Below are 576,716 nucleotides of genomic sequence, written 5' to 3'. Positions count from 1 at the left end.
GTGTTACATGAGTTAAGGAAGGGGTGGGTAAGGTGCGGCAATTTTGTAGGAAGGGGAAGAAAACCAAACCCCAGGCAGACCTTTTTGTAAGCATTGTGATGACAAAACTCTTACTGGAGACTGAAGGTAAAATACATCCATGAAACCCTATTTATGTTATGACAAGCACAGATTTACCTTTTGCATGGAATGGTAATTTCCCCTGACTCCCTGTGCTTTCTCTTGGAGAAGAGAAAATCTGTCATTAGCTGCCAGAATTACAGCCATAATTTTGCTTGTTCACACAACCAGGTTTGACCTTCATTCACCTAGTTACTGACTTAGAGCTGAAATTCATTGGAAGGAAGAAACTCACAATAAAAAGAGCAGCTTGTTTTTATAGCTTGATTTTATCATATTCCCCAAAGAATGAAAGTTATTATCTCAGTAAATATCTGTACTTTGGTTTCAGTATTAAATATTAAATAAATATTATAAGTTTACAAATACTGGCTTTGGCAGAGAACTTCACAGCCTTGTACTGAGCAAATACTCAAATCTGCTAATTTTGCTATGAATTTGTTCTTTGGGAGAATAATGTTACATAACTGCATTTACTCTGTTTCTGGGCTTATAGTAGCAGTTTAAGTCCTTAAAATAATTCAGGTTTCAGATACCGTGCCAACAGCTGTTGGATTACATCACCCCAAACCTTAATCCAGTTTCCTATTCTTGCATTGCTTTCGAAGTTATAAAGAGAGCCCATTCCTCCAACAAATAAGTACTGAGCACTTACTAGGTGGCAGGTGCTATTTTAAACATTGTATCATACACAGGGATGAAAAAAAACAGACTCAAGTCTGTTACATTCTAGTGAGGACAGGTGAAATAAAGAAGTAAATGAAGTTGTTAATTTCAGATAGTCATAAGCTTTTTTTTTTTTTTTAAGATTTTATTTATTTATTTGACAGAGAGAGATCACAAGTAGACACAGAGGCAGGCAGAGAGAGAGAGAGAGAGAAGCAGGCTCCCCGCTGAACAGAGAGCCCGATGCCGGACTCGATCCCAGGACCCTGAGATCATGACCTGAGCCGAAGGCAGCGGCTTAACCCACTGAGCCACCCAGGCGCCCCAACAGATAGTCATAAGCTTTTGAAGACAATAATACAGGGTGATTACAGGGCGCCTGGGTGGCTCAGTGGGTTGGGCTGCTGCCTTCGGCTCAGGTCATGATCTCAGGGTCCTGGGATTGAGTCCCGCATCGGGCTCTCTGCTCAGCGGGGAGCTTGCTTCCCTCTCTCTCTCTCTCTCTCTGCCTGCCTCTCCATCTGCTTGTGATCTCTGTCAAATAAATAAATAAAATCTTTAAAAAAAAATACAGGGTGATTACAGCTTTGATTCTCAAATGTGTTTATGTGATGATATGCATAAAACTGGATACCATCATAGGAAAAGAACAGCCCAGGTAAAGGAAATAGCCCATTCCAAAGCCCTGAGGCAGAAAAGCCATTGGCAAGTTTGGGAAACAAAGACTACATGAGCTGGGGGATGGTAAGCCAGAGAAAGAATGAAAGGTGAAGAGGGGAGAAGTAGCCAGGGGCCAGCTCACCCAGGAACCTGTAAATCATTGCAAGGACTTTAGATTGAGGGGTTGCAATGGGGAGCCCCTGGAGGGTTTTCAGCAAAAAAGTGGCATGATCTGACTCACACTTTCAAAGGTCATTCTTGCTGCTGTGTGGAGAGGAGCTGTAGGACAAAAAGGGAAACTGGGAGACCAGCTAGCACAAAAGAATACTTCAGTGGGAGTATGAGAATTTTAATCTGTCTCCCCTACAGAACTTGCCCAAGACTGCTAGGTTATGTTTTACAATCTATAAAATGGAGATACAACAATAAACTTAACATCTCTGCAAGAGGTATTGTTAGAACCAAGTAAGGTGCTGTAAGTGAAAGACTTTGAAAACTACAAAGCATTTCATGCATCTAAGGATTAAACCACCCATTTCCAGTCTCTGTAAACTCTCTGAAACACCACACTGGATGCCACTTTTTAGAGTAAAAAGTACTGCGCTAGAAAAACATAATCGTGGAATGGGGTCTCCATTTGCATTGCATGAAAAATATGTCTTTATCGGGAAGGTTAGTGTGTTTGGCTTGCCACACAGAAACTGTTTGGAAGACACCAAAACACCATCTCCACCATAAGATATGGGAAACACCCCTCCCATACATTCACCCACTATTTGAGCAGAAATTTCTTAGAGATCCAGAAAAGTGAGCATTTCAATTAAGAACTCAGATGACTGGTGTCTTAACAGCCAAAATTCAAGTGTGTAAAGAAACAATCCAGCAATCAGAAAAAAATTCACAATGACTTGTCTCAATTCTGTCCTTAAGCCAAGCTCAAGGCTGACTCATCCACAAATTTATGTATGCCACCAACACTTTGGCGCCGGTTTCCTGCACCAAGTTTGTCTTCTCTCTTTTAACTTGCGCATAACACTGTGGTGTGTGACACGATGGCCATTTTCCCCATTTTATAGATGACAACACACTAAGGCTTGGAAGAGATAGATGACTTGCCAAAAGTATCCTTCTAGTTAGTATACCATTAGTTCATGGCGACATGAGATTCAGTCTCAGGAACCCAACCCCCAGCACCCGTGTCGGATCCTCTCAGTGGCCTAGACCATTACACCTGCTGCTTCTAACTGCTGCTGGTCCAGGGAAGGAGCCAGTGGAAAGAAACTAAAAAATCAATTGCAGAACAAAGGAAGACTGCAGACCAGAGGAAAGCTAAGAGAAAGGAGATAGTCTCTGAAAACCTTTGGCGTCTGTTTCTCTTGCAACATGTAGAGGTAACTTTAAGAATCTGAAAATGAGTCCAACCTACTCGGCTATGAAGGAAATGTAATTTGCTTCATATTTCCTGCTCTCTCCTTTCCGAGTGATTGGACATTGGGAATAAATAGCAAACGGATGCTTCTGGTTGAAACTGGGGGTGGATATTAACACAGTCTCAGAGGACAGTCCCCTGTCAACACAACCCGCAACTCCCAGCCTGGCCACTGCTCCCATAGCGTCTGCCTCCTCTTCTTCAAACACCTGGGGTGAGAAGCCTCCAGGCACAGAGCCACATCGGGGAAGAACAGTTCAACTTCCACACTCCTGCTGGCCCTGCAGTCCCCTGCGCACCCCTCCCCAGGGCCCAGTGTGACCGAAGGAGATGACTGGAAATTCGTCCAAATGAAACTTCAGTGACGTGTTAATGCTTCAAACATAAGGCCTCGGCAAAGCTCCTTTCTTAATGTCTTCTGCTGTCTCAGGAATCGGAATCTCAAGGCAATGTCCAGCTCAGCCAGTGAAAGGGAGAGAGACTGCTTGGCATGGCTGAACGCTGAGAAAAGCCTGGAAAGGGTGTGTTGATCAGCTGCTCTCCCCAGTATAGTGGTTCCTCCCTCCTCCGTGGGGGATGTGCTCCAAGACCCCCAGTAAATAAGGGAGGGACTGCCATACTCTGTAAATCCACCTGCAGGAGATGCCCATCTGGGGACGCAGGGCCAGGACCGCACAACTCCTAACACCTACCTCCATCCGCCTGCAGAGTTTTCTCCCTGGTCCTGCGGGGAAACCCAGACATGCAGCTCTCTTCCCTCCCCTTCTCTGTCCTCGCCTCACTTTCTGGCATTCTCTTTCTCCACCTACTTCTCCTCTGCCCTCCTCCCCACAAAAGCCAGAAATACCAGATGTGTTTCAAGACCCTTGGTCTGTCTTTCTCCAAGTCCAAGACAACTAATTTAAATACTCAAAGAACAGGAAAAACAGCAACCATCCTTCCTTGGTTTCCCCACCCTCAGATCACAGACAGATTCCTCCCTCCCAAGCATCCTTGCAGACATTGGGGTCATCACTCTGGGCCTGCCAGCAGGGTTATTTTCGTCTTTTAGTAGGATAGGTCAAAGGTCTCTTCCAAAATTCGCTGCATTAAGTTCTTGTTTCTGACCCACCCTTTCACAGTAGCACTTAAAAAGGCAATAAGGGGGGAGGTGCAAGATGGCAGAGGAGTAGAAGACCTAAATATTGTAATGGCCTCCTTAGCCAAAGCGACTCCATCTCAGTTAAATAGCCATTTTGTTGTTTGTGCAGTAAACTTAAACTGACCCTGCCCACCCCCCAGAGGAACTTACTTAGAAGCAAGCCTGGGAAACCAGTAAAATATGGTCGACCAGTCCCTGATAACAGAGCCCGAATACAAGGACGGGTCAGGTCAGGCGGAGATAACAGAGCCCAGAATGCAAGGACGAGTCAGGCCAGGTGGAGACATCCAATCAGTAAAGCACACATACTATCTCCCTAACCACCGAAGAATGTAAACCCCACCTTTTGGGTGCCAATTCTGACCAGAGTGATAGGCTAGTTCAAACAGCTACTATAGGGTAAATTGTAATTCAATTGGCCACCTGCATGTGCCCTAACATGACTATGCAACTTTCTCTGCGTGTTACAATCTCATTGGCCAGGCTCAACCACGTGGCCTTTGCTCTATAAAAGCTAGTCTAGGAGGCTGGGGGTCGTTGCTTTCTCCGTAAGAGACGCCCCGGCTGGTCGGTTTGATTCTCGGTGCTGGCGCAAAATAAAGCTTTGCTTGACCTTCGCTTTGTATCAGTCTCGCTCCTTTGATCACAGACACCATCAATATCATCAGATTCAGGGAGACTCACCTTCCTTCTCTGGGAGGAGCAGCCCAGGAGCCTGTGGCAGGAATCTGCTGGGTTTGGAGACTCCAGACAGGGCACGCGCCAGAGATAGAAACACTCGGTCACAGGCTGGGTGAGCTCGGAGCGCAGCCAGAGACCAGGGAGAGGGGAGGGATTGACAGCTTTTCTCTGAGGGTGCACTGAGGAGTGCGGCCCTGAGCTCTCAGCTCCTCCGGGTTGGAGACTGGGCGCCGCCATCTTCATTCCCGTCCTCCCAAGCGGTACGGAAAGCGCTCAGGGAACAAAAGCTCCGAGCGCGAACCCGAGCAGATTGCTTAGCCCGGCCCCTGGCAAGGGCGGTGCGGTTCCGCCTCAGGCAAAGACAATTGAAAATCACAGCAAAAGTCCCCTCCCCTAGAAGATCAGAAAGAACATCCAGCCAAGACCAAGTTTACTGACCAATGAGAACGAGAAAACTTTAGAGCTACGGGAATACAACACATAAAATTCATGGCTGTTTTCCCATGATTCTTCAGGCTTTCAAAGTTAAATTTTTAAAATTTTATTTTTTTCTTATTCTATTTTTTAAAGTTTTCCTCTTTCCTATTTTAGTGTTTTATAACTATTTTATCTTATCAATGTCTTTTAAAAAATCTTTTTAAATTTTCATTGTTATAGTCCTATCCTATTCATTTATTATATTTAACTTTATTTTTTGTATACATATAGGTTTTTCGGTCCTTAAAATTTTGGGATACAGTTTCTTCTAATAGATCAAAATATACCCTAAATCTAGCACATGGTGTTGTTCTAGTCGCTAGCCTGATCACATTCTTTCTTTTTTTTTTCTTTATTCTTTTTTCTACCAACTTCCTATCATTTCCTCTTTTAGAATATTTTTAAATTTTTATCTTTCCAGTCATATTCCATCCCTTCATCAAGTTTACCCCAATTTTTGTATATATGTAAGTTTTTCTTTCTTTAAAATTTTGGGGGGCAGTTTCTTCTAACAGACCAAAATACACCCAAAATCAAGTATGTGCCTCTGTTCTACTCACCAGTCTTTCTTTTTTCTTTTTTTTTTCTCCTTTCTTTTCCCCCTGGTTTTGTTCTCTTCTGAATTGGTTAGTGTATACTTCTCTGGGATTCATTGCTACCCTTTTAGTATTTTGTTCTATCATTCATCTATTCTTATCTGGATAAAATGACAGAAAAACTCACCCTCCCCCCCCAAAAAAAAGAACAAAAAGCAGTACCAACAGCTAGGGACCTAAACAATGTGGACATTAGGAAGATGTCAAAAATAGAGTTCAGAATCACGATTATCAAGGTGCTAGCTGGACTCAAAAAAAAGCATGGAAGATACTAGAGAATCCCTTTTTGGAGAAATAACATCCTTTTATGCAGATATAAAAGAACTAAAATCTAACCAAATTAAAATCAAAAAAGTATTAATGAGCTGCAATTAAAAAAATGGAGGCTCTTACTGCTAGGATAAATGAGGCAGAGGAGAATTAGAGATATAGAAGACCAAATGATGGAGAATAAAGAAGCTGAGAAAAAGAGAGATAAACAACTACTGGACAATGAGGGGAGAATTCGAGAGATAAGTGATGCCATAAGACGAAACAATATTAGAGTAATTGGGATCCCAGAAGAAGGAGAAAGAGAGAGGGGGCAAAAGGTATATTGCAGCAAATTACAACAGAGAATTTCCCTAATTTGGCAAAGGGAACAAGCATCAAAATCCAGGAGGCACAGAGAAGATCCCGCAAAAATATATAAAAATAGGTCAACACCCCGTCATCTGATAGTAAAACTTACAAGTCTCAGTGACAAAGAGAAAATCCTGAAAGCAGCTCAGGACAAGAGGTCTGTAGTCTAAAATAGGAGAAATATTAGATTGGCAGCAGACCAATCCCCAGAGACCTGGCAGGCCAGAAAGTACTGGCAGGATATATTCAGAGCACTAAAAGAGAAAAATATTCAGCCAAGAATACTATATCCAACTAGGTTGTCATTGAAAACAGAAGGAAAGATAAAAAGCTTCCAGGAAAAACAAACAGGAAAAGAATTTGCAAACACCAAATCAGCCCTATAGGAAACACTGAAAGGGGTCCTCTAAGCAGAGATCCTAAAAGCAACAGACCAGAAAGGAACAGTGACAATATACATTAACAGTCACCTTACAAGCAATACAATGGCACTAAATTCATATCTTTTAATAGTTACCCTGAATGTAAATGGGCTAAATGCCCCAATCAAAAGGCACAGGGTATCAGAATGGATTAAAAAAAACCAAGATCCATTGATATGCTGTCTGCAAGATACTCATTTTACACCTCCGGATTTAAAGTGAGGGGGTGGAAAACGATTTACCATGCTAATGGATATCAAAAGAAAGTTGGGCTGTCAATCCTTATATCAGATCAATTAGATTTTAAGCCAAAGACTATAATAAGAAATGATAAAGGACACTATATCATATTTAAAGGGTCTCTCCAACAAGAAGATCTAACAATTTTAAATATCTATGCCCCTAACATGGGAGCAGTCAATTATATAAACCAATTCATAACAAAATCAAAATCAAAGAAACACATCCACAATAATACAATAATAGTAGGGAACTTTAACACCCCCCTAACCAAAATGGACAGATCATCTAAGTACATCAACGAGGAAATAAAGGCTTTAAATGACACACTGGACCAGATGGAAATCACAGATATATTCAGAATATTCCAACCCAAAGCAACAGAATACACATTTTTCTCTAGTGCACATGGAACATTCTCCAGAATAGATCACCTCTTGTGTCACAAATCAGGTCTCAAATGGTACCAAAAGATTGGGATCATTCCTTGCATATTTTCAGAGTAGAGTACTTTGAAACTAGAATTCAACCACAAGAGGAAAGTTGGAAAGAACTCAAATACACGGAGGCTAAAGAACATCCTACTAAAGAATGAATGAGTCAACCAGCAAATTAAAGAATTTTTTTAAAAAATCATGGAAACAAATGAAAATGAAAACACAACTTCAAAATCTTTGGGACACAGCAAAGGTGTTCCTGAGAGGAAATTATATACAATACAAGAAACAAGAAAGGTCTTAAGTACACAACCTAACCCTACACCTAAAAGAGCTGAAGAAAGAAGAGCAAAAAAAAAAAAAAAAAAAAAAAAAAAAAAAAAAAAGCTTAAACCCAGCAGGAGAAGAGAAATAATAAAGATCAGAGCAAAAACCAATGAAATAGAAACCAAAAGATCACTAGAACAGATTAATGAAACTAGGAGCTGGTTCTTTGAAAGAATTAGTAAGATTGATAAACCCCTGGCCAGACTTATCAAAAAGAAAAGAGAAAGGACCCAAATTAATAAAATCATGAATAAAAGAGATCACCACCAACATCAAAGAAATACAAACAATTATAAGAACATATTATGAGCAACTATACACCAGTAAATTTGACAGTTTGTAAGAAATGGATGCATTCCTAGAGACATATAAACTACCACAACTGAACCAGAAGAAATAGAAAATCTGAACAGACTCATAACCAGTTAGGAGATTGAAACATTGACCAAAAATCTCCCAATAAACAAGAGCCCAGGGCTTTCCAGATGGCTTCCCAGGGGAATTCTACCATTCTACTATTCTCCTGAAACTGTTCCAAAAAAATAGAAATAGAAGGAAAACTTCCAAACTCATTTGCCTTTACCAGGCAAAGACCCCATCAAAGAAGAGAATTACCCAATATCCCTGATGAACACAGATACAAAAATTCTCACCAAAATACTAGCCAATAGGATCCAACAGTGCATTAAAAGGATTATTCACCACGACCAAGTAGGAGTTATTCCTGGGCTGCAAGGTTGGTTCAACATCCACAAATCAATTGATGTGAAACAACACATTAATAAAAGAAAGAACAAGAACCATAGGATGCTCTCAATAGATGCTGAAAAGGTATTTGACAAAGTAGAACATCCTTTCTTGATCAAAACTCCTCACAGTGGGGGCACCTGGGTGGTTCAGTGGGTTAAGCCTCTGCCTTCGGCTCAGGTCATGATCCCAGGGTCCTGGGATCGAGCCCTGCATCGAGCTGTCTGTTCAGCGGGGAGCCTGCTTCCCCTTCTCTCTCTGCCTGCCTCTCTGCCTATTTGTGATCTCTCTCTCTGTCAAATAAATAAATAAATAAAATCTTTAAAAAAACAAAAACCAAAAAAGCTCCTCACAGTGTAGGGATAGAGGGTACATACCTCAATATCATCAAAGCCATCTATGAAAAACCCACAACAAATATCATTCTCAATGGGGAAGAAACTGAGAGCATTCTGCTAAGGTCAGGAACACAGCAGGGCTGTCCACTATCACCACTGCTGTTCAACATAGTACTAGAAGTCCTAGCCTCAGCAATCAGACAACAAAAAGAAATAAAAGGCATCTGAATCAGCAAAGAAGAAGTCAAACTCTCACTCTTTGCAGATGATATGATACTTTATGTGGAAAACCCAAAAGACTCCACTCCTAAACTGCTAGAACTCATACAAGAATTCAGTAACATGTCAGGATATAAAGTCAATGCACATTTTTTTGATATGATTATCTGTTTTGTGTGTGCTGAGTTTGAGGAGTTCTTTATAGATCCTGGATATCAACCTTTTGTCTGTACTGTCATTTGCAAATATCTTCTCCCATTCCGTGGGTTGCCTCTTTGTTTTCTTGACTGTTTCCTTTGCTGTGCAGAAGCTTTTGATTTTGATGAAGTCCCAAAAGTTTATTTGGCTTTTGTTTCCTTTGCCTTTGGAGACAATCATATCAAAAAATGGGCAGAAGATATGAACAGACACTTCTCCAATGAAGACATACAAATGGCTATCAGACACATGAAAAAATGTTCATCATCACTAGCCATCAGGGAGATTCAAATTAAAACCACATTGAGATATCACCTTACACCAGTTAGAATGGCCAAAATTAGCAAGACAGGAAACAACATGTGTTGGAGGGGATGTGCAGAAAGGGGAACCCTCTTACACTGTTGGTGGGAATGCAAGTTGGTGCAGCCACTTTGGAGAACAGTGTGGAGATTCCTCAAGAAATTAAAAATAGAACTTCCCTATGACCCTGCAATTGCACTACTGGGTATTTACCCCAAAGATACAGATGTAGTGAAAAGAAGGGCCATCTGTACCCCAATGTTTATAGCAGCAATGGCCACGGTTGCCAAACTGTGGAAAGAACCAAGATGCCCTTCAACGGACGAATGGATAAGGAAGATGTGGTCCATATACACTATGGAGTATTATGCCTCCATCAGAAAGGATGAATACCCAACTTTTGTAGCAACATGGACGGGACTGGAAGAGATTATGCTGAGTGAAATAAGTCAAGCAGAGAGAGTCAATTATCATATGGTTTCACTTATTTGTGGAGCATAACAAATAGCATGGAGGACATGGGGAAATGGAGAGGAGAAGGGAGTTGGGGTAAATTGGAAGGGGAGGTGAACAATGAGAGACTATGGACTCTGAAAAACAATCTGAAGGGTTTGAAGAGGTGGGGAGGTTGGGGGAACCAGGTGGTGGGTATTAGAGAGGGCACGGACTGCATGGAGCACTGGGTGTGGTACAAAAACAATGAATACTGTTATGCTGAAAATAAATTTAAAAAAATGATTTAAAAAAAAAGTCAATGCACAGAAATCAGTTGCATTTCTATACACCAGCAACAATACAGAAAAAAGGGAAATTATGGAGTCAGTCCCATTTACAGTTGCCCCAATACCATAAGATACCTAGGAATAAACCTAACCAAAGAGGCAAAGAATCTGTACTCAGGAAACTATACAGTACTCATGAAAGAAATTGAGGAAGACACAAAGAAATGGAAAGATATTCCATGCTTATGGATTGGAAGAACAAATATTGTGAAAATGTCTAAGCTACCTAGAGCAATCTACACATTTAAGGCAATCCTTATCAAAATACCATCATTTTTTTCAAAGAAAGGGAACAAATAATCCTAAAATTTATATGGAACCAGAAAAGACCCCAAATAGCCAGAGGGATGTTGAAAAAGAAAACTAAAGTTGGCAGCATCACAATTCTAGACTTCAAGCTCTATTACAAAGCTCTAGTCATCAAGAAAATATGGTAGTGACACAAAAACAGATACATAGATCAATGGAACAGAATAGAGAGGCCAGAAATAGACCCTCAACTCTCTGGTGAACTCATCTTCAACAAAACAGGAAAGAATGTCCAATGGAAAAAAGACAATTTCTTCAACAAGTGGTGTTGGACAACTTGGACAGCCACATGCAGAAGAATGAAACTGGACCATTTCCTTATACCACACACAAAAAAGACTCAAAATGGAGGAAAGACCTCAATATGAGACAGGAGTCCATCAAAATCCTTGAGGAGAACACAGGCAGCAATGTCTTCGACTTCAGCCACAACAACTTCTTCCTAGAAACATTGCCAAAGGCAAGGGCAGCCAGGGAAAAAATGAACTATTGGGACTTCATCAAGATCAAAAGCTTTTGCACAGCAAAGGAAATAGTTAACAAAACCAAAAGACAATCGACAGAAGGGAGAAGATATTTGCAAATGACATATCAGATAAAGGGCTAGTATCCCAAATCTGTAAAGAACTTCTCAAACACAACACCCAAAGAACAAATTATCCAATCAAGAAATGGTCAAAAGACGTGAACAGACATTTCTGCAAAGAAGATATCCAGATTGCCCATAGACACATAAAAAAAGTGTTCAGTATCACTGAGCATCAGGGATATACAAATCAAAACCATAGTGAGATATTATCAACTTACACCAGTCAGAATGGCTAAAATTAACCAGTCAAGAAACAACAGATGTTGGAGAGGATGTGGAGAAAGGGGAACCCTCCTGCACTGTTGGTGGGAATGCAAGCTGGTACAGCCACTCTGGAAAACAGTAAGGAGGTTCCTCAAAAGGTCAAAACTTGAGCTACCCTATGACTCAGCAATTGCACTACTGGGTATTTACACTAAAGATATAACTGTAGTGATCCGAAGGGGCAAATGCACCCCAATGTTTATAGCAGCAATGTCCACAATAGTCTAACTATGGAAAGAAACTAGATGTCCATCAACAGATGAATGGCTAAAGAAAATGTGGTATATATATACAATGCAATACTATGTAGCCTTCACAAAAAGGAAATCTTGACATTTGCAATGACATGGATGGAACTAGAGGGTATTACGCTAAGTGAAGTTTAAGTCAATCAGAGAAAGACAATTATCATATGATCTCTCTGATATGAGGAATTTGAGAGGCAGGGCAGGGGGTTGTAGGGGGAAGGGAGGGAAAAATGAAATAAGATGGAACCGGGGAGGGAGACAAACTATAAGAGACCCTTAATCTCAGGAAACAAACAGAGGGTTCCTGGAGGTTGGCGGGGGAGGAATAGGGTGGATGGGTGATGGACATTGGGGAGGGTATGTGCTATGGTGAGTGCTGTGAATTGTGTAAGACATGAGTCACAGAACTGTACCCCTGAATCAAATAATACATTATATGTTAATTTTTTTAAAAGGCAATAAAAAGTAAAAATAATTCCAAAACCGGAGAGATTGATGGCTATTTTGTGACAAACACGTTGGTCCGGACTAGATTTCTGTGTCTCCTCTCTGGGGTATTTAGAAAGGCACATCTTTCAGTGAGATAATTACGTGAGGGCAGTTGGTTCTGAGTATTTATGCCACTTGTGTGACACACGTGTCTGGATAACAGACCTGATGCCCGGTATCCCTACCCCCCCATTCTTCTATTCCAGCATAAATAAGGTCACGTCCAACATCCCACAGAAGATCTCTTACATTTAATGTGATTTTTAAGTTGCTTTCAGTCACTTCCATTGGCACATACGGGCCATTTTGGCTGTAGAAGCTTTCCCCTTTCCTCTCAATTCAAAGACATCATTTTTCAAGAGGAAGGTTATACCCCTGTTCCTTCAGGACCCCCTCCTATCTATACTTTCCATGCTGAGCCTTCCATTCATTAGCCAGTGGTTCCAAGAAGCCTCTCCTGGGTACCTCATACGTGGTAGACACTGGACAGTCCCTGGGTCATGAAGCTGAATCAGGTTCCTTGCTGACAACAAAAGCACCCAAGTGTCAAAGATTTGTCAGAAACAATAGAAACATCATCTCACCAGTCATGTGCACAAGCCACTGCTAGATCCTGTAGCTATCACCACCCCCTCACAGACAGAAGGAAGTAGAAGTTAAATGTAATAAATCAGATGCTTTGGGTTGTTCACAATCACAAGGACATCTTTAGTAGTCAAGGAATTGTCATTTAGAAGACCATAGAAATCTGACAGCTTACAAAATTGTTATCAGCACCCGGGGAGGTAGCTGGGGGAGAAATGATCTATAAACCATCAGGAATCCTTTGCAGAAAAGGGAACACATAAATTCACAGCAGCCCCTTTAGTCTGTTGGGGTCTGGGGGACACGAACTGGCGGGTTGCTGTTTCTAGCAGCTGTTTACCTCAAACGTCTCAGGTGGAAATGGTTGGCCATTGAAGTGACCAGTGTGGAGAAGCCTGTTTGTGGGGGAAATTACTGACTTCTGTGTCCACCTGTCCATGTGGAGGTGACGGTAGGAAGCTAAGCCAGGAAGCTGGACAGACAGACCGCAGCCTGAGAAAGATTAGGGCCGGCTATAGATTGGGTCATTATGTGTATGCAACTTGGACAGACTGCTGCTTGTAACCCCTAGTCCGCCCCCCGAATATCTTCGAAGGCTGCCCATGGTAGTTAGGAAAGGTGCGTTGAGTTTTCATCTCATGTGGGAAAGCCACGGAGCTCACTTCTGTAGATTCCCAAGGCAGGGGAGATGTACACATCATCTTGACCACAACTTTTCCAAAGCACCCCTAACACAATGTGCCACACTTCCGTGTGTGCAGTCGGGAGGAAAATACAGCGGAGCCCAGGACTAGCTCCACCTTGAAAGCTGGACGTCCCACCCTCCCCCATCACAGAGCATTTCTCCCCCAGGTCTTTCTCGAAAGTGCTTGGCTGGTTCCTGGCTGGCTGCACCTGCACCTACCCTCCCACCGCCCACCCTGGGGGACCCTGCCCGCTGGCTCCACCCCCACCCCTACCCCAGCCCTCTGGCCACACCCTCACCCCCACCCCATCCTCATCCCATAGGGCTCTTCCAATCCCGCTGACTCTTCACTCCTCCAATCCGGATCGCCATTGAATCGCAAAATTCCTCTCCCTTAACTGTGCAGGTGCACTCAGTGCCATCTCATTCTTAGAACTGCCCAACAGGCTGTGTCAAGGCGGCTTCTCTCTTCCCCCGACACAAGGCCCCTCGGGCTCCACCCAGGTGTGTTCTTAACTGCTGGGAAAACCCACCCCGGAGACCAACATCGGCGGCTCCCTCTGTAGATGGCAGATGCAGCAGCCGACTGCAGATAACTCTGGAAAGACACGTTGTCTTTGTACGAGCAGAGAAGGCAGAGAAGCCTGGAATTGTTTAGGGATTATATTATTGCCAGCATTTCTAGAGCCCACTGCACAGGCTGAGCTAAAAATTGTGGTTAGTGTCTTATATGCTTTGCACTTATTGAACATTGCAACAATCCCACTTTAGAGAGGAGGAGACTCTGGGCATCTCACTCAAGGGGACACAGCCATAGATGAGACTCAGAGCAAGATTTGTCCTTCTCCTGCCACTCTACCCTCACGCTGTACTCAGTGGTGAGCTGGTAACTGTTAACAACCGGCCTGTGAAAGAAAAATCCCTGCTTTGTTCAGTTTGCCAATTTCTGTAGTGAAATTACCCCCCACTAAACCTATTTCAGGCTACCAACATGGCATCACAGAACATGGAGTGGGGAAGAAATGGAAGAAGTAAGTACCGTGATATCCTAATTCCACCAATGGACCAAGAATCCGAGAACATATAGAACTGCAAAATGTAGTAAAATAATAAGAAAGTAATACATTTTACATATTTATTACTGTTTCTTTCTTTTTTTTTTTTATTTATTTCTTTGACAGAGACAGATTACAAGCAGGCAGAGAGGAAAGCAGAGAGAGGAGGAAACAAGCTCCCTGCTGAGCAGAGAGCCTGATGTGGGACTCGATCCCAGGACCCTGAGATCATGACCTGAGCTGAAGGCAGAGGCTTTAACCCACTGAGCCACCCAGGCGCCCCTTATTACTGTTTCTTAATGTTACTTAATTGTAAGCTTAAGTACTATTTATTTATTTTTTTAAAAACATTTTATTTATTTGACAGACAGAATACAAGTAGGCAGAGAGGCAGGCAGAGAGAGAGGAAGGGAAGAAGGCTTCCTACTGAGCAGAGAGCCCGATGTGGGGCCCGATCCCAGGACCCCGGGATCATGACCTGAGCTGAAGGCAGAGGCTTTAACCCACTGAGCCACCCAGATGCCCCTTAAGTACTTTTTAAAAAAAGATTTATTTATTTGAGAGAGAGAGAGAAGGAATGAGCATGAGCTGAGGAGAGGGGAAAGGGGAGGGGGAGACTCCTCACTGAGTAGGGAGCCATCCTGGGGCTCCATCCCAGAACCCTGAGATCATGACCTGAACCAAAGGCAGTTGCTTAACCAACTGAGCCACCCAGGTGCCCCTAAGCTTAAGTATCTTTAAGTTTTAATAATGGCTGTGGTGAATGATCAGCTTACAAAATTCCTGACAAGTTACCAGCTGGGTCTAGCAAGTCAACATGAGCGGCTTCTAGAATACACAACTCCTTCGTCAGTGTACCCTAAATATAATCCAGACTTGGAGGAATTAGAGAAGAAATAACATCAAGATGAAAGGAAAATCAGAAATATGTTCTATAATGAAAGTAGAATATTTCAGGAAGATAGACTGGAATTGGGGAGGGCAAACACTTGCTGTGAAATAATACGACAATGCTTGGAGTTAGGACACATATCCCATGAATTTCAGAATTTGGTTCGGTAGACAAAATGGGGAAACGTGTGGTTGCTTGTTTATTGATCACAGCAAAGTTACAAACAGATCAGGAGCCTGTTGACTTCTCATAAAGGAAAGAAAACAGAAAAGATAATAAATGTCATCACTGAGGATTTAGGAAATGTTTGGCTCGGTTTGGGGAAATAAGAGGATATCAAATCAACTCCAGATCTCTATTAATTCATTATACATTTTGAAATATTTTCATATGGGAGCATCATACAAGGACTTTATAGCAACAAAAGGCAAATAATTTTCCAAAGCTTTTCACATGCGTTCCTTTAGGTGGGGACAGTGGGAATGGTGCCATATCTATGTAACTCAAGCTGTCCTAGCTCAGGAAACAGACCTCAGGTTCACCGGGACCAGCCTCTGATTTTTCACTCACTGGCTTTTTAACTTTGGGGCAGGTAACTTGACTTTATCCTGCCTCAGTTTACATGCCCCCATGATACTGATAATCCTATCTGCTCTATTTGGCTACTCCTCTGTATGTAGTGATTACAATGGTAATAGAAGCCAAAGTTACTGGAACCCAGTTCCCCTTGGGAAAGATGGATTGGGCGCACAACTTTCTGCCAGGCTCCGGGACTATGATAATGGGCAAGACAAACAAGATCCTGGCCCTTGAGGTTCCATGAGGAACAGTTAGTCCACTGGTAAAGCAAATAGCGCCTGGAGAAGGAAAATCTATAAGCAGTATTATGCATTCCTGTTGTCATTTCTTGTTTGAGAACATCCATTGGCAAAGTTGAGAATTTTAAAAAGAATCCATAAACCCCCAGAACTTGTAGAATGTTCTACATAGCCTCCTGAAATCCATTCAATGTTATACCACCAGGCTGGATGGGCTGTGTTGGTGTAATTAAAAGAAAGGGGCAAGTTTTCACTGAGCCAATGATTTTTCTAATAAGAAGGCCCACTTTCAGTACCAGCTCCAAAACCAAGGTAAGTTCTACCTATTTGTTGACAATGGTTTTCTTTGTCATTTTGAGAAAGTCCTTTCATTACAAATAGAAAGTATTTAGGAGATAAGTATGTGGTGAAGACAAGATAAAAAGTCTTTTCCCTCCTCTCTTGCAAAGCCAATGTTGGTGATAAGGTTAGTTTTAAGCTGGAATCAAGGTATTTAACCTTGAACGGCTGGTTTTTCATTTGCATTACAATAAGTTCTGGCTGCTGTGCACTCTGTCCAAATATCTAAAAACCTATTATTACTTGGTTTAATGGCCTGTGTAACCTAATTTAAAATGGAAAGGTGAACTTCAGGTTCTCTCTCGTCAGTTTGCTGTGAAGTCAGTATTAGCATATTACTGTGTTCTTGGGGTTATTTATCCCGGATGGTTCCTTTCCTCGGGAAGAACCTGCCACATCGTGATGTTTGGTTCAAAGGTAGGTGGTTCCACCTGCCCAGATGGCTCAGGGTGGGGGGATGGAGGCAGGTAAGGTAATATAGTAGATGGTACATGGAGAGATTGTAGCCTTTAAAAGACATAGACATTTACATTTTATTTTATTTTATTTTATTTTATTTTATTTTATTTGAGAGTAAGAGAGGAGGGCCAGAGGGAGAGGGAGGGAGAGAGACTCGTAAGCAGGCTCCATGCTCAATGTGGAGCCCAATGTGGGGCTCCATGCGGGGCTCAATCTCATGACCCTGACATCACATCAAGAGTCAGACACCTAACCACTGAGCCATCCAGGTGCCCCAGAAATCTACATTTTAATCTAAGTTCTACATCTCACTGGTGACAACATGCCCTTGAGTATATAACATGACCTATCTGAATTTTAGTTGGCTCCTCTGTTCAATGGGAATAGTGACTCAGTAAACAGCTCCTGGGAGAGCTGCCTTCCCAGATCACACAGCGCTGTGCGTCCTTGACAGCCATGTCTGTACCAAGCCATCTTCCACCTGTGCCTCAACTGACTCATCCCAAGGTTACTCCTGGCTCAACAGAAAACAACTCCACTCTCTTTTCCAGACGTTTTTGTTTACATAGAGACGCAGACACCTGGCGTGTCTGGTGCTAAGAAAAACAACAGCAATAATAATAATAATAATAAACAATAAAGCAAACATAGATAGGGTTGACTGGGTGCCTGACACCATTCTAAGCCCTATTACTGTTTACATCTTCAGAATCGATCTATGTACATGTACTATTACCATTGTCAACTCCATTTAACAGATAAGGAAACAGACCTAGCAGTGGTCTGTGGGTAAAAGACGCAAGCAGTGCTGCCTCTCAGATCCCTGGAGATGGCCAGCTCTGACATCTTCCATGTCTTCATGGCCCAGTAATTTGGAATCCATGGGGAATGTCCATGCACCTTCCTCTTTTTGCTACAGTTGCCCAGTAAGTGGTTGTTTGCAACCAAATTAAAAAAAAAAAAAACTAAAATCTTGATGAATACAATATTTACCATCAGGATTATTAGAAATAGCATAATTAGAGCAACTAACAAAGAGCCTAGCACAACTATGAGAGATTCTAAAAGAATTTATCACTGAAGCATCTCAACTCTCCAAGGCCCTCTGGTCCTCAGGAGATAGGTGCAATACTACTACTAATGATGGTTGTTGAAAGATTGTTCTCTGGTTGGCACCATGCTGTGGGCTTTGCTTGCATTATTGCCATTTGAATTTGGGGGGTTGCCTGTGAGGCAAGTACTTTCTCTGTTTCTCTTAGGTTTGTGAAAGAATGCAGTTCTGGTCCCTTTCATCGCACTCCCTCCTCCCCTTCCTCCACTGGGTGGAAAGAAGGTTTGACTTAAAATAAATAGCAATCGTCTGTGCTTGTTGAGGTCTCTGAGGATCTGACCAACATCAGTGAGAAAAATGTTGGCTTCTTTTATAGAGAGTATAATTTATAGAATGTGGAAGCCCTAAGGCTGCTCATATCTAGAGTAACCCGAGGCCAGAAACACTGCTCTCAGAGACTGGAGGCACCCACCAGAGGGAGCTGGGACCCTGAAGTGGACAGAGTGGAGTGAATGGGAGAGGAGATGACAGGCCGAGCTGGGGAGAGAAGAGCCTCCCCAACACTGCCCATGGCCAGCCCTGAGACTTGACGGGGAAAGAAGGGCCATCAGCTGGGTGCCAGTGTACTCACCATCTGTCAAACCAAGATGGCGTCCTAGATGGTTTCAGAAGGCAGGACCCCAAGATGCTCTGGGGGCTGAGAATTTCCATATAAATGAGGGTCCTTCAGCTGAGACAGGTTATGTCATTTGCTTGAAGTCACAGAGCCAGAGTGGTAGAGGCAGACGTGGAAACAGCTGGCTGATTCTGGAATCCATGCCCTTAACCCTCACTCCCTACATGGCTATTATTCTAGGTTTTACACTTTGGAGATTTTCTTAGCTTATGCTCACAGAAATCTCCCAAACCTCTTCCAAATCTTCTTCAGCTTTCAAAACCATGCTTGGATACGACCTCTTTCCATGTCAAGCATTTCCCAGTCACTCAGGCCTCAGCATCCCCATCTTCCTGACCCCCCCATGGCGCTTTACCTCCAAGCATACAATGTGGATCTGCTTGACATGGAGCTGGGTAGGCTTGTCCAGTCCCCCCTGCTAATTGAGGTTCTCAAGTGCAGAGGTATTTTATGTGTTTTGGGCTTTCCCCCCACCCAACCCCAACACCTAAGACATTGCCTTGCAGTTGGCATGCAAGAAATACACATTATAGATGAGTCCTGGGGATCTAGTGTACAGCATGCTGACTGTAGGTGACAATACCATATTATGCACTTAAAAATTGCTAAATATAAATGTTAAGTGTGCTCACCACAAAAAACAGGCAGTGACAACTATGTGGGTGATGGACGTGTTAATTAACTTGACTGTGGTAGTCATTTTACAATGTAGTTGCAGATCAGATCATCATGCTGGACACATGAAATCCACACAATGTTTATCTGTCAATTATACTTCAACAAAAGCTGGGGAAAGAAGAAAGACACATTGAAGGAGGCAGGCGTTCAGAGGTTGCAAACAACACACACACCACAGCCTCGGAGAAAATGTCAGAAGGGAGTCTTGGCTCCAGTTCCCTCCTTCAGGCTGGAAGGGCAGCGGGAGTTCCCTGAATCGACCCATTGCAGGAAGCTTCTTCCAAAACCAGGGATATGGCATCTTATGAATAAGTCATCTGCTGACTTGCTACATAAGAATAGTTCATTTGTTATCTCATTTAAATGCACCAAAAAGAAACCTCGGTGGTTGGGTGGCTCAGTCGATGAAGTGTCTGCTTTCGGCTCAGGTTGTGACCTCGGGGTCCTGGGATGGAGCCCCACATCAGGCTCCGTGCTTGGTGGGGAATCTATTTCTCCCTTTGCCTCTGTCCCTCCACACCTCTTGTGCACTCTCTCTCTCTCAAGTGAATAAATAAATAATAGTTCCAGGCCAAACCCAAAGACCCGTGAAGCAGGAGAGCTGATGGTCTAAATTCTACTCCACGTCTGAGTCCAAAAGCAAGAGAAGATCAACGTCCCAACTTGAAGACAATCAGGCAAATAGAATTCTCTCTGCTTTTTATTCTGTTGAGAACTTCAGGGGACACGGCCACATTGGGGAGGACAATCTGCTTTACTCAGTCTATCTATCCATAATCGATGGGTAAGAGTACTTCAAGAGAAGCCTGTGACTGACTGGGCAACTCTCCATCATCATGGCTTCCAACCAACGTGCCATGCATCGGTTCATTCCGGCATCTGACTCCTTGGGCTGCATGACTTCTGACCAAAGTGGGTTTGTTTTGTTACAGGGCTCCTGGGGAAGAAATAAAACATCCCTTCCAGTTGCAAGATCCAAACTCTTCTGTTTGCAGGGTACAGTCCATCACAAGGCGTGGTAGATTTTGCTCCTAGTATTTAACTTGGCTCCCTGTTGCTGGACTGGGGAGGATAGAAGATTTTGGAGTAGGGCAAGAACATCTTGAATGTGACTAATATACCTAAAAGACATGTGTCTAGATAAATGGTGACCTCAGTAATCCTCCAGAGTTTGAAATCTGAGTCCTTGTGATAGTCCTTTGTTTTTGTTTTGTTTTGTTTTGTTTTTATTCAAATTCAATTAGCCAACTTATAGTAAATTGTTAGCTTCAGGTGCAGCATTCAATAAATTATCAGTTGCCTATAACACCCAATGTAACCCTTTGTAATGAAGCTAGTGTTCTCGCATTACATTCCATGCTGTGGAGATGTTCTTCCTAACCACCCAGACTTTCCCACAGGGCTGTTTTCTGCAGAGGACACCAGTCCTTTAAGTCTAGAGAAGACGGTCGAAGGGAGGAACCTCCTTTGTGCTTTTTACCCTTAGATAGACCTTCATTCTGACTCCAGCACAGCATTTACTCAGTGGTTTATGGTGAGCTATTTCTTTGTCTCCCCCGCTAGACTGCGAGCTCCTGAGGACATGGGCTGTGCTTAGTCATTGTAATATTCCCCCCAAATTTTTATGATTTCATTAATAATCAATTGTGATGGTGAATCCAGGCAATAACTGTAATAAAACTGGGGATAATAAAATTTGGGGCAGTCTATAAATAAAATAATATACAGACTCAACTATTTTTTTCATTATTTTCAATAATAAGTGGCTATTAAGCAGCCTCAGTGGTGATGTACTAGGCGCAGAAGGGAAAATTGAAATAGCATCTGTAGAAATGGTACATTTTATTGAAAATTGCTTTAGAACAGGAAGGAAGTTGCTGGTGGTTGTGGGAATGGGAATCTTCCTTGGGGCGGGGGTGGTCATGATGATGGTGAGGTTTTCTCTGTGGTTTCAGCCTCCCCAGTGAGAACTCCACACACATTTGAACAGCAGTACACAGCCATGCATTTGGAAGGCCACCAATCATTTCACTACCTCCTCCTCCTCCTTTCCCCCATCTCCCAACGCACACACTAATTGGACGTGTGCCTGCCCAACCTCCGGTATCACCAGTCACTTCAGGATGACTTGTGTTGCTGATATGCATCGATGCAGAAGGCAACCTCTGAGGGCAACTTCTCCCAGACAACCCTAATTCACAGTCATCATTCCAAAAGTCAAAGTGCTTGTTATTTTCAAAATTTAAGAACCCCCATGGGGCTCCTGGGTGGCTCAGTCGTTAAAACGTCTGCCTCTGGCTCAGGTCATGATCCCATGGTGCTGGGATTGAGCCCCCAGTTGGGCTTCCTGCTCAGCGAGAAGCCTGCTTCTTCCTCTCCCACTCTCCCCTTGTTTGTGTTCCCTCTCTCACTGTGTCTCTCTCTGTCAAATAAATAAATAAAATCTTTTTAAAAAAATTAAGAATCCTCTTATTTCTGATTCTTCACATTTCACAGAGAAATTGAAGACAGCCATTCAAAAAGAATGACCCAGCAACTTATTTCCTAGGGCATCCACTCGTTCAGACCGGAAGACTCCAGGCCTTTCATCTGTGAGATGCTTATCCAGTCAAGCTCCACACTGGAGTCAGACTTCTTGGTCTTGCTGCTGGTTACCGCTCTTCATCATCCACTTTTCATCATCCACACACATGAAGGGTAGAAGTCGTGGATACTTTTCGCAAAACCCTGGCACCTGTTTCAAATGACACTCCCCAGCACTGTTTCACCTGAGTCTGACTAAGGGAGATTTACTCCTCTCTCCTTCATATCTCACTGGTGCCAACAAATTGAAAAATAGCCAAAAGTTGGGCTGGTGGAGGAAAATGAAGGAAGAAAGAGTTCAGATGAAACAAGCTGATTCCTTGCCCCTGTAAAGAGTTACTCCCTCGGTGCATGTAAATGTCAATGGCCTTTTGATTCATTCGAGGACTGCATCTTCCCCGGCATCTCCCATCCGAGAACTCACATTTCAAACGGTGATACCTACAGATCTGTGCAAGATTCCTGTTGTCGCCCCTTCTCAGAGAAAGATGCCAAGATGGACAGATTTCAGCCTAAGTCGAGAGATGGCAGCTCAGAAAATCATCTTCATTCGAAGGCACCTTCTAAAGTCAGCCAAGGCTGTGCGGGTGCGGATTTCAACTCTGAAATGTTCTTACGCTCACAGGAGAACACGCAGGGAGCCAAGTAGAAGTCAGCCTCCTCTGTTTCTGTGAAATTAGAGCACAAACTCCCCGGCAGAGGCATCCAAAACGCTGGGAACGCCCAGCAGGAGTTCATTTGCAGAGAAAGATACACTTTCCTTGGTGGAGGAGTGAGGACGGGTTCTCTTTGCAGAACTTGCAGTTTAAAGGTGGTGCTGGATTCACAGAGGACAATCGCTCAGTAAGTGCTATGGACTGGCAAATAACGGAAAAAGCTGTCTGAATGCTCCTGAATTGGTGATTTCTTAACCCCTGTCTTCAGGCTGGCATTTGAATCGCCTCCCTTGGAGCCTCCGTTTGAAAAGAATGGATCATTGTGGATTCTTTTAGATTCCTAAGGATGAGAATGCGGATGTCAGGAGTCAAGCCTCCTAAAATGTAAAACCATTCTCCTTCAAACTAGATTAGCAGTCACTGGGCACACAGAAAGCTAAACCCCCTTCCCCTGGCTCCAGCTGATGTTCTGGCTGCCCTGGTAAGAAGGTTCCAGAAAGTACAGAAGGGGACCCACTTCCTCTTGCAACAACTCCTATTAACCTATCACCTCTAATTTTTAGATGTGTTGGGCAATGTGACTAGAAAAATAACCCTGCGGCTTCTTGCCCACTTTTGCCTAGTGGAGCGCACTCTGCCTTCCTGATCTTTCTTGCAGAGCTCCCTGGTAATGGGTAAGAGGGGATTAAGAGTCATCAAAATGGCTCAGTGGGGAGTCTGCTTCACCCTCTCCCTCTGCTCCTCCCCCCCCCACTCATGCTCTCTCTCTCTCCCTCTCTCAGATAAATAGATAAAATCTTTTAAAAAAAGAAAAGAATGGCTTGGAATTATTCATAACACTGAAGTTGCTTTCAAATACTATTGTTGGCTATCCGCGGGGGATTCCTGTGAATGCCACATTGTGCTGAGCTTGGGTCGCCAGGGAGTTCAACTTTGCAGACAGGGGCTGTCTCACTTTTGTCCGAGTCTACAGTGCCCACTGGAGATGTCTTCAAATGCATCGTGTTGTTTTATTTATCTCAACATTGGTGAGTAAGAGGATCCTCCTCGAAATTTATTTCTGTTGTCTGGATTTTGGGCAGGAAACCCAATCTGACCCTCAAAGACTGATTTTTTTAAAGATTTTATTTTTTTTATTTGAAAGGGAGATTGACAGCATGAGTGGAGTGAGGGACAGAGGGAGAAGCAGACTCCCTCCTAGCAGGGAGCCTGATGCAGGACTCCATTCCAGGACCCTGGGATCATGACCTGAGCTGAAGGCAGACACTTGACTGACTGAGCCACCCAGGCATCCCTCTTCTTTAACTTTTCTCAACGTTTTGCAGTTTCTAGAACATAAGCTTTGCATTTTTTTGTTTAATTTATTCCTGTTTTATTCTATTGGAAATATAATCGTTTTCATTTTATTTCAGTTTTAGATTGTTCATTGCAAATATGTAAGAATACAATTGATATTTACATGTTGATCTTATATTCTGAAACATTGCTGAACTCATTTGCTAGTTCTAATAGTTTTTTAGTGGATTCCTTCAAATTTTCTGCATACAAGATCGGATTGTCTATGAATAGAGATAGTTTTACTTCTTTTCCAGTCTAAATGCCTTTTTTTCATTTTCTTGCCAAGTTGTTGTGTCCAGAACCTCCAGTACAATATTAAATAGAAATAGTGAGAACAGATATTCTTGACATTTTTTCCTAGGGGTAACTCATCCAGTCTTTCATCAGTAAATATGATATACATTTTTTATAGATGTCCTTTATTAGGTTGAGGAAGTTCCTTTTATTCCTTGTTTGTTCAGAAAGAGTAATGCTTTCACTATCGAGATGATCATTTGCATTTTATTTTTTATTTTATTGGTATAGTATATTACATTAATTAATTTCAAATTTTAAACCAACCTTGTATTCCCAAGACAAATATCACTTCTTCATGTTATACCATCCTTGTATATCATCCTTGTTGCTGGATTTGGTTCACTAGTATTTTGTTGAAAATTCTTGCATCTATATTCATAAGAGATCTTGGTTCATAGTTTTCTTTGGATGTCTGTGGTTTGGCATCAGAATGATACTGGCCTCACCACATGAGCTGGGAAATGTACCCTCCCCCCACCCCTCCATTCTATTTAATGGAAGAATTTATAGGGACTTGTTTTTTGTTTTTTGTTTTTAATTCTTCTGGAAAGGTTGGGTAATGTTCAGTTCATTTTTTTGCTCACAAATATTTGTTCAGGGATACTAGGCTTAAGGCCCTGTCTTGGGCACTAGGGATACAATGATAAATGAATTCTCGCCAATTTTTTGTTTAGCTAACTAAAATGTGATTATTTGGTTTATGTGTGCCCTTTTCATATTAACAAGACTTTTTAAAAAATTTTTTTTAATGATTTTATTTATTTATTTGAGAGAGAGAGCCTAAACAGGGGAACTGCAGAGGGAGAGGGAGAAGCAGGGAGCCCAACACAGGGCTCAATCCCAGGACCCCAACATCATGACCTGAGCTGAAGGCAGATGGTTTAACAACTGAGCCACCCAGTCACCCCTCATATTAACAAGATTTAACAATAAAATATATGAATTAAAGGACATAATTAAATTTTGTATTCTAATTCCAGTGGCCTCCACTTAGCATTTAACATAAAGTGACCTCTCTCCTTCTCTCTCTCTCTCTCACACACACACAGTCATACTCCTTTTCTTCTTCCTTCTCTTTTTCTCTTCCTTTCCCTCTCTTTCTTAATACTAAGGTCTACCCCTGATCCCTACCCTACCTCCTTATTGACACTTATCCTCTCAATCTAATACAGGATTCTAATGAACAGGAGTAAATGACCTAAAATAACTCCTGCTACTCTGAAAACTAGCCAATGTGTCCTCTTAGACTTCTCAATCTTTGAGAAGTGTGCTCTGTGGCACAAGGGAGATAGACTTGGGTATGTGGGGAGTGTCAACGGCTTTCTTTACCACTCTATTCACAGCAATTCTGACAGTTTTCTACTACAAATATGACTTGTTCTGGCCTTGCCTACAAAGGTTTCCCCCAGGGGTTTCAGAAACTTCCTTGTATTCAAACCCAGATATCCAGATCCCTGCTAAGATTCTGAGGATGGCCAAGGCTACCTGAAATCACTGAGTCAGTGAGGGACCATTCGAACTGCACCCCCCATGAAAGAACGTGACTTGTCCCCATCCAAGAAAGAGAAGGGAGTTTAACCCCCAGCAGTCACATGACTTCCTACAGCAGATTGATTTATTTAATGCTCTAAGTCGATACTCTTCCAGACAATATCATCATCAGTGGCCAACAACAGTACTGCTAAATGAGTCTTTAGAAGTTGACCCAGAGCAGGAAGCAAATCTCTACAAAGCTGACCATTCACTGCTCTTGTGGTCACAACGGGGCTGGCAATGTACGTATTTTCTGGCATTTACAGACATGTTGACTACTTACCATGTGCCAAGGACTGTGCTGAATCATTATGAAGATAACTAAGAAGGGACTCTGTGCTCCAAGAGTTCAGACTTAGTTGGGGACTCCAGTCCCGTGGAAGGCACGGACAGGGTTCTCCTCACTGGAGGTTCTAGACAAGACCTTATGAAGGCCTGAAGTAATGAGATGCAAAGATATAAACAGAAACATTTCCAGGAAGCAGTTACATGCTCTAGAATCCCATAATAATGTAAATAAATATCTGTGAGTGTCTCTATGTTCCAGGCACTGTGCCGAGTGTTGGAACACAATGTTGAATAAGACAATCCTATTCCTTAGAATGGACTAAATGTAATTCAGTAACTCAAAAAAGACAGCAACTCTGTCAAAAGTGATAAATTTCTAAAAAAGCCAAAGAAAACCTAACTGTTATAAAACATACTAAACCCCATGCCAGGTACAACTTACTAATTAACAACATTCTGTAAAGACTAATGGTCCCTGTCATTCCCCCAACCAAGTGTCACATTACTCCCTTAATTGATCTGTTTCCTTTAAAACCCAAAGCATGACTGGAAAGACATCTTCCCCAGATCCCTGGAGCATAAGGCATTCAATACCTTATAATGCAGAAAATAATGTAAAAGAAAAAAAAAACTTTTCAAGGCCAAAATATGTTCTAAATATAGTTGAGGTGTCTTTTGGGAGGGGGGCATTAAACTTAGACTACTTGTCCCAACTATTCACCTTATGCCCACAGAGCTGTTTGGAGAGCGCAAGAGGAACAGATAAGTGATGAGGTCCCAGTTTTGAGGGGTGTCTGTGCTGGGGACACAGAATGATTCAGCCCTGGATTGTGTCCTGAGAAGGTTACAATCTGGGGTGAGAGTGAAGGTATAGCCATGAATATTACTTTGGGTAGAAAACAACTCCTAGTTAAACTCTATTAGGGCAGGGAACTAAAAAAAGAAGTAAACGTTGTAGTTGAAACCATAAAATTGATTTCTGCATGGTTGTAAATGTACTTTTATTAGATGAGGATCCCATGTCATATGTAAGAAGGCTACACACACACACAGGATTTTAGAACATACACAATTAGCTCCTCAGGGAACATGAATTTGTAGGGCAGCTGGAAGAGTGTCCCATCTGAGCTCAAGCTAGGCACAAGCTTCCTGCCTCTCCTCCAGGAAGGGGTCAGAAAAGACTCCTGGACCAGAAACCACATTCTTTAACAAGGAATAGCGAGAGAAAACAACAACAACAACCTCTACAAGACTAGTAATCGTTTCAAATATATAAACCCCCGGGTCTCATCACTAGCCTTGACTAATCCCACAGACTACCCCTTCCCCAGCAATGTGGGTCTTCTGGTTCCTGGATGGGACCAGCTTCCCCCACATGGGCTGCTCCCTTTGATAGAATATTCTTTTCCCTTCTCCCCCTCTGGCTAATGGCTTCTCCATTTAAATGTCACCTTTTCTAGACTCCTTTCCCAGAGTCTTCATCCTAAACAGAATGCCTCTGTGGGCCTTTCTTGCAAGAAAGAATATAGATTTGCTCCCTCCCATTTATCACAGTCTTTGGTTACAGATTTGTAAAAATATGTCATATATATCTATCCTCACGACCAGATTATGCTAAGTGAGGGCAGGAAAGACGTCTGATCACCACCGTGTACCACTACACAAAGAGGAGTGAGATCCACATAATAGGTGAACGTATAAAAGAGATTGAGTCATTTTCAGAGGTCAGGACACCTGGATGGCTCAGTCTGTTAAGCGTCTGCTTTCAGCTCAGTCATGATCCCAGGGTTCTGGGATTGAGCCCTGTGTCAGAGTCTCTGCTCAGTGGGGAACGTGTTTCTCCCTCTCCTTCTCCCCCTACCCCCCCCCTTCATGCTCACACTCTCTCTTTCTTTCAAATAAGTAAATAAAATCTTTTTTTAAAAAGTTGTTTTTATAGATAAGAGCGAAGGGCAATAAAAAGGAGATGTTTCCAAGACTCTAAGTAAAAACTTATTTCTTTCTCCTAATTTTAGCCTATATTGTACTCATAATGTAAGTTAATTGTAATGTTTATGTCCCAGATTATATGGCCTAATCATTATGCTAAGTAAGGAAATTCCACGTCAATCTGCAATGAACCGTCATTCGTCAGAATTCTCTGGGAACAAGCAAGGTGGTCACCTTGCTTGTGAAAACAAATTTTGCTGTGCATCTCCTATGCACCAGGCACTTTGATAAATGTGGAGGACCCAGAATAAAGAAGATTCCTGACTTCAAGCAGTGTCTAGTTGAAGAGAGCTCCTAGAAAAGGCCTTTAGTCCACAATGGGCGTAATGATTCAGATGGGCATTGGTTGGTCACCTAGCTGACTCCAGGGGGATGGGTCAAGAGAACGGTCAGCCAAGAGGGTGCTGCAGGAAACTTGAAACAGTGTCTTCTCTGCCTCCCCAAGCTGGTGACAGCCTCTGATACATGGGTGGGAGTCAACAGATGACCTCCAAACTGAATCAAAGATGTGCATGTAGACCTTGGAGTCCTGTGGGTAGAGATGGCCTCAGAGGAGGCAGTTCTGCTGGGGAAGCCTGGAGGCCTGAGAGAGTCAGGTGGCCCTGGCTGGGGAAGGTGAGGAGTGTGTGTCAGTTTGCTATGGCTGGTGTAACAAAGAATCGCACACGGAGTGGCTTAAATGACAAAATTTACTTTCTCATGATTCTGGAAGCTAAAACTCCAAGATCAAGGTGTTGGCCATTGGTCTCTCCTAAAGCCTCTCTCCTTGGCTTGTGGATGGCCACCTTCTCTCCGTGTCCTCAGTTGGCCTTCTCTTTGAGTGTGTGCATATCCTAACATCTTCTTCTTATTAGAACACTGGGAGATTGATTTCAGACCCAGCCTAATGATCTCACGGTACCTCTTTAAAGACCCTATCCACCCCCTACCCCCATACTCATGTGCTAAAGGACTGGGCGTTCAATGGGCCAGAGAAGAATGGATTTCCATCCTTGGAGGAATATGAGTATACCGTAGTCCATCAGCAATCCAATCCCACTGTTTTATCAATGACAGGTTCTGTCTCTGTCTCTGAGCCCAACTTGATTCAAATACTTTCATACTCTCGTTCAACTCGTTGGATGCATGCTAGTCCCTCACAGCGGGGGAGAACACTGTGTCCTTGAGAGAGGCTGTGACATTCACTCTCTACTTGTCCCTTGTCCCCATGAGCTCTAACAATGGTAACCATCAGATGTAAACCCCTTTAAAGTCCCACTTACACCCTGTGGGTCCTGACCCTCAGCAGTGAATCATGAGAATAAAGAGCTGTCCTTCTAAGATATGAGACGCAGGAGTGATCACAAGTGAAGAGCACAATTACTGGTTAAAAGTATTTGTTTCTGATCTCAGTGCTCCTCTCGTCACCAGTGTTTGAGCTCAGAATAGTGAGGCCAGAGAGGTAAAAACACATGCGGCTGAGATTATATAAAACCATTTTAATAAAGCGATAAACCAGAATAATGAACTCCCTGGCGTTTCACATCCAGAAGGACAACCAGCAATCTCTGGGATTTAAAACTGAGACCTTTCCTTTGGTGATGATGAGCACGTCTGTGGACTTGGGTACCTGCTTACGTGTCATCGTGACGTAGGAGGGTTTGCTCACAAACTGAGAACATAAGCTATAACCATGTGGGCCATTGCAGGATACAACAGGAAAACAGACCCACTTACATTTGCTTTTTTGAGTGGGATGGAAGCTTTCAGTAGACTGGCTGATTTGTTCTGTGTTTTGTTTTGTACTTCTTTGTTTTAATCACAAAGAAAAGAGAAGGGGAAAGAAAGGGAGAGAAGCAAAGCCCACTCACTGGTCTTGGACAGATCACAGATCCCTCAGGACCATCTTTTTCTTGGACGCGTCCATCTTTATACAACTGAGCACGCCTGGGTTTGGGCTTTACCATGAAATGTGTCCGACAACCTGCTCACTAACCAGAAAGCATAGACTGGGTGGGTCAGAACCTGACCCATATATTTTATTTATTTTCTTATTTTTTTTTTAAAGATTTTATTTATGTGAGAGAGAGAAAGCAAGGGAACACAAGCAGGGGGAGGAGCAGTAGGAAAGGGAGAGGCAGACTTCCCGCTGAGCAGAGTGTCTGATGCGGGACTCAATCCCACCACCCTGGGATCATGCCCCAAGCCAAAGGCAGATGTTTAACCGACTGAGCCACCCAGGCGTCCCTGACCCATATATTTTAAAGGTATCTTTCAAAGAATCTCTTTAAAGATACTAAGTTCTCATGGTGGTTCAGCTGGGAAGGCCATGGTCCAATTCAAGTATTTACTGTCCTTTTCCATGAACCATGTCTCAGCAGCGGTGGGAGGGGTGGCATCCCTGAAGCTAAAGGAGCCCCACAGGGACGTCCTTTCTGGCTTAGGATGTAAAAAGTCAAGAGAGAATGTTATTCCCACCGCAACAAGCCACAGTCTACAAAAGAATAACGTTTTTCAGCCTCAGAGAGCAGACACTGAAAAGTAACCTAATGAATCCCACCGTCCCAAGGAGAGAGGGTTATACAATTGGTCACTCCCGCTGGTGGGCCAGCAGTTCTGTTCTTTGACAGTTGTGTCAAACTGTCAAAGAACAAGGGAGGAAGAAACATCAGTGGGTTTAGTCCACGTTTCCAAACTTCCCATCAAGCTAATTCCCCCTTTTTAAAAGACTTGCTTATGTGACCATTGTGCACTGATAATAACAGAGGCTAGTGTTTAGCATGTGATATGTCAGACTTCGTATATGGTGCATCTTTCGGGCCTCGAATCAACCATTGCAGTAGGTAAAAGTGTGTTATATCTAAGGAAGGCAAATCCTGGCAAAGGGAAATGATTTCCTCAGTGGAATCCACGTTTACTAGTCCTCAAAGCCTTTAGTCTTTGGATCATATCGCACTTTCCTGCTGCTTGTAAGATGAGAGCGAAAATCAAGGGGTGCTTATATTGCTACAATTTTCTGAATATCTGGGACAGACTTTTTTTTTTTTTTTTTTTTTTTTAGAGAGAGAGTGCACGGGTAGGGCTGGGGGATGGGCAGAGGGAGAAGCAGACTCCTGCTGAGCTAGGAGCCCGATGCTGGGCTCAATCCCAGGACACTAAGATCCCGACGTGAGCCAAAATAAAAAATCTGACATTCAAGCAACTGAGCCACTCAGGTGTCCCCCACTTTCTTTTTAGAGAGGATCTTCTTTTAAATCCTAAGAAATTCCTGTGTCAATTCCAGGGGCATGAAACACACAACTCTTTTAAACATGAGCATGCGTTAATTGTCCCAAATCCTCTGAACTGGTTATCTGAATTCTTGAAGGAATTACGCGGGGAATTAGAGACGCACAATGACCACATGTGCCTCAAGAGGAACACCAGGTTGCCTAAGCCCATCGCCACAGCAGCACTTTTTTTTTTTTACCTTTCTCTCTTTTTTTTAAAATTTCCTTTTATTTTATACAACATCACTTTTGATTGCTTTTCCGGCGATGATATATTTCTAAATCATGATGAAAGTTATTATTAAAGGTAGTAGAATTCAAAATGTGAATATTCGCTCTACATATGCCTTTCCCCAGAGTGTTACAAACATTTAAGACAAGAATAATCCGTGTTAGCAATGATGTAACATGTCACTGATCAAGTTTTATATTTCGAATGTAACCCAATTTCTATGTCAATAAATTAGTTCAGGATGGTATTGTCTTCTCTCCCCACCTGGACGGTGAAGACTGCTCAAAAAGAGAAAACATATTTCCTAACGTGGGTACAAAAATAAGCATTTTGTACCTTTTAAAAATGATCGTGTTTGGGGCGCCTGGGTGGCTCAGTTGGTGTTCCCTGCACAGCCGACAGCCTGCTTCTCCCTCTCCCTCTGCTGCTCCCACTGCTTGTTCTCTCTCTCTCTCTCTCTCTGTCAAAGAAAGAATCATTTTACAACTGATCTGTAAGTTAGGAATTCCTTGGAGACACTTTCTGAAGCAAGCTCATGCCATCAAAATGACAACCGGGAACTCAGGTCTCCAATGTTAGAAAAGATTTTTTTTTTTAAACATTTATTTATTCCATTTGAAGAGAGACCCATAGCACAAGCAGGGGGAGGGACAGAGGGCTAGAACCTTCGAGCAGGCTCCCCACTGAGCGTGGAACCTGAGATGGGGCTCTATCCCATGCCCCATGAGATCCTGATCTGAGCAGAAACCAAGAGCCAGATGCTCAACCAACTGAGCCACCCAGGTGCCCCAGAAAATAATTTTTAAGTACATGCTTGTGTCCTTTAAAAAGTGCTTGAACAGTTTCAAGTGTTGTCAGTTCACAAAGCCCCTATTACAAGCTGATTCACTCTAGATCGTTCTGAAGCAAACCCCAGATGCGAAGTCATTCATTTGTAAATCTTGCAGCATGTGATAAAGGAGTCAAGAAAAACACAACCCATGAATGAATCTCATTATTACACTTAGAAAATTAATAGTAGCTCATTAATATCATTAAGTATTCAATCAGCATGCAAAGTGCTCCGATTGTCTCCTAATTATTCTTACAGTTTGTCTGAACACTATGTTCTTCCTTATCTTCTTTATGGTTCTGACGGGTCATCATTTCCCAGAGTGTCTTCCCTGAGATGTTAGCTGATACTGTGCAATTTAAAAATAAATCTCATAGGCCAACAAATCTAGCAAACACAGAATTTAAAAAGTGAAAAGGATTTCTTTACTGCAGGGCTTTCCAAAACCTTCAATATGTTAGTGCATTGAAACCCTCTGAAAAAGGGGTCTGGCGTGCAGTCTTACCAGATCTGTGGGCACATGGGTTTCTTTCTCTGATACAAGCCCAAACCTTGGGAAATTCCCTCAGAGACAAGTCACTTACTTTTTGAGTCCATTTTCTTTCCCCTGTGTAACACGTAATGGGATTGGTTTCATCTAGAAGTCTTAAAGATGATCAATATGGTCTCTGCAAAGCCTGCATTCCGTTTCTAATTGAAATCTAGTAACTGTAGTTACTAATAAAGGTAATGTGTGGGCAGACCAATGACAACCAAGTGTCTGTAAACAGAAGTTTAATATATGTGGGACTGATACAGGGTCTGGCCTGATACATGGCCACAGAGGGGCAGAGTATTGAAACCAGTGTTGCCCTTGGACCCCAAAGCATGAGGTCGGACTTTCTGAGCAAACGAAGCTGTCATCTATCAGGGAGAGTCTCCGGTGTTTCAACATCCATGGTGACAACTCTTCCCCCAAACCAGTAAGACCCAGTGTAATAAAAAGGAATTTTGTATCACAAGAGGTTAGGGATAAGCCACCTGAGAAATACAGATTCAATTTTGAAACAAAAGAATATCCAGGACATCTTATCAGTTTACAGGAATAATGGGGTAGAACATATGAAATTAGCAATCTCCAAAAGATTTGCGATGTGCTATCTTTGAATGAGGAATGGCTACATGGACTTATCTAGTTCAAGCACTTACTTTTCCATTTCTCCTGAGGTACGTGCTATATTTCTAGTGCTCGCTCATAATCCTAAAAGCAATACTGTAGGGGAAAAGGGATACAACCTGTGTTTCGAAATGAAGAAAGATGTATTCTTTTCCATCGCCTGGCAGTGGAAGTTAGGGAAAGAATGGAAGGCTGACAATAATATTAGCTTAGGATTACTCTTATTTATTATTATTATTGGTCAAGGTGACCCAGATGTTTCTATAAAGTCCCCTAGGAACCCATACTCCACCAGGCCTAGTTATGAACCACCCCCCCATGTAACAGAATGGTGTGCATCCAGCAAGAACCTTTCCAAAAATCTCTAGTTCCTAAGACAAATAGAGTTCAGTACCCCAGGGGTTATATTTTATTTCAAGATCTTACTTTGCTGACTTGCTTCACCTTGGGCAGAAGCAGTAATCAACATGAGTGATGCTAATTGGGATACTGGTTGATTTCTATTTTCTTGTGCATTAACTGCTCTGGGAGCAAAGTTAGGAAAGTTTGTTTTTGCAGGCAGACATTGGGAACATGACTCCAATTACCACCCCCTCATCTTCCAAGCTAGGGCTATACAGAGTGAAGGATGTCAGTGTCTCCTTTCACTCCAGTAACAGTTGGAATTGCTAGTCTGTGTGTGTTTCTCTCTTGCCTCCTGGTTAATGACTAGACATCTGTATTGAGGCATGATGGCTGGACACCTTTGAGGTGATGGGCACTGGGCTTGTTATAGGGCTGGACAGGTACAAAGTGGGCCCCAGAGCTCCAGAGTTTGCAGTCTAATTGAGACACACAGCTAAAAAATCATGGCACATGTAATCTCCTTCCTTTCCAACTTGTTGTTGTGAAAAATGTCAGTGGCTCAAAAGCTGAAGGACAGTATATATTGAGCATGCGTATTATCCCCTCTATTAGAAACCTAATATCTGCTGTTATTCGCTTTATCACTGCATGTGTGTATGTGTGTGTGTGTGTGTGTGAGAGAGAGAGAGAGAGATTGTTGAACAACCTGAAAGTAAGCAGCAGATATCCCAACACTAGAAGTCCCTAAATAATTTAGCTACCTTAGAAGTAAGAATATTCTCCTCCCATTTAACTACAACATTAATATCATATCTAAGATATTATATAATAATTCCATAATACCATCTAAAATCCAGTGTATATTCAAATATCCCAACTTGTCCCAAAATATGTTTTGGGTTTTTTTTTGGGGGGGGGGGTGGAGCTGTTTTGTTTTATTCTCACCAGGATCCAGTTGAAATTGACACATTAGACTGCATGTTTGTTGTTGTTGTTGATGTTGTTTTGGATCTTCTAACCACTGCCCCATTTTTCTTCAGGACATTGACTTATTGACTTTTTAAAGAGGTCAGGCCAGTTATAGATTATCTCACTTTCTGATTATCTTATTTTCTCTAACTGCTTCCTCATGGTGCCATTAATGTTTTTCTCTCTCAATGTTTCCCATAAACTGAAAGTTAGGCCTAAAGTCTTGATTAACATGCTTGACATATAAACTTCATACTTTCATACACTGCTAGTGGGAATAGAGGATGGGACAGACACTTTGGAAAACAGTTTGGCAGTTCCTCAAAATAGTAAATATACTGGAAACGAGGCAAGATGTTCCCTCTCACCACTCCCTTTCAATATCAGACTAGAAGTACTAGACATTACAGTAAGACAAGAAAAGGAAATAAAAAAGATTCAGATTGAGAAGAAATAAAATAAATAAAATAAAACTGATGGAACTAATAAGTAAAGTTGTAGAACACAAAGTTAATATACAGAAATTGATCTTTTTCCTATATATAACAGCAGTGAACAAGTGGAATTTGAAATTAAAAACATGATACCATTTACATTAGTACCCTCCCAAAATTAAATACTCGGATATAAATTTAATGAAATATGTATAAGACCTATATCAGGAAAACTACAAAATTCTGATAAATGCAATCAGAGAAGAACCAAATAATGGAGAGGTATTTTATGTTCATGGATAGGAACATTCAATGTTGTCAGGATGTCGATTCTTCCTAACTTGATCTATAATAGATTCAGTGCAATCCCAATTAAGCTATCAGCAAGTTACTTTGTGGATATCAACAAACTGATTCTAGAATTTATATGGAGTGGCAAAGGACCCAAGATAGCCACCATAATATTGAGAGAGAAGAACTGATTTGGAGGACTGATACTACTTGACTCAAGACCCATTATTAAGCTAGGGTCAATAACCAAGGCAGTGTGGAATTGGTTAATAAACAGACAAATAGATTAATGGAACAGAAGAGAGATCTCAGAAATAGACCTGCATAAATCCATCACAATGGAGAAAAGATAATTTTTCAACAAGAGGTACTAGAACAACTAGACATCTGCATAAACACACACAAAAAAGATTCTAGACACAGACTTCACACCCTTCACAAAAATTAACTCAGAGTGGATCCCAGACTTAAATGTAAAATGCAAAACTATAAAACTCCTAGAAAATAACAGAACACCTAAATGACCTTGGGTCTTGTGATAACACCGAAGGCATAAAATCCATGAAGGAAATAATTGATAAACTAAATTTCATTAAAATTTAAGGCTTTTTCTCTACAAAAGACAATTCAAAAGAATGAGAAGACAAGCCACCGACTGGAAGAAAATATTTGCAAAAGTCACATCAGATAAAAGACTGTTAACCAAAATATATAAAGAACTCCTATGACTCAACAATAAGAAAACAAACAACCCAATTAAAAATGGGCCAAAGACCTAAACAGACACCTCACCAAAGAAGAGATACAGATGACAAATAAGCATACTAAAAGATGCTCCACATCATCTATCACCAGGGAAATGCTAATTAAAACCATGAGATACTTCTGCACGCCTATTAGAATGACCACAATCTAGAGCACCAAATGCTTGTGAGGATGTGGAACATCAGGGAACCTCATTCATTGGTGCTGGGAATACAAGGTTGTACAGCCACTCTGGGAGACAGCTTGGTGGTTTTTTTTTACAAAGGTAAACATATTCTTGATATGTAACTGAGCACTTGTGCTTTTTGGTAACTACCCAAAGGGATTAAAAACTTATGTCCACACAAAAACCAGCAAATAGATGTTTTTGGGCTATTTATTCATAATTGCCCAAACTCAGACACAACCAAGATGTCCTTCGGTAGGTGAATGGATAACTGTGGTACATCCAGATATTGGAATATTGTTCAGCACAAAAAGAAATGAGTTACGAAGTCATGAAAGGACATTGAGGAACTTCAACACACATTACTAAGTGAAAGAAGCCAGTCTGAAAGGGGCATATGCTATATGATTCCAACTATAGAACATTCTGGAAAAGGCAAAACCATGAAAATAATAAAATGATCAGTGGTTTAAGGGGCTGGAGTGGGAAGGAAGGGTGAATATGATGAACACAGAGGATTTTTAGGGCACTGAAAACACTCTGGATGAGAGGCACCTGGGTGGCTCAGTAGGTCAAGTGCCTGACTCCTGGTTTCATCTCAGGTTATGATCTCAGAGTCAGAAGATCAAGCCCCACATCAGAGCTCTGCACTCAGCAGGGAGTCTACTTGAGATTCTCTCTCTCTCTGGCCCTCCCCACCCACACTCACACATGCATACATAGCACTCTCTCTAACACAATAAATAAATAAAAATCTTCTAAAACCCACTGAATTGTACACCTTTTAAGTGGGAGAATTGTATGGGGTGTGAGTTGTACCTCCTTAAAGCTGTCAGAGATGGTGTCGTGCATTTTGTATTGCATCACATCAAGATACCACCCCCACCCAGGAACAGCATAAGGGAGGAAAGCATTGTTGGTGAATAGAATTACCATTGGTACCGGCCTAGTGCTAATGGGCATGAGCTCTAGAGCCAGACTGCTGGGATTTGAACACCAGCTCCGCTACTTACAACCCCTGCAACCTTTTAGCAAGTTACATAACCTCTCTGTGCCTGGATTCCTTGGCTGTAAAGAGAGGATTGAAGTAATAACCTCACTGGTGTTTTGTGAAAATTAAATGAATTTGGCAACAGAATTCTGGCAACAGAGTCCTCAAAAACATTGGCTATCATCACATTTCACAAAATGTTTGGATAGCGATTTGCAAAGAGTACGATGTGTAGAGACCAGCAACAGCCAACTGCCTTTCCCTCTGAAAACATGGCGTTGCCCCTGCTCCATGGGCATCCACAGGAACTGCTCCCATAAGAGGCAGAGTAGACTCCAGAGAGAGAAGTCAGCATCAGAGCCAGGAAATCTGGATTGCCATCTCACCTCTGCCACCAACCACCACATGATCCAAAGTGAGTCCTTCTCTTCTGTAAGTTTCGGTCTTTACAATGGTCAATGGAGAAGTTAGACTAGTTCATGTCCCAGTGCACTTTCTACTTCTGACTGTGATTCTAGGAGTCTTGAGTGGGGGCTATAGCCAGTGTGTTCTGCTTAGGGGTGTGAGAGTGTAGAGCGCAGGAGGGAGAGCTGCCTCTTCGAATGATAAGGCATTGCTTCTCTGAAACCAGAGCTGGCACACATCAGAGCACCCAGGGCTACCCAAGGTCACCTCCGTTTAGTCATTATCAGAAACAGAGTTGTATAAAGGGAGCCATGTGAGGTCATTGATTTCACAAATGACTATGTAATTGTTTACGCATTTATTATTATGAGCCATTTATGGCTCACTGGGATGATGTCACGAAAGTTAGGGTAATTTTCTTTGGTTTTGTTTCTACTTCTTACGCTGCTGCAACTTCTCAGCAAGAACGTTTAACCAGAAAACAAAATTTGTGGGGGAAAACTGTCAATCTTTGGTTGCGTGAAGGTCTCTTTGATGTTCCTCAGTATATAATATGAAGCATATCTAAATATGTGTATTTATGACTGAGAAATGCCAGGTGGAAAACTATAAATTTGTGTGCACTCAACTAGACATTCCATGTATAATATGTTCCTTCTTTGCACTGTCCAAGATACATAGGCAATCAATCAGCAAAGACCACTGGCCAGCTCACTGAGATACTACTGCATATCATGGGGAAAAGTGGCTGGATGTCTCCAAGCTGATTCATTGACATTGATTGCTTAAGTTTATGAGAGACATGCTGTTTAAATATTCATCATTTCCATTACTCCTGGATCTTCAGTGCCTTGACCAGTGCCTGGTACAAAGAAGGTTATATATCGATATCAGGGGCTGTCATGGTTTTAAAATATACCCGTAAATTCTCTGATGCTCTTCCTTGCAAGAGGTGGGATTTAATTCCTCTCCCTTTGGACTCAGGCTGGATTTAGTGACTCACTTCTAATGAAAAGAACAAAGCAGATGGGATGTTGTATGGTTTCAGCCTTATGGGAAGGCCCACCTCCTAAAAAACTGAATAATGAAGATTGAGGCCTCCAGCCAACAGCCATGTCAGTGAACCGTCTGGAATGGAGTTCTCCAGCCCCCGCAACCCCATGAGAGACAGAATCAGCTAGCAAAGCTGTTCCCAGATTCCTGACCTTCAGAAACTTTGTGAGATAATGAATGATGTATCATAAACCATCCAGTTCTGGAATCCTTTGTCAGTTAGCAATAGATAACTAATACAGACGCACAAATGAATAAATAGAAAATGTGTTGCCCACATAGGTACCAGAGGAAGTCAATAACTAGACATCTTTTTCTTCATACAAATTTTCTCGTTTATTCCTTACTTGATTGTGCTCTTACTAGATTTATTCCTTATCTGATTGAAGCCCATGGATTATTTTGTGGCAGTACTGTCAAAAGTGATGAAAAAACTATAATGAAATATGACGCGATCTGACTGAGGTCAAATTAAAGATGTGGAAAGCCTGGTTAACTGGAGGAAAAGCCCAGAAAGACCCACCAACAAGAAGCAAAATACTCTTCCTTCTTTATCTTTCCACACTCATACCTGAGCTGCCAGGACTCTTTCCCTTCCCTTTATAGGGATAATGTTGCTTCCTGCTCCTTCCTTTCTGCTTGGTGGGGGGAGGGGGGAAAGCAAGCAAGCTGTAGATTTTTAGCAGCAGCGATCAGCGCTAGAGTAAGCCATATTATCTAGGAGAAACAGGAACATTTCAATCAGGGCTAAGATGATTTCTTTAGGGATAAGGGCCCCAATACATCTCAAATGGAATTTTCCAGGAAGAGAGGACATTGAGTGCAGCTCCCATTGGCTCATCGTCTAGTAGACTCAGAAGTCAGGATTACTGCTGCCTCTCTCTTAGACTGGCTTAGCTAGTTTGGTTGTTCTCAACATGGCATAAATAAATCCCAGCTTTGGGTTTACTAAGTGCAGCCATGGAAGTAACACTCACTGCTTGAACAACAAATTCACCCCAAAAGTGTAAGGACTCAAACAGAAGAGAAGTTTATTTCTCACATCCACAAAGTCCAAGCCACTTGTTCTTGGTCATCAGGAAGCTCTGTCTTCTAAACCAGGGACCTGGTCCCTTCTTTCCATTTGTGGCTACACCTTCTGCAGGATGTGGCTTCCAGGTCACCGTCCTTGTCTGCACCTAGCCAGTAGATGCAGAGAACGTACAAAGAATCACATGCTAAGTAATCGTGGGCTCCATGGAGAGGCAACACTCGTGGCTTCTGCTCACATTTTATTGGCCACAATGCTGTCATGTGGCCTCCTGACCACAAGGGGTGCTGTTATGCCTCAGAAGAAGGGGGGACTGAGTTCTGAACAACTAGCAGTGTCTGTCACATTGATAGTACCATTTACGTCCCTACGGGCTACAGGTTACCTACATGCCTGGCACCTCTTTCCCTTGTGCTTCTAGAGAGGGCTATGCACCTGTGCCCACTGTACTATCACCCAGTTTATTGATCCATTCTTCCATTTCTCCATTACCATCTGGGGAGCAGAGAGTGTCTTTCCATGTGTGTATCCACAGTGTGTGGCAAAGAGCAGGGGCTTGTTTTGAGCAACAAATGGATAAACTGAAGGATGACTAGTATGTTACTCCAAGTAAGACCAGAGACGAGAAAATGTGTGGTCATGTGTGGTGGTAAGCGCTCTCAGACAGAACGTGAACAGCTGATATACTACATGGCTCCGTCCTGCCATGTGAGAAAGGGTGTATTTTCTCTTAGGAACATTGAGAGGTAGGGGTCACCCGGCTGGCTCAGTTGGTAGAGCATGTGACTCTTGATCTCGGGGTTGTGAGTTTGAGCCCCACACTGAGTGTAGAGCTTAGTTAAAAATAAAAATTAAAAAAAATAAAATAAAAAAAAAGGAACAGTGAGATAGTTACTAATATTATCCCTATTTTATAGATGAGGAAACCGATGCTCGCGGAACAAAATCATATCCTGAAATTCATCCTGTTGTACAGTGGGGGTGTCAGGATTTGGGCCAGGTGCACTCTTTTGCTCCACAAACTGGATTAAAAATCTCACTTGGGTCAGACTGGATGGCCCTGTGGGGATGTGTCCTCCTTAAAGATTTTATACTGTAAGAATTTGAGTGCCTGGCCTGGGAAGGAGAAAAGGGGAAACCCCTTACCAAACTCACCCCTCATGTTTTTTTAGGATCTCATCATTGCATTTCAGTTATCTGGAAGGGCTACTATGGGTCTAGGAAAGCTTTCAGAACAGGGAGGAGTTGACCAAAGTAAACCACAAGGGCTTTGGAAAGTTCTGTGCTCAGCGAGTGTTTGGAGCGACCAAAGCTTCGTGTGACTGATGGGAAAACAAAACTTGAAATGGCTCTATTTTGGTGGTTCACTTCTTAGTTTTCTGGCTTGTTTGTATTTTAGCAAATGAAATTGCCTTTTGAGGCTGCCCTTGCCTCCTAAGGTCCTGGGCACAGGTCAGCAACCACTCCAAAGGGAGGCGATTGCAGCCTTCCTTGCATGGAGCCCGGGTTCCGGGAGGCTGCCTGAGCTCATCTTGACTGTGCACTTGGGGACAAGGACCCCACCCCCTTAGTACTCACTCCCTCCCCCACAGAATAGGAAGAGTGACAGGCCCTGCCTCGCTGGGGTTGCCAGGCGGATGGCACAAGGGAAAACATGCCCAGTGCCAACAACATGGCTGGCACATAATGAGTACTTAACACAACCATTCCCTTCAGATTCAAGCTGACAATGGGTATCTTATTTTTTCACAATTTGGGACCAAAGATTTGGGGGAAAGAGTCATGTCAAAGTCATAAAAGAAAAGTACAACAGAAGTAGATTGATAAGACCTCACTCAGCAGCCTGGACCATTCCAGAGTCACCGGAACTGGGTTTCACAGGTGCCACCAGCCTGGCCAGTCCATCCCTGCCCACGCTCTGATGTCACAGAGACCCTTCCAAACAGCCTCTACCTTGTGAAACAGTTTACAATTCAGCAGAGAGCGTGCTGGTTTTTTGTTGTTGTTGTTTTTTGAGATATGTTCAATGGATATATAGCATCACCATTGAAACTGTTCTCATCACCTTCTAGAACTTAAGAAAAGCCTAGGGGTATATTAATAAATTCAATGTTGATAGGCACATAACCATAAAGTAATGTCAGGCTTCATTCCTATATATTAATGGAAGCTGGATTCCAGGCAAAGAGAACGTTCCCAGAGGGAGCGGGCCCACTTCATTATTTTTATGTAGGTTCAGAAGTTATTTATTTCTCAGGTATGGTATGAAATGATGCTTCATGCCACCAACCATAACGCAGGCACACACAGCCATCCCATTTCCCGAAGCAATACAAGCATATAAACCTATAGGCAACAAACGGAAATATGTTCTCTCTTCTCTCCCAGCCTTCTTTCATGGAGCAAAATTAGCAGATTTTCCCCAAGAGGAGGCTCTGCTCTCTCAGACCACATCCTCAGTCCCCAAGGGATCGAGGGCCCCATATATTTCAAGGTCATGGACTTTGAACTCATTAAGGTTCAGTAAGAGGACTCAGTAAAGGCTCTGTTGACAGGGCATCAAACGGGAAGACTCAGTGCAGTTAACTTGTTGGCACGATGGAAGCCAAAACCCTTGGTGCCTGAGTTAGTGACTCAGTGTTGGTCTGTGTGTGTACTTTTGGTGCTGTCGCCCACTTGGCATTCCAGCCCAAGCACTAAGTGAGCATATCTGAGCTGCTGGAGCAAACAAGGACCCCTGGGGGTCACCTGCACGTTCTGGACCTTAGTTGAGGGGGACGCAGTAGCTATGACCTGACATTTATGAAAACGTCCTTCGGTTCTGGTCTCGCTGGGATTCTTTCAAAAATCCATTTGATCCTACTGATTAAAGACATAGCAACATGATGGGTTCAAGAAAACAGATTCTTTCTCAAATAGGCGGTGTCGGTCAGGCCTGGGAGCAAACACGAAAAGTCCATCCTTTGCTCATTTCACTGTCCCCCCAAAATTAAAAGCAAACAGACACAAACTCTGACAGCCACATCGAGTGTGGTGCTCATGTGAGGAATCTGAGAAGGTTCGAGTAGGCTCCCTACGTGTGCTCTTTCCCCTGGATGTCTGAGTCTGACACGCTGATGCCCCTGCAGAGGCTGAATCAGTCATTTGATGTGCTGCTTTCTGTAAGATGCCAAGACACTCCTTGGAACACTATTTTTAAAAAGCTTATTTCTATACACTGGATGTGGTCCTTTGGTTCACAACTAATATTGGGTCTCTAGCCAGAGGACCAAAGGCAGCCCCGTGGGATACGGAGGATGTTCTTACAGGTTTCAGCAGCTTTAGAACTGAACCCAAGACCCGCGTGCCATGCAAGGCCACTGCTGGTGGGCCCCCGGACACCATGTAAGACCACTCTCAACGTGGGGTCAAGGGGGCGAGCCTCTCCTCTCTCATCACCCACACTTCTGTCTCTGCTGAGTTGGGTCTTCAAACGGGGCTGGGGGCTCCCACCCGGAGAAAACTGGGGAACCCCCAGAATCCAGAGCTGAAAGTCGCATTCTGCCACTGTTCCTGCTGCTGTCTTTCCAGAAGTCCCTGGGCAAGGTCTGCAGTGCCTTGAGAGATTCCCACCCAGCCCCAGTCACCTCCCCATGTCCTCCACTCTGGAGCAACGGCAGAACATCAATTATTGGTGACAGTCCCTTCAGACCTTAAAGTTTAGGGGAAGCATCCATAGTTGGTCCTCCTCTGCCTGTCATTCTGACACATGGGTTACTTGAAATAATCCAGGCCTTCCTCCTTGGATGCACGGAAAGCAAGTTCCAGAGTGCAGGCTCACAGCTGCTAAATGGAAGTAGGTTCAAGGCCAACTGTGGGATCTGTGGTGCGGCTCCCACTCCCAGCCCCACAAGGGAGACCCAGCAGGACAACTGCAGCCCCGGCTCCTGGTGTTCAAATGTATACACGTGATCGCCAACCAGGGCTTGGGATCTAATTATTGTTTCAGAGCTTTTGCGGGGGTTCAGGGGTGGGCGCCTAGTCTCATTACATTTGTCCTGTTGGGATTTGCCATCTGCATCTCATGGGTATGCTCTCCATGGAAATGCGTCTCGGCGCAAATAGAGGTGAGAGCTAATCTCCCTTCACATGGTGAAGGGCAGACAATAGGACGCCTGCCGAATGGCCTCCTTAGCCCAGAGCAGCACTGGTTGCTCTGGGTCTATTCCAGCTGCGTGTGGCCCAGAGCACAGAGGCGGTCCCTGACCAAGGCTCCTTCTTTGCTTGCCCCCTTTTCATTCTGTCTAACCAGCAGGGGCAGGAATGGACTCTCAACCCTGGTTCGCCCTGGGGGCGGGCAACAGAGTACAGTCTCTGATCCTGCAATCAACTGGGGCCCTCCAGCCATTCCCTTTGAGTGCAACCCAGTGGGGGATGAATTATGCTGAGCTTTTAAGAGTTGGAGCGAAATCACCTCTGAGGGAAAGGAAAGGTTTTTAATAAAAGAGGTTTCTTCACCCTTTGTCATGTTGGAATTCAGCTGCTCATGGACCACTCTGGATCTGAAAAGAAATTTGTTGTGCTTCTGGGCTTGGATATGGATAATAGTGAAAGATAGCTGGAGGAAGCTGAGCCTGTTAAAAAAGTTGGACACACAGGGGGCAGGGCTGATACGGCCAGAGTGGGGAACCATGGGAGCCAGGCTCTGGTCCAAGGCAGGAGCTGACCCTCAGGGTCACAACCTAAGACAGAGTGCTGCAGGCCCAGTCACAGCAGAGTCAGTGAAAGGGTCCAGACAGCATTCACAAAAGGGATAAACGGATATTTGCTCCCTAGGATCACTTGGCACTCATGCACTTTACTTCCAAGAAATCTCGCAACTTTCATCTGGGCACATAACCACAAACACCTTGGTCCGTATGTTTTTAAAAACTAACCACCACCACACTCTGGTCAATCAGAGCTACTCATCCTTCTGAGCTCTGTGACAGGCTCAGGGATGCACAGGTAACCCCGTCAAAGCCAGAGAGAAACTATAAGACTTTGATGGGAATTCTGGACTTGAATTTTCTACCAGACTTGAATCTGAAAGGGTATCTAGAGCCCCTGCAGTCATTCTGTTACCACAGGGTCAATCCTTTTGAAGAGTGGAGCCAATATAAAAAATGCAGACAAGCGGAGAGGTAGAGGAAAACTGTCTCCTAATAACGGAGTGCGCCCGGATCAAGCCATGCCTGAAAGCAGTTTTTTCCTGAACTTTTATAATAAACTGTCTTTTTGCCCCAATCATTTTGGATTTGGTTTTGTTCACCTCTAAGTAAAAGTATATTGATAATACAAGGGAGTACCTGATAAGTATGTAAGACCTAGGAAGTGAGCAGTGTCCAGCAACTGAGTGTAAGCCAGCTAGGGAACCAAAGAGACAGGCAGCATCTGAGAGGCCTATGCTCAGTATCCAAGTTCCAGATCGGTGTCAAACCTTAATGCACAGAAGAACCCTTGGAGAACGTAACGACAGCAGGGATTCCCAGCCAACCCTTGGCCAGTGCTTGGCTTCCAGTCCTGAGATGTAGCAGTGGCAAGAGCCACCTAGGAGAGAATAAGGCTAGGTCAATGCTTAGCACAGGACTACAGGGAGACATGCACTGCCCTAGCAGTTCAGGGGGTGACTAGTGTGCGTGGCGGGTCTGTGGGTTGCAAGCACAGAATCTAGAGCTGGAACATCACACAGTAGTTCAGAGCCGCAGAAAACTTGGTCTGGTCAGAAGTGTCACAGGAAGGGGAGCCTGGGTGGTTCCACTAAGCATCTGCCTTCAGCTCTGGTCAAGATCTCAGGGTCCTGAGATCCAACCCCGTATGAGGCACCCTGCTCAGAGCGGAGTCTGCATCTCCCTCTGCCCCGCCCCCCTCTTAGGTCCATCTAAGCTGTTCTTACCAACTAACCTGGTCTGGCAACTAGAGATTAGGAAACCAAAACCTGAAGCATCTCAATTACATGCACCAGACCATGCAGCTAATCAGTCAGGCAACCTAGACCCGAGCCCCCTTCTGGCTGATGCCCAACTCCACACTTTGTAATAGTTCCTAATTGGGCTGAGGGCAGGGTTGAGAAGGTCCCCCACTCCCAGCCAAAGAGAAAGGGTACAGAGAATGGTGGTCGGTGAGAAGACCCCAGTCCAGCAGGATCCAACAGAGGAGAGGCTGTTCCTCCTGACACGCAGGAAGGCAGGATGAGCTCGTGATGGGTTTTGTCAGCTCATTATGCTCAAAAAATCTGATCCAGACTAGAATGGAGAATTCGGAGGGCAGGATGGCCAGCTTTTGGGAGAAACAGAGATAATCCTTTTATCTCTCCAAGTCAGCTCCCCCGCATCGGGAAGAGCCTCATTTTGGCTCCTGCTCTTTGCCTGGCACGAGAGAGACAGAAGCTGCTCTCAGGAAGGTTGCGAGTCACCGCGGCAATACACCGACCTGAATTTTCTTCTTAAATGAAAAGTATGGGGGCGCCAGGGTGGCTCAGTCTGCCTTCTGCTCAGGGCACAACGCTGGAGTCCTGGGATTGAGTCCCGCGTTGGGCGCCCTGCTCAACAGGGACCCTGCTTCTCTCTCTCCCTCTCTGCCTCCCTCTGCTTGTGCTCTCTTTCAAATAAATAAATAACATCTCTAAAAAATAATTAATTATGGGGCGCCTGGGTGGCTCAGTGGGTTAATCCTCTGCCTTCGGCTCAGGTCATGATCCCGGGGTCCTGGGATCGAGCCCCGCATCGGGCTCTCTGCTCTGCAGAGAGCCTGCTTCCCTTCCTCTCTCTCTGCCTGCCTCTCTGCCCGCTTGTGATCTCTCTCTGTCAAATAATAAAAAAAAAAAAAATTAATTAATTAAAATCATGAAAAAATATGCTTAAAATTAATACGGATTCAACATAAGAAAAAAATAGTATTTTCTGGGGCATCTGGGTGACTCAGTTGGTTAAGCGACTGTCTTCAGCTCAGGTCATGATCCTGGAGTCCCAGGATCAAGTCCCACATCGGGCTCCCTGCTCAGCAAGGAGTCTGCTTCTCCCTCTGACCCTATCCCCATTCATGCTCGCGCGCTCTCTCTCTCTCAAGTAAATAAATTAAATCTTTAAAAAAACAGTAGTTTCTAAAATTTCATCATAAAATTCCATCATAATTAACTACTGTCACTATTTTGGTGCAAGTCCATCTAGGTGTCTTTAAAAATAAGTGCAGGGGTGCCTAGATGGCTCAGTCGATGAAGTGTCCGACTCGTGATTCTGGCTCAGTCATGATTTCAGGGTTGTGAGATGGAGCCCCAGGTTGGGCTCTGTGCTGGGCATGGAGCCTGCTTAAGATTCCCTCTCTCCCTCTTCCTGTCTCTCCCCTGCACTCATGTACTCTCTCTATATATAAAATATAAATATATAAACAAAATAAAATAAAAATAAGAGTGAACATATGACACATACCATTTTTATAAACTGCCTTCTATACTATTTAAGTCTCTTTCTAGGTCAAACATTTAAATGCAAAAGAATGTTAATGTTTAAATAAGATCTCATTTATCATTAAACAATTCCTTATTGTTACAAATTTTGATTGTTTCTATTTTGCACTATGATAATCTTAGTACATGTCCTTAATTAAATCCTTAAGAGAAATCCCTAGAAAGGTTATCTTGGGGTCAAACAGCCTGAATATTTTTACAAATCCTATACACATTGGAAAAGAGCCTTTGGAAAGGTTATGACAATTTCCTTGGTCCAGCAGCAACAGACCTGCAAAGTACACAGTATCTAATATTTAACTCTGATAGATGTGAATTTCTACCTTTTTTCACTCAGACTGTTTCTCCTACTCCCTTTTCAGTGTCTCTTCACACTGATAAGACAGTTGGCAAATGCCAACAGTTCACAGTTTGCAAAGCACTTTTACACACTTTTAATCCTCCTAACAACTGTGAAAAGATTTACCACTATTATCCCCCTCTGCACATGAGGCTTAGAGTGATTTCTCTAAGGTCTCATGGCCTAGAGAAGAAGAACGAGCGTCGCTTACATTCCAAGTCCAGAGTTTCCTTCCACAAAGGTGGCTCTCTGCCCCGGCTGCCCAGGAGAACTCACCAACCTCAGATATAGTATCTGATATAACTCACCTGGTGTGAATGTCTGATGGGTGAACCCCCTTCTGAGAATTCAACGCAAAGGACAGATCTTCTTCCCAGAAAAAAGGACACACACGTGTATGCACGCACAAAAGCTGTGTATACAATTTCAGGAAGGACTCATAAAGACCGGCACCCATGAACAGACCCAGAATCCAACGACCCAAAGATAAGATTTAGTTAGTGCATGATTGATTAACACTGTATGGTAGGCAGAATTCTAAGATGACCCCCGTGACCTTCACTCTTATTTAACCTCCTCCTTTTTGAGTGTGGGTAGATTTGCACATCAATCCCAGGATTATGTTATGGCCAAACAGAGATCATCTTGTGTGGGTCTGACCTAATTGTGAGTCATTTAAATCCAGGCCTAGAAGTCAGAGATGCAAAGCAGGAGAGAAATCCCATGGGAGAGAAATTCTCCTGCTGGCGTTGAAGGTAGGTCAGACCTTGTGGCAAGAACCTGAGAGTGAGTGGCCTTTAGATCTCCAAGTCACCCTTGATGGACAGCCAGTAAGAACACAGGGACCTCAGTCCTACAACCACAGATGAATTCTACCACCACCAGAGGAAATGGGCTTGAGGTCAGCCTGAAGCCCCAGCTCAGAACACAGCCCCAGCTAATCCCTGACTCTAGCCCTGTGAGATCCTGAGCAGAGCATCGAGCCACACTGGGCCCAAGCTTTTGACCTACAGAAACTGTGAGATAAAAAAGTAAATGTTGTTTACCCCACTACGTAGAAAAAAACAGAAAACTCCTTAAACCTACCACATCTGAACACCTGCTAGCTTTTTAAGATCCCTCTTGTAAGGGATAAAATGAATCTTTTTAATGTTTCTGTCTTTCCTTCTATGAGCATCTACTGATGAACACACACACACACACACACACACACACACAGAGACGCTCACACACAGACTCACACTAGCCTAAAAAAGGTGCCTGAGAAGCAGGGTGCTCTAAACAAGGCTCAAACTCTGATTTGGGAAGCTGGGAAGAGGGGTCCCACCAGAGACCACTGGCCAGCGGTGACCTGGGCTCGAGGGGAGCGGGGACCTGGGCAGTTGTGGAGTGGGGGCCCTCTGGGATGGAGACCACATATGCCGTCTCCCTAGAGACAGAGGCCTGGAACGGGGACACGTTAGAGCATTTTCCGGAAATAGCAATTAGACCCAGCTTGTGGAAGCCCAAGGTAGGTGGTAGGTAAGTGGAAATAACACCCAAAAGGTAGGGAAAGATCGAACTGGGGAGAAGTTTGGACCTTTGAACGAAGGGTCTGAACACCTCCCTGTCCAGTGGGAAGTCATGGAAGGGTCACTGCTAGAGGGGTTTTTGTGGAGGTGGGATTTAGGAAGACTGCAGCCCTGTTGGGGGGTGTGGTTAGGAGAGGCCATGCCAGAACCAAGGCATGTGGGAGACTGACAAACAAGTAGCCTTCTTGTTGGTCTATCCTTGTGGTTTTCTTTGCCTGAGGAAGTGGGGACGTGCCGAGTCAGACAGCTGTGTGGAACGGTGTTCCTTCCCCGCCTAACTCCCCTCTGGCACAGCCACGTTCACCCATCCATAGCGGGGTCCCTAGAAGAAATACCCCGTTTGTCCCTAACACACTCCTTGGCAGGACCCGTGCTTCCTCCCTCTGGCTGGTGCCTCCTCCCTCTGGCTCCCCCGGCTCCCAGCATGAGGGAGGTTTCAGTAAAGAGCGCCACCCTGTCCCACCCCTGCCAGCCCGAGACACACCCCACTTCCCCCGCCACCACCCATGTGACACCCTCTGTTCTCTTTTCTCCCCATCCCCAGGGCGCCCTGCTCGGCTAAACGAGGAGAGCTTTCTCTCAAGGCTCAGCAGATGATTTAATCTTCACAACTGCTCAGTGGCAGCTGGGCTCAGCCAAAGCCCAGGTGGTTTCACAGCGCTGCCGCGGCTCGGACCATTCGCCTGTCTCAGGCCGGACCACCGGCGACAATAACGGCACATCAGAGTAGACAGGTAAAGGGGAGTTTCTGCCCATCAGCACTGAGGATTTAGAACTAACGGGTGGGTTCCAGAGCTGGGAGAACCAATATAACGGGACTTAGGGTAGGAAGTTGGCTCTTGAAATGGAAATTTGTCACAAAAGCTCTGATTTGTTCACCCGAAGGGCTAGCTTTGGCCAGGTGCCCCCTTACAAAGCCGGGGTGATACAGGTACTGGTCCCCCCTCTGCTCTGAAGCTGCAGTAGAGTTCCCAGCTCCCGGGCACACCGTTCATGCCCCCTTCCCGTCGGGGGTGCTGGGGGATTTGGCCCGTCCTCCGTGCCTCAGCTTCCTCCTCTGGAGAACGGGGATGAAAGCTGGCTTGGAACACGGCTCCTCACGCTAAGCCGCGGAGGCAGGTACCCGTCCCTCCTCCCCCTCCCCGAGAATGCCACGCTGTGGACCGCAGAGGAACAGAGAAGCTCGCACATTGCGCCCCTGCGACCCTTCGGGCTGGGTTTCCATCTGTGTTCACGGATCTGGGACACCAGCTCCCTCTCGGGAGTCTCAGGACAGTGGTTCTCCAAACTTGTGTGAGCACTGGAATCCCGTGGAAGACTTTTAAAATTACTGATGCCTGACCCCTGAGATTCTGAGTTCACCGGTCTGCGATGCAACCTGGTCATCCGGGGTTTTTAGATCTCCCCGGGCGATTCCAAAGGGCAGGCAAGTTTGAGAGCACAGGGAGCCAGGGTGAGCACTGCTGACGGGGAGCGGTGGCCTCACGGACTCCCTGAGCCTGGTCTCATCAGCGCCCCCTGGAACCCCCAGCACAGAGGAGGAGGAGCTGATCAGCTGACATGGGGGCGGGGCGAGGCAATGGGGACCCCCACCCCGAGGCTATCGGCTCACAGAATTCCACCCGAATGCACCAGGCTTGGGGTTAGCGATTCCTGGCTTCTGCTCCTTTACGCCCAGAATCCAGGGGAATCCCTCCAAGTGGGTAAAATACAAAGTTGTTATTTAGAGGCTCCATTAGTGTAACCATAAACCCAAAAAAGTGTTAAGAAGTCCTCGACGACGACAAGTCCTCAAGAACTTTAAAACGAAAAAAGCAGTGCTTTCCAGGCACGGCCTCCAGTGTTCCAAAAGTTTCTGGAAACCTCTTTGCCGAGCTGTTATCGTCTCCTTGCTGTTTCCGAAGATGCATCGCAACCGAAGCCCTGCAAACAGGTGCAGCAGCTCTGCGGAGCGGGCTAATCACTCAGGTTTGACGCCTGTTTTAATCACTGTCATGCTCTCTCCGCTGAGATCCTGACTTAATAGAAATGCTTTCTTAGCATGAATTTTAACTGAGCTACTGATCACGCAAGGATCGCTCCCCACCCCTCATGGTGCGCGGAACTTCTGAGAATCAGTCGCTGCTGCTCCGAGGCTGCGAGGCTGCATGTATGGGGTCAGAGGGGAGGGATCCCTGGCAGGTGAACTTGACTTTGACCCCCAGGAGCTGCCCGCTGCTGCTTCCCTTCCTCAGGCGCACACACCGCCTTCCAAAGGAGCGGTTAAGCTTTTGGCTGCCTGCCCCACAGCGGCTTCCAGCAGCTTTGTCTGCCGCTGTGTCCGCTGTGTCCTCTTCTCTCCAACAAAGGCCCCCAGACAAAGGGACTGCAGGTGTTTCTATGAAGTGCTCGTGATTCTCCAGGCCAGAGTACAGCTCCCCGCCAGGGTGGGGGATTAGAGTGAGGAAAATGCACTGCTGATGGGCATAAAACAAAAAACAAGGAAATGTGCTGTCACAGGAGATTTTATATTTATTACTATTATTATCATTACTATTACTACTACTACTACTACTACTACTACCACTATTATTACCACCTGTGTTGTAAACTCCCTGAGAGCAAGGACTTTGTTTCCGGCTGTCTTCCAAGAGCCTAGCACCGTGCCTAGCATGTGGTAAGTCCTCATTAATGTTTGAGATAGGGAGGGAGGGAAGACGGGGAGGGAAGGGGATAGAGAGGGATAGGAGGGGAGAGGGAAGGGTGAGCACATGGACTGTGGAATTAGAAAATCTTGAGTTGGGGCGCCTGGGTGGCTCAGTGGGTTAAAGCCTCTGCCTTCGGCTCAGGTCATGATCCCGGGACCCTGGGATCGAGCCCCACATTGGGCTCTGTGCTCTGCAGGGAACCTGCTTCCTCCTCTCTCTCTCTCTGCCTGCCTATCTGCTTACTTGTGATCTCTGCCTGTCAAATAAATAAAATCTTTAAAAAAAAAAAGAAAATCTTGAGTTTAAGTCCTTCCTGTAGCAATTCTAACTGTGCAAAAATGCTGATGTGTTATTCATGCTCTTCAAGTCCCCTTTTCATATCACCAATGACCAGGGCCAGTGTAAAGATCCAGGATGTTACATATAAAGCTGCTAGTGCCACCAGGCCATCAAAACATAGGAGCTCCTAACTGTAGAGCAAACTGCTGGTTACTGGAGGGGGCATGGGTGGGGCAATGAGTGAAGGAGGTGATGGGGATTAAGGAGTGCACTTGTCCTGGGGCACCAGGGTGACTCGGGCCATTGGGCATCCAACTATTGATTTTGGCTCAGGTCATGATCTCAGGGTGGTGAGACCGATCCTCGTGTGGAGCCTGCTTAAGATTCTCTCCTTCCATCTCCCTCTGTCCCTCTCCCAGGTGCATACACACGCACACGTGTTCGCATGCAGTCTCTCTCAAAGAAAGAGGAGTGTGGGGAGACTGGGTGGCTCAGTCGTTAAGAGGCTGCCTTCAGCTTGGGTCATGATCCCAGGGTCCTGGGATCCAGCCCTGCATTGGGCTCTCTACTCAGTAGGAAGCCTGCTTCTTCCTCTCCCACTCCCCCTGCTTTTGTTCTCTCTCACTCTCTTGCTCTCTGTGTCAAATAAATAAAAATCTTAAAAAAAAAAAAAAAAAGAATGCACTTGTCCTGATAAGCACTGGGTGTTGTATGGAAGTACTGAATCACTGTATTGTACACCTGAAATATTACGCTGCGTGTTAAGTAGAATTTAAATAAAAACTTTTTAAAAAGTGGGTGCTAATTACAGATTTAGATTACATTTACTATTTAATAATATTAGCAAAGTTCTGAACACTAATAAAGATATGAGTATTAGCACCTAATCAAAGCTTCCTGGATAAGGGATGGTCCCAGTAATATATTTGGTTTCCCAATTTAATGAAAAGTTTAATCTCTCCCCTTCACTAGCATCCTTCCTGCTTTGTCTCTCCAACTATGGGCCCCATCCTTCCTCACCAGGTGGGTATCCCAGCAATGGCGCTCACCCCACTCCCAATCTGACCTCAGCCCAGGATACACAGATCTGGAAATGAACCTCAAGTCAGCCATGATGGAGAAGAGCCTGGTTCTGCCTGGTTACCTCTGAGCAAGTAGCTGGATCTGACCACTCAGATTTTCCCCAGCCTATTTGGTTGACTTGTCAAAGTGAAATTTTCAAACAATTGAACATGATTGTTCTAAAAGCACATAATGTGTTTTGTGAATGTGTTTGTGTGAATGTGTACCAAAGATTTATTTATTTCATAAACTAGAGAATCAGAAAATGGCAAAGCTATTTTCATGTAGAATTTGAAGGCCAAAGACTTAGACTGACTGTTAGGAATGGCACGATGAAATAAATGTGCTAATTTGGAGCCAAAAGTGGTTAATGTCCTATAGGGCAATCAAATCTTTCCACAGGAAAGATATCATTTGCACCTCTACCAGGAAAAAAAAAAAATAGCATGCAACTTGACAGAGTCTGGACCCCCATCACAGTAAATAATGCAGGGGAGGAAAAATACTTTCCCCTCTACTCTTTTAGGTTCTTGACTGAGACTTTCCCCCACCCCCAATAATGAAAGACAGGTTAACAGGAGATAAACAAACAGAAGTTGAATGACATGTATACCTCCTGTTTACAAGGGAGTGACCCAGGAAAACTGAGTAACTCTCTGAAGTGGCCCAAGCCACCACCTTAAGTACCATTTCCACCTAAAGACAAAAGAAGATGCTGGGGAGGGGGAAGAGCCAGTTATGGAGAGTTTCCAGACAAAGCACAGGGACAGGGTCAGGTTGTTAGATTTAGTCCCTTGCCTTCTCCACTGATAAGCGTTTCCAGAAATGTAGTTATCATTCCCTTCCAGGTACAGGGAGGGAGACACATGTTCAAATAGTGATTTCACTTGTAAAGTGTCTCAAAATCCCTCTAGCTTCCATTAGCCTGGGCTAGACAGTTAAAATTACTGCCTTCCTCGTTTCTATATGTCACATGTATCCTTTCAAGAAAACATTCATTAGGGGACACCTGGGTGGCTTGGTCAGTTCAGCATCTGCCTCCGGCTCGGTCATGATCTCAGGGTCCTGAAATTGAGCCCCTCGTCGGGCTCCCTGCTCAGCGGGGAGTCTGTTTCTCCCTCTTCCACTGTCCCTTCTCTGCTCATCCTCTCTCTTTATCAAGCAAATAAATAAAATCTTTTAAAAAATCATTATTCAAGGTAACTTGAATGACTCTTTCTCTTACGGCCACTGCAGCATCACTCACAGGAAGAGGGGCTCCTAACCCAGAGGTCACATGGCCTGGAGTTGCTCACTAGACTCTGTTTCTGAGGACACGACGCTTTGGGATCGGACTGGGGCAGCCCCCAGGGTCTCAGTCAGAGACCATTCAAAAACGAGAAACCCAGTCCAAGCAGCTCAAGGAAAGGGGGAATCTGTAGAACAGAGGCAGAACTCTTACAGAACCCAGGTGAGGATCCAAGCTGCCACCATGCTCTTCTCCTACCATCTCACTACCTTCAATCTCATCCCTGCTTCTTTCTTTGCTTCATTGTTCATTCTCTTCTTAAGTTTTTATTTAAATGCTGGTGAGTTAACATACAGTGTTATGTTAGTTTCATGTGTACAATATAGTGATCTAACAGTTCCCTATATCACCTGGTGCTCATCACAACAAGTGCACTCCTTAATTGTCATCTATTTCCCCCACACACCTCCCCACCTCCCCTCTGATGACCAGCAGGATATGGATATATACCACTCATCAGCTGATGGACACTTGGGCTTCCCATAATTTGGCTATTATAGATAATGCTGCTATAAACACCAAGGTTCATGTATTCTTTTGAATTAATATTTTTGTATTCTTTGGGTAAATACCTAGTAGTTTGATTTTGGATTTTAGGGTAGTTCCATTTTTAACTTTTGGAGAAAACTCCACACTGTTTTCCAGAGTAGCTGCCCCCGTTTGCATTCCCACCAACAGTGCAAGAGGATTCCCCTCTCCGCACATTCTCACCAGGGCCTGTTGTTTCTGGTGTCATTGATTTTAGCCATTCTGACAGTATCTCTTTGTACTTTTGATTTGCATTTCCCTGATAAGTGAAGTTGAGCATCTTTTCATGTGTCTGTTGGCCATCTAGATGTCTTCTTTGGAAAAATGTCTATTCATGTCTTCTGCCCATTTTTTAATTGGATTATTCATTTTTGGGGTATTGAGCTCTATCAGTTCTTCATATATTTTGGTTACTAACCCTTTATCCGATATGTCATTTGCAAATATCTCTTCCTATTTTGTAGGTTGCCTTTTTGTTTTGTTGGTTGTCTCCTTTGCTGTGCAGAAGTTTTTTATTTTGATATAGTCCCAATAGTTTATTTTTGCTCTGGTTTCCCTGGCCTCAGGAGACAAATCTAGAAAGACGTTGCTATGGCTAATGTCAAAGAGATTACTGCATGTCTTCTCTTCTTGAATTTTCATAGTTTCAGGTCTTATAGTTAGGTCTTTAATCCATTTTGAATTTATTTTTGTGTATAGCATAAGAAAGTGGTTCAGTTTTATTCTTTTGTGTAGTGCTGTCCACTTTTCCCAACACCATTTACTGAAGAGACTATCTTTTTCCCATTGGATATGCCTTCCTGCTTTGTCAAAGATTAATTAACCATATAATTGTGGGCTCATTTCTGGGTTTTCTATTCTGTGCCATTGATCTATGTGTCCGTTTTGTGCAAGTACCATACCGTTTTGATTATTGGAGCTTTGTCACATACTTGAAGTCCAGAATTGTGATGCCTCCAGCTTTGCTTTGCTTTCTCAGGATTGCTTTGGCCATTTGGGGTCTTTTGTGGTTCCCCATAAGTGTGAGGATTGTTTGTTCTAGTTCTGTGAAAAATGCTGTTGGTATTTTGATAGGGATCACATTAAATGTGTAGATCACTTTGGGTAGTATAGAGATTTTATACTACCAGTATAAAATTTTCTTCCAGTCCAGGAGCACAGACTTTCTTTCCATTTCTTTGTGTCCTGTTCAATTTCTTTCCTCAGTGCTTTGTAGTTTATGGAGCACAGGTCTTTCTCTTCTTTGGTTAGGTTTATTCCCGAGTATCTTACAGTTTTGGGTGCAATTGTAAATGGGATAGATTTCTTAATTTTTCTTTCTGCTGCTTCATTATTGGGGTATAGAAATGCAACAGATTTCTGTACATCAGTTTTGTATCCTGTGACTTTACTGAATTTGCTTGTCAGTTCCAGCAGTTTTTTGGTGAGGTCCTTCAGGTTTATATCATAGAGTATCATGTCATCTTCAAATAGTGAAAGTTGTACTTCTTCCTTACCAATTTGGATGCCTTTTATTTCTTTGTGTTGTCTGATGGCTGTGGCTAGGACTTCCAGTACTATGTGGAATAAAATTTAGGAGGTTGGAGGTCACTGTCTTGTTCCTGATTGTGGAGGAAAAGCTCTCAGTTTTTCCCCATTGAGGATGATCTTAGCTGTGGGTCTTTTGTATATGGCCTTGATTACATTGAGACATATTCCCTCTAAACCTACTTTGTTCAGGGTTTTTATCACGAATGGATGCTGTACTGTCACCACTTCTACCGGTACTGAGGCCCTGCAAAACTCTCTGGTTGGGACACGTGGTGTGGGGAGGTGTTTGTGCTGCTCTTCTGGAAGGCCCGAACTGGGACTGAGGCAAGTGTGACTGAGGAGGGCCATTCCACCAGAATGCAGGGGGTGGGCTTGGTGTGAGCAAGTTAGGCAGCTGGCGTGGGCACTGGCCTGCTTCCTGAGATGGCTCTGTATGCATGCTTAGGGACAGGGGATGGAATTGGTTCTGGCCATTTCCTTTGTTCCTGAAGAGATGTCTTCATGAACGCTGTCTCTCAGAGACAGGATCTGAGAAGAGCAAATATTGTCTCCACTGTGTGCACCAGGCAGTCTCAAATTGCTATTTCCATGCCTTTTGCCCCTGCTCAGCAGGGAACCTGTTTCTCCCTCTCCCTCTGTCCTCCCCACCCACCCGCTTATGCTTGCTCTCTCGCACTGTCTCTCTCTCAAATAAAGAAATAAAAAACTTTAAAAAAAAAAAAAAAATTCCAAGTTTAAGTCCCATTCTCTCATTGTAAGAACTCATGAAATTCAGCCTCTCTTATTTTCCAAGCCAGTGGCTATGGGGAAATGTTCTTGTGCGTTCTCCCGTGAGCTTCTCTCTCTCTCTCTCTCACCCTTCTCTACAACCATGGCTCCCTCCCCTCCCCAGCAGCCAGGCACTCTTTCTCCCATAAACCATATCTCCACACTTCCTAACTTTTTCAGTGTGTCTTCTTCTCTCCCTTTTATTGTGGATTTTGTTCTGTCAGCCTTCAGGTCAATTTCTGGGTATTTAGGATGATTTGTTAGTTATCTAGTTGTGTTCATGAGACAAGCAAGCCTGGGGTCCTCCTACCCTGCCACTCGCCATCTTCCTCCATCCTTTTTCTTCCGCAGATTGATTTCTCTGTTCACTCATCCATCTCTGGGCCTGTCAAAGTTCCTCCAAAATTGCCGTCTGAACACTGAAGTCAGCAGAACCTTTCAGCTCAATTCCCACCATCTCCCAATCCCCAGTTGCTAGTCAAGGGCATCTGCCCCAGCTGTCCATCCCAGGTCCCATCAGCTCTACCCAGGCACACTTTCTCTGCTTGTTGGTAGAATAGCTTCTCCAAGAATAGTGTAAAGAAGGGGGGGGCGGGTGGCTACAACTGAAAGAGAACCATGCACTCCAATGGCCAAGAGCAAGAAAAGATAGATGTCCCAGCTCAAGAGGAAAGAGAGAATTTGCTCCTCCTTCATCTTCTTGTTCTATTATTCTATTTTGTTCCATGGCCCACCCACACTGATTAGGGTGGATCTCCTGACTCAGCCTACTGAGTCAGATGCTAATATTTTCCAGAAATATTACAGACACACCAGAAATAATGTGTGACCAGATATCTGAGCAACTCTTAGTCCAGCTGAGTTGACACATAAAACTAACTATCCCAAGATCTAAGATTTGGGGACTGACAAACCTGAGCTCACATCTAAATTCTGCCATTTTTTACCTGTGTGGATAAAATATATATATCTCTTGATTACTTTGAGTCTCCCCTTTCCTTATTCATAAAATGTGTCTTTGCTGTGGTGTTATCATGAAGACTCAAAGAAATGAAATGACATGATATATCCCAGTGGGTAATAAACAGTAAATAAATGGTAGCAGGCACTATAACCAGCCTCCACGAGGAAATCAAATGTTCGTTCTCAAGGCAAACTTGCAGAAAGGTCCATTTTCAGTCTACCCTCCTCCCAAATTCCAGGATCACAGATGCACTGTGTTTGTTATGATGCACCTGTCATCCTAATAGGCTGAGAGCCCCTGGAGGACAGGGACAATGTATTATTCATCTTAACTCCCTGGATCCTAGATTGGCATCTGACAATGCTTATTAATGGATAATAAGTATCTGTTGAATAAATGGATGAAGAAAACTAGGAAAGGGTATGAAGGAGGTGTGGTTTGGACAGGAAGCAATCTCGGCCACCCAGCCCAGGCCCCAAATCATCACTCTGGGGTCAGGGCCACCACTGTGTCAACTCAAATCTCATAGAAGGTGCCAGGCTTCCTCTGGACTCTGCAGACCTAACAAAACAGAAAGCTGGATAGCTTCTCTGGACCCTCCAGGAGCTGGCTCCAGGCAAAGCAGGATTGAGTTCTAAGCAAGCAGGCCCAGGAGCTGCTGGCCCAAATCTCTTGCCACTTCAGGCCCAGCAGTTCCTACATTCGACATAATAGACTCTGGTTGTCCACCTGTGACTTCACTAGGAAAAGAACGCTCATGTTGTCATTGTATTCGGAACTGCAGCGCTAGAAGAATGTCACCTCACGCTCTCTCCAGGAGACAGAGGACACAGCTGCAGGGATGCTCAGAGGGACAGCAGAACCACTAACAGCATTCTCCGCCCCTCTGTCCTCACGACCCTCTGAGGCAGACATAAAATAGCCTCCCATTTTCAGGACAGGAAGCCAAGTCTAAAATTTTAGACTCAACGGTGCTTCGGAGAGATTGCGGTCTAGGGAGCCAGCATCTGAACCCAGGTCTGAAACAAATATGAGAGAAAGAGGCAAAAAGGAACAGAAATTCTTATCCCCAAAATAACAGTTGTTTCTTCAGCCAGAACTTATTAAAAATCCACTTCGTGCCTACCGACATAATCTTTGAATTGGCTTTGTTTCTCAGTGAATGACTGGGAGCCATTTTCATAAAGGAAGACCTCAGATGAAATCCGGAAGGTGATCTTCCACTAACTGTGCATGTCCTTTCTGAGCCAAATGGATTTGCAAATAAGAACATTAGAGAGACTTCAGCTCACGGAGAGTGACAGGCATTCGAACCTCGCGGCTGGCTGATGACCTCCACGCAATTTCAACCATGGTCTCCAATATTTCACTTAAAATCAGTGTGGCTTGGGTATGAAATTGCTTCTCCCTAAAGCAACCCCGAGGCCTAAACAGTAACTGTGACCATAACCATGACAGGAAGGGTCTTGAATTTAAAATATATTGACTGTTCAGAGCACACTTTCCAAATTCGTCTCGGGATTTCTCAGTGATGGAAGAGCACTTCCTCGTGTATCCCCTTCAGTGCTGACCCGCCAGACAGGACCCTGAGCCCCGCCCCGGGGCTCCCTACGGAGCCTTCAAAATGGCCATCTTCCCTTGGGCCCCGCCACCTGACATTAAAGTCGAGCAAGGAGATTATCTTCTTGGATGGGACTTGGTGGTTTAATACAAGGAGATGCCAGATATTTCCCCTGAAGCGGAACTTAGTCCTTTTCTTTTCTCAGCAGTGTTTCTCAAGAAGCTCCCACAGAACGTGAGTTCTATCAATCGCTCCCCTGCAAGAAGGGGAGCGAGGAAGCCTCCTTGGAGACAGTCGGCAAGCCCAGCAGGGGGCGCCCTCCCAAAAGGACCACGGGATGGAAGAAGGAAGACCGAGCTGCTTGCGCAAGGGAGGGCATGTTCCCATAGGACTTCACCTTCTCCACGTACTAGAAGGAAAGAAGATCCCTTTCTGCCCCAGCAACAACGCACCAGCCACGGCTGACAGCCAACGAGAGACCGTCCTGACCTCAGGCTCTCCTTCTCGGATAAACTCCGGTCCAGAACGACCCTCCCTACACTCTGCCCAACACGGAAAAGCTGGCCTTCCATTTGTCTCTCTGGACCCTTTGCCTGTGGTTCATCACAGCTTGCGTGGCCCCAAGTCCCATTCCTCTGCTGTCCTTGTAACGGATTTGGTAAGTTGGGAAGTGCCCTCTTGGATGTTTGCAGCAGCCACTGGGCTTCTACCGAATACACAGACGTTCTGCAACTGTGGCCAACTTCCGATCAACATCTATTACCATCCCCGCCATGAGTGTTCCATGGGATGCACTATGGAAATCCCATTTTTATTTATTTTTTTAAAAGATTTTATTTATTTATTTGTCATAGAGAAGCGAGAGCGAGCACAGACAGAGTGGCAGGCAGAGGCAGAGGGAAAAGCAGGCTCCCTGCTGAGCAAGGAGCCAGATGCGGGACTCGATCCCAGGACGCTGGGATCATGACCTGAGCCGAAGGCAGCTGCTTAACCAACTGAGCCACCCAGGCGTCCCGGAAATCCCATTTTTAAAGAAAATGTTGGAGCATGAGGGGAGCCTGGGTGGTGCCCTAAGTTGAGCATCTGACTCCTCGTTTCAGCTCAGGTCATGATCTCAGGGTCATGAGATGAAGCCCATGCGTGGCTCTGCACTTACCACTGAGTCTGCCATAGATTCTCCCTTTCCTGCTCATGCTCTCGCTCTCTCTCTCAAATAGATCTTTTTAAAAAAATAAATAAAATAAAATAAAATAAAATGCTGGAGCATGAAAATTATTTACAATAAACCCACTCACAAAATCCCACCAGATATCTGAAATCATACCAAAAAGCTCATTGGGAAAATCGTCAAGTTGCCCCCTTCAGAAGTAAGGTGATTCAGAGGGAAAGGGACAGGAAAACAATCTCCAAAGTCCCTTCTGGCACTAAAAAAGAAATATGTACACATAAAAAATATATGATATAATTAATATTATATAAAGTAAATGTAATTAATATTATGTAACATTAATGTACATAGTATTGTATAATATTAATATTACATAAAATATGACATATTTTATATTTATATATATAATATAATATTTTATATTATATTTCACTTGGGTAGATGTCCCAGAGGCTATCAATAAGACCTGTTAGCAGGACATATTCTTGTTTCCCTAACCAATCCCACAGAGAGAAACTGAGGCAAAAGATGGATTTACACCCGGGAAAGTGATAATGAGGTTGTTAATTGCACCGATCGTTGGGACAGCAGCATCAGGACAAATGCCAAGTCATTTGATGTACAGAAGAGTGATTTCCCACAGTTAAACTGAAGCTCTCTTTACTTGCTTCTGCTAATTAAAAAATCAGAGCTAAAGATATTTAAACACTACAGTTAAAATGGCATGGCTCTCTATCGGCTTAATGAATTCCCTCATGAAATCAACTGGAAAATGTTACCCCTTGTACATAAATCATGAAATGCAATCTTCCTTGTTGGCTTATGGGCTTTATGGTTAATTTTTAAGATTAGCACTTACATTTTTTTCCCTCTAGGTTATAACAATAACCTCCTGCCAGGAGAAATAAAATTCTGGCTTTCTGACTTACACGGGTACTTCTTTAAACCAGAAAGAAAAATACTTTTTATTTTAGATCGACAATTATTGGGGTGCATGGGTGGCTCAGTTGGTTAAGCCTCTGCCTTCAGCTCAGGTCATGATCCCGGGGTGCTGGGATTGAGTCCTGGGGTGGGCGTCCTGCTCAGTGGGGAGTCTGCTTCTCTCTCTCTCCCTCTGCCCCTCTGCCTGTTTCTCTATCTCTCTCAAATCAATAAAATCTTTATATATTAATAAAAATACTTAAAATTGACATTTATTGGTGGTTTCAATTTAATTTATAAGTTCACCTTTAGGAAAGGCCTCTACATAAACCCCATCATCATTCTCTGGTGGGATGGTGCCTCCACAAAGAGGCTTATAGCCCTGAACCCACCGCCTGTCCCTCCCAGCGCCCTCCCCTGCCAGGAGCCTCTGCCTCCACGGTGACATCATGGCTTCCTCCTCCAATCACCAAGCCCCACCAATTTCCCACTTTAATAACTATCCAATCTTCAGATCTGCTTCCTGTCCTTGGACACCTGCCCCAATCCTCAGCCCCTATCAGTTCTAAAATAAATTGCAACAGCTTCCCCATGGCCTTCCTGCCTCCAACCTTCATACCTGTCTCTCCATTCTCTGTGGGGTTGGGTTTGCAACTGAGATGTCCCAGAATGAAAATCTCACCGTTACTCTCTGGCCTAGACCTTTGTATGGCTGCTCCTGGGACGAACTCTAAACAGGCCTTGTGTTCTGGGCACTGCTTATCTTCCTGACCTGCACGCGATCGATTCCCACAACCATATTGTGCTAACCATGTATCTACATGAACACGATTTGGGTGTTCCCATCTCTAAAAGGTATCAGGCATCTCATTTGTCTGTTGCTGTGTAATCACCATCCCCAAACTAACCACACAATTTACTTTTTTCCTGGGCTCCTTCCTTTGCCTATGTTTGGTGGAAAAGTCTACTGGGCTGGCAGTTCTAAGATGTCCCACTCATGTGACTGGCAGTTGACTGTTCTTCCACTGACCTCTCATCCTCTGGTAGGTTAGACCCTCTTACTTACAGTGGTCTCAGGGCAGTGTTCGAAGACAGTAAGTAAATGCAGAAGATCCAAAGCCTCTTACCGCCTCGCCTTGAAAGTCACAAGAGGTTGTTTCCTCTATATTTTATTGGCAAAACAAGTTCCAAGACCTGCCCGGATTGCATCACATAGGGCCCTGCTCTTGATGGGAAGAGTGACAAAGTCACATGTGCGTGCCCATGCAAAGGGACATGCAGACCAGGTTAGGAATATGGGACTGCATTTTGCAATCTGTGGCATGGGCATTAACTAAACGTTTTTCTGAAGGTGATGGGGGAGAAACCAAAGGGTGACATGGCCAGTCTGTTGACCCTGATGATATCCGGTAAGCTGCGGAGTAGGCTAGCCTGAGGCACAGAGAGGGTCTGACACTAGAGAAGACGGACCTGAATTCTCCTCTTAGAAGGCACCATGGTTTTATCATCACCATTCTCAACATGCTATGAGCCAGATCAGCTGCCAGGAGGGCTAGAAAGGAGACAACCAGGATACCTTTCTAGTCTCTGAACCTATTAATCACATGGAATTTTGTTGAACATTTCTAGGGGTGAAGAAGTAAGAACACATTTCAGAGTAAATATCAATTGCATTGCCTTGACCGTCCCACTTGGATTTCTATCAGAAACAATAGGGGCGTCCAGACGACTCATTGCTTCAGCGTCTGACTCTTGAATTTGGCTCGGGTCATGATCTAAGGGTTGTGAGACAGCCCTTCATAGGACTCTGCACTCAGCACGGAGTCTGCTTGAAATTCTCTCTCTCTCTTTCCCTTTTTTCCTCCCTGACCCCTGCATGCACACTCTCTTTCTCTCTCTCTAAAAGGAAGGGAGAGGAGAGGGGAGGGCAGGGGAGGGGAGGGAAAGGAAGGAAGGGAAGAGGAGGGGCGGGGAGGCAGGGAGAAACAACAGCAGCATCATGACCGTGCAGAAGTTTCTGAAAAGCATCGTGTATTTTACTAACACACACCCATCACAACAAGTGCAGGCAAATCTAAGGAAAAAAGTAAATGTCTCCCATAGTCCCACAGCCCAGAACTAACCAGTATAAAGAGCCGGGTGTGATTTTCACCAGTAGTCCAAAGACGCGTTTGCTTAGAGTTTCCCAACTTTCCGAGTCCCAGCGTGAAACATCAACGTCTCAGGTTTTGCCAAGGCTGCAGTTTTCTCGGCCTCTGGCATCTGCTCTAAGTCAAGGTCAGAGTCAGCTTGGGAGCCAAGACCAAGAGTCAGGACGCCCAAGCCACAATGGACACAGAAAGCGATCTCATCCAAGGACATTCAAGGACAAGTCAAGCTAATGAATTCAGGGGAGACATGAACACCAGATACCAGTGCTGCTATGGGGCTCGGTGTGACTGCGAAGAGCAGTGGGACACCATCCAAACTGCTGGAGGGCCTCTGCCTCCCCAGAACCCGAGAACTTCCTGCTGCTCAAAAGCTAGGGGGGAGAGACAGCTCCAATTAACCACACCTCCCGGCTGGAGTATGGACTAAGACTTGGGCCTGATGACAGGCAGCTTCACAAATAAGCCCACATCAAGCCAGAAAGTTTGATAAATGCTGGAAGATTTCTAAGCCCCAGAAAAAAGGTAAACTGTCAATGAGAGGGAAAAAAAAACCCTGACAATGATCTTATCTTTTGCTGCCGGGAAATTGAGACTTCCTGGGGATTGATATGGCCACAGGATGGATGAAGGGCAAAGGAGGCAGCCTCTGAAGGCAGCCGTCGACACACCCTGAGACAGAGAGGGCATGAGGCAGTTGTCTGTGTGTGTTGGCAGGTAGGCAACGGGCTTCACAATGTTTCCATTTTGTCCTCATTAGGTAACAATGAATGTGCAATTTCCCTAGTCACTAGAGTAGAGAAATCTACAAAGGTAATTTCTCAATATCCTTTGCGGGAGAGTTGGAGAAACACAGGAGGTACAACTGCAGTGAGTTATAAAAAACGGCTTTTCGGCTTGAGCCATAAATTAATTCGGGCAGACATTCTGAAGGGCAAATAGGGACTCTGTACTTTAAAGCTGAAACATCTGTGGCCACTGGGCTGACAGTGACGCACCAGAGCCTCTGGTAGTCACCACAGTGGGCTCCAAGCATACTTTTCAGAAGATTAGCACTAAACTTCTTCAGGGGTAAATGTTACTTCTTTTATCAAAATGTTTCATGTTGGGGCACCTGGGTGGCTCAGTGAGTTAAAGCCTATGCTTTCAGCTCAGGTCATGATCCCAGAGTTCTGGGATCGAGCCCCGCATCGGGCTCTCTGCTCAGCAGGAGGCCTGCTTCTCTTCCTCTCTCTCTCTCTGCCTGCCTCTCTGCCTACTTGTGATCTCTGTCAAATAAATAAAATCTTAAAAAAAAAAATGTTTCATGTTACAGGAACAGTTATAGGGTTCATCAGGCTAAGTGGGTGAAATGAGTTGGGGTTTTTTTATTTGCAGTCTCCCTTAAGAGAAAGTAGCTTGGAAGACTAATTCCTAATAAAACCAAAGTTGCCAACATGAATGAAATTGCATGAGCTGTGTGTGTGTATATGTGTGTGCACGCATGTGTGCATGTGTGTGTGTGTGTGTGTGTGTGTGCGCACGTACTTTTTCAGGACCAGGTGGTAAGACAATGGGAAATGAAAAAAAGGGATGTTCAGTCCATGGGCTTCTATATAACAGATGATAAGCCATAAGAAATACTAGTGCCATTTGAACCAAAACTATATTTTCAGCCCAAGTTATACTTTTTTTATAAAGATTTATTTATTTATGAGAGAGAGAGAGAGAGAGAGAAAGAGGTGGGGTAGGGGCAGAGGGAGAGAGAGAAAGAGTTTTAAGCAGACTCAGCCCTGCCACCAGAGCTCAACATGGGGCTCGATCTCACAACCCGAAGATCACGACCTGAGCCAAAACCAAGAGTTAGACACTTAACTGAGTCACCACCCCCCAGAGGTTATACTCTCATAATCACACCCTGTGTTTTTAGGTACTTTTTAGGTACTTTTGTCACTTTTTTAGGTATTTCCTAGCTAGCCTGAGAGCTCATAAGAACCATGTACATGTCCCAGTTTCCTGTAATAATGCTACCAACAAATTGTTTCCTGAAGGAACATTGGCTCTGTGTATGTGATACCTGAGGTATTTATTACAATTTTTATGTCAATATAGCAAAAATCAGACCAATTCAGGTTTAGTGATGGCTATCAACTTGTTTTCACTGTTCTGCAAATTATTTAATACATAGCTAAGTTGAATTGTATCGATATCACAGTTGTTGTGGTCTCAATTATCTTAAAAGACCATTTAAATTTTTCCATTGCTCTATGCTATTAAAATTTGAACCTCAAAAAAATAAATAAATAAAAATAAAATTTGAACCTCATTTCTCAATGTTTCATTTTATTGAGGAGATTGGGTCCATCAGTAAGAATGTGCAACAGGTAAGACTTTCAATGCTGAGAGAAGGCACATTAGTCGGGGTCCTAGGTTGAAAGTCTCAAAATCTAGTCCGAGTGTTCTAGGTGGATTTAAAAATAAGGGATTGAGGGGCCCCTGGCTGTGTCAGTCAGTAGAGCACGCAACTCTAGATCTCAGGGTCGTGAGGTCAAGCCCCACGTTGGGCATAGAGATTACTGAAATAAATAAATCTTTAAAAAATAAGAATGAAAATTAAGGATTTATTTGAAAGCATGGGTGGGGAAACGCACGGAAGTGACAGAGAACAAGGCTTGAAGGACAGGTCAGGACAAAGGGATTCCCAGGCAGGGCTGGGCCCCAGAAAATACAGGACGTCACAGGAACAGTTGAATCTACTTGCCTCTGTGTAGCAAGACTGCCCTCTCTCATTCACTGTTCGAATTCCCACTGAGAATGTCCAGGCAGCCAAAACCACGTCTCCTGCCCTCACCCACCCTAACAAAACTGCCCACGGTGCCGACTTCCCCATGAAAGGAGATCTCTGTGCTGACAGGAAATGCCTGGATGCCTCAGGGCCCAACAGGACAGACATGCTTCACAGTGACAGAAGGAGAAGTCCTCAAAATGAAGCTCATCGTTTGCACTAGAACTGAGGCAGGACGTTTGCCAGCTAACCCTCAGGATTCCCGCTCTCCTCCCAGCCCACCCGAATGCGAGAGAGGCCTCTCCTGAGCTGCTTCTTCCTCCAGGGGTTTCCCACAGAACCTTGAGCTGCCAGATGGCTTCGTGGAGGGACCACACTCGTGTTTCTCCTTCTGCTATTGCTGCTGACTCATTCCAGCTTTTAAAATACCTCATTATCCAAGAACCTCCTTTCTAGAAAGGTCATACAAGTAATCTCAGGAGGCTACCTGTAATCCTCCAGCCACCTCAAGAGACCGAGTGCAACAGAGAAAAGCAGCCTCAGAATTACGACCTGGCAGGTTTGGCTACTGAGGTGAAGGTCTTTGTAAATGCGATTTTCTGTCGGTATTCGCTTCTTCTCTAGTGGCATTTACTAAATATCATTGACTGAAATTGACTAAACATAGCCATTTGACTTCATAAAGAAAGAGTCTCCTTAAAACTAAGGAGTGCCCTTTCCCTGGCATTTAATATATAAGAAAGATGCCTTAAAAAGAAAGCAGAGCTGCCTTAATTACTATTAGCATAGGAGGAATGCACTGATGGGCCTTCCTAGCAATGGGGTTTTTTTAAAGTCAAATATAAATAAACTTCAGCATATTCATGTGTATGTGATATGTGAGAACGAAGTCTATTGTACTTTATTCAGGAAAAATGCTCCCAGGGCCCAAACAAAAGAACGTCACTGTGACAGCCTTGGGAGGCTTGGAATTGCTTTTATAGCCGAGAGTGGGCACAGTGTCATGTAGTCTTTGGCAGTATTCTGTGCAAAATCTGGAAAATAACAACAAATATTCAACACTGATATTCTCAGTTGAGAAGAGCAATTAACAAATGCAGAAATTCCTTGCTGGCTTGCTTTCCTTTAGTCAAATATAAACATTTGTTAAAAGATACTTTGCCTTAACATTGTTCTCCCAGGAAATAAACAGATGCTTGAGACCCTCAATCCTCTTTGAACCTCATACCATTTCATCAGATTTGGTCACAGAGTTTCACGTGAGGGTGAGTACTGGCTAGTAAGTCAATGTGAACCTGGTCGGGGGTTGGTGGAGTGTCCCAGGGCTCTCCCTCTGCTCACATATGGTCCATGCTTTTATTGGAAAGTGTACAGTGGTGTCAAGGTATCCCCCAAAGGGGGCCAGTTGGCAGATAACCATCACAAGCAATGTTTAGAGAATTCATAAAGTTTTAAGTTCAGACTCTCAAACTTGTAGATGCAAAAGTTGATTTATCCACATCTAAGAAAGGATGAGTATTTTTGGAAGTGAAATTATCACACTAACTAAGAACATAGAGAATATTGTATAGAACTAAGATGCCAAGTTATCAAATTATACTGAGATTTTTGCAGTACATGGGCTGAAATGTTAGCATTGTCAAGCCTAGTACAGTCTCTCCCATAGCTGGAATTATGAGATGCTGAATTATAATCAGAATCGTGTTTGGTTCTTGGAGCAAAGAATCACAACAAAGGAAGTCAATTGGATAAATTTTTAGAAACGTGCCTCAGCCAAAACAGCTTAAGACAGTCCCCCTCACAGTAGGGACAATCTTGCCCAGAGGGGATAGCAAGGTTGAAGATACTAGGAATGTGCCCCAGACTTTGGACAGTTTCTGGGCTTGAACAGTCTATTGGCCTTTTTTAAAGTCTTATGCAGGACCAGAAACCAATTTGTCATCCTAAGAGGGCCCTCAATATCTGTTCTCTAACTCTGTGATTCACAGGGTTCAACATTCAATGTTCAAGATGGAAGTTCGGGAACCAAGAGGGTTCCTGGAGTAGGGAGCTGTCCCTGGTTCTGAACAACCATTAGCAACTCAGATCCTACTGAATCTTGACTAAATTTCTCCCTGGAATTTAAAACCTATGCTGTTAACAACACCCAGCCACATTCAAGGAAGGGGGGGTGGACAAAAGTTCTGTGGGTAAAAAGGGTAAAAAGGGTAAAATCCAAATGTTATGCACAAAAACCGTATACATTTTTTATGCATAGAAGTTTCATGAAGAAACTTTGGGAAATGCAAAGAGATATAGAAAGAAAAACAACAATAAGTGCTGTTTTTGCTGCTCTCTAAATTCATGATAGAGAAAGAAGGCAACAAAGAAAATATGCAGAGGCCCTAATACACATACATAATATTATAGAGCAAAGCCTGTAATCAGAAAACAGAAACACTGAATTTTTATATATACATGATACATTTATAAGATTGAACACATTAGACATTCCCCGCCAACAAAAAAAGTATGAACAAAGTAAAGAAGGTAGAAGGGCTTCAGATGACATTATTTGATCATAATGCAATAAAGCTAGAAATGACAACACGAGAATTTAAAAGATTTCTCAAATTACTCTTATGTCAAAAAGAAATCAAAATAAAATTTACAGACTCTTTAGAAAATAGTAACAATAAAAGACTACATATGAAAAATAGTTATAGTAGAATGAAAATAAACATATTAAGTGTTAATTAAAAAATTAGTAAAGGATACCTACTCTTAAGGATGCAGAAATAATGCATTAATAAACATGAAAGCAGAAATCAATACATAAAGAACAAAAACATAATTTAACTAATAAATTAAAGTATGACATCTTGTCAGGAGGGAGGAAAATTTTGAATTAAGGGAGGGATGGAATGATTGGGGCAGAGAAGAAAGAAAACAGCTCAATGAACAAAGACAGTTGGAGAAGCAAAGACAGAGGTCAAATGTGTGTGTGTGTGTGTGTGTGTGTGTGTGTGTGTGTGTATTCAGATTGCCATCTTTCAAATGACTGCAGTTCCTTGTAAAATATTTTGCTCTCCATGGAAGTCTGAGGAGCAGTTCTCCTTTCTACTCCCCTTCCCTCCCATATATACATATACACACACACACACCACACACACACTCAGACTCATACTCTCACACACATACACACGCACAGAGGCAGAGAGAGAGAGACAGAGGGAGAATTCATAGCCCTCTCATTCTATATTTACATCTCAAATGGTATTTGTATTTCCTTTATTTCTTTTTAGGATAGCTCCCATTTCTCTGCTGTATACAAAGCTACAAATTACCAGATGCTTATCGTGGGCCAAGTGGGACATGACAGCTTTTCAGACATTTTTGCTAAACTCACACCAGAATTTTCAGGCATTATGTCCATCTTATAGATGAAGAAATTGAAGCTCATAAAGTTTAAGTATTTTTCCAAAGTCACATAGTTAGTAATTCAAACCTAACTCCATCTACACCAAAGTCAATTTTTCGTGATGATACTATACTGCCTCTCTATGGATAGAGGTAGAGAGCACATATCACATACTAATAGAATTTGTACACAGAAAACTGTTGGGAAGGAAGGCTAAGATGATTAATAAAATCAATATCCAAATGATCTCAGCAATCTGAAATGAATGACTGACACTAACATGAAGAGCTCCCTTGGGGTTAAGTTCAAAGTACTATATTTAGGGAGTTAAAAAAAATAGTTTTACATATACTGGATCCAGAAGATCTGGTCTGATGCAGTTCATTTGAAAAATTCCTCAGCATTTTAGGGCCTGTATGCTTCTTATACGAGTCCATGTCCCAGCAGGAAATGACAGTACTGTCCCAGCAGTACTGTCAGAGTTTAACTAAGAAGAGTTTAATGGAGGAAGCGTCATGGCAGCCAACTAGTAATGGTGAATCACCCAGGCACTGGCATCATGTCTTCCATGGCTTCCCAACAGGAACAGAGACTATAGGTAGAAAGACACACCTTTTTTTGTTTGGTTTGGTTTTGTTTTTAATGGTTCAGTACTTTTAGCTCTTACCTCCAGAACTCATGCTGGGGACTCCCATTGGCCAAACCCAGCCAGAAGCTAGAGAGCAAGGCAACCCAAGGGAGAGATATGTTCCTTAGAGATTAGTCTCCTAATCTATCAGGGAGGACAAAGCTGGGGAACTGATCTGGCAGGGAAGCAAACAGAAAATAATCAGCACATTCATGTTCATCCAACAGAGTGACGCAGCTACTAAAAAAACAAAACTAGCTCCATCTCAGGTCTATTAATATATATTCTAGGACTTGAGCATCAAAAATCTCAGCTCTACACAGACCAGTACGCACCTGGAGATCACGCTCCATCCGAGTGCCTCCCAGAGAAGGAAGTGCACACAAGAGGTGCATCCCGAGAAAGCAGGGATGTCAAGCCTTACAAAACCTAGGGCATTTGCCATACTGGATAAAGACTCCAGAATGACAAGCTGATGTTAGACACATGTGAGAGAGTTATCAGGAGGCAGAAATTAGCTCAACATAAGCAATACATTCCTCACCTCTAGACCTTCTATCAGTGACTTGGAGTACGCCTCCAAGAGTATCCCTCCCTCCCTCATCACTTACGGAACTCAGTCATAGCCTAGGCTGCCACCTGCCATTGGGGCCACTGCAGAAGCTATTTCTGGGCTTGACAGAACATTTCCTCCCTCCTCTCAGACTCACACTCAGCAACCTAATGCTGTCAACTGAGCCCACAACCCAGTCCTGCTTAAACGAAGGATTGTCCTTCCTGCAAAGGACCATGTAGGCAAGACCCAAGATTGTGAATTTGTTCAGACATCTTCCCTGCTCCTGACAGAGGTGTTAAAACTGTCATACCTCTGAACAGTGCCACTTCTGAAAGAGGCAAATATCCTGAAGCTCAGAATGCTTCCACGTCCTATCTAAACAATAAAATATTCATCAAAAAAGAGCAGTTCTGCACCTAATTTTAGGCCTCATCTTGTACTTCCTTTCTTGGCCATATGACACCCAGAATAGCTTTCTTTCTTTTTTAAGACTGATTGATTGATTGACTCTCTGATTGATTTGAGAGAGAGAGAGAGAGAGAGAGAGCCTGAGCAGGTGGGAGAAGCAGAGGAAGAGAGAGAGAAGCAGACTCCCCGCTGAGCAAAGAGCCCCATGTAGGACTCAATCCCAGGACTCTGGAATCATGACCTGAGCCAAAGGCAGACATTTAACGGACTGAGCCACCCAGGAGCCCCAGAATAGCTCTTTCTAACAGAAAGAATAAAAGCTTGTTGAAAGCATGAGATCTCCAGATAGAGGAGCAAATGTCTGATTCTGGAAGGCCTTCAAGAGAAAATGCTATCATAATAACAGAAATAACTGTTCCTAATCCATTCAATGAGAAAAGAATATGAAACATATATGTACCTATATATGTGTGTGTATATATATATATTATACACATATATTAATATGCACACACACACTTTGTGCATATACGGTCTAGACACTTGAACGTATACATATACACGAAGAAAATTATACTTATCTCTGGGTAGTGGATTTAGAGTTGCCTTCTGTTTTCTTCTTTTTGCTTACTACATTCTCTATAATAAGGGTGGATTTTTAAAAAAGATTTTATTTATTTATTTGATGGAGAAAGAGAGAGATCACAAGTAGGCAGATAGGCAGGCAGAGAGAGAGGGGAAAGCAGGCTCCCCCTGAGCAGAGAGCCCGATGCGGGGCTCGATCCCAGGACCCTGAGATCATGACCTGAGCCGAAGGCAGAGGCTTAACCCACTGAGCCACCCAGGCGCCCCTAAGGGTGGATTTTTAACCAGGAAAAGGCATTTATGTTGTGTTCTTTTTTTCTTTCAGAGCAAGAAGGGCTACGAAACTATGTGGGTAGGTAGACTTCTAGAAACTTGACTACTTTGGAAGGTTGATGTAGCTCTACTTCTGCCATAGTTTGGCTTCTGACCTGGAGGGTACATAAAAATCGTCTCTGAAGCCTGGCTTGGGTGTACCATTTCACTGTGAAAGCAGTTTCATGGATCATGAACCACAGAAGTGATTTCAGCCCTGCAGAGCCTGAAACCCAGAAAGCCCATGCAGTCCAAACAGATGATGGAAAAGAAAGAGCAGATCATAGAAAGCAGTGGCCTTTAGAAAACACCCGGTTAATTACCTTGTGAGATTAAGCTGAACTCCACTCAGCTCCCCAAGCTCCCTTATGTAACGTAACTTAAAATGACTTGTTTTATTGAAGCCCAAAGGTCCTCCAGTGACGTAGCAAGGGCAGGGTGGAGCGTGGTCAGCTCCCGTGAAAGCAAGAGGACAGTGTCTCTGAAGAATTTAAAAACAGTAATAAAACTGAGTAAAACTGTGTCTGCATTTCAAAAATCACTATCAGCAATGTCACCCTTTCCTTGGAACGTCGCTGAGGACTTTACAACTGTCCCAGTGAAGGATTCATGGATGGGACAGAGGATTTTCTTCTCCTGCCTTGAAGAAAATAACCTTTTAGAATTTTTGGTATGTATCTCCCTTCCTCTCTTGCTTCCTTTCTTAACTCCTTTTCTTTCTTTCTGTTTATTGGGGGGTGGGGTGGTGTAGTGTGGCCCAGAGAGGACTGGTGAAGAGCAGAGAAGACAGGAATTCCTTTAAATAGAAATAGTGTCAGTGAGTCACCTGTGTCCCAAAACCCTATCAAGGGACAGATGTCAAGAATGGCTGATTTCTGTTGATTTGCTACTTTCATTAGAACAACACTCCATCTCTCTCTCTTTTTTAAAGATTTTATTTATTTTAATTGAGAAAGAGAGAGAGAGAGCTTGTTCGAGAGAGGCGTGAACAGTGGCGGGGATGGGGGATTTGGGCGGGGCAGACGGAGAAGCAGACTCCCCGCTGAGCAGGGAGTCCTATGTGGGGCTCCATCCCAGGACCCTGAGATCATGACCTGAGCTGAAGGCAGAGGCTTAACCCACTGAGCCCCCCAGGCGCCCCTAGAAAAACATCCCATCTTAACTGGATTGTAGGGTCATATTGTCTTTTCTTCATTTAGTAGCAACATTTGCCCCCAAATTTCCTTAGTTCTTAGAAGAACTAAAATTTTTTCTTCTTTTATTCACTCCTACAATTATATGGAGCTTTTCTGTAAGTGTTACGGCTTATTCACCCAAGGATACTTTTTAGATGAATTTTCTTATATACTATATATTACTTTCCAGGCCAGGTGTATTATAATATTTTTATGCCTTGTGCTGTTAGAATGACCACCTTGGCCTTTGCTTTCTGCATTACATCTCTGATTGTGTATGGTTAATATGCATATAAATTTCACGGGGATTGAAATACCTTAATAATATATACTCTCCATTTTTATTCATATGATATTTTTAGTTTTGAAATTCTTTTCAGGTAATGTTGAATCCCAAGTACTGAGGAAATACCCAAAGGAGCAATTCTATTCTTATAATCTTATTGTTCTAGTTCAACTGGATTTATCTCATCTAAACCACAATGCAATTGAGACAGAAAGGAATCATTTTGATTTATAGACTTGTATAAACTCCAGAATACTGATGATGTACAGATAGCAGTGGGAAAGACCAGGGCATTGAAAAATGCTAGAATATGAGGTTCTTTTTTACCTGGTTTTAACTCATTTTAAAAATCAACTTTTATAGCATTGTTTCTCTCAGTGTTCCTTGTAGATAATAAATTATGTTCTCCCCAGGGTCAAATGTATAATCAGGTAATCAAGGGAAGTGCTATAGAGAGGTACAAGTCATGTCGGCTCCAAGGCAACTGAGCTGACTTAGGAAAACCAGTAGTACAGTGGAACCATATGTTTTCAACAAAGTTATTTCGTGTAGTTTTGTTTTGGTGAGTTTTTATTGGCATAGTGACTGATAATGTAAATAACCAAAGCCTCAAAGTTATCCCAGAGAGAGTTTCAAAAATAATCTCTCTTGTGATACCACTCTATTCCTTGACAGACACATGTAGAGGTCCCCTCTAATAATAAAAATAGTATTCTTATAAAATTAATAAATACCACTTATTGGGCACATAATACATGCCAGACATTGTACTGAGCATGTTTTATATGCCATCACATTTAATTCCCACAGAAATTCTGGGAGGTAAGCATTATTGAGCAATTTAACGGATGAGGAAAATGAGCTATTTTTATCCATGAGAACATACTTCAATAATGACAGGAGTTCTCTTATTCACTTTCTACACTTAATAATACCTCCTTATAAAGGCATTCTTTCATTATCAATAAAGAGACAACCACGCAGACATTTCAAGTGACTTTCCCAAATGTTACAAAGCAGATCCATTACACTTCCTTAACCTCTTATCCAGTCCTACAAGTACTCACAGGATACTGTTTATTTGAAAAAATGTACAACTATTTTAAAAAAGCTTTGGATAGAGTGCTTTAAAGTTGTGATTGATATACATATCTCCTATCTGCATGAATGTCACTGAGAAATCACGCTCCATAATAGACCAAGAAACCCTCAGAAGAATTTTTCTGGTCTAAGCCACAGTGGCAAAGGCTGCTGGTTGATGCCAATATCCACTCTCTCCATGTTTCTTACTGACAGAACCCTGATATTAGCTGGGCACATGGACACCTGGAATAAAAAGCTAATTTTCCAGGATCCCTTGTAGTTAGGCAAGGCCCTTGGAATAAGTTCTGCCTAATGGTATAGAAATATTGTAAGGGAATCCTATGACATCTCCGTCAGGGATCTGACTCACCAAGGGGGTCATTGTTAATGGCGGCAACAGGTTATGAGCCACTGAATAAAATATAGGTTTGTGACACTATAGTAATATAAATAATAACTGAAAATATTGAGATTTTGAGGGGGAATGAGATATTTACATAGCCTTAATATAGCTGCCCACAGGGGTGCCTGGGTGGCTCAGTGGGTTAAAACCTCTGCCTTCAGCTCAGGTCATGATCTCAGGGTTCTGGGATTGAGCCCCACATCGGGCTCTCTGCTCAGCGGGGAGCCTGCTTCCCCTGCCCTCTCTGCCTGCCTCTGTCTGTCTACTTGTGATAGCTCTCTGTCAAATAAATAAACAAAATCTTAAAAAAAAAAAGATAGCTGCCCACAAATTACAAATTAACTACAAAAGGGAAGAGCACAGCTTAATGGGTGAGAAAGTGGAAGAACTACTTCAGTCCAAACTGCTCTAGTCATCCCGAAGACAGCAAGTCAAAATCATGAGCCAACCAACAGGATCCAATGAGAAAAGAAAGCATTGCTTCCGTGACATTCTTGTCAAAGGTTCAGAACGTGAGTCTAACAATGAGGGAACATTAGACAAAGCTAAACCAAGGACAGTCTACAAAACAATGCCTGTAATCAAAGTATCAAAGTCATGAAATCCAAGAAAAAAACCGAATGGACAGGAAGTTGCTGTAGGCTACTTGAAGAGACATGGAATTCATATGCATAATCCCTCATCTTTCTTTATGGGGACATTGCTGGCACTGTTGATAAAACCTGAATGGAATCTGAAGATCAGATGGTAGGTAGTAAGCTGAAGGTCTTCCCCTGGGCTTGGTGGTTGCACTGTGGTTTTGCAGAATGTCTTTTTTGCAGGTAATGCATACCAAACTCCCCAAGGGTTATAGGATATCTTATCAGCAGTTACCCTGAATGGCTCCGAAGAAAGGTCTTTGTATTGTTACTGCAACTTCCTGTACATTTGTGACTATTGCTCAAAAAAGGAGATTTTCCAAAATAAGTGAAAGATACCAAACCACAGATTTGAAAAAGTGCTGTAACACTCAAGCGTGGTAAGGACATAAAAAACTGTACTCACTGGGGCACCTGGGTGGCTCAGTGGGTTGGACCTCTGCCTTCGGCTCGGGTCATGATCTCAGGGTCCTGGGATCGAGCCCCGCATCGGGCTCTCTGCTCAGCGGAGAGCCTGCTTCCCTCTCTCTCTCTGTCAAATAAATAAATAAAATCTTAAAAAAAAAAAAAAACTGTACTCAGGTACACCCTAATAAAACCTGACCTCACCGTTGCCTTCTAGCTCCCAGCAGTAGGTCCCATTCTCACCATCCCCACACCCACTAACAGGAATTTCCAAATGTCTTTTCATCTTGGAGGTATAAATGCCTTGAAACATTTCACTTTATCAAAAGGAAAAGGTCCTTCCCCTTTCCTTCCAAAGCTTTCCTCCTTTGCTGTTTCAGGAACTTTGATGAACAAGACTTCCATATTATTCAGGGTACTTCCAAGCCCACAGCCCAGAGGTCCAGACAACTCGATCACAAAAATGCACGGTAGATGTCCAAAGGCTGGAGAGTCTGCAATATTTCTACTTTTAGAACTCCCAGTGATATAGAGCTGCATCAAATCCAATTCCATTCCTCATCAAGGGTTTTTTCCCTCACCTTGAGTTAAAGAAAATATAAGACCTTTACAACCCTGTTGTTATATTTCAGTATGTTATTGCCCCCAGAAGCAAATTCTTAGGTAGACAAAGACACAGCCCTCAAAGGCAAGTCATAATTTTTCAGATACAGGTAGGGGAATTGTTTATTGTGGTTTGCCCAGGACAGTCCTCATTTACACCTGTTGTCCCAGCACCAGCTTTCACGCTCAAGGTGGCCCCAGTTTGGTCTATTAGTTACATGGTCACTGGGAACAGTGCAGATTAAAACAAACGTGGAGGGAAAAATCTGTATTTGGTAGATACTTAATATCTGACGTTCTTTGTTTAGGTGGTTGGCTAGGTGTTGTTATCTTGATTTCCCAGGATCTGAAACCCACTTATGTCTGGGAAACCCACCATTGTGGGGGTCTTGGAGCAAGACAGGGCATAGGCAGGCACTTGGGCTCATGTTCTAAGCTTGGTAAGTTACAGAATTATCTTTGCCAGAACTTGGAATCAGAAACAAATGACAAGGCAGCATTATCAGACCTTACTCTGGCAGTAAGAGAGGCAACCTCTAGAAACTACTGTCCAGAGCAATGGGGGCAGCTGGCAGTGCCCAGGTGCTCTGGTGGTGTCAGGGTGTCCTTGCATCATGACCTGTCTGTGGTGTCAACTACTTAATTTTCCTTAGTTCTTAGATATGAATTTTCAACCTTGATTCTCCAACTTTTCCATTAATTCCAAGAGCTAGCTACTCGAGCTAGCTAACTTTTTCTAATTCCTTTTTTCCTGTTGCTGACAAGACTCGGCTTCTACTATGTATAACCAAGAAAGTAAGTATAATCAGCATACAATGCTAAACAGAATTCATACTTTTTTTTTTTTTTTTAAGGAAATCTGTCTCAAAGGTGAATCAAATTCCCCTGTTCTGGCTCAAAACGCTGGTAGAAACTTTCAAAAGGCAGTCACCTGGATTTTTTTTTTTTTTTTTTTAGAGAGAGAGGTGGGGGGCAGAGGGAGAGAGAGAGAGAGAGAGAATCTTAGGAACATTCCATGCACAGTCCAGAATCTGATGTTGGGTTTGATTTCATGACCCTGAGATCATGACCTGAGCCAAATTCAAGAGTCAGATGCTTAACCAACTGAGCCACCCAGGGGCTCCTGCAGTCACCTGGACTTTAAAAAATATCTCATTCTCAGTGAAGCACCTGATTTCACAAAGAACGTTCTGAAACTGTTGGTAGCTGCCATGGATCAGCCACAGAGGGGTGTCTGTCTGCCTCAGGACAGAATCAACCTGCTTTGTCATTTGATTTCATAAATATCATCCTGCATGCTTGAATCTCTTCTAAATCATCCATAGAAAAAAGGAACAAATATTCCCCTTTGAGGGGATAAAAAGCACAACTCTCCTCTCCAGCCTACACACACACACACACACACACACACACACATGTGCACAGGAAATTTTTTTTAGAAGATATTTTGACTTCTAGAAGATATTACAGTTAGTTCGTTTGCTCAGGCAGATTTTAATATTTCTTTGAGCTGAAGTTATTTTCCTAGGCAACTGTACACCATCTCCATGGAACATGGAAGTGTCAGAAGGGCAAAGGGCTTTGCTTCAAATCAAAAACTGACCCTACTCTACCAAGAAATTCTCTGAGTCCAGCAAAAATAAGGCAGACATTCTTTCTGAGACGATCTTGCTTCCCTGCCAAAGACTTACTCTGAAAGCTCGAAATTAATGTTCTGAGACCAATTGGCCAGCATAGCCCACTTGGTTAATCAAATTCCTGTCTTTGCACTTGTTCTGGGGCTACTGAAGGCACACTGAGTGTTTCTCCCTTGGCCATCACCGAGGAAACCTAAGTTCACTTTGAAATAGGGAATCCAGCCATGTTTGGATGTTGGTGACATTCTGGGAACTCTCAAGACTGGGCCCTTCCTCCTCATTTTATTTAGGTTTACTCTCCTGCCCATGTCCTCAGGTCATCCCCACTGGCAGTCCACTAGGGCCCATTTGCAGGGGTCAGTGTCAACTTTGGTCAGATAGCCCCATGGGGTTGCACTGTCTCCTGCCAATCCCGCGGACAGCTCATCTAGGAGGTAGCTGCTTCTTGTGTCTGGATTCTGGAATGCATATGGAACATTTTCTTCCTCCTTTCTACTCTTCTATCCCTTCTTGTCTGATGAGAACAGATCAAACTGAGAAGGAGGGAAGACAAGGGAATGCAATCATACCCTTCAGACTTCACTAGGTGTCAGATTTCTTTATGGCTATTATGATCGTATATAACAATATTCCATTTATTTAGCAACTAGTCCCTTCCAAGCACTCTACAAAGTGACCTGTGGGTGTTAGGAGATGTAATTCAATCCTCGTAACAACTCTATAGTATAGATACATTTCATAAATATTATTGTTATCATCTCTTTTCAGGGAAACTGATGCAGAGAGAAGTTAAATCACTTTTACATTTTCATAAAAGGCAGTTAAGTCCCTGAAATTCTTGTTCTCACCCTCCCTGCGGTCCTCCGCAGGACCACCACACCATGTGATAAACACTGTAAGTGGGTTGGTGCAAAGCGCCACAAAGCATCAAGGAGCCTGAAAGACACAGAAAAATGCCACCCCCCGCACCATGTCGGTGTCCTAATCCCCAGAACCTGTGAATGTATAAGGTCACATGGTGAAAGAAAATTAAAGTCCCAGATGTAATAACGTTTGCTAGTCAGCTGACCTTCAAGTAGGGAGATGATCCTGGGTTGTCTGAGCAGGTCTGATCTAAGCACAGTGGTTCTCTAAAGAAGGAGAAGGGAAGAAGAAGTTCAGGGTCAGAGGAAAATTTTGAGTTGGTCCCTGACCGGCTTTGCAGATGGAGGAGGGGAGCCACGTGGCAAGGGGTGTAGGCAGCCTCTAGAAGCTGACAGAGTCAAGAAACAGATTCTCCCCCAGGGCCTCCAGAAAGAATCCAGCCTACCAACAACTTGCTTTTAGCTCAGTGAGACTTTCTCTGACTTGTGACCTCCAGCACCATAAGACACTGAGCCTGTATTGCATTAAGCCACGAAGTTTGTAATAATTTATTATGGTCATGATAGAAAACCCATACAGATGCCCTGTCCTGGATGATCAGAAGCAGATGGAGATGGTGTCTGAGCAAAGCTGGCAAAATGTGGAGCAGCTCTCTGGGCAAGAAAGTAGTGTGGAGAAGGGGATTCTCAGCAGAGAGAAGGACAAACACCAAGGCTCAGAGCATGACACAGCATGTGGGCAGGGGACAGCGGGTGTCCTAGGAAGGTTGGCGCAGGGCAGGAGTTCAGAGTAGCAGAGAAGACTCCAGAGGGACCTGGTGTGCAGAACAAAGAGTGAAGATTTTATCTTGCAGAGAAGGATAACTGTTACGGGATTTCTAATAGAGATAAATTTTTATTTCAGAAAGAACACTCTGATTACATTATTTAACAACAACACTCATCAGATATGTGATGAATATGGAGAATGAGCTGGAGGAGGGATAGCATAGAGACTAAGAGAAAAAATCATCATCTAAGCAAGAGATTATAAAGGACAGAGACAGGAAAGCTGGAGGGCATAGCAGATTTGAAAGATACTTAGAAGGTAGAGTTAATGATTTGTTTGATGATTTGTTTGATGTCAACAAGCTTCATGGCTTCAGAGATTAAGAGGATGCTACTATTTAGCAAGACAAGAAAGAAAGAAAGAAAGAAAGAAAGAAAGAAGAAAAAAGGAAAAGCAAAAGAAAAGGACAACTACCTACATTGGAAAGAGGGAAGCTATTTTGTTTTCAAACAAATAATAATGACAATTACAATTTATTAAGTGCCTATTATGTGCCAGTTCTGTATGTACATTACCTCTTGTAATACTCATACTAACACTGTTCTTATTATTTTCATTTGTCAGATGGAGAAAATGAGGCTCAGACTGGTTAGAAAGAACTTTTCCATGGTCACAGAGCTAACTGTTTGAACCATGACTCTGCTCGGGTATAAGAACAAAGATTTTCTTAGAATAAACCAACATTTTCTCCATCCACTCCACCATTCTGCCATGTGGCATGGGACATGCTAATGAGCAAAGAGGCTTTACGATGATGTCCAATAAACAGTTGAAAATTCAAGTCTGCAAGTCTCCTTTCAGGACTAGGTATTTAAAGAAATTGGTTCTCATCAGCACAGAGGCTGCATGGCTGAAATGGCCTAGATTAAGAAGGAAGGAGACCGGAGTGCCTGGGTGGCTCAGTGGGTTAAAGCCTCTGACTTCAGCTTGGGTCGTGGTCTCCGGGTCCTAAGATCAAGCCCCGCATCAGGCTCTCTGCTCGGCTCTCTCTGCTCTGCCTACTTGTAATCTCTCTCTCTGTCAAATAAATAAATAGAATCTTAAAAAAAAAAAAAAAAAAGAAGAAGGAAGGAGACCTTGGGAGGACACACTGTTGAAGGGATGGGCTGAGGAAGGAAAGACAGGGCGAGTGACGAAGGTGTGCCAGAGATCCAGGATGAAACACAAGACGGAATAATGTCACAGAGCCAAAGGGACATGTCAGCTATAGCAAGCCCTCATGAGTATGTGCTGGTCAAATAGAATTAAATACAGAATCTTTCCCAATCCAGAATTCCTCTTCTCACAGGCAGTAGAGAAAGAAAATGGGTTTTTGATGAGGAAGAGCTAAGCCAGAATGGGAGGCACCTTACTGGCAGTCTGCTCGGAGATTGCCAAGACGGACAGAAACCTCACTCTCCTATACAGACAGGTAGATACAACCTGCTACATCATGTGCTTAAGATAAGCAATAACTACTCAAGTAAGAGAGCCTGACGGCTCCATTGTCACACGCAGTTTCATCCCAGCTTTACTTAGCCGTTAAGGGAGCCACCTGTGTTAGCTGAATGGTGCTTTGCAAAGGAAAATAACCTTTTCATTTCTTCATAGCAGGAGGTATTTTGAAGTTTGAAGCAAGGCACCCACTGTCACCCAGGGTAGGCTCTTCACCTCCCACAGAAACTGGGAGGGAGCGGTGCTCTCTCCCTTGCTGTTTCTATCCAGGAGAGATGGCTCCCATGTCCTTGGAAAGACATTCTTGGGGAAGAGAGCTGACAAAAGGAATGTCAAGTCTTCAGAAGGATTTATAAATGCATCTCAGAGAGGAGAAAAATTTATGATTATTAAGTTTTTTTTTTTTTAATTTTTTTGTTTATTTGAGAGAGAGAAAGGGAGCAGGAGGAAGGCAGAGGGAGAGGGAAAAGCTCAGTGGGGAGCCTGGTGTGGGGCTCGATCTCAGGACCCTGGGAGCCTGACCTGAGCAGAAGACAGACACTTAACCGACTGAGCCACCCAGGTGCCCCAGTAAATTGAGGTTTTCTAAGAAGTCTCTTATTTCCAACAGGAAGAGTTAAACCTCTTATTTTTAATTTGTGTTTGTCCTTACATGTGAATGTGGCACCTCCAAGCACTGAAGTAAGATACCATTTGACATGGATGGAACTAGAGAGTATCACACTAAGTGAGATAAGTCAATGGGAGGAAGACAATTTTCAGACGATTTCACTCCTATGTGGAATTTCAGAAACAAGACAGAGGGTCGTTAGGGGAAGGGAAGGATAAATAAAATAAGATAAAATCAGAAGGGTGAAAAATCATATGAGACTCTTAACTATAAGAAATAAACTGAGGGTTGCTGAAGGGGAGGTGGGTGGGAGGAGGGGGTAACTGGGTGATGGCCATTAAGGAGGGCACATGATGTGATGGGCCCTGGGTATTATAGGCAACTGACCTCTACCTCTGAAACTAATAATACACTGTATGAATTAATTGAATTTAAATAAAATAAAGATATCATCTGAAATAAAGTTATTTTTGTTTTGTTTTTGTTTTTAAAGATTTGGCAGTTAGCTGTTTCAAGATTGTAAGTTGAGAAGAGAATGGAGAGTTAATGAGGACAGAGTACAGCAGTACTTTGCAAGAAATTTGGTCAGGAAAAAAAAAGAAAGAAATCAAGATTCTGGTAGATGGAGACCCAACCAGGTTTATTTGCTAAGGGCAAGGAGGCCATAGAAAGGACCAGTTTCAGGAACCAGGAGAGAGAAGGTATGAGTGATGGTGCAAAGTTTTGGAAGACATGAGAAGAGGGATGGTCAAGAGTCAGGTAGAGAAATGGACGATAGGTCTTCTTCCAAGTCCAGAGTGTAGGAATGAAGGAAGGGAGGAATGGTGGGAACATGCAGGTTTGAAGGAAAGAGTTAAGGAAGTTGTGTGTGTTGACATTTAACCTTCTCTACGGTCTCTAGGAAAACAGAAGCGAAAAGATCCACAGTTTAACCAATTAAGGGAGGGTAGTGTGGTAACTTTGGCTTAAGAGCCAGAGATGAGAAGGGGAGTCCTGGACTGACATCACAAGGTCATTGTCACAGGCTCATCAGAAACCAAAATGAGATGATGCCTGTAACATGCCCAGGACAGCACCCAGCAAAGACTAGAGGGTCGGTACCTGCTGACTATTAACATCAGCCAAGGTCAGACAAGCAAGTGCTGGAGCCCAGATTGGAATCTGCACTCGCCAGGTGTCACCTGCGCCATGCTCCCTTTGGCCATCAGGGTGACCTGGACTCCTTGTTAATTTCTCTGGGTCTCAGTTCATTGCAGAATGAGAGGACTGGCTTTGGTGATCTACCTCTCCTAATCCCTCTGAGCAAGAGTGCAGTGGCTTTCCAGAGCCTTCAGACCCAGAGGCTCCTTCTAATCGACCATCATGGATGTCCCAGAAACATACACCCAGACACCCAACTGGGTAGAGACAATTGGAAGCAGAAGTCTGAAAGCCAGTGCGATCCAAACAGGATCATCTAAAAGGGATGAGACTGTTACTTTCAAATTCCAGGTTTAAAATTGTTGTTTCCATCCTTGCAGATAAGAATTTGTAGGGGACGGGGCGCCTGGGTGGCTCAGTGGGTTAAAGCCTCTGCCTTCGGCTCGGGTCATGGTCCCAGGGTCCTGGGATCGAGCCCCGCGTCGGGCTCTCTGCTCAGTAGGAAGCCTGCTTTCTCCTCTCTCTCTGCCTGCTTCTCTGTGATTTCCATCTGTCAAATAAGTAAATAAAATCTTTAAAAAAAAAAAAAAGAATTTGTAGGGGAGGAAAACTTTTCCCTCTATATTTATAGGTTCTTTTGGCTGATCAATAATCAAATTGACATAAGACAGATTAACAGGAGAAAAACAAATTTAGTTATGTATGTGTGGGACCCCATAAAAAATATGAGACCAAACAACAAGTTGGTCATTTGAGGCTTATGCCATCCTGAGCTAAGGATGGGATAGGGATCTGGGCTTCAGAAGGGAGGGGGTAATTTACAGGACAATAAAAAGCAGCTGTTTGGTAATTAGATACTTGCACTGCCATACAAATAGTTCTTTCAGATAAAAAGTTATTTCTGGAGGGGTGCCTGTGTGGCTCCTTGGGTTAAAGCCTCTGCCTTCAGCTCAGGTCATGATCCCAGGGTCCTGGGATCGAGCCCTGCATCGGGCTCTCTGCTCAGTGGGGAACCTGCTTCCTGCTTCCCTTCCTCTCTCTCTGCCTGCCTCTCTGCCTATTTGTGTTAGGGCCGATTTAATGTTAAACCTGTTTAACTATTAGGGCCTGCTTAGCCAGAGCGACTCCATATTGCCTAGGTAGCTGTATTGTTGTTTACATCCAAGGACTTCATTCTGGGAATAAACGCCCCAGCAGTTCTAAATGCCCCAGCATGCCCCAGCAGTTCCAAACATCCCAGTAGTTCCTGGTATCAGTTCTGGGTATTGATTCCGGGAATAAACACCCTAACAATAGAAGGCACATACCTTGACGTCGGCAGTTATGCCCTATAAAACCAGACTGTGAGATCGGGTCGGGGTCGCTCTCTTCAGAGACAGCCCTGGCCGGTCAGTCTACTTCTAATGCTTGGCATAGAATAAAGCTTTGCATAACTTTCACTTTGTCTCAGTCTCGTTCCTTTGATAACGGACCCCAACACTTGTAATGTCTGTCTGTCAAAGAAACAATAAAATCTTAAAAAAAAAAAAAGTTATCTCTGGAAATAGCTTTCTTTCTAGGGGAGGCCCCTATTAAAAAACAAAAACTCAAAGAATAAATTTGAAGATCTAATTATCTTTATTAAGTAATTTAAGAATCAGACAGCATCCTACTTAGCAAGCAGAGAGGTGCTCTGAGGAGTTGTACAAAATGGAAGGTTTTTATAGGAAGGAAGGAGGGACAAGGAAGTTATTAGCAAAAGGAAAGTTTGTTTCAAACAAGGTCACTTTCCTTTAGTGGGATGAGCATGGGCTCTTACCATGCAGAGGACCTTCTTTTCCTTTGGGGGTAGGAAAGGGCCCATGCAACCAATTACTTCATTGTTGCTGACCAGAAAATTCCTGACTGACTAGTGAAGACCACATTTCTGGGGGAGGTTGAAACTGCAATTAAGTCTCATTTTGGTCACGGGGTCTAGCATAAGGGACTCCATTTTGGCCTGGGATTTTCTTTTTAATGCTCAGTAACTAAATTTTTTTAGGTAGTTAGGGAAGAGGTAAAAGTTTTCTTGAGTCTCCTGGGTCTTGATCGCCTTCAGCTCAAAATAATTTACATGCCAAAGTGAACATATTTGGGGGTCATGTATTTTTCTTTCTCTCAGATTCCTAGAAAAGAGTAATTACATTGGTTATAAAGAAAGAAATGTGGGGGAGGAAAAATAATTTTCCCTCTACCTTTCTAGGTTTTTGGCTGAGACACTCCAAACCCTGCCCCCGCACCAAATGAAAGACAGGTTAGCAGGAAAAAAACAAACAAACAGAAGCTTAATAACATGTATACTCCTGTTTACATAGGAGAGACCCAGGAAAACTGTGTAACTCCCTGAAATGGTCCAAGCCACCGCCCAAAATACTATCTCCAGCTGAAGACAAAAGATGTTGGGGGTGGGGAGGGCTGTGGAGCCAGTTGTGGGAAGTTTCCAGGCGAAGCACAGTAAGGGAGGTTGTGGCTGTTAGGTGGATTTAAGTCTCTGCTTTCTTCACTGATAAGAGTTTCAGGAGATTAGAGTCATCCTTCTCTTTCTGGTGTAAAGACATCTTTACAAATGGAGAGTTCCCTTCTAAATGTAAATGTCTCTTATGAGAAATTGTAACTTTTATCCTGTTTTCAGAGTTCCTCTGGTGTCTGCAGTTTCTTAAAAATAACAAGCTTGGGGTGCTAGGGTGGCTCAGTTGGTTGAGTGTCTGCCTTCGGCTCAGGTCATGATCCCAGGGTCCTGGGATAGAGTCCTGCATCAGGCTCCCTGCTCACCAGGGAGCCTGCTTCTCCCTCTCCCTCTGCCTGATGCTCTCCCTACTTCTGGTCTCTCTCTGTGTCAAATAAATAAAATCTTAAAATAAATAAATAAATAAATAAAATAACCAGCTTAAAATAATCCCGGTGCCAAAGAGGCATGTTTGGGGGTGACCAGTTCCACTCCCCTGTCAGAAGCTCTGTTTTTCTTGTACATATGTCCAACAGTGTGGGTGTTAAAGTTCGACTCTGCTATCCTGACTGAACGATGTTGGGCATAGGAATATGGACCACTCCTAACAACAAAGGCCAAGAAGAGCTCCTCGTCCCCTACTGAGAGCAGTGCTCAAAGCTCCAGTTACACCCCAAGATGAGGGGCAGTTGCCTCATGCCCATCCTTACTTGTTAGGATACCCAGAAAACATTGGCTTTCCCCACTTTACTATCCTGAAATGGTGAGGATTTCATCCCTGGCTTTGTATATCCTTTGCTTTTGCACATGGCACATTCAGAGGACCACAGGGAGCTTTTACAAATGACTAATTGAGCAATTAAGTCAAATCCAGCACCTGAAATTTCCGTTAAATGAAAACACCTGAGATCCTCTCTCCAGGAAGGAATTAAGCTTAGTACTTCACAAACCTTTTATGAAGATTAATAAATTGCTGTTTTCAAGGTGTTTGAGAACTCTGGATAATAGTGTCTGCACTGCACGGTTTAGAAATTTATGAAGATTTGCATTAATAAGGTATTTATTTTGTACCTAAAAAAAAACAAACTAGAACAGCCCTTTCCTATGGAGGCTACCTGCCGCATGTGGCTTTGGAGCACTTAAAATGTGACCAGTGTGACTGAGGAACAGAATTTGAAATTGTATTTCATTTTAATTAATTTACATTTAAATAGCCACATGTGGCTAACCACATCTTACAGGAAGCAGCATTAGAACAATGACAAAATAGGAAAATTCAGGATTTAAAATGAACTCCTAATGGGAATGACAATTACAATGGCACTTACTAGTATAATAAAAAATTTGAATGTCTACATCAGAGCTTCCCAAATTAGTTTTGCAAGTAACACTTTTCCATGAGGGAATAAAATGTTTGATTAAACAAAGTATAACAGGACTTGTCAGATCTTTACCGTTAATATGCATAGTGCATATCCAGGTATGGGACATTATACTCAGACTTCTTCAATACTTCTCCTACACCTATTTACCTTCCAGAACCACTTTTGCCCGCAAAATGCCTACTCACATCTGAAACTTGTATTTGAGAAATCTCCTGGAACACAGTATGAGAAATGCTGGTGTGGAGAGAAGGGACACAAACAAAATGAAGACCTTGATGTACGCATAGTGTGTTTGAAATGAGCCTATGTCCAGACACAACATTAGGACTTGATGCTGTTCGCTATTTTGGGTTGATTCCCTTTTTCTGTCTGTATGTAAACCTCATTCCTGACCCTCAACTTCCCCACCTTATGGTCTTTCATGACTGCAGCTACAAAATAGTTCACATGACAGTCTAAAACAGTTGTTTTTTTACTTTTTTAAAGCATAGGAACATACTCTAAAAATGAATTTTTTTTTTTTTAAGATTTTATTTATTTATTTGATGGAGTGATAGAGAGAGAGCACAAGCAGCCACAGCGGTAGGCAGAGGGAGAGGGAGAAGCAGGCTCTCCACTGAACAGGGAGCCTGATGGGGGGCTCAATCCCAGGACCCTGGAATCATGACCTGTGCTGAAGGCAGTCGCTTAACCAATGAGCCACCCAGGAGTCCCTAAAAGTGAATTCTTATAGAAAATGCTACAATCTCTACATATAACAGATAAAAATAGTGTCTCGTTACTATGTGTTTTAGATATATATCTTTACCTTAATTTGTCAATACTAAATAATATAATAGTAATAAATAATAATAGAAATTTCTCATTGGGGGCTATGGACATTGACAGGCATCTTATGTCATTCTCATCATGTAATTGATTTATGGATTTTGTTTTGGTTATAAATTAATATATTTTTTAAAAATGACTTACACGTGTAAGTAGTTGTATATGAAAGAGCGTTTTGTGTATTTTATTTTTTTAGTGGCTGACTTGCTATTAATTACAGGATACTCTTAAGCAGACTCAGCAAGAAAAACTTCATTTCAAAATTCATTTACATAAATTGAGATTTCCATTTCCAGTCAAGATCAGTAAAAGGGATGAGATTTAGTCTTCCTACATACCTAAAAACACAGACAAAATACAAGAAACTAAGGTTTTCGGTCATTTAGATGTCAGGCAGCGCAAGAGAGGGAAGCATACAACATGAGTCCTACTGGTGGCCCAGCTTACTGGCCCAAGAGAGCTTTGAGGCTGCAGCTCAGAGAGGGCGATCCCATTCATGGGGAAAGAACACTATAACAAGGGCTTCCAAGTTCTAAGTATTGACAATATTTAGCACTTCTGTTTCTACTTTGATTCCCCTCATTAACAAGATTTAAAAAGCCATAAAGATAGAACAAAAACCTATATTAGTTCATTCAAAGTTCACTGAGTTTGTAAGAGACCCAAGGACGCTTAGGGGAGTTTTAAGCTAATAAAGCTGAAGTGGAATCTTACCTTCCAAACCCTGAATTCCAAATATTTCTGCATTTTCATTGCTTGCTTCAGCAGCACATATACAAATATTTCCGCATTTTCAATTTCTTCTCTCTGGGAGGTTTAAGATTCTGCCGCAACTTCCTGTTCTCTGTAATAATGTTGGACATACCATTTTCATCCTTGCAAACCCCTGAAGAATAATCAGGGAGTGAGATTTTCAGAACTCTCAAGCTGAAACAAGCAGCCATGGAGAGGTGCTGAGGATCCCTGCATGATAGAGTAGCCCCAGGTCATCAACCAGCTTCAATCAAGAAACACAGGCAGCCCATCTCTTAAACACCATTATGGACTGGAGACCCGCCCTTAAGCGTGCAATGAGTTCTGTCTATTGACATAATTGCCTTTGCCCAGAAACCACTAATGGTTTCTCAGGATGAGAAAACTGTAGTAAGATGTGAGATGCCTGTTTATGGATAACTGAAATTAATGAGACTTTGGTGACATTCATCAAGTGTCAAATTGCAGACAGGTTATTTGCAGGCATAACTACGTCAATGCTTGGATTTCACTTCAGTTCTCAGAAGAAAGATGTGATTATGGACAGACTTTGCTTTTCACTGCTTGGGCAAATCCCAGAGAGCTACAAAGTATGTGAACTGAAAGTATTCTTTTTCTGTCCTCTGGGCTTAAAACCATGTTTGGCTCTTTAAATTTTTGAATTAGGGGCGCCTGGGTGGCTCAGTGGGTTAGAGCCTCTGCCTTCGGCTCAGGTCGTGATCCCAGGGTCCTGGGATCGAGCCCCACGTCAGGCTCTCTGCTTGGCGGGGAGCCTGCTTCCTCCTCTCTTTGCCTGCCTCTCTGCCTACTTGTCACCTCTGTCTGTCAAATAAATAAATAAAATCTTTAAAAAAAAAAAAAAATTTTTTTGAATTAGCTTGTTAGAGAATGTCAACTGTTATGAATTACCTAACAGTCTTTATCAAGCCAGCAGAGGTTGTAATTAGTCTTACATCAGGCTTCCTAATTGATCTGTAACATCAGTAATTCACCGTCGTATTGAAACTGTCTTGCTTCCCCGTTTCCACAATTCTGCACTCCAGCAAATATAAAAATATGCTTTGTTCACGTTCACTAACTGGTAGATTCAACTGTTGGCCCAATTGTCTATCCTGCCCTGGATCTATACTTTTTGCCATGTAAATATGCAGTTCTTTTCACTAAAGATGTCAATTTTCCCCAATCCATAACTTCAGGCTTGCTCATGTACTTTCCTTTGCCTAACTGATTGGAGGCAAAGTGATTGTCTGCTAATTCTATGCATGAATTTTAAGAGGTTACATGTGTTTTCCTTTCCCCTGTTGGACTTCTGCCACTGCCATGAGGGCAAGACGCCCCAGGTCACCTGGTAGTCAAAGGACGATGAGAGACATGTGGAGCAGAGCTGACCCTCACCTGAGCCAAACTCAGCTGAGCCAAGAGTAGATTAGCCCACCCCCAGCTGGCCCATGGATTCCAAGCAAGATATTTGTTTTAAACCATTGATAGAGAATGGTTTGTTAAGCAGCAAAAGCTAAGTGATCTATCATTTATTGAGCCCCCACAGTATTCCAGAAATGGGTTAAGAACAGGGCAGTCAGAGATATGCAAAACATAAGTCCTTGCCCTCAAGGGAAGTCTAGTCACTTCACAACAAGATACTCTTCTAACTGTGATGAGACTAGAGAGCCCCAGACTCTCAGACTCCAGCTTCAAGTCCTGCCTCATTCCACCCAGAAGTACTAATGTAAACAGTAACAGCAACAGTGCCAATAGAGAAATCTAGTAAAATAATTGAGGGAATTCTTATTAAAGTGTGGGCTTTAGCTCAAACCTTAGCAGCCACTTTTCAAAGAATGTTCATAGATAGATTATATAGATAATGATAGAGAGAGAGAGAAAGAGCCAGATAGATTTTTTTTTTTTAATTTGCAAAAAATGCTCGTCAAAAGATCTTTTTAAAGCTATGGTTCTCAAAAAAGCTGTGTAAGAGATATGATTAGGGGCGGCTCACTTGGTAAATCATCCAACTCTTGGTTTTGGATCAGGTCATGATCTCAGGGTTGTGAGATTGAGCCCTGCTCAGGCTCTGCAATGAACATGGAGCCTGCTTGAGATTCTCTCTTTTCCTCTGTCCCCCAGCCCCACCAAAAAAAAAGGACTCATGATTAGAAGTGAGTGATTTTATTTTCTTTGTGAATTCAGAATCCTCAGGGATTCCAATTCAGTAGGTCTGGGATGGGGCACCTGAGTCTGCATTTTTCATTCCCCACCTCCTTTTTGCCCATCCAATTATGATGCTATAAGTCTACAGACCACTATTTGAGAATTTCTACTCAAAATTACAAGCTTCTTGGGACATTCAAAACATACTCTGCCGTGAATTCAAATGGATCCTGTTTCAGGTTTCTTATTGGCAGAGCTCTGGCCAGTTCCTAAACTTCTGGAAGCCTTCTTGCTCCATTCTTTTCATCATCTCACCTTTTTTCCTGATCCCTTTTTTCCTGATCCTCTTGACCTGGTCATCCTGGGTTCTGGATATTGCTCTGAACCTAGTAGGTGTGCAACTACCATTTTATGAATGAGCCACATGCCTGTCACTTGCCTGGACCAAGGCCCCTGCCAGCTCCAACTTGCCCAGCTGACTTCTCTAGCTCTGTCACTGGTCTGATGATGTGGGTTGCCCTGTACCTTACTGTGGTTTGGAATCCCACCCCTCCCTTCATGAAGGACCCCAATAATTTGTCTTCTTGGACCACCCATGCTCGGGGCTAACAGTCTCTGAGCTTTACGTTGTTTTGGGGGAAGGTTTTTTTTTTTAAGATCTTATTTATTTATTTATTTATTTAGAGACAGTGTGCAAGTGGGGAAGGGCAGAGGAAAAAGGAGAGAGAATCTCAAGCACTCCTCCATGCTATGATGTTGGGCTCAATCCCGTGACACTGAAATCATGACCTGACCCTGAGATCATGACATCAGCTGAAATCAAGAGTCTGATGCTTAACCAACTGAGCCACCCAGGAACCCCTGAGCTTTATGTGTACTGGAACCTAGCACAGCTGGAAGATCAGACCCAAGACAAGACCTTCTGCTATCATTAAAACTGGCCTGAACTCCCAATAGCTTCAGCACATCTTAGAGAGGAAGGAAGATGGAGGAAGTAGAAAACTGGTTTAGGTCTATAAATAATGACAGCCTCCTGGGAACAGGCCAAGGCAAAACAGAATCAAATGCCATTCCAGAAATGTCAACAGTCTCAGGGAAGCAGGCATGTTTACAAGGCAGATGTAAGTCATTTAGAATCACTGGAGTACAGTCCAGAATGTGGAGCTGCTGACTGTTTAATAGGTATCGATAAATAATCCCACCACACAGCAAAATTACAAATTTGCTCTGCCATCTGGAACTTGATGTTCATGGGCTGATTAGAAACCAGCCACCTGATGTCATTATATTTCTCCCTTGCCTAATTAAAAAGAATTTCACAATATCCCAGAACATAAAAGAAATGACCAAACACACAAGAGAGAATGACGTTCCAGTTTGGTCTGCATTTTACGAGTTACTCTCATGCATAGAGCAGGAATTTGGTTTGGTTTGGTTTGGTTTGGTTTGGTTGGTAAATGGAATTCTTTATTTAATAGCCCTGCAACCCTAGGATTCTACCTGGTAAGATGCTGCTGACATGAATTATGAAATTCAGTGCAGTTTGAGAGCAAATGTAAAGAGTAAAGAGCTTCTGGAGTGGTATCTTTCACCCAGTAAATATGTGGCCAGAGAGCTGCACGTATATTACACTGTGGCCAAGCAAATGACAGTTTTAATTCAATCAGGAATGCTGCCATTTAGGGGGATCCTACAGCGAATTCTCTCATAAAACTAAAGATTTTCTTAAAGTACTAAATGATAATTATCCTTTCCATTATTTTGGATAAATACGAATTTCATGTGAGTGCGCAGAACACTTTTCCATAGATCTCTGCATACACCTGTTGCTTTCTATCTGCTCTGGCCTTTGTATCAGCTTTCTTACACCCTGGCTAGTCTACTCACTCTCTGCTCAGGGGCCTTCCTAACATTTGAGTTCTGTGAGCACCTATCTCATGCCCTGAGCAAAGCAGGCACCTGCATTTGCTACCTGAGTGACTATCTGGAGAGTACAGTTTATGTTGTTATAGCCGCCAGCACAAATGCCTCTCTTTGCCACCAAGAGGAAACAACACTGAAAACATGAATCAACCTTGAAAAGGCTTTACTGGATCCAAAGATGGTATTACCCAAATGACATTGCCCTGAATTTTAGAGGACAGCTAATGTTTTTCTCTTGTAAAATCTCCCTGTGTCATTTTCCAAGAAGGCATCTGTCATGATGCAAAACAAGGGTTTAAACATTGGGTGTTCTTTGCGTTCTTAGGTCCTCAAAGTCATTTACCATTTCGTTAGCTGTAAGCACAAATAACCTATAACTATTTCCTGCAATCTGGTAAGCCCGCTTTTCCTCACAAACCTTTATTGTCCTGTCACCTGATAGCATATCCTTGCAAGAGGTGAAATGAAATGGGATAATTTATATCAAGGAGTTGTAAAATGGAGCTAGAAGGCCATTAAGAAGATGGGCCTTATGCATGTCCTGACTGAAAAGCCATGAACTTTTGACCTGAGCCAACCACCAATATTCCAAGGACTCAGTCCAAACACCTGCAATTTGTTGTCACGAGGCTTTGTTTAGTGACAGCCTTAACAACCAAGGATCTTCAACACAGATGACTGCTCTGCCACCAACACCAATCAAAATCTTTTATAAACAACCTAGGCAAGCATCCCCTTTTGTTTTTTAAAACCCTTGAATTTATTCCCTAGGGCAGGGAGGGAGCACGACTTGGGCTCCTGCCCAAATCTGTGTTCCCCAAATTGCAGTTCTGAGATCCAGATAAATGCTTTTGTTTTTAACTTAACTCAGCCTCTTTTCTTGGTTAATGTCATGTATTATGGCAACAACTTCATGGAATCAAATTGTTTTTAACTCCTTGAAGTCAGGGACTGTCTTAGAGTTTCTGTTTCTTAGGAATTTTGTCTTTTATTACATGGGCTCTCATGGTTCTGTGTGAAAAATAGCCACTCAAGGAATAAATCTATGGATTTTGTTGAAAATAGACTCTGAAGAAAACACACCATGGATGAGATTTTTTTTAATTTAATTGTTGCAAGCCATCTGGATGACTTTTCAGCACTACAGATAGCAGACACATGTTCTAGTTCTTGGTCATGTAACACTCCCCTAAAATATTTTTGCATGGTAAGGAAGATATATTAGCAAGCACCCAATAAATAACATCGTCATAAAGCTAATGTTGGAGCAAACATGTCTGTGGTGATAGTCCTGAGGCAGTTAGTGCTGGATGACGATTCTCTATGGGTCTCTCACATTTCCACATGTGTTGAGAACAGGGGACTTTCTTCCAGAGTATGTGTATGGCAAACGAAAGAGATAGTGTCTTCTTGAAAAAAAGACAGGTTTTCTCACAGCTTTGAAAAATAGAGATGAGCAACATTAATTGTTCTTAAGACAATAAAATGTTTCTATTAGTTGGCATTTGTCACAAACATTGAAAGCCATGACAGACGTCCCCAGGGAGCCATCAGGCATATTCCTGGGTGAGGAGGCATATTCAGGCGAGGAGGAGGGGCACATGTGACATAGCTGATGGTCTGGTCATGTGGAATTCTCACTCAGAACTGTGACCGTGTCAGTCCTCAACAGACCTTCAGTAAATATTCTATTCCTTCTCTCGCTCCTTCAAAACACTAATCCTTCATAATGTCTTTCATTTCATCAAACTCATTTCATTCTCTTTCTCCTTCAATTTCTCTTCCTTTTCTCCCTTCAATTTCTTTAACAAAAAACACAGTCTTTCATCCTCAATTTTTTTTTTTTTTTAGGATTTAAAATAAGTTTGGAAGTGGTAACATTTAAACCTAAATTTACATCAAGAAATGAAAGATTGATGAGGTTCCTGGGTGGCTCAGTCAGTTGGGTGTCCAACTCTTGATTCTAGCTCGGGTCTTGATCTTAAGGACCATGGGTTCTAGCCCCATGCTTGGCTCCATCTGGGCATGGAAATTACTTTTTAAAAAAGACAGAAAGAAATGGAAGAGTAATAAGATAAAATTCCCAAAAAGGCCACAGAGAAAAAATAGTGGAGAGAGGATTTCAAGAGAGAATAAAATATAGAAAGAACAATTTGCCTTCAGCCATTCTTCACTCTTTCTACCAAAACATGATCTAAGGGACCTATCCTGTTGGAAAGCTCATAGAAAGATATATTTGACAACGAAAGTTTCTAACTTTATATTCATCCTGGAGTTTGTTTTAAAATTTAACTAGCACATTAAAAAATTCTCAGAATCATTAGTTCAGGGAAATGCAAGTTTAAAATCACATGAGCCCTTCTAAAAAAACACAAGCCCCACCATGATATGTCTACCCAGCCACTAGAATGTCTCAAGCTAGAAGACTGACTAAACCAAGTGTTGGTGAGGATGTGGACCAAATGGAAGTCTCCCACATTGCTGGTGGGAATGCAAAATAGTACAGCCACTTTAGGAAGCAGTATGACATTACCTTATGAAATCAAACATGCACTTCCCATGTGACCCACCTCCAGCTCTTAGGTATCTCCCAAGAGATATGAAACATGTCCATGTAAATATTTGAACACATAAGTCATATCAGCATTATTCAAAACCAAAACAGTCAGAAACTATAACCAAGGGGTGCCTGGGTGGCTCAGTGGGTTAGAGCTTCTGCCTTCGGCTCAGGTCATGATCCCAGGGTCCTGGGATCGAGCCCCACATTGAGCTCTCTGCTTGGTGGGGATCCTGCTTCCCCCTCTCTCTCTGCTTGCCTCTCTGCCTACTTGTGATCTCTGTCTGTCAAATAAATAAATAAAACTTAAAAAAAAAAAAAGAAAGAAACTATAACCAAAACCAAAGATGCCTGCTATCACCACTTCTATTCAACATAGTATTAGAGGTTATAGCCAGAGAAATTAGGCAAGAAAAAAGAAATAAAAGGCATTCAAATTGCAATAGAAGAAATAAACTTATCTCTAATCAGATATCACAGATGATATGATATGTAGAAAAACCTAAAGATTACACACATACACACACACACACACATCTATTAGAGCCAAGAAATGAACTCAGTAAAGTTGTAAGATACAAAATTAACACACAAAAATAAGTTGCATTTCTATACACTGACAATGAACAACCCAAAAAGAGAAATTTAAAAAAAAATCTCATCACAATTATATCTAAAATAATAAAATAGGAATAAATATAATCAAGGAGGCAAAAGACTTGTATACCAAAACTACAAAGCATTGCTGAAAGAAGTTAAAGAAGATACAAATAAGCAGAAAAACATCCCATGTTCATTGATTGGAGAACTTGATATTATTAAGGTCACAAGACTATCCAAAATGATCTACATAGTTTTCATAGGATTCAATGCAACCCCTAAAAAAATATCAACAGTAGTTTTTGTTTGTTTCTCAAAAATAGTAAAAGCTATCCTAAAATTCATATGGAGCTTCAAGGGACCCTGAAGTACTGACGTTCTTGACAAAGAACAAAGTTAGAGGACTCACTTCCGGGTTTCAAAACTTACTATAAAACTACAGTAATTAAAAACAGTGTGATACTTACATAAGGACACACATAAAGCAATGGAATAGAGTCAAGCAATAAACCCAAATACACGGTCAATTGGTTTTTGACAAGGTGCCAAGACTATTCAGTGGGGGAAGGACTGTTTTTTCAACAAATGGTGCTGGGAAAACTGGATATCCTTGGGCAAAAGAATGAAGCTGGACTCTTACTTCACATCAGATACAAAAATTAACTCAAAATGGATTAAAGACTTAAATATAAGTAGAATATATAATATTCTGAAACTGTAAAACTCCTAGAAGAAAACAAAAATCTTCATAACATTAGATTTGTCATGATTCTTGGATACGACACCTAAGCACAGGCAGCCAAAGAAAAAAAAATAGATAAATTGGGCCTTATCAAAATTAAAAACTTTCAGCATTAAAGGGCAGTATCAAGGAAGTGGAAAGACACCCCAAAGAATGGGAAAAAATATTTGCAAATCATATATTATAAGGGCTTGATATCCTGAAAGAACTCTTACAACAAAAAAATCAACAATCCACCTAAAAAAAATGGACAAAAGACTTGAATAGACATTTGTCCAAAGAAAAGCAAATGGCCAATAAGCACATGAAAATATGCTCAACATCACCAGCCTTTAGGGAAATGCAAATCAAACTACAACCACAAACTTCACACCCACTATAATGCTAATAAAAAAATTAAAAGTTAAAAAAAAAAACCCAAAACAGAAAGTAAAAATTGTTGGTGAAGATGTGGAGAAATTGGAGCCTTTAGGAAATGGTGCAGCCCCTGTGGAAACCAGTTTGGCAGTTCCTCAAGTTGAACATAGAATTACCATATAATCCATCAACTCCATTTCAACTTCTGTACCCAACAGAATTGAAATCAGGAGGTCAAACAGATCCTCATACACCAAGGTTCTCAAAAGCATTATTCGTAATAACCAAGAAATAGAAATAATCCAATGTCACTCAATAGATGAATGGGTAAATAAAATATGATAGATACAATCAATGGAATAGTATTCAGCCCTAAAAAATGAGAATCTGAGACATGATACCACATGGGTGAACACTGAATAAATTATGACGATATGAAATAAATCAGTCACAAAAGGTCAAATACTTACAATTCCACTTCTTTTAGATACTGAGAGTAGTAACATTCATACAAACAGCCTCAGGGAAGGAAGAATGGAGAATTAGCATCTTCTGGGTAGAAGTTTCTTTTGGGGGATGATGGAAACATTAGAAGTGGATGGTGGTGATAGTGGCAACACTTCATGAATCTATTTATTGCCACCTAATTGGGACTCAAAAAGAGTTAAAATGGTAGATTTTATGTTATGTATATTTTAACACAATAAGGTAATTAATTAACCAAAACCTACCTACAACTCAAATGTTTACCAGCTTATGAATGGAAAAACAAATTGTGGCTGTCAAGGCAAAACTTGATAAAGGGATGGAACTCTTCAGTATCGTGACTGTGGTAGAGGTCTGTCACTACTTACACCTATCAAAAATCACCAAACTAAACATTTAAAATAAGTGGATTTTTAATGCAAATATACCTCAGTAAAGCTATTTTAAAGGTATGATCCTAAAAAAATAGTGTTAGTGATGACAGAAGTTCAATGGTCAAAGATAGATCACTTGTGACATAATGATTTTAGAAAAATATGTCCAACTTTTCCATGGTCCAGCTTCTAGAAATAAGGATTAGTCAATTACATGGGTTATTGACCAATGGATGGCTGACTCTTTAGCCCTTTTTCCAATTATTCTCCAGGTGCGGGATATACTGGTGAGCAAGAAAAACAGAGTTATGAGTTAAGATAGACCAAGTATTCCAAAATTCCAGTGGCTTCCACTACAAAAGTTCATTGATGACTCACACCACCTAGATATTGCTGGTGAGCTCACTCGTCAATCATCAGAGCAAGTCATACAGCAATGTTAGATGTCAATGGAAAGGAGGAGGTCTAATCCTCCCCCAGGGAGTGTCACAGAATATAACTGAATAATAACAGAGTTTTTCTGTTGCCTACTATAAGATTATATAATAATAATAGTAAGACAGAAGGAAGAAAAGAAAAAAAAATAGAACAGAGTTAAGAAAGTCAGACACAATGGTATGGAGCAGAATGTAGGATCAAAGAGCTCCCAGGGCAGCCCTCGGTGGGAAGCAAAATGGTGGTGGAGGTGAGGGGTTTGGCCACACAGAATCTGGGAAATAGCATAACACCCTCAGGAGAGGCAGCATCTAGAATAAAGGCCCTGAAGTCAGAAGGTGCCTGGAATTCCAGAACAGTAAGGAAGCCAGTGTGGCTGGAGTGGAACAGAAGAACATAGTTGGAGTGGAGGTAATCAAGGCAATGGGGTTGGAGCAAAGAGACAGGACTTTGTAGTCACTGCAAGAATTTCAGCCTTTATTCTGGGTGAAATGGGGAGCCAGTGCAGGGTTTTAGGCAGAGGAAGAGTTGATCTGACTTATGACCTGTGTCCTATCTTAGAAAGATCACTGTGACTGTTATCTAGGGGCCAAAGGCAAAAAGCAGGGAGACCAATTGCAAGAATTGTAAAAATCCATGCAGGTGATGAGGGGGGCTCAGACCAGCTGAACAGCTGTGGAGGGGGTGAGAAGCCATCAGATTCTGGATAGTTTTCAAGGTAAAGTCAGAAGGATTTTGTGGGTGTGAGAGAAAGAGGAGGGCAAGGATCCTTCCAAGGATTGTGCTTATTTGTTTGCTCATCAGGACAGCGGGATGACTGGAGTCCCCGTAACTAAGGTGGGGAAGGCTCTAGGTTTAGCAGTTCCATGTAAAATGAAAGATCAGGTGCTTAACTTAAAACATGTCAAATCTGAAAAGTCTATGGGCAGAGAGGCAAATTTCCACTCTACCTTGGGTGACACAGGTGTCACTTTTCCATTGTCTGGTATCTTGGAAACTCCACTGGAACCAGAGCCAAGAGAAGCAGATGGCAATGCTGGCCCTATCACTGGGAAACTCTTTGACCTTGAGAAGGTCACTAGCCCACTGGTCTCTCCTCATCTAGGCACTGCAGCAATAAAACATGCACACGGGGATATAAGAGCATTCAGGGACCTGCATGTATGGTCATAAACTCAAACATGGGGTTGAAAATGGCCTCACTGTTGCTACAGCTGCTAATTCACTGGGGTGGTCTCATCAAAGGGGTCGGCTGGCAGCTTGGGGATGAAACACAGGACATAAAGTAAACCAGAGTCTCAAGATCCCAGGTATCTAAAACCGCAGTTTGGAGATACTGAAATCACTGAACCTTTTTCATCCTTTCATATGCTGATTTTTCCTTCCAGGCTAGTCCATTCTGGAATAAATCCCTGTAGAGTTCCTTAAGCAATGTAAGCTCTTTTGGTACATCATAAAATCAGAAATTACATAAAGCACCATGCCCGTGCCTGGAAGCCATCCCACACCAGCTGGCAGCTGGGTCTGGGTCCCAGACCCTCAGAGCCAACAACACTGAGAATCAGCTTCTGCCTCTGCAAAATGACAGCGATAACCTCACGTGACCGAGGTTGTGAAGGAAGGATGACGTGAAACATGGTGCAAGCAAACACCCGCCACATGGTGGGTGTTCTGCAAAGTTTAGTCCTGCCCCCCCGTACCCCCACCCCAGCTCAGGCACCTGGTCTACCCAGGGCTATCTCTGTCTTTGGGATCATGGGAATATACTGCGGGGACAGCGTCCAGTCACCTTCCACATGTCAACTCAATGTACCCCAAAGCATTATCTTTCCTCTCAAAAATCCATTTATGATTGGGTCATCCATGAATAATATGAATTCTTTTTTTTTCTTTTTCAACTATTAAACAGGTTATAGCTCCATTCTATATACCTCCTTAGTGCAATGAGGCTCTTACATATCCTATTTGAGCATAAAATAATTCCCCCAGTTGTTGTGTTTGAAACTACCGCAATCAAGCCTCCCAGAATTTCTTTTCATACTGCTAATTTGGAGTTTGGTATACTTGGTCAGGCTCCCTGCACTTTGGAAGATGCACTTTGGGAAATGTTCCTCTGTGGTCTTTTCCAGGAGCCAACAGTTACAACAAGTAGATGGGGGCACACATGCCTAGAGACTGACATTTCTAGTAGGTTATCTCAGTTATTTGTAAGACAGGCTAATTATAAATTAAGCTTTAATTATTCATTAGGATCTTGGGTCTACAAGGAAAAAAAAATATTTTCAGATATTTTGTTTTTTTTCCCCAAACCCAACGAGGGTGAATCTTTGCTACTTAGAGAACCCAAAGTTGAATATTGAGATAAATAATGCAATTTAAGCAATGCATTGCTCTGAGGGAGCCTTGTGACATTATTATCCTTATAACACACTCTTAAAACACAGAATGTGAAGGAGAAAAAAAAATTGTTTCTTTTTTGCTTATTACTTAAAGAATGAGATGACCCTAATGGCCTTCAGTGAATGGCATCTTCTCCAAATGCATCATCAGTGCACTTCAGAGGGATTCTGAGATGGATTCCCTGCTTCCTCTGAAAACCAGGGCATGACCTATACCATACAATCTTATTTTGATTCAAATGCATAGGAATGAAAAATAATAATTTCCACTGTCCAAAGCCAATAACCTTGATGTATAGTTTTGCTCCCTGAGTGTTAAGATGGAAACAACACATGGATTTTCCCAGTATCTCCTACCCCAGGAGATTACCATTTTTGTGGTGACCACCTGCATGGGACAAAATGTGTGCCTTGCCTTACTCCAGCCACAGGTGCAGCTACCATAGTGTCAAACAAACGTCACATGGCAAGACCTTCCGTCTGCCAACAGCTCAGAATGGAGCCCACAAGAGCAGGCCAGCACTCCCACAGGTGTCACCTGCATGCATGAGGAACTCAGTGCTCCAAGAGGCAATGCTTGAACAACAGGAGGTAGGAGCTAGTGAGCAAAGTTTGCTCCTACCCTTCAAGGGCTTGGTCTATTTAGAAGTGTGGTCTACACAGCAACTTAGGTGGCCCTGGTGGGATCATGCTTAGGTGGCCTGGAAGAGATGACCCAAGAAGGCATCAATAACCTCCCTGTTTCATTCTCCCCAATTCTTCACTCCTGTTTTCTAGGAATACTTCCCCAAATGAGAAAATTCTGGAATCCAGTTAAGATAATAAGCTAGACACTTATATTAAGTACCTCATGAAGGATTATCAAGGGACCCCTAGAGGAGTCGCTTGTGTACCCTCCCCACCCCAGTCTCGCTGAGACCAAAGCTAAGTCACTGACCAAAGAACCATTTTATTAAAAAAAAAAAAAAAAAGCCTGAGTAGGAGCAAGATGGCAGAGTATGAGACCTAAATATTGTGGGGTTCCAGGAGATCAGCCAGATAGTTATCAAACCATTCTGAACACCTACAAACTCAACAGAAGATTGAAGACAAAAATAGCAGCAATTCTAGGAACAGAAAAGCCACCACTTTCTGGAAGGTAGGACGTGCAGGGAGGTCAATCCAAGGGAAAATAGCGCGGGGGAGGGGCCAGCTCACGGCAAGCAGTAGAGCAGCGGGGCACAAAATCATAAGTTTTAGAAGCCGGCTCTATTGAGGCTCCACTGAGTCACTCCAGATGCTAAGCAGGAGGGGGTTGGGGGGGGCACGGGGACAGTGTGGTCTCAGGACCCGCGGGGTCACAGAAAGACCAGGGGTGTCTGGGTACAGCAGAGCTCCCAGGTATCGGAGCAGGGAGGCCGGCAGCAGAGACAGCCAAGGAAGGAGCTCTTAGCTCGGGGTAACCTTAAACCATGATCCGGGGCACCGTCAGGCCACTGCTCTTTGCGCAGGGACCCCACAAGTGGCAAATCTGGGGAGACTCACCTTCTCTGGGAAGAGCAGTGCAGGAATCTGCTGGGTTTGGAAACTCCAATCGGGGCCCCACGCCAGAGACAGAAACGCTCGGTCCAGGCCGGGGGAGCTCGGAGCGCAGCCGGAGACCAGGGAGACGGGAGGGACCGACGGCTTTTCTCCGAGGTGCACTGGAAGTGTGACCCCAAGCTCTCCGCTCCTCCAGCCAGAGACCCGGCGGCCGCCATCTTCATTCCCGTCCTCCCAAGCGGTCCGGAAAGCGCTCAGGGAACAAAAGCTCCCAGCGGAACCGAGCAGATCGCTTAGCCCGGCCCCTGGCGAGGGCGGTGCGGTTCCGCCTCCGGCAAAGACATTTGAGAATCAGGGCAACAGGCCCCTCCCGCAGAAGATCAGCAAGAACGTCCAGCCAAGGCCAAGTCTACTGATCAATGAGAACTGAGGAATTCCAGAGCAAAGGGAATGCAGCACTTAGAATTCATGGCATTTTCCCCAGGTTCTTTAGTCTTTCAAAGTTAAATTTTTAAAATTTTATTTTTTTCTTATTCTTTTTTTAAAATTTTCCCTCTTTCCTATTTTAATCCTTTAAAAATATTTCATCTTGGGGCGCCTGGGTGGCTCAGTGGGTTAAAGCTTCTGCCTTCGGCTCGGGTCATGATCCCAGGATCCTGGGATCGAGCCCCGCATCGGGCTCTCTGCTCAGCAGGGAGCCTGCTTCCTCCTCTCTCTCTCTGCCTGCCTCTCTGCCTACTTGTGATCTCTGTCTGTCAAATAAAATAAATAAAATCTTTTTAAAAAATATTTAATCTTATCAATACCTTTTTAAAAAATCTTTTTTTTTTCACTGTTATAGTCATATTCTATCTCTTCATTGTATTTAACCTTATTTTTGTATACATATAGGTTTTTTGTTCTTTAAAATTTTGGGATACAGTTTCTTCTAACAGATCAAAATACACATTAAATCTAGTGCATGGCTTTGTTCTAGTCTCCAACCTGATCACAGTCTTTCCTCTTTTTTTTTTCTTTTTTTAACCAACCTCTTACCTTATCAATTCCTTTTTAAATTTTCATCTTTCCAGTCATATTCCATCCCTTCATCATGTTTACTCTTAATTTTGTATATATATGTTTTTCTTTCTTTAAAATTTTGAGAGGCAGTTTCTCCCAACAGACCAAAATATACCCAAAATCAAAATCAAGAGTTTGGCTCTGTTCTATTCACCAGTCTCTGTTTGTTTGTTTTTATTTGTTTTTGTTGTTGTTGTTTTGTTCTCCTTTCTTCTTCCCCAGTTTCAAGTCTCTTCCAATTTGGTTAGTGTATATTTTTCTAGGGTTGTTGCTACACTTTTAGTATTTTGTTCTCTATCTATTCTTATTTGGATAAAATGACAAGGCAGAAAAATTCAGCTCAAATAAAAGAACAAGAGGGAATATCGATGGCTGGGGACCTAATCAATACAGACATTAGTAAGATGTCAGAACTAGAGTTCAGAATGACGATTATCAAGGTGCTAGCTGGGCTCAAGAAGAGCATGGAAGATACTAGAGAATCCCTTTCTGGAGAAATAAAAGAACTAAAATCTAACCAAGTTGAAATAGAAAAAGGTATTAATGAGGTGCAATCAGAAATGGAGGCTCTTACTGCCAGGATAAATAAGGCAGAAGAGAGAATTCGTGATATAGAAGACCAAATGATGGAGAATAAAGAAGCTGAGCTAAAGAGAGACAAACAACTACTGGACCATGAGGGGAGAATTCGAGAGATAAGTGATACCATAAGATGAAACAATATTAGAATAATTGGGATCCCAGAAGAAGAAGAAAGAGAGAGGCAGGAGGTATATTGGAGCAAATTATAGCACAGAATTTCCCTAATTTGGTGAAGGGAACAAGCATCAAAATCCAGGAGGCACAGAGAACCCCCCTCAAAATCCATAAAAATAGGTCAACACCTGTCATCTAATAGTGAAACTTACAAGTGTCAGTGACATAGAGAAAATCCTGAAAGCAGCTTGGGACAAGAGGTCGGTAACATACAATGGTAGAAATATTAGGTTGGTGGCAGACCTATCCACAGGGACCTGGCAGGCCAGAAAGGACTGGCAGGATATATTCAGAGCACTAAATGAGAAAAATATGCAGCTGAGAATACTATATCCAGCTAGGCTGTAGTAGAAAATAGAAGGAGAGAGAAAAAGCTTCCAGGACAAACAAACAAGAAAAGAATTTGCAAACACCAAACCAGTCCTACAGGAAATATTGACAGGGGTCCTCTAAGCGAAGAGAAAGCCTAAAAGTAACAGATGAGAAAGGAACAGAAACAATATACAGCAACTGTCACTTTACAGGCAATACAATGACACTAAATTCATATCTTTCAATAGTTACCCTGAATGTAAATGGGCTAAATGTCCCAATCGAAAGACACAAGGTATCTGAATAGATTAAAAAAAAAAAATACCCATCAATATGGTCTCTGCAAGAAACTCCTTTTAGACCCAAAGACACCTCCAGATTTAAAGTGAGGGGGTGGAAAATAATTTACTATGCTAATGGACATCAAAAGAAAGCTGGGCTGGCAATCCTTAAATCAGATAAATTATATTTTAAGCCAAAGACTATAATATGAGATGAGGAAGGACACTATATCATATTTAAAGGGTCTGTCCAACAAGAAGATCTAACAATTTTAAATATCTATGCCCTAATATGGGAGCAGCCAATTATATAAACCAATTAATAACAAAATCAATAAATGGAATTAGAGGGTATTATGCTGAGGAAATAAGTCAATCAGAGAAAGACAATTATCATATGATCTCTCTGATATGAGGAATTTGAGAGGCAATGCACGGTCGTGGGGGGAAGGGAGGGAAAAAATGGAACAAGATGGGATTGGGAGGGAGACAAATCATAAGACACTCTTAATCTCAGGAAACAGACTGAGATCTGCTGGGGAGGTTGGGTAGGATGGGGGGCTAGATAATGGACACTAGGTGTGCTATGGTGAGTGCTATGAATTGCATAAGACTGATGATTCACAGACCTGTACCCCTAAGCAAATAATACATTATATGTTAATTTAAAAAAAAAAAAGGGCCACAACCTCTGAAAAAAGAAATTCTGGAATCTTCTTTAGTAATTCCATTAGGTATTCAGATCTTCATTGTATATAAAATTTCCCGAATAACAGATGCCTTGGTGTTGGATGCCAACTCAGGGTCTGTAATTTCATGAACCAGTGAATGAATTTAGTGGCCTTTGCTCTTTTCAGCAATGCTGGTTCAGGTTCCAAAGAGATGTTCACTGCCAATTCCAGTCTCTTAACGTTGTGTCTCCTTCGAATGTGTGACAAGTCGATCTGATGAATGACTCTCCTTGTTAGATATGCTGGAAATTCAGCATCAATTTTACTCTTTTAACTGATCGACGTTCTGTGAGCACAGGTCAAATAAAGGAGGGAAAGGAAATAGATCTGAAAACATCGTTTTTTGAACTTGACACGGCTCCGGCATGCAAATAAGCACAGAAAGTAACAAGTTTCTAGAGCATCCCATCAAAATGAGACAGTTGTTAATTCTTTATCTTATTTGCCTTAAGCCTACCATTTCAGTAAACAAAAATGCTATTTTTAAATAAATGAAACGTGACAGCCCAGCTAAAGACTCGCGCAGTGTTCATCTCCTTCTCTCCATCCTCAGGGATAAACGACACAGTATTGGACTGAGTCATTCTGATCTGTGTTTTGTCCATCCGCAGGCATATGCGCCCCAAAATAATTGGGTAGTCCCCATATTTTAGCTCTTCCTGCTGTTGGGAAGTCTAGCTGTTGTTACTGGTGAAAAAACTCTCTTCTCTTTGATTACTTTTAAGATTTTTTTAAAAAGATTTTATTTGTTTATTTGATAGAGACACAGAGAGAGAGGGAACGCAAGCAAGAGGAGTGGGAGAGGGAGAAGCAGGCTTCCCTCTGAGCAGGGAGCCTGATGTGGGGCCCCATCCCAGAACCCTGGGATCATGAGCTGAGCGGAAGGCAGACACTTAATGACTGAGCCACCGAGGCACCCCTGATTACTTTTAAGATTTTATCTTTAACTTTGGTGTGCTACAATTTCACTACAAGGTAACAAGTTATTTAAGAAAAATATATCAGTCTTGAGACTGACCGCAATTTATAAATCCGAGGATCCGTGTCATTTCTGGAAAAAGATCCTCTATTCTCTCCTTGGACAATGCCTCTTTCTCATGCTCAGTCACCCCCTCCTTGAGGTGGCTCACGTGAAAATCTCCATTCTGATTGCCTCGCATGTACACACATGAGGCTCATGTCCTTTCCCTGCACTCAAGCCCCAGGTCACCAAGTACCAGAGACCAGCAATCTCTTCTCAAGATACAGAATCAGCTCTGTATTTCAGCTTCCTTTTCAGTTCTTGGCCCTGGGAAATTTTGAATGAAGTTATGCTACTAAAACCATGATTGTGATACTTTATCCAGTGTTTTGAGGTGTCATGAGGGAGAGAGATTTTCCATCTGGTTGACATTGTTGGAATTAGAAAACCAGGACAACACATCTTAAAATATATTTCTGCAGATTGCTGTCTCCCTGCCAATATATTGATGACTCTACCAGGGTCTTAAGAGAATGCAATAGCTCAAAAGTCAGAAGTTAAGTTTAGGAGTACCTTGCTGGTCTACTATTATAGCTTATGAATATAAAATGTTGGCATTTGCAGTCAAGGCATGTATTACTCACCTCCTGAAGAGTTTCAGAAAGGATCTTCCTTACAGCCTGCAGTAAACTTAAGATAATGCCTCGAGGTGATCATGAGGTTTGATTCCAGAAATTGCTAAGTGATTGGTTGGGGGTAGGTTGGGAGGAGAAGGAGGAGGGGGACAAAAGGGCCTCTGACAGGCAGAAAGCTTCTCTCCAGCTCCCAATCCCCTCCCCCACAAGCTGCTTTGTGAGTCCGAGGGCTTTGTATCAGGGCTGAGCGCAGGGTTAGGAAACCAGCTTCAGTGTGCGGCCGCCCGCAAAGTTCCAGGTCAGCAAGTTTTCTGACATCCTTGCTGCACTCCAGTGCTAATCACGGTGCCTAGGATAAGTAGATGTTCAATGACTACTTCCTGAACGAATACACAATCTGGGACATTTCCAGGGGGCTGAAGTGCTCTGGCTAGAGAGGCGAGGTGAAGGGGAAGACGAGGGCAAGGTTCCAGACAGGTTTTTAATTTGCTATTGTTAAAGCCACTGTCTCTTCCATTCTGAACTTCCCTCCCACACACAATTCCCTGGTGTCAGGTGACATCAGAAATGGTCATGGCTGGGGTGCCTGGGTGGCTTACTCAGTTACGTATCCCCGTCTTGGCTTCGGCTCAGGTCATGATCTCAGGGTGGTGAGATCAAAGCCCGGGTTGGGCTCCATGCCAGGTGTGGAGCCCGCTTGAGATTCTTTCTCTTTTTCCCTCTTCTCTCTCTCTCTCTCTCTCTCTCTCTCTCTCTCTCTCTCTATATATATATATATATATATATATAGTTCTTGGTGAAAACTAAGAGCACAAGTGGGAATCAGGGAGGGAGGCAGACAGGGAGGGAGGGAGGGAGACCAAGGCCGCACGCGCATGCCCACCTCCTCACTGCCACCTGCACTCTGGGCTCCCTGGGAGTGAGGCTGTGCATGGAGGGGACTACTGTTAATAGCTTGCCAGGAATGTCCCAGGCAAAGGGACCCTGGCGCAACCCCCACCTGCGCTGCTACTACATACATAAATATAAAAGAAACTGTCATGGCGTGAATAAGGGGGATTTGAGTTGAGGATGTATTTTGTTTGGGTTTAGGATATAATTATGTGGTTCCTAGTCTCTTTTCAATATAGCTAAGTGTTGTTGCCACCTGTTGCAGCGTAGGGATGGTCCCTGGAAACTCTCCTACCAGCCACTGGCGCCAACTCCACTTGCAGAGCGTGCCAGGACCAGGCAGACATAGTGCGAACGTGCTCAACAGCGCCCCATACAGGCAACAGGTGGGTAGTGGAGAAAAATCAGGTGGGCGACGCTGGGAGCTCGAGGCTGGTCTGCAGAACATTCTTTCCATCAGCCGATGTAGAACAGTGTAGGCGGAGGAAGGTCATCACAGGGAATGCATCCCCAAAATGCAGACCAAGAATGTGGTGGGGGTTTCTTTTTCTGGCTTTGGCGATGCTGTGATAGTGTCGAAACTTGTAATTAGTTGTAATTTCTCGTCTCACTCTGAATAAATCTTCAGTGCCACAATTTGTATTTATAATTTTCTATTCCTTGTCCTTAAAATGGCTCTCTCAGCAGTACAGGCTTAGGGTGCACAGCCTGGCTGGGCCACCGGGACTGCCCTCCCGCCCCCAGCACGGCTCGTTGACAGGGAGGCCAAGCCCCCAGTGCGCATGCCCGTCTCCTCACTGCCGCCTGTGCTCAGAGCACCGAAGGGGTTGCTGTTAATTTGCCAGGAATGTCCCAGGCGAAGGGACCTGTGTGCAAACCCCACATGGGCTGCTCCTACCTGTGCGTTTTAAATACCGAACTTTTGCATTAAGATGGACGAACTGGGAGGAGATTGCTGAGTGAAATAAGTCAAGCAGAGAAAGAGAATTATCATATGGTTTCACTTACTCGTGGAGCATAAGGAATAGCATGGAGGACATTAGGAGAAGGAAGGGAACAATGAGCAGGAGGGAGTTTGAGGGGGAGACGAAGCATGAGAGACTATGGACTCCGGGAAACAAACGGAGGGTTTCAGCAGGGAGGGGCTGCGGGATGGATTCGATTGGTGATGGGTATTAAGGAGGGCATAGGCTGCATGGGGGCACTGGAGTGAATCATGGGACATGACATCAGAAACTAAGGATGCACTGTATGGTGACTAACATCACATCATAAAAAAATAAAATTAAGGTACATACATTGTTTTTGACATAATGCTAATGCACACTTAACAGACTATAGTAGAGTTTGAGCATAGCTTTGAGATGCCCTGGGAAACAAACGATACCTGACTTCCGTCTTCTGGAGACAATCCCACCTCCCCCAGAACAGGCTGCAGAATTCCACAACATTCAAGCTGTCTGCAGAAGTCACCTGTCAGAGGCCTGGCATCCTGGAGCTGGAGACTTTGGTGCTAAGTCTCTCTTGCTTCCTGGTGTAGATCGAGTCATGAGGAAATTTCCACGCTGCCCACGGTCCGCTTGCCAGATACACTGTGCCACAGTTGTCCCCGGGGGATGTTGCCCCTCTCCCAGGTGGCATGGTGGCAAAGTTGGTGTAACTGCCCTCCCTTCCCCCCAACTCCCAGGACATGGGGGGGTCCTCATTTTCTGCTAGAGAAGACATCCTTCTCTCTTTAAATTCCAGCTAAGGCATTCTGTCAAAGCCTGAGAATCTGCTTTTCATTTCTCTGAAAGCCATATAAATTCCCAAGGGTTGTGGTTGTAAAAATCTCAAAATCAGAGAGAGGCGAGTCATTTGCTAAAGGGGTTGAGGAGAGAGGCAGAATTACTATAAAGGCAGCAAGGTATGTTTCTGCCACAAATCTGGGAAGAGAGCAGAGTACCCTATCTGAAGGTCAGAGAATAAAAACTAACGTAACAGGAAGAAAGCTTGGAGACCCTCTAGCTCGCCGACCATCCTGCCCCTTCTTTACAGATAATGAAACAGGCTGGAGTTGAAATCATTTGTCTGAAGCCAACAACATGTGAAGTTTAGTTGCAGGATTTCTGACACACTGAGTGGCTTCCTACTGGCACTGTACTCTCCTGTCTCTCCATGACCGAGAATAAAGAGGATAGAAGTCAGTTAGACCCAGGTTCAGAGCTTGACTCCCAGAGCCTCTTATTTTACTCAAGGCTCTACACCATAAAATGGGACTCATAATTCTCGTCTTATGTACTTCTGGGTTGTTGTGAAATTTAAGTGAGGTGCTAAAGAGCCCAGCACAGTGTCAGCACACAGCAGTTGGTCATTTGAGACTGATAATCAAATTCTTTGGTAGGATCGCAGTCTCGACTCTCGCCTTGCCTTCCAGTTCTCCCAGGACAACACATATATTGAAGATACAAATATCTTCACAAGAAAGATCCTATTTTCTCTGTTTAAAAAAGAATATATGGCGAAGATTTTATTTAACTCATCAGCTAATGGGGGGAATGATAACATGTGAAAACCAATACAAAGCAAACTGCAGAGGACAGACATATACATAAACCCAGGTAGAATGTTAACAGGTGCAGAGCTGGCTACTTCCGGGCACAGTGATGAGCCGCCATCCCCACCTGACATTGTACTTCTCCTCCCCACCCCCCATCCCCTTACCTGTCTTCTTTTACACTTATTTTTCTTATTCTTCTTTTTTTTTTTTTTTGGAAACGGCCTTATTGAGATCAAATTCACATACCTATTTTATACAGACAGTTGTTGTAACAATTTATAATGCACAGTCAACAATTCTTAGTATACTTACAGAATTGTACAACCATTACCACAATCAATTTTAAACATTTTTATTCCCCTAAAAGCAACCCTGTACCCAATAATTATAACCCCCTCATCTTCCCATCCCCTGCCTCCGAGTCATTGCCAACCCTTAGTCTACTTTCTTTCTGAGATATCCCATCACCCCCAGAACAGGCTACAGAATTCCACACCGTGTCAAGCTGTCTGCAGAAGTTCACCTCGGGAGAGGCCTTTTATCCACTCTGGACCTTTCATACAGATGAGCTCATACAAGTGGCCTTTTGTGATTGGCTACTTGCATTTGTCAGGATGTCTTCAAGGTTCATCCACATTGTAACATGCATTAATCAGTACTTCCGTTCCTTTAACGGCCAAATAACATTCCATTGCATGGCCCATTTTTACCTTACATGGACTGTGCGTTTAGTGTGCTATTTCTCTTAAGACATACAATATGGAAAACTCGTGAAGTTAGTGGGCTAGAATGTTCTTTCCCGAATGAAACCTTGATACTAATGTCAGTTTCCACATCCAAGCCACAGGCTCCCAACAATCTTGGATTCTGGTTGTTTCCCTGAAATCTATTTTATCTGCCTCTAAACAGGTTAGTACAACCCAGTGAGGAGGATTTTCCACTCAGCCTCAGGCCACGTCACCACTATGGCAGACACGTCCACTTCCGTGGACACCAGCTCCAGAAAAACATAGAAAAGGAGTTCCCGGGACGACTAGCCCCATGTCATGGTCTGCCGTGGTAGCCAGAGGGGGCTGGTCTGGGAGTATGTGCTTAGAAACGTGGAGAGAAAAGCAGCCAGTCCTCACTTCTTCTCCGTTGGCCACGCTGGGCGAGCTGTGCGAGTGAGGTCTGGCTGCCCTTTCCCCTCGCCCCACCAGCACCTGGTGCTCGGCAGGGATGTTGCTCCCCCTTTAGATGAGGAAGAATTCTAGGAGACCACTCGCCAAGAAATGAGGGATGCTCAGCAAATGTGCATTTCTAGAGAGGAGCCTCAGAAATCTTTCTGAGGACAGCTGTGTAAACAACTCACTGGGGGAAACGGCAGACTAGTCAGTCACCTTCCACCGGACATTATCAGTGGACTTATCTTTAGTTTCTCTTTTCTGTGACTCTATGACAGGTCTGCGAGGGCGACAGTCGATGGCTGCTCACTGCTGGTAACCGCTGTGGCCGGGCCCATCGGTTAGGCACGCGGTACATGTTTGTTGAATAGGTCGGATCTGGCCTGTAGTGGAGGACAGGGGGTTGGAACATGGGGAAAGGAAGGTTTTACAGAACAAACAATCAGAGAAGGCTTTCTGGAGAAAAAGAGCAAGGGGAGCCATTTCCCAGCAACAGAGCACGGACTGACTGCACTCGGCACGCAGGGAGCGACGATCCGCTCAGCGTGCCCATCGGAACCAGAGAGGCACATGTTAGCTCGTGAGGGAAGTGTCTGGATCCCAGGCTTCTAAGCCTAGTTTCCTTCCAAAAGTTAGGGTCCTGACAGGCAGAGATACAGCAAGCAAAGCCAAAGGCAATGAGGGGAGCAGCAAGATGTCTGAAAGTACAGGGTCTGCTCAGGAAATGAAGATTGTCTTAGTGACTTGGAAGGAAGAGAAGTGCGTCTCTGTAGTGGGGAAGGAAGAGTGAAATGCCGACGCTGGCAAAGTCCTGAGCTGTGGCCCAGTCCAGCGGGGGAAGCTTCACGAAGTCGCTGGTGGCCTCTGAAGAAGGGAGGGGCGGTGGGTCAGGAGGAAGGAAGGAGAAAGGCAAATGCCCAGAGTAGAGAAGAATCGCTCAGGACGGCGAGGAACTCATGGGAGAGTCTGAGTCAGGTGCACCGAGAATCATGAGGGAAGGGCCAGGTTGTGGAAAGCCTCAAAGGCAAGCTAAGAAACAGAATGTTCGACAGTAACAGAGATGCAAGATTGTTGGGTATAGACTGAACAGTGAAAGAAAAGGAATCTGAATGGGTAGTTCTCAAATTTAGGATGTCCAACAAGATACTTTAAATTTCTTTGTTCCCCAAATGTATCATGGTCATAAAGCCTTCTGAGGATTCCAGCAGCTAAGAAATAAAGGCCTTCTATGTGCACCTTACGATTAGAGTACTAAGTGAAGAGAAGGAGATTTACAAAATTTGCTAAGAAAATCTTTTCTTCTTTAGTCAAAGCACTACGAAGTCTCACAATTACCATGTATTAATTAGAACTGAAGGATTCCTTGTTTGGCTAAGCCTTGGAAAATGGCGTAGAGTTATCTGGTAACCTGATGAAGCACTGGCAATCCAGATGGTAGAATAAAATGTACGATCCATGTATAAAGTTCCAGAAACACTTTATTTAAAAATGGAGCTGTAAATGCATAACAAAATAACATAAGTAATAAAGGTAACAAAAATAAATAAGGAGGATAATGTATTCATACAAAATAAAAATAACATAGTAAAAGGCCAAATGTTTATAATTGAACAAAACCGTGTAAACACTTAAAGGATAATGTAAGTTGAGTAGATGCTAATATTTTCCTAGACAACTCCTTACCTTCTACTTCCATGGGGATATAATCAGTACCCAAACAGTAAATAAGAGAGGGAGCAATGGTGATTATTTTGTTTGACTTTTTCTTCAAATGGATTGACCCTGTTTTAATGTTTCACTTATTCCTTCAAAGCATTTGTATCATTCCATTCATGTTCTTTAAAACCTTTTTTTTTTCAGTCCTCCTTTATTAGAATGGAGAAGTTAGCTTTACAAGGAGAATAGTTCATTTACTGTTTTTTTTAATTTAAAGAAAAATATGAGATTCATTATACAACACACTTTTGTTTTTACATCTCTACAAAAAGGGTTGTTTTTTTTTTTTGCATCTTTATTAACTGGCCCAAAAGTACAGGAGTTTTTAAATCTTGTAAAGTTTTGAAGCATACAGAGTTAGTCGGTCTTTTGAAACCAATGTAGTACAGGATTATTGCTGAAATACTAAAGACCATTCGTAAAAGTTGCAAAAGCCACTGTTTTAACCTTTATAGACTGATGGGGTCAGGGGGAAGTCCAAGTTTACTAAGTAATATTTAAAGCAATTAAGATTCACCCAAATTATAGTGTTCTGGAAACACAAAGATAATTACTTTCTTTTAAAACTTATCCAAATGTGAACTTACTGGAAAGAGAAAAAACAAGTTTACAGAAGGTATTTTTCCACAGGCTTCCTGTTTAGTGGCATAGGCCTGAGCCTTCATCATTGCCGTCTTGCAGGGTCCTTATAACCGTGTAAGACGGGCAGGATTTACTACTGGGTTCTACAGGGAAACACATAGAAGCAATTCATTGCTTGGGAGCGAAACTATCAGCTAATCTTATGACTACTGGTTCTCCAAGTCTCCTAATGAAGAAAATTTTAACTTCATGATCATTTCAAGGGAATTTTTTTTTTCAACTGTCACATATAAACTTGGTAACACAGGACCAATATACGTGTTCTCAGTTTAAAAAATATACTCCACCTCAACAGTCTAATCTTTCTAGTTATCATTTGCCCTAAAATGAGAGAAAATCTTACTTCCGTTAAAAAAAAAAGGGAAAAAAGTGCCAAATTGAGCTTTTTGAAAGTGGAGTAAAACACCGAGGGGTTAAAACAAATACAGTATTATCAATCTCCTATGTACAAAAAAGACGGTTAGTCCTTACTGATACAGAGCTATGCCCACCTACCACTCCTGGCAAATCTTAGTGCAAACATAATAGCTCATCTCTGTCAACCCAAGACAATTTACGTAGCAACAAAGTTATAGAAATCACATATATGCTGGAAAATTTCAGAACACAAGAACGACTGTCTGGAAAGGTCAGTTGGACTGTGGAGAGTAATGTCATTGTATCCAATGGTGACGAAGACTAATATAAATCCTATTAGTAAGAAGCAAATATAAGTGTTTAACAAATCTGTACAGACGAGAGGAAGTCCATTTCGGGGAGCAGCTTGGCACAGGAGACATGGGGGTCAGAAATGTTGGGTATTTAATTTGCTTGTAGGTCACAGCATGGCTTAAAGAAAAAAAACAAAGATCTATGAAGGGAAAGGATGCAATTAGAGAATTCAATTTGAAAATCATAAAACCACAAAAGGCAAAACTGCCACAATCTGTTTTTTCCTACATGTGCCTCTCGTGGTTTTCTAACAGCCCGAAAGGATTAATAGGATACCGCATCACAGGTAAAAAAAAATAAATAAATAAAATTAAGAAGACCGAAAGAACAAGATTGTAGCTGACCAAGCTGTCTTGTTTTGTGTAAGTCAACACTATGCTGCTTCCAATATTTCTAGTCATTCCACAGGTTCTTATTTTTAACAATCGAGAGAAAGTCATTCATGTACTGTAACATCTTCCTCTTCCCCATCAGGGTTGAACCTATTGAAATGGATACTGAAATCAGCCTCAGACTCGGCATTCTCAAATTCAGCTGACACTGAGATATCGGCAGGATGGGGAACCCTAGCTTCTGGTTGGCAAAGGGTCGGTGTCTGACCGGGGCTGCTGTGGTTGTTCACCGGACTGGACTTCTGTTTTGGTGGAGACGGCAAGATGGCGCTGGGGAATCCCATGTTGTTCAGAGCCTCCAGAGTTCCATCAGGGTCAATCATAGCATTGATTGCTAAAGGGAAAAAAAAAAAAAAAAGATAATTGTAGATGCAATTAAATTTGGATGTGAACACTACTTATGACTTGGGTAATATTTCAACTAAGGATGCTTATATGAGCTTAAATTTGGCTAATCCTTTTGAATACTGTATTTAGAACCCATTTTGAATAACTCGGGGGCTGACCTCTATTGTAGATGACCCGGACCTGAATGCGCTCTCTGGTGTCCTGCGCAGGCTCACATATGGGCCTTTTGGAGTCTGTTGGAAGACTGAGGTTTGGGAGAAAGGCCTTTTTGAAATTTGCTTTCATCACTGTGACAGGCTAGGGAAAACGCTGGGTGGGATTTTAATAAGCCCTCCTAGTTATATTACCACTCAGAAGACTGGGATTCATTGCTAAGATGGGGTTCTAAGGAACTGGAAGGGTAGGGAGGCCGGGAGGACATCACCCCACTTGGAATGCTACCACGGCACACTGTCGTTCACCCTGGTGTGTGGGGTTGTCAGATGTGTGCAAGGTGTGTGTGGCCCCGAGCCATGGGGATGCCCTCAGAACCCGATGGCGGCTCCAGCAGGCCCTACAGACCTTGCTACTCTATGGGATGGGCCAGTGAAAGAGCAACTTTCCATCCAAAAGATCCTGGAGTGAGTGGACAAGGAAAAATCTTGGGCAGAGATTTTCAGTTTGGTACGGGTAGAGTGGGATTTGGCAGAAGGAAGCACCTTTGATATAACAATTACTCTCAAGAGGTCCTTTTCAAAGTGCACTGCTGTTCTGTCAGCTAACAGTCATTGTGTTATTAGCAAGACACTTGTCCCCACAGTGGTAAAATATAACCCTTTGGGATGTGGAGATTGACCAGACGTTAAGAATCACTTAGTGAGGGCCAACATGTTCTGCCTATGGTAATTCAAGCAACAAACATAAAGTAGAACCAGCAGCTAACTCTAGAGGCCAGTTGTGCCCCTGCAGACTTCTAGTTCAAGACACACAGGGCACTCAGGCCTGAGGGAGACTGGCACACACGGAAATCATGATCCTTTGGCCAATATGCACTCTCTTCTGTGGTTCACCCAAACAACTGTGATTTGTATCAGAATATAAATTCATTTGGGTTACATAAAAAGTGTCAAATCAAATAAATAAAGCCAACTGTCAATAAGCATTCTGAGTTGCATACAATTTTAATGCATTATTTTACATATTTTCATATATTAATATTTATGCACGTATAAAATAGTTAATATCATACTACAAATTAGTCTACAATAGCTAGCCTATATGCCCAAGATTTAACTTTACCTTTTTATTTATATTGCGTTTTATTTTATTTCTTTTTTTAAAGATTTATTTGAGAGAGAGCACGTGTGTGCGTGTGCACGAACACAAGCGTGTGAGTGGGGGGTAGGGGTAGAGGGACAGGATCTCAAGCAGACTCCACGCTGAGCTGGAGCCCCATGTGGGCTCGACTCCCCGATCCGAGCCGAAATCAAGCATCAGACACTGAACCCACTGAGCCATCCAGGTGCCCCTATTTATACTGGGTTTCCAGGCTTCCTTTTTATGAATAATTTTGTGAGGAAGAACTATGTTTTTAGCCAATTGTTATATTTGTTATACTTAACCAAATCACGTTCTAGTAGAATATTTTAAGAGATACCACTTAGAATATACTTGTCTGAGACTGTTAGTCCTTCCTACTTAATTTAGTAGTACATGTACCTTGTAGCTGCTTTTCAACTCTTTTCAGCTCCTGTAATATAGAAGAAATCTCCTGGAGGGAAAGCAATGACACAAATCAGCTTACTGTAAGAAAAGCATTTTTATTTGATAAGCAAATACTCTTACTTGGAACCCTTAACATCATCCACACGGCACTACATCTGCAGCAACAAGATAGGAAATAATTATGATACCCAAAAAATAAGATTCAAATTTTAAAATTCTTAATGTTTAACTGCAATTATTTTTTCAACAAGATAATAAAAGACGACAAGTTCAAGATGATACTACTATACCGTGTATAAGCAATGATTTTGAAACACTTGCACTGAACAACTTTCGACAATTTTGAAAAAGTGCATAAGGATTTTCTCTGAGAAATGGATGAACCTTGACCTCAGTTTTAGGATGACTCCCTGAGCCATGAAAACCTGTACAGATTCTTGAGGAGACGAGCAATCTCCTGAGGAATTAATTCATGTCCACTTCTACTTGAGTTCAGCTCTTATTTCAAACTGCCTATTTACAATGTATAATCATTACGAGAACAAGAAAGTATTAGTGAAGAAACATAAAGTTCCTCCTTTATACCATCTATAATTTCGAAGCAATCAACATTTTAAACCCCCGTGAGAGATAGTGGAAGGCATAAAACTTCCCAAATCCGTGTATTTCTATCTTTTTAAAAATGTAAATTAACGAACACTTTAAAGGAATATCGCTCCTTTAAGATAAACCCATTAAATGTTTCAATGTTCGAGAACAATTGCCATACCATGCTTGAGGTTTTCACAATAGGGACTTCACTCTCAGCTCTTAACTTGCTTTCTATTTCATCCCAGTTCCGATCCTTGTCTTTAAATAATATTCTAGAAATAAAAAAAAATAAGCATTTTACTTTCCATGTTTTAAAAATCTATCATGTTTAACAATAATATAAAAGCAATGCATCTTTTTAAAGCTACCCAGGGATAAAGAAACCACTAAACATTACATCAACTACAAATAAAATACTGAACCAATATTACCAATAAACTCATTTATGTGAGAAATCTGTATTAAAAAAGCAAGTGAGTGGTTATGAATACACATGTAAATCCTTTCATAGTTATCTCATTTGTTACTGAAAACCAAATATAAAATATAGGTGATATAACCCCCATATTTTATCTAATATTTGTAATCAACCATAAGATGACCACTTATTAAAACACAGTTTTATTCGGATGGAATATATGCACTATAAACGTAAGATGAAAATAAAATGAATTAGGTATGAAAAATCGTTGATTGATTAAAGTCTGATCATTATTTTTAAGGCTGAAAATTGGAGTACTTACTGTGTCTTTAAAAGTCTTAATTTATGTTAGTATATTTGTATACAATAACCAATTAGGAGTTAAGACACTATCCTTTTGATAAAAACAATTGCCAATAAAGATAATTATCCTTACGTTAGAAACTAAACTCAAGTGTCTTAACTTACAAAAAAAAAGTAACACAGAGTTTTCACTTGTCTTTTATTTATTTATTATTTTTTAAAGATTTTGTTTATCTATTTGACAGAGAGAGATCACAAGTAGGCAGAGAGGTAGACAGAGAGGAAGGGAAGCAGGCTCCCCCGACACGGGGCTGGATCCCAGGATCCCAGGACCCTGGGATGGTGACCTGAGCCGAAGGCAGAGGCTTCAACCCACTGAGCCACCCTGGCGCCCCTCATTTGTCTTTTAAAAGTGGTATTCTTCTCTCCCAATACTTTGGCATCTCTGAGACATGACTCAGCAGTTTTAGAGAGATGTGAATAATAGGCACCTTTCTGGTTTCTTTTGAAATTTCTGTACTGAACCTGGAAATCTAATTTATCTGCCTTATATAAATATCAACACTGTACAAGTAAGTAAGTTATTACTACTGGAAGCTGATCAGTATTTAAGTATTAAGTAGTACATATTATTTGTATTTCTTCAAAGATCTATATGCCAGGTTCAACTTACTTTTGAAAAACATGAAATTCATCAACATCAAATCAAGTCTGGAACATCTACAATTATACATCGCCACGCTTAAAAGGGCAACGATGGTTCTAGAAACTGATAAAAGAATATTTTTCTCAGACTGTTAAATTTTCTAAACCCAAAAGACTAATAAACCTCCTTGCCAGCTGTCTAAGATCTGATATCGTCATGGTCAAGACATTAAGACAGGTGAGTAAATTATGTGATTTCTAAGAGTCCCTTGCAGCATTAGGACCGGTACAGAGAAAGCAAAGACTGTTTCATGGACTACCTGAGAATTACAGTGAACTCATGTGATACAGAAAGTCTGCGCTTAGCCACACTGTGCTCAAAATCCAGTGAATTTTGCCAGAATATGGTTACTGAGTAAGATGCACGGGCTTCTCAAACTGTTAAAGGACACATGTTATCACCTTTGCTGAAAATGGCTGAGTGTTCACCTGAGGTTCCTGATTCACACACACAAAGCACCCTAGAGCCCCAAGCCACTGAAGGGATAAAAAACTTACTTTAAAGACAATGAGTAAACACCGCGGTATGGATTTAAGAAGCCAAACGTGGCATTTTGACTTTAGGAAGCGAACTCAAATACACTACCTAAATACTAAGGAAGCAGAAAACTAGATCAAGACATGACTTTAGACCAGGCTGTAATGGTTAGAACTTAACTGTCTTTGTTTAAAGGTCATTATAGATCTTTCAGAAAAAAATTCACAGCTTTTGAGTGATCTCCGTATTACATTATGGAATCAAAATTGTAGTCAGATTAAATGTCAGCACGGAAAACACAGGAAATGCCAAGGATGATTTCATTCAGTAATTGAACCATTAAGCCAAAACTTGTTTTGTGAAAGCAGTTGGTTTTGGACTAAAAAGTCTCCAGGTCAAATTCTAAGTCCTTCACTGTCTGTTCTGAAATAGTTTTGGTAAAAAATTACTTAAACGAATTCTCTTAAACAGATAGCCTTATGATTCAATAATATGATGTTCAATGTGTTTTTACCATGACTAGGTACTTATCAAACACTGATGAAATGTATTATTTTATCACATAAGCAATATAAAATTATATTTGTGTGGAATATTATAAATCACAAACCATATTGAGACATGGTTTCATTACATCTTAAAATTTTAATTATAGGAATTAGAAATTAATTCACAGCATCGATGAATTTCTGAAGGATTTTTACATAGATTTTACACCTTGAGCCTTCCAGTATTCCCTGAACCCTTACCTTGATCTCTTAAAAATGTACCAGTTTATCTCTTCACTTTATTGTCTTCTAAAAAAGTTAAATTCTCTCTAGTTTAAAAGAATAATGCCATCTACACTGTCTTGTCCTATTTTTTACTTTTTAAATTTTTTTGACAAAAGTAATACAGAATGTGGTTAAAAATACAAATCTTTCAGAAAAAACATACATACTATACAGAATACCTACTATATGCGCATGTGTACGTATATACACATATAGTTCTTCCCTCCAGGTTCATTTCTTCAATGGTTTATACAAATGACCTCATAACATATTTACTCTTGTACACCTTGGTCTTTTCACATAATGAATGGTATCTTTACTTTTTCAAACGAGTGTCAGTGAAGTGTATCAACAGCCCTTCCAAATGCAGCTGGAAATAGGAGGCTTATTTCCTTATCTATTCCCTTAACAGTTAAAAAGTGATCGCGTGTTTGTTAACAGTTAAAAAGTTAAAAAGTGATCGCATGTTTGTCTTTTCTTAAGGAGTACCTTGTACATATAATTAGTTATTTTAAGGACTACAATTATGTTGACATCTACTGTTTTTTCAAGATAATTTACCCTTCTCAATTTTCACACATCCTTATGAGTTTTAAGTAAACTTAACTTCCTATAAAATAATAATTTAACATTCATTCATTAACCAGTAGTTACATCGTTATTCTAGGTATGTTAACATTAAAAACCACTGCTCTCATGGAATTTGCATTTTAGCTCGTGTATTTCAGTACATATACCTGTATGTTCTGCTATCTCTATGTGATTTGTCTTAATTTCATTATTTTTGCCTTTATTAACTGATTTTATTATTCACAACTTTTGTTCAAACTAAGCCTGATCACCCCTTTTTCCTTTTTATTATTAAAATCACTAGTTACACAGGATAAAAAGTATAATAACAATGCAATTTCATTGGATCCTTTCTAAATTAAAAAATGTGCACATTTCAAGGAAATTAAATTAGTTGCATGCTATTTATGAATAACACATTCTCTAATTTCTGACTGGGCTTATAAATGAGCCTACTGTTTCTATTTCCAGCACACGCAGTGCCTAAGCAATCGGCACTCTAATGTCACGGTAGGTGAGGTCTGTCTCGTGTGCCCCAGCAATGATGTCACTTCCGAGTTTGCTGGTGCCACCATCTTCCCTCATGGTCACTGAGCTCCCTTTGCCATGACAACCCATCCTCCTTGGAGCTGCCCATACAGCAGGCAGCCAGACAGATCGAAGCCGCCCAGTGAAATCCACAGATGTAATCACATGTCACACATGCCTCAGGTCTGGCTCAAGCATGCAGTGCAGCTAAAGGTGATGAAACTGTTATTTTCAATTTAATTCCACTAAAATTATATTCTAATACTAGGACATAGTGGAAGGATTGTTAGCCAAAGGAATAAATAAGTGAAATAAACACTGATTAAAAGGACCTTATATGGGAATGAAGTCTCCAAATTTAATCAGACTGAATAATTTCTGACTGTGTGTCACTCGCCCAGCACAGTTCTGAGGCCCTCGCGACTGAGCACGCACGGCTGGCAAGTACGCAAGCTTCAGGTCTTATAAAAGAAGCCCCAAAGGTCTGTTAATTTAAAACACTTACTGTTATTCTGTGCAGGAGTAAATTGTATCTAATTATTAATAAAATTAATCTAAGTAATTTTATAGCTGTTAACTCTCCGTTATAAAGGGCTGATTATTGAGTCTTCTGGTTCCTTTTCTGCCTCCTTCATGTGGCCTAGCTTCTGGCTATTACTTACACCTAAAAAAGAGATGGAACAGGATGGTGGCGGCAGTGAGCTCGGTGCTCCGGCCCTCACTCGTCCCCACGGGCCGTGGGTGGGGGCAGCCCAGTACGCAGTGGAACAGGTGTCCGCTGACAATCTAAGCCCAGAGGTGTGAGTGCAGAACAGTACCTGATCTTTCCAGCTGTTTTATCTATAGACTGTCTTATCTTCTTGGAAAACTGAAAGACGGATGACAGCAGCAGATTATCTCCCATGACCTGAAACATCCAAAGAAATTAAAGTTATCTCTGTTTTGTTTAACCACGGAGAACACTAGTCACAGCTCACTATATTTAGGGGCATTTAATATTTATGCTAATTTTAATTTAAAAAATGAGGAATGTCATTAGAGTTATGTATAACTAAACTGAGAAAGAAATAAATATCAATAAAGGAGTTTCTTTTTAAAAATAACTTGTCCAGTTTCCATACTATTTTGGTCGTATCACTTATCACATATCATTTACAAAAAAGAATCCATATTATCCCTATCTTCAATCACAATCATGATCCCATCTCTCATGCCTCTAATTCAAATGATCAAAAAAGGGAAAATACAAGTAATTTAGAATACTTTATCTATTCTTCCACCAAATAATATGAGTATAGAGATCAAGAAGATTATAATCCTTGCTCTTTGGGGCAGAGTCTAATGGGAGAGATACTTTAGAAAGATTTCATTTATTTATTTGACAGAGAGAGACACAGAGAGGGAACACGAGCAGGAGGAGTGGGAGAGGGAGAAGCCGACTCCCCACTGAGCAGGGAGCTCAATGCAGGACTTGATCCCAGGACCCCGGGATCATGACCTGAGCGGAAGGCAGAGGATTAACGACTGAGCCACCCAGGCGCCCCTGAGAGATACTTCTTAAAAATTTGCCCAAAAGAATGAATTTTTACGATGGAGGCTCATAGCACCCTAGTTGAAATTTATGGGCAAAGCTAGTTCTTCTGTAAAGGGCCAGAGAGTGAAGATTTCAGGCCATCTGGTCTCTGTTGCAACTGCTAAACTCGTTCTTGTTAAAGCAGCTACAGAAAACACACCAACAAGTGGGCTTGGCTGTGCGGAGATAAAGCTTTATCCACAAAAACAGGTAGCTGGCTGGATTTGTTCTGCAGAAGCTAGAAAAGGGACTGAACTGGGGCTAGATGTGGGTTTGCAAATCACCTCCTTGTAGTTCAGAACTGCATCTAGACTATGGAAGACCGTCCAGAAAGTAAGATATGGCCCTGGAGATTAAGAAGCTGTTCAAGCTGTTCAGGAATTAAAAGAATGGAGGCAACACTATTAAGTATTTTGTTAAAAAGAAGTAAGTGCTGAATTCTGCGATTCATTGCTACACAAATTCTAATGGAAGGGGGTTCACTGCAGGGTGAGGTCAGTAAGGCAGGTACCATGGAAAACGAGAACCTGAGAATGTCAAGGGTTTGAAGTTAGTGCAGAATGAAAAGTTACTCAGGATGTGTGATCAGCAACATACCAGCAATGGAAGGCTAACCAAACATAACGGTATCTTGTGGGCCTTAAGGAAACAAACCAGAGCAAGAGCCGAAGACATTGATGACTCAGGCGAGGACAGAGTGTGTTTTAAAACCATCCGGTGCATGGCAGGGGCAGCTGTGCAGCAGGCTACAAGCTTTCCCACCGGACATCTTTCTCTACTCAGCACTACTGCAAACACACACATTCCTACATACTAACTTGCAGCTCCTGTTCCTGAAGTCCAGGATGCCAGCCTACGATCAGACTCTCCTGGGCACTGCCACCTTCTCTATTCTCCTACCCACGCCCTAAGCCTTGGCCTGTTACCGCCACTGCATTAGCTCTTTCTGTGGCGCTATGGTTTGAAATAACCATTCTTTGGTGAATAAACTCCTCTATATCCCTGAATTTCCCCCAAACTAATTTCAACTAATTTCCATTATCATAAACCTTTTCAATAAACCTCTCCATACCTGATTTGTCATGGCCACATTTATTTTTAAGAGAGTTAAACAATTTTTATCTGCATTGGTTCACAGGTACACAGAATTAATCATAATTCTTGATTCATGATATAAAGCACCAGCCTAATCTGGACCACTTTTTCTTTCTCTTTAATAATGATAAATGCTAAATTAGAAACTTACGATAAATCTAACAGCTAAAACAAAAGCTAGAATGTAGCACTAACCATGTTACAGAAGAGACGGCCAGAAATACTCATTCCTTATCCCACAGGAAGAGGATACTTGCCTTTGACCTCTACTATGTGGCTTGGCTTCAGCCATGGGGTATTAGCAGACTCGACATGAACATGAAATGTGCCTGCGCGGTGGGGCTTGCTCTCTCGTGCTTCTGATGGAACCATGATAAGAACAAGCCTTGGCTAGCCCGCCTGTCCACGCAATTTGAGAGACCCATGGGCAGGCCTGGAGTCAACCTACGACATCTCATTGACCAGCTGAGTCACCAATTAACCCACAGGTGTGCAATAAACACACACTTACCACTCTATGCCACTGAGATTTTGTGGGCTGTTATGCAGAAGGAGCTGACTTATGTAACCTACCACTAGTCAGATGGTTTCCTCCATCCCATCTCCCTGCCACCCTCCACCCGGGTTAAACAACATCCTGAATCCCATTCTTCATTCCCTTGCTTTCCTTTTCATATCATTCCTATCATTTCCGTTACATCTATTTCTGGCCCTAAGTATATATTTTCACTTTAAAAAACTGATGACACAGAATCACATTGTATATAAACTTTTGAGAATTATTTTTTTCATTTAATATTACACGGCTAAAATTCACCCACATTGTGGCATACTGCTGTAGTTCATTTATTTTGATTACTCTGTAATTACTCAATTTGTACACATACAACTTTATACATTTACTTTTCTGTTGATAAAAACTAAGTTTTTGTTATTGTCCACAGCAGTGCTATAATATTCTTTTGCATGACTTCTTCTGTGAAAGAAAGAAATAATGTCAAACCATTTTTCCAAAGTGACTGCAGCAATTTAAGCTCCACCAGCAACACATCGGTCAATGTATCTGTGTTCTCTAACACTTAATACTTGAAGACTTTTACAAGAATCACATTGTAGTCCTGAAATGTTATTTCTATGAATACTCAGGAAGCTGAACATCTCTGTATTTCGAAGATTTTAGGTAATTTCTCTTCATGTCTTTTGAAGATTTTTCCATTGGGTTGTTTTTGCCTTTTTGAGTTGATTGGTAGGACTTCTTCGTGTATTCTGTATATTAATCCTTTGTTGGCTGTATGTTTCACAAAAGTCCTTTAATATACTCTAGTTTATCCAATCTTTTATAAAAGTCAAAGCTTTCTGTGTCTTTTAAGAAATCACCCCTGACTATAATGTGAAAGACATTTACCTGTATTTTTTACTAAAAGTTTTAAAGTTTTGCTTTTGCGCCCTTTAGGAACTTAATTTATTTGTAGTTAATTATTTGTACATGATGTGATGTCAGGATGAAATTTCATTCTACTCATAATAAGGACAAGTGCTTTCTTCCCCAGCCCCATTTATCGAACAGTTCCCTCCTTTTCCTACAACAGGACATGCCTCTTCTGACATTTGTTAAAGTTTGTGGTTTACTTACTTCATCTCTGCTCCAGGTTCTCCGCCTTGTAATTGTTAAGTGATCAGGGGGCTCTGCTGGTTGAGGTCTTGGATCACCAGACCGAGAGTTGTTTCCTTCTGGTGTTTTAGAATGAACTAATGGAGGGATCTTGCGGAAGTTGAGGCTTTCATCAAAAACACGATCAACCAACTAATAGGACAAAAGCAGATCCTTATGAGAATAATTTGGAAAAGTACTGATCGTGGCATTATCATTTTTTTTTTAATCAGACAGAAGTTATTCCATTGTCAGGTAGTAACAGAAGCATGATGTCTTCAATAAACCAATTACTCTTTTCTTTTTATAAAAAGGTACCTGTTTAATAAGATGTTCAGCTACATAAGATTTTATTTTTAAAATCCAAAATACAGAATTATGCTGAATTCAATTCTTCAATGGATAAGCTTTTCCCCAAATGGAAAACAGATGATAAGCAGAAAAAGCTGAGCCATGTAAATGGACAAGTTTATTTTACTCACATTGCCTTACCAATGTAAAATAATGTTTCTTTTCCTTTTAGTTTCCTATCTTTTTTTTTCCCCTTTTTTCTCCCCAAATCCAGGTGCCAAATTTCTTCACAGATATATAAATTGCAAATTCCAATTAAGTTTACAAAAGAAAAAAAATTTAAATCCACAAAATAAGTATATTTTGGTCTTAGGTAAGCTTTGAACAATGCTATAGAAATTACATGTTCTAGTAAAAATGACATACTGCCATCTACAGTACATATTATACAAATACAATACAAAGTAACTCAGGTTTACTGAAGAAGGAATAAACTTTAGTACAATATTCAGAAATAAAAAAGGAAAAATGAAAGTCTATTCAATGAAATGTCTGAATAATTTTACTGGGTCTGAGTGAATATATAAGCATGTTAGGTACAATTTAGTTAGAGAGCTGAGAAAATAATATCTTATCATTTTAAATGTACCAGAAGAATTGTGTATGTCTTGCCACCAAGAAGATCCTTTTGTTTTTCACCAATGAGGATGATTTTATATACATTTACAATTGATCAATGTGGTAACAAAACTCTACACAGATTCATGAAAGCTGATTTACCAAATCAGACAATATATGAAGGGGGAAAAAAAATGACCATTAAAGAACTAGATTATAAAAGGAATGTTACAAAAAGCAGAGGAAGAAAATATTATTAACACAGTTTATCAGAATCAAATTTGTCAAAAAGGCTAGCCATTTTGGGCTACTTTTGAGAATGTTATTTCATAAAATTAAGGAAGCTTATTAGAGGCTGGCATTTTTTTATCTGTAAAAAGTTAGATAATAAATATTTTAGGCTTTGTGGCCAATATAGTGGTTGTCTAATTACTCATCTCTGACACTGTAGCACAAAACAGCCAGATGACAGATACTTAAATCAAAGAATGTGGCTTTGTCCTAACAAAACTTTTAATTCATTCTCTCAAATGCCCATCTTTCGCTTGTGCCAGTTCAAGAGAGCCAACGTGGCAGAGTACCATTAACTTTATATGATCCAGTAAAGGTACCTTCTGGGGCCAGTTACATAATACTGGCCCCTCGCGCTGGAGAGCAGGAGCCCTGGTTTGGGAAGGACAACAGTCTACATATGCTGCCTTCCCTTCCAGAATTTACAAGAATGTTTCAAAACTCAATACACATGTATTTTGTCTGTGTGTATAAACACATATATTTCAATTTTCAAAGTATCTTTGAGTATATATGTGTCTTTTTTAACAGAATTATTTAAAGTAGCAGACACTGTAGCGTTTTCTCTTCATTTGCTAGTAGGGATGTCTACTAGCTAGCTGGGTATAAAGGTATTTGTAATTGAAGTATTTTCATAGCTAAACTTTATAGAAACATTATACAATCGTTTACCAAGTTTTAATTTGCTTTTCGGATGCCATTTATATTCATATTTTAAAGTGAAACCATACACCAAGAACTGGCCGACAAAGTGCTTGTTTTAAACAATTTTACAACTTCATGTTAAGAGTAGACCAAATGTTAGCCTTTGCTAGTTTTGTTACAAAAACAGAAAAAGAAATTTTTCAAACCAAAGTTGGAAGAAGCAGTGCTGCATGCAGACGGGGAGGGTGGATGAACTAAAATAAACGAAGCAAAAAGCTAAAAGCAAAAGAAATAAAGAAAAGAAAGAACCTTATGCATTTCTCCATGAAGATCTCCTACCTCTTCTCTAGTGTCTATGGCAGAGCCAGGGGTGGTGGCGGCAGTGCTTACTGTGGTACTGGGCGCAGTGCCCGAGGAAGTCACTGAGTCTATCTCTCCTGCTACATCGTTGATTTCCCGAGCAATGAGAGCAAGGTCTTGGCTGATCCTGGTGATGATTTTAGAAAAGAAGTTTAATCCCTTTAAATAACAGCTCCAGAAACAATCATTTGAGAGAGAATCAGTTACGTCAGCTGTGTGTCTAATTAAAGATCTGCACCAAAAACTTAAGATTTTTTGGAAATCCTATGAACTATTTTGATACTAAAAGTCTTGAACTTCAACTCCAAAAGTTAATAAAAGTAAGTTTCGCAAAACACCGTCACTTTGAAAAACATGTTAAACACCCAGACATAGTGATGTAGCTTTTAAAATACAGTGTCAATGCTGATGACTAGTATTAACGGAGAACAACGGTGAGCAGAACCCAAGTTATCGCTGGCCCTGGAAAAGAGAGCAATTACAACTTCATTTTCACTAACCTTCAAATGAAGCTTAGCATTTCTTTTGATTATAAATATGAGTAATAAACAATACATGTATCAGTGATACTGGGTTTTTTTTTTCACCAATAGGAATCACATCATAGTTGCTATAGGTATCTCAAAACAATTAGACATTACTACTTCAAAATTCAACCCGCGGCAAGAATGTTCCTGAACCATGTATTACTCTGTCACTTTAAAAATGTTTTGGTAACATTACAAAGAAATGTGGTCATACTGAAATACAACTAAATATGTTCTGTTGATGCATTAAAAACATTGCTCTGAGAGGAGCTCCAGAAGCTTCCCCAGATGGCCAAAGAGGTCAAGAACCCGGATGCAGGACCTCTGGCTACACACGTCATGTCACACCACACGTTAGCTCTCCCGAGAGTCACAGCGTTCTTGTGAGGCAGGACCTCTCTAACTGAACGTGAATCAGGACACGTTCCCAGAGAAAGCGAGTGGCCCGATCATGACAATACAACTTACAAATAGCTCAGGCAGGGCCAGATCCCAGGGTGGAGCTCATTTCCACAGAGCCATTTGTTTGTGTCAGCCACATGGACTGAAGAACTAAATAAATATTATCGGTGATAAGCAAAAGACAGAATAGGATTTTTTCCTTCACTTTTTTTTTTTTTTTTTTTAACGAGGGAGAAACTTAACTATCTACCATTGATATTCCTGCTTTTCTCAAAAAGATCTCAATTCAATGAGGTATGAACGTTTCCTAAGTTAGGAACCCAATTTGACTCCTTCCACAGGGAAGGTTTTGGAATGGCAGAACATTCTTAAAGCAACATGTGAAGGCTTCTGCAACTTTAAAATTGAAAGCAGGTACAAAGTAACATTTTTTTTAACTTGGGCAAAATGTAAGCTTGAAAGCCTTCCAAGGAAGGCAGTCACTGCGTAACAATTTAGCTACAAATTTAGAAAGAGAAGCTAAATGGAAGCTTGTGGCCTCGCAGACACAATCTGTGGTCAATTCCTTTTTTTACCAGTACAAAAAGGTAGGAAGAACACCAATAAATATGTTCTGATCACTTATGACTTTAAAATAAATGTAAAGAGCACATCATATATAATCATGGAATGTGTGTAGTAATAGAATCAAGACCACCACGTGATCATGAGCACCCCTAGAAAGCAGCTTTATCCTCGTCAACTCACTCCATACTCACAGCCCCCCTGCAGGAGACGCAGTCATCATCCTGTTTTACAGATGAGGAAAATAAGGCTTAGGAGAGGTTATATAAGTTTTGTTTTGTTTTTTTTGTTAAAAATCACAAATAAGTGGTATAACTAGATCTTTTTTATTATGTCATGCTACATCTCACATTATCATTCCACACGTAATTTTTAAAAACTTGTTAACTGTTGACATGATACTTCTGGAAAGAGTTTAAAGTGTTCTTTTAGATACTATATTCAATTCCTGCATTTCTGAAATACATGAACTAGGGTGAAAAACAGAACAACCAAACTTAAAAGAGACCAAAAAAAAAAAAATAGATAAGCATGAGCTTATCCAAAAATCCACTTTTGGTATTAAGTTTTTTATGCAGACACTTGTACAATGAAGCTGCTAATATCTGCAGACAGAAGTGTGAGTTAATTAGAAAAAACAAGTCACATACACAGATAACAGCAGTCTCAACAGATTATGCAGTAAAAACTAAACTAACACGAATAACTAATGTACACACGACGTAAACTGCTGAGTCAGTAAGCACCCCAAAGCCTTCTTCTAATTTGCAAGTTTATTGTGTACCTGCCAGCTGTTTCTCTGTGTGCCAATTCCTATCTTAAAGTTGACTCAATAATACAGACCACAAAACTGGCTTAAATCCACACTGCTCAGAAGTCTCAGCACCTACTAAAAATCAGCATGAGGAATTCTAAAAAGCAAAATTATTAAGAAAACCAAAGTAAGGAATACCTTTCAAGTAGAAGGAACAGATTTATAATTCAACAGAGAGTATGACTCTATTCACATAGCTGTTAAATCTCAGCTTACTAACTCCGTCACGATGCTTCTAGATTACGCTCACTGGAATATTTTATAATCTCGTATCTGTGTACTTTTTTTTTTTTTAACTCCGAGCTTATAATCCTTGTACTTATTCTCATTCTCCACCCCCATCAAATCTGCTGGAGGAGGAAATTCTAAAATGATACAAACATTTTATTTGGATTTTTGCAATCCATCTGTTTTCCTTGCTTTAAGATATTTGGCCGAAAAAATACACCTTAAAAAATTAAAATCCCAGGGGTGCCTGGGTGGCTCAGTGGTTTAAAGCCTCTGCCTTCGGCTCGGGTCATGATCCCAGGGTCCTGGGATTGAGCCCCTCATCGGGCTCTTTGCTTGGTGGGGAGCCTGCTTCCTCCTCTCTCTCTCTGCTTGCCTCTCTGCCTACTTATAATCTCTGCCTGTCAAATAAATAAATAAAATCTTAAAAAAAAAAAAATTAAAATCCCAAAGGCAAGTTTTGTAAGCATGGTGCTGCTAACAAACTGGAGGGAAAAGGCATAAGGTCATTAGGGGTTAAATGGCCCGGCCATTCGGCAGTCCTGCTACAGATAACGAGACACAGGGACAGCGGTGACAGAACGCATGTGGTAGCATGACAGAACCAAGTGAGGATGTCACCTAGTGCTCCTGCGCACTGTTTCCTCTGCAGTATCTGCCTTCTGTGTGGGGGCAAGGAAGTGGGTTCGGCTCCAAAGAAGGGGTCCAGGTGTTCCGGTCTGAGGTCCAGGGCTTCAAGTGGGTGGCCCAGGAAGGGGAAGCAGACATGCCCTCCAGTTCCCTCAGGTACTTCCTGAGCAGGTGCAGTGAGACCTCTCCCCCACAGGAAGGGGAAACGATGTGAGGACAAGGCCTGCTGTTGCCAGCCGTGCCCACAAGAATAAAAAAATGGGTGGAAATTCTCTCACTGCAGGCATCCTGTGGGTTCATAAAAATTCATGGATCCTGAAGCACATATAGGCCTGTCCCCTAACTGGCTTGCAGGGCTTTGGTAATGAGGCTCACAAAAAAGCTATTTATATGGCAAAATAAAATGTTTAAGCAGCACAGTGAGATTAAAAGGGCATGCTGTCAAAGAATTATAAGCAATTGAAAACAATTACAAGTAAATGGTCATTAAAGACCAAAAAACATGAACTTTAAAGAAATGAGCCAGAAAAAAAACATAATTCACAGAAGTCAACAAAGGAGAGAAAAAAAGATAAACACCATTAAATTATGATAAGAATTTATTATTTTTTTTAAAGCATCTATGGACTTACTATATGTGATGTTCTTTAATAATGTTGCCAAATGTAAAACTTGAAGATCAGGGTCTTAAACTGAAGGCAGAAGTAATTATAGCATGTAAATGGTGAAGATGTTTAGGTAACATATGGTATAAAACACTGCAATAAAATTCAGGATCTTACAAACTTAAAAAAACATATTTTAACTACAAGAGCATCTGTTTGAGCGTAGCCTCTCTTCAATGTTCAGTCATGACAAGGTACTGATCAAAAATCACATCTGCAGCATGAATTTTTATTATAACCTAAAGGTTACAGAAAACAAAAATCAAAATAATTATTAAAGAGTTGAATTAAATTGTGCCTAATGAACTGGTAAGAGTGAGAGTAAAAATCCACCTCCTCTAAGTCTCCCCAAGAACATGAGCAATGGTTCTCCGTCAAGGACACCGCTATTCCCTCTCTGGAAGATAAAAGGAAAGTAATAGAAAGTTCAGCTGCACAATTCGTAATTGTGGAAGAACTGAGGTAGCTGACAATACCTTTCAGAAACGGCATCTAGAAACAAGAAAGGGGGGGTTGCAACCAAAATAAATTAGTTCTACAATATTGTAGTAGCACTGGCATTAAACACACGAACCGAGAGAAACTGGACGGAGAGCAGCTAAGTTCACAGCCACCTGCAGATCTCACTTCTTGGACTATTGTACAAATCACATCAAAGCTAAAATCTGTTATCAGGCTGAAACGCTGACAAAATATTTCAATTTTTAAAATTGATCCATTAGAAACCAACCTCGCTATCTCTTCTCGATGAGCGGTCCAGTCTCGGATGTAATCTTCCTGTTCTTTGATCCGGTGCTTGAATGAAGAACTAGTAGGCATTGCTGACCCAGAGCTCTGCAACCGAGTAGTTTTCAGGGCTGGAGAAGTACGTAGACGAGTATGTTTAGGGGAATTACGGTTTGATCCAAATTCATCTTCTGAGGTGGAAGCATAATCAGTAGGAAAGCGCCTCCATCTTGAATTTACTAAATTAGTTTAATTATTAAAAAAAGAATTATTATGTTACCTTTTAAAGGAGATAAAAAATCATATGATTTCAAAAACACCATGAGACACACACAGCACAATTTTCAATAACTGACATACACATACCTAACAGAAATCATAAGTCTACTACTTCTCAAAGATAGAAACAGTACATTTTGGTGAATTAAAAACAATGAGTAATTAAAAACAATTAAAAGACCATGTTTTCCATAGTACGGTGAATAAAACATTCAGATGAAAAATTCACTAATGACAACTAAGCAAGCTCTATTCATAAATGTTTAATTTGGGTACTTTTTTGTTGCAAATATTTCTCATTTGAGTGAAGATATGGATTTTTTTTAATGAGAGTAACAGCAACAACAACAAAATAAAAATAAGGGAAAAGATTTCCTCATGCCACATAGACTTTCAACATAGAGATGGTAAAACCCTCTTTTCCCAACATACAAATGTGCATAATTCCTCCTGTGGAAATTATGCTTTTATGGCAGAAAAAAAAAACATTACCTCTGTCATTCAACATCCTGTTATGCTATGATTGGAAAAAATCTTTTTACATGGTAAAAACACAACAAAGCATCTTCAGTACAACTGTCTGCCGCTTTGACACTGAAAGCATACGGTGAAAATAGACGATGGCTTAAGACCTACAAGGAGCAAAGCTCTACAGAGCTGGTCTCACAACCACTGACACTGAAGGCACAGGAGATACTGTGAATAGTCACATTAAAGAAAGCGACAATCACTTTCTTAGTTAAGGTTAGTAAAGACATTCAAGAGACGGTGTTGCTGACACATCTGAAAAATCAGAAGACAAATTAATTTCACTACTACTGTTAATGGGAGAACCAAACACACAAGTAATTTGTGAGGCACAGGAGAGGTAAAAAACAGGGCAAGAATGGCTGATTCACGGTAAACGTCGCAAGGCAGGAGCCATGCCTGCTTCATCTGCTCCTGACTATGCAGCCGTGGCAGAGGGTCTGTTTAATAACCATTTGCATTTCTCAGATTAGGAAAAACCTACTGAAAAGCATGAGATGTTTTTGGTGGGGCTCTGCACCCGCTAGAAGTTCCAACTGCTATTAATAGAAGAGTTTTCTTTGTCTTTCCCTCTCTCCCTCTCTCTCTCTTCCCCTCTTTTAAAACACAAACGGACCCTAGGCTGCATAGGTTGGTGGAGCCCAGAACTCCCTCATACTTCACTGGAATTTTATGCCTCTCCTATCTTTTCCTCCCCAAACCACAGTTTTGCCTCTGGGACTCTGGTTAGGCTCAGGTGGCTGTCAGATAAACTGATAAACACTGCCACCAGAATTGGCCGAGAAATCTATGATCGGGAACATGCCCTAAATCAGAGCCTACCCATATGCTCTGATTCGCACTCTTATCTGAAGCTTGTGGAGCTTGGAACAAGATTTATGGGTGTAAGAAGACAGAAGAAACTTCTTGGCTTTCTGAAAAAGTGTATGCAAATACGTATACAGAACTGTAGGTAATCAATTATTCATAGCGTCTTTTGAAGGGAGTAGTCAATATATTTTCTGGTTCTACCTTTATAAGATAGTTCATTAATATAAAAATACTCTTACCACAGTGGGAAATTACTATTTTAGACATCTGAAAAATCTTACGAATTGAACTGACCCTAAGACTTGAAAACAATTTCAGAAAAAGTTCAGGAATAAGAGCAAAAAGGCTTTAGGAAAAAATTAGAAATATTGCAATGTTTAGACTTTTTAATAAAGGCACTTCATTAAACATTAAATGTTTATTCATTTTGCTACCTCAGAATATTATTCATGGAAAACAAGCTCACAAATAAGAAAAAGATGATTCGTTGGATTAAATTTCCCGATTTTTGTTTTGGAAACTATGGAAACCATACTCAAAACAACCGGAAGTTGTTTGGAGTGAAAACAAAACCAATGGCAAAGAGTTTTAACAAACTGCAGGAGATGTGAAAACATCGGTAGGCATGGTGGAGCTGAGGCCAGGCACTTGGGATGTCACTCAGAAAGCAGGCATCGTTGGCCGCTTATCTCCTGAGTGGCCCAACACAGGAAAACAGGCCGAGAAACTGAAAATCGATACTAGGTGTCGGGTGACAATAGGTAAGTAGAGCTGCATTAGAACCAACTTTTCGTAGTTTGAGTTTCAACAACAGAAAATAATTATACGGATGGAAAAAAAAGAGAAAAATTCCTTTTTCAAATGACATTCGCAAAGTTCCCACTTATTTTTACAAGATTTTCTAGACGCCAGGAAGATTGGTGAAGTTTATAATTATCTTTACAAAGAAAAGCAACCATAAGGATAAAGCATTGTTTAAAAACTGAAAGGTAACATTTTTAGGTTTGTTCTCTTAAAATTGAGGGCAAAACGAGGGATAAAATAAGTAGGGGAGAGCTGAGAGATGAAATTCTCAAGTAAGGGCTGTCTTTACCAACGGCACAGCAATCACACGGGGTGTGCCAGGAAGCAGAGCTCCTGTTCCGTCTGGATGCCACCGGCCTCTGGAACAGCCAAAATGGGCGCGGACACCAGCGGAATGATCACTAACCCCAGGGAGAGGGACCAGGGCCTGGGATTCCCCAAACAACTTCCTTCAGTACCTTTTGCTTTCTTAATCTTTCCTTCTACTACAATCTGTTAGTTGCTGCAGAGTAAACTCCAAGTGAGCATGTTTTCAATTTTCCCTATTGCTTACTTGTTGCACAGAATTTTAGAATATTAAGACCTTAGACATTGGCATCAGTTCTTCAATTTATGGAGAGAAAAAGAGGCCCAGAAAGGTCTTGCATTACTTAAATCAAAGTTTAAGCTAGGTCTACGGACTCCCAGAGTTCAAAGCTCTTTCTTTGCTAATCCAAGGACTGCACAATTACTTGTCAGAAAATCCTTATTTAAAAAAATTATTTTTATAATTCCAGTTAGGTTAACTCTTCTTTGAAAAGACATCCTCAGTTTCTCATGGAATGAAGGTTTTTGTGATTTCTAACCATAAAGAGAAAATTTCTACTTCTTCCTCTTGAATTTTACTCTGTTCAGGTAAAATCCTGCATAGAATTAAATTTAATTTTATAACATCAGGCTTATTTGATATAGTAAAGTAAGACTAGTAGTAAGACATTTCAGATAAGTCATTAAATTGAAAATTTATGTCAAAGGTATTTGAAATGTCAATCCTTAGGGAGGCTTTCTTGGCTGGTAAGGTACTAGAGAGCACACAGAGTAAAATCAAAGTTCTAAGATCAGATTAATTAATTTTATAGCTAACCTGAAAATTATCTTAGTTACATTAATTATAAAACTTATTTTAATTGTAAAATTACGCAATACCCCCTCTTATGGAAGAAACTACTCTATTTACTATGAAGATGTACTGTCAAGAAATTGAAAAAGGAAGTTATTAGGGTTATTTATTTGTGAATGCTGATTTCTTCTACTGCTACCCAAAACTTTGTTGGCCTTAAAACACAGCCACATCTATAGATGTAACAAACACATTTCAGGAAACAAACACTACATTTTCACACTTTATATCAAAATATTTTGGTGGGAAACAAAACCACAAACACATTTTACATGTACATTTACAAGCAAGTAGCAATAAGGTCATTTGGGGAAAAAGATCCCTGACGATGTTCTGTATTGATCTCTGACCTGGAGGAAGAAATAACTGAAGCCATGGATGCCCAATATCTGATTCCTACCATCTATAAAACTTGAGGTTTAGAATAAAAAGGAGAAAGCAAACAATCTAAAAAAATTCTAAGGATGTTAACATGATATTTTTTAAAATGTGCACCTAAGACATAATGAAAACCAACTGCTTTATTTTGATAATTCAGCACACTTAGTTTTAAATGTATCTTATCAAAATAAATCAGGATATTTTAACATAACTTGGTATTGAAAGATCACTGAAGGCATGGCAGAGGGAGTGGGGAGAGGGGACTATACTCTCCTAAAAGCAAATTACATCAGAATGAAAGAGGCATAAATGTTCCTAAGTTTCTAAATGTTTCTAATGTTTCTAAGTCAGAGATCCCACTCTTCTATTTTTATCATATACATTTCTTCGAAAAACTTTCTTTAGACATGGCCTAAATTATGAAATTTGAAACATTACAGATTTACTTTCACTTATGCCAATCTGGACATATCACAGGCTCTAGGTTCAGAGATCTCTAAGCCCTTTAAAGTTTACAGTTTGTACAACCCTGACCAGTATAGCTTTACATTCTTTTAAATCATATATGTATTTTCAGATTTTATTTATTTATTCTGAGAGCCACTGAGCATGAGTGGAGAAACAGGGAGAGGTAGCTGGAGAAGCGGACTCCCCGCTGAGCAGGAAGTCTGACACGGGGCTCTAGATCCCTGAAGCCCAGGATCATGACCTGAGCAGAAGGCAGGAGCTTAATGACTGAGCTTCTTAAATCATAATTCAAAAGCTCTTAAATCACAATTCAAAAGCTAAAGCTAAGAATTTTTATTTTTTCTTCCATTCAATGTATTAAAATTATCTTAAGTAGAAATATCACAGCATCAAAGACACCCCAATTAGCAAATAGATCAAAAAAATTGTCTATTTTTTTTTTATTACATACCCATATAACTATTTTAGTACATTACCACTGACTACGAGAGCCCAGCCGTTATTCTTCTAGATGGGACAGAATACTATAAAAGGGCATCTTGAGAGAATTGAACATACAGTCCTGGATCCCGATATGGCTTCATGAATTTAGTAAACATCATCAGAATTCTATAGATTATAGTGGACAATATACCAAATATATTGTAAGTTGTCCTTGTATACACTCCTGAAAAGAATCCGATAAATTCCAGCCGTCCTCTGGAGGCTTGCAAGCAAGCAGATGCAGACTTTCCGAGAGCCAGACGGCATGTGGCAGAAGCAGCACAAGGCTGGGAATGAAAAGGCCTTGGGGCTTCTCACCCTGTCCTAGCCACCGCTACGTGACCAGGGCAGGTCACTACTTCTCTTGGCCCGAGTTACCTAAACTGAATGACCCTTCCAGCTTTTCAATTTTATGTTTCTAATTATTTAATCTGCTGCTGTTAAGTAGGAAGAAGGTCCACATCCCGTACCTCAGTGGACCCTAGGGAATTTCAATAAGCAAATCAAGGTACTTTTTGGATACAGGAAACTCCATGTTTATCAAGCTCTGGATTCAAAGCAGAAAACAAAACTTATCTTTAAAGACAACCCAGCATCTTACAGCGGTTTCTCGGACTTGCTTAAGTAGTCCTACTTGGCTTGCCTCTCACAGAAGCCCTTCGCGTTCAACACTGAGGACAAGACCAGCACACTCGTGTGCTACGGACCAGACGCCCGGTACAGAAGGAACGTCCCATGCTACTTGGTGACAGACGGCTTGCCTTACAGCTTACGGTGAGACAGGAGGAAACTGTAACACTTCTACGTACAGAAGGAGAGATGAGGTGATCGAACAGGCCATGTGGCGGAAGAAACGCTACCACGCAACACACCACAGAATGCGGCACAAGGGGGATGTGAATTGAAGAGGTAGAGCCATAAGAAGACAGAAAACCAGCACTCGGTAAACACCAACGGACAGCAGTCAGTTCCACACGCCTGCGGTAACCGCACGAACCGGCAGGGAAAGCTTCCGGTGCAGAAGCCAGGGCTGGGGGTGGGGGGCATGGGCACGGGGAAAATGCCAGCTCCTCTTCCGGAGTCAGGCTTCTATGTCACCTATCTTCCGCCCACATCCACTCCCACCACGGCTCTGCCCATCACCACCACGGCCCCCGACCCGAAGAGAGGGCGACGTGAGTGGAGGGGAGGAAAGCGGCAGTGAGGGTGGGAGAGGAGGGAGGCAAAGAGCCAACAGAACACGAGGAGCAGCGTTAGGTTTGAGTCTGGAGGCTACGATGCCGCAGACATCAAACTTGGAGCCCGGGCTTGCAAACCAACCATCCCCCACTCTTCCCTCAAGCCTTCGGACTCACTTGGACCCTTGCTGATAAGAGACCTCTAAGTCTCTGAGCAGCTGGCTCCCGCGGGGGGCTCAGCAGCCCCACCCAGGTGTGAGGCTGATTATGAAGTAAGAGCCCAGGCTCACGGGTACACACAGGGATCGGGGCGAGGACCCTGTCACACACGTACTCTCCCGCTACAGCTCCGAGGGGGACGTACACCAGCAGACCAGCACCCCGGAGCCATTAAGATTCTGGCGGGGAGGAATTACCTTCTGGAAGTGCATTCAACGACAGCTAAGGACTAGAGTTAAGGGACAGGAGAGTGCTTTATGAGACAGTTCTCTAACCAGTTACATTTCAGTAGCCCGGTTAGACCGTATGTGCCTAGGGCTCGTCTCGCAAATTCATCTTCTTCCACTGAAATGAATTAAGAATTAGTTTTCACCTGCCCCAACCGTGAACAGAGTGAACTTTTAAAAAGCCTATGAGACATTTCTGCATAAATGGGGAAGCAAGTGTGAGGCAGACACTGTTTCACTGAGCTCTCAAGGAATGATAAAGGGTATGCTGCCCTCCTTCAGATTAAGGGCTCTGAACTAGGTGAGGATATTTAAAAATCAAACACTGCTTTCAGCAGGACAATGTTAATCCCCATTATTTACTCCAGATATTGTTCCTCATCTATCTGACACATCAATCCAGATACTAAGGTTCCAAAATAGGTCCTCATTTTGAAATCACTATTTTGCCCCAGGGCATTCACTGAAGTGTGTGTCAGTTCTGAATTTTCCATTTACTAATGAGCTAACTAAAATACTTTTTATAGGAGAAAATACCCTCTTCTAGCATAACCTTTCTGTTGAATATTTTTAGAAGTCACACTAGACATCTAATTTTATTTTTAAAAAGGAGACCTAAAACATGAACGAAATATTATGCTAATATTGTAAAAAGTCTGGACCCAATTTACCTGAAGGAGAGCCATGTGCTGAGCTCATACTTTTGACCTTGGAGTCGGACAGTCGAGAGATACTGTTAGCTCTAATTCTAGGTGAAAATTTATCTGAAGGTACTAATCTGGCCCCGCTTCGGATGACGGCTTCCGCAGTCCGGGAGGAGGTGCTACTTCTAGAGATTGTTGCCTCAGAGTCACTGCGGGCGGACAACGAGCCAAGCCTCGTTCGCCGAGGCTGAGCCAGCAGATCAATCCTAGAGATGTTGCGCCTTCCCGTGGGCGGCTTCGACGTGGAGCTGGTTGTGGACACTTCAGAAGCAACCGAGGCCTTGTCGGCGTCGGCCAGCTCGCTGTCGGACACTTCGCCGAGTCGGGCTCTGCGCAAGAGGGAAGTCCTGGTGGGCCGTGGCCTGGGGAGGGTGGTTGACTTACTGGAGGATCCCAGCGCTATGGGAGAAGTCTTGGATTTCATCACCTTACTTCCTTCCAGTTTGGAATGTGCGTGCTCGTCCGTTGAGGTAAGTGGAGTCCTGGCGTGAGATTTACAAGAGTAAGTTTCCTGATCCGAGGACATGATGTCGGAGATGGCAGAATGAGGTACGCTGGAGGTCTGGTCGTCGTCCGTCAAGTCCACGGAAGGTTGTCTCATTCGTCCACTGGACTGTACAAATTTACGACCCTCCGCTCTTGAGCCCACATCTGACGAACGACTTTTGGTTTTCTTCTCGACCTTCTCCCTAGCACCTGAAGATGATGACTTTGTCACATCCTTCGAAGGAGAACCCGTGGAACACCTATCTTTGTAGAGACTCGTGAAACTCTTTCGCTTCTGGGTTGACTTTCTTTCGGTCTCGCCCGTGACCAGACTGATTGTACTCGCCGTGTCCACATCCGACTCTGGTGAGATCGAGTTGTCCCTGTTGTAACTGGGAGTGTCCGGGCCTTCGTCAGTTTTATTATCTTCACGCAGTTTGGCTTCCAGAAAAGCCATCACTGCTTCTGTGTCTTTGAGAATAAGGGTGGTGTCCATACTAGAGTCTGTGTCCATCGAGTCACTCCTGTCCCGTATTCTGCTGGCAGCTGGCAGGGCCAGGGAAGGCGGTGTAGACGAAGTCTGCTTATTTATATGGGGAATAAGCTCTATGGGGATGTTCGGGCTGGGTTTTTCTATGGTGAAGCTTCCTTGCCGCACCAAGGACTTGGAGGATTCCTTCTTCTCTCCGCCCTTTGGAGTCTGACCTTTGAGAACGTCCTCAGCTTTTCTTCGCTTACCCTCGTTTTGTGTCACCCTTTCTCCTTTGCTTGCAGAGTGTCCTGGGATTTTTTCTTGAGGTTGTGACTCCTGTTTGAAAGATTCCTCCCGGCACCTATCTGTCTGACCTGAAATGTTCTTGGAAGCGGACAACTTGGTGGGTGTCCACTGGACCTGGTCGTTTTGTTCTTGCTGCTGAATTTTAGCTAATGTCTGCTTTACCAAAGAAGTTTCCTTCTCGGTTTCGCTTTTGTCCTTCCCAGACAAGCTGCCCAAGTGAAGCAGGATTTTACTATCTCCGCCGGGTTTGGCGGCCTCCCCGTTCACGGCCCTGCTCATCTTACTCAGGGCTCTGTCGGCATCCTGTTTGTCCTTCTGGTAGGCCTGTGCTGGTGCTTCTTTCTCCTGGAGTTCTGTGTCTTGTTTTTCTCCGATCTCTGACCTCTGTGTCATACCCTTGGCTCTGGAGCTCTCAAGACACTTCTCTTCATTTGGAAGCTGGGGAAGGGTGCGTCGCCTTCGCTCTCCCTGGCCAGCCAAGGAAGTGGCCGACCCCGTACTTCTCACTGAAATGCCAGACTCACTGATATCTGCATCTATAACACAAAACCACAAAGTAGACATTATGAGGGCAAAAAAAAGTACAAATAAGAAGAGTATCATGTTACGTTAGATTTTGCGGTGTCCGTTAAGAAACGGCTTCATATGACAAGAAAACTTTGAATAAACACACCAGCATTGTGACAGAGTAGTTTCAAAAGCAAGTATGAGGCCACGATGTACAAATAAGCAGATTATTAATAGGGGGAGTGTTCTAGGAGATGAAAATTGGGGTCATCTGTTCTTAATCCTCCATCTGTTCCTTTTTCTCTCAATGTATTTTACGGCAGGGAAGGTCACTGTGTTCCTTCTTGCTTCTGTAAGGTCCGTGAAATTTTGCTAAAGAAAATTTTACAAAATTGCACAGAGAATGCCTAATAAACACTTTCAATTACATAGTATAGAAGAATATTTCTAGGTTGTTCAGTGGCTTAAGTGTCCGAGTCTTGCTCTCAGCTCAGGTCTCGATCTCAGGGTTATGAGTTCAAGCCTGTGTTGAACTTAAAAAAGAGAAATATATCTAGTTTGTTTTTTTTTAATAATTTTATTTTTAAATCAGAGAGAGAGTGAGCACAAGCAGGCGAGTGGCAAGCAGAGGGAGAAGCAGGCTCCCGGCTGAGCAAGGAGGCTGATGTGGGACTTGATTCCAGGACCCTAGGATCATGACCTGAGCCAAAGGCAGCCACTTAACTGACTGAGCCACCCAGGTGCCCCTATATCTAGTTCTAGTTTTTTTTTTTTAAAGATCTTATTTATTTATTTGACAGAGAGAGACAGTGAGAGACGGATTATGAGCAGGGGGGGAGTAGGAGAGGGAGAAGCAGGTCTCCTGCCAAGCAGGGAGCCTCATGCAGGGCTTGATCGCAGGACCCTGGGATCATGACCTGAGCCACCCAGGTGCCTCTAGCTGAGTTTTTAATGAGCATTGTTAGCTATCTGAAAGAATTACAAGTTTGGATAGCCTAAGTAAAACAGAAAACGCACAACTTTAGAAGGTTTTCTAAATAAAAATTGAACACTGACTAAAATAATTAAAAAAATTTTTTTTAAAGATTTTATTTATTGGAGAGACAAAGAGAGAGAGCATGAGAGGGGAGAGGGGCTGAGCACAGAGCCCAGAGCAGGGCTCCATCCCAGGACCCCGAGATCATGACTTAAGCCAAAATCAAGAGTCAGACATTTAACCGAATGAGCCACCCAGGCACCCCCAAGAATTTAAAAAATTTTAAGTGTGAAACAAGAGAACAGGACTTATCATACTTTTACAAACTGAGGGATTTTTAAATTATGGTCTTCCAGTATATTAATGCCTCATATAGGAATACAAGATCATTTTTTCTTTTCACAATTAAGTAGAAGACAATGAGAAAATATATAATTTGATGTTTCTATGTGAAAGAATTTGAGAATACCTAAGGATTTTCCTGACTGCTGGAATACCTGGAATGCATTTCTGAGATAAAGGAAATTAACATATAAAGCATTCTCATCTTTGGGGGTAAGTGGAAACAAGATACCAAGACATAGCTTTTTCCTTTCCCTTTTTTTTTTTTTTTAAAGATTTTATTTATTTATTTGACAGAGATCACAAGTAGGCAGAGAGGCAGGTGGAGAGAAAGACTGGGCCCAGGGGTGGGGGAAGCAGGCTCCCTGCTGAGCAGAGAGCCAGATTCGGGGCTGGATCCCAGGACCCTGGGATCATGACCTGAGCCAAAGGCAGAGGCTTTAACCCACTGAGCCACCTAGGTGCCCCAAGACATAGTTTCTGTGGGTCTCTTTTTTTCTTTTTTTTAGAGATTTTATTTATTTGACAGACAGAGATCACAAGTAGGCAGAGAGGCAGGCAGAGAGAGAGGAAGGGAAGCAGGCTCCCCGCTGAGTAGAGAGCCCGATTTGGGGCTCGATCCCAGGACCCTGGGATCATGACCTGAGCCGAAGGCAGAGGCTTAACCCACTGAGCCACCCTGGTGCCCCTCGGTGGGTCTTTTATCACTTTATAATTCTGAAAGTTGAGCATTTAAATTTCACAGCAATATGATGGTTTTGATGCAGGAAAACAGCCACTAAATTTCCTGATTCAACTTTAGCCATTGGTGACTTTACGGTGTCTCATCTCTGTAGTGCTGCCAGAAGCACCTAAAATGTACTCGCTGTTTTATCTTTTTGTATTTTTCTAGCACTTTCACACTGTCCTGTTCCTAACATGCATGCGATGAATGTTTAACAATATTTAAGATTCAAGTCAATTTATCAGCTTATCTAAATAAATTAATTTAGAAGATGATGAAACATGTTGAAACGAGATAATGAAGGGGCAGCTGGTTTGTTATATAACGAGGGCAGAATTTTGCTTCCTACAGCTAACCTGACTAATTCATAATGGATTCTTGGTAAGTTTACCTAGCTCCTTTGACCCCTCTGTTCGGGTTTCTTGTTTCCCAACAGGTGACCAGTTTATGTTAATCAATGCCCAAATCACTTGGTCTTTTCCAAAGATTTTTGGTAATACTGTCAATTACTTCTAATTTCTATAGTAAATCAGTGATAAAGCTTTTCTAGTACATTGCTATGCACCTTGCTCAAATGCTTGCAGAGTAATGTTTACAAAATTCCTAAACCATATTTTTGGGGTGCCATAAGCCAGAGACAAAATAAATTTCCACTTCCATGTTCAACAATAATAAAGCTAAGAATACAGATAAAAATCCACAAGCACATTCTCCTTGAGGGTTTTATGTCTAATTAAGAATGTAATTAACTGAACATAATAAAATCATTAGAGGCATAAAATTTCATTTTTGTTTTTTAAAGAAACTTTTTATTTCAGTTCACAGAAATATTAGAAGGCAATAAAAATCACATTGCATAGACTTGCAAAAAGTAAATTAAGTGTGTTTTAGTTCTTTTTATTGAATTGTATTGAATTTTTTTTTACTTAAATGCACAAAGTATTAAAATATTTGCTGTATTAATGATATTAATTAATGTTATAATTTGGAACTATTGTCAGTCTTAAAATTTTCATTTTTATACATATGTCATAGATAAAAATTTGTGTATGTGTTTCACCTACAAATTATCTCTTATCTTCAGTTAGGTTATATTTTAACAGTATCTGCATTATTAGTGCAAATACAATCATATGTATGTAGTATAAGCATGAGAATATATGATTACATTTACTTAAGTTTAACTAACTTCTCACTATAGATTTTTTTTTTAAAGATTTTATTTATTTATTTGACAGAGATCACAAGTAGGTGGAGAGGCAGGCAGAGAGAGAGGAGGAAGCAGGCTCCCCGCTGAGCAGAGAGCCCAATGCGGGGCTCAATCCCAGGACCCTGGGATCATGACCCGGGCCGAAGGCAGAGGCTTTAACCCGCTGAGCCACCCAGGCACCCCTAGATTGTTTTTTAAAAAATAAAAAACATGTATGATTCACAAAAAAGAAAGAGAGAGAGAAAGAAAATACCATTCTCCAAAGGGACAGGTACAGACAGTTCCATTATCCTTTCGTCTTGATCATGCCTTGTATGATTTGCAGCCAGACTAGCCCACTGTGAAACCCAGCGTTTGTTTCCAGACGAAGACGTGCCTTCCTAAAGGAGAAAAATAAGGGAATGAAATCAGAGTCTATTTAGTCAGTTCTATGTAGTCTCATAATCCTGTCATACGAAGCCATATTCAAATCTCACGTTGCCATGTTACCATTAATTAAATTTCCTCATATTTAGAATGAAGATTCTCTAGGTACCCCTTTAACCACATCTTATTATTACTGTGGACGTAGCATAATTTGCTCTACTTATTAAATACTAATGATGGCACTAAAATAAACACTTGGAGCTTCAAATTCACTGCGGCTGGATGAACCTGGGTCTGCTTCTGCAGCCTCAGGGCTACGACAGTGCGGTTGGCCCTACTTCGTTCTCTGCAACAGGAGCCTGAAGGTTCTCTAGCCCTCTAGGTGCTTCTAGGAATCAGACTGGATCCAGAGTCCCAAGGGGTATTATATCTGCCAGATCATGTCTTCAGGGATTTAAAAAAAAAAAAACAAAACCCAAAGCTTAAGACTTCTTTTTACAACACTTTACTATTTCCAGAAGAATCCAGAAATCACTCAGCCTTTAATAATTTTTCTGTAACTAGCCTGAATCTCGACTTGTGCATGACTAGATCTGGCCTTAAGGTGAGTGCTCTTTGAATCGTTATAGTCAAGTGTGAAATGGAATTTAATTCATGATATGGTTCCATAGACTCATGGGCATATACTGGTAATTTTTAATACCTGGGCAATCTAGGCATTTAATGTGGGAGATCTAGGAAGTACAGAAAAAAAATCCTGTTACCTCATGAAAAATCTAAGTCCAGGATTACTTTTGAGACTGGAATATAACCAAAATTGTCTTTCGGATTATTCAAAACAATACCTTAAGTATCAGATTTACTACTAAGGATGATAGGCTAAAAATTGATGAAGTATTTCACACAGACTACATACACGATTTCATGAATAGGTTCAAATAGTAGGTATATAGTGACATACATACAGTGAAGCCTAAGGAGTTCTCCAAAGCCTGCTGAGTCCTTGAACTCCCTTTCAAGAGTCTGTGCCAACTGCCCACAGCTCTCAGCCTGAAGGAAGTACCAGAGCCACTCACACCTTCACTGATATTAGAACTATTCTGTCAAGAGGTTCTTGTGGCCTGGTTAGGAGACTCCTTCAAAGGCAGGTGCAACATACTGGGGCTACATATAAAGTCCACTTGGCATGGGTGGAGGGGATAGAGAAGGAAAGAGGGGGGTCTTACAAAGTTCATGTTCATCGGAATTGTTGCTGGAGCAATTAGAAAACCCAAACACTGCCTCGATAAGTATCACTTGCTTTCAGTAAGGAAATTTGGCATCTTATAAAACAGAAACTAGAATTAAAATTCTCTAAGATTGAGGAAGGAAAAAAAGAACACTAAAATACATAATTGCTTTCAGGGAAAAGCAGACCACTAAAAGGGACAATTTTAACATCAAAGAACAGGTGGATTCACCTGTCTATTGAAATATTTTATTTACATCTCATGCAAATGTAACATTTTATTTATAATTTATTTATATTTTTAGGTTTTGTTTTATTTACCACTTGTATATTTATTTACCATTTATAGATTTTAAATCACCTAATTTCCTGAGAGATGGTATGGCACAACAAGTAAGAGAATGAGTTAAGAAAATAAGGCCGCCTATGGTTCAAATTCTGGCTCCATAGGTACCACGCTTTGTGAACTTTGTCAACTTAATTTCTACGTATCTTATTTTCCTTATTCGTGAAATGGCACAAGAAGCTCCTATTGGTTGTTAGCTCTTACTGTCTCAATAAATTATAATGAATTAATACTTCTCAGTTACATACGTCTTTCACATTTCTCTTTGACCTAACAATGTGGAACGACATTCTAGTATCGTTTCCAGTACAGGAATAACTATTTGTTAAGGGCATAAATCTCGGGCAGTTACTCTGCCAAGAGGATCAGACTTCACTAAACTCCCCGTAAACAGGCTTTATCAACAATCCTGTTAATGAGAAGATTGCAGCTGAAACGGGGCATTGCCCAACACCAAGGCACTCAGTTAAACGTGGTCGCTCTGGATTTGCACTCAGGTCTTCCTGGCTCTACTGTACCAGACTGACTCCCTGACTTTGTTAGTCAAGGCAACCTTGGTTAACTTCATGTTACCCAAATCACATCCGGGGCTGCACCGTACCCGCACTTACTGACGTATGAAAGTTCTGTCTGGAACGACAGTCAGGCCTGTCCATGCTCAATACATGCCCTCCTAGGAAGTTTAAGCAACGTATGTTTTTTTGTTTTATTTCATAATGCCAATCAGAGCGGTGAGCATGTAACTTTACTGCTTTCTGAAGTTAACATTTTTTTTCACCGATGAACATAATAACATAATTTAAAAAGAACGTAACAACAAAACTGAAACAGAATTACTGCAAAATTGCTTCAGGCTTTTATTCGAAACAAATTAATTTGTGAGAATTTAGTTTTTAGAAGAACTCTCAAGGGGATTATCAATTACTTAAAATAATGTAATTACAAAAATGATAAAAATTTACATTTTTGTATAAAAGTTACATAGGAGGAAGGGATGTATACCTCTGAGTTGTGAAATCCAGGTGTACTCAGTGGCTTTCTTTCTTCCATTACTACTGCAGCAGAGCTGAGAGCCCAATCTTTTATCAGATCTTTATGCTTTTCATTGATAATAGGCCTATTATAATCCTGATTGTCATCTACTCCAAATACCTAGGAGGAGAAATTATTTTATAAATGAGAAGTCTGAGCACCAGATTACTAGGAATAGTATCAGTAACTTCAGAGGCAAATAAAAATACTCTGAATTAATTTCGATGGGTAATTCACTAGTGAGGAAAACATGTTTAAGGACAGTGTAACGTCCAACTGAAGCGAGAGTTGGAAAGGAAAAACTGGGCTGTGGCAGCTTACTTCGCAGTAAAGGAGACTATCCTTTTTAATATTTGGCCAAGTACTGTTTGATAATAAACACCCAGGATACTACATCTGATTTGTTAAAAGAGGTTAATAATGTTAAATATTATAATAATGCAGAGTTAGGAAAGAATACTACTTCAGCTTGTTTCCAGCCTGTCTCTTTGCTCTATCATTTTTGAGAATCATGTTGCAAAACTGTAAACATATGCCTGATTTCACTGGTTCTTTGCCTAACAAAAGTGTAACATTTACATACATGAATTCAAATTATACTTGGAATTTTTAAGGTCCCAAATATCAGATTTTGTTGTGTGATCTCGGTATAGAGTACAGCATGATCTTCAAATTTTATTTGCCTAAAAATTCATCAAAAGGCCTTTGAAAGGCAGATCCTGGGTCTCCTCTCACAGATCATCAATAAGCAGGTGGAGTACTGTCAATACTTGAGGGATACTTAAACACAGAGACCAGTAATCATGTGCTCAATCAAGGGCAGGATCTGATCTTACTGATTTCCTGGCACATAACAGGCTGGAGAATAGGGTTGTCAAACAGACTGGAGAAAGGTTATAATAGGTAAACTTTAATATTCCATTTTACTAGTAAGTTTCTTCATTCCCAATGCTTTTACTTAATAGACTTTATTTGTGGCTCTAATTACTACAATCAAGAAAAATATTATGTGTTTGAATTCGTGCTTTGTAGAAAGGGTCTTTAGAACATAACCAAAGGGCCTTCTTTGCTATAAAAAGGGGAAAATACCCTAGGTTAAACTCTTTTCTAGAAACCTTTTTAATGATTATACAATATACCTGATAAATTCTAAAGCCCACATTTAATGAAAGAGACAACAGATTTTCAAATTCTTAACTAAAACTTGGAAATTTTACCACTAGATGGCCTTATCACTTAATATTTAATTCAAGTATAACTACGGTTGACAAGAATTGTGATTTAATATCTGCTGAACCACTCAATATTTGAATGATCTCTGCTTTAAAAGTGAACTGTATATTGCTAATTTTAAATCAAATGTGGATTTTAATAATACACAGAAGCAGAGTAGAGAAGGGAAAAAACAAACTTGTTTCATTTTGTCAAACAGCAGAATTGTTCAGTTTAACCACAACAGTAAAGAATGCTGTGTACATTGTTCCACAAGTTCTGCCTCCAATCCCACTTTTAAAGAAAGCAAATGAGAGCTACTCGAGTTACCTCCGACTGCCTTAGAATAAAAACTCAGTATTATTTCTAACTCAAGTCTCTGACCTCCAAAGTTACTGGACTTTATTTCCTTATTTTTATAAGTACTGGGGGTGGGGGTGGGAATCTAACTCCAGTTTGCAAGTAAAGATAAAAACACACACGTGTGAGTGTGTGTTTGCATGTGCTACCTGGTATGTTATATATAAAAGAGCTCAGGTGATTTTCTGATTTGGTGATAATTACTTCGAATTCATACTCAAAATGGACTTGCAAAATTTGTGTTCCTCAAACATTTAAGCACCACCAGTTTCGAGTAAAACATAACAGATCTCTCCAAATCTGATACTCCTTTGAAATAACAAAATACATGCAAAGAAGTGATGCTTCTGGGGGAAAAGGGCTGAGCCTGTACAGAGAGGATACGCAGATGACTTTCTACAGGTGCCTTGTAAAGCATCAGACACAGCTGTGCATATACCTGTCAGAGTTTCTAAATCAAGTTTATTTCCCAAACAAGTGACAGGGCCTGAGGCACGACTATGGGGGAAAGAAGTCCCCAAATTCCTACCTGTATTTTTTTGAGTGTTCTGAAAAATTAATGGTAGCAATGACTACCCAGTTTGAGATCCCTATCCTTTTCATGTCTTGCTACAAAAACATCCACTTCTGAGAATTTTCATGTGAAAACAAAGAGGATGTAAACATCTTATACTGTGTCCGTGTGCTTTAAAGCTATTATAGTTTTCACATTTCAAAAAGCATGTACAATCTGACATAGGATCCAATAGTTGGATGAGACTTGAAACCTAAGTTTGCTAGATTTTCCCGTCTTTTCATTGTAGCCTCCGTCCCTGGATGATTTCATCCACATCCGAGGCTTCCCTTCGATTTCCAACCACAGGCAGCTGCTTCCCTGTCATCTCTCTTCACAGACGCTCAAAAACATTTCACAAATGCAGTGTAGTGTGTGTCAACCCTGGGCTCAAGCTTTTCCTCCCTTTCCTGGGCTCTGTCATAGCCCCCAACTTGATGTAGTACAAAATCAGATTCTCTCATTCAAATATTCATTTTTAAGACTAAAAGTCTAGACTGAGGAAGGGAGAGAGATCAGATACCTGTCTAGTTATTATGCTTCCTCTCTAAGACAGCCCCCCCACCCCAAGTTCGTCAGTCAGTTTCTAATTCTTCCAGGTGGAAGCAAAAGAAAGGAGGAGTGGATGGGAACAGAAAATTTCCTTTTGAACTTGCACTATCTGCTCTCTGGGCCAGGCAGATGCTTAAAGATAACTCATTCATCTTAGGGGGTGGGGAATGCTCAGGCCTCTAGGTCTCCTGATGGAGGCAGACGCATCTCTATTTTGGGGAGTGACTGTGACCCCTGCTGTGGCCTCAAGGTTTAGGGTAAGAAGACAGTACTTCCTCACCACCCTACTCCAAGAATTATGGAACACGTCTTCTCTCTCTTCCTTTGGATGTGTGCCTATGATATTTGGTATCTCACTATCATGATATTTGGGATTTCACATCTGTATCTCAGCGGGTCCTCTAAACAATTGTAACTACCTGTTCCTGAGGTAGGTACTTACTATTTTTTGCAGGCAACTGGGCTAGCCACTGTAGGGGCTTCAAAAATATGTATAACTTAGTCCTTGTTCTCAGAGAGCTGAGGTCTAATACAGGGGGCTTATAAAGAAAAGAGAATGTCACCTGAACCATGCAGAGGCACTCTGTAGTTAAAACAACATTTCTGTAAGAACCAGACTATATTTTTAGAATTTAGTTTCAAATTTAAAGACATGAAATGTTCTCCAGATGAAAAAGGTCCAGTATGTGTGGTACAAACCAAGCCTGTGAAAAGTTTGACCTTGGTTTTTTTAAAAAAACATGTGGCGTATTATCATTATTGTCACTATTATTTAAAAAGCTCAGACTGTTCAGAAAATGTCCACAGTGTCTAATTCTGAAATTGGAGGTGGGGGGAATAATGGTATATCAAACCAAAGAATACAGGGTCAGTTTTCATGGGGGTAAATATCCCACTGACTAAATACTTGTAAAGAGAGGTCAAATTCTATTTGGTGACATCAGGTAAGGGGTTTTGCTTACTGTGGCAAAGTAGAGACCAGCGTGAAAATGCGTGGAGAAAGGGGGAAGAGTTACATCTGCATATAAATTTAGTAATAGGTACAAATGCAGAGCAAAATGGTAATTCAACAGCAATAGTCCTTAATTTATTAGTTAAAAAAAATTTCCAAATCAGTTGAAAGATGTCATCTTTCCAGAGAAATGAGAAACATAACGATAGGCTAAACATTAAACTTTTCTGGGCTTATTTTAAATTAGCAACTGAGGAACCGTATCGTATTAGTGTATCAGTCATATCGAAGCGTCTAAGCAAATGTGCACTCAAGTTTCAACCTCGGATGACTGACCCACTCTTTCTTCAATGAGCACAGACTGCCTGGGTAGCGGGAGCAGGGTCTCTACCAGTTCAAACGCACAGCAAAGGTTTCCATGGCCCAAGAAAATCACTTGACGCATGCTTTAAGAACTATGCAGAATCCTAGCTTCTAACATCAGGGAATGAAATCAGGAAGACTTAAGAGAGAAGAATTTCTTTAAACATGTTAATTTCCCATAAAAATCTAATTTCATTTTTAAAAAAGAAAATCCCTCAAAAGTCACTGGAGTAAGTGGTTCTAAGTATTTAACACTGTGATTTTTAAACATTTGTAATCAACTTTTAAAATTTAAAATTTGGATAAAACTATTAGAAAAAACAGTGGGGCTAAGAGAGACATTTTATATTTATCACGGCATGTACATATGCCCCTGCATGTTCACAGCAACACTATTTGCAAAAGCCAAAAGGTGGAAAGAGCCCACGTCCATCAGCAGATGAACGGATAAATAAGATGTGGTTTCCCCACACAACGGTGTACTTGTCATAAAGAGGAATGACGCACCGACACATTCTCCATCATGGATGAACCCTGCAAACAGGCCACGTGAAAGCAGCAGGTCACAAAAGGCCACGTGGTGTATGATTCCACTTATGTGAAAAGCCCAAAAGCAGCAAATCCACAGACGTGGAAAGTAGATTAGTGATTGCTAGGGACTGGGAAATGGAGTGGGTAGGGTATCTCTTTTTTGGGGGAAGAAAATACCATGAATTAGACAGCGCTGATGGTCACACAGTGTGCATATACTAAAAGCCAACACACTTTAAATGGCCAAAATGGGGAATGTCATGTGAACGACATTGCCTCAATTTTTTTAAAAAGGCACCATATAGTTTGATCTTCTTCCCTTTTACTTCTCCCTGTGTAAACACGTGCTTGGATCTGTCCCCTCCCTGAACCCACCCTGAGGTCCTTCATTCTTCACACTCCCTAGGAGTGTTCTATCCGTCCCTCTTCCCTTTCCCGCACTGCTTAGCATTCTCTTTCTACTAGCTCCTCCTTTCCTAGCTTTCAATTATGCTCAGGTCTAATTTCATGCATCTACAGTTAAAATATCCAATTTCTCTCTTTATGGCTCATTTCCTTGACATGCATTCCTTCCTTTCATGCCTAAAATATGCCTGCTCATCAATGACCATCTTAACTTTTCCTTGCTACACAGATTTTTAAGTGCTAAGCTGCTAGCTGGGTATTGCTAGAAACTCCAAGGCATCTCCAGTCTTCTACTTATCAAGGCAATTCCCCTGAAACTTACACATGTATTTCTTCTGATACAACCTGTATTCTTTTGGAGCTTTTATACCAACACATAGAAGGTTTTTAAACTATGCATTTGAACAAGTTTACGTTAAGATCAAGACACAAACTAGTTTCAGCAAATAAAAAATATAGGAAAACCTGTTTGTGGAGGCTTGGCCGAATCTGATCAATTTATAAATGCATTAATGAAATTAGCTAATCTATAGCTAACCACACACAGACACCAACAAAAATGAAAGAGCATGGCACAGAGCCTTTGTTCTCATTATTCATTAAAAAGAGACTGAGTGTCTACTACATACCAAGCACTCTTCTAAGCACAAGAAATACAGAAGTGATCAAGACAAGTAAGGTCATTCTAGAAAGAACAGGCACAAAGTAAACTAGCTAGAGGGACATTCTCTAAGGAAAAATAAGACATGGGCATGTGACAGGGACAAAGAAGAGGTGAGCAGCAGGGCTACTGGAGATAGGGAGGGGAGAGAAAGCCTCTGACAGTGAACTAGGAGAAGGAGGAAGGCAAGCGAAAATGCAAGAAGAGCTTACGGGCTGAGGGCACGGTAGGTGGCAAGTCCTACAAAGCAGGAAAATAAGTAAGATTTCATATAATAACACAGGAAGGAAGAAAGGGGAGCCTACTAAATGTTGTTAAGCTCCTGACTGAAGAAAGGTGAGGGTTCGGATGTGAAGCTTTGGGGACGAGCACAGCAGGAGAGGGTTTCCTGCACCTGAGAAGAGGAGCTGAGAAGGGGAGAGGAGCAGTAATCAGAGTGACCAAAAGTCAATACTGACAAAGATTTTTCTTTACAAAATTGCTTAGTGAAGAGAGGGCAAGAAAGATTAGTAGAACAGGAAGAAAAATGAAGCCCTCAGAATTCACCAGCTAACAACTGCTCTCTGCTCTGGTCCATTAACTTAGATCATTTCTGGCCTGGCAAGAAGCTGAAGAAAACGTTAAGTCCAGATCAAAATGCTGCCCATTATCGAGGTCGTCACTCACTGCTTGAGGCTCTTCACTGGTCTTCTGTTCTTCGGTTCTGTGGCCGAGTGGACCCGGCACATGCTGCCTTTCTGTGTTCTGTCTGGCGTGGGCACCTAGATTCTGACTCTGGTTTATCAGGGTTCCCCTGGCTCCAACTTGGGTCTAATTTAAACTCTTGCCCTGACCTCCCAAACTGCTTCCAGCTGGATCCAGCACTGACTTTCTTCATCCCGTGTTTCCAGGCTTGTTACAGCTTTCCTTGTTCTGGATTCCTCCCGACCACCTACTGCCTGTAGAGCAGCACGGGTAGATCAAGGCCCATGAGAGAACAGAATATGCTCTTAAGAGGCATTTGGGGGGATATATGTTGCCACGAACACATGGACAGGAACTGAAACTCAGGGCAGGAAGAGTATCTGGCAGAATTGGTCTATGTATGGTATGACACTTATGGAAAACACTTTTTTCAAGATAGAGCCTCAAGCCCTCTACAATGAGCAAATTTGTTTCATTAATTTAATATTTAGCTTTCTGTTCTCACTGCAAGTTTTTCTCCCTTAGGTTGGAAGGCTAGGACATAGCCCTGATTCGCGTCCTCCTCTGCCCTCAGCAGTGTCTGTTTTGATGGAGGAGTGGGAAGCAGCAGCTGGCACTACAATGGGTTCTCAAGACACCACAGGGAGGCCAAAGTAGGGAGGGCCGGGGTGGGGGGGGGCTATTACTACTGTGGAAAACAGTTACCTTTAATCCGAGCAGTCAACAGCACTTTCTTATTATAGCACATGTCCATGCAAGCTTAGACATAAAACTCAAGAGGTCTTTATAAATAACAAGCATTTGTGTTAATATCCTAGGATGTGAATGTGGGGACAATGCATAAAATGAGGTTATCTACTGACAAACACACAGCACAAAAACATGAACCAAAATGCTGTAATCCCATAACCTGGGGTCTGGGGAGGGGACATTTCAGTATCCTTTAACTACAACCAGCACAAAAACATAAAGATATGGTATTTCAGCTTGATGATTTCTTTAGAGAGATCCTATTTTAAGTGCATCCAACTTCTCCCAAGTTAACAAGCAAATACCTTTTCTCATTGTCTTCTTTAGGCCCAGGAGAACAGTGTTGTTTTGGGGAAAAAATGAAAAGGCATTCAGCGCTGTATCATGTGCTGCTGTGGCGTACTCACTTCCTTCTGATTCTGTTTTGATTCCAACATGCTATTTTCTCTCGGTTTTCTCTGTCTCCTCGGGGTGATTCTTTTTAGCCTCCTTTGCTCACTTTGTCCACCACTGTTCACCTTACTAAGAACTTCATTGTCTCATCTCCTCTACACATTCTTTCTAAGTAATCTCATCTATTATTTTGCACTGAGTACTCTCTAATATTTTCCAAATTAGGAAGTTAGCCCAGATCTCTTACCTAAGGCCCTGATGTTTCTATATCTTTCTATCCAACTGACTACTGGACATGTCAGCTGTTCCTTAAGTGCCTTCTCTGCTTCCAGTCTTTCCAATTTTCTTTTTTTTTTTTTTTTTTTTTTTTTTTTTTTTTTTTTTTTAAAGATTTTATTTATTTATTTGACAGACAGAGATCACAAGTAGATGGAGAGGCAGGCAGAGAGAGAGAGAGAGGGAAGCAGGCACCCTGCTGAGCAGAGAGCCCGATGCGGGACTCGATCCCAGGACCCTGAGATCATGACCTGAGCCGAAGGCAGCGGCTTAACCCACTGAGCCACCCAGGCGCCCTAGTCTTTCCAATTTTCAATGCATTCTTCCCACTTTTGATGGTGATGTCATTGCCCTATTTAAAAGTTTTCGGGGATTCCCCACCATCATTAAAAACTCTAGAGTCCTTCATATGATACACAAGGGCCTTCAATATCTAGTCGGATCTCATCTCTCTAAAATAACTGGGGTTCTCTGAATGAGTCCTCCACACTCCCATGCTCCGTATCTGGAACAGGTTGCTCCATATTTCTGGAAAACCACCCCTGTTACAGGATTGATTCCACCTACTTAAGAATGAGCTCAGATGGCAATTAAATTCAGTATTTATTGAGGACATATAAAATACCAGGGACTAGGTTCCCACAGTTCTGGAGTTTGCATTCGTGTGTGTGCATGCATGCGTGTGTTAGGGGGTACTGGGGAGGTGAACAGACATACAGGAAAGTCTCTGTGGAACTGTCTTCTCTTGGGAACTACTGGCACCCTTCCTCCAATAGCTTATGGCTATCAGAACACTCATAGTATTTTAATTCATGTTTTTGCTTGTATATTTCCATTCCTCTACAGACTTATGTCCTGCGGGGAAGAACTCTGTCTTTCCAATTTGAATCTCTCTCCTCTATCACAAAGGATAGCAAAGGATGTTGAGTAAAGGTTGCTAAATGAATAAATCGATGAAATAAGCCAGCTCTCAAATGATGGGGTAAAAAAGGAAAGACCGCACACAAGTTTTCGGGGCCAAGCAACAATTAAACACTAGGTGGAAAGGGGCTGAAGGCCCCAACTTCTGTCCACACACCTGACTCGTCCCAGCAATCTGATATGACCACCTGTATTGCTCCTACCCTCCCTGAGTGCTTCTTAGGCCTTGATTCTGGCTAGTCTCAGCCTTTGTTTTCTCCATGCCCACAAAGTTACCTCATCTCCTTCAGACATTTGATGCCTGCTTCCCTGATTTTGTTTCCCAGAGCCTGATTTTAGACTGAATTTGGCTTCTGGCTTTAACCACAACTCGCAGAGTCTCAGCTCTTTTCTTTGTATTCACAAGATAATGCAGTGACTATCCCCTATAGTTATGGGCAGCTTTGTTTTCTGGTTTATACCAACTGGGAATGACTCTGAATTATCTACTCATTCACACACTGCCATTACTTCCCTAAATGAATCCTGCTTTAAAATCTTAGTATTCTCTGTTCAGAGTGGTACTGTGTAATTTGCCATTGAAAAAAAGCTGCTTATGATGATTACAGACAGCAGGTAGACTCCAGGTTTTGTGGTCCCTCTCTATCCAGCATTTTCCTAAGAGTCTCGCGTGTACCAGTGACTTCTTTCTTGGCTTTCTGTTGTTTTGCATGGGCCGCTTCCTTGCACTGTCACTTCCCCTTGGGCTCCAGATCTGACTCAGGCTGAAAGAACTTTCCAGGACTGATCAGTACCTTGTGTAGAGATCCACATGTGGAGATTCCTAGTAAGGACACAACACCGCTAACATTTTTAGACATCTTATTATAAAACAGGCATTGTGATATGCATTTTATAGATTTCATCTTTTTATAAGACCTGGTGAACTTTCTTCCATTTTAGAGAAAAAAGAGAGGTTTAAAGAGGTTAGTTTACTCAAGGGCAAGGGCACCTATGTAGCGCATGCCAAGGTTAGAGTCAGTCCTCGTCTGTCTGCCTGCAAGTGTCGATGTTCTTCAGCCCCACAGCAGAATCGCTCAGTGTGAAATAACCTCACGGAGAAAACACCGATCACTACGAATACAATATCCATAAACCAAACAAAGGCATAAGAAGATAAAGTTAATATTAATCTGAATTTTAAAACTTCTTACTATTCTCCTTTCCAAAACCTCTTCTGTTATTTTGCATTTTACAGTGTTTTACATAGCAATATTCTTGTTCTCAGTAATCAGAGAGAAAATGTAGAACTTTAAAATAACCTGAAAGAAATATCATTATTAGTTCCCAATGACGAAAATAATTCAAAATCATCAAGAGGCATTTTCTGTGATAACACCATGCCCTTAGACTTCTTTTAGTATAATCAGGAAACTCACTTCATTCATCCGTTTCTTTCTTGTTTTATTTTTCTTATTAGCAACTGTCGTAACACTGCTCACACAGCACCTATTTCCTAGGCTAACGGGCCTTGGAAGTTTGAAGCTGTGCTCTCCAACGGTAAAGACTTTTGAGCGTGTGCTCCTCACATAAACGCATGCTTTGAAATTATATACATAGACCAATGTAATAACAGATTGCAAACACTGGAGAACTCACCCCCAAATGTAAATAAAAACTAAAAAATTAGAAGAAAACACAAGTCCTAATAATTTTCTCAGATCCCAAAGGTTTATCTTGTCTACCTCCTGAAAGCCCTGCCCCTTAGCTCATCTAAAACTAGGGCACCTCAAACATTAAGGTGCGTGTGAATCACCTGGAGATGTTGCTTTTAAAGCAGATTCTGATTCAGTGTATTTAGATCAGGGCTGAGATTATTTTATATTTCCAATGAGCTCCTCAGTCGATGCAAAGGCCAGTCACACTCTGAGTAATAAGAACTTAAACAAGAGGTTATTGTTTAGCCAAACTTAAGCTGCTGTTTTCTAGGGGGTAAAATAAGCAGCTGTCCTAAAGTCAACTTTCTATTTCTATGGACAAAATTAATAAAAACTGCTTTTAAAACCATACAACAATCATTATACGCATTAACCAAGAACATCAAAGAACAAATCCAAAATGTAAATAACCATCATGGCTGGGCATACACTGAAAGTGGCTGAATGCAGAGTTATCAGAATGAAACTCGTTCTGTTTTCACACACTTCTATCTCCCAAGGCAGCAGGGAACAGAAAGAAAAGAAAATAAGGACAAAGAAGGAAACCCGACTAAAACATAAACGCTTTCACATGTTTCTGACATGAAATTAGCAAGCAGGAAACCTGTGGTTAACGATCATCAGCGGACATTTATGTTGATATCAACAGAGGCACAGCAGCTTGGCTTTGTTTTATAGTTTTTACATAAATGCAGAGGGAAGACGGTCACCAAAGTACATGGTTTAAAATTCTATCTTAAATTTACACAACTTTAAAAGGTCCAAAGACCTACAATGTATAAGAAACTCGGGTAAAAGCTCAGAATATAAGCAAAATAAAACCGGAAGGCACTTTGGTTTTATTGTTAGTCTTGCAGGCCCCTCACAAAGCCCTACAGTTCCAACACCGCTGACTACATGAAAACACGTTATGCTGGCCCTCCGGTAATTTCCAACAGTCACATACACCAAAAGAAAACTTCCACCATCCCCAAATTCCAGTTATTTACCTTGTCAATCATTTTTCTTGCTTCCACTTCCTCACTGTTGGGATTCTCTAACTCAATGGTATAAGTACCCTTGTCACTTTGGTCATCATCATTATCCTTTTCAGAAGTGGCAGAAGTAGGTTGATTTTTTAACATTTTATCCATCTCCTGGCTTGGTCTGTGCCCAAGACTCCCTGAACTTCTTAACAATGCAGTTTGTAGGAAGGGAATGGACACCGATGGTTCCTCTGATTTCTGTTTTAACAATTTCCCATGTGGAACACCATGCCCCCCTCTGTGATGCGTAGAGCTAGTCTGTAAAGACAAAGAAACCACTTTGGCATCTGCTGTTGGAGATTTTGTTTTTTCAAGTTTTGTATGTGGTGCTGAGTAAGTAGTTTCCTGACACAAGATTCCCGCACTCTGAGTAAAAGAATAGGACCTTCTTTTTCTGGGATTGTCTTCATCAAAGAATGCAATCATAAAAGCAGTTTGACTTACAACGGCTTGGTCTTGATGCTTTTCAGCAGCCTGGGCCTTCTGTAGCTTCTTCTGTTCGGGATGGTGGCGCCGTAAGTGTTCCTCCAGAGCTGCACGTTTGCTGCAGCGCCTGTGAGCGCCAGCGTTTTCTGAATCGCTCTGTGTACCATCGTCATGTTTATTTCCTGGACACAGAAAAGAAACCACATAATAGAGGAGGAAAAAATCCCATGTAGAAAATTAGACACATATACAAAAGTGCTAGTTGTTTTTTGCCCCCTCCCCCTTTTCAAGCCAAGTCATATGTTCTTTTCAGTAACAGGCTCTGCAAACTTCCTCCATTGCAATGTTCACATTCAAATTTTATCAACCAACAATGAGGTCCTTTATAAACAATTGAATGGGATTGCTTTTCTTTCTCCAAATTTTAACTTTATAATGATTCACCAAAGCCTGAACAGATAAGCGATGCTCTATCAGCTGTGACTGTCTGTACTTATAACATTGATAAACATTAATCCTGCCTCCAAACCTTACACTCTGAGCAATCAAAAATTCACTTCTAGCATGAGAGGCAAAGAGAAAAGAGGGTGATCCCAGAGAGGCTTATCACAACACAGTAAAAGAGAATGCAAACACTATAAAGATGGGATGAATTTTAACTTTCAACAACGTTCAGTACTTGCAAAAGTATAGCATACTTTCAATAAAAAGTATGCAAAATGTTAATAAGATACAAATTGGTAGTTTCCACCAATTAACTACACACTTTTCTTTTTTTACAAGTGTCTTTCTAGATGCGGGAATTTTGGCAAACTTACAACTGTGCTCTAAACTCTGATGGCTTCAAAAGTTAAATAAAGCATGCTAAAGGCCTATCACAGAAAAGCATAGTCTATGAAATCCTATATAAATGTAACCACCTTCTGGGCAAATGGCAGGGTGCTAAATATAACCAGCCAAAATCTGTCTTCTCTATAAAGCATATAGAGTCAAGTTAGAATACATTTGAATTTTGAAACATCAGGTTCCTACAGAAAACAGAGGTTTTCTGTTACCCTTTGTAGTTCCACTAGGGAGTCAATGTGAAACTTTATGGGAATTATTTTTCAATGATTTAGAATTCTCAATACTTAAATAAGTCCATTAGAAGAAATAATCAAATGATAATTCTGTTATTATAGCATACATTTACTGAAAAGTCAAGAATTATGCTCTGCATGTTTTAGACTGAATCACAGATGAGGGCTTCAATGATGGCTTCTGTAAAAGTGTAAATGAGTTTAGTCAACTAGGTGCAGTGAGCCTTGGCTTCTAGGACTGAGTTTAAGCTTTTCCTGGGTTACAGATCTGAATCTGATACCTGCTGAATAACACGGTATCAAGCAAGACAAAGATCAGAACTGAAGACCTGTTGGCCACGAGGGGCAAAGGGCACACGTCCAAAGGAAAAAGTTGAGTTTTAATACTCATGGGTTTGTTTCTAATGAAGTTAGAGGTTACCAATTGGGGCCAATGATTTAACACAAGAGGACTGGTTGTCAAAATGTGGGACACAAAAGGTGTGAGAAGACTTAGAAGAGAGAAAGAGCACACACAAAAACAGTAATGTTCTGAAAAAGTAACAGGCTACGGAAACAAAGGGAGAGAATGGAACCAGCATGAAGGGGTTTGGGGAAACACTCCCAGCAGAGTAAAACTGATGAATGTTAGCAACATCAGATAAGAACAGAACTGAAAATCTTTCTTCAAATTAGGAACTGTTCAAAATGCAGTATGAAAAGAAACAAAACAGGTGTCCATTTAATGGAATCCCTACCCTCAGGTAATTAAGCTAGGAATCAGGGATAGCGGATGGAATGCAAAACCCAACTAAACCACTAATTCAAATATAAAACTCATTAAAAAACAGGCTATTTTACAACCTATTTCATTGCTGCACTGGATAAACTGAAAAGGAATCCAGTCTGTAAGAGCCGGAAATGACTAAACTCTAATATTTCCTGTATAATAAGAACAAATAACCCATGCCACATATAGACACAACATGAAAACACCACTTTACAGAATTCCAGTCTTGTACCAACATGTAAAATTTGGCAGTGTCAGATCCACCGCTAAAAAGCGGTGTCAGATCCTTTCAGCATCTTTTCTTTAAGTTCTAGTTTAAAAACTTGTCTTTATGGGTTAGCCATTATTTTTTCTCAAAAATTATTATTCCTTCTTGTATTTGTCTTACACCACATGAGACATCTGATCAGAACTGCAATTTCTCTTTGTTCTCAACGACAAACGAATCACTAGGAAACTCCTCACCAAGTGTCTGTCTTGTCTGTCATTAACCATGCCCAAACACGCTCAAGTCTGTCGGGTATTTTCTAGGGTCGGTTAGCTGAACCAAGTCAGAAGCTGTGCTCAAAGAAGCTGCAACTCTCCTAAAGGGTAAAAGTGTATGGGCTTTGTGAACATTATTTTCTTCACTGTCCCAAAGCGCGTGCACTTTACTCTTGTAGGAGCAAAGTTTTTTGCTTTTATTTTACTTACTTTAAGTTTCTGAGACTGATTCAAATAACTCCTGAAAGCCTAATTATTATAAAATTACTATTTGCCATAATTACCTTTATGTATACACTTTCAACATTCTACATTATGGAAAATCTTTTTCTAATGATGGCATATCTCCCTTTGGGGAAAAGTGAAATGTCATTTATAAATATGTCTGGAGAAAGAAAATGGAACTTGAACCAAAAATGTATTACATTCATAAAGACATTTTCTTGGATGGTTTATAAAATGGTCTGAAAGCAAATCCAAAAGAAAGGCTCAGAGCAATGATAATATCCTGGAATATGTCTACCTATAAACCAACTTTGAGGGACCACAGTAATTTGGACAGTTTCTGGTAAAGCTTAAAAACATCTCATCATTAATGTGTATGTAGATACAGTGTGAATATGGGCATTAACACCTCTGCTTGGAGTCAGGCTTACAATGGGCCTTTGTCAAGAAGAGAATGTCTAAAACTTATGGCTTAAAATAATAGCTAATATAGACAATATTTATAGACGACTAAAAAAACAATGGCATAAAGGTGCTTTAAAATGGTAGCTTTTTAAAGAATCTTTTAACCAATTTTTTGACATTTATTAAGAGTAGTTTAAGAAAGATCATGTCATTTCTAAATTTCCAACGTTTATGCTACCTTTTACATTAAACTAGGACATTAGTACCATTTATAAATTCATGAAAATGGTCAGTTTCCTAATGGGTAGCCTTGACTTTTGAGCTTTAGCCGATACAGAGATACATACATGGTTCTCAGTTACATATTTAATATTATCTGGTAGATGAAGAGGGAACAGTCACATGTGAAAAGTATATATGCCAGGTAACTGCTTATGATTATAATTAGATATACTAATAGGCCCCAACAAAGAATTAGGTAATTATACCACCTTACTATCCTGAAATGTCTTAGAAGCAAATCAGAACAGGTATTTCCTCATTACCTGACCAGACAAAATCCCAGGGCATAAAGTACTGGTTAGGCCAGGGTTAGTCTGAACAGTGATAGTGAAGTCATTCATAGTCTATTCAAATTATTGAGCCCTTGCTTCATAATAAAGTCCCCAGGTAAAGTATTAGAAATACAATAACCTCAATGAGCATTTTTTTAAGCTCATTTTAAGCTCATTAACTCCTCGTATAGAAACAGAATGGCCAGATGAGCATGCAATCATTCCTCTTAAAGATAGCTTATTAAATAAAGATAGGGTAATTAAAATATACCTAATTAGCAAAACAATGGAAAAATCATTCAGATGATACCCTGATACACAGGTATAGATATTTGACTAATTGTGGCCAAGCATTACACTAATAGAGCATATACTATTTCACAAATAAACACCCAATTGTGGAGAGGCAGGCAGAGAGAGAGAGGAGGAAGCAGGCTCCCTGCCGAGCAGAGTCTGACGTAGGGCTCGATCCCAGGACCCCAGGACCATGACCCGAGCCGAAGGCAGAGGTTTTAACTCACTAAGCCACCCAGGTGCCCCAGTGATTTCATAAGTTTTACTATCAAAAACATTTTTGATTCAATTGATTCGCAGTATCTCTAGACCAAAAGTTTTTGTTTTGGTTTAAGCACACTACCAACAATGTCCCTGAATTACTAATGCAAACCTCGGGCCCATCATCAAATGGCTGGTAATTTCCTTCAAAATCTAGACACTGACATTTTACTGGAAGCATCACAACAGAGAAGAACAGAATTGAATAGAGCTTTTCCTTAAGTCAAGGAAATGATGAGAATTGTCTTCTAGGGAATTCCACTGGTGAACAGAATGAGTGTTTTATTTCCATAGGAAAAAGAAACATTTTTAAAGGCATAAATTAAATTCACGAAACCAATCTGGTTTTGGCAGGAAAATGAAGATAGACTGTTTTTAATGAGTGAGGTGGACGAGGGTAGTATGTATGGCTTGCTTTTGAGCTTCAAAATCAAATACAGAGCTTTGAAAAGCTGACGTTTCCGACCATATAATTATTTATCTAGGAGTATTTTGGTTAACTGTGAAGACTGAATTTTCTTTATCACAAAACAGGAAGTTCTGAAATGATCAATTCACTTTACCTTTCAACCTTTTCAAATAAACGGGAACATCACTTTTAATACTTTTGGAGTCCTCTTCTGTTCTCTCCCACACCATCTGGGGAGGGTTGTTCTGTGCTAGCCAGTCAGCAACTTTGTTTTCTGGAGCCATCATTCCTGTTTGAATCCCTGGCAGGTCTTGAGTTCCAGGAGAAGACTTCTTTGACTTGTGGCGCTGATCAGAAGTGAATTTCGTCACATGGTCTCTAATAGTGACCTTCCCTGGCGTACTGTCATCAAATTCAATGGTAAATGAAGCATGCCCTGCACCTGTAGTATGGGAACTTGGTGTGTCTTTTGTTGGGATCTCGTGAATAGTGCTCTCTGTGATTTGTGATGGCTGCTGAAATTCTTTTGTAGGGATTTCAAAGTAACTTGGTTCCCTACAGAAAGGAAAAAGTGCTTCTTCATTTGCAGCTGCGGATTGTTCCTCAACTTGCTTGGCATCTGTGCTGCACCCTAATGAAAACAATAAGAGAAAATTCAAAATATTTGGGAGCTTCTAGCACTGAAAGGAGAATAATTATGGCCATTTGTACTGTGCCATGAGAATCAGAAGGCAGATCACAGCCTGGATGAAAACCTGGCAAATGTCACAGAGCAGAAATAATTTTGATTATAAGCACAGCATTCAGTAGCAGAAGATGCAAGATAAGTAACAAAGCAGTTAAGAGGCGGACCCTGCATGGCTAGATCTGTATTTCTTCCAACTTGGATCTAGAAATCAACAAGATGCAAAAGAAATCAAATATAGATGGAGATGCACATTAGACATATACATCTAGAAACATGGAAAAAATACGAATTTCCTTATCAAATCAGGAGGATGAAGTATCTATGAACACAAAGTAGAGCTCTAAAGAACAGGTGCTTAAATGAAGAAAGAAACATGAAGTCAATATGCAAGCGATGTTCTCGAAGTAATGAGAACACTTACCATTCCTCACCGTGACATTTAGAGACATTACTTTTAGAATTATAAAAATAACATTACTGATGTGCGATCACTGCAAGAAGATGGATACATGTTATAAAGAATAAAAGAACGACTAAAGATAAAACATGCGGTTTGCCTGCAGCATTGCAATCCGAGCAGTAGTGTGAAAGAAATAAGGTAAAAATAGAAACTTTAGTTGCCAGCCAAAAATTCCAGAAGAAAATCCATGTGTGTGTCTATACAGCAGAATATGCACAAGTGCCAAAAATTCTTAGGAGGAAAGCTGAATTATAAATCTCAGATCAAAACAACCAGAGTTGGCAGAAGGGACTCTGGAACACAGTCACTATTGTTCTGCTATCTCAGAAATGAAGATAAAGGTATAAAAATATACACATTTGTACACAGTATATGTAAATGAAATTGGCAAATAAAATATATAAATGAAAATGACTACGGAAATGTCTTCTTGTAAGTATGTGTTATTAGTGCAAATGAAAAAATTACTAAACAGATAAATAAATAAATAGAAGATTAAGCTGACCTCTTTTTCAGGCAGCAAAAGAACCATGTCTATTACTAAGATGGCAAAGAGTTCAAATGAAAATATTTCCCTAAAGCTCAGAGAAGCATTCTATTTTTAAACAGATTGATGGGAAAACCATACACAGATAATTTATTAGGAGGAAAGGCAGTACACGGAGACTAGGTTGTTTCCAATCATTCCCTAATTAAGTGAAGTACTATTTGATCTCTTGAAATATCTTTTCAAATATTAAATCTTGATGGATTCCTCAGGTGCTGTAATTGATTTTTTGGCAGTACTCTCTGAACATAAAACAAACATAAAAAACTGTTTGCTTTTAGGTTGTAAGAATGGGACAACAACACTGCTGTAATTAAATGTATGGAACAGGGTATAGGAAACATCAAGCTCCAGTTCTAAAACAAAAATCAAAAATGAAAAAACCCACTACGCAGAAAGTAAACAGAGCAAAGAAAACAATTTTCAGTGTAAAAATCATTCTTTTCAAAATACAGGTTTTCTTATAGCTGAAAATGTGAAATGTATATCAGAAAATACTCTGTCATTAAAGCAAGAATTTTACATACTAATTGGAAGAAGAGATTATACAATAAGACCATATAACCTAAAGTCCTGTTTTAAAATTTCTTTATGTAAGAGTTAATTTATCTTAATAGTAAAATGTCCAGTTGTACTCTGTTTACTCTGAAGGCCTGCCATTTAAAATTTTCATGAGAGTAAATTGCATTAGTCATTCCCCACATATTAGTAACTCATTAATAATTGTTATTTTTAATTTTTCTACATGGACTTATTTATTATTACAATGTACTGGACTTGATCAATTCCTTATAGTACAATTGGCTTATAAACCTATAAACCTACATCTGTGTGTGTACCCATCAGTTACATCCATACACTCACTGAGTCATTTATTCTGCTTTGCTCATCCTTCTGCTAACAGGATAATGCTGGCTGGGGACAAGGGATGGTATAGGTTCTTTCTACCACCACGTGGTCACCCAAATAAAATCATGTGGCTGAACTACATCTACTACAAAGCAAAAACCACAAAAATCTGCTCCAAGGATATAGCATTTATCATCTACTTGTCATTCATAATTTAAAGGAATACTCTCCTAATTTTCCTTCCTTGTGAAGGAAAAATTCACAGTTAATACTGATATACTTTCAACATTTTTTCACATTGTAACACATAAAGACAGCAGAGATCAACAACTGCACATCACTGTTTCTAAGTCTCATCCATTCGTCCTACTCCAAAGTCACCTTTACTCCAAGAACTAGAAACCTGAGACTTACACAATTCCCTAGAAATCAATTACTTAACAATGTCAGGTAGGACAACAGAGGGGAAAGGCAGCATGTCAAGACCTGATGACTGTACCTAGGCAGGGAAATAGCGAAGAGATCTGCAATCAGATAAATCCTGTCTCCATCAGTCTTTCTCATTTTCCTCATCAGAAATAATGGTATCTATCCACGAGATTACTGTGATGATCCAGTGAGGTTAAGTATTAAGTGAGATAATCTAAGTTACCCAGAACAAAGCCCGGCACACAAATGTCTCTCTCTTTTCCCCAATTCTCCAGCATAGAAGAGAGTCAGGGAAATGAAAACTAAACCAAAATCTAACTCTAAAAAACCCAAGACAAATTCAACAATGAATATTCCCATATTCATGATCTTTCTAATTGGGAAGTCACTCACGGAGAGCCTTTTTACTATCTGCTTAGATAGATGTAGCAAACCTGAATCAGGATTAAGGTAAGACACAATGCACTGAGAAGAATCAGACAAAAACATAAGAGCTCAGAGTGTGGCTCAGAAGCACAGTGGTCCAGAACCATCTGGTACACAGAGCCTGCAGTCCTACATCCTCCAGAGTCCCCCAAGGACATCACTGTGATGTATCACAGTTCAGTAATTGATACTCAGCATGATGACTTAGTCAACAACCAGAAACTTAAATTATAGTCAGCCTTCTCCACTTAAGAAGGCAGTGATACAGGTAATTATTTAATAGAAATGGAAGAAAATGGTTAAACACTTAAATTGTCGGTTGTAAATATAAAGTTCAGTCTCCTGAAGGAATTCATTTCTCTGAAGATGATAAAAACAGATCATGTGTGGGCCTACTTTACTTGAGAAGAGTAGGTCCTCTAGAAAAACCACGGTGGGTGCGGGGGTTTCTAAATTAATATAGAAAAATAAAACAGTTCTCAGAACACTGACAGAACAGATTCTGGAAATTGGTGAATTTAATATCGATTTATCTTCAAACTCTGTTTACACTAAATTAATATATGAAACATTCTAATATTTTTTGTTATAATCTCAACTGCTAGATATTTAAAACTACTTAACAACTGATTATTCTAGAATTAATTATGTTTATCTAAATCAGAGCAGCAACTGGTGATAATATCCTCAAGTTTAGGGCATTTTATGATTATGCAGCCTTTTGGGGAAACTTCTAATACACATAGTCCAAAAAACTGTTTCCTTCATTCTTCTGTACTAAATTAAGTGAAATATTTAACTAAATCAAGATGATAAAGGCTATCATGATGAAAGCCCATTCGTTGAACTGAGAACATATATCCAACCTCACATATTCAAGTGCCTCAAATAACAAAGACCAGGAAATACCTTTTGCTAAAAAGGAGTCAGAACTGGAAAGTTTCCAAATTTAGTATGATTAGATTAAAATCAATGTAAAAGAGCCAGAAATCTATTCCTCATAGTTGCAACAATTAAAGGCCTTTAAATATAACTTAAATAAATGTTCACACCCTGCCAGCAGGTCAAAGAGCACACCTATAGCTCAAATGAGGACAAATTCTCCTTCTTTTAGGACTAAAAATATTCATACAGTTTCAGGAGAATTTGGTTGTCCAGCATACATATTTGGTTCTAGGGTTTTTTAGGCTCTGTGCTTAAGTCTGTAGAAGATTCTGGATTCATGTGGACCCACTGAGAGGGGCATAAGAAATCAGCACGTGGCACATACTCTATTACCCTTTCTGAAATGTTCATCTCTCACAATAATTACTAAGATTTTACATTCTAAAAATTGGTAACCAAGAAGCAAATCACCTTTTGTGTTTACAAAAGAGCACGCTTAGAGCATAAACTGATTACTTTTATGTCGTAATTGGAAACATTCAATAGAAACAATTTTGAAATGATCAAATTACATTAGATTTAGTGTGTACCTTCAAACTGATTCTGCAATCTCAGTATCATAAGTTATTTCTCGTCAGAAAACTGTTCCCTTCATCCTATATTTTAAGAGACTACAAATAATAAATGAGAAACACACTAATGTGAGTAAGCCTATGAGACCCTCACCCGGCTCTTAATTGGTGGTATCTGGCTGGGTTCTTTATGGCATTTAACACAAGACATAAATCACTTACTTAGTTCCTTCTTACTCAAGAATAATCCCAAGATTATGAGACAGTTTTTGTCATGTGGCAAAAATGACACTGAGTAAGACAGGCCACACAAGCTGATAATCATTTAAGAATTCATTTTCATTCACACAGATGATGATGAGGACAGATGCCCCTTAGCTGCAGCCACTATGGACAGAGCTGAGAAGGGGAGAAACGGGCTCCCGATGACACTGCAGAGAGGCAGGAACCAGCCCCGAAGAAAGTTGTATAAGCCAGTAAATTTCCTTTCCGCTTGGTCTCAGGTCGCATTTGTGTTGTCTGCATCTGACCCGCATGCTAAATGATAATAAGCATCAATACTCAGTATTTCTAAGCTTGGACATGAAGAAAACCGTGCTGGTGGACAGAAATGAGGAACGACAATGGGAATTTATTTGCGAAGTTGACAACTTCAGTTTGGGGCACTTGTAAAATCGAGTCCATAAAGCCAGCTTTCTTATTAGACTTGTATCCTGGCAATATCAGCATATTTAAAGAACAGTGTTCTCACTCTTCAGCTAAGAAGAATGTCTTATCTTGTACAGCTAGGGTCAAAAGTAGAAAACTGAGAAGGGTTCTGATGGCATCTATCTTTGACTCAGAGTCATACTTGGTTTTCCGTACTGCTGGGTTTCCTGGTACCAGTATTTAATTCCTCCGGTCCTGGATCCTTATCTGCCATTATCGTGGAAACTGGCCATTTGACCCTCTGGTGTCCATGTCTTTGCCAAGTCCTTACGTGACAACTGATACCTCTGTTTGTTTCCTGGAAATCTTGATTTTCTGACTTATGGGACACTTAGCTCATTGCTAAATCCCTCTAGCAACAAAAGAGTATGTTCCTGGACTATGACTGTGACCCAGAACTATTTTTTCATTCTGGCTGCTGAACTCAGCTAATTCTGTTGCTATCATATCCCAACAAATAAAGCACACTGAGGTTTTAAAGAAGCTTTAATTTCATACATCACATTTCTGAACATAAAAAAAAAAACTGTTCATTTAAAAATATGATTATATACCTACAAATCTAATGAAGCACACAAAACTAGTTTGTGCCTAAACATTTTAATCATTATTTTAAATTATTTTAAATGCCCAATTACATTATTAATCTATTTTTCAAGTTTTAATCTCATAAGTTAGAATAGTATTTTAAATAAAAATGATACTGGAATTAACACTTTATGTAAGAATCACATGTAATAAACTTACAATGACAAGGTCACTTAAGACAATCACAACATTTTTTATTAAAGATTAGTAGATATATATATATCTCTTTTCAGGGTTGTCAGATTTCTGCTTAGATTATAAATTCTTCCCAAAATATCCGCTGAAATGTCATACTCTGAGCTTTTCCTTACCTGCTGTTCCAGCTTCATGAGTTTTTTCTTCAGTTTTGCCATTTGACTTGAAAGCCCTTTTCTCCTCCACTTCATCATCCCCCCACCATGATGGCTGCCCATATAAGGGAGTGCCACGAGGCATGGCAGAAATATCTGGAAAGGGGCGAAAAAAATCTGCCTAAAGCATATGAAACAGAAAAAAAATAGACTTTTGCAGACTGCTAGAATTGCCTGGTTAATTTATTAAATGAAAAGAAAGTACAGTCTAGGTAACTGTAAAGTACTCTAAGTTGAAAAACCTGTTATTTGTTTAAGACCCTATTCAATGCTGGACATCACTAAATAAATGAAATTTTACACTGGTGAATATCTAAGTACGCAAACTGCGTTAGCCTAATAGCTTTTTTGTGAAGGTAGAATCAGTTTTTAGGTATACAGAAATGGCTCATCAAGTAAGTCTAAATTAAAAAAAACAAACTAAATGTTGGTATGAGTGACCATTAAAAATATTTTTAAAGCCTACGGGCACAGCAGAGTAACTAAATTTAAACTAGCTGTTAACATGACTAGTAGGTTTATATCTGAGCAAATTTGGTAATGTCTATTAGTTTAAACAATTGTTTTTGTATAAATGGGATTATTTATCTAGAACAGTTCCTGGAACATGATAAATATAATAATGATGATGATGATGTAACCTCACTGGGTATTTCCTGTTAATTCATTTCAGTTATTATAGTTCAGAAAAAGCATAAAACATGAAATAATAAAAATAGTGTAAATGACCATATTTACTTCCCTCAAATATTTAAACATATTTAACACAACTACCTATAACGGCCACATATAATTATGTGTTATATAATCCTTTGTAATGAAGACACTGGCTGCATTAAATCCCTCTCTAAAGTTGTCATTATTATAAACTGATATGGACATGGCCAAGTTCTGCAAAACAAAGCACGTGCTTTCTTCACAATCAAGCAGAAACACAGTGTTTTCCAGACGCTCACTCACCCAGGGCCTTCTCCTCAGGTCGCAGTGCTTCTGCGGCTTTGTGCGGCACGTCTGTCGAAGTATCTGCTAGCTTGGCATCGAGGCTTTTGGCACATGCAGATTTGGATAATTCTGATTCGGAAGATTTTTGGGACAACTGAAGCTGAATGGTAAACTTCTCGTGCTACAGAACATTTAAAAATGAAAATGAAACATCCAGGAGTAAAATCAACCCTAGCAAATGACAGGTTTACAAAAGGAATGAGGAATCATTTTTACCTTTAGTGCTTCTTCAGGGACCCTCATTTCTCCTCGTACTACAGTGAAGAGATTTGTATGTAAACAGAGCTAAGGAAGAATATCATTTCAAAATTCTGATACTCAAGCTTTAAATGATCAAAGATAATTTTGAAATTGTCCTACTTTCAACAGGTAATTACAACGGAAGCATTATATTCCCCTTAAGAGTTAAATGTTATAATATGCTCACAACCATGAAGACTTTAATTTTTAAACTAGAGAAAAATCTAAAATATAGCAAGTAATTCCCAACTTAATCAGTAATGGCCTTCAAGAAGCAAATAGCTGGGTGATTAGACCACAAAAGACATTCTCAGTTCTCACAAACAAACAGTATGACTGCAAAGAAAAAGCACCTGGGTCAAATTATATTGAGTTAATCACAGTGATGTGAAAGGAAGTATCTCATCAGTGATTACCCAAGAGTAAATCCTGAAAGAACTGGATTACTCAGACTTTATAAGCACTGATAAAAATGAAGTTCATTTTGAAAGCAGAAGAAATGCTATAATTATGGTCCTTACAGCAACCACAATCGCCCCTTTCCTCAGGCGTTTCAGTCAAGGTCATATTACATTACCAAACAACTGATTCTATACAGATTAGAACCAAGTGCTAGATAAAACGAATGCTTTCATCATTATGCCAAAAAGAACAATGCCTCTGTATATTAAAGAATATCTTTCACTACACAGCAGAGGTCACATTTCCCACCATTACTTAACCCTGTACTGAAAGGACTTTTATAACCATGTACTAATAAATCCTATTATCCTATACCAATTCACAGCACCTTATGACTTCAAGGGTAAAAAGCTATAATTATCACAACCGCTTAGGGGTAAAAATAGTTTCCATGCCTAAGGAGCAGCAAACTTCCAAATGAGTATTTAATTTACATTTCTATTCATTAAAACAATAAAAACTCGGAATTTTTGTGGAGTTGTAAAGAGCTCTGGGGAATATCCTGTTTAATTCCACGAACTGGTTGTCTTATTCTATATATAAGGAACTTGAGGACTGGAGGGGTAAAACCCAAGACCACAATCTAGTCAGCTGAATCCCAGTCCAGGGTTCCCATAGCTGTGAAATATGTGAAATACCAGAATTTTCCTTTTTTGTTTTGTACACATGCTGGTACCATACTTCCTGATATAGGTGAAAATACGTATTTTGTAATAATTTCATATTTCATGAGAAGTAAGCCTAGTAATTTTGTTTTACCCCCAGGAAACTCATTAATAGTTGGAGAAGATTCACAGCATTCCTACATTTCCAAAGGAAAACAGTGTCTCAAAAAAACTGAAAGCCATTTCCACTTTTCCAGTGGGAAACACACATGACCATAGCCTGCTGTAAGGGTTTTCTGGGAGCTTCAAATTTACTCCTGAGAGTGCTCCAGGCTATACCCCAAGGCTAGTCTGGGGTGCTGTCTTTAGACTTAAGGGTCCTTTAAGATCCAGAACAACCGGAGAGAGGCCACACTTCTTGGGGTCAAACACTTTACCTTCCAAAATGGTTTGAGTGGAACCAAACAGCTCAAGGATTCTCTTGTTTGCGTCATGAATTTGCCTGAGAACACTGGTATCACTATGAGATTTTAAGCCTGCCTTAGTCCTCACATTTGCCTCCAAAGTTATCATCCTCCTAATGGTACAGAGGCAGGTTAACTATTTCAAGTTGCTAATTTAAAAAAATGACAAACTAAGATACAATTACTCATGTTGTCAGTAAGTTAAAAATCTACAATACAGTATTAACTAGTAACATGGATTATATCTGAATTAAAAAGTTACAGAAAGTTTAAATTCTTGCTGATTAAAAATCGTATTTATGGGGTGCCTGGGTGGCTCAGTCAGTTGCATTCGACTCTTGATTTAAGCTCATGTCATGCTCTCAGGGACATGCGGTCGAGCCCTACATCGGGCTCTAAACTGATCATGGAGCCTGCTTAGGATTCTCTTTGTCTCCCTTTGCCCCTCTCCCTGTTTGCATAGCCTCTCTCTTAAAATAAATAAAATCTTTTTCTTTCTTTAGATTTTATTTATTTACTTTACAGAGAGAGAGAGAGAGAGAGTGTGCAAGAAGGCAGAGAGGCAGGCAGAGAGAGAAGGGGAAGAAGGCTCCCTGCCGAGCAGAGCCGGACGGGGGACTCGATCCCAGGACCCTAAATCCCCTGAGATCATGACCTGAGCCAAAGGCAGAGGCTTAACCCACTGAGCCACCCAGGTGCCCCAAAATACATAAAATTTAAAAAAAAATTCATGTTTGTATGTTATTTTCCTATTTCTTTACATAAGGCTGTGTTATGGCTATTCTAAGTCATCCCTATGTCAATTTATTCAAGAAATGTTTATCTAAAAGTGGGGTCAAAGAAACTCATCTGCATACAAGTAATGCTCTCTAAGATCCTTTCTTTTATCTGAATGATAATTAAAGCTAACTAAAAGGAGAGCAAAATTTTAAACCGTTTTAGTTACTCCTAAGGCCTTAAAAAACCAAGTATCAGATAGCATTGTAAACACATCTTTCAAAAATCATTTTAAAATAAAGTCACTAAGTTGTTTCATTGGGGAGATACCAAGCACTTACAGAAGAAATCCAATATTACATAGGAACTTTTGCTGCTTTGGACAAGATTTCCAGTGTTTTAAGGTTTCAAAAAGTGCTATAGTCTTAAACAACTAAATGGGCATTAATAAAATGTTCTCTGAAAAACTGTATACTAAAAAGAATGTGATTCTCATGATGCTGAAGACACTGGATGTCACACTATATGAGAATACCTGAAAAAAATTATTTTATATAGTGGAAGAATGGAAAAGAGCATTTGTTTTCTAAATTTGCATATCTTATATGTGTGATTTAAAAATACACATATAATAAGAATACCCTTAAAAAGTCTCCTTAAGTTAAACAAAAACTTTTATTTTTGGATCTTCTCCTTAGAAATATGGAAAATTTATTTGACTATATTCAATACATAATTGAATGAAATACACAATTATGCTAAAATAGACTGCACACTGTATTGACAAGGCAGGTCCTAGGAGATGCCAAAGTTTTACAAAAAAAGTTCATGACAGAAAACCTTCCAAGGGGAAGATTTTATTTCTTCAGCAATTTTCTACTAGCTTACGTTTGTCTACACCTTTAGAAAGAGGTATCATCTTATTTTGGTAGATGAATACCTTGGCTAACTTTTAAAAAAACCTGTTTTATAAGAACATAATTTTTAAACAACTCCTTTTAACTTTTCTTCTATGACACAACTTCTTATTTAATCACTCATCTCAATTTTTTTTTTTTTTAAAGATTTTTTATTTATTGATTTGACAGAGAGAGATCACAAGTAGACAGAGAGGCAGGCAGAGAGAGAGAGAGAGAGAGAGGGAAGCAGGCTTCCCGCTGAGCAGAGAGCCCGATGCGGGACTCGATCCCAGGACCCTGAGATCATGACCTGAGCCGAAGGCAGCGGCTTAACCCACTGAGCCACCCAGGCGCCCTCATCTCAATTTCTTAAATTTACTTCTTTCAAGCTTTGAGAAATGTTACCCATTTTTGATATCTGGAAAGCGTGTTCATGTATTGTTGTGGATATCAATCATATTAATCAGGAAGAATCTTAACTCCTCTAAATGAAGAATCCTTGATTTTTAGTTATGTTTATCCCCCTCTTAATCATTTTTAGCAGCCACGATCCGGGATTCAAGCATACAATGCTAAATGTAATGTTCCAAGTACAGATAAATCATAACCTTGAAAATTATGACAATGATTTTTATCTTGCTTCTAATATGATTAATCCAGTAATTCTGTGGGCCATTATTACAGAAATAGACAACTTCTTTGGGAAAAAGAACCTCATTAAAAAAATTAAGGTAGTAGATTCTTATACTGACTCATAAATTATGTATTTAAGTAATGTTTAAATCATTTTCCACTGAACATGGAAACCATACCACATTCTGATTTTCCTCCTAGTTCACCAGTGATTCTATCTCAAACTTTTTAAACTAGTTCCTTATCTCTCCTGCCTCTTTGTATTAGAATGTACCAGGTTTCAGTCCCTGGACCTCTCTCTTACCAACCTGTATTCACTCCCATGAGTGATATCACTTAGTCTTAAGATGTTAAATATTATTTAGACAATGGAAATTCCCAAACTGTTGTCTCTAACCTACACCTCCTCCCCTGGATTCAATTTGTATATCCAGAATGGCCAAAATCAACTTCTCAGACTCCTGCTTCTGGCCAGGATGGAAAAAAGGAACCAGAGTCACTCTCCCATGTGAAGCAACCAAAAAATGGACAAAATATATAAAACAATGGTTTTCAAGACAATCAACGTCAGGGAACAAAAGATAGTGATTCCTGAGCGAAGAGAAACCAAACGAGGTGAGTCTAATTACTGTCTCCAGATGACCACCTTAATAGAGCTTCCAGGTCACAGTGCAAAGAGGGGTAATCTGGACAGAGCCTGGCAGGCTCTCTGAGCTGTAAAGGAAACAGGGTTGAGTCTAGGGAAACCAAAGTGATTAGAGTTCATGGGATTGAGTACTCAAGAGCAGAGAGCTGCACAGAAGAGAGAATTCCACATGTTCTGAGGATATCACTCAAGCATTCAGCTGAGTATTGATCAGTAACACACACGTGAGAGAAAACTACTACCTGGTCTGGGGCAAAAACCATCTAAAAATACTACACGTCACAGTGCCCAGTACACAGAGATGGCAAGGAGTAGTGTCTGTTCCTAAAAGCCAGGCAGGAAAACCTCATGAATCATGCGTCACTGAATAAAGGAGAGGACACAAATGTCTCCTGTAAAGTGCCAGAGAATAAATATTTCAGACTTTGGGACCATGTGATCTCTGTTACAACTACTCAACTCTGCTGTGGTCCAAAAGCAGCCACGGAAATATGTAAATGAGTGGGCATGGCTGTGTTCCAATAAAACTTGTTTCAAACATGGGCTGAAGGCCAGATTTGCCACTGGGTTTGCTGACCTCTGTGGTATACAGAAAGGTCTTGCCTCCATAGTGGGGAATATTAGTCTCAGACTAAGCTCAGAAGCCTAACAAATCTTAAAAACAAGACCCAAAGTAATAAAACTGTTTCCAAGTACATATACAAAAATATGTATATGAATATAAAAATATGCCTACAATACTCCACAAACTCATAATGCCTGTCAACCAATCAAAAATTACTCTACATGCAAATTCAATCAATTAAAACTGATGCAGACCTGACCCAGATGTCAACAAAGCTGTTAAAAGTTACAATCATATTCTATATGTTCAAAAAGCTAAGTAGTAGTTTGGGAGATATCAAATACAAAATCCAAACAGAACTTCAAGAGATGAAATCTATACTGCATGGATTAATGGCAGATTAGACACTGCAAAAAACAAACAAACAAACAAATAAACAAAAAAACCCAGTAAGCTTAAAGACACAGCAATAATAACAATCCAAACTGGAACACAGAACCAATGATTAAAAAATAATACATAAACAAAGTACCAGTAAGCTGAAAGACAATGTCAATAACCTAACAACATCTAATTGAAGGAACAAAATAATATCTGGAAAAATAACAGCAGAAGCATTTTCTAAACTTGATTAAAATTATAAACCCACAGACCCAAGAACCTTAACAAACTCCAAGCAGGGGAAACATGAAAAAAATTACACCAAGGCAGATCATTCGAACTGCTGGAAACCAGGGATAGAGGGAAATAATACAAGTGAGAATACGGTAGAGAAACAGCTTTAACGCACTGAAAAAAAAGAAATGCCACCTACAATTCAATACCCAGAAATAATATCTTTTAATAACTCAGGTGAAATACTTTTCCAGACCATGAAAATGGACAGAATTCATCATCAACAAAAATCATACTACAAGAAATGCTGAAGCCCTGAGCAGAAAGAAAATGACACCAGATGAAAACATGGACCTGTAAAGAGGAAGGAAAAGCATGAGAAATGATACCTACATTGATTTAAGATATGGGTACAATGCGTATAAAGATAGAAGATATTTTTCTTATCTAAATCTCTAAAAGATAATTGACCTTTTGCTCACAATGAGGTAGGAGGCAATCTGTAACATCTAAACATAAAAAGTTGACAATCGTAACAAAGATCAGGACAGAAGAAAGGGGAATTATACTACTATAAGGTTCTCATACTATATGTGAATTAGTATAACATCACTTGAAGATACAACTTAAAATTAAAGGTGTAATTATAAGTCTTGAAGCAACCACTAAAATAAAAAAAAGAAATTATGGGAAAAAGAAGACAAAAACTGATGGCACAAATATCAAGATGACAGATTTAAATCTAACTATATCAGGTGGCTCAGTCGGTTAAGTGTCCAACTGTTAGTTTTGGCTCAGGTCATGATCTCAGGGTCCTGAGATCAAGCCCTGCATCAGGCTCCATGCACAGTGGGGAGTCTACTTAAGATTCTCTCCTCTTCCTCCTCCCTCCTGCTCTGCTTCTCCCCCGCACCCCACCCCAATCACACTCACACTAAGATAAATTAAATCTTTAAAAAATAAAGTAAAATAATAAACCTAACTGCATCAATAATCACACTGAAGGTGAGTGATCTAAATGCCCAAATGAAGGCAGAAATTACCGGATTGAATAAACAAAGTAAGGCGAACTATATGATGCCTACTTTGAATGTAAAGACAAGAACAGCTTAAAAGTAAAAGATGTTCCATGCTAACACTAATCTAAGTAAGTAAATAAAGCTGGAAAAACTATATCAATGTCAAAACAAACCATATTTTGGAGCAAAGAACATCATCTTGAATAAAGCAGTTCATTTTGTAATAATAAATGATGTCAGTTCACCAAGAAGATATTTTAACCCTAAGTATTTATATACCTAACAACCAGGTTTAGAATTATAAGAAGCAAAACTTCTGCAGGGAGAAACAGACAAATCCACAATTATAGTCTGAGGTTTCAACACCTCTCTCTCAATAACTGATAGAACAAATGGACAATCCATCAGAAAATATTGAAGATGGGAACCAAGTTGGCATAACTGACATTAATAGAACACTCCATCATCCCAAAACAACAGACCACACATTCTTTTCAAGAATACATGGAACACTTATCAAGATAGATAGATTGGGTATATTCTGAGCCATGAGACAAGTCTCAATAAATTTGAAAGGATCTGAAACATATAAAATATGTCCTCTGAGCTCTACAGAATTAAATGAGGAGTCAATTATAGAAAGTCTCTGGAAAACCTCCAAATTATTCTAACAAACTTATAGATAACCTGCATTCAAAAACCAAGAGAAATGAGTAAGTATTTTGAATGTTAAAGCAGTACTTAGGAGAAAATTTATAGAACTAAAAGACTATATAAAAACAGAAGGTCCCAAATGAATAATCTCAGCTTATATCTAGAAAAAAGAAATTAGTAAGAGAACAGAAATCAAAGAGAAAACAATAATAGATGAAATTCAGTTCTTTCTATTGCTGTAACATTTTAATAAATGCGACAGTTTTCCACTCCGAGGTATAGCAGTTTGTAGACTGGCTATCTATTAAGCTTAATTTTAATATGAATAAAGCACAATAATTAATTTTAGTCTGGTACAGCCAAATGTAAAACAAGTAAATATAACATAAAACTTGTTTTAAGAATTTCACCCCATGTAATAAAGTATCTGCCATTGTAACAGTCCAATGTTCACTTATGTATGAACAGTGCTCAAAAATAATAAGCAACATGAGATGCTATTTTAAAATAATAAAATTAACTGAGCCTACCCTGAGGATTTGGAATAGCAGCTCTGATTCAACACTGATTTAAAACCCTAAAACAGGGGGGCTCCTGGGTGGCTCAGTTGTTAAGTGTCTGCCTTTGGCTCAGGTCATGATCCCAGGGTCCTGGAATTGAGCCCTGTGTCGGGCTCCCTTCTCTGCCAGGGAGGCTGCTTCTCCCTCTCCCACTCCCCTGCATGTGTTCTCTCTCTCGCTGTGTCTCTCTGTATCAAATCAATGCTAAAATTTTTAATTAAAAAAAAAAATAAAACCCTAAAACAGTCCTTTGGAACAAAACATTTGTCCCAGCAATTTCAGAAAGACCTATTATGAGCTAATATAAAAAAAAGGAATATTAGTTCACTATTAAGAAATCACTATACAAACTGTAAAAGCAGGAGTGATTTCTCAGTAGTTTCTTCTCGATTTAAAAGTAAACAGCATAGAGTTTTATGGAAACTCAGATTTCCTACTATTTTCTCATGTTTTGAAACAGCTAAGTTCAAATGGATTAAGGACATACTTAAATTAAAAATATATTTGTATTCATTGTTTGATGAAACTTCTGCAGGTAGAAAACGGCCCATGTATCAAGGCTTGAATGTTAATTCTTAATCATTTTATGTGATTCGTATTTTTAAAAGGATTTAAAACATACAATTTACAAGTATTAATACTTAATGGTTTCACTTTTCACATGTCCTTTTGTTCCACACGTATAAGGTTTATATATGCGCTACAAAAATATTTTTGAAAAATTTTAAGTTAAATCTAAAAAAAACCTAGTTGTGCTTTAATACCATTTTAAAGTGTTAGTACATTTACTTTATCTAAGCGTCAACTCCAGATCGCTGAGACTACATTGTCTATGCTAGAGAAAGTCTACCTGAGTTGCCAATACATTTAACCCATTCTTCAATACTGAAGTCCAGGTACATGAAGTAACTTAAAAAATGAAAACACAAGAAAAACATTCATTATAATGTAGGATATCTGTATTTTAATTAAAGAAGAGTCCTTTACTACAAAGCTTTGTACCTCATATGAACAGAAATGTTTTATGCTTCTTCCGTCAATCTTGTCCCCTCTCCTCACTAGGGGTTCTTTACCCTACACTGAGAAGGACAAAGTCATGTCCCTGTTCAGTTCTTAGAATCCTATTTTTATTTACTTAAACATTTTTATTTTTAAGTAATCTCTACACCCAACTTGAGGCTCAAACTCACAACTCCAAAATCAAGAGTCATATGCTCTGAGCCAGCCAGATGCCCCTTAGAATCATGTTTTTAAAAACAAAAGAATCTTAACTACACGCTAATCGCATAATTAATTTAGCCAGGGAGCGCAAGTCTCAGGAGATATAGAATACTGGAAAATCTGAATTAAATAGGCAACAGAGACAGAATTCATAAAATAGAGTAAAAGTATGAATGGGAAAAAAGGGATAAATTCTTACACTCCTCCCAGGAGGCTGATCGGTGCCATAATCATCCAAACAACAACAAAAAAATCCCTGAGCTGAGCTAATATTAAACACTCCTCTGTCGTCTCCTTGTTACATTCTCCCACACCCAAGTTGCATACATAATACCACTACAGGGAAACCTCTGCTCAAACTATATATAGAGAGTGGGGAAAAGCAGAGTCCATCAATTTTTCTAGGATTACTTTTAGGAACAGGACAACATACTGACCCCCCCCCCCCCGAATATATATAAATACATAACATTTTTAAACATGTATTTTAGTATGGGAGGCCAAAGAGACTTCAAGCATGCCTCCACTGCAAATTCTTCATCTCAAGAAATGTTAATTTACACCAGAAAAGATTTTTGAATAAATTTGATGAATGTACAAAATCGTATAAGGATATCATATCCAAATCTCAGCTTATCTTCAAGTTTCAGGGTGATATAAGTCTGTTCCGGAATCCTTACATCATTCACAAAAGTCTACAAAGAGAGAAAAAGGTGTCAGGTTATATATGGAGTTATTAATTGTTGTTACATTTCGGGCAAAACAAATACTCAAACCTTATACTTAAAAACACATGCAATATGGTGGCTAACACGGCTTGTGTAGCATAAGATGTGCCAACGCATCTTCTAGGCTGATAAGTGATTTCTTACCACACCCTTCATCAATATCGTAACACCCAAAAAACCAGGCTACAGCGCCTCAGCCTACTCTGCGCCGCCAAGACAAAGTTAGGCACCTAAAAATGATGCTAAGAAAAGCTCCTAATTTGAAGCTGCCAAATTGTAAAGGGAAATACTTAACTCTTGATATATCATCAGGGTTCACTAAAGTCAATTTTAGCTTTTTTGGACAATTTTAACCATGACGTTTGATATTTCATTTCATTCACTACATTTTTGTTCTCCCAAAGAACAAAAAGAGAATTTACTTCAAAAAAATGTAATAAAACTCGTATTTTCTATTTTACAATTGCCAGATGAGTCCTTGAGACCTTTCCACGACTCAGAATATTATGGGATCTCGCTGACCTTATTTTTCCTGTTTCTTGAAACATTCTGCTATTTCATCAACCCATCATCATTTTATCACTACTCATCAGTGATTTCTGTCAAAATGTCAAAAATGACCAAAATAATAAGAAAACAGGAGAATGGCATTGCCTAGAACACTGCTATCCAACAGAAATAAGTGACACATATACTCCAGTTTTCTACTAGGCACATTAAAAAGGTAAATAGAAAGGGTGAAATTAATTTTAACACTATATTTTAACCCCAGCCATATATCCAAAATAGTGCCATTTCAACAAATAATCAATCTAAAAACCAACAAAATCTTTCCTGTTCTTTTTTCTTTCTGACTGGTCACTTTGTGTGCGTCACTGACTTGAGGCCGCTGCAGGGGGAAGCACAGGACTAGAAGGACAACGCAGTACACCGTCACCGCAGCTGCGACCTTCACTGTCCTTACTGCGCTGCCCACAACACAGCACCATCTCTCCAAAGACACTATCTTTGTCCTTCTCTTTTACAAGCTATTAAAGAGCACCCCTGAGGATTCAGAATTTCTTGCTTAACATCTATAAAGGCAAAGAGAAGAAAATGGGAAGATATTCCACAACTGTAAGTTGAACACAAAGAGACAGCAGAGCTCTAGACTATGTAACTGTAATAAAATTGGTAATAATGTAGCAAAATATCAGACCACGAGTCTTCAGATAAACATAATCCTGGATGAATTTTCTCTAATGCAAGAAGTGGTGAGAGAAGGCTGTTTTCAAGGACAAAAAGGAAAGAGGGTATTTTTCTTTCATTTTTTTGATGTTTGTTCTCCAACACTTACTTGATTTAGTTTCTGAGTGGACGAATGCCCATGGCAGGTTTCTCTACAAAGCTGTCTAGAAGGGAGGATGATGTAGAAACAAATAAAATTACTAGTCTTCTGTTAATAAATCTAAAACTAAGAAATGTTTTCCAAGATAGCAAACATATTATGGAAGAAAGCTATCATCTAAATAAAATTTTAAGCAGTCAAAGCCTTAAAAATAATGCACTCTGATAATACAATGCAAGAAGAACTAGAAATAATGATAAGCTCGAAGAGCTAGAAAAGTATTGAAATCTGAAACCAACACTTATAAAATGGATATATACCCCAGGTATCCCTGGACAACTGATGAACAATACCTGTTTTGTATATTATGCACCTTTGAAAACCAGGAAAATAAGAAATAAAAATATGAGTTTGTCAGGATTAATTTTTTATGAAAATTTCAATTGTTTTTCATTATCCTTTTATCCTTCTGCAAATTACTGGTAAAAAGACTTACAGATTCAACTAGACACAGATGGTGATGATTATTTTTCCTGGCACACTAGAAGTTAAAGCCTTGGAATTTGCTAGATTCACAAAACACAGAACACTGTTATACTAATTGCCCAGAATGAAGATATTATATAAATATCCAAGTTTTCCTTTAATGAGCTGAAACTTGAAAAATTATTTTTTCTTTTTGAGTTCCATTCTTTAAATCTTCTATTTGACTGGATTTGAGATGGCCAGGATACCCTATTCGGGAAAGCTCCCTCCATGGTGAGGAAGGTTTCAAGGATACTGAGTAACATATTGTAAAATATATAAGGAAATTATGTTATTGTGGTCATATACTCAAATTCCTATGCATAACCGACACTTTGTAATATGTCATGGAGTATCAGTTGCAAATCTGTAGAAAAGTTAGAAGTTATGATCCTGATTCCAAGCAGAGACACATGGAGACAGTGGAGTACTGCTAAAACGTGGGATAATCCCTTACTATGATTTATGAGTAATCCTAAAACACAAGCTTCCAATATCCGTCACAGAAAGGCTGAAATGTTAATACAAAGAAAATTCAAAGGCTTCAGGCATTTGTAAATTAATTTCACATTCATTTCCCAAATGAACATTTTAGAGTGTTTGAAAAGTTACACCTTGAGTTTCCCAAAATGTTCTAAGTATAATTACAAAATAGAAGAGCTGAGGAAAATGATAGAAAAGTAAAGAGAAGAATAAAAGAAAACATTAATTCACTAAAGTCTGGTATGCAGAAGACAAGCAATTAGATTCACTGTGTCAGAGGAATGCCACCACAGCTCTTAGCCACTTTCACTTAAAAATGTCTTAGCCTAAAATACCGTTTCTACTCAAAAGGCCTAAGATGGCCAATCGGGTCCACATAAAACTTAAGGCTGCTCAAATCTCTTAATGAAGCACCTACCACGTGTCTGACATATATATTACGTAGGTACTGACAAAAATCAAGGAACGTAATTTTAACATGCTGGCATTTATGGCAGAAATATTTCCTGAGGTCTAAAAAGGCTTAGGAAGGGGCACCTGGGTGGCTCAGTGAGTTAAAGCCTCTGCCTTTGGCTCGGGTCCAGGGTCCTGGGATCGAGCCCTACATCGGGCTCTCTGCTCAGTGGGGAGCCTGCTTCCTCCTCTCTCTCTTTGCCTGCCTCTCTGCCTACTTGTGATCTCTCTGCCAAATAAATAAATAAAATCTTTTAAAAAATTAAAATAAATAAATAAATAAATAGGCTTAGGAAATAGGAGCCAGACCCAAGGCTTCAGCATACAAAAATGCAAGTGAGAATCTCTGAAGGGAAAAAGTCTCCTGACAGTCTGACTGTAGAACAAAGAAAATTTCAAAGAGCAAAAGGAAATAAATAAATAAATAAATAAGTAGGCATTTTAATACGTTGAACATGGGGAAAACAGGTTTTGTTTCTGATATCAACGCACTGGCTCACACCTCTGCCTTGCAGGTCGAACAGGTACGCACAATGAGGCCCGGAGGACGAAGTTAACAGACAAGATCTCCAAGTTCAGAAGCAGAATGCTGGGATTCAAATTCAGGTCTCCCTCAACTACAAATCCCATGTCCTCTCCGTCTCAAGGAAGCCTGGGTGTCCAAGCCAGGGGAGCTCTGCAAACTCCCTCTTCCAAACCACCAACTTACAGAAGCAAAGCAAACTAGATAAACATCTCTTCAATTCATGTACAACTAAACTGCACAGCTGACTGTATAAACCATTTAGCCACTGTGTATTATCTTAATGCTCTGGGAAATCCGAACAGAGTGAGTGGCCGGGGGCACGACGCCCTCAATCACACTGCCAGGGACAAAAGTCACCTCTTTTTCCCTATAGCTTCTCCTCTAGGCCACCCTGGTCTGATGCTGACAGAAACCCCAGCGTGAAGAGGGGATGTGGCAGCAGAAGCTGGGGCACAGCGAGCTAAGGGCCAGTCTAGCAACAGAAGCCACATGTGGACTGGGATGGGAGTGGGATGGCACAGGCCATCGTGGCTCTCAGAGGGGCAAGTGCTCGAGCGGACGGAGGCAGGAAGAACTGAAGGCAAACGAGGGTTTTCACAGAAAGAGAGGCTTCAAGGGGCCTGCAGGGAAATGGGCCATGATAACAACGTCAGCTACAAAATCCGTCCCAGGTTCCTCAGGCGGAGCAATCTCATTCCTGGTAGCAGCAACATCAAGTGTAGATCTAGGTCCCTTAGGAGTATATTTTAGGGTAGGACAAAAGGGAGGAGTGAAAGTGGTCAGAGCTGGAGTTATTTATAAGTTGGGTTTAGCTGGTAAATGCTTTTAAAAATATATAGCAGTGGCTTCACTGAAAAGTATGTAGGCCACAGGGTGCTAAATTTGTTTTAACTGCTCTTCTTACTATAGCACTGTCGCCGCCATGACTACCACTTACTGAAGGCTGACTATGTGCTATCTAACCATTTACAATTAGGAACCCACTGTAGCTTCACAACAGCCTGAGCGGAGTACCATTTTACTGTGAACATTTAAGAATACTGAGGAACAGAAAAATTAGGTAACCTGTGTACGGTTACATCACTGGCATCACTGGTAAGAATTCAAGCTGGGCTCGTAACCACCACGCTTCTGAAATTACTACTTTTAACCTGATGCTCAAATTTCTAGAATTATATGAATTTTAAGAGTAAACAGGCTGTGAGTAATAGTTGCTCATGGATACGGCGCATGACAGGTGGGAGTTCACAATTCTGTTCTGGTGTATGTCTTAGGCTGTCATGTGGGTAACAGCACAGCTGTCATTCGTGCGATGCTCTCCAGCTCCGCACCGGGCACACACTTACTTGTACTGTCACATGTCATCTCCGTTAAAACACTACAGAGCAGGAATTATCATTTCATTATTTTAAAGCTAAAGCAAGGTAACTGAATTTTTCATGGAGTCTTCATACTCACAAACTCATTACATCCTCCCACAACTCTGGGAACTAAAAGGAAGATGTACAAGGAAGCTAAATTGCACAGAGAGTATGTGATTTTCCCCAGATTTACCAATGGTAAATTATAAACTGAAATTCAAATCCAGGTCTTGATTTTGAGTTCAAAACGCAAATGTTGCTCTCTAGGAGTTATTATCTCTCACAGAACTACTGAGTATAATCAAATTAAGAGAAAGGTCAACCCAGGGAAACTTCTAAGTTAGTATTTCACCTGATTTTTTTGTAACCAACACCAAATAATTTTTATATTTGATCACAGCCTTTTAAAAGAATAAAACACCATGATGTAATCCTTACTTATTATTTTCCAAGATAATAATGTAAAGATACCTACAACCACACTGTGGTGGAGACGAAACTTTTTAGGCTTAAAACCAGAACGTAACATTTTAGTTAAAATAGTCCACATATGCAAGTAGATTAAAATTTTTTTCTATAAATTCTTAGATATAGAAAATAAAGTTAAACTGCATTCAAAAAAGGTTTACCGTGTTCATGCACTGTGCAGAGCTCTGAGCAAAGGCTCAGGAACCATTCTGGAGCTCGCGATCCAGCGCAGTGACAGGAAGTAAAAGTAGATATAATACAAGGCTGATAAAGCACCCCAAAATGAGATTAAAACAAAAGTTTACAGGTGTGGAGAAGAAAGTAATTCTGCTAACGGGAGCTGGGAATCAAAACAGCATACTTACCCGTCTCATGTTAAAATGAAAGGCAAACAAGGGTTTTCTACCCACACGGTAAAAAATGGTTTCTACCCAGGCTGCCTCCCTCTCTGCTTTAATCTGCCCACCAGGTTAATAACATCAGCAAGTTAATATTCCTAAATGATTCTCCTCTGTTCCTTCCCTTCAGGGAGAAGTGGAATTTGGGTTTAAGTACAACTTGTGTAAATGACAAGGTAGATGGAAGAACTACGAGGCTGAAGAAAATCTAACAAATTATTTTGAGAAGGAGACAGCAGGGGAGCTACTGTTCCCCTGGAGGTAGGGCAAGCAAAGCAGGAACCCGCAAAGTGAGTGATATCAAATGTGAGCCATTTCAGTTCAAACCTGAAGTATTGAGACTTAATTCTGTGTGCCACGAAAAACAAACAAAGGCTTGAGAAAAAACTAGCAGAAAAACAAGGTATGTCAAAGACTAAATATCAGTCTTTCAGTAGCAGGCCAATTCAGAATGAGAAAAAAAAATGTTTCACGGTAATTGCCAAATTTCTGCATATGTTTTTCCATATAATGTTTAATGTATATTTTGAAAAGCAATAGCAGTTTGAAGCAGTTGGGATACATTTAGTTTCTGTTAAATTCACTTTAACAATTTCAAAGCACAGCTATGGAAAAATGTTGCATTTGGTTATGTTATAGCAGAGCCATAACAAAATTGAGAAAAAATAAATTATTCAATACTTTAGCATTCTCTTATTCTGTGGCTCCTTATATTCTGACAATGTGGAAAAATCAAATGAAGTATTACGAAAGAACTCACTGTAGTAACACAAAAATATCTTCAAAGTAGGAATACAAAAAAAAAAGCAATAATGAATACTGGTGTTTAAATCACATGCCATATTTTTAAGGTAAATGGACGTGTTTCATGAATTTGTTACTCTAGTATAGAAAGTTCTCCACCATCTGGCATCAAACCATGTTTTCACCTTTTTTCCTAAGTTACCCTATACTTCTCTGTCTCCCAAGAGTGCTTTTTTTCCTAACTGCTGTGGCTTTCCACTATTTTCCCCCATATAAATACAAGCCATCCGGTGAGGTCAACTTTCATCTCATCTCCTTAAAGAAATCTTTTCCAGCCATTATGAATAATAACAACCAACAATCTTCTGAATTCCTGTATTTACTGCCAATTCAGTTTCTTGAGAATGGGGGCTAGTTCCATATTCTTCCATATGGTCCCCAAAGTGCTATGTACCTAGTAAACCTTTAAGAGTAAAAACAAACTAAAGGAAGAGAATGCAAACAGGAAATATAATCTGATTTGTCTTTTTACAATATTAAAAAAATATTTAAGTAATACAAAAAGAAAATCTTAACTTACCCCATTCAGGCTGCCCAAATCTTTCACCAAATGTTCATCTGTAGAGGTGTCATAATTGATTACAGCATGTTGCTTATCCACACTACGAGACTGAAAGGAATTTTTCTGAGTTAGGAAATACAAGAAAATACTAGGATAAATAATAAACACAAAAGATTTTTGGTTAGATACGTTATATTAATAGGACAGTAGATAATTATAGAGAAATACCAAAGTGAAAGTGGATTAAATAAGATTTAAACTGTGTTACTATGCAACACAAATTTGGCATCACTCCCCAAGAAGAAAGCAGCCAAAATTTGAAGATTCTTTTCTACTAAATTCACACATTCGACTTTTGAAAGAATTTAAATCAGGTGATTTTGCTGAATTCATCAAATGACAATTTTTTTTATAACTCAAAACTGTTACATGGAAGTCATGAGAATTAGAATTTCATGATGTTTTATGTATCTTACTGTTAAAAAAAAAAACTATCCTACAGGATTTTCTTCTCTCGATGTTGAAGATTACAGTGTAAATTATATAAGGAATCCAAAGACTTAGAGAAAAGGAACACAATGTGATACGTTCTTGAACAAAATTATCCTCACTTAAAACATGGGTCCTAAAACTAGAATTCAAGGGGAAGTTCTAAGAGGGACAGAGATAGAAAGTCAAAAAAAGGAATTAGAATAGCAAAGTGATCATTGAAAATCAGTTTTCAGTCTCTCTTCAAGTATGCAGCACGCACACATGCCTGCGCGCTCCGGAGCTTGGGGAGTCGTCTGGAGACAGAAGCACTTTCATTGAAAGAAAATATCCACATAGTGACAAGAAGAAACAGTCTGAGAACCACACCAGATCTGAACTCAGTAACACTGAGGGCTACTACGGGAACCTGGGCAAATGAAAAGCAAAGAAAGTATCCCAAATGGGGAGAGACGGGACTTCCAGTTTCCAGTGCAACATGAAAAGAGCGTGCAAGTCATCAGTCCCATCCTTACAACAAGAAAAAAGACACGCCAATGGAAAATCAAAAACTAATCTTCGTTTTCTCAGAGCACTGAGGTCATAAGGTCAATTCGCATCCTGAAAAGTGGGGAGAGAGGTGAACACAGAGAATCACCGCTTCCTGAAAACGGAGACCATGGCTGCAGCCAGCAAGGCAGGAAAACCCAAGGGTAACGTGAGTCACTGTGAGACATGAATGCCAACTCACTCGCAAGATAAAAGCTCCTAGGGGCACAGCCTTGGGGGACACCACTCTCTGAGGAGCCCCACAAGAATGTCAGGGTGAAGACTAGAGAAAGTCTTCTTGTGTCCCCTTAGTGTGAGGGTCAAAGTAACCATTCTGAAATAGACCCAGAACATTCTGTGGTCTCCAAGGGCCTGTCCTCAAGGAAGACCAATGTGGGATTTACCAGAGCCTAATTGACATGCAATAATGGAAAGACTGAACTTCAGCATCCTCTAGCCTTCCTGCCTCTATCTAAGGGGACAAAAAAGAGCTGAGATGTACCTGTGAAAGTCATGACCCCACAAAAAGTCTGAGGACTAGTCTAAGCATATAGTACGCTTCCTCTCCCTCCCAATCTTACCATTACACTCATAGGGGAGATACAATGGGAAACACTGCTACTCAGATTATTTAATAAAGGATCTCTAAGGAAACTCAGAAACCACTGGAGAGACGAAAACAAGGACACTAGAGGAAATGTTAACCTCTGATACTTCCAGCTACAGACAACAGTGAACACAGCTTGACTCCTAGCCCCATCAACAGAAGGCGGTCAGCAACTAGTAAAATAATACCAATGTAAATCCTAGTTGAAATGATCCTTTCCAAATAAATATCACTGAAATGAAAAGCTCCTTCCTCTGTTAGCTTCAACTGCATATTGAAAAAGTTGGGGTCGTCTGTCTAACATTAGGGACAAACAGTGTGTGACTTCAAACGATCTTCCAAAAACACCTACACATTCATCATACATACGATCTTTGCAACACAAAGTTTTAAAAGTTGCTTTTGGGTTGGTTTTCTCTGAAACCTCAAGTTCCCTAGAACAGACTGAAGAGAACCTTTCTGTGTTGTAGGATTACTGCCACTTCTCTGCAGCTCACCTGAGAAACCCACTGCAACGGTAACCACTACGAAACATCTGCATTCAATCTAGAAGTTACTTAAACTTCATGCCAGTTTCTATTGTCATGTTTTAAGTTATTGTTCTGTTTAATGAAGTACAAAATTCAGTTATTCTGGTGACAAAAGAAGCACATGTAGCACCATCAGGAAAACAATTCCTCCTTCCTGTGTATTTAATTAGTCTGTGGAATAAAAATCTCTGCCTGCTCTAAGACAAGTGAGACTGCAGGTCCACGTAGGCTCTTAATGACCTTGAACGAATCGTCATAAATAATCTGTGAAAAAAAGAAACAGAGAAGGAGCTCAAGTCCTTAGAATGGTGACCTGAAATTCAAGGGGGAAAATCTAAGTGAAAGCTGAGAAAAGAAAAATCACACAGGAAAATAAGTTACTGTTAGCTTTGGAAAACAGGCCAAGTGGCTGCTTCTGGAGCCAGGGAACCACAGCTTTCGAGGGAATGGTCAGCACACACCAGTGATGAGAAAAGGAGGGTTCAAGGAGGAAACAGTCAGGAGAGGCCACTTAACTAAGTGAACAACTTGCTAGAACCCGGAAAATCCTGAACCTGATATACACCTTGCCCTCAAATTGTGTATGGGGGTAGCTAAGTACAAGAACACCTCCCGTGGAACGTAGAGCAAACCTAAGACACCAGAAGACAGCAGAGTCCACTGAGTTCAGATGCCATTCCAAGTCTGGGGGCTGGGAGTGGAGGAGTGAGGATGCTATCTGGGGTCAGAGAAAGCATTTTGTTTGTTTGTTTATGGTTTATTTATTTATTTGAGAGAGAGCGCACATGTACGTGTGTTGAGCAGGGCTGGGGACAGAGAGAATCTTCATTCAGATTCTGGGCTAAGCACGGAGCCCAACGTGGGGCTGATCTCAGGGTTAACTGACTAAGCCACCAGGCGCCCCTGTTTGTTTTGAAATAAAGAGGGTAATAACGTTTTGAGAAGACCAGGCTTATGAACTCAGGGCAAGAGCGATCATCAGTTACACAGTTTGTGTAACTCTTTAACAGCCAATGAAAGAAAGCAAATAAAAATTTCTGCATTTAGTTAACTGCTGTTTTCAAGGTGGTGGTATGTTTCAGCACCCATCAGAGAAACTCAGCAGAAAACCAAGATTATAGAGCATAATACATCTAGAGAGTAGTCAAGAAAAACTAAAGGAATAAGGAAGATTCACTACTTACATCTAACCATGTAAGTATTGATTAATCCATTTCCATTTCCAGATAGCAGATTCACATTTTCTCTAGATTACACTGCCAGGAGAAGGTATATTACAACTTAATTTTTACAACCCATTTGGACATTTCAATGCAAATCTAATAATTTCTCAAACATATAATTTAAACCCTGACAAAGGCCGCTAAATTTATCAAGTTTCTGGTTCTAATGGGAAAACCTTAGCTGATCAGGTGTAAACTATGAAGATTGTCATATTTTACCAGTTCTCTTATTCTTGTCACTTTAAGCCTCCAGTAAGAATGCAAGACTCCTGAAGTCCTTCCTCATCACAAGAAAAAAAAAATTTTTTTCTGCATCTCTGTACGGGAACAGATATTAACTGCACTTATTCTGGGGATCACTTTTCAAATATACAAAGAAATCAACCACTGTTGTCCACTTGAAACTAATATAATGTTGTAAGTCAATTATATATCCATTTTTAAAAATGCAGGATTCTCTAGTCACTGGCTCCTTACAGAAAACACCCAGAAGAGTGGAAAGAACACCCTTCCTTGTGACTTTTACTTTCTAAAAGACTCTTCCCGAGGCCCTGCACTGCACTCTAGAGAATCCACCTCACCCGAAACTCCTCTTCATTCTCAAGCTCTCACAGATGGTTACCTCCTACTTCCTTTAACTGAAATCTGGCTTTCCCCCTGAGAGCACTATTTCTACTGCATTCCTTTAAAGTGGATGCCATCCTCCTAAATCCGACATTCTGCTGAGTTCAGAGATACAGAATGAATTCGTGCAGTTTACTATTACGGCTTTTGGGCCATTACTATCTCCCTTCAAGGAAAAGCCCTTCACTGTTTTGAAGTTCTGGTTATCCATCTATAGGTGGATACAAGTATACAAGTATTTATACAAGTACAAATAAATATATATATATACATACTATGTATTTCTGTACACACACACACACCCTTCCTAGATTGCCTAGATCATCTATGGTCATTTTAACTTTTTTTTCCCCTTTTTTTGAGTGAACTTTACCTCCAACGTGGACCTTGAACACATGCCCCAAAATCAAAGTCACATGTTCTACCAACTGGACCAGCCAGGTGGCCCTCATTCTAACTTTTTGACCGCAGTTTTTGGAGGAATGGTTTATAGTCTTCCTTCTCATTCAATTCACTTCACCAGGATTCATTTTAAACATCTATGTTGAGGGGCACCTGGCTGGCTCAGCTGGCTGAAGCTCTGGTTCTTGGTTTCGGCTCAGGTCATGATCTCAGGGTCCATGATCAAGCCCTGCATTGGGGGGTACTGGTCTGTGCTCAGCAGGGAGTCTGCTTGAAGACTGTTTCCCTCCCTCCGCTCACACACCCTCTCTCTTTCAAATAAAGAAATACAATCTTATAAAAATCTATGTAGACAACCCATACAAAAATCTAGCCTTCCCAACGTCCACAACCAAACTCCATACTCTTGTCTTGGCAAACCGCTCCCACTGCTAGATCTTATGTGAAACGGACTTCTCGCCTGGAACCTCAGCTGTGGTATTTTTCTCCGGGACGACATTCTCCTGTTCCTCCAGTTCTCTCACTTATTTATAATAATTTACTCTTATGTGACCTCCGTGCCCTGACTGCAACAAGTCATCTCATACTCTGACCCCCTTCCTTTTCTCCCAAGCGAGCATCCTTATCCTCCTGACTTTACGTCCCTCTCTATAACCCAGCTCCCCCTGGCTTCCCCCATCCTTCAAGCTCACCACTCCCAACCTCCACCTTCTGCTCAGAGTACCCTGCTTAGCTTCACATATTTACTTCCTGGTTTCTACTAAATATCTCAAACCGGATGTCCCTTCAGAACCTCAAACTCACTACCTTATTCCCCCCAAAAGTACACCTCCTGAAACTCTCATTCACTCCTATGCTCAAAAGGCTAGGTCTGAGGCTCTTTCTCTCCCATCCCTCATTATGTAACTAGAAAGCTCACCTAACTCTTCAGTCCCTCTCATAGTCTTCTTTTCATTTCAAAGGTTTCTTTCTTCTTCAGAACCGTGCCTTGCTTTCTAGACTATTATCACCCCCTAACTGCTTACACCGATCCCGACCTCCAATTTCTGAGCAGCAATATAATTAACAGTTTAAAGGGCAGGTGCTAGAGTCCAAAAGAACTGGTCGAGACATATGGCAACTGTGTGGCCTTGGTAAAAAGACTAGTATTTGCTTAATCATCTATAAAAAAGACCATATCTCACAGGTTTGTTTGTGAGGATAATATGACATAAGTCATGGGAAGCACTTAAAAAAGGCATATTCCGGGGCACCTGGGTGGCTCAGTGGGTTGGGGCCTCTGCCTTCAGCTCAGTTCATGGTCCCAGGGTCCTGGGATCGAGCCCCGCATCGGGCTCTCTGTTCAGCAGGGAGCCTGCTTCTCCCTCTCTCTCTGTCTGCCTCTCTGCCTACTTGTGATCTCTGTCTGTCAAATAAAGAAATAAAATCTTAAAAAATAAAATAAAAGGGTAATATTCCCCTGTGTAAAAACTCCTCAGGGTACTTACTGGCTAAGACAAAATATATAGTCTTTCATCTAGCACACAAGGCCTTCCAAGATGGGTTCTCTTCTAAAATCGCAGTCTTAATCTCTCAAAAAGTTTGCCTTCATCTCCTATATATAAATCACAAGGGACTATTTTATTAATAAATCACAAGGGACACTGAATGCCATGCTATCTTTAATACCATGCACTCAATCACACTCAAAACCTTCCAGAAACCATTTACTCATCTTTCAAGATTATTCAGCTCAGGCCATCTCCTCCATGAAGTCTTCCCAGATTTTTCATCTCCACATTTCCTTGCAGGTAGGACTGATCAATCTGTCTGCTGTGCAGCCCACATCAGACACATCACTGTTCCGTGCCGTAGTGTCTGGACTGGTTTACATGCGTATCTCCTGTTACTAGCAATAAGCTGTCAAGGACAGGGAGACCCTACCTGTACACACATTGATCCCTTGGTAGCCAGCATGGGGCCAAGTGCACTGTAGATGCTTAGCATAGGTTTGTCGGAACAAACCTCTTTAGCCTAACAGAAGTACTCAACTTACAAAGTTCAGACCAGATTTTAAGAAACCTATAAACTGAGTGGCTTAAAACAACAGAACCAAAACAAAACAAAAAAATTTTGGATCTCAAATAAGATAATTATAAAACCAGAAAATTCTGGAAAGTAAGAGTATTAAAATGAAGCAGTAACACTGCTATATTTAAGAAATACTTCCTTTTCTACAAAAAAAACAATGGAAGCCTGATATCAAATAAGTCAAAACATAAAAAACAATTCTAGGCCAGGCATAGTGAAAAGCTAATTTTAACTAAAACTAACCCATGATATGGTACAAATGACTACCTGTTACGTGTCACATATGCTTTGGGTATGAAATGGCTATTTTTTAATATTATTATTACCTCTTTTATTACTTCTTTTCCTACTAAAACAAAGACATACATGGACACATAGGCTAAAAAAAAAAACAACCCAAAGAGAAAAAAAAAGACTGCCACTGTGTGTCATCATGGTTTTAAAATGTTTTTTAAAGACCCCGTGGCTGACTCTTTAAAAGCTCAACTGCCTTTCTACAATCAGGGTAATTAATACAGAGTGACTTATCTTTGCTGTGTGTCTCCGAAAGACAGATGAAAATAAGTTACCTATGATATTCAAAACATATTCCATTATCCTCCTGGGGACTGTTCTTACACCACTGTGAAAGTTAAAACATTAAAATTTTAAGTAAAATATAATTGTTACAGTTTGTCTTATGCACCAAGAGGGAAAAAAAAAACATGTTTCAGTTAGTAGATGGTATTTCTTAAAACACAGCAAAATTCAATTATTTAGTGCAATTATTAGCAAACTTTTCAAAATGCAACTCCATTTGTGTTTGGTAGTATCCCACAGACTGCAACAAAAGTTTGAACATTTTACTAGTAGGAGAAGTAAGTGAGCAAACCAGTTTTAGGTCACATACGTGCAGTAGAAGCTTAGCGGTGGAAGAGAAAGATCGTGTGATTTTGAGCCAGTATTACCAAGACTCTCATACCAGCCGCCATGACTTAATGGTTATGTGATACTGGCCCTGTGACTAAGTCTTTCTGAATCTTAATTTTACCGTCTGTAAAATAGGGATGACCTCTCAGGAGACTGTTGAGAGGAACAACTAAAATGATGTAAGTGAACACTGAGAAATAGAAAGTACTATTTAAGTGCAAGGTATTTTAATAGTAATCTTAATGTGAGTTACTCCAGACAAAATGTAATTCCCATCTAATAATTATACTTTATAGCTTTCATCCATGGCTAAGATTTATTTTGCATAGTATGCCTTTATGAAACACAGCACAGTCATCTTTGTACAGCAAGACAAACAGGCATAGCAAGTCTACACAATTTGCTGGAGGCTTCCAGGATAAGTGCGAGAACTAATTCCAGAATCCTTTATTTAATCATCTACTCTTTAATATCCAGGCACATTTTCTTCTTGATGATCACATTCTTTAGACTACCTTTTTTGGAATGAGATGAAATAACAAAACCCATAAAACTCAAAAAATTTATTTTCTGTCATAACATAACAAAGAATTTTTAAGTGTAATCAAACAGGCTATATAACCTTATGTATCATTTATTTCCCTTTTGCTTTGGGTTTAAGCCTTATGATCGCCACAGATCAGCAAATCTATTTGTAGCTGAAATCTTTACAGGTAAGAAACTACTTAAAATTATTCACAGCCAGAGATTTTGAAACCTAACAACTAGTACCTGTACATTAAAAATAGAAGGTTTTAAGCCATACATGTAGACTTAGATCAACCAAATTTTTAAAGATCTTTTATTTACTCATTAAAAAGCAATCAAATATTAGCTATTGGCACTTCAAACAATTTTAATTATCACACTGACTGACCTAACAATGCAGAACCACTGATGGCTGTGTAAAACCTTTAAAAGGAAAACACAATTTCATCAACTCTAGAGCACTAATCTTTCAAAACAAATACATTTTGCATTTATAAACACAAAACTCTTCACTCTTCCAACACTATAATCCATATAAGCTTAGTTCATTTTTCAGAAATGATATAAAAAGAGTAAGTTTTAAAAATCTATTAATTCTACTACAATACTAGGAAGGATTAAATTAATATTAAACCACTTAAAAACTAAATACAATTTGCAAATATTTATTCTTACTTCGATATACAAGATGCCCTTCAGTGCTATGAGAGTACCACCAATTTGTAGCACTGATTCGGACTCCACATGACCAGCAGGCCGATCTATTTGTGGACCTCTCTCTCAGAGAATCCACTGTGTCTAGGACAGGGCTAAAAACAACATGCTGATCAGATAAAGGGCAGAAGTATCTTTAAGGGTGGAGACTGAGGAACAGGTCAAAACTGCTTTTTTCGAAATAATGAATACTGTTATGCTGAAAATAAATTTAAAAAATGATTAAAAAAATAAAAAAATAAAATGTTTAAAAAAAAATTTGCTTTTTTCCTTGCCTGATCACAGAGTTCCCTTATCTCTTTTACAATCCATTTAAAAATTAGGAAATAAAGCATAAATAAAAAGTTATATCTAGGATACCAATATCATAAACATTTATGAAATTAAAATAAAAATATCATTTTAACTTTTGACAGCACTTTAATATCGACAAATCAATTAAATTATTTCTGCTCATTAAAATAATACTAATTTTTGCTTTAAGTTTGTTATAAAGGCAATATAAATCAGCTGAATCAATTCAAAGATAGTTTAAAATTCTATTGCCATTGATTTCCTTTTTTTCATTGTGGTGATAAATATATCATATATGCATAACATAATATCTGCCATTTTAAACATTTGTAAGTATACAATTCAGGGGTATTAGTTAAGTTCACAATGTTGTACACCACCATCTATTTCCAAAATTTTTTTTATTACCTCAAACAGATATTCTGTAACTCTTAGGCAATAACTGCCCAAACCTCTTTTCCCCAGGCACCGGTTACTGCTAACCCTGTTTATGTGTATGAATTTAGCTATTCTAGCTATTTCCAAAGAGATGAAATCATGTAGTATTTGTCCTTTGTGTCTGGTTTATTTCACATAGCATACTGTTTTCCAAGTTCATTTCTGCTGCAGCATGTATGAGAACTTCATTCCTTTATATAACTGCATAATAATCCATTACATGTACACACTACATTTAGTTTATCCATTCACTTCTGACTGGAAGCTTGGGCTGTTTTCACCTTTTGGCTGTTGCAAATAACGAATGCTATAACCCACACTGACACATAAGCATCTGTTTAAGACCCTGCGCACAATTACTGTGGGTATATGTCTAAAAGTGGAACTGCTGGTCATATGGTAATTCTATGTTCAGCTTTTTGAGGAACCACTAAAAGCTATTTTCTTCAGCAGTGACACCATTCTACAATCCCACCAGCAACATGTAAGAATTTCAATTTCTCTACATGTTCACTGACATTTATTTTCCTGTTTTAAAAAAATTACAGCCATCTTAGTAGATGGGAAGTGCTATCTCATTGTGGTTTTGACTGGCATTTCTTAATGACAAATGATGTCGAGCATCTTCTTTTCATGCTTACTGGGCATTTTTAGATCTTCTTTGGAGAAATGTCTAGTCAAGTCTCTAGCCCATTTTTTAAATGGGCTGCTTATCTTTTTGTTGTTGAGTTGTAGGAATTCTTCATATACTCTGGATATTACACCTTTAAAAGATATATGTAATTTTGCAAACATTTTCTCCCACTCTTCACTCTGTTGGTAGTGTCCTTTGAGACACAAGTTTTTAATTTTAATGAAGTCTCATTTATCTACTTTTTCTTTTGTGGCTGGTGCTATTGGTGTCCTATCTAAGAATCCACTGCCAAATCCAAGGTGATGATGACTCATCCCTATGTTTTCTTCTAAGAGTTTTATGGCTGTAGCTCTTAAATTTAGGTCATTGATCTATTTTGGTTAAATTTTATATTTGATGTGTGGCAGGGGTCCAACTTCACTCTTTTATAGTGGAAATCCCGTTGTCCTAAGCCTCATCTGCCAAAGAAATTACTCTTTCCTCCACTGAATGAACTTAACACCCTTCTAAATCCTCAGCCTGTCACTGTAATAGTTTGTGGGTGCCATAACAAAGTGTCACAGAGGTGGCTTAAAACAATGCAAGTTTACCTTCTTGTAGTCTAGACTCTAAAAATCCAAAATCAAGGTGTTGGTTGGGTCATATTTCCTCCAATGCTTCTAGGAAAGGATCTCTTCTTTCCTTGCCTCTTCTGGCTTCTGGTGGACTCAGGTGTTCTGGGTTTCTGGTAGCCTAACTATAATCTCTGCTCTGTCTTTACATAGCTGTTCTCCCTCTGTCTTTTCCTTTCCTTATGAGGACCTCAAGTCATATTAGTTTAGAGTCCATCTTAATGACTTTTTCTTAACTTGACTACATTCTCAAAGACTTTATTTCCAAATAAGGTCACATCCACAGGTATGGAAGATTAGGACTTCAATATATCTTTTTTTGGGGAAACAATTCAAATCACAACAGCCACAGATATAGAGGGGTTTATTTCCAGACTCTCTATTCTATTCCATATTCACTTGTCCATATGTCTACTTTTATGTAAGCCAGCATCACTAGCTTTGTAGTAAGTTCTGAAAGCTTTTTCAAGATTGTTTTTACCATTTTTTAAATTTTGCCAAACTGTGCCAAACTTAGCCAAACTCTTTAGAAACAAAACATCTTTTACTATGGATATTTCTGTATTCCTACACATTTCTTGGGACTTTCTTATGGGGTATAGTTAAGTTACTTGAAAAGAGTATGACCCTTTTGGGTCCAGCTTTTCAGATTTAGGTAAGGGTAGAACTCAGTCTATGGTAAGTTATTCCCCACTACTGAGGGGGTAGACACCAATGCCTTGTGAATCATGACATTTACCAATCTGGCTGTCAAGACAGGCACCATTCCTGACCATGTTATTGCCCAGCACTGTCAACTCTAATTCCTTTTAGTGCTTCTCCCCCACTTTATGGTTAGTTTCTCCATTTTATACGTAATGATCAGTAGTACTCAGCGGCATACTGGAGAATTACTCTGTGAAGTTCCTTCTCTGTGTACCTCCTTCCTCTCTGGTACTGTGTCCTGTGAACTGGAACTCACCTTGGTCTGCCTGGACTCATAGCTTCCTTCTTCTACCTGACAAACTATCAGACAACTTCCATTTGTCACACACGGTCCAGGAACAGACACCGTATCAGTCGTGTCTCGTAAGAGACTGATCCTGCAAGACCCACAAAACCCATTCCCACAGTTCTTGGCTGGTTGATACAAATCCTACATAGAAGGCCCCTCTTCCATTCTCTGATAAATGAGCTCCCACTATCTGTGCCTAAGAGAGGGTCCAGTTCCAAGAAGCTGTTAGCCAAACCAAACCACTGCCTTTTTCTCAGTTGCCACTCTCAACACTCCCATCTTACTGAGAACCACAGATAATCTCTGTACTATTCAATTTCTCATACTGAATTTGTTGAAGTAAGGTGTCATTGTATATGCAACGTACTTGTATACTATACCTACTACATTCATATTCTATACTCACACAGCTGTGGAATGGCTTTACTTTCATTGCCCCAGAACTGTAAAATAAGTTATCTAATTTTATAGTAAACATGTATAACAGACAGATGCAAATTTGAGTTTTCTAGGGATAATGCAGGGTTTTTCAATCTCAGTACTATAGATATTTAGGGCCAGACACTTCCTTGTTCTATGTGTTTAGGGTGGGGGGAGAAATACACTGTAGGATGCTTAGCAGCACACTTAGCCTCTTGGCTTCTACCTACCAAATGTCCATAGCGACCACCTCCAACCTCCCACCGCTTCTAATAATCAGATTGCCAAATGCCCTTCGGGCAGGGGGAGACAGGACTTGCCCCAGTTAAGAACCACTGGGCTAACAGAATAAACATTTCTACTCTAAAGTATTTGTTTATCATTCTTAACAACAAAAAAGGGAGGAAGAGTAAGGGGACAAAAACTTTATTCTAAACTGCAAGGGACCTGTTAAAATAACTAAATTCTCAAAAAACTGGAGATCCATTTTACTTCTAATTATCCTACACAAACACAGCTTAAAAGTGTTTTAAAAGTAACTCCTTTATACATAATGCAGTAAATACCATCAATATTTAATTATGCTTAAACTACTGAAAGGTATCATAATGAATATCTTGAAAAGAAGCAGAGAAACTAATTTTGGTATCACTGAAGCATCCATGATTAAAATTCAGTTGTACTTCACACGCTATGCTAATTTTATGAATTATTTACAAGTCTTATTTTTAAAGCATATAATGTGAAACACCTTACTTAAAAATAAACTTCTCTACTCTGAACTCTCATTTTTCAAAATTTATTCCCCAAGACTTAGAATTTATTTTTAGATGATTCAAGAGGGAGAAAATTAATTAAACTGGTAACTACAGTTAAAAGACAGAGGGCTAGAAAGTTCAACTCTATGTAGTGTTGTTCTCCAAAGGAGTAGAAGAATATTTTCTACCAGTTCCAGGTTTTGAATAGATACATCTAGAAGTTTTATGTAATTACCTGCAACATCAGCTCACAGTCATCTCTTCCAACGAAAATCATTTCTCGTGGCAGCCTGTGGCGAGTGCCTCCACTGCTCACCAAAAACCAGGATGTTAAGCTCATTTTCTGCTTAGCTTCTAAGTCTTTGGCAAAGCTACGTCATCCTACAGAGGTATTAAAGAAAAACATACATTCAGATATTTTTAGCTTTAGTATTTATCCTCAAACCCTTTAAAGTTGACCTAAGAATAGAATTGCATTCATCATCTACTCCTAGCTCAGTAAACAGTCCAGAGGTCATCCGACATGAGAAATTTACCAAATTCTCATTAGTAAAGTAAATACACAGACTCCATTAAGAGTTCAATTAAAAAGGAAGACATCAGGCAATTAAGTAGTCAACTAATTCATATTTGTCATACTTCTAAAAGGCTTTGGACAAAGCTTATAAAGATCTATTAATTCTCAAGTGATCACATTATCATGTTAACCTGAGTGAATAATACCAATATTATACAAATAAATGTCCGACTTATAAATGATTTGAGAAAGACTAAGTTCAAATGAATATTTTTGATATCTGATTAAGACCAATAAAAACCAAAGATATTGCTTCTTTGTCAAACAAGTGCAGACCACTGAAAGAACTTTCAAAAACATGCAATTTCAATTTCTCTGTTCTCATATGTACTTCACTTTCTTAGAATATTTTTCTAGAGCAGCAATTCTTAGGCTTTTGTTCTTGGTACCCATTTCACTCTTTTATTTTAAAAATTTTTTTTAGTATCTCTCTCTCTCTCTCCATATATATATATATGTATATATATATATATGATCTTATTTATCTATTTGACAGAGAGAGAGAGACCATGCACTACAGCAGGGGTAGAGGGAGAGGAAGAAGCAGGCTCCCTACTGAGCAGGGAGCAGGACATGTGACTCAATCCCAGGACCCTGGGCTCATGACCTAAGCCGAGGGCAAGTGCCTGACGGACTGAGCCACCAAGATACTCTATTTCTTTAAAATTTATTTACTTGGGTGCCTGGGTGGCTCAGTGGGTTAAGCCTCTGCCTTCGGCTCAGGTCATGATCCCAGGGTCCTGGGATCGAGCCCCGCATTGGGCTCTCTGCTCAGCAGGGAGCCTGCTTCCCTCTCTCTCTGCCTGCCTCTCTGACTACTTGTGATCTCTGCCTGTCAAATAAATAAATAAAATCTTTGAAAAAATTAAAAAAAATTATTTACTTGACAGAGATAGAGCACATGCACAAGCAGGGGGAGCAGCAGAGGGAGAGGAAGAAGCAAACTCTCTACTGAGCAGTCAGACTGACATGGGGCTCAATCTCAGTACCCTGGGACCATGACCTGAGCCAAAGGCAGTTGCGTAACTGAGTCACCCATGCACCCCCATTCCACTTAAAAAAAAAAAAAAAGAACCCCAAAGAACATTTTGTTTGCATGGTTTATATATACTAACATTTACCTTAAAAAAGAAATGAAAACTGAGAAACTAGGACTTATCAATTCATTTAAAATAAACTAACATTTTAATGAAAAATATACTTCCAAAACAAAAATAATTAGGGCAAAGAGTAGTACTATTTTAATTTTTAAAAAAATTTTTAATGTCTAGCTTAATTGAAGATTTTTCTATTTGCTCTGCATTCAACCTGTTGCCACATATTGTTGAACTTGAAATATCTAAAGAAGGCCTGACTTCATTCAAATAGTTAGAAAAGGGAAACTTATTATATAGTTTTTTTGAATAACTATAGTTTTTTCTTTGATACTACATCAAAACTTTGAAAGCTTCTTGAAATTTATTTACAATAAGAAATCTGAAACTTTTTATGCTATGTTGCATGAAAATTCATCAACTTTGAAGGGATCCTGTAACATTATAAATTGGTCATGTGGAAAATACTGGTTCCCTGAGTTACACAGATCTTCTAAATGATGACCTATTCATTGTATTATTTAAAAGCATCACAGTTGTTGACTTCATCACCCATCTTCTCAGAAAAATCTTTAAGTACGAGGTAGCCGTGAGAATCATGGTGGCAGAATCAAGTTTTCTAAAATTCTCATTTTCTCTTGAAAGTTATAATTTTATTGGCAAAAAATACCACCCATTCTTTTCTTTGAGGTGACAGGCTTACTTTGTTTGCCAAATACTCAAGTCTACAAAACCATAAATTTGTCTGTCAGTCATTGTGTCAAGTAACAAGGCGCTCTGTGAAGCAAGTGGGCAGTTCACAACTCAAAGATGACACAAATTCTTCTCTTTGAGACAACCTTGGTACTTTGGTGTACAACATAAATGCTTTATGTGTCCTTCCAATTACTTGTACAGAATATTAAAAAGATGTGACTCCCATTTTAACCACATTAGCAATGACATTCTTAAGTGAAATGGCTCCCCCCACCCCCCTTAACTGCAAACGCATGGCAGTGAAGGATACAATTACTAAGTTCAGCCTGGATGCTCGCTAAGGAACCAGCAGCTTTACCCACCGATCTTTTTATACTATCAGTTCAGATGACAATACAATAAAGAAGGCAACTAATGTTTTGATGTTTTTATGAAAATAGTTTTGACCCCCTGACCTTTGAAATGATTTTGGAAACTCCCAGAGGCCTGTGGATTGAGCTGTGCTAGAGAATGTGGCTATGTCATTCAGAATATAAACCTTAGTTAGAGTCAGACTGACAGATGAAGAATCTGACTCCTAGTTCCAACACTTTTTATTCTACATGACCTGGGGCAAGTTATTTATCTCCTGCCCCTTTGTTTACTCTTATCTAAAATGGGGATGATATTACCTACTCAAAGTTTTTTCTTAGTAATAAAAAAAACTATACATGTAAATATTTTTTTCCATGGAAATGGCACATTCTTTTACAATTTAATTAGTAGCAAACTATACTGCCGTGAACTGAAACATTCTGTAGTAAGAACTAGATCTATATTAAAGCAAAAATCCTGTAAGGTGTAAAATTTTATGTTAAGGTAAAAATCCTATATATTATAAGTTTATCGACACAGACATGAAACAATGGGTATCACCAAAACAGACAAACAGTCTTCTGTAAAGCCAAAACAATCAGGTCTTAACTCACTCTCAGCTTATCAATTGATACAGTCCGTTTACATGGATTTTTCAATCTTTTATCCACCTTACTCCGTGCTGGAGATGTTGTTAGTTTTCCATTGCCTATTCTCTGTCAAATTGGCTTTTAGCATTTCATGTGTACTTCCTGGCCAACTCAACAGAGAATCAAAACAATTTTATCCAAGAAAAACCCTCCAATCTAAATTTAGCATATAAGTTGCATACTGCATTTGAAAACAAACAGAAGGACAATTTCAAAAGATGATATTAATAAGTAAGCCAACAGTTACATATTTATTTAAAGGAACTGAGAAAAGAAAAAGTACAGTAAGACATATTAAAAGGAAATGAAATTAGCCTAAAAAGAGTCAACTAAAACAGTAGCACCAAAAACGGGCAATAGAAACAATATAATATTTTCCAAATCAAAGAAGTTTTATGTAAGCATTATTTGTATGCTACAAAACCACTAAAGTATTTAGACAATATCAAACAAAATTATATTAATATCCAAATAAACGACATATAATTCTATAATACAAACATACAAACAATAACTATAGTTGACCCCTGAACAAGATGAGTTTGAACAGCATGGACCTGCTAATATGTGGATTTTTTGAGAAATACAGTACTGTAATCATATTTTCTCTTTCTTATGATTTTCTCAATAACATTTTTTTCTCTAGCTTAACTGTAGGAATACAACATATAATACATGTAGCATAAAAATACATGTTAACAGTTCATGTTATTGGGAAAGCTTCTGGTCAACAGTAGGTTATTAGGAGTCATATTTTGGGGGAGTCGAAAATTACACATGGATTTTTCAACTGTGCAGGGGATGGAACTCCTAACCCCTGCATTGTTCAGGAGTCAACTGCATGTAATTACATAAAATAATATGAAATAGTGGCAATTCATATATTTTATTTTGACTGTCAATGACACCTAAAAGGTAACTAAAGAGTAGGCATTTTCTGAAAAACAAAACTAAAAGTCGTAATCCTCAAGATGAGGGGTATTTATTTACTAGAGGGGTGCAATGGCCTTGAGTCCTCTTCTACCTTCTCAACAACAGGTGGGAATGAGATACACCAAAAAGCTGCTGCGTTTCAATTATTACAAAGGGCTCTCTCCTTATTTAAGATAGCTTCTCACTGGTCTTTCAATTCCAATTATCTCTTCCTACTTGCTGAGTAATCCTGATACTCACACATGACAAAAATGAAACCTGTAAAGCCTCTGCCTTCAGCTCAGGTCATGATCCCAGGGTCCTGGGATCGAGCCCCGCATCGGGCTCCCTGCTCGGCAGGGAGCCTGCTTCCCCCTCTCTCTCTGCCTGCCTCTCTGCCTACTTGTGATCTCTATCTATCAAATAAATAAATAAAATCTTAAAAAAAAAACCAAAACCCTGAAATCTGGTTGAAAGGTAGCTCAATGACCAAGACATAGGATTCAGCTCAGCTCCTCTACGGGGAAGGGGAAAAGAAGCCCTTGGGTTCGACAACATGCCCAAGGTCTTGACAAGATGTGACAGCAGTTACATTTCCTTGTAGGGTTTCCGAATGAGCCAGGAAAACATGTGTTTTGGAGTAGACTTTCTGATTTAAAACCCTTATCCCTCATGCTAAGTGACTCAAAATCCAAAAAGGATAAAAACAACAACTGTTTCTGGATTCCAGATATTTTACCTGTATCAAGAAAAAGGGGAAAAAAAAAACACAGAGGGAGTATATCTAAAGACAAAATGAGACACAGATATGATGTCTTATAATACCTGGCATACAGGAGGCATCTAATTAATGTTCATTTCCTTTTCTCCCTTTCTTCCCAATCTTTTCTGCCAAATAATACCCTAAAGTCATAAATTGAGACTGGAACAGTACCAACCAATCAACATTACTGAATATCTTCTATGTCAATGTAGTAAAAGTATTCAATTAAAGGAATATTTAGGATAAAAATTATGACAATATAATGTAGCTTATGGGTTACTCATAAAATTAAAAGTGCTACAGTCTTTATTTCATATAATTTCAATTCAAGAAAAGTAAATTTAATAAATCAATGATTAAAATTCCTACAGCACTTTCTCAAAGCATGAAAGGCTTTCATTGGGATCTAAAGCCTGAATAATATACAGGATCACTGAGTTTTTTCGAAGATTGGAGCCCTAGGCCTTCTTACATACTCAAATTCTACCACAAACTATAATCTTTGCCCTTGACTCTGCAAGTCTTCCCATTAGAGGTAGGATATCTCTCTCACTCCATAACTGTGGGATCTGCCTCATGAGTTTTGGCCAAAAGGAGAGGTTAGTAGATGTGATGCAATTAGAGTCTAAAACGTGCTAGGGAAATTGGCTTGCCCTCCTGCACCTCTGCCATCACCAAAAAAAGAACATGCCTTGGTCAGTCTATTTGCTCAAGATGAATGAGAGACATATGGAACAGACATGGACCTAACATACAATTTGAAGTCAGAAGGTCAATATATCATCTAAGCCCCAGGTGAATGACAGATATATGAGCAAAAAAATAAAAATGATTGCTGTTTGAAGCCACTGAGACATGTGGGCTGATTTGCTTCACTACTGACTATAATGCACATTGAGTATAATTTACTAAAATACAGTATCTTTTCATAAATACATTCATAGTCCAATATACCCATTTGAGTATTTTTAGAATATACAAATGAAATTTTTGTATTTATTGTGTCTTTTCCCAATTTACTTTTTTCTTGATGGTTAACATTATTTGTATAATTAAACATAAGGGTGCTATATATTACAGACTTAAATATTACAGGTAAAGCTCTCAGCTTTATCGTAACAAAGAACCAACAACTGGAAAATCCAGCAATGGAAGAAAATGCAAGCCCCTTTTCTGGGAGTGGTGGGGGAGGTCAACATCCTTAGTTTACTATTTTCCTCTCTGGAACACTGAGTTTACCACAGGAGACTCCTCCCATATCCCCCAATAATGGACATAAATGCACTGCTGATGTAGGAGCTAAACCAAGAAGTGGTTTAGGGGGTTTCACTGTTCTGGTTGTAGTTTTTACATATTAATCTCCTTGGTTAAGCAGAGCACTTCTACCCTGGAGAGCAATTCAATTCCTAAGCTACTTAGGAGTATCACAAAAAAATGGAGGAACAGGAAGCTCCATGAATCCATCCATCCACCTAAATGACTACTGAACTCCTAAGAACTATCTGAAGTTAACTATTTGGGGCTCTGGTGTCCAGTCAAAGAGGCTGTTAAACTTCAGTATTTTGCATGGTACCAGGTACCATCATCCTGATTTCCCATTCCAAAAGCTGCAAGAAGTAGCCTGCAGCTAGCCTCCTGCATTTCTGATGTGGCTCACTGGAGCCAGGATACATAATAAAGGCTCTGTCATCCAAATATTGGATTCTGTGCTCTGGCTGCTGATTGCTGTTTTTTATCGCTGAGCTTTTGTGCTGGCCATTGGAGCTTCAAGTCCTATGAGCTAAAGCATCTTTTAAGGAATTTGGAGAGTCAGTGTGTGCTTGTTGCTTTGTTTTCTTCCTCTTTTAGGAGCCAAGTATTTAAGGAAATCCTTATCAGATCACTGACTGACCACAGAGACGACAGAAAAGAAATTTCAGTAACCACACACAACAAGGAATACGCACCTTGCAAAAACAGTTCAGAAGAGTAACAAACAGTTGGCTTTAGGGCTCAATAAGAAATATTCAGCAATCCCTAAGGAGTGGGATAATTAAATTTCCATATATATCGCAATATGACACTTTAAATACCTGGTTCGGTTCTCAAACTATATATAGAGAGCAAGCAACAGAAAAACTTATTTGCAGGGGGAAAAATGGGCAGAAACCATCCCCAAGGAAGCCCAGACATTTTAATTATTAGTCAAAAATGTTAAATCAACTGTGTTACATGACAAAGAACTAAAGGGAATCAACAAAATGAGCTATGAGAAAGTCAAGAGCATAATAGGGAGACAGAAATTTTATAAAATGAGGGGTGCCTGGGTGGCTCATGGGTTAAGCCCCTGCCTTCAGCTCAGGTCATGATCCCAGGGTCCTGGGATCGAGCCCTGCATTAGGCTCTCTGCTCAGCAGGGAACCTGATTCCCCCCCTCTCTCTGCCTACTTGTGATCTCTCTCTGTCAAATAAATAAAAAAATCTTTTTAAAAAAGAAATTATATAAAATGAAAAAGTCACTACAGAAATTCAACAGCAGATTTCAGCAGAAAGAAAAAATGATCAACAAATCTGAAGATAAGACAATTGGAAGTATTCAGTGTGACAGAAAAAAAAAAAGGAAGTAATAACATAAACAGAGCCTGAGGTATCTGTAGGATATCATCAAATGTAGCTACACATACATTATAGGAGTCTCAGAAGAAGAGACAGAGAAAGGGGAAGAAACAAAAAAACTTACCAAATTTGAGGAAAGATATAGATATTCACACTCAAGAATTTCAATATACTCCAAGCAGGAAAAACTCACACAGATCCACATTCAGCCATATTATACTCAAACTGTCAAAATTGAAAGAAAAAGACAATTTTGAAAACATCAAGAGAAGTCTCTTGTCATGGACAAGGAGTCCCTAATAAGATTAACAGCTGATTTCTCCTCATAAACCATGGAAGTCAGAAAGCAGTGGGATGGCTTAATTATAAAGTCTGGGGATAAAAACTGTCAACCAAGAAATCTGTATCTGATAAAATTACCTTTTAAGAATGAATCACAATTAAGACATTTCCTTTAAACAAAGCTGATGGAGTTCATGACTAGTAGACTGGCCTACCAGAAATGCAAAAGAGAAACTTTCAGGCTGAAATGAAAAGATACTAGACAGTAAATAGAAACCATGAGAAAAATTAAAGCTAACACAGGGAAAGTAAGTATATAGGTAAATATAAATCTAGGATGATTTACCTTTTTTTTTTTTTTAAGATTTTATTTATTTGAGAGAGAGAAAGAGAGCACAAGCAGAGGGATCAGCAGGGGGAAAGGGAGAAGAGGATCCCTGTTCAACAGCATGTGGGCCTTGATTCCAGAACCCTGGGATCATGACCTGAACCGAAGGCAGACATTTAACCAACAGAGTCACCCAGATGCCCCTCATTTTAATAATTTTAAAATTTTATTTATTTACTGAGAGAAAGAGAGAGCACACGCGCATAAGCAGGGGGAACAGCAGAGGGAGAGGGAGTAGCAGGCTCCCTGCTGAGAAAGGAGTCCAATGTGGGGCTTGATCCCAGGACCCTGGGATCATGACCTGAGCTGAAGGCAGATGATTAGCCAACAGAGCCACCTAGGCATCCCATGATTGTACTTTCAATATGATTTGTAACTTTTCTCTTTTTCCAATATGATTTAATGGGTAAATACATAAAACAATAATTATAAAGCTATGTCATTAGGAATACAATATATAAAAATGTAATCTGTGACAAATATAAAAGGAGAGGAATGGAGATGTACAGAAGGAGATTGTATACTCTTGATATTAAGTTGGAATTATTGAAATTAGGTTATTGGAAGTTTACGATGTTATTTGTAATTCTCAGGGTAACCACCAAGAAAATAACTAAATAAACATGTAGAAAAAGAAACAAGAAGTGAATCAAAATGGCACATTAGCCAAAACTCAACTAAATATGAGAAACATGGAGTAGTTAAGAAATTGAGGAACAAAAAATCATATAGAATGCAAAAAAATAAATAAGTGACAGAAGTTAATCCTTCAGAAAACACATTAAATGTAAACGTATTAAACTCTCCTATGAAACGGCAGAGAAAGATCACATAAAATAACAGGATCTCTCGGGGAGCCTGAGACGTGCAGTCGGTTGAGTGCATGACTTTTGGTTTTAGTTCAGATCATGATCTCAGGTTCATGAGACTGAGCTCCCACTGGGGCTCTGTGATCAGCAGGGAGTCTGCTTGAGATTCTCTCTCCTTCTCCCTTTGCCCCTCCCCCCTGGCTCACCTCACACAAACATACTTTAAAATAAATAAACAAATCTTAAAGGAAAAAAAAAATCAGGATCTGTCTACATACTGTTTACAAGAGGTTCTGTACAGAGAAGGACACAAAGAAAAAAGGTTGAAAAAAGACATTCCACACAAGTAGTAATCCCCCAAAAGTGGCAGTGGCTATATTAGTGTCAGAAAAAAAAAAAAAAAAAAAAAAATTTAAGTCAAGGAAAGATTACAAGGGACAAAAGAGGACATTATATGTTGATTAAAACTTCAATAGAGCAAGGCATAAAAAATGTAAAACTATATGTACCTACCAACAGAGCCCAAAAGATATGAAACAAAAATGAACAGAATTAAAAAAAAAAATAGCTTAGCAATAGTATGAAACTTCAATACCACACTTTCAACAACATGAAACAAGAACAACTAGACAGAATATCAATAAATAAATAGATGACTTGACAACACTATAACCAATATACTGAACAGACATACATAAAATGCTCAATTCAACTACAGTAGAATGACATTCTTTTCAAGTGCACAAAGCACATTCTCAAGAGTAGCACATTATGTTAGGCCTGAAACAAAACAATACATCATAAAAGAACAAAAAGTGCAAAACACTTTTCCAATCAGCATGGAAGGAAATTAGAAATCAATAACAGAACAAAAATAGGAATATTCTCAAAAGGTGGAACTTAACATACTCTACACAAACAATGGGTAAAAGAAGCAATCATAAGAGAATAAAAAAGTACATTGAGAGATGAGAAGACAAGAATACAACATACCAAAACTTATAGGACAGAGCAAAAGCAGTGTTCAGAGGGAAATTTATAGCTATGAATGTTTATATTAAAAAAGAAATAAAGAATAAAGATAAAATAAGAACATAAAAAATAAAAAATAAAAAACAAAAGTTGATTTTTTGAAAGAGCAACAAATGAAAAGTCGTTAGCCAGACTGACTAATTGAAGACTCAAATCACTAAAATCACCACAAAAAATGGTGACATTACTGATTTTAGAGAAATAAAAAAGGATTTTAAAAGAATTTTATATACTAGTGTAAGCTAAAAAAAAGTACATAACCTAAATGAAATTGAAAAATTCTTAGAAACCCATAACCAAACCAAGTTAAATCATGAAGATACAGAAAAATGGAATAGATTTATAGTAAGGAGACTGAATCTAATCAAAACATTCAAGAAAGAACAGTCAAGGAACAGATGTCTTCCCTGTTGAATTGTATCTAACATTTTAAAAGGAATTAACACCAATCTTTGTCAAAATCTTCCAAAAACTTGAAAAGAAGGTAAGATATCCTAATTCATTCTATGAAATCATTACCTTATAGCATAGACATAAAAACTACAAAACAAACAAACAAACAAACAAACCCCACAGACCATTATCTTATATTGATGCAACAATCTTTAACAAAATACTAGCAAACTGAATTCAGTATCACTTTGAAAGGAATATATACAACAGCTATGTGGAACTTATTCCTGGAATAAAAGGATGGTTCAAGGTAGGAAAATCAATGTGATAGGCCATATTAATGAATGAAGAAAAAAATGAATGAAGAAAATGAAAATGAATAAAGAATGAAGAAATGAACAAAAAAGAACGAAGGAAAAAACACCACATGATTATCTCAATTGATGCACAAAAAAAGGCATTTGACAAAATTCAAAACCTTTTTCTGATTTAAAAAGAAAAAACACATATAAACTAGGAATAAAAGGGAACATGATGAAGTTCAAATATGAAAATCCCATGGCTAACATCAGACTCAATAATGACAGACTGAAACCTGCATCCCTAAATTCAGGAACAAGACAAGAATGCCTGCTTCCATCTTTTTTATTCTATATGGTACTGGAAATCCTAGCTATAGCAATTAGGTAAGAAGAGAAATTAAAGGTATCAAAATTGAAATGGAAGAAGAAAAGGAAAAAAAAAAAAAAAAAAAGGCCCAACAACTATTTACGGCAAGACAGGAATCAGAAGAATTGCAGGATATAAAATCCAGTCAAAAATCACTCACACTTCTACTTATTACAAATGAACAATTTGAGAAGGAAATTTTTTTAAAGTCCACTTATAACAGCATCAATAATAACAAAAAGTTAGGATTAAGTATTACCAAGATGGCTCAGGACTTGTATACTGAAAAATGTAACATTGTTGGAAGAAATTTTAGAAGACCTAAATACATGAAAAGACACTGTGTCATCAAGAACTTGAAGATGCAACATTGTTAAGAAGACAGGACTACCCAATGCAAACTACAGATCTGATGCAAGCCTTATAAAAATCCCAAGAGGACTGTTAAAGAAATAGAGAAATCCATTCTAAAATTCATATGGAATCTCAAGGGACCGTGAAGAGCCAAACAACTAGGAAAAAGAAAAGCAAAGTTGAAGTGCTCACAATGTTTCCTGATTTCAGAACTTCCTACAAAGCAATTTTAATTAAAACATTGCCATTAAGACAGATATATACACCAATGAAACACAACAGAGAGCCCAGAAATAAACTGTCACATATATAGACTCTGATTTTCAACAAGGATGCCAATACCACTTCTTGGGGGTAAAGAGTCTTTTTAACAAATAGTCATGGGAAAACTGGATATTCACTTGTAAAAGAATGAAATTGGCCTCTTACCAGACTATTTATGCAAAAGTTAACTCAAAATGGATCAAAGACTTAAACATAAGAGCTAAAACTATATAAAATTCTAACAAGATAAAAAGAGGGCATTTGCATGACTCTTTTATTTGACAATTGTTTCTTAGAGATGACACCAAAGCACACGGAACAAGAGGAAAAAAAAACAATAAATCGAAGTTTATAAAAATATAAAATTTTTGCGCATCAATGGGCACTACCAAAACAGTGAAAGGAAAGGAAGAAAATACTGGGGAATCATTTTTCTGATAAGGCACTAATGTCCAAAGTATTAATCATTAGAAAAATATAAATCAAAACCACAATAACATATACCATTTCACTCCCATTAGATATAGGTGATCTATTATCAAACAACGAAAACAGATGTTGATGAGGATGTGGAGAAAATGGAACACTTGTGATTGCTAGTGGAGATGTAACGAAGTGCAGCTGCTGTATCTTAAAAAGCCAGAGGAGCACCTGGGGCGCTCAGTCAGTTACGCATCTGACTTGGTTTCAGCTCAGGTTGTTATCTCAAGGTCATGGGATGGAGCCCCCATCTATCTCCCCACTCAGGGTGGAGTCTGCTTCTTCCTCTCACTCTGCTCCTCCCCTGGGCCCTCTCTCTCATTAAAATAAAAAAAGAAAACAGAATTTTCATGTCATCCAGCAGTTCCACTCCCAGGTAGGTACATACTCAAAGAATGGAATGGTATGGTGTACTTCTGGCATACCTGTACACCAGTGTTCACAACAGCTGAAAAGTGGAAACAGCCCAAGTGTCATTGGCAGATGAGCAAACAAAATATTACTTGCACATTCAATGACATATTATTCCATTATTAAAAGAAATGAAATTCTAACACATAACATGGATGACCTCTGTCACATTATGGCAAGTGAGATAAGCCAGACACAAAAGGACAAATATTGTATGATCCACTTTCATGAGGTACCTAAAATAGGCAAATTCATACAGACAGAAAGGAGAATGGAGGTTACAAGAGGCTGGGCAGAGAGCGGGTTAGTATTTAACAAGTACTTAGTTTCTGTTTAGAACAATAAAAAGTTCTTGAAATAGTATCAGTTACACATTGTGAATGCAATTAACGTCACTGAACTGTATACCTAAAAATGGTCAATTTTACATTGTGTCTATTTTACCAGAATTTTTTTAAATGTAATTTTAAAATGTAAATGTAATTTTAAAAAGCCACTCAAGCACTCTCTCTGCCTTGATTGCTCTTTTTTTAAATTAGAGACATAGTGAATCTTTATTTTGCTTAGTTTTATATTTCTTCTGTCTGTCTTAGAACAAGTTGTTTTGGACATTCAAGTTTTCCCTTCAGGCAAGGATTGGCTAACTCTGGCCTCCTGTTAATTTTGTGGATAAAGTTCTTTTTTTAAGATTAAAAAAAAATGGGGGCACCTGTGTGGCTCAGTTGTTGAGTATCTGCCTTTGGCTCGGGTCGTGGTCTCAGGGTTCTGACATTGAGCCCTACATCGGGCTCCCTGCTCGGTGGGAAGCCTGCTTCTCCCTCTCCCACTCCCCCTGCTTGTGTTCCCTCTCTCACTGTCTCTATCTCTGTCAAATAAATAAATTCTTTTAAAAAAAATCTTTTAAAAAATTATTGAGTGTGAGTAAGCTCGCACATGTGCATGCGAAGGGTTGGTGGGGAGAAGGAAAGAAACTCAAGCAGGTGCCATGCTGAGGGTGGAGCCTGACCCGAGCCCTGAGGTCATGACCTGAGCCTAAATCAAGAGTTGGCTGCTTCACTGACTGAGCCGCCGAGGTGCCCTTTTGAATAAGTTTTATGAGAACACAGACGTTTGCACTGAAACAGCCAAACGGAGATTGACAGAGATCATATGGCCTACAGAGCCTAAAATATTTACTTTTTAGCCCTTTACAGGAAAAGTTTGCCACCCTTGCCTTAAAGGATTAATACTAGTTTTTAGTTTTACCATTTTGGATGAAAATATTTTATTTCATGTTATTTTTATTTCATTTATTTTCTTAAGTAGGCTCCTCTAGGTGTGGAGGCCACTGTGGGGCTTGAACTAACAACTCTGAGATAGAGACTTGAGCTGAAATCAAGAGTCATATGCTTAACTGACTGAGCCACCCAAGTACTCCCAAAGTATTTTAAATTTCACATTTATCTACCTCTCACGACTTAAAATTGAACATTATATTTAGTGGGTCATGATTATTACAATTATCAGGTTATCAAACCATCCTGCAAAATAGTGAGTTTCTCAATATTTATTAATATGCATGTATCTGTCCTAATACTATATTAGTTCTCATTTCTCAGACTCTGTACTCACATTATTTGTTTTTTTTTCTGTTTTCTCCCTTCCTATCAGTTGTCCTTTTTCACTGTACTGGATCTATTCCTCCTTGCAAAGCCTTAAAAATAATATAAGTATATTGCAACTATGCTCAAACAAAATATAAACAAGAGCTCCTGTGAATAAAGGAGGAGGCTTTGGAACATAAATTTTGTTACTCTGGAGGCTTTAGTGAGTTAATGTTTTAGATTTTTAGTTGGTAAGCAGAAGAACTCTATAGGCAGAATGTTATTATGAAAGTATCACCCTTCCAAGTTAAAGATCAAATTAAATAAAAATCCTGGGGTTCTTTGAATTCAAAGAAGGGAATGTGATAATACCAGAGTATTACTATATATTTTTTAAGATTTTATTTATTTATTTGACAGAGATCACAAGTAGGCAGAGACAGGCGGGGCGGGGAAGCAGGCTCCCCGCCGAGCAGAGAGCCCGATGCAGGGCTCGATCCCAGGACTCTGGGACCATGACCTAAGCCAAAGGCAGAGGTTTTAACCCACTGAGCCACGCAGGTGCCCCTAGAGTATTACAATTTACTATCTAGTATAAAACAAGAATTTACACAATGAAAAATTGAAAAAAAAAAAAAAACCCCACAAGATTACCCCAAAAACTTACTAGTAATGTTTCAGGGATTAGACCATATGCTATATGTTGACCCATCAATCATGAAACATATAATTAACATAGGTATGGCTTAGGTTTAGATTAAAAAAACAGATTCAGAGTCCTAAGAGTTTTATACATTATTATGAAAAATAAACAAAACTCTAAATATGTGAGTAACTTTTGGGTATGAGAAACAGATAAGACCTTTAATTACAAAGAGTAAAAATTCCAGGAAATTTCACTTAAGAATTACAAATCCAAAAGCCTGTCTATTAATGAAAAATATACAATTTTCTCTGCTTCATTTAAAATGACTAACAATAAAACTGAAACTCAACTCAAAACTCCTGTTTCTCATACCAGCAATCCTCACTGACTTTTCTAACAGTGTAACCACTTAAATTCAAAAGCCTACAGCCTCAGAAATACACACTAGACTTGATACAAAATTATATTAGTCTCTATTTTCCGTGCTTAATTTTAGCACTTAAGAAATCTCAGAGCATGACAATGTACAAAATGATGCCTTTCTGTAAACCTTATTCCCATGGCAGAGTAAGCCAATCTTTTCTCCGTAGCCCAACAATACTTTTTCAAACATCTCTCATGGTGTAATTTAAATTCTAAGTTTATAGCATTAATGATAATGAGTCTAGCTAGTGACCTATCTGAAAGTAAGAAAAACTTATCCTCTTACTCCCAGTTCTTACAATCAATGTGAGAAACCTACCAAATCTGGGCGCTCTGGGCAGACAGGGCACACAGACAAAACAAACAATAAAACTTTCCACAAGGAACTTAGTCCTTGGGCGATGTTGGTCAGTGGATTCGAGGACAGAGATAAGCCTGAAGTGATACCGGAACAAACAGGAGGCTGTCATTACCCCAGCTGGGGTGTGGGGACACTGGGGTAGGATCCCTCCAAGTCAGTGCAGAGCTGACCACAGGGATCTTTCTCTCTGCATCCCTAGAGCCTAATGCAGTGTTTCACTCCTAGTGACTGACTAGGGACTTCTAACAAATCAATGAGTAGTCCCGGACCTGCAGCAAATCTTGCTGAAGTGGATAATCTGGAAATCTCCAGGGACAGAAGGTGAAATTAATCATTGAACCTTTGCTACAGTTAAAGCCCTTTTCACCCCCTGCCTTCAGCTGTCTCTCCCATATTCTTCATCTCTTTGTCACATAGTTTTCAACAGCTCCCTAACTAAAGCTTAAAGCTCTGACCTTTGAAGATCAGAGGGAAGTAAACACTGACCCTGAATCACAGTCCAGTTTCCACGTTCCCAACAGCTATAATTGGCTTTAAAAATGGACTTTCCTGTTAGATCCTAGCTCACTTCAGAACTGAACATACTAAAAATTTAAGGTTTAAATTAAAAAACAAAACAAAAACTGCAGATGTTCAGCAGGGCGTGGAGCTTCAACTACACTTCTAAGTTTCAACCTTCCATATATTTTACTGGTTTTGTTTATTTACACTAAAAAAATGTTACTTCCAGTCACTTATAATTAAAATTGTGGACTGATGGCAAGAATCCAAGTGATATCAATTACTAGAATGCTGTGAGACAGGCACTAGAATATTCGACATGTACTAACATTAAACCGAACTATGAAGTAAGGCGTAACATAACCAACAGCAAAGACCAATTCAACTCCGATTATTAGGTTTGAGGAAAACTAGTCTATAAATGATCGTCAGGTGTATGCAATTACTTGAGCTAAAATACATGTTAAGGGCAGTATATCCTTGTGCTTCTGGCAATCAGCCGGCTGATTCACCACCAGATGGCTTTACAGAGAACGAACCTCCTCCTACCCCACAAGCCCTGCCATGGCAGAGTAAGAATTGACGGCTGTAGCTTTAGGACTATGAATCTACACAGCTAAAAACGCTTTTCTCTACGTATGCAATTCTCTTTAATACAGTATTATCTCCTGATGAATCCAAGTGACAACTTGTCTTCTGGTACCAGTTGGCATGAAAGGGTGGAGATGGTCTTCATGGGCTTGGTCCAGTACCTACCCGGCTCTGTTTCCTGAATGAATCAGTAACAGTAGTAGGAGAAAGAAAATGTGATCTTCATAACAAAGTAAATGAAAACTTAAAGGGAAAAAGTAATAAATTTCACTTCTTGAAACTGCTGTTTAAACCAGCAGTAAAACTACCCAAAGTATACAAAACTACTGATTTGAAGGGATACGTGGACCTCAGTGTTTATAGCAGCATTCTCAACAACAGCCAAATTATGGAAGCAGCCCAAGTGGTCACTGACTGATGAATGGATAAAGAAGATGTGTGTATATATAAAAATAGACACACACACACATATACACACATACACACACACACACACACAATGGAATATTAACTCAGCAATCAAAAGAATGAAATCCTGCCATTTGCAGTGACATGAATGGAGCTAGAGAATATTGTGTTAAATGAAATAAGTCAGAGAAAGACAAATACCGTATGATTTTACTTATAAGTGGAATTTAAGAAAACAGATGTGGGGTGGGGGAGAGGCAAACCAGGAAACAGATTCTTAACCACAGAGAGCAAACTGAGTTACGGGAGGGAGGTAGAGGGGGGGTTAGACAGGTGACGGGGATTGAGGAGGGCACTTGTGATGAGCACTGGGTGTTGTAGGTAAGTGATGGATCACTAAATTCTACTCCTGAAACTAATTATTACAGTTTGTGCACTAACTGGAATTTAAATAAAAACTTGAAAAACAATTAGCCGACAGTATAGCTTATTCATTAAAGTGAACTGAACAACCGCCATACACGCTTTTAAAACTTGTACCACGCCTTTGAAAAAAATTTGTAATTAAGATTTTATTTGTTCAAAGCAGTTTAAGGTTCACAGGAAGATTCAGGGAGAAGGTACAGAGATTTCCCAATACCACATCCCCTCAACAGGCACAGCCTCCCTCAGTGTCAACATCCTCCACCACGGCGAGGTATTTTCTACAGCGGAGGACCGTGCACCGACCCAGAGTGACCATGCCGAGTCCACAGTCTACATCACGGCTCACTCTTGGTGTTGCACCTTCTATGGACCCAGACGAATGTATGATGACATGTGTCCACCGCTATGGCACCACAGAGCATTTCCACTGCCCTAAAAACCCTGTGCTCTGTGTACTCATCGCTCCCCTGCAACCCCTCAACTTTTTATTGTCACCAGTTTTACCTTTTCCAGAATACCATATCATTACAATCACATGGTTTGTATGCAGCCTTTTCAGACCGGCTTCTTTCCCTTACTAATATGCATTCCAGGTTCCTCCATGTCTTTTCTTGACTTCATAGCTTGTGTCTTTTTAGTGCTGAATTCCATTGTCTGGATCTACCATAATTCATGTATCCATCCATTTGCTGAAGGACATCTTGGTTGCTTCCAAGTTTTAGCAATTAGAAGTCAAGCTGCTATAAATACCGTATCTTTTTAATCCCTTTATACCAAGCACTCAAAAGATAACTGAGAAATTTTAAACAAATGTCTCACTTCAAAATTCTATTTCACATTTCCCCCCTACTAAAATCCCTGTGGAAAATATCCTTAACATTAAAGCCTCTGTCTTTTGAAAAAAAAAAAAAAAAAAAAAAATTAGGGTTGCATTTCAACTAAAGACCCAGGATCAAATAAGGTATAGATATGATTGATCGTATGTTATAAAAGCAAATAGACATAATTATCTGTGATCTTTTATTAATAATAGGTAGCATTTACTGGCCATGTACCATACATCATTCTAAGAGCTTCTTTCATATACATAGGCTCACAAAATTGATTTTAACTACAAAAATGAACATAAACATTATGCACCAATTATACATGAGGACCCCATTTTATAGAGTACTCCAAGATGAATTACTCTTTTTTTTATTCACAGGTATTTAAGTACTAAGCACTATAGGTAAGATGGAGAGACTGAAGATCAAGTTCTTTATCCCACAGAAGCAAAAAAAGACAAAGAAGAGCTAAGTAAATGAACTAAGACAACTTTAGTGACAATGGGAAGGCAGGAACATAAAAAGACAAAGAGAACAGCATAATGTAACAGTTTTAAGGTGTTGGTGTTTAGGCTGCTGGGTGTTCTGGGGAAACCTGTCTGAGAAAGTGACATACATTTAAAACATATTAAAAATTTCAGCTCTGCTGTATAATTAACTTGACCTGGGGCAGATAATGAAAAATAAACTCTTGGGAAAAACTTTCTTTTAAAGCCCCAACCCCTCCACCTGAAATGTATGGTTAATCTAAAACAATAAATCCACAGCTGTACTTTTTTTTTTTTGGATACTTACAAAAATGCCTCCTCCATGATTACATGAACAAACTTGGTACTAGGAAAATTTTTGTTTTCATATACTCCTGATTGTTTTGAAATGAGTGCTTCCAATTTTACCTTTATTACCTGCCACATACATTATTGTTTTTAAAAGCAAAGCAAATATTGAAAAAAAAAAGTATTGAGAAAAATGTAATTTACAGTTTTCACCTAAAATGGCATTATTAAAGTGTGAAAATTTTTTCACAAAAAAATAAATGAAGATGACATTCCAATATCAATAGCCATATTTTCTATATCTGAGTTTATTACACATTTTCAAAAGAAGACTTAGCTTGGATAGGAAAAACCAGTGATTTAATAAGACATCATTTCTTCATAAAAATCATTTTATGAAGTGCTTAAAGAAAATGCTTGAGCAAACAAGTTATAGATTTCCATAAATTATGTAGGCATTAAAAGTTCCTGCCAAGTTTTCTCTGCCAGTATATGAAAAATGTAAAGTCTGACTTGCTTTCTTTTGTAGAACTGCACAACTTTGTTAAAACACAACTACTGTTTTACAAGAAATCAATTAAGACTTAGATTCAGGGGCGCCTGGGTGGCTCAGTTGGGTAAGCGTCTGTGTTTGCCTCAGGTCATGATCTCAGGGTCCTGGGATCAAGACCTGGGTTGGGCTCTCACTTCTCCCTGCCTCCCTCTCTGTGTGTGTCAAATAGATAAATAAAATCTAAAAAAAAAAAAAAAAAAAAAAAGACTTAGATTCAAACATTTATCAAGTACCTCCTTTGTGCCAGTAACTGTGCTGAGTGCTTACACTCTGTCTTCATTTAACTCCCAAAACAAGCAAATAAGAATCATTTTTTCCCTTCAAGAAAGCTGAAGTTAAATGACTTCCCCAAGGTCACAAGTCTACTAGTAGGAAACAGGAGCCCCCCCGGATTCAAAACCGGGCTTTCACACAGTAAGTTCTGGGCTGCTCCTGCAACCACAGTCTCCTCCGTACTCTTCTCAAGTGTACCTGAAATGATGCTATATATATAGGCCTTAATATATTTTAGAAAAATTAACACATTTGCATATATTCACATCACAAATTCTATGATAATAAATACAGGTATGTATTTAATGAAACTTTGTGTAGTGGTATTACTTCACAAAGGAAAAGGAAAAGAGAAATTGGGCTATACACAAGTTAAAAATCTTTGATGTCTTTGATTGGTAAAAACAAATTTAAAAAGGAAAATAAAAATCTGGGAAAAAATTTTACAACATACATAACAAAGGAATTGCTACAAGTAAATACAATAATGAACATTTCTTCAGAAAAAAATTAACGAAGGGCACACACAAGCAATTCAGATTAGAAATACAATGGGCAATAAACATTTTTTTTGGCCAATAAATGTACTTTCAAAAAACCCTTCAGATATATTACTAATAAGAGAAATCTAAATAAGGTTTTCAGTTTATCACGTTGGCAAAATTTTTAAAAAGATATGTAATACCCGGCATTGGTGTAGGGTTGAAGCAACAACCATGTCATATACTAATGATGGAACTATATATTGGAAAGACCAGGGCAGGGGGGCGGGTTTCATCAGAAAATTGAAAACGGGGTTATTTTATTTCTTTTTAAGATTTTACTTATTTGACAGAGAGAAATCTTACAGAGAGAGGAGCAGAAGAAGGATCCACCACTGAGCAAAGAGCCCGATGCTGGATGCAGGGCTTGATCCCAGGACTCTGAGATCAAGACTTGAGGGGAAGGTGCCCTGAGGAAACAGCTTTAGAAGTCTAAACATTCCTTGATACAGTTAATTTCTTAAAATACTGGCAAAGAGGGGTGCCTGGGTGGCTCAGCTGGTTAAGCATCTGCCTTGGGCTCAGGTCATGATCTCTGGATCCTGGAATGAGACCGGCTTTGGTCCCCCAGCTGAGCAGGGAACCTACTTATTCCACTTTCTCTGCCCCTCCCCTGCACTTGTGTTCTTTCTCATTTGCTCTTCTCTCCCCCCTCAAATAAATAAATATTTTTAAAAAACCCTTAAAATACTGGCAAAGAAAAAAATTTGCACAGAAATTCACAGTTGTTTACAATTTTTAAAATACCCTTAATTTCCATAAATTTTAAGTAAATTATAAGTTTGATAACATGGACTCCTATACCCTCAAGAAAAACTAGTCAGAAAGTTTAATCTCATGATAATATGTTACCAGATTAAACCAAAATAGACAAGAATATGTAACAGTGGCATCATGGGCTAGTGGGACTACAAGAAAGCATTCTTCCTCACATAATGGTATTTTCTAAGTATTCTGCAATAGACAAGAATTAGTTTTGTAATATGAAAAAAAGCATAAAAAATAAGGTGCAATACATTGCTTATCCAATGAGAAGTGTTTATTGAGCAACTGAGCAAATGATAATACACGGAGTCCTTAAGATAGAGATTTTGAAGTTATATCCTATAATATAGCCCTATTGCTTCAAAAACATCTTTACTGCTTAAGAATTACTGCTCAAAGTCCTCTATTTGCAATGTTCCTTTTTCACCAAAATAAATATTTTATATTTTACCTCTATATCAAGTATGCTCATTTTCCCTGTCCTCTGTTTCCTCAAATCAGTTTCTAGCTGACTGCCTTGAGTTCAAGTCCCCTAACATACCCTATGCTTTGAATTTGTACTTTACTATTCCACATAAGATGTGAAAACCCTTATCTGGTAAAATATCTTCCAGGGAAAAAAAAGCCAGTTAAAAAAGGAAAACTTTACTTTTTGGTCTCATTTAGACACTGTGCCTGGAATTAAAGGATGAGTTTAGGATTGGAGAAAGTTATTATCTCAAAACCTCTTTTCCACATCATGTCTTTTTTTCCACTCCCAAGAACACTAAAATAATGTGCAAAACTGCCTTATGGGGATGAAATGCAGAAGGAGAAGAAAACTATCCCCACAGTGTGAGACTGAAAAAATATTTCTATTCATCACCCCAAACAAAATGTTTCTTCAAACATGACACAAGCTAGTGGCCCCACATCTGGGGTGATGGGTTAGGGCAACCATACCTTCCATCTGTCTTTTCCATCTGTCTTTTACATCATTTGTCTTTCCAAATAAACCTCTGAGGTAAATGGAGTATCGCTAGATTTACTTTTCAGATGAAGAAACTGGACTTCTGAAATGAAATGATGCGTTTAAGATAACAGAAGTAGTGACTGAATCAATCCCTGACAGCAAATTCTTCTCACTGAAGAGCAATTCTCTCCTGTCCAGTCCGCGGCAGCAGTGGCAGCCACGTCCACCCGAGAAACAGCAGGGGCCTGGCTAGAAACCAAACTTTGTTCAGGGCTTCAGATTTAGTAGTTTCTGGGGGATAACAACTGTGAACATCCCCATCAAAAAACCGGGAGAAAGGGACTTCTAGCAAAATGTCCACATCCAGCTTATAAGGTGCGTTCAGGTGATCAGAGGCGGTGTAGTTTGACTCAACATCACTTCTCTCCAAAAATACTCTTTACTTGGCTTCTGGGACAGCACACTCTTATCTCACTGACCACTTCTTTTCAATCCTTCTGGCTCGCTCCTTTTCCCTTGCTAAGCTTTCACTGCTGAAGACGATCAGGTCTCAACTCTTGGACCTCTTCTCACCTAAGTAACTAGGGATGTCTTCCAGTCCTATGGCTTTAAATATGTTCTACTGGTGATGCTTAAGATTAAATATCTTCAGACCCGAACTTTGCTGAATTCTGTACTTGTATATTCCATGCCTACTTGACAGCTCCACTCGATGTTTAGCAGACATTTCAAACTTAACATATCCAAAACTCTGGATTTTTAAAAAACCAGACCTTGTAACTTTATCTCTGCCTTTATCACTGTAGTCAAAACCATTAACAACTTAGTATAGATCACTCCAATGGTCTCTTAACTCACCTCCCTGTTCCCCCTGTCCTGTCCAGTCTGTTCTTCACAAAACAGTCCGGACTATACTTCAAAATTACAGTACAATTATTTTGTCAGTCCCCCAATCAAACCCCTCCAACTAACTCCCCAAACATGTTAAGTTAAAAACCCTACAGTCTCGATTCAATCTCATCTCCTCCTCCTATTTCTCCCTCTCGCTCACTCACCTCCAGCCAGTGCTTTCTTTACTCTCCAGATTCACTCATCCCATTCCTGTCTCAGCACCACCGCACAGTCTAACCACATGCCTACATGGCTTACTTCCTCACCTAAGACAAGTCTCAGCTAAATGTCACCTCCTCACAGGACAGTATTCCCTAACTGCTCCTAAAATGGTAACTCTCAAGGTGCAGTATGTTGTCTTAAGAGGTTCTCTTTCGTATAAAAGACGGGCAGCAGGCTAAGAATATATATTTGCTTAACTTTGAAAAAGAAAAACTCACTGGAATGATACAGAAGAAATAATAAAAAGTTACCTATTGGATTAGGGAACGTGCTAACTCAGCAACAATGTGAGGAGTAGGAGGGTTTTTCGTATAATTTGTTTTTAAAATTGCTTGATTTTTTTGAACCATTCGAACGTTCTATTTGAGGGACTACTTAGAAACAAATGGAAAATAGCAGTCTCCCCATCAGTCTGTCCTCTTACTCCACATTTTCTTCATCGTGCCTATGCTTCTTTGACTCATTTTTGTCTAGTTATCCATTATTATGCAACAGACTGTAAGCTTTGACCAACTTCTTCCATACTGGAGAAAATAATGGTCTTCTCCTTGGTTAAAAGCAAACAAAAAATATTCAAATGGTTTTCATTATCTTTTTGTCACCTCTTTTCTCAAGCATATTTTATTTATGTTACATTTACTCTATTTATAAATCTGCATGGCTCTGTACTCGGCTATATCCAGTACACAGCCAGGAGGAAGACATAAGAGGGCTGGCTTGTTAAATTTGTAAGTGTCTAAAAGCCAGGAAGGGAAACTAATCCCTTGGATGACAGACTCATGGAAGATCTCAACAAATTTTAACCATAGCTACATCAAAGGAGATGGTATCTGAAAGGGTTAAAGTTTAACACTTTCAAAAAGTCATCTATGTATACATACAGAATGGGAAAAATCTTAAAATAAAAAAGACACTGGCTTATGTTGACTACACCGATGGTTTCCAATTTTTCAAAAAAAACAAAATGAAAACCAACATAACTGCCAACTTTTTATTGTTCATTAAGAACTATCATTTCAAAAAGAGAGGTCATTTTAACATTAGAAAAGAATATAGAAACTCAAATCCCTTGAATTGCATAACAATAACTTGAAAAGCCATACATTTTTCTCTCATTTTTCTTTGCTTAGAACTAGCAAAGATATTACTGTTATTAAAGAGTTAACACAATTTTAGACTGTAAACACAAGTGTACAGTTTGAATTAAGGAAAGGGATAATTTCACTACACTGCATTCAGACCATAATTACAGAATTAAATATAAAAACTAGACCAGAACAAAAAGAACAGAACTGACAAAACTAAATCTAGGTGACAACTGATGAGAAAGGTAAAGGAAACAGTATCATATGAAGTTGTAAGGTTATCGTATTTAATTTAGAAAAGCGAAAACCTGGCCAAGAAATACCTTATTGTATTGTATTGTATTGTAATCTTCCTCTTATGACAGAACTATAACCAATGAGGAGAAGTTACATAGTAAAGCAGACGCCAGCTCGATTTAATTATGATCTTCCTATTGTACTTTCCAGAAGCTAAATGAGACATCCTATGCCTCTTTGTTCATGAAAGTGTTGTTCTTGGAGAAATTGGATTCAGTAAGACCTCAGGGATATGAGCAGTAGTAGAAGGTACACTGCACCAGATAACTCTAAGGTCTCCTCTAATTCTAAAGTTTTGTGAATCAGAAAAGAGTATAGTTTGCTTTTTCTTAATTTACCAAAAAGGATGAGTGGAAAGAATTTGGGCTTTTGTCAAAAAGACAAAGGTTCAGTTATAGGGTCTACCACTTAGTAATGCATGACAGAGAGACAAAATTATTCACTAACTCTAGGCTTCAAATATTCTCAAATTTAAATGTGTAAATTTATACCTTATATACAAGACTATTGCATGAATTACACACACACACACACACACACACACACACAGGCATACGCACTGCCTGACACATAGTAGGTTTGAAGACGTGGTAGATATTAGTCATTTATTCATTAAATATGTTCCAAAGGGTAATATTCTATATTAGTTATTGCTTATTGATATAATCAAATAATGACATTCTCTGCTATGTCTCATATTGTTTCTTAAACCTAAGCAATGCATACTTGAGATTCTTTTCCACTTTCATGTTCTGTACAATCCCTATTTGTAGGTAAGTAATTTTTTAAGGTTTTCTTTAACCTTGCTTTTGTTCATTTCCTTTCTACCTTTGTTTGACATAAAAGAGGGCTTTACCTTCAGTATATATTGACCATGTCATTCATTTTGGCCAAAAAAAAGTAGAACATAGATACACTCTTGCATAATCATTTACCTAGACCAGACTATCTGTCTAGTTTAATCAATTCTACTACCAGACAGATGTCTTATTCTTTTGTATTGCCCATACTGGCTAGCTCAGTCCCTCAAAAAATTTAAGTAAATAAATTAAATCCCATTTCACCAAGGGTAGTTGATTATTGGAAATCTTGATTATTAACGTAAGTTTATGAAATAAGGATGGTGTGAGTTTCTCCCCATCAGAAGAAATTCATTTCTTACTGAAACATAGCAACACTCAACATTTTCCTCCATATTATCTACCCACCAAGGATTTTTCAGATGGTATCTAATTGTTTTTTGTTATATTTCCGTAATAATTTGCAACTGTACAGATATTTTAGTTGGCAATTCAGTACATTGCTGTCTGTTAGTTATTTGAATAGGACACTGCTTAAAACCCCAATGTTCACGATAGAGAACAAAATCAATCATTACAAATTCAAATACTAAAAATTATTTTATGGGAGTATAATTCTGTTGAATAAAAAATGTTAACAAGTTTAAACATAGGCAGTATTCAGTACTAGATGAGTGGTGTCTGATTACTATCAGATGCAACAATAAAACTTCAGTGTTTTATAACTGAAAAAAACTGACACTTGGAAGAAAACAAATCACTAAGCATAGAATTTTAAAAAACACTTTAATATTTGCATTAGTGAGTATAATATATAACTTTATAGCATAAATGTCATTATTCTAAGGCTAAGATAGAAAACATGCAGATGGTTATTTCCAAAGTAATTGAGAACAATGAAACTTACCAATAAAATACATTTAAAGTTTCACTTAATATAACTCCACCCGCTGAATTTAGTTAGATTATTTTTAAGTAAGCTAAAATTTAAAGGGGCATATCTAAAAAGTCTACTAAAATGCAAAGTAGAATTAAAGGGTAAGATTATAAAGCAAAAAAAAGCACTTTGTCAAAAGCAACTAAATGAAAAAACAAATTTTGATAAAAAGTTAGATTTTTTTTCCTCAAAAGTTAATTTGAGAATAATGTAATTCACTAATTGAAGAAAAATGAATTTCACAGGTTCCTGTTACATGGCAATTTTACTTTTAACAGAGCTTACAGAGTTCATCATGCCATAAAATACTACTGAATATCATGACATAATATTAAAATATGGTTACTAATAAGTAGTAGGGAAAAACTTCCAAAAGTTTTTTTTCTTATGAAAAGCCCATGTTATCGCTTCTCAGCCTTTTGGTTAAGATCAGGTGTGAAAAGCCCATGTTAGAGCATCTTTACTTATATTGTAAGTTAATTTATAATAACAAAGTTCCAATTCAGTAGAATTATCTTTGCATCACAAGGAAAAGGACTAGGTTAATATAACTAGGGTTATCAATGAACTTGATTGTTAAGGACAACTCAAGGAGCACGTGGAGAAGCTTTCCACAAATTTTCACAGGCTAGGGGGACTAAGGGACAAAACCAAAAGAGCCCACTGGAGGAACAGATCTTGGTTTTATCTGGCTCTGCCTTTCAACAGCAGTGACGCTTGGACAGACAATTCAGTTAACTTTCCACGTTTCAGTGTCTTCCTCTATGTCAAGTGCACTTAGATTCTTGAGTTTTTAAAATACCAAAATCCTGTAATATCCACAAAGTTAGGAAGGATGAAAAACAGCACTGGTTTTACTTTTCTCAAAGTAGAAAGATAGAAAATTATTTGTACCTTGCAACTGAATTACTAAATTTTTGAAACATATCCAGCTGGGGTTGTATCAGTGAAGATCTAGATACAGTATTCACAATGTAACTCTCCTCCCCCATTATCCGTCCACCTGCTCCTCCCCATCCTGCTTCATTCTTTCTTCCGCTTGTCTTAACGCCAGCAAACGGTTGTAAGCATTGAAAGCTTAAGATGAAATCATTTTAAAAGATGCATTTTTGAATCAACGATCATCTGCCCCACCACATTTCTCCCAAATGAGTGAATTTTCATTAAGAGAAGGAAAGCATGAATAAACAAAATCAGAAACAGAAATGTACCGGGCTCGCTTTTTGTTTTGACTGCTCAAAAAAACAAAACCGAAAGATAGAGCCTAGTCTATTCCCTTAGGAACAGGAACGCGTTACCCACCCAATGAAAAAACAATTCTGCTGGTTCATTTCCTTGCTACACAACAGCCTCGTCTTCGAGCCCTTTCTAAGTCCAGTCTTCAGAGCCATCTAATAATGTGTTTATCACCTTGGCAATGCTTGGACAGGCACCGTCCCTGTCTTCCAGGGCTTACATTCTTCAAATAAATCCCTAAAGCCCTACTAAACACCACCCTTCCCGCCCCCTTTAACCCCCCCCCCCCCCCGGGGTTCCATAACTTAGGACACAAATCCCACGTCTTCCCGCCCTGTGTCAGGCATAAAACGAAGGGAAGCACACCAAAACCCCACATTTGAATCTTAGGACAATGAAGCCGAGAGGAAGCCACTCTCTCCTCCCCCGGGTTTACTACCGAGCCGGAGCCAGCGCGGGTGCAGTCGCCTGGCAGGGTGCGTGACACCACGTCTTCCACGCCCTCCAACCGCGTCCAGAGGGCGCCTGGCCTGACCTCCCCGCCAAGCCGCCCCACATCCCCTAAACCAACCTCACCAGAAAGCCCCGCACTGTTAGCTGCTCCGGTCGGGGAAAAATCCCTTCCCCAGCTGCAGCGCAGCCATTCGCTCCAATGCTCCGCCCGCACCCGTAGCGAGCTGCTCCGGCGCAGGGGGAGGGCTGCACAAAGCCGAGAGACGGCTGAAAATGGTTCAAGACATTCTCGGGAAGAGGAGGCGGCCAAGGGCCCGGAGGGACTGCGGGTGGGGCTGGGGGCAGGGTGGGGGAGGGGAGGGGCGGGAGCCCCGGGTTGGGGGGGGCGCCGCGTGGAAGCGCCCCCTTCGCAGCCGGGCCCAGCAACCTCGGCCGCGCCCCGAGCCGCCGCTGCAAACCCGGGAGGATGTAGGGAAGCAGCGGCAGCAGCGGCGGCAGCGCCTAACCCGAGCCGCTGAGCGCATCACTTACCCCTCACCGCTGAGAGAGGGACCGGACGGGGGAGGCGGGGCGCGTCGCGTCCCGTGAGTCTCTCGCACGCCGTCCTCCCCCCACCCCGTCGTCGTCGTTGCCGCTGTCGTCGTCGTCGTCGCTGCCGCTCCGGTCGATCTCCCGGCCCTGAGCTCCGCTGGGCAATAACGTTATTCCACACACGCCCCGCACATAGCGGTAACGGCAAAGAGCGGCCGCCCAGTGCGCAGGCGCCTGAGGAAAGGGCGAGGAACCCGGCCCTATCCCCTCAGCCGGCCCAGTCCCAGCGATCTCTTACTGCGCAGGCGCCAAACGCAGACAATGAAAAGGGACTGTGCGGAGGGTCTCACCCAAAGGCTTCTCCAGCGGCCTATTGCGCAGGCGTGCTCCAAAGACCAGCTTGAACAATGAAGAGGATTCTGGCGTTAGCCGGGACTGCAACTAAAAAGGACTACAGTTCCCAGAGGGCAGTGCGCCAACTCCAAGTGGAAGTCTCGCTGCTGGGCATGCTAGGATTTGTAGTGTCGGATGCCTTCAAAATCCAGGCTGTTTGGGAGATTTAAAGCTTCTTTTTCTTGAGAATTTATTTGGCTGTTTTGGCAAATGGTCGCGGCTGAAAGACGACGAGCTTGTTATTTGTGTCCTTGAGAAGACTCAAGGACCAAGCAGACTTAGAAGAATCAAGGCCTTCAGGGAGCTCTTTCTGTCGGTCGGGTGGTCCAAACAGCAGGATGGGATAAAGGCAGAACTAAGCCAGCCTGGGCTACAGAAAAAGGGCGGAGCCTCCAAGCAGTCTCTTGGCAACCGGATCTGGCCGCCAAACCGCCAAAGCTTGTGGCGCGATGTCCTCTGGGAATTGTAGTATAGTTGGAGGGACATTTTAGGAGCCTCGTGACTGCAGACCCACGGGCTGCGGACTACAACTCCCGACGTCCACCATAAGGGCCACTGGGTGGGAAGGGCCCCCGGCGAGCTCTGTCCGGGGTTCCATGCTCCCCAATGACAGCAGCGGCAGGAAGCAGGCGGGCGCTTCTCCGGCGCCAAGGCCTCCTGTTCCCAGAGGGGCGACACTGGACACTTCCCCACGTGACTCCCATCTCTTGGTCCCAGGTCCGTGCATGGCGAAGTCCCCGGAGAACTCTACCCTGAAGGAGATTCTGGGGGAGTATCAACGGAGTCTCCGGGGTGAGTTGCGCCGAACCTCTGCGCCCTAGCCCCTGGGTCCCAGGGCCTAGTGGGCGGGAGCTGGCCAGGTGCGTTTCCTAACACCTCGGTTCAGCCCCAGCCAGGACGCAGAGGAAGAAGATGGATGGTGCTGTGATCCTTGAGCAGAAATGAAATAGTTTGCGTTTGTTTTTACCGTGAAGCAGTAAGTTTCCCCCTTGATTCCCATAGTTATCTGAACCAACTCCCTGAGCTTGACATAGGCATCGTTCTCACCCAAGGCCAGCAGAAACTTTTGGGTGGCTCCAGTCCACTCTTGCCCACATCCCTAATTTTAATCCAGTAAATTCCTGATTCACGCTTTTCACACATTAAGGTAGTGGTGTAGGCTGCTGAATGTGATTTATCGGACCACGTAAACGAAAATACTAATTATTTTAATCACAAAAGCTTCCATTTAGTGGTCTAAGCTATTTACATACATCAAATCATTTTAAACTCACAGCAACGTTATGAATATCCCTCTTTTACACCTGGAGAAATCAAGGTGGAAAGAGGTTGAGTTAGCCCAAAGTCCACACAGCTGGTTAGTGGCAGAACCAGGTATTAAATTCAGTCACAACTGACTGCCTTAAAAGCCCGTTTTTTTCTTTATTAATCATGTTATGGTTACTATTACTGATACCTTATTTGGTTAATTCAGATTTTTTTTTTTTAAGATTTTATTTATTTATTTGACAGAGAGAGATCACAAGGAGGCAGAGAGGCAGGCAGAGGGAGAGGGGGAAGCAGGCTCCCCGCTGAGCAGAAAACCGGATGCGGGGCTGGATCCCAGGACCCTGAGATCATGACCTGAGCTGAAGGCAGAGGCCTAACCCACTGAGCCACCCAGGCGCCCCTAATTCAGATTTTCTTAGTGTCATTAGGGATCAATGAGGCTTTATAGGAGTGATGTTTGTACTTATCAATAGTTCTGTCGTCTTGGACATCCTATATACTATCTGGAAATCTCAGTACTATTATTTTAAAGAGGAAGTTATGGTATTATCTACAGGTTTATTTGTGAGGAGCGAATGAAATAATACACATAAAGCACTGATTTTTCAGCTTTTAAAAAAATTGTTACCCATTGGTAAATACATTTTATGTGGGACATATACATATACATATAAAAGTTTCACTGGAGAATATCTACTAAATGTAATACACTCTATTCTTTTGCATTTTCTTAACCCTTTAGATCATAACCAGCAGGGTTTTTTTTTTTTTTTTTTAAGATTTTATTTATTTATTTGACAGAGAGAGAGAGAGTGAGCATGAGCAGGGCTAGGGTCAGAGGCAGAGGGTGAAACAGACTCCCTGCTGAGCAGGGAGCCGGATGTGGGACTCCATCCCAGGACTCTGGGATCATGACCAAAGCAAATGCTAAATTGACTGAGCCACTCAGGTGCCCATGACCAACAGTTTAAAAAAATTATTTAAAGTGTTTAGACCAATGAGTCACTTAAAAATGTCGTAGAACAATGAGTCACTTAAAAATGTTGTGGCTACTATGTATAACGCATGCTTGGTGCTGGGGATACAATAAAGAGGTAGACAGTCTCTGTCCACACGGAGCCTCTGCATTGTGGGGGAGAAAGACAATAAACAAAATAATTACAGATAATTGTGATAGAGAATAAGGGTAAAGAGTAGTGCTTGGCACATAAGAAGCACTCGCTAAAAGTCCGCTGCTACTTATAATTGGTTCTTGCAGCAAAGTGAAGATTTTTTGAGGAGATGAGAAAGTTTATCTTCTAGTGACTCTAGATTTTGTAAGCGTTATTATGTATTGTTTCCATATGTCAACAGTGTTGTAAACTGTCAACATTCTCAATATTCAAATTGTAAGAATAAAATAATTTGTCTTGATAAATACTCTCTTCAGTCTACTGATGTTTCAGAAGCTGTTAGATACAAAAATAACCACTTCTGACTTTTCATTTGAAAGCAAGAGGTGCACTGTGCACAATGATAACGAGTGATTTTTTTGAGGCTGGTAAAAATTTGTTTTTAGTTATAAGTTTCTGCTAATACTTTGCCTCCTCTTACCTTATTTTGAAACGTTATCTAAACAGTGGGGGCTTAATAGGGCTTTTTAGTGCAATAGGTAGTTAATTTCAAATGAGTGCTGCTTTCAGTAATTATTTAGAGTGGAGAGGTTTCATTCACAGGTGAAACATTTTAAAGTAAATTTTAAGTTTAGCGTGACAACCGTATAAGATCGTAAAAACAGTTATAATCAAAAGCAAACATGAAGCAGAGAAAAAAGTTAAAGTTGGTTTTTTTGTTTGTTTGTTTGTTTGTTTGTTTGTTTAAGTGATGGCTTGACAGTGAAACAAGAAATGGAACCTGACTTTTTTGGTGGGTTTTCAAGACTTATTATTTATTTAGTAGCATTTTAACTTTTATGTGTGGTTTATATAATAGTTTATGGAAGGAAATAGCTAATCCTGAGTTAAAGTATAGTCAGAAGTTCTTTGCTGCACACATATAAATTAGGCCTTTTGAATAGGATAATTCCCTTTGAAGTCAAAATGTGTGCTTCTGAATAAACAAAGTATGGTGGCATTATTTTCCATGTGGAATTTCATTATTTAAGTGTTTGTGCCTAGTGACTTGAGAACTTGTTACTATACAATCAGATAAAACACAATTTGAAGTTCTTTTGTTTTATTTTGTTTTGGTTTTGTTGCTTTGTTTGGTTTTGTCTATCTGCCATTACTTCCCCAAAATGTTTTGCCTAGTTCATGTTTAAACAAAGACTAATAAGTATTCTTGGTCTTTCCTCACATGTTATTCCTCTGGTTCCTTCATAATTGTACGTGTAATTATTATTAATATCCCTTCATTTATATTCAGCCAGCAAGTAGCCATATAAAAATGCAAAATGCTTTCACAGTTTTCTACGCTAATTCCTTATTTTTAGAGCTTTTTCTCATTACTTTAAATGTAATTTTAAGTACCTTTATAGTATATTAAGAATTTGATTTTTGTTTTGTTTTGTTTTGTTTTTCCCCTTAAGGCTTTATTTTATTTATTTGTGAGAGAAAGTGAACGAGTGCACAAGCAGTGGGAGGTCCTGATGTGGGACTTGATCCCGGGACCCTAGGATCAGGGCCTGAGCCCAGGGCAGACACTTAACCAACAGATCCACCTAGGCATCCCAAGGATTTGAAGTTCTGATTTGAAAGGCAGAGTCAAAGCTACTTTCTTTTATTTTTATTTTTTAAAGATTTATTTATTTGAGAGGTTGGGGGGCAGAGGGAGAGAAAGAGTGAGCATCTCAGAGCTGAGCAAGGGGCTCAATCTTACTACCCCGAGATCACCACCTGACCTGAAACCAAGATTTGGGGGTTTAAACAAAGGCACCACCCGGGTGCCTGTGCTTGCTTTCTTTTAAAACCGAAGTGCAATTCTTACTTCTCCTTGACTCATGACCTTAAGCAGCTGTGAAAGGAGGGAACCCACTGGCAGACTTCACACTCCCTTCTTACCCTTCCCTTCCTTATACTTTTCAGATGTACTCACTCTTTATCTCTTGCTTTGGATCGTTTGTGCCCTCATTGTAAGAAATTAGAGAGAAATAGTGATTTCCCTTCAAAGTAAGGCTTCATTGCCCCACTGTTCCCCCCCCTTCCCCCAAAGTAAGGCTTCATTGCCCCACTGTTCCCCCCCCTTCCCCTCACTGCTCTGCGATACTATTGCTTCACAGCAGACGATCTGAAAGATTCCAGTGTGGGGAAAACAGGTACCTTGGGAATCATGGAGTTGAATCGAGAGGTGGAAGTGACTTGGAGGTCTCCTGCAGGACGGTTAGGTACTCATTCTCTTTACAGCGAATGTAGGCAGCTAGCATTAAGGATTGATTGAGAACTATATTGGGAACTGGGGAGAGTAGCAAATACCCCTCCTCTCATTTAAATCCACCACATCATTGTACAAAGGCCACGAGGTATAAAATAAACTAGCCTGTAGCCAAGAAAGGGTCAGAAAAACCAATGTAACAGGGAATCCAGGCTGTTCTAAGTTCTGTGCCCTGAATGTAGGAATATGATAATAGAAAGGAGAGAACCTGTTAGAAAAGCAGTGTCCCATTCTTAATAACAGAATTGTGTCTAGCTTATTGCTGCAGTGTTACCTGTAGGTACATTTGTGTCACCAACACTCTCTATATGACTCATCTATTTACCTAGTTCCTAACTACCTTTGGCTGCCAGGGGGAGGGTAAAGAAAACAAACATAGACTGTGACAAGTATAACATCATTATTTTCCACATCCATTTTTTATGCTAGTTCCTCTTTTGCTTTCAACATCATGTTCTGGGTTCTAGATTGAATTTCCGTAAGAGTATAGTGGACGCAGTGGAGGCTATGGAACTAGAAGTCAGGCCACTAAAATCCGACTGTAGCTTTACTGATAAACATCAGTGTCACCTTAGGCAAGTCAGTAAACTCTTCTTAGATTCTTGTTCTCTTGTCTGTAAAAGGAAAAGTTTAGAGGAGGTGACAGAATTACTGCCCTAGGACCCAAGCAGGTGACAAATTCTGTGATAGAGTCTGTGGAAGACACTAGGGAGTGGTGAGGCTTATGGCCAAACTGGGCAGTTTATGCTTTCTTTAAAAACATTCCAATTTCTGGGGGTACCTGAATGGCTCAGTGACTTAAGTGTCCAACTCTTGGTTTTGGCTCAGGTAATGATCTCAGGGGCATGAGATCAAGCCCTGTGTTGGGCTCCATGCTCAGTGCAGAGTCTGCTTGAGATCCCCTCTCTCCTTCTCTCTCCCTGTGCCCCTCCCCACCACTCACACATGCATTCTCTCTCTCTCTCTCAAATAAATAAAATAAATCTTAAAAAAAATAAAAACCTTCCAGTTTCTTTATTTTTCTTCACCCTTCCTCCCACATTTAGTTAGAAAAATACACCTGAGAACCTGGTTCCCCCTGCAGGGCTTTCTATCAGGCTCCTGCACCACTAATATCCCCTCTACCAACGCTGACTGGACCATGTGAATGATGATAGTTATGTTTCTGTCTTATAAAAATGAGAGGAAGGAGTGGAACTAGGTTCATAGAAAGTGAGAGCTTGAATATAGGGGGGGAAATATATATATAATATATATATATATAAAATTTGAGGGTTGATTGTTTCTTTATAAATTGATCTAGTTTGAGAAAACCAAAGATAATGTTGATAAATTTTACTTATGTATGATGGACATATCTCCCCAGATCTTACCAAGTGCTGTTTTTTTTCCCCCTGGCAGGGAAAGGCTCCCATCTCTAGGAGGCCTATGTTGCTTGCCAATACTTTGGTCACTGAGTCAGCCAGCAGTGATGTCATCTGGACCTTTCATAAACTTAAGAAAACATGTGTGCAATTTAAGTAAAGTCCTTTTTCTCAATTTTACTCATCAAACTTGTATTTCTTCTTTTTGTTTTTGCTTTTCTTGAGTGTTTTCTGAATGTTTTTCTCTTCTTTGCCGTGTGCACTACCTATACATAAACACATGCGTGCGCAAGCACACACACACTCCACAGATAGTGTGTGTTTGTTTATTTGTTTTGCTACCAGCCTCGCTGTGACCAAGACAGGCAACAATGTAATAAAGCCCCTGGAAACATTCATTATGAAATGAGAAAATTATTTTGGCAATTTGGTGTAAATTGAAATAGCTCTCTCTTCTCAAAATTAAAGAAACGGAATGGTTTGGCTATTAATAAATAAGGATCAGTGATGCAAATGAAATTTATAAACACCTGAGTTATCTTTTTGCTGATAAAATTTAGATAACATACATTCTTTTTGTTTGTTTGTTTTGTCTGCTCTAATGGCTTTTCTTAGTAGTTTTAGCTGTTATGACCATTTTTTTAAACCAGAATCACAAAAGTTAGTAAATTCCCATTTTTCGTTCTCCACTACTGATGAGGTAAAATAGGCAAAGGCCCGGACTTAGCAGCCGGAAAAGAAAAGGCAGTACAAACTTATTTTATAAATAAATAGTCATCCTTGGAATAATTTAGAACCAAAACAATGGTTCAGTGTTAGGAAATTGTAAGGGCATTTTCGCATGTTCTTGGGCGGAAAAGGGGATTAAGTTAATTCCAAGTTATTGAGATCCTGAGAATAATTATATTTTCTCCTGAGATGTTTACAAACGTAAACTCTGATCACTTCCCCAGGGTGTGCTAAGGTTTTCCATCTTTTCACTTAGTAATACTCCTTACACGGTCCAAAGGTAGAGAGAGTAACTTGAAATGGGCTGGTGCACTGGGCCAAAGCAACCTTGATGGGCTGGGGGGGGCGGGGGATGTTCTTCATCAAGACCCACCAGAATATGTACAGGCGCAGTCACCTATGGTGTCTCTGAAAGATGGCTTTGAAGTGTAACTGTTGTTTCCTGTGGTAGGCCTTGAAACGATATGAAGCTAAATGTGGATTTCAAGTTCTTGATTACAGCAGGTATAACACTTTCTCCTAATACCTGGATCAGAAGTGCCCCGTCATGGAGGTGATGGTCATGGCTTGTGCGCTGTGGCTGACTAGCTCACTGTCCTGCCCAGTGAGGTGGCTGTAGTTACGATGTAATGCAACAATGTAATTACATTACAGTGTAATGTAATGCAACAAGTCTCCTCAATTCTGAACATTGTGGATAATGCTCCTCTAACATCGGGGAGCACGTACCCCTTCAAATCTGTATTTTTGTATCCTCTGGGTAAATAAAAAAATTTTTTTTTGTATCCTCTGGGTGCAGTTGCCATAATTAAAGGTAGAGAACAAACTGAGGGATGATAGTGGGAGGTGGGATGGGGGAAGGGCACTTGTCATGATGAGCACTGGGTTGTCACAACTGCCGGTGGTTCGGGGGCGGGGGTTTCTACTGGCATCTTGCGGGTAGGGGCCAGGGAGGCCATTAAACGTGCACAACACAGCTCCTTACAATAAAGAACAATCAGGTGCAAATGTCAGTAGTGCTAGGTTGAGAAACCGTGATCTAGAAGTAGCAAGGCCTTGCTCATTGCCTTTGTTCTACAAGAATCTTGCTCAAGAATAATTATAGTTAAGGATACTGATTGTTCTGGCTGGTGATTTTACCTATCTTCTGCCAGTCTGGCTAGGATTACTTATCAGTGGAAAGTGACAGGTGCATACATCCTCCCAGTTGGGGCTGGAAACATACCTGGTGTATCCTTCATAATGTATAGAGCTGATCTCCTTGATTTGCCAACATCCACACGTCCTTAATGGCCTTCCAGCCACTGCTTTCTTAAGACGTTGCCATTCTTGTTCAGATCACCTTTCACTCCTGGCGCCAACGCCTTCAGCACATTTTTTGGCTATTAGAGTCTTTTCTTTTATGAGAGATTTTTCTTTTCGATGTTTTTTTCATTTATGCATGTTACTTTTAATCCCTTTCACTACTGTAATTGTCATTTCCGAGGCTGGCTTTCTCTGACTTTGGATTAGGCTGTTTTTATCTTGGTTGTGCTAGCTGTCAGTCCCCTAGTAAAGGGCGACAACAATCTTCTGACTAGCTGAAGCCCAGTCAAGTGTGGACAGACACATGTATCTCTTATCTTGCTGTGGTTTCATTTTTCTGCTTGTTTGCCCTGGTCTCAGCTTGTTTTAAGAACCGGGGTGCATCTCGAGTCTCAGCCTAGGGAGGTCTGGTTCATTGCTTGGTTTCTCAGAGACATCTGGGTGCTGCCTGGGGAGTGGTTCCCCCCACCCAGTCACCGGGGTAATTCCTGTTCACATCACCCTGTGCAGATGGAGAACGGAGACATGAATAATTCACTGTCCATATATAAGGGATGAACCTTCCTAAACTGGGATGTTATTTGCCTTTTGTTCAAAAACACCTTGGTGAAGAGAGGCCTGATGGTAACGTGGGAGAGAAAATGGGTGGGTGGGATTGGACCATGAGAATGGTTAAGACAGACTGAAATGGACCAATAGTCAGCAGCTCGCTCACTTGTGGTGCTCATTGTACTATTGATATATGAGTAGTGGACCTCCAGAAATACTACTTACTTACTATTTTTTTTTTTTTAAGATTTTATTTATTTATTTGACAGAGAGAGAAATCACAAGTAGAGAGGCGGGCAGAGGGGGAGGGAGAAGCAGGCTCCCTGCTGAGCAGAGAGCCTGATGCAGGGTTTGATCCCAGGACCCTGAGATGGTGACCCGAGCCGAAGGCAGAGGTTCAACCCGCCGAGCTACCCAGGCGCCCCACTACTTACTTTTATGTTCATGTGTTGCTTTGGGACTCAGAGGTCCTATTTGGGTTTGTATTGATAATTAAGTTTATTTTCAGGCTATGGTTGGTGCTGGGGATAAGAAATCAGGATGCATTATGAAATACTCGTACTGTCCTTTCTGGAGAGAAGAAGAAATGAGTATTCTTTTCGTCTCTTGGTTGTGGACAGAAAAAGTTTGCCCACTCACAATGGGATAGGAAATGATAACCAGAACCTCCTGTCTAATCCGGTTTATAGCAGATAATGGCATGTGGGGTTTAGTGTTTTCTGTAAGGACTATAGGACTTTGGATTGCGGTGGTTCCAGCTGAAGAGCAATAGGGTTTCATCTGTTTTGAACCATCTAAGCATTATTATTCCTCGGGATTAACTCTTTCTGTTTTATACCTGAAGAGCATGTGGAGTATTTTGAAATATACTATTGAAATGACTTAAAAATATCACTTCCCTTTTTAGTTTTAGTTTTAGGACACAGTTTCTGCAAATTCCTTCTCTTCCTCTCTGATCCTAGTAACTGAAGTCAGTGATTGCAAAAAAAACCCATATCTTGGTTATAACTTTTCCTCGGGAGAGTTGTTGATTTCACTATCTCACCATTTCATATAATAACTGTTTTCATAGTGTAATTTTAACACATAGTCTTTGACTGTCATAAATTCTAAAAGAGTAAAGAGGGATATTGGAAAAGGGGTTAAATGAGCTCAAAACTCGCCAACATTGTAATCTCATAAAAGAACTCTATGTATAGAGATTTTTCAACTGTGAATTTTTTCCGGATTTCCTTTCTTTTTCCTAATACAGCTTTTTAGCTTTTAGTCAAATTAGGTATAAATAAATAATTATCCTTTATCTTAGAAAAAGTCATTTCATAGCTCCACAGGGCACACTTTGAATGTTAGTCAGTCCCTCTGTTTCCTTTCTAATGGATGTAATAAAGGTAAGTGCTTTATTCATAGATTTACGCATGTGAGTCTAAAGCTCTGGGAACTAAATTGCTTACCATGTAACACTTTGATTTTCCTTTTCCATTAATAAATCTCTTTAGAAAATACTAAGTTGTTGGAAAACTGCTACTTCTTATTTTTCTAAAACCAGAAATGTGTCTTATCTGGGTTTTTCTTAAACTCATGATGAGTAAAAAACAAAACAAAAAAAAAACCCCAAACCACCCCAAAAAGCAAAACTCATGATGAGTAAGAGGAGGCCAGGCTTGATTAGTATTCAGCACAAAGGCCTGTCAGACAAAGGTCTGTGTGAAAATAGGATTGGTGTGTGGAGAGAAATGTAGTGATAAATTCACTGAGTCTCTTGTGTAGTTAGTAATAAAATTTCATTGTCCAACCCCTGACCTGAAAGGCTTATTTTCTTAATTAGGAAATAAAATGAGTTACTCTAAGCAAAGAACCTATGTCAGATATTTTATAACACAGAGTAGTGTGTGTGTGTGTGTATTTTTTTTTTAAACTGAGTTACAGTTACTTTTTTTGTTCTAAACTTTGAAATTAATGAGCTTGGATAAAGTAAAATCTGTTTTTCAAGGTCCTGTAGAATATATGTTTGTAAATATATTTTCATCCATGACTGGTAATGAAAAGATAGTTGTTTTGTAGCTCTCTTAGGGTTCCTATGTAGGCAGCAAAGATGAGGAGCTTTTCTCCTGAGGACACAAGAAGAAATAGACCTAAATTGTCAAAGAAGAACAAGAATGTCACTGGCCATCATTGTTAAGAGTTGTTCCTTCTTAGGGACCTTCTCAGGGAAAGTACCATCTCCTTCCCTCAAAGATCTTAAGGATTGTTTCAATGGAGTTCATTTGTAATAGATGATAGGGCACTGGAGTGGCTCAGTTGCCTAAGCCTCTATCTTCAGCTCAGGTCATGATCTCAGGGTCCTGGGATCTAGCCCTATGTCAGGCTCCCTGCTCCACAGGAAGTCTGCTTCTCCCTCTCCCTCTGCCTCCCCACCCCGCCCCACTCGTGTGTGTGGTGCGCCATGTGCACCTGCTTTCTCAGTCTCTCCAATATATAAATATAGCCTTTAAAAGTAAAGAAATAGGGGCACCTGGGTGGCTCAGTCGGTTGTCTGCCTTCAGCTCAGATTGTGATCCCAGGGTCCTGGATCTAGCCCTGTATGGAGCTCCCTGCCAAGCGGGGAGTCTGCTTCTCCCTCTGCCCCTGTCTCTCTCTCCCTCTCACAAATATATAAAATCTTTTAAAAAAATAAATAGATAATAGATGTAGATGAATTTGCATGGGAATTCATCATTTTCCGAACATACATTTCCATCTTAAATATATGTAGATGCTTGGTAAATTAATGAGTGGATTAAAAAATAACTTTCAAATACAGATGTCAAACTTTGAACAGGGTGACTGAAATCTGGGTTCCAGCTCTAATGTGAAAGGAACAGTTTTTGTTGTAGTTAATGTTTTCTAAATTGGAACCAGTGAATTCAATCCTAAGAGATGAGCAGAAACAACAAGTTTAAATGGAAAAAATAAATGGACCTTAATTAATGAAATTACCAGTTGATTGCCTGGTTCTCTGGTTGTTAGACATGTGAAAATATCCATAACGTAGCATAGATTCTCCTAATGCCATCACTGGTGTCATTAGTATAATTCTGTTTTTAATAAAAGACTTGGATCCTTTGCTGAAAACATTTTTGGGTATTTCACTGGATCATTATTTCAGGTCTGTATTGCTGCATAACAAACCACTGTAAAGCCTGGTGTCTGACAGCAACAACTAAAGGCATTTGGGTTGACTGGACGCAGCTGGACAGTTCTTCCTGTCTCTTTCATACCATTGCAATGAGATGGCCTCGGGCACTGGAGTCATCTGGAGGCTCCCCTGGCTGTCAGCGGGGCTGGGCTTCTGTCCTTCCCCATATGGTCTCAGGGCCTCTCCTTGCCACATGGTCCAGCCACAATCTCTGCAGCAGGGTAGGCAAGCTTCCTACTTAGTGGCTTAGGAATCATAAAAATAAGCATTCCAGCAGGGAGGAAGCAGAAGCTACCAGACATTTAAAAAATGAAATCTGGGGGCGCCTGGGTGGCTCAGTCAGTTAAGGTCTCTATTCTTGGTTTCCTCAGGTCATGATCTCAGGGTCATGGGATTGAACCCCGAGTGGGCTCCACACTCAGTGGGAAGTCTGCTGGTCCTCTCCCTCCCCTGTAATACCCCCCGCAACATGTGCACAGTGGGCGCTTACTAGCACATGCATCCTCTCTGTCTGTCTCGAATAAATAAACAAATCTTAAAAAAAAAAAAAATGAAGCCTGGTCTGGCATGGTGTAACTTCTGCATTCCGTTGGTGAGTACAAGTTACCAACTTAGTTTCAACTTGGGAGGGGACAAGGGTAGAGTCCTGGTTTTGGGGGGGGCGCTATTTGGAGAGATGAACTACTATAGTATAATATACCCTAAGAAACTTCGTTTTAGGCTGTAGGGTAAGTATGTGCTAGTGAGTCAGAGCTTTGGTCCTGGGGGTGGTGAGGTCCACTAACCAAGAGTCACTATAGATGTGCAGTCAGCCCGCAGGACACTGGAGGGACTAACACTACAGAGGAGGGCACTGTAAGCATTTCATTTAGCTCTTCTGGTCTTTATCAAAACTAGTCCAGACAGTCTGGCTGTCTCTCTGTTGAGGAGGGACCTCTGGCTCACAGGCTCAAGTAGGCTTCCCTGGGCATGACTTTGATGTGGTGGAGTCCGTCTGGCTAGTTCTGCCCACCACCCTGGTGTCTCAGGGAGGGAAGAGGAGCCCTTTCTGGGGTGGAGTCGGTGTTGGGAGGGTGGAGTGGGGAGCATCTAACCCATTCTGTCTTCCTTGGAAGTAGAGCTATGTGTGCTGAGTGTCCACCACGGATGAGTCAGGGTCCTTAGGGATCATCAAGCCTCACCTCTGAGCATGGACTTCATCTCTCTCTTCCTCAGCACTGTCCTCAGCAAAGCCAAAAACACCTCTCTGCTTTTTCCCAGAAAGTCTGAGACACGATGACTTCTCCTTTCGAAACTGGCTTTTGGAATAAGTGTACATGTGGCCGTCCAGACGTCCCCAGCGCTGATTTGCATCATGTTGTCGTTGCAGAGCGGGCGAATAGAAGCATTCACCAGCTGCAAAGCGCCCTGAGAGAAGGCAACGGTGGTGTTGGAGAAGGCGCACCAGACGCCCCGTGTGGCACCGGTGTGGACAGTGAGGACCCCAGGGCAGCCTGGCAGGAGCTGCAGTACAGCCATGCTGGTGCGTGTGAACGGACATCAGTCCTGGTCTCAGTGGCGCAGGGTGACTATTTTAAGCTCCTCCATAGCGTAAGGACTCCAGGCCATCTTCCACTCTGCAGGTGTGATTTTCTTCCTGAAACAAAAATTAGCTGGTGCAGTTCCCTTGCTGAATATTTTCCCTTTGACCTCATGGTGCCTGTAGGCTGAAGTCCACAGTCCTTTAAATGTCATAGCAGTATTTTCTTAAGGGGGCTGCAAGCTACCTCTGCATGTTCATAATTCTGTCCTGCTCCCCGCCATCCATGTTGCAAGCCATGTTCTAGCCACAGCGGCCCACTGGCCCTGCGTCCACCATCCCTTCGAAATGGGATTTTTCTCACCCTCTCCTGCTTCCTAATCTGCTCATCCTTCGCAGAGTGAACTCTCTGTAAAAGCAGCCATGGTTAGGTGCTTCCTGTTCTTCCAGCACTGCCTATAGCTACAGATCTACACGGGCACGTATTACCCCGTTTTTTTCACCCGTCCGTGGCGCGCTCCTGCTTCGTGGACTCAGCTTTTCAGTGGCAGCGGTTTTCTCCTGTTTGCCTTTGGCGCTCCCGTCCATTGCGCAGTTGTTGATGCAGAAAACACGTTTACACTGTGTTTGTTAGACGGAGAGACGTGTGGGTGGGTGGTGACAAGCCCTGGGCCCGGGGGAGGCTAACGAAACCCATCGTGTTCCCTCCACAGTCAATCAGCTCAAAGCTCTGTTGCGCCAGCAGGCAACTAAGGAAAGTGAGCTGTCTCCATCGAGAAGGCAAGATGCGTCCCCTTTGGTGCGTACCCACATTTGAACCTGACAAGCACATTGTCTTCCTATTTTTTTTTTTAAAGATTTTATTTATTTATTTATTTAGAGGGAAAAAGCTTGAATGGGGGGAAGGAGAAAGGGAGAAAGAGAGAGAATCTCAAGCAGACCCCACTCTCAGCAGAGCCTGATAGGGGGCCTGATCTCACAACCCTGAGATCATGACCTGAGTCAAAATCAAGAGACGCTTAACCAACTGAGCCACCCACGTGACCCTCTAAGTATGTTTTAACTCTACAGTATTGTTTTAGTAGAATACGGGGCAGGACATTCTGATAGCATAAAGCATTAAAAGAAATGATCTCCTCGGGGCGCCTGGGTGGCTCAGTGGGTTAAAGCCTCTGCCTTCGGCTCAGGTCATGATCTCAGGGTCTTGGGATCGAGCCCCGCATCGGACTCTCTGCTCGGCGGGGAGCCTGCTTCCCTCTCTCTCTCTCTGCTTGTCTCTGTGCCTTCTTATAATCTCTGTCACATAAATAAATAAAATCTTTAAAAAAAAGAAATGATCTCCTCTCTGATTATTTTGGCTGAAGAATAGAGATTTCCATGGCAGAGGGAATCCTGAATTTTAAATTTATTGTTCGCTTGAAAAGTATAAGTGAGGGAAAAATCTGGACAATTTACTTTGCAATTGTTAACAAAAAAAAAAAAAAGGGAACGGCCTATGGAAAAGAGTAGCTGTTTCTTTTTTATGGGGTTTTAGAATTTAATTATATTGCTAGCTATTCTTTGTAATATATATTTTGAGTGTCAAAGCCAAAGTATATAATCTTATTCTGCATTTTAAAATACATGGTTATAAAATTGCACAATGTGAGAAGCTATAGTGTATTTTTTTCTGAAGTTGTTTTTTATTGCTATTGCTTCGACAGAGTGAATTATTCCTGATTGTAGCAATGTGGTATGCTAACACCTGATACAGATGTGAGGGAGAGATAGGTATGAGGGAAGGATTTGGCCGGGTTTAAATGGTCGAAATAATGGCCTAGGCCTTAGGTCTATCTGGGCCTATTACTTTCTAGAAAGATATTATGCCTCACAGCGTTTCTGTAATCATAAGAGTATATACTTAAAATTCTTTAGAAACCTATGCAGTCTGACACAAATCTAATACGTCAAAGTAGCAATAACTACCTTGCATTTTCAATGTAATGCGTAAAGCATTTTCAACGTAATGCATTGAAATGTGTGCGACAGTTGGAAAACAAGGCTGCGTTGTAGAAACCATGGAGATATAACACTTTACTCACAGCTGAAATGTCATAACCGTACCCCCATATTAACACTTCGCTCCAGCCTGACACATACGTTCGTGCTTAATTCCCACTTTGGAGACATGTACTACATACCCATATTCAACATTTATGGCTATCAACTATAATTTTAATGCAACATTAATGCAACATTAATGCAAATTTAATTCAACAATGTATTCAGTGAATGCATTCCTGGTGAGACCAGGCTTCTAGAATGCTCTTAAGTACAGAGTAGGTAGAGTACTTGGAAGTCTAGTAGATGAAGTTACTGCATCTGCTGAATGCTCAGGCACAGTCATTATCATTTTACAGTTACAACCGAGCAGTGGTAGTCTGGAGCTGGTTGAATCTGGGTAACAGGAGGAGGCTTATCGAGAGCATCACTGGTTCCGTATATACTTTGCAAATCCCCGGATCCGTTTATACGGAACTGTGTGGAAGGATGCGAATTAGACTCTGAATGTGTATAGCCCACCTGGAATGATTACAAGCCGTAATGACAATAAGCATGTCTGACGGTTTAGAAACACTTTAGAGACACTTTCTTCTTCTTTTTTAAAAAATTTTATTTATTTGAGAGAGAGAGAGAGCGCTAGCGTGTGAGCCGGGGTAGGTGCTGAGGGGGACGGAGAGGGACGGGGAAAGAATCTGAAGCAAGCTCTGTGTTCAGCGTAGAACCCAACTTGGGGCTCGATCTCACAACCCTGATATCATGACCTGAGCCGAAACCAAGAGTCAGACGCCTGGCTGACTGAGCCACCCAGGCAGCGCTCGTGTGCACTTTCATAGCCATACGACCTAGCGGCTCTATTGACAGTGCAACGGATGCACTTTGAGATGGAAAATATAACCACATATTATTACTTATGATTTTGAAATGTGGCTGTCCAGATTCTAATAAACCCTTCAAACTGTATACAGGTGATTTCCTTTTCCACTCAATCTTAGCTTGGGTCTTTTTTATTTTTTACACCCACAGTCATATTTGATTCTTATTTGTCTATGTTCTGGACCCATTTCTATTAACATAAAATTATTATCATTAATTGCTTTCTATTCACCAGAGATAATCCATTTAATTAAAGTTACTTTGGTTTTTAAACTTCTTAAATATGCCAAAAATCAAAACTCTACTTAATTATTCTGCCACAAGAACTGGTCCTTTGTTGTTAGGAATTTCTAACAGCCTGAGAAATAAGGATCAGGTGTCTCATCTCGAGATTTCTCTGGGTTCATTTCACTTGTTGACACTCATTCTCCCTTCCTGGTTTCCTCTTTTCCTTAAAAAATATCATGGAATGATAAATGATTCTAGAAACCCCATTATCATTTGAGGCAAAAGTAGGATATACATTAAAGTCAATGCAGGAGTACTGCAGAGGTACAGAGAATTAACACTTTTTCTGGGGTCTGTTTGCTGGACCCCTGGTCCAGGGTACCTTGTTTCTCGAGGGTCCTGCCTGTGTACCCTAGGCTTGGCAACTCCGTGCTCCAGACCAGCATAGTCTCAAATTGCCTTGAGTACTAGGGTCAAAAAATAAAAAAACATGCTTTGCTAATGTCCTCCTTTGTAGATTGAATTTTACCTGGTGGACACACCTGGCAGCAAACCCTTGTCTAAAGAAACCCTTCAGCAGGCCGCTGGTCTGCCATTTTGGCTTATAGTGCTCTCGTATGGCGGTTTCTTGAAGAGAGTTGTCCATTTATCTCCCCATTGCTGAATGGGGTGTCACATTTCCAGATGGCTCTGATAGGCAGTTCACCCCAAGCCAATGAGACTACACCAGCATTTTTCCATTTGCCACAAAGTTTTTATGACCACTCTCACTTTCCATCTTTAAAAAAAAGATATTCACACCTGAATCTTATCTATTTTATCTATCTGTGGAATTTATAGACTAGAGACATAAATACTACTGGCCACAATGTGATCTACCCTATGTTTTTGTGACATCAGTACTAAATTGAGTATAGACATGGTATGGTGGTATTACCTGATTCTTGGCTAACTCCAAACATGCTTAGTTTTGGGGGGGGGTGTTTTTGTTTTTGGGTTTTTTTTTGCCTTAGAGGTCATCAGAGTACGAGGAAGCCAATATGCCTACTGTATACAATCTCGTTCCTATCGTCAATGACCAGTCTCAATACATTCATCATTTAGAGGCAGAAGTCAAGTTCTGCAAGGTAAGTTTCTCATTAAAAATTTAACTGTAACTAAGTTAAAGTTTCTATTAATGATACCTTATATGAAAATGTGCTATTACTAGTCTTCACGTGTATTGCGATCCATTGACAGTTGCATGTTCACATGTTTGAAAAGACTGTTATGTTACAGGGGCTTCTCACGCTGGGGAGTGATACTCCTGACCTTGCCATTTCTGATGGCTTCATTTCCCAGTGGCCCATAACTGTGTCTCATGTTTTGATAATGTGCTCTCATGTTTTAGAGTTTTTGCTTTCCACCCTACATTCTTTTTTTTTTTTTTTTGAAAGATTTTATTTATTTGACAGAGAGAGAGAGATCACAAGTAGGCAGAGAGGCAGGCAGAGAGAGAGAGGGGAGGAAGCAGGCTCCCTGCGGAGCAGAGAGTCCCATGCGGGGTTGGATCCCAGGACCCTGGGATCATGACCTGAGCCGAAGGCAGAGGCTTTAACCCACTGAGCCACCCAGGCACCTCCACCCTACATTCTTTAGCCTAGTTGATGGGAAATGCGTTAGAATGGTAATACCAGTCACTCTCCTGCACTCAGGGTTTCTAAACTGCGGACTAAATCTGCTCCATTGTCTACATGAAGGTTCTTACCTTAGCCTGGAATGAGAATGGCCCGGGGGTGCTAATAACAATGTTGAAGAAACCAATTGTATCTGCTGCATCTTATCATGTGGCTTTATCTTCGTTCTTGGAGGATACAATCGTTATTGCACAAGGATTCTTGGATTTACCGAAACCGCTGAAATAATATCCTCGGATTGATTCCCTTAACAAGCTCCTATAAATCTCATGATCTCAGGGTACTGGGATCGAGTCCTGCGTCAGGCTCTCTGCTCAGCAGTGACTTGCTTCCTCCTCTCTCTCTCTCTCTCTCTCTGCCTGACTCTCTGCCTACTTGTGATCCCTGTCTGTCAAATAAATAAATAACATCTTAAAAAAAAAAAAAAAGATGCTATGGGTAAAACTTAGAAGACCTTGTAGGGGAGTTTTATCTTTTGGCTGTGACATAATTAAATTAACATAAAACAGATTAACAGGATGAAAATATGCACATTTATTTGGTCATTTTATTACTGAAATATAATTGATAATATATTACTTTTAGGTGTACAACATGCTGATTGAACAATTTGATATATTACTCAGTGCTCATCACAATAAGTGTAGTTACTACCTGTCAGAATACGATGTTATTACAATATTATTGACTACATTCCCTGTGCTGTACTTTTCATCTCTGTGATTTGTTTTATAACTGAAAGTTTGTACTCTTAATTCCCTTTATCTGTTTCACGCATCTCCCTACCGACCCCTCGGCAACCACCAGTTCTCTGTTTTTAAGTGTCTGCTTGTTCCTTTATTTTGTTTTTTAGATTCCACATATAAGTGAAATCATATGGTATTTGTCGTCTTCTGTGTGATTCATTTCAGTTAGCATGATACCCTCTAGGTTCACCCATGTTGTCACAAATGCAAGATGTCATTCTTTTTTTTTTTTTTTAAGATTTTATTTATTTATTTGACAGAGATCACAAGTAGGTGGAGAGGCAGGCGGGGGGTGGGGGGGAAGCAGACTCCCTGCTGAGTAGGGAGCCTGATGCGGGGCTCGATCCCAGGACCCGAGATTATGACCCAAACCGAAGGCAGAGGCTTAATCCACTGGGCCACCCAGGCACCCCAAGATGTCATTCTTTTTTATGGCTGCATAATATTCTATTCCATTTATACATGTATATAGTACACACACACACACACACAAACACACATCCCACATCTTTATCCATTCATCAATCAATGCATATTTGGTTGTTTCCATGTCTCGGCAACTATAAATACTGCTGCAGTAAACAGAGAGGTGCTTGGATTTTCTTGGATTTGTGTTAGTTTGGGGGTAAATACCCAGTAATGAAATTACTGGACCTTATGGTATTTCTGTTTTTAATTTTTTTGAGGATCCTCCATACCGTTTTCCACATTGGCTGCACCAATTTATATTCCCACCAACAGTGCACGAGGATTGCCTTTTGCCCCATCCTCATCAATACTTGTTAATTCTTGTCTTTTTGATACTAGCCGTTCTGACTGGTGTGAGGTGATACCGCATTGTAGTTTAGATTTTTTTTTTTTCCCTGATGATGAGTGATATTGAGCACCATTCCATATGTCTGTTGGCCATGTGTATGTCTTCTTTGGGAAAATGTCTATTCAGGTCTTCTGCCTATTTTTAGATCTGATTACTTACTTTTTTTCAGTGTTGAATTATACAAGTTCTTTATATACTCTGGATATTAACCCCTTAACAGGTATATCATTTGCAAATCTCTTCTCCCATTTAGGAGGTTGCATTTTTGTTTTGTTGGTGACTTCCTTTGCTATGCAAAAGCTTTTTATTTTGGTTGTCCTTATTTGAGGAGACCTATCCATAAACATGTTGCTGAGCCAAGAGATTCCTGCCTATGTTTTTTTCTTTTAGAAATTTTATAGTCTCACATTTAGGTGTTTAATCCATCTGGTGTATATTTTTGTGTACGGTGTGAGAAAGCGGTCCAGTTTCATTCTTTCACATGTTGCTGTCCAGTTTTCCCAAAACCATTTTTTTATTGAAAAGACTGTCTTTTCCCTATTGGATATTCTTGCCTCCTTTGTCATAGATTAACTGACTGTTAGAGTTGTGTTTACTCTGGGCTCTCTATTCTGTTCCATGGATCCGTGTCTGTTTGGGGGCCAGTACCATACTGTTTTGATTACTATAGTTATGTAGTACATCTTAAAATCTGGGATCGTGATACCTCCACCTTTTTCTTCTTTCTTAAGATTACTTTGACTATTTAGGATCTGTTTTGGTTCCATACAAATATTAGGTTTATTTATTCTAGTTCTGCAGAAAATGCTGTTAGTACTTGGGTAGAAAGTGCATGGAATCTGCAGATTGCCTTGGGTAGTGTGGACATTTTCATATTTATTCTTCCAATCCATAGGCATGAGATAGCTTACCATTTGTTTGTATCTCTTTCAGTTTCTTTCATCAGTGTTCTGTAGTTTTCACACTATAGGTCTTCCACATCCATGGTTAGGTTTATTGCTAGGTATTTTATTCCTTTTGGTGCATTGTAAATGGGATTGTTTTAATACAAGTTCTATGTGACATGGGAACTCTCATGAGGAAATGGCAAGACCGAAATGCTCTTATACTGTGTTGAGCAAAGAGAGGCAGTGTGGAAACACAACTAAGATATATGGGGAGACTAAAGGAGGGATGAGTTATTTTAGTGAGGTCTTTTTGTACAGATTCCTCTCAGCCTCCACTCCCCATCTCTGGTGATAAGAATGTTTTCTTTCTTCCTCCTATGCAGAGGACAGCTTTCACATGGGATTTTTATCTCTTGCTTCCAGGAAGAAACGGAAGGTCACTCTTTTGGTATCTGCTGTTTTTTAAGTGCTTTTAGCTCAAAATAATTCTTATTCCTAAGTGGCATATTTTGGGGTAGCAGATTCTACCACAATATAGATTGTAATAAACTTACCATCTATCTAGTCATGGGACGCCTGGGTGGCTCAGTTGGTTAAGTGACTGCCTTCAGCTCAGGTGATAATCATGGGGTGCTGGGATTGAGTCCCACATCGGGCTCCTCACTGAGCAGGGACCCTGCTTCTCCCTCTGCTTGCCAATCCCCCTGCTTGTGCTCTCTCTCTCTCTCTCTCTGACAAATAAATAAGTAAAATCTTCTTTAAAAATAAACTTACCATCTAGTTGGGAAGAGAGTACTAATACCTATAAGCACCACAGCAACACAGTAGAGTATAAGGTAGTCTCTGTTCTGTAGTATTAACCAAAATTATAGTAAGAATAGAAAGGTACTAAAAGTTGGAGTTTAGGGTCATGTTTTTCTGGGAGAGGAAAATCTTAAAGGAGTGGGATTGCTTAGATCAGCAGGAGGATGAAGGAGTTCATAGAGAAAACAGCCACACTGAAAGGACATATTCAGGATGAATACGTTTTATCTATGGGAGCCACAAGGCATCTATTCTAAATTCCTGCAATAGAGGATGTCTGTTAGAAATTATTAAGGGCTCCTGGGTGGCTCAGTGGTTAAGCTTCTGCTCAGCTCATGATCCCAGGGTCCTGGGATTAAGTTCTGTATCAAGCTCTTTGCTCAGTGGGCAGCCTGGTTCTCCCTCTCTTTCTGCTGCTCCCCCTGCTTATGCTCTCTCTGTCTCTCTCCTCTCTCTGTCAAATAAATAAAATCTTTAAAAAAAAGAAATTATGAAAATGATGCTGAACTAGGAAAATGAAAGATTATAAGAACCTTGAAAGGTAGAGTATATATTTGATACATTTTAACAAGAGAATAATGGAATGAAAGTAACATTTAAGGGCTTAGAAATAGATTATTAATTTTTTTTAAGATATTGTTTATTTGTTTGACAGATCACAAGTAGGCAGAGAGGCAGGCAGAGAGAGAGAGGGGAGGAAGCAGGCTCCCTGCTGAGCAGAGAGCCTGATGCGGGGCTCGATCCCAGGACCCTGAGATCATGACCTGAGTCGAAGGCAGACATTTAACCTCCTGAGCCACTGAGGCATCCCTCATTTAATTTAATTTAATTTAATTTTATGTAAACTCCATGCCACATGTGGGGTTTAAACTCACAACCTGGAGATCAAGAGCCACATGTTGTACCAACTGACCCAGCCAGGCACCCCTAAGTTTTTATTTTAATTCCATTTCATTAAAATACAGTGTGTTAGTTTCAGGTGTACAATATAGTGACTCAACACTTCCATGCAACACCCAGTGCTCATCAGAACAGGTGCCCTCTGTAATCCCCATCACCTTTTTCACCCATCCTCCCACCCACCTCCCTTCTGGTGACCATCATTTTGTCTGTTTCTTGGTTTGCCTCTCTCTCTTTTTTTCCCTTTGCTCATTTGTTTTGTTTCTTAAATTCTACGTATGCATGAGCTCACACAGTACTTGTCTTTCTCTGCCTGACTTATTTCCCTTAGCGCACTACTGTGTAGCGCCATCTGTCTTTGCAAATGACAAGATTTCATTCTCTTTTATGGCTGAGTAATATTCCATTGTATTTCTGTATATATGTATATGTGTGTGTGTGTGTGTGTGTGTATTATATGTACATATATACCATTTCTTCTTTTTTTTTAAAGATTTTTATTTATATTTATTTGACAGAGAGAGAGAGATCACAGGTAGGCAGAGAGGTAGGCAGAGGCAGAGGGGGAAGCAGGCTCTCCGCTGAGCAGAGAGCCCGATGCAGGGCTTGATCCCAGGACCCTGAGATCATGACCTGAGCCAAAGGCAGAAGATTAACCCACTGAGCCACCCAGGTGCCCCCATACCACTTCTTTACCCATTCATCAGTTGATGGACATCTGGGCTCTTTCCATAATTTGGCTATTATAGATAATGTTGCTATAAACATTGGAGTGCATATATCCCTTTGAATTAGTATTTCTGTATTCTCTGGGCAAATACTTACTAGTGCAATTGCTGGATGGTAGGGTAATTTTATTTTTAACTTTTTGAGGAAGCTCCATTCTGTTTTCTAGAGTGGCTGCACCAGTTAGCATTCCCACCAACAGTGCAAGAGGGTTCCCTTTTCTGCACATCCTTGTCAAAACCTGTTGTATTTTGGGTTACTGATTTTAGCCATTCTGGCAGTATGAGGCGATAGCTCATTATAGTTTTGCATTGTAGATTTGATGTGTATTTCCCTGATGATCAGTGATGTTGAGCATCTTTTCATGTGTCTGTTGGCCATCTGTATGTGTTCTTTAGAAAAATGCCTAATTGTGTGTTCTGCCCATTTTTAATTAGAATATTTGTTGTTGTTGTTGTTGTTTTTCTTAAAGATTTTATTTATTTGAGAGAGAAAGAGCATGAATTCGGGGAGGGGGCGGGGAAGAGGAGACCTGAGCCAGGGGCCCAATCCAGGGCTCGATCCCAGGGCCCTGGGATCATGACCTGAGCCAAAGGCAGATGCTTAACGGACTGAGCCACCCAGGTACCCCTGGATTATTGTTTTTTGAGTATAGGATTTTTTTAAGTTCCTTATATATTTTGGTTACTAACCCTTTATCAGATATGTCATTTGCAAATATCTTTTCCTATTCCATATTAGTTCTATTGATTGTTTCTCTCACTGTGCAGAAGCTTTTTATTTTGATGTCATCCCAGCATTTATTTTTGCTTTCGTTTCTCTTGCCTCAAAAAACATATTAGATAGAATTTGCTACAACTGATGTGAAAGAGGTTACTGCCTGTGTTCTCCTCTAGGAATTTTATGGTTTCAGGCCTCACATTTAGTTAATCCCTTTTTAACTTATTTTTGTGTTTGATGTAAGAAAGTGGTCCAGTTCCATTCTTTTGCATGTTTCCAGTTTTCCCAACACCATTTGCTGAGGATACTGTCTTTTTCCCACTGTATCTTCTTTCCTGCTTTAAGATTAATTGACCATATACTTGTGGATTCAATTCTGGGTTTTCTGTTCTGTTTTAGTGATCTATGTGTCTATTTTTGTGCTAGTATCATACCATTTTGAGCATTACGGCTTTGTAATATAACTTAAAGTCTGGAATTTTAATGCCTCTGGCTTGCTTTTCTTTTTCAAGGATGTTTTGGCTATTTGGGGTCTTTTATGGTTCCATACAAATTATAGGATCATTTGTTCTAGCTCTGTGAAAAGTGCTGTTGGTATTTTGATAGGGATTGCATTAAATGTGTAGATTGCTTTGGATAGCATAGACATTTTGACAATATTCTTCTAATCCGTGGACATGAAATGTCTTTCCATGAAATGTCACCTTCAATTTCTTTCATCAGTGTTTTATAGTTTTCAGAGTACAGGTTTTTCACCTCTTTCATTAGGTTTAGTCCTGGTATCTTACTGTTTTTGGTGCAATTGTAAATGGGATAGATTCATTAATTTCTCTTTCTGCTGCTTCATTATTGGTGTATAGAAATGTAACAAATTTCTCTATGTTGATTTTGTATCCTGTGACCTTACTGAATTCGTGTATGAGTTCTAGCAGTTTTTTGGTCAGGTTTTCCATATGGAGTATCATGTCATCTGCAAATTGTGAAAATTTTACTTCTTCCTTGCCAGTTGGGATGTTCTTTTTTTCTTTTTATTGTCTGATTGCTGTGGCTAGGACTTCTAGTAGTGTGTTGCAGAAGTGGCAAAATTGGACATTCCTGTCTTGTTCTGGACCATAGAGGAAACGGTCTCAGTCTTTCCCCATTGACGATATTAGCTGTGGGTTTTTGATATATGGACTTTATTATGTTAAGTCATAACCTACTTTGTTGAGTGTTTTTGTCATGAATGGATGTTGTATTTTATCAAATGCTTTTTCCACATCTACTGAAATGATCATATGGTTCTTACCCTTTCTTGTATTAATGTGGTGTATCATGTTGACTGATTTGCAAATTTGAACCACTCTTGCAAACCTGGAATAAATCCCACTTTATTGTGGTGAATGATTTTTTTAATGTATTGTTGGATCCAGTTTGGAAGTATATTATTGAGAATTTTTGCATCTGTGTTTATCAGGGATATTGGCCTATAGTTCTCTTTTCTGGTGGTGTCTTTATCTGGTTTTGGCATCAGGGTAATGCCGGCCGTATAGGGTGAATTTGGAAGTTTTCCATCCTTTTCTATTTTTCGAGAATAGTTCGTAGGTATTAACTCTTCTTTAAATGTTTGGTAGAGATACCTTATTAGTTTTTTTAAATTAATAGACTTTATTTTTTAGATCAGTTTTAGGTTTACAGAAACATTGAGTGGAAAGCACCTTGAGTACCCATGTACTTCCCCTTCATACCTCCTCAGCAGTTCTTGCTGTTATTAATTGCTTGTATCAACGTGGCATGTTCATTTCAGTTGATGAGCCAATATTATTACATTATTATTTGCTAAATTCTACATTTACATTAGTGCTCACTCTTTGTACATTCTGTAGCTTTTGAAAAATGTGTGATGTGTATCTATCATTACGGTGGCAAAGGGAATAGTTCCACTGCCATAAAGATCAATCTGTGCTCCATTTCCTCATCTCTCCTTCCATCTCTTCGAGAGATCTCTCCATCTCTCCAAATCCCGGCAACCACTGAGCTCTTTACTGTCTCCACAGTTTTGCTTTTTCAGATTGTCATGTAGTTGGAATCACATGACTTCGTAATAGGCATTGAAGTTTCCTTCATGTCTTTTTATGGCCCAATAGCCTTTTTTTAATCACTGGATAAAATTCTATTGTATGGATATAACATAGTTTGTTTATCCATTCATTCTTTGAAGGACATCTTGCTTGCTTCCAAGTTTTGGCAACTAGGAACAACACTGCTATAAATATTCATGTGCAGGTTTTTTGTGGATATAAATTTTTAACTCATTTGAGTAAATACCAAGAAGCTCAGTTGCTGGGTCACATGATAACAGTATTTTTAGTTTTGTTTTTTTTTTTTAAAGATTTTATTTATTTATTTGACAGAGAGAGATCACAAGCAGACAGAGAGGCAGGCAGAGAGGCAGGCAGAAAGAGAGGAGGAAGCAGGCTCCCCGCTGAGCAGAGAGCCCGATGCGGGGCTCGATCCCAGGACCCTGGGATCATGACCCGAGCCGAAGGCAGCAGCTTAACCCACTGAGCCACCCAGGCGCCCCAGTATTTTCAGTTTTGTAAGAAGCTGTCAGACTGTCTTCCAAAGTACCATTTTGCTTTTTCACCAGCGGTGAATGAGAATTCTTGGTGCTCCACATCCTTGCCAGCATTTGGTGTCGTTAGTAATGTACTAAAGGTGTGTTTTAATGTAAATTCCCTGATGACATATAATATTGGACATTATTTTCCTGTACTTATTTTCCATTTATATACTTTCTTTTTTTAAATTGAGTTGTTTATTTTCTTATTATTGAGTTCTTAGAGTTCCTTATATATTTTGGATACCAGTCATTTATCAGCTATGTCTTTTGCAATTTTTTCCTCCTAGTGTGTGACTAGCCTTTGATTCTCTTAACAGTGCCTTTTATAGAGCAGAAGGTTTTGATTTCAGTAACATCCAACTTACCAATTTTTTCTTTCATAAATTTTGCTTTTGGTATTCTATCTAAAAATCATTGCTGAACCCAAGGTGATTAGTATTTTCCCCATTCTTCCATAACTTTGTGTTTTACATTTAGATCTGTGCTCCATTATGAGTTAATTTTTGTGTAAGGTGTAAGATCATTGTTTACATTTTTTTTTCTTTCTCTTCTTTTTTTTTTTTTTCCTGCATGTGGATATCCAGTTGTTGCAGCACCATTTGTTGAAAAGATTGTTTCCATTGGATTGCCTTTGCTTCTTTATAAAGATCAGTTGGATGTATTTGTTTGAATCTACTTTGGGGCTCACTTTTCTATGCCACTGATCTGTTGGTCTGTTCTTTTGCATAACATGCTGTCTTGATTTATAGTAAGTCTTGAAGATGGGTAGGGTCAATCTTCTGATACTCTTCTCCTCACTATGGTATTAGCTATTTGGGTCTTTTGCCCTTTTATATGAATTAAAATCGGTAAATTTCCACAAAATAACATACTGGGATTTTGGTTGGGATTTTGTTGAATCTATAGAGCAGATTAGGAATTGGCATGTCGACAGAACTGAGTCTTCCTATGCATGTACATGGACTGTCTATCCATTTTTTTAGGCATTCCTTTATTTTTCAGAGTTTTGCAGCTTTTCTCATATAGATATAGTACACATTTTTTGAGATTTATGCCTCAGTATTTCATTTTTTTAGTGTTAATGTAACTGGTAATGTGTTCTTCGTTCAAATTCCAATTATTTATTGCTAATATATAAGAAAATAATCAACTTCTGTATATTAATCTTGTAATCTGCAACCTTGACCAGAATCACTTATTCTAGCTGGTTTTTGATTCTTTGAGATCTTCTTTATAGAGAGTCATGTCAACTTTAAACAAAACCAGATGTCTTTTTAAAAGATTATTTCTTCCTTTCCAGTATATATGGTTTTTATTTCTTTTTCATATCTTGTTGCATTAGCTAGGATTTTTAGTATGATGAATAGGAGGGATGAGAAGGGACATGCTTGCCTTGTTCTTGTTCTTTTTTTTTTTTTAAATAAAGATTTTATAAATTTGACGGAGAGAGAGAGAGATCACAAGTAGGCAGAGAGGCAGAGAGAGAGAGGGAAGCAGGCTCCCTGCTGAGCAGAGAACCTGATGTGGGGCTCGATCCCAGGACCCTGAGATCATGACCTGAGCTGAAGGCAGAGGCTTAACCCACTGAGCCATCCTGGCACCCCTCCTTGTTCTTGTTCTTAATGGGAAACTATCTATAGTCTCACCATTGAGTATGACCTCAACTGTTTGTTATTTATAGATGCTGTTTATAAATTTGAGGATGTTTTCTTCTATTTCCTGTCTGCTGAGAATTTTTGTCTTGAATGGCTACTGAAATTTGTCACTTGCTTCTTCTGTCTATTGGTATGATCATAAATGATTTTTCTAGCTTGTTGATATGATGGATCACATTAGTTCCTTTTCAAATATTGGACCAAGCTTGTATACCTAGAATAAATTCCATTTTGCCTATTGTATAATAATCTTATACATCATTGCATTTGAATTGCTGATATTTTGATGAGGATTTTTTTATCTTCATGAGATATATTATTGGTCTCTAGTTTTCCATTCCTGTAGTGTCTTCACCTGGTTTGGGTATTAGAGTACCTGAAAATGAATTAGGAAGTATTCCCTCAGATATTTTATGGAAGATGTAAAAAACTGGTATACTCTATTACTTAAATTTTTGGTATAATTTACATGTGAACTAATGGCAGACCAGGTGCTTTCTGTTTAAAGGTTATTAATAATTGATTCAATTGCTTTTATAGATGTAAGCCTTGTTCAGACTATTTCTCCTTCTGTGAGTTTTTAAAGATTGTGTCTTTCAAGGAATTGGTCTGTTTTATCGAAATTATAAAATTTATGGGCATAGAGTTATTCATGGTATTCCTTTGTTATCCTTTTAATGTCCCTGGGATCTGTCATGATGACCCTGCTTTCATTTCTGATGTTAGTAATTTGTGTCTACTCCCTTTTTTTCTCAGTTAGCCAGGCTAGAGTCTAGAGTCTTACCAGTTTTATTGATCATTTCAAAGACCCAGCTTTTGGTTTTGTTGCTTTTCTCTATTGATTTTCTTTTTCTTTTTTCTTCTTTTAAACATTTTATTTATTTATTTGACAGAGATCACAAGCAGGCAGAGAGGCAGGCAGAGAGTGGGGGGGTGACGGGGGAAGCAGGCTCCCTGCTGAGCAGAGAGCCAATGCTGGGTTTGATCCCAGGACCCTGGGATCATGACCTGAGCCAAAGGCAGAGGCTTTAATCCACTGAGCCACCCAGGCGCCCCTGTATTGATTTTTCTATTTTTAATTTCTTTGATCTCTAATTTTTCTTGTATCTTCTAATTACTTTGAATTTAATTTACTCCTCTCCGCCCCTTTTTTTTAAATTTTCCTCAGACAGAAGCTTGGATCGTTGATTTGGAATCTTTCTTCTTTTCTAATGTTTTTCACTGATTTTGTTGTATCTCACAAATCTTGATAAGTTGTATTTTCATTTTTATTTAGTTCAGAGTATTTTTAAAATTTTTCTTGAGACTTTGTCCTTGACCTGTATGTATATAGAAATGTTGTTTAATCACCAAGTATATTGGGAATGTCCCAGCCATCTTTCTGTTACTGATCTCTGGTTTGATTCTACTGTGGTCTGAGAACATACTTTTAATGATTTCTATTCTTTTTGTTTGTTAAGATGTGTTTTTAGACCCAGGATGTGGTGTGTCTTGGCGAATGTCGTGTTTTAGCTTAAGAAGAATGTGTATTCTCTTATTGGATAAAATACTCTGTAAATGCCAGTTGATGGCTGGTGCTGTTCAGTCCAACTGTGTACCTACCAATGTTTTGCCAATCTATAAGATCTGTTGGATCTGTCAACAGATCTGTTGGATCTGTCTACTGACAGAGGGGTTTTGAAATCTCCAACTGAAATAGTGGATTCATCTATTTCTTTGTACAGCTCTGTCAGTTTTTGTATCATGTATTTTGATGTTCTGTCGTTAGGCACTTACACATTAAGGATTGTTGTGTGCCAGGAGGATTGACCCCTTTATCATTATGGGATGCTTCTTTTTACCCCTTATATTTTCCTTTGGTATGAAGTCTGCTTTATCTGAAATTAATATAGCTACACCAGCTTTCTTTTGATTTATGTTAGCATGGTACGCCTCTATCCATTTACCTTTCATTTATCTGTGTCTTTATATTTAAAGTGGGCTTCTTATAGATGACATATACTTGTGTCTTTCTTTCTCTTTCTTTCTTCAGTCTTCTACTCTTTTTCTGCCATCTCTGGCTCTAAGCGATCCTGTTATATGATTGGAACTTTTCTCCTGTCTGAGCATAGCAGGTGAACTTTTTTTTTTTTTTTTTTTTTTTACTTTTGTAAGTGATTGTCCTTGAGTTTGCAATTACCTTGATCAATAATCTAAGTCTGCTTTCAAATAGCTCTGTACCACCACATGGGTAGGGAGAGTTCCTTGTAAGAGAGTTTCCAGTCCCTCCCTCCTGTTCTCTATAATGTTTCTGTCATTCATTTCAGTTATTCATAAGCTGTACTCACTACGTATAGTGCTGCTACTGTGATGCTGAACATATATGTTAGATCAGTTAAGATTTAAAAAAACAAAGTATTTTGTTTTATCCCCATATATTCCTTTTCTAATGCTCTTACTTTTTTGTGTACATCTGTGCTTATTTATAACCTGTATCATTTTCCTCCTTTCTGAAGAACATGTAACATTTCTTGCAAGGCAGATCTCACTGATTTCCTCAATTTTTGTTAATCTGAGAAAGTCTTTATTTTCCCCTTACCTTTGAAGGTTAATTTGTCTTAATATAGAATTCTAGGTTGGTGAGTTTTTTCCTCTTGATACTTTAAATATTTCATTCCATTGTCTTGTTTTGTGCAGGGTTTCTAAAGAAAACCCTGATTTCTGATTGTCTTTGATTTTCTGCAGTTTGACTATGATTTAGGTATAGATTTTTTGGTTTATTTTATAGTGCTTGGTGTTCTCTGGGCTTCCTGGGTCTGTGGTTTGGTGGTTATGATTTTGGAAAATTCTCAGTCCTTATTGCTTCAAATATTCCTTCTTGTCCTTTCTCTTTTTGTCACCTTTTATAATTGTCCCACATTTCTTAGATATTCTGTTCTTTTTCATTCTTTTTTCTCCTTGCCTTTTAGTTTGGGAAATTTCTATTGGCAGTTCTTTAAGTCCCTGATTCTGTTCCTGGTTGTGTCAGTCTATTCATGAGCCCATCAAAGGCATGCATCATTTTTATTATGGTGCTTTTCATTTCCAGCACTTTGAATCTTTCTTAAAGTTTCCATTTCTGCTTATATTTCCTGTTGGCCCTTTCATGCGGTCCACTTTTTCCATTAGATGTTTTAACATATTAATTATAATTACTTTAAACTCACAATCTGATAATGCTAGCATTGCTGCCATATTCAAGTCTGGTTCTGTGCTTGCTTTGTCTCTTTAAACTGTGCTTTAAGTCTTTTAGTGTGCTTTCTAATTTTTTGCTGAATGCTGGCCACGAGGTGGTGGGTAAAAGAAACTGTTTAGTGTGCGATACTATGTTTACTGTGGTAGGACTTAGGCTATGTTTACTGTTTGGTGTTACTGCAGTTGTCAGAGGCTAAATTTCCTTTAGTGCCTGCTTTATGTCTCTCCGGTGGTGGGTGTGGGAGTAGGGGAAGCATTTTATAGTCCTATGACTAGGTCTCAGTCTTTTAGGGAGCCTGTGCCGGTTAACTTTGACCTTCACAATTGCTTCTCAGTCACCCTGTCACGGAAAGTGAGGTGGGAAGGCTGCAGGGAGCTGGAATTGGGTATTTCCCTTCCTTTCCCTTCCTGAAGGCAGAGCAGCTACATTGTGAAAAACCCCAGCTATTTAGGCTCTGGTAAAATATTTTCTCTTGAGGCAGGCCTTTTTAAGAACAGAAATGCTTTGGGCATTTTTAAATGCCCAAAGAGGAAATGCCCAAGAGGAAGCTTGAAGGGATTTTTCTCTAGTCTTTGCTGTAAGAACCTGGTAGTATCCCTAGAGATAAAACTCACAGAAGTGTAGGAATCCCCTTAAGATGGTCCTTCTGGAGTATTTAACCCTCAAACTTGTCAACACTGAGCTTCCAATTACATTTTACCTTTTCCTTGCCAGCACTAGTTCCCCAGCTGCTCAGGTAGGTTGTGATTCTCAGGAACACCTTCCTGTCTCTCCAGTTTGTGGGATGGCACTTTTCCCTGTGACCTCAGTTCTCTTACGGATTTAAGAAGAGTGGCTGTGGGACACCTGGGTGGCTTAGTCGGTTAAGCCACTGCCTTCGGCTGAGGTCATGATCCCAGGGTCCAGGGTCCTACGTGGGGCTCCTTGCTCAGTGGGGAGCCTGCTTCTCTCTCTGCCTCTGCCTGCCACTCTGCCTGTTTGTGCTACTCTCTCTCTCTCTCTGACAAATAAATAAATAAATAAATAAAATCTTTAAAAAAAAAAAAAAAACAAAAAAAGAAGGGTGGTTTATTTTTTGGTGTGTTCAGCTTTTCTCTTGCGAATGATGTCTTCCAAGGTCATTAGATTCCACTGCCAAAATTGGAAGCCTGCGATATTTTTTTTTAAATAAAGCTTTCAATTATAGACTTGAGTTTTGGCTTTTTTCTGGATAAAATGATTGAAATGGAACTTGCATATATTGCTTAATCGTTTTTCATTACACTGGTAATGAAGTATTGTGCCATTAATGTATTGATTTTTTTTTTTACCTTTTTTCAGAGAGTAAGATGCCGTTCAATAGCTATTCTAATTGTTATGTATTATAATCCCTTATCTGATGCTTGCAAAGCCAGGACAGCACTCTTTTAGAACTCTCCACCAAACTGTCTCAGTCATAATTTCCTTCCATCTGGCTACCAGTTGTGGATAAATACTCTGTTTCCATGCCTATCTCAGAGTCCTCTGTTGTCCCTTTAACCCTCTCTCTGTTAGGTTCATCAAGTTGTTGGCATTTGAGCAGGAGTAATAATATATCTCACTTTATTGTTTAAAAGTCTATGTTATTCGGGGTGCCTGGGTGGCTCAGTGGGTTGGTCCTCTGCCTTCGGCTCTGGTCATGATCCCAGGACCCTGGGACCATGACCTGAGCTGAAGGCAGAGGCTTAACCCACTGAGCCACCCAGGCGCCCCAAGTCTACCTTATTCTTAAAAGTCTTTTAGATAACCCCTTTAATTAAGTCTTTCCAGTAGCCTACCAAAAAAACTGTCATAACCACACATTTCTGTGATATGGCCATTAGCAGACTTTTTACTATATTCCCCAGTCTTCTTTTTGTTTGTTAGCTCATGTTTGAGTTGCTTTATTTGTCTAACTGTAATTACAATATTTCAGAAAGTGGATGGAGAGTGAGTTTCCCGAGCTTTGTATCATGTTGGATCACGTAGTAATCAGCGATTAACACTGCTTCAAAATGCTTAATGTAGTTGGTATTTTTGTTTCCGCTTTTACAGGAGGAACTCTCTGGAATGAAAAATAGGGTTCAAGTAGTTGTGCTTGAAAATGAAAGGCTCCAACAAGAGCTGAAATCTCAGAGACAACAGGAAGCAATGAGGGAACAAACACTTCTGGATGCATCTGTGAGCACTTTTTTTCAAACCATAAATTATATTTTAGTTTGAATGTTCCGTCCCACTCTCTCCCCCAGCCTTCCAAACTGCTGAAATTCTTGACTTGACATTTGGCAAATGTACTGTGCTGTGACTCACTTGGGGCCTCAGAAGTTAAATTCACATGGTGGAGTGACCCCTCAGATGCAGGGACGCAGGGACGTCGAGTATCTGTGCTGATTTCCTCTCGGAGCACACCTGCTGCGCACGTTTTGCCTGTACGGAAAGAGCAAGTCCAAAGCAGGAAACAGATCATGTAAGGAAGGACTTGGTTAAATCCAGAAACTTTGTAACTGTAGCTTAGATTTCTGTTGTAGGTCTCGAAATTTTCCTTACCCTCTGCATCCTAATAAGTCTAATTGGCAGCATGGGGGAGAGAAGGCGGGCCCAGGTCCCGGGATCAGCATGTTCGTTTCCCGTCGTCCCTGACAAGCTGGGTGTTTCACGAGTAATGTTATGCGGCTTTCAAATGTGACTTTACCTCTTGTGTCCTCTGATTATTGGCAGTTTGAGAAGATTCACCTATATTAGCTGTTCTTAATCTTTTTTTAAAAAAGATTTTATTTATTTACTTGATAGAGATCTCAAGTAGGCAGAGAGGCAGGCAGAGAGAGAGAGAAGGAAGCAGGCTCCCTGCTGAGCAGAGACCCCCCTCCCCCGCCCCCCGATGCAGGGCTTGATCCCAGGACCCTGAGACCATGACCTGAGCCCAGGGCAGAGGCTTTAACCCACTGAGCCACCCAGGTGCCCTAGCTGTTCTTAATCTTTTTTTTTTTTTTTTTTTTTTTTTTTTTTGACAAACAGAAAGAAATCACAAGTAGGCAGAGAGAAAGTCGGGGAAGCAGGCTCCCCGCTGAGCAGAGAGCCCGATGTGGGGCTTGATCCCAGGACTCTGGGATCATGACCTGAGCCAAAGGCAGGGGCTTAACCCACTAAGCCACCCAGGCGCCCCTGTTCTTAATCTTTAATATGAGTAACAATCACTTGGGATACTTGCTGGCCATACAATTCCTGAGCTCTCCTCCCCTGAGAGTCTGATTCATTGAGGTTGAGTTCTTGGGTTGAGTTCTTGAGTTAAAAACATGAATTTTTAACAAGTTGCCTAAAAGATTCTAGTATGACTGCACCACATTTTTTTTAATCCACGTGCCACATTTTGAAGAACAGTGGAGTCAGTGATGTCCATAACTGTACGACACAAAATTCTTGGGATGACATTTAAGTAGTGTTTAAATTTAGTATCTCCTTGTGACTGGTCAGAGATACTATTGCCTTAAAAATGTTATTTACTCTTTTGCTATAGGACACTGTTAATCATAGCTTGTTTTGCCTTTTGAAACAAACTCAGTGTTCCATGAGGAAGTGTTAATACTTGCCTCCTGTGGCTTTACTTTATAATGGGTTTGGTGACTTTGACCTGGTTGTCATTGGTAAATCAGTTGTCTCCATGTTTTACCTAGATGTTCTCTAATTTTTTATTTTGAAGTGTTTTTTCATTGACCTGACCTATGTCTCATTTGTAATCCTTGAGTTCTCTGTTAGAATTTCCTATTTAGAAGTAGCTGATTGTGTTAAATCTGAATGGCAAATTGGGCTTCTCTGTATTTCAGTTGATTTTTCTGCACTATATTTCAGTTTGTGTCCAGCTTCTCTCCCTTCACCAGAAGAGTGTTTTCTGAATATTTATATTATTATTTATTATCAATGTTAGAACTTAAAAATTCCATGTTAGTTGCTTATTATTTTAATGTCAGTTTGAAGACGATAGAGCCATATAAAAAGTACTTGGAAGTAGCTCGTTTTAAAAATATATTCTTTTGCTTTTCTTCCAAATATGCAGTCACTTAGCAAACAGTGACTCGATTATTCATAGATGTTGGTATTTGTACAATGACAAAGAAGTGGAAGAAGGGGAAGTTCAGTGAGAAAGGAAATTAGGCAGATAAGTGAACCAGAGGGCGGGAGAAGTGAGTAACGCAGAAGGGGAAGGAAGCAACGTACAAGCACACATGCTTTGCCTTAGGAACAAAGGAAACTTGAAGAAATTTACAGCCATAGTTATGGAAAAAACAAAGTTGTAGAGTGTTTCTTCTTTTTTTTTTCTTTTTTAAAAAATTCACATGAACTAAAACATAATGCAAACAATCAAAATGATTGTTGCACGTGGGTTAGGAGATCTCCATATCTATTTTAATGTTGGTCTAATGTGTTATTTTGTTGTTATGGAATTACTACTGTTGTTTTTTGCTTGTGTAGGTGAATTGAGGCATTTCAGCAACGTATGCTTGGTATACCCTGTTCAGAATTTTAACGTAAATGAAACTTTTTAGAATATCTTAAATATAAACACATCAAGAGGCATTATCTTTTTTCTTTTTTTTCTTTTTTTTCTTTTTTTTTTTTTTTGCTGAACTCTATTTTACTGAGCCTATTACCATGCTGATGGTAGATCTTGCCAAAGCTGTTGGTGGATTTGAGTATAGATTTTCAGTATTTCTTAATGCCTTCTTTTGAAAAATAATTAAAATAGTTAGATAGTCATGATTAATACTTATTGATGACTACATGTTATGATGTGGCAGCTACTCTGTCAAGCACTTTATTTATATTCGATTATTTCAGGTTTATAGCAGCAAAGGAAGGCAGGTGTTATTCTCTTTTCAGGTGAGTAAATTAAGGTACAGCGTGGTTAAGTAAACAGAGCAAGACTGCTAATGCCACAGAGCTAGAAAATGGCAAAGCTAGGATTCGAACATGGGGCTGTCTGACTCCCACATCCATCTGTCTAGCCTTGAGTTATACTGTCTTTCTGCATAAGTTAGGAATAGCTTGTCACTATTGAACCAAACTACCTTTGTTTGCCATGGGATAGAAGATTATCCCCAGAAGAGGGGAATGTCCTCTTTATCGTTCCTGAATTTTAGCCTTGGACTTGGATGGTAGCCTACATGATGTTTAGCACTTAGCCTACTTTATGACCCAGTGGTTGAAGAAACAAACAGGTTATTTTTTAAAAACTACCACCATTTCCATCTTCATTTTTTATCATTCCATGAAATTTCTCTTCATGGAGAGCTTTTCTCCTGAGTTCAAACAATTATAATAATATTAAATATGCTATTTATTAGAAATTTGGAGGGTACCTGGTTGGCATAGTCTGTTGAATGTCCAGCTCTTGGATTCAGCTCAGATCATGACCTCTGGGTTGTGGGATTGAGCCCCAAGTTGGGCTTTGTGCTCTATATGGAGTCTGCTTGTGACTCACTTTGCCCCCTCCCTGCCCTCAGATAAATTAATCTTTAAAAAGGAAGGAAGAAAGAAAGAAAGAGAGAGAAAGAAAGAAATTTTGGCATGTGTACTCATTCAAAGATCTAGGAGGTTTATTTATTTATTTATTTTAAGATTTTATCTATTTATTTGACAGATGGAGATCACAAGTAGGCAGAGAGGCAGGCAGAGAGAGAGGAGGAAGCAGGCTCCCCGCCGAGCAGAGAGCCCGACGTGGGGCTCGATCCCAGGACCTTGGGATCATGAGCCGAGTCGAAGGCATAGGCTTTAACCCACAGAGCCACCCAGGTGCCCCTCTAGGAGATTTTTTTAAAAGCAGAACATTTCCGAGTCATTTCTTTCCCTGTCTACTTTCATCCCCTCACTACCATCACTCCCCTCAATTAAGAAATCAGGTTTTCAGTGATCTCCAGGGATGTAAATGTAATTAGATTTTTTAAATTTTGGTCAAATACCATTCACATTCTTAAATGTTATCTGTGAAAGGACGTGCCAATTAGACTATCAGTTCTTTTCAAAGAATGGCATTATTTTATATCATAAGTCAGTGATCTGTGGTGTACGTACTTTTTCCAATTTCATTACAGGAAATTAGTGCTCCTGTTCTTCATAATTCTCTAAGGCAACTTTGAATGCACTCAGATCTTGAGCAATTTGTCCTTACCTACAAAATCAAGTTCAAACTTGTTATACCATGTTTTCTAGACCCTTATTTGACTCTCTAGCTTAACATTTTTATATCCTTTGTTTTGTGCTTCAATATTTAGTAATTCTGAGTTGCGTGAATCTCCTGTAGGCACCAGACTTTTTCACACGTCTGTGACTTTCCCTGTAATGTTTTCTTTCTGGCATGCTCTTCTCATCTAGCTCACTCTTTCTTATCCAAGATACCACACCAGTGTCAACACGTCCCCAGAAAACCTTCCTTGAATCTCTGGTTGTTCTTAGTGCCCCTGCTTTCTTTTTGCATAGTTCCCTGTGCACATCTCTGGCCTAGCACTTACCTTATTAAATTGAAATTATCTGCTTAGGTGTTTGTCTTGAGGATAAGATTGGTCTTGCTCATTTTGACCCTCCAAACTCTTAGCACAGTGCCTAAACATAGGAAGTATCATACACAAATATTTGCATTAAACTGAACTTCCAGAAGAATATGGAATAGGCCGTCAGAATACTACTTGGGATGAATGAGTTTAGCTCATTCTGGTATGATATGACACTGCAGTATAGTTCTGTGTTTGGGACCTGTCCTCTCTTGTGAGTACTACAATATCCTTTGGTCCTTAGCAAGAGTTCAGTGATTGTTTGTTGAATGATATTATTAATATTTCAGTCCTTGTACACGCAAATTACCCAGATCTTTGGGCTGCATAGTTCACTGAATGTTGAGAGGGTCCCTTCCGGAGGTACAGACACAAGGGGTACATATCAGATGTGGTCTATAGGCATGTTTGGTTTGTTTGACAAACTATGAACCAGTATTTAACAGTGTTTCAAATGAAAAACCAGATATCTGGCTTATCTTTTAAAAAATCAGAAGGTTTTTTTTTTATAATCTGAGTTTGCATTCACTCATGGCAAAAGTTGCCTGGAACTGAGTCGTGGCTGCAAGTTCTGGATCATTTGTCATGTCCCTATCCCTCCTTTGTGAGTCCCTGACATGCAGGCTAGGTGTCAGTGCCGTTTATCTCCATGCACTATTTTTCTTATTGAAGATAAACATTTTTCTGAAACAGCAGGAGAGCATAGTGGTTTGGGGCATGTACTGGGGAACTAGATTGCCAAGGTTCGCATCCTGGCTCTGCTGCTTATTAGCTACTTCCTACCTCTGTGACTCTTACAAGTTACTCAGTGTGACTCAGTTTCCTCTTTTAAAAGATTATTTATTTTAGAGAGCGAGAAGAATGCATGAAAGAGTAATGTGGGGGGTGGGCAGCGGGAGAGGGAGGGGAATCTCAAACAGACTCCCCACTGAGCCTGAAGCCCAAAAGGGAAAGGTGGAAAATGAAACCAAGAGAGGGCTGTGTGTTTTAAGAATGTATGTCTTCCAGAGAAGTAAGAGAGGAGTTCATTTGCTGAAACACTGGCAGGCAGCCCTCTTTGCTCATTTACGTTATTGCCTGTGCCCGTAGGAATCTGACTTTGTAACACTTGCGGAATATGACCCTAGTAGCCTGAAAACGTAAAATCATTTTGACGTGTAGCTTGGAAGCATCCGCTCTTGAATTCGTTCCATCACAGATGAGAATCAGTGAGCATTTGTGAAACATGTGTGTTGACTTAAAGCTAAATGCCGATTGTAATTATTCCTACATTTTATTTTAGGGAAACCTGCAGAATTCTTGGGTTACAACAGGTGACGGCTCTGGGATGAATGAAGGTGCCAAGAGACGATTCTCCCAGGGCAATGCAGATGCAGTCAAAGGTCCATCGGCTGGTGAGGCTGAGAAATGGAAGCTAGAACTGGTGAGAATCTGGCTGCTTTTCTCTTATGCATCTACTTTTTTGTACTTTTTCTATTGTGGAAAATACACATGCCATTAAATTTAGCGTTTTTGCCCTTTTAAAATTTACAGTATGTTTATTTTTTTGTGTCTGGCTTTTTTTGTTCAACCTTCCATTTGTTAGATTTTTACCCATTATTGCATATGGCAGAACTTTGTTCTTTTTCACTGGTGTGTATACTGTATATATACACTACAATTCATTTATCCTTTCTACCATTGATGGATTTTTGTGTCGTGTCCTGTTTGGGGCTATTGTGAATATTGCTGCTATGGACATTCTTTCAGATGTCTGTTGGTGTGCATGACACACATTTACGTTGGGTGTGTACCTCAGAGAGGAATTGTCAGTCTTGGGATATGTGTATGTTCAGATTGAGTGGTTAGGGTGAGCTTTTCGGGTGGTTTTTATCAGCTTACACTTGTACAGCAGTACAGGAGTGATGCCATTGGTCCATATTCCCGCTGAAATATTTTATTGTCCGTTTTTCTGGTGGGCTTATAGTGCGGTCTCATTGTGATTGTCATTTGCATTTCTCTGATTACTCCTGAGATTGAATCTCTTTTCATATATTTATCAGTGTCCTACTATGTGTTCAAACATCCTACCCATTATTTTGAGTTATTTGACTTTTTTTTTTTTAACTTCTTTTTGTATTCTGGAAATAAGCCCTTTGTTGATTGTATCTTTGATAAATATATTTTCCTCACTCTGTGGCTTGCCTTGTAATTGTCCTGATAGTTTTCTTTCTTTCTCTCTTTTTTCATTCTTCATGACTAAAATTTCTTAAATTTTTTTTTAAGATTTTATTTATTTGACAGAAAGAGACACAGCAAGAGAGGGAACACAGGCGGGGGAGTGGGAGAGGGAGAAGCAGGCTTCCCACTGAGCATGGAGCCCAACGTGGGTCTTGCTCCCAGGACCCTGGGATCATGACCCGAGCTGAAGGCAGACACTCAATGACTGAGCCACCCAGGCGCCCCTAAAATTTCTTAATTTTAATGTAATCTACAGTTTTTCCCCTTTATTGTTTAGTACTTTCTGTATCCTGTATCAAAAGTGTTTCCCTGCCCCAGGTCTTAAAGCTATTCTCTTGTATTCTTGCTTTTAACATTTAAATCTACAATCTACCAGTCTTTATTTTGTATATGACATGTTACATAGGGGATCATATTTTGTTCTTTTCCCACATGTTTATGTATGTATATCCCAGTAGCATTTGTCAAAAAAACAGCCCTTTGTCTGGTATCTTTGTCATAAATCAGGTGTACGTATATGTCTGGGCTCTGTGTTTTATTTCTTTGGTCTTTGTGCTACTACCATCCTGTCTTGATTGTTACAGGTCTATACCTGGTGGTCCACATATCACATCTTCCAACATTGTACTTTGTCCTTAAGAGTGTCTCATTCCTGAAGGCACCTGGGTAGGGGGTGCAGTCGGTTGAATGTCTGACTCTTGGTTTGGGCTCCGGTTCTGTTCTCAGGGCTGTGAGATCGAGCCCCATGTCAGGTTCTGCACTCAGCCTGGAGTCTTCTTGAGATTCTGTCTCCCTCTCCTGCCTCTCCCACTCATGCTGGCTCATAAGTCTTTTTTAAAAATTTTTTTTCATTTTTCATTTTTTTATTTTTTAGTTTACTGGACAGACAGAGATCACAAGTAGGCAGGCAGAGAGAGAGAGGGAGAGGCAGCCTCCCCGCTGAGTGGAGAGTCTGATGTGGGGCTCGATCCCAGGACCCTGTGATCATGACCTGAGCAGAAGACAGAGGCTTTAACCCACTAAGCCACCCAGGCACCCCTAAAATAAATAGATCTTAAAAAAAAAAAAGTGTCGTATGCCTGGCCTTTTGTATTTCCAAATACATTTTAGAATTAATTTGTCAAGTTCCAGAAAGCCATTATGAGGCTTTGATTGAGATTGTCCTTAAACTATGTCACCAGGGGGAGAAGAGATCTTTATTTATTTATTTTTAAAGATTTTATTTATTTATTTGTCAGAAAGAGAGAGGAAGAGAGAGAGCCCAAGCAGGGGTAGCAGCAGGCAGAGAGAAGAGCCTGATGGCAGGACTCGATCCCAGGACCATGGCCTGACCTGAAGACAGACACTTAAAGGATGAGCCACCCAGGTGTCCGGAAAATAGCTTGATGATATTATATCATCTGGTCCTTTTTTTTTTGAAGATTCTATTTATTTATTTGAGAGAGAGAGAGCACAAGTAGGGGTGGGTAGGGGCGTATCTCTTCCCTGTATAGATGCAATGCACCTCATTGGTCTTCCCTATTCCACACTTCAGAGTGACTTAAGATTCAAATTCAGTAAAGTTTTCAATGTCCACCCAATGCCTCTGCTACATGGAGATTTCATGAGTTGTCTGGGTAAAGGTCTTATATATTTTTTCTCCTCATGACCCATTCTCACCTATTCACCCGTTTCTATCCATTTTTCTATCTAGCGCTGGATCCGTGAGTGGATACTGCTCCACTCCCTGGCCAAACATGCAGCTTGTTTTCTCCAGCCTCTGTGCCTTGTGCTCTGTTGGAAGTTAATCCTTTAAGTATTAACGCTTCTTCCAGGAAGCCTTCTTCATTTCTCGTAAGCTGAATTACAAGTTCCTGCATCTCTGATTTCAGTTTACCTTCTGTATATCTCCCTGGAGTGAATTATATATAATCAAAATTGTCCCGTGTTTTTCTATTCCTTCCAAGAATATAAGCTCCTGGGTGAAAGACATCTTCATCTCAGATACCCTATAAATATTTGTTGAATGAAAGAACAGTGGGATGCCACCAGCCCCTTGTAGCTAGGACATCCATTTGGTCTGTCATTTTATTGTGATTTATAACTTTTCTTTTATCACTGATCCAGCCCTCATTTATTGTATGTCAATACACATCAGTCACAGTGGGGGATTCCAGTAAGGTTTGATCCTGGCCCTCATGGACCTTATAGGTTGAAATTGGTTTTTCTTGGGACGCCTGGGTGGCTCAGTTGGTTAAGCCCCTGCCTTTGGCTCAGGTCATGATCCCAGGGTCCTGGGATTGAGCCCTGCATCGGGCTCCTTGCTCGGCATGGAGTCTGCTTCTCTCGCTGCCTCTGTCTGCCTCTCTGCCTGCTTGTGTGTACTCTCTCTCTTTCTCTCTGGCAAATAAATAAAATCTTTAAAATAAAATAAAATAATGGGATTGGGAGGGAGACAATCCATAAGTGACTCTTAATCTCACAAAACAAACTGAGGGTTGATGGGGGGAGGGGTAGGGCTATGGACATTGGGGAGGGTATGTGCTATGGTGAGTGCTGTGAAGTGTGTAAACCTGGCGATTCACAGACCTGTACCCCTGGGGATAAAAATATATTATATGTTTATAAAAAATAAAATAAAAAAATAGGTTTTTCTCAGAATCATACTTTTAGAAGTAAGATCTAATATATGCATTTTTGAAAAAATTTGACAGGGAGGGCAGTAATAACCATTTTATGACTCAGTCCACAAAGAATGGGTACTCAGTAAAAGTACAAAAGTTTGGGTGAACTAGGGAAAGTGTTTCTTGAGAGGACACATTATTTTTCTTCTTGGGTAAAAGGACAAAAATTGAGGTTAATAATAATTAAAACTTGCTGATGAAGCACAGAGCATGAAGAAAATGTACACTTTTTTTTTTTTTTTCTAAAGGAGAGGTTAAAACTTACTTATGAAGAAAAGGGTGAGATCCTGGAATCGCAATTGAAAATTTTGAGGTAAAGTATCATTAAAAATTATAGCAAAAATTATAGCAAAATTATAGCAAAAGCATAATGATCTTAAAATATATTTGAATGTTTCCTGACCTGCCAATTCTACTCAACTTAAGAATTACTTGATGACATTTTATGTTTGAGATAAGAAATATCCTCAGGTTATTAAAGGAACAGGGGCATAAAATTATGAAGTCCCATTTCAAAGAACTGTGAGCTAAATTAAAAATTTTATCCCTTCATCAGTTATGAAATATTTATGTTTTCTCATAGAAATAAGAATCACTAGCTGCTCTGATAGAAATTATGCTTTTAAAATAAAATACTGAAAATAAACTTCTTAGTTTTCGAATTACAAACAAGTATTTTTTCCTCTATAGATATTTTTATCTAACTTTTAAAGTTGTAACAATAATAGTTTGAGTATTTTTCTATATGTGAAGAATATGTATATACTAGTCTTCCTTTCTCTATGCGGGATATGTTCCAGGACCCTCAGCGGATGCCTGAAATTGTGGATAGTACTGAACCTTATATGTATTGTTTTTTCATGTATATATATATATACCTATGTATCTTAAGGTAAAGTTTAATTTAGTAAGAGATTAGGCACAGTAAGAGATTAACAGCAATAACTAATAATAGAATAGTTATAACAATATACTGTAATAAGGGTTATGGGAATGTGGTGTCTCAAGATATTGTATTGTCTGTACTGATCCTCCTTGAGATGGTGTGATGAGATGAAGTAGGGGAATGATGTTTGCATTGTGATGCATCGTTAGGCTGCCACTGACCTTCCAGTGGTCCGTCAGAAGGAGGATCATTTCCTTTTGGACCCGATTGTCTTTGTATAACTCAAATCATGGAATGGGAAACTGTGGTTTGGGGAGGACTTCTATATACACATTAAGGTTTCATGTACTTTCTGACATTTTTTTAGAAGTCTCAATAAGGACTATAGATTATAGATTAATGATTAGTGATTTATTATATACTGTAGGCAGGAAAAGATACCAGGAATTGATTTTTTGGGGGTGTTAAAGCTTATTTTAAATAATGGCTGTGAAATATATTTCAATCAAATAAACTTTAAAGTTCTTTTTATAGTTTTAGTAAGTTCTAATTTGCACTAAAATATAAAATCTTTAGGCCACATATTATTTGGAGACATAAGCAGAGTCATACCTAGAACCAGAACTCATGGCTTTTATGCACATTATCATTCATTTTTTAATACGCTCTTATGCACTTTATATCTTAGCCTGATTAGTTTTAGGATTTCTATAGAGACTTTTATTTTTTAATGAAGAAATCTAACGTATAAAGTGACCTAATATTTACTCTCTTGCTTTTTATCTCTCTTTATTATATTTTTATTTCTGTTGTGTTTCGATTCTTCAGTTTTTGTTTTGTTTCTTAGAGACGGAGAGCACGAGGGAGCACAAGCAGGGGAGGGGCAGAGGGAGAGAGAGGATCTGAAGCAGATTCCATGCTGAATGTGGAGCTGGACACAGGGCTCAGTCCCACAGCCCTGGGATCGTGACCCGAGCCAAAGTCAGGAGTCAGTTGCTTCACCGACTGAGCCACCCAGATGCCCTGATTGTTCATTTTTTAAAGTAACGGCAATGTGACTTATTTTGTCTCATTCATAAGTCAAATGTGCCATCTTTAACATTAAAATACTGCTTTGCAATGAAGTAGACTTTGTTCCCTGAACCTTCTACTTCTCCCTTTTCCCTTTAGTATACCTTAAGATTATTTAAAGAGTCCTTTCCTTTAAGAAAGAGAGAAAACCACCATTCTCAGAAACTCTGGCTTTCTGGTACCTATTTCTTTTTTTTTTTTTTTTTTTTTTTTTTTTTTTACCATTTCAAGTAATCAAATCTACCTAAGGGTTTTGAATTTGAAACTGACAGAAATAATAATGGAGACCCTTTGATCTTGGAATGTGCTTCCAAAGTTCTTTTTACAAAGTCTTTGAAAGTCAGACTTTTTCTTTATGATATTTAAGAAGAAAACTTACTACATTGAAGATATTATCTTGGGCATAGGGCAAAACGGCTCACCCCCCACTTCAGACAGTGGTTAGATTAGCTTTTTTAACCCTTAGATTGCTTGCAGATCTCTCCTCCCTCCTCAAGGCTGCCTGAGAGCCCCCACTTCCCAGAGTGGAGGTCATGTGTGATGGCCAGGTGTCTAGATTATTGGCCTCTCTTCTGTGATAGCAAGTTAAGATAGCTACAGCCCCCTGAGTGTGATAGAAACTGACAACAGAGTTGACTGAGCTGGAGACAAAGTCTCTGCTTTCAGTAGTCCAAGCACTTAAGGGCTATCTTCTCCTTTGTAAGCTAGGAAGTTTTTAAAAATATATATAATATACAGCAGGAAAGGAATGTCTGTGCAAGGAAGCTGAGTTGTCCCAGCTGACTTTACCAAAGCTTTACTTGGGGCGGGGCGGGGGAGGGTGTGTGTGCAGGAATACAACCCATACACTGGTTGTTTTATCCTTAAAAAGTCAGCGTGGAGAACCTCATTGACTATCTCATACAGTAAAACAAAGTAAATACACACACACACACTTCCTCAGCACCCCTCCCTTTTCTTTAGCAAACTGCATATTTCTAGCTAATAGCTGCTACTTACAAATCTTTATGACTGCTAAATTTTCTATAACTTCTTTCTAGAAGAAGAGAGAAGCCCACTTGCTTTTGAAATAGCTCTTTATAGAACTTTGTGGTTAGATAATCTTTTAGTTTTTTCTTTTCCTCCTAAAGAAGATTAGGCAACAATAAATGACTCATGAATGAAATCCATGAGCTTCTAAGGCACTCTGCACATTTAAGGGTTAACACTTGGAATAGGATATTTCCCTCAACTCAAAGATGTTGTGTTACGTTACCTGGCCTTTTTATTAAGAGAAATGACTTAGGATTTGTACTTAAAGTTTTATTTTCGATCAGTGAATAATATTACATAATGGAGATGGAGGAGCCTTTGAAAAGAGCTGGTATCAAGAGGCAGACTAATCTGTGTTAAAATCTTACAAGAACTTGGGCTAATTATTTCATATATTCAAGTCTCATTTTACTCAAAGTGTCAATTAGGATAATCACACGTTTCAGGGTTGTGGTAAGAATTAATTAGATTTTGTGTACAGAGCATCTCATAAAGTAAGCAACCAGAAGTGATAGTAGCAGTTATCTGTGGGGTGATACAGGTGACAGTAGTGTACATGGTCATTTGCTAGAATTTTCTTTCCCTTCTTTTCAGGAAAGACCTAGCTGAGTATCAGAAAAATTGTGAAGATCTTAAGGAGCGACTAAAGCATAAAGAGTCTCTTCTCGCTGCTAATATGTCTAACCGTGTGGGTGGCCTTTGTTTGAAATGTGCTCAGCATGAAGCTGTTCTCTCCCAAACCCATAGTAACGTTCACGTGCAGACCATTGAGAGACTGACCAAGTAAGTACGCCTCTCCACACAGAGGCTTTGCAACATGGAAAACTGTGTCTTTAAAGGATCATTGTGTTCTTTTATCCCTGTGCTGCCTCACGTGGGATTGATGCACAGCTTCAAATAAAATAGATTTTATTTTATTTCCCTGGAGCTTTCTTGAAGACAGGCGGGTGCTACCAGCTGTGTGTGACCAGCTCACTGGGGCAAGTCATTTTACTTCTCTTGGACTCAGTCTCATCTCAAATTGAGAGAATTGAAGTAGATAATCTCTACGGTTCTGATCATGTCTACGAGTCTATAATTGCAAATCCAGCACTATTTGTAACAAAACTGAATTTGAGAGGAATTCTTCTTTTCAATATTTTTTATTTAGGTATCTGAGAGAGAGAACAAGGAGCATGAGCGGGGGTGGGGGCAGAGGGAGAGGGAGAAGCAGTCTCCCCGCTGAGCCGGGAGCCCAATGTGGGACTCGATCCCAGGACCTTGAGATCATGACCTGAGCCAAAGGCAGACACTTAACTGACTGAGCCACCCAGGTGCCCCTGAGAGGAATTATTTTGATTTTTTCACATCTTGGATTTCCCAGTGGAAGGCTAGGTGGGGTGAGTTTTTAATCACATCTTCATCACGTGCCTGCCATGAGGAATATTGCGAGTGCATTGGAGGAAGGACCCTTAGATCCACTATCAGTATTTGAAGATGACTAAGGACAAGTTCCAGATGAGCTTTTGTACAGTCCACGTTTTCATCTAGGCTGAAATACTGCGGTTCTCTGTCTGCCTCATTTTTGTTTTATCTTCACTGCTCCTGGGACACCTTTTCCTGAGAGAAGATTTTCCTGTGGAATTGGAGAATTGTTATTTAAGACGCCATCCAATGGTGGTTCATAGTGTGTGTTCTCCCGGGCCTCCTTCTCTTCTCGTGCTAAAGGTCTCCCCTCTCTGCTTTTTGGGGCTCATTTAAACAGCCCAGACGTCACCGCCTCCAAAAGTGTTCTCTCGCCAGCCTCACCCCATCCTGTGCTTAACCGACTTAGGCTCCTTCCTTCTATGACTTTATAATACATTGTGTGTACTTGGCGGTGGCATCTGTGGTGCATTTATTTCTGTGTCCCTGGCTTCTGGCCGAGGACCTGGCCTGGGGCATACACTCAGGTGAGGGTTTGCTGATCATAGACAAGGCATTTTGGCAGTCAGAGTTCCTCTGGTTGGAACTGGCGTGAAGAGTGGAAAGACTTGGTCTGTAAAGTCAGACCCATTTTACCCCAATGTTTTGACCTTTGGACAAGTTACTTTACCTCTCTGAGTCTGGACGTCTCTTGTTTGGGGGAATAATACCCACGTGTTGGGATTTTACCGGGGCACTTAGCCTTGTGCTGGAGCGCAAACTGCCTCGACTCATATTCTAGTTCTACTGCTAGTTGCCTGTGCAACCTCATGAAAGTTACTTAACCTCTCCGCCTCAATTTCTGCATTTTTAAAATGGAGATAAAAGTACCTTAATAGCATTATTTTGAGGGTTCTTTGAAAGAATACCTACACGGTGCTTAAAACAGTTCCTGCCAAATAATAAATGCTCTATAAATATTAAAACTCCTCTGTACCTCTCCTACTTCGAAAGCAATCAAGATGTCAGGTAGTTGTTATTTCCATACATAACTATCCTGTTGGTTATTACATAAAAACTGAATTTCTCCAGTATGGACTGACTGGTAATTTTTTATGATCAGAGCTGATGGTCCTGCTTGTTGTTAAATATTACATTAATTAAATATATTATTAAATCATTCTTACTTTTTTTTTAAAGATTTTATTTATTTATTTGACAGACAGAGATCACAAGTAGGCAGAGAAGCAGGCAGAGAGAGAGGAGGAAGCAGGCTCCCTGCTGAGCAGAGAGCCCGATGGGGGCTCGATCCCAGGACCCTGGGATCATGACCTGAGCTGAAGGCACAGGCTTTAACCCACTGAGCCACCTAGGTGCCCCATTTTTATGTATTTTGTATAACTGTAAAATTTGTTAAGTATATATTAAATATATTTTCAGATCCAACTACCATGTGGCAAACATTTATTATATACCAAAGGACTCTGCCAGGCACTTTAAAAACGTAATCTTTTTTAACCTTAGTAAAGCATGTGTGAGGTAAATATTACACCTGTTTTGTGGCTAAGGAAACTGAGGCTCAGAGGAGTTAAAAATTTGCCTGTTTACATTTGAAAAAAAAAGAACCATACTTCACAAAAACAAATTCAAGATGGTTAAAGACCCAAATATAACTCAGTCTATAAAAACATTAAAAGAAAATATAGAAAATTATCTTTATGGCTTTTGGCTAGGTCAAGTCCTGAACATGGAATGGAAAATGAATGCCATAAAGGAAAAAATATATATACATTTAACTTCATTAAAAAGAAACTTCTTATGATACAATGATGCAAATTGAAATGAAAAGACTGGGGAAAATATTTGCATGTTACATAACAAAAAGTTGGTATACTATCTAAAGAAGTCCTTTGAAACAAACACAGGACCAACTGCCTCCTTGCAATGTGGATAAGGAATAAGGATTGGCGAGCAATCAAGGAGGAAGACGTCAATATACGAGAGGGTGTTTACTCTGTTATTATTCAGGGAAATACAGATTTCCAAAAAACTGAGCCCTCATGTTGGCGAAAATTAAAGAGACTGATAGTGACAAGGGTTGGGGAGGCCCTGAGGGAGCATTTTCACATACTGCTGGTGGGAACTGTAAGTTGATACTACTTTGTAGGGTAATTTAGCATTATCCATTAGAAGTTGAATTGTGTGTTACAGGTTTCAAAATCTATCCCAAAGATCCTATGTATGTGCATAATGGGGCCGTTGTAGGGAATGCTTTCATGGCATTATTTGTAATTGGTGTTGTGATATTGTGATATGATAAGAAATACATATTTTGGTCTTCATCTCTAGTTCCTGGTGTAGAGCTCCTGAAACCCCTGTAATGTCCTAAAGGATAAGAATGATAGGAACACCCTTTGTGACACTTGGTTTCTGTCCCCTGCTCCTGAAATAGCTCTGGCACATCAAAGTGAAAGGAACATCTTTTGTTATTCTTACAAGATCAGCCAAACCTGAGTTTATGTTAATGAGATGACTTTTGGAAACTCACTAAGGATGGGGGGCGGGGCGCTGGTCGCCAGGGGAACCATCCACGTGATTAGAAGATTGGCACTTTCAGCCCCTACTCCCCAGTCTCTGGGGAGTTGGCAGGGACTGGAGATTGAGTTCAATCACCAGTGGCTAATGATTTTATCAATCATGCCTGTAGAACCTCCCTAAAACCCCTAAACAATGGAATTTGGAGGGCTTTTCATTTGGTGAACAGATCAAGGGGCTGGGAGGGTGGCACGCCCAGAGAAGGCACCGAAACTCCACGCCTCGTCCCCCGCCATGTCCCAGGCACTGCCGTGTGCCTCTCTTCCTTATCCCTCAGTGTCTCCTTGATAGTTAATGGAGAGTAGAAGTAAAGCACTTCCCTGAGTTCTGTGAGCTGTCGTAACAAATGATCAAGGCTGAGGAAGAGGTCACGAGAACCCCTGACTTAGGGCCAGTTGTCCAGAAGTATAGGTGACCATCTGGGACTTGCAATTGGTGCCTGAAGTAGGGGACAGTCTTATGGGGCTGAGCCCTAACCTTGGGGTCTGTGCTGACTCCAGGAAATTAATGTCCCAACTGAGTTAGTATCAACTGAGAATTAGAAAATTGCTTGGTGTGGAAAATGCACGCATGAGGAGTCCGAAGTGTTGCGAGCACAGAAATTATGGAGGAAAACAAGAAGTGTTTCTTTTAGATGTGAACGACCTATATATACTTCAGAGGTTTAGATAAATTATGTTATGCATAGTAGAAGAGAAAAAGAGGTAGGTCTGTAGGTACTAATGTGGGACTAAGTCCCACAATATATTGTTGAAGGAAAAAAATAAAGATGAAAAAGACATGTCTGCAATGAAACCCGTTTGTATTTTTATTTTTTAAAAAAAGTCCATACGCAACCATACCATGTATTTTCTCCAGGTTCATATACAGGCATAAAAAGAGGTTTGAAAGGATAAGCACCCAATATTTAACAGGGATTACCCGTGGAGAGGGGGAAGAAGGCACCGAAATCGAAAGTAGGTGTCAGATGGGTCTTTAACCATGTTGGTAATCACATTTACAAGGAAAATATAATGGAAAAATTCATTTAAAAAGGGCAAAAAGCATGTTCAAAGTCACACAGATGAAGAGAAACAGAGTTTAACTAAGTGGTCTATCATAACCAAGCCAACAAAGGGAAGAAGGGTTTTTTTTTTTTTTTTCCCCCTGCTGCCTTCAGATTATCCTTGTAGGTCATTAGAAACATAATTTAAGAGGAAGCTACAATGTTTACATTGACTTGAAGGCTGGCAGTCATTTAGAACTTAGATTCTTCCTTAGTTATGTATTCCTTTGTCTCTATCCTGCATTTTAGCTCAGCCTTTTAAAATAAATGTCAGCCTTCTCTGTTCAGTTTTCTGCTTTGTCAGCGTATCATGAGCTCATGTTCTGCTTTCCTAACAGAGTACAGTGGAAGGCTCCTGCTTTTATTGTCAATGAAACCTTTGTCTATAGGATTCCTTTGGCCTCAGCTGGTGGTCAGCTTCTTTCAACTTATTAATGCAGAAGGCTGAATATTGAGTGTTATGCTGCCTTTGAAGAGTGGCCAGCACTTTTTAGGTCTGGATTTTTAGTTTTCTGCATAATTAGAAGCCTGGACCCTGCAATGAGCTGTATCATGGAATTTCCTGAAGGACTCTAAGTGGGAATTTAAAAAAATGAATCAAATGAATCTCCTGGCCTCTCCTTGAAATGTGGCATTATGACACGAGCTGTAAGTTCCTTTGTTGAACTTTTAGCATAGAATGTATAGCCTATAGGACAAGAGTGCCTCGACCTCTTGAAAGGGACAGGGTCAGGCATGACCTGGAGATCAGACCACCACTATGCTCGTGGAGTTGTGTTAGGACCGTAAGGACTTTCTGGAGAGTACACTTGACACTTGTTGATGGCGCTGGATACATTTTAGAATCGTTTTGAAGTCCTCACAGTGTTCCTGAACTTTTTTTATCCTCTTTATGCCCTGAGGTGAGTAAGAGCGACAGGAGCCTCTCTTTCTTGCCCAATGATCAAAACACCTTCGAATGATCATCAGGATGGAACTGCTTTGTAATTAGGTCCTTTTCTGTAGCGCCTAGTGCCTTGGAGAAGTTTCAGTGCACCGTTCAGAGAGGAGAAGTGATTCCTACTGTGTTCTCCTGGGCCTTTAGTCCAGCTCGTGCATTTTGAGTAGGTCTTGGCAATGTGGTGTGTAGTTGCCTCTGAAAGACTATGGCAGGAACTTCCTAGTAATGAGGAACCAGGAAGTGTTATCGCGAGCCTTCTAGACTTGCTTCTAAACGACAGGAGTAATACGAATGATTCTTAGTTATGCTTGAAACTGGTTCTCATTGTGAAATAACTGAGGAATTCCAGGCATGCCTTATGCACCTTATCTTTCAAGATGAAGCTCGTGCCTATATATCAGACCTTATTTTAAACACCTGACCCAGATTATTCAGGGACTTTCTCATCCTTGTTGCTCTGATTGTTGCACTAAATTCCTTAAATACTCCACACTTGGTAGCTGGCTTATCCCAGCACTGGCCCCTACCCCCCCTGCTCCTTGCCTGGATTTCTGCATGAGCTGCCCTCACGCGGATCCTTTCAGGGAACGTGGCAGCACTGACTCTGTGCTGCTGGCTCTGCTTCAGAAAACTCCTTGATGACGCTCAGATGGTGTTCTCGCAGCACTTGCAGACCTTTGGCCATTGCAGATGGTAATCTGGCGGACTGCCACCTCACACTCACACTGGTCAGTCACGTGTATTTGTACAGCTTCCCACTGGGAGAAGCGCACTTGGGCCTGGCTCTGGGCTGGGCCTGTGGGCTGGGAGCTCTGGAGCAGGCCTGTGACTGCCTGGGTCGCTCTCCTGGATGGCTGGGCTGGACTGTTCCCGAAGGCCAGATAATGTGGAGGAGCGTGGGGCTGGGGCTGAAAAAAAGGGGGGCTAAACCAAGAAGGTGACCTGGGAGTGAGACTGGAAGCAAAGCCTCGTGTTGAGGACAGGGCTAACGTGCCCAGAGCTGGGTCTGTTTCAGGTGCTTGCCCTTTGGATGTGGGCCAACCGAGCTGAAGCAAAGCAAAACCAAAAAATGTAGCGACTGAGTGGCTGATCCCAAATTATCAAGATGGCTTCCTGGGCCCGGAAGTGTGTGTGCAATTTGGGCATCTCTCTGGAGCTTTCCAGGTGATCTGAGGGCCACCTTTAAGCATGTGGTGCATTTCTCTTCCAGAAAACTGGAGTGTGTCATTCCGGTGGCCATACAGACGTTCAGTATCATCGTGTCCGGGCTCACTGCTGGGTGATGAGCTTAACAGGACATCAGTGTTTGGGGTGTTCATCTTTGATGACTGTCTGTCCTCTGAACTTGATGAGTTGATAGTCTGGCAAGATTCTGAACGAGAACAACTAAACTCTTGAGTCTCCAATTCTAAACAGCCTCGTGACTTTTAAAATCTAGATCCTGAGATTTTAGAACTGGGAGCAGTTTTACTTTACCTTTTTTGGTGCCCTGCTATAGCGGAGTCACTGCTCATTCGTTTGGTCTTTTGTCCTTTATTCCACTGAGTATCTGCGAATGTGTCCGACTCCTCCCCACCAGAGGACATACTGAAAAGAGATTAAATATATTAAGCGTTAAGTCTCCTGTGAGGAGCAGATTTGATCGATTTTGATCCTGTCAGTGAACTATCAATACTGAGCTTTTCGGTTAATTCTCTTTAGTCAGAACTTTGGCTTCAGTGAGCACACGGCAGCACAAAGAGCATCACTGAATCCTTTCTCAGTCCAATTTACAGCGATCTGATGCCCTTTTTGACTTGCTGTCTTTAACAAGTGAATTTTTATTGTCTTCTAGACTCCTAGGTTCTAGTTGGACTGCATATTCTCAATGAAGTGCGTCGTCTTTTATGCTAGAGATTTTTTGAAATGCAAATAAATATAAATTCACTTTGCCTTCAAGTAATCTGTGTTTGACTTAACTAGAATGATTTAACCGTGCTTTGATTCTTCTCTTTCACATAACCATTCTGTTTGATTGTATTTGATCAAAATAATTAACTCCTTTTTTCATTTCCTTTAGAACAAAAGAATTGGAGAGTAAATTATTTTTTTCAAATCAGAACACAGCAGGAAATTCTAGAATGAAGATCACTGTGCTCCCATGAACTTTACTATAGTTGAAGCAAATCTTTTTTTTTTTAAACAAAACGGGCTTTTATGAAACTGCTAATAATTGTAACTTTGTTCAGTATTACATATTTCTTAAAATATGAGTGCTTTCCAAATACCACAAATATTTTAAATCATTTTATCCTTAAGAGCTTTTTTTAGGGGCTCCTGGGTGGCTCAATTAAGCATCTGCCTTTGGCTCAGGGTCCTAGGATGGAGCCCCACATCCGGCTCCTTGCTCAGCAGGAAAGCCTGCTTCTCCCTCTTCCTCTGCCCGCTGCTTCCCCTGCTTATGCTCTCTTTCTCTCTGTCAAATAAATAAAATCTAAAAAAAAAAAATTTTTTTTTCTTATTTTTTAAAATCCAGTCACTGGTTAATTCTAAAAGCAATTCAAACTCAGAGATTATAACCTTTGAGATTATTCCTCCTTCAAGCTTGCTAAACTTAAAAAAAAATCAGAGTTGGCTCTTTCCTGGTAGTTTAGGACTTGGCAAAAAAAGGAAACTGCAAGCAGTTACTTGAACTGAATTTGAAACCACAGTTTAGAACTTGAACTCTGTAACAAAGTGTGGAATAGCAGCAGAACCATCCAGCTTACGGTTTTTGTGTGTGGTTTTTTTTTTTTTTTTTTTTTTTTTTTTTCTTTGTGTGCATAGAAAGTTCCCCACCTCATTTTCTCTTTGGTCTACTGACCATTTTTATCCAATGGATAAATTCCAAATATCCTAAAATCTTCTACGGGATTTATTTAACCCATGAGGTTGGATCTTTGCTAGTTTACACGCCAGAGTGTTTTGGCATCTGGTTGCATCTGTCCCCAAGAAATGGTTAGCTTAAAGGACTTCTGAGAATTGCTGACAGGGGTGTGGGGCTGAGCAGTGATCAAAGCCAGCGGGAAGAGATTTTGTTAAATCCTGACTGTTCTCTGCGTGACCAGGGTAGTTGAGGGATTTAACAGTCCTACCCACTTAAAGAAGAAATGTGTTCATAAGGAGGGCAAAAAATTTAACTGAAAGAGAAGGGAGGAAAAGGGGGTTGTGGAGGAAGACAAACAGGAAAGGACCTATTTGTTCAGACAAATGGGTTGGGGGAGTCAGCAGTGTAGACAAGACCTTAGTAGTCCCTGGAGATGTTAACTTCCACTTTGAAGTTGAGTTCCCACCCTCTCTGTCTTATTCCTTTTTCCCCCAGTCCCCCACCCCTCTAATTTTTCAACCAACTTCCTATTTTCTGGGCTCTACTCTGCGGCCCACAGTGGGGCTGTCCTCCCCACAATAGGACATTGTCCCAGGCAGATGCAGCCCTGCCATGGATGCCCAGCCTTTCTGGTGGCTCTGCCTGCCCCTCACCAAGGGAGGACAGGGGGCCTTTCTCCCGGCATGCTTCATGACATGCCAAGCCGGCCCACCCTGGCTCTTCTTCCACGTTGTGTGAGTGCCTTTCTCTTCATGACTTAGGAATACACGATCGCTTGACCATTTCTTGTTCAAATATTCTCTTGCCCACAGGGAAAGGGATGACTTAATGTCTGCGCTGGTCTCTGTCAGGAGCAGCTTGTCAGATATGCAGCAGAGAGAAGCCAGGGCTTATGAGCAGGTGAAACAAGCTATGCACATGACCGAGGAGGCCAACTTCGAGAAAACCAAGGCAAGTCTCAGAAGACCAAAATGACGGCACGCTGAAGCGCGCCTTTTCTTTTCTTTTCTCTTTTCTTTTCTTTTCTTTTTCCTTCTTTTCTTTTTCTTTCCTTCTTTTCTTTTCCAAGTATTTCCATGGGTCCTCTTCCATGACTGAACTCTTTCTTCCGAACACACAGAGTGAATACCAATCTGTTAATGTTGACTTTGCAAAATGAAACAGATTTACTGGTAGAAGTCTTCTTTAGAGAGGCTTACATGCCTCATCTCCTCATTTGCTGATGATTTTGAACGCTGACACCATGCGTATGGGTCCGTGTGTGACAGCCGACAAAAGTTTTCTCCCCTGAGCCTGGGGAATGTTGAGAACATCCAGGCACGCCACAGATAACAGATGATGGATGTGTATGGGACAGCATCCTTGGCTATGAATGGGTCTGGCCCTGTGGATGCTAAGTCACACACGCTGAACGATAACAACGGTAATCAGTAGCACTTTGTGACCAGGCAGTGTGGCGAGCACTGAATGGTAGGAGGTCCTTGTTGATTCATTGCTGTGTTGGGGCTGCACCAGAGTCCACTGAGGCTGCGTTTCCCGTAGATACACCAGCCACACTCCCAAGTAGCTGATCGCTGTACTGGGCAGTGCGGATGTAGAACATTTCTGTTGTCACAGATTCCATCAGATAGCTTTGGTCTATGCCGTATGGTAGCATCAGTATTTATTAAGGTATCGGGCTCTTGACCCCTGTATTCAGCTCCTTAGTCACTCTCTTGTCCATTTGTCTCTACCCAGTTCTCCCTGACTCTTCCCAGACCCCGACCTTCACGGCTTCCATGACTGTTGTCCTGGTGCATCTGTAACTTTCGGTCCATTCTGACCAAACTCGCTCATAGGCTTTGTCTCCTCAGATACTCCTGGTTGTTCATTTGTATGGAACTCTTGTCCCTCGATGACACTGGGACTCTCGAGCCCTCCAGTGAAGGCCCTTTGCTGCTCACGTCATCTCAAATGGCTGTGATGGAGGAATCAGCATTCCCTCTATCCTGACTGCCAGTTCCGGGCCTTCCTTCTCTCCTCTCTGTTAGTGACCAGGCCTCTTTGAAATCGTCATGGTCTCTCCTCTCCCTAATTTTAATCAGTATAAACTCTCAATCATTATTTGTCACAGTGTCACTATTTGACACTGCTTTTTTTTTTTTTAAGATTTTATTTATTTATTTGACAGAGAGAGATCACAAGTAGACAGAGAGGCAGGCAGAGAGAGAGAGAGAGGGAAGCAGGCCCCCTGCTGAGCAGAGAGCCCGATGCGGGACTCGATCCCAGGACCCTGAGATCATGACCTGAGCCGAAGGCAGCGGCTTAACCCACTGAGCCACCCAGGCACCCCCCCCTTTTTTTTTTTTTTTAAAGAAACTCATCCATGTTATTACTTGGGTTTATGAAATAGCAATTTGACACTTTTTAAGAACATTAGTGTCTGACCCTTTCCCCGCTCGTCATCGTCTGCTCAGGCTGCTGTAACAAAAATGCCATAGCCTGACTGGCTTCAACAGCAGACATTTATGTCTCTCAGTGCCGGGGTTGGAGAGTCCAGGATGAAGGCACCAGCAGAGCTGGTGTCTGGTGAGGGCATGCTTTCTGGTTCACAGATGGCCATCTTCTTCCTGTGTAGCCTTACATGGCTGAGGGGGTGTGGGAGCTCTCTGGGACTCTTTTATAAAGGCACTAATCCTACTCATGAGGGCTCCATCCTAAGGATCTAATCACCTCCCAGAGGCCACATACCTGCATACCATCGCATCGGGGCTTAGGTTTCAACACATGAATTTTGGAGGGGTACGTTCCGTCCATGCCGCCCTCTGCCTACCTCCTTTGATCACCCTGAAACGTTTCTACATCATATTGTTAATCACACAACACCATAGTCCCAACATCCTTTGACTCACTTACCTCTAACACGTCCCCTCTTCTGTGGTAACTGTCACCTGAACTGTCGTGTCCAAGGCATGTCAGACTCTGCATCTGCTCCCTCTGACCAGCACTTCTCTCTGCCTCCCTGTTGCCATTAAACGTCTCAGTGTCCTCATTCCTGCGTCTGCTTCTGCAGTCTCCTCCCCTGTCTTACCTGTTGTGTCCAGGCTGGTCTTCTTCCCCTTCCTTCCATCCATCCATCCATCCATCCATCCGTCCATCCGTCCATCATCCATCCATCCACCCATTCATCTGTCCATCCGTCCATCCATCCATCCATTCATCTGTCCATCCGTCCATCCATCCATCCATCCATCCATCCATCTGTCCATCTGTCCATCCGTCCATCCATCCATCCATCCATCCATCCATCCATTCACCCATCCATCCATCCATCCATCCATTCGTGAGAGTGCATGCATGCACACAAGCAGGGGGAGGGCCAGAGGCAGAGAGAGAGAGAATCTCAGGCAGACTCCTTGCTGAGTGCAGAGCCCGACGTGGGGCTCAATCCCATGATCCCAAGATCACAACCCAAGCCGAAATCAAGAGTCAGACGTTAAACCGACTGCACCACCCAGGTGTCACCTCCCCTTCTATTTAAACCTGAATTTTACATCCTCAACTGAACTCATTACATTTGCTCCCCTAACACTGCTGTGTTCTCTAGGGAGTGGTGCCTCTGTCCACTACTGTGCCTCGACCGGAAAGCTGGTCACCATCCTCTCCTCCGTGCCTGACGTCCAACCAATCACTAAGTACACATCTTAGTTTCTGAACTCCTGTTGGGTTCTTCCCTCACTGTCACCTTTCTTGTTCAGGACACCATAATCTCTGGATTATGAATAACAACATCCTCTTCCTTCCCTCTGTTGCGGAGCACACTGCAGCCAGAAGTGACCTTTTATTTTTTTTTTAAGATTTTATTTATTTATTTGACAGAGAGAAATCACAAGTAGGCAGAGAGGCAGGCAGAGGGGCGGGGAGGGAGGCGGGAAGCAGGCTCTCCGCTGAGCAGAGAGCCCGATGAGGGGCTTGATCCCAGGACCCTGAGACCATGACCTGGGCTGAAGGCAGATGCTTAACCCACTAAGCCACCCACGCACCCCAGAAGTGATCTTTCTTCACGGCAGTTTGATCCTGTGATTCTTTGATTTCCAATCTGTCTGGGAGTGTCCACTGTCTCAGGACAGTCTCTAAGCCCTTTGCTGTACTTCTGAGGTCTGTCATGTGCTTCCTTATTACTCTCCTCCAACAGACTCAGCCCCTGTCAGCTTGGCAAAGCAGTCAGAGGTTGGGTGAGGTCTTCTTAGCATTAGCAGACCTAGATTCAACTCCGCTGCATCATTTCCCCAGCTGCGTGACCCAGGACAGCTTACTTAATTCCCCAGGCCGCAGTTTTTCCTCATCTGAAAGATGGAAATAATGTCAGACTTAGAGGATTGCTAATGAGGACTGCATTTTTTCAATTTATATTTTTAAAAATTTATTTATTTGAGAGAGAGAGTGCAAGGGAGCAGAGCCAGTGGGCGCGGAACTGGGCAGAGGGAGGAGCAGAGGGAGAGGGAGAAGAAGACTCCCCGCTGAGCAGGGAGCCCTGTGATCCTGGCACATGACCTGAGCCTAAGGCAGACCCTTCACCAACTGAGCCACCCAGGTGCATTTTAAAATGTGTTATCTGTTAAGTTGTGGAAACTCTGGCACAAAGTATTTCCTCAAGAGCTAGTGCCTCTGATGGTGACGGCTTCCAGTCCCTTGTTTATGCACTGCCATTGTAGCCCCCGGGAGTTTGCACGCGCCATGCAAATGCTTCTTCACCCCACAGCCTGGATATTTTCTCCATCTTTCAGGTCTGCTGCTCTCTCTCGAAAAATCTCTGCTCTCCCATGCGTAGATTTCATGTACCTCTTATCTCTTCATAGCAGTACTTCTCAGCCCCAGCACTGCTGACGTTTGGACTACATAATTCTTTGTTGTAGGGGTTGTCCTGCCCGCACATCCTAGGATTTTTAGCAGCATCCCTGGCCTCTTTTCACTGGATCCTGGATCGCACCTCCTCTTCCCCAGGTTCTGGCGACCAGAGATGTCTCCATACATTGTTAGGGGTTCTCACGGGTGTGTGTGCCTGTGTGTGTACACGTGCGTGTGTACGCGTGTGTTTGCGTGCCTGTATGTATATGTGCGTGCGCATGAGTGTGTGCCTGTATGTGTGCATATGTATGTGCATGCATGTGTGCGTATGTATGCACGTGTCTGTGTGCACGTGTGTATGTGCGTGCATGTGTATGTGCGTGTATGTAAGCGCATGTGTGTGTGCACGTGTATGTGTGCATGTGTGTGCGCACATGTGCGTACGTGTGTGCGTGTATGTGTGCACGTGTGTGTACGTAAGCGCATGTGCATGCTGAATTGCCCCCTGGTAAGAACTGTTCCCCATTATGTACGTCAGTCATCAGTGTATTAGTCTCCCTTATTTGTCTTTATCTTCCATTAATCTTACTATTTATTTGTTTAGAGAGTGCATACACGTGCGTGCGTGAGCTGGGGGAGGGGCAGAGGGAGAGAGAGAGAGAACGCTAAGCAGGCGCTGCGCTCATTGTGGAGCCCAGTGTGGGACTCAGTCAATCTCATGACCCTGCCATCACGACCTGAGCCGAAATCAAGACTCAGACACTCAACCAACCGAGCCATCCAGCGCCCCCTTCATTAAACTTTAGAATCTCGGAGAGGAAGGAACTCACCTGTCTTGATCACTGGTCAGTCTTTAGCACCTCGCATACTGTGTGGCATGTAATAGGTTCTCAGGAAATGTCCACTAACTAGGGAATTGTCATGTTTCCAGTAAGACTCTAGAAGTCTTTTGTTCTTATCTTTCTAGTCTACCCCCAGGGCCAGTGCCCAGCAGAGGCTCAACCACACATTTTTTTCCTATCGCTACTTTCAGCCTGGCAAGTGTTGCTGAGGAAAGCCACAGAATGAATTCCACAGGGGGCTGATACGGGTCACCCTCCACGGATGGAAGTAGTATTTAAAGGGCACCTGGGTGGCTCAGTCATTGCGCGTCTGCCTTTGGCTCAGGTCGTGATCCCAGGGTCCTGAGATCGAGCCCCGTGTCGGACTCCCTGCTCAAGGGGAGCCTGCTTCCCCCTCTCCCACCCCCTCTGCTTATGTTCCCTCTCTCTCTGTCTCTCTCTCTCTCTGTCAAATAAATAAATAAATAAAATCTTAAAAAAAAGAAGAAGTACTATTTAGCAGTTCTTTTCTTTACGGTTGGCCATCTTCTGTCTGGTAGGCAGGAATCGCACTTTCGTGTGTTCCCATCTCTGCTGTCCGCCCGCACTCTGGAGCTGACCTGCGCCGCCGACATCACAGCCAACCCGCAAGAGCCTCTTCGGATTCTTCTAACCCCTCGGACGTGCCTTTGGCTCATTTCCCCCTGTTTGCCGGGCCCTCTTACTTCCCAAGATGAAAGCTCTTTCTCTAAGTTACTGAAGTCTCACGGGTTTGTCAAATGGCTTCTTGTGTCTTCACTTCCTCCTGCCCTGTCTCCCTCCCCCACCATCCCCAGCCATCATTCTTGTTCAAACAAACAACAGGCGGCCTTCGCTTGATCAGCTTCCACTTCTTCGACTAACTCCTCGCCGCCGGTTCCCCAGCAGGCCTTTCACAATGAGTGTCCGCCGTCGGGCAGTTCGTCCCCTTCCGAGCACACCGCAGTCAGGCTTGTGCCAAATTGCAGCCCGGCTTCATCCTGCTGAGTTGCTCACTTGCTGGTCACAAGGCACTTCCTGATCGCTAACCCCAGTGACCTCATCTCTGTCTTCTTCGACTCCTGACTCTGGCGTCTTGGAAGCCATTGCCTGTCTTATCATAACATGTCCTCTCCCCCCTTGATTTATCTGACATTTTCTCCCATGGGTCCTTGTTGTACCGCTCTTATCTACTCCTCTCCATCTCTTTTCACTTGTTTTTCAGAAACCTTAACCACAGTCCTAGCCTTCCACTAACGTTGTCCTCATTTCTAGGAATTTGTCTCTCCTGTCGTGTCCAGCACATTCCCTGCATTTGAATACCCCCACCTTGTGGCTTTAGCTCTAACGGCTCTCCTGAGCACCAGACCCCCATTTCTTGCTGCTACTAGACCTCTGTTTATGTATGACATTCCGTTAGCATCTGAAAATCTACGCAACCAAGTTATTGCTCCTCTCCATTCTCCCGCCCACGTTTCTTCTACCGTTGTCTGTATTCTCTTTCCTCATCTTAGCAGCAGCGCTGGCTCACGGCTTTAAAATATCTTGGCTCCTCCCCATCCTACACTCTCAACATCTGATCAGTTGCCAAGTTATCACTCTGTCTTTCGGGCTTTGGGGTCCCTTCGCCAGCTGTGCCCACTTTTCCACCCCAGTTTCAGCCTGCAGAGATGATTACGGTGGACTTCTGTTGGTCTCAGGCCTCTTCCAGTTCCGCTGTATCTTTCCCATCTTCCCATTGCTGCCAGAGACCCCCCAGAAGTAACTCTCCCTGTTCAAGCGGCTCCCCTCTTGCAGTAAAATAAAAGCGTGACCTTCCAGATCTTTCACAATACAGCCCCAGCCTAACTCTTCTAGCCTTATTTTTCACTACAGTCTTTCACAAGACCTGTGTTGTTTCCTGAATGTGACTTACAAGGTCAGGAATGTGACCTTCCTGAATGTGACCATGAATTTGCTGACGCTATACTTTACAGCAGTGCATTGATCTGTCTGTTCAACCTTGGGGCTCAGCCCAGGCGGCAGTCTTCCCCAGAGTTTGCCCCAGTCCTTTCTTGTTTGAATTAATCTCTTTCTCCTCCATATTCTGCCGGAGCTGGTATCATTTTGGTAGTTGTTTATGTAGCTCTTACTACCAAAAGACCTTAAAAGGCAGGTCTCTAATATTATCATTGTATTCCTCAGCTGGCCATTTGCATATTAGTTACACAATATTGAATTGAATCAAAGTCAATTGTTAGCTTTAATTATGAATATGGATTTTTGTAATTAGTGCTTTTAAATATCTAACAGTTAAGAACAAAAGAAGCTATTGTGTATTGCAAATCTAAAGCATTTTTCCTTGAATTAGTAATAATGCAAGAACGGATTTCTGTGCAGTTTACAAAATACAATGCACATCTATTAGGATTTATCTTAGGTATGTTGAAACATAATAGGAATTTTGCTTAGTGAGAGTAGTAAAAAAGTAAAATGGAATCCGTATTTTAATTTCGAAACCAACAACTTGATCCTTGAGCTGATGGAATGGGTTCCTTGATATTTGTTGCCACCTAGTGTTCCCATTTGCACATTGCAGGCTAAGTAAGTGCACCAGAGAATTTTTAACTAAGTTCTATACTTAAATTGACGATGGCAGTGAAAACACCCGAGGATTTTATAAGGAAATAAATCTATAACATGAAAAAGCTGTAATGCCATGCATCGATTCAGCTGTGGAACCCCCTGGCTCAAATCTCTGCTCTGCCACTGTTTAGGTCTGTGATCCCGGGCAGATACATAATGTCTCAGAGCTGCTGTTTCTTCTGTTGAGTGATAAGATCTACTTAAAATTTAGTAAGAGTGTTAACTAAAGTAATCCATGTAAGCCATTTAGCAGAGTATTTGGCACATGGTGAGTGATCAATAAATGGTTTTGATTTACTATGAAAATTGCAAGCCATTACAACCAGCGATCATTTTTTAAAAGAGAGAAAAAAAATATCCTCCGGATAAATGGGGTGGGGGAAGCAGAGGTTCTGCAGTGATGCCTTGGTAAAGCTACAACATGAAACGGTTAACCAGGCCTCACACCTGCTTGCTTCTATTGAAAGGGAAATTGTTGGTTTTGGTATGAAGTTATCATGAGTGTATCTATAATGAGATAACCCTCCAAGGCAAGATTTAAAAAAAACAAAACAAAACAAAAAACCACAAAAGACAGAAACCCATGACTAAGTGTCCCTAAAACCTTTTTTTTTTCCTTTCGAAATTATTCTTTGCTTAGACTACAGAATCAGAAAGGCAAAAATTAGAAACCTAAAGTGAAAAGATCAAAACATTTGGTCATTTGATTGCAAGCCCAAGCAGAGAATATAATGCACTTTTTCTTTTCTTTTTTTTTTTTTTAAAGAGAGAGAAAATGGTTGTGCAAGTGGGTTTGGGAGCAGGAAAGGGCAGAAAGAAAAGGAAAGAATCTTAAGCAAGCTCCACACTCAGAGGGGAGGTCATGAACTGATGTCATGACCTGAGGCAAAACCAAGAGCCAGATGCTTATGAGCTACTCAGGTGCCCCATCACTTCTTGATGTGTACATTATCTGCCACGAAACAGAAACAAGATATTAACATCTTGAAAATGGGAGATAGGGACAGACTGATAAGTTTCTAGCAAGGAAGAGTTTATAAATTAAAAAATCAGTAGTTGTCATTATTTGTAAGTTACGTGCTTAAAACATATTGACAATCATTTTAGTTTTGTGGGCTATATAGTTCACAAAAATGAAAACATTTTCATAAATTTTTACGTGAATTTTATATTTAATTTTTTAAAAGATTTTATTTATCTAAGAGACAGAGAGAGCACAAGCAGGGGGAGCAGCAGGCGGAGGGAGAGGGAGAAGCAGACTCCCTGTTGAGCAGGGAGCCTGATTCAGGGCTGGATTCCAGGACCCTGGGATCACGAACTGAGCCGAAGGCAGATGCTTAACCGACTGAGACATCCAGGCATCCCTTAAATTTCATTTTCTTAAGTGTGAATTTTGTTATTTCTCAGAAGATTTTAATTCCTGAATTGTGAATTCTTTGGTCACAAGGATTTCTAGAAACCTAACGCTAGCACTTGGGAAGAATTTTCATATGTCCTAAAATAGGCTTCCTATTTAAAAAAATGGAGTTGACTAGATATAAATTTGTTTCAGAAAGTGTTTTGACCCCATTAAGACAGTAACCCATACTTGTTGGTTTAATAAAACTAGGGCTGGGAATATCAAGTCCAATAAATTATGTTTTGAAAAATATGTTAATGTGGCCAACGTTGAATAACCACAAATAAAGAAATTTCCCAGAAGAGAAAAGGTCTCTGGAGGATTGAGTTGACTGGGCGGGTCAATAGTGTAATTCCCTCAACTCCTGGAGCTACAGCCATTTCCATCAAAAAGGGGCTGTGCTCAGGGAGAGAAGGAAGCCACCCCTTGGGGAACCTCTGGAAGAAATGGAAGCTGCAGTCCCCACATCAACTTGGGCCTCTCCGAAGGTCTGTCAGCTATAGCCGTAACTGACCATTTACTGACCTCGCTTGTGAGAATTCAGTTATGCCCTTATGGAATAGTTAGATGAGCAGAATCAGGGAGCACTGGATCAGCAGGGCTTCTGGAAACTGGGAGAGGGAGCCCTGGAATGAAAAGGTGAAGCTTTGGGGCACCAGGTGGCTCACTCAGTTAAGCATCTGCCTTCTGCTCCTGTTGTGATCCCAGGGTCCTGAAATGGAGCCCCGAGTCCTCCTTGGGCTCCCTGCTCAGCAGGGAGCCTCCTTCTCCCTCTCCCTCCGTCCCTCCCCCTGCTTGTGCCCTCTTGTGTGCATTCTCTCTCCAATAAATAAATTCTTTTTTTTTTTAAAGGTAAAGTTATAATGGAAAGACTGTATAAACATTTGTTTAGTTCTCCTTGACCTTCTAGTATGTGAGAGCCACGATAAGAGAGCTATCTTTAGAAAGATTAAATTGCTTCTATAAATCCAAGTGTTACTGGTCCTTCATAATTTCTTCACTGGGACCTGGCATATATATTAAAATCAAGACAAATAAAAGCCCTTTCTTTTACTTATCTCCTCATCATTACCTCTTCATGGTGGTGAGCCCTAAGAGGGAGAAGCCTTCAGCAATGGTTTTAAGTGATTTACAGCTTCTTGCCTTGTACGTTATACTTTTCATTTATATCCTCTTATCCTGAGATTAGGCCTCTTATGCTGTCAGGATCATTTACTGTTCCTGGTTCCCAAACTGACTGACTTCTTGGAATTGGTTCTTTGGTTCTTCATGTCAGCCCGCTCTTTGATCTTCCACAGTCCCTTCCGCTGTTCTGTGCTTAATACTGTTGACTCCTGAGTTTTTGTTCAGTGAAGAAGCTTCTGATTGGAAATATTGGTTTGTAGTCAATAGTCATTTCATTCTGTCATGCCAGTGGTATTAGATCTGTGAAAGTTATGAACATTTTTAGTAGGTTCATATAAAGTATTTTTCACAACAGCAATTGTGTTCTGAGGCAAAAAAAAAAATCTGAAATTCATAATCTATCCCACTCCAAGGGCTTAAATTATAGGAAAACTCTGCTTTTCCACTTCTTTTATTTATTTATTTAAAAGATTTTTATTTATTTATTTGACAGAGAGAGATCATAAGTAGGCAGAGAGGCAGGCAGAGAGAGAGGGGGTAGCAGGCTCCCCGCCGAGCGGAGAGCCTGATGTGGGGCTCGATCCCAGGACCCTGAGATCATGACCCGAGCCGAAGGCAGAGGCCCCAACCCACTGAGCCACCCAGGCACCCTCCACTTCTTTTCAAATCTAATGGAGAATTTTATTTTATGTACATTCTCAACTAGAATTGAACTTGGGACCAAGTCCGTAGGAGAATCATTTCTCAGTCACTACATGTGCTTGTCAGTTAATCTGAGACAATTGAGTTTTACCCACCTATTTCATGTCTAGGAGTGTAGAAACTTTCCAGAAGAATTTGAAGTAAATTAGGGTTTAATGGCTTCCAGGTGAAGAGAAGCAAATTCACATACCCTAGATAATTTATTGTCTGTATTTGTTATAGCTTTCACCAGAGGGAAGCAAAGCTATGCATTTGTTACTAAGACCACTTCCCTCATCATCCACAACAGATGTGACTATCAAATATGTAACTTGATACATACTTACACAGTTTGTAAGTCATGTGAGACTTGGGTTACTTGGGTTTCCAATTCAGGGGAACACAGCATTTGAATGAGGTGGATGTCGGATATTGGATAAGAAGCCACTGGGATCAGACTAAGACACTATAGAATGACTCAGAGGTTCTGTGTCAAGCACCTTACATTTATTGGGGTTTTTTTAAATTGGAATTTTGAAATTAGTTTCCTATTGGGTATTTTTCATAAAGATAGTAGATGTAGTTAAAAGGAAGTTAGAAAGTTTTTACTTCTAGAAATTCAGAGTGGGAAATTAAGACTAAGGAACAACTGTGGACTTGTAAGTTACCAGCAGTGAAAGATGGCACTTCTCATTTCATAAAACTAGGTAGTAAATGTTGTTTTGAGTCTTTATCTAAATTTTTTATTATTACTATTTTTAAATTATTTTTTATTACCTAATTTTTTATTTATTATTATTTTTTATTAATTTTTTATTATTACTTAATTTTTACTTTTGTTATGTTTATAAGGAGAGTGAACTAAATCTTATCCTAGTTATATTTAAGGAAATTTGATTACTTGATGATGCTAAAAATAGATGTTGTATATAATAACAAGTACATCTCATTTTAAGTTTTGAAGTATTTCACTAATTTTTAACCATAAGCAAATGAAAAGTTAGTTAAATTGGATACCTCTATATTTCATTTAGTATAAATATGCTATATAATTGAAAAATATTAGATCGCTTGATTTTTCTGTTTCTTGTTTTCAAAATTTGGATTCATCTGTGGTGTTCATCAGAGTTCATTAACCTGAATTTTCTTAGTTGCTTAGTAAATATAGCCTTAATTGTGAAAATTGAAATGTGTGAATAAAAGTGACATTTGAATAGTGTTTTAGTTTTGTGAGTGGTATTGACAAATAAATATAAAATTACTCTAATGGGCTTTACAGTGAGTTGCAATGATTTTAAATAAAATTGAAGCTTAATTGTCTCATTTTCCTCTCATTTTTTGCAAAGTCAGAGGCCCTGTTTCACTCCCATCTTCCTCTGGCAGGCTTTAATCCAGTGTGAGCAGTTGAAGAATGAACTGGAGAGGCAGACAGAGCGACTGGAAAAAGAACTCGCATCTCAGCAAGAGAAAAGGGCCTTTGAGAAGGAGACAATGAGAAAAGAAATAACAAAAGAACGGGAGGACACGGGATCAAAGGTACTTGTGGATTCACTTTGTTACCTGCTGTGGCAGAAATGTTTTTGGTGATGTCACCGGCGATGCGGTAGGCTGGCCTTCTTGAATGAACACTCCGCAAGTAGTCGGTTACTTGTAATCTAGAGTTCATAGAAATTTTCCATTCTCCCACCAATTTCTCGAGAAAAGTTATACTCTCAGACCTCTCCAAGTAAAATAATCAATTCGATTCCGTGATAGGAAATTGTAAGATTATACTTTGATCCCACCATTCTGTTTGATTCCCTCTCTCATGTTTGTCAGACAAAAGCAGGTGCTCTGCAGATACCCAGACTTTATTTCAACCTGGGCTACTTCAGGAGAGATGACTCCCCCACTGATTCCCCCACTCTCAAATTAGACTTGTAGAAGATGAAACACATGTAAGAAACCAAGTAACCAAGAAAAAGTAATTATATACACTGTACAAAGTAGGTTCTGACAAACTGCGTGATGAATACTGAACATAACCAGATGAACACACGGAGGGAAGAGAAGAAAGGCAAAAGGAACAGCTAACACGAAATGGGCAGCATTTGGAAAAGAGTCATAAACTGGGATACGGAATTAAAACCTAGCTTTAAAGTTGCTGCAGTGGGGGCACCTGGGTAGCTCAGTCAGTTGAGTGTCCGACTCTTGGTTTCGATCAGGTCATGATCTCAGGGTCATGAGAGGGAGCCCCAGGTGGTCTCCGTGCTCAGTGTGGGGTCTGCTTGGGATTCTTTCTCTGTCCCCCCGCTCCCTCGCCCAGCTCACACGCTATCTCACTTTCTCTCTAAAATAAATAAATCTTTAAAGTTGCTACGATAGAGTAAAAACTGAGCAACGTGGGGTCCGTAAAATCACCAAAACAGCCGTTGCATGTTTTGTTTAGTTTTGTTTTTAAAGTGACTCGCAGCGTGTACCCCCGAATGCTGTGTTATTGTGATACTCTGGTGTGTCATGTTCATGTTGCTCAGCACACGGCTCCTGAGTGTCGCTATGTGCAAGGCCAGTGTGTACTCCTGAGGTTATATAAAGAGGAAGATCACAAGTTATGTCCAGGGGTTTTAAGTCACGTGAGTGTCGGAGGCATTTACTATAAACTCCCTTGTCTCAGCCTTTCGAAAAGTGGCACCTGTCAGAACCTCGCTCTACGGTCAGTCTGACCGTCTGCCTCTATGGCCAGGGCGGGAGATCTGACCCTTGCAGACAGCGCCACTGTGTGTCATGACCTGGTGTCCGCGGTGCTCCCGCTGCTTCCCAGCAGTCCCGCCGTGCAGTCCTCTCCCCCGTTTTTGCCACACTCAGCAGATGGTGACTGGAGGGCCCCGGAATTTGCAGTCCCGCTTCCAGAGGAGGGAGAGGAAGACATTAAACGCTTCCATACGTGATTTTTTTTCTTAAAGATTTTATTTATTTATTCGACAGAGACCTCAAGTAGGCAGAGAGGCAGGCAGAGAGAGAGGAGGAAGCAGGTTCCCCGCTAAGTAGAGAGCCCAATGCGGGGCTCAGTCCCAGGACCCTGGGATCATGACCTGAGCCGAAGACAAAGGCTTTAACCCACTGAGCCACCCAGGCGCCCCCATACGTGATTTTTAATCGAACTCTGATTACTGCGATAAAGGCAGGGCAAGCACAGTAGAGGGGACCAGGGAATGTACGAGTCAGGCATGTCCGAATCCAGGCCGTCAGGAGAGACTGTCCTATGGAAGAGATTTTACAAACTCGAAAGGGTTGAGTGGGAGCGGTGGGGTGAAGAGTCAAGGGGAAGAGCTTCACGCCAGGGAAATGACACCCCCAGACTCTGAAGCTAAGGAGCGTCTGACTTTTTCGGAATTTCAAGAAGGCTCAGGTGACCGGAGCATGGGAGTGAGGACAGTAGCGGGGGATGAGGCTGGGGTAGTATGTAGGGACCAAAGCGCGGATGGCCTTAAAGTGCACGTGATTTTTAATTTTATCCGAAAACTAATTGAACAACTTTAAATTGGGCAGCGTCATGATGCCATTTATATTTGAGAAGCACCATCTGTCAAGAGATTGGAAGGAAAATCAGAATAAATGCCTGGAGATCAGGTGGGAGGTAATTATCCTAGTCCAGGTGGCAATGATGGTATCTCGGGCCCATTTTCAAGGACCATTTTAAATCACTTTTATTCTCCTCAGAATCTCTACTGTACCAGCGTTCCCCTCATTCTCAGCCGAGAGCCTTACTTAACTTCTCAGCAGAGAGCCTTACTTAACTTCAACCATTTCTCCTATTTCACTTCCCTCTCACTTGTGCCTTCAAGTAAAGTTCTACCAGGATACCAACCCCGTCAGAACAGGAGAAACTGCCCGCTCATTCATTCCCTTTGCCCTGGATTCCATTCTCTTCCTGCACCTCAGGGAGGTCTTTTTCTTCTTCTTCTTTTTTTTAATGTAAAGATTTTATTTATTTATTTATTTGGGGGGGGTAAGGCAGAGGGAGAGGGACAAGCAGACTCTGAGCTGAGCGCGAAGCCTGTCGCAGGGCTGGATCCCAAGACACTGAGATCATGACCTGAGCCGAAAGCAAGAGTCGGGAGCTCAACCGACTGAGCCACCCCAGTGCCCCTCAGGGATAGCATTTCTGTTCCCCTCCCCCCCACTGAATTGTCTTCCTTATGAGGAGAAGCTGCTCAGGTTTCTCTCATCCATTGAAAGAAACAATCTTCCAATCCGGTTAGTTCTCAATCTTGGCTCCACAGAGGCTCCGGAAATCTTACTGTCCATCTGCATCCCAAACCGAGATGTGTAAACAGCTGTGGTTAGGATCCAGGTGTCAGTATTGTTAAAGTTGTTCAGGGGATTCCAATGTGCAGCCAAGGTTGGAAGCCACCACAGTGATTCCATGTCCCTCCATGATCTTCCCCGTGATGGGCACATTTCTCGAAAGGTCTGTCTGTACGTGTCATCTCCATTCTTTCACCTCTCATTATGTTCACGGAAGCCCTCCTTGTGCTACTTTTAGGGAATATTTTTTAGTTCTTTTTCCCTTTAAAAGATTCTCTTTCCTTGATTTCTTTGGATCTATATTCTTGATTTGAGAGAATGATGGTGTGTGCCTTTCCGTTTTCTCTGAGTTTAAAGTGCCTTTGAGGCAAGGAAGGAAACACATCCTGAAAGCAGCTTGATGGAAAGGTCTAGAGTGTAGCAGAGAGCTTTAGATTCTGGGGTCTTCAGCATTACTGCTGCTCCCAGTTTCATGTATGTGGAATCGATTCCTAAATCCCCAGCTCCCCAGTGAGCTCCCAAACCAGCTTCACTTCCTGTCCTCCCTCTCCCAGGGGAGCCGCCATTCATCCAGTTTCCAACGCCCAAATCTTGCTGATATTCTTGTGCCCTTTCCCTCCCTCACCCTACTCATCATTAGGTCATCAAATTCTAGCGACTCATGCACCTAGGAATTTCCCATTGCCCTGTCTGACCACCCCACTGCTATCTGGACCTCAACCCTGGATGATTTCTATAGCCCTGAGCCCCCCTCCTTCCAGTCTCACCTCCCTCTCATCTAAGCCACAGCCAGGATGATCTTTCTAAAATGAACATGTCAATATGTCAGTCTCTTGCTTTAAAATCCTTTCATGTCTCCCTGCAACCCCTTGGATAAAATTTAGGATCCTTTAGAATCACTTGAAAATTCTACATTTCTTTTTCTCTTTTTCTCTTTTTGGCTTTCCAGTGTCCTCTCCCTCCGCTTCTCTTCTTGCATTGCCACCGTACTGACCTACCGCACTCTCCGCAGCACAAACGTGCCCGTCTGCCATGCTGTGCTTTCATTTCAGGATTTTGCACATGCTTGGCCCCTTGCCCTCTCCAACCGACCCTTCAGAGTCCTTCTAGTTACCACCTACTCCCAGAGATGAATCGAGAGCCTCCCTATGGGCTCCTATAACTCAACTAACTGCAAATTCTTACTGAATTGTCTGTCTCCCCCAGTTTACGCTGAGTCCCCTGGATGTGTGGTTCATTAATATCATCATTTCTTGGCATATCCCACTCCCATAGAATGTGCTCCACATGTATTTGTCGAATGAGTGAATGAATAGAGTATAGGGGAAGGAAAAAGGCCCTGTGCCGTCGGAAAGGTATGACTAAGATGTTTGTTCAGAGGGTCAGGACAGTCTGTGTCTGCAAGAGATCATGGAAGATTTTGTGAGGAACATGGTGATTTCGCTGAGTTTTAGAGTGTAGGTGGGTTTCAGAAATGCAGAGCACGGGGAGAGGAATGCTGGCTGTAACTGAGTGTGAGGCATGGAGGGGCGGAGACTGTGTATTGCATGTTGTGTGTGTGATAGAAAATGGGACCCATAGCAAAGACCAGCCTTGGCTGACATTGAATCTCAAGGTCCCGCCCTAAATAAAGTGTCTGAACGAAGGGCTCAGAGTGGTCCTTGCACTTGGGCATGGCCATCACCAGGAGATGGCAGTAGGTGGCTTTGGGTTGGGGTCAAAGGATTTAGAGTTGAATGCAGGTTGAGCTTTCTGTGACCTTGAATAATTCATTTGACCTCTCCAAATTTCAGAGGAGTAAGTAAAGGAGTTGGTCTACTGGAGGAATTGATAGGATTAAATGTGAATGTTTCGAAAGGGCCTAAGATACTTGGTTTAGAGTGGACATTTAATAACTTAGCTCGAGGCTATTACCATTCTTACTCCAGGGAAAGAGAAGCCGCCAGCCAGATGGGACAGATTTCTCGGGCCTCTGGATAGTAAAGCTGACAGATTTGAATATAAAGCCTGGCTTTACTTTTGATTCATTAGCTTCAGTGAACTTCGGCAATTCCTTAATTTTCTGAATCTCATTTTTTTCAACTGAAAATTAATTCAATATGATTCGCCCTTCAAGGGGATGAAAAGAGAGAATGTGTATCACTCAGCCTGGCAGAGGACGTTAATCGAAGCGGGAGACTGAACAATTCATCCTCATGTTGTGAGAGCTCCGTAGTTAGGGCTAAAGCAAGCACCCCCCGCCCCCTTTCTGAGCAGTCAGGAAGGCTTGTGAGACTTTCAGACTTTCTTCCTCTCTTTTTATTATTTTTCTTTCCTTTCTCCTGACTCGTTCTCATTAAATTTCGCGTGTGTGGGAAGCTCTAGGAGAGCAGATGTCTTCTACCTAGACAGATTTTGAATCATTCCCCCCATGATCAGTACTTGCTGTGAGTTTGTTTGTTGTCTTCAGTTATGGTCCTTGGCTGCACCGAGCCCCTGGGTCTGTTAGTTCAATCTGTCATTTATCATACTTAGTGAGCGCCCCCTCTGGTCTGCACATTTTTTCAGTTGGTTCCCTTGATAACAGTCCATGGCTAGCATCCTTCATTCTCGCACCTGTTCTGTAGCGACTACCACTTTATACCACGTTCAGGACACCAGGGACTGCTTTAGCCTAAAGATTTCCATCAAGCTCTTCCAGCCTGGGTGTCCTTGTCTCTTGCTTGCCCCTGTCAAAGTTTAAAGGACTTACCTGATGTCGACGCCCTGGACATCCAGCAGTGTTGCAGCTGTCTGTGTTCCTTCTGTCTCTGCAACAGATGTGGATGGAGAAGCTCCTGCAGTGTAATGCTGACTTCCAGATGGTGGGCGTGGGGGAAAAGAAGGTGTGACAACAGGAGCGGAGGCCTCAGGAAGTGGGTGACAGGAGGGAGCAGACAGGTAGTGGGCAGAGGAAAGAAGTGATGGGTGGCAGAGGGAGGGAATCAGATGGAGGGAGTGTGATTTGTTACATGCTTATAATAGAAACTGACTTGGAATTTACAATTAGCAAGTGAATGTCTGCATATTTATTTCAGAAACCACCAATGTTAATATGTTTACCATAAGATATATCTTCACATGTAAGTATGATTTTTAGTAGCTGGTAATTAAAGTTCGCTGCTGTTGTGTGGTTCCAGAAGAGCTATAATTACCTTCATAATATGGATACTCATGAACTTGAATTTTTTAAATTAGAGATATAAATTAGTCTCTTTATTGGTTGCGTTTAACTTCTTTTGACTTTCATTTTGGGGTTCAGATTGCAATATGCATTAGAATAGTTTGTAGCCTGGTATTAGTAAAAGTAATATTATGTGCAAATTAGATTTCAGCCAGTCTTTTGAGGATAAGAAAGACATGTAAACAGCCATAAGTCAAATGTACAATTCTTCACAATCCCCGGAAAAGTTAATTAATATATCTACCATTTAATTAGAAAATCACTACCAGGGCTCATTATTTTCATATGTGTCAACTTGAACTAGTTACATAATTCAAAGGCAATCTTGATTTTTATCACAAACGTTGCGTTATTATTGATTTCAGTTGTAAAACTGAATTCACACCCATGTCTGTGTACTACAGTAAATTTAAAATAATCTTTCCATTTTGTTTTGTTTTGTTTTGTTTTTTAAAGATTTTATTTATTCATTTGACAGCAAGAGAGGGAACACAATCAAGGGGAGTGGGAGGGGGAAAAGCAGGCTCCCTGCTGAGCAAGGAACCCATTGTGGGGCTCAATCCAGGACCCTGGGATCACAACCTCAGCTGAAGGGAGACGCTTAGCCAACTGAGCCACGCAGGTACCCCTAAAATACTCTTTCAGTTTTGTTATGTGCTTTTGTTTAACAGATTAAAAACTGATCGATATCTCTGCGTTTCCCTCTCTAGGAAGGTAGCATTTCTTCTTCACTTTTAAAGCTGCCAATACAAACAAGAAATTAAGAGTCTAGGAAATTTTGACTTCCTGTAGCAGAGTAAAATATCATTGCAAATAAAAGGCTGTAAAGGTTAAATCTAAGACCTAGAAAGCATTTTTCGGCCCTGGGAAGAAAAAGTAAGAAGCTGACATTCATAGAGTGGATAGCTCCTCCGAAAACCTATTTATTCCAATGATCCGTTCATTTGTCAAACACTTGTGCCTCCTGAGGAACATGCCCTTGAGGAACTTGTAGTCTAAGGGAGGAAACAACTAAACAGTGAGACAAGTGCGTGGGGCGGGAAGTACACAGGCGTGGCACGTTGTGGTGTGATGGGGATATACAGAGGTGGTGGGGGCAGCGCATCCAGAGAGAGTCAAGATATTAAACCACCAGCACCGCGTGGGCAGCAATCCGTGCGAGTGGATGCCAGCCGCTGACAGCAGACATGGCTGTCCCAGTACAGAGTAGCAAATAGCAGCCCTGAGTGTGGGAAGGGGCTCCTGTTTTGTGCTGGGAGGGAGAGGTCGAAGAAACCTTCCCGAGGAGAGGGAATGATGGCTAAGAAGAGGAATGGGGGTACTAGGGAACAGGAGGGTGGGTGGGGTTTTTCAGGAAGTGCCAGAGCCGCCTCTGTTGGTGTTGGGAGGAGGGGAGTAGGATGCACAGAACCCCAGTAGTTCTCTCTAAAGATACCCGCCTCTCCAGCTCTCCCGTCCGGTCCTTTTATTCCTCCATTTGGGAGAAGGGTTTAAGACTTCCCCGATTTCTTTTCTTTTCTTTCCTTTTTTCTTTTTTCTTTTCTTTTCTTTCTTTCTTTCTTTTTTTTTTTTTGTAAGATTTAATCATTTTTAAGATTTATTGATTTGAGAGAGAGAGTGTGTGCACACATGTGAGCTTTGGGGGAGGGGCAGAAGGAGAAGGAGAGTAGAGAATCTCAAGCAGGTTCCCTACTGAGCGGGAGCTCAATGTGGGGCTCGAACCAGTACCCTGAGATCATGACCTGAGCCAAAACCAAGAGTCTGATGCCCAACTAACTGAGCTGCCCAGGCTTCCCAGACTTCTCTGATTCCTTGACATCGCCTCTGAAATTTATTCATATCAGTCCCTTCCGCAACTTGTATAGATTGTCTGTCACCTTAAAGTTTCAACCCAAACTTTGGTCTTACCATTTTACATGTGTTTCCCAAAATGAGGGTAGAGACCAGGGAATGAATGGGAAGGAAGTACATATTTAAGTCGTGGGGGATGGGTGAGTTGAGGAAGTGGAAAAATGGGCATACCCAGTCCACAGAGAAATGGCTTAAGAGCGAATCCAGTGGCCGTGCCGAGACTCCCATTAATTCAAGATTTTTTTTATATAGTAGTATATTAGTCTCAGGTATACAATGTAATGATCCAACAGTTGTTTATTTTTTTAAGATTTTATTTATTTATTTGACAGAGGGAGAGAGAGAGAGAGAGAGATCACAAGTAGGCAGAGAGGCAGGCAGAGAGACAGGGGGGAAGCAGGCTCCCCACGGAGCAGAGAGCCCAATGTGGGCCTCCATCCCAGGACCCTGAGATCATGACCTGAGCCGAAGGCAGAGGCCCAACCCACTGAGCCTCCCAGGCACCCCTGATTCAACAGGTCTATACATTGCTCAGTGCTCATCAAGATAAGTGTGCTCTGAATCCCCTTCATCTATTTCACCCATCCCCCACCAACCTCCCCTCTGGGGGGAGGCTTGTTCTCTGTATTTAAGAGTCTGTGTTTTTTCTTTGTTTCTTTTTTTTTCTTTGTTTTGTTTCTTAAATTCTCCAAATGAGTGAAATCATATGATATTTTGTCTTTCTCTGATTTCTTTCACTTAGCATTACGCTAAGTCCATCCATGTTGTTGCACATGGCAAATTCTCATTCTTTTTTATGGCTGAATAATCAATGTTCTTAATATTTATTGTGTCAGGGGCACCTGGGTGGCTCAGTGGGTTAATTCTCTGCCTTCGGCTCAGGTCATGATCCCAGGGTCCTGGGATCGAGACCTGTATCGGGCTCTCTGCTCAGCAGGGATCCTGCCCCCAACCCCCACTCTCTGACTGCTGCTCTGCCTACTTGTGAACTCTCTCTCTCTCTGTCAAATAAATAAATAAAATCTTTAAAAATATATATATATTTATTGTGTCAAATGGCGTTATGGTTTAGGACTTCTATTTCCTCTTACAGATGTTGTCCCTGTCTCAAAACATTGCCCAACTGGAGGCCCAGGTTGAAAAGGTTACGAGAGAGAAGATTTCAGCTATTAATCAGCTCGAGGAAGTTCAAAACCAGCTTGCTTCCAAAGAAATGGATGTCACAAAGGTACAAAGTGAGATTTTAGTTTCTAATTTTTTCCTAATGTACAAAGCTCAGAAAGCAGTTTGGAGTGGAGAAGTTTTGTTATTTAAGATAGTAAAGATCTGCGTAATGGTCATGAGGCCAGCATTTACTTATTATTGACAGGCCCTCTGATAGGTGCTGCAAGTGCAGAAGATGAATTAGACACAAATAATGTCCTGGAAGAACTCAAGGTTAAATGGCTGAGACAGACTTGTCAGTTAGCAAGTTTCATTATTTTAATCATTGAATATTTGATAAAACTTATGTTTCTAAATTAGACAGGAGAGATGTTAAACACCAGAGATCGCATGGGTTTGGTCTCCACAGTGATAGTAAAAGAGATTTATTTACCACATGAAGAGTGTGCTTAACATAAAAAATTCTCCACCTCCCATTCCTTTTCAACCCGGACTCTAAAATCAAAGCTCCAACACCAAGTGTCTTATTTTAATACTTTAAAATATCAGTGTCAAATAAAATCTTAAAATAAAATAAAATATCACGGTGTCTGCGCTATGGGTATTACAAGCTTGTAAACCAAAAACTAAAATATTTAATAGTCTTTGCTGGTTACTCTAAGGTACATATTTATGGAACACTAAAGTTCATGTAGATTTCAGCAATAAGTTGCTTTAAAAGTAAGAAACTAAATATAGGCATGCATGATGTAATAAATTCAATCGATTGATTTTTTTTTACCAATTTACACAGATGATTTTGTTTGAAATCCATACCTTTTCATACTGCATTTTACTTGTCAGTATATCTTCCTAAATGTTGACACATTTGTAATGCCACTATTGCTTTATGACTTAGTAATTAAACTTACCTTTAATTTATATACAGAAGAAACAAAGCCTATATTTTCTTATTTTTCCCTTGAATTTCTGTAATTCTCCATTTGCTTTCTAAAATTCAAGCTAGCTAACATAAAAGTTTTAAAATACCATATGTTCCAATATCCTAAATGTGTTTGTGTGAAGGTAGGGGTAGAAGTAAGGGAATGGATATCGAGGGCTGGCTGTGGTTAATACAGATTTATAGGGGAAAGCTAGTGATGAGAGGGTCCAGTCCATTGTCGGGAGAGAATTTTCTGTTGGAATGTGTACAGTAAAGATGCTCCCTCTGTCTTTAGAACCTTCCAGAAAGACTCAAGCATTAGAAGCATTCCTTGTGTGACTCCAACCCTGAGATACCATTCTACTTCAATTTAATTTGCCAGTTTGTTTTAGTTAAACTTAAGGGTTATGGATTAACTTAGCAGGTGCTAAAGTGAAAGTAGTAAGGCAAGGGAACTTTAAAAATAAAATTAAGGGATGAAATAATTTTAAATAAAACTGAATGCTTAGACATATAATGATAAACAATAATTTTGTGTTGGTATTGGGTTTGAAACACAATGACTGGGTAATTATTATTTTTTTTGGTACTATCAATTGGGTTTTTTTCATTTCATTCATGTGTTTAAATCAAATAAATTGGAATAAGAATAAGAAAGCAAGCAAATTGGGGCCCTAATTTTTTTCTGTCATTCTTAATTTTAAACTTTATTTATCTTTAAAATTAATAACTTTTTGTAAATTACTATTTTTATTTTTTTCTGAAATGAGGGGGGTCAGCTCTGATACATTCAAGGCATCTGAATTTCAAATCAATTTTTTTGTAATTTTATTCTTTTTCTAGCATTTTGAGGGGCACTGGGGAGAAAAACTTACTTTCCTCTGTCTTGTCACTATAACATTTAGACACAGATTTGTTTATTTTTCAAAGTATATTTTATTTGAACATGGGAGATAAAGGTTTTGTAAGATTCTAATACCTCAGTAATGATAAAAACTAATTTCTGAAGTTCTAATCAGTTTTGGAGAAATCCCCAAATTGAAAAGTTTCAAGCAACTATAACCTTTGAATGATACATGATTTTTAAAAAGTTGTATCTGTAAATCAAAGACTGAATTAACAGACTTGTGTGTTAATTAATCTCTCTGCAGGTTCTCAGTTATCTCAAAGGCTCATAATTTCTTTGTTTAGATTTATCTGCTGGTTGGATTTTCCAAATATATTTACCTGTCTGTAGAGGCCCTGGATTGAAAAAGAAAATTGTATAAAGGATGAATCATGACACTTTTAAGATGCTATTTGTATTCATTATTTAATGATATGTTAAAATCATTTCACTTAAATGTGTATTTTCCTTTTATGTTGAATGCTACAGTTATAAATGGTTCCTGTCCATGCCTTTTGTCAGACAGTGTTTATTAACTTAAATACATCGCACAGTTCTTAAGATTGACATTGTCTACAAGGATTACAGTTAACTACTGCGTTCTACTATACACCTTAATACCATACGGTCTCTTAGCAGAGAGAAAAATTCCTTTATAAATTTCCTTAAATAAAAGCCTAACTGATCAAATCTTTAAAGGAAAACTTTACTATATAGACTGTATATTTAAACCATAACAATTTGAATGGATAGTCACATAGCTTAATATTTTAATTAATGATTTTATCTACATAAAATGGAGACGATAATGCATTTTGGATGATAATATGCAATTGAAAATTATTTTACACAAAAAATCTTGGGCACATTACTTAAACTTCCTAGTTATACATTTCTTTATCATAATTTGAAATTGTTAAATTCATTGATACCTGATATTGCCTTCACATCTTAACAGAATACATTGAATATTCTAACCGAAAAGGCCGTTCTTAGGAAAGTTCTCCTGTACTTTATGTGTATGACCTCTAGGGGGCACCAAAAGATCTGATTGCAGGCATGGCCTGGTAGATTCCCGCAGCTATTGATCTAGTTTTTACAATCTAACAGGTGTGTGGGGAAATGCGCTATCAGTTGAATAAAACCAAAATGGAGAAGGATGAGGCAGAGAAGGAACACAGAGAGTACAGAACAAAAACTAAAAGGGATCTTGAAATTAAAGATGAGGTAAGAGATGACAAGTGTAACTACAACGATTAAAGACATAATTAAAGATGTAAGTTATTTATTTCTGTTATATTGCTTCTAACTAATGGAACAATCCCGTTTATACTATTAAAAGAATTTCATTTATACTTGCCTAAAATTATCACCTTTCACATGAAATGGTGAGAATACAACTGCCTGCATATAAAATCCCAATCTGACAGGTCATAAATATACATTTGGATATGTGTATCTATTACTTACAAAAGTAAAAAAAAAAAATGTTCTAATGCACAGTTTGAACCTAAAATATACGTACATAAAGTTCTTGAAAGATGCCAACTTGAATCCAATTTTAAGTGAAAAAGTTTAAAATTTGTAAGATGAGATGAGTTGATATGTAAATATGTCAATCAACTTGATTGTTGGCAGAGTGAAACCAGTTTTAACTAAGATAACCATGAATACGTTTGCACAAGAAGCCTTAAATACAGGGAAATTAGAAATGTTAGGGGGAAATGGTGCTTACTTCCATTTCAGTTGAACAGATGTTTTATGTTATATCTTTGTTGAGATTGTGTAGCTACTCCAATTTTAATTGATGACATGGATGAAGTTTTGAGAGAGGCAGTTCTAATAGACTCACTTTGGGTTTTCTACTTTTGTGTTACAGTATAGAACATTGAAGGTTTTCATTCTTTATGTTCAATGGAAGCAGATTGGTAAATCTATTCAGTAAAATGAGTTCTCGGTTTCAGTATTTTTTTTTTTTAAAACCACAATTTAAAAGTAGGTAAACTTTAAAGTATTTTTTTTTCAAATGTATTTCTAGTTCATAGCTTTTACCATGCTTTCCAGCATCTTTTCCCTTTCAACCCAGTGAACTCTCTATGCAGATGATGTAAAGACGATTGGGGAAAGTATTAAAAATGAAAGTGATAATGAAATTTAGTACTTGAAAAAGTTTTTCAAGTCGTAGCTGAAATCCCTGGCACTAAATTAACATCTGAACAACCAGAATCAGATTCTGCTTTTGTACCACTATATTCAGAGTGTTATGAGTTTTAATTTTGAGCATTTTCATTATTAACATATACAGATAATGAAACTGTTTTGTTGCATCCAGCTGGGGGCGTGCCTGATAGTGAATTGGATAATGCTCCTTCAGCAACGGAAGGTGTAGCACTACCAAACCAAACAGAACTTTCCTTTCCTGACATATTATGACTTTTTTTTTTTTCTTTAAAGGTTATCTTGGTATGCTCACCAGGCATTCTTATATGCTTTTGTATTATTCTATAATGTCTGCCCAACATAACAACTTGAACTAATTTGAAAAAAAAAAATAAGACTATCTGAGTTATTTAAAATTCCAGGATGATGTTCTAGGGAGACAAAACAAGGTCAGAATAATAAGATTATCGTATCACTTGTAAATTTGTAATGTCTGTCTTTCAGAGCTCTAACTCGCTGCAACAATTAACCAACAATGATAGGGAGGCCAAAGTGGCAGGATTTTTAAAGAAGGCTTTTTCATTTGTAAACATTTCCTGCTTCCTAGTCAAACATTAGCAGTTTCATAATGATTTCTAGTGTTGCTTTTAGATAAAGATGTGCCTTCTTAGGAGGTCACGGGGGGTAGGAATAAAACCTTGGAATGGTTACCAGGGGTTTGTGATGGGATGTCCTTGTTATCATTTTCTCCGGGACAGAATGTGGGGAAATCTTAGAGGTGCTCTTTGTAACTATTTCATACTGAACAGGCAGCTTCAGAAAAGAAAGTGGTGGTGTCTCGTTCCATGCATGATCTGGAGGAGCAAAGCAGTGATTGTTCTTTGGTCTTTCAGCCATGACCTGACCTTCTGTCTCTACGACCAAAGAGCTGCTTTGCTTGGCCACCATCTGCACTCAAGAGAGAAATTTACATGCAGCTTCTCAAAGCTGTGCATGTTGAGCATTTATCGGAAATACTTAGAGCAATAGGCAGCGTATTTAACTGGTAAAGTGGTGCACGTCGTGCAGGTCAGCCCAACAAGAAGGCCCTCTCCCGATGTACAGACAAAGCGCTCCTTGTAATACAGTCATTTTGTTCATATTTTTGTTAATCTGGCTTCTCGATACGTCTCTAAAGTAGGTGGGAAACTGTGAGATTGGAATGTGGTAAGAACAAGAGCTTTTTTGATGTATACAAAACAGGGCAAATGGTTGACCACCAAAATCATTTTCTTTGTGACCCGAGTCTTGACTCTGGCATAATTAGAAGGAAGGGTTAGGGGAGGAACAATAGCGATCTCTTCCTCCCACTTTCTCCTTTTCTTCTTTATATTGTGTCAGGAGCCCATGGGCAGATTATCCTTCCCATCAACTCCTTTGTACCTCTTCAGCGGAGAGCGCTCCTGCCAGTCTGAGAGAATGCTTCTCGCACAAAAAAAAAAAAAAAAAAAAAAGACATTTGGTATGGAGGAGAATGAAAAATCTGTGCCCTAGTTTTTATTTGAAATTTTTCTGTAGGCAACAGGTACACACACACACACACACACACACACACACACGGAGTCCATTATGGGAGTTGAAAAACATATAAAAAATGTCATAATGAGTTCCCACACATCCATCACCTAGGTTAATCATTTTGCCAGTCCTGTTCTAGCTCACATGTTTTCTCTCCTCCTTCATCTTCTCTGTCACTGTCTGTTTCTTCATCTTCTCTTCCACAGCCTGTTCATCTGTCTCCTTCTTCTGTTGCTCCTTTTGCTGAAGCATTTGAGGCAGATCTCAGACATGATGTTATTTCACCCGTGAACCCCTCAGCCTGTGTCTCTGAAGGATTTTTTTTTTCGTAATCGCTATGTCGTTGTCACCCCTGACAATACTAACAATAATTCTTTAAAATCTCGTCATGCCTGGCCCATACTCAGGCTTATTCTGACCGTCTCCATAGTGCCCCTTTCACAGCTGGTTTATCCAAACCCGACATGCGGGTGTGTTTTGTATGTCAGAATGTTATGGGTTTATCTTCTTTAACAGGGAATAAGGGGATATCCCAGCAAAATTTCAACTTTATTATCTGTTGGTGTCCTATTAAATTTCATACATACGTGTCAGTGATGCTTTATACAAGGTGACTCATTGTCGTTCTGAAGAAATAAGAATTCCTCCTACAGCAGCTGCGTGAGGGAGGTGACCCCATGCGGCAACCCCAGTCAGCAGATCCCTTTAGAGTCGGAAACCCACAATTCGTAATTAACTTCTGAGCCTTACATTCAAGGTTGGGGAATGCTGAGGGAAGCCCTCTTACATAGTGCTGCCTAAGTGGAAGTATCCTTGCCACCTTCCCTTCTAGTACATGAATCTCAGAAAGTGATTCTTCAGAGCACAGAGGGGTGAGCGGGGCATCGTGTAAAAGGAAAATGCAGGGGCCTGTGTCCAAAATGCAGGAAGAAAGTGCTGCTAGAGATATTACAATATAAAACATTGTCCTTTCTTCTAGAATGTCTCTTTCTCTTCCTCTTCCTCCCTTCCCTTTTCTCTCTCCTTCTTGCCCAGTATTTGCTGTTTGACTTCAGACCACGTCCCGCACAGGCATGCCCATCGGGGAGCGCAGGCCTGGTGGGACCCAGATCAGGAAGGGCAGAGACTCCATGCTGGATCTCCCGAGCGGGCAGGAGTGATGACAATTGGAGGCAGGGATGGTCACCACCGTGTCCTGAGCTGTCTGTCAGGGGTGACACACTCAACCTAATCTTCCCCAGGCTCACATCCGGGCTCCTGCCAGAGGCAGAGGGCAACAGCAGAACACAACCTGTCCCTCCCCGCCCTCACACTGCCATGACCTGATTCTACCCGAGGCAGAAGGCGGCCAGATCCCCAAGTCTGTGCCAGAAGAGGCAGCTGCAGAGGACAGTGTCTGAGTCTCGGGGCTGCTGGGAGGCGGTGAAGAGATAAGACCACAGCTATGAAGGGGGGGTCCCACTGTCCCATCGGACATCTCTGACAAAGCACAAATGCCAATAGATAATCATTACAGATTTCAAGATGTCGACCACAGAGCATTAAACAGCAGAGCCCAGCACCCTTCTAAACACGGAGCTCCGGACGACGGCCCCAGCCACACGCCCGTGACGTGACGCTGCCAAGGCCATGGGGGTGGGCAGGCTGCTGCAGGTCGATACACACCCACTTCCACGTCTGGATGTACATGAGTGTTTAACACACCCATATGGCCCACACCCATAAGAGGGGGCTGCCCAACTGCACCTCCGGGGCCGGTCTGACCCACTGCATGCTTTTATGAATAAAGTTGTGTTAGAACCCAGCCCCTTTCGTTCAGGCACATGCTGTCGATGGCTGCTTTCCTCCGCACAGTCGAGCTGTGGCAGTGACCCCATCCCCGTAGCCCACAGTGACTTACAGTATTTACTATCTGAGCTTTTGTAGAAGTTTGCCGCCCCTGCCCTGGCTACAGAAATAGAACTGGATGGCTTGAGGTTCTCACGCCTTACTGGAAGGCAGGGCTCTTTGAGTTTGGAGACTCATCAGTCTCGGGTGGTAACTTAATGGTTTCAGAGTATTTTGCAGGACGGTGCATGGCCTCACCCCTGGTCTCTCAGCCGTAACATTGCCACGTGAGTATGCTGCAGGTTAGAATGTCATTACCGTAGTAGTGGCCCGTGGCTTAATAATGGCTTAGATGAAAGGGGCTCCTGGGTGGCTCAGGTGGCTAAGTGTCTGCCTTTGGCTCAGGTCATGATCTCAGGGTCTTGGGATCCAGCCCTCTGTCAGGCTCCCTGCTCAGCAGGAAGCCTGCTCTCCATGCCCCTGCCCTGCCGCTCATGCTCCCTCACCCTCTCTGTCTCACTCTCAAATAAATACATAAATAAATATTTAAAAATAAATAATGGTTTAGATGAGAGTGTAAATATAAATATAAAATGTATTTTGTGGTACAGTTTAACTTGGTAAAAGAATTTTCAAGAGACAGGAAGACTTTTTTTTTTTTTTTTTAAACCCAGCATTGCACGAGTTATTACTTTGGAGTTGTGGCTACAATTGAGCAGGAAGCATTGAGGTTCGGACTTCCTTGAGCAAACCAAATAAGTAGATCTGAAGGTTTGGGCTGGAACAATCAGGGCGGGAAAGCATCGGAGCTCCTGTCTACAGCAGTAGGATTCAGCACTTTGGTACTAAAGTCCCACGTGGACTCTAGCAACACGGGAATTATTTCTGAAGTTCACTGGAATGAATGAGATTGTTGGAGGAAGCGCATCTGTTTTGTGAAAGGATGAGAAGAAGCCTTGCAAGTCCTAAAGGGAGGGCCTACTTAAGGCCAGAGAAACAAAAGCAATAAAGAAAACGTGAAGAATTGTACCTTTTTACTTAGAGAAGTCTAACACATCGTTGTGCTGTCTTCAAGCGCTTGACAGATTCTTTGAAGGACAAAGTTAAACACCTGCTCTGGATCTTCCGTGTGGGTGGAAGGAATAAGAACAAAGCAATTTAATCACAGCCACTGGATATCCCAGTAGCCTGGAAGAAGAACTTTCTGACAGGGAGACGGAAGGAGATCGCAGCAACAGGCCATGGAACTTTCTTCCCTGAAATCGCTAGTTTCAGACAAAAATGGCAGGATGCCAAAGGCCCAGCTCGCGGACCTGCGAGGTCCACCGTCTCCCACTGGACTGTGGAAGCACCTTCAGAATATCTCAGGCTCCCTGTTCAAGCGGCCAGGAGCGGCATCCGTCTTTTCTACTTGCAGTTTCGCACCTACACATTAAAGCAGAATCCTCCTCGGCTCTGTGCTCTGCTGTGTCTGTAATGCCTTGTGCTCTCGTCAGAAGGCTCCGGGAGAATGTACAGAGAATGGATGGCTTCTGGAGAGCCAGACTCGAGAGACTTTTCAACTACCACCTGCAGTCGCACTTCTGCCTCTAAAAACTGACTGGGAGAGGGGCCACTTGGGCATGCCGTTAGCACATGTAATCACTCGGTCCTGGTGATGACAGAGTTGCTCGCCACTGTTCTTCACACCCTCTTCCGCTGCTGGAAGCTTAGCGCATCCCGCTCCCTGCTACCCGCTCAGGCAGTGGCCCTGCACGCGCGCGGGCCCGGCCTCCCCAGACCGATGGAGGAGGCGCCGTGGGGGTGCTAGCTGGAAGACCCGGGTCCTGCCCTGAGGGAGTTTATATTCTAGCTGAGGAGACAGGGTACACATTTGAACATGCCTACAAAAGACTTGCAAAGCAGCATATCGACAAGTGCAAATTAATGTAGTGTGAAGTTCATGCTGGCTCTGGCCCATGAGAGGCAGAATCTGCTTCCATGTGTGTGATGCAATAAAGCTTTTTTTTTTTTTTATAGCATCTTCCCTAAGTACGCCCTAAAGCATTGTTCAGATAAATTTGTGTTCTTATCACAGCCTAACCAAGAATTCTGAGCAAATTCTTCAGCCTGGCGTGCGTCTAATAAATCAGCCTCTTTTGTCCTGGCGCTGCACGATGCTTGAATGGGACAAATGGGATTATGTAAATAAAAATATCTTCGTTTAATAAAAGATTATCGAACCTCTCGTTTTTCTCCAACGCCAGGCAAAGTTAATGTCTTCATTCTAAACCACAACTATGTCAGTAAAGTCACAAAATGAGCAGTGAAAAAGTAAGTTCCCTTTTTTTCTTTTTCTTTCTTTCTTTTTTTTTTTTTTAAAGGAGCAGTTTCAAATCGCCCCAGTGAGTAATGCCAAGTTGGAGATCGTTGGGGCATTTAGCATTTGGTGACTTAGCTAATGATTTGTGCTGAGGTTTTAGGTAGCAGTATGTATGGTCATTCACGAAAGCACAGCAGAAATTCAAACTTCCTCTCCAGGAAACATGGTAATGCTGTTCGCCATAATGATGTATTTTTAAAAAATCAAATGTGTAAGCAGAAACAATATATCTGAAGATAGCAATTTAGGGCGATTTAGAGAGAAGGGCACAAACAGGACATAAAGCAAGCCCATTTAGAAAGCATATGCCTTATGGGGTAAACATTTAGAAAGAAATGTTTGCTTTTGGAGAAGACTATAAAGCTGTAAACTGAACTCAAGGAGTTTTTGCTCTATTTTCAGTTTCACTGAGTGATCTATATTTTGGTCCTTACAATTTTTTTGTGTGTGCTTCCTTTGACATTGAATGTTGGACTCACAGACGTACCTGCCATTCTCACGGAGCACCTTCTTGGGAACCGACTCTGCGACTGTGGTAGCGACCGGGTGGCCCGTGGCTCCCCATGTGTCCACGTGGGGCAGCAAACTAGAAGGCAGTAGACAGAGGACAACTCCATGTGCTTTTTTTTTTTTTTAAACAATCCAGAAACATTAGTATTGATATCCAGCATAAATATTACTAATTACTACAGATGTATACACTTTAAAATAATATTTATTATATGAACATAAGTATATGCACCGAAGCCAATAATTCCATCACCCAATAGAACAAATCGTTTTCATTTTTCTGTTTTACTTTCTACATTTTGTCCATATGAATATATGATATTTGCAATTAGTAAACATAGCCTAGGTATAATTTTGGTTTTTGCTTGTTTCACATAACTCTATCTCCAGCATTTTCATGTGTTGCTGCTTGTTCCTCATAGTGATCACTTTAATAGGGCCATTTACATGTATTTCTTTTTTAAGATTTTATTTATTTATTCGACGGACAGAGATGAGAAGAGGCAGAGAGGCAGGCAAAGAGAGGGGGTGGGGGAAGCAGGCTCCTCACAAAGCAGAGAGCCCGATGCGGGGCTCGATCCCAGGACCCTGGGATCATGACCCGAGCCGAAGGCAGAAGCTTTAACCCACTGAGCCACGCAGGCGTCCCCATTTACATGTATTTTAAAGGACAGAATAAGAAGTCAGGTTTGGAATAGAACAGACACTGTTACAAATTCAGAATTTTTTACCCTAAACTTCACTTGTTGCTTTATTTTTTTTAAAGATTTTATTTATTGATTTGACAGATCACAAGTAGGCAGAAAGGCAGGCAGAGAGAGAGAGGGGAGGAAGCAGGCTCCCTGCCGAGCAGAGAGCCCGATGTGGAACTCGATCCCAGGACCCTGAGATCATGACCTGAGCCAAACTCAGAGGCTTAACCCACTGAGCCACCCAGGCACCCCACTTGTTGCTTTAATTCAACCATCATGTATCCCATGCACCATGTTGGCCTAGAATGGGCTTCTGTTTTCTGTTCTTAAAGAACGGAAGGTATAAGACAGGTATGCAAACAAATACATGTCCCAGAGATCCCAGTAACTGTAATTAGCAAACTACAAGGGTACAAGGATTTAGAAGAGAGGGAGCTGGCATCTTTGGAGGGTGGGTAGGATGTTGCCCAGCAGGGATGAGAGGGAGACATTCTGGTTGGGAGGTCCAATGTGGCAACTTGACCAAAGGACGGGGCAGGGCTGGGGTTGGGATGTGAGAAAGGAGGATGCATTCAAGGAACACATGTGTCTTTTGATCCCATAGCATGCTAGTGTAACTGACCTCAATATCTCCAATGCCACGGCTCCATTATAAAAGATTGCCCATAGAAAACGGGCTGCTTTCTGTAAGGTTCAGAATCCCAGGGTAATCACCTGTTATATAACCTACTGCACACCCTGCAGTCAGGCACCAAAATCATACTGTATCCGCGGAATGTTTGCATAAGTTTTTCATTTCCTCTGTAGTATTTTCTACATGAGGGAATAATTTTAAGATGTTCAAATTTCAGTTAGTAACAATAAAATGTCATTTTGTAAATAATGTTAGAATCGAGTAGCATTAGTTTTTAGGAATAAAAAATTCACAGTTACCTTAATGATTTGTAGAAGAATTTCTGCATGACTAATGGTGGAGGGTCAAATTCAGGGTACAGTCCAAAGACGTGACTTCGGCTTTTTGATTCGGCTTTTTGGCTATCTTCCTGAGCAAACGTCTCAGAGCCTTACCTTCTTTCCCAGGAAGTGAAAACCCTGGAGAAATGATAGCTAAGATTTTTCTTTAGCTCAAAATTCCTGTGTTTCTAGAAACATAGGAAATATTTCTCTGCCCCTCTTAATGATGAATTAAGTATTAATAAAATCATTATAAATTGCATAGAGTCTCAAGTGTCATTTCAGATTTTACAGTTGTTCACCTGATTTGATAAGGATGAAATTTTATTGTCGTCAATTTTAGATCATATTCTTTTCATTATGATTAATAATAGTACAATAAAATGACTAGCCTTTTAAATGGCTGAATTTAATTACAAGATAGACTTTAATTTGCAATAAGGATTAAAGCCCTACTCTGAATTAAGAATGAAATTCTACTGGAAGCATTTCAGGCCACAGCAAACTGTTTTAAGGAAGTATTTTAGAGGAATAGCCAGCCTTCCCCAAACCCACGGAATTACATATCCCCAGCCAGAGTTTCCCTGTGAACGCACAATCCGCAGGATGACAAGGATGTTCTCCTGTGATTCTAATAGTTAATCCTTCCCCTTAACACTTGCACTTGGTGCTCTTGTAAGTGCAGTGATGGAAGGAAATGCTGTGGTTAGAATAAGATCATGTTCAGTTTCTGTGTTTTGATTTTTTTTTAGTCACCAAAATGAAAACTTTTTTTTTTTTTTTTAATTCTCTTAGAGGCTTTACATATCCCTGGAATATTTCCCTGGCCCTCACTGGAGTCTGGTGTGAAAGACTGCCCTAGACAGAGATTCTAGATATAGCTGACTGTTAATGAATTGCAAGGTGTCTAGGTTTTTTCCTATTGTTCTCGTTAACGGAGGGTCAAAGTGATTTAACCCTTTTTGGTGTTGGCATCTTTTTTTAAGTGGATCAGCTGCAGTAACATTTCATTTTTAGGGAAAAGACAAGTAAGCAGCAGTGTCTTTACTTCTGGCCTGCCTTCTGCTCTCCCAGTGAGGAATGGAAAATTGTTCTTTGTGTCAAATCTCTCTACTTACAACTGAAGTTCTGATGTTCATTCTGTCTCTGTCTCTCTCTCTCCATGGCAATAACTCATGCAAACGACAGCATTAGCCTGGCTTTGGAAATCCTAAGTCAAGCTGTGGTTGAAAGTTCCCATTGAAGTGCAAGGGAGTGTGCCTGTCTCCTTAGAATGGCAGCTAAGGAAAACGGGGAGGGAAAAACTTCCATGAACTGGAAAGAATTGTTCCACTTGAAAGATTGTCTCACCATTGCAAGTACTGCCTTTTCACTTGGAACCCTCTTTCGCTTGCTCAGAATTTCATGCACAGACCTCTGAATTCACTCAGGGGCATCTGGTGGCTTAGTCTATTGGGCATCTGACACTAGGTTTTGGCTCAGGTCATGATCTCATGGGTCGTGGGATTGAGCCCCATGTTGGGCTCTGTGCTCAGTGGGGAGTCTGCTTGGGATTCTCTCTCTCCCTCTCCTTTCCACTTGTGCTCTCCCTCTCTAAAATAAATTTTTAAAAATTTTTAAAAAAGAAAGCAATATGAATTCACTCATACCAAGAGGTAATGGTCAGATCCTAATTTGAGTTAGAAACTTTGGGATGTTGTGTTCAAGTTGTGTCTACACTTAAGGTTATTTTAGAATCATAGGACTGGGTCATCATTTCTTTCTTAACCCACTGAAGGTCCACTATGTATACATGGTTGAAGCCATAGAGGTTTTTATAACAAGAATCAGATATGGTTTCATCTAAGGGGGGAGTTAAGATGATGGATCAGATACGTACATATGCCTATATTTTAAAATCTATGTATGGATATTTATCGTTGTGTGTATCTTACTAATATGTCATACAAGAGGTATGACTAGCTGATGACTTTACTTGAGCGGAGCCTGAGGTCTTAAGACTCTAAATGCTGAATTTAGGAGACCTTAGACTAACTTCATCATCCAGAACAGAAGGGAGGACCCTAGAGTTTTCTCAGCCATAAAAGCAAGAAAAGAGGAGTGGAGGGTAAGAGGAGAAAAAACTGGAGGAGAAAAAGAGGAAGATTTTAGAAACCATTCTAAAGACATTTACCCAGAAAACAACTGGGCTTTTGCCTCTACATATTCTGCTTCCCACTAGACTAACTCAGAGAAGGCAAATATGACCACAGATCCATCATTATGTTCCATCAGTATTTTCAGGAGGGATCCATGGTAATAAGTTTTTTTTTTTGAAAACTGTAATTGCTATTATAACCTCCTTCTCCCCACATCCCTGCCCCAAACCATTACTGGTCATTGGGAGTAATTTGATAGAGCTTTGCATTTTTCAGAAGATGCTTTCTAATCACAGAGCAATACAATTCACGGACATGATTGTTTTCTTTAGTCTCTCTCCTCTCATTGGCCGCATATGCAAAATCAGAGGGAGGGCCTTGGATCATAAGGAGCAATGGTTTAGTGGGCACTGAGAACCAGAAAGTTTGTAATGATTCATTCTGTCCCCTTCATGTTGTCGATGATTAGACAGCAGGTGAGAAGAGAACGATTACCTCATTTTTAGGCACTCATTTGCTTAATTAATAGTTATTGGTAAACTATTACATGTCACTCACAATTAGGTACTGAGTTTGCAATGAGATATGCCTAAAATGAAATATGTGCGTTGCTCAAACAACTCTTATAGTCTGGCAAGGAGGTGAAAATGTGACGAGAGGGCTCAGTGTAAGTGGCTTACTGTGGTGTGACAGAGTTCAAAAAAGACCCTACTCAACTGCCAATTTTCCACAAGGATAAGAAAATTCAATAGGGGAAATAATAGTTTTTCAACAAATGGTGCTGGGCAAACTGGATATCCACACAGGAAAGAATGAACTTGGCCTGCTACCTTGCACCATATACAAAAATTCACTCGAAGTGAAGACCTAAATAAGAGCTAAATTGTTAAAACTCTTGGGAGACAACAGAGGCATAAATCCCTTTGAGCTTGGTCTAGATAGTGGTTTCTTAGATCTGACACCAAAAGCACAAGCAATAGAAGAATGAAAAATAGATAAATTGGGTGTCATCAAAATAGGAAACTTTTGTGCTTCGAAGGACACCATCAAGAAAGTGACATGATGAGAGATCATGTTTACAAATAATGTAGCTGCTAAGAGATTTGTAACTGGGACTTATAAAGCATGCTTAAATTTTAATAAAAAAAAAAGACAACCCAATTTAAAAACAGGCAAAGAATCTTTTTCTTTAAAGATTTTATTTTTTTGAGAGAGAAAGAGTGCATAGGTGGGAGGGAAGGGCAAAGGGAGAGGGAGAACCAGACTCCCCACTGAGCAGAGAACCCATTACGGGGCTCCATCCCAATACCCCAAGATCATGACCTGAGCTGAAGACAGACTCTTAACCAGCTAAAGTACCCAGGCACCCCAAGCAAAGAATCTTAATAGATGTTTCTTCAAAGAAGATAGGCAGATAGAAGAAAAAGCATGTGAAAGATAGAAGATAGAAGAAAAAGCATGTGAAAAGTTGCTCATCATCGTTAACTCTCAGAGAAATGCAAATCCAAATCAAAATGAGATACTACTTCATCCCTACTAAAATGGCTAAAATCAAGAGGATAGATAATAACAAGTGTTGACAAGGATGTGGAGAAATTGGAGCCTCATGAATTGCTAGTAGGATTGTAAAGTAGTGTAGCTGCTTTGGAAGAAAGTCTGGCAGTTTCTCCAAAGGTTGAACATAGAGTCACACTATAACCCAGTAATTCCACTGCTATGTATGTACTCAAGGGAAATGAAACATATCCCCACAAAACTGTGTTCAGGAATGTTCAAAGCAGTATTCATCATAATAGCCCCAAACTGGCAACAACTTAAATGGACATCAACTAATAAATAGATGAATAAAATGTGATTATATCTCTATCTCTATCTGTATGTTGACAATTAAAACAAAAGATGTCCCAGTACATTCCATAAAATGGTTGAACCATGAAAAGAGTATGCTGAGTGAAAGAAGCCTGTCTCAAAAGACAACATATTGTATGATTCCATTTGTGGGAAGTGTCCAAAATAGGCAAATTTATAGAGACAGAAAGATTCGTGGTTGTTTCTGGCTGAGGAGGTTGGGAGCATTTTGGGGGTGGGGGGAGGTACCGCTAATGGGCATGGGGTTTCTTTGTGGGTAATAAAGTGTTCTAAAATTGACCACTGTCATGGTTGCACAACTCTGAATAAACTGAAACATTCAGCTGTACACTTTAATGAGAAAATTGTATGTGAATTATGTCAATAAAGCCGTTGCTTAAAAAAATACTATCATAAAAGTCATATTTCAGCCTCGTCTAGAGTGGAGCAGAGAGATAGGAAGGGAAGGCCGTTCGGGCAAAAGGGACAGAATTTGCAGAGACCCTCTTCCATATATACCTGGAGGACAAAAGGAAGCTCAAGACATGAGGATGGAAGACTGAGCCCCAGAAAACTGACATCACTTGCCAGATATAGCAGGAAGCCACTTGAAGTCAGTCTCTGTCTTACGCATCCTTGTGTCCCCAGCACCTGGCACAGAGAAGGCTTATTACCACGAGTGTTATCTGTCAGTTGAATGAACTAAATGAATGCATGGGCGAGCTGAAGAATGAATTTTCAATAATAAGTAATAATACGGCAACTAGAGGACGCATCCTTTAACACCTAGTTCATCTTTGTTGTGCAGGCAAAAAGCTTGAGTCAGAATCGAGGAGAAAGTACTTCTTTTGGGGCACCTGGGTGGCTCAGTTGGTTAAGTATCTGACTCTTGATTTCAACTCAGATCACGATCTCAGGGTGGTGAGATCAAGCACCGTGTCAGGCTCTGCACTGGGCATGAAGCCTTCTTAAGTTTCTCTCTCTCCCTCTTCCCCTTCCTCCACATACACTATCTCTCTCTCTAAAAAAAAAAAAAGAAAGAAAGAAAGAAAGAAAGAAAGAAAGAAAGAAAGAAAAGAAAAAAACTTCTTTTATAATAATACTTCTTTTTTTAGCAGTTAATTAGTCTAAAATGTTCAATCAGACTTTTTGTATTTTACCACTCTAATAAGTGTAAAATGGTATCTCATTGTGGTTTTAATTTGCATTTCCCTAATGATTAATGATATTAAACTACTTTTTGGGTGCTTACTTGCCATCCATATACTTTCATCAGTTATATCCACTCCCACGCTGTCATTCAAGATACTATCATCGTCACTGGTGTTATTGAAAGGATGTCATAACTGATGTCCCTTCTCCCTCTGTCTCCCCATCTTAGTCCCTTTGCAGCCAGAGGGACCCTGTTAAAACCTGTGTCAAATCTTGCTACTCTTCTGATTACAACTGTCTAGTGGTTCTTTCCCCTGCATCACTCTGCTCTAGCCACCCTAGCTTCCTTGATGTTCCATAAACACAGCAGGTACACTCCCACAGCAGGGCCTGGGTTCTTGCTCTTCCCATGAGAGCCATGTGCATCACAGCCTTCAAGCCACTGCTCTGATATTTCTGGGGCCTCAGTGTCTTGCAGGCAGTTAGGGTCCCAGTAACTGGAGGGTGGATGGGTAAAGAGGTTGGACCTGAAGTCAGATTCTAACTTCGCTATCTACTTGGGCAAATTACTTCAGATGTCTAAGCCTCAGTTTTCTTATCTGTAAAATGAGAATAGATAAAATTACCACTTTTAAAAAAATTTTTTAAAGGGGCGCCTGGGTGGCTTAGTGGGTTAAGCATCTGCCTTCAGCTCAGGTCAAGATCCCAGGGTCCTGGGATCGAGCCCTGCATGGGGCTCCCTACTCAACGGAGAGCCTGCTTCTCCCTCTCTCTCTGCCTACCTCCCTGCCTACTTGTGATCTCTGTCAAGTAAAAAAATAAAATAAAATAAAGTAAAATAAATTATGATTTATTTATTTATTTTAGAGATAGAGCACACATGAGCAGGAGGGTGCCAGAGAGAGGGGGAGCGAGAGAACCTTAAGCAGATTCCCTGCTGAGTGCGGAGCCTGACACGGGGCTCGATCCCATGACCCCAAGATCATAACCTGAGTTGACATGAAGAGTTGGTTACTCACCGACTGCGCCACCCAGGTGCCCATAAAATGATCACTTTACAGGATTTTGTAAAGTGTGAGATAATCTGTGTTAACCCTCTAGTTCAGCACGTGACCTAAAATGTTAATAACTTAATTAATGTCTCAATGGTTGCTCTTCCCATTCCCCACCCTTATCTCTTTCTCCTAACTGTGTTCTATCTTATCTAGTTGCTTTCCAGAGTCATGAGAACTGACTCTGGTATTCTGTGTGTGACCTGGCCGGTCATCTGAGTGTACAGTAATGGAGCCTCAGAGCTAGATTAGTTTGCCTTCATTTGCGTTACGTGTTTATCCAACGTGTTTCGCTGTGAGCTCTTACTGAGCATCGGTTCAGTTAAAACCCCAAATGGTATAGGTCTGCTGCCCCACAATGGACCGTAAATAGAGGTATTTGCATTTGTCTCTCTGAAAGTGGGTTATTTTGTTTGGACCTATTGTGTCAGCTGGTCTGAACCTCTTTGGATTCTGTTTTGACATCTCATCATCATTGATTAGTCCTCTCGGGTCTGTGTCACAGGCAGATTTGAACAGCACATCTTTGAGGCCTTAGTAAAGTCAGTGGTTTAAACAGCTTAGCACACGTAGCAGAAAAGACCCGGTAGACTGTGGCCGGAGACCCCCTGTAGCTAGATATTTTCATTCCGTCCTCCGTGTGTTTGCTTAAACTCGTGGTTTCTTTTCTTGTTTGAGAACCAGACCATTTTCCTTCTTCAAAATACTCTTAGCAAGTCAAAGCACATTTGACTTTCGTACCTACTATGTGCAAGTAGTGCATGCGGGCACCACTGAGCCGTATGACAGGTTCTCTTGACGGCAAACCTGAAGAAATTAGGCACAGATTGCTAAGAAACCAGAGCACCTTGTGAATGGGGATCAGATTCAAACCTGTGCTGGGAAACTCCCAGTGGAAGGGGGATGGGCCTGCCTGAAATTCCCATTGCTTCATCTAAACAATCTGGATAGACTAAATCAGAAATTTGAGGAATTTGACTCTGTAAAACCATTTTTTCAGATTTCTTCTGTTCAGTCTATTGGCCTACTGTCCTTTTAAAAGCATGTTTGTATATATATGTCAAATCCTTATGCTACACGGTGACCCTGAAACAACGTGGGTTTGAACTCCTAGGGGCCACTTATAAATGGATTTTTTCCGATAAATACGGAACAGCCCTATAAATGTATTTTATCTTCCTTATGTTTTTCTTAATAACATTTTTTTCCTCTAGCTTACTTTCTTATGAGAATGGCATATAATACATAGAACCTACAAAATATGTGTTAATCAACATTATATTGTTGGTAAGACCTCTGGTCAGTAGTAGGCTTTTAATAGTGAAGTTTTGGGGGAATCAGAAGTTTTATGTGGATTTTCAACTTTGTCAGGGGCCAGCGCCCCTAACTCCCATATTGTTCAAGGTCAGCAGTAATAACATATCATATGTCAGTTTTATCTCAGTGAAAAAGGAACCGTCCTAATCATTACCCTGTAGTAATCTCTTCTATGATGACTTCATTTTTCAATAAAACTGAAGGCAAAAATTATGTTACTTTTCTAATTGTCACAGCATCTAAATTCAGTGCTTTGTATGCAGTTGTCTTCTAAGCTAGGAAAAGCTGTCTGTATACATAGAGCTGTGGTGATTGACTAGATGGTCAACAAAATGAATGGATGAATTTACTCCTTTGTATGTGGATGCTGTTACTGAAAAGAATCATACTCAAAATATTTATTAACTAAAGCTTCTACTTTGCGCTGGAAGCTTCTTGCCAAATTAGTTAGAAAATATAGGTTATTTTTGAGTTAAAGTGAAGTACAATCAATTCTTAAGTTCCCCAAATAGAATTTTACAGAAATATTTCTATAACTCACAGCTGAAGTGAATTTTCTAAAAACTCCCCATAAGGTGAGATCACGTACGCCATGTCTCAGTACAGAAGGATTTTTTTTTCAATCAGTTATGTCTCTAAAAATAAACCCAGTTTTGTTGTTAAAATTTGCTGTTTCCTCTTCACATAAGAACGTCTCATTAATTTCGGTGAAAACCGTCCAACAAGATAAGGTTAAATTGTCCAGTTTTTCCAGTGGAGGAGAATCCATTTTGTGTCCCGAGCAGAGTAGCAGCTAAGAGGTGAGTCGAAGACAGACATGCTGTTTCCGTGGTCAGAGTATTTTGGTTTGGATGCTCTCAGTGTGTTTTCAGGAAAACTCTACCTGTCTTACTCTCTTTAGAGTCTTATAGCCAAAGCTCTGATGTGGCTGTCCTCTGTCATCAAGTAGACCAAGGAGTAACAGAAAGTGGGGAGGTGGTAACAGGGGCTGACCTCTTGCAGGCCCAGTATATTTGTATAGGGCAGCGGAGGGGCCGCATTCCCTTATCTGTGCCATTACGTGGTCTAGACTCCTCAGGGAGGGGTTTTATTTCCTCAGTCATCTCAAACTGATGTGAAAAATTAAAAAATGATTTCCTATGAAACAAAATCATTCCGTTTCAAGTGAAAGGCTGGGAGATCTTGAATAGGTCTGAATGTTTGAGCTTTTCTTGGTTCGAGAGAAAAGAAGTACGTTCTTTTGCCCCAGCACCTATACAAAACAGTAATAATGATAAAAATAAAATCCAATTACATATATTTTTAAATTAAGCAGTGACATATATGGTCTTATGAAATTAGTTTTACAAAGGGGGATCTGAGTCTTAATTTTGTTCTGTCTGTCAGAGATTGACGGAATTTCACGAATAGGAAAATACACAAAGCACAGAGAAAAACTTCTTGTTGAATAACAGTTGTCAGAAAAGAAACAGATGATGTGTTTTCTTTATTGCATTAAAAAAATTAATTATTGCCAATAGAAGCTTGTTGATGCTTGTTAACTGAGTTAGCATTGTGGTTTGGCATGAGTCCACACTTGAATGGAAATGGGGTTCGGTGAAGAGTCCAAAGCCTGGTTCTAGTCCCGCTGAGTGAACTTAACTGGTTTGTTTGATTTGATCCCGGTGGACCCCAGCGTTCCCATTCGTAAAGGGACAGGATAGATAAAGATGACAACTGGCCATCTCTATCTCTCACTGTATCTTTTTTTTTTATTAAGGCCTATATTTTTATTAAACTCTTGATGTGAACCGGGAAGTTAACACCCAAATGTTTTAGGGTCCTTTGGTAGGAGCGCATTTTAGAAGAAATATGATCAGTGCATTATTTAAGGAAGGAGAATTTATTTGATAAATTAAGGAATGCACATCAAGGTCCTGAAAGTTGGGTGGAAAATAACCCTAAAGCTTTCTTGTGTTTTCCCTTTAGGAGTCAGAATATTTAAATGAGGCTTTTCTGACAACTCCTAAAAAAGTAACATCGAGTATAAGAGTTTAAATTTGTGCTTGTTGGACAGTAATAAAAATGTGTGCCTTATCTAAGAGACACAGTCGTTTTGCCACAGTTGCCTGCTTTTCTACTAAGAATCAATGGGCTGGTTTATTTTTACACAATTTTTAATAGCTGACATAATAAGTGAAAAACCATGCCAACTATTGGAATAGCAGCAAATTTATTAACTTGTTTTCTTTGGAAATTATAATTTGGTAGTTGTCTGTACTTTTACGTCTACTCGAAAAAAATTTTGGCTTTGAAAAGCATACTTGAATATTGGTATTCCTATAATTATGGTTGGAAAAATTACATTTGAAGCATAGATAGAAAACATAGAAAATGGTTGGAATTCTGTATTTCTTTACGCCATTGGAAGCCAATAGAATAGAAGCCTTTATGCTGCAATTCATGTAAGGTAATAGTGTCAGTCATGAAAAAATTTCAAAGATTATTTAATTTAGGATGATAAATTATATCCTTGATGTTCTTTTAAGTATTTTTAATCTCATAATGACAACCTGAGGGCATGGTCAATACATTAGTAATAAAAAAATTGTTTTCTAAACCATAAGTACATAATAAACTTCACACATTTAAATTTAGTTAGAATTTTTCCTATAGCAAATCAGTTAAAACTTTTAGAATAGCAATACTTTTAGTTCATTTCAGTTTGTTTATCTGTATGGAAAGTGAAATCATCTTTATCTTACTTGAAAATGCTTTTCATTCTCATTTATTAAAATTGTTTTAGTGTGGTTTTATATTTAGTCTTATTTTTTATTTGTGTTTAATTCCATTGCTAGCCATGAGAAATGCTACAGTAGCAACAACTTTGTAATTAGTAGTGGGCAATATGACTAAAGTTATTTTAATATTATATTTCAGTGTATTTTCAATTGAATTATTTTATCAGGAAATATAAATAGCTACAATATTCAGAGAGACACAAAAGAAGGGATCTCAAAATATAGAAACATAATGTAAAAATTATGGTTAGATTTCATTTAACATGAATCCTGGAGCCTTAATATTAATACTTATAAGATTTTCTATTATAAATTTTTACAAGAACTAAACAAGAGTATTGCAGTAATTTTTGTTATTTACTATAGGCCAGATACTTGTAAATTTGAGGAGGTAATGATATGAAAAACAAGATATATCATTGGGTTTGCTCTTTTTTATCAAAATGATAGGAAATTAGTTTATATTTTAATAGGTATAAAGGACAAGAAAGTGAGACGAATAGTGGACAGATTGAAGATGTATAGGTGTATGTAATTATCTGGCCATCCGGATTTATATACATACATATATAAAATATGTAATATACCTACTGTACAATGCCTGGCACATAGTAGGCACTCAGTGGCGCTTATTGTGTTGAATTGAGGGATTGGAAGGAATTATTTACAAGAATTAACTAACAGTTTGTTTTCCTAAATTGGGAATATTTTATTTTTGCTTTGGGTGATTTTCTCAATTGGTAATAAAATAGTTTTCAAACGGTGATAAAGTCAACAATCGTAATGAACATTTGAGTTTAGGATAGACATTTACAGATGCTTTCTTGAGTAATTCTTTTATCTTCCAGCATTTGTACTTGTTGGATAGTTCCTCTTTCATAAGAGAGAAAAACATATGAAATAATTTTTGACCTTAGAAAGGACCTATTTTTTTTTTCTATGCAAGGATATCCCCTCAGAAAAAGGATCTTCCTGTTTTTATTACAGCTCATTTTCAGAAAAACAACTCCAGGTTTATTTTTTATTTTGGATGTATTTACTGTAGCAGGGAAAGTACTTTTTAAGGTACCTTAAAGAGGGACGCCTGGGTGGTCTGTGGGTTAAGCGTCTGCCTTCTGCTCAGGTCATGATCCCAGGATATCCTGGGATCTAGCCCCACATCGAAGCATCAGGCTCCTTGCTCAGCTGGGAGCCTGCTTTTCCCTCTGCCTGCTGCTCCCCCTGCTCTGCTCTCCCATGCTGTCTCTCTCTCTCTGACAAATAAATAGATAAAGTCTCTTAAAAAAAAAAAATAAAGTGCTTTAAAGAGAATTGGCTTACAGTTCCTCTAACATTTTTTAATATGAATCATATAGAGAGTTACTATGAAAAAGAATTGCATTAATTTGTTAGGGAGCACAGGCCAAAGATTCCTTTGTGTTGGTGACTCACACCACAGAAACTGGGGTTGTCTTCACCTGCCATTCTCTCCTGTCTTTTGGCCAAAGGCCCATGACCCTATTTCAGTGAAGAATGGAAGGAACCACAGTTTCTTCTTGGCCATTTTTTTTACTAATTTCCCTGTCATTTTATTAAATTAGCATTTCAGGTAATTTGAATATATCACATATATTTAAAACATGCATACACATATAATAGATTATAGTGTATAAAACATGCATATTTTAAATATGTGTATATATTTAAATATATGTAATATATGTAAATAATATATATGTAACACATGCATGTTCTTCCCACTTTACTGAGATTCAATTAACATTTAACATTAATTAGTTTTAGGTGTACAATATGATGATTTGATATATGTATATATTGTGAAATGATGACCATAGTAGGTTTAGTTAATATCCATCCCTTTACATAGTTATATGCTTTTTTCTTGTAATGAGCACTCCTAAGATCTAGTCTCTTAGTAACCCTCAAATATATAATACAGTAATGTTATCTTTAGTCATGGTAGTATATACTGCATCCCCAGATATCTTATAACTGGAAGCTTGTACCTTTTCACCCCCTTCAACAATTCAGCCCACCCCCCACCTCTGGGAACCACCCATCTGTTCTCTGGACCTATGAGTTCAGTTTTTCTTTTTTGGATTCCACATATAAAGTGACATCATAAGGTATTTGTCTCTCTGTCTGATTTGTTTTACTTAGCACAATGCCCTCAAAGTCTACCCATTTTGTCACAAATGTCAAATTTCCATCCTTTTTTAATGGCTGAGTATCTAAAATCACTTTTTCTTGATCCATTCATTCATCCACGGACACTCGGATTGTGTCCCTGTCTTAACTACTGTGACTAAAGCTGCGATGAACCTGGGGGTGCAGACATCTTTTTGAGATAGTGATTTTGTTTCCTTCAGATAAATACCAAGAAGTGGAACTGCTGGATCATCCGCTTGTTCTACTTTTAATTTTTTGAGGACTTTCCATACTGTTTTCCATAGTGGTTGCACCAATTTACATTCTTATGAAGTTAATTTTATATATTCACATTTTAAATGTAAAATGGTTTCTCCTTTTATTAAGTTGGGAAGTTAAGGACATTGCTGACATAAATTCCCTTCTAGAAGATAAGAAGCCAAATGTTACCTTTTTAAAGGCTTTCTTTTAAAAAAAAAAAGTTATAACATGGAATGGTTACGAGATACTAAAGGATTTCCTTTCTATGTACAGAGGAATGTAGACCTGCACTGGTCTGTTTGGTGAGAGTTTTTCCACAAACAACATTACAAGACCTGTCATATTTAAATGTCCCAATATTTCATTTTATGGTGTGTGTAGTGAAATAGATGGCATAGGATCACCATCTTTGTAAACCATGGGACTGCCAAAGACCTGGAGTGTTTTGAGTTTATTAAAATAACTCCATTAACATAGTTCTCAGCACACAGCTATGAACAAAACAGAAATATTCTCTTGGATGATAGTTCAATGAGGTGGATTTGGAAGCGATCAAGCAACCATTCCGGGGCAGTTTTTACTTACAGATACGTTTAAACCTAGTGATTCACTCAACTCACCATTGAGGGGAGAGGGGTAGCCACAGGGGTCAGTGTTAGGAAGCTGTTTTCAAGTCTATGACATTATAGCAGATCCTTGATTATGTAAGGACAAATCCCAAAGTCTTCACCAATGATAGCAAAAGCAATTAATTCCTCCAATTAAAAATAGTAAAATGTAAATGACCCCTCAACTTCCAGAATGTTTATATAGAACTAAAATTATTTGTGAAGCTATTTTAATAAATTCTACCACTAAAATAAACTCAGTATATTTCATTATAGTGAAGTGATATTTCAGGAGAGGGTTATGTCTAAATTCAGTTTGGAAGGGGAACATTCTATGTGGTCAAAATGACTTCTGAAAATGTCGTAAGTTGCTCATAATTTTCATAGTCCACATGGATTTGTATGCATTAATTTTGTATGTGTTTAAAGCATTATATCCCTACCACTGTTGGAGACATTCGTGCCCTTTCTCAGAAATAATTCATATTATTTTACTTCCATTGTTGGAATGGATTGCCTTTTATTCAGACAGGGACCAGACAGGCTTGTATTTGGGGGCCCATGTGTATGAAAAATACATCTCTTTCTTAGATAAAATTGCACTAAATGTAGTGGGATGCTCATACTGTAAGAGGTACCCATGTGCTGTGACTGACCAAAGGCTCTGTATGTTCATGTCTCAATCTTCATATTCATTCTAAGACGTCACTCACTGAGTTAAATGGTGGACAGAGTTATATACACTTCTTCCATTTCTCTCTTGCTGTTATGCATTGCAACTCTACTATGTATTCCTGTTGCAGTTAACGTTATCTTTGAGTCATCTGAGTCTGTGATCATGATGAATGAAGACAAGGATGAAATGTGCCCCCCAGCAGGGTGATGTAGATTGTATACACTGAGGGCCCTTGGCATCAAACTATAGACTAGAAGACACAGGGGACCTTCGAAGTAGAAAATGAAGGATTCAGTCCTCCACAGGAGGCAGGTGTGTCTCAGAAGTGATAGGTTCTTTTTTAACATCACGATTGATGGCTGTCATTTTTTAGTACAGCCCTTGATACATTTTCTGGTATTGAACCAAATGCAAAAGTTATTATTCTCAGATAATTTTCTCAAATCACATCACTGATACATCTCCCAGTAACTGGTATGGTCAACAGTGAGCAGATTTATATATTTGACTACTTCATTAATTTAAGAATCCAACATAGATTTTAACATTGTGTTCTTTCCGTCTTTTTTACTCATAGTGTGGGGTCTTCTTTATCCATTGGAATCTGTGATCTGCAGCTAGCTCACCCAGCATTCTTACCCATGTTCTTGCACCTTAACAACTCTTTTGCAGTGGAACATTAGAAAAAAATGATTTTTTTTTTTTAACGGCTTTCCAACAACCGCATCTTATTTCAGATTTCGCCTCACCCAGGGTCATCTTAATGCCCCTTTATCTAACATCAGCAGATGTGAAAGGTCAAGATCTCTCTCCATGGTGTTCACAATGTGAATGTGTAAGCATATGGATATTTGAACAATGTTAATTGTTCAAAACCCTTTTGTTTTAAAGATTTTATTTATTTATTTTTAGAGAGCGAGCAAGCAAGCAAGGGGAGGGGCAGAGACAGAGGGAGAGAAAGAGTCTCAAGCAGATTGAGTCTCAAGCTCCACTCACGCGGAGCACCGAGCCCAACACAAGGCTTGATCTCACAACACTGAGATCACGACCAGAGCTGAAATCAAGAGTTGGGGGTTAAATAACTGAGCCACCCATGCACCCGAATAATTTACCTCTTAGGAGCACTGAAAGAGCATGAGAAAATTCGGGGCAAAACAAAGCACCTCACTATTTCAAAGAAAAAATTTAGACTTATGAATGGCTTAATATTTTTTTTGTCTGTGATAAGTAGAAATTTGCAATTATGAGATTACAAAGCAACCCCTTCCTCTACTTTTAGCCAGCAGAAAACATTTCCTAAGGCAGCCCAGAAGAGTAGAGCTGTCACCCAGGCTCTTTTTGGTAAACTGACTCCACAGCTGAAATGATTCTTGTTTTTGTTTCTGTATCTCTTGGCCTTACAGAAGAGTGGTCTAAGCTTGGCTTCACCAAGAAGTCTGCTGTATTGTCGCAGTGTAACAGAATCCGTTTTATTTTAGATGTCTTAAATTTTTCTTTTCTTTGGATACATACTTTCAGAAAGGCACCTCTGTCCTGCCGTAGTCCCTTCTCATCTGGTTTGAACACTTGTTTGGCTAAGAGTTACTTTCCCTCTGAGGAAATGCCTCTGAATGTAAGTGATCGGTTGATGCCACCTCCCTTAACATTCAGGAAAGGAAAAAAAGAAAAAAAAAACTTTTGTTAAAATTCTTTTTAAAAAATTTGCTTAGAATAAGGATCGATTTAGTAGTCACATTAGAAACAATTAGAAAACTGGAAAGTTTTGGGGCACCTGGGTGGCTTGGTAGGTTAAGCGTCTATGTTCAGCTCAAGTCACGATCCCAGGGTCCTGGGATTGAGACCTGCATTGGGCTCACTTCTCAGTGAGCAGTCTGCTTCTCTCTCTGCCTGCCTCTCCCCCTGCTTCTGCTCTCTTTCTGAATAAATAAATAAAATCTTAAAAAAAAAAATTCAGATCCTTTAAAGGACTAAGCCACCCAAATGCCTCTTTTATTCACACAGGCTGGTTTTCTAAGAGTGCAGTTTGGAGAGTGAGTCTTGGAAATGCATGTTGCTATATTCCACAGCAATGCTGCCCAATAGAATTTTCTGTGGTGATGAAAATATTTTATGCCTGCACTGTCCAGTATGGCAGAAACAATCCATATTGAGCACTTATCATGTGATTAATGCAAATAAGGAACTAAACTTTTTATTTTAATTAATTTAAATAGCCACAGGTAGCTAGTGTATCTCCAGACAAAACCTTATTAGTGATTTGGTAGAAGCATCCTTTTTTTTTTTTTTTAAAGATTTTTATTTATTTGACAGAGAGAGATCACAAGTAGGCAGAGCAGCAGACAGAGAGAGAGGGGGAAGCAGGCTCCCCGCGGAGCAGAGAGCCCGATGTGGGGCTCGATCCCAGGACCCTGGGATCATGACCTGAGCCGAAGGCAGAGGCTTTAACCCACTGAGCCACCCAGGCGCCCCTGGTAGAAGCATCCTTAACATCTGTAAGTTAATAGAAGTGTCAGTGGGCACATTCTAAATTTCCAGAGAGTTCATTCTTTCTACCCATATAGAACTTGACAGAAACTATCATCTCTCTCCCAAGGTATACATTATTGTGTTTCATTTGTCAGTATATGATACTACTCTATTTTCTAAATATATTGTATGAATTCTTCCATTGGTTTCTGAGTGATAAATTCACACTGTCAACTTTTGTAAGCTTCAAAACCACAAGTTCTTCTTTCTTACTTTGCAAGAATTTTGGGTTCCTGTCTGCTTACTGTTCTCTTTTGTTTTATTTTTTTCTCTTTTCTCCCCATTCTCTGCCTCATATATACAACTAGGTTATCCTATATTAAGAATTATTAAATTATTTTTAAGTCACATAATATTTAGTAGCGGGGATAAATAACAACCATTGGAATAAAATCACTCATGTGTGCTACTTTGTTTTTCCAGGTAGTTATCCTCTAGGATTATGATGACATAATTTTGGGTTTTATGTTCATTTCTTTGGATATTTTTTCTTAAGAAATCAAGAGAAATGTGTGAGCTTCTCTTAATGAAACTTTTTTTTTAAGATTTTATTTATTTGATAGACAGAGATCACAAGTAGGCAGAGAGGCAGACAGAGAGGAAGGGAAGCAGGCTCCCCACTGAGCAGAGAGCCCGATGTGGGGCTCAATCCCAAGACTCTAGGATCATGACCTGAGCCAAAGGCAGAGGCTTTAACCCACTGAGCCACCCAGGCGCCCCTTAATAAACTCTTTATTTGATTCTACTTAATTTATGTAAAAAGTGTTTCTTATTTATCAGAAATACACAATGCTTTCCAAATTGCAAGACAGTGAAAATAATATTATAGGTTGCAATCAGAAGTTATATTTAAAGAAGTGTATAGAACAAGAAGCAATAGGACATATCTGAGTACTTCACACAAAGTAAGGATTAATAATATTTTATGAAATCCTAGTTACATTCAAATGTGTGTGCACAAGAACATGCATGTTTCTGAATTGTAATGTAAAATGGATTTCTCACCATGGTTTTGTTTGAAAAGAAAAGAAAACAAAAATATTGAAAGCCAATGTTTAACTTACAGTATGGTGTAGAGGCAGTAATATCAGAAGATCTGGGTCAAGGCATGGATTTACTTCTTTGGACAATCATTCAATGTCTTTGACCCTCAATTTCTTTTTTTGTACAAACGAACACCTGCCCTATGTGCTTCATGCAGTTGTTTTATTTTTTTTATTTTATTTTTTTTAAGATTTTATTTATTTATTTGACAGAGGGAGAGAGATCACAAGTAGGCAGAACAGCAGGCAGAGAGAGAGGGGGAAGCAAGCTCTCCACTGAGTTGAGAGCCCCATGTGGGGCTTGATCCCAGGACCCTGAGATCATGACCTGGGCCAAAGGCAGAGGATTAAACCACTGACCCACCCAGGTGCCCCTTAAAGATCAAATAAAAGTCTAAGGAAATAGACAATTGTCACATACCACATTCCTTTAGAGTGACTTGTCAATCATTTTCTACTGAACACACTCATGGCCTATGATAGCAATCATTTGTGCTCATTTTATTAATCTTCAGATCAACTGAGATTTGGCTGATCTAGGCTTCGTTTGACTAGGTGGCTCTGCTTTGGGTTATAGTTTGTAGGTTGTCTGGGCTGTGATTTGGGTTTGGTTCTGCTCCACAGGTATTTATTCTTCAGTCTAGGCAAAAGGGGTAGCAGCTGTCCAGGGCATTCTTTTCTAATGGAGAATCACCAGAATACAAAAGCAAAGCCAAACCACATAAATATATTTATGACTTACGTTTAAATTATAGTCACAAAATTCTATTGGCCAAGTGAAATCACATGGCCAAGTCCAAAGTCATTAGGAAGAGATAGTGCGTTCCATCCCCAGTGGAAGGGAGATAGGAGTGAAAATTTTCTGAACAATAATGTAAAGTATCACCTTATCCCAAAACCATTCTTTGTTCACTACTTCATTCAGAATGTGAAATGATAGCCAAGTATCACCATGCATTTGAAGAAAGCCTCTAATATAGGGATTGTCTAAAAATAGACAAGCAGAAAAAAAGGAAATTGAGGCAATATATAAGAGAGGAAAACACTTAGAATACTATAGCTTTCTAATAAATAAGATATTGCATCCATTAGATAAAAATAACATGCTATATAAAACAGTGAAAACAAGAAATATCTCCTGGGAATGAAAATTGTGGCAGAAATCTTTTCTTAAATTCAGTGGGCGCTTTGAAAGATGAATTCAAGAGAATCTTCTAGAAGTTAGAATCAAAAGATAGTGAAATAGAAAATAGACAAAAGTTAGATGATAAATCCAATGGAGACAAAAACCAATGTCCAGTTCCAAGAAGAGGAAATATGAAAATGTATGACATCAAAATATTTTAAAATAATAATACAAGAAAAATTCCCCAAACTAAAGAAAATAAGCATCCAGATTGAAAAGGGCCCACTGAAAACCTTTCATGCACAAAGCATGAAAAAAGGCCTGTTCTAAGGTCCAACATTGTAAAATTTCAAAATGCCAGGGGAAAGTAGAAATGATTATTAAAGCTTTCAGAAACAAAAAACCATATCAGAGACCAAGTACTAGGAATCAGAATAGCATAGCACTTTTCAATTGCAATATTATAATCTTTAAGACGTGGAGTAGCCCCTTAAAAATCCTGAGTAGAGAAATGGATAAAAGACCTCAACATGAGGCAGGAGTCTGTCAAGGTCCTGGAGGAGAACATGGGCAGTGACCTCTTCGACATCGGCCACAGCAACTTCTTTCAAGACATGTCTCCGAAGGCAAAGTAAACAAAGGCGACAGTGAACTTCTGGGACTTCATCAAGATCAAAAGCTTCTGCACAGCAAAGGAAACAGTCAACATAACAAAGAGGCAACCCACGGAATGGGAGAAGATATTCACAAAAGACCCTACAGACAAAAAGCTGATATCCAACATCTATGAAGAATTCCTCAAACTCAACACTCAAAAAACAGACAATCACATCAAAAAATGGGCAGAAGACAAGAACAGACACTTCTCCAAAGAACACATACAAATGGCTAACAGACACATGAGGAAATGTTCATCATCATTAGCCATCAGGGAGAATCAAATCAAAACCACATTGAGATACCACCTTACACCAGTTAGAATGGCCAAAATTAACATGACAGTAAGCAACAAGTGTTGGAGAGGATGTGGAGGAAGGGGAACCCTCCTACACTGTTGGTGGGAATGTAAGTTGGTGTAGCCACTTTGGAAAGCAGTGTGCAGATTCCTGAAGGAATTAAAAATAGAGCTACCCTATGACCCTGCAATTACACTACTGGGTATTTACCCCAAAGATACAGATGTAGTGAAAAGAAGGGTCATCTGTACCCCAGTGTTCATAGCAGCAATGGCCACAATTGCTAAACTGTGGAAAGAGCCAAGATGCCCTTCAGCAGACAAATGGATAAAGAAGATGTGGTCCTTGTATGCAATGGCATATCACCAAGCCATCAGAAAGGATGAATACCCAACTTTTATATCAACATGGATGGGACTGAAGGAGATTATGCTGAGTTTAATAAGCCAAGCAGAGAAACTCAATTATCATATGGTTTCACTTACTTGTGGAACATAAGGAATAACATGGAGGACATTAGGAGAAGGAAAGGAAAAGTGAATTGAGGGAAATCGGACAGGGAGATGAAGCATGAAATTGTGAACTCTGAGAAACAAACTGAGGGCTTTGGGGGATGATGAGCCTGGTGGTGGGTGTTTAAGGAGGGCACATATTGCATGGAGCACTGGGTGTGGTGCATAAACAATGAATCTTGGAACACTGGAAAAACAAAATAAAATTTAATACATAAAAAATAAAACTAACCTCAAAAAAAAATCCTGAGTAAAAATTAATTTCAACATAGATTTTTTTATACCTAGCCAAACTATCAAGTGGATACATAGAAAAATGACATTTTCAGGCATGCAGATACTTTAAAAATGTATTATTCATATATTCTTTCTTATGAAAGTTACCTGGAGAATGTACTTTAACTAAAAAAGGAAGTAAACTGAAAAATGGGATGACTTACCAGCCAGAAAACAGGAAACTCTAATAGGATCATGTCTAAGGCTTGACCCAAGACAGAGATCAATGAGGCCAGACATAGGCACCAAGAAGAATATAGCTAGGGGGAAATTTTAAAAGGAACTGATTATTTTTCTGATGTGTTTTGTTATTTGAAAATAAAATATTGATGGGTATTTGACAGATCTGTTTGAACATTGGGGAAGAAATGTCAGGTACCTAAAAAAAAAAAACAAGCTATTCAAAAGTAGGCAGTTAATTCCAGAAATAATAAAATCTTACATAAAAATTGAATCAAAATAATATTTGTCTCAGGAGTGAACAATATTTCTATAATCATTATAATATAAATGAACAAGTGACTAATGATTTAACCAGAATTGTTAGATGGGAGTATGAGATAAGTCTGTTGAGTGACCTAAATTGTTACTTTTTTACTGTAGGAAGTCAGTAGATAATGTTTAATATTGCAAAATCAAGAAATAGTGTTATAAGCATGTCATATAAAATATGAAGATAAATATCAGGAAAGTAGACAGGGTGGGCCATTGAGGATCGGGCTTGGAGATGGGTACAGGGTAGAGCATGGGCACTGCCCTTCTTTGTTACGTACTTTGTTATGTACTTTGTTGAGTACTATTTGACTTAAATTAGGTGAATTACCCTGATACGAAAAACTAATGAATAATAAAAATAAAGTTACATATGTCCATGATCAAGAAGAAAAAAAAACAACTTCCTGTGGTATAGAAGACTATAAACAGTAAAAAGTCTGCCTTTCTCCATAGCTGATCCTTGGTACGATTCTCCTGAGAAAGCCACTTTTAACAGATTCTACTTTTAGTTTTCGTGGTTACATTCAGGACTGGAAGTATATCTTTTGGTAAACTGTAATGCTCTCTGGACTTGTGTTTGCCTAGGTAGCCAGACGATGGGGGCACCAAACTGCGCTGTAGACATTGCAGGTTAATGGAGTACTTTGGGAGTCATGTACCACTGGCCTCTGACTGTTGGTCCTTTATCCCAGAATCACTCTGTACAGCCAGGCAAGCAGTGCTGACCTAGTTGGGTGAGGCAAAGGGTTATCCTGCCAGGGGGAGCATGGCATTTCTGGCAAGAGATCCCTCCTCTGACTGTTGGAGTTGGTGCCATGGCAGATTTTCCTGACTCAGGGAGTAAGTGTTGAGCCCTGGTCCAGCTGGTTAGACTATTTGTTGATTTTGATGATCTGCACCAATAAGCTCTTTTTCTGGCACAATCAGAAGCAGTAATTTTCCATCTTCCTAAGAAAAATGCTTTTTGCATTTTGCAACTGTAATAAAGTTTTATTCCATTTTCCTCTGAATTCTGGGGAAAATTGTATTGAATTAAGTCAAGAACTCTGGTGATAGCCATATATCCTTTGGCCCGTCCATTTTTCTACTTGACCCACCTTGCTCTCCTTGAAAGATCAATAGAGAAAACAAGCAGCAATAATAATACTAGCTGTGTTTTATTCATCTCTTCCTATGTGCTGGACACTCTGATAAGTACTCAGCATCTCATTTAATCTTCCCGATAGCTTTGGGAGCTTGCTACCGCCATTACTCCTGTGTTAAACTGCAGAATCTGATTAACAGTCGAGTGACTTGTCCAAGGTCACAGGACTGGAAAGTGCCAGAGCTGTGTCTGAAGCCCTGATTTGTGTTGACTTTGGGGCCCATGTGTGTTTTGTTTTGTTTTGTTTTTTTCAAGTTTTTATTTAAATTCTAGTTAGTTAACATATATGGTAAAATTGGTTTCAGGTGTAAAATTTAGTGATTCATCACTTACATGTAACGTCCAGTGCTCATGATAATAAGCGGGGGCCCATGTTTTATTTTCTGTGTTTGATTGGCTTTCAGTGCAGCCTCTGACTTTTTGTTATATGAGAACAAGAAAGCAGCTGATTTGTACTCCAAAGGCAATTACCACACAGTGCTTATAAAAATTGTCACATCTTTTCTCTTTAAGAAACTTTGGGATTTTATACATTTTCTCTTATTTTTTGGTATCTTCTAAATTCAGAATTCTGGAATCGCCTCTGATATCTCCTGATACCTCTCCTTTTATTTCCATGTATTCACCAACTTTACGTTCATTTGAAGTGTCTCTATTCTCACGTCTAGAATATTGCAACTCTCTTCGTGGTCTCCCTTCCGCCCACCTCTGCCATCTTAAATTACTCATAAACAGTTGTTTTTTTGTTTTTTGTTTTTTGTTTTTTAAGATTTTATTTATTTATTTGACAGACAGAGATCACAAGTAGGCAGAGAAGCAGGCAGAGAGAGATAGGAGGAAGCAGACTCTCTGCTGAGCAGAGAGCCCGATGTGGGGCTCCATCCCAGGACCTGGGATCATGACCTCAGCCGAAAGCAGAGGCTTTAACCCACTGAGCCACCCAGGTGCCCCCATAAACAGTTGTTTTAAAGAGGAACTTCTCTCATATTGAATTGTTTAAGCCATTAATATCTCTCCATTATCTATAAGAAAAATACAGCTTTATTAATCTGGAAGTAAGTCAAGACCTTTCACGATGCGGTCTCATCTGTCATTCGATGAGTTAATGTGCCCTTCCTTACTTTCTTCCCACTTTTCTTGACCATGCTAATATATCCCTAATCTGACCTATTGGAGCACAGATTTTCTTTACCACTCACTTGTTTCTTATGTATTTTGTATTTTGATAGTTTTGTGTGCGTGTGTACATCTCATTTACCCACCTGAATTGTTAACTCCTGAGTATAGGGATAGAAGCCCTCTGAGCTCACTGTAATACCCAGGATGGTTTCTTGCATATAGCACTGTGTACAAAATTAGTGAGTGAATTTTTGAAGTTTTAAAGTCAACATTATTTCCAATTCTATACACATTTGCTTTTGTTAATTGCATGTTAGGCGAATAAAACTTAATAGACTGATGTTTTTTCATATCTTGAATTATATTAAATTATGGGATTAGAAATAAATTGGTATAACTTTATCAGTTTGAAATATTTTACAGAAACAGATCAGTGGCAGTTAGTATTCTGATCTGAAATATATAGGAAATCTACTCTGAGTGAAAGTGATAGACTCGTTATTGTGTAGGTTTTTGAAACTAAAAATATTTGAGAACTCGTTATAAGTTGTTTTATTAAATTATGGGTAATATACGGTTTTGATGGGGATGAACTGAATATTTATGGTGTAGTAAATGTCAGAAAAACCCGAATCATTATTTTATCTTGCCTGATGTATTAAATGCAGTTGGAAAGTGTTCAGCATATTGTGTAATGACATGAGGAAATTTGAAATGTACTTAAATACTAAGTTTAAAACACTTTACTTAGATATGACTTTGTTTTCCAAAAGGAGATTGCATTTTTGTGAATTAAAATTGCTTCTTGCTTTCTGCTGAATGTGAAAATGTTTCTACCTTTTACTCCCTTTTATTTGATTTTCTGGTTTAAGCACTCTGAATATTTATCTTTCTTTTTTTTTTAAATTATAGATGTTCCATGATAAATATTTCTACTTTAGTGTATAAATTATTTAAAACCTGCATTCTATATAAGGTATTTTTGCTTTGAAATATTTGAGTTTCAGTAAGATAAGGATAATTTCATCCTGAGACCAAATGATAAACTATCATAAATTTTCATTTATTTTAGATGTTCATATTTATTAGTCTTAGAGTGCTTTTGTTACCTTTTTTAGTACCATTTTAGTGTAATATTATTTTATCTCAGAAATCTCATGTGCTCTAAAGGCTTAAAGGTTCTTGTGCCATATTTTTTCCTAAAATATTTTTTCCCCAAATGATATTGAGCATCATAATGATGCCTTCTTTTACACCTCACATTTTTCTAAAAGATGTATTATTTTACCCTTTAATTAGGCTTTCAAAACATCCAAATGAAACCATAAATACACCTTTCAGAGTAGTCCCGTATTTGATATAAATCACTGCATGCATCTGATCTAATCTCACAAACAAAAATGTCATATTTTTAAAGAAGTGACATTTTTAAGTTCATATTTTTTAAAGGGACCGAGCCTTTAATGAAAGTACAGACTATCCATTTTGACTCCTCTCATTTAATCATTTCATTCCTGAAATTAGACTGCATCTTCCGATCCAAAAAAACCTCACTAATGTGCATTTTTGGCTGTGTTCATTCCCTTTGTCATAAAATGGAAGCCAGCCTCAGTTTTCTAATAATTTTTCATCACATTAAAATTCATAGCAAACATAAAAATGAGAGAATTTTGAACTCGAGTGCATAGAGTTGATACGGATGCCTCCCCCGCTCTCCCCTCCACCTAAGGAAATAGAGAAATTGAGATCAGAAGTGAGTGAGAGCAAGCAGCACTTGGAACAGGAGCAGCAGAAGGCAGCCCGGGCCAGGGAGGAGTGCCGGAAACTGACGGAGCTGCTGAGCGAATCCGAGCGCCAACTGCACCTCACCAGGTACTCCCCAGTCCCATCTCGCGCCAGAGCCCCCTTCCGGCCCGCCGGTGTCTGCCGCCGGCTTCCCTACAGTCGCTCCAGTTAGTCTTAGCCGCCCGACTCACACACGGCTTTCAGGCATATTAAGAAAAGTGGAGACGTGGTAAGCAAAACACCCAGACATGTGAATGATAAGTGTGGCAGGGATTACGGATATATTACAAAACCTTTCATCGACAGCGCTCAAATGTCGAGGAGGTTCTCTACCAATAGGAGCAACGTGCCATATTTCTCCTACCGCCGCCACTACCTCTCCTGTTAATTCTGTGTCTAATAAAAATGTCGAAGTGAGAGATCTGAGGAATATGTCTGGGAGAAGAATCAGATTCTGTCAGTGGTGAACGAGACAAAGTAAAAGACACCCTCGGGTGCAGGCTGAGACGGAATGGAGAGAAAATACAGAACTTGAGTCCTAGGGAGGTATAGAAGTGAGAGAGGAGCTTGATTGACAGGGTTCGCATTCAAACCGTGATTATAACCGTGCTCTCGTGGTTTCGAGTTACGTGGTTTCTGTCACAAGATACTGCGACGTGATTATCAATGTCATACAACTTTAGGGAACGTGTGGCTCAGCCCTAGGTGACAAGGAGACATTTTAGGTAGCAGCACTATATAATCCGCTGTATGGAAAAGGCACGCATGCACACACGCACGCACGCCTACACACAAATGCACATACACAGAGGAAATTCAGATAGAGGTAGCAGAAATTTCACATTACCAGAGAAGTGGTTTCTTCTCACTTCGGGTTTTAGTACAGTTTTTCATGTTTCACAGCAAGCATTTGGGTTTGTTCAGCTCTGAAGAGTTTTTCAGTTTTTATGGAGAGCTTTGTCTAAATACACATGGAAGTTTATGAGCTTTGGTTTGGTTCACAAATTAGAAAAACGCTGGCCTTCTAATCATAGTAATATGTTGAATTTAAACTATGAAAGGGGACTGATCCCTTTTACATTAAATATGACAATGTAATTCTGAGCACGGTATGATAACAGATGGAGAAAAGCACCACTTGAACAGCCTGCGTTTCGAGAAAAAAATATCCTAGAGGTTGGTGAACCTCCCAAAGTTTTGGGTTAGTGTTAAGATGCCTGTAGTTCTGTTAAAATCAAACTTTGTTAAAAACATTTTGTTATGATAATATTCCAAATGGTTTGCCAACTTCCCTTTTTAAACGGTGAAAGAGAAAAGGAGGAGAAAGGGAACAAGCATGAAAGAAAAGAAATCCTTTATACACATGTGATATCTGGAAAAATCCCAAGAGATAAAACACTTTTATGAGAAGAAATTGCCTAATACGGTAGAATAAGAACGGTTCTTTTAGTGCCCATTCGAAGCATTGTCTTGTCTAACTGAGAACGTAAAATGTTAAAACAGTTCCTATGGATTATTTAATCCCAGAAGTTTCGAAATTTAGCTTCATCATGATAGTTAATAGTTTTTCTCCTGTCAGACTTCTGTTGGGAAACAAGCATTTGTGTGCTAAGCACTACTAACCCACAGAAATAGGACGGCTTTCAAAGTCTCAGTGTGGCTAAGCTTCAGTAAATAAATATTAATGCTGGTTTTGTCCCCTTCGCCATTCTGTCTTATTCAGAGAGTTAATTTCTGAAGTCAGAGTCCTCCAGGGAATTTTCCTGTGCAGTATCAATTTGTACTGTCTGACAAGACCAGTTTCTTGCAAATAGAGCATATTTAAGGTACAGCAACTGCTGAAAATGGACTAGTGGTAACTAATTCCTTTGTTCTTGAGAAAAACGGTTTTGCTTGGTTCCATAGAAAGCTTTTTCTGTTGAGCTTTATTTACAGCAAGTCTACAAAAATTGAAAACTAGTTTTAGGGAAAAATAAAACTTAATTACCCATTTTCTAAGTGCAGTACTCTTTTGTAAGCATTTCACATTTAGTCTGTGTTCGTGTTTTATAAAATCCACATTCATAAATTTAAAGATGACAATTAAAAATGCAGAGAACTGCGTGTAGCTCTCTTTTGCACTGAAAATGTGGCTTGGTTGTTGGGCTAAATATTTCTGATAGACTTTTTTGGGCTTTTTTAGAGTTCGCTTTTCCTCGACAGTCTTTATTGATTCAGTACAGTCAAGTGTGTGGCTGAGAAACATTATGTCTTTCTTTCCTCGCGTAGACCAGCCGAAATAAATCCCACACAGGTAGCTTAGTGTTAACGTAAACATTTCAAATGACGTAGTCTGCACAAAGTTTAAAATCAAATATGAAAGCCATGTTACAAGTAATGATGAAGAATGCAGATCTCCCAGGGCGAAGAAAATTTAAAAACTGGAGTATTGATCTATAGATCCGTCTGAAAGAAAAATAAGCTATCACGCGTCTGTTATTTCCCTTTATTGTCTAATTAGATTTAAAAATGGAAAATAGAGGGGTGCCTGGCTGGCTCAGTCGGTACAGCATGTGATTCTTAATCTTGGGGTTGTGAGTTCGAGCCCCATGTGTGGGCATAGGGATTACTTTAAAAAATGGAAAATAGAAATTCAACATTTATTGAAAGACCCAACCAGTAAGTGTAACATTTACCCAGTCAGCAGATACTTATTGAACACCTACTATCTTTCAGGTGCATTGCTTGGTCTTGGGTAGGGAGAAAAAAATCAGATTCAGTTTTAACCCTTAGGCTTCTCACACTCTACCAAGCCAGCTGCATATATGCAGTTACAATCAAGTGTGAGAATACTGAAGTAATAGAAATACAGCTACCACAGGAGCACATAAGAAGGAGAATTGGCTCACTACATTGGACGTGAAGATGATGGGGAAAGCTTTCTGGAGGAGGGATGTTTGGTAGCTATTTTGAGTAATGAGCTCATGAATAGCAGTTCTCAAAGTGGAAGAAGCTGGGGTGGGTACCCCGGTGGCTGGACCAATATATACAGAGACGTAAAGATGGGACGGGACACAAACTCTACAATCAGGTTAGGTGTGTGGCAGGGGATAAGCCTGGAAAAGGCAAACGAGGATTAGAGGAAGGGCCTTGTCTATATTCTGGAGTCTTGGCCATTCTGAGAGTCATGGGTTACTCCTGATATATTTTTAAGATCATGTCAACATGGTCACGTCTTTGGGACGGCATTTTGACTCAGCAGTGTGGAGAGTAAACTTGGAGAGCTGATGTAGGAAACAGGAAGACCAATTGGGCAGAGTCAGCAACTACAGCCTATAAATATGGCCCGTTGTCTCTTTCTGTCTGTGAGCTAAAAATGGTTCTTGTATTTTTTAAGTAGCTGGGGAAAAAACAAAAGAAAAATAATGTTTTATAACACATAAAGATTATATACCCATAAATAAAGTTTTATTGGACACAGCCATGATTATCCTTTATGCATTACGTATTGGGGCTATCATGGCGAAATTGAGTATGGTCCTCAAAGCCTTCAAGTATTTATTGTCTGGCCCTTAACAATTTACTAACCCCTCAGTTAGGAGGCTGTGTAATTCAAGTAAGAAGTCAAGAGAGCTTGAACTCTAAACGGGTTCAAATATGTATTTAAAGAAGATAAATGAAGAGTAATTGAAGACAGATTACCTGAGGAAGAGATGATTGACAGGGCCCCTGATTAGAATATAAGTCCCAGTCCAAGGGGTAATAATGATGTCCTGCGCCGTGGCTTTGCTGGTAAAATGGAAGGGAAATAGCATCTTTATGAGGAATTTAGGGTAGCAAATGAGAGGGGCCAGAATTAAAGATGACTCCAATGTTTTTAGCCTACGATAACTATGTGAATTATTATTTTCAGTAGGGGACTTAAAAGGAGTAAAAGAGGGAAATAATACACTGTATTTTGGGACTCGGGTGGAGATGTGCAGTGTAGGTCCAGTTTGAGGAAAAAGGTCAGGACCTGAGTCTCTCTCTTCTTTGGATGCTTTTACATAAAGCTACTAGGTGTAGCCAAGGAAATGGGTGAAAGCATGAGAGAGCTGTGACCTTAAGAGTGGGAGAGTGGAGAGCTGCCAGCCAAGGAGACCTAAGAAGTCATCCATGCCTAAGAAAGAATACGGAATGTTGGGAGCAAAGCCACATGCTTTTCTTCGGGGACTCCCCGGGCCTCCGGGTGTTGAGGAAGCCGAGTTTTAGAATCTTCTCCTGGGCATTCGCCATCTTTGCAACATTTGACACGTTACTTAATTCTTTGAACCTGCTTGTTTACATATAAAATGAGGCTACAACCTGATTTCTAAGTTTCCATCTAGCTCTGATCGTCAATGATCCTAATGGTGATTGATGACATCTCATGATGAAGTGCCCATTTCATGATGTTGGGCATTTAATTTGCCAGGAGTATTCTTTAAGATGTTTTCTTAGGGGGCCTCTGGGTGGCTCACTTGGTTGAGCGTCTGACTCTTGATTTTGACTCAGGTCATGATCTCAGGGTCCTGAGATTGAGCCCCGTGTCGGACTCTGCACTCAACGGGGAGTCTCCTTGAGTTTCTTTCCCCTTCTCCCTCTACCCCTGCCCCACCCTTCTCTCTCTAAAATAAATAAATAAATCTTTTTTAAAAAGAGATGTTTTCTTAGTTTGAACTTCAGAGAGATTTCATGGAGACGTGCCATTTGCATTCATCATAACTTGGCCCCTCCTGACCTCTCACAAGGGTCATGGACCCTTCCAGCCCTTTTCACCTGGCACTGCCAATTCAGTATTCCTAACAACTGTCTTGACTCTGTCACTTGCTCCTGAAACCTTCCCTGGCATCACACTATTGCAAAAGGTCCAGACCACTCGCAGGTAACGTTCCGAGACAGGGTCCCAGTCTTCTAGTTTCATCATCGTAGTCATGAGCTCACGTCACAAGCCAAGTTGCACTTTGGGGCTTTTTTCCCCTTCGTTATTCTCTACACCTAGAATACCCCTTTGACCTTCTCTAGCCCTATGATAATATTACCTCCTTTTTCCAGGTCGCTCTGAAATCCTGATTTTACCACTGTAGCCCTCCCGGATGGCCCCGTTGCCACAGAGGAGCATGTCTCCTTCTGAATCCCTCCCACTCAGAGAGCAGAAGGTTCTCCATCCAGAATGAACTCCTCAAAACAGGGACAATGAAGATATGAGAAAAATGAGTTACTCCTCTGAAGGGTTTTATGTACTTGCTTTTCTTCCCTTCTGGAATGTGCTACTCTTCAAATGAGGGATGAGAGGTCTTATTAATGTTCTGTATCTCAGAGCATCTGGCTCAGCCCCTTGCAAAGAATTGGAGCTCAGTAGGTCATTTTAGGGATGGCCAACGTATTGCAAGTTTATGACTGTTCTTTCAAAGCCTAGTATTTTTTTTTAAGATTTTATTTATTTATTTATTTATTTATTTGAGGGAGAGAGAGACATAGCAAGAGAGAGCATGACCAGAGGACAGGGAGAGGGAGGAGCAGGCTCCCCTCTGAGCAGGGAGCCTGGCACAGGGCTTGATCCCAGAGTCTGGGATCATGACCTAACATTTAACTGACTGAGCCACCCAGGCACCCTCAAAGCCCAGTATTAATAAACATTTATATATATATATACACACACACACACATACACACACACATTAGTAATAATGTATGCTATTATACACACATACACACATACACATACATATACATATAATACGCATATAAACATACATACAACAATGTATATTACTACATAGTACATATTCATACATATACACATTACTATACATACATGTATAGTAACAAACTTTAATATATATACATATATATTTTTTCAAATGTATCAGTGTAAAAAGTATAAGATGGAGATAAGACAGAAATAGCTTTTTTCTTTTTTAACTTTGTATGCCCATACATATGTAAGTGTAGGAGAATCAAATGATACTCATTCTAACAATTAAAGTTGGTAAAATATACCATGCTCTCACTTAAATATGCTCCCTTAAAAACCACACACACACACACACACACACACACACACACACACACACACACACAGTTCCAAATTAGCATTCTCTATTACTAAAGGTGGCCCCTCTGATAGAAATTTACAGGCTGGTAGGGAAGAAAAGAAGATACACAAAGAGCTGGTAAAACCAAAGAAAAGATCTAGAAGAGAGATTCCAGATAAAGTATTATAGGGACAGAGCAACAGATAGCCTCTTACTGATCTCAGGGGCATGTGGAAGCAGGTAAAGGGGAACAAAGGTCATTCTCCATAGGGGAGACCGTGGCATTGGCAGGGCACGCCTGTAGACATGAAGAACATTAAACACACACAGCCTGTCTTTGAACTATCTAAGAGCATCAGTCTCTGAGATTAAGACTATATCCATCTTAAGATCTGCCTGGTACCATGCTACATGCAGTAACTCTTTAAAAAGATGAGGACAGAGGTCATGGCTAAGGGCCCTGGCCATCACTTACCCCACCCCTTCTGTGTTCCAGGACCTGAGCTCAGTGCTTTTCGTTTAGTGCCCACCCCTCCTCAGTCCCTGCCTAGAGCTCTAGAAGGTGCAGTCGTCTTCCCCTGTTTTACAGCTGAGGGAACCCAGGTACAGAGAAGTGAAAGGATCCGTGTGAGGTCACACAGCTGCCATGTTACAGAAGCAGGTTTTCAGCCCCGGTGGTTTGCCCTCCACGCCTCTACCGTTACCATCCCACCGGAAGTCGAGTAAATTACTAGGAAAATGACTAATGCAGTTGTTCCCGCAAACACAACTGGAGGAACGAGGAGCATACATTTATGATAAAAGGAAGTGTCAGCTGCCCCCTAGTACGCTGATAGAAGTACACGTCAGCGTGTCTTCGTCCTGGTTTGGGGGTCAGTTGCATTAGTCCCTTAACATACCAATAACGCCGCTGTCGTTCTCCTTTGCCTTCTTCGCTTCCTTTTTCCTTGGAAAGCGGGGCCTTTCCAAGAAGGTGGAAATTCCTTCACCTACTTGGTTTTTGACATGTCCACACATTTTTAAAGAGCTACGGGATTTTAGTCCCTCTCACAGGACGACCACTTCCATCCACGTGGGTAGATCACTTTATGGCGCAGTGGATTAAAACAGCCCCTTCCGGAGCGGTCGTATGATTGTCATCGACCGTTTACTGAAGCAGACATTCTTCTCCAGACCTGCGGCTGTACCTGTACTGAAGCATATTATTTCGACTCCTTTATCTTTTTCTCAGGCCTGACCTGGAGGGGGATTAGCGCGGGCGGCCTCCTGTTTACGATCCAGTGAACGGAGAACGGGAGGTGCGCTCAGTGCGCCACAGAAGGGAGGCCGACCTGCCCTTCACCTTGCAGACTGGGGCTCGGCTCCCGCAGCGCTGCCTTTCACATGCGGCTTCCTCTCTCCCCTAAACCCTGTTTTCAGGGCTAGTGCTTCAGAGAATTCCTCAGAGCAGGAGTCTCGGAGAGCCCCGTGAAAGGGGGGTCCCCTGCTCTTCCCTGCTCTTGTGATCCAAACGGGAAGGTGTGTCCTCTGACGGGACAGAGAATAATTGAAAGGCAGTGTTGGTGTCTTTCTGAAAGTGAGACAGTGTGGACTGGAGGGGGCAGCGGCTTGTCCTGTTTGGACGGCTGATTTACTGGGGAGAGGTGATGAAGTCTGTCTTCCCAGAGCATCACAGAGCGTCGAGCTTCCGTGCAGTAATGACTGCAAATGCTTTCTTGACTGGCGTTGTTTGACCTCTCCCGTTACCGGGAGGAGTCAGGACTTGGGTTGAGGTAACAGAAACCCAGAATGGGGGAACTGATTAGTTCCGGTAACCAGACCATGTAAAATCCAGCCGCAGCTGGCGTCAGGCTCTCCTGGAGCAGGGACTCGGGGCCACCCCAGTCTGCTGTCCATTTCTGTCCATCCCAGGGCTTGACTGCTGTCTTAAGGTTGGCTCATTCCTTCACGTTCTCCCACACCATGAAGTCATGTCCTTTCATCCGAACTGAAGGTAAAGGAGATGCCCTTGATCCCAGACTGTAAGAATGTGACTTCCTGGCTCCCCCACTTCTGATCACACAGCCACCCCTTGGATGCACACATTGGCAGCCTCTGCAGCGGCACTGGAGTGAGGGAGGGGAGGGACACTGAGCAAGGGGAAGAGTCACTAGGGGAACAGGGGTCCAGGGCCCTGGGGACATCAAACAACAGGTGTCCCCTTCTGTTGTCTTTTTAAAAATATATAATCCCTGATTTTTCCTTCGAGGAAAAAAGTGCAAAGAGAGGAAAGAAGAGTACATCTCTGTTCACGTCGGTGTGTGAGTGATATTCTCCATTGTCAGCACGTTACAAGGCCAAGGAGGCAGGTTCGTCACAGGATCGCTTTGTGGTTTTCTTTAGAGAACTCTCAGAATGCTTAAAAAGAGAGGTGTAGAAAGGATGCATAGATCAGCCCTGGCACTGGCCAAGCGCTATGCCTGGTTCCCAGCAGCAGTGCGACAGGAAATGTGGCCTGGGATGGGCTGTAAATGATGAGTCTGCGATAAATGCAAAAATTGAGGGTTTGGAAACTTTTAAATTGCACAATATCCAACCAAGTGCATGATCAGTGGGTTTTCTTTCTTTACCACTCCTTCCTTCCTTCCTTCCTTCCTTCCTTCCTTCCTTCCTTCCTTCCTTTTCTTTCTTTCTTTCTTCTTTCTTTCTCTTTCTTTCTTTCTTTCTTTCTTTCTTTCTTTCTTTCTTTCTTTCTTTCTTTTCCTTCCTCCCTTCCTTCCTTTTCTTGTATCTTTTAAAATTAAAGAAAAATTCTAGTAATTTGTTTTTTATTTCATTTTACAAACTCATGTTTTGCAAAGAAAGCTTTAAGAAGTTAAACTTGTACACGAGAAGGTCAAACACCCTGACTTCTCGGTCCTTACAGCAAGCCTGGGGAAGCTGAGGCATGAAATGAGGCAGCCGGGAAGGAGGGACGGTGCTGAGCAGAAGAGGCAGACTTTGAACCGGGTCCATCCGACTCCAGAGCCTGTGCTGTGAAGCTCCTGTTCACAGATCAACCAAACACGTATTTCAAAGCTAAGCAGAAATACCCTTAGGATTGCAGAATCTCGGTTCAGAGGCCAGGAGCAGGTCTCTGGCGTCAGGCTACGTCTAGCACATTCTCCATGAACGTTGCATAACTTTGCCTCTGCTCTTTCTTCTTCGGGGCAAACTATGAAGGACCTGCTCTCATTTTCAGGTGACAAGTGGCTTAGGTCGGAAGCCCAAACTTCCAATTTCTCTCTTCGTTTGTGAAGGGGACTGTAGCCCTGACATGGAACCTTGCTATTCCTTGAACTTTATTTTTTTTTTCCCCTCCTGAGTTTTATTGAAGAATTTTTAGCCTCAAGTTTCCATTTAAAAGTTAAGCTTGTTTTTTTTCCTTGTACTCCTTTCATGAATAAATTAAGCAGAGAACGTGTCAAAAATACTTTTAAATGGATATATGTGCAACCAACATCTTCAAGTCTTGAAATAGATGGCCTTGGTACTGTTTTAAATTGCGTCCTCTTTTCCTTCCCCCACCCGGCCCCCCAGAGAACAGGCTGTCGGGAGGCAGGGAGGCAAAGGCGTTTCATTTTGTTCTGGTGGACGCTGGGCCGCCAGAGCGCCCTGGGCTCCACCTGTTTGATGGGCGAGGAACCCTGGTCCCGGTGCGGCCCGGGGCAGGAGAGGTTAGAGTCGCAGGCTGCCAGAGAATGTGTCTCTGTGGGTGGGTTCTGCCTAACTTTCCCTGGCTCGCTCCTCTCCGTTCTGTGAAGCCCAAATGTGTGTGCAATGAAAATCGACACCGGGGATGTCTTCTCTCCCCTGCCACACAGGCCCACAGCCTGGAGCATGGTGGTGGTGGCAGCCAACTCATTTTCTGAAGAAGCCCAGAGGAAACCGAGAAAGGATTGCCCACAGCTCTTGCCCGACTCAACAACAATGAACTTCAAGTTCAGTGCAAATAGAAGGAGGAAAAAAAGCAAAAACCTAGAGCTGTGGCTTTAGTAGCCCCAAGTAAGAATATTTTTCTAAAAGAAAGCTCCAATCTGCAGTATTAGGGTAAATTAAAAACGGAAACAACTTGATGTTTAATTTCTTTTTAAACATTTCTTCCTAATTGGAAGTGTTGGCTAGACCGATTATTGGGCATGACTCACTTGTTATTTAATGTTTCCCTGATACCCACAAGTAGATTATACAGTGACTCATTGATGTTCAGTGTTGGAATCAAAGCTCATTTTTAGGATCCTGAGAAAGGAGGAGGTTTGGAGAATATCCAGTTTCCTTGGTGCCCTCCTCGGGGCCATGTCTCATAGGGGACCAGGGCCCACTGCGAGGAAAACTACATTATTAAGCTCCTCTTCTGTGAGATCGGATTAGTGGCCAGTACAGTTCCCTGAATTCAGGAACTCAGAGTGGGCACCAAACGGGTCAGGGAACATTTGGAAGCAGCCTGTATCGCTGACATCCACCTGACATCCACCTTGGTTCTGCATGACCTGTCCACGGCAGGCGCCTGGTCACCTGAGGGAGGGTTGAGCATCTCCCGCCCTGGCCAGCATGGTTGGAGGGAGAGCCAGGCAGAGTACGAAGGGATCTCTTTATCAAAAGAATCCACCCCGTGGTGAGAGCATAATTATTCTAAATGTGGCCATACCAACAAAAGAAGTACATAAATTCGAGTAAGAAGTCACTATTGGAATATATGCGAGGGCTGGAGGTGAGGGGGTGTTCGCGATGAGCCATTCAAAGTGGGTTTCAGCAGGTTTGAGGTTTGCTGGTTTTCCAGCAGCGGAACAGCAGTGTGGTTTGCCAGGCTGGGCATAGCTTGATTTTGACACCAGTCCTGGTTCTTCTTCTGAAGACCTTCTGTCACCTTGGGAGAAGTCTCCTACCACACTTTATTTCCTACCGAGCTTAACTGTAATTTTGTGAGGATGTGTGTGAGTATGAAAATCACTGAAACTCATTCAGGGTTCTGTAAGTCTGAGGTGTTACTCATCTGTTCAGGGATGACGCTACTAATACGAATTCGTGTAAAATCAATTCACTAGCCATCCCAGTGCTTTGCTCAGGCTAGAAAACTTTAGGGCAGTTGAGACAAGATCAAGTTACTCAAGTCCTTTTTGGCAAGGCGGCGGCCGTGACAAATCAGGGACACGAAGAAAGTGTATCGTTAAATATGTAACATCCCATTTCCTAACTCTCACATGGCCCTCTTTGTCTTTGGAGGAAAAACCACCTTGCCCCTCCTTATAGACGCTGTTTGCCCAACGACAAATAATGAAAGCAGCTCTGCGGGCTCAGGGTCTCTCTGTGCTCTGCCTCGTTGCTCGGATGGCCGTTCTGGACCCTTTTCCTCTTTCTGAAATCAGGCCTTTATTCAGGATCAGGCACTACTGAATGAGTCAACAGTGTTGGGGTGAGGAAGGATGATAATTGTATTAAGGAATTAGATAAAATTCATCCACGGTGAAAACAGAGCCCCTGTCGGATCTGCACGGGGAGCCCAAATTCAGATCCTGCGCTCGGGCTGATTTACACAAAGGCTTTCTGTTCAAAGTGGAAGAGAGGATGACAGCATGAGACAACTCATGTAACTAATAAACTTTTGAGATGCCGTTTCATATGTTTGCTTTTCATTAAATTCAGGAACGGTTGCGACTATGTTGTTGTGATTCAGTCAACATTTATTCCTATCTGTTTTTCATATACAAAGGCGTAGGGATGCCAGAAAATCAACTGTTAACGGAGAATTAACTTCTTTGGCATGCTTTCATACTTATCTTCCAAATTAAAGAAAATGAAATGGGCAGAAACAGAGTGTAGATTACCTCCTTTTTGTCAAAAATGGTGGGAATTTGAAAATTAATAATAAAAAAGGGAACAGATGCAGTAACATGCCAGAGGGAGATTAATGTGGAGAGTAAAATCTGTGAGCAACAAAACTGAAGCAAACTGAATCAGTGGGAGGTGGTTGTACAATCAAAATCAGGATAAAAGAGAAATTACAAACAACCCTGCACTTGTCAAAGTAGTAGTAATGAAATCCTGACTCTGCCAGCAGCGAGAACCTGTGTTAGCACTTTGGGGTAAGGATGGTAGCCGGGTGCCAGGTAGGAGGGCAGTGTGAGGTTGCTGGGCAGCAGCCATCTTGTGTCGAACAGATGGCACCGAAAGCTGGCAGGGGAGGGGCTCCTTAGCAGAACTAATCAGACAGTAACAGATAGGGCAGCTGGGAAGACTGACCACAGAGAGGGAGTCTGCGGGGTAGCCGAGTGCCATGATGTTTGCAGTGGTGTGCCCATTGGTCTGAGATAAGACCTTGCAATGTCTTTCCCATCAACGGAAGAGCGGAAACTTTTGTTCCAAGAGAAAAACTGAGTTGAACTGTAGCACCGTTGGGGGTGGGGGTGGCCATCGGGGTAGAGAGTCAGGAAGGAAGGATTGTCCATCGCGAAACGTGTGGCGTGAGTGTTCGGTCCCGGCTATGGTGGAACTTTGATTTTTTGTGCCATTTGGAGTGGGGGGCTGGGAGGGGAGGGGTTCCTGCCGTCCTAATGTGTACAGTGCGGCACATGGAGTGATCACTTTATGTATTTTATACATCAGAGAGTTTCTGGTACCAAGGCTGGAGTTAAAATTAGAAGAGACTTTTTGATATGATTTCCACCACATATGTCTTTGACAAATGAAGACCCAAACCCACAGACGATACATGCAATTACGCCTAATAATTTCCCAGAACCTAATTGGAGCCGCTTGACCTCCTTTTCTCGCCCTTGAAACTGCGATGGAACGTCAAAAAGCTAAGCATCATTCAGAAACCCCAAACCTTAAAACAAAAATAAGATTAAGTCATTCTGAAAGGAATGAGAGAGAAAATGATCTATTAAATTTAATAACCCATTAAGGAATCATGTTTTTTAAATATAGAGTTGGGACGTTCATGTTAAAACTATTACTTTAACAAAGAAATCCAGATCTCCTACATCTGTTTTTGAACTAGTATATTTCTCAATCTCTCTCTCTCTCTTTTTTTTTTCCAGAAGCTTTGTAGCTTGGCTCAATTTATTCATTTTGAAGGGGGAGGGGGAAACATTACCAGGATTTGAAATAGGTGGTATAACATAGCCATATGCTATTTATGCAGCAGTTTCTGCAATAAATCTAATTTGGTGCTGTCAAAAAATTAGACTTATTTGATATAGCAGCACATTAGTAAATGATTGTGGCAGATTTAAAGTTGTCATTTAGTCTCTCCTTACTCTTCACAGAATCTTGCAAATTTGTCTTCTCCCCCTTTGCTCAACTCTGTGACAATGTCTCAGTTCTTTGTCCTGCAGTCCCGCAAATCTTTTTCCCATCTGAAAGAAGGTCTTGCCTTTAGGTAATCGAGGAAGGCGGTGGAAGGAGGAGTACCCTCTCTGCTGTTAAAAGGCTGTGCGGAAAGAGAGGCAGAAAAACCCACACACCAGAGAAAAATCATTGTATGCTCATCATTTTCAGTTCTTAGAAAAGCAGAACCGTTAGTCTCACTCAGAATGTAGATAAATTAAGGCAGGTCAGTTCTCCATTAAGGAGCTGAAGTATTTTTACCTTCCAGCCTACGTCCATATGCTGCTTTGGGAAAACTGGTATGAACGAATGTGAGTGACATCAGCTCTTCGTCCTCACCTAGCAGGGCCCTTAGAAACGGCTTCCCTGTTCTCTAGTAAACCTAGCAACAGGGCTTCAACGCCGCTTTATGTTTGCTGTGAAATTTGTCTTTCAGGTGCTGGTATCAAAGTATCTAAAACTTCTTCCTCGTTTTTCTTTTTCAAAGATAAAACAAGCATCTTACACCTGAGGCAGATAACAGTTAACAGGAGTCTCCGAATTCCTTCACTCGGAGCCATCGTGATGCTATTTCCCCTTTTCTTTTTCTCCCGCACTTATGGAGGGGAAAAGTGGATGTGTGTGCACACTCACGCATCCGTGTGTGAGTGTAAGTGCTGTTCAGCTGAGCGGCTTTCATTTGTTTACGTTCTTGCCATATACATTTTCTAAAACAAGCCTACTAGTGTGTTTCTGAAACGCAGTTTGCTAAGAATGCAGCGTTCCTTCACGGTGACTTAAGCAGCTCCTGTGAAACTAGCATTTTGCTAATACTTCTTTCTTTTAGATAGCAAGTCAGACCACGGAAGTGATCACATTACCAGTACCCTTTCCATGCTATTCAGAAGCAGGCTTCCAGGTGACCAAACTGTTGTCAGGCATGGATTATACTAAAGAGAAAAACAAACAAACAAACAAAAAAAACCCCAGAAAAATATTAAACAGACTTGCTGGGTAAATTAGATCCTAGCTCTAGAATTTTCTCCACATAAAAACAATTTATTTCGATACCATGTTTGGGAAGATAGAGGAGGAAGCACCTCTTAGAATTCATATTTGGTGTTCAAAAGCCACACCTTCAATTACATTGTATATATTACATGAGAATGATTTCTAGGACATAGGGAATCTTGGAGATGAAGAATAGAATTGAAATTCGAGCTGAAAAAGAATGTCTCTGCACTTGGATTTGAAGCTGTCTTTGTCGGGTTTTGTTTTTGTTTTTACATTTAGCATCACAATAATTTTCTTTAACACATCTGAAGAATTGTTCTGAGAAAGTCCTTTTTTGGGGGTAAATTACAAATATCTAATCAATCAAACCCTAAAGATTCAAATTTTAGATTGCATGTTTTTAGGCTGCTTTTATTAATAAAACCTGCCTGCAACTCTGTGTCCATGAAAAAAGCTTTAATTTTTGCCTTTTCTACAAAGGATTTAGAAAATTTTCCTGGCTTGATTAATTGTGCTTAATAAAAGTATATGCAATAGGACAAAATCTTGGGCTAATTCCTCCAAATCTAAAAGCAGTGTTATGAATGAAGTGGCCCTTGGGTTTACATTTAGCTTACATTTATTTGTAACAGTGCTTTCGTTCAAATTTGTGTCATCTCTTTTCTCCTAAAAAGGTGATCTCCCTTTTTCTTGCAAGAACACTGAATCGAGCCATGGCTTTGCCTTTTTCCTAGAGAATACAGTTGCCTAAAATGCTGGGAAGTAATGCAACATAAAGTGATTTCATGTCCATTTATGAAGGGAGGGTGAATACTTGACAGCAGGGGATGACACAGAAGAAATTCACTGGAGAGTATAATTTTCACCTAATTTTTATGAGTTCATTTTCTCCCCAGAACTAGCCTGTTGGTACAACTTCTATTTCTTTAGCTAGATGATGGTGTGCTTGTTGGGCAACATATATTTGAATATTATTGGACCAGAAGTGTTTATTTTTTAAATGATGAAATTTAAAATATACTCAATTGGTGTATTATGGGTTCAGTCTTTCAAAGCAGTAATGGAGCTGTGTGTTAATATATAGCTTATAATTGAAATGGTACATATTTGTACATTTTAAGCATTTCAGTGTAAAATTTCTTAATTGGAATACTCCTTCCCTTGGCTAATTCATTAGTGAAAATATTTATTCCTCAAGTTAATGCTGTATAGTACAGAGCAATTTTTACATAGTGTAAACTTGTTTATGATATTTTGATTTCACTTAAAAACTTTTATTTTGCTTCTTATACATATAGTTCGTACTCGATATAATAAGAAGTGCAGACACACATGAAGGAAATACATATCAGCTGTCTGGTTTTACAAATGATCATTAAAATACCATGTCTTACTACTTTGACTCCAAATTATTGTCTTCCCAAACCCAAAAGTAATTTTCACAAGTGCATTACACAACAGAGCTTCATCTTCTGCTGGTTAGCAGGAGAGGATTTAAATCCATGCCGACAGTTCATTTGACAATGACCTTGAGGGGCTTTGCTTCTTGAAGAAGAAAGCAGAAGCTTGCGGTAAACAAAGTTCACTTCTGACAGATGGATTGAATGACAGAAAGGTTGCGAGTGCCAGAATAGCCCTGGCAGAGGAGGAAATGTTCAGTGGAATCCAACAGGAGAGGAGGTGTGAACAGGTGCAGGGTTGCTGACGGAAGGGGAACCAGATGGAAGGAGCCAGAGCCAGTTTATTTAAAGGAAAAGGCAGAAAACATTGAAAGGCTGTGCGATCAGTGGCTAAAAGTGTTCATAGAGGAAGGTAAAAATTCACAAAGCAAAACTGCACAGTGGGGTAGCTAACACTTAGCATAATGGTAGTAATTTGTGAGTTTAGTTTGGAAGTTGCAATTGAAATACATTCATCTTGGCTCTTGACACCATCAAGTACAGATATTTGAAAGTTTATTTTTTTTTAAGTTTCTAAGCTTTTTTTAAATCCATCCATTAATTTAATTTTTTTCCAGCCAGAAGCTCCGTTGTGATAATACTAAAATTGTGTCGTCAGCTAGGCAAAGAAAAAAAAAAATTTAAGTGAAGGTTAACATTCCATTCAAATTTATCTTGTGATGCCTCAGTTTTGTTCACATATGGGAAGCAAATGCACGCACTGTTGGGTGACATCTGTAATATCTAAGAAATTTGCAATGTTGGAATAGATGCTGTTGGTTGCTTTTGTTGTTTGGAGTCCCTGTTCATTTTGTGAGGTCCAGTTTGATTGTTCCAGAAAGATTAATGCTCTCTGAAATACACACTTGCCTGCCTGATCTGCAGGTTAATTTGTGTTGTTGAGGGTGCCCTGATTTTCACTGACTTTCCGTGACCTGCCCTCAGGCGGACACCTGCAAACTCAAGAGGCATTTACAGCAGGAACAGTGTAGAGTGGGGCAAGGAAGGGAGGACTTTCTTGTTTTCTTAGACCTACTAAAATTAAACTTTCTGCAAACCAAAGACATCCGTGCTAATCATTTGCCTGGTCACATCACCCATGCCATTTACGTGGGCCCTCCTCCACCCCTGCCATCCTTGAAATTTTCCAAGATTTGCCAAGTGAGGAGTAGCTGCTATGAAGCCATCCCCAAGAGAAATGATGAAAATGTACAATTATTTTGAGATGTTAAAGATCTAGTGATTTATCCGCAAGAGTTTCTGCACACTTTTCACCAAGATTAGATACCCGGGGTGTACCCAGTGAGCGCTGCGTCACATCCCCCGTCTCCAAGCAGCCGGATCGGGTAGCTTAACATCGGATTAGGGCGGGTGTTGAGAACATTCTGATTTTAGAGATCACATCTATGATCCATGGCTTGCTTTTGTCAGTGAGAAGAGAGAACTGCAGTTTGATTAGCAGTGATAGAACATATTCATTCACGCCTGTGTTGTTCATGGAGAAGAACTGTGTGCTTTTGGTCATTTCTCTTTAAGACATGGACACAACTGTCTATTTGGAGGAAAAGGAGTAAATGATTTCTTTGAACAAAAGGAAATTGATCACCTGTGTTTACAACCAGCTACAAAATGTGCCTCTTTCCCCTCACTTGTTAAGAAGTTTTCATTTAATAGATACTCTTATTAACCTAAAATTCTACATAAAATTGATTGGGGCATATTTGCCTTAATCGTAATGTACTGAGTTTGCCATCTCTTCCATCCTAGTTCCTGAATACCTTTGTAAAATCTGTTTTATAACAAATACAGAGCCTTTTTATAATAATATAGAATACTACTGTGGTCCTGTTGTGTAAAATAATACCACAGAACTCACCTGAATTATGGGATACAAATTGAAAGGTTGGGAAAAGAAACCGTAACAATTAGTCATCATTTGCTTACATCACAAATTAAACGGCAAGCTCTTTATAGGTGGAACTCGTAGCTTTCCAGAAATACGTAAACTTAGCTGTACTCAGCAGTGTGTCTTATGTCATAGGGGTTTTGTAATTTTTTTTTGAATGAAGGGATAACATGTTGATTATTATTAAATAGGCATTCGTTCAGCATTAGCTGTACTAGGCACTGTAGGTTTTTTCAGTGCAGGGGTGGTGATCCTTTATCCTAGTGGATAAGGTGGATATAGTAACTTTCCTGTGTGTGTGTGTGTGTGTGTGTGTGTGTGTGTGTGTAAAATCTGGAAAACATTATTTATATTTAAAAGTATTCCTTAACTCAGATCCTCGTGAGTGAATGAATTAGTGAAACAAGCCTAATCCAGCCCTCATTCTTGTATGTGAGGGCTGAGGTGAGGGACGCTAAGTGACCTGCCCAAGGTCAAGAGTTCTTCAGTGAAGGCTGAGTATGCAATCTCCATCTCCGTACTCCTAGTCTAGCGCTGTTCCTGGTTTTCTACATTATACAGCCCTGGTATTCAGTGATAACATGACTTGTCGGAAGAAACCTATTAAAATCTTTCTGTAGGAGTCTTGCACAACCTGTTGCTGAAAGGAAAAACAATTTTCTTTTTGGACTTTTCCTCACAGTTACTAGTTCTTGAAACAAACAGAAGAGCTGTAACTTACAAACAATGACCACTTCTTGGAACACTCCTCCTGGGGGCAGTGGTCAAGATAGCTCCCAGGACACACTGCTTACTCCATGATGAGCACGTTATTCACATTAACTCACTTAGACTCTACTTGACCCTTTCAGGTAGAGTCTGCCATGAGCCCATTTTAGAGATAAGAAAACTAAGGTGTATGGAGGTTACTACCTTGACCAAGGTCACGGCACTAGCAATGAGGCGGAGTTGGGATTCAAGCCTCAGCAATTAGGCTCCAGAATAGGTTTATTTATTACACTTTGTATGTTGCCTCTGGTAGTGGGTGTTGTGAGAAAATCGATTCTGTGATCAATTCCTTTTGGAAAGTTGAATTGAATACAGTTCTTTCCAGCTGGACTTCTCAGAGCCTTGGAAATGCTAACTAGTGCACATTGTGACTCTCTTGGAAAGGGATTTCATTTTCAGCATTTTCCAAATTTATACAACTTATGGAAACTCTTCTATCAAATCTCCACATCTCTCCCAGGAATCAGGTGTTTAGGAATACACTTTGGGAAAAATTACTCTAAATTCATTCATGGTAGGATAACTGTACCATGTAGGAGGTTTTTGTTTTCTTATCTGCGCCTCTGAGACTTCTCTCCCCGGCCCTTCCATTCATGCAGAGAGCAGGTGGGTTGGTACCTTTCAGCTTAGGTTGAGTCCGTCCTCTAAAGCGTGGGGGAACATGTCTGACCATTCCTTGAATGGTCAACTGTGTGAGTAACGTTACAATGGGTTCTTCCGGCTGTACCATTCCAACTTGAACTTTATATGTAATAGTTCTTGAAAATAAACTTGGCAAGTAACTAGACCAGTCAGTTGGGCAGATTTAGGCACCTCTCTCAAAGGTTGACTCTTAGAGTAAGATTTCATAGAGTAAAATACCGTGGATGCTTTGGGATATAAATCGTTTCCGAAAACCTTCAGCCAGGAGTTATTGGCCCAGATTCAAAGTCTGGGCCTCTAAATCAGACTCTGCAGTAGACCTTAATCTCCTCCAACTCCTGCTATCCCAGTATTGCTTCCATCTAAGTGTATCCCTTCCAGTATCCTGAAGAAATGGAGCTACTCATGGATAGTAAGCTCTAGAAGTCGAGAAGGCGAGCACTCCTAATGTGTTAATTTTTCTGTAAATACATTTGGAGGTGCCTATAATTTATCATTATTTCCAGCAGCTCCTTGTGGTAAGATTTTCTGTAAATAATGATGTGGCAGGGATAATGATGGCTGGAACAGCGACTCTCGCGAGGGCTTGCTATGTGTGGTCCTGGCTTCCCACCCACCCCTCCCCTTCCCGGGTTCGTGAATGCTGTTTCTTCCAACAAACTCCAGCAATTTTTGTAGAGGGATGAAACCATTCATTGGTTTATCTGAATTCCACAAAGTGCAGATTCTGCTCTGCAGTCAGTGAAAACTACAGAGGCAAGAGATAGCTCACTAGGCGGTGGGATGGTCGATCAAACTGGCTGACACATTGAGTAGTACGACTGCGCGGTCCTCTTGACCAACTTTGAAAGTGCTGAGTTTTTTTTTTTATGAGAAACAAGTAATGAATGATACAAGGTTGATTATTGGAGATTCAAAAATCTGTTGGGAACAGATTTTTTAGGAAAAATTTTAGATTTTAGGAGATTACCTCCAGATTTCAAAAGGAAAAATCTCTTAGGGAATCTGCTATTGCCATTTAACAATTACAGAAAGACTATTAAATGCTGAAGATTTTCCAACTGTACGCACATTTACTTATTAGGAGTCCTAATGCATGTTCATAATGATATTTTTCTGTAATTTGCCAGCTTGGCTGTGTGGAATACTTTTTACCAGGCTTTATAATTTAATTTTCATTATGCATATGTATTTGGGGAGGGCTTCAAACCAGATCTGATTTTTTTTTAAAGCGTTTATTTTGCTTACATTTGTGTAATATGGTAACTGCTTCAGCATTGGCTGTTCTTCATTTTGTATCAGAATTCTCCTTTGTTTCTCCTTTCAAGCAGTGGTGACTGGCCGACTTAAGTGAGAAATTTGTCAACGTAAAAAGATATATATTATTTTAATAGCTTTTGCTTTTTATAACAAATTATGAGATTTGATATCTTCATGAAGCACTTAAAGTTAGCAGGTTTTGGCAACAAAAACCTAATTGATTGGTGGCCCATGAGGATTGAAAATGACTCTTTGCTCTGAGGAAGTAGACAAAGAGGAAGTAGCTCTAACCCACACTGTCCAATGGAAATACAGGGAGAACCATAACACGCAAGCCATGTATTTAATGAAAAATTTCCAAATAGCCGCATTTTAAAAGGTGAAAAGAAACAGGTGAAATTAATTCTAATTGTTTAGTTAACCCAATACAGAATGTGGTATCATTTCAACATGTAATCAGTATAAATTAATGAGTTTTTGTTTTTTGTTTTGTTTTGTTTTGTTTTTTCTAAGTCTCCCCAGCTTGGAGTGTATTATTTACACGTCCAGAGCCTCTCTCTTCAGCCCAGCCACGTGTCAGGTAGCAGCAGCCACGTGTGGCCAGTGGCTGCTTTAGAACCGTGGCAGTCCTAGGCTCTTGTGTTCACTACCCTCAGCTTCCCCTCAGCAGCCAGTCTGGATGCAGTTAGTTTCTCCTGAGCATAAACCCTGAATTCTATTTCTACAAGAGCTGGAATCTTTCTATAAAAACAAGAAAATCATGTCAACTTTTTCAGTAATTTTGGAGCCAGTAGCCAGGCCCGTCTTTGATTAGTCCTTTTCTGCAGAACTGCCACTTGGAGCAGGAGGGGGAGGAGGAGAGAGGAAGCTGTCATTTACTGGTCATTCTTTGCACAGCAGCTGAGCTCCTAGCTGGCCCAGCAGCCCCGGGAGTCAGTTCTCCTTGTCTTAGGGACCCACCTGTGCCTGTACACCTTACAGCTGTTGAAAATAAACTCGACAATGAAATAACTAGATGCCAGGCCATTAGTTGCATGTAGACCTTCGTCAAATGGTGTTCTGGGCCGGATGTTGCTGGTTGCTTTATATAGATTGTCTCACGGATTCAGACAACATCGTTTCACTAAATGAGAAAATGACCTTAGACTGAGGTCCCTTCCAATGGCACACAGCAAGTGGCTGGCGGGTCAGGGCCCAGATCTAGTCTGTGTGTGTTCAAAGCCCTGATTCATATCCGCTGTACAATACCACTCCTCCCATATGGCTTTTATCAGGAAATTAAGGACTTTTTTTTTTTTTTTTTTGGTGGGGAAATTTTTTTATTCTTTCTTCCAGCTTGTGAGTCTTTGAGATAATCGTGTGGGTCATTACACTTTGACTAGTCATCTTCTAGGAAACAATAATGAGAATCATAGTGGTACCGATTAGTATTTCTGAACACAGGATATGCTCGTGCTATACTAAGTATATTTTGCATACAACGTCCTGGTATTCCGAAGGAGAGGTACATTATTAACCCCGTCGCACATTTAAGAAAACGGAGTCATAGTGTCAGTGACTTGCTTGGGGTGCGTGGCTAGTCAGTGAACACACTGAGACTCTGACGCCAGATCCGGCTGACACCAAGGTCTGAGCTCTTAACCTTGGGCTCCTGTGTGCAGATACGTGACCCGGCCCTGCTGGCAGTGGGCTTCCGCGCTGAGGCCTCAAGGCCAAGGGCACAATGTTGCTTTCAGGGGCCCTTCAGGATTTTAGTTGCTTTGATTCCTTTCCTCAGGTCATGAATGCCCCTGTTTTGGGTACACTTAGAACAGGCTACCCTGTAGAAATGCATCTGAATATAGATTTAGAATAGAGGTAGAAGCAGGTCTTCGGGAACAGAAACGGCAGTTCTGCAGCCGCAGGAATGGGGAACGCCGTGGCCTCCTGGCGGCCACAAGGGAAGAAAACCCAACACACACTTTGGCTTCTTAGGAGAAGGAACTTTTCAAAGGTAGGTAAGAGTAGTTGTAAGCCCATGTTCCAAGCCAAATAGAAATCACGTTAAATCATAAAATGACTCCAAGGGAAAATGTTTTCATGAGGAAAAGGACCTCAGTCCCGTGGCAGAAACATGCTTCTCTAATTTGAAAGAGGGGGAGTAACATTGGAACAGGAATCCGAACACTTGGGCCCCAGTTAGTTTTCTCTTCTGTAAATATAATTGTGCTTTCCAGCTCCAGAATCCCATGCAGAATTATGGAAAGTTTATGCAGCTCTCAATCAAGTTTAAAAAATGAATGAACTATATTTTTGTTACTAAGCCAAGGTTAGTCAGTCGAACACAACCCTAATTCATAGGTACAAACATACTGGATGTTTGACCAAAAACACAGCACTTCAGTAACAATGAAAACTCCACTGTCTTTATTACAGCGTTTCTCAGCTTCCTCAGATTTCTGGTAAACACAGCCGTTTGACCCATAGCTATAAACGGAGATATAAATTAAAAAGTACTTCTAAGAAACAAAACAAAACAAAACCAAAAAAGCATGGCAGCAACTCTTACAAAACGACCGATGCAAAAAATCAGAAATTAGAAATTAGAAAAATTAGAAGGAGCAGATCATCATTCCATTTGCTCCCTGGATCTTTAGAATAGCATCCGAGATTTTCCATGCAGCAGCTTTGTAACAACAAAGTGCCTTCTGTTTCCAGTCGCTGGTGGTGGGCACCTGAAGGTACAAGGCTGAGCAGTGAGCCCAAGAGCTTCCCAGGAAGGGCAACAGCAGCCGCAGGCAGCCTCCTCATTTGACATTATGACCTTGACTATCGAGTGGAGTCCATTATATTCGGTATAGTTTGCTCAAGGAAGCAGAGCCGTAATTAGTATATATTTTAGACATCTTTCTACTGTAAATGGTCAGATTTCTGTGGGTCTGCTGCCTGGAAAAATCCTTCCAGGTGGAACGTCTCACCTCCCAACATCCCAGATAAATGAAGCATGACTCTATCAGACTTGGGAAATAAGGTGTGATAAAGTGTATTTAATAATTGTAATTCTTGCTATTACAGCCTATTCCTTAATAAATTTAGTAGCCATGAAGCAGCCAACACATTGCCCATTTAATAATGGATCTGAGAAATAAGTTTCAAAAACATTTTAAAGATTTTTATTTGTTTATTTCACAGACAGATCATAAGTAGGCAGGGAGGCAGGCAGAGAGAGAGAGAGGAGGAGGAGGCAGGCTCCCTGCTGAGCAGAGAGCCCTATGCGGGACTAGATCCCAGGACCCTGGGACCATGACCTGAGCCGAAGGCAGAGGCTTTAACCACTGAGCCACCCAGGCGCCCCTCAAAAACATTTTAATAATAGAAACTTCTTTTAGTCAGTGGTATCACAACTTGACAATGATGCCATATCCATTAACAGGTTACAGAAAAGTCATTATAACATATACATTGATCCTACTGATGACCCATCTGAAGTTACTCATCAGAAGGATGAATTATGGGGACTATGTAGATACACTGACATTTTTCGGAGAGGAAAGACAGGGATGGACCAAAGTGATCAGTTTGCATAGAAGGGTCAGATATGGAAAACATGGATATTTTGACAATAGGAAGATGCAAAGGCAAATTCTTGATCTAATTTATTTTCTGCAGTAGCATATTTGTTTTTATTCTTTGGTCTAGTGAACTGGGCCCATGGTGTCGTGAACTATAAGAGACTTACATCACTTATGCATCAGAGACCTCTGAGCTCTGAGATGTTTTAAGGGTGAAAACTGCTGTAATGTGCATTTGGTGGTTGTACAGTGTCAGCATCTACCTATGGTAGCTACCACATCTAGGAAACGACTTCAGAAATTGCTCTTGCTATTGCTGTAGTAATAAGTGCTCTCCCTGCTTCTAATGTTGTCCCTTCCCCATCTGTTCCCCACACTGCAGCCAGAGTGATCTTTCTGAAGCATGAGTGTGATCACAACACTCCCCTGCTTAAAACCCTACGTTGGCTCCCTACTTCCCTCAGGATGAAGTCCTTAAAAATAGCTTCGTGTTCTGGCTCCTGCCTACATCTTCAGTCTCTTCTTTCTCCAGCCTCTCTCTACCAGCAGCTCGCTTCTACCCTGCAACGTGTCTATACCACCCTTTGGTCGTGCCAAGGCTGTTCGCAATGTTCCAGAGGCACCTGGGTTTTCGCTCCTCCCCGAATCTTTGCACACGCTGTCCACTTCACTTGTTACAAAATTCTTCTCATTCTTTGGATGGCTTAATTACAACTCATTTTCAGCCTCTCATATTTCAGCTTCCTAAGATCCTCCCTGACTGTACCTCGCCACTCCTGTCCTATCTTCCTGTATGATGGCAGGCCTTCGACCCTATTTTCCTATTTATTTCCCATTCATTTCAGTTGTTCTTTCTTGTCTGTTTTCTTCACCGTGAATTCTGAAGGCACAGTGGCGGCCTGTGCTTGGCTCAAAGTAGGTGTTTAAGTATTTGTTAAAATGATGAGCAGTAGGAGTCTGACCGAACCTCTCATGGGAGGCAATGCCATGGAATGTAAGTGCCCTGAACTTGAAGCCAGAAGGCAGGTGTCGGTTCTAGCTCTGCACTCTGTGTGCCGTTGAGCACATCTCTGAATTCTCTGGGCTTGAGAATTGTCCAGAAATGTCAAGCAAGGTTAACTGTTCCATCTCCCTGCCTTCCGGAATTGTTATGAGGAGTAGAGAGGTCAATGCATTGGAATGTTCTTTGCAAAACAGAAAGCACAGATATGGGGAGGACTCTGAGTTGGTAAGAGTCCGTGGTTTTGTCTGAAGTAAATGCGAGTCGCGCGCATGGAAGCAGGCAGTATCTCGTTGAGCACGGCCTCTTTTGCTTGATGGTTAGAGCTTTCAAGTTATTTTGGAGATACTGTAAGAGAACACTTTTGGAGAGCAGATTATTTTTAGGGCTGTTTTTGTTAATTATTTCCTTTCTTTTGTGTTTATTCCTTTGAAAGACGTTGATCTCCTTTCTGTTTCTGCTTCCTTTCCTAGAAGTGACTCATGTTCTAATCTGATAACTCATCTTTCAACGTTGTACTTAAAATTCTGACACACTTTGCAGTGAAGAAAATAGAAATAATTTACTCTAGGAAATATGTATGATGCCATTAGGGGATTTTTGCGTACTTGAGGAAGTAGGGGTTACTGAAAGCTACTCCTCTTGTATTTTTTTTATCCTGGTTTGTTCTATCCTAGTTTTTCTACGTTTGCTCAGATAGGAGAGCATAGCCCCTATTAGCAGTAAACAAGTACAGGATTTTGTGTTCTTATCAAACATGGAAGACATCATGTTGTCTACTAATTTTACTGTTTTTATTTTGTTAGTGTCCATACCAGTGTAAAACTGAATCAAATTGTTGGCCAAAGTAGGGATTATCTGATCCTGTTCTCTTCTGATCAGTAGACAGGAGGAAACTTAAACCTGTGTGGAGACTTGGTACTTTCCATCTCCTAGAGTTGCTCATTCATTCATTTGTTCATTCATTCATTCATTTGTTGATTCATTCATTTATTCATTCATCAAATATCTGTTGACCACACAGCTATATCCCAGGCATCATTCCAGGCTCTTGGGATAAATTAGTGAGCAAAACCAAGGTCTCTATTTTTTAGGTACTTACCTTCCAGATAAGATACATGTGTCTTGTCTTCTAGGACTTTGTGGCCAGGTTGAGTCCAGAGACGTAGTTGTGCACCTTTCAATGCTTTTTTTTTTTTTTTTTAAGATTTTATTTATTATTTGACAGAAAGAGACACAGCAATAGAGGGAACACTAGCAGGGGGTAGTGGGAGAGAGAGAAGCAGGCTTCCCGCTGAGCTGGGAGCCCTATGCGGGGCTCAATCCCAGGACCCTGGGATCATGACCCGAGCCCAAGGCAGATGACTGAGTCACCCAGGTGCCCTCCTTTCAGTGCTTTTGTTAAGGCCAATGAATTTCTTTAAGGAGGATACAACTAACTAATAGTGTCACTGTAGGAGGAAGTGATCCAATAACATATGGGACAAATGGAAAAGGAGAAGGAGAACTATCTTGCAATTCGGCTGTCCAGATGGATAGTATAGGCATTAAAAGACACACACTTAGGGTTAATCTAATTTTTTCAATATCTTGTTGTCCTTTTAGCCTTCTCTCATTTCTCTGCACCCCTGATGAACTAGAGATTGAAGCATAAGGATTCGTACTGTGGACTTGAGAGTCAGATCGGCCTGAATTTCCTGGTTCTGCCCCTTAATAACTAAGAGATTCTGAACAAGTAATATTACCTTTCTTGGCCTTGGTTTCTTCATTTATAAAGTAAGAACAATAAGAGAGTCTACCTCAGAGGGTTGGTATGAGGAATAAATGAAAGGATAACTGTGAAGAGCTTAGCTTATGGTAAGCATGAATAAATAATAACTTACTAAAATTATTAATCCTTTAAGGTAGGATTTTTTTCTGCCCTATTTGAATGAAGAACCCCAAGATTAAATAAAGTTACTTGTCCATGGCCACACAGGTAATAAGAAAGTGAATGCCATTCTTCAACAGCTGTGTGTTTTCTACTGTATTCTATTGCCCCTCAAGATGTAATTTTCCCAGAACAGAGGAAATCAACTGAAAATGGTGTGTATGCATTTGTGTAAAACTGAATAAATAAATAAAAATTAAAATTAAAAAAACACACAAAGCAAACAAAACTGTAAGCAAATATTTAATTCTAGTTCACAGTAGATATGCTTTCTGTAGTAGATCAGCAATTCTGAAAGTACTTTCTGTGTATACTGTGCAAGATTGAACAAATGAGTAAACATGTTGAAGATAATGGGAGCCACGTTTCTCACTGTTGAGGAGGAAAGTTATAGTGATGGAAAGAGGGGAACTAGGTACTACGTATGTTGTTGGATCAGAATTGGAGAGATTGGTGTGAATGTACATGTACTATTAGTATAAACATATTTGGAAAAATACTTATATATTTATACATTTATATGTATATTCCCATCCTGGTCCTATCTACTAAGGTGACCTAGGAGCAGACTTCTCGGTAGCAATGTATACCACCTGATGACAGATCTTGGTTTCTAAATACCATTCTCCACTAAAAGGCAGAAGAGTTCCTTGGACAAAGGCTGATTGAAAGACTGGTACAAAGATAGTACCAGACGAGCCTAAAACATCTTGGTGGGGGTTGAAAGCCAAGAAGTTCATAGGGATAATAGAGATATAGGAAACAGCTTGGAGGGGTTCGCACTGGCCAAATCTAGGATGAGTTGAACCAAAAAGAAAAAAAAAAAAAGACCATAATAGATTATAGACCACTGAGTTAAAAAAGAATCCATGACTCCATGCTAATATCAATGAATTAATAATGGAAGAGAAACGAAAGCCCGTTCTTATAGCACAATGTCAACTAATAAGTGAGAAAGAATGTTAGAGTAGAAGAGTCACCATTGGATATAAAATTCATAGATGAGAATTTAATGAGGAATAGGGTAATTATTTACATGGTCTTAGCACCTCCCAACAAATTACCTATGAATTACAAAGAGGGAAATAATAACTTTATAGTGGAGAAGCTTGGGAGAGACCACCTAACCAGTGTTGTGCCAGGGTTGGCTCATGCCAGCTTATGAAAGCCAACTGTGTGTATTTCTTCCTAACTCCTTGTTCTGTGATGTTATGTTGGTAGCTTGAAAGAGGCCGTGATAGAAGCATTTACACTGAAAATTGGTAAACACTGCAAATAAGCAATTTCTTCCCTCTGGGAATCAGTTATTAAACATGTTAATAGCACACCAATGATATTAACCAAGTGATCAAAGAGAATATCGCCAGTGTTGGGACATATGGACATCATGTGTCTTAACTCACAATGACACCCATACCTTCCTGCTGCTGTTCTCTATAATGCCATCGAGAATGGCTCTCAGCTGGTAAGCATGTTATGCCTCATAATTTTGTCATACCAGTATTCTACTGTCACAGAGCTCTGGGTATTGTACTTTGGAAGGGAAACACCATTTCACCAAAAGGGTTGTATGTTTAATACTCCAACTTCAGCCCTAGTCAAAAGGTAACTAGAATCATGGCATATGGGATTGGTGCCTCAAATCACCACCACTATAGGCCCCATGCTCGCGTTAGACTTGAAGCCTTCATCATTTCTGTCCTAGAATCATCGATGAACTTTAGGATCATCAGAAGCTTTTTTTTTTTTTAAAGATTTTATTTATTTATTTGACAGACAGAGATCACAAGTAGGCAGAGAGGCAGGCAGAGAGAGAGGAGGAAGCAGGCTCCCTGCTGAGCAGAGAGCCCAATGCGGGGCTCGATCCCAGGACCCTGGGATCATGACCTGAGCCAAAGGCAGAGGGTTAACCCACTGAGCCACCCAGGCGCCCGGGATCATCAGAAACTTTTAATCCTTTAATGTTGCTATAAAATTTAGAATGTCCTTAAAAAAATCTAATAAGTCATTTTTGCTCTGTGACATGAACATTTTAAAAATCGCAGGATTTAAAATAATAAATGATACAAAAAGTTGAGGATCAAAAACATAGAGTGAATTCTTCAGTCCATTTCCTTAATGGGATGGTAAATATCATTGCAGACATTTTTAGAGACTATAATGAGCCAAAACTGTCATTGGAAAAAAGGAGTGACAACACCTCTCTGTGTACTTATCCATGTTCGAGGACTGTCCAGTGCTTGTGTAATTCCTTTAACTATTGACTGTCATCAAGAAAATGTGGACATGCCCACATATGGCCACTGGTGATGGTGAATAACTTGGAGAAGACGGTAGATGTTCCTATTCTACTGCCTTTGCTCCTTTTTAAAGTCAGCTCTATGGAGGTAAATTTAAATATAATAAAAATCACCAGTTGTAGGTGTGCAAGAAAAAATATTTTGACAAATATATACAGAGGTGAAACCATCATAATCCTGACACAGAACACTTCTGTCAACCCCAAATGTCCCTCATGCCCCTTCGTTCCCTCACACACACACCCTGTTCTTAGGTCCTATGTCTCTAGTGTTTACTTTTCTAGAATGTCATGTAAATGAAATCATACAATATGTTTTCAGGTCTGGCTTCTTTAACGGAGCATCGTGCCTTTGAGGCCCACCCATGTGTGCTACTTACAGTAGCTGTTCCATTTTATTCCTACAAGTCCCAGTAGCCCCACAAGGGGATACCACCAGTTTAACCAGCTAGTGGTTAGTGGGCATTTAGATTGTTTCCAGCTTTTAGCTATTATGGCTAAATCTTTCAGCCTTGTTTTAACCACAACCAAGAAATTCTTCCTTACTGCCATCGCTTTTATTCCAGTTGATGAAAGACGGCTAACTACAAGTTTGATTAAGCGAGATCGTCAGTGTTCTGAGTGAGAGCTGAAAAAAACCCTCCTCCAGTTGGGGGAGACCAGTACAGCCACCCTTCCTTTCGCTCTCCCACCCAGCTGGCACTGACCTCTCATTTTCTTTGCTTCGGTAGCTTTCCCCCTTGTAGATTTCTTTTGGTGTGTTCCACCTTCTGCTTCCAATTTTAGCCATTTTGAAGTCCCTGTCAGGAACAAGGGTTCTGCCACATTTATCTCTGTTTGACCCAGTGCCTAGCAGAGTGCCTTTCACATAATAAGAGTTATGATAAATATTAAACGAATTGCATTGGGTTCTTCTCTAATCCCTCCCTTGGATACATAAGTGGTTTTTATTAATTCTTTCAATCCACCATTGCATTGCCTCTGGAGCACCATAAAATAGGTTTCCCTAAATCAGAATATTTCAAATCCCACCTCTGCCTTCACATCACCTACAATGCAACCTTCAAGCCTGTGTCTTCTTTCAGCTGTAATGTGAGAGGATTTGATTAAACAGATTTGAGATTCCCTTTCAGTTCTAACATTCTAAGGTTTTATAAAAAGCCTACTATGTCAGAAAGAACCTGCGAGGGGAGAAGGCAACACAGAAGGAAAGGGGGCTGGAGGGAGGAAATAGGAAAGTAAAGCTATGCTGTGTTTTTATGCAGTGAAAAAAAATGTTAACTAGACTACAGGTGATCATTCGTACTATGTACAGATATCGAGCCATTATGTTGTATACCTGAGACTAATATGTTATATGTCAATTATACCTCAATTAAAAATTACAAACAACATGTTTCTTAAATAGAATAAAAATTGGAGAAGCACTCAAGAAACAAAATTCGGTGTATGATACAACATTTGTTGGTATAGCATTGAGGTTTTTTTAGATTTTATTTATGTATTTGAGAGAGAGCTTGTATACAAGTTGGGTGGGGGATGGGGAACAGAGGGAGAGGGAGAAGCAGGCTTCCTGGTGAGCAGGGAGCCCAACGTAGGGCTCCATCTCAGGACCCCAGGATCATGACTGGATCATCTAGCCTTCCCAGTATGCATTCTTTTTTTTTTTTTTAAGATTTTTATTTATTTATTTGACAGACAGAGATCATAAGTAGGCAGAGAGGCAGGCACAGAGAGAGAGGGGGAAGCAGGCTCCCCGCCAAGCAGAGAGCCCGATGTGGGGCTCGATCCCAGGACCCTGCGATCATGACCCGAGCTGAAGGCAGAGGCTCAACCCACTGAGCCACCCAGGTGCCCCACTCAGTATGCATTCTTTTAAATTGTCTTATTTTATAAGGAGAACTATGATAACGATAGTTATTTTTTCCATAGTCAATTTAGAATATCAGTTATGAGGTAACTTCTCATGCTAAAAATTGATGTTGAGACTGGCAACCCCTTTATGTAAGAGAACCATAGCCCTGGTTTGCAAAGGGTGGCCCCGATTATGGCTGTTGTCCTGGTGTGATTAGCAGTAGCGCCCCTTTTCACTCTCCAATGGATGCTGGTTTTGAGCAGTGCACTGTTCAGCTACCTGGTTATTAGTGGTCTCAGAGCCTCACATCTCCCTGCCTGTAACCAGGGGTCTGACCTCGGGGTGGTCCCTCAGTGGAAGAGTCCACAGTGCTCTTTTTAGGCTGATTCCTTGCTCAGCGCGGTCTCCAGCTGGCGAAGCCACTAGAACCACTCTCTTCCAGGCACTCTTCTCTTTGACATGTCTGCAAAGTTTTTGCCTCCTCATTCTAGCCTTGAGCAGATTCTCCAGGCTCGGTAAAGACAGCATCTTCCCTTCCCCAATGGCAACGGTCTAAGAACATCTATTCATTCATTAAGCATTCACTGCCCGCTGCTGGTGTGCCAATCCTGAGCCGGGCTCCGGATTTAGAGAGACAGAGATGACAAGAAGCAGTAAGTCAAGTGTGACAAATGCCGTCTTAGTGGGACGTATTCATTTACAACATATATTAAGGTCACCAAGGAAAGAATACTTAATTTTGGAGAGAATGGAAGGAGAGGGGAGAATTTTGAGCAGACCTTAAAGGAGTAGTGTTCACTGAGCAGAGGGACAGGGGTGAGCGTGGGGGTGCAGGGGAGGAACAGGACGCAGGGGGGAAGCCATCCCAGGAAAACAAAGAGACATATGCAGTGATCCATGGGCAGAAGACGCATGGTGTGACTGGGAAGGCAAAAAGTGGCCTAGTGTATCTGTTTGTTGCAATATACGGTTTGGAACTGAGTGTGGGGGAAGACCCTGGAGCAGGTCCAAGGGGGGGCTGTTATTAGATGCACCAGAAGGGACCTTATTTCACATTTAGCGTGGACTCCTGATGGTCCTTTTGAGTGAGGTATGGGTATAGATTCCTCCTGAACTTTTATACTACAACATTACCGCATGCGTTGACCAGTTTCAATACAGACTTTCCTTATGTTGCTTTATAATTAGAAGCCAGTGAATCGACACTCCACAGCGGTATGTAGACGACTAGTGATAGCTTTATGGAATTGTTTATTTTTAGTTTGGCAAAGGCAAGGCAGTAAATATCTCAATTAGTAAACTAAAACAGCACGGATGAGAAATGCCCACAAGGAGATAGGAGTTAGAAATAACTAAGTCAGTTAATTAACAGTTCCCCTTGTTTCACTTACCTGTGTTTAGAGTATAAGGAACCAACCTAATGTGTGTGGGGGGGCGGTCAGTGTCGCTGTCAGAGGTGTGGTCCTGTCTTCTAATTGTTCAGGCAGTTTCTGTCTTTAGGAAACACTTTAGGAGCAGAATGACCCATCTCACTGGGTCAGTCATCCCATCACCACGGGGACCACATCGTCTTGGACTGTGGAATATTCTCATCCTGCAAACGTGCCTCAATGTGAACCAAAGGGGTCTATTATGAAGTGCTGGGGGAAGTTACTCGTTCTCATAGTCATATTTCTGTTCCCATTACGTGGCCTAGTATGTGAAAATGTTTAACGAAAAATGCAGAACCATTTCTCTGATCCTGGATAGGATCCCCTACATTCTATCTGAGATTTCATTTTAACTTGGGGAGGAAAAGCAGAGGTGGTCTACAAAGCTGAGTTTCAAGAATTTAAGTTGTGGTGTATTGAGCCATGCCGTTCGTAGGACTGCAAGCTCTGTAGGAAATATGGACCGTTCAAAAGTTAAAACACGGAATGGTGGCCCAGAATGTTGACAGTCTTACTGAAAAGGAGGTTTGTGTTTTCAGGTTACGAAATACCAGTATTCGGATATCACGATTTCTCGATTTTTAAAGTTGTATCCTTGAATCTGTTTCGATTTATGGCATGTATTAAACACAGCATGAAAGGCCCTTTGGCTCTCCTCCCCGCAGGGGGCCGGGGTGGGTGGGGGGATGGTGGGAGGGAAGAGGGAGCTGGGAAGGTGGAGGGGTGGGGGGACAGGGGGTCTGACAAAGATTGTTATCTTCTGCTTCACAATTTACTGCGTTCAGCTCTCCGTGGTCTATAGGGAAAATGGTGAGGCTCGGTGCGTGTGTAGATTACATTTCTGTCTGTCTCCTCTCTGCTTTGTAGACTGGAAAAAGATAGCATTCAGCAGAGCTTCAGCAACGAAGCAAAGGCCCAAGCCCTTCAGGCCCAGCAAAGAGAGCAGGAGCTGACACAGAAGATGCAGCAAATGGAGGCCCAGCACGACAGAACTGGTAGGTGGTAGGAAAGATTAGAGCCTGGGCACTGGCTCACAAGCCAGGCCCACGCCTTACTGTGAAATGACATCAGGAACACCTGTAACCTTTGGCTGGCCGAAGGGAGCAGATGCTAACTACACCGGAGATTCCGAATTACATATTAGTTAGCGTTTAAAAGAGAAAATGGAAAGTATTGCCCACTGTCTGTTGATTTCAGAGTGCTGCTCTCACATCTGTTGCACCATCTGGATTATGAGTTTATTTACCTGTGTTCAAGAAACGTAAAGCTGAGAGAGACCACAACAAAGTAGAAAAACAAAGGGCTTGTTTTTGGCTGGGTTTTCAGGCACACATGTTATATAAAAAAATAGCATCAGAAGCTCTGCGGGACATGCTCTGAGCTTACAGTGAGAGTCTCTTGAATAGCATTGAACAGTTCCCACAGTACACACATTATAGCTCCTCTAAAAGCCTAATGAGTTTGCTTCAGCATCCAAACTGGAGAAAAGCTTTAGCCATTAATCGGTTCTTAATTCACTGTCGCAGCTGGATGTAATTCAGTGGCTCCAAATTGATATGTTCCTTTATTTAATCTTTGCAGCTTCGAACATTTTTAGCATTTGTATGATTTCCCCACCTCCCCCAGCCCAATCTAGAGTGATGTTTAATCCTTTGCATTCTTCAAGTTCTCAAACCGCTGTGAAAATTCACTAATACAAGGCATTGACCACAGCTGGCAGCTTGGCTAAAAATTGCCATCTTTCATCACATCGGCGCTATTCCGCAGACGGAGTTGGCCAGTAACTCTTTACCTTTCATTTGAAAGTAAAATGCACTTTTGTTCAAAGCAGGCAGTTCGATGTGTTCAGCTGGAGCGTTCTGTAGCTCCTTTCACTCTCGAGTTGTGTGTTCACAGACAGTGTGAGTCAAAACAAGACTGCGTCAGTCATTATAATTCCACACCGCATACTCTGAGCTGATTGTCCTATTAAAACAAAAGTTTAATTGATCCTGCCTCTTCCAGAAAAGTGTTGCTTAATTTCTAGTGCCTTGGTGTATTTTGCTTTGTAGGCTCTATGCTTTTTGCCAGTCAGTGGCTGAAATCGGAAAGAAAGCCTGACACGTAAAGATAATTTTCACATGATCTCGTGCACGCTGTTTTTGATGACAGGATAAAAAAGGGAGTGCTCATCCTATAGGTGAGAAATGGTAGTAACCTCCGTTAAGTCATCCATTTGCTCATAAAGAGGCAAATGTCATATTGACCCACATGATACCCTCCCGCATTTTCCCAGACTCGGGAGGTGTTTTTCCACTAAAAGGAAGAGGAGGAAATTCCAGGAAAAATTAGTGTTTGCCCCTCCTGCTTGCAGGATTCTAGTGATCAGGAGTCTTGGGCAGAATCTCTAAGTGCTACGTGAGAGGATTTAACGGCTAAGACCACCTTAAGAACACTCCTTTTATTTTGCACAAAAATCCCACGCTCTCTTCAATTCCTTGACCACATCTTCAGTGATACTCGTACTGTTGACAATGAAATCCAACTTCTAGGGAAAATTTTGTTATTTTACTTTCATAACGAAAGAAGCATATACAAGAGCTGGGGAGAGTGAGATATATGTGGGCAAATACAAGACATAAAGCAAGAATTACAGTATAGAAGAGAGTTCCTCTGTTATTTTAAAGTTGCGAATTATCTAGTTGTGATCATTCTTGACACTGTTTATAGTGAAATTGTCAAAATAAAAATACAATATCGTGCATATTACAAAGACATAAGCATCCACGGCTCCACTTGACATAATCTGACACTTTATCGACACATTGAAATGTTCCCCCAAGCTGGTATGATTCAAACTGTTTCCTGGGTGTAATTATTAGAAAAATTAATGCCTCCCAAATTCAGTGTCTTGCCAGGTGAGTGGTCCTTGACTTTGAGGACACTGAAATTGACCTAGTGGCTTATAGGAAATAGGTAGTGGTCTTAGAACTTTGACTGGTCTACATATGGAAGCCTTCCAGAGTTACAACCATAAACATCTTATATTGGTGGGGGGTTTATTGTTATTTCTAGAAAATGAACAGTATTCATTGCTGACCTCCCAGAATACATTTTTGATAAAGTTAAAGGAAGAGTGCTGTACATTAGCCAAGAAACTGGAGCAAATCTCTACAAAAAGCAGGTGGGTAATATTATACAATACTTATACAATACTGAGCACTGTTTGTGTGAATACTGTCATTTTTTTCTTAAAAAAACAGCATTTCCACTATTTGAGGCTGATGGCAACATTAGATATGTGTTGATGTATTTCCTGTGAAAATATTTCCTCTGAATGGACAATTTCTTAATACACACATTTCTAAAGTATCCACATAGACAGTAAATAAAACCAAACCATCCTTCCATTCTCCTAAAATTTATTCATTTTATTAGAACAATTGTCATTCATTTTGTAGGTACACTGTTCTTTTTTAAAATACATCGATTGGGATCTTTGTGAATTACTTTCTGCACATTTCCTACTCAGGTTATTTCCATGAATGAATGATTTTATATTCTAAGTGATAAGAAGCCTGAGTTCTCATCTCAGCTCTGAGAGTAACTGTGTAATCTCAGACAAATTTACGTGACCTGCTTCAACTGTGATTTCCTCTTGTAAATGAATGGTATTGGACAGAATCGCTTCAAATTGAACTATAAAAGGTGTCACTCACGTAAACAAACCAGATATCAGATGTCCCATTAAAATACAACCCAATGGAAAACTAACCTATAGATCTCTTCTGTATTTTTCTGAAGTTCACTTTGATCTACACAGAGCAAGCAGTAGGGCTCAGCAAACAAACTTCTGCCTCAGGTATCCCGTTCAGAAAGAATTTCCTAGAGAATCAGAGCATATCCGATCACCCTGAGCTCTGTCTTGGGTTCCTGCATCAATGAGTGGCTTAGCTGTTGGACTCCCCATCCCTGAATCCTTTGGGGAATCACAGGGATGATGAATCCAGTTCTTTTTGCTCACAGGAAAGCAGAGGCTCCTATAAAGCTCCCAGAATGTGCTCTGACATGTCCACCTTCGTAGCAAATACTAATTAAAGGTCTTATTTGGGTAGAGAAAAGCTCAGGGTGCCAAAATACCAGATATCTTCAAGAAGTTTAACAAGGAAACCCAAATGATTTTGTCATAGGAGAGCCCTTCATAATATACCACCAGTAGTTGCTGCTAACTAGAAATATTTGATTTGCCTCACATAAGCTCAAATCTAAGTAATTCATTAGAAACTAACAAACAAAAAAAACCTGGACCATTACAATTTAAGAAAAAACTGCTTTGATCTGGGACTCAAAAGAGTGTCATCTTAAGATCGCTTTGTGATTGACTATTAATTATCTTACTCTCTAAGAAGACATAATTCCGGAAATGGCAGCTTGTAAAGGAGAAGGAGGTGTACTATATGCTCAATATATATTATTTAATTCTTACAACTTGAGACAGGAATTATTATCTTCTTTTACATGTGAGGGAACCAATACTGACAGTGTTTAAATGGCTGGGAAGTGGGAGAGCTAGAGTTCTACTATAGATATTTCTAGTTCCAAGCCCTATGATCTTTCTTGTAAGAAGAGTAAGAAGTAAGAATTTTACATCTATTACCAAAGAAAATCCAGGCTGAAGCAGCTATGATGAGAAAGTCTGGAAAAGAAAAAATATTCTTTATATTCCCATGGGGAAGTAGGCATGCTCGTCATGTGAGGGTAAGCCTGGGAGCCTGGGTCCGCCTATACCCTGCGTCCTGGGCCCTCTTTCTTCTGCTCTAGATCTGTCCATTTATCCTGGACTGATCTAGTGAGACTGAGCCTCAGCCCCGAGCCCCCTCCCCTTGCTTCAGATTCCTCCAGTTCCTGACCAGCGCTTTGCCGACGGAGCGTGCTTCTGTCTGATGCGTACCCGGCACACAGTATGTACTTACTAAGTGAATGAAACAAGTTTGGTTTTATCTCTTGTATCCTGACCTGGCTCTGGTCCCAACCTGTTCCTGCATTGATGACAGGCAGGGTGCAGTGAAAACCACTTTGGAATCCAGAAAGAACTCAGTTCAAATCTCACTCTGCCACCGGGCTGCATGACCTTGGGTACCATGCCGAATCTCTCCAAACCTCAACTTCTCCATCCCTAAGATATATATTTTTTTGAAATTTATTTTTATTTATTATTTAGAGAGAACATGAAGGTTGGGGGGACGAGGGGCAGAGAGAGGGGGAGAATCTCAAGCAGGCTCCACACTCAGTGTGGAGCCTAACCCTGAGATCATGACCTGAGCCGAAACCAGGAGTCGGATGCTTAACTGACTGAGCCACCCAGGCGCCCCTAAGACATTTCTAAAACCGTGTTGCAGGATTGTTGTGGGGATGAGAAATACTGAGAGATATACAGGTGCACACATATGCATACGCACAAATGGAAGGCGCCTTGCACAGGTCTTGACACACAGGAGCAGAACCACAGCAGATGGCACGGTTTTCAGGGTCTTGAATGGGCCAGTTTGGATTTGACTTTGACCAGCTATTATTGTCTTTTCCACGGAGGGTCTGAGTGCCATTCTGACAGACATTAAGTCTATATCACAAGGAAAGCCTTTTTAAAGGCAAAGCAGAATCGGGAAACTGTGGGTCCAGTTGTGTTTGGAGTCCTGCTCTGGGATGGCCTGTTTCGTAAATCTGAAGAATTAAAATAGAAATCTACTGCTTCTTTGCAAGTTAATCCAAAACAAGGGCAGGCCTAGCCCTTGTAAACACTCAAAAAATTGTTATTATGGTTAAAACTTTTAAGAGCCCCCGAAGTTTATAAAATACTCATTTTGTGTGTCTCACGAGACTGTGGTAGATATGATAAACTGATTTTAAGATTGGTCGTTTGTTGACTCTTAATTTCTTGTCCACAGAGTCTCTTTTCCCTCTGGCTCCCTCTACGAAAAGGATGACATTTTCAAACTTCGTACAAAATGTGTCATTTGATTTTGACATTACCTTTTGCTTTGAATTCACCTGTATAACTTGAAGGGCCCTGAATGTTTCTTTTTAAATAAAGAGTATAAATTTGTGAAGCCTTCTAGAAGCCTTCTGTACACCCTGTACTAAACTTTGGGGATAAATGATTTTTTCCTGTGCTTTGAGGTGAGGAAAATCTTGGAGATTCTTGAGTTTCCTGAAGTGTTATCCTTGTGGAAGTTCAGTGTCCACAATAATGAAACCTCACGGTAATTTCAAGCCAGCTTTCCCTCAGAATACTACAGTAAAATTTTTCTTCAAAGTGAGTGCATTTGTTTTGTTTTACTCAACAATCAAGAACAATTTTTGCGGCTCCCCTTTCCTTACTCCGGACGTTTCTCGAGGACTTCTCCATTATTTATAAGTCCCGGACTAACCGAATGGCTCACACCGTTTATAATAAGCTTTATTCTTTCACTCGCAGATCTGGCCATTTGACCAGAGCCCACGCTGTCCCTAGGAACGCTGACAGTCTGGGCTCACTGTGCGGAAGCTCTGACTCGTTACCCCAGCCTCAGGCTGCCCTGTGCAGGGGTTTAGAAACGGTCCCTCCGGGTGCGCCCGTCATACATGTTTTCTCCCCAAGTAATGTGCGTGGTATTACGGCAGCGCCTTGAGCTCCCGTTGTCTGCAAGCCCTCCCCAGTGATCAGCCTGGTACTCTCTGCCCGGCGCATTCCACACGGCTTGGGTGGTATCTGTAACTCCAGGGTTCGTGAATGGCATGGCCCAATTTCGAACTGAAAATGAACTGCCGATTCTGTGCATTTGCTAGAGCTGGTTTCTGACCACAAGACGGGACAATTAATTCCATTTTGCTTTTAATTGGCACCAGGCAGACACGCTGGCTGATTGTAGTTGACGCTCTCATAAACTTTAGCTACCCTTTCGTCTTTATTCCCCGGGACCCCGGGAGCTTATTACAGTCCTGGGGTTGTTTTTGAGGGTGGTAAGTGGAGCTATTGAAATATCTTTGGTGCAACTGTGATTCCTGTTTATCAAAGTGAGGGAAGTGTTCCCTCTCCGCAGGCGCTTGGATGAATCAGCAGTAAAATGTTTGCAGTGCAGTTTGCAGGGCTGAGACCTCGGCCTGGGAAGAGCTGAGAAGTGATGGGCGTGGGGAGGAGAGAGTCTCTGCCCGCTGCAGGGGGGGCAATCAAGCCTGGGCCGGGTTGCAGCCCCTCCGCACTCCGATATTGGAGAGACAGGCCAGCAAGGGAGGACAGAACCCCGGACTACGGGGTGGTTTGCGTCTCTTCTTTCTTTTCCTGTCACTGTCACTTTCTGGGTTGCTAGGCTTGCGGATGGATGTCTAACACTGCCCCTTGTGTATCTGTGATTCGCGTTTTGTAATTCAGAGGAACAATGGGAGTCCATTGGGTCTCGTTATATATAATGGTTGGTTTAATTTGGTTCACTTCTATCTTGTTAATTGTAAATTGATCATTAAGATTTGAATTCTAATCTGTCACCAGGGTTGTGGGTATTGAGGCTAGAGCAATGATCCTGGTTTTAATCACTGATGATGAGAAACAAATTTTATAATTTTGGTACATATTGCAGTTCATATATTTTAACACTGTATTTTATGGTGTTATAAATATTGTTAAATGACTTTTAGTGTAGTTTTACTGTGTGGACTATAATGTATAAATTATATTACTGTTTTGGCAACAGTCAGTATCCAACTGTGTGAGTTTAATTGAAGTAAAGAACACACACCCGGCTGAACTATTTTTTTCCCCCCGCATGTTTAGACGATGTTAGGTTGGGATGCTACAAAAATTATATTCTACAAGGAGAGACTCGTACTGGCCTCTGCTAATTGTCACCAAAAACCAAGTGAGAATCTAAAAGAATAAAAAAGTAAGGGGTTAGGTTTTCCCTTAAAAAAGCAATTATCTCTGTAATCCTAATTGTAGTAGTAAAATATTATACTTGGTGCAAGTGCCATCACACGGTGTAACGGGTATATAAAAATGCAGGGAGAAGTTCATGCTTCTGTGAAGTCAGAAATTACCTACATTTTCTATAAAAATGGATTAGAGACAGTTACTCTTTTATATGACACTGAGATAATCGTGCCACAGATGTAATCTGGAACCAACACAGAGGCTTGTGCTGAAGTTTACTCTCTGAACTTTGCAAACTACTAGTTCTTTCAATATATCCCGGGCCCTAGACAGACAAATGATGATGTCCATGGACATTTGCCAAATTTTTATCCAACACTGCAAGTTGGAAGGCAAATTACCATTATAAACAAAGGGAAATAAAAACCCCAAAATATGCAAAACAAACAAAAAAAATCAGCCATGAAATACTTGATAATACTGTGCACTTTACATTTATCTTTTTGTGGTCATGTAAGTCATCCCCAATGTAGGGCATTTGGCTATAACTACAAAGAAAAATTAAGAAAAAAATTTCCTATGACATTACCACCTAGCGAAGTATTCTTCATCTGTGAGGTATCTCCTTGCACTGAGTTTGCGTGCGGATGTAAGTGTGAACGTATGTATGTACACATACATGCACCTGATGGTATCCTGCTTTTCACTTATTGTTATCTGGTGAATCTTTATCTACATTCACTACTCTGGAAACCATTTTAATTGAATCATTTGTATGCATAATAATTCATTAGACATTTAAGATATTCCCAGTTTTTCCATACAATAATAATTGTATTGAATAATACAATAATATTTATGAATAATACAATAATAATTTTGTCCATTACTCTGAATTTTTGATGATTCCCTTAGCTGAGATGCCTAAAAGGGGATTGTGGGTCCAGAGACTCTGACCTGTCTTTTTTCTGTTTCAATAATAATGAGCCTTTTTAAGGCTATTGTTGTGGATGATTTTGCTCAAGTACTATACTAGATTCTCGGTATACATGTACCCATGCAGTATGTGACACAAAGAGGTGAGATTTACAAAAGAAAACGTGAGAGGCAGTATAGCACAGCAGTTGGGACAACCCCTTTAGAGCTGGGCAGGCCAATGTTTGTATCTGGACTGGGCTAATCACCCTTTGGGTGACCTCAGGCAAGTCATTAAACCTTCTATTTGCCTCACAGTGAAAAGGAAATAAACACTGACCTTGAAGAATTAATTGCGATCATTAATATAAAGGATGGATTCCACTGTCTGACAGAGTAGGCACGCATGCACTAAACAAATATTCAACTGGAATCTGGCTTTGTTATGCACATTTTGAACAATAGTAGAAGTTGAGAATTTTATAAATGTTGATTGACCTTTTCTATTTCTTCCTCTGTGAATATTTTTCATATTCCTCTTAAAATTCGTTGGAATTTTGATGGAGACTGGGATAACACTTTATTAAATGATGCTTCTTATCTTCATGTGTCTCATTTTTTTCCGTGTTCCCAGTTCTTTTTTTAATTTTGAAAATTGTGTTCCCAGTGCCTTTTGTTTTTCACGGAGGTTTTTCAAGATCAAAACGACTTTCAAAATTTTTTTTCCGGGTGTATTGAGAAGTTATTGACATACATCACTGTCTGAGTTTATTAAGTACAGCATGATGGTGTGATTTACAGGTATTGTGACATGATGACCACAGTGGATTCAGTTAAAGTCACTTTATTTTTTGTCTTAGATATGTGCCCAAAAAATATGGAAAAGGAAAATATATTTTTTAAAAATTCCTAATTCTAATACCTCAAGATAATACATATTAATATGTAATATATACCTCCACATATTTTTAAGGGGGGAGAGGAAAGAGTATTTTTTTAATTATAAAATGGTATCACTTTATATATGCTGATTTTCAAATATTTTCCTTTCTTACCAATATATCATATTTTATCAGTAATTACCACCACCACCAGATAGCCCTCACTGTCAGAAGAGCCTCTTGATATCCCTTTGTGTAAGTAATGCAGCCAATCTCCTGTTGACACATTTCTGGATTCAGTTTCCAGATATCAGTTTGCAGAGCAAGGTTGCTTCTAGAAAGAATGCTACTGCGAACGTTACGACTTTTTATGTGTAAAAGTTTCACATTTTTATATTATAAAAATCTGTTTCCCTTGTGAATGCTGTTTTAAAAAGCAACTTTTTTTTTCTGGGGAAGTACCTGAGAACAGATAAATACTCTTCTGCCTGTTTTCCTAATCTGGTTTAAGGATATTTTGTTGTCTTTTTGGAATGTTTTTTTGCATGTTGTGATAGGAGATACTATTCTCAGAAGAACACTCAATTAACAATTTTTTATAACTGCCTTAAGTTCTTGGATATTGTATGTGATTTTGAAACGAGAAACATAAATCATTATTAACTGATTTAGACTATTTCAAATATAAGTGAATTCTTATTAGGAGAAGCAAATGTAGACTGAGTGCTTGATCTGAGCTTGAACGAGATAATACCTGACCTCATGGATAATCTAGTAAGAAAGATGAGGCATTGAGCCACAGTTCAGAGGAATAAATTATAAGCTAATATATGCAGAAAAGCTGGGGGTAGTTTCCAAAAAATGCGCTGACATATTGAGAACTGCAAAGTATTAATCGGGGCAAGTTTCCTTTGAGGTGACACTGGAACCAGGATGAAAACAAAATGAAGGATGAGGAGAAGGGAAAGCGAGAAATTGCTTTGTACAGTGATGCCAGTTGGCCCTTGGGGATGAGTTCCTCAAGCAAATCCACGTGTCTCCCTGACCAGGAAGAAAAGACACTCCCACCTCATGGAAAAATCCTTTCTTTGGAGGGACATAATTCTGCATCAGGGGTCCCACTTAACCTTCAAGAGACAAACTGGTCCTTAACTGCTCGCATTTTCTTATGCAAGAGCTTTGAACTTTGGGTGCCTGTGGGGCAGTGGTGCATGAGGAGATGACGGCCACATGTCACGGCCACGGATCCATGTTGAGCGAAAAGCGAGGATGGTGATAGGGTTTTCCTCAGATAGGTTTCTGATCTCCAGATCGTGAGACTTGAGGTGATCCTCCAAGATTCTGAAGAGGTGGCATATTTCCTGAGGGACATAAGTCGTCCCCAAAGTACCTGTGATCCCACATGAAATGTGTGAAGGCAGGAAGAAGATTGGGTAAAAAGTACCTGTGGTGGCAAAGTGGGGGAAAGTGAACCATTTGGGTCCCCAGAGGGGTCATTCGCCTGGGAAGCAAGCTCATCTGCCCTTGGGATGCCAGAAGAACTTGGAAGACAGAAGTGGTGGAACATAGGACTGAAACCACAGTTGCTGGTTCCGCCCCTGCTCCACACAGCCAGTGGCTGGCCCTCTTCCACCCAGCAGATCAGGGACTTCCGCTCTGAAGACACTGAACTAGCAGGCTCTGGTTAGAATAGGGGCACCCAGCGTAGCAGAGGGAAAGTAATAGGAAGTCTGCATTCGGAAAGATGAGATCTCCACCTGTCTATTTCCCACTGGCTCCTTAACCACTGGGGGTTAGGGTCAGACGCAGCGAGCAGGCAGCTGGAGAATTCTCTTGAGAAGCAGAATGGCCACAGAGGGAAGAATGACAGACATGGATATTAGAAATCTCCCACTGGAAAAGATGGCTTGACGTTCCATCACTCCACACCCAAGCCCTCATCATACCAGCGTGCATGTGATCGTGATAAGCTACTGAGACAGCAAGGACCAATATTTAGGTGGTCACATGACATACATATGCCTATTGCTTTAACTACACACTGGAATAGTAGTAATTCACATTGACAAGCTGGAGATGGGGTGGGAGGGCGGGTAGAGGAATGCCATTTTTCATTATTATGCCTTTTGGAACCATATGATTTTAATCATGTGCCATTACATTAGCTATGTTAATTAAAAGAAACAATGCTCTGTCATAGAGATTAGGCCTGGGGTTGCTCCTTTAACAGCGTGTTGGCTGGCCTGTAATAGGCACTCAGTAAATTTGGGATATGAGTATGAATCCTTATTATTTTTGTGTCATTCCTGGAAGAAGTCATCTCTTTCAGAGTAAGTCACTCTTCCTTTCTCCGCGTAGACTCTGTCTACCACTTGAGTCCCTGCAATGCATATATCCCTCCACTAGACATTGTGCAATGTCTGAAATATTTCAATTTACATAACATAACTTTTATTTACACTGTTATTTTTAAGTATGGGGTTTAAGATAATGCTAAGTTTATGTAGTAAAAGTGTGCTCTGGTGATAAGAACCTTTAACGTCTGTCACTTCTGTGTTTTCACTACTCTAGATCTGAAATCGCTCAGCTCAATCAAGAGAAAATGTATACATACGACAAACTGGAAAAGTTACAGAGGAGAAATGATGAGTTGGAGGAACAGTGTGTCCAACACGGGAGACTACATGAGATAATGAAGGAAAGGTAATTCAGCTTTAGTAATCAACTGACATGCCGTATACTGAAGGTGTTTGGTTCAAAAGCAGAATGGAATTGATGTACAATAATGGAATTCATGGCCACTGTGGCACGTGAGGGATGTGCTCAAAATCTAATACTCTTGAGCTCTTGAGTTTTGTGCTTTTGTCACTTCTTATAATACACAAAGGGAGAGCATATCCCTCTTTACTATTCTCTAGACTCCGACTTAGATGTAACAGAGAGCATTGTAGGAAAATCATCTACCTTTAAGGTGTAAGTCGGTAATGTAATATGGAGGACTTTCATAGAAATTAGGTTTAATGTGTTTTTTGTAAGATAAAACATAAAAAAAGGTCTAAGAAGATTAAATATCTTTTTTAAAAAATATATTTATTCCTTTACTTGAGAGAGAGGGAGTGCATGCTTGAGTGAGGACAGGGAGAGAGAATCCCTAAGGGGACTCCCTGCGGAGCACAGAGCCCGATGTGGGACAGGATTCCATGACTCATGAGATCATGACCTGACCGAAACTAAGAGTCAAATGCTTAACCGACTGACCCACCCAGGCGCCCAAAGGTTAAATATCTTTATCAGATATGCACTGATGGTGTTGCTTGAGACAGAATTTGACTCCAAAACCTTTTGGTTCTTCCTAGTGGTGTCCCTTGGAGCAAGTCATGCGACCTTCCTGAGCATCAGTTTCTTCATCTATGTGTTAGGACTAATAATGGCCACTTTGCAGTTTGACACAAGGTCAAATGTGTGTTAAGCACCTGGCTCCTACTAGTCACCTACTAAATGGCACCAATGATATTCGCTCTCTTTCCAGGCGAGGAAACGCAAGCTCAGAGAGACTAATGGATTTGCTCAAAGGGACGGGTTAAGGAGGGGGTAGAGTTCAAACTTGAATCTTGATGCTTTGACTCCAAATTCCTTTCCTTTTTAGTGCAGTTCTTTGTAATAAACCCAGCCCCTTGTCATTGCCTATAAATGTGTCATTTAAAATTTCTATATAATGATGGATTCCCCGGGGGGAAAGAAACATCAGTATTTACACCATACAGTGAATGGATTGCTATAGGTTTGGACTCCACATGGTGATCACGTGCATAGCACCATGGGTGAGCTTGAAGGGGTTTTCTGGGCCTCCAGCCCCCTGTTCCTATCTGTTCCCCAGACACCCCGCGCTTCTCTGTTTCAAAAGCAATTGTTGACATAATTGAGAGGAAAATGAAAATTCTTATAGACTCCTTTTTTAAAAAAATATATTTAAAGTCAACATAGATTCCTTGGGGAGGGGGTAAATACGTTATAACTTTGATCACTTGCTCAAAGGGAAAGGAAGGGAAGAAAGGCAGTTGGAAAATGGCACTGCTTTTCAGTCACCAAAACATTAAAATGTGGGTGGATTTGGGAGGTATTAATCATTCATTTATTTACTTGTTAAAATATTTACTTAGAGGGGCACCTGGGTGGCTCAGTGGGTTAAAGCCTCTGCCTTGGGCTCAGGTCATGATTCTGGGGTCCTGGGTTGAGCCCCGCATTAGGCTCTTTGCTCAGTGGGGAGCCTGCCTACCTCCCCGCCGCCTGTCTCTCTGCCTACTTGTGATCTCTGTCAAATAAATAAATAAAATGTTTTTTAAAAAAATATGTACTTAGATTCAGACACTGTTCTAGGCCAGACTAAAATATTTTGGGTTTTGTGGGCCACATGTGGTTTCTGTCACAAGGACTTCTTTGTTTTCTTTTTTTATTTGACTGTCTTTTAAGAAAGCAAAACCATCCATGACTAGAGGGCCAACAAAACAAAGCCAGAGAATTTGGCCTGGTTTGGGCTGCAGTTTATCCCATACTGGGCAACCAGGACATTTTGCTAATTTTTTTTTCTTAAATTTGTATTAGAGTTCACAAACCGCACTCAGCCGTGTTATCTTACCTTGAAACAAATGGGAAAGTAGCTGTTACTATCATCCATTTCCAGATGGATAACAGGCTCAGAAAGCTATAGTTGCTGACTGAAGGCCAAGCAGCAAATTAATCATTCATTCATTCAGCAGATAGACTTACCGATTGCTACCGTGTGCCATGTTCTCCACCACATGCTGGGAATAAAATAACAAAGTAAATACAGTCCCCGCTTGTCATGAAATTTACAGCCTAATAGGGAAGATGAATATAGAGGAAATAATATTATAAATTTCTAGTTAATTACAGCAACAATTGGTTCTATGAAAGAGACATATACTTTGTGGTAAAAGCACCTTTAATAAGGGGACTTACCTGCTCAGGAGAAGTTTCAGTGGCAGAAGTGATGGTTGAGATGAATCTGTAAGCGTCAGGATAGGGATGGCCAGCCTTCTAGAGCCGGAGCTGGCAGACGGTGCCCCAGCCCTCAGGCCACACTGCGTGGCTCAAGAAGGCAGTTGTGCTCATTGTCCACATACTGTCTGTGGCTTCTCTTGTGCTTGAGTCAGAGGCTGTGACCTGTTGGCCCCTGAAGCCTGAAATATTTACTGTCTGGCCTACTCCTATATGAGTTTGCCAGTGCCTGTTCAAGAGAAAAGAAGACTGTAAAATTGAAGATCCTGCGGTAGGACTTTTGAGGAAGGAGAGAAGCATAAAGAATAGGGGAAAGAATGACACATGATGAGGCTGGAGAGGTAGGTGAGGGCGAGACCTAAGGGCAGGGCCTTAAAGTTTTTATTACAGACCTTTTACTTTTTCCTTTTACTAAAGAGAAGAAGTAACTTAAAGATAATTTTTTGGAGAATGAGGTGATCAAATTTGCATTTTAAAAATAGCATTGCAGGGGCACCTGTGTGGCACAGCGGGTTAGGCATCTGACTCTTGGTTTCAGCTCAGGTCGTCATCTCATGGTCATGGGATCAAGTCCCTTGTCAGGCTCCACACTCAGCACAGCACCTGCTAGAGATTCTTTCTCCCTGTCCCTATACCCGTCCCGCTCATGCTCACTCGCGCGCGCTCTCTCTCACTCAAATAAATAAATAAATCTTTAAAAAAAGTAGCATTCCAGTTCCAGAGCAGATTACATGTTAGAGCAGAGCCACGGTGTTGGCATGAGCTCCACTGGGAGCTTCTGGAGGAGTTAGTCAAGTGATGGTGATGGCTTGGACTCGACATGATGATAACGATGATAGTAAACAGATTGGGGAAATATGTAGGAGGCAAAATCAGTAGGACTTAGTAATTGATTGGCTTTCTTGGGTAGGGGAGCATGTCAAGGATAAAACCCATATTTCTGGCTCAAGAAATGGGGACAGAGTGATACCACTTAGAGAGCTAGAGTGTCCAAAAAGGAGCAGGTTTGTGGGTGAAATGTCTTGGGCTTGGGATGAGACCAAGCATTCAGCTCCGCCCTGTTGAATTTAACGTGCCAATGCTTCATACAAATGGAAATGTCAAATAAGCCGGGAGCCGGCGGGGGGGTGGGGGACATAGGGACTCTGCTCGGGAGACAGGTCTGGGCTGGAGATAGAAATCTCCAGGGGCCTAAGGAGGATATTTGAATCCTTGTGAGTAAGTGAGGTAGATCACTTAGAGGAAAAGTACAGTAAGAAGGGAAAAGAGCTTCAACATTGGAAGAACATCAACATTTTTGAAAATATTTATTTGAGAGAGAGAGTACGTGGGCAGCAAAGGGAGAGAGAGGGAGTCTGAAGCAGACTCCATGCTCAGCTTGGAGCCCGACACAGGGTTCGATCTCACAACCTTGAGATCATAACCTGAGCCAAAACCAAGAGTTGGACACCTGACCGACTATGCCAAACAGGCACCCCAGGAACATCAAGCCTTTTAAAGATAAGGTAGAGGTTGGAAACAGACATTAAGACAAGTAACCTGGGAAATAAATGGAAACCAGAAGAGCTTGTTGTTGTATGTGCTTCAGGAAAGAGGAGGGGACCAACCAGATGCTACTGAGTGATTAAGAGACCGAAAGTGTCCACTGGACTTAGTGACATAGATAGCACCAGTTATGGTAACAAAAATATTGTTAGTAGAAGAGTACAGCAACTATATTAGGGTAGATTGAAAAGTTGTGTGAGTAGAAAAACTGACGTAACAAATTTAAAGTACTTTTTCATGAGATTCGGCAGCCGAGGAAAGTGGGAAGCATTAGCAAGCCGGAGAGGAAGACCAAGCAACCAGTGGTGGGGGAAATGTATCAGGAGGGGTAGATATGAATGTATTATATTCTAATTGTCCAGATCATTAAACTGTGGAGTCAGGAAAGGTCCATTTTCCAGCCGGTGATTTAGAATCCCTGGTGTCCACCAAGGCAGTCCTGGGGATTCCAGTTCAAGATAACAATGACGTGTTTTCTAGTAATTGTTTTTTTAAAGACTTCATTTATTTATCTGACACAGAGAGAGATATCACAAATAGAGCAGCACACAGAGAGAGAGTGAGGGGGAAGCAGGCTCCCTGCTGAGCAGAGAGCCCAATGCGAGGCTCGATCCCAAGACTCTGGGATCATGACCTGAGCTGAAGGCAGAGGCTTACCCCACTGAGCCACCAGGTGCCCCTCTAGTAATGTTTTGAGACAGATATGGATCCATACATTTTGTCTTCGAAAATAGAACCATGTGAGAACTCCGCAGTGTTTGCAGAGGGAACAAGCCTTAGTGCCCTCACGTGCTGTCGTGGGGTCAAGTATTGGGTCACCGGCCCCAGCATTCTGTGTTGCTTTGTCAGTTACACAGTCTTACATAGTTTATTTTCTTGTTGTAGTAAAATATGGTTTAAATTACACACATAAGGGGCGCCTGGGTGGCTCAGTGGATTGAGCCGCTGCCTTCAGCTCAGGTCATGATCTCAGGTTCCTGGGATCGAGCCCTGCATCTGCCTCAGCATCCCTGCTGAGCGGAGAGCCTGCTTCCCCCTCTCTCTCTGCCTGACTCTCTGCCTACTTGTGATCTCTCTCTCTCTGTCAAATAAATAAATAAAATCTTTAAAAAAAAATTACACACATAAAAACCATTGACTAAGACACGCAGCTGCTGATTGAAATGTAATGGGTGAATAATGAGTTTAAAATTGGCAATTCTTCTATAAACTACCTCAGAATGATCTTTACTAAATCTATAAAGTTGTATTTTTCTTTTTTTTTTTAAAGATTTTATTTATTTATTTTACAGATAGAGATCACAAGTAGGCAGAGAGGCAGGCAGAGAGAGAGGAGGAAGCAGGCTCCCCACTGAGCAGAGAACCCGATGTGGGGCTCGATCCCAGGACCCTGGGACCATGACCTGAGCCGAAGGCAGAGGCTTTAACCCACTGAGCCACCCAGGCGCCCCTAAAGTTGTATTTTTCTAATAGAATATTGATTCCTTGAAAACCAGTGTTAAGAATAGGAGACAGGAGCACCGGGCTGGATTAGTCAATAGAGCATGTAACTCTTGATCTTGGGGTCATGGGTTTAAGCCCCATATTGGGCCTTGAACTTACTTAGAGGGGAAAAGAAAAAGGAAATAGAGTATTGATTTTTATTTAATGTAGACATTCCATTTTGGGGGAAGTAAGACTATTCACTGTTTTCAGAGAAGTCCCTGAAAATAGCAGCCTGAAATCTTAACCTTTATTTCATCATTCAAAAACAAAATAAGACAAAATATTGGCAGAGAGAATCCAACAATATTTAAAAAGAATTATACACTACAACCAAGTAGGATTTATTCTAGGTTTATAAGACTGGTTCAATATTCAAAAATCCATTAATAGAGCCCATCACATCAATTTGCCAAGCAAGGAAAATCACATGATCATGTCATTAGATACAGAAAAAGCATTTGACAAAATCCAACACCTATTCATGGTAAAAGCTTTCAGTAAACTAGACGTAGAGGGGAACTTCAACTTGATACAGAACATCTACAAAACACCTAGTGCTAATATCATACTTGATGGTGAGAAATTCAAAGCTTTCCCACAAAGGTCAGATAGAAGGTGAGGATGTTCTGTCTCACCCCTCCTTTCCAACATTATACTGTAAGTTCTAACTAATGTAGTAAGACAAAAAGGAAATAAAGGGCCTAAAGATTGGGAAGGATGATCTAAAACTGTCTTTGTAGATGGCATGATCACCTATACAGACAAAAATTCCTAGAACTAATAAGCAATTACAGCAAGGTTGTAGGATACAAGGTTAATAGATGACAATTAATCACCTTCCTCTATACCAGCAATGAACAACTAGAATTTAAAATTAAAACACACTACCATTTACATTAGCACCCCGGAAATTCAATACTTAAGTATAACTCTAACCAAAAAAAAAAAAAAAAAAAAAACTTTTTAAGATTTATGTGAAAACTATAAAGTGAAAGTGAAAACTATAAAATTGCTGAATGAAGCCAAAGAATTAATAAGTGGAGAGATATTCCATGTTCATAAATAAGAAAATTCAATGTTGTCAAGATGTCAGTTCTTCCCAGCTTGACCTATAGATTTAATGGAATCCCAGTTAAAATCCCAATAAGTTATTTTGTGGGTGGTGATGAACTGCTTGTGAAGTTTACATGGAGAGGCAAAAGACACAGAATAGGCAACACAGTTTCAATATAATGAAGGAGAAGAATAAAATTGGAGGACTGGCACTACCTGACTTCCAACTAATCCAGACAGTGCAGTTTTTGAGTGAGAATTGACAAAGGGACCTTTGAGATGGAACAGAGAAGCTGAAAGTTGGCCCAAATTAATACAGTTAAATGATCTTTGATGAAGGACCAAAGGCAATATAATGGAGCAAAGATAGTCTTTTCAACAAATCCTGCTGGCATAACTGGATATCTACATGCAAAAAGAAAGAAAGAAAGAAAGGAAGGAAGGAAGGAAGGAAGGAAGGAAGGAAGGAAGGAAGGAAGGAGGAAGGAAGAAGGAAGAAGGAATCTAGGCACAGATCTCACACTTGACACAAAAATTAACTCAAAACGGACCACAGCACAGACCAAAATTTAAAATACAAAACTTTGAAACTCCTAGAAGATAACCTAGAGGACCTTGGGAATGATGATGATTTTTTAGACCCAACACCAAAGACAAGATCCAGGAAAGAAGTAACTGATAAGGTAGACTTTATTCAAGTGTAGAACTTCTGCTTTGAGAAAGGCATTGTCAAGAGAATAAGAAGACAAGCCAAGACTGGAAGAAAATACTACATAGATGATACAGGACTATTGTCCAAAATACTCAAAAAGAACTCTTAAAGCTCAACAATAAGAAAACAAAACAATTAAAAAATGGGTCAAAGACCTTAACAGACACCTCACCGAAGAAGAGATGGCAAATGAGCATTTGAAAAAAATGTTCCACATCCATATCTCTTAAGGGAAATGCAAACTGAAACTACAATGAGATACTGCTACACACCTGTTAGAGTGGTCAAAATCCAGAATACTGACACCATCAAGTGCTAGCAAGGATTTGGAGCAATCGGTACTCTCATTCACTGCTGGTGGGAATGCAGAATAGAACAGTCACTTTGGAAGACAGTTTGGCAGTTTCTTACAAAACCAGATTATGATCCAGCCATCCCGTTCCTTGGTATTTACCCAAAGGAGTTGAAAACCTACATCCGCCCAAGAACCTGTGCAGAGATGTCTAAAGCAACCTTATTCATAATTGCCAAAACTTGCAAACAACCAGATGTCCTTCAGCAGGTGAGTGGATAAACTGTGGTACCACCAGACTGTGGAGTAGTATCTAGTGTTAAAAAGAAATGAGCTATCTGGCCTTGGAAGGATGCGGCAGAACCTTAAATGTTAATTACGAAGTGAAAGAATCCAGTCAGAGAAGGCTACAAACTATGATTCCTACTGTATGACATTTTGGAAAAGACAAAACAGTGGAGGAATAAAAGTGTCAGTGGTTGCCAGGTTGCCAAGGGTATAGGGGGAGGAGAACGGAGGATTCCTAGGGCAGTGAAAATACTCTATATGATACCATAATAGTGTCTACAAGTCATTATACATTTGTCTAAACCCATAAAATAAACGACACCAAGCCATGGCCTTCCAGTGATTGTGACGTGTTCCTGTAGGTTCATCACTTGTAACAACTGTACCACTCCAGCAGGGGATGCTGATGTTAGGGGGTGGTCTATGCATGTGTGAGGACAGGGGGTACTTGAGAAGTTTCTGTGCCTTCCCTTCAGTTTTGCTCTGAGTCTTAAATTATTTATTCAATAAAAAAATGAAGCAATAAGTTAAATTTTACATTTAAAAAACCCAAGAATTCCAGAAAGTATCATGAAGATGTTTTTATATGTTTTTTATTTTAACACATCAATTTAACTTCAAATTGACATTATAGAGCACATTTTGATCCTAAACCATACTATGTTATTGACCAATTGTGTCTTTTTTCTTATACAATTTATTCATTAAGGATTTAATATATGTAAGTGACGTAGCTGGCATTATTGGTTACATCGGAAAATTACTTTTATTTAGCTCTTCATTTTGAAATAATTTGACTTCTAGAAAAGTTACAAAAACAACTGGGAGTTCCCATATGCCCTTGGCCCAGCCACACACAATGTGAGTTAGCATCTTACATAACCACAATACACTGATCTGACCTAGGAAATTAACATCGATGCAATGCTAGGAGCCCATCTCTAGACCTTATAAGGATTTCACTAGCTCTCCCCTAATACTCTAGTTCTGGTTCAAGATTCTGTGTTGCAGTTTAGTTCTCATTTCTCTTTAGTTGTCTTTAGACAATTTCTCTCAGTGGGAGAAACCTGACCTGTGATAGTTCATCGCTTTTGATGACAACTGCTCCATTGTTTGTAGAGTGGCTCTGTGTTGCTTTGTCTGAGGCTTCCTGGTGGTTAGGCCGAGGTTGGGCATTTTGGGTAGGAATCCCACAGCGTTGTGTCCCTCTCAGTGCACCTCACTGAGGGGGACAAGCTGTCATTGTGTCTTATCACTGGTGATGTTGAGTTTGATCACTTGGTCAAGGTGGAGTCTGTCAGATCTCTCTGCTCAAGAGAAGTTATCAAGTGCCTCGTGGGGAGATAGAGACCACGTGAATACCCTGTTTCTCATCATATAGTTTTTTTAAAGATTTATTTATTTATTTTAGGATGGAGGGGAGAAGGAGATACTTTCACACAGACTCCACGCTGAGCTCAGAGCCGGACGTGGGTCTCGATCTCACAACCCTGAGATCACAACCTGAGCTGAAGCCAAGAGTTGGACACCCAACCGACTATGCTCCCCAGGCACCCCTCTCATCATATTTTTTTAAAAAATATTTTATTTATTTATTTGACAGAGAGAGAGAGAGAGAGAGAGAGATCACAAGTAAGCAGAGAGGCAGGCAGAGAGAGAGTGGGGAAGCAGGCTCCCCGCTGAGCAGAGAGCCCCACGCGGGGCTCGATCCCAGGACCCTGAGATCATGACCCGAGCCGAAGGCAGAGGCTTAACCCACTGAGCCACCCAGGTGCCCCATCTCATCATATTTTTTAATAGATTTTATCTTTTAGAATAATTTCAAGTTCAAGAAAATTGCTGTACAAATAAACTTTATATTAAAAAAATTTAAAGGTATACCTATTTCAAATAAAATTTGTTCCTTTAAAAATCCTCTTAATCATATCCTGTAAAAACTATGAAATAATTTACCTGATCCCTAAGGGGATTCATAAAGGTATGTATTTCTGTGAAAGACTTTGAGAATCAGATGAATCAGAGTAGAGGAGAGACCAAGCTTGAGCCAGGAGGAATCCTGGACTAGAAGAGGGTCATTTCATACTTCTCAGCAGTGGCTTGAGAGGACATAAATTCAGCTTTCTAGATGGAGTGCTGGTAAAGCGAGCGAAGGCCAGAATCAGTTTGTTCTCTGTTTATCGGACATCCATTTGGTGCAGTCAGTGCTCTGGGCTGGAGGGGAGGGGGACACAAAGATGAAAAGGGTCTACCTCTCTCCCCTGGTTGCAGGCTCCCTTTCTGTTTGGGCTGATGGGGCTCCAGAGCAGCTGTGACATCACCCACCATCTCCTGGGAGGTCCCTCCTGCCGCTCTTGTACCTCCAGAAGCCCCATATGCAAGAAAGAGAGGTATCCTGGGGGCTGGCCTCCATTGGCAGCCTGGGCCAGACGTGGTTGCCCTGGAGTGTGTGTTTGATCTCTTGCTCTCTCTAATTTATGTAAACCAAACGTCTGTTGATGTTAGATTTGGGTGTATATTCATAAAACTTTCCCTGTCCCTGAGGAAATGTTTTGCGTTGATCTTCCCTCATTTAGAAGAGTAATCAAAGTATAAACCAAAGTGCTCTGCGTCGTGATTTATGGAGAATCAGTAAATCAGTAATTTGCTGAGAATGCTAACGCAGCATTCCACTGGCTTCCTCCCCTCACCAGTCTCCCCTGATCCTGCCCGAGCTCCAGCGGTTTGACTTGCCGTGATTTGGGGGCTGAAGGACATTTAGTTATTACTGCCTCATCTCTGTTGTACTGAGGTCATCTGGGTTTTCAATGCTGCTATTCTTTTAATTATAAAATGCCCTTACATTTTAGCTTCCTGGTAATTAATTTCATGTGTCCTACCTTGTTTTGCCAGCCTCTTAGGAGTGCAATATTGCATACTTGTTTCAACAACATATCGGTTTCTCAGTAACTGTGTTTCAAGTCCTATGTGAATTGTAATTCACAAGTGAGTCATCTGAATCTCTTTTGCTAAAGTAAATGTATATATAATCCCTACCTCCCGTCTTCCCCTGCCCCCACAAATATGCTTTAGAGAGGCACTCTAGTGATCTGCTGCCTGGGAATTTGGTGTTTTGTGGTAGTTGTTGAGGGAGAGAGAGAGTGCATGTGGACACACACACATGCGTGGGAGGGGTCCAAGGAGGGGCGGGGAAGAGGGAGAGAGAGAACCTTTAGCAGGCTCCACATCTGCCCAGCGCAGAGCCGGACATGGGGCCCCATCTCACAACCTTGAGACCATGGCCTGATCTGAAATCAAGTCTGAGGCTCAACCAGTTGAGCCACCCAGACACACTCGGAGTCTGCATATTTGGATAACCGGCAACATACTATTAAAAGTAAATTCACATAATTGCTACGTTATTTTAGATTTATGTGCCATTATTTTGTAATATAAGATTATAGAAGATGACAAGTAAGCCATATGTTACTAGGAAAGAAGCTCATTGCAATTTGTTTTGAAATGCTTCTTGGTTATCTCTAGCTTTCATGTTACCGGGCCACGGAAGTGTGGGGATTGGGTAGGCTGCCTGCCCTCAGGGCTCTAAGGACAAACCCTGTGAGAGTGTTGTGTACAGCAAAGGAGGAAGCTACGAAAACCAGGAAAAGCTTAGAAAGTTTAACCCTTTCCCCCAAAATTATAAGCCAATTGGGGTTAACAAGCAATCTCTTTAAAATCCAATTTTTCCATGTATTATTGACAAGTCCCTAAGAGGACTAGAAGCCAGGTTCGATTACACTTTAATGGGAAGACCTGAAGTCAGATTGCTTTCCTCCCGATGACAGAGCAGGTTCTAACTGCAGGAACTAGAATTTTGATCTGGGAATGGGTGATATGTTATTAAAGCAGCCTGTCCAGACACTGCAGCTGGAACAAGGCAAACACTGTCATAGCTGATCACCTGAGAGTAGATTAAATGGAAAGATACTCAATGAAAGAAAGTAAGGAAAGTGCCAAAGACATTTTAATATAATTCACACTTCTTTCTGGAATAGCCCTGATGTCCAAGAGGGAAGAAGACTCCCCTTCACATATTCATCAAATATTTATCGAGTGTTACGTGGCGTGTGCTTTGGATAAACCGCGGACGAGCAGACAGACATCCCTGCCCTTATGCTTTAAGCTGCCTTCAGGTTCTAGTTCTCTGCTCGTAAGACCCAAAACTTCAGGAAAGAGATCATGTATAGTCTTAGGAACATGCACCCACTTCCTAACCATGAGGTCGTGAGCAAATTCCTTAAATCTTACATTTCATCATCCTCACTTCCTCCCATTGTCTGTCTAAAAAATGCAACCTTAGAGGGATGTGATAATTGCCTAAGATAATCCATGGAAGCTCTTTAGAAAACAGTGCCTGGCACAGACTTCGTGCTCGACAAATGTTTCACACTATTATTCAGTCAATAGCCTTCATTCAACATACTTACCAGCCCTTTAACACGTGCCAGGCTCTGTTCCAGATTCTGGAGGTGCGATGGGAACTTCAGAGGCTAACATTCTAGAGCTGGTTTTTTTACATTGTGGGTTAAACGGGCTCTCATGAGCTAGTCTGTGAAACAGAACACCGTGTTTACATAACGTTATTTCTTTGGGAACACCCCTTTTGAATTTCCTACAGCTGATTTGTGGAACAAGATTTTGGACCCTACTTGGGACAGGCCTAAGTTAATCTAAGTGTCTGCGAGTACGTGACTGTGTGTGTTTATGTGTACATGTCCTCTGTTCAGTGGTGAAAGTTTTAGTACGAGCCCCAGATTGAATTTCAAGAGTGATGCATTCACCTACTTGGTTAAAAACATCATGTTTTCAGCATAGTTGGGAGTGAGTGTTATAATATCCCAAAATTTAAAAAGAAAAATACTCTTAAGAACATAAAGTAGGAGGAAACGGCTAATGCGTTTTTGGAGACGGATATTTTAGGAAACCAGCTATTACCAGCTAGTCTTAATATTCTTAATAACGTTTATTATTTTTTATTTTTCTATAAGTCTAGATAATGAAAAATATTCCATTAAAAATAAATACTAAGCATATATTCAAATTATACCAGGAACCACTTAGAGGTAATGAGCATCAGACACTCCTTGGACAGAGCTTTTGCTAAAAAGGGCCAGCAAATTTCTGTTCTTACATTTGAGGACAGAAAGTATATTTCCGTGCTTAAAATCCCTAAACATTTCTTCCACAAATCCAACATAAACCATTGTGAGTGATTTCACTCTTTAAAGCCAGATTTCTCCCTCTGGTTTTATTGTTTAGGTAGATTGAGAAGTTCTGATTAGCATTTTCATGATCTTAACCCTTATGATTTAAAATTTAATTTAGTGCTTTTAAGTTAAAAAAGATTTGTTTTTCATTTCTGCAGTCATGTTTGTTGCTTTGCCGCAAACTATAATTTTAAAAACATTAATTTTTTCAATGTGAAAAAGCTATACTGGATTGCCTGGCTTGAGCTCTGTGTGGTATCTTCTAGCTTATTAATGTATCCGAATATTTATTAACATTTGTTACGCATTGAGCATTGAAAAGCAAAAGGCCATGATCTCTACCCTTAAGGAGCTTCCAGACCCAGGTGGTGATCACAGTCAAATCCTCTGCTCTCGTGCGAGTCACTGAGGATGCTCCGGGGGCACATTGGACTGGCACCTCACCCAGGTTCGGAGGAACAGGGTACTGTTCCTTAGGGAAATGATTCCTAACTGATATCCTGACAAGAAGTAGAAGGGATCTTCACAGAGAGAAAGAAGTACATGTTTAAAGGTCCCAGGGGTCATGGCTTTAAAATCGAATGCGAGGTTGAGGAGGAGATGAGATGGGGGCAGTAAGCAGGGGTCAGATCTTCCCATTCACTCCCTGTCTCTGCTCCTTCCAGGCCTCCACTTAAATGTCAGTTAGACCTTCCGATCTTGTCCCACAGCTCTCGGGCATTGTTTCTTGCACTCTCCCCTCACCCCAGCTCCTTTCTCTCTTCTTTGTAGTTCACTTTGGATCCTCTCTATTGGCCAGTCTTCGGACTTAATGATTTCCCCCCTCTGTTGAGTTCATACATCAAATGTATTTTTTAATTCTGATGCTTTTTTGTTTGTTTGTTTGTTTGTTTGTTTGTTTGACTGTCATCATGGCTTATGATGGGGATGGGGACAGGACCTCATCCTGTTTCCTCAGGGTCCAATGCAGTTGTATGCTAGAGCTGGTGTACTAAATTTTTGGAAACGTATGCGGCATTCAACATCATGCTGGTAGTTTTAAACTGACCATGGCAGAAGGATTCACGTCAGAGAAACTGGCAGACATCATGAAACAGGACCTCTTTGCCCCTGTGACAGCTGCATTTCAAACTTTTTCCAATCACACCACTGATGGATTTTGCTTCTGTCCCTCCCTCATTAAAAATGTATCTATTCCTCGGGCCAGGTGCACAAAGTTTCACCCACCTCCAGGGGAAGATAGCTTTTGCTTCTTACTTTTCCCCAGGACCTTTATCGGGTTATCTTGCAACCTGCTTGGCTCTGATTGGCTCAAGGAAAATTATGGTTTTGTCGATTGTCTAACTTCTTTCTCCTTGTTAAGGTAAGAGTTATGTTCATTTGTGGCTCCCTACATCCAAAGAGGAGGTAGACCTTCAGCAGTTAGGTCTGGAAGAGTCTTTCTCTTGAATCATGTAAAACTAAGTCTGGAGTTTATTCTAAGCACTGGAGAGGGAAGCCTCTGAAGGCTTTTCAGCAGGGAGAGACAGTTCTGTGATGTTAACCTTGTAAACAGGTTACCTCCAACTTGCTCAGCCAGAGCAGACCCCTGATCGCTGTCTGCTCGGCATTTCCCATCTTTCCTGTGGTAGCTTGTTTCTAGGTCCCGAGCTCATTGATTCCTTTCACTAGTTATTTCTTTGTGTTACCAGACTACTTCCATGTCTATGACTTATTCCTCTGATATGTATCTTTCTCTGTCCATTTTTAGATATGTTAACTACCCAAGTGGGTGAGCTCCGTGATGATTTGGCCAATCCCTTCATTTCCTTTGTCTTAGAACCTGAGCAAGAATTAACAGTGAGTGTTTTGGCTCCAGTCCCAGGGCAGCAAGAGAGAGGGAGAGGAAGGTGAGGCAAGGAAGAATGGAGAACAGTGTAGCACATTGTGTTATCGTACTGCTGACTGTTTCACGATAAGGCACACAACCACAGACATGTTTCTGGATAAGCCTGTTACAAAGAAACTGCGTCCACATGGTCCACTGGAAGGAGGAAAAGAGAGGGGATTTTATCTGCCCAGGTTCCAGAATTTTCCCCATGAGAGAGAACTTACCTGCCCTTTAGACTTAATTAGCCAGTCCTTTCAGCAGCTGCTTCAGAAACCAAATTCTGAATTCTAGGATTGGGCATGGCATTTGACTCCAGGTGACAGGAGGAGCCCATGACTTGAGGTGTGGGCAGTGTGACTCTGGTGTTACTGAGAGGGTCATCAGTATTGATTTCTATCTTTCCCAGTCTTACACTTTCTCCGTTAATTTGTAAGCTTATTGCCAAAAGGCATCACGTCTTCTGTGGAAACAACAAATTATAATGAGAGCACACTAGCTAGGGAGCGGAAGCTCAGGGTTGATGTCCCCTGCCAACCTAGGATTTGAGACAGGCCCGATAAACTCTTTGGGGCTCAACTTCCTTATCCATGGAATGCGGATCAGAGACCACATGGAATAGGTATGAGGATCAAATCAGATCTTAGGTAAAATTAGGTAAAAATTGGCAGGGATGGGGGGAAATGCACTGTATCAATCTAGAATAGCGTTATTATTCAGTCAGCCATCTTACCATCATGGCGTCATGGAATCAGTGTTTGTGAGGGAGCCGGGACTTGCTGGTCTCTGGCACAAGACTTCAGTTTTATAATTAAAGAATCTTCAGCAGAGAGGCCATATGGAATGTGACTATTAGATCAATGCTGTTGAGATAGTGTTCTCGTCTTCTGTTTTTTAGAGGGGCAGACAGGCTCTGAGAGGTTATGTGACAAAACATGGTCACCGTTTTCACTGAGCTGATGCTGGTGGCAGGGCCGGTCTGGGGAATGCAGGGCCATCTGAGGCCAGAGCTTACACCTTCCCCCGGTACACTGCAGCGTCTCCCCGAGTGGCCCCAGCCAGCCGCATCCGAGCTGGGCCTGGTCTCCAGGACCCACTGAGTCCTGAGCTCCGAAGCTCCCCGGCAGATTTTCCCCACTCTGCACCGGAGAGTGACAGTGTGGCATCTAAGAGTCCCAGATTCTCTGCTAGGGGCTCTTCAGGCTAATGTGCCTTAGAGACCTCCCACCCCCCACCTGTTACAGCCAGACTAAATGAGCTTTTGAGAAGATTTTTTAATTACCAATATAGCATATGGTGCCTAGTGGTTAAGAACATGCAGTTTCTGAAGCCTTCTGCCCAGGTTCTAATCCCAGCCCCAGCACTGAACAGGCTGTCACTCGTCTCCCGGGCAAGTCACTCCTCTCTCAGTGACTCAGCTTCGTCATCCACAACAGGAGGGAGGAAAGGTCCCCACCTCCTCGGGTTGTTGGAGATCAAAAGGAGCTTCGAGTCCGCTGCTGCGGTCCATGTTTTCATTAAATAAAATAACTCATTTCTGGGTCTTATTTTGCAATTCAAATGAAACAGTGTATCATCATGCAATGAAAAATAAATCAAAGGAAAGGAAAAACACAAAAAAGCTGGTCTCCCTTTGAAACTGAATAGGATCTGCCAGACCTCACTTCTTGGGAAATACTCCGCTTTTGGCTGCTTTTGTGGGGTTTTGTTCACAGGCAGAACTTTTCCGCTGACTTGGGGAGGGCAGTTCAGTTCGGGGGTCGGGGAGCCCGCTGGGCAGCCCGGGGGGGTCTCAACCTGGCAGGTGGGACAGCCAAGCCTTGTGCACGGATGACCCTTTGGGCACAATGCTTTGGTGCTCTTTAACATGACACAAAAGCCTGAAATCTAGAATCTGGAACATAATGAATGGACCCCTTTGTGGAATTCCGTGTTGTTTTTAGTGTTTCCTTGGTAATGTTAGGCAAAATAACTTCTGAGGTGATTCCACCAGGAACAATCCTTTGGACCTTTTAAAGTGTTTTCCTCTGGTTAGTTGAACTTGTACATTGTGGGGGTGGGGTGGGAAGCAGTTTGATGCAACGTTCTCGCCACAGATAACATGCAGACGGCTGGCCGTGACAATTTAACAGATTAAAGAGCACGGTTTGGGGATGATATCCTGATGATATACAGTGATATTTTTGGGCTTTTGTTTTCTAGAAACTAATTGGTTTAAAAAATTGCTACAGTCCTCGAATGTGTGTGTGTGTGTGTGTGTGTGTGTGCGTGTGAATAGCAGAGCCATTTTCTTCTCACCATCCATGAAAAGCATGCAACAGTTTAAAGAGCAGGTATTTTGAAGATTTTGTTTTTTAAATTTATTTACTTGAGAGAGAGAGCACAAGGGGAGTGTGGAAGAGGGGGTAGGGCAGAGGCAGAGGGGGAGGCAGGCTCCCCACTGAGCAGAGAGCCCCAGTGCAGGGCTTGATTCCAGGACCCTGGGATCATGACCTGAGTTGGAGGCAAACGCTTCACTGACTGAGCCCCCCAAGTGCCCCAAAAGAGCAGGTATTTTAAAGGGATTTTCTAGAAATACAGAAAAGCAGCCTTAGAGTCACTCTTTCCCACTAAATGCAAATTTGAATGCATTTATATGCTAGACAAAGAAGAAAGGAGACATCCATCTAGCTGATGGACGACTGACTCTGGCTGCTAAGTGAGGCTCAGCCAGGCCTCTGCAGGTGTGGGGCTGGGCGAAGGATGGGTGTCAAAGAGGCCAGACCTGCCCCTGCTGTCCCACCAGCCAGGGCTACTCACCTGCCACTTTCACTCCTTTCCTATCTTTGTCTGGTCCTCCTCTCACCTTTACATTTTTTCCCCTCTCTCCTGTGATGGTTCTGTTGCTTTGCTTTGGTTCTTTATTTCTAGATACCCACTTGGTGCCAGATTTTGTACTCCTACAGTGAAACGGTGTGCCTTGGGTGTGGCATTTTATTAAAATTCATCCTGTTGGGGTGTACTATCCAAAATCTAAGCCTTACTAATTACAAATCATGGAATTTTTTTTGAAGTAGGCTCCCGCCCACCAAGGAGCCCAAAGTGGGGCTTGAAGTCATGACCCTGAGATCAAGACCCAAGCTGAGATCAAGAGTCAGACGCTTCTGAGCCACCCAGGTGCCCCTGAAATGTAGAATTTTAATCAAACATCTAGTTGCCAGGAAACTCTATGTTCATTAAAAAAAAAAGAAAAAGAAAGAAAGAAAATTTATAGGACATGTAAACAATGAACTATTTTAATGAGGTTGCTTTTTGCAAGCCGGATCAGCATTTAGGGAGAACTCAGTCAAAACTACAGTTGGCCATAATTTATGGCTCTTCTAGACTCGGTTATAAAAAGAAATGCCTTGTATTCAACTTGCTTCTTGAACATCGTAGACATTCATTCAGGAAAGATTAATGAATAGGAGAAGAAATTTGTATTCACTGGCCCAAATCTTAATCTCTACCCCATACATTAACATCTGTATGTGTGTCTAGATTAACCCTGCCAGTTTTCCGTTGCAAAAAGAGGCTCTTTCAGGAGTGAACCGATTAAAACGTCGTATTTTCAGTGCCCCAGATATCTCAAAGAGCAGTTAAATTCCTGAAGGTTTATAGCTGAGGTATAAACTTGGCTGTGTAGTTTGTCCTCCTCTGACTAGAGGTGATTTTTCCACCTGCTTCTAGAGGCTGCAGCTTGGAGGAAAAGATCGTAGGAGACTGGCAGTTTCGGGCAGATGTGTCTGTATACCTCAGGCATCGCTGGTTATAATTTAACTGTAGCAACGTTGCAACCATCTGGGTAGCCAAATGGCTAAGGTCTGCTCTGGGCCATGATTGTAAGTGTGCAGGAGATTGCTGGACTTCATAGATCCTGGATTTATTAAAAGAAAGGAGATAGGTCAGGCCGCAGTTATGGTGGCCATCTGCGGGGATGCGTCTGCGGGGATGTGTCTGCAGCCAACTTCCTAGGGTGGCTGCCCTCAGACCCTGAAGTGTCATAGGCAAGTGTGTCTCAGGGCCTGGGTGACACGGGGCTACTGGATTTTATGTCTGTTCCACCTTTGGAGAAAAGCCCTGATTTTCACAGATAACCTAATTTGTAGCAAGGAAGAATGTTAAGGAAAAGAAAAAAAAGTATAACCACAAAAGTCCTTTGTTCTAAGAGGTGGATCTTACCATTTTTTCAAAGTGAGAAACCAAATCATAGGCTCACGGTCACAGGGTCTTTTAAGATGGAAAGTTGACAGCTGATTTCTTGTGCATGAAGAAAAGCTTCCTAACCCTTCCGGACCACTTTAGGATCGATTCTGGAATCCACCCTCTTTCCTGATTTATCTGACTGTTTGTCTGTGTACCTCCACAGTTAGAGCTATTAGAGTTTTTGCTGATTTGCCTGGCACATCTCCAGCAAAGTAGTCCATTAAAATTCAAATCCTTTCCCAATAATTGAGACAATCAATTTACATTAAACAAGGCACAATTATACTTTCATGTACAATTTAAATTCTATAGAAAATAATGAGTGTGCAATAAAGAGGGACACTTATTTTGATGCAAAGGGATGTTTTTCTAGTCTGCATAAACAAATCTTTCATATTTTCAAAATAGTCCCCTCATTATCTTTGGTATAGGAGAACCCTATTGTGTGTTATTTTGGTGTAGGGACAAGTGTGTGTCCGTGGCTGCCTGTTTAGTAAGCAATGTGACTTTCTCTCAATGGCATTTAAATTGTGAGGGCTGAGATGGAATAAGGTAGGTCCTTGCTTGCTATTTGACATGAAATCACTCTTCTAGGAAGAGCAGACAAAGAGGTTGAGTGGGTGTGTTACCTTCGTGCCTTCCTTCTTGGACCAGGGATCCTTCCCTACCACTGCGCGATAGACCCAGGATCCTGCGCTCCAGCCTCAGAGAATCATCCAGAGGGATCTGGGAAGGATGCACGGGGCCAGGATGGGGGAGGCGGGGATGCGCTAGCGGGGGCCCTGAGCCTCCGTGCCAGAGGGGTTCCTGGGAGAGCCGCAAACTGCAGGGAGTCAGCCCACCGGGCAGCCAGGCTCCGGGAACGCGCCCAGCCCTCTGCAGCTCCCGTGTGTGCAAGCTCCGAGTAAGACTGGTCAGGTCGGTCGGGAGATCCAGAGCCCTGGAGAAGCAGTATTAGGAAGCATAGAGTACAAATAATGACAAGATAGAAAACAAATCCTGTCAGAGCCCGAGAATATATTTGGCTTCCGCGTGCTGTGTCTGTCTGTTTCTATAAACGGTCCAGAATAGAAACCGGATGTTTAAAATCTCTCTCCCTTTCACATGCTCGCCTCCCCCTCCTGTCTTCCTTCCTCTTCAGTATTAGTAGACTTACTATTTTTATTAGTTTGTATTTATATTCCCATTTTTCAATATTTGCCATTTGTGTGGATAACACATTAATTTTTAATGAAATATTTTCAGACTCTCGGAATAGCTGAATCATAAAAGAAAACTTGAAATTGATATAGACGCTACGCTCAGGCAGCCTATAAACGGAATATTACAGTTACTTTTCCCACTCACAAGTGGCAAATGGTCATTTCAAAAGAGGGTGGGTGTTCCCCTTAAATCTTCTGGCTTTGTACAGCGTACTCTACTTTTTGTGTCTAATTTTTGTGGCACCAAGAGTAACTCAGGTACCATCCTGATGAAAATGAGAGAAATATCAAAACAGTATTAGGGCTCTCTGATAATTCCCATCTTACCTGCAAGCATGAATTTTTGACAAGCCTCGTTGCTGTCAAAAAAAGTCAGGGGTGACTTAACTTGAATCTTGAGCGTAATTTTTCGTTGTAGCTCTGGTGCGGAACTCAGACTGTATCGAAGACAGCATTTGTGTCTTTGAGCGGTTGATCTTCTCCAGTCAGGAGTTGTTTGTAGTTTCAAACTTGTAAAATTAAAATTGATGCTGGAAAATATTCCAACAATTTTCTGTCACATGCTATTCCCAGAATTAAAGCTTTGCAGTCCACTTTGCAACTCTAAATTAGTAAATATAGCTCCTTCCGAAAGTTTATCATAGGAAGCCTGGACACTGGAGATGTGGCATCTGAGACTTTTTTCCCATTAGCAAGTCATAAGGATACAAGTGATCAATTTTATGCGGGTAACTTAAATCGCGTTTGAATCATTATATAAACACGCACACACGTGTGCACATATGGTGTGCTTATACATCTACGCTTGTATTTTTGTATTGGAAGAATATATATCACTTCCCATTTTATTCTCTGTGGCAAAAATTTCGGAATAATATTACCTTTCTCAAGTACATTTGCTTACTCTTGACATTCACAACAAATTTGTATATATTTTCCGAATATTTTTTTTTAATTCTAAATAAAGATGACTGAATGTCTTCGGGAACACTGTGTGTCTTCTGTGAGCTGAACTGCACAGAATGGCATTTTAAAGAAGTAGAGACACCTGAGAGATGAGTGTGACCCCCTGGTCTTAGCGTCTGCCTTTCACCCTCCATCCCTCCCCACAGCAGATGCTTTCTGGGTAAGGAGGCAGGCCCGGAGACAGAAGGTTCAGGGATTGACTGGAATCTCTGATTTCTGACTGCTCTCGTGTTTTCTGCTGAACTCACTCACTGATTTATCGGTTTCCAGAAGGAGGGAGGTGGGCTAGAACTGATCATCAAAAGCGAAATAGTACGTGCAGGTGAGCAGATGTTTAGGAAAGCCGGCTAATCCAGAAAGCTCGAGACCGGAAGTTAGATGGTTAATCCAAAGGTCAGGAAATCATAACAAGTGATCTCTGTGTTGGGCTGAGACATTTTCTTTATGTACGGATCACCCGATTTGCTGTGCCACATCATTTTTTTCTGGGTACACCCCACCAAAATTCATCTTTTGACGCATCCAATTTTGGTTTCTCTAAACCAGCCAAGGACATAAGGCAGGCTCCCTGCAGAATTTGCTGTTTCAATGACCCTCTCCCGCCAAGTCTTTTTTCTTTTCTTTTTTTTTTTAAGATTTTATTTATTTGACAGAGAGATAGACAGCACAACTAGGCAGAGCCGCAGGCAGAGGCAGAGGGAGAGAGGGAAGCAAGCTCTCCGCTGAGCAGGGAGCCCAATGTGGGGCGTAATCCCAGGACCCTAGGATTATGACCAGAGCCAAAGGCAGCCACGTAACCAACTGAGCCATCCAGAGCCACCCACCACCACCAAGTCTTTTTTTATGATTATCTCATGCATGCTTAACTTGACAGACTTAAAAAAAAAAAACACCTCTGCTTTGTTGATTCTTTCTAAATCATTCCACTTTGTTTTCACTGAATCAGCAAACTCTTTTTTTTAACAATCATATCTCTGAGTTCACCAAACGTTAAGCAGCAGAACCAGGCTCGGGGGTACTGGGGATTAGCGGTCGGCGGCCAAAAGCACTGAGTGTTCCCTGCTCTTCATTCAGTACCTTTACTAGAGACCAAAGCAAAGTGTGGCTCGCTAGACGGTCAGGCTACGTGGCTGTCCTTGAGAGAGCTGCCGCTCTACTTTGGAGGGAAGCACTGGAGCCAGACAAATGAAAATGTGCAAAATAGGAACTCGTTTCAGAAGACGACTCCGCAGTGCACTCCCAAGCACACTTTTTCTTCCCTTTGCACCGGGAAGAAGGCAGCCAACTTGGAGGCAGAAGAAAGGGAGCTTTCTCTGTCCCCTTTTTGCTTTCTCTTCCCCTGGGTTAAGAAGAGCAGCGTCACACCACCCAGAAGCTGGGCCAGTGGAACGTTCTTATACGAAGCCAACTTCAAAGCAGTGGCCACTGTTTAGCCTAGAGATTCCGCGCTGGCCCACAGATTTGCGAGTGACCTGCTACTCAGTTCGGGATGGGGGCGGCGGTGGGCAGGGGGTGCCGCAGTCCTGCTTTCTTTAGGGAGCTGATCCCTTCCTTGCATGAAATCCTAGAAGGAGTGGTTTCTTAGGAGGTCGGGCTGCTGAAAATGCAAATGGTTTCCAAACAGGTTAAAATAAATTCTTGAATTGAGAACCCATGCCTGCTTTTTAAAGGGTGCTATGAATGTATTAAGTCCCGTTCCTAGAATGCTAATGAATGGAGAAATCAACAAGTAATGAACAACTAACCTCTGTCTCCATCGGGAGAGTGAAATCTTTCTACTTTTTATCATTTTTTTGTGATCCAAGCATCCATTTGTTTCCCTTTCTTAATTAGGTCATGGTATTTGCCAAGATGATTAGAGTACACAACTGCTTCACACACACATGCACATACACACACACACAATAATGCATTATAGCTGCCTCCTCACCCCCTCGCTACATCTGTTGTGGCCCTGAGGGATGGGGCAGCATCTTTCCATATGGATTTCATAAACAATCAGTTCCACAAAATGTTCTTTGAAGAAAGCAATACAGGATTTACTTTGGGACATAGTGCATAAACTGCACCTTCTCTTTGGTGGGGAACATGCATTAGCATATGAAAGCCTTGATACATCTTAGCAATGATTGATTCTTTGTAAAGTTGAAGTGGGCTTTCCTTGAAATAATAATGTAAAGAAGAACGTCAGTAAACATTGAAGATTTTACAGCTAAGAGGTAAGGACATGGCACGAAGGGTTCCAAGCCGCCCCATGGGGCTGAGTTTAGAGACAGGTCACCCGTCTAGGCATGGAAATGACACCGTGGCACCTCCCTGAGGACCGCGTGGTTTCTCGCAGCTCTGTGATCATCTTTCATGCCTTCATCGTGTGGGGCCAGCCCTGGTCTTTATCGTCACTGCAGCTGGTTTAGACCCAACAGCGTGATGTCACGGCCAGCCCCGTGCTCTACCTCACAGGCAGGACGAGCTGCTCTCCGCGGGGGCACATGCAGGCCCCGCCCAGTACCAGATCTGCCCGCTGGCCGTGAGCTCCGAGCTGTGGGGACTCCAGGCACCTGAGACTGTGTCGTGGAATGCATTTCGGGAGAAACAGGCCCACTGTGACAGGCGGGCGGGGCCTCTCCATGACCACCCGGGTGGCTGTAGATGGGCGAGGAGAAGAAACATCTGTTTTTCCCTCCATTCTCAGGCTCTCCAAAGGGATTTTTGGTTTATGTTCTTCCTTCTTCTCGGGGCTCTAGAATCATTTCTGAGTATCTACAGAAAGAAGGCGTGTGTGCATGTCGTTAATTTGTTCATTCGGTGTTTATACATTTGCTACCGAGGTAAGTCTGGACTGTGGTAATGCCGACTGTGGTGGCAGGGACCTGCGGCGGGCTTCGGAATGAGCCCTGGGCTTCCAGAACACACAGGCTGGATGTTCTGGCCTATGTTGCCTGAAATCTGGGAACTTTTCCTTCTCGGCCTCAAGACCTCTTGTTTCTCAAGAGTCAGGTCAGCTGTCATCTTTTCAGGGAAGCCTTTCTCAACCACCATCTGCATTCCTCAATGCTTTGTTCAAACTGCACTTTGATCAAGGGCCCGGGACGTCCTAATTATTCTTTGAATGACCGATGGAGAGCAGGATTCATATGCCCGTCATTTTTGTGTCTCAAGCATATAGCCCCATACCAGGCACTTAGGCGACACTCACTCTGTGAATTTGCAATGGTTTGCATCTTCAAGCTCGCCTTTTTCAGTCTGCCACAACTGAAGGAGGGGGAACAATCATGAGCCAAAACACAGAGTTTGATGTGTATGTGCAACCTTTTTTTTTTTTTTAAGATTTTATTTATTTATTTGACAGAGATCACAAGTAGGCAGGTAGGCAGGCAGAGAGAGAGAGGAGGAAGCAGGCTCCACTGAGCAGAAAGCCCAATGCGGGGCTTGATCCCAGGACCCCGAGATCATGACCTGAGCCGAAGACAGGCTTTAACCCACTGAGCCACCCAGGCACCCCAGGTGCCCCAGTTTTTAAAAAAATATTTTACAACCTCTTATCTATATCCTCATGTTTGGAAAAAATCTTCAATATGTGTATGTCTAATTACTGTCATCACATAACACAAATCTAAATTTTTATTGTGTAATGATATATATCCAGTGAGCACACGATAAATATTAATCACAACCATGAAATGTGCTTTGATCTCGCTGAAACTAGAACAGCTTCTCACCCTGTTCAGGCCATTGGACTACTCGTTGTGTTATTAGCTGGTCCTTAAGCTTTGAAGGTCATGGTTAATGGACCTGCTTGTTAGTGTTGTTAGCAGTTACGGAAATGCCTTCGACTTTACAAATTTTACGGCAGTCATTTGGAATGAGTTCTATATTTTTCCAAGCTTTTGGTTTCCCCAGTGGCCTAATATATTAAAGACTGACTGTTAACTTGCAAATCTGGTGAGAGTTTTTTTTTTTTTTAAATCAGCCAAATTTGACATTTTACATAATGCCCATGTTCTGTATCACAGGCCAAGGAGATGACATAGAATCGAGGCAGGGGAACATTTTTCTTGTCTTCCGTGGCCAGGCAGAACAGCCCTTGGAATATGATCCTTGGAAAGAGAGCATCATTTCTTGCTCCAACCAAATACACTTAACTTCTGTTATGTCTCCCACTTTAAAATAATCATTTCTGTGACCTGTGTCTGGAAGTGCTCCCGTTTTTCCACATGTCCCTTAAAACATAAGCCGTTAGCGTTGCATTTGTATTTCTTCTTTTGAATGATGCCACTGTGTTCAGCTGCTGGGCCTGGCTGGGTCAGAGGTTCCTGGACTCCTCGGGCTTTTTGCCAGAATAGGAAGGCCTGAGCGAGTGCAGGTGAGCAGCACAGGCAGGGCCCTTCCCCCTGGGGTCCACACTCCCATTTTGGTTCCAGATCTTCCCCTCTTAAGCATGGAGAGCAGATGACCCCAAAGAAAGGCTGTAAGATGTGCTTGGGCCTGTCTCCAGATATCTCACATGATAACTGCTTTTGGGGTAGGATTTGCAGGGTTGGAACGGGTGGGCTCACCAAAAATCAGCTCTCCCCAGGGACTGTCCCTGCTTAATCCTTGGTACTTAGTCACTCTTGTTCCCCATGCTCTGTTTTCCAGCTTTTGGAGCGCCCCACTCATGGCATTGTACATTCTTTCCTGTTGTCAGATTGTGAAGTCTTCAGTGTGACCTTGTGTTCCCAATCTCCGAGGTCCCAGTGTACAAAACTCTATTGAATTAATGAATAATTCTCTAGGAACTGAAGTTGTTTTCCTTAAAATGCTGTTAGCTAATGGTTAGTATTCCGACATACTGATTGCATATGTGCCTTGTTTCTTTCCACCAGTCCTCTGGGATTTGAACTCACCTGGCTTTATTCACCGTTTTTTGACCCTTTAAGCTATAATATGGTTTGGTCCATCTAAAGCAACAATAACAACAACAACAACAAAAACCAGACACAGGAAACTGAATACCTGTTACATGATAGGAACCACAGGCCATGGAGAGCTACAAAACTAAATAATCGCTGACCTCTCTTTTCTGGAGAAAGAGGTATAAAGCCCTCACCCTAGTCCCACAGGCCCCAAGTGGTAAAGACTTTATAGCAAAGAGGTGTGTGTATCCACAAAGGGCCACTGAGGAGAGGCACAAACCCAGCCTGGGAGATGTTGGAGGGCTTTCTGGAAGAAGGAACACCAAAACTCTATTTATCTATTTTAAAAATAAATTTATTTATTAGAGAGCTTGGGGCGGGGTGTCAACAGAGGGGGAGAGAGAGAGGTCCTAAGCAGACTCTTCACTGAGCACAGAGCCCCACGTGGGGCTCAGCCTCACGACCCTGAGATCATAACCTGAGCCGAAACCAAGAGTTGGGTGCTTAATGGACTGCACCACTCAGGAGCCGCCAAAATTTAACTTTAGAGGCAAGGCTCAGGCCAGGCAGAGAGGAAACCTGGAGAGAGAAGTGGCGTCACACGGAAAAGGACACACAGGGCAGTGTTGGAATGTGGGAAGCAGGAATACACTGCAGGTCCGTGCCAGGGACCTACCTGTCTCTGTGTCCTGTCAGTATTGGGGAACCAATGAAGAGTGGGAAACGGGGCTGGGAAAGCAGACAGGAAATGATTGGTGGCAGTAGAGATGAAGGGGAGGCAGTGGATTGGAGAAGTATTTAGGAGGTAAAGTTGGCTAGCAGTTGATGGGATATGAGAAGTGATGAGAAGAAAGGAATCAGGTAATTTTCCCCCTAACTATGACTATTAGTACCTGTTTCTTTGGTCTAAATCCCAGTGACTTTTTAAAAAAATTAATTAATTTTTATTAGCGAGAGAGGGTGTGCTCAAGTGGGTGAGGTGCAGAGGAAGAGAGAGGATCCTAAGCAGGTTCCATACGCAGTGCAGAGCCTGACGTGGGACTCGATCTCATGACCCTGAGATCTTGACCTGAGCTGAAATCAAGAGTCAGGCGCTTACTGACTGAGCCACCTGGGTACCCCTCCAGTGACATTTCTATATCCCTGGGAATGAACCTGCGGGATGCCTTATGACTTAAGCCAATGACTTAATATGACAAATATTAGTCCTATTTCCATTTGGCTTAAATTTTCCCTAAAGCAAGTCTAATTTTTATTTTCAGATTTACATATATTTCTATGACTATTCAAGCTAGATTTGTAGATTTAACAAGAAGAACTTTAAATCCCAGGTATTAGGTGTCAAGAATTGTATCAGAAGACAGATTGTAGCTGATTGACTGATTCCCAACATGGCCAGCATATAGGCTTCCTTCACCTCCCAGCCAGGCTGCTCCCTGCCCTCGACAGTACACCCACCATACGCCTGCCTCTGTCCTTGGTGCTGGTAAAAGGGCCCTCCTTTGTAGAACAGACACTAAGATAATACAGTATAGCGAAAAAGTATAAATACCTCTCCTTGGCCAGTCCTACTCTAAGGAGTAGTCTTATTTCTACGAGAAGGGCATTGAAAATCACCAAATCAAAATATTAAATCAAATAGTCAAAATGTCCAACATTAGAACACTGGTTACATAAACAGCTTACGTAAATTCCCCACAATGGAATTCTAAAATGCCAAGAACGTTGCTTGTTCGCAGAAAAGCATTTATTGACATGACAGATGTTCGAAATATCTCCATATCTCCAAGGGGAAATAGGATAAAAGTAGTGTATCTTATATGATTCCATTTTTGCCAAAAAAATAGATACAGATATATACCCAAAATATCTTCTTCACACTCTAGCTTTTATATCCCACACATGTGGACTCAATTTCTGCTCTCTGCCAACTCGTATATGGAACTCGGCATCTCTCTGAGTTCTCCAGAAGACTTCATATGCACAAAGCACTGGTCGGCATGGACGCTGCTGTGGAGGATATTATAAGAAAGAAGATGGTGAGCATTTACACCACACGTCCCTTAGAAACAACGTGACCACAGTCTCCGTTGATACGGTTCTCGCTTTCAAAGTCCCTTCTAGGCTGTATTTCCACTCAGGAACCTTTGTGTTCTCTCTGGCTTCCCCTCTTCCTATCACTTTCAGAGTCTTTGCTTTGTCACATTCTGGGGACACTAATTCCTTACCCTTCTCTTATGGAGAATACTGCCTCAAGTGCACGTACATTCAAACTAGCCTGGATCCCGAGTAAAAGAGAAAGTTAACATTACAGCCTTGTACACACACACACACACACACACACACACACACACACACAGAGAGAGAGCAAAAGGAAGGTTAGTAAAACAGTTCTTAAGACTGCAATCCATAATTTTCATTTTATGACCTTCTAGTGGCCCATGACCCAGCATTTGAGAAACGTCCCTAGGAGGCCAGCTGATGAGCACAAAACTTCAGCAGTCCCTCTGGAATCTTCTCAGATTATCAAGTTATTTCTTCCAAACACCTAGTGAATAAATTGTTTTCCATCCTGTTACACACCTGTGTAGGAGGTGGAGGGATGTCCTAGTTTACATTAGCTGTTTCCAAGCAGTGGGGTCATTGGTGTATTTTCTTCACATTGTCCAAGAATTTTTAAGTTTTCTGCACTGAGCACATGTTATTTTTGTAAAAGGAAATGTAAACAGTAAAAAAAAAAAAATTGAAGAAAAGGCTCTGCTCAGGTTCTCCCTCTTCTCAGAAACCCTCCCTGACCAAACCCTCCCAAGAGGGGTTAGCTCCCTCCGTCCGTTTGTCCATTTTGCCTTTTTGACTTCTTGTCCCAGCATTTATTTCTTTGCCTTATAATGATCTGTTTTCATGATGTTTTCCTCCTGGTTCTCAGGCCCTTCTCCTCCCCCGGCTTCATCACCCTAATACACCTCTTCTCCTTTCCCTCTGCAACGAAATTCCTTTTTTTTTTTTTTTTTAAGATTTTATTTATTTATTGAGAGAGCGAGCATGAACGGGGTGGGGAGGGCCAGAGGGAGAGGGAGAAGCAGACTCCCCGCTGAGCAGGGAGCCCGATGTGGGCTTGATCCTAGGACCCCATGACCATGACCTGAGCTGAAGGCAGCCACCCAACACCCAACTGACTGAGTCACCCAGGCATCCCTGCAAAGAAATTCTTAAGCTGAAATCCATAGATGGGCTGTGAATCTTCCAAAAATGGATGCAAAATTTAATGTTTATTCATTTCTTTTTCTGGGAACCAGATGCCAGTTGTTGAGTGCCTGCATTGTGCCGGGCAAAGTTGTAGGTCCCATCCTTGGTCAGACCCTCAAAATGCTGGAGAGTTCCTGACCCACCATTCTCCATACTCACCCTGTTTCCTTTTCTTGCCTAGAACATAGGGGCCACAAGGCAAGGACTTGTCTGTTTTGCTCACCACCAGAGTCCTACCGCCGAGAACGGCAGGCATGAGACGTGGCCAATGATGAAGCATTAGGAGGTAGAGAAGACATTTATTTCACTATCCCCATTCTTCAGAGTTGAATAAAGGTCCTGATGTAACTTGAGGGAGAAGGAAGGAATCTCAGGCATCGTGAGACTCTGGAAAGTTAGCCTGGGCTCTCTGCTCAGTCTTGTCGCAGAATTGGCTATGGCGCAGCATTCGATCCCAACCCATGTGAGGTCTGTCTCCTTGTCCCTCAACCTGGGCCCCTGGTTGCCTCAGCCCTTTCCGTCTCTAAATTCCACACATGTGGCAGACTCAGGGACCCAGGCCAAGTCTCCAGGATTAGCTTAGCATGAACACCCAGGCGTCCTGACTCCTCACCCTTGGGTTAGAGAACACAACACTCTTTCCCTTTGGCTTCATGTCAGATGGATCATTTTGGGTTTCGAAGACAGTCTGTTCCATAGAAATCAAACAGGGTGTTGTTTAGACAGTGGGCTGATGTCTCAAGGTGACCCGTTGACCCACCGAGACCTGCCAGAGCGTGAGTCACAACCCCGCCTCCGTGCCCTGTTAGGGTGTGAATGTCTGATATGGCGAATGTGTTCTGAGCCCAAAAACTCCCGTGAAGAAGTGTCAGGTTGTCTCATTTTGCCATCAATTGTATTTTGAGATGTTAAGTGGGTAGAAAAACTGCTATTTCCGGGGAAGCAGATTCTCCCAACTACTGCAAAATCTTTCTAAAATCAGGTCATTCCGTCTCTAATCCCAATTGTATTTCGTTCGTTTTCTTCAGACTCTGTGTGTGACTGGGACTGTGTGTTTAAAGTTCAGCTTTGTGTGCGGTGCTCCTCTGATCATGGCAGCACGTACAATAAGATGTTTACAAAAGCCAACTTGAGACCGATACTATACAGCAGTTTAGCAGCAAATTTCTACTCTGGGTATTTAACAATAATTGGGATCTTTCTATTGGCTTTACATACACTCAGATTAGTAGTAAAATCTAAGCACCAGCCCATTTGGCAAACTCCTGCACTTCAGGCTCACAAATTTGCTTCTGATTGTGCTTTTCATTCGCACCTAGCTCAGATTTTTGCTTGGTGCTTTTTTAAATCCTCTCATTTACATACTGTGGTAAATTTAAAATGAGAACAGATGAGTGCTGCTAAACTTTCCTATTTCACTGATGAATATGGTATTTTGCTTCAACTATCTAGCTGTTATATATTCAATGACCTTTAAAACATGAAATAGATCCTTCTCTTCGGATACGCTGTGCAAGATGGATTATTAGTATTGTCTTCCCTTTGAGACAATGAGTGTGAGACCCCGAGGCGGAGCAGAGCACCTGAGAACTCATGGTCGCAGGGAGGAAATTCTGCTTCCTGTGGGCGGGTTCAAGCTGTCACCAGGGCGAAGGGGGGTCCTTCACGTGGGGTCGTCTTGGGGCTGCGCAGGTGATGCATCCGCTCTGAATGCATTTCTCCCTGCCCTGCAGTCCGGGGCACTATGGTCTGGCACTGGGTCCCTTTGGGGTGTTAGGAGGCGTAGTTGAAGTAGGAATAAGAAAAGTAGCGTTTTGGGGTGGCTAATAAGGATTTGGCTCTAGCTAAGCTTAATAGGTTCTTTTTTATTTTTTTAAAGAATTTTTATTTATTTATTTGTCAGAGAGAGCACAAGGAGGGGGAGCTGCAGGCAGAGGGAGAAGCAGGCTCCCCGCTGAGCAGGGAGCCCCATGTGGGACTTGATCCCAGGACCCAGAGATCATGACCTGAACGGAAGTCAGACGCTTAACTGACTGAGCCACCCAGGTGCCCCTAAGCTAAATATGTTCTTATGTCATTTATTATTATTCACAGTCATGAGCTCGTTCTCCAGAGGAGCAGAGTGAGGCATGCGGAGGTGTCAAGGAAAAATCGGAACCTGAAAGGAGTTAAGGCAGTAAAAACAATTGTATTCAGGACGTCTTGCAAATAGGGGGAGAGAAACCTCAGTCTAGAACTGGCCTGGATTTCAAATTCAGCAAGGAAAAGTGGGGGTTTGCAGGCCGGGAGCAGAAAGGAGTGGCGGCGGCGGGGGGGGGGGGGGGATCAGGGGTTGGAAAGTGACAAAAAGGGCATTCTGGCCAAACCAACCTCACAGGATTCTTCCGGAAGGCGGGCAGGGTGAGCACACACCGCCTGGGGAATGGTGGAAGGAGGAGGAATGCTGATGAGATATCAAGGTTGATCAGATATTGAGGGCGGGGGTGGGGGGGTGGGGAGGTTGCTCTCTCAATGGACAAGATTCTGGGCAATGCAGGCCTGACCAGGGAGGACACTGAAGCCCTAGATCAAAGCAGAGCTGCAAAGAGCGCTGGGGGAAACCTTCGCCAGCGGTTACATTATGAGATCATTGAGATTTCTGAACTTAAGCTCCATCTGGAACCTGGTCTCCCAGGTGCATAGGCCTGTGTACCCCACTGGCTGGTGGGCGCAGCTGCAGAGACCTCTTTCCTGGCTCCTGCATCTTGGATAGTGAGCAGTTTAGCGCCTCGCAGCCTGATGGGGCCATTTATGTGGTCAGGATTTCCATAAACACCCCCAGATGTGCCATTCATAGTGTGGGTGTCCAGTGGTCAGAAAACTTCCTGGGGGAGGTAGAACAGAATACCTTTGTAACAGGGTTCGTATGAGTTTCAGTAACCAAAATCAGTATTAATTTTAAAATGATATATACTGCTTATAATAAAAATGCTATGATGTATAAGACAAGAAAAATGTAGGGCACAATTTTAAAGAAAAGTACAACTATATTAAAAGAAGGGAATCTTTCTATTTCAGAATGAAGGAATAAAAAGTTTTTATTTTTTTTTAAGATTTTATTTATTCATTTGACAGAGATCACAAGTAGGCAGAGAGGCAGGCAGAGAGAGAGGAAGGGAAGCAGGCTCCCCACTGAGCAGAGAGCCTGACGCAGGGCCCAATCCCAGGACCCTAAGATCATGACCTGAGCCGAAGGCAGAGGCTTAACCCACTGAGCCACACAGGCGCCCCAGGAATAAAAAGTTCTAAAAGCTATAATGGGGGGTGCCTGGGTGGCTCAGGCAGTTAAGCATCTGCCTTCACTTTGGGTCATGATCCAGAGTCCCAGGATCCAGCCCTGGGTCAGGTTTCCTGCGCAGTGGGGCGTCTGCTTCTCCCTCTTCCTCTGCTCTTCCCCCTGCCCCCCTGTCCCCCAACTCATGGTCATGCGGGCTCTCTCTCTCCTACTCTCTCTCTCAAATAAATAAAATCTTAAAAAAAAAAAGTTATAATGAAAAAATTTCTAGGCAATTTTGAGGTCTCTTTCTCTCCTAACATGGAAAAGTAGGCCAACTGCTAAACACTTAATTGCTTTACTTCCATCTATCTTGCTCACACTAATTTGTGCTAAGAAACTGGAGGTTCTGAAATTTAATAAATGACCCTAAATCAAAATATCTTACTCCAAATTCAGCTTGATAGAAAGCTAAGCTTGTGTTACTATATCTCACTTTAGGCAAACCTGATATATTAGATCCAAATTTCCAAAATGGATTAGCTAAGTGGTCATTCTTCACTTAGCAACATAATCGCTGTAGTAAATTTCCCTCGGAGTGCTTGTAAAGCACGATTCCGTATGTTAGAACCCCCCTGTGCCACACTTCAAGGGCAGAGTGCATTTGAAAATATTAGCCAACAAACCAGCAGTTTCAAATTTCTCCGAGGATTTGGTTGGGCACTATCCTGGGCCCTAAGGAGATGAAAAATGGGTCAGAATGGACTCTGTGCCCAGGGCAGGTATATTCAGGGAGCGGGGACCGAGGATGCAGGGAGTCCAGTGACTACTCTGGGGGGCAGGGTAAGGGGGAGAAGGGGTGGTGGGCAGCGGGGAACTTGGAGCACTGGCCCCCTTCCTTGGTCTCACCATCCAAGTTTTATGTGTCCTCCAACTGCTTATCCATAGAGTTTGTCTTGACGGAAAGTTCCCTCCTCCTCTTCCTCTCCTCGTAGATTAACTGAAAGGGGAGGCCTGACGTCATTAGGTCTGAGAAGAGTGAGCAGGTTCTGTTCACCTTTGATCCTGCCCCGGCCGCCGGGGGCATCCCCTTACCATTCTGTAGCTGGTGTGGGTCACGCGGGTGATCCGAGTCCACTGGGCCTTTGGGTGTACTGAAAACTAAAAGCTGTGGGGGTCATTTCGGGAGCAGAGTCAGATGACAGATTTGGGCAGAGATGGGCAAAATAAGTAGTGTTGTTTTTTTTTTTAAATGGGTGTGTCAGTTATAATGAAGCTAGTGTGGGAGAATCTGTTTCGGAAAATGATTTCTTAGAAGACATTAGAGTGAGCTGTTGGCTGTGTCTGTGATTCTTTTCATGCAAACACATAAGGAAAACCAGTCTTTTCACCTTTATTTTTATTCTAATATACCTAGGTCAAAGTGGGTCATTCCCAACATTAAGAAAGGGGAGGGTGGGGCCAGGAAAAGTAGTTTAATTTTTGTTTTTGATGAGAGGGAGGTTTTTTCTTCCTTTTCTTTTTATTCTGAGGGGCAGCCTTCCCTCTTTATCCCCTCTTTCTCATTGTGCTTTTCCTGGACCTTTTATTATGCTTTTATTTAACTTCCTATTGTAGAACTGGGCTTGAGGGAGGGGTAATGGCCAGAGTTCAGCCTGAAGGTCTTTTGGTGTAGATGCTATATTTTTATTTAATGTGAAATACACTCATTGCGCTGTCTTCTAAAGAACGTTTGTTTTTTAAGGGTCTTTGTGCATTCATCTGGGGGAAAAAAAAGCAACCAAATCTGCTCTATTCAAATTCCCAATTCTAGGGGAGCAGATTGTCACAGAATATATGGAGATGAACTTCCAAAAATGAAAACGGATGGAGAAATCATAGGTATTCATCACACATGCTGGAAACATTAGTGCTTGGGAGTAATGAATGGGTGTCTTGCTTTATCACAATTAGCTTATCAATTATTTCCTAATTTTTCTTTATGGAAAGAATCCTACAAATGGTCAAGTTCAGCCTGAGTCTCCTTTGTTGATCCTGGAGACACAAAAGAAGTTTCATTCTCCGTGTCCAATCAGCAGTGGAAATTACTGCAAAATAGAGAGATAAGTCATGTAAAGGTCTTCGTTGTTTCATAGTGGGTTTTGCATCCAGGGCAGTGTTCTTTCTTCTTAAATGTAACGCAGGAGCCCTGCAGAAGAGATATGGAGAGAATCCACTCTTTAAGTAAAAACGCCTTGGCTTTGCTTGCCCCATCCGTCTCCGTATTTATAACGGCTTCATCAGCAGTGAGAAATGGTTTTTTAAATGCAGGGTATTTACTTCTGAACTTTCTGCTGGTGGCAGTCTTTGTGCAAATATGACATTTGTAATGTTGGTGGTTGATGTCAAAGTTCTAAGTTCACTGTTGCATTCGTCTTAGAAAGCTTTTGTCCTTAACATATCGATTGAAGGCAGTCGAAATTGATTCTTAAAAGAGAGATCATTTCTGTGTTTGTGGAATTGCAACCTCATGCAAGCTGTATGAATTTCGCTCGGCGCGCTCCATCCCCTTAGTGAAGTGCTTATCAGAGGTGGTTACCATCACTTACACCGTGAGGAAAGCAAGAGACAGAGGCTCTGTGGACTTGTACTGAGTCCGCATTGCCGCTGGACTGCCATGTGTTTTCTTCTCCTTCCAGCTGCAGTACCCAACGGATCTCTCTCTGTCAGGAATAGCATCGAGTCTCCTGGTAGGGACGGGGATCCATCCATCCCATCCTGGGAGACATCCCAGTATATCTCAAGAGGATAGGACACAGCTCGATGTGAGCTTAACTTTCGTGTGGGTCTGACCGAGTCACTAATTTTGGGCGCAGACTTCTTGGGAAGAAGTCTGGCTGTTTCAGATGAGGATCTTAAGATCTTTGCTACAGGAGAAATTCATCCCCACCTTCAGCCTGGTGCACCCAGGGCCCTGTCTCTACTCTCATTTCGTGCCTTCAGCGATCCTGGTTCCACACTAGATGACCTCCAGTTCCCATGGTTTGACAGCATTACACATTGTACTAAACTTCTTGCTGCCGTGTACAAATTTGCTGACACCCCTTACAATAATGATGATTACAGTCTACCTAATTATGCAACATAGTACATATGTAATAAGTTATCATTAGAATTATCATTATTATAGCAGTAGCTAACCTCAGATAGTACTTACTATGCACCAGCCATTGTCCTTGTTCTAAGCACGTTATTAACACATTTAATTCTTATATCCATACTTGAGGCAGGTACTACTCAGGAAACTGAGGCACAGTGAGGTCACACAGGTACCACATGACAGAGGCAGAACCTAAACCCACGTCTGTGAAGAAGGGATGCTGATGTGAAGAACCTTAGGAATATTTTAGCTCTCACAATGCCAATAGCTATTTATTTATGTATTTATTGATTTTAGAGAGCGAGAACAAGCAAGCAGGGGGCAGGGGGTGGGCAGAGCGGGAGAGAGAATCTCAAGCAGACTCCCCGCTGAGCACAGAGCTCAATCTCCGGAGCCTGAGATCATGACCTGAGCATAAACGAAGAGTCAGACGCCTGACTGGCTGAGCTACCCAGGCGCCCCGCACGTGCCGGTTTTTGAAAAGTGCCTGCTCTGCTGTGGTACCAATGAGACACAGGATTGCTCTATGTTCTCATTGTCTGTGTTCCCTGAGCTGCTGTCCTACCCCTAATCCACAACTGTGGTCCCACAAGGAGCATCCGGTCAGTTTCTGAACGGAGTCCCCCCGTACATGACGTCAGTGTTGTGTATGTTTCTTACGCCTAACGGTGTCTCTGTGAAAACCTTACGGGCTCATCGACGGGATAAAATGTGGTAGAGAGCCTAAAGCAATCACACTCTCAGACATATTTCTGTTACCTTGAGTTCAAGGCAGGCCGATGAATAGTGAGGAGGAAAACAAGAGTAGCAGTAATTTGAAATAAGGGAATGGCAGGAAGGGCAATTCAGTAAAATCCTTCTTCCCCATAGTAAAAAATGTCGTTGCTAAGTATTGACAGTTTACTGTGATGTCACACTTGGTGCCTCACTCCAGAGCCTGTGCGCTCTGCACAACACTTTCCTGCCTCTAACAGAGTTGATGGTCCTAGTGGACCCAGTGGCCATGAGGGGGCTTGTTAAGACGTAGTCAGGGAGAGTCCCGAGAAGTGTTGCCAGGAACAAAAGTCACTGGAAATGTGGAGGAGCCTTACAGAAAGGGGGACAATGGGTGTATGTGAAAGAACAAAAAAAGTACATATCCTTGCACAAGCGCGAAGAGGGGGTGATGGTGTTACCTCAGGAAGGCAGTGTTCTCGTCTGCTCGCACGGGCTGTTGAGCAGGTTAATGCTTCCCACGTGTTACCGCTCAGAGGCAGTGGGGTAAACCTTGTGCCACCAAGTGTCACTGTCACACCAGCTCTATTGCGTGGATGTCACAGTATGTTCCTTTTTTAGGCTCTGTCTCCTTCCTGTCACCGTGGCAGTATCCACGGTGCGGATCTGGTGGACCGTGAGGCTGCTATTCATCGGCGTGGCACAAATTAGATTTATAAAAAATCTACTTCACAGAGCAATTTATCAGGTGTTAATAATATACATACATTATATATCAGTGTGTGTATGTATATATATACCCCACAAAATGCACAGGTTTCTTATTTCAAACACAGAGTTTGTGCCATGAGCACTCCTTTGTACTGGAGGGTCTCGAGCACGACTGTCAGTGTTCCCTGAGGCTGCAGGTTGGGATGGAACTCGCGCCAGCCAGGGGTGGTTCATCCAAGCCGTCTTAACTGGCAAAGTGACTGATCACCACCTCAACGCCGTGAAGCCCGGAAGCTTCCTCTCCTCTGAAAGTTGACACGGGCCCGGTCTTGGGGAACATCTCATTGGACATTTTAACACAGACAAGGATGTTTTGGAGGATTAGCAGCCCAAAGCTCCATTTCCAGGAGCTGGAGCAAGTGAGGGTCTTGGCGGGGGGGTGTGAAGCGGCGAGGGGGTGGGGGGCCAACGGGCCAAGGGGGCACGTTAATCATGAAGAGTCCGATGACAAGGCTGGGGGGTGAGTGTGTGACTTTCTCTCGGTGACGTCACAGTCACGCTGAGAAGCTCCCGCTGTCTGGTCTCACCTGGGGGGGTTCTTTCTCCCGTGTCCTATCTGTGTGCGCTGCCCCCAGCCCACTCGGCGGGCTCGCTGCGTCCCTCCAGGGGCTGAAGTCCGCAGCCCCCGGCCCGCACCTTCCAGCTCACCTGAGGGGAACCGTGATTCCCAGCGAGGCATTGCCTGTTGTAGCTTATTGCCTAATTATTATACCTATTTAATGCCACTTAGAACATTGTCAGCTGTTGAGAAAGGGTAATTATCACTAGTCAAATGAAAAACACTTTTTTGGCTGCCTTACGGATACACATTTTACTGGTACCTTGATACATAATGAAGCCTGATAGCAAAACTTTTGCTTGTCTCTTCTTCAAGCCACAGCTGTTTCCCTGCTAAATTCATCCCATCTGTCTTCCCTTCCGTAAAGCTGTAGGCAGTATAGCATAAGTACAGAAGCAGTTCAGTGCTATTTTGGATAAACATAGCTGAAATTTGAATCTTTGCCATTTGCGATGCACACATTTTGTTTTACTGCTGTAAAGAGAGCTGTCAAAATACAACTACATGGATAATTTACTAAAATACAGTCAGATCTAAGGTTGATCAAAGAGAAAGTGCAGTGGGTCAGCCTGACTGTTCCCGGCTGTGGTGGGCAAGGTGTCCCCGGCCTCGGGATCCCACGCGCGCTGGCTGGGGAAGACGGCATCTCTGCGGTCTCTGTTGCAGTCCCGCAGCAGTTCCTGCTGACTGTCTGTGGCATGACTAGCGGAGTCCTTGAAAGGGTTTAAAAGTCCATTTTCTTAGTCTTCAAAGAATGTGCTTCGATGGGAAACACTTTCTCTTTCTTGGCACGTCCAGCCAGATTGGAAGTACGTTACCAATCTGCTGTGTTTTGAAACTGATTGCACTGAAACCTTTGTTACCAGTGAGACGGTCCATTTTAGTTCCTCTATTTCAGGGTTATTGGGGCATATAAATGGACCGTTGTGTTGTGCCTTTTTCTGTTCATCAGTAGTACACGATGCTGTGGAGTCAACGGAGTAGCTTTCTTGAATGAATTCATCTGAAGTCGAAGACAGAGCACCTGCACCCAGGCCCGCCCCTCACACACCTGTTTGCTGCCTTCCTTTCCCATGTGCAGGGGTCTTTCTAGAAGCCCTGTGACCTCTGGGAGGGGAGGGGCCGGGATCTAATATATTTCGGTAGTTGCTGTGGCCGGAGCTCAAAGAAAACGCGTTCAGAATGCTGTTTACACAAAGCTGAGTCACATCATCTCGATGACATCACTAAGTGATTCCCTCATTCTCAGTCCGAGGAGGTTGGATTTGACTTTGCCTCCTTTCCACCAGCCGGGTTTTGCTCCTCGCGCTTTCCCAGAAGCATCTTGGCATAATTCCCGCAAGTCCAACAACAACATGACCTCCTTGGCGTGAAATCCTATCGGTGTGGTTCTCCCCCATTTCTCAGTACCTGGGGAAGAGGACGTTGCAGGTGTCGGGTAAATGTTTGTTGAGCGACTGGAAGTTGTGGTCTTTTCTTCCCACAGCGCTCAAGTCCCCGTCTCTCGGTCAGCTAGAACACACGAGCATCTCTAGCGCGTATGGTATTTAAAGAGCTTTAGCTGGGTCTCCAGCTGCTGCCAATGAAATGGTTTTCCTAGAAAGTCCCCGAGGCCTTCTCTGCACTGAAGCACTGCCCTTTCTTTCACTGGGTTTTCTTTTAGGGAAAAAAAAAGCCCATGTTCTTCGGAAGGGAGAAGTAGCATGACTTCTACAAATGCCACTAGCTCTCTACTTTGGCTGAAGGTGGAAATGGCAGCTCCGGCCAGTGGTTCTTTAAAAGCTCCCTACATAGAGAGGGGGAACAAATCTTTAAATTTACACTGTGATGCCATCCGATTTCAGGCCAATAGGCGCTTTATGAGTGCCGTGTGAGGGCTGGCATGACAGTTCCTTCTTTGATTCAACCCCTACCCATGGTGCAGGCTCGGGACTGGACATTGTGGGTACCAGTGAGAACCAGCCACTGCTCACAAGGGACAGAGCTTTCTTGCTGGATGCTGTATGAGCCGTGATGTGAAACACGCAAGAAGGAACAGGGACGGGGATCCTATCAGGCTTTGCAGAGGAGTGATTCTTGTCTCCTAAGGAGAGCAGGGTGTATGCAGAGAGTTTTTTAAAAAAGGCAAAAAGGCACTTTTTCTAATAAGATTCTATGGATTCCACACTTTGGAAAATCGTGTTAGACCTAAGACCCAAGATGAGAAGCAGCACGTGACTTCCGCCTGAACTCCCCTATATTCGCCATATCCAGGCACGGTTCTGTGCCTCAGTGGACCTCCCAGTGGCTCTGGCCGCCAGCCTGGAGTGTCCCTGTGGCAGTCTAGCCAACACCATCCTGACTCACACACTCCTTACAATGCCCGTAGAGCACAACCCAATCACAGTGTGGGTCTCTGAGCAGATTTTTAACTTGGGAGGGAGAAAATAATATACATAACAAAAAATGTTCTCTATGGTAACATTACTCATTTAACCCAGCAGATGATGAGTTTTGTGAGTTTTTCAGTAATTCATTGACACCTTCTCCCCGTCTTTATGGTAATTCGAGAGCCTGTGCTTTTGACTCCATTTGCATGGGAGGTACTCTCTGCCATCTGTGATGGGGAGGAAAACGAGACCGTTCTGCCACATGGGCACATGCCCACACAGGATATTTAAAAAGCCGTGTCTACTGGAAATACCTGTCCGTGTAACCAGTGTGAACTCTCAGTGTTCCGAGGAAAGCCAGCAGGTGTAGGTGACTCTTGTCTAGAGAGAAGGCTGGAAATAACCCTTTATTCAGAACCTTGTCAAGACAGTTGGAGCCCCTGGGTGGCTCAGCGGTTAAGCGTCTGCCTTCAACTCAGGTCATGATCCCAGGGTCCTGGGATCGACCCCTGCATTGGGCTCCCTGCTCAGCAAGGAGTCTGCTTCTCCTTTTGCCCCTGGCCCTGCTCGTGCTCTCGCTCTCTCTTTCCCTCTCTCTCAAATAAATTAATAAAATCTTTAAAAAAAAAAAAAAGATAATTGGGTTGCCACGGTCAGATCTTCTTGACCTGACATTGCTGACAGGGTTGGACAAAACGGTATTCATAGAGGGGAACAAAAGTCACTAGCAAGAGTTAACATGACCCTGATGGGCACTTGACCTTCAGAGTAATATTTGTTTTTGGAAATTTCCATTTAAAGCACATGCTGGTGTCAGTGGTACTTGAACTATTTTTTCTTCCTGAATATTGCACACTTGGGCTCTTTGGTCCTACTAATTGTTTACGGGGAGCTTGCACACTCATTCCTCTTCTCTGGGTTGGGCTGGTTGATAGGTGCTGAACCTGCCTGTTTGTTTTCAAGAGACGCCACTACCTGGTGATTCTGTCTTGTCTCCAAGCACATGACCACAAACCGGAGTGGATTCTGCTAGTCGATTTGCATGAGACAAAGACCAGGGGATAGTTGTCTGAGACTATCCTTACTAGTTCACTATACAAGTAAGCCTGCTACCCCTTGGCTAACTGGGATGCCAGGGAATTACTAAAAAAAATCTAATTAATACACATTATTAAACATATTTACACACACTGAACTATTTCAAACCAGGATTGCTGGAATAAAGACAAAATAATACTGTGTATTTACATAACACCATAACACCTTTCCTTCGAGAAATCTCAAGCCTTTGCTAACTTACTAAGCTGAACAACACCCCACAAGGTGTGTCGGGAGTAAGGTAGAATAGAACCAGAAGCTGAAGGAAGGAGAGAAGCAAGTGAGCTTGCGGAGGGGGTAAACGCTGCTGGGTAGCCCTTAGCCTTTGAGTTCAAGTCACCCCCAGTTAAGGGAGCAGAGACGGAAGGGCCCGTAAGCATCTCAGGAGATTATGGATTTCGCCTCCTCATCTGGCCGCGTGACCCATTGCCTAACTTGCCCTAGACCCAACTAAATCTAATATTTCCCCCCTTAGCCAGAATTTTTTCCCAGAATATGCTAATCTACTCTCCAGAAATGCCCCGAGGTGGTCAGACGCAGCTAAGTCTGTGGAAAGGGTGGGGGTGAGCCCAGGTCTCCCCTGGCAGGGTCAGAGTGGGTGGGAGGGTCAGGGCTGATGCCATGTCCAGCCCCTCCTATAGCAGGACTGGCCCGGCACAGTGAGCACAGAGAACATTCCAGGACTTCTGTGGGGCACCCGGGCAGGCCCGGAGCTCGGTGCGGTCGAGCGCCAGGAGAGCCTGTGTGGACACAAGGATATAAAGGGGCCAGTGGGAATAGGGAACGACACATTCAGATTGTTAAACAGTGTACATTAGCATCTTGGAATGGATTGTGAGTCCGAGATTCTATTGGATTTCCAGAAAGTTTAGTGCTGGAATTTAGTACTCATTTGCTTATGCTCCACACTGAATTTATTCACCTGCTCCTTTGAGGAAAAAGAGGAACTTTCTCTCTGTAAGTCTTTCTCACAGCAACGCCCTTATTGTGGCTTAACCTTTCAGATTTGGGGGATAATTTAGGTGTCACAGATACCCATGATGGGATAGCTTTCAGACACTATAATTTAAGTGTCTCTGAAATGTAATAAATAGAGCTTTGTCTGGGTTTGGGAAATAATGTTTTCTTCCCAAACAGCTGTTCATTTGTATTAACAATTTTCTCTCTCTCTGGAAAGGCAGTGTCTCTGTTTTAGATCTAATCTCGTCTCCCGTCACGTTAGCCGTGTTCATTCCCTTGCCGTGATAGTGGTTTTCGGACCCCCGAGCACCATGGGCAGACGACAAAGCTGACCCTGGGGCTTCGAGAAGAGGAGATGGCCCTTGCTTTCCCCTCGCGTATTGCAGGCCAGACCGTCCCTGTGTGCTCAGTGGGGCTGGCCCACTGCCTTCCCCTTTCATCTGAGACACATGCAGGGTGGACGCGTCTGTTGCCCCTTCCTCAGCCACCAAAGCCCGAGCTCCTTGGTTTTCTGTCTGTGGACCCCTAGGTAGTCACAGCCAACTGTGAGCTCTGGCCACGGGGGCTGCCCAAATGCAGCAGGCGCCGGTTCTCTCCTCAAAGAGCTCGCAACCCATTCGGGCCCACCTGAGACTTTTGCCCGTGGGGAAAAGGAAGCGGAGAAGCCCGCGCGGGAGACGTCGAATATTGGGTAAAGTCTCCCAACGTCCTGTGCGACAGACAGGTGGGACAAGTGTGGTAACAGTTACACTTTACCCTGAAGAACTCTGGGCACAGAGGCTAAGTAGTGCCACGTTCCCATGGCTGGTAGGCTGAGAAACGTACCCTTTGCTGCTGCTCAATCTGTGAGGGTCGTGGGAGGGGAGGGTCGTTAGGGGTGGGTGTTCCGAACCCAGACGTCTTGGCTTCAAATACCGGCTCCACCGGCTTCTGGGCTGTGTGATTGGGGCAGGCTGCTCAACGGGGCCTCACGTGTCATCTATAAACTTATGACAGTGGCGTTCTGTATCTCGCCGTGTTCTTCAGAGGACTGCGTTGAGTTCTTACCCAGAAATGTACCGAACAGTGCCTGGGCATAGAAGGTTCTCAACCAGTGGTCTCTGTGTGAGTTGCTCAGAGAACCACATCGTCAGAGCTCACGCTGTGCCCCGGGAGGTGGGTGTTGAGGAGGTCCTCCGCACACCTTCCGCTAAGTCAGAATAAAGCGGTGTTGTTCTCGGGCTGCAATCCAGGACTCCTCCGGCTGCTGAAATTAACGAAGGACAAACAATTCACAAGGTCTGCCTCTGGGGAACCTGGTCTCGCTCTCAGGGGGACCGGAAATATGCCCCCCCCCGACAGATCCAGAGTATCCAGAGTGCTCCCTCACAAAGAATGCATTCCAGAATACTCGTGAAAGACTTAGATCCTTTATGTTTGAAACCCGTGGGGCACGTTGTGTTTCTCCTGCACTCAATCCCAAGTACCACATCTCCGTTCACAATCTCTTCTGCTCAGACCCTCCCGGAAGCTGCTGTTGACTGTTGACTAGAAACGTGACCAAAGATTTATGAATTTGGAAGCATCGCAGTGAGAGCAAATGTGGATGGTTGGTTGGTTAAAATCCTGTTTCATTTTGAACTGGGTCGAAGTCAGCCATGCAACAGTGCCTTCAGAATCAGTCAAGGTCCAGTCAGGGGAGGGAGAGAGCAGAGCAGAGGTCAGGGGCACAGCTCACCTGAGATGACAGCCCCAGGGGTCCCTCTGCCCCAGAGGAGAGGTTCTCAGGAAGAGCTCAGGGCTTTGCGTGGGGAGAGCAGTCTGCTCGGGCGCATATGTGCTCCCCAGCTCCCCAGGCTCGACAGCAGCATCCGATCAGCAGCCTCCAAATGTTCGAGCAGCCCTAGCAGAAAATTTGGATTTAGAAGTGTTCTACTGATAGTTAATCAGTATTTGAAGACGGCTTTCTTGATAAGGAATTTCTGACAGTCTCAGTGATGTTACACTAGATTCCAAACAGCTAACGACAGCTCTGTCGGTGTGCGTTTCTGTGTGTAGTGCATTCAAATGCACCTGTCGTGTCCTGCTTTACTTTTTCCCTGTGCTGTCGGGAGCACCCAGCATTCCAGCTCTGTGGGAATGTACGTGGACACAAGGGAGCCTGGGACCACCGACCCTGTAGAATTTCCTAGCAGACACTGACATTTGGTGGAGACAAGCAGTTTTATCCTAGGAAACTTCCTTGTCAGATGTCCAGTAGTAAGTTCCACCCAAGGACAACGTGGTAGAGACAAAGGAGCACCAGATTTTAAGCAAATCTGGCTTTTAGTCCTGCCTGCACTATCTTGTAGCTGTTATCTGGATCCTGGGTTCAGAAGACAGACCTGGGATCGCCTTCTAGCTCTCCACTTCCTGTGTGAGTTAGGCAGGATATTGGTGGCATCTCTGATAAAATGAGGTTCACCATAGTAGCAATAATCCCTTCTTTAAAAGGTTGCTGTTGACGATTTAAAAATAGCCAGAAGAGCACTTAGCACAGTAACTGCACAGAGAACAGGCTCCAATACAATAATAAAAGCTCATATTGTTGATTGCTTTTGTTATTACTTTTTACAGGATTTTATTTATTTATTTGAGAGAGAGCAGGGGCAGTGGGAGGGGGAGCAGCAGGCAGAGGGAGAAGCAGGTTCCCTGCCGAGAAGGGAGCCCAAAGTGGGACTGGATCCCAGGACCCCAAGATCATGACCTGAGCTGAAGACAGACACTTAACCGACTGAGCCACCCAGGGGCCCCAGTGCTATTTTATCATTGAGTCTTCATTCATTTGGTGGAAGAAACACTTCCTATATTCCAGGGCTGTTTTCATAGCTAGGTAAGCACATGGATGTGGATGCACCTTGCATACGCTCTGAAACACTTTATTGAAAATATTAGTAATAACCGTATTTTCACTTATTGAGAATCTACTAAGTGCCAGGCACTTTACACACCGTCTCTAATTCTCCAAATAGTCCTGGGAGGTAGTAGAATACTGGAAATGAAACAAGCTTAGAAGAATTTGCCTGAGATCCAGCTCAGATTTAAACCTAGATTTTTTTTTTTTAATTCAGAGTCATCATTCTCGTAGCGCATCTCAGTGGTAACAACAGAAGTGTCAATAACAGTTGATTGTTCCTGTTGGTGACAGAATCGGGCTCCCCCAAAAAAATAAAATGAAAAGAAAAAGAAAAAAAGAATCAGGCTCCCAGCATCTAGTCTGAGTGGCGGTGCCATCACTGAGTGGTATAACATGCGCTGCGTGTATTTTCTATTGAAAAGAGCGATTTTGATGAAAGGCATCTGTTACACACTCACAGACTTGTGTCTGTGTCCAATCATGAAGCCCGGGGCAGGGAAGAGAGTTCCAGAAGGAACGCGTCCCGGGGACCTGGGCAGTGGTTGTGTGGTCAGAAGACTTGCGCCGTCCCCGAGGGGGATGATCTGAAGGGCACACTTTTTGAATGGCTGCATTCTGAAACTTTCATCGTAACATTCAATGCTTTTTTAGTCGCTCCTCATGTTTTTACATTTCACTTACATGAATTTTCATTCATAGTGTAGATTACAAGTAAACGGAATTTACAGCTTGGTGCCCCCCTCCCTCCCCGCCTGCCTACGAATTTGAACTACTTTATTGCTCGTGGCCTACAGTGATCCGATCAGGTGGGCACCCTGGAGTCGGGGCAGATCCCCGGCGGGGGTGGGGGGGTAGCGTGTCTGGACAGTGTCCTTTCACACCTGGAGCCTACTGGACTTCAGGACATCGGCGTGGCTTTGGGGTTTGGCAGTCCTAGCTACACAGCCTTGCTGAACTTCTGCTGTTTTTTTTAATCTTCCCTAAGCCTCAGCCTATGAAATCCAAAGACTAATGCACGTCCCTTAGAGTTTCCAGGCAGGTAAAGGGGTATCTCATTTCACGTGCTGGGCACTTAAACTGTGGAGTTCCTTTGCCACCCTTCTTTGACTTATGAAGAAAAAAAAGGTCAGCTGTTGGGGGAATACTTGGGCGCTGTTTTCCCATGTCTCATTTCCACGGACTTGGGAAGCCACATGTGGTCAACCAGTACATGGTTCAGACACATTAACAAGAAGGTTGGAAACTTAGCTTTTCCCCTGGAGCAGAGGGGTGCCCCCTGTTGGGCAGTCCCATCTGCAGAGGGAAGGTCCCAGCTGTCCCCATGTCACAGGGGCTGTCCTGACTGCCCCTTGCCCCTGCTCTCCGGCGTCCTGGCCCCAATTACTCACATGCGTCCACCAGGTTTAACTTTTTAGCTTGGAAGAAACCCATCATTTTCACCTGTGTCTTTCTGATCCCCGGCCTGATCAAATATTTTCAAATATTCGCCCAGTCCCTGCTCCCCTCCCCCACTCCCAACTGCTCTAAGTTACAAATGGCCAGATTTCAGTCATCAGGAGAGTAGAATGTATTATTTTTTTGCAGCCTGTCTTTCTGGGGGCCGGATTCCAAGGAGGCAGCCCGGGCGCTCACAGGCCAGGAGAGCCAGGATTTCAACAGTGTCAACAATCTTTGCTCATCATACCGAAAAGCCGTGTGTCGGTGCCGGCTCATTAGCATACAGCCGCGCCGTGCTTGCTAACAAAGCGGGCTCTGGGTATCTGCTAGTTTCGCAGCTTGTCTGTCTTCCTTGACCGAAAAGGAGCGGAGGAAGAGCTTCAGGCAAGGGTGCTGTCCCTCTCCGGGGGGGCAAGACAGCATCTCGAGGATTCCCGGAGGGAGAGCTAAGTGGTTTGCAAGTCATCGGGCATTTGGAAAAAGGGAGCCAGGCCATCCTTTGTTTTTCTAATCTGGTTTTAAAATCATGACAAGCAAACAAATCGCCATGTTGTCACGTTAAAAAACCGAGCGAGTCCTGAATAATTCGCGATCATCCCTTTCATAGTTTTGTTTCCTTAGGCAGCTTCCAAAGAAATAACTCTCTGTGGGCAGGGGTACACACGCATGCCCTCCTCTCGCTCCGTCTCCCTGCCCTTCTTTTGTTAGGGGGATGGAGGGGAAGAAGAAACGTACAAGCAGATGTGCTGCGAGATCTACAGGCTTCTGCCAACCATATGGCATCTTAAAGAAAGATGGCTGGAGCGTCTGGATCAGCAAGGAGGCGGGCTGGGAAGCCATGTGTCGTGTTGGTGCACGCAGTTGTTTGAGCTCTCTCTAAATGGCTTCAGGAGATTGTGTAATGGAACAAATGGTCCTGTGAGCCCAGGAACAGCCTTGCCGCTGCTGGAGAGGCAATTGGCCCTCGGGCGGGTACTGCTTCCCTTTTTTCTCCCCCAGTGTTCTGTATTCTTCTTTTAGTGTTCTTCGAACTCCCAGAATTGACTCAGAACTTTGCAACTCCGAATTATGCTCCCGGCTCTCCCCGCCTGGAACTCTCCTCTCTCTCCGACCTGGGAATTAATAAGGCTCTGGTCCTGCTCCGGGTGGTCTCCGCAACCCCCCTGCCCCGCGGCCCTCTGTGGGGGGGGGGTGTGTCCTGGAGCAGCGCCCCCAGGCCTCCCACCCCCCGCATCTCCTGACAAAGGTCTGCCCACCTACCCCCTCTCCCTCAGGAGGTTGCCAGGCTCATAGGGCTTGTGTCCTCCCACCAGAATTTCCAGAAACCCCAGGAGATGAAACTTTTTCATTCCTTAGTGGGTCAGCTCAGAGTTTTATGTGGTCCCAGGGAGCACATAAGAGATGGTCCCTTTGCTCTTTTGGATCTTGCATGAGGCATTTAAAAAAAAATTGTCTTAATTCCATAGCAGTGGATTCTTTGGACTTTTCAGTCGTGCATGCCATTTACTGAGCACTTTCAGTGACCTCCGGACTTTACTCCCTGATACAAAATGTCAATATAAGTTTAAGAGTCGACACACTGTGATTCTGGGGGCGCACTGGCAGTATTTTATCTGTGGTCAAATTCTCTGTCCCTTCTTGTTTTGAGAGATGGAGGCAGAAGGAGCCCGGAGACCTCCCAGCGAGAGCAAATCTTTGGAGTTGTCTAGGCCAAGCTCTTTGGGCATTTCAGCTGCATTCTAGGGCCAACAGATCTTCTTTTATTGTCATTTCAGTGCCTCTCCATGTACAATGCAGCATCTCTAGCTGCTGGAGAGTTGGGTCTGCCTTCTCAGTGGGACGGGTGACCAACTCAGGGCGCCATGGTATACCCTACATTGTGGTTCCCGGAAGGTGGGATGAGTAGCTGATTCAGTAAAAAAACTGGTCGATTTATCTGGCCAAATGATCAAGCCAGTTTGATGACCTAGCTGGACGGTTCAGTGGGAGTCTCTCGTCTGCCTGGTTTGCGCCGCACACTGTGGGATTGGAGAGCAAGGGACCCAAACCCCTCCTTTATGGTTTGAGTCATCACCTCCCTGATGACAGATGGGGAGCCCAACTGGACAGGCCCCAGAGAATGGGAGCAAGTAAGAGGTTACAAAAGTGAAAGCTTGGGAAATAAGAAGCTATCTTGTCTACTACAATTTCTATCAAAGGTGCTTTGAGCAGTGAAAATACATCGTAGTTTATTTTGCTGGGTAATGATGCAAAGGCTCCCCACCCCACACACACAAAAGAAAGGCAGCCTCGAGCATGTACAACTGGGCTCCAGTGGGAGGAAAGGGCTCGGCATCTAGAAATCTGAACGTGTCTTCACACTGTCATCGTTTTTGTATACTCAAGGCTGAGGCAAACGATTTTTACTGTGTGACACGGGGTCATCTGGGAATCACTTGGAGATCGTTACTGATTTCTTTCATAAATAATGATTTGCTGCAAGGATACCGATTGACACCCAGAAATTTCGGATAAAGTGCTATTTCATTTTTGTGACTTCTTTGTATTAAAAAGAAAATCATTCTTATCTCATATACACAGGTTAAAAACACCCGCCTTTGTGTCACCCCCACCCAGGGCTCATTTCATATTGAACACCTTAAGTGTTAGGCTATTCTTACTTTGTCTTCTGAATGTAGGCTCTGGAGCGAGGAAGGAGGGGCGCAGAGGAGGAAGTATAATTTTAATTGTTATCTCCCAGTTGGAAGAAATTACCACTTTAATCCCTTTCACCATCCAAGTGTACATGGGCCCAAATTTGTCAGCATTAGAATTTCTTGAAACAATGCAATTAAACTGCAACATATTTCCTAACATTCTTAATTAAGACAGTAACTGAAAAATGTAGATTAACAGAAGTTACTGTTTTTATCAACACATTTTCTTTCCCGCCACCATCACATCCCCCTCCCCCATCCCTTTTTGCTTTAAATGTCTGATGTCAGTTTCGTCCACATGTACATTATGCACATGGCACCGAAGAAACAAAGTAAAAAATTCTCTTTTAATTCTGAGCGGCATGCCCAGCGCCACATGCACTGTCTGTTACATGTCGCTTCTTATGAGGTTCATGCTGGGAGTTTCTTTTTAAAGGCAAAGTGTTTCTGAAGGAAAGAGTTCAGGTTGCGCAGATTGTGTTAGAAAAACCCCACTCTCTCCGAGTGGAATTAATACACTGATTATTCTGTGCGGGCTCAAACTGGCAGCGTGTGCAAAAGTTCAAGAGTATCTGGGAATTGAAATACGGACGCGAACTGGAGAGAGTGAGTGAGTGGAGACAAAGCGATGGGAAGTATTATCTGGAGGTGCAACTCGGGGTACCTCTGTGAGGAGGCGGAGGGAATGCCAGTGAGCAGCTCTGTCCGAAAGCAGCACCCGCCTGGACTGTTTGTACGGAATCAGAGTCCGTTTCTCGGGGTACATTTTAGGACAGATCCTAAAACAGCAGTTGGGTCGCGGGACCGTGATGGGAGGGCGAAGCGAGGTCGTACCCCAGCCCCTGTAACTTTCCTTTCCTCGGGCTCTTCGGACGTGGGGCCCTTCCAGTAAGTGACCCGAGCAGCCTAATCACTAACAGAAACTACACGGGCCGCGGTATTCTCCGGCCTATTAGTCGAGATGCTTCTTCTGTTCCAGTCCGAGCCCTCCAGGATCGTCGTCAAACGATTCGTGTTTGGTTCACGAATAAGGACCTAAAAGCTAAGAAAAGCGAACACGGTCACGCAGCACCTTTCCCAGCCCAAACTTTTCTCCCCGCCACCGCTGCGCAGGGGAAGGGATGGGGACGCGAGCTTGGAGTTAACGAGGCTGTCGCCCTTCTCCTCCCTCGACCGCAACGTCGGCTTAATCCTCTGCTTCCGCCGAAGCGCAGAGCCCCGCGCGCCCCGCGGAGCCGCCCGGGCCGCGCAGCAGGTGCGGGCGCCGCCCGGAGCAGAGGCGGGCGGGGAGCTGGCGGGGCGGCGGGGCGCGGGAGCCGGGCGGACCCCCTCCCCGCCCTCCTGCAGCAGGGGCGGCCCCGGCCCCGGGCGCCCTCGCAGGCGGCCTGAGAGCAGGTGCAGGTGCGCGGCGGGCGCGCGAGGAAGTGGCCAGCGCGCGGCGGGAGGCGGGCGGCGAGGTGCCGGGCGCTCCCGACTCGGTGCGCGGGATTTCGCTACAGCTCTCAGATGAAGCCTGTCTTTGGCAGCCTCTAGGATGGGGGGCGGGGGGTGTACATATGACAACTACTACCTTCTGTTTGGCAGTTGCTCTTTTCGAAAGCGGGAACTTATCCCTGGGGAGGATCTAGTGCAGGGTCCTGCCATTGCCCTGGGGGTCAGGCGTTGGGAGGAGGTCCGCAGTGCTACCTACACCCGTTAAAATGCCGGTTTGCAGCCCTTGGGGAGAGGCACTGGCAGGATGAGGCTGTCCGCAGCCTCCCACCACCGTCCCCCACCACAGGCCCCACCTCTAGCCCCTCCCCTCCTGCCTCAGTTGATGGTTCCCAGGGCTGTCCCATCACCACCACTGAGGGACTGGCCTAGAGAGCTTCAGTGGCCTGTGGAAGAGTCAGCCTGCCTGCGGCTTCCGCTTCTTGAAGCCCGGGCCCTGCTGCCCACAGGGGATTCCTAGTCGAGCCGGCAGGAGCTCCTCCAGGGATGGGCGGGGGGGGGGGGGGGGGGGGGGGGGGGGGGGAGGGGAGCATGACCCAGCCCTGGCTGTGGGGTGAGGGCCTGAGCCCCCAGGAAGGCCCCTCCTTCCCCTTCTTTTCTTTCCTCTCATTCAGGAAATCTTAACTTAGGAAGGCTACCGACTTTGCTGGTTTGAAGCACGGACCCAGAGAGCGAGCCCCTGACCCTCTCCACAAACCTTCAGGGTCACTCCCAGTGCTCTGACCCGAGCCCTGTCTCTCCAGCTGCCTCAAGGACTGTGCGCGGGGGACACAGCCGGCTTCTGCTCGAAGCACCTAAGACTTGACTGATGACAGGAGGTGGCAGCAGCCTTCCTTATTCCAGAGCAATCTTAGTACCCATTCTCCCTGCCTCTTTCCTCAGGGCCACAGTGGCCTCCTGAGCAACTTGGGGCATTTTCTCTACTGGTGCTCTTAAAAAGAGAGAGAGAGAGAGAGAGAGAGAGAGAGAAGAAGGAGTGTTGGAAGCCTAGACTAGTTCTCTTGCCACTTTTAAAATTCAACATTTCGTAGCCCAAACATGAAACCCTGGGTGGAATTGGTTCCTTGTCCCCCATGACGGCGGACAACCAGGCGAGATGGGCCCCTTCCTTCTGCTGCCCGAGCCCTCCCTCCAGCAGGGCCTCCATGCTCCGCGCCGCCGGCCCTTCGAGCTGGAAGGCTGCTGCCACCACATTATCCCAACACTCATCGCTGGGTGGAGGACCCCCTTTTACTAAATGATTTATTACTCTTAGCAGAATTCCTCTGGCTGCAGATTTTATTTCTGAGTCACTCTGTTCAGCTCAATTGGTCGCCTTCAGTTACCGTGGCAACCAGCAGATGGGGTTCTTTGACAAGGGTCAGCGGGGAGGCTGCCTGGGTATAGACTCTAGACGGAAGAGGAGCTAAATAAAAAGCTTTCAGCGCTGACAGTTCCGTAGTGGATGGCCAGGAGTACTTATCAAATTACTTGCATTAAAACCTAATTAAGATGTGTGCCAATCAGTGTACGGGAGTGATTGGATCTGGTTACTCAGCGGCCGTGGGCTCGCTCCTACTTGATCACGCCTCTGTGACCAGTTCGCTCATCTCCAGGGTGGTCAGCCGTGCAGGAAATAGAGCGCGGGCTCGGGACAGTGTGAACCTGCTAAGTGCAGGACCGCTCCCAGAGGGTTTGTGCGTCCAGGAGCCCCAGGGGGACCTCGCTGGGAAAAAATCCTCATGAAAACACCACACTGCGGCGAAGACTCCAGAGGGTTAGCGGGGGGTGACTGGGTGGCTCAGTCGGTTAAGCGTCCGACTCTTGGTTTTGGCTCAGATCGTGGTGTCACGGTCATGGGATCGAGCCCCCGTGTCGGGCTCCACGCTCAGCGCAGCATCTGCTTGGGATTCTCATTCCCTCTTCCCTCCTCCCCCACCCCAAATAAATAAATAAATAAATAAAATCTTAAAAAATAACTCAATAGGGCAACTGGGCAGGAGCCTCATGCGTTCTGATAGTTCCGTCTGCTTTTGAGATACTTTGATTGCATTACAAATCACGTTCATCAAAATAAAACTGGTCTGTTAATTGTGCCAGATCAAGGGTACTAAACAGACATGATATCTGAGTGCAGAGGATCTTTTCGGTAAAAGAGGAAAAGGTACAGTTTGGAATCCGTTGACAAAATTGGAAATCAGTAGGTTAGATCAAGGTATTATATCCCTGTTGTGGTTACCGCCCTTGATAACGTGCTACGGTCTGTGGGAGTCTTTATCATTAGGACGTACACGGAGGTCTGGGTTCGTGGGATTCGCAGTCAGATGGCTCCAAAAGCAATGAGAAATACACGTGTGTGTGTGTGTGTGTGTGTGTGTGTGTGTAGGGTGTGTGTAGGGAGGCAGAGAGAGACAGGGAGAGAGCAGAATAATAAATGGGTTTATGATAACAGAAGGTGAATTTGGGTAAGGGGCGTTCTTTGTACTATTCTGGCGACTTTTCCTAGGCACGATCTTATCTCCAAACACACGGTTTTTCAAAAGATGGTGCCTCAGTTTAGGTAGGGAACGCCACGAGAGGCCGTCTGGGTTTTGCTGCTACGGCTCCTAAACGGCCACGAGCCAGGTGTGGCCTGGGTTATACTTTGCAAGCATTTGGGTTTTCAATGGTTTTCATTCCTCTGTCCCGTCTCATTTCGCCCCAGAGAGCTGGGCTCTCTCTGACCGCTTCTGCTTTAAAAAGAGCTGCTGGAAGGTGACTGAGGCCCGAGGCAAGCAGTCCCCTAGGTTCTTCAGAGTCTCAGATTCCCGACGGGCAGCTCCGGTCCCCGTCGTTTTGTGGTGCAGGATCCCTCCTTCCTGCCAGGCCCGCCCAGGAGATCACAGGCTTAGCCCGTGTCGCATGGCACTTGCTCGTTAGGACGACGAGGCCGTGGTATGGCAGATGTCCTCGGCGTTCTGTGGGGAAGCTGGCGCTCATGTCCAGGGGAAGCTCTGTTCCCAGAACTTGGTCTGTGCGAGAGCCGGGCCTGACAGTGTCCGAGGCCACAGGGGCGTTGGGGGCCGGCTGGCAGCAAGCTCCCCAGGTGGGTGTCCGGAGCTCTGGGGCTCCGTGTGTGCGCCCTTCATGCCCACACCAGTCCGGACTGGTCAGTGTGGAGTCTGGGCCGAGGAGTCCACAAACTGGGTGGTGACAAGATAAGAACAGAAACGGTGTTTAGAATTTTTTTTTTTAAAGATTTTATTTATTTATTAGAGAGCATGAGCCCAAGCAGGCAGAGGGGCAGAGGGAGAGGGAGAAGCAGACTCTTTGCTGAGCAGGAAGCCCAACACGGGGCTCAATCCCGGGACCCTGAGCCCAAGGCAGATGCTTAACCTACTGAGCCACCCGGGCGTCCCGGTGTTGAAATTCTTGCCGTCAGTGCAGCAGCGTTGTGTGGTCCCCAGTAAGTCGGCAATAGAGTGGAAGTATAAAAAGGAACAAAAAGCAAAGCCCAAACTGGCTCCCTCCCCCGAGCCCGGCGGCAGAGTGCTGGCTGAGGGGCTCCCCGCCCCCAGGCCTCGGAGAACAGGTCGCCCAGTGGGTCACCTTTCTCAAGGTCCTTACCTAAAATCCTTATTTTTTTGTAGTACGGAAGAGAGGTCAGGCCTTTTCCAAAAGGATTCAGAAATGCTTCCAAGAGCACTGGATCTGGAGTCAAGGGACATGGGTTTCGGTCCTAGATTTCCTGTGCATGGGCCGTATGATTGTGGGCCTTGGGTTCAGCTTCAGGGGCTGAATTAGATGAGCCATAAGTGCCTGTCAGCTCTCACGTGATCTGATCCTTCTAAGAGAAGATCAGGGGGCTTTCCCCCACTCGCGCCCCCAAGGAGGCCCCCCACCCCTGCTCCACTTCCACAAGTAGCCAAGGCTGACCTGAGGGAGTGGAAAACCAAAGGGGCACCACGGGAAATAAGTTCCCTTTGCTGGGAACGAAAACTGTCCCCAGAACGGCAGGAGTTTTAGAATGAATGACTCGGTTACTCACTGCAGAACAGGGTAGATTTGAGCAAAGGAAGTTTGGCTGGCACAGCGGCCATTGAAACTGCCTTCGTGTTCTAAGTGAGGGTGATGGGCTAGAATGTGTCCCAGACTCCTCACCACGAGGCTCCTTCTCGCCGACTCTAGGCAGCCACATGAATGAGACGGGATTTTGGAAATTGTGACAAGCGATTTGCAAGTATTGGAACCAAGTGTACAACTTTACAGGAATCCAGCTTCTTCACCACAGTTTGTTACCTGGAGCACTTAGGAGGGTGATTGGGTTTTCAAACTTGCACTTGGGCAGTGGGTGTTGTTAGGACTACAGCTGGCTGCGGGGTTCGAAGATGGGACACAGCAAGGGAGGCTGTGTAGAGTCAGGGTACTGTGGGATCATGACTCAGTCATCCCTGAGCCCGGCGACCAGCAAACTCGCTCTAAAGAGTCAAGTCGTCAACATTGTGTGGAACGTTTGTTTCGCAAAACATTGTTTTTCTTGTGATTTTTTTTTTTTTTAAATTCATCATTGGAAGATGTAAAAACCACCCTTAACTTGCAGACTGTTTGAAAACAGGGCCCTGGGGTGTGATGTTTGCTGACGCCTGTTCTAGCTTATTCCCTCATTCCACGTGGGAGGAAGCTCGCCGTGATCACGTGCTTTGCTTAACTTCTCGTGACTGACATCCAGGCTTGGGAGTAGACCGGCACCGGCACAGTTTTCATGTGGACAGTTGGCTGTTCAGGGATCAAAGCTGGAGCCACGGGGGAAAAAATTATCCTCCATGAGAACTCATTTTGTATGCAGGAATAATACTGGAATTACCGTGTGCCAGTGGTGCCTGCACTTGAGAAGCGACCAGAATGACCCCGGGGGCCCACGAAAACGTGTCCTGCTGGGCCTCACCCCAGAGCTGCTGATTCGGGAGCTCCTGAGGTTTTCTATTCTCAGTTCCAGAAATGGAGAATGTGAGGTTGACAGAGATCAAGCCTCCCTGCCCAAGGAGAATAGGTAGTCCGTGGTGGGATTTTGAAGTCATGTCTCTGCATCGTCTTTTAAGTTAGTGGTGAATTTCAGTAGCACATTTCAGTTATTTAACATGTATGTTACGCTGTTTCGAAGTTAGCACATGTGAAAGCCAACGGATGCTACAGATGAAATCACGGGTCTCGTCTTTGATATGAATAATGTCCACTGGTAAGGAGTTTGTTCACTCTGATGTTTTTATCCAGCACAACCTCTGTGGTAGGCACCTGGCTATGTGCCGGAGATGGCGAGCTGGACTAGACCCCCTTCCTGTCCTTAGGGAACCCAACAGAGTTCGGTGGGAGGGGCAGGCAAGCCAGGGAGACAGTAAGTGGCTGGGAGCACAGTGAGGTGGCAGGATGGTGGGCTGCAGAAAGATCTGGAGAGTCAAGGGGCCAGTCTTGAGAGCCAGGAGTCTGAGTCACGTGGACTGGAAGGGCGAGGGAAGAGGTGGTACGGAGGGCTCGGAGCCAGGCAACTGGAGGTGGCCACCCATGGCCGAGAGACAGGCCTGTCCTTCATGCCCTGGTCCCCCTGGCTCTCCGCCTGCTGGTTGTCTGAGCTTGATGGCTAAAGGGCTGTGCCTGGCTTTTCTCAAGCCAGAAATGGTGCGGGTGACAGTCCTAGCTCCCCTTCGGTATTGTCAGGAGCTTTAAATTAGCGAAATGTGAAAAGCTTCCTGTTCCCTGGAAATTAGTAGAGAGGTGAGTGCATGCTTTATAGTCCGATGTTCGCATCTTTTAAGTCCACGTGTTGGTTGAAAGCCGTTCTTCATTTCCATGAGGAGCCCCCACCCCGCCCCGTCCCAGTGACATCCTCCGTGGCGGCATTTGAGAACGCTTATCTACGAAGGGGAGGGCAAACCTTTACTATAGCCAGAGCGACCAAAGGAGGGGCTGTGGCCTGAAAACATTTCAGGATAAAGGACGTTTGACCCCCACCAGACCCCACACCAAAACAACACAAGTGCAGGAAGAAAGAAAGAAAAAAAAAAGACCCCCACAGTCGTCAGTAGAAAGCTGCAGGGTGAGAAGGTTGAGGGAAACGAAAGGGTGTCCTCTACAAAACCTGTATTTCTGGGAAGACTGGCCAGCTCTGGAGGGAGAAGGGGGCGGGCCTGGAGACAGGAGACCGTGGGCCGTGGCCCCTGGGGTCTGGTACCAGCTTCACGAGTGTTCATTTGATTATTATACCTCATAACTTATTTATACACTGCATATATTTTGTATGTATCACATACAACATAAAAAAATTTAAATATATGTATTCACTTGCTTTCACAGTATTCATAGCAAATGAGTGTCTGAAGCACAGGACCCGAGCTGGCAGCTCGCACCGCTTCTGTTTTGCATGAGAAATCTTACCCAGCCCGCTCAGCTCTAGAAAGTTGTTCTCTATTGCGCGCTTGCTCCCTCTTATCCTGAAGTCTTGCATATTTAAAAAAAAAAAAAGAAAAAAAAAAAAAAAAAGAACGTTGGTTGGGCTCCTGCCTGGTGGGGTGTGGCGGGGAGATCGCTGTGGGATGGGTAGAGCTTGGTCCCGAGTTCCCATGGTAACCGCGGGCCCACCCCCCCCCCCCCAACCCCCCTGGGCGCCGCGCCCCCCAGCCCAGCCCATTCTGATTGCTCTGCCCTTCTCTGCGCCCCCCAGTCCCCCACTTCTGCCCTGTGATGGCAGTTGCACACCCGCAGATCCTTAAGGCAATGGGCCCTGCCCCTGCCCCTGCAGTCAGGGTGGCGAGCCCAGCCCCGGGTAGAGAGTGGCCCAGAGGGGCTCTTGGTCACAGACTTGCTGAGCCCTCAGTGCCCTGAAGGCCAGGGGCACCCCGGCTGCCTCCTGGGGAGGGTTGGCCGCCTTCCCCGGGCCGCTGCTCCGCTGGGTGCCGTGACCGCCAGGGCAGATGCCAAGTACATCCCGGGGGCATCCGGGAGGGACGGAAGACTCCGTCCTGCCCTGCGGAGCCCGTGCGTGGTTTGCGGGCTGCCGAGGGCTCCTTCCCGCAGGAGCCGCGGCTGTCCCTGCAGACTCCGAGGCAGGCCTGGGAGGGCGGCCCCACTCCCTCCTCGAATTCCTCCGTGCCACGGGGAAGAAATGGCTCCAAACGGGAACCCGAACAGAACAAGAAATTGCAAACTCTCAGGATGACACTTAAGCCGAGCGCTGAGCCTCGAAATAGGAGGGGACCTGCTCCGAGACCCCCCGCCGAACGGCCGCAGGGGAGCAGAGGGGCATCTGGGTGGCTGGAGAGCAGGAGTCCTTGCAGGGCCGGGACGGGGTGAGATTGTCCGAAGGGTCAGGCGGGGCGCCCGTGTCCACGCGAGAAGGCTCTGCCTCGGCTCCGCCCTCGTGCCCGCGCCCCCGCCCCGGCAGGTGCGCTCACCCTTCACAGCAGCTCGCGGGCACAGCGCGTCACCTTGCTTCTTTTCTCGACAAACACCTGTGCCCTCCAACCGGGGCAGAACGGGATGGCTGTGGGTCAGGGGCTTCTCCTTACCCCGCTGGTGAGGAGGGCCCCGGGCTCTGCTGCAGGTGCCTTCCTGCCTGGGGAAGCCTGGCACCCTTCGCCTCGTGGAATCCCCCTCTTTCCTGCCCACCGGCTCCAGCCCCTTCCTCCCTCTGCACCCCTCTTGCTCCTTTGCCCTCTGCCAAGCCCCTCTCCCCCTCTCCAGAATGGTGTCCCCTCTTCCGCCACACCTCCCTCTGGACAGGGCGAGCAGCCGTGGCCAGCACCCCCACGGCCTGTTCCAGCACCTAGTGGCGCATCACACAGAGCCCCCCCTTCCTCCTGGAAAGCCTCTCCTCTTAAGCTCCAGGTTCTCTCTCCAGGCTTGCCTCCTCGCGGTCGTCTGTCTCCGTGGCTCGGTGGCTCCCTGTCCCCTGCTACCCAGTAAATGTGGCCAATCCCCGAGGGCCTGTCCTGGCTCTCTTCCCTCTCATCGCAGCAGACATGTGTCGTGGCTTGGATGCCTATATAAAGATTTTTAAATATTAATTTATTTGAGAAAGAGCACACTGCACCCAAGCAGGGGGAAAAGCAGATGGAGAGGGACAGGCAGACTCCCCGCTGAGCTTGGAACCAGACTTGGGGCTCGATCCCAGGACCCCGACATCATGACACAAATGGAAACCAAGAGTCGGACGCTCAACCGACTGAGCCACCCAGATGCCCCAAGGACACCTGTATTTTTAACAAACTTGAAAACCTCTGCCCGGCTCTCCTGGGTGAATCTTGCCCCACGTTCATGGCCACTCCTCTCAGCAGGTGTAGCCCGCGGCTGGACATCCAGCCAGACCTGCCCCAGGCCCCAGGCCCCAGGCCGCATACCTGCTCGGTAGGTGCACAGCTCGTGGGTACCTCCCTCTGGCCCCAGAACTTCTATCCCAGGCCTGTCCCTCCGCCCATCCTCTCTTTCCTGGTGCAGGGACCACCATTGCCTGGACAAGGTCCACAGCTGTTGGTCTGGCTGCAGGGCTGGACTGGGACCAGCATCACTGACCGTGTGAACAGCCTGGGGATTCTGGTCCTGCCACACCGTGTGCTCTCGGTTTGCAGACAGCATGGCCTTTGCAGTGCCCCTTCTCCTTTGGGGAGCCCCTGCCCAGGACAATACCCATTCCCCTTTCGCATCCTGACTTGCTGGCTTGAGGGGCCAGAACCAGCCACTCTTCCTCCTTGTGCATGGGGATCCTTGTCCTTAAAGTGGGGTCAGACTAGTTCCTGCCTCGTGGGACGGGCGAGAGCAGAGGCTGGGGCCTCCTGGACCCTGTATCTACCCTATAGTATTTTACCCACAAGAGGTGTTTCCCAAGGAAGGGTTAACTGCTTGGTTTGTTGAATTAACTCAGGGAATGAACCATTCCTTAACAATAGTTAAGAGGACCCCGAGCTCCCGTGCTTCCTCTATGGCTTTGTGCAAGCTTCCCAGACCTCTCAGCTTCGGTCTCTCGACTGTAAGATGGGGTCTAGCACCTACCTTTTAATTCGCTAATCTGTGCAGGGAGACAAGGACAGAGTACAGGCAGGGTTGTGCAGTGTTTGGGGCAGGCTGTTCCAAGAAATAACTTGTTAATTAAAAAAACAAAAAAAAAAAACAAAAAAAAACCAAACTTCCCACTATCCATAAAACACCTCAGGAGAGCTGCTATTGAAATTTATTTCCTTAACTGAGTCCCTTTTATCTAAAATCTGGGTTTGTTTCTGTCTTTTAACCAATGTGGGTTTGGTTTGGTGGTGATTTTTACCTTTTCTGACCTTGTGATTGACTTCATTGCTGCACGTGGAGTGACCTAATGGAAGCTGACCTCGAACAAGAAGGGGCATGTCTTTTTAAGGGTGCAAAGCCCCCCGAGACTGACCGCCTGGAGCGTTCACATCGGCTCCCACCGTGAGCCGGGGGCAGGAGGAGTTTCAGCCTCGTGGAGGAGGGGTCTCCCGAGGTCCTTCTGTGAGACCCGGGGACTTAATTCAGCGGCTCCAGGTGGGGCCTGGGTACTCTCAGGTGATCGCCGCAGGGAGCTGAAGCTTACGGTTTGCAAAATGGCGCCAGCAGAGCCTGGTCTAGGTCCTGGGGCCTCCGAGGCAGAAGGGTCTAGGCAGGGACTGGCCCCATTTCTGGCCGTAAGCCAGCGTGGCCAGCCTGTGGCCAGCATGCTGTGCTGTGAGAGCAGCGTTTGGCTCAGCCCTTAGCTCTGGATCAGGCAGCCACCTCTTTCCAGGGGCCCAGAAACACACACTGAAGCCATCAGTCCACAGGACTGTTAGCCCATTTGATCAAAGCACAGGGCAAGGGACCACATGGGGAAAGGCCACTCCTGGCGCCTTGTTGTCTTTAAGCCTTAATGGTGTCATCTATTTATCCCATGTTTCTGTTACATTTGTTTCCAGCAAGCCTGAAGCCAGTGGCCTACCGCCCGGCCAGAGCTTAGCCGGTGGCTGTCTCCACACCCAGGGCTTGATGGGAGGGAGAAAGCCACTCGAGGGTTTAGACAGCTCAGCTGCTAATGACGGTGCTTTCCCCCTGTCTGATTGAAATACCCAAGCGGTAGGTTGTCTGCTTCTCAAGGAAAAAGGCTCTTCTCTCCTCTAGGGGACCCACCTCAGTGCAGGACAGCGGAGTAGCTGCTCAGATGGGCGGTGGCTGCCGGCATCTGTCGGTGGTCAGTCCGGGGAGAGTGCCCCTGCCCTGCCGCAAGCCGACAGCCGGCTTCTCTGCCACCCTGGGGTGTCCTCGCCCCTCCCAGCTGCTCTCTGCGCAGGAGACGGTGCAGGGAAGCTCCCGTTTGGTCTGACGCCCGTGGGGTGGTTTGGGGGCTGCTCTCAGGAAGAATTGTCCCCGTGTGACAGTGTGATGGGTGGCCGTGGGGACAGAGGGGGCTTCCCAAAGCTGCAGTGCCCTGGCTTCACCAGGATCGGAGGCAGGGTCACAGGGGCAAGGGGGCACGACCATCGTGTATACCGCGTGGAAGCGGCAAAGCGCTCACACCTGGCTGGAAGATCGTTGTGTTCGGGTCTGCCCCAGCCTGATCTGGGACGCTGGGAGGCCAGTCAGGGCCGGAGCACCTGAGCCTGACCCTGAACAGCCACACACACAAGAGAGAAGAACTAAGTCCCTCCCTGGCTCCTTCCTTAGGGTTTCTCCAGGACCGGGAGGACGCTTGAGGCCAGGGGGCGGGGCTTGGGTCTGTGGGCGGGGCCAGACGGCGGCCTCACGGGGGCGGTGGGCGAGGCGGGCTTTGTGAGCATGCGCCCTGCTGCCCCAGCGCCCACCACCTGTTCTTGGTTTCCGGCTCCTGGTGCTTGCCGCGGTGGGAAGTAGCGAAAGGCCCGGAGTGCTTGAAAAGAGGGGGCTCGCAGTGCGTGGGGAGGAGGAGGAGACCCGGGTGGGGACCCGAGTGTGCCTTCGGGGACAGCCTAAACAAAGAGACCCACAAAAATCCTTCCAAGGTGGAGACGGGCAGACAGGTCCCGCAGTCGGTGCCGTCTGGGAAAGGGGCAGGCTTGCAGGTGGCACCAGAGTCTGGGAGAGCGTGAGCAATATAGAATGTCGTCAGGTTCCCTCAGGATGCAGTTTTACCCTCCGGCAGGTGCCGCCTCCCTCCTGGGTTGGGAAAGGAGTCCGCCCACCCCAAGGCCCTAGTCTCTGCCCTCGTCAGTGCTTCCTTGTGCTGGGAATGCGCCAGAGGCTTGGCGGGACGCAGGGAGGCTTAACCTGGGGCAGCCTGACGCCAGTATCTGCACATGATGTCGTGGCCTTTGACTCGGTGAGTGTTGGACGTGTAGCCTGGAGTTTGAATTGCACCTTGAGCTTTTAAAATTCTTTCCCTGTAAAAATACAAGTTAATCTCACCATCAGTGCTTTTGGTCTGGGAGGAAGGGTGCAGGACACAGCCAGGCTCTTTCCCGAACAGGGCTGGGTAGTTGTGCAACTCTAAATTTAATCCAAAGCCTACATTTCCAGGGGTGAGTGTGCTGTAGGAAGCCGTCTGTGGACAAATGAGGATAATAGTTTGAGTGAATTAGCAAGTCTGGAGAGGAGGGCCCATCAGCAGAATGACAAATTTAGGATCTTTAAAGACATCTGGTCAGCGATGCCGGAGCTCATGATTGACTGAGTGATTAATAATGGAAAGCCCTTAGTTCAGTGTTTCTGCTGTCCCTCGCCCACTTCCCCAGCCAGGGCGGGCTGTCTGCTGCAGCCTGCCAGAGACGTTTCCCACGGAACAATGGAAGCGTTTAGACCCCTCATCCTCGACCTCTGTGGGTTTAAGGTTTTGGTTTTTCTTCTCCTTATCCAACCTGTCTGTGTGTTTACTCATTGACAACTCCGGGAGAAGGCTCCTGATTTCCTTCCACATTTGATGTGATTCCATTCATCTTAATCAGTGCTGCGTTCCAAGGGCCTGCTGCTGGCCTCGCCCCTCGGGGTCACCTGGATTTGCAGCTCCTGGTTCACCAACCAGGGCCTCTCGGACACAGCAGTGGGACGCACTGAAGGGCTGAAGCTGCCCCGCCCCCCCACTCTGCAGCTTGATGCCCGCCCGCCTCAGGACCCATCCCTAACTCTGCGGTGGATTTCTCCGCAGGCTAAAGCAGCTGGACGAGCACAGCCAGGCCACAGCCCAGCAGCTGGTGCGGCTTCTCAAAAAGCAGAACGAGCTTCTTCTGGAGAGACAGAGCCTGGCCGAAGAGGTGGGACGTCTGAGATCCCAGGTACCGGTCAGACCCCGCGCAGGGGTACGTGTGTGGGGGCAGAGGGGGTCCTCTGGGCTGGCTCACCCGCCAGAGGACATAGCGGTGTCTGCACGTGGCGCTTTTTCTTGACCCTTGTTTCAGAGCTGTGCCATGACAGGTGCAAACCCCAGTGCTCCCGTTGGGCAGCCCGTAGGGGATCCTGAAGACCATGCTGGGCATGGTGGGGGACACGGATGTGTAGCCCTCGGGCCTGCCTCTTTAGGGAGCTGGAGTTCACGCACAAGAACCACCCTCGACTCAGCAGGCCGCACCGAGTGTGGAGCTGTGGCCCGCGGAAGGATGCAGAGGGCTAGAGCGGCGAGCAGGCTTTGTGCAGGAAGCAGACTCGGAAGGGCCCGGGGCGTGTGTACAGTTGAAAGTGGCCGAGGAAAGAGGGGCTGCCAGTTGGAGGAGCCACGGTGAGTGGCTGCAGGAGTCTTGTCCGACGGCAGCGGCTGGTGACTGCGCGCGGCAGCGCTGCCTGTACAGCGTGCGCGAACTCACGTTGCCCTTGAACGAGCCTGCAGGGTCGATGCTTGTCTCCGCTTCGCAGCTAGGGAAACCGAGGCTGCAACAGCCTGCAGAGCTAGCAGTCGGGACACTACAAATGGCACCTAAGGCTGACGCCACAGTCCGGGCTTTCCCTGTTGGGGGCAGATCTGGGGCCACCGAAAGGGATCATGGAGGGAGGAGAGTATCCCGGTGAGTCAGCAGTACGGTGTGAGGCCTTTTCCCCTAAATGGCTTCTCTTCCTGCCGGAGAAGCTGTACTTTTTGCCCCATCAAGCAGCATGTTAGGATAATGAGGTGGTCCAGGGACTGGCCCCCGTCTCTGTCTTGTCCTAGGATGCTGTATTAGGAGAGCCCCAGGCGCCCACACGGGGAGTGCTTGGAATGATGAATGGGAAGAGTGCCTCTGGCCGTGAGAAGAGTGAGAAGCTGTCTCTCTCTCTTCTTTCAAACTGTGCTGAATGGGTATTGGGGAGCCGCCCTCCTCTGAGGAAGTTTTCCCACTCCGCGTACTGAAACCGTTGCCGGTACTACTCATATCTCCGCGGAGAGTAAGAGAAAACCCCAGTGCCAGGCGCTGAACTGCGGCCTGGGGTTGCGGACCCGCCTGTACCCCGTGGCCCTGGCGCCGCTGACCCTCTCACACCGCTCATCACAGGCGTCTGGGGGGCTTGCAAATGGGTAACTGCGAGGGACACCGATTCACAGCCTCCAGCCACACACGCCAGGAATCGGCATTTTAACAAGCTGGTTGGGTAATTCTGAGGGACGCGGAGCTTTGGAGGCCCTGAAAGGCTCAGGCTCGACCCCGGCCACAACCTGTCTGGGCAGGTCCTGCAGGAGGCCGTGCATGGAGCTAGCCAAAGGTTGGGGCCACCGGCTCTCCAGGTGGGGGACCAGGCTCCTGTCACATGTGGTGGAAGGACAGGGGCTCTTAGCATGAGTGAATCCTTTGGCTCTAGGAGCCAAGAACCACTTCAGAATAAGACTTGTGGGGAGTCTTCTGTCCAAGCTCTGAGCACATGGCAGTTTCCTATTGATTCTGGACCAGATCATTATCATGTAGGATTTCCCTTTTAACTCCCCATCTGCCTACCTCACAGCCACTCAAATCTGAACATGGACCATCAATGCTTAGAAACCTCTTCCAGGGCTTTAAAAACCTGATAATTGCCAAATGGATTGCAGAATTTTCATAAAATGCATTTAAAACACAAACAAAACCCAAACCTCAAAAAATCCTCAAAAAAAGGGAGCAGGTCTTTCTTCTCTTGCCTGAAGCCACAGAGATGATTCGACCATCCTGAGTTATCTGATCCCAGCCCATCTGGCTCATCTCTAAAGAGATCTTTCAGATTCAAATAGTATATTTGGAGTTATTTTAATATGAACACGACAAAAGACATTTCATAGAGGGACTGTTGGCTTTCAGTAGCAAATACTAGTGTTCAAAGAAGAGGCAAGGATCCAGTTTTGCAAGCTCTCTGCCGAATATCTAAACCAAAGGCCTGCTCTTTCTACCCAAGTGTGGCATTAGACCTACTTCGGCCATGGAATAAACTGGAATTGTGAGTTTAGCTTCCAGCCCTTTAAGTAAATGAGGCCGCTGTGTGCCCCCAGCAGGGATATAGGAGGACATCTTCCTGCTGCGAGCTCCCAAGGGACTGACCCGACTCCCTGTTTTCCTGGAGAGACACTGGTTCATCTTTTCATTTAGGGATGAAATGTTTAGCTAAAGGCTTCTGTGTTCTCAGTGTGGTTGGAGTAAGCCTAAGGACTTAATGGGGTAGGTCAAACTCTCAAACTCTTTGTCCACCTGATGCTGAGTCCCAGGACTCTGGTTTGCTCCTGGGTCCTGAGCCCTGGGTCCTGGAGCTGATGACTGGCCTGGGGTTGGCCTGCGGCCCATGATAGGAAAACAGTGACGTCTGTTCAGAAGGTTTTTTTATTCTGAGTCGTTTCTGCTTACATTCTAAAACCCGCACAGCAGTCTGGCCGAGCGAGCTGGTCGTGGGCCTAACTAGGCCGCATGATGTTTTTAACTGTGAGAATTCCTGCCTTCCCCTCCAATACTGCTGGTGTGCAGGACTTGGGCCGGCCAAGTGGGCCTGGTTCAGGGCTTCTGGTCCACCTTGTTCTTCGTGTGACTAAATGCAGTGCCTTTGTTACTCTCCTGCCTCACGCTGCGGGCAGGGGACTTCTAGAAAATGGCTTTTAAAATGTCCTAAAATGGTGATGCTGGTCATTGTGGAGAAATGGAGCCCCAAAGCCCCCCACCCAGCCTGCCTGCAGACATGGCCCCACAGCCCCTCTCTGGGCACAGGCCCTGTTGCCTCTTTTTTTGCCGGGGGGGGGGGGGACAGAGACTCTGTCTGGGTCTCAGGGGAGTGGTGGTGGGGCCTAGTGGCTGGGAGCAGGGTCAGCGTTCTGGGACCTGGTGCCTGGAGCTCTAACCTCTGGCTAAGGAGGGTGATGCCAGCTTCTAAGGAAATCAGTCTCTTCTCGGGGAGAGTGGCGGCTGAGAGATGGGAAAGAACAGAAGGTATCCCTTCAGAGGATGGTTTTATACCCCAGAGAGTTTGGGGTATAACGCTGGGCAATGACTCAGGGTTCAGATCTCGTTTTCTGATAGCTGCCTTCCCCGTGGGCCCTGTGGCTCCGTCCTCAGTGCTCAGTCTGCAGATGAAGCGTCTCTACAGTCAGGATAAGACTGACTTATCAGGGGTTAATCAGGAGGCCCTGTGACTTTTGAGCATTCTTGGCAGTGAACTGACTTTCTAATGTGATTCAAACTTGTGCTTGGATCCAGCAGCCACATGTGATTATATTCAAAATCATGGACACGATCTCATTACACCGAAGGAGCCGGCAAGAGAGTTGAACCGAGCAAAGGACCCGGCGCAGGGGAGGCGGGGAGGCAGGGCCCACTTGTGACCTGAAGCCAGGGGCAGGGCACCTTCGCAGTGGCCGCTCAAGGGAGGGTCACCGGGCGGGGGTCCCGCTGAGGAGGGTGTGCCCGCTGCTCACCCTGAACGGGACCTGGAGGTGCACGCGGCTTTGCGGGGGTCCTTCCGGAGCCCTGGGGGCCTCGCCCGCCTCACGTGGGCGCTTCCCCAAAGTCAGCTACCTGCAGGACAGATGGCGCTTGAATAGAACAGCAAATACACTGAATAAAATAAATTAGAAAGCCTCCTCCTGAACCAAGATTTTTTGGAAAGAATTCTAAATAGATGAAAACAAACAATTTGATTTCAACCAAATTGTTGTTTTTTTGTTTTTATCCTGATTTTCACCCGAATTGTCAGTCTCAAAAATAAACACTGATACATTCCCAGAAAATATTTTTCAAATAAAAACTGACTCTGTTAAAGTTTGCCCTGATTCTTTCAAAACTGTGTACAAGACACTGTCAACCAAAGTGACTTGCATATTTTTTTAAATACACTTGAACATATGCAGCTAAAATGTCATTAACTCCCTGCTGCCTGAGTGTTTCTAAAGAGTGACACGAGACCCCTGGTGCTGTGTTTCCAACATAAGGGTCTTGCGACCCTCAAGAGAAACTTCCCCGAGCAACTCAAATAGCACAGTTTAACTTTTGTGGGTTGTTGTGGTTGTGGTGGTGGTGGTGGTTTCACGGAAGACCCCATGTGTAATTAATACTGAAAAGCACATACGGCTTCATCGAAGCCAAACTCGCTCTTCCGTTTAACAGTTCACTTTGTCCAAGAGTGAATAATTTCAGAATGAGACTCATGGAAGAAAAATAAATCAAATTTTCTGTTGCCTCAGACACACTTGCCCCAGTTACTGCTTCCTGAGTCAGACATTACATTTTGCAATATAAATTCACAATCAAGATTTTAAAGGGAGCTAAATATTTTAATCCAATTAGACAAGTGAACAAAACACTGAATATTGCATGGAGTGTGGAGAAGTGGTTCTTGCCTTTAAAAGACTGTGATTCCGTCACATTACAACCCCAAATGTCAGTGTTGTCTTTATTCTTAACGCTTTCAAACATGAGGCAGCCAGAGGCTCCTCTCTCTGCTGTTGGTGACACTGTCTGTCCTTTGGGAATTCTTAAAAATCTATTTACCATGGAAACATGGTCCCTCTAAAACACAGACACCTGCCCGCGTGCAGGGGAAGTTCGCGGGACTCGCGGGATTCCAGAGCCGGAAGACGGCATCACGGAACCGCACGAGGTGTGGGGCCCTGGTGCCGGCAGAGCCGCCGGGAGGAGCGGGGCGCCCCTGCACTCCGACCCCGGCCGTATGCTCCCAGGGCTCCCCGCCTTCCCCGGGGCTGCTGGTCCCAAGTCCAGCTCCAGCTGCTGTTCTCCAGGAAGCCAAGGAAGCCCGGGCCCTGCGTTCGTTCTGCAAGGAAGGCTGTCTGGCCTCTGCCTTTCCCTTTCTCTGACTCCTTTGGACTCCTCCCACTTTGGGAGCCCAGAAGCAGGGAGTCAGGCCTGTGGTCCCCGGGTTCTAGGGAACCCAGGGCTTTGACCTCTGCCTGCACAGACCCGTGGTGGTCAGAGGCCCAGCTGGGCAGCCCGAGGGCAGAAGGGACAGACGGGTGTGCCGGTGACCTCGCCGTGAACTCTGGGCTTGCTTTGCACCTGCCAACAGCTGGATGCCCGAGAAGGTCAGCAAGCGTGTGGGCCACTTTGCTGGGCACAAGGCAAGACTGCTGACCTGGAGGCAGCCCGCCGTGTGCCCTGTGTCTTCTGAAATGTTGTGGTTCCCTCCCACCCCGATCTGCCCCCTTAGGCCGTGATCCACAAAGTTCTGCGGAGGACTAGGGAGGGCCTGGTGACCGCCCGGAGTCCACGTGGCCTGTGTGTGCCGGCCGGCCTTCCACGTCTGACTCTTGCTCGGTGCCGCAAAAGTCACACTCCATGGCTTCTGGGCTCTCGCTGAGCAGAGCTGGGGCTTGAAGGTCACACTGCCAGGGCTCGGATCTCAGCTCTGTACCACTCCCGGGAAGTGGTTTAGCTTTCCTACCACTCAGGTCCTGGTCAAAACCAAAACACAAAAGCCCTTAAAAAGAGAACCTGCTTCCCCTTAAGAGGGGGCCCCTGCATGACCCCGACGCCAGCAGGGGTGACCATGAAGCCGACCTGGTTGGAGGCACAAAGGGGCCTCTGGGTAAGTCATTCATAGACCTTCCTATACTAGCAGGACAAAGAAGGCCCAGAAATGAAGTGGAGAGGACTGGGAAGTGACTGGCAGGGACCTGGACTTCTCGAGAAGGTGGTGTCCAGTCCCTGCGCCACGGGCCTCAAGTACAGGTGGGCGTCCATCTGCTTCTCTCCCGGGGTGGGGCCTGCAGCCGGCTCTGAACCCCCAAGCGGTAGCTACTGGTGGCTTCCCTGGAGCTCTGTTCACTGGGGGCAAGCTTGAGAACGCCCCACCTCGAGGTACGGGGGTGAGGTGCTTCTGGTTAAAAATAGATGCTTTCTTGCTAGAGGCACAAGGAACGGGGCCATTTTTTGACCTGGCCAACAGAAACAGAAAATGTGCAAATGAGTGAGGCGGGTGGGGGTGTTGCATGTGGGGAGACTAGCGGGAGGCTGGGTGGTTTGCGCATGGAAACTCGGGTCAGGGTGAGGCTGAGCGAGCGCAGTCTGTGAGCAGGGGCGAGGCGGGGCGGGCATTCCCTAGGGTGGGGTGTGTGAGGCAGGGGGCCCGGGGAGTCTGGAAACAAAGCCGCAGAAAAGGCTCCGCTGGACCCCACAGCATGGTTGCCTGGGGAACAAGTCAGGTCACCCAAAGACTCATTTTTTAAGCTCTGAATTTCAAGTCAGACTTCAGAAATAAACACAAAAGTTAGGGTTTGTGGAGAGAAGGCTCTATTAGGTCTTACAACGAGAACAAAGAAGATGGGGTCGCAGCAGTGGGTGTGTAGATGGGGGGCATTTCTGTCATCTGTGGACAGCATTTCAGAGGAGCAGCTGCCGGAGTGCCGTGCTGGCCCGCCCCTCTTCTGGAGGGCAGCCACAGACCACGGCAGATGTGGCCACACCACCCAGGCAGGCCGCAGCAAGGGGCCGCGGTGACAGGTTGGAAGGCAGAGGATGGGGAGGTGGTGGCCAAGGGCTCCAGCCCCAGTTCAAACCAGCTAATGTCCCGCTGGCACATGCATCCTCACTCTTCCCCACCCACCCCCCAACCAGACCGTGATCACTGGTGTGGACGATGGACCCAACTTTCTGGAAATAAGCATGACTAAATAGCCCTAAGAAGTGATGGCAGATGAGTGGGAATTGGGCAGCAGCTAAAGGTTCTCCGTCTCTGGACATGCTGCGGGCTGGGGGGAGCACTCAGGAATGTTCTCTACCAAAGCTCCAGCGAATGGAGGGCAATACTGCGTGCTGCATTTGTACACCAAACAGTGATGTGGGCACAGGTGACTTATTTACTCAGATGTTTACGGGATGCGGTGGGCAGTGCAGGCACCGGGGATCCCAGACCAGTGTATGGTAATATTGGGGCTCTAATACTAAAATCAGGAGGGTTTTGCATCAAAACCAAGTAAAGTACCAAACCAGCGAAGACATAGTGACAGGGAATTTGCTCCAGTGGAGAGATTGCGGCTGGCTCCTGTTGGTTTGCTCACACCTGGGACCTCACACCTGCACTGCTCCCAAGGGATCCCACAGGCGCCGGAGGTCGCAGGTTCCAGGGGGCCACCAGAGGCCGCCAGGGGACCAGTCGGGTGATGATCAGTTACCAAATGGGCCTGGAGCCCATGGGCACTGTGAACTCATTGCAGTCAGAGATGCGTTTTCTTGAGCTCAGTTTAAAAGAACTCCTGCAACATTTTCTTTCTAGTGCAGGTCTTTACCATTATTCTGTACGGACGTTGGGGGTGTGTGTGTCTTCTACCCAAAGTTCGGTTACCTTTTTCTTTTGCAATATGCCGGTCGTGGTTTATGCTTATCCTTGTGCTCACAGAGACACATCCCACTTAGTGCACAGCCCCCACCTGTGTTCCAAGCGGGACAGCTGTACACGTGCCATTCTAATGACCCTTCTACTTACAGACTTGCGCACTGAAGACACATGATCAGTGTCACACACACCGAGGCCCACCTGAGATAGAAACATTCCCTTTTTGCATCTTTCAAAAGAGGCAACAGACTGATTTTCATATTTTTCTTGCGTGAGTTCTGATCTGTCACTCACTGTCCTGTCTTGGAAATCCTCAAGTAATCGTGGCTGGAACTGGGTTCTCACAGAAGCCTCCCTCCCCCTGCCGATTCTAGCTCAGGAAATCTGCGTTGGGGAGTGCAGAGAGAGGTCCACGTGTCTTTCTGGAAGGTGATTGCCGACCAGACTGCCCACCATCCTTAGGACCTCCTGCTCCTTGAGGTCAATGTCTTATTCATCTTCGCATGTGGTACCGGCTAGGTACCCAGGAGTTGCCCTGTTTTGTAGAATGGAACTGTCTGCAGTGGTTTCTGGCACCACTTCCAGCTGTGAGTTAAGCTCATCTGAGCAGCCCCGTGGGCCAGACCCATCAACGCTGTACTCAAACTCCACTAACCTGTGACTCCCCTCAACCCAGTTTTCATGAGCTGGTTTTGAAACCTTTATTCCTGTTTAAAGCCAAGAGGCCAGATACACCAAATTCCCTCTTCCAGCATGTGGGAGGTGGTTTCTATGTGAAAGAACAAATGCCCTTATATATGTTATAATAACGTCTGCTGCTAAAAACTTGGGAAGTTTTCATTCGTTTTGATTTCACTAGGAGCGTCTCAGGGACACTTGGCCTGCATCCTGTTTTTGTTCTAGGTTCCCCAGCTGTAATGTCTCAGCGGTTTTCAGTAAAGAGGTCCTGGCATGGATCGGGGTCTCCTTCCCTGGACAGAGGTGGTGGCTCTCCGCCCTTCCTCAAGACATGGACACATGTCTGGGGTATGGGTCATTTTCAGAGTTAAAGCCTTAAAGTCGTTCACCTCATGTTCCATAGTCAAGTGGGAGTGCAAACTTTTCATCTGTGGGGTTACAAACAGTCCCTGCATTTTTAGCCAAAAGAGTGGTTTTTCTTCATAAACGTAGAAAGGGCACCTCAGCCAGTGAGAAGACAAATCACAGGGAAGAACAAGATCTATTTAAACTTACTTTTTATTATCATTTTTTTCCAGTTACCCAGCATGCGACAATCTGATTGCTGACCTGGACGAAACAGAGTGAAATAAATGGTTTACAAAGAGATATTTACATTCATCTGATTTGTTCGTGAGATGCCACAGCGCGCCACGACCTTCCGGAACAGCAGCCAGCGCCTGGGACGGCAGCGAGCTCCTCGCCCGGCACCCCGTCCGCTGCTTGGCGGCACCTGTGTGCGGGCGGCTGCGGCTCAGCTCTGACACCGGATGATGCGCCCTCCTGCTAGGTCTCCAGAAATGGCTTGAAGTGATGATGTTTTTAGATCTGCTCATTTGTATGCTGTTACACACGACTTTCAATAAATGAACTTTTTTAAAGACCTGAATTGTAATGTTTCCTTTTTACCTTGTAGTGATGAACGAAACACACCAAAAAGGCACATATTTTAACTAGGCCAGAGGGTATTAAGGACCAGACTTTCTTCCTGTCATTCACGTTTCCTTCCCTCTTCGTGAGCTAGAGAGCATCCTTTAACTTCTGATGCTTTTAATCAACATCTCGTAAGACTCCATTACTTATCATCCTGCTTCTCTGGGCACAGTCGGGAGACACCAGGAAGCACTGTTTATCCTGTCCACTCTGTTCACAAGGAAAACAGACAAGAAAGCGTCTTTGGCTTGGTGGTGTCAGGTTTCTTCTTGAATGTGCAGTATTTGAGAGGAGCCTACGAATGTACTTCGTGGAATTACAAAGTTGACTTCGAGGTCTATCAGATATCTGTACATGGATCGTTAGTTTAAGAGAGTATTTCTACTACACAGTTAAGCCCTCAGATGCTTGAAAGTAATAAAAACTGGGCACTGAAAGTGTTGTGTTTTATTTGAGGAGGACAATGAAGTGCTAAAGGCAAGGCTGCCAGCAGGCAGGAGGAGGCCCTGACCTCAGGCCCTTCTCCTGGCTAGCGTTCCCGAATCCTCGCCCTCACTGGCCCTCCCGTGGCCTCTTGGGACAGACACGGGGATTAGGCTTCAGAGGCGATGGGATGATACATACGCAAAGACCTTCCAGAAGTCTCTCGAGCATGTCAAAGGTTCAAGCCTGAAAGAGTAGAACTTCTACTATATGGATTCAGTTTTTGATTTAATCCAATGTGCTAGACATCAAGGTTGTCACCTAAGATAGGTTAACTGTCCCTAATTCTGTTTGAGGACTAGAGTAAATAAATTACAATATTCTACAAATAGCACCCTTAAAGAATTGTAGAGGTCACTTTATTTTAGCCTCCTGATCTGTCCATCCCAGCGGTTTTGAGAGAAGAGCAAACATAAGGACACCCTCGGATCTGCCCGTGTGACACACACGTGCCTGACTCTGGTCCCAAAGCCATTCCTCCACTCAGCTTAGTCACAGGAGCAAAGCCAAGTTTGTACAATAGTAGGTTTATGAGGTAAAATCAGAAAAAGGCCCCAACCAAAATGAGTCTAGATAAATCAGACTGGAGTACAACCACCCTACCCATTTCTCACCCACGACTAAGTTTGTTAACTTGCCAACGTACATTCTAAGAAAGGAAGTATGCAGAGCAACACGTGTAAGATTATCAGGAAGACATCACTGAGGAGCGAAACTCCTGAAGAGTTCTGGGCCCAAACCGTCTGGTGTGAAACTTGTTAGGTCCCTAACACGTCTCCAGGGAGCCCCCTTCATCCCTGACTTCACAGGAGATGCACCTGAGACCCGTAACTGCGGGGTCAGCACCTCCCCTTCAGAAGTGGCCCCTCGTCCAAGTCTGCACAACTGCACTATTGCCATTTTACTCAAGTAAATAACAAAGCAGTCCTGTGTGTGTGTGGGGCTACAAGAGACGGACGTTATTCTCCTCTCACATTTTATACAGGGTAGGTTAATACCAGCTGGAGCTATTAAAAATCTTTTTTTTTTTTTTTTCCAGAAAAGCATATTTTCTGAGACTACAGAACCACGTCCAACAACAATAAACAGAGAAGTAGCAGATTGACATAGTGCTTTATTTAAGCCGTCTGTACGAAGGAAAATAATGTGCATCCCTATCATATACGTGTAAAAATACTAAGGATGTACAGTGTACAAAAACAGTTTCTTGTAGTTATTTCACATCCTTGTGGGTCATATATACTTAAAGAAATGAACAGTTTTAGTATGACCGACAGTAATAGTAATACAGTTTTTCTTGGGTTTGTAGTTGCGTCTGCTTAAAATCCTTAACCGGATGACTAGATCTTGCGCGGATCTAATGAAAGAACTAGCAAGGTCAAGAAATGTCACAAACTATAAAGCTACAGGGAGGTAATTCAATTACCAATTTAGAGGTTTTTCTTTTTATTTAAATAAATACTTTACATTTCATGCTTGCCTGTAATGCACTACCAGGAGCAAGATAAGGAAATTCTACTGTAGACAGTATGAACAGTAGCAGCAAAGTGTGTACGTTGAGGTGTAATACAGAGACCCTGCAGTTAGTAAGGAAGGCCCTTACTTTTGTCCTCTAGGAGAAGCAAGGGGCCCCTGCAAGAACAGTCAGCTTTAAGAAGCCGGAAATCAGGTACGGGAAATGGAAAACAATACTGGAATAATGCTATGTCATTAGTGTAGAAAGCAAAGCTGTGAGCAACCTGCCAAAAAATCCAAGCAGAAATGGCCAATTTCCTCCCAGATGGCTGCATTAAGACAAGAGGGCAGACTTCACGGAAGTTAGTGCGGGATGGAGTCCGCTGTGTCTGACCCGTGTTCTGATGGAGCAACGCCGGGTTCTGGGCCTCCCCTTCTGCCAGCAGCCCCCACCGTGGCCACGGGCAGCCCCAAGGGCAGGTGCGGAAACCTTCCTCTACACGCTCGCACGCACGCATGCACATCTGTTATCCTGTCATTCCTCCGCGCCAGCTGATGGATACCTGGGAGCGAGAGCGAGGGGGACTGGGCGTGGAAGCCAAGGAAAGGCCCTGCTGGCCCTGGCGCATCTCAAGGTCCAGTGCAAGTGAGCCCTGCATGCGGGCTGGAGATGGAGAGCCAGCCGTGAGGCGTGGCCGGCCCAGGGCACTGTCAGCCCGGTCATTCATCTTCAGGAAGTGTCCTTGGCCAAGGTCACGGGAAATCACCTTAAGGTTTGTGGGGGGAAGCTATCGAAGTGCTTAGTATACAGGGTCGCCCTCCTCTGCCAGAGGAATGCCGCTCCGCACGAACATCAACCACCTTCTCTGCCTCTACCTGTTCCTTTTGGATAAAATGGATGCGAGACAACTTATAGGACATACCTTCTAGTCTACTTTCTGGTCAAAGTGAAACATTCAACAGAATTCCAAGGGTGGAGAAAAAGTGAAGCGACATGTGTAAGTAAGAATGAACTACCATTTCCTGTAACTTCCTACTCAATGCTAAGGATGAATTTCACTCAGATAGGAATATGAAAAATTAGGATAAAACCTATGTCTGAATATGTCTTAGCTGCCTTAGTAAAATGCCCTTTGACCCCCATCAGTCCCAGTGGCCTGCCCACCGCCAGCAGTGGTGTCTCGTCTACAGATCCACACTCCCAGCGCCACGAGGCTAAGACATCTGCGTATGAATATGATTCATCCTACTTAGAAAGTCACTTGCTCTTCCACACAATGCATCTGGGTCGTCATACCATGTCATGCCGCAGTGTTCCACGGGGAGCTGTCAGAACATGTGACTACAGACATCTCCACAATCGCTCCACGGGGCCGGCTGGCCTCCTGCGGCCGCAGCAAGGACCCCCAGCCCCTGGACTTCATAGGCTGCTTTGGAAAATGTCAGCTCCTAGCACCAAAGGGTTTAATCTGAAGATCATCATTAATGAAGGAGAAAGATGAGGTTTGCATACATGTCCCCTTTCAGTGAGAAATGTTGGAATTTGGGGACATGAATATATACAGAAAAAGAAAAGCTGGAGGTGTTCTTTTTGTGTGTGTTGTTTTGGTTTCTCCCTGATGGCTTAATTCAGTGATAAATGTACCATGATTGGAATAAACACACCAGGTTCTTACCCCTTACTGCCTACTTGATGAATACTCGAGATGTGTGCATTTTGCCAAGTATGGTGCATTTGTCACGGTCATGCCGGTCGCGGTTCCTTCACAGCGAGACGTCGCCGGGTTGTCAGAGCACTTCCGTTCTCAAACGGTCAACAGCAACATCCTTCCATCTCCTTAACCCCTCGGCACGGAGAGCTGGGGATTTTCTCCTTTTGAGCACCAAGGGGTTCAGTGCCAGCATCTCTTCTCCCAAAGTCCAATTCTAACCAATATGTACAATTTCAGAGCCTCATCAAATTTTGTTACAAAGGAGAAAAAGTGCATGATTCTCATTGGCGTGTACATTCCTTGCACATGGGTCCAAATAAACTGCAGTGAGTCTAGTTCATGTAAGTCGGAGCTGCATTTGCTAACATGACACACAACTGTCTTCACTAAGAAATAAATACTACTGCAATATAAACAAAACCATAAAAGGACATTCAAAGTTTTAACATCCGAGAAAAAGCTAATTCACGTAGAACTGAAAGTCAAAACTTAAAACCAGATAAGGCAAACACCTGTTTACCTTGGTGTACAAATTTTGGTGAAAAGCAGGATCATTCTACCTGTCTACATTCTTCAGCCATCAGAGGTGATAAATATCAAGAAGGGAAAAGGTTTCCAAGCACAGGGGGAAAAAATGCTCTCTGGTGCGAATCGTGTCATCGAGCCTGTAAGCGACCTTGCCTCTGCCGTGCGTATGCCTCCTTCCCTGGAAGAGCAGTGTCCCCTTTGCCCATGACCACGCATGACATCTGGACATCCGGGTGAACAGCGGGCTTTCTCTGCGGCGTCCAACGGGGACTACGTGCGTATCTAGCGCTCTAGCCCAACGGTCGCTCGCTCCTTCTCTCAGGTGCGTCCCTAGGGACTCCGGCCAGGGCTGAGTGCGCGATCCCCACCGTATGCACCTGATTTCTTAACCCCTCCCTACAGTTCTGCATGTGCACATCACCACCTGCCACAAGTGCTCGTTCTGAATTATAAACTAAATCTTCTCAGTCTAATTAGTTTTCGATGTATCTTCTAGAAAGTTAAAAAATGTACCTAGAATCAGTGTATCTCATTTAGCCTGCACTGTTAGGGATAAACAAAAACTAAAAGATCGAAAGATGACAACTGGTGCACGAAGGAACAACGGTGGGCTCATGACTTCCAAAGATTGTAAAATTACCTCTTAAAGTTGCTAGAATAGTAAGACAGTAGCAGCAGCAGCAGGAGACCGTAGACGGAGACACAATTTCATGCAGAAACAAACAAGTGTGTCGCGTCCATGTGTGTTCTCGTGGGGGTGCGAGTGGGCGGGGTGTCTGGAGGCGCTCCTGCTTTGTCAGAGCTACGACTGGTGTGATGTCCAGGAACCATCTCGAGGAGGACATCTGGGATGACCGTGAAGGAGCAGGGCGGGCCTTACTCGCGGCCGCTGGCAGAGTAGGAGAACTGAGGGAAGTGCGGCCGCCGCTCGTTGTCGACGCAGTCCATGCCGTCCTCGTCATCTGCGGGCACAGAGCGGCCACTTAGCGCCACGGTTACTGCCTGCAACAGCGCCTCTAGTCTACGCAGTTCCCACGTCTAGCACAGGGAAGGCCAGCCGCGGACAATGAGCTCTGAGACGCTCGTGGCCATGAGCACAACACAAAGGAACGACACTAACTCCCAAACACTCCCTTTCACACACATGATCTACCAAAGTAACACCCTCACGTCATCTCCTTCAAGCCGTGAACCTCTTAAGACCCAACACACTGTGAAAAAATAGTATCCAAGAAAACCAGATTTTCTTTTTAAACAAGAAGAAGCGAATGGGCTTCAGTGGCCTTCAATTTCACGAAACTACACCTGTCAAAATTGCAGTGGGCAGTCCGGCCCACAGGCCCCAGGAGAGTCTGGCTAGAATCCGGTACCAGCGCCTTCAAATGCATGCATTTTTTCTTCATGGTGCTTTAGGTATGACTGCGAAATAAAGCTTCATATGAGACCTCGATTGGACATTGTTTGCGTTATTTACTTCCCATCTTGTATCCACCTGCGGTCACCATTACCAGTTTCCCTAAGATGCACCTTTGAGCCAGAGTGAAGAGAGGAACACAAAGGAAGAGGGCCAGATAGCAGCTAATACTAGCTCCACAGGAAACCAGCAGCAAGCAGACACGAAGGCATGGAAGCAAGCTGCTTTCACTTGGGCTGCCCCCTTTCACCTTCCCTGCCTTCCTGTATTCGGAAGATCTCAAATGATCCCCCCGAGCCCTTCTCCCAACGTCCTGAAGTCTGCACGGCAAGGAAGCTCTTCCTTCTATGTGGTCACACATTCAATCACCCTGGCCACACCATCCCCTGTGCACCTGCTCCAGGCTCTGGGCCAAGACCATCTGTCCTTGGGGAGTCCTGTCTATTCAGGGGGTGCCCACAAAGCCTCTCCTGCTCTCCCCAAGTGTGAGGGGTCAGAGGCTGTCCCACAGGGGAAGAGCCAGAGAAGGATTTCAAACACCCAACCTTCTTTTTCTTCAAGCAAAATAATTCCACTTCCTCCAATACCAATAAGGGACACAGTGCCAATTCTTTAAATTTTCCAGCCTCTCCAGGAGCATGGAGGTCATGTAACAACAGAAAGCACACAGGCCTCTGTATGGTGGGCCCTTACCCTGTCACACAACAAGGACAACACTCTGTGCCCCTCAATGACACACAACCCTCTGGAGAGCAAACATTTCTTTTCTCACGATGCTTCTATTGGATATACTATTCTAAATACAGAAGACTGTAGGAATGGGAGCAAGTTGCTAACCAAAATTCGTGACCTTGAATGTACCAGAAAAAAAAATCACTGATTAGAGGGCAATCAATCCATGAGGAGGATGTGGGGCTCCCTGTTCCGTGTAGACCACAGAACTCCAAGGGTTTCTGTCCTTCTGCAGACAAGCCTAACTATATAAGCTGTTCAAGAGAGGACTGTGACTTAGGCAAAGCTCTGCCTCCTTATCAAATGCTGGTTAGGCACCAAGCAAACCACACACATCATTCAGATGAAGTACATTTCACAGTATTTTTGGCTGCAGGAAAGGTGCTGGAGATGGCCTATCTGTTGTGGAGTCACAAAGTATAACAACTAGAGAAAAGGCAGCTGCAAGCTTAGCCTTCAGATTCAGACACGTGCCAATCACATTTCAAGGAAACAGTATCCCCTACCAACAGCTTTGCTTGGCTGCATGTTTCTGCACAGTGAATGCACAGAGAGCCCCGGACTGCCTGTGCGGGAGGCTGGGGCCGGACTGCGAGGCGGCCGCGGCCTGCCCCAGCCAGAGCCCCTCACACCAACTAACGTCTGGAAATGTATTCCTGCTCTGAACGGAGGATCATAGGGACAGTTGCTGACAACACCCAAGAACCATGCTGCGAACACGAGACTCATCTGGAACAAGCAAACAGGGATCAACTCCCGACCCCACATCAGAATCTGTGACCCAAGGAGGCTCATTTCCTTATAGCATTCAACAAATGTAACTACATGGCGTTAAGAGCTACTCGATCTCCAAGAAATCCTCTCTTCCTGTAAGAGGAAAGCGGAGGACCATGAAAGGATAGAATGCAAGACAACACATTCCAAAATCTGTTCAATTAATTAACACCAGTGAGAACAATCTGGCATGTGACCGCAGCTGTTTGTCGGCAAGGAACACTTTGCCTGTCGAACTGCTGATTTGTTCTAAAAAGTAACTCCATTCTGTGTCCTAAAAGCCAGGTGGCGAGTGGGAAGGAGGCCGTCACTAACAGGCTACTGTGGAGGGCTTCCGTGAACAAAACCATGCTTTAGCGGCTGCAGGGCTGCTCACCAGCAACACCCCTCGAAGCTGCAAGATTACGTTACATGTAATCATAGTCAGAGGTTTCACCGAATCTCCCTTGATCCGTCTCTTAAGGGGATCTAAGATGCTTCCAGGGACCATCCCTTTAAAGACCTGGCCCCATGCTCCCCAGCCCTCCCTCCAGCAGGGAGGGGCCACTGGCCTCAGCCCAGCCTATTGAGTGCTGTCATCTGCTCCCTCCGCAGGGGCCGACTTGGGAAGTCAGACAGACAGCCCCGACAGACACAGGCTGCTGCTGCTGGACTCAGGTTTCCGGGTTCAGATATCTGCACAGCCACACGTTCCTAGGCCTCCATGGTAGGTGGATTCTGGGACCCACCTTGGAAGGGACCATAGTGTGTGAGCCTCCTGCTCGAAACTGACTCCTTATCCCTTCAGGACCCGGGGTCAGTGGGCGTGGACAGCATTCCCCACATCTAAAATGACATATTCTTTCAAGAATAGGATTGCTTTGAGTGATCAAACATTTTACATTACTGATCGAGAAGCTGGGACACCAGGTTCACATGATATTCTAGAAACCATGCTGAGTGACCTAAAGCATCTTTTAACATTTCCATGTCATTTGATAAAGTTCTAGAAATGAAGCCACAGCGTGCCTGTTAATGACATATTCTCAGCATGATAAGTGCCTAGTGAGTGTGGAGTTAGTGGTAAGGCATGCAAGGTGAGTCTTGAAGAGATTTGGACCTCATCAGCCAGGGCTTTGTTTTTGTTTTAAAAGAGAGCACAAGCACAGGGAGTGGCAGGCAGAGGGAGAAGCAGGCTCCCAGCTGAGCAGGGAACCTGATACTGGGCTCCAACCCAGGACCCAGGGATCATGACGTGAGCCAAAGGCAGATGCTTAACCTACTGAGCCACCCAGGTACCCTTGGGCTTTGAAATCAAGTCTGTGGTGAAGAAGGACCTACAGCCAGGGCAGCACCTACCGCAGAACTTTAAAGATTTCACGGATTCAAGGTCATGGCTGTGGGAGCTGCTCTGCTGTGTCCTTCCAGGTTCCTGCTCCCTGGCAGCCACTTTAGGTTGCCCCCCACCCCAGATTCGCACCCACTCTCCTCTGCGGGGTGTCCGTTGTACTGGGCCCAGCCTCAAGCTTCAGGCAGTGTGTCACAGGACAAAGAACACTACAGACTCAAACAGAAGCAAAACTAGGGCTCTTCACAGCTATCCAACTCCAGGTGCCTTTCCTACCTGGACAGCTTCTCAGGCACTATGGGGGAAAGCCGAGGCTTGGGGACACCATCCAGCCTTGTGTCCCCTTTCCTAGAGGGCAAAGTGACCTGCCCCTTCCTCGGGAAAGAGTGGCAAAGCCGGGATGACACAGTCACCACCCCCCAGGCTCTCCTCATCCTCCTCCGCCCCCTTTTTCCTGAGACTCAGCCTCACAGGTCTCTCCCATGTGAGGACTGGACTCTGACGGGTCTGAAGCAAACTGTGCTCATGGCTTTGCATTTGCAGAGCCTATTTCTGTGAGGTCCACGACCATGTACTGAGCGATCTTAAAAGAGTCCACAAATGCCAAAGCTCTATTTACCAAAGAAAAGAGTCTCGAAGAGGCTGAGGCCGACACAGACACATTGGGACCTCGCCCTCTTAGTGCTTGCTGTGGACGTCACGTGGGGAGGGAGGCCGAAGCACAAAGTCCTGGGTATGGATGGCCAACAGCACCATCTGTAAAGAGCTGGGCCTCCTTCTGGCCAGGAAACTACCAGGCCCTCACCATAACGTGTTTATTCCTTCACATCGTACATATTTACTGAATACCAATGCCGGGCCAGATACCCAGCCAGGAGCTGGGGCTAGCTGTGAATAGGAAACCAAGCCTTTTTTCTCAGGGTTACTGCATTCTTGTTGGACAAACAGTAAACCGAGAAACGAACAAATTAACCAGAAGAGTATCAACAAGTTGTCAATGTACAGAATCGAGGGGTGGGGGAGGCGGTGCCCAATGGGTTGCACTGCTCTTTGGATTGGGAGGTGAAAGCAAGCGCTCTGCGGAAGTGACATTTAAGCTGAGATCTGAGGGAGTTAAGAGCTGTTGATGCAAATGTCGGAAGAAAGAGCATGGCAGGCAGAGACAGCTGTTAACAACCAAATCCCAAGGCACAGTGAGGCGTGGCATGATCAAGGTGAGGCTGAATCCAGGCACGGTGGGGCAAGATGGAGCGGGAGCAGGGACTGGACAGACAGGGCTGTGGAAGTCAGCATGAGCCATTCTGGTTTTAAGTGCAGAGTTCGGGAGCCATGAGAGGGCTGTGGACAGGGAAATGATGTGGTCTGACTGCAGTAAAGGTTATTACAATGACGAGGTCTGGCAAATGCTCTGGAGTAGAAAGGGCTCCTGGGCCCTTCCAACACCTCACTGGTGCTGCCTGCCTTTCAGACATGTGGGTCACCACTATCCACTCTGGGGCTAGTGGACACAGTGGCAAGGCCCTAGCGCATCGTTTTGCTCACACAAGTCCTAAGCTACTTGCCCAAGAATCTGTGGCATTTCCAACACAGTCTTCTCCTCTTACAGATTTTAAGACGTTAGCATGACACACAAGAGAGAATGGAAGCCCACTGTCCCACTGGGGATAGCAGTCCCACATATTCCCAGCTCACAGCTTGGCCAAGCTATGGCGTCCTGCTCCTGGCTATTGCTGACACTAACTGGGGGACCTGGGAAGCTCATTGTCTCCCTGGGTTTCAATCTCTTCCCTTAGATGATGAAAGTTAAGAGGTTCTTAACTTCTGGCCAGTCTAAAGAAAGCCAAGTGCACATATGAATACATGATCATATTTTTCATTTCAGGGTGTGTTCATGGTCCCTTGTTGTCAGGCTATGGGTTGGAAACTCTAGACCGGGATGGCTCCTAGTTTGCCTTTCAGCGGACGATCAGGTGACCGACCGCATCTGTGATTGGAGCCTTCCCTCTCGTGGATGCTGGTTTTGTAACAGCACCTCCAGCTACTCTGCCTTTCACAAACAAGAGAGGGGAGAAGTAGGAAGGGATCTAAAGGAAAGAAAAGGAGAAAAAAAAAGAACACAACAGGATCATGAGCCAAATGATGTGTGACCTGAAGAAATCTTTGGCTTTCCATGTCCCTGAAACTCAATTCTATCCTCATTGCTAAGCTCATAATGACAGGTACAGAGCCCTCTGTTGGCACAAGAGTGTTTATAAGTTACATCTGATACCTTTTCCTTCCTTTAAAGCCCAGTTATTTAGGATATTTATTGAACTGTGCACACATACTAGCATACGTGGAACAATATGAAGTGGTACTTGAATGTACTGTGTTAATAGACATGTAATTTAATTTTCTATCAAAAAATTACTAGCACACTAAATTATGTCTTCACAAATACTATTAGGACAAAGCTAAATTACCAAAAAAAGGTGATTCAATTTAAAGTGAATTAAAAACTATTAAGTCTGAAGGAGACCAGAACGAGCACGATTCTGCAGGGGGCATGTGAGTCAGCGGTCAGGCGAACAGGGAAGGGTCACTTTCAGAGTCCTTCCAGCCGATGGCGAAAGAAAGTATTAGAATAGTAAGGAAAGGCGAGGTTGTCTACAGGTTAGTCTATAATTCTCAGGCTACAATTTTTCTTTATAAAATTTTTCCAACTCCCCAAAACTTTTCTCTCAGCTACCTGTCTTTGATACTTCCACATGGAACTTCATATTCTTAAGTGGGATGAAATGAAATAAGTCACTGTGGAATTCGATCTTGAAAATATCCAATCAACAGAGTGGTTGCTGTTTTCCATTATATTACAATGTCATCATGTGCATGTCAGATGTACTTACATTTTTCAGGTGGCGTTATTGTAATAGTCTGAGCTGTAAATTCTTCATCAAAATATCTGGTATCTGTCTCAGATGTTACTTGAGGCTTAAAAGGAGGTACAAGCTACAAGAAGAAAGAAAAAGTGTACTGTTAACAGATTCCAGTTTAGGAAAATTCGTTTCTAGGATAAAATTAAAGAGCAAATAATTAACGAAACAGTGCCAAAAACCCAGACCACTGAGTCACTGCATATGGGAGATGTGACGTTTGGCTTCCCAGTCAATAGTCTGAGCGCAGAACAGGAGGTACTTGGTTGTTCTGTGTAAAATTTAACGATTATGTGAAGCAGAACAAACGAGAACCAGACAGTAGGGTGCAAAGAGGATACTGAAAAGTCCTAATTTCCCCACCAATCACAAACATATACACAAACCATATGGATGCAAACCCTGGTGACAAAATGCAGGCCCTCCCTGGAGCCATGAAAATACGACTTGTGTCCTAGTCTCTTCCTTGTACCTGGTCCAACAGCTTATTAGTAAGAACACAACTTAATGATACCGTTACTCCCCAGGTCACAGAGTGCTGCCCCTATCCTTGGCAAAGAAATACATCCGGTTACTTGAGATGGGCATGAACGCCTGCCCCTGCTCTGGGTCAGGGGTCTAGGGAGCCCCTGAAGTTAAATGCGAATGTTTCGCCCCTTGGCTGCTTCTGATCCTGAGAGGGGACCGGGACCCAAAAGAGAGAGGGACTGCTCTAGGACTGACGGGGCTTAACGCCTCAGAGATGCAGCAGGCACGGTGCAGCGTAAGTCTGGGGCTGCTGAAGGTCCCAGAAGCGCAAGCCCCTGGGACCTCTGCTGGCAAGGATGAGCAGGAGCCGGGGTGGGACTTCTGCTCCTCATGGCTCCAGCCTCACAGGAGAACATGACAAGCCCGTCCCAGGGCCTGGAGTCTCAGTTTCTCATGGGTACCCTACACAACAGGACATGCTGCTTTTAGGAGAAAATTCCCAAGTGGACAGAAATACAGAGAGACAAGTGACAGAAATCAAGTATGTTTTATAAACATTTCACAGAAACAAACAGAAACACACAACTGGCTTTAGCTCAATGCGTTTTTCCACTCTTGTCACCAAATTCATGTTAAATCATAAGGCAGAAATCTTTACATTGCTCTCTAGGCAGTTTTCAAAAACCAGGGGGTGAGCAAAATGCAAACATGTTTTTGGAATAAAGAACCCCACACTTCTGTTTATGCCACATGTAACAGCATTTTAAAAAATTTTATTGGACAGTGACTGAGCGTGCGGGCATGCGCACAGGCAGGCGGAGGGGGAGAGCGCAGCAGACTCCCCGCTGAGCAGGAAGACCCAGGCGGGTCTCGATCCCTCGATCCCTCGACCATGACCAGAGCCGAAGGCAGCCGCTTAACCGCCTGAGCCACCCAGGTGCCCCAAAACAGAGCATTTTTAATCCCTTTGCTTCCTACCATTCTTTCTTCTGTCCCAGGACGCAGCTAGTCTGAAGTCTCCGTTACGAGCGGGCACTTTTTTGGGGAGGACCCTGGTTCAGGCGCCCCTGTGGATGGGGCGGCGGGTGGCTCTCCTCCCGCACCCCCAACCTCCGCGGGGCCGAGCTCCTCGGTCGGGGGGGCCCTGCTCTGGGACGCTGCCCCGGCGGGGCCGACACGCGCTCCGCGGCCGGAGAGCTCCCCTCCTCCACGCAGACGCGAGGGCCGGCCTTACGGGGCACCGCACACCCCAACAACAAAGGTCACCGGGACCAGACAACCGGCTCTTTCCAAACTCTTTGGAAACCAAGGGGTGACGGCCTCTGCCTGCAGGAGACTGGAGGCTGTGACTCGGGTTGGGGTCACCAGTCTACAAATGCCCCCCCAGAACGGCTTTTTGGCAGAAGTGGGCTTCGGGGCACGCTCACCTCTGCCCACCCTTCCCAGCTGCTGCCTCCTGAGGCAAGGACGGCCACCTGCCTGCGCGGTCCGGGAAAGCTGCTCTCCTCTCAGGTGAGCGCCAGCGCGGCCCCTTGAAACTCCACCGAAATGGACAGATCTTAAAAGAGCCTCCAAAGGCGCCTGAGCCAGCCTCCGCTCAGAAGGCTCCTGGCCTCCTCCTCTCGTCACGCGGCTTTCTCGGGCTTCACACGCCTCTCAACAGCGGACGCTACGCAGCTACGCATGCGCGCGCACGTGCGCAACATAGACGCGCATCGGTCTCCGGCCGCCACCATGACACCTTCTCCTAACGGCACGTCAGCTCCGCGACGGCGAGGGAGTTTAAGAACAATTTTATTGAGGTACGACTGACAGGCAGTAAGCCGTCCGTGTTACAGTTTGACGAGCTTTGACTTCCATACAGGACCATGAAACCGCCAACCAAATCAAGATGGTGAAGGGTCTGTTTCCTCGTGAACCTGTTGGGAGCCGTGCTCCCTCCTCAGCCCTGGCAGGCAACCACCCGCGTGCTTTCTGCCACGATGCCTTTGTATTTTGCGGGCTTTTATGTAAACAGAGCCCTAGAGCATGTATCCTTTGTCTGACATTTTGGCATTTAGCATGGTTATTTTGACGACCATCCCTGTCACTTCCCGTGTCACCAGCAGCCCCCCCCCCCCATGCTGCTGGGTAACACTCCACACAGGTGTGCCCGCACCCATCTGTCCGTGACCTGTCCTCGGACACCGGGGTTGCTTCTGGTTTGCGGCTAGTGCAAATCTGCTCGGACTCCTGGGGTCTGAGTCTTGTAGAGAGAGGAGATTTTATTTATTTTGGACAAATACCGAAGACCTGAATGGCTGGGTGGTAGCTAGACGTACACTTAACTGTTCAAGAACCTGCCAGACTGTCCCAAAGCAGTCGCTTCATTTTACAGGACTACCCTCCAGGTATGGCAGTTCCAGTGGCTCCCGGTTCTCGCCCGCACGGGTTTGGTGGGTCTTTTCAACAGCAGACATTCCAGTGTGTGGTGGTGTTTCGCTGTGGGTTTAATTTGTATTTCTGGGGAGTTTACGTGCTCTTTGGGGAAGGGTCTGTTCAAATATTTGCTCCGCCCCTTTCTGGTCCACGAGTTTCGAGAGTTCTTTCCATAATCTGCGTGGTCTTTAATCTGATCTGTGATTTGTAACTGTTCTTCCCATTCGTGACTTTTCCTTTCATTTCTTAACAGGACCTTCTAAAGAACACACATACCTAATTATGCTAGCATCTGATTTATCAATTTTTCTTTATGAGTCATGCACTGCCCTCATCTATGGAATCTGCATAACCTAACACCGCAAAGATTTTCTCCTGTGTCCTTTTCTAGAAAGCTCTACACTTAGGACTATGTTTTGAGTTAATTTTGTATGTGCTGCAAATTTAAAAAAAAATATGGATGTCCAATTGTTTCATGAGAATTTGAACTGAACTATCTTTGCACGTCTATTTTAAGTCACTTCACCATATACGTGTGGGTCTAGATTTCTAGGTTCTCTACGGGCAAATAAAAAATGTTACTTGTGCAGGGGCACCTGGGAGACTGACTCAGTCTGTTAAGTGTCCAGTTCTTGATTTTGGCTCAGTTCATGATCTCAGGGTCCTGGAATTGAGCCCTACATAGGCTGCACTCAGCACGGAGTCTGCTTGAGATTCTCATTCCGCCTTTGCCCTCCCCCACTGACACATACTCTCTAAATTAACTAAATCTTAAAAAAAAAAAAAAAAGATGTTATCTGTCTATAACAAACTGTCCTGATTACTGTAACTTACTAAGTCTTGAAGTTGTAGGTAATGTAGGCTCTCCAACTTGTGTTTTGGCTACCCTAAGTCCTTAGCATTCCATATGGATTCTAGAATCAACCTAACAATTTCTACAAAAGAGCCAGCTATGCTAATCTTGATAGGATTGTGTTGAATTTATGTATCCATTTTGAGAGAAATATCATCCTAAAAATATTGAGTCTTCTAAACCATGAACATATTAGACCTCTCCATTGCTTGAGGTTGTCTTTAATTTCTCTACAGTATTTTTTAGTTTACAGCATGAAGGGCTTTCACATCTTTTGTCAAAAGATGCGCCTGGGTGGTTTAGCAGGTTAAAGCCTCTGCCTTCAGCTCAGGTCATGATCCCAGGATCCTGGGATCAAGCCCCGAGTTGGGGCTGGGGAGCCTACTTCCTCCTCTCTCTCTGCCTACTTGTGATCTCCATCTGTCAAGTAAATAAATAAAAAAATCTTTAAAAAAAGAAGTATCCCCAAGTACTTCATACTTCTGTTGCTATGATAAGTAATATTCTTATTAGTCTCCATTTATTTTTAGATCATGCAATTTTTTGTATATTTACTTTGTATCGAATAAATAATGGGATAAACATTTATAGTTTTTTTTTTTGTAGATTCCAGCTGATTTTCTATATAGGTAATCATATTGTCCATGAATAAGATAGATTTACTTCTTTCTTTACAATCTGAATGCATTTAATTTCTTTTTCTTGCCTTACTGCACTGGCCAGAACCTCCAGTACAATGTTGAACAGAGTGAACATCTTCACCTTGTAAAATCACTCAGACTGTCTCCAGTAGGATATTAGCGGTAGTTTTCCCTAGATGTCCTTTATCAGAGTGGAGAAGTTTCTCATTCATAGATTACTGGGAGTATTTTAGTCTGCTCTTTATTTAAATCAGATGGATGTTGGGTTTTCTTGAATGCTTTTTTTTTTCTGCATCCAATGAAATAACCATGTGTATTTCTTTCTTAGTTATTATCAATATGGTAAATTATAATGATTGATTTTAAATATTAAACCAACTTTGTATTTCCAGAATAAACCCCACTTGGTAATGATGTGCTATTCTTGTATTTATTGTTAGATTTGATTTGATAAAATTATGTGAAGGATTTTTACACATATATTAATTAACGAAATTGGTCTATAGTTTTCTTTTCTTGTATTATCTTTGCCTGCTTTTGGTATCAGGTTAAGCTAGCCTCATAGAATGAACTGGGAAGTACTGCCTTTTTCTTCGGTTCTCTGGAGGAATCTGTGTAGAACTGATACTACTCCTCACTTAAATATTTGGGAATTTATTGGTGAAGGCATATGGGTTGGAAGTGTTCTTTGTGAGAAGTATTTTTTTAATTACAAACATAATTTCTTTAACACATACCAGGCTATCCATGATATCTATTTCTTCATGGTAATTTGCATCTTTCAAGGGATTTGTCCATTTCAATAAAATTGTTGATTTTATGGACATGAAGATTATCATGCTATTTCCTATTATCCATTTAATACCCATAAAATCTGTAGCAAAGTCACCCCTCTCATTCGTGGTATTAATAACTTATCTTCTTTTCACTTTGATTAGAAATTTATCAATTTGTTAATCTTCTCAAAGAACCACCTTTCATCAATTTTCTCTATTTTTTTTTGTTTCTTATTTCACCGACTGCTGCCCCCATCGTTATTAATTCCTTTCTTCTACTTACATTGAGTTTAATTCATTCTTCTTTTTCTAGTTTCTCAAAATGGAACATAAGGTCATTGATCTCAGACCTTTCTTCTTTCTGAATCGTCCTTTAGTACTACTCCTTGAGGTATTAGCTGTAGCCCACAGCAAAACATGTTTTGTTTTCATTTTTAGTCAGTTCAAAATACTACTTTCCTTTTTTTGACCCATTGATTATTTAAAATTGCACTTAGTTTCCAAATACTTGAGGATCTTCCATATATCTTTATCTTGATTTCCAATTTTATTCCCGTTTCATTCAAAGAGACCATGCCTCAAATTATTTGAATCCTTTAAAATCTATAGAGTTGTTTTGCTCAAAATATGGTATATTGGGGCAAATGTTCTGTGTGATCTTGAGAAGAAGAAATGTTCTGTTGTCGGGTGATGTTCTATAAATGTCAATTAGATTAAACTGGTTGATGGTATTGCTAGTGTCTTCTATAAATTTACTGACTTTCTCTCTAGTTCTTCTATCAATTATTTAGAGATAGGTATTGCTATGTCAAACTATAATGTGTATTTGTCTTTTTTCTTGCGGTCCTATTAGTTTTCATTTTATGTACTTTAAGATTTGTTATTAGATGCAAAAATAATTAAGATTTTTACATCCTCTTGATGAATTGATCCCTTTACTATTATGAAATGATCTGCCTTACTAACCCTGGTGCTATTACTTGCTTTGAAATCTTCATATGATAATAATACAGCCAGCCACTCTAGTGTTCTTTTGAGATAGCGTGAGCATGCTATGTCATTTTTCCATCCTTTTATTTTTATCTACTTATAATTTGCATTTAAAGTGGGTTTCTTATAGGCAGCATATAGGTGATTCTTGCTTTTTTTCAATCTGACCATCTTTTTTTTTTTTTTTTTTTTTTTTACAATTTTATTTATTTATTGAGAAAGTGATAGTGTGAGCAAGGAGAAGGGCAGAAAGAGAGAATCTCGAGCAAGCATGGAGCTTAATGCAGGGCTTGATCCCATGACCCAGGGATTATGACCTAAGATGAAATCAAGAGTCAGAGGCCCAACCAACGGAGCCACCCAGGCACCTCTGATGTGACAATCTCTTTTAAGGGCGGTATTTAGATCATTTGCTCTCAATGTGATTACTGATATGGTTGAGATGAAACAAGCTTCACACTTGTCTCAGCTGGGACTTTATTTTGCACCAACACTATACCCCTGATTCCTAAAACAGTGCCTGCCACTTAGTGGCATGAATAAATGAATCATTATTCAATCTTGTTGCTCAAGTGAGATGTCAGAGAGCATGTAGTCTACCCTTTTAGAAATGAGAAGACTGAAGCTAAAGTTGGTAAAATGACTTGCTGAAGATGATACAAGTAGCAATGGAAGCAGCAAACCCTCTGTCTCCAGATCCCAAGCTCTCCCTACTGTGGTGTCTGCAAAGACTGCATGAAAATGCTTTTTGCTTTTGACTGCTTCTCCAGATATTAGTCATAGTCAAGCCATGCACGCTGGGGGCATATTTCCTCCCTTCAATTCACACACGGAAGCAGAACACGACACAGTCGAGTATGAACATCCACACAGGGAAGCAAGAAACCAATTTCTGTACATGGGGAAAGATGTGAGAGAGAATGTGCAAAGAACGGCCACAGACCCCAACAGAGGTGCTACCACACACATCCTAGGTATGCCCAGCTGCGGGTTTCCTCTGACTCCCAGAGTATATATTCACTTTAAACAACTGGTCACATTTCAAATATTTCATTCTTATGGGCCACATTGTGCCCCCTCCTCCCCATCCATATGTTGGGAGTCCTAACCCCCAGGGACTGTGCTGGGAGACAGGGTCTTCAAAGAGGTGATTACATTAGAATGAAGTGTTAGTGTGGGCCTTAGTCCAACCTAACAGATGTCCTTGTAAGAAGAGGAAATGTGGACACAGAGGGACTCCAGACGCACACACATGGAGGAAAGATCGTGTGAGGAGGAACAGATAAGACAGCCATCTACAAGCCAAGGAAAGAGACTTCAGAAAAAACCAACCCTGCCAGTATCTTGATCTTGAACATCCAGCTCCCAGAACCATGGGAAAACAAATTTCTGTTAAGTCACCCAGGATGTGGGACTCAGTTATGGCAGTCCTAGCAGACTAACACATTAATTTTCTATTTTGCCTTTAAACCAGTATCATCTTAATTTTCCCTCCCCTGCTCTGGACACATATCTCAAAATACTCCTGTATCAACTGACACACTGCAGACTCTTGTTGAGGAATGCAGACATACTGGCTGAGGCAGAAGCACCCAGGTATAAACCTCAGCTACTTTTAGATGTTAACTCAAAGAACGTCATTAACTGCAAATCTGAAATATTTTCCCAACAGATGCTTTAAACCTCCAGAGTATCTGTCTCTGAAAGCTCACTGGTTTTCAGGAAATGGCACTCTAGACGATGTAAACAGGAAGATCACAGTGCTGGCTTGAGGGCTGTGCTTCCAGTTTACCGACAAGGCATTATCAGAGCTGTGTTTCCTTGTGCAGCCTCAAGACCACAGGGTGGTGGCAAGACGGCAGCCCCCGAAAGCCTTCCACACTGACCCTCTCCCAGATTTTACATGGTACCAAGTCACGCTATCATTTGCTATCTTTCTAAAGCACTATGTTTCTTTCCTGTAAGTGAAAGATCCGAAAACATGCCCCTGAACTTGTTAGAGTAAGTTGCAGTCCCTACTCCTGGTATGTGGCTGGAGGGACAGCAGGGGACTATGGACACCAAGGCTGCTGAGGGTCAGTCTCCCCGACCTTCCTCAGCAACAAATCAATTGCTACCTCCCGGTCTCTATGTTCTTTCTTCTGTTTTCAGTGTTGGTGCTCTAGAAATAGACAGTAGGGCTTGAAAACTGCAGGGAAAGCTCATACGGACAGTGACTATAGAACCTCAACCGTTACCCTATTTGAATACTATGTCCACCACTCTGATAGGGATCAAAAAGCCTGGGAACACAGACACTGGGAATAAAAACTGCCACCACTAATCAAGGCTTAGATTTACCACAGACGATGATCTAATGCTGTAATTCTACCTCTTTAAAACCATTCAAGAGAGTAACTAAGCTTAGGTAGGGATTCTAGTTTATTTAATCTCTGTTCTCCTGAAAAACTGTTTTTGTTTTTTTTGTGGTTTTTGAGAGAGAGAGAGACCACACAAGTGGGAGGTGGGGTTATAGCAGAAGAGGGAGAGAGAACCTCAAGCAGGCTCCATGCCCAGCACAGAGCCTGGCAAGTGGGACTCCATCTCATGATCCCAAAACCATGACCTGGCTGAAATCAAGAGTCAGATGCTCAACTGACTAAGCCACCAGGTGCCCCTCCTAAAAAACTGGTTTTATGCTTTGTGTGTATATATATTATACACACACACACACACACACACACACACACACGAAAACTGGGAATATGGAAAGATTATTTCTAGCAAAACTAATAAACCTATAGCAAACACTGCTTACTTATATTATCTGTTAAGATTTATATACCAATTAAGATTTCTTGACAGGTGACCAGAAACTCAAATACCTATCCTTCATTTTCACAAAACCACTCAATAGTAATTCATGTCCATAATGTTGAACTTGATCCTATTAAAAAAAATGCACCAAGGTTCCCAAGGTATATATCACACTAATATACAAATATTGTATCATAACTTGAGTGCAGCAAAGTGAATATTTCATCTATAACAAACATTAACTGTTTAATTAATACATCTGTTTTCCCTGCTGGAACTTAGAAGGGCTTTTTAACATATAGTATGCATGGTCTGCACTGCTCAGAAAGTGATTCCCAGAAATGTGAACTCATATTTTCTTTTCCTTGATCAATTTCCTCACTTAAAAAAAGAGCTTCACAAACATTCCACTGGCTGTGGGTCTGTGGACAGGTGATGCTGCTCACAAACGTTCACAGGCATGTTATATCACTGGAGGACTCAGTTGTACTTGGAGAACAGTTGCTTATGGAGGTAAAACAACTCTCGTTAGTGAAACAGAGCCCTCTCTGAAAGGCAGGGGATGGTAGTAAAAAGACTTTGCCGCTATGGAGGTGAGGATGGGCAAGCTGCATCCATTATAGACCCCAGGATTTCACCAAGAACTTGCTGGAACGGTCCACTCTTCATCCCCCTCCAGCTGACCGCACTGGCCCAGCCCCCCATCAGCAACGTGGCAGCCACTAATCACTATCTCTGTTTACAAATATTATGAACATGGGCAAAAGTTAAAGGAGTATGTAAATCGGGGAGAAATAGTATAAGATGAAGAAAACTTGGGACCTATTTCAACAGATAAAAACCAAATCAAATAAAAACCTTATAAAATGTGGATAGGATCCCAGGGAGTCACATTAAAGTCTATTAAACCTCCAATATAGAAAAAGATGGGTATTAATAATAATGCTCCCAACCAAGATTTGTATTTTTACAAGGAAATCCATATTATATTTCCATGAAGATGACCAAGATCCTATCCCCGTGCCCACCTTCCCACCAAGACAGCCACTCTCTCATTATCACTCCAGACCAACCCCTACAGAGGATCCAATGATCCAAGAGCCTCTGGGTTTGGGGATAAGATTTTGATGGAAAGGAAAGAAGGAAAGTAGAGGGTTTTAAAAGCAGAGCAGGAGAATGTGGAGGTTCAATTTGAGGGCAGAGAGGCAGAGAGAAATTTCTGTGAGAGGAGAGGGAGCTACTGACAGAATCTGGGTTGTTCATGGATCTACAGAATACACTGTGTTAGTTCATGGATCACAGAAACTAACCAGAATCAGGTGAAGAATCCCAAAGGAGGGAGCTCAGTTGTGCAGGCCCCCAACAAGGGTAAAAGCAGGGAGAAGAGGCCCAAGAGGTTCTAAATGCACAAGCATTTTTCCTAAATGGACTATGCATCCAGGGACCCCTCTGTGCATACATGGGCCAGCCCGCCAGAGAATCGGAAGATGGGAAGCTAGAACAAGCAGCACTGCCTGGTAGCCGGGCACCTCTCAGTTCAAGAGGGCTTAAGTGATCCAACATACTCAACTCCTTATGAACAACAAAGAAGTAGGTGTTTAAGTACCTCTTCTTTTCATTGCATTTTTAACTGAATTATAAAATATTTGCATTGAAAAGAATCTTGTAGATCTAATCCAATCCCCTTATTTTAAAATGAAAAAAATGGAGGCCCCAAGTTTTCATACTAGTCAGTTATCCAAAAGCATAATACAAATAAAATTCTAATTACTTTTTTACAAAAGATTTTTATTTGAGTGAGAGAGAGACAGCACAAGATGGGGGAGGGGCAAAGGCAGAGGTTTGAGAAGCAGGCTCCCTGGTGAGCAGGGAGCCCTGCTGGGGCTTGATCCCAGGGCCCTGTGATCAAGACATGACCCAAAAGCAGACTCTTAACCCACTGAGCCACCTAGGTGTCCCAGTGCTATTTTATTATTGAATCTTCATTCATTTGGTGGAAGAAACACTTCCTATATTCCAGGGCTGTTTTCATAGCTAGGTAAGCACATGGATGTGGAAGCACCTTGCATATGCTCTGAAACATTTTATTGAAAATATTAGTAATAACCGTGTTTTCACTTATTGAGAATCTACTAAGTGCCAGGCACTTTACACACTGTCTCTAATTCTCCAAATAGTCCTGGGAGGTAGTAGAATACTGGAAATGAAACAAGCTTAGAAGAATTTGCCTCGGATCCTGCTCAGATTTCAACCTAATTTTTTTTTTTTTTAATTCAGAGTCATCATTCTCGTATCCCATATCAATGGTAACAACAGAACTGTCAATAACAGCTGATTGTCCCTGTTGGTGACAGAATTGGGCTCCCAGCATCTAGTCTGAGTGGTGGTGCCATCACTGAGTGGTATAACATACGCTGCATGTATTTTCTATTAAAACATATGATTTTTGATGAAAGGCATCTATTATACACTCACAGACTTGCATCTGTGTCCACCCATGAAGCCCGGGGCTAGGAAGAGAGTTCCAGAAAGAAGGAATGTGTCCTGGACACCTAGGCAGCAGCTGTGTGGTCTGAAGACTCACTCTGTCCCCAAGGGGATAATTCAACCATGAGGTTGCATAGAACTGCAAATAGTCTGCTTATTTGTGTCTCCTCTGCCAACTGTGAACAACTTGAGGACAGGGATCTTCCCTTTAGATGTTCAGCAGGCTCCTAACACTTGGTACAAAGTAGATGAACAGCAAATGGTAGGTAAACACTGTAAAATATTCATATGAGGTCCTTTGGTCTTGCTGAGGTCTACTCAAAAGGCAGTGCAAATTACACATTTTCTCGGAGAGTCTCAGTTTTTTAGTAAGAGCTGGGCCAAGCAGGGAAGGGAAGAGCCTGGAGTTACCTCCTGGAGATGCACAGAACTAACCATACATTCACTGCTAATTTGCAGAATTCAAATAAGCTCTTCTATCTACAGAGACTCTTTGGAATGCTGCACAAATGTGAATTTGCGGGATACTTCTTTGCAGGAATAAATAATGTTCCTGTGTCACTAGAAGCAAGGCTGTGTTTGACATGCAATAATGAATAATTAAAAATAGATACTAAGTTTTGCTTCTGTTAATGGCCAAGAAGCTCCTTTTGGATCAACCCTCCTGTAGATAATTATAAACACTGGAAAAAAAATCCAAAGGTTCTGTGAAGCAACTAGAAACAGCTTTGTACCAGAAGGGAGTTGGACACTAGGAAGAAGAGAACGGAATTGGATGAATTCCCCACATTTGGGGCTCCTAACTCCAGTCTCTACCATGCAGAGTTAAAATTTGGATGAGAGGCGCCTGGGTGGCTCAGTGGGTTAAGCCTCTGCCTTTGGCTCAGGTCATATTCTCAGGGTCCTGGGATCCAGCCCCACATCGGGCTCTCTGCTCAGTGAGGAGCCTGCTTCCCCCTCTCTCTCTGCCTTACTCTCTGCTTGTGATCTCTCGCTCTGTTAAATAAATAAATAAAATATTAAAAAAAATTTTTTTGGACGAGAAATCCACAGTCTTATATCATGAAGAACCAGAGGCCAGGCTTTGGGATAAGCATAGCAGCTTAAAGTAGGAAGAAGAGGGGGAACCCCATATTCTGAATATAGTCTGCCCAAATCTCTGGCTGACTCCTCAACCATGCTTGCACAGGGCAGATTCCAAGCTCCCTAGGGAAGTCTAAATAAACTTTTAAATAAATAAAATTTTAAATTACACTCAGTGGGGAGGGCACAGAGGTTGCTGTTTGAGTCTGGCCATGATAAACTGCCCACCAATACAAAAAAAACAAAAAAAACAAAAAACGCCAATATTGTTTGTTGTAATCTTTTTTTTAAAAGATTTTATTTATTTATTTGACAGAGAGAGATCACAAGCAGGCAGAGAGGCAGGCAGAGAGAGAGGAGGAAGCAGGCTCCCCGCCGAGCAGAGAGCCCGATGCGGGGCTCGATCCCAAGACCCTGAGATCATGACCTGAGCCAAAGGCAGCGGCCCAACCCACTGAGCCACCCAGGTGCCCTGTTTGTTGTAATCTAATAGAATTCAGAGGTCTTACTCTGAATTCTAGAGTAGAACTGAGTACCTCTTCTTTTCAATTCATTTTTAACAATGAAAAGAATTTCACAGGTAGGGACATGTGGAACTTGGTGTCCATTGGGTGGGAGGTGGGGAGGATGTTTGTAAAGCAGGGAGAAAAACAACGTGAAATCCAGAAGCATGAACTGGAGCCCACAGGACAGACCTAAGCCCATGTCATTTCTTACTGCCTCGGACCTCGATGGTGTGGCTCTGCCTCACAAGCTGGGAACGCATCATGCGGCTGAATACACAGGCTGGCTGGCAGGGGGAGAGCTACCCAGGCTGACGGGGGGCCGGAAGCAGACAGGCCTGACCACTGCCTCAGGCTCTTGAGCTATCCTGGGAGAATGCCACAGGAGAATTCTGGAAAATGTAGCTCAGCCTAGTCAGAGGGATTTATTCTAAAGCCATCACAGAAACCTAAAGATCTCGGAAGCAGCCAGTGAAACAGGCCTTGTAATTTACAAGAGAACACATAACTGAGTACGCACTCACTACACTCACGATTTTACACTTGGTGAAAATCTCCTTCAAGAATGAAGGCAAAATAAAGACGCCATCAGATAAAAGAATACAAGTTCCCTGCCAGGCAACGTGCACTATACCAAATGAGGGAAGTTCCTGGGGCTGAAGGGGAATGTACCAGAAAGGAACCTGGTCTCCAAGGAGTGAAAAGATGGGAGCGCTCGCTCACTCTGCTTCGGACAGCGGCAACAGTGACCGGTGACCTTATAAAAACACCCACTCCCACGGACACTTGACAGGGTGAACTGAAACTCAGCAAAACAACTTTTTTTTCTTAATTAAAAAAAAAAAAAGAATGAAGACTATTTGAAAGGGTACATGGAAAAAAATAATACTAGAAGTTCTAACTTGGCATCTGGACAGAGGTGAAGGTTGATGTTCAAATAGAACACAGTAGTTTTAAGGAAGGAACCGAAGACTTAAAAATTAAGACAGCAAAGTGTGGAAGATCCCCATCAGCCCCTTTGCCATGAGACATTATTTCATTTAGGTCTCTCTCTGCAATTCCCACTGCAGACTATAATAAAATTACTCATTTAAACAGTTGCCATTTTGCTGAAATGAGTTATCAAACAAGTGACCAAAGTAAACTATGAAGTACCTAAATCGCTCTCTAAAATCAAGTTTTCTCTTTGCTTCTGAAGGAAGCCTCTGGAAAATAAGTATGAATGTGATAAGCGGAAGGTAGATCAAAATGAGGTAAAATCTTAATAAGATCACAATGAGCCCAAGATCCCAAATCAATCTTCCCTAAAAGCCTCTTTCTTGATCCTCACTGTTTTGTAGTATTATTTTTTGCTTATGAAGAATGAAGCTTCAGCAGTCTGCATAAACTTCTGGAATCTTCTGCCTCAGCTGGGCCCACACCTGCCCTGGCTGGCACCCCTGCCCTGTCCCCAGTGAGGGTTCCTTCCAGTACTCGTGAGGCAGCCCCGCTCCTCACGTGGCTCATGGAGACTTCACACATTCTTCTCACTCTACGGAGGCTGGACTCCTGCAGTACAAGTAGGGTCTTCAGGCAGGAACTACTCCGGCTTCCAGACCAAATATTTATAAAAACATTTGGTTCAGTGGGCATTCCCATTTCTTTCCCATCAATGACACGATGACGGTGCCCCACCTCTTCCACAAAGACTAATCCCTTTGGCTAGCCTTCACAGGTCTTGCTTTCTCCTTATGTCTTACTTTCCCCCCATATTTATCATCATCTCACGTCTTACAGTATCTGTATTGTACATCTTACTATCTGTATATAACCTTACTTTTTTCCTATATATCTCCACGTCCAGAGCCCTGATTGGATTTCCCCCCAGTACACGAAAGCAAACACACATCTAATCCATTCTGTGGGCTGTTCCCCATTTTGCTCTTGCTCCCTCCTTTATCCTTTCATTTTCTCGAAAAGCCTATGCTTGGTGCTTCCACTTCTTTTACCTCCCGCTTCACTTACAAAACTTCAAAAGAACTATTTTGAGCATAAAGGAAAGAATAGAAAATAATATAAAATGACAACCAGATCTAAGTAACAGATGTTAACATTTTGTCATATGTACTTTGAAACTTTTTTTTAAGATATAAAACATGGAGATGCAGCTAAAACCTATTGTTCTCCCCTCACTAATATTCACCCCCTTTTTTTTTTTTAAAGATTTTTTTTGTTTATTTATTTGACAGAGATACAGCGAGAGTAGAAACATAAGCAGGGGGAGAGGGAGAGGGAGAGGGACAAGCAGCCTCCCACCAAGCAGGGAGCCCAACGTGGGGCTCAATCCCAGGACCCCGGGCCCATGACCCCAGCCGAAGGCAGCAGCTTAATGGCTGAGCCACCCCTTATTCACCCATTTTTAATCCCCAAATTACAATTATATATGGCTCAAGCAAATATTGTGGTGCTATTTCTTTGTATCATTTGCATGCAAGTTCTTATCATTTTCACCCAGAGATAGGCCATCACAGACATAATTTTCTTTAGTTCATTTTCAGTTTTACAATGTATCATTCCCTAAGTATCTTATGTAACTTGATTTTTTATGTTCATGTATTTTTTTTAAAGATTTTATTTATTTGACAGAGATCACAAGTAGGCAGAGAGGCAGGCAGAGAGAGAGGAGGAAGCAGGCTCCTTGCTGAGCAGAGAGCCCGATGTGGGGCTCGATCCCAGAACCCTGGGATGATGGCCTGAGCCGAAGGCAGAGGCTTTAACCCACTGAGCCACCCAGGTGCCCCTGTTCATGTATTTTTGAGATTTGCAAATAAATACTTATAAACCAATCAACCAAATGATATTTATAAATCCAACTTACTCATTTTTTATTCAGTATAGTACTGCACTGTAAAAATAAGACAAATGCTAATTATTACATATTCCACTATCAGAGATCTATTAAGTTTTATTTTCTTTTAAAAATCACATACCATTTATTTCTTATTATCTTATTTTTATTAGAATCTATGATAAACACTGCCTAGGGCTGCCTGTGTGGCTCAGCTGGTTAAGCATCTGACTCTTGGTTTTGGCTCAGGATCATGGGATCAAGCCCCATATTGGGACCCCTGCTCAGCTGGGGGTCCACTTGAGATTCTCCCTCTCCTTCTGCCCTTCTCTTTCTCAAATAAAATAAATAAAATCTTTTTAAAAATAATATAAAAAAACCACCATGAATGTGATATTGATAGATATCATCTTCCTTACATTTAAAGAAAATATGTGTAATATCCAACCATTAAGTATAATGTTTGTAGAAAAAATGTTGATAAAAACTTAAAGAAGATTCACTTTACTTTGAGGTTACTAACAGTTTTAAATATATCTTTAAAAATCATGAATGGTTTCTACTTTCATTTTCATGAAAAGATTTTCTATACAGATTGAGATGGTCATGTGGGTTTCTTCCTTAATCTCTAAATGTGATGAATAACATAAAATTTTTCTCATCTAATCGTATTTCAAGAACAAATCTAACATGGATATGAGAATATAAATACTGTGACGCAATATTAGAAATAACTTCAATATTTTACATAGAATATTTAAGTTCTGTTCACAAATGGCCTATATATATATATATATTTTTTTTTTTTTTTTCTTGTAGGAGTCTTATCAGGGTTACCAAAGGTTATAAAATAAGTTTAAGAAGCATATAACCCTCTTTCTTTCTTAGGAGCAGCTTGTATAAAATCTTTCTAATGATAGGGATTATCTTCTCTTTGGATGTTTGATGGAGATTACCTGAAAAACTCATCTGGGCTTGTACTGGTGTTTTTGTACACCAGAGCTAGAGAGATGACAGATTTTATACTAATTTAACAATGAAATGTTTTCACATTTTTCTTGAGTCAGCGGATAATTTACAGTTTGCTTAAAATTATCCATTAACTCTTTTTTAATAAACAGTATAAAAATTATCTGTGGTAGTTGAATTACATTTTCATTTCTATATTTCTGTATCTCAATTTAATTCCTAATATTTTTCTTGAATAATTCTGAGATTTGTCTACTAGTCTCTTATATAACTGCATTTTCTTGATCCTTTCAAACGTTTGCTTTCTGTTTCATTTGTACTTTTACATTCACTCGGTGCTTACTCACGCTCAATGTGATTATTCTGCTGTTGAATTTCCTCCCCTAATTTGATTTGGGAGCTTGGCTAATTTTGGATCTTTCTGCTTTGTTTGCCCGCCCCCACCCCTGTGCAAGTATTTAGGAACTGTCTTGACTGCGTCTCACAAATTTCACTGCCTTTCAACTCTAGTATTTTCCGATTTCCAATGCAGCTACTTCATAATCCGTGACTTATATTCAAGTTTATCTTAAAGATTTCAAACATTTGTGGTTTAGAGAAGTATTTCTTTGCTGATTACTCCTAGTTTTATTGCAATTTTATTGATCACAGAAAACAGTCTGAGTGACATAGCTCCTTTGTTTTCTATTGAGGCTTGATCTGATGCTTTAAAAGACCTACATGTTCTAAGCTACAGATCAATATACCCACAAGCACTGATGCAAAAATCCTTAACCAAATAGAAGCACAGTGAATCCAGGAGCATATTACACAGGTTGCACACAACCATGTTCATAAGGATTGCACCGATTCTGTAATACCACTGATTGTGTCTGTCATCTTAATAGTAAGTCACCAAGCTACAAACACGGCGTGTCTCTCCATTTACCCATGAGTTCTTTCACCTATTTCAGCAGTATTTTAAGTCGGCAGCGTGTAACTTGCACCATTGTGATTCTACTTATTCCTAAGTATTTTATTCTTTTTGATGTTACTGTAAATGGAATTGTTTTAATTTGCTTCCTAGCTTGTTCATAGCTTAATATATATAAATATAAAGTATTATTTTGGTGTTGATTTCATATCCTGAAATGTTGCTGAATCTGTTTATTAGCTTTAGAGGGTGTGTGTGTGTGTGTGTGTGTGTGTGTGTGTGTTCTCCTTGGGGTTTTCTACATCTGTGAAGAGAGGTAGTTTTACTACTTCCTTCCAATCTGATTGCTTTTTATGTTCTGTTCTAATTGCTCTGACTTCAGCTTCCAGTATTAATGTTGAACAGAAGTGTCACAAGTGAGCATCTTTGTTCTCTTCCTTATCTCATGTGAAAAGCTTTCAGTCTTTCAACACCAAGTATGATGTCAGCTGTAGGTTCATCTATGGCCTTTATCCTGTTGAACAAGTTTCCTTCTATTCCTAGTTTTCTCAGTTTTTTTGTTTGTTTGTTTTTATGAATCAGCAAAGGGTGTGGAATTTTTTCAAATGCTTTTTCTGCACCAACTGAGATGATCATGTGGGTTTTTTCCTTTATTAATGTGGGGGTATTTCATTGATTAATTTTAGTCTGTTGAACTGTCTTTGCATTTCTGGGATAAAACTCACTTCATCATGGTGTACAATCCCTTTAATATGCTACTAATTGGTCTGCTAAGATCTTATTGAAGAATTTTATATCTATATTAGTTAGAAATATTGGTCTGTAGTCTTCTCTTCTTGTAATGTCTTTGTGTGGCTTTGGAATCAGGGTAAAGCTGGCCTCACAGAGTTAAAAAGTATTCACTCCTAACAATTTCTTGCAAGAGTTTGAGAAGAAGTGGTGGTATTTCTTCTCGAAATATTTGATAGAATTCTCCAGTGAAGCCATCTGGTCTTGGGCTTTTCCTTGTTGGGATTTTTTGATTACTGATTTAATTGCCTTATTAGTTACAGCTTTACTCAGATTTCCGATTTCTTCTTGAGTCATTTCAGTAGTTTGTATATTTCTAGGAATTTTTCCATCTCATATAGGTTATCCATTTTTACATGTACATCTGTTCAGAGCATTCTCTTATAGTCCTTTTTTTATTTCTATAAAGTCAGTTGTAATGTCCCTATTTCATTTGTGATTTTAGCATCTGATTTTTTCCTTAGAATATCTAACTAAAAGTTTGTTAATTTTATAGATATTTGCAATCAACTTTTAAAAAAAATTTTTATTGTTTTTCTTTTCTTTTTTTCATTCGTATCTAATCTTCATGCCAAAAATTGGCTAAGCTAGATGAAATGATGAGGAGGTAAGTTTATCAAGAAGATATAACAATCTTAAATTTGGGAATATCTACAAGTAGAACTTGAAGATTAAAATAAAGCAAAGCTGATAGAACTAAAAGAGAAATAGTCAAAGCCATAATTACCATTGAGGATTTTCTTCTTCCTTTCTTAGTAACTGATAACAAGTAAACCATTAAACATTCAGGATGTAGAAGACTTAACACTATTCATTCACCTGACTTAACAACTGACATTTACAGAACACTGTAAATGACAAGAGAACACGTATTCTTTCCAAATACACATGAAACATTCATCAGTATAAACCATATTTCATAAAACAAATCTCAAAAATTTAGAATATTTAAAATATACAAAGTATGTTCTTTAAGAACAGAATTAAACTTGAGATTAAAACAGAAGGACAGCTGAAAAATGTCCAAATATTATAAATCAAACAATACACTTCAATAACTCATATGGTCAAAAGAAGAAACCATAAGGGAAACCAGAAAACATTTTGAAACAAATAGTAAGTCACAGTATGACATAACAAAGCTTATAGGCTGTGCTCAGAACTAGAGCTGCTCAGAAGTAAATATATAGCACTACAATGCTGTATTAGAAAAGATTCAAATCTAAGTTGTAACTTAATAAATCAGAAAAAAGAACTAATTTAAAAACCAAGCTAAAAGAAATAGAAAAAAGAAATCAAGACAATAAATGATCAACTCAATGTCAATTAGTTCAACAATCAGACAAAATTTTAAAATTTGTAACTAGACGTGTCCTATATCCGTTAGAGACTGAATTTCTTTAGTCTGGGCTCAGACAGATTCACAGGACATTCTACATTTATAGAAGAAATATACCAATTCTATGCAAAATCTTTCATAAAATAGAAGAGAAGGAAATACCACTCACTTTTGGTCTCTAGCATTATCCTGATTCTAAAATCAGATGGTTAATACATTTAAAAAAAGTACAGCCTACTATTTTTCATTATATGCAAAATCTTTGACAAAATGCTAACAAAAGAAATTTAGCAATACATAAAAAATACATACCATGATTGGGGTTAATTTGAGGTGTGTAAGCATAGACATAATATTAAAAAAATCAATGTGATTCACCATATTAACAAACTAAAACAGAAATACCATAACTATGTCAGTGAATGCAGAAAGCAGCATTTTGACAAAATACAGCATCCATTCATAATAAAAATGTTCAGAAAATAGAACAGTGGAAAATTTTGTCAATCTGAGAGATGGTGCACATAAAAAAACCTACAGCTAGTATCATAGTAACTGGGGGATATGTTCATGCTATAATACTTAAATGTCTGTTCTCACCATTTCTATATGACCTTGTTCTGGTGATCCTAATCAGTGCAATTATGTAAGAAAAAAGAAATAAAAGGCATACAAATTGAACTATCTCCTCAAAAAGGTATTAGCACTAGCAAATAAGTTTAGCCTCATAAACTAGCCTGATAAACACATAAAATCTCTGCTAGAAACCTATTTACCTCCATTTCTTCAGTTTCTTTTACCCAGTACATAATGTCTGACTTTCAAGACAAAACTACAAGGCATAGTAAAAAATAAAACGAAAAAACAACAGTTTCACAATAAAGAGCAAGCACCAGGACCAGCCTCAGATATGGCAAAGATGGGCAAAGATGCTGGAATTATCAGACTGGGAATTTAATTCATCTATGAAAATATAGTAAGTGTTTTAATGGAAAAACTGCACTACATGCAAGAACATATGGGTAATATAAGTGAAGAAATGTATTCTCTAAGAAAGAATAAAAAGGAAATTGTAGAAATAAAAAAAAAATACATCATCACAGAAATTAAGAATGCCTTTGATGAGCTCATTAACAATCAGGGCATGGCCAAGGACAGAATCAGTGAGCTTGAAGAAATGGTAATGGGAACTTCCAAAACAGAAATGGAAAGAGAAATAAGAATTGTGAAACAGTAATAAAAGGCGTATGTAACGGAAACATAAGAAGGAGGTTAAAGACAGAAAGCAGAATATCTAAAGCAATAATGCCTGAGCATTTTCCAAAATTAGCACTAGCCAACAAAACAGTATCTCCTAATTTCAGAGAATATGACTCAACATAGTGTCCAAAATCTACACCTAGCCATATTATATTCAAATTGCAGAAAATCAAAGACAAGGATAAAATCTTAAGAAGCCACACACACACATGCACACACCCCAAAAACCTCATCTATAGAGGTTCAAACAAGAATTACATTAGCTTTCTCTTCAGTAACCATGCAAGTAAGAAAAAAAAAAAAAAAATGGAGTAAAATACTTAGTGTTGAAAGAAAAAAACACTGACCTAGAATTCTGTATCCAGAAAGATTATCTTTCAAAAATAAGAAATAATACCTTCCTAGACAAACAGAAATTGAGGCAATCTGTCACCAGTAAACCTACCTTGCAAGAAATGTTAAAAAAAAAGTTCAGGTGTGCCTGGGTGGCTCAGTCAGTTAATCGTCTGACTTCAGCTCAGGTCAAGATCTCCAGGTCCTGGGAATAGAGCCACACATCCACTCCATGCTCAACAGGGAGTCTCTTTCTCACCCTCTCCCTTTGCCCCTCCCGCTGCTCATGCTCGCTCTGTCTCTCTCTCAAATAAATAGAGTCTTTAAAAAAAAAGTTCATCAGAAAGAAAGAAAATGGTAGAAACTTAGTTCTACAGAAAGAAAGGAGGAATGCTAGAAAAGGAACCAACAAAGGTAAAATAATTTCTTTTTCTCACCCCTAATTGATTTAACAGAAAACAGTTTGTTCACAATAATAATGCAACAATGTATACAATAACTATAGTTTATGGATGAGTGACATTAATGAGCAATGTTACTTGGGACAGGAAGGAGGAATTAGGAATACTGCTTTAATGTACTTGTACCATCTGTGAAATGGTATAGTATTATTTGAAAAAGGACTTCAGTTAGTTATAAATATATGCTGCAACCTTAAAGGAAAGCACCAAGACAGTTTAAAAAGAAGTATAAATGATATGCTAAGAGAGGAGAAAAAGATGCATTCTTAGAAAATGTTCAGTTAAAACCAGAAAAATCAGAAAATGAATGGAACACACAAAAAGAACCAAAGAGCAGGACAATGAATAGGAAACAATAACAGATATGGCAGATAATAATCCAACTATGGCAATAATCACTTTAAATTTCAATGGCCTAAAAACACCAACGAAAAGACAATGACTGCCAGAGTATATAAAAAAACAAGAACCAACTACGTATTATTTACAAGAAATACACTTTCAACGTAAAGACACTGAGAGATTAGAAGTAAAGGGATGGAGGCAGACGTACCATGCTGACACTTACCAAAGGAAAGCTGAAGTAGTTACACTAATTTCAAGCAGAGCAGACTTCCGAGTAAGGAAAATTATCACAAAGAGGGACATTACATCATGATAAGGTGGCAAATTCTCCAATATGACCTAAGAATCCTTCATGTGTATGCATCTAACAACAGAGATTCAAAGTACAACAGACGAAAACTGATAGAGGAACAAGGAAAAGCAGATTAACTCCCTATTACACTCGGAGACATCAAGATCGCTCTATCAGTACCTGACACATCCGGTAGGTGGAAAATTAGTAAGGACATCACTGAACTGAAAAGCACTGTCAGTCAATTAGACCCAATTGATATTTATGGACTACTTCATCCCAAGACAGCAGAACACACATTCTACTCAAGCTCACAGACCATTCACCAAGACAGACCACATTCTAGGCCATAAAACACACCTTAACAGACTTAAAAGAACAGACATTCAAGGGAACGTTCTCAGGCCACAGTGGAATTAAACTGGAAATCAAAAAGAGAATGACAGCTCAAAACCCCCCAAACACTTCAGAGTTTAAATCATAATATACCAAAACAACACACGAGTCAAACAGGAAGTCTCAGGAAAAAAAACCTGAAATATATATAACTAAATGAAAATGAAAATACAACTTATCAAAAATTTGTGGGATGCAGTGAAAACAGAACTTAAAGGAAAATTTTTTGAGCTGAATCCATTCATTAGAAAGGAAAGATGTGAAGTAATAGTCTAAGCTTACAGCTTGGGAAACTGGAAATAGAAGAGCAAATAAAACCTGTGGTAAGGGAAAGAAAGAAATTTCAGAGCAGAAATCAGTGAAACTGAAAACTAAATTGATGAAGAAAACCAACACAACCACAAGATACCTCTTGCCAGTACACCTCTGCCACACTGAACGAGAAACTGTATTTCTGCGAAGTCCCCTGGCATTTCTGACAGTTCTGTGCTTGTGGATATGCTGCTATTTGGTGCATATTTTTTCATTTTGGCAAAAATGATCTTTCACATTTCCTATTTATGTATTGCAATCAACTTTGCCCCAAATTATTGTTGTTATCTATTTACTTTTGAGAACATCTGACTGCTTAATCTCTGTTCATCCTCTTATTTTTTTCACTTTTCTGGGTAATTTTGTTTCAGGTGAGATTCTTTTAAGGAAACCTACTGGTATTTTGTTTTAACCCAATCTGAGGGATCTTAAAACTGTGGCCATTTGCATTTCATGCCATAACTAACATCTGGACAGCTGTCTGTCTTCTTTTATATCCTCAGTACAATGCCTCATGATCAATGGAAGACAGTAATTTTAATGTTAAACTGCAGGAGTGTTTGGTAGATATTTGGAGCCCATCTTTCTTTGATCCAAAGTTTAAAAATGGGCCATTGTTCGAGCAGGGAAGGAACATATCAATGTGGAGCTCCTAGAGGCATATTGTAGCTGACGATCCATCTTCTGTTAGTGCCCATGTTGTACTTGACTTTGCTTCATGGACGAACACCACAGTGATCGCTAACACCTGCGTTAACTGCCACAATCACCAATCTCATCAAGACGAATTTTTCAGTCAGAAAAGTGTCCCTGAAACTTTTGCATGATTCTTTACAAGGGATTCTGATACACCTTATAAAAATGCATCCTCAAACCAACTTCCATTCCTGACTGTGGATATTTTCCAACACTCAATCCTGGCTCTCACTGTCCTCACACCACCCTCTGTACCTGACTTTTTTTTTTTTTGGACAGAAAGAGAGTGAGAGAGAGCACAAATAGGGGGAGGGGCAGAGAGAGAAGCAGACTCCCCACTGAGCAGGGAGCCTGAGGTGGGACTCAATCCCAACACCTGGGATCATGACCTGATCATGACCTCACCAAAGGCAGACACAGCCACCCAGGCACCCCATCCTGGGCTCTCTTTTTCTTTCCCATCAATTTTTCTCATCCCTCCCCTGCTCACAGAGGAAATCCATTCCCACAGCCCTTGTTTAAGCAGGTTTCCAGATAGCCATATCCATTGCTGTCCTCACTTCTAGTGCTAGTCCTGTATCTCTAGCTACTGGGTAACTGCATGTGGAATGAAATATTACCATCCCTGCGCAGTCTCTCAATGAGATTCTCTTTTCCAAACTCTACCACCTAAAAGTTTATCCTAACAAAAGCCGAAGGGGTCCAGTCGTGTTCTGTCAGTGTCCTAGTTGAGTAGGTAAGTAGGTGCATCAAGCAAACAGGAACTAAGCTTGCAGGAAACTACAGCAAATCAGCAGGCGCCCTGCTCCACTTTTTGCATCCAGTTTCAGTCTACCCTGAACTGCGCGCAGGTTCTTCCCAGTCAGCAGATCTTCCTTCATTCATTGCTACTTGGTTCATTCTCACATTGGCCTCCGCTTCTGAAATGTCACATTCCCATCGTTTCCTTACCTTATATTTCCTTCAAACATGTTCTTTTTCCACAAATCTTTCCAGGCCCAGGGAGTCATGTCTGAGAAGTGGAGCTAAGTAAACGAGCCTTAGAATAAAGGCTGAAGAGAAGCAATGAACCAAAAACCAGATACCAGATGGAGGCAAGGATCTACATAAAGGAATGGAGAATGCTAAAAGTGTAAATACACAGTTTTAGTCACATCAAAATATAACTTGTCGAGGGCAAAATACAGTTCTCATGTGCTATGACGCTGATGACATGGGAAAGTAAAATGATAGCATAAAGAACGGAAGAGGAAACAAATGTGCTGTGAATGTAATGTGGTTCTAATATTAATTAAAGGCAATCTGTGAAAAGATAAGCTTGTGTATGGCAAACTCTGGAAACAACCTCAAAACAATAAAGAGAAGCTGTATAGCTAATAAGACAAGAGCCAAGATAAAATAGAATCATAAAATATTCAATAAATCTCAAAGCAGGCAGATGAAGATAAAGAAAGGAACAGATTAAAAAAAAATGGAAAGAAAAAAAATCCCAAGATGATAGATTTAAATCCATAGTAACTATGTCAATACTTGCATTAAATGAAAATGGGCTTCAGAGTCCATTTAAAAATCCTATGTTACCTAGTGAATAGGTAACATAGGGATTTGGCCCCTCCTGCTATGAGGCCAGATCCCCTGACAGTATCCAGCTGGGTTTAAGTCTGGCTGGTGCCACCTGTCTCTATAATACCCTCCAAGAAACAGAGTTAGGGTGTGGGTAGCAAAAAGATGGAGCAGAAAAATAAAGAGAAAATTATTGAACATAAATTATTTTTTTAAGAGAGAGAGAGAGAGAGAGAGAGAGCATGTGTGTGTGCAGTGGGAGAAGGACAGAAAGAGAGGGATCAAGAATCTCAGGCTCCATGCTGAGCCCCAACATGGGGCTCGATCTCATGACCCTGAGAGTGTGACCTGAGTTGAAATCAAGAGTCCGACACTTAACCAACTGAGCCACCCAGGCGCCCCTAAAATTTTTGATCTAAGTAATACAGGGGCAAAACAACATAAGTTTATCAAAGCTATCAGTAATCAAGTTCAATTTAGTCAACAAAATCTACATCACATAGCATAAAGTGAAGCTGAAAAGAAATTGAAAAAAGATGACAAGAAGAAAGAAATGCAAGAGCTAAATGAACTATTCATACCTGTACTTTTGCTCAAAAAATAATTAAAGGTGCAGATCCTAATCTATGGTATGTGTGCCCTTCAAGCAAGGGCAGTGAACTAAGGGAGGTAAGCATAAGTTGGCTCATGATGTGACTGGTGAGAAAATGTAATGCAAGAGGTAAAAAACTTGAAAAAGATGGTATGGATAATTGAGGTGAGAGAAAACTGCAGAGAGGGAACAAAAAGTACAGCGAAGTGGAAAAGAGAAAAAAAACTCTCAAAGAATGTGCAAACATTTTCTTGAAGCTTCGGAAGACAACAAATACGGCTGACTTTGGGTATGCCCTGGAGGGGATGATACTTGTATGCATCTTCATGCATTTCCTCCCGGATTTGTGGTGAAGAAAGATATAAAGAAGGAAGAGAAAGAAAATGAAATTTTGTAAGATACAACTGAAAGAGACGTTCTACCCTAGGTTCCACTGTTACCAACATCACCCTAACATTTTCGTGCATGAAAGGAAAGGAAAAGGCAGGAAAATAAGGATGAACTTGAGCAAGATAAGGAAAGAAAGCAGACTTCAACGCAGAGAAAGCACTGGTGATCGTGGCCATGGGGGTGTTGGAATTTTGTCCTGCTTGGGCTGATGAGCGTAAGGAAGCAGACAGCACCTGTGATACACAGACAACAGGTGAAGGGGGATGATTCAGTGCACACAAAAGGAGTGGACTTAAGCCCGTATATCCCAAGAGGTGTGAATGAGAAAGGCAGTACTGTAGCTAGTCCTGAAAACTCATGTACTTCAACAAACAATGATGCCGAACTTCCAGAGGTAGGGCTGAAGTGGTGGAGGAAGCAATGTGGAAACAGCACAACGAAGGGAAGAGACAGGAAAACGGAGCCAGGGATGCTGGTCCCATTGATGAAAATCTCTATACTGCTGAAGACTCAGATAAACTAGAAGAATTAAACACAGCGGAGCCAGAAGAACAACACGAAACACGTCGATGAAAACAGTACGCCAGTTCAGCAGGAGTTGAAACTGACTACATTCATTTTTTTTCCACACCACAATTCTTCAACAGGATGTCTCTTTCCCATGCTGGTTCCGAAAGGCTTAGCCTCCCTCGAAAAAGGGGAACTCTCCCTAAGTCTTGTCTTCTGACTTTGACTACATCTCATGGTAAGTTCAGAGTAGTTAATGGTGAATTGAAAATATAACCGTCACTGCATAAAATGACTAATTGTTGCAACTGTCCACTCACATAGGAAGTGCAACTGCTTTTCCAGATTTTAATTTTTTATTACGAGGACAAGATAAATTTAAAACACCCTTAATTTATGCATTTTAAGGAGTGATTTCGCTTTCTTTGAATTTTTATGTTTAAAAGATGCCTAAAATATGAACACTATACTTCATAAAGGAAACTGCATATGTAGATTCACTATTGTTTACCTTTGGGCAATGAGATGGACATTTAAAATGGAACTTCTCTAATCTGACAATATCAGCTTGAATGCCCTGTTTTAAATTTTCCCTCTTCTTTTTTGCCATAAAGTTGTAAATAAAGACCATAATATACATGAAAATAGACACAAACACACAGGAATCAACTACATGATGCCTAAAAGAAAACCCACTTGTAAAAGTAACATGATGGAAATGATAAAATCAAAAGAAAGCTGGAGTACTTATATTAATACCAGAAAAAGATTTCAAAACAATGATTATTGCTATGAATATAAAGGAACACTTCATGAAGATAAAGGGGTAAATTCACTAAGAAGCTATCACAAACCTAAATGTGTACACAACTATCAATGAAGCTTCAAAATACATGAAACAAAAAAGAAACAAATGCACAATTATGGCTCCAGATTTCAAAAACCCTTTTCCAGGGACAATAGAACAAAGAACAAATAGAAAATCAGTAAGAATACAGGAAAGATAAGCACCACCAACCATCTTCACAAATGGCTATTGACAGAACACTTTGTGCATTAAAAGCAGAATATACACTCTTTTCAAGTGTACATAGAACATACATCAGAGAGACCGTTTTCTGGGCCATAAAGCAAATGTCAATAAATTTAAAAGGATTAGTATCATATAAAGTATGTTTTCCAAACACAAAATAGTTAGGAATCAGTAACAGAAAAATCTGAAAAATCAATATATTTGGAAATCAAATGATATATTTCTAAATAATCTCCAAGAAGGAATCACAAGAGGAATTAAAACTATTTTGAAATGAAAAAAAAAAAAAAAAAGGACGTATCAAAACTTGCAAAACAAAGGTTAACAGTCCTTCTACGGAAACTCACAGCATTCACTAAGTGCTATGCTACAAAAAGAGAACAGTCCCCCAATAATAATCTTAGCTTCCCCCCAAATAAAATAGGGAAAGAAGAGCAAAGTAAACTCAAAAGAAATGGAATAAAGAAATAGCAAGGAACAGAATTAATTAATCAATGAATAATGAGCAGAAAAAGAATACAGAAAATCAATGACACCAAAAGCTGGTTCTCTGACAAAATTCAATAGCACTGATATGAACCTCTCACTAGACTGATCAAGAAAAAGAAGTGAGAACACACAAATTATCAATATCAGGATTAAAAGAGAGATCATCATTACATACATTACAACAAACACTGTAAAGACAATAAGGGAATATTATAAATATCTTTAAGCCATTAAATTAGAAAGCTTAGAAGACAAAAGATCCTGAAACATTAAGCAGAACAGACCCACAACTATGAAAGAAAATGAGCTCAGAGCTAAAATCCTCCCAAACAAATACAAAACTCCAGTCCCAAGTGGCTTCACTGGTATATTCTAGCAAAGATTTTAGGAACAGATAATACAAATTTTACATGAACAATCCCATATAATTAAAGAAGAGGAAATACTTCTCTCATTTTAAAAAATCAAACATGATCCCAAAATGAAAATCATACAAAAACATTTCAGGAAAAGATGATGCCCCAGTACCACTCAGGATTTAAGGATGCAAAAATCCTTAAAAAATCCATTGTATCAAATCTAGCAATACATAATAAGGACATCAGGAATAGGTGGGTTTTCCAGGAATGGAGGTTCACTGAACATTAGAAAGCCTATCAGTGTAATTCGCCATCTTAATAGAATAAAAAAGAGAAAAACCATAGGGTCATTACAACAAATGCAGAAAAACTTTTAATCAAATTCTAAATCTCTTCAGGATAAAAACTATTAGCACACTAGGAACAGACGGGAACTTCCTCAACCTAATAAAGGAGGTATAGAAAGCTTACACTAACATCGCATTTTTATAACTTGTTATACTGAAATAATTTTAGGCTTAGAGAAGCTTACAAAAATAGTACGAAAAGCTCCCCTATCCCATTTACTCACCTGCCCCTAAGGATAATATCTCATATAGTCAAGCACAATGCTCAAAACTAAGAAATTAACACTGGTACAAAACTGTTATCAGCAACCTAATTTGGACTTCAACACCTTCCCACTATGGCCGTCTGCTGTCCCAGGACCCTGTCTGGGACCCTGTCTGGAACCCCACACTGCATTTGGTCAGTGTGCCCTCCATCTTCTTCAGCCGGCCTGGTTCTGTAGTCAATCCTCCCCTTGCATGAAGTTGACACTTTTGGGTTTACCTGGCCAGAGGAATGACCCCTCCCTTTGGGTGTTTCAGGTTTTCTCATCATTATGTTGAGGCTATGCATAGAATACCACAAAAGTGATCGAGCCTTCCCACCGTCTGTATCATGGGCTACAGGATAGCAAGTCTGTCTTATCACTGGTGATGCTAATCTCGATCAGCGGGCTTAAGACATAGTCTACCAGGCTTTTCTACCAAAAAGTTACTCTTTCAAGCTTTGTATATAATAAATGTTTGAGGACCAATACATTGAGACTACGCAATTATTTCTTAAACTTCTGCCCACTGATTTTAACATTCATCAGTAGATCCCACATGCAGTAAGTTCCCCTCTGAGGGTCTGATGGTAATTTTCTAGTTCCCTCATTCCTTCTACATTTATTTTATTTGTTTTGTTTCATTTTATTCTGATACTCACAAGATTCTTTATTTAAATATTTATATATTTTTCATTTTATTGTCTTCTTAGTTTTAATGGTACTTATGACTACATATCTATCTACATAGTTAAAAATTCAAAAGTTCCAAAAATAAATAAATAAATAAAAATTCAAAAGTTCCCAAACCACATGTAATGAAAAGTTGAACACACACCATGGGTCTCATTCACTTAGTTCCCTCTCCTGAGGCAACCAATGTTACCAGTATCTTAACATGTTTCCAGCTGTATAATGTATAAGAAGTATATACAGACACATTTTTTCCATTATGAAACTACATTTATTAACTGGAATTCATCTATAAGGAAGACATATCTCTTCTTAACATTTTATTTGTTCAATCATTTATTTTTGTAGTGTGGAAATTTTATTCCTTGGGTCATAATAGACTAATAAATAAGAGTAATAAACAATAAACTATTTGTTATTTAAATTTTTCCAGCTTTCATCACTGGGACTTATTTAAGGTTCACTCCTGCATCCTATTAATGCACCTCTATCTATCTATCTACCTACCTACCTACCTATCAACCTATTTTTGTTTTTTACTTTTTGGTACCACAAAATTCCATGGGCTTATCTTTTATTTTCCCTATCCAAGCTCTGAAATCAACTACTTTTCCAAGTACCCTTGGTTCTTTGCTTGGAAGAGTGATATTTAAAAACTAAGATTTCAGTACTTTCTGTGATAATTAACATCATATTTAATGATAAAAGATGTTTTCTGCATGAGATCAAGAACAAAACCAGGATGTTCACTCCATCATTTCTATTCAAGATTACATTGAGGTCCTAGCCAATATACTGAGGCAAAACAAAAAAAAAAACAAAAACCAAAAAACAAAAACAAAACATACCAATCGAAAATGAAGTAAAACTTCTTATTTACATTAGGATATAATCACCTATGCAGAGAATATTGACTAATACACACACACACACACACACACACACACACACAAACTACTAAGTGAGCTTTGCAAGTTTGCAGGACATAAGGTAATATACAAAATCAATTGTATTTCTATATACTGGTAACAAACACTATGAAAATAAAATTTTAAAATACCATTTTTATCAGAAGACATGAAATACTTAAGGACAAAACTAACAAAATACAGATAAGACTCGAACATGGAAAATTATGAAACATTACAGACAGACATTAAAGAAAACCTAATTAAATGGAAAGGTATACGATGTTCATGGATCTGAAGCCTTAATCCTGTTCGAATGTCAATTCTGCCACAAATTTATCCAGATTCAACATGGTATCACACAAAATCCCAGCAGACTTTTTGCAGAAGATAACAAACTGAGTGTGAAGTTTATATAGAAACTTATCCAGATAAATTCATCTTCTAAAACATCCTCCAGAGAATCTTAAAGCCTGAAGGCATTTTAGAGATCATAATTTTATGTGAGTAAAATGGCTTGTCCATTTCCCCACAGGAAGGAAGAAGCAAATCTAGGGCACAGATCTCCACACTTCAATCCTGTGCTCTTCATGATATTCGCAATTAAGATTAATTCTTTTTCTTTTCTTACTTAATCTAGGAAGAGATTTAGATTTCCCTTCAAGATACTAGCTTCTCTATATGTCATCTCTAGCTTTGCCACAATATATAGAAAACTGGCCAATGATTATGTAATGATAAACCTACAAAACAGCAAAACTCCCAAAGAGTATTACAGCATTCCCATAATTAATCCCCTATTTCTTCGTGATACAAACCCAGACAAACCCAATCACGTTTTCACAGTCTTCCAGAGACAGACTCAAAATGTGCGGACGCTGCTGTCACGCTGCTATACTGTCCCTCAAACAGGGAAGATGGCTGGAAACATCCGTGCCTCATCTGATATCCACCCAGGTAAACCCGCAGTAGAGCTCGGTCCCTGATGAATTCTATTTATGGACACTGTAACTTTCGTGGTTATGTTTCTTTATGGAAGACACTTAAGACCTCTTCTCAGATTAAGTGGCACCTACGTTTATCAATTATAACAATTTGAACTGTCTCCACAATACATCACCTAAAGCTATGTGTGGCAGCTCCTTCTCCCTGCTGGCTGGCCCCCGCCAATCCCATTCACCTCAAAGGAGCTGGCGGGTGTCTTGCTTTCACCTTGGCTCTAGGCATGTCCAGCCCCAAGGAGCAGAGACAGGACGTGTATCTCCCAGAGCTTTCCCCAGGTGATCCCACTTAACACAGAGAGCTGAACCCTGCCGAGGAAATCTTTGTGGCATATCTTAGTCTCCTGACAGGATGGAAGAAAGTCCATGTTTTGCCTCTTCTTTAAGTTAGCAGTGACACACTGGTGCCTCACAATTATCTCCTCAAGAAAGGTTTTCTCTCCTTCCTTCTCTCTCTCTCCCTCTTTTTTTTTTTTTTTTTTGAATTTTGCTTGGTGAGGGTCCAGCAAAGGGGTATTTGTTTGCAGCCTATAGCTTTGTACACCAAAGAAAACCTCTGACCCTGTATTATTTTGGGGAGACATAAGAAGACTTTGATCCTTCTCTTTGACGAGGGTCTTTTGTAGTGAACTGATTTGGTAAAAACAGTACATACCCACCATTAGGGTCTAAAGAGGGAAACAACCCACAAAGAACATCACCAGCGTTATAAAGTGGATGTCTAGTCATCTACATGAAGAAAATAAACGTTTAAGAATGGTCATGTGCTTCTCAGAAGGGTCGAGAAGGATCTAACATCTACCCCTGTGCTTTGCACCCGGTGGGAGTCTAGAGTTCGAGTAGAGGTATTTATTACCATGCAACTATTTTACAAGAAATGCTTAGAAAATCACCATACTCCCCATTCCCATAACATAATGCAGAAATTCAGTACTTGTGTTCTTCCTCATAAGTCATATGGTATCACTCTATCTTTACCCTACGGATTAATAGAAGAGAATATTTGGCACAAAATAGATATTTCCTAAATGTTGACTGTATATGTTTCAGAGAAAAATAGGGAAAACTGGAATAAATTGAAATAGAAGGACTAACGACACAAAGAACTAGATAAAGATTCTAAGCAAATATGGCATTACATAAAAATTTTACATGAGCATTTGAAAACCAAAAAATCAAAATCAGTGCCTATACAGGCAATAACTGAAATAGAAGAAATAAAATAGACAAAGATTAAAAAGGACTAGATATAATAATTTCCTGTCCTAAGCAAAAATTACAGTATTAAAAACAAGCAATAAGCAGATCACAATAAAGTTACAAAATTAGTAGCATCCATTTTGTGGGCATTAAAATTCAGTTTCAAATAACAGAAAAGCCCCAAATAAGAAAAATATCCATTTCTTTGTTAAATATTGAAAACTAAAGGGCTTTTTAATTCCTTTTCAAATAAGATTCGTATGAATAAATTTGTAGAGCTCACTTTAAAATTAAAGACATAAAGACAAGGAAAAACATTCTGATTCATTTGCTAGTTTTCTTAAAGAATAACATAACATTGGGGTCTTTTTTTTTCTCCTACTAATGTTAAGGAAACAATGAGAAGCAAACTAACATTACTGTGATAAAAGAAAAATCAACCGACCATACTGAATAACATTTCAAGATGCATTTTGGGAGTCAGAATTATCAATAAATTTTTGGCCAAAGAATTTCAATATTATATTCAATTATATGTAGAGTAAAAATGAAAACTATCATTACATCACTGAACTGAATTTTATTCACTTAAAAAATTTTTTTGGCCATAAATTCATTTTTGCCAAAATATATAAAGATTGTTCCATGAAAATAACCTACCTTTTTATCGTATACATCTTGCCAGTTGACTCCAGAGAAGAAACTGTGCCTCATAATTTCTTTTGCATCATCTGGGCCCCCGCCAAGGCTAAAAGATAGACACCAGAGTGAGAAAGCATTAAGACATTTACATAAGCCCAACAGGAAACAAAAAAGTGTTCGCAAAATGTAATTCTCTGTGGCATACATAGTTCTTGATTTCAAGAGCTGTACCAATAAAAAACTTTTGCTGTCAGATCTGATTTCTCTAACGTGCTATTAATAAGTCAGTTGAGCACCAACTCTTGATTTTTGGCTCAGGTACATTACGTCACAATCTCAGGGTCTAGGGACAGAGCTTCGTGTTGGGAGTGTGCTTGAAATTCTCCCTCTCCCTCTGCCTTGCCCTCCACCACCCTTGCACTCTTGTCTCTCAAATAAATGAATCTTGAAAAAGGAAAAAAAAAAGAAGGAGGAGAAGAAGTAGCCTCAGGACGATGTCATACCTGAAAAGTGTGCAAGGTTTGGGGTCAAAACTGAAATAGGCAACCAGCTTTGGAACTTATAAGATTTGTGACAAGGAACAAGCTCCTTAGTCCCAGTGTCCCCTCTGTAGAGGGGGGACAATGATGCCAGCCCTGTGGATCCCCGCGAGGCTTAGGAATAACAGAAGTAAGCAGCTAGCTCAACAAATGGTAGCAATTACCACAGTCAATTCTATAAACCAAATTTATTTTGGTTAAGACTCAGGTCAAACTGAATCCTTGTCACCATAAATTCTGAAATGACTAAATAATTAAAAAAGCAACTTGTATGGTATTGCTAACAGATAGAAACTCAGGGGCTATTTTCATACCTCAAGTGGATTTCCACAGAAATGACATTGCTAATCTATGAAATACCACTGCAACATGATTTATTCTGCTAGCTGCAATACATGTTACGAATTTAAAGATGCTCCCCCATCTTTCCAGGTTCTCTTACTTAACGAAAAGCTGGCATGGTATGAAATTCAGGTACTTTCTGGCTTCCTCGGTTTCAAACACATAGCGCATACTAGTCACTAGGAAGAAGGAAGGAGAAAAGAAAAAAAAAAACAAAACAAAACCAAATTAAATTAAAAAAAAAAAAAAACAACAGATGGAAAGCAAGGAGGGAGTGAAAGAGAGAAAAGGAAGAAAAAAAGAATGGGGAAAGAGCAAGGAAAAGAAAGGAAAGGCAATCTGTTTAAATCTGGATTGACAAAAGCAAGCTTTCTCTGGTCTTGTTAGCGGCTAGGAACTGTGTGCGCCCGTAAAGGCATAACAGCCAGTTCTCTGCGGAAAATGATACATGTGTAATATCACATACGCAGATTATGTACATGTTTGTTATGAATTTTACAGACGTAAAGGATGCGAGGCATAAAATTGATAAAGAATGGTAAAATACAGAATGCCCTTTACTCTAAAATCAGCCAAGTGATGGTCACAGATAACATTTGTTAAATTTTGCTGAACTCAAAAGCCACTAACTGGCTTAGGAGTAGCTCCAAGGTGAATACTGACTGATCTTTTTGTTTATGGTGAACACTAATTTGAAACTGATAAAACAAAGATACACATCAGACCTCCGCTTGCTTGTCAGTTACATGAGTGACTTCTTTGATGAATCGTGGAAGATTATTTCCTCATTTTTGTGTGCTATTCACAATAGAATGGATACAGACAGAACAAACTTTATAAGATATAATCTGTGTGGGGTGCCTGGGTGGCTCAGTCAGTCAGTTAAGAGTCTGACTCTTAATTTCAGCTCAGGTCATGATCTCAGAGCTGTGAGACTGAGCCTGTGTCTGGCTCCGTGCTGGGCATGGAGCCTGCTTAAAATTCTCTCTCTGTCCCTCCCTCCTGCTCTCTCTCTCTAAAAAAATAAAATAAAAATAAAATGTAATCTTCATTATTAATATCTTTTCTATTAGTTTCTTAAATCTAAACAATCAACAAAACAATAAAGCAAGCCCTGACTTACAAAGTTTGCCAGTTTTGGTGATGTAAATACTCTCCCCACGGCCAATTTCAAGTTAGGAACCTGTTGTCACACAACACAGAAGTGGAAAGACATGCACAGAAACAAACCCTTGTTTGGTATTTCTATACAGACACAACAGTTAAAAGCAACCTCGAAAGCACCAAGAAGGGTAAAACGTAAGTAACAAAATTATTAAGGAGTGCTGAATTTTGAGTATTTATTACCTTTGTTTTTAATGTCCTTGTTTTGGTTTGTAAGTTCATATAATTTGATTTTTAATCATGACCCTATTAAACAACCAGCTCACAAAATCCTTGGAACATAACAACAGGCTCTTATGAGTTGGTTCAGGCCAACTCCCACACACCACTGGGTAGGAAGAAACACAAACAGGTCATCATAAACAAACGATAATACAATCTAATGGTGCTGGTTATTATTAGGCATAAGGAACACATGACAGAGGAAGAATCCAGGATTCCCTGACACATGGTCAGAATGGAAAATACAACCATGAGCCGATATCTGAGTATCTGTGATGATAATCCATGGTTCCCACAGTCTAGGTCTCCTGTCCCAGATCGCAGGGGATGAACTACAAGGCTGACAGCGAACTTCTAGGCTGGACCAGATGGTACGAGTGGTGTTTGTAGGCACTGGCGGGTCTGTATTCAGCTAACGCCAGCGCTCCACCCCCTGGCCTCACTCTTTCTCCGTCTACTCCAAGTGGTATATGTCCCTCCCCGTCTGGGCTGCAAATTCTTTTGAGGGTAGAGATCGGGACTGGATGATCCAAAAAGCATTTCAAGCTTGTACTTAGAGAGCCGGAAAAGCAGACCCACCAAAATAAGTGTTTCTGAAGAGAATTTAACATCTCAGAAGTTATGCATCAAAGTAGTCCGCATGAGGAAACTCAGAAGCTCGCTGTACTTTCTTACCCTTCCACTATTGTTTTTCTTTTGAATGACACAGGAGATGGTGGGGGAGGTGGGAGTTGGGAGTAGAGAACCTTCATCATTTTGTAAATAGAAGGTTTTTATCCAGCTTCAGTTACTCATTTTATGTCACCCCTCTGTTCTCTTGCAATAGCTTGGCTTTGGACATTGCCAGCATTTAATCTATATTTATCAAATACATAAAAAACTAAAGTATCAGCCATGAGTACTACGCGAAGTCTAAGAATATAATCTTAGACTGCCATTTTAGAAGCTGGGAGAGATTCTTTAACACGCGCTTTCTCCAAGTGTGAAACTGTCAAAAATTTCAATGTCAATGACTCCCTAATATACAATTTAAGACTTCAAAATAATATCAAAATACGATTTGCACTAAGATATTTATGTCTAAGAATAGTAAACTCCAATACCAGAATGCCAAGCTAAATCCTCAGCTACTCTGGATTCTTCATTATTAGCAATATCGTGGAATGCGTATTTTCCTGGTGTTACCGAATGCAGCGCAAGGTCATGCTTTTCCTCTCGATTGTGCATAGGAGGATAAAGGAGATACCAACAGAATGAGCAAAGTGATGGAGGATACGAAGTAAAGACAAAATGGTAGTTGACCCTTTGGTAGAACTGATGGTAAAGAATATCAGAAAAATTCATCAGTATTTAAAACTGTTGAAGAGGAAAAATAATGAGGTGCATCGTAATGCCATCTTACTATGTTTCCAAAGACTTTTCAGGGTCCTTTAGTGCCTCTTTCCCTTCTTTCTACCTCTTGAATTCTGATGTTTCCCAGGATACTGTCCTAGGCCTTCTTCCGTTTGTCCTAGACTCCCCCACTATTCTCAGGGCTCCAGCTGCCTCTGAGCCATCGACAGGGCCCCAAACCATATATCTAGCCACTGTGTATCTATTAAGCACTGGTACAGTTTTGAGCTGTTGTCTTCACATTTCCATCTAGGTTTTCTCACAGATCTGACTCAGTACAGCCAAAGTGAATATGAGCATCCTTCCCACAAGCTCCTTTGCCTGTGCTCCCTGTCTGCTAATTAACACCCCACTCTCCAAGAGTCACCTGAGCTGGAAACACAGAGGAACCCCCAACTCCTTCCACTTCCTCATTATTTCTATTCAATTATCCACAAATTCCGATTGATTGCTCCTCAACCACTGCCTCTGGAAGGACCCCATCTCTTCTCTGGACAATCCCACACACGTTTTCAACGGCTCTGCCTACCTGTCCCTGGCCCTTCCCTGTTCTAATCCATCCATGACGAAGCTGCTGGTATTATCTTTCATAGCACAAATCCGATTACACCATCTCTTACTTCATAATTCGGTGGTTTTTCATCCCCCTCCAAATAAAGGGTAAATATTCTCTAAGAAGCAGAAGGTCTTTGCAATCTACCATTTCAGCTTTATCTCCCAACATTACCCAACTCATACTCTACACACTAGTCGCTGAACTTGTCAAATGCCATGTTCATTCACAATTCTAGGTTCCTTTTCATGGCAATTTCTCTACATGAACAACCCTTGTGGACTCCAACCCACCTAGCCCCCTAGACAGAGCTAATAACTCCAACATGCACTTGTAGGTAGAGCTGAGCTGTAAGTACGCATTCTGTGTCCTACATTATTCTATGAACAGCGACAGCAGAACTTTGTTTCACTCATCCTCGCATTCCCGATACTTTATTTTTAAAAAGTATTTTATTTATTCATTTGACAGACAGAGATCACAAGTAGGCAGAGAGGAAGGCAGAGAGGAGGAAAGCAGACTCCCTGCCAAGCAGAGAGCCCAATGCGGGGCTCCATCCCAGGACCCCGGGATCATGACCCGAGCTGAAGGCAGAGTCCTTAACCCACTGAGCCACCCAGGCGCCCCATTCCCGATACTTTAATGCAATAGTGGAGGCGCTTGCTTATCTACCTTAAATGAAAACAGCGAATCATTGCAAACACCCTGTCTTCCCTTTAGATAATACCAACGTCTGGATGGACAAACCTTCAGTTGTCCTACATATCAGCCCACTAACAATCTAGAAATTTACCTACTTATTCAACAATTACTAAGTATCCACTATGTGCTATCCCAGGGTGGGAGGCGGGGGCAGCGAACAGGAAAAATGAATGAGACACAGACATGAGAACCACAAATGCAAGGTTGTTCCACCAGCTACTTATGGGGGGGGCATAAAGGCAAGGGCTGTCAGAGTTACCTGGAGGAGTCACAAAAGGATAGGCTAAAAATTCATTGCCCTTGAAATCCAAGCCAAATATTAGAACTAAAAATCAAGCAGATAAAATGGAAATCCTAGCTCTGCTTAAAGATCATCTATTACCAAGTGCTGTCTGTTACATGAATTGTGAAATAATCACACTCAGTAGAACACATTTCAAAACCTGAACCCACTGAGAAGGGGCTGCATTGCAAATAAGATACAACAGAAATACCAAGTGGGCATCAAGAAAGTTGATTACTCCTATTCTACAGGAATTTTCTGGAGCATAAATTACTTAACTGTCTCCAGGCCTCAGTTTTGCCCTCAGTCAAATGTCAATGAGAAACCTACCTATCAACTCTACAAGGCGAGAGAAACAGCAAAGGGGACCACAGATATGCAAATGCCCTAAAAAAGAACACTTAAAACCACTCTACAAACACGAGGTAAGCTTCCCATTACTAGGATCATAAAACACATTTTTGAAAGGGTCTTCAAGAGGCAAATGGATGGTGTCTCTTTTACTATGTTTGCTTATTTCTGCTGAAGGGTAAAATCATGCCCCTCATAAAGTTTAGAGGCTACAAATGTGTGATGGAAACCATTGCTAATGTAAACAAAACCCACATTTTAGGATTCATTTATTCCTTCTTTCATTAATTCAGTCTGTCAACAATTACATAATGAGCAGAAAAAAACAAAAAACAAAAAAACAAAAACAAAAAAAACCAGAACTGTGCAAAAACACATTATGGGAGGGAAGATTGGACAATAAAATCTTGAAATCTATCCTCAAGATGTTTAATATCGAAGTGATTTTTAGAGCAATGCTGGCATGCCTACTCATCTACAGGAAAGGATGGCCATACACATGTATAAAAGAGATTAAGGGACGTTTTTACAATAATAATCATTCCATATATGACTTACAAATTATATGTGTAAATGAATATAGAAACATGAACAGAGAACACTAAGCTCACTGATTAATTAAGCAAAGGGCTGTAGGATGCTTCAGGTCACAGCTGTAGCTACAAAAGAAATACAAAGTATGTAAAGGTATTTTGCCCTTAACCCTCTCTGGCAGTACACAGAGAAGTGTATCTTCAAATGGCAAACAAACAAAAAGCAGTCTGATTGTTAATCCAGGTTGGCATGGGAGGAGAGTAAAGAGCTGGTTCTATCTTTTTTATTCTGTAAATTAGCATAAATAAAAAGGCCCAGAGACTGAAAGGGGAAAAAAAAGGGATACTTCTATCCCCATAATAGCAAGTACCAGGGCAATTAAGAAATTGTTCACTCACAATATGGTTAAGAAAACCTCTGAAAATCCTTGTTTGGTAAAATCTGCATAAAATTTCCAAGTTAAGAAAGAGTTGAAGAAATTTTTACAATGTTCTGTATTATGCAGTTAAAAATAAGTCAGTATTTCAGTGGGAAGATGTCTACACCAAATACACTGTTCTTGGAGTTAGTTATATTTGAATTAATCTCTGTATCACAGCCTCTACCCACATTCGTCCGGAACCCATCAAGTGTTACTTGTGGCTTACCGTTTATTTGGATCCTTTATCAAGAGCCCTGAAAGCAGTGATTTTGCATCTGAAGAGAGTGTTCGAGGAAATTTAATGTCTTCCATTAGTATTAGTTCAAAAAGTTTCTCATGATCCTGGTTGTAGAAAGGTAGCCTCCCACACATCATCTCATACATGACAACCCCCAGGCCCCACCAATCCACCGCTCGGCCATAGTCGTTGTCTTCTAACACCTAAGAGGGAAACCAGTGAACAAATGCATTATTACACACGAACTTTTAGAGCAGTCTTCACAAAATGTACTATTCTTATATCAAAGTGAATCCTAACTTGCAAAGCCTAGGTGGGCTATCCTGACACCTTGACATTTAAACCAGAAAGCATCCCACAAAAGATATGAGTCACACTGGATACAGGAAATATCTGTTCAATCCTCATCTTGAAGTGGCCAGTGTAGGAGAAAAGGGTCAGGCCACGCAGCATATTCCAAGCGAATGACAACGAAGGCTCAAGCGAAAATGGTTTGCGTATTCGCATGTTTTCTCATAGGCCTACTTATTTTTCACTGTAGGTCCACTACATGGACTTCAAGTAACTTGGGAGGTTAAGTCCTGCTGATCGAGTGTATAAGGAGCCATGGAGAAGCACTAAGGAACTCGGGTCAAACTGTAAGGACAGGAGTCATGTACACAGAGTCATATAGACAGGTTCAGGGCGCAGCGAGCAGGACAGTCGAGCTGGAAACTTCTGGAGGGCCCTACGTGTTTATACTCTTTAAGGAAATAGTCCACAAAGCAAATATAAAGATTTACTATTTGGGGTGTGTCCAAAGCTTTATTAGTACCTCACAATAAAATTTCTGTTAAACACAAACAACAAAAATCACGGTGTAATATCTCTCTGGCATGTGCCCTTAAATTTATTTCCCAAAATACATCTCATGCAAAACAAATTTAGAAAGAAAGGACACGGCAGTATCAGTAAGACTATGTTAGAGCGACCTATTCAAATTGGGGCATAATATTTCATCATTTGTCCCAGGAAAATGTTGATTTTTCCCTTTTTATTAGGTATGTTCCTTAGCCAATGCAATTTTTTTCATTTATTTAGATCTTCCTATATTTTTAATATTTTATTTATTTATTTGAGAGACAGAGAAAGAGAGCACAAGTGGGGATTGGGGCAGAAGCAGACGGAGAGAGAGACTCTCAAGCAGGCTCCCCACTGAGCATGGAGCCCCACCCAGGACTTGACCCCACGTTCCTGAGATCAGGACCTGAGCCGAAGGCAGATGCTTAACTGACTGAGCCACCCAGGTGTCCCAGAATCTTTCAGTATTTTATTTTAAATTACTATATCTGAATAATCTTAAAGCCTACTTTATCTGATTCTCCTGGCTTTGGGATAGATAGAGCAAGAAAACCACACCCATGAAATTTACCAAATAAAAAATCTTATAACTGATTACGTAAGAATTTCACACAGAACAAAGTGGTGCACATGTTCCAAACTTTCTTAGAGTTAAGTAAATCAGTTATTGGAGATGATGCACATGTGACTTTTATTTAAAATTTACTAATAATGTCATAGAATTGCACATGGTATGTTTGACAGTTAAATTTCGATTACCTATCAATACTATGAAAAGACACTTGGTAGACAGGGTATTTATATGCATGGAGAATGTAAGTTTGAGAAAAACTACATTACTTAGCAGTTATTTCAGTGTCTTTCAAATGTTATGAGAAGATTTTTAATTCAGTTTTATCCCAGTTCCAAGGCAACACAGGATCTGCAAGATACGAACACAAGTCCAGTTCCTATGTTCTTCCAAAAAATCTTTTGTAGAGTAACAAACTAAGCAAAATATTTTGGGGAAGAACAACAAATTCTAGTTTTCATCTTTGGCTAAAAATATTTCAAATTTCTACTTGTACGAAATGAGTAATATAAAAACAAACAGAAAACAAGAAATAACCTAAAACAGCAGAAAGAATTCGGCGTGTGTACTTATTACTTCAGTGAAAGGAAACGCTGTATGTATGATTTTTAAATACCAGGGACTTTCGATTATTCGAGAATCTATCTCCTGTCCAATTAGTAGAACGTACTGTTTGTGGGCCTGAATCTAATAGATCGAGGATTTCACCTAATGACAAACAATTTTAAAATCTAAGTAACCTTTTACTCAATTCCTACAACACCAACAAAACAGTGGCACATGCGAAAAAGAGCCAAATGTGGTTTTTAACCTCTTTTTTCATAAAACCATAAAAAGCATAAAAGCTGGATTAACTGCTTCCCGAACCCACATTTCACCAGCCGGGTTCTCATCCCCAGCTGGCAAAACTGGCAATCCTTTATTTTTGTTTAAATACCTGGTTTGCTGCCAGAAAGGAAAGTGAGTACATAAAAAAAGGGTTTTATTTTTGAAGAGAAATAAGCAACTGAAAAATAAAACTGCATTGTAAAAAAGTATGTTTGATAAAATAAATTTTTCATTTCGCTTTGTAAAATCAACACTGATTCTCAAAATAAATGGTTTTGCTTCCGAACATATGCGTCATACGCGTTTTAATGAATATATAGATACATCATGCTACAATTAGGACTGTTTGCTGTATTACTTTGAACTGAACAAATCTGATGTGATATATTATATCTTATCGACATGTGAAGTCCAGCAATGTTGAGGAGAAAAAACCCTAAAAACGCAGCCAGCCCTCTTAATCTAAGAGTCTTTGTTCTCAATTAAAAAGAAAGATTTCTGTTCAACTCCCACCTCTAAACAGCTGGAAGAGGAAATATATAAGAAATAAAAAGAAACGTGATTATAATATTCTACATGAGGATACAGAATATAAAACATGTTACCATTCTTCAGACATCACTCCTCTCCCCCTAAATTATCTTGAAACACAATACGTCCAAAGGCTCTAGAAACTCCAGAGTGAAATGAAAATCCACAGCTTCTTTTGTATTATTTTCTAAAGATAATTTTCCTCCCTTACTCAAAGCATGTATTTTTCCCCAATTACAGTAACATATAAAATTTACATTCCTTAAACTAAGAGCTGCAATCCCTTCTGCCTACCTCTGATGATTTTTTTCCCCGAAAAAAGCCTAATTTCCCCTAAAAAAGCCCCAGAAGGGCAGATCCAAAAGGTGGGATTATTGGTAAGGCAGAGGCACAATGATGGCAAAGTGCGTTTCAACTCCATTACCACCTGCCTTATCATATAATCTGGATATAAACGCAGATCAAAACCTGCTCCTAGAGAAATATAATCCACTGAAAGACTTCTCCTGAAGGATTAGCCTAAAGAAAGTGTCTCTTTTCCACAAAATCACTGTTACTCATATTTTCAACTGAACTCAAGGTTTCAAAGCTAAAGTGGACATTCGGGATTTCCTGTGTGCCCTACTGTCTCGGTCATCACAGATGTAGATCTACTCTGTGACTATATTTAATGCAAAAGACAGACAGAAAGGACAAGAGGTGATTTGGAACACCAGAGGTAATGTAAATATTCAACAATGATAAGAGGTCACATTAAGTCGATATCCAAACGGCACCCAAATGCTGGGAAACGAGGCTTAGTTTCCATTTTTCTACCAGAAGCCAGAGACTGCTTCACTTTCTGATGTAATAAAAGCAGTTTCAAGGAGGTCACAGCAGGTATCCATTACCATTAAATATTCTGGTAACATCTGGTTAATATTTGGTAATAGCCGATGTAGGTGCTGTACAAAACAGCCAGGGTAGTTGAACAAAAATCGGCATGAGTGGCTCTTGAGTGGTTACTTATTTCAAGGATGATGTTAAATAATAAACTATGAATTTTAAAATGATACCATCAGTTAAAATTCCCAGTGTAAATATTTATTTGGCGCATGGGCACTTTCAAAAACTATCTTTACTCCCGTGTTCTTTTACCAACTAGAATTTGCTGGAAGGTTGAAGGAACACCTCCCTCGGCTTGGCTGCCCGGCCACACAATGCACCCAAGGCAAGCAATTATAAGGAGGGGATGTCTGCCCCGGAGTGGCTTGCTGCTCAATCAATAATCCAGACAGAACAGATGGGGGAAAAAATTAAACATCCAAACAAACTGTCTGCACACCTATGTTGTGAAAGTAAACTGCGAACTTGGATGAACCAATTTACCACTAATTCAAAAAAGAATTTTCTTCCTGGTAACCTTGTATTTCAGGTAACGGATATGCGTGTGTTTTCTATATAAACATACGTTTCTATACTTTATCATTTATGGAAATCCTTATTCTTCATACCCTAGGAATCTGCTTAAAAAAAAAAAAAAGATCTGTTAAGTCTTGCAATCCAGATTCTAAAATGTACTGCAGCTTTAGAAGTCTGTATATCATGACAATTATGAATTCCATGGTTTCTTGGTATTTTCTTCATAGATACTTCTTTTATACCCGGTTCTCAAGTGCTCATTAACTCTTAAGAGACTGAGAGTGTGAACGCCGTTTGCACTGAAGGAGCACATTTTCCCAGAGTTCTCAACTTCCCTTTTGCCCTGGAGCAACAGCCATCAAGGGATTTCAAGAAACTGGGCCTTTATCACCTGTGTCCAAATAGCTATTGTGAAATACTACAGGTTATCGTCACTAGTGTGCGCCCAGCAACCGTGAGTTTTGTCTCTGTTCTCATGCTCCAGAGAATTTCAAATTAAATTTTGTGCTTAACCTAGAATCATTCCAAAGCACTGAATGCGAATATTCCTACTGTTAAAGTCAAAAGACCAAACAACACTGAAAAGAACTTTCGGTGAAAACTAGCGGCTGCAGGAACGGATGGACCTCTAAGGAAGGAGGAGCCACAACTGAGTGACACCAAGAGATGGTCAAGGTTGAACTAGAAATATTATTTTCACTCATATTTAAGTAATATCCAATTTTGGGAGAAAGTGGGATGATTTTTACTATTACCCCAAAATAGTATAAATAGTAAGCCAACTCATGGCAGTTAAAGGCCCTTCAATCTCCTCATATGTGAGTGGGCAACCTCTACCTGAACTAATCACCGTGTTCCTTCACTTAATTTCCCTCTTACTATTGATGGATCCTTCTCAGAGCCATTCAGGAGGATAAAGGTTTTCAAAAAGCGTTTAAGAGGTCATGTGTTACATGAATTATTAACAAATAAAATATGAGGGATGTACCCAGTTTTAAAAGGGTTACTAAAACTTTCTGTTTTTACAAAATGCTTAGGCATTTGAAGACTTAGTTTCACAATCTGTTAGACAGCGGGAGAATTTTGTCTGAGGGCTAAGTGAACTGTGACACACAGCTCCTATTTTTACCTACAGATTAAATGTGCAAATACATGTTACCCTTGGACTCATTCATTTCTCTAAAGATCTAAAGAAAATATTGACAGGGATGCCTGGGTGGCTCAGTCCATTAAGTGGCTGCCTTCGGCTCAGGTCATGATCTCAGGGTCCTGGGATCGAGTTCCACATCGGGCTCCTTTCTCAGCGGGGAGCCTGTTTCTCTCTCTGCCTCTGCCTGCCTCATTGCCTCCTTGTGATCTCTCTTTCTCTCTGGCAACTAAATAAAAATCTTTAAAGAAAATATTGACAGAGCCCAGGAAATGATGTCTTTTACATTATCTCTTCTTTGTTGTATTTAAGATAAATACATACAATTCCATGTCATACATCTTAATCAAGTTGGATTCTAAATGCTCTCCCCACCCCATTTACACTACTGGGTGCCAGCAACTACCATTACCCTGAATTTGTGGATGCTCCCAGCTCATTCTAAAGAAGGAATTGTATGTCTCTGGCTTTAAATTTGTATGAAATTTAATGTCCATGTGTGTTACTCCCTCTACAGCATCAAGAGAACTTCGAGCAAATCTTTTTCTCAAAGTCGTCAGCAAAAATTTCAGATATTTTCAAGTTACATGTTCTAAGGAAGATAATAAAGGTAGTAGGCTTCAAAAGCCAGCTGAATAAAATGACAGCGAGTGACTGTTTTCTAAGAACGAGGATCTGAAAATGAAGAACACATCAAACAATGCATCTTTAGGCACTGGAAAAAAATATTTTACACTTACGTGAAATCAAATTCTGTATATATATATTTTTTTCTGAATAGCAACCACAACTCAGGACCATGCATTTTCCAATAGTCAAGCCATTTTTCTGCAATCTTTTTGTTAGTTCTAACTTGATTATCAAATAATTTTTATTTTTACACTATTACAGAAGTGCATTTCTCTAGGTTTCCAAAACCACCTTATTCAACCTTCCCCATCTGTCACCATCTGCTTCTTTTTAGCATGTACTTTTTGTGTGATCACATAAGCATGTGAAAAATAACTAACATTCAGATGATTATCTGCTGGTACATTTGAGGACTGGGCATAATAAAAGTGAACTGCCAAAACGTACTTAACACTTTTAATTTTGTTGGGTCTTGCATGTAAGCTACATTTGATTTTCAAACTGTTTTACAGTTGGAAAGTTGATCAGGTACTGCTAACTCAAGAGCAAAGCTGAGACTAAATAATTAGCACTGCATAAAATGGTTTGGATCCAATGAGAGCCAAATCAAATAATAAAATTTAACAGTAAGATTTTATATGTGATTTCCAATTTCTTTTATAATTTCTAGGTGGAAAAGACAGTAGAGATTTCAAAAACAAAAATCCCCTCAAAATATCTTAATGTCCATAATGTACGGCAGGTAAAGGTTTCTTTCTTTCTAACGTAAGAAAGAGCAGAAACATGTTCATTTAAAACCACAGATTCGAATGCATTTTTAGAGATGGAGGGACACTAAATGCATACTTTATATGCCTGCTGGCACTGTGTCTCTCCAACCTCTCAAAAAAAAAAAAAAGACATGATTTTTTTTGTCCTTTACCAATAAATATCCCTAATTCTTCACCAAAGAGATAAGAGAACAAATACTTGTAAATACTCTTTTTCCAATAAATGGCATTTTTATACTGTAAGAGTCATCTTTTCCGGGGTTCTCTGCCACAAAAAGAAACTTAAGTTTACTTAAAATTTGTCTTTAACACCAGCTATGAGTCTGACATGTCCGACAGTTAACAATCGGTTTTTGACCTGATCTCTAAGGAGGCCCTGAGCTCTCTCCACAAGGTGTAAACAAGTCTTGTGTAGAAAGAGACAACACTGACAAGGAGCCACTCACAAGAGAAGCAGTAATCAGGAATGGACTCCCAGGTTTGATAAGCAATTATGACTTACATACCACGGAGAAAAGTCTGGCATTGATGATGGAATGTGCTAGAAATTTCAAGGTTCAAGAAAAGTGAGAGACACCATCTGAAAGGCTCTTGCCCACCCCTCTGACTCTGATCATGTTTGTCTAATCACATTATTGCCTTGTTCTCAATTCCAAAGTGACTTTCCTTTATGCAAGAGATCAAAGCTAAACTCCTTTTGCATTTTAGTCCCCATCCCTGCGTCCAGCCTCCTGTCTTCCTGCTCCCCGTTCAAGGCCACTGGACCCTTCCTGCAGGCTGACACACCCTTCCTTCTCCTCCACGAGCCTGGGCACAACTCCAGGAAAGCAATTATTTTCTTGCACAGTAATGATTGTTTTCTGTCTCTTATCACCCTAGCAAACAGCAAGCTGCTTGAGGACAAAAACCATTTCTTACTATCTTTGTATTCCCAGCCCCTAACACAATGCATGACCTTCAAAATAAATACTCTGTAAGTATCTCTTGAGTGAACAAGAGTGTTCTCCAGTGAAACAGTCTGTATTGGAGACCGGAGGAAAGGGCTTAAAATTTTTTGTCTTAAAAGTAAGAGTAAACACATTCAAAATTACCCTATTTAACAAAAACGCCATGATTGACACAAATACTTAAAATGGAAGAATTTAAATTGCATGAGAAGTTAGCTGTTTCAGGAATTGTCATCCCCAAATGGTAACAACAGTGATGGAAAAAAGACGGGTTGAGACTGTAATTATGGATCAACACACACCAGCCATGGGTACAGAAATTGCTGTTACAGACCAGACGTCTGTGATATTAAAAAAAAAAAAAAAAAAAAAAAAAAGATACGCAAAAATGTTTCTTACTTGTTTTTAAAAAGAATTGATAATGTCTTGGGAATTGTAAAATTTCGCTTTAGAAACAACTGTACTTTTCTTTATGAAACTCTTGGTTTTGTTCTTCAGCTGATGACATTAAGCATGTAAAACAGTATCTTTGCCTCTTAGATCATCTGCTTCTCAATGAAATGAGATGTGTTTATCTTCTTCAGAAATAATTTCCCCTAATTGTGACACAACTAATTCTGTTATTCTCAATACAGGATGGCAGCATCTGTGGCCTAGGGATCGCAGGGGTTACTCGAACTCCAGAGAAACAAAGGATTTGTTTTTCATGACATTCACAAAAACAACCCTATTCTAGAAAATATGATCTCATATTTGAATAAATAAGGAACAGGGTTCTGAAAATTTTACTTAATTCACCACAAAAATGGGAGGATCTTAAACTTCCAGATTTTATAACAGAAAATAATATTATTGGCAGCCTTCAAGAAAATAATATTTAGAAATGTACTGTATTTCAAATTATTAGCTCTTCTTTATAATAACACAACATTCTTGAAATGTATATTTACTATCTAATTGAAAAAACCTTTATATTAACAAACTGATATGAGTTACTACAGGTACAGAGAATGCTAGGGTTCTCGATGTATTCCTAATTCTTAATTTCTTTTAATTACCTTTTCCTTTTGAGCATTTGTAAAGCATTCACCTTAAAAATGACAATTATTTACACCTATAAGCGGTCTTGAAATTGTAGCTTTTGGAGGTGTAATATCTGTAGTTAAAAAAGGAAGAGTGGCCTTTATAAGATGGATCCTCTCTCTGACAACTCCCTGCGGTGTACAGACTCCATTACAAAGAAGTTCTGATCCTCCGTCCCCTCACCTTTAAAAGAACCATCAGGGATGCTATCGCAAAAGGTCACTGCAAACATGCAGCACGCATGCATAGCAGATGTTCGAGAAGCTACTATCCATCCATCGAAGATCAATGCCTCCCAATTTGGCTCCAGCCACACCAACTTTCTTAGAGTTTGAGGGAGGAACTGGGCTCATTCCTGCCCCAGGGTTTTCAACTAGCTGCTCTCTGCGTCTGGAAAGTTGGTCCTCTCCACTTCCGTAACAGCTGCCTCCTCCTCAGCATCCGGCTGTCTGCTCGACCATCACTTCCCCACGCATCCTGTCCGGAGAAGACAGTATCTCCCAAAGACAGTACAGAAGTTATCTCCTGTCTCCCAGGGTCTTCTGCAACGGGGAAGCGGGGATCGGCGTCACTACCCCTTCAACTGGTGTCGGCTGTGACAGAAGTCATAGGAAGCCTATGACAGAGACGGTGGGTGGTTTCTGGAACCAGGCCATAAGAGGAGATACATGCACGAGTGTTTGCAGCAGCATCATAGCCCCAAACTGGAAGCAAAGCAAACGTCCATTGATGGCTGAATGGACACACAAATTGTGGCTTATCCATTTAACTGAATATTACTTGGCCATTAAAAGGAATGCGGTACCAAGAAAATGCTAAAAACATCGATGAATCTTGAAAACCTACTACGTGAAAGAAGCCAGACACAACTGGCTCCCTATTACAGGACTCCACTGACACGAAGTGTCCAGAAGAGTACCTCTACAGAGGCGGAAAGTGGATCATGGCTGCCTGCGGGGGAAGAGGAGATAATGGTGCAGGTTTTGTTGTCAGAGTGATGACAGTACTCTGGAACTAGACAGTGGTGACAGTCACATGCCACTGTGAACATAACAAAAACCACTGCTGAAGGTTAGGGAGGGTGGCCTGTACTCTGATAAAATTATTAAAAATATCCTATGAAAAGGAATTTGCAAAAAACTAATGAAACATTTCTTAATGGTTTACTAGGTGAACAACAACAACAAAAACCTAACAAAAGAAAACAAAACAAAACAAGAGGAAGCACCTTTTGACTCACTAACTAAGACATTCGCTGTGGAACCCGAGGCCGGGGAAGTCTGGACCACAGGGCGAGGCTGAGGCTCTAGGTCAAGGCTCCAGGTGCCTGTGAGGGGAGCAGTAGGCGGGGGCATCGACTGTCAGAGGATGGGTGAGGATGCCTCCCCACCCAGCCTCCAGCCACAGTCACCCCGCCGCTGTGCAGTCCGTCTGGCTGAGGCCCCACGTGCTGTGAGGCAGAGATAAGCCATCCCTGCCATCCCCCCGACTCTGAACCAGAGAGCACATAAAATGCTTGTTTTTTACCACTGGGATTTGGAGTCCTTTGTTACAAGGCCAGAGTAATCTGAACTCTATCTAAAATAGCCACCACACCACATCCTTCCCTTTATCCAGCTTTATTTTTCTCCCCGGCCCTCATATCCATTAGATGACATGAGGGCATTTACTTCTTCACATTGTTTTGCTCCAGAGAGCGGGGTCTTTTGTGTCGTGCTCCTGTAGCCACCTCACCCGCGCAAAGGCCCGACACACGGCAGACACATGATAATATTCGCTGAACACAAATTAACGAATGATTATGGAACCCTCGGCATGGGGAGGTCCACGTCACCTTGGCATGAATTCCAAGACGTAGCTACTGTTTTTTCATTAACTTTCCCTATAAAATACTTTCCAATAATAAAGTATGGAAGCTCACAACACTGCGGATGTCAATTGTCATTATTTCTTTGTTTCAGAGGAAAATTCAAGATGCCTTATAAAACTGCAAACACTCCTGCAGATACTGCGCAATTATTTGATTTTAATAAATGAATCAAAATGGGCATCATCAAGAAATAAAATATATGTGGCCAAAAAATAAAAACTGACTTACTCTACTGAAGTTAGGACTTTGTGCTCATAAAATTTAATTGCTACATATTCTTGCTCTATAATCCCATGCTAAACAAGTGAGAGCAAAGTAGATGTGATTCATGTTGGTGGAACTGAAGCAACAAAACAACGAGCGAAGGGGAAAAAAGAGATAAACCAAGAAACGGACTCTTAACTCTAGAGAACACACTGATGGTCACCAGAGGGGAGGTGGATCGGGGGTGGGGGGTGCCGTGGGAGAAATAGGTGATGGGGATTTGTAAAAATCCACTTATCAGAATGAGCACTGAGTAATATACGAGATGCTGAATCATTCTATTATACACCTGAAATTGCTGTAACACTGTATGTTAACTGTACAGGAATTAAAATTAAGAAAAAGTAGTAGATAGCACGTTTTTTAATGCTAAATGGTTTGCTTTGCAAACCATATGGCCATATTAGTTTTCTCCTACAAATGCAAGCATAGCCTACCTCTGGTGCCAGATACTCTGGTGTGCCACAGAATGTCTTCATGGTGGCTGCATCTGTGATCCCTTCTTTGCAAAGTCCAAAATCTGTAATTTTTATGTGGCCATCTTTATCCAGCATCAAATTCTCCAACTGTGTAGTAAGAAAAATGACAATTTGTTTTATAGTTTTCAAAAATAGGAAAATACTGTTTTGAAAAATTATGGAATGCTGAGTAAGATATTTTGGAAAGAGGACGTAGCTGTAGTTAATAGAACTCGCAGCACTTACAAACCCTATAGCTTCCTAACTCATGTGTAAAAAGAAATCTGTTGTATCAAATACTTCATGATGATAAAATTATTGATTTTTAAACCAATGGGAGTAAGAGCCATTATTGTGTAAGCTCCGAGAACTAAAACCTAAATAACTTCAAAGCAAACAGCAATCCTTTTTTTTTTTTTTTTTTTTTTGCTTATTACATTTTGTGATCTAAACAATCCCAAAGAGACGAGCGTCTTCTTCTAGATATATACAGATGGTTTTCAACAATTGCTCTTGGGAATCTATTGCTATTATAAAATATTCACTTACAGAAATGTTTTTTGGTGGTTGTTGTAAATCAAACCTAAATCTTATTTTGTAAGGTAAGGCGATATCCTCTTTTGAAGATCTTTGTAATAAAGAAATACCAACCCTTTTAAACATAAAAAGAAAAAGAATATCAAAGTCAAACATTCAACAGTTAATGAAAATATATAACACAAATATTATAAAACTGGAATCTCTTTGAACCCATTAATTCAAAAACACCAAAGAGAATTTTAAAGATTTAACTGAGTAGCAAGATTATTTGCCTCAAGTGAAAATTATAAAATGTATGGGGGGGGGAGGAGTTTGTGCAAAATCAGTGCAATTAAAAATAGCAACAATAACTGATCTTCTCCTCCCAATCTGAACCCAAACTTATGATTATCATCACACAGAGATACACATGAGGTCTAAGTTGTGACCTTATAGTCTTATACAGACAAGGCTCCTAAGCTTGTTCGGTCATCTAGGTATAACCTAACGGTTCACACAAGAAACACATAGACAAGAAACATGTGAAAAATGTATTAGCAGGAGAAATGACAATTAGCTTATTTAAGGAGTGGGGACTTATTCTCCTTCATGTGATGACATATGACAGCGCTTACCTGAACTCTGAAGTCACTATCAATTTCAAAACAGAACTCCATATAAGGATATAAACAGTTATCAATCATACAAAATGTGATAGTATATTTTGTCACATTATCCAAAGTCTTATACATGAGAAACCCAATATAATTAAGGAAGTCACGCTCACGGAAGGAAACATGAGAAAAGACCTAAGTCCTTGGGGACAGTACTGGCTGAACTAAGTGCTCAGTACACGTCTCGTGTACTGTAGAAACTTCAGTGAAGCAAGTCTGTCCTTTACAGGTCTACAGGAAGGTGAACGAACCCTAAATAGATTTTTGAAACTTTCAAAAATAGAAGTTATTTTATTTTACCTAAATTCAGATTATTGTGCATCTTCCTTATGCTCCTCTGCTAACTGGAACTTAAAAATCAAACCTAATTTGCACAGATGGCAACAGGTCCTGAGGACTGAAACCAGTCAGAAACATCGAGAAAGAGTCTGTCTACTTCCCTTTCTTCTGATCACCACTCCCTGCTTTGGTCTTTTTTTTCTTCAGGCTTCTGGCTTTTCAGCCTTCTTCCTTCTCTTTCAAAAACACCCGCCTCTTCCCTCTCCCATCTTGCCACACTGAGAAGTATATACCAGAGAGTCTGCTGTTTTGGTTGAATGAAAATATCAATGTCCCGCTCTATTCATTTTTAAAAATATGCACAGTTTTAATATATGAATATTATCATATTAAAAACAGAACCAAATTCAATTCTTAAAATGCTGAAACGTCTTTTAAAAGTATTTAGTAAACCTCTTTTATTAACATACTACATAAATTCTTATAAAAACTTCAAATAAAACATAATAGTATTGAAGAGAATACGAATGTGTGTCTATAGTCCATTTCTTTCCTACTACTCCCGTCTGTGTGGGGAGCATATTTTATTACTCCTCTCTATACGCATTATGTGCATCGGAAATTATTCATGGAAACATGAGAGCATGTACCATTTCTCTACATTTTGACAAGGCTATTTGGAAGCGAATGGAGACAGAAGTTTTTAAAAAACATTGTTCTTTAATACCAAAAAGTGTATTTTTTAAAAATCCCGATCTGCACCTTGTTCTCTAGTCTCCTATCTCAATTCTAAGATGCCAAGGGTTGAGGGACAAGGAATGAACCAAGACTCAGGGTAGGGTTGGAGGAAGGAATACAGTAAACGTGACCATGAGTCCCAGTCTGCCCAGAACGAGGTGGTTTCCCAGGACGCAGGACTTCAAAGTTCTGTAACTGGGAAGTCCGGGGCAAATCAGAACAGGTTGTCATCCTATTTGTTTTATAAATCAGCTTTTTTAAAAAAACAGTACAATAATAAAGGAAGCAATGAGGTCAGACTAAGGGATGACTGTGAGAGGCGGGGTGAGGCAGCACACTGCCTGGGAGGCAGGTGAGAGCCAAAGGGTCACACAATGGGAGTGAGTCAGAGAATGCAAACGTCAGTTCCAGCTTCGCCCTTACTCACTGGGAGACCTTGGGCATGCTGTTGATTTCTCTGTCTCTCAAGTTTGTCTATGAAACAGAGGTAAATAACAGTAGTATCTGATGTGGTTGCTTTGAGAATTAGAGATACTGAATGCGGAACTTTACATACTGTACACATTCAATAAGTGTAATCGATCATTTAGTCAACGTGGAGAGTTTAATGGCTGAATTACAAGTTATCACAATGGTGTGTGCTCCTCGAGACAACACAGGAAAGTTCAGAAAAAGAACACTCTAATCAGCTCAGTGACACTGTCAATATGCAATAATTTCTACTGAATAAAACAACAAAACATAAATACTTCGTATTTTTTGAGCCAGTTTTTAAATGGTGTCCACCTTCTCCCATCAATTACTTTTGCTCTCCGGACATCCTGAAATGTCATTTTACCAAGCATGACTGACAAATACAACTTATCCATTAAAAAGTATCAACAGTCGTCAGAGACATATCACTTTACAGAAAGGATTTCCCCAAACCTAGTCTTGGATAAGGACACATCGGGGCAACCAAACATCCAGTCTTGTTAAAAAATAAATAATAATTCGACACAGATGCATAACCAAGTTTCTGTGGAATATGAAGAACCATCAGCTTCGTGATTAATAAATGTGGAGGTTGTACGGAATCACCTGGAAGTCTTTTCAAAGCAGATCAATGGCTTAGAGCGGATCAAAATCACCTGGAAATCACTTCCTCGATGCATTAAACACTAAAGGGGATTTAGTCGAACATTCTGTGCCAAGGAGAAATGAAATAATTACAAATGATCTCTCCTTGGTTCTCTTCCCTCAATCTCACGGCTCGGCTCTCTCAGCTTGCGTGGGCTGCGAAACCCAGAATGCCCCGTGGTGCTGACTGCTCGGGTCCTCTCTGTTTACAAATTCCAAATCCATCTGCTTTTATCTCCCATCAGTCTTAGTTTCCGAGACTGAGGACAGGCATTATGTTTATGCTCCACGGATGCATCCACAGGCCGAAGCAATGACAAAATCAAATAGGAGGTTTGAGAGAAAAGATTTTATATGAAAAACCCAAGTGATGCTTGCTGTTTGTCCAGTTAGAGAAGGTTGCGTTCTAACAGTTCATTCTCTGAGGAGAGAGAAACTATTTACCTATAGCTCAGAGTTCCCATTCAAAAAAGGCAATGTTTTTCCCCCGCAGAAGCAGACAGCCATTATCTGTTAGAAGGTCTTAATTCAGTGCATATACAAAAAAATGTAATAGATTGTGACATCTTTTTTCCCTCTGTGCTTTGTGGACAAGAAATCATAGCAAGAAAGTACTCTGCTCCTTCTTATTCTTGCTGGTGCGTAGCATAAAACTAAACTCTAAAAATCCTTGCTGTCTTTAATACAGTGCTTCTCAACACTTCCCAGTACGATGAAAAATGAAATTTGTCGGGCGTGAGCAGCATCGGCGGACGAGCTGCTTGAGGCCAGACCTGGCTGGCCCAGAAGCTCCAAGGCTCGGGTCCTCTGTAACCCATCTGTGGTGCACAGGCTGGGAAGCTTTGCTCGGATGTATACCAGGCTGGCCAAGTTTTGTACCCTCCCATAGACGCGCATTCTACTATCTCGCTACCGTAGGTATCTCTTAGGTATCATTTTATTTAAACGGCTGGCACTGTGATTAAACAGAGGAATGAAACCTGCAGTTCCTAAGGGCTCTGATGGCTGTCGGGGCGGGTATGAACTATCCCCTCCACTCGGTCTTGCACCCCATTCTGGCACAGTTACACCAAACCCGATGTGTGGTACCCAGACTGCCTCCGGCCCAAGAACGCGTCAGGAATCTGTCCTCTGCTCACCGCCTTCTCAGGTTTAGGGCCATCAAAGTGCCAACATGTTATACAAGTTGACCTGCAGGACCTTAACAACCCCGAACTTTAGAGAACGTGTGGAAATACTGAAGGAAAACACGTCTCCACTTATGATGCTGCCTAGGCTGGAGATGGCTGCTACTGCACAATGGGGGGGACCCCACTTAGGGGGCCAGGCTGCTTAAGAACTAGACTACACACAAGGAACGCAGCCCAGTAGTACAATGTAATTTTAGAGGGTCAAGAGGTTCTTAATAGCAGTGGCTTAAGATTTTTACTGAAGAGAGAATCCAGAGTAACAGGTGAGAAGTGGGAACTGGGCGAGGGGTGCCGAGACTCCGTAGGTAAAGCAAAAAGAACTCGGCTTTTGGTTAGACTACGGGTTTATCTGGGGCGCGTGTCGGGCGGCGGATGAAGCCGGGGAAGACTCGCGGCCCATCGTTCTGGGCCCACATGGAGACCCGGAAATTACCTAAATCCATTTGTTGGTTTTCTCATGTTAATAATGTAAATGGTTACATTAACCACTAAACTCTCTAATTAGATAGAAAATAAGATTAGATGAATCACCAATAGAATGTAGCGATTTATATGTGATTTTCTGCCCTTTCTTGCCCTGTTACAAACTCCCGGAGAAACTGAATCTTCAAGAACTCCGGTATCCTTATAAGCACCTTTGCATACACCCCCATACAGCCTATTCTGTACTTGGACGGTGTTGCCTTTGAAAAGAAAGCTTCCACCTGCCAAGTAAGAACTAAGCAGAAAGGAAGATTTCAATATATTTTGCATTGCTGACAGAATCTTAAAAGGGATTTCTTCAAATGTTGATGCTTTCATGAAGAGACACTAGTTTTCCCTAAGTAATCACAAGGGATCTGAGTCCTAAGAGAGAATTTCGTGTTATGGCAAATATTGATAAACTAAGCAAATTTACTTTTAGAAGTGTCACAAAGATCGTAGTAATTTATCTGCTGCCATGAACACCAACTTATTAGGAACTCTGAACTGATAAAATATCTTAAATTAACTTGCACATGAAGTAAGGCTTGCCCTCCCATGATACATGGGGCGTCAGCAAACAGGTACAGATTTTCTTGGGAGGCACAGCTATGACGGGCATCGGATGGGTTTGCATTTGAGTAAACATGAGGTCATTAGTAAGGAGAGGATCAAGACAAATCTGAGCCTGATAAATTAAACTGTGCCTAAATCAGTTCTGACAATGCGGTTTTTGATGTATCTGGTGTAAATGTATTCAAAACATCCAATCTCGTATCTTTAGCAGCTTCATTCGACTCTTGGATTTACAAAGATCTCCCAGAGTTAATCTAACGCATTCCTTCTCCATGAAGATTTCAACTCTAGAAAGGCAGAAGGGTGTGTAAGGAGCAGGACACCGGGCCTGGAGCAAGGATTTGTGGTTTCCATAATCTTGCCCATGTCACCAACTTAGTCCTGGACTTCAAGTAAGACACCTGCTAGACTTCCGGGTTTCCGTGACCTCACCTGTCGAGTATGGAACAACCTGAAATGTCGGCCCACCTACAGGATCTCATTCTATTACACGTAAGCCTGTGCACTATGGATACCAGTAACACTTGTATAAATCTGAACGCTTGGCTTTTAACATTACGTGTATTCTTCCTGGTGTGTGTTTGTGTGGCTTCTGTCCTATGTTATATAATTACTTAGACCTGAAGTTAATACTATATTTAATACTATATTAAATACTATATTTTAATAATGAAGTTAAATACTACATTTTAAAAAAGTAAACTTAAGAGAGCAGAGACCACCTCACTGTCTAGTGAAGTCAGAGGATATGCATACGGTAACTACATGGTCTGGTATTCATACGTACCAAAATTCTGCTTAAGAATTTTGGTCTAACTCTAGCATCAGAAAGGACACAGCAATGAAACTCCTATTAAATGCACTTTGATATACCAACATGTCCATTCATCTCGGAAGGAATCATTAACAAAGACTACTGACCAAGACCATCCCCATTATATCATTCCTTAATCGATCCTGGTGATCAAATGGGCATTCTTTCCCTTGTTTCTTTAGGTTAATAGTTTTGCTTCCAGCTCAAGCATTTTGAAAGTTACTGAGTCCCTCCAAATGATTCCTACTTCCTTAAATCGAGGAAACACCCCCCTTTTTCCCTACAACTAGAATCCATAAAAGATAACACTTCAGGCAAGGGGAGAGCAGCCTCAGAGAAGAGCGAACTATTTCTAAGTAAGTCTGGAAACGCAACATAACTTGTAAGTTTCATCATGCCATGGAACTACTTTCTTGAAAAAACATCTAGATTCAAGATCATCGGATTACTTGGCCGCAAAGACCTAAACTACAGGGGCTTAATTCTGTCACATTCCTGGTTATAAAGACTTCAGGTGCACTTTGGCGTTTGGACATCAGCTCATCCCCGATCTGGTGGATCAAAGCTGCATAGTTCATTTTTCCTAAATAGAGTATTTATAGCTTCTTTTAGACTTGAACGCATAATACATCATACAAACATACATACTATAAATCTCACTGTCTGCATGCAGATAGTACTTTGTGAGAGGGTTATGCCTTAGGGTCATTCATAGCCTAAAGGTACATGACAACAACACCCTGCAAGAACCAGACAAGTGCTTAGTTAACTTAGGAACCACAGGTGTTTAAAAGGAGTGAGGCAGGAGCGAGGGGTAACTGTGATTTCTTTTAGGGTATGGAGATATATTTCGTACAGATGGGATTTCATAAAAGATTTCTATTTCTCCAAATCAAATCATACTTTAAGTGAACTAATATTTACTAAATTAAGCAACTTTGTATCAAATCTTAATAAGTCAAGATTACTGTATGCTTTACTTTTTACAAAAGTACGAGAGTCACATTTAGACTGTGTTCAAAATGTGTCACGGTGCACATTTCCTTAATGTGGCCGATCTAAGTCAAAACAGTCTCGTGAACTTCACTATGACCTTCCATGAGCTACTCCGGGGCTCAGCAAACTATGGCCCGTGAGCAAAGCTAGCCTACTGCTTATTTTGGTAAATAAAGTTCTAGCTCAAGCATCTACCGTCCTACAGGACCGAAGCGTAGGAGTTACAGAAGCGCCTATGGACACCCAAGCCTTTCTGGACCTTACAGAAAGTATGCCAACCCCTGAGCTATTTCGAGGTTCTCGTCAGGAAGGAACTCAGAGAAGTCAAGTCACTACTGTCCAAAAAACAACATGGAGCTTTTTGAAATGGAAAATGAATGAATCAAAAAGGCTGTATTAAAACGTTCCTGGTTTTTAAACCCACCACAAAGTGAAGACCAAAATCAAATTAAATACATCCCCCCCACAAGAAATATCTTACATATGATAAAAGTTTCTCCATAACACATCACAGGACGGTAGAATGTAATAATTAAAGTTACTTTAGAATGTCCCTGACAAAGTCACTTGACTCTGAATTGGATGTTTACCATTGCCCGTAAATTTCCAGAAAAATGAAACTGTCATGGGCAGGTCAGAGCTGTCAAGCAGAAATTACGGCGCACGTCAAAAACTCAGACATGAAGGACCTACGTCCGTATCAGTGAATGGAATTCCTGTCAAATGCAATGAACTACGTTCTTAAACAGACTGCTTTTTTTTTCCCAACTAAATCTGCTTTTCTCCAAACTCTGTAACTTTGTAATTACTTTGTGTTTGTCCCTATAGTCTCTGCAAAAACAAATTTTGATTACTTTTTTTTTTTTTTTTTTTACCTTGAGATCACGGTACACAATCTTTCCGGAATGTAGATAGTCCAAAGCAGAGACAATTTCTGCACCATAGAAACGTGTGCGGTCCTCGGAGAACACCCGCTCTCTCGACAAATGGAAAAACAGCTGCAGGGTAAACAGCAGGGACAGGATTGTAATAATTACTGATTTAGTGGGGGAAATTAACACAAACATAAAACACCTCTCATCACCATATTGTGATGATAGATAGTGTACTCTCAGCGGACACGGAGCACTCTTACACAGCAGCTGGCTTATCTTCTCCAGGTTTCCAAGGGGAGACTGCGAGCTGTTAAATCAGCGTTTTAATCAATATACCAATCTTGTTTAAGGCATTCTGCTTGCTACCCATTTAACCTTCAGTTACTCGAGGAAAAAAGTATGCATCATCAGACTGCATTTTCCCCTCGCTATACTGTCGCTTCACTCTTTCAAGGATGAGGCACTGAGACATGATTAAAATAAATGTACACAACAGAGATGTAATATTTCTACTTAATTATTTGATTTACATTTGATTTCAAAGAAAGGACTGCTGATTTGCCAAAATTGATGGATGGGAGCTTGCTACATTCTACAAGCATCCTGGGCTCCTCGGATCTCTAGAAATGTTTTCAAAGTTTGAATCAAGGTTTTCTACAATGACAAATCATAAGGCTTCAAGTTTTCACTTTAGTAATGGCCAAAAGGACTGAGAAGCTGCCGTTACCTCTCCTTACTTCAGTAATAACCACAACACCAACCTCCCCTCATAGAATCATTTAAACCACACGCTCATCCACTTCTCTTCGTCACCTACAGGACAGATCACTCCTCAGTCAACAGACATTTCCTGGGAGCTCACTGCGGCCACACACGCAGCTCTCCATTTAGACTAGCTCCTTATTTATGAAACTGCCCATCTCATCTCAGTTCAACACGGCATATGGGGAAGGAGCAGGTTCCTGGCACTATGAATTGACTTTCAATGTACTGTTTCACTGTATTAAGAAATCTGCCAAGAACAATGAAAGATCTTGATGGTGCTGGGTACACGGCTAGATATCACTGTAGGTATTCAATACACGTCTGTGATTAAAAAAAAGAACCCATCAGTGTATCCTAGACTAAAAGATCAGAAATTAACTACACCTTCACATGGATTATGGACTCTTGGTGCTCCAACAAATGTCTAAGAATGATGGTTAATGAAGACTTGTTCCTCACACACCAAATCATAATTTAAGCAACATAAAAACAGATTTCTTCTGACATATTTCTTCCTTTTTTCCACCTCCACTGAAGAGTCTATCATTATTTTAAGATCTATTTTATCCATAACCCACTGTCACAATAAAGATCAGGAGGGAATATGACTTAACATTAGTTATAGTAAAACTAAAATACTTGGCAGACAGTCTCTAAACTCTAATGCTCTCTACTTTCTTGTCATATTTTATCAAATCTAAGATGTTCCTGATTGGAACTCCATCATCATTTTAAGTTAATACTAAGAAACAAAAAAAAGTTGTCAATTCAAGCTATAATAAACCATCAACTATCAAAGGAATTCTGACTGCAGAAATGGTAAATATGTCTTACAAATGATCCAAGATAGTATGCCAAGAATCAAACCAATATGTACAATTACTCAGGGATATCTCAAAATTTATTCATTTTATATAGGCAGATACATTTTCTTAATGTATTACCATCCAAATGAGGATGAGAAGTAGAAAGAAGCATGTATCATCAGTAAAGCTATTCTGAAAAATGTCTGGGTCAAAATAACTTCTGCCATGCTTTATCCAAAATACCGCTAGCTTGGATGAAGGAGCCCCTGTGATCTCTGTGTAGATTTGTGGCAATCCTCTAATGGGATGAAAATATTGTTTAGATTTCTAAATTTTTCAAAAAAAATGTCAAGTTTACTACTTACATATCTACTGTATAAAAGATATAGAGCCTCACTAAATCAATATAATACATGCAGGCTTCGAGATCTTTATTTGGACCATATTCTTCAATTTGTCTCCCAGCCAAATTTCTATATAAATATCAGCTTAAAAAATTATGCTTAAGGAGAAGAACTCTATTTCTCAATCTGCTGTCCTGTCATGTCTACCCTTGTTACCTTATAGAACTAATTCTTGCTAAGATTAACCAAGGATCTATCTCTTAATTGCCAAATATAATGATCTATTTATAGTCTGCCCTTCTTCCTGGTCTGGACCTGAGGACGCTGGCTGTTGGCCTCCTCCTTGAACATGTTCCTTGGCTTTGGTGATACATCTCTCACCTGATTTTCTACCTAAGTCTCTGGTATTCCGTCTCAGTTTCTACCTTGGCTTTGAATCAACTTTCCACTTAGTGAGTATTAATTATTTTAAAGTCACTGTGTTGGGCACTAGTTAGAGAAAAAGATGGCATACAGATGTAGAGAAATCAAATAAAATAATAAAAGACTAAAACACAAGGGGAAAGGGGGAAAGGACATAGATAATTAAAATGAGAGGAATACAAATGAATACAGTTCATGAAAACATGCCATCTTACAATAATCAATGAGAGCAAGATAAAAACATAAAAAGACAATTTAGCATATCCAGAAAGAGCATTGTCACTGAAAGGGTTGGGAGATGAGTATCTTCATACACTGGTAGCTGGGGTATAAGCAGAGAGCAACTCTTCACAGGGCAATTGGCAATAGATACTAAGATAATTTTTAAAGTACTATAGTTCCTTCTTTAGAAATTTCCTTTTAAAAAGGGAAATGCAGAAGTCTTTGACAAAAAGATATCCTCTGTAGCAGTATATATGAAAAAAAATGCAAAAACAGTCTTCATACTATATTGAAAAATTAGATTTTCATCTAATATTGTATCAAAATAAATCCCTGATGTAGTCATAGTTAAATATAAAATATTAAACTAATTAAGATTTTAACTAGAAAACAAGGATTAAAAAGTTCACGGGACCAGACTTACCCTCTTGCTGTACACAACTGGGCAAAAACACATAAAACAACAACAACAAAATGACAACTGGGAAAAGTATCTAACAGAATTCTCTTTAACTACTGGACAATGGGCAGTACAGGACCAAGATCTTTGTGAAGAGAGAAACAAATGAGTGAGCCCTAAAACCAGTTGCCTTCTGTCCGAGGCACTTTATGGAACATACCGGCAGGAAAGGACTGATCCCAAGCATAACCCAGGTCTCACCGTTGGAGAGTGAAAAGCAGACTTCGCGGAGGATGAGGTAAAGGCATTTGCAGGACAGGATGAGCCCCAGTGAGAAGGAAGCTACACAAAATCCATAGTGGAGTCTGCTGCGGAGTACGAGCAACGCGCGTGTAAGGTTAAAGTCTGCGAGAACAAGCAGAGAACAAACGGAGGTCTGCACGCCCCGTGACTCCCGGAGCTCACTCAGAGCTGAGACACATCCAGTTTCTGACCAGTCAGAACCACGTCATCACGGAACAGCCAGGCATTCAGGAGACATTTCAAAAACAGTCAAAGGTAAACCCACAAAAGCTAGCAAATACGGAGAAGACAACAAAATCCAGGCATTTGTGTAAAATTCCAGTGATCTGGTATCCGTCAACAATTACCAGACACAAGGAGATGTAGGAAATATGACCCATAACCAAGAGAAAAATCAGTCTTTAGAAAGACCTTAAGAACAGCAGATGATAGAATTAATTAAGACTGACTTTAAAACATTTCATGAAAAGAAAGAGAAAGGAAAATATAAGTAGAAATAAATGGGACTTCTAGAGACAAAAAATAATAATAAATGCATAAATCTGTGTGTCTCGATGAATCCCGATATGATGAAAACTCATAAACACGCACAAACAACTGGAACAGAAGGCAGAGCACATTCAAATCACAGAAAAACCAGTGACAGAAAACCCTTTAAAAATACTGAGGGGGGAGAAACATTACATACAGAGGAACAAATAGGAGAATAATCCTTGCCTTCTAAGAGGCTAAGGGCCTTCTAAGGGGCAAAAAGGCAATGGAACTATACATCCCAATGGCTAAATGAAAAACAAAAACATATCTTAAAATTCTGCATCCAGTGGGAAAATCCATCAAAGAGGAAGCACATGTATGTGAGGAAAATGTTGAGGCCAGGGAAAGAGACAATGGAAGAGGTCAGATGAAGTGATCGCAGACTCGCACGAACTCAAAGTACTTTGCCTCCTCAGCTGGCAGGACGGAAAGGCTTCCTAAGAGATTTGGTGGTGGCCAGGAGTGTCTGGGAGGTTACTGCCTCCGTAGCACAAAGGCCAGGGTGGCCAGGCTTGGCTTAAAAGCTAGCCTGGAAAAGATCACTGCTATTGAGTCAGACCAACCTGAGAAGAACAAGGAAATTATAACCCATTACTGGAGAAAAATCAATGAACAGAAACAGACTCAGAAAGTGACATAGACAACAGAATAGAAGAATACTGTGATAAAGCAGCTATTAAGATATGGTCTCGAGGTTCAAAAGGTAGAGAGAGAAGCATAACAGGGAAATAAATGGGAAGTATAAGAAAAACAAAGTATTAAATAAAACCCTAAGAGATAAAGTCTGAGATGTCCTAGATGAAAAATGAAAAACTGGATTGAATTATCACCTTGCTAGACCATAGGGGTTAAAAAAATGATAACAGACTTGAAGACGCAGGAAACAAATCTAAAATTAAAGACAGGAAAACAATAATGGAAATGATGAACCGAGCATTAATAAACTGTAGGACAGTATCCTGCAGGCTAAAAGATGCATAAGTACACTCTTGGGATAGGACACAAGAAATGAAAGAACAACAACAACAAAAAACTTAACCAAAAAGTTTTCAAATTTGATGAAAACTATAAGCCTACAAATTCACAAAGGCTTTAAAAAAACCCAACAGAAAGAAATGTGAAGAAAATCCTACAAGGCACACCATAATTAAATAGCTGAGAGCAAGTGCTAAAAGGAAAGCGTAACAGGACGGGGGAACTCGGTGAGCACATGGAACAAAGAATGAGAGCAGACGACTTGTCAGAAACTGTGCAAACCAGAGAAAGAGGAGAGGCATCTTTGTAGTAATTAAATATAGAACTGGCAAACTACAATTTTATACACAGCTAAAATAACTTTCCAAAAATGACGGCAAAATAAAGCCTTTTGGGGACATGCAAAAGGTTAGGGAAATCATCAGCAACACTGCACTATAAATGTTCAAGGTAATGCTTCAGGCTGGTGCAAAATGGTACCAGATGAAAAGCTGAGTCTACACAAGGTAAAAAAGAGACTGCAAATCGTAACTTTGTGGGCTAATATATGTTGACTTTTCTTATGTTTTTAATCTCTTTAAAAGACAGTGCTGGTCTAAAACCAAAAAAACAATGCATTGTGGCATTCATAGTACACATAAAGGTAAAAATGTATTAACAACAGCACAAAACCTTGAAGGGGGAAAATGAAGGTGTGCTGGTGAAAGGGTCCTAGGGTTATGTAAGACAGTACAGCCTACCTTGAATATAAAATGAGACAAGTTAGGAGTGCCAGGGTGGCTCCGATGGGTGAGTGTCTGACTCCTGTTGTCGGCTCAGGTCACAATCTCAGGGTCATGAGATGGAACCCTGTGTCCACCACCACTCTCAGCGGGGAGTCTGCTTGAAATTCTCTCTCTCCCTCTTCCCCTTTCCACATTCAGGCCATTATCTCCCTGTCTCTAAATAAACAAACCTTTAAAATCTTTAAAAAATGTGGTAAGTTAAATATGAGTTTGTATTTAAAAACCAACTCAGGGCGCCTGGGTGGCTCAGTGGGTTAAGCCCCTGCCTTCAGCTCAGGTCATGATCCCAGGGTCCTGGGATTGAGCCCCACATCCGGCTCTCTGCTCAGCCGGGAGCCTGCTTCCTCCTCTCTCTCTCTCTGCCTGCCTCTCTGCCTACTTCTGATCTCTGTCTGTCAAATAAATAAATACAATCTTAAAAAAAATGTAAAAAAAAAAAAAAAAAAAACCAACTCCAAAAATTCTTCCCCCTAGTTTGATAGTGAATTCTACTAAACTCCTAAAAAAGAGGGAATAACAATTTCATGCAAATACTTGTAGAAAACAGGAGGAAATACATCTTAAACATAACATGAGGCTAGTATTACCTTAATATAAAACTAGACAAGGGCATTACATGAAATGGTATCGATATTCCCTCATAATCATAGATGTAAGAAGACTTAACAAAACTTGACCAAATCATATCCAACAAAAGATGATAATAATACAGCATGACTAGTGATGGTTAATCCCAAGAATGAAGGACTGGATTAACATTTGAAACCAATGTAATCTGCCATATTAACAAACTAAAAAAGGGAAGACCATACGATCACCTCAAATGATGCAAAAGCAGCTTTTAAAACAACTCAATGGCCATTGATACTAAAATCTCCTAACAAACCAGGAACAGGAGAGAACTTCCTCAAGCTGATAAAAGGCATCTAAAAATGTACAGCTAACATCACATTTAATGATGGCCTGAATCTTTCCCCCCTGAGACTGGAAACAAGAATGTTCACTTCTTTCATTGGGCATGTGCAGGAGTTCCTAGTCAAGTGAAATATGGCGTAGACAGACAAATATATAAATGCCATACTAAGTGGAATAGAAGTTAACTGCCTTTATTCACAGACAGCAAGCCTGTCTACATAGAAATTCCAAAGAAATTTACAAGAAGAAATTATAAAACTTATGAGATTCAAAAGGCTATCTGCTACAACGGAAGTACACAAAAAATCAGTAGTTTTATATGCTGGCAACAAACAACTGGCAATGAAAACACAATAGAAACATGTAAGGAGAGACTGAAAAAAGTTATGCAAGACCTATATACGAAAAAATCACAAAACTTTTTTTTTTTTTAAAGATTTTATTTATTTGACAGACAGAGATCACAAGTAGACAGAGAGGCAGGCAGAGAGAGAGGGGGAAGCAGGCTCCCTGCTGAGCAGAGAGCCCAATGCGGGGCTCGATCCCAGGACCCTGAGATCATGACCTGAGCCGAAGGCAGAGGCTTAATGCACTGAGCCACCCAGGCGCCCCTCACAAAACGTTTTACTAGAACTTAGAGAAGACGTAAGTAAACAGATACACTGAGTGCATGGATCAGAACACTAAGGTTACGGACAGGTCTGTTCTCCCCAAACTAATCTATAAGCTCAAAACAATCCCATCACAGTCCCAGCAGGCTTTTCCGAAAAGATTAAGAAGAGATTAAGAAGCTGATTTTATACTGATACGGTAATGCATAGGATCTTGAAGGGCCACAATTCTGAGAAACAACAGTGCACTTCCTGATGATAAGATATACTTTAAAGCTGTAATAATCAAGTCAGTATGGTATTGGTGTAAGGAAAGACACATCAATTGACTGAATGTAACAGGGAGTCCAGAAACAAATATATGGCATCGACTTTCGACAAAGGTGTCAAAGTCAGAGTAAAGTCTCTCCAACAAAAGATGCCGGAGAAACAGGATATTCGTAAGGGGAAAAAATGAACCTCAATCCTTATCTTACTGTATACATAAAAATCAAATTAAAATGGGTCATAGACCTAAATGTTGTAGGTACAACTATAGAAGTTTCTAAAAGAAAATATCTGTGACTTAGGGTAGACAAAGACTTCTTAGGTAGTAGACCAAAAATATAAAAGCCAGAAAACAGAAGAATTGATAAACTGGGGCTTTAAAATTAAAAGCTACTGTTGTCAAAAAATATCAAGAAAACAGGGTACAGTACAGGAGAAATTATCTGTGATATATTTGGCAAACTACTTATAACTCTTAGAATACAATAAGAAAACAAACCAATTAATAAATAGGCAAAATACTGGGACAGGTCACAAAAACTGTATTTGAACAGCCAAGAAGTGTGTGAAAAGATATTTAGTATCATTAATCATCAGAAATGGAACTTAAAACTATACTACTGCATTTCTGTATACGGACTAGAATAACTAAATTAAAAAGACTGACCCCACCAAGTGTTGGTGAGAATGTGGAACCAACAGAATTCCTACGACATCAATACTGGAAAAGTCAAATGACACCACTACTTTAGAAAACAGTGTTGGAATTTTTTAAAAAACATAAACACGTGCTTACTATAAACTCGGCGATGATACTGCTCAGTATATACCCAAGAGAAAAGAAAGCTGGCTCATGAATGTGCATATCCCCTTTATTATTAGGCAGTAACTGGAATTAATCCAAATGTACATGAAGAGCAGGGTAGATTAACAAGCCTTCCTACGGCCATGCGTGCATCACCTACTCAGCCAGAAATGGAACAAGCTTGGGAGAAATGCAACAAAAATACTGGGCTGAGAAAAAGACACACAGAACAACATATATTGTATGATTCCATTTCAAAGAAATTTCAGAAATGGTAAATGAAATCTTTAGGTCAGAAGGCAGGTCAGTGGTTGCCTTGGGCCAGGTGTGGGTTGGAGGATTGGGTGACAGATGACATGGCAGAACTTTTTGAGGCTATAGAAATGGTCCACATCTTTATTATAATGGGAACTCCATGCACATATACGTTTGTCAAAATTCACGTATATTTCATAATTTTTAAAAATTATGAATTTTAAAATGTTTAAAAATTCACCTCTATTTAAAGTGGGCACATTTTATTATATGTAGATTATACCTAAGCCAAGTTGATTAAGTAATGGAAACAATCTAAATGTTCAAAAATTTGGTCAGGATTTAATAAATTAGCATGTATCTACATAATTAATTACCAGACAATGAGTATTTTATAACACTGAATAAAATGGAAACTGTGTACAGTATACAAACAGGAAAATATACTAATGCGGTAACAGCAATTATTGCTAGATGGTGAGATTTAGAGTGGTTTTCATCTTCTGTTTTATACCATGAAAATGACTTGTAATTATTTAATATTAATTCCCCAAAACACTAAGATTTCCTTAAATACAGAGGCCATCTGTCTTATTCACATCGTAGACCAAGTACACAGCACAGTAACGAGCCTGTAGCAACAAGCAGTCAATAAATTTTTCAACTGAATTGAAGTAACTTTTTGGCTTTTTGATGTTCGGCAATGAATGTGCAGTTGTTACAATTATAATAGGAGAAAACTTTACAAAGCTGTCACATACGTACACTGTTAACCCTTGTGACAAATTTAATGCTCTATTAATTTGGTTTTCTTGGCAGAGGCACAAGGAAAAGAGAAAGACTACACAAGTACCTAGAGCTTGGCCTCCTCACCACCAGACCTCGTATTCCGTGTTATGTGCTTTGTAAGTATGTCAAGAATGAAGGGAAATTCAAAAATACTTTTCAAGTAATTATTTTTAGGGAAAATAAGGCTTACACTTTTGAAGATAAAGTATTTTCATTAGAAGCAAAATAAAATCATATAAAATACCTGAATATCATTTTGTTCAAAAACAGTAGTGAGTTATTTGCAACCCAAGCAAAAAGCATGTTTAGAAATTTAAGTTCCCTTAAGGGAAAAAAAAAACCATGTTTTTTGGTTGGTTGTACTTAGTCCTACTGTAGGAAGACACTAATGTGAATAGATTATCTTACCCTACTAAATAAACAAGTCTGTATTTCATCACGAAACCTGTTTATTTTGAAAACAGACTGATCTATTTTGAAAAAGTTATATTCTTTATTTTAACCGAAGAGTCATTGACATACAAAGTCCTACTAGTTTCAGGAGTACGTCATAGTGATAGTGACTCAATATTTTTATATAGAGTAAAATGATCCTCACAATAATTCTAGCTATGATCTGTCTCCACATGCCATATACGCCCTATGCTGTACATCACATCCCCATGATTTATTTACTTCATAACAAAGTTTGTATCTTAGTCCTCTTCATCTATTTTTCCTGCCCTCCTCCCTCTGGTAAGCAACAGTTTATTTCCTGTATTTATAAATCTGTTTGTTTTGTTTGTTCACTTGCTTTGTTTTTTAGATTCCACATCGAAGTAGAATCTATAGCTTATCTAGCTTTCTCTGTCTGAATCATTTCATTTAGCACAATGCCCTCCTGGCCCATCCATGTTGTTGTGAATGGCAAGAGTTTGTTCTTTTTTATGGCTGAGTACTATTCCATTGTATATGCAAGTGTTTGTGTAGATATGCATATATATATAGTTATAAAAGTAAAAGTAACATATATCCTAAATATGATATAAATGTAATATAAAATATTAAATATATAATATATAATATATATCACATCTTCTTTATCCATTCATCTATCAGTAGACACTTAGGGTGCTTTCTCAAATATCCTGGCTATTATAAACAATGCTGCAATGAGAGGAGAGATGCATTTCTCTTTTCAAAATAGTGTTTTCATTTTCTCTGAGTAAATATCCAGAAGTGGAATTTGCTAGATCATATGATAGTTCTATTTTTATTTTTTGAGAAACTTCCATACTGTTCCCCATGGTGGCTGCAGCAGTTTAAATTCCCAGCAACACTGTACAAGAGTTCCCTTCTCTCTACACTGTCGCCAACACTTATGATTTTTTTGTGTTTTTGTTAACAGCCAATCCAGTGGGTATGAAGTGATACACCATCGTCACTGTGAGTTGCATTTCCTAATGATGAGTCATGTTGAGCATTTTTTCATGTGTCTGATGGCCACTTGCATGTCTTCTTTGGAAAAACATCTATTCAAGTCCTCTGCCCATTTTTTAATGGAGTTGGGTATTTTTATATTAAATTGTATAAGTTTTTAATATATTTTGGATATTAATGCCTGATCGTATGTATTATTTACAAATATCTTCTTCCATTCAGTAAAGTGCCTTTCATTTAATTGATGGTTTTCTTCACTGTGCAAAAATTTAGTATTTAATGCAAGTAACTTTTCAAAAAACAAAAAAATCTGGAAATAAAAAATTTCCTAAAGAATTATCACTGCAATCTAAGATTTTAAACTCATTTTTCCTCTTGTATATACCACTTGTACAACTTTCAGTCATTCCTTAGTAATGGTAGAAAACAAAAAAAGGTTAACTAGAGAGTAACAAAATATGCTCATTTTCAATGATGACATTTGTTATCACAACATCCACTGAGCTTAAAACCTGAATATTCTGAAGACAACTAATTAGTTAAAGCAACAAGACATGTCTGCACCATGTGTGGATCAACACAGCCCCTGGGTTTGTAAAAAGACTTCAGATTAAAAGAATGGCTCTGGCTCCCCCACAGAGACGAATCAATGACAGTGTCTTAGTTTGTTCAAGCTGCTCTATAACAAACACCCAAGATTGGGGGCAGCTTATACACAATAGAACTTTACTCCTCACAGTTCTGGGAAGTCCAAGATCAAGGCACTGGTAGACTGGGTGTCAGGTGAGAGCTTCCCTCCTAGTTCACCAATGGCTGTCTTTTTGCTGTATCCCCATGTGGTGGAAGGGTGAGTAAACTCTTTGGGGTCGCTCTTTTAAGGGGACTAATCCCTCCCACAAGGGTTCCATCCTCATGACTCAGCACCTCCCAAAGACCCTGCCCTCCTGGTACCATCACACTGGGGGGGTCAGGCTTCAACATTGGAGCCTTGTGGTGAGGGGGGCACAAATATTCAGTCCATAGCAAATACTACACAACTGGAACAGTATTAAATACATCATGAAATAAACACTTGAATACTTAATTTTATAGGCTCGAATGAAAGTATTCTTACATTTAACAAGCAAGTCTTCATTGAATTATCTCCCAGATAATGTTTATCCTTTTTACAAGCTAAGCTCACAGTTTGATTTCACACCGGAAAATTAATGCAAAGTAATCAATGTTTGCATTGCATTTTTAAGTAAGGTTCTTTTGAAAATGATTATGATATAGACGTAAGTATAAAAATGCCGTATTTAGGGCGCCTGGGTGGCTCAGTGAGTTAAGCCTCTGCCTTCGGCTCAGGTCATGATCTCAGGGTCCTGGGATCGAGCCCCATATCGGGCTCTCTGCTCAGCAGGGAGCCTGCTTCCCCCCCCCCACCCCCCGCCTGCCTCTCTGCTTACTTGTGATCTCTCTCTGTCAAATAAATAAATAAAATCTTTTTAAAAAAATGCCGTATTTAATAATATAGTTCAATATATATTTCTTGAACTACAAATTAACCCTTTAGAATACCACAGAAGAACTGACAGAGATCTAAGGTCAGAGTTGCTGGAGGCTGAAACTGTGTTAGCTATAAATTATCAGCTAAATGCCTCAAGCCCTATTTGTCTGCTTCTTGGCCCCTTCCTACAAGTCTGAAAATGTAAAAAGAATTCTAGATCACCAACTAGGTGACCGGTATTTCTCTGAAAGCATAGCCTGTATACAGGCAATTTTTTAAAAAAGTAATGCAAGACAAGTTAAAATTTTCTAGGATTAAAAGTCTGGAAATACTTAATGACGTGAAAAGACAAAAAATATCTTCCTTTAATCATTTTAAATTTCCAACCCATTATTATAATTAAAATAATTCTTCATTTGGAAAACAAAACATACTTTTAAAAAGGTAAAATTTCTCAAGGTAATTGTTTTAAAATATTTATATTTATTAGGATATATGTGATATATCTGGGCTATATTCAATACCAATACAAGAAAAATAATACACATTGTCATTCTGGAGCATTAAGAACAGAACATTCTAACAACAATCATAAAAGCTACATAATGTTATCTCCATATTACAGATGACTAAATATAGTAAGTGATTAAACATAAGTGATTATTCCCATTGCTATCAGAATAGGCAGAATAGGTTTTAAAGATTTATTTATTTATTTATTTATTTATTTGAGAGAAAGAGAGAGAGAGAGTGTGGGGCTGGGGGAGGATGGGTAGAGGGAGAGAATCCTAACAGATGCACCCCGCTGAGTGCAGAGTCCCAGTGGGGCTCCATCCCAGGACCCTGAGATCATGACCTCAGTGGAAACCAAAAGTCAATGCTTAACTGACTGAGCCCCCCAGGCGCACCACAACAGGCACCATTTTTGTGTACTGCTACTTGTTGGGCACTGTACCAAGTGACTTACGGGCATAATCTGCAAAACATCCTTATAAAATAGAATTACTATCTACATCACAGAAACGAGAAAACTAAGGCTTGGAGATGTTATAAAATTTGCCCAGCATCACATAGCTATTCAGTGGTAAAGCTGAGATTCAAACAGAGGTTGTCTGTCTCTAAGGCCTATCATCTATTTATCATACTAAAACTACAATTTCTATTAATTTGAGATGATAAATGTATAAATTATTCCATTAAGAAGAACTGAACATAAGAAATAATAAAAATAAACAAACAAATAAATAAATAGAAGAAATGTCTCTAAATCTCCTTAATAGCATAATATGAACTGCGTAAGAGAAAGAACTTACTAGTGTAGACGAAAATAGGAATGCAACCCATCCCTGGGGAAGGATCAGTGCGCCGAGAGCTGGGAGCTACAAATGGTCTCTCTCCAGGGCCTCTGAGCCTGTAGCCGCTTCCCCATACTTTTTGCTACCAAGTCTCAAACTAAGTACTATGTCCTCAAACAGGTAACCCAATTTAGAGTAAGTAGGTTCTCCATTTTTTTCTCTCTCATACTATAGTATTCTGTTCACGATTATGATATTTATTGGGTTTATTTTCTAATATGACTGTTTATTCACCCCAGTGCACCCTAAGGCCAAAACCCAATAAGCACTGAGTAGACATTTCTGAATGATAAATAAACCTTATTTGGAAAACACACATCTTTAAATAGTCCATTGGTCAAAAAAATAGGACATGAGAAATCAGTAAATTTGGGAAAAGAATAGATACAATAGATATAAAAAAATGTAAAAACATACATAACTTTAAAATATGCTATATTCATATGCAAATACAACAAAAAATTGGTTCCTATAGGGAAGTTTATATATTAAATACTTGTATTAGAAAAGAAAAAAAAAGGTTTAAATAAATGCTTTAAGTTTCCACATTATGAAGCAAGGGTAAGAAAAGCAAATTAAATCCAAAGTTGCCAAAAGAAAGGAAATAATAAAGGTAAGAGTAAAAACCAATGAAATAGGCAACTCCAAAATACTAGAAGAAAAACAACAGAACTTAACGCTGAGAATATCCACAAAAATTATTAACCTTTAGGAAGAATGATCAGAAATAAAAAGGACAGAAGACACAAATTGCAATAGTAAAAGAGAGATGTTAACCACTGCTCCCTACAGACACTAATGCAATAACAAGAGATTATTAACAATATTAAGCAAATATACTTAAAATTTTAGATGAAATGAACAAATTCTTGGAAACACATAAACTACCAAAGCTTACTCAAGAAAAAAAAAAAAGGCATGGGTATATATATATACATATATATATTATATTTTATATTTATATATATATATAAAATTTTTTAATTAATTATTTTTTTCCAGTTCATTGTAAAAACCTTCCTACAGAGAAAACTCTTGGTCCAAAAATTTCACTGGTGAAATCTACCAGAAAACAGAAGAGGAAGCAGTGCTTCCCAACTCATTTCAAGAGGCAAACATTACCCTGAGTTCAAACCCAGAGACATTATTTGGGGTAGGGAAGAGGAGGGACCTAAAGACTATTACAAAGAAACAAATATTTAAAATTCTTAATAAAATTTTAGCAAAATGGATTCAAGAACACATCGAGAGGGTAATATCTCATAACCAAGTTGGTTTATTTAAGAAAGGCAAAATTGGTTTAACATTAAAAAAAATCAAACAACAAAATTCAAGGTATTAGCAGAATAAAGAAGAAACAAAAATGCATGATTAGAAAGAAGTAAAATTGTGTCTTTCCTCACCTGATATGATCATCTATACAGAGAATCTCAACACATTTACAAAAAAATTTTTTAGCAAGAATGTAAGATTCAAGGGTAATAAGTATTAATTGCATTTCTATATATTATCAACCAACAATTCAAATTGGAAAGACCAATCACTTAAAATAACATCAAAAACATAAAATAGTTCAGGATAAATTTAGCAAAAAATGTTCAAGACCTGTACCCTAAAAACTACATAATATTGTTGAAAAAATTAGAGAAAATCTAAATAATCAGAAAGATATACCATGCTCATGGATCAGAACACATTATTGTTAATATGTCAATTCTCTCTAAATTGATCAACAGATTTAAGACAAGCCCAGCTGAAATGCAGGAGATCTTTATGTATAAATCAATAAGCTTATTCTATAATTTATATGGAAATGTTAAGGAAATAAGGTTGTGAAAACAATGTTTTTAAAAGAAGAGCAAAAGTGGAAGACCCAAATGCCCAATTTTAACACTTACTCTAATGTAAGTGTTGAAGACAGTGTGGCAGGCATAAGAATGGACAGAAGCAGATTAACGCAACAAAAGAGAGGGTTCAGATATCCATCCACATGTATATGGTCAACTGATTTTTGACAGAATTGTCAGGGTAATTTAATGGGAAACAGACTGTATTTTCAACAAATATGTTGGAACAATTAGATATCCAAAAATGAAGAAGAAGAAGAGGGCGGAGGAGGAGGAGGAGGAGGCGGAGGAGGCGGAGGAGGAGGAGGAGGAGGAGGAGGAGGAGGAGGAGGAGGAGGAAGAATTTTGACTCATATAGCACCATATACAAAAATTAACTTGATATGGATCATAGACCTAAATGTAAGTGCTGAAACTATTCACCCTTTTAGAAGAAAACATGGGAGAAAAATCTGAAACTTGGGTGAGGAAAAGAGGTTTTAAATTAAACACAAAATGCACAACCACACCTGATGAAATATTTCATCTACTATAAAAGACTTGTCCTTCAAAGGACACTTTTTTAAAAATATTTTATTTATTTATTTGACAGACAGAGATCACAAGTAGGCAGAGAGGCAGGCAGAGAGAGAGAGAGAGAGAGAGAGAGGGAGAAGGAAGCAGGCTCCCTGCGGAGCAGAGAGCCCGACATGGGGCTCGATTCCAGGACCCCAGGATCATGACCCGAGCCGAAGGCAGAGGCTTTAACCCACTGAGCCACCCAGGCACCCCTCAAAGGACACTTTTAAGAAAACCTAACAAAAGAAGATATCCAAACAGCAAATCAACACAGAAAGATGCTTAATATCATTAGTTGTTCAGGAAGTTCAAATTAAAACTACAAGATAACGCTACATGCCCACCACAATGAGTAAAGTATAAAGACTAACCATGACAAGCATGGTGATGAGGTTAAATAACATCCTAGAAATGCAAATGTAATTTAGCAGTTTCTAAGGAAGTTGAACATACCAAATGACCCAGAAATCACATTCCTAGATATCTACCCAAGATAACTAAAAACGTACGTCCATTCACAGTTTTGTACTGGAATACTCACAAGTTTTTTTCATAGTAGCCCATACTGGAAAGAACCCAAATGCCTATCTACTAGTGACTGTATAAGCCTATTATGATACCACCACGTAATGGAGCAAATCCATAAAAAGAAACAAGCTACTGATATATGCAACAATTTTGATGAGTTTTTAAAGTAATATGCTAAGTGAAAGATGCAGGACACAAATGGCTAGATACTGTGTTTGGAGATTATACTTGGGGGGGATTATACTTTTTAATATTTAGGTATCGTGTTGCAATGCCTTGTTTCTTTTTCAAGGTCTCCAACTGCACATATATTTCACTCTTTTGATAGGCTCACTCTGAGTAATGCAACCTTTGTCTGAGAAGTTAAGTTACCCAAAAAATGTGGTGCTGTGCCATAACCACACAAAGAAGAATCATGGAAAGAGGCAAAGCCTGGCCAGCTCTTACATTTCCTCATCTGAGATTCTAGATATGAAAATAAGCCTCTTAGATATTGAAGCTAGTCAAGGCTTTGAATTATTACCTTAGATGCATGATATACTGGCTTAATAATTTATCTTCAAAAACTAGCCTTGAACTATTAAGAAAGTACACTAAAATGCAGTATATACTAAAGTATATACTAAAAATATTCCCAAACGTATTTTGCCTTCAACTTTATGTGCTTAAGTGAATATTATAATGCATCTTTCTTGGCTTGGGAATTTTTGAAAAAGCTTTGGATGAAAGCAATAGAATTCTGATCTAACCTACATAGTATATTAATAACTAAAATAGTTAGCAAAGAAATTAACTTGTCAGACTCCTGACAATAAAGATATTTATAGGCATATAAATTTAGTAAAATTCTCAAAATTATCACTATGAATATAAAATGATACTTTTAATTTAAAAATCACCCAAATCACACCTCCATAAATTAGTAAGTAGAAGTAGAGTGCTGACTGCTGGGACTTCTGCCTCATGTGAATTTAAAATGAGATGATTCTGGTTCACTGAAGACAAAAATGCCAGCCAAATAATGAAAATCTGAAATAAGTATGAGAGGATCTCAAGACTGGCATGCAACTGAAAGTCATATCCAAAAAAACAAGAGTGAATTTTATCAAAGTAATTAATATAGTATACAATGAGCTAAGTATGGACAAGAATAGTGAATAAATGAAAGTGTTAGTTTCACCTATATCCACACAAAGAGAGGAATGTGAAGAATTTATCAGATGAATAAACATTTCTACCCAGTGATTTTCCTTTATCCCCTGGTGGATACCTTAACTTTCAATTTCAGCCTGAAGAGAGGTTTTGAGAGTTCCAGAAAGAAATACGGCTGAGTAAGATTTGGGGGAAGAATCCTAAGTAGAGGCATTCTAGTTTTATTTTTTATTATATTTTAAATTTTATTTTTAAGTAATTTCTACCTCCAATGTGGGGCTTGAACTCACAACCCCAAGATCAAGAGTTGCATGCTCCACCAACTGAGCCAGCAAGGCAGCCCCCGAGGAGAGGCATTCTAACCCAACCGTCGCCATCTTCGTCAGTTTTCACTTTGCTTTTCTTTTATTTTCCTCAGAATATTTTTCTCCTTCTTACGAAAACTTGGTAATACCGAAGCCACAAAGAGAGACTTGATTTGGATATGTTAGCTGCAGTGTCCCTGGGCACATTACTAGAGTGCTTTTATAATTTGTTCTCCAGATGCCTAAAGACTCTTTACCCAAGGTTGCCCTGAATTCACTTTCACAGCCTTGAGCTCCAAACCCACTCCTGTAAATTCCAATCTATCACCAACTTTCATGTCTTGCATCAACCCAAGAAAAAGGAAGAACTCCTGCATCTGCTTGGGAACTAGTCTTTGTCAAATCCAATGCACATTTTCTAGGTGTTATCTTCCAGGTTTCACTACACTCTGTTCCGCTTACTACGCTGTCCTTAGCTTCGCAGGCTTCTCTGCCTGACTCCTCCTGCCCAGGATGCTCCCGAGGCTTCTCTCATCACCAACATGTCCAATGTTGGTCTCTCCAGGCACCATTCTTGGCCACTAATGTTCTAACTCTACATATTTTTCTCACCCTGGACACTTCTTCCCTTCTTTGGTTTTAGCACTGCTGATGAGGCCTGTTTGTGTCTCTGACCTAACTCTACCTCCCTGTAAGCCCCACTAGGTACCTCAAATGTAAGATGATCGTGCCACAACTCATTCCTCATCCTGTTTCCTGATCTTTCGAACAGCCCAGTGTCCATGCAATTCCCCCTCAAGCAGCAAACAGGAAACCGTGTGACATTTTTCTCTTTCCATTAGTCATTAAATCCTGGAAATACTAGGGGCACCTGGATGGCTCAGTTGATTTAAGCATCTGACTCTTGGTTTTAGCTCAAGTCATGACCTCACGGGCTATGAGATCAAGCCCCATGGCAGGCTCTGCACTCAGCATGAAGTCTGCTTAGGATTCTCTTTCCCTCTTCCTGTGACCCTCCCCCTGCACCTGCTGTCTTTTCTCTCGAAAATAAATAAATAAATCTTTAAAAAATCAATCAAAATTGGTTTTTAGGTACCATAACCATGTTCTGGTACCTAAACATGATTAGAATTTTATTCCTTCTAATATTGCCTCAATTAATGACCCTATCAGTTTATGACTAAATTAGTAAAAACCTAAATGCAGTATCCTCTCAAGTAGTTCCCCTGTTTCCAGTTCTGTGTTCTTCAATCCAAACTTCATACTGCTACAAAGTGCTCCTTCTGAAACATTTTCTTATAGAAAGTTTTCCATGATGCTTCACTATCTTCAGGATAAAATCTAAACTGGTTGGGAGAGAAGATCTGTCCTAATATGATGCTACTTGTTCAGACACCCCACACACCGTCTTATATCTGGGCAGGTGGGGGAGAAATGACATATTCCTGTACGTTCTACAGGTTATATTTCCTCCGTATAACTGTTCTCCTTCTCATTCTTAGTGATCGAAGGTATAGTGAAAGTCCTAGCTTACAAACAAAGTGAGGAAGAGTTTCATTTCTAACCCTGGCATTCTGCCCCCTTCTCTTCTTTCTTCCTTCTGGATTGATTCAAGAGCCCATTCTCTATATCCCACGGCAACCAGCGTTATCATAGCAATAATGACACTATAAAGTAGATGCATATTCTCTTGTCTAGAACCCAACCACATAGTCATCTTTTAAAAGAAAGCACCATGTTTTCCTTATTTCTGTATCTGCTGAGGTCCACTCCCCAGCAGCGGCTCACTCAGTATTTCATAGGCAAATGGACTATAATAGAATAGGTTCTAAAGTACATACTTAAGTTCTCAGGTATAATCAAAATCATTGCTGAGAACTCCTGAGGAAGGTACTACACTGCAGACCTGACACACTGTCTCAACATGGTCAAGCCCAGCAGATCCGCCTCCAGCACTGAAACCCTGTGGTTTCTTCAGACAAACACCTGTGGTTACAACGCACTTACTGACACCGATTTAGGAAAACTATGTATTTTTAAGCATCGGAGCTTATATCTCATGAAACTCTGGATGCCAAGTAGAAACTGACATGGCATAAAAGAGTAGCAAATTTATTTCTTATCTTACCATGACTCTCTGAATACACTTACCAAGAAAAATGGCAGAGTCACATATCCTTCCTATCTCTCTACCTCTATGTTGTCTCTTGCTGACCCCATTTCTTTTATTTTTTTTAAAGATTTAATTTATTTATTTGACACAGAGAGAGACAGCAAGAGAGGGAACACAAGAGGAGGAGTGGGAGAGGGAGGAGCAGGCCTTCCTCTGAGCTGGGAGCCTGACGCGGGAGGATCATGACCTGAGATGAAGGCAGAGGCTTAACAACTGAGCCACCCAGGTGCCCCTTGCTGGCCCCATTTCTTGAATTCAAGTAAGCTAACAGCAATTATGATGGAATCCCCACTGAACCGACAGGCCTATAAGCAGGCACTGTTGATTTCTTACACCAATATCCTCTCACCATCCACTTCCATCAAGATGTATTTAGTGCTTTAAACAATACCAGCAAACACAGGGATGGTAACAGGCCTGGCTGCAAGCATGCTAAATTCCTGTGCAATCAGGCTGAACGAAATCCATATATTCACAAAAAAAATGTGAATGTCAGGAAAAAAATGTCTCAACTGCTATATTTCTATTTCATGATAAAATATCCCAAAACATAGGTGAAAAGGATGCTGTTGCTAATTAGAAATCAAGACAACAAGTATGATTTAAGTAAAAACTGGGCTAGTTATAATTACTTCAAGAGGCCCATCAAGGAAGCCCACCTCAGGGTACAGATTGGGTAGGAAGAGACTTGAAGATGCTGCCTTTTGGGTGAGCTCTGTTTACCAGAGCTCCCTTCCTTTATTTCTTTTAAAAATATTTTACTTATTTATTTGAGAGAGAGAGAGAGAGAGGAGCAGAGGGAGGAGGATAAAGAGATCTGCACTGAATGCTGAGCCTGACACAGGGCTCGATCCCACAACCCTGTGCTCATCACCTGAGCCAAAACCAAGAGTGGGAGGCTTAACTGAATGAGCCACCCATGTGCCCCCAGAGCTTTCTTTTCAACAGACCCGTCTCTTAGATGCCACCCAGAGGTTTCCCACGGGGTAACCGTCCCCCCCACCCCCACCCAGCGCATCGACGAGTGCTGGTGTGGACTGCCTGGGTGAGTTTATAGCTTCCCTTACTTTACCTCTATTTCAACCTTATTTCCAAACATAAGTACCATGTTTAGTATTTTTTCTATAGCAATGGAGTTTTCTACATTTCTAGGAAGCATCCCTGGCCAGAATAAATGCCACGGTGAACCTAAAGCAAAACCAAAATTAAGTAAGTCACCCTAAAGATATACTGAACATAGATTTCCCTTGCAGAAGTGATAAATTTAAGAATAGAAATAATCACATCACGTCCCAAGAACTAAATAACTATTCGTATTTATAAAGTACATTCAAAAGTACATCTAAAATGTATTTAGAAATACCTAATAACTTTAAAGAGAGAAAAATTGGGAAATTATATATACAGAACTTTCATTTTCCCTAAAATCTTCTAAATATAATCAAAATTTCCTTTAATATATATATACACAGCAATGCTGTAATTACTATCCATGCACTTGAAAATCACACACCACATCCAGAGTCCGTTCACCTGCTGCAATCTGTGAAATAATTTGGTCTTTATCTATAACATGTTCTCGAAACAGAAAGTCTGAAACAAGAGAGAAATAATGTAGGAGTTTCAGTGCTAAAGAAAGCCATCTGGCTAGTCTGAAAATCTGCTTTTGTGTGTAAAATTGTTTCAACAATCATCAGTTAATTAATCCCAGAAGTATGCGAGGTTTAGAACGAGAGTGTGGGTGCAGCGGCCCCCAGGAGGCTCCAAAGCTTCCCTCAGCGCACAAGAGCCCTCTCCCTCCCGTGAAGTCCCGTGGTTCTTCGTCTGCAGTTCCGATAAAGCGGTAATTACCACCTTACACCCAGTGTGCGTACTGTACCTTGCCTTCCCCACTTGCCTGTAAACTCTTTGAGGGTAAGATCTATGTTGATTCAGAGTTTATGCCTCACCATAACTACCCAGGTGCCTTGCACAAAGCCTCAAAAAATACATAGTTTATAAATACACTCACAGGCACTCCCTCCTGAAAAAAAAATTCAAGTTTTTTCCCCCAAAATAAACTATGTAGTACATTACTTTGTGTTTTTTTCCCCCATTTCTCAGCAGTTTCCAGTTTAAAAATCCGTTAATCCATGCTCCCAGAGAGAATTTATTCGTCCAATTCACTTAACCTACTCATTCAAACCACCCAACAGACACTTGTCGAATTCCTACTTTGCCAGGTAGTGTGAAAGGTGCTGGGCTTACATCAGCAAAAAAGCCTTAGGGAGCTCAGAATCTAGCAGGAAAGACATACAGGTCAGTAAGTAATTATAAAACAAGGTGATAATTGTTATAACGGATGTAAAGACATGATACTCGGTAAGAGTATTTCTCCAATTTAAGAGTGCTTCCAGTTTCTCTTTGTAGTTTCTCATTTTCCTGATCTTATGGTCTTCCGTGGTCATCTATCTATCAGACCATCCGTCCCCCAGCCTAATCCTTCCTTCATTTCTTAAAGACATAATATATACCTGTGGTACAAAATACAAAAACTGCTCCAGAATGCATCAGTGAGAAAGAAGTCTTCCTCCTACCTTGTCCCCAGCCACTCGTTTATCTTCCCAGCCCAGTGCACAACCGCGGAGGCGGTCAACGCACACGGTCAACGCACACGCAGAGACACGGATCCCGGGCACGTGGTCCTACTCTCGGTTACCCACGACAAGGGCAGCTTCCGCCTCTCCACCTTGTTTCTTTCACTTCACAGAAATTGTTCTCTATCAGCCCACGTGGGCCGCCTTCATTCTTTTTAATGGATATCAAGTATTCCGCGGCTTGGATCCCACATAGTTTATTTAAGCATCTCCTCAGCAAATGCTCATCTGAGGCTCTGCAAATGCTGCTGTGAACGTGTTTATCCGTGTATCACCCTGTGGTGTATCTTTGAATATGTCTGTAGGATGTATTCCTGGAAGTGAAACTGGGCTCGAGAATACGAGCGCTTTTTGCTTTGATAGATGCTAACATAGAGGATTCACTGGTTTAATTTCCCACAAAACAAGAAATACCCACCTTCATAACGTAAATTATTAACCTTTATAGAAATGGCTCACAAATCTGTACCCAGAGTTCTGACCCCTTACTTATTTTCTGTGGTATCTCTGTGATATTTCCACGATCTTTCGACATACACATTTCTTTGGATCCTTAGGAAAACCCTTTTTGAAACCAAATTTACAGTCTTACCCTTGACGCATTCTCTCTAAGTTTACTTAGTTAGTTCTCCCTGATTCCAACTCAAAGCCACTTTCGACCCTTCCCCCATACCCGATTCCCTGGTCATTAGGGCGGACCGGTCCTGCGCAATTTCACAAAGTTCATTGTCTTTGTACTTTTTCAGACCACCTCGGAGCGCAGTGCCTGGGCTATTCTCATCCAGCCACTTGGGTTCTCCTTGCCTTGTGCTCACCTGGTGCTTCTGTTCACGTGATCCCCTCTGCCTAAAGAGTCTCCAGCTGAAATCCCAGGAAGCCCGGAACGTCTGCCCTTAATGCTGGATCACCCAGAGAGCATTTTCGTTTTTTTTTTTCATAAAGCATTTTCTAATACGAACGGATAAGCACTTAGGTCTTTCACTGTGTGTTCTTATTTATAAGGTAAATTACAAACATCTTCATAGAAAGGATGACGTCTTAGCACCTTCTGGCAAGCCCACACTGCCTTGGCATTTCAAATGTGATTACCTAATGAATGGATGAATGCTTGCAATGAAGGAATTCCTACAAGTCAGATAATTCTATACAAGAACATATTCTGTAGAGGATATTTAATCCATTTACTTTGGAAAATATTTTCAGGTCTGTGAAGTAAAATCCCCTATTTAATAATTAAATTTATTTCAGAAAACCCACAGTGTAAAATATTTCCAATTAACTATTCCAGTAAATAGAAAATTCCCTCACACTGATACAAAACAGGGAGGACAAAGGGCAGGGAACAAAGGAATAGGACGCTAACTGCATTTCTCTTCAAAACTACAAGATCCTTTCAAGTCTCTCAAATGTAGTCAAGGTTATCTAACTACTAGGTAAAAGAAGAGGGAACTCCACCACGATGTTACTATAGACTATGGTTCAAGTGAGTTGAAGATGGGCTAAATAATCTTTTACCAGTTTCACAAATACTTGGAAAGAACTTTGCAAAGCATCATAAATCCTCTATTTCCAGCTTTCCAAATTAAATCATACGTTTTCCATTAAGCATATTTGTGCTAAAACATTTTACATTAAAAAAATACAGAGAGAAAAAGAATAGGATTACGCTTTCCAATACGTAAAGGCAGTCATGAAAAATATAAGCGACCATTAGAAATGATTCAGCTCCCATCTCCTCAGGAGCTACGTAAATCCTTGCCAGAAGTAGAAACCTGTTACATTATAACTTATATTTTCAGTAATTAAGAAAAACGATGACAATACTACCATGCATATGCAAGTGCTGCGTTTACTTCTTGACTCACCTCTCCCCCATTTACATATTCCATCACAAAACACAAACGGTCTTTTGTCTGGAAGGAATATTTCAAGGACTTGAAATGAAAAAGAAAAAATGTTACATTATAATCCAGTATTCTTATAACAATACCAAAATAGAATACTTAGAAACAGTAAGCTTGAGGGTTGGAACGAACTGTTCTTGTCCTGAAGAGTCTACTTACTCCTTAAGAGAGCTGAAGAGTTTCGAAGGACATAAAACAAATTTTGTTTAGATCAGCATTGGCTACTGTTAGGGGAAAGGTTAAAATTAAAATTTTAAGTAAAAATGCCTTAGTAATTATGATGAGCACCTCTCGGTCTATTGTGCTGTCTCTCTGAAACGGTATTAGTCCCTGAAATTCCCAGCTGCATGACCTTCACGTGGGGAAGTCTCAGGAACACAGCTCGAGCAGTTATGCTCAAGGCTTCTCACAGAGCTTCAACACTGTGTTTTGCATACCGGGTAGGTGCATAACATGCCTGAATTCAACAGAGTTGGCTCATATAATTGTATAAGTTAACAATATCAGAACTTTGGGGTTAACTTGCTATACTGGACAATATAAACACAGCAGCATAACAAAATCAGTCTAGGGGTTGGATCATGCCTCTGGAAACATTCCTATTTTACATAATCCTAAATCTTTAAAAGGTTCCCCCTTTGGAAAGTCTACCTGTTACTACTTTTTTTTCTCTTTCTTTTCTACCTGTTATTTTTAATCTTAATACACTTCATTAGAACCAGGAAGAAATTATGTCTCTACTACAAGCGACCTAAGTACAAGACTACAAAAATCAGTTTCTTTCAAAACAAGTAATATGCATGTAAATCAAGAAAACATATCATGACTTATCCTACCTTTAATTTAATGTATTCAGTATTCCTGGGTCTCTTAAAGTACTCTATATAAATTTACGGGAAGTCTCAATTTCTATAAAAAATTTTCAGTCAAGATTTTCTGCCTTTCATATCTGGAGACAAGCAAGGCTGCCTGATCATTTAAATATTTATCAGAAGCCAATAAACAAAGGAAACACAAAACCCTCACATTTAATACTAAGAATTCCTTGTAAGTCTACCATTTTCTCAGTGGTCTCCACATATTTGCTCTACGGTTTTTTGTTTTTGTTTTTGAAGGCAGTGAAATTCATGAGGGAAAAAACAAGTCTCAAAAAAAGGAATGGATGTTTAAGAGCAGGGAAGACAAAGGCATACATATTGTAAACTTAGACCATACACTGCAATAATGTCAAAGAAATCAGACTTACAGTCATTCCACAAAGAAAATGGTATGCCTAAATAAATGTTATTTTTCATGGCTTAGTTGTTGCAATAAAACATCCTTTAAGTTTAAAACGTTATGATTATCACATCTGCCCTTTAGTCACTTACTGTTAAAAAGGGATGTCTAGTGTTCTTTAATACTCTGCTTTCAGTTAGAGTATGTGCCACTTCGTCCTACAAAAGAAAAAGGCAAACCTTTAATATATGTACTAAGCACTAGTAATATCCAATTTTCACTATTTCTCTAAGACCAGAAGAGTTTAAACCCAGAGACAGAAAAAGATGTGAAGAGACGATGACGTGTTTCCTTTATTGCTATGCTACTCCTCCTAAACTCCTTCAAAAAAAGATCAAATTAATCATTTAAATCAGATGGTAAGATATAATAAACTTGAACACATTGAGTCTTACTTAATCAGATTATATTGCTAATGATACAAAAATCACCAAAAAGTTACCAGGGACACAGATGATGCAATAGTTAACCTCTCCCCTTGAAGGCAATGCCTTAGTGGCTAATATTTAGGCATGGAATAGTTAATATTTCCATGTTTGTAATACATCTTATTCAGGAGGATATAAAGGACGTATTTCAGTAAAGACCATAGAATTTGTAAGTCTCCTACTTAAGAGAAAAATCAGTTCCTGAAAATAGGAACACAGAATATATAGATAAGATTTTATTGTCAACTGTACATTTTAGAAATAGAAACAGAATATAAAAATTGTATCTTTCTGCTTGTGGCTTTTTAACGTGCCTCTTTAAAAAAAAGAAAGAAAGAAAGAAAAGTCACAACCTACTTTAGGTGAAAATTTTAAACATCTGGGTGTATCTCAAACCAAAAATAAGTGTATTTCCCCAATCTTGTACATAAATCTCATCTTGACATCAAAAATGAACTAGGAGATATTTTCTTCAACATATGGAGAACGGAAAAATGTTTCATATTTCAAAAATAACAGCATCTTCAAGAAGAAAGGAAAGGAAGACGCCGCTGAAACTAACGCTGCGTCTTCTGCTGTTTGCCTCTAGCAAGATTCGAAACGAAGCTCTTGCTGGATTAATGTCTCCTCACTGTCAGCAAATCACAATTAGATTGTAAGTAAGATGTGGAGAGCAAAACACTGGGTCACTGCATTATATTTATCATCTGACCTCAGTCAGACCTCGAAGATAAATGAGAAACAGACTGATCAAAGATGCTAAGCCCCGGAAGCCATTCCGAGAGGGCAGGAACAGCCACGTCTGAACAAGGCAAGTGAAATTAACAACATAATGTCTAAAACTGGTCGTGAAACAAAGCGTGGGTATGAAACCACGCCCGAATTATCTGTTTAATAAGAATCAGGCTTAAACGCTCAAACGATTCGAAAGCCTCTGTCACATCATACTATAGTTTCTAAACGAATCAGAAAAAGAGCACACGTCTTAGTGCAAACCAAATCACAAACAGAAATGACAGCCTAACTTACTGATTCTGCACTCACAGTGCCTAGCGTGATGAGCAGCAGACAGCAGAGACATAGTAAAGGTTTGCTGAACTGAACTCTTGCTTATCATAGGAATCAATTCCAGATGTCAGGGGCGTGGGACTTCATTAATTCAAACACTCATCCCTTCCACAAATACGCACCAAACCTACTCTGGGCTTGCTCTACACACTGCAAACATGGCCCCAAACAACAAAGACAAGGATCCCTGCCCTCGGGGAACTTTGTGTCTCCCCACACAGATGGTGATGAGGGTTCAAGGGGAAAAAGCAGAGGCCCTCCCGCAGTTCAGGGGATCACGCACGTGATGCACATGAACTCATCAGGAAGCATGATGCAGGCTACTCTGTGACAAACACAACCAAATCCAACCTTTAAAAACCAAAACCCTTGATGTGCCCTCAACTGAAGGCTGTTGACAGTGCAGGTATGAAGTGGTTTAAAAAACAACACCACAATCCCTCTGCTCATGGAGTCCCCAGCTAGTGCAGAAGACAGAACAGATGGGTAAATAACCAACTTAATAAGTAATTACTAATGCTGATGAGTGGCAGGAAGACAAGGGTGGGTACCCACTAGCCTCCGCGGGTAATGAAGAAAAACTAACATTACTGGAGAAGTGTATGGTGGGGGCTGTGGTGATGGGAGAGGCCGGGGGTGACATAATCTGACTTCTATTTTTAGAAGTTTACTCAGGCTCCTCTGAGTAGCAGGACAGCAAAAGTAGCAAGGATCAAGCAGGAGACAACAAGGAGTCCGAGAGAAACGAGGATGGCTCAGAGGACCGTGGTAGCAGCAGGAGCAGGAGAAAAGGGGGCTGTCTTGAGATCTTTTTGAGATACAAATTTAATAGTCATATCCAAAGGTTACCTGCCTCCAACATGAGGGTGTCTCAAAGGCAACATCTCTTCACAAGCAGTCAGAAGGAGAGTCACAAAAGAGCCACCATTTAATTTCTGCAGCTTGTGCTCGCAGATGCTAAGCCACTGGAGGCCAGATGTGAAACCCATTTGAAACCAGAAAACATATTCTAGTGCTTCAGAAAATATTTCCAGAGGGTAGTTCATGCTGCCTTTTCAATTTTTTTTTATTTTTTACAGATTTTATTTATTTATTTGACAGAGAGAGAGAGAGAGAACAAGCAGGGGGAGTGTCAGGGAGCAGGAGAGGGAGAAGCAGGCCCCTGGCTGAGCAGAGAGCCAGAAAAGGGGCTCGATCCCACAACCCTGGGATCGTGACCCGAGCTGAAGGCAGATGCTCAACCAACTGAGCCACCCAGGTGCCCCTTTTTTTTATTCATAAAGATTTATTTACTTATTTATTTGAGTCAGAGAGAGAGACTGTGAGTAGGGAGAAGAGTAGAGGGAGAGGGAGAGAGGGAGACAAGCAGACTCCCTGCTGAGCACGGAGCCCAAAGTGAGGCTCACTCCCACGACCCTGAAATCAGGATCTGAGCTAAAAGCAAGAGTCCGACGCTTAATCGACTGAGCCACGCAGGCACCCCCATTCTACTTTTTAAAACAGTCCCATCACATACAATAGTTTTCCTAAACCACTTCATAAGTTTCAGGAGTGAAGATTAGTCCCCACCGCCCCGCCCTGAGTTCTGCAATCTGCCTACCCACAGGGAAGGAGTCAAGGCACGATGTATGGAAACAAATGCTAAAACAGTATTTCTTTATTGTAAGAATGGGAACGGAATTAATACTGTGTATGTATCGTTCAAATATTAAAATGCATTTTCTACCATATTTTACATATGATCAGATTAGAATTCTTCCCCCTTAATGCAGATTTAATGGGACGCTACTTCACATACTAATTAGTTTCTGCAATGAAGATAAGGTATGCACAAGCTAAAAAGTAAACACAGATGCCAATAATTTTTAATTACAGTTAAAAGCAACATGTCAAAACAAAAATTTAAAAATAACAGTGATAAAACTTAGTGGCTAAAACAATGTGATGCTTTTTAAAAAACCCACTCGTTGATGAGGACTACAAATGAAGAGGGCTAAAAATGCTTGGGTGTGCAATAGGAGTGTAACGTTTTCCTGACAAAGCTTCTGAAATTCAGTTTCATGTATATTCATCCACAGCAAAATACTAACTAATGAATTTTTAAATCTAGTTTCTCTCCTAGGGATGGGACTTTATTTCTTGAGGCTATGAGGCTGAGAAGTGTCCTCCTCACATTTGTTTTCCCCATCTTTTCTAATTAATCACTCCCTTCTACTACACGTGGTCTAAAATTCTGCCTTCATTTGCCGCCCCCGTCCCCGTACTGTCGAGTGGTCGGTGGGTATTTCACGGGTGGTGAGGGGCAGGACATGGCAGGGAAGTAGAGGAAGAGAGCTCTAACCCACTATCAGGGACAACAAGGGTTTCATGTTCTTTAATCCCTATAGCAACTCAACAAGGTAGGCTTTATTATTCCCATTTTGCATGAAGAAACGGAGGCTCCCAGAAATTAACCTGCTCAAGCTGCAGGTGAAATGGGTGTCGAAGGCCCCGTCTAAGGCCCACGTTAAGGTCGGTTCGGCTCCACACCACTGCCCCCCATTCAAGGGCTCAGTATCCCCCTACTTGGGCACTTTCCACTCTGCAAAGTGCGAAGCACTTCCCTCCTCTGTCAGAGCAATAACAAAGGCCCAGGAGAGGAGAGGGCAAGGACAGGGAACAGCGCGCGCAGGGCAGAGCGGTCTGTGGCCCAAAACACTTACTCTCCATTAAACCACAGCGTCCCAGGGGTGGTTCGGTTCCTCTGTCTTGACGCCACAGGTTAGCGATGTATACACCTTTTTGTCCCACAGGAAAGACGTCATACTTTTCATGCTCTAAATGTGGGCTCCTAACTTCCCCTTTTTGAGCACATGGGCACTGCCCAAATCAGCCCTGACCTGCTCTCCCACTCTCCGGGCACCAGACTGGCTTTGCGCTGTGCCCTGACTGCTACTTCTCTTCTCCTTCTTTACCATTTTTTCACCTTGATGCAGAAAATGCAAGCACAGTCGTTCACTGCTGCCTATGAACACCGCATCACCTTTCTCAAGCGCTGTCATTTCATACTCTGTTCTGGATCCTCCGGTTCTAAGCAGTGCTTGGAAGGAGGGCTGCGTGGGCTCCTTTGACTTTGATCACAATGCAGTCACTTTGGAACCCAGTCTTTCCTAAATCGTAGACTATGTTGTTGGTTTATCCTGCCCTTCACTGCACTGCCTTCTTTCCTTCCACCCCTACCAAACCCCGACATTGGAATAAACCTGTCTCTACCTTCTCATCACATCTGAAGGGCAAAGAAGTCACATAAACACTGACTGGACCCATAACAGTTCCCTCTCCAACCTCAGCTCAATCTTCGAGGCTTCTTTCACCCCCTCTACTGAGGTCACTCTCCCAATCCTCGTTACGGCTGTCCTCAAACTTTCCAGGCTTCCTCCCATGCCTGGGACAGGTGCTACCTTACACCTGCCAAGCTACTGAGCTGGGACTGGGGCCCAGGTCTGTCAATTTCAAGTCCAGGAGCCTCTCATGAAGTTTCTCTCTTTATCTCAACGTTGCTCCTTCATCTTTTCAAAATGTGATCTACTTCCTTCGTGAAAAAGAAGTCATGAGTGATACTTGACACATTTGATGACACTCTCCTCCTGAAGACTTCTTCTCTTGGTTTCTAGAATATCAGAATCTGTTACCCACCCCCCCATCAGTAGTTGCATTTTCTCAATTTTCTGCTGGTTTCTTATCTCTGAACCCTTATTCTAGGAGTGCCCCCAGGACTCAGTCCTCAAACCTCTTGTCCTCACGATGGCTCCAAATAGCCTCTCTGGTGACAGACTTCCCAACAGGTCCCTCAGCTCTAGAAACACCTACTTGGCATGGATGTCTAGCAGGTGACTTAAACTTGGTATGTAACAGAAACACCATATTTGGCATGTCCAAAACCTAGATTCTAGGGGCACCTAAGTGGCTCAGTTGTTTAACTGCCTGCCTTCAGCTCAGGTCATGATCCTGGGGTCATGAGTTCAAGCCTTATGTCGAGAGCAGGGAGACTGCTTCTCCCTCTCCCCTCTCCTCCTCACATTCTCAATCTCTCTCTCTCTCTCCCTCTCAAAATAAATAAATAAAATCTTTAAAAAGAAACACACAAAAAAACCTAGTTTCTAATCTGCCATCAAAAAGTTTGTTTCTCCCACAAAAAAGAAAAAAAAAAAAAAAAAGGACAAAAATCCCCATTGCAGAGAATTGCAACAGCATCCTTGCCATCGCTCAGGCTGAAGACCAGGCAGTGATCCTCAACCCCTTTCTTTCTTTCACGCCCTACATTCAGTCTGTCAGGAGTCCTGTTGGCTCAGCATCAACATACAACCAGGATCTGACTGACTTTCCACCTCCACGGCTGCCACCCTGACATAAGCCACGATCATCCAAGATCCGGATTATTGCCATGAACTCCTAAGAAGCTCCCTGCTTCCTCCCCACGCCCTGTTCTCAACAGTGCAGCCAAAGAGATGCTCTTCAAATGAAAACCAGATGATGTCGTTACACTGCTTAAACATTTCCCATGGCTTCCCACGTCACCTAGAGTAAAAACTAATATTCTTATGACACCTACAAGTAGCCACACAATCCTCAGCTCTTCTTCCTCCACGCACGCAAGCCATTCCACACTCCTAGCTCCTCTGACGGTGCGCTCCATTTGCTGCCTGTTCGCGGCCTTTCTGACTGTGACGCCGCCTATCAGCAACATCCTTGTCTCCAAAACACCTCAAGGGCTGCTTCCTCGTCCCCTTCAAGTGTTCACTGAAAGTTCACCTTCACGGCGAGGCCTTCTGTGATCTATTTATAACTGCAAAACCCACAAACATCGCTCCTGCCACTCTTCCTTCATTCCCTGCCCTACTTTATTGTTCTCCATTAGTACGTATTAGTGTGTTACATTCACTGTGACTGACTCATTTATTCCGTGTGTTGCGTGTTGTCTGTGTCCCGACTAGAGTGTAACTTCTGATGGGGGGTGGGGCTGGATCAGGTTGATTCATTCAGTAGTTTCAGTGCCCAGAGCAGGCATCTCACATAATTAGGCATTCAATTTATATTTATTAAAAGAAGGACTGAATGAAACAAGAAATAGTGACCCTTTAGCATATGTTGCTGAAGAATGACAAGCTTCATAAATTGCAAGAAGCAAACCAGAACACAAACAAACTCAGACCCCCAAGAGCACGATGAGCAGATGAAGGTACAGCCGATCAGAGCGAATCCACTCACTGTCTGTCGCCCGAGCAAACCACAGTCACTGGCACAATGTTTAATACAGACGCTCGAGAGAAGAAGGGACCCCAGCAGCTGGCAGATGATGCTAAGAAGTTCTGGGTAAGGTCTACCAGCAGTAACTGAAGAACCAAGGAGACAGCGACGTCATGGTCAAGCCGAAGCCCTGGGCTGGTGTTTCGGAGGGTCGGCGTGTAGGCGCGGGTTGATGGAGCAGGTGTGGGCTGCTCACACTGGGTGCATTCGCCAAAACAGCCGATCCTCAGGACCGGCCCTTGGCCAGCTCCCAGGAAGTAAACTCGGATCCCCTGAATATTCTGGGTGATAAGGAGTTTTTGTATACCAGCGACCTGGGGCCACATGGTACCGGTTTGACTGGACAGTTTATACAAACAGCTGTAAGGATGGTGAGTGCTGTGCACCTGAGCTGACTCAGGACGGCTAGAGGCTGAGCAGCTAGGGAAGTCGAGCCGTGATGCAGAGCTACGTGACTGACCCACCCAAATCCTGGACGTGAAGGCTTCCGTGAGCTTCCTCGGTTGACAGCACCTGGTACGCGCTGTCCCTCCCTGGTGCTGGGAGGATGAAACACAGCCAGGTGAGACCACGAGGACAGAGCGCCTGGAAGCTGATATCTGGTTTCTCCTCACCGCCCATGTGCCTTTCCCTTTGCTGATCTTAATCTATGTCTTTGGGCTCTAATGAACCATAACCGTAGGTACATCAGCTTGTCTGAATCCCGACAGAGCTGCCCCGAGTGCGCACATCTCCGCCCCGGGACTGGAATGGCGCTGAGGTGAGACGTGCCCCTGGGGCCGCAGGTGCTGCTGTGCCCGCCCTCTGGACGCCACGGAACTCTGCCGTCCACGGGGCCGAGCTGCAGCGGCTCTGCGCATCCCCACCCGCTCCCGTGGCCCGAGACCCGGGTCAGGGCTCTGACCTGCCAGACCGGGGTCGCACTGCGGCCGCCACTGTTCTGCATCCTCCCACGGGCCAAGCTGGGACTCTGACTTGCTCTAACCAGGGCTGTGCTGCTGCTGTGAAGCCCGCCCTGCTCTGTGCCCAGCACCCAGCTGCGGCTCAAATTTGCCAGGAAGGATGCTGCGCTGATAATGCTCTGGGGCTGAACCGCCTTGAGCCTAAGTTGGGGCTCTGACCCGCACTCATCGGAGCTGCACTGCTGTTGCTCTGCACCCTGCCCTCGGGGGCCCAAGCTGGGGCTTTGACCGAACATAACCGGAATGGCCCTGTGACTGCTCTGCTCGCTGCTACTGGGTCCTGAGGCCCCACCGCACCCTCATCCTGCCACTGCTGGAGTCCCTGTGGAGATCCCCAGAAACCCATGATGGTTCACAGGAAACCTGCCCATCCTTGCATCACGGACACCAGCACCACCCCCCAGAAATACACCTGTGCTCCAGGACCCAGGTGCTGTGACAGCTCTCTCTGCATGCACTAGACCCCAGGACAGCGGCTCTGTTGGCACTTACTGCCAGCACATCACACCTGGTACCCAAAGGGACTCCCCTCTCGGGATCCCAGGAGCCCCAGCCATCATCGCTACCTGTAGGATCTCTACAGGCTTAGCCACAGAAGACCTCCCCAGACTTCACTGATGTCGGTCTCAGCTGACAGGCTGCATGAGGACCACTTCATTGGACCCTCCCAGGAACCAGACACTGGGCCACACCCAGCTGGTGTGCTTACAGTCACCTTCAGGTACAAGTCTTTCCCTAAAGAAGCCAGTCTAGCCAGTCCAGAAAGGCTAGAAGAGATGACCACTCCTTCAAATGCTCCGATAGCAACGTGAAGACGTTAGAAACACACAAAAGGGGAGGAAACATGACATCTTAAAGGTACACCATAACTTTCCAGTAACTGACATCAAAGAAATGGACTTGAGAGTTATCTGACCAAGAATTCAAAATAAAGAAGTTCGACAAGCTTCAAGGAAACACAGAGAAATAATTCAATGAAGTCAGAAAGACAATACATGAACAAAAGTGGAAGTTCAACAAAGATATAGAAGTCATATAAAAGAACGAAACAGAAATTCTCGAGCTGAAGAATACAAGGAATAAAATGAAAAAATGCAATAGAGAGTTTCAAATCAGGCTCAGTCAAGCAGAAGAAAGGATGTACAAACTTGAAGACTCTTAACATTACCCAGGTAGCAGAGAGGGGAAAAAAAGAATGAAAAAGAGTGAAGAAATCTATGTGGATTATGAGATATTGCCGAGTGAAACAATACTCACATGTGGGAGTCCCAGCAGAAGAGAGAAAGGAAAGGACAGAAAACTTATTTAAAGAAATAACAGTTGAAAATGTCCCCAAATCTGGGGAGAGATACGGCCACTCAGGTACACAAAACTCAAAGATACCCAAGGAGATTCTACCTATAGAGATCTTTATTAAGATACATTTTAATCAAACTCTCAAAAATCAAAGACTAAGAGAATTTTGAAAGCAGCAAGAAAAAAAATATCCACCAAGGGAGCCCCAGTAAGGTTGTTTGTGAATTTCTCAGCAGAAACTTTGCAGGCCAGGAGAGAGTAGGAGGATATATTCAAAGTGATGAAAGAAAAACAAAAACAAAACCAAAAACTGCCAACCAGGAATATTTTGCCCAGCAAAGTGGTCCTTCAAAAATGAAGGAGGGATAAAGACTTTCCCAGAAAAACAAAAACTGAGGGAATTTATCACATCTAGACCTGCCTCACATGAAATGGTAAGTGAAGTTCTTCAAGCTGAAATGAAAGATGCTAATTAGTAACATGAAAACATATAAAAGTATCAAATTCACTGGAAAAATATAAATATATAGTAAAAGTCAAAACACTGTAATGCTGCAAAAGTAGTGTGTAAATCACTCTGACCTCCAGCATACAGGTTTAAAGACAAATGTGTTAAAAATAACTATAGCTAGAATATTTTGCTACAACATAACAAGTAAATTTGGACATCAGTAACATACAAGATTGGGGGAGCAAGTAAATGTGTAGAACTTTTTCAATCAATTGAAGATGTTATCAGCTTGAAACAGACTTATTACAGTAAGGTGTATCATGAACATCACAGTAATCACAAAGCAAAAGATTATAACAGATTCACAAATAAAAAGAAATAAGAATCAAAGTTATACCACTACCAAAAAATCATCAATCTACAAAAAAGCAAGAAAAGTAGAAAAACAAAGGAGCTACAAAAACAAAACAATTAGAAAGTAATAAACAAAATGGTGATGGCAAATCTCTATTAATTTTAATTACTTTAAATGCAAATGGATTACTTTCTCCAATTAAAAGACACAGAGTGGTTAAGTAAATAAAAAAAAAAAAGCAAGATCCAACTATATGCTACTTAAAAGAGACTAGCTTAAGCTTTAACCTCACAGGCTGAAAGTGAAGGGATGAAAAAAATGTTTCAGGTAAAAAAAGCAGGGGTACCTATACTTATCTCAGACAAAACAGACTTTAAGTCAAAAGCTATAATGAGAAACTAAGAAGGTCACTATATAATGCTATGAGGGTCTGCTCACCAAGAGGCTATAACAATAGTAAATATATATAATTATTAACAAATCTGAAGACTGAAACAGACAGCAATACAATAGTAGTAGGGAACTCAAATAACCCCTTTCAACAATGGATAGATCATCCTGATAGAAAGTCAGTAAGGAAATAATGGACTTGAACTACACATTAGCCAAATGGAGCTAACAAACAGATACAGAACACTCCATCGAACAGCATGATAATACACATTTTTCTCAAGCACACATGGAACATTCTCCCAAATAATATATTAGGTCACAACTCTTAACAAACTTAAGAAGGTTTATCCATATCAAGTATCTTTTCCAACTAATACAGTATGAAATGAAAAATGAATTACAGGAAGAAAGCTGGAAAATTCACAAATATATAGAAATTAAAATACTGCAGAATAAGTAATGCGTCAAAGAAGAAATCAAAAGAAAAAATTTTAAAACTTAAGACAAATAAAATGGAAACACAACATATTGAAATTTACAGAACAGAACACAGCAAAAGGAGTTCAAAGAGAAAAGTTTATAGTCATAAGAGGAAAATTTTTTACATTAAGAATAAAGATCTCAAATAAACAACCTAAATTTACACTTAAGGAACCAAAAAAGGAACACTGTAAGTTAGTAGGAAGAAGGAAATAATTAAGGTTAGAGAAGTGAGTGAAATAGAGACCACACGGTTGGCAAATACACTGCAGTGGGCCATACCAGCATTCCCTAAGGCGATACATGGGAACGGACAGGGACAGAAACTTACTCAGGACTGGGATTTGCATACTCACTGGTAGAAAAAAATTCAAAACACTATAAAGAAGACTAGCACAGAAGATACCATACCAATCTGGACTCCGAGTTACGTGTCATCACACCCAGAAACGTACTTTACAGTCCATAGCAACCAACGACAGGCGAAGAGGTATCACATCAAATGGACAGGGCAGGAAAGAGTCTGATAAAGAATGGGAATGGAAATTGGAACATGTTCTCTAAAATAGGAGAAGATAAAGACACGAAGAGCGCTTCCTGGAGTCCATGCCTTCACGAGTGTGCTCACTTTGAACATGACGAAGGCTGGAGGGAGGGGTCCCCGCTTGACAGAGGCCTCCATTTCTCTGGAGGACGTGGGGAACAGGGGGTAGGAGGGGATGGTGTTAGGACTCTGATATTCATCCCCATGTCACCACAACTTTCTTTCTTCCTACCTGATATGGTGATCCGGGGGCCAGGGCTACCACTATAGTGTGAGAAGCAGGGCTCAGCCCTCAGCAAGAAACTGTAACCAGACCTTTGACTGTTATGCCAGAATTCCTAAGTGCCTGACGGGATGGACTGTGTCTTTACCCTCTCTAAGAAAAGCGGGGTTGACAGTGATGCTGCTGTGCTGCCTAATGGTCAAGAGAGATCACGGGTTCTGTGACTGTGGGCCTCGCCCTCTGAGTGGGGCTGGGCCGAGGGACAGGTGTGTGGTAGACTTCTGGGATCGCAGGCCAGCTGGTTCGGCACATACTAAACCCCAATTGGGAAAGTTCGCACCTCTGGGTACTTGTCTATGCTCGTTTCATGGGACTGCTATGACAAATTATCACAAATGTCGTGGCTTAACCAACAAAAATGTATCCTCTCACAGTGCTGGAGACCGGAAGTCCAAAATCAAGATGGGGAGCTAAGTTCACTTTGGAGGCTCTGGGGGAAGAATCCATTCCATGATGCTTTTCCAGCTTCTGGGAGCTGCTGGTCTTGGAGCTCCAGGATTCCAGTCTCTGCTCACCATGTGGCTCAAACCTCCCTCTGCTTACTTTAATGACAATTGTCACTGGATGTAGGACCCATTCAGATAACTGAGGACCACCTCCTTATTTCCAGATTCTTCATTTATCTGCAAACACCCCTTTTCCAAACAAGGTCACATTAACAGCTTCCAGGAATTAAGATGTGGAAATACTATTTCAGGGTTCAGTATTCAACCCAGTACAGTTCAATCCCTGTTGCCCCAAATTCACTTTTGTCTCACAGGCAAAACACATTCAAATATCCCAACATCTCCAAAAGTCTTGACCAACTTTCAGGCTAAAATCTCATTCAAACAACATTAGCTCTAAAGTCTTGACTCTCATCTCAATGGTGAAGTCATTTATGGGTGAGATGGCAGGGTTAGTCCATCCTGGGGCAAAACTCATCTATATCTGTGGCTCTCTTAAAACAGGAAACGAGATGATCTGCTTCCAAAATACAAAGGTGTGACAGGCATAGGCCAGACACTCCCATTCTGAAAGGGAGACATGAGAAAGGATAAAGGGATCACGCATCTCAAACAAGTTCAGCACCAGAGATTCCATTAGATGCCAAGGTTTGAGAAATCCCCTGTATTTGCGTTTCTGATCTCCAGACCCACGGCGGCCCCTGCGGCCTCTGCCTCTGTGCCCCTCTGTGGCTCTGGGCCTCAGAACCACGTTTCTTGCGGAAGAGTCGCGTGTTTTCAGCTGGAAATGTTCATCAACTGTACCATGTCTTTTATTCTCCCCGGGCTTAGGACATTTTCAGTCCATCCCATCACTGTAATTAAGCCATGTGCTTTGTCTATTGATTAATTCTGAAAAATGACCACCACTGTAGTGTTTGCAGTATTATGAAAGTAAGTAAGTATCATTTAGGGTAAAATCAAACAGCATGGTTAATCAGTGAAAATGGAAAGGTCACTCTTCATCAATAATCCTGAGCCCCTCCAGGGACAATGTTTCACGTGTCTGGGCCAACTTTCTGACACTACACCCACTGCTCATGACGAGTCCATATTTCATTCCATACTTCATGCTGTTTCACATTTGGACTAGGTCTTTCTTGAGCAAAAACAATTTTTTTTCCTTGAAGGTCCTATATCCTTTGTCCTCCTCCTTCTTTACTCTACCATTAGACTCAACCTTAGTCAAACAATCTACTGGGACTGACTGGCTATTTCTACATATGTCATCTTGAGAGTTCTTATCACTCACACAGAGTGTTAATTCTATTGCTTCATGGACTCCATCCTTATTAGATTTCCTTCTACATTTTCCTAAAATAAGTACAACACAATTTTATTTTCATTCCTTTATTTGGAGGTAGTTGTTCCTTGCTTTCTGAAAGCTTTTAAGATGATTTTTTCAGCCTTACAGTTCAAAACTTTCCTGAAGGTATGAAAGGGTATATAGGCTCCATTTTCTTTTCATCTCTCTCTCTCTCTCTTTTTTTTCCAGATTTTATTTTTAAGTAATCTCTACATCCAATGTTGGGCTCAAACTCACAACCCTGAGATCAAGAGTCGAACACTCCACAGACTGAGCCAGCCAGGGGCCCCAGTTTTCTTTTCTTTGGCTCAGTGCCCAGTAGACACTTCGAATCTGAAGACTTCTTCAGCTCTGATAAATTTTATTTTCTTTGATCAGTTCTGATCATTTCTCCCTTAAATTATTATACATGCCTAGTGCCCTGGATTAAGCCTTCCTGTCCTAACTATTCTTCTAGTATTTTCCACTGCTGTATTTTTGGCTCTTCATTCTCAGATAGTCCCCCAAATTTGCTTAAATTCCTTATATTGTTTTATTTTAGCAATCATGCATTAAATTTAGTTACTTTTTTTGTGCTTCATTTCTTTCAGCCTATTTTTTGTTTTGTAATATAACATTTTTTCCTACTTCTCTATAAGTACCAATTAGAGTTTGTGAATGTGTGAATGTATCTTCAGTTCTCTGTTTTGCCTGTTTTCACTAGGATCAACTATTCTTTTGTTCTTCGTTTGCTTTTATTCTGTCTTTAGGTTTTTCTCATCTGCGTGGTGATCCTCAGTACTCTGTTCATATTCCTGAATGACTAACAATGTAGATTAATAGAACACGGGTTCTCTTGTTGAATGGGAAAGCTGAAAATAGATTCCACTATGTGAATTAGGAAACAGGCTGGCACACTGTAAGAGTCTGAGGTAGAACGGAAAAGCAATTTGACCACTCCATTCTGACCCCAGAAATGTCCAAGAAAAGAGGGTGTCAGCTGCCACAACTGGGAACCTAGCCTACCTAGGTCAGACGACTCAGTAACATTGTAAGAAGGGCAGTTCTATTTTTATACTGATGACATAAACACTATAACCAATCCCTCTGTATGGCTGAGGACAGGAGCGGGATTAGGTGGACTCAGCTGATCTAATCAAAGGGAGTTAAAAATGATGTGCAGGTATACCTCATTCTTTTTTTGCTTCGCTTCACTGCACTTTGCAGATAATGCATTTTTTTACAAACTGAAGGCGGCAAACCTTGGAATCAAGCAAGTCTATCCGCACCATTTTTCCAACAGCATTTGCTGCTCACTTTGTGTCTCTGTGTCGCTTTTTGGTAAATTCTGATAGTATTTCAAACTTTTTCATTACAATTAGATTTTTTTATGGTGATCTCTGATGAGTAATCTTTGATGTTATTATTATAATTATTTTGCAGTGCCACGAACCATGACCATGTAAGAAAGCGAAGTTAATCAATGCATGTTGTGTGTTTTCGGAATCCTTTCCTCACTGTCCAGTCTCCAGTCTCCCTCCCTCTCGGCCTCCCTATTCCTTGAGACACACAATACTGAAACTAATATTTAAACCAACTAATAACCCTATAATGGTCTCTAAGTGTCCAAGAGAAGATGTGTAATCTCTCACTTTAAATCAAAATCTACATGTGATTAAGCTGAGTGGAGAAGGCGTGTTGAAGCTGAGATGGGACGGAAGCTAGGCCTCTTGGACCAAGCATGAGCCGAGCTGTGAACACAAAGGGAAAGTTCGTGAAGAAAACAAGTGTGACTCCAGGGAATGCATGAATGATAAGAGAGCAAAACAGCCTTACAGCTCATACGGAGGACATTTCAGTGATCTGGACAGAAGAGCCACCAGCCACGACATTCCCTTAACCCAAAGCCTAACCCAGAGCAAGGCCCTGACTGTCTTCAACTCTGGGAGGTGAGGGAGCCACAGAAGAAAGTTCTGAAGCTGGCAGAGGTTGGTTCACAAGGTTTCAGTAAAGCAGTCGTCTCTAGAACATAAAAGCTCTGATGGAAATGGACAGAGATTAGTGTTGTTTTCACGACCGCTAATACAACATCCATTCTGTAGCCCATAGATCAAGGGGTAATTTTGACATTAGTCAAAAGTACATTTTAGTCAAAAGTCCGTTTCAGGGGGGTGGTCAGGAAGATGGCCGAGCAGGAGGATCCTGAGCTCACCTGGTCCACGGACATAACTCGACAACAGCTACGTTTGTGCAACTAGCTGAAAACCACCTGCAGACCGCTAGGACAGATTTTCCATAGTTAACTGTAGAGAGAAAGCCATCGAAGAGGATAGGGGTGGAGATGCAGTTGGGAACCAAACTCCTGGCAAGACATGGCAAACGGGAGGGCCAGCACGAGGACAGAGAAATGAGGGATGGGACACAGGGTACCTGCACCGGGAAGAGGAATCCCGAGAGCATCTGGCTTGGTGAAAACCAATGGGGTTTCACTTTAGCAGCTTTTAAAGTCAGTGGAGCTGAACTCTAGGTACTTTAAAAATCAGCAGGTGCACCCATCCTTCGAGACCCAGCCTAATAAATAACTCAATGGAGACAGTGCACAGACGCAGCAGTTTGAAAAGCAGCTGGGGCAGACGTGTCGATTTCGTTACTAAGCTCAGAACACGTGCTGGAGGGGCAGGGCTCTTCAGGACGCCTCTCCAAGAACAAAAGTGCTGTGGGCACCATTTCTCTTCCCTCTCCCCCCAGCCGAAATAGCTAGACACTTGGGGGAGCCAGCACGAGCACTCTCTACCTACCTTGCAAGCCACGGTGCCCAGCCTTGGCACTCCTGTGAAGACCAACCCCATTCAACCCTCCAAAGTGACTCCTGCCCTACCCCACCCCACAAGCAGCCCCAACAGGGACCAGAGCCACTCCAAAGATAGTCCTGTCGTAGAAAGAGGGGCGAGACATTCCACACCCTAGTACGCCCACAGTTTGAGCAGCAGAGCTTTCAGCTAGCTGTGCAGAGAGACTAAGTGGGGACACCTGCCCTCACTGCTGACCCCTCCCACTGGTGAGATCCCACTGGCCTCTGGCAGGCACCACAACCACGCAGGGACCAAATCCTGCCCGGAGCTCCTACAACAGGCAAAGCAGGTCACTGCAGCCGACTGGATGGAAGGCAAATACGGTTCAGCCACAATAGTAGGGCACGCACAGCCCACACAGGAGACACCTCTGGAGCACCTTGTTCTAGTGACCAGGGGCATTGTGCTACAGAGCTCCCCAGGATCACTGTTACACACGGCCACTATTTTCAAAACCAGGAGTCGTAGCTGACCTCCCTAATACACAGAAACAAACACAGACAGTTAGACAAAATAAGGAGACAGAGGAGTATGTTCCAAATGAAAGAACAAGACAAAAATCACAACAAAGGGGATAAATAAAATGGATATAAGCAATACACCCGATACAGAATTCAAAGTAGTCATAAAGATATTCACTTGACTTGAGGGAAGAGCAGAGGACCTCAGTGAGAACCTCAACAGAGAGGAAACATAAGAACCAGTCAGAGATGAAAAATTCAATAACTGAAATAAAAAAATACAGTAGAGGGCATCAATAACAGATTAGAAAATGCAGAATAGATCAGCAATCTGGAACATGGTAATGGAAAGCAACAAGCCAAGCAGTAAGGAGAAAAAATAATAATGAAAAATGAGAACCGGCTAAGGGAACTCAGCAACTCCATCACGCATAGTAACATTCACATTATAGGGGTCCCAGAAAGAGAAGAGGGAGAAAAGGGGGCAGAAAACTTATTTGAAGAAATAAGTGCTGAAAAGTTCCCTATTCTGGGGAAGGAAACAGACATTCAGACCTCTAAAGCACAGATAACCTCTAACAAAATCAACCCAAAGAGATCCACACCAGGACACATAGTAATTAAAATGTCAAAAGTAATGACAAAGAGAGAATTTTAAAAGCAGCAAGAAACAGAAAAACAGTTATATACAAGGGAAACCCCATTAGGTTATCAACTGATTATTCACCAGAAACGCTGTAGGCCAGAAGAAAGTGGCATGGTATCTTCAGTGTTCAGAGGTAAAGATCTGCAACCAAAAATACTCTACCCAGCAAGGTTATCATTCAGAATAGAATGAGAAATCAAAGAGTTTCCCAAACAAAAGTTAAAGGAGTTCATCACCACTAAGCAAGTATTACAAGGAATGTTAAAACGAATTGAGTGGAAAGAAAAGGCCATAATCAGGAGTAAGAAAATTATGAAAGGAAAAACATTTCACAGTTACAAGCAAACATATAATAAAAGTAATAGATCAATCACTTAGAAAGCCAGAATGGAGGTTAAAACATAAAAGTAGTAAAATCGATTACATCTAAAAAAAATTATAACCGTCAAGGGATACACAAAATAAACAGAGGTAAAATATAGTATCACATACATGAAACAAGAAAGAGGGATAAAAATTTAGTGCCTTTAAAATGTGTTTGAATTCAACTAACAACTTAATATACACTGCTATAAACAGGTTATGTTATACACAAACCTAATGGTAACCACAAATCAAAAACCTAGAAGATATACACAAACA

The 576,716-nt window shown here is 41.5% G+C and overlaps 3 protein-coding genes across 20 annotated transcripts in view; 1 reads left to right on the top strand and 2 right to left on the bottom strand.

Annotated features, from left to right (window-relative positions):
* Positions 1-113,955: 113,955 nt before the first annotated feature.
* On the bottom strand, positions 113,956-231,011 carry CEP170 (centrosomal protein 170). 10 transcript variants are annotated; one of them, XM_032862905.1, is made up of 21 exons: positions 230,887-231,011; positions 202,320-202,465; positions 189,330-189,419; positions 182,353-182,431; positions 172,653-172,711; positions 172,395-172,557; positions 171,396-171,530; positions 165,087-165,563; positions 160,472-160,635; positions 159,992-160,285; positions 148,663-148,812; positions 145,974-146,100; positions 140,665-142,497; positions 133,462-133,696; positions 128,851-129,028; positions 126,679-126,849; positions 123,196-123,284; positions 118,778-118,871; positions 118,003-118,054; positions 116,165-116,290; positions 113,956-115,681 (listed from the first exon to the last, which is right to left on the bottom strand). In XM_032862905.1, the coding sequence occupies exons 2-21, from the start codon at positions 202,422-202,424 to the stop codon at positions 115,671-115,673; spliced, it is 4,632 nt and encodes a 1,543-aa protein (XP_032718796.1). In that variant the 5' UTR covers positions 202,425-202,465; positions 230,887-231,011; the 3' UTR covers positions 113,956-115,670. The 10 variants fall into 10 exon arrangements, with proteins under 10 accessions (XP_032718796.1, XP_032718791.1, XP_032718792.1 ...); XM_032862900.1 differs by having other exon boundaries at positions 113,956-116,290; XM_032862901.1 differs by having other exon boundaries at positions 113,956-116,290; positions 128,881-129,028.
* A 540-nt stretch (positions 231,012-231,551) lies between these two features.
* On the top strand, positions 231,552-461,169 carry SDCCAG8 (SHH signaling and ciliogenesis regulator SDCCAG8). 6 transcript variants are annotated; one of them, XM_032862913.1, is made up of 18 exons: positions 231,552-232,071; positions 244,448-244,600; positions 245,311-245,396; positions 248,755-248,868; positions 264,541-264,666; positions 270,310-270,450; positions 274,159-274,223; positions 277,494-277,682; positions 286,520-286,658; positions 298,587-298,739; positions 307,637-307,771; positions 310,626-310,742; positions 344,484-344,626; positions 377,862-377,989; positions 380,049-380,157; positions 389,244-389,375; positions 452,178-452,304; positions 460,987-461,169. In XM_032862913.1, the coding sequence occupies exons 1-18, from the start codon at positions 231,876-231,878 to the stop codon at positions 461,014-461,016; spliced, it is 2,283 nt and encodes a 760-aa protein (XP_032718804.1). In that variant the 5' UTR covers positions 231,552-231,875; the 3' UTR covers positions 461,017-461,169. The 6 variants fall into 6 exon arrangements, with proteins under 6 accessions (XP_032718804.1, XP_032718803.1, XP_032718805.1 ...); XM_032862912.1 differs by having other exon boundaries at positions 452,178-452,328; XM_032862914.1 differs by lacking the exon at positions 452,178-452,304.
* Positions 461,170-466,411: 5,242 nt separating this feature from the next.
* The window catches only part of AKT3 (AKT serine/threonine kinase 3), a 295,963-nt gene continuing 185,658 nt past the window's right edge, over positions 466,412-576,716 (bottom strand). For all 4 annotated transcript variants that reach the window (XM_032862896.1, XM_032862895.1, XM_032862898.1 and 1 more), the window contains 8 exons: positions 558,892-558,957; positions 557,483-557,551; positions 532,957-533,079; positions 524,694-524,822; positions 513,363-513,577; positions 506,652-506,739; positions 472,691-472,793; positions 466,412-466,520 (listed from right to left, as the gene is read on the bottom strand). In XM_032862896.1, coding sequence (XP_032718787.1) covers positions 466,435-466,520; positions 472,691-472,793; positions 506,652-506,739; positions 513,363-513,577; positions 524,694-524,822; positions 532,957-533,079; positions 557,483-557,551; positions 558,892-558,957 — 879 coding nt within the window. In that variant the 3' untranslated portion in view covers positions 466,412-466,434. The remainder of the gene's footprint in view (positions 466,521-472,690; positions 472,794-506,651; positions 506,740-513,362; positions 513,578-524,693; positions 524,823-532,956; positions 533,080-557,482; positions 557,552-558,891; positions 558,958-576,716) is intronic.

This window comes from Lontra canadensis, unplaced genomic scaffold, assembly GCF_010015895.1.
Source record: "Lontra canadensis isolate GAN:19392208 unplaced genomic scaffold, GSC_riverotter_1.0 scaffold24, whole genome shotgun sequence".
NCBI lineage: Eukaryota > Metazoa > Chordata > Mammalia > Carnivora > Mustelidae > Lontra > Lontra canadensis.
This window is presented reverse-complemented; position numbering and strand designations above follow the sequence as displayed.

Excerpts from the sequence above, each read along its gene's own strand:
- CEP170 (XM_032862900.1), bottom strand. The coding sequence starts at position 202,424 with ATGAGCTTAACATCCTGGTTTTTGGTGAGCAGTGGAGGCACTCGCCAC. Across the intron at positions 160,636-165,086 it reads TTATTTGAAAAGGTTGAAAG|GAAATAAACATGACGATGGT; the intron begins GTAAAGTGAATT and ends TTCTGTGTCCAG. Across the intron at positions 126,850-128,850 it reads TTCATGGAGAAATGCATAAG|TTGGTTGATCGTGTTTTTGA; the intron begins GTTCTTTCTTTT and ends TTGTCCTATTAG.
- SDCCAG8 (XM_032862912.1), top strand. The coding sequence starts at position 231,876 with ATGCTCCCCAATGACAGCAGCGGCAGGAAGCAGGCGGGCGCTTCTCCG. Across the intron at positions 310,743-344,483 it reads ATCTTGAAATTAAAGATGAG|GAAATAGAGAAATTGAGATC; the intron begins GTAAGAGATGAC and ends CCTCCACCTAAG. Across the intron at positions 452,329-460,986 it reads CGGTCAGACCCCGCGCAGGG|TTACCCAGCATGCGACAATC; the intron begins GTACGTGTGTGG and ends ATTTTTTTCCAG.